Below are 576,716 nucleotides of genomic sequence, written 5' to 3'. Positions count from 1 at the left end.
GGGCTGCTGATCTAGTCTAGGCATTCCCAGTTTGTGAGATGAAATGTTAATTTCTCCTTAAGGATCAAGCAGTTCTCAGGGAACAGATGAACTGCCAAAAATGTTGGATTTGTTTTCTGGTTAGATCCCATGGCTCCATCAACCCTCTGGTCTATATTAGGACTTGTCATTGTAAGCTTCTGGCTCCATGCTATGTGTCTTCGTGGTCCTTCTCACAGTTCATTAGTCCTTAACTTGAGGTCCATGTCCCAGCCCAAACCACAAGTGCTGGGAGCTCACCATGACACCACCAGAGCCTGTCATCTTAGTTCATCCAGCTACCATAACAAAATGCCTAAGGTTTACTAGTTCATGAACACAGGAAGCCATGGAAATCTATTGCTCACAGTTCTGGCATCTGGGAAGCCTAACACTGAGGGGCCAACAGATTTATGCCCTATTGAAGAATTCTTACTCACAGATGGTGACTTCTATGTAACCAGAGAAGCAAGTAGAAGGACACACAGGTAGAAATTTCCATTAGGACCCTACGCATATGGGCAGAAGCGTCAAGATGAAATCCCTACCTCTTACCATCATCGCCTTGGGGCTTAAGTTTCAATATATAAATTTTAGAGGTGGGGACCCGAACATTCAGATCCTAATGGCAATAGCTGAAGCAACTCTGCACGCACTACTTCACATTCAGTGGCCAGGTCATAGGGTGAAGCTCTAAGAGTTGTACCTTTTGTAAATAAATGCCTTGTCTTGGAGGGGTTTACAGGCAATGCAAATGCAATGGCTACCTTGTCTCAGGCTGGGATACTGGTGGGGGGGCAGGTGCTGGCACATATATCCCAAACTTTTCAAAGATTTTTCAGGAAATAAAGGATTCTGGGCTCAGATGGTACACATCAGGGACCACTAATGCATGGCTTTCTCGTCAGTTTTATACTTAAAACTTTGAGTTTTTCCTAAGCATTTCAGGCTTCTGGAGTGAGGTGACACACAGCAAGAGAAGAATCGTCACAGTAGAGCAAAATAAGGAAGAAGTAGGGCTGTCATCACATAATGGGACAGGAAGATGTCACCATCAGATTATCCACTGGAATGTGTCTTGGTGGTCCCTACTCATTCTAATGGTAGATGAACAAGCATGGTAGTTGTAGCCTGAAAAAGGCATAAAGACCAGGAGTTCAAACTTCTGCAATCACTCTAGTGGTCCCCCCATCTGGAACAGGGGTGTTTCAGAAGGCAGAAGGGAATGTAGGTGGAGTAGTGGAGGAGGAAGGAGTGTAGACACTAAGAGCCAGCTGGGAAACCAGCTGCTAAAATATGGGCCATGGTTTGCTTCACTCACCTTCCCTGCCAAGGTGGCCTCAGGAAACAGAATGGTGAGAATTCTAGTGAGTTGTTCCCAGATGTGCTGGCATGTTATGCAAAGCAGGGAGATTCAAGCAGCACAAGGAAGTGTCTCCCTATTCATTCCTTCAGGCTGGAGGGCCTCTTGAGCAGGTGCCAGGAATGCTTCCTGAGGACAATTCCTTAATTTTCTCCCCAGGAACCTTAAGTCTCTCCCCAAACTACATTCCGTCCCTGGGATTGTTCAGATCTACGACAAGATATACAAAACTAGAAAACAAAAAAAAACAAAAACATAAAAAAACCCGAAACAATGGCCCTCCCTTCTTGCTTCAGGTTAAGACATTTTTGAAAGGCCATTCAAGCCTCAGAAAGTCCTGTGAGATTAGCAACTCCATGGCAGTTCAACTTCTCCACTTGCCTAATTCAGTTTCTTTCACCCCTTACAGGTTTTGTTCCTAGAACAGTCCCTGATATACTTACTGCTTGCATGCAAATCTTCACCTCAGCATTTGGGCACTTCCTCTGTTCTGCATGTCTGCTGCTTGATAAGTAGCCACTGTGACTACTGAGCTGAGGCAATGGGACCAGTCTGAGTTGGGCTGTGCTGCAAGCACAAAGTATACATCAGATTTTGAAGATTTAGCATCCAAAAACAAAACAAAAATTTTATGGGTAGATTTGCATATGCATTGCATTATTGAATGGTATTATTATTGAAAAAGTTTATTGTTTCTTTTGTCTTAAATGTGACTGTCAATTGTGATAATATGAATGGGTCTAGAGGACACATATTGAGCAATACAAGACAGGCACAGTTACGGGTGCAACCAGGGGAAAGCATCACAAGATAGCCCAACTGTTTGGGCCCCTGCAACCAGCTGGAAGACCCAGAAAAAGTTTGTAGTCCTTGGCTTCGAATGGACCCAGCTCTGAAGCTTGTGGCTATTTGGGGAGTGAACCAGCAATTGAAAGCTCTCTCTGTCTCTTCAGTCTGTAACTCTGACTTTTAAGTAAATAAATAAAATATTTTGGAGAGGGAGGCAGCATGATGACTCAATCGACTAATTCTGTGTCCGCTAGCACTGGCATCCCAAATGGCACAGGTTCATGTCCCAGCTGCTCCACTCCCCATCCGCTTCCTACTTGTGGCTGGGAAAGCGCTGGAGAATGGCCTAAGCCTTGGCACCCTGCATCCATGTGGGAGACCCAGAGGAAGCTCCTGGTAGTCTTTTAGGAAGTAAACAAACAAACAAACAAAAAAGATCTTTCTCTCTGTCTCTCCTTCTCTACAAATCTGCCTTTCCAATAAACATAAATAAATATTGAAAAAAAACAAAATATGTTTTAAAAATAAAAATTAAAATTTTAGAAAAGCACACATGAGATTAAATAAGATTTTCATTTATGACACAAAATATTTCTGTTGGATAGTACTATTTCAAACACTGAACAATGGTTTGTAACAATGTCGGGGAAAGGGGAAATTACCATATACAGTTCTACTTTACCACTGAGAAAGTGAGGTCCAAAGAGATTGACTAATGTCTTCAAGTTCACAGTCAGAGAGTGATAAGACCATAATTTGAATCTAGGCATGGAAAAGAGCCTTACAGCAGGCTCATGGAGTATAGCCAGTGCAGTTAACTCAGAATCCCACATGAGGGAGAATTCAGAACTTGGTTTAATATTCGGCTGTCACCTACTAAGGATTCTTAATAATATTCTGTTTGAGCTTGGGTTTTATAAGTAAAGGTCAGTGGGACAATATGCTATGTATGTAAGCAGAAGAGCTAGGCACAATATGAATGCCTAGCTTGCCACCCCTTTCACAAATATGTGGTTACTTCAAAGGGCTCAAGCAAAATGGCACTAAAAAACACATTCATTTTGGCCCCAAAAGTTTTTGAACTTCCATAGTCTTTTCATAGTGTGGATTTTCCATGAACTTTTGAAAGATCCTTTGGATGAATGGATGAATTTCTTATTTTGTTGTTTTGTTTTTGTTTACTTGTTTTTTTTGCACCCAACTAAGCTTCTATTTCTGTTCCATTTTCCATAAACATGTTGAGGCGTCTCACTGCATTATGGCTGCTCATGGCACAGAACTTGTATGGACTCAGGATGCCTGACTTTTGCAAGATTGAGTGAGCACAAGGTAAGTGTGTAATGTCTGCAGATGATGTCAATGGGGATTGCTGACAGCCCTGAGAGGCTAGGTCACTTTCATTTGAACCAGAACTTGTTTTGAACACAGAAAGAAGTCAAAGGCATTTTAAGATACACGAACAACCAATGAACCCTGTCATATATTTAATTACTCTTGTTCTTTCCCTTTATTAGCCAACTGCTTTCACAGAAAATGATCATGCAGAAGGAATGTGAGAAATGGGAAACCCCAAGTTCCTTTTCCTTTGAGTCCTACCTTCCTCAGCACCCAGCCAAAGGTGGAGGGAGTTGGTAGAACACAGGCCTATCCAGAAGTGAACTAAAATTGTCGAGTATGTTTGGGGCAGTCTTTCCACCACTGTAGTATCAACAAAAACATGTGGGCTGGCTACGAATGCAAATTCTACGTTGATTCTATGTGTGTTAAATGCTCTTAACATCTACGTATGAAACCCCTGCCTTCCATGCTAAAGTTGAATAGGAAAAAAATGCTAGTTATTTCACTTTTTTTTAGATATATGTATTTTGATTGGAAAGCCAGATTTACAGAGAGAAGGAGAGATAGAAAAGTCTTCCATCTGCTGCTTCATTCCCCAAATGACCATAAAGACTGAAGCTGTGCCAATCTAAAACCAGAAGCCAGGAGCTTGTTCCGGGTCTCCCATGTAGGTGCAGGGTCCGAAGGCTTCGGGCTTTCCTCCACTGTTTTCCCAGGCTGCAAGCAGGGAGCTGGATGGTAAATGGAGCAGCCAGGGCACGAACTGGAGCTCATATGGGATCACTGTGCTTGCAAGGATTAGCCTGTTGAGCTATCATGCCAGGGACCCAGATTTTAACTTTTTTTGATAGAATAACACTAAAGAACAAATCCAAAGCACCACCAAAAAGAAAGGGGAGGTTTCATCTTCTGTGCCTTTCAAGGTGTTTTTCCACTGCTGCTTTGGATAAGGATTTCTACATTTTCACTCTGTCCTGCAACCCATCAGTGTAGCTGGACCTGGCAAGGAAGCTCTAGTGCTGGCACCACAAAAGACTGACCCTCATTATCACTGCAGGATGAGGCCCACTCTCATAACCATCGCTTGTACCTTGGCCAGAAAGACTGTGGCGAGCAGTGTTGTAACATATCCTGCTTCTGCCATGTTTGTCTGTGGCTGTGTTCTGTAGCTTCCAGCTCCAGCCTCAGTTTCTTCTACAGCAGTGGGGGTCTAAAGCTATCCCCTTTGCTAGGTGTGTCTGTATGAATCAGGTGAATGTGCTAATTGTTATGTACTGTAACTACATAAAGACTGCGATTGTGGTTGGAAATTCAAGACCAGGGATGCAGCCTATGTTGAAGCTACCCAGGGATTCAGAAGGCAGTATGAGATGATGAGTACACATTGGCTTCCCCCTCCTGAGACCTGCTGTGGAGATTGCCACAGAGGTTTGTGGGAGAAACATGACTTTCCTGATAGCCAAAGAACACGAATGAGATCCCAGGCAGGAAGGTGTGGGAAGATTGACAAGACACCACATAGAACACCACTGAGTCAAAACTTCTATGCCCAGAGATTTAAGGGAATCCATGGGGAAACCTGGGTCAAACTTGCCAGTTGAAAATTTCATGTGGACTTTGGGGTTGTGCTGCAAAACATGTCATCCTGCCAGATTTCAGGTTCTATAACAAAAGTTGTTCCCGTCTCGGTGACCGCAAGCCAACCTGACATTTGTGAGTGCATTTCCGTGGGAAAAGAAGACTCTGCTTAATTGCATTAGGAGAACTGTACCACATTCTGGGGAGGGATGTTGACAAACTTTGACAAGCATGAGGAAAACTTGCTCCTTTTTGTGCTGTGTCCATTTTCTTTGGCATCATGGCCATGACTGTGGAGACAGCACTAAGGAAAATCAAACTGATAAGATTCACAATAGCCACTGCAACAACTTCCTCCAAACCATCCTGCTTATTTCCAGTCTCTTGATGGTAATTCTGCTCTACACAAAGTCCTTGTGTTTTGGCAGCCACCCCTACCCCTGGCCCACGATAAAAGGGGAGGGGAGAGTCTTAGGTGGTAGAGAAAGAGAAAATAGGTAGCAATAACACGTACTGTTGATTCATTGTTGTTGGCTAACCAGAAAAAATGGTGAAAGAATGTGGAATAAAATATTTCAAAGACACTCTTTCAAAGCACATAGGACTCTGGGGAAAGTGTTTTAGGAAGGAAGTTGAAAATTATGGATGTTTCCAACAGGAAAATTGTATAAATGGACATTTCCTAAAGGGGGGGCGTTTAACTGCGCTGCATGAAAGCTAAGAACCATATTTCTGTAACAAGGATAATATTTTGCAAATATCACACTTCTAACTTTTCGGTTTCATCTTAAATCACCTTCCCCTGCCGTCTTCTACCTCCAAGGCTGAGGCACGAGGCATATGGCCCTGGGGAGACTGCCTAGAACAAAGAGGCCATTGATCAGTTTGAATCTCAAAGCTGACTTCCTTGACCTCTTAAGCAGGAAAATAGTCTTCAAAGCCAAGCATTGTTGAGAAGGAAAGGGATTTTCTAAATTCCTTTAGCTCCCATTAGTATATCAAGAGCCATACCCGTGGTGGAATAGATCCTGGAGATTTACTCCATATGCCATCAGAATAGGATGCACCCTAGGAGAGAGAGCTGACCGCTTTTAGACAGAGAGATACAAGGAAGGCAGAAGGAGCAGATGAGGCAAGGGAAGCTAGCTGGGTTTCCAGCCTCTTCTCCCGCTGTTAGTCCTGCGAAGGTTGTGAGGAAGGCCGAAACACCAGGAGACTTGAAACACACTTTTTGCCACACTTGAGGATTCTCGAAGAAGGTGGCTACAAGCCTTGAGGAGAAGGCTTGCACTTACTCACTGCACACAAGGCTCATAGCAAAGGAAGAGCCATACAGGCAGAAGGCAGCTGACCCTGTGCACCACAAACAATGTTCCTTGGTCCCTAGAACCATATGATGGCACATCTGGGATCCATGATACTGAGAGGTAAAGATACTAGATAGACTCGTGCAATGGATGAAGACTAGGAAGTACGGGCAGATGCCAGCATCGCCCTACCCCAGAAGTTCTAGGTCTATCAGGGGCACCATTTAAAGAGCAACCCACTATATATTCAAGATCTGCAAAGGTGTGGGATACCACAGGATCCCCTTTCTCCTCCTTGCCGAATAGCAGGAAAGCCTCCTTAGCCACAAGATACCATCTTGGGATAAAGAATGTGCTTTAACCCAAAAAGGGTGAGATTTTCTGAAGGGAACTTGTAAATCCGTCCTGGAAAGGAACTGAACTCCTAATAAATAAACTATTTACAGAAAATAGGAAAAATTTAAATTGGAAGTGACTGATACAGTGTTAATTGGCAAGTAGGGGGTTGTTTAAGGAAGATCAGATCAGCTTTCAGAGACAGAAAAACTTTGATATTGCATATCTGAGCAGAGTGTGAGTGAATTTGCGTCCCTGCTACATCTTTATTCCTCACTGGTCCTTACCATTCTATGAAGTGTGCACATGTCGACTTTCTTTAAGTCAAAGCAAATTTGGTGTTTGGAAGTGTCCTCTGGGATGCCTAGGGGCACAAGAAACTTGCTTTAATGTCCCAAAAAGGCAAGAGCAATTTGAAGTTTGCAAGCTATCCTCATGAGAAGTCCTCAATGCTTGCATTACTTGAATTAAAATAAAAGCTGCTAGTAAGACTAGCTGAGCCCCACTGTGCTCTGTGTTAAAGTGGATGGAGGGCAGTATGCTGCTGTGGGCAGGACAATACTGCCCAGTGTTGGGAGGAAGTGGGAGTCAAGAGTTGGAAAATCACACGAGAACCTGTTGCCCTTACCGTCTCCACCGAACCCATGAAGTAGATAAACAAACAAGGCGGACTCAAATGTGTTCAAAGAAAAAAGACTGCAAATGTGTGCTGAGGTGTAGCTAAGAGCAGTCAGTGAGCAAGGCTCCATTTCTGCCCAAAACTACTCCATCACCGAATGTATGAACACATGCATGTGACCTAGCAGAGCTTAATGCCCCTTTCAAAGACATCAGAAAGTGAAAACCTTAGAAGCAGAGCTAAATCTGGTAGACAGAGCCAGACAGCAGTTGTATATGCTGAGTCAGCTCCCCAGTGCTAACCACCTTGGTGTTGCATGCCTACCTTGTCATCACAGACTATTTTGATTGAGCCACCAGTTCTGGAAGCAGTTCTACTGCATCTCTGCTGATCCTCCGTATTTCCAGTGAAGTTTCTGAAAATCATGCCATGTGCAAGGAGAAGCCCGACTTCTCGAAAAACACATAGAGGACACCAGAAAGGTTCAACGAAAGGGTACTAAAAGATTGGAACCCTGAAAATGAAAAACGAGACCTGGTCTGTTTTACTGCTGGACACCAGAAGTTCAACGGCATTTAGAATAACAGCTCTTCTTCCAGTCATCATATGCCTCCAAATTTTAGCCATTGCATAGAATTTGAGTTTTGGTTAAATTGAGCCAGCTGTGGCTGAGGGTAGAGAAACATCCACTTGTTGGTGAGACAGTGTAAGAGAACCCAGGGAGCGGTGCAATGGTTTAGCAGCTAAATTCTCATATTGTAAGCGCCAGGATCCCATATGGGTGTTGGTTCATGTCCCAGCTGCTCCACTTCCCATCCAGTTCTCTGTTTGTGGCCTGGGAAAGCAGTAGAGGATGGCCCAATGACTCGAGACCCCTCACCTGCATGGCAGACCCAGACGAATCTGCTGGCTCCTAGCTCCTGGCTCCTGGCTCCTGGCTCCTGGCTCCTGGCTCAGCTGCAGCCGTTTAGCGAGTGAACCAGCACATAGAAAATCTGTCTCTCCATCTCTCCCTCCCTCTCTCTGTGTAACTCTGTCTTTCAAATAAATAAAATAATTCTTTAAAAATAAAAAAGACATTAAGTGTGCATACACACTTTTAAACACAGAATCCACTTGTGTAGTACTTCCCAAATTAGTAAGGTTAATCAGGAGTTGATTGCACCATTACGTGTTCAGGTTCACATATATGGACAAGCACACACATGCACGCACATTGTTACTCCAGTTCTTAAACTGTCATCAAGAATGGTTTATTTATTCAACCATTGGCTGCTCTTTTCTTTGGAAATTATTAACAGATCCAAAAGAGGAAAAACTCACAAATTTGCTGTGGGGCGGAAAAGAATACCAGTGTAATTGATCATTTTGCCTAAAACAAGTAAACCTTGATGATGTGAGCACCCATCGTAAGTTGATAATGGAACTATCAGCATCAGCGCTACTCGCCCATGTCAGGACATTGCATAAGTTGAGCCCACTAGTACACTTAACCTTGACCTCTATCCAAGTCTCCTATGTGTATGTGTCTAGCCATCTGCAGGTTTTCCTTCCAAGGGACAAGTGATTACAAGTCTTATTAGTATTTATTTATATATATATGTGTGTGTGTGTGTGTGTGTGTGTGTGTGTGTGTATAAATGCTTTTCCCTTACCGTATTTCCATATTATAAGCACAGTGATTGTATGTCACATGGTCATGATAATGTCACCTTTTGGTAGACGCTGATACATCAAGCATGACTGCCAACTGTGAGATGTCCCATAATGTCACTTCAGAGATGGCAAAGGCTGGGTGGGGAGGACCACGGCTTAGAGCGAAGACAGTGCACCGCTTCCTCCTTGAGCATCAGAGACGGCATGCAGGAAAGTGCTTCTCCTGCAGAAAGGATGGAGTTTGGGTTTCTTACAGGTGTCTGCCTTCTCCAGCCTTTCCACTCCCTGCAGCTGTCCCTTCGGTTCCTCTCTCCTCACACATGCTTCCTTCTCTGTGAGCCTCTTCTGCTGGGCACGTTTTACTTCTTTAGCTTTGATGTTCGGCAGTGGTGTTACACTTGCTCCAGCCAGCTGAAAAACCAAGGCCAGCTCCAATCTGAAGGTGTCTCATTTGCCTTTCTTTAAGCTCCAAGGCTGGTACAATCGTAAGTCCGTTGCATCAAGAGAAGGCAGCCCATGAATTATGAATGTGAATAGGATTGGGGAAGATTGACCTTCACACAGACAGATAAATAAGTGATTACAGCGAGACAAATAAGAACATAGAGATAAATAAGTGATAATCTCAAGAAAACTTTTCCTTCCATCTAAACCTGAAAACTTGAGAGTTCTTTCTTAAGAGAATTTTCCAGAATTCCTCCTGGAGTCACCACTCACTCTGGCCAGCGCTCCCTAGTGGAACTGTGAGTATCATGCCCCATTGCCCAGGCTGCTTTTGTAGACCTTGGCAGGGCTGGTGGGGAGGGGTGCACGCTTTTTTTTCTCTTTATGGAAAAGACTTCTAAGCTGGGGGTTGGAAAGGAGGGCACTCGGAGGGCTCCTTTCCCTTGAGCAAATTTTACGAGGTGTTTGCTTAAATCCTGAGGAGAAATCAAGACCAGGTCAGGAGCTCTTTGGGTCACACTTTTCTGCCAATTCACTGGCAGTCCCTTCCCCAGCTTTGTTCAGCTAATTAATCCCCCCAGAGACCGGCACTTGCTGCATGCAAATGATCACACAAGGCAACTTTGCTTTTTCGCCTTTTTTTTTTCCTTCTTCTTCAACATACACTTGAATTATCCTCTTCTGACATCAGCTCCCAGCCCCACGGAGGGGTTTCCAACTGCCTAATAGCAAACAGATTAGAGGCCAAAGGAGCTTGTGTTGCTGGAGCACTCCCTGTGTCCAGCTGCGAGGCTGCGCCACGATTATAGGCCAAGGCAAGCCTGGGCTGCGGCTCCAACTCTGATGTTCAAATGGAAACTCGGTGTGGAGGCCCCAGGGGGATCGAAGAACACTAACTTCACTGCCCATCAGAAATGGATAATATTCCCCCATTCTGTTCCTGCTGCTATCAGTTCCAAGTTGGAAAGCGGTCTCTTCCCCTAATTCAAGCTGGGGCCAGAGTGGAGCAAGCCTTCTCAGATATTATAAGCCAGTGTGAGCTCAAAAAGGAATCCACCGCTCAAGGCCAAATAGCTTCAAAGCTAATAATCCCCCAGAGTCGGCATGAGAGTGCTACAGCTGTCAGTGTCAACTTAGCCCACGCGTGGTGAGAGCAGTGCTCCACAGTGCCATCGCGCCGGAAAGGGCAGAGGGCAGCCGCTGCTCAGGGAAGTGCCGGGGCCCTTCAGGCCTTTGAAACCTGCAAGGATTTATGTGGGCTAACTTCTCTCCATGTAGTCATTGCAGTTTGAGGCTACTTTGATTAAGAATTTAGCTTATTCAAAGGGTTTCGGCCACAGAAAGTGGACACATTTGCCGGAGCCCTATTGGGTTCTCCTGCTGTAAATGGACCCCCCAGACACACTCCATCAGGAGCCCTTTCTTTCTCCCCACCCTGGCATGCTCCTTTGTGGTTCTCCAGTCAGCCTCCCCTCTCCAGCAGGCCCAACTTGGGGTCTGTACTTGAGCCCCAAGTTGCGCCCCTTCCCCTTGCCTTTTTACCTGGGGTTTGCTTGTCAAACAGTTCTGGCCACACTCTGCAGTCACCTGTCAGGATGCAGACCCCGACAGACTGGAGCAAATTCCTTTAGGAGTCCCCTGAGGCCTGCATAACTTCTCTAGCCAGCTCAGTGGTGGAAGGAACACAGGTTCCTGTTAGAATATAGCCAGAGATATATGTGGTCACAGTCACAGTTCAAAAGAATAAACTTCACAGAATCCTAGGGGAGAGAAGAAAGGCAGAAAGAACAGCTTGGGGCAGGAGGGAAGGTTAAAAAGAAATTCCATCCCCCAGGGCCATTCAGCTTTGTAGTTGGTTGCAGTCCTTAAATGAAGCTGAGAAGGGCTCATCACACAGCGCCAGGGTACCTGCTAGGACTGGTGCATGGACACTGTGGGGCAGCTTGAGCTGAAACAGAAGGAAGGGAAGCTGCCCTGAGAAGTTGGCTGTGAAGATGACCACGTGAGTTCCATGGCCGGGAGCATGTCCAGCATGCCAGAATGTGGGCCAAGGACACAGCATTCAAATCAAGCAAGCCTGAGCTCCAAGCTTGGCCAGACTACTTATATGCTCTTGAGATGAGCTCAATTCTCTGTTTCTGTGTAAGATGGGAATCTCACTTAGGATCAGGACTGGGTAAACACAATGTAGTATCCTGCAAGTAAGTCATGCGGCATTGGTTGTACAAGGCTAGACCAACCCATTCTGAGAGACATAGAATTTGGAGGTAAGATGGGTCTCCAAAATCTACTGGCTTAACATGTTTCCCAGTTTTGTTGGGGGCTTGGGAAAGAACAGAAAGCAAGCAGGGGGAGCACAAACAGCCCTCACTGGGCCTGGGCCACAGAAATCCTAACTCTCTAGGCTCCCATCTGGCCCTGCCCAGGCAGCCACATCTTGAGGAATGCAAGATGACTCATACCCTGATCACCAAGGACCATGTTCAACCTATTACCAACTCCTTTGTAAGATCATGGCCCATGTCTGGAACTCTCCAAGGTCTCCTCATCTCTCTCTCTCTCTCTCTCTCTCTCTCTCTCTCTCTCTCTCTGTCTAGGACTAACACAATAACCTTATTTTCCTTTTGGTATACTTGTGAGTGCTGTGTGATCTGTAATCTATGTGAGGTAAGGGTGACATGCAGGGACTATGCATGTGTTTGATGGGCATTGGTGAATGCTCTGACTACCCAGAGCTCTGCCAACTCTATGCCCAATGACAAGCAAACAGACAGGATCCAAAATCATTGTACCTTGGTGCACCCACATGCCATTTATCTAAATTAAGGGGTGATTCACTGTCACAGCCTGACATTGTAGAAAGACACAACTCATGTAGACTTGTTTGTCACAAATGTGATCTACTTGTAACAGAGCTCAATAAATATTAGCTGCTGTTACAATCATCAATATCATTGTCATTCAAAAAATAGCTTTCCTCTGCACCCAAAGGAGCTAAAAATACTGGAAGTTAACAGCACATGAACACATTTTAATTAGAAGAAATGGAACCTTGTGTGGGGTAAGAGTGTGTGCAGCTCTGTTATGGTTAACATAAATACACATGGAGATGGGATGTTGAGTGTGTGGTCTATAGGTATGCTTCTGGAACACTGATGAAGTTCTACTCAGGAATGACCATGAAAAGCTGGGACATTTCACTGAATTCATCAGTATCTGTCTCAGTCCCCATCGGAGGATTTTTGTTTTTTGTTTTAAACTCTTGTTTTACATCAACCTCGTTAAAGTATAATTCACACATAATACAATGAGCACACTTGATTTTGATGAGTCTTGGCCAACATGTCCACCTAAGTGCCACTGAGGCAAACACTATGATGAGTGTTCCTCAACCAGCAAAGTTCCCCTGTAACCCTTATGAGTAAAGCCCACAGGCAACCATGGTTCTGCTTTCCTGCACTATAGATTTGCCTGCTCTTGGTCTTCAAATAAATGGACTCCAACAATGGAGTCCTTTGCTCGGCATCACCGTGTTAAGGTTTGTGATTCTGTGGGTACTGCATTCATTTCCATTGCTGAGTGGTCCCACATTGTGCAAGTACAGTCCCTAGGGGTGAATATTCAAATTGCTTCCACTTGGGGCTTATTATAAGTAAAGCAACTGTAGATATTTCATGAATTTTCATTTCTCTGGAGTAAATATGTAGAAGTGACATTTCTTTCATTTTGAAAGAAACTCCCTGGCAGAGTGTCCAGGGAGGGGCTAGAGAGAATGTGCCCCAGCTGGGGAGGAATATCTTATCATTGACGTTCCCTGAGATTGCTGATGCATGCTGATAATAGAAAGCAGATTGGGTTTTTATTGTTTTATTATTGCTTTCAAATTCACTGCATCCCCCAATCCAAACTTACTGAACTTTTCCAACCTGGTCATACCAATTGTTGGCCTATGGTTGCTCTGGTCAATCTTGAAATGCTAGCCCCCTTGGTGTCTACCTAGTGGTGTCTTATGGCTTGAATTGGCCTCTTTTTTATGATTGATGAAACTGAGTTAATTAACCCTCTCCCATACCTTCTTTGGTGAAGTGTTCATTCCCCTCTCTTGTCTGTTTTTCATTGGGTTGCTTGCCTCATCCTTACTATCTCACCAGAGTTTTCTGTGTCCCTGGATCTAAGTTCTTTGTCAGGTATATGCCTTGCAAATATCTTCTCCCTTCCCAGATTGTGACTCCAAAGACTTCTCTTTCTATGTAACCCCGCAAACCCTTATTTTACTGACTTTCCTGGGCACTGGATGGCTGCCTCAATTCCAACAGTCCACTCATAATGTCCCCACTGCAGCTGCATGAGTTGCAGAAGTCATGGTTCCCCAATGCTGTTAGCCAAAGAAGACTTCCTGCTCTTTTCCTTCCCAGAGTACTTGTTTTCCGCTGCTGTTACTATTCTCTGTTGTCACCCGTCCCCTGCCTTATCTATAGGATATCTATGGCAATACATTCAAGACCTTCAGCATATGTCTGAAATCATGAATAGTACCAAATGTTACCTGTACTGTGTACATATGGATTTATTTTTTTATAAGATTTATTTATTTTTATTGGAAAGTCAGATATACAGAGAGGAGAAGAGGCAGAGAGGAAGATCTTCTGTCTGATGGCTTAGTCCCCAAGCAGCCACAATGGCTAGAACTGCGCTGATCCAAAGTCAGGACCCAGGAGCCTCGTCCAGGTCTCCCACATGGGTACAGGGTCCAAAGACTTTGGGCCATCCTTGACTGCTTTCCCAGGCCACAAACAGGGAGCTGGATGGGAGGCGGGGCTGCCAGGATTAGAACCACCATCCATATGGGATCTTGGCACGTTTAAGGTGAGGACTTTAGCTGCTAGGCTATCCCGCCAGGCCCTGTAAACATGGATTTAAAGTTAAACTCATGAATTAGGAACAGTAACAACCCAACAAATAACAAGATGATTACAACATCACAATAAAATAATAGACTGATTGCTGTTGGATTTTGTCACTTAATATCCCTCTAGGGGTCAGCCAACTAACAGAAACTATGGCAAGGGAAGCCATGGATAAGGGGCCACTGTTGCAGGGGTGCAGTTAGCATCATGGAATTCTGTCTCTTATACCACTGGTTCCCATCAACACCTCAGCCCTTCTCAATTTCCCTGCCCCCTTCTTTAGTACCTTGGATAGGCTTTTTTAGTGCTTTGCTACTACAAAAAAAAAAAATTTCATGTCCAACTCTCCCTGCTAAGGAGGCAAAAGGCTTAGTTCTGGGATTCTGTCTTCATGAATGTTTCCCGCCAGAGTTTCTATTCACAGCTCGCACTCACGGGTTTTCTTACTGAATTCCTCACAGTCAAACATGAAGTCTAAACCTTGACTTGGGACATTTTGAAGACGCTAAGCCTCCTTCTCCATCTATCCAGCAGGGTTGAGTCTTAACAGGGAACCTGAGAACTTAAGCACCATTGACAGGAGGCTGGGAGAGACAGAGGACTGATACACAAAGATGCACTTTAGTAATGGGCTGGCATAAGGAAGGAAGGTGGGAGGCAGGAGAGGGCAGGACTTGTACAAACGAGCGCATGTGCTACCATAGGATATGAGTTTCCAATTGTGGGGATTAAAAGAGATATTACATAAAAGACACTTAGTATAGTACTGGCCTCAAATAATTGCTCAGTAACTTAGCTGTTAGATCAAGATCCCTTTTATCTGACCCAATGTGGGCTGGTGTTGGCCAGTTAATGGAAAAAGTTGGTTGAAAACAGGAATCAGAGAAAATTATACTACACACCTTCAGTATTTTGTTTTGACTTAAAATATCCACTCCCCAACCTTTGATGTAGGTCCAACGCCCTTCCTTTGAGTATGGATACAGGCATGGGTGTATCCTCACGTCTCTCCTAAGTTAGCCGCACCCAAGAATCCATCATCCACCATTTCAGCTCTCATTTCTTTCAAGTGGTGCAGAATGTCACACTTGCCTAGCAATCTCAGTGATGTATCCTTCCCAATGTGCTCATTTCCTTTCAATCCTCACTGTTGCCTACCCACATCTAACTCATCAGCTGTGTTCTCCAGCAGTTCGTGATCTCAAAGTCTTTAACTTATTTTGTTTGGATGTTAACAACCGGATTTCTTTCCTCTTTCATTATATTTTTAAGTACATCTTGTTATATTATCAAATTGCAAATAAAGCTTTAACCAAGTTGAGCAAAGCAGACATAAACAGGTTAGGGAGAAGATCTACTGACTCTTAGCAAGCATGCCTTCTCCTGGTAGAGTGGAAAGGAACACTGGAGAACAGACTGAAGTGGGCGTGGTGTGTTTGGGAGGGGACCAGTAGAGGAGAGTGGTCCAGCCTGGGTTAGTTATCAGCCTGGGTCACTCACGGTGTCACAGGCAACAGTAAAGGTATGCTAGGACGGCATTGAAGAGCAGCTATTGTCTAGTGCACTGGTTTGATGGAAGCAGCTGAGTGACTGTATCTCAGGCCTGCATGCTCTTTGCCATTGAACTTTGTCCTGACCTTTATAGGATAATGCTCCACACCTCTGGGAAAATGAGTGGGATGAATCTTGGGGAAGTGGAAAACTTGAATTCTAGTCTTGATCTGTCACTTACATCTGATGACCTTGGCAATGACCCTCATCTCTAATACCCAGAAGGAACATCTGATTCTCTGTAAAGTAAACTAGTCTGCCAACATCACCCACGAGCACTTAATAAGATGGACTGAGCTGTCCACATTACGGCCTGCCTCTCTCAATCTGTGCAGTTTTTTGTGTCATTTTACCAGGCCCCATCACCCTCATGACAAAGGTTGGGTCATATCACATCTGGGGTTTTTCAAATTCTAGATCCCGCTCATTCAGGAGGAAAAGGGTGAAAGCATGTCCCTGCTGTCATCTCCTCTTAGCATCTCATGCTTGCCTTCCCTTCGCCCTTTTGCTGCTGACAGGATGTTGTTTGTCAGGCAAAGGCCTCTTAGCCCCAGCTCGGGTATCTCCCGGGATGGGGACGTCCACGTTAGATGGGCTCCCACCAGGTCAACAGGCCAGGACTCTGCAAACATGTCCAGCAACAACTGGGCCCACATCCATTCTCAGTGTGCCCTCTTTCGGGGTGGTGGGGAGGAGGCACCAAGGCAGGATCTGGGGCTCCTCCTTAGCTCCCTGAGTTCTGGGACCTAACACCTTCATGACCACCTGTCCCTGGTAATACAATCCCCCCAGGAAGGGTACACATGATGTTGTCTGTCACTCTCCCCGTGACTGGTGCAGAGCTGGTGTTTGCTGGGGGAGGAGAGGAGAGCTTGGAACTCTGGGAGCATGGGTGTACAGGGAAGAAAAAACTAGGTTTCTCACATACCTGCTTTTATGCCTGGCTCACAGTGGCTCCACAGGGAGGGATTTTCATGAAAATGTGTCCATTTTTGTAAACCTTCAGCCTTGCAGTCCACACTTCAAGTTTCACAGAGGGGCCACAGACTAAGCATGGAAAGCATGCGGCTGGAATTTAAGCCTAGGCTCCCAGGTTGTGTAGGGGAAGCAGTGTCAGTACAATCCAGAGGCAGAGGAAAGAGTCTCTCAGACTCACCCAGATGACTGAGGGCCCAGAAACCTCTGGAGAACAATGGTATCCCAGCTCCACCCCTTCTGTGACCTGGAGAGAGTCAGCTGACCTCTCTGAACCTTCCAGTTTCGTGTAGCATTGTCTGCATGGCAGCAGTGAGTGAACTTGGAGAGCATGACTCTGGAGTGTTCCCAGTCCCATGGTGGAGGGCCCAGGCTGGTACATAAGGCATGTCGCAGAGGATTCAGAGCTGTCTGGGTTTACTGTGCTTCTTGGCTGCTTCCTGGATTCCTTGGGGCTGTAGGAATAACCCCTGGGGATTCCCAGAGCAGCCTGTAGCTGTCCAACAGCGCTGGAAAGGCAAGCTGTGCTAACAGGAAGTGATGGCTGAACCTTTTACTGGGGGACAGCTAGCCACACTCAGGTGTCATCACTGCAAATCCTCTGAGGATGCAGAGACAGGGACAAGACTGTGCTGAGTTTGGGCTGGGGAGTGGCAGGTTCATGCCTGAACTGCTGAAAGATTTTGCAGCTCCATCAGCTGTTTGGACGGTGTCACTGTCTCTTTGCCAGATTAAGTTGATGACGGTGGGGTTCATGACCTTTTTGACCCATGAGGACCCTGTAGGGCAGATTCAGTCACTGCTCTGTCCGAGGAGGCAGTGTCCTACTCTAAGGTCCCTATGCATTTGATGGAGATTCTGCTGATGCAGTCACCTGAGCCAATGTTCCTATGCCATACGTGCCAGACCATACTAGGGAAGACTCAACTCTTTCTTCATATGATCTCTTCCCTGAGAAGCCACTGGCAATATGTTGGTTTCTCAGGTACAGTTCCCTGGCAACTGTAGCTCTTGTCCACTGATCAACTGACCAGGTGAGCCCAAGAGAGTACAAATATGGATTGTACCGTACTGGAAACTCCTGTTCACCCATCTGTTTTATTCACTAACTGGTCCTGGGGGCAGGGACACACTCTTACTCCTAACACAGGTTCAAGGCTGCGCACACAGGATTGTTGTATGCATCTTGCTGCATAGAACTGCGAATGTGCTATCAGTCATCTACCAGAAAAGCAGGAGGTAACAATCTATGGCTGTAACACGCATACACAATTGGAATAAAACAGCTAAAAAGTACATCCATGGAAAGGAATGGAAGCCAGCATTTGGCACAAGTAGCTAAGTCATCCCTTGGGACCTATCCCATATTGGAGTGACTCAGCTTAGGGCCCAGCTCAGCTCTTGATTTTAACTCCCTTCTAATATGTGTCCTGGGAGGTAGCAGGCAAACTGGGAACAGTTCAAAGATCTGGGTTCCCACCACTCACAAGAGAGACCCAAAACAACTTTCCAGCTTCTAGCTTCAGCCCAGCTCCAACCCATTGTTAGCATCTGAGACGTAAACAGCAGATGTAAAATCTCTTCATTTTTTCTCTGTGGGTCTGCATTCCAAATAAACAAAAGGAAATATGAAAGAAGGAATGGATTCAGCGGTCAATGACCTGTAGCATCGGGCACCCCAGCCAGAGGATTCTGCTCCATCCATCGCCCTGGCCCTCCAGGAATAGCAGCACAGAGAGGGCAGGTGTCGGGGAGAGCTGGGAAACCTTTAAAGGCAGACAGCTCTGGGTTTGGGTTCCCTCCTGACTCCTCAGGGTCACACAGCCTGCTCGTTAACATAGGCACAAGCCCCAGCAAAAAGACACACTGAATGTCCAAGTTTTCTGAGCCTCAGTTTCCGCCTTTACTCAGTGGCAGCAGCAGAGCCCCTCCTGGGTCGTTGCAGGAAGGAGCCAGTGACACACGAAGCAGGTATTATAGTGTCCCTTCCAGCCTTGCAGCTGCAAAAAAAAAAAAAAAAAAAAAAAAAAAGCTGGATCTGGCAAAGAAGGTTAAAAGCAGGCCTGAGAGAAAGGAGACGTCATCACCCCGAGGCGATGAAGAACGACCTTGTGGAGGGGGCTCACTTGGGCCATGGCTGAGCCAGGTGAATGGCTGGCTTTTAGCTGAGCCAGGCGTTCTGGGCCTGGCTGCCTGGGGTCCCAGGCCTGGGAAGAGTGCCCTGTGCAAGGCTGCCAGCTTTGCCTAATTACGGAGCCATTTTGCAGCCCTGCAGCCACCCAGGGTGCACTTCAGCCATCAATTAGCTGCTGCTCACAGCCCCCTTGTGAGGCTCGTCGGTATCAGGACTCCCATTTTTCAGCCAAGGAAACCAAGGCGTAAACAGGTTAAGCAACCAGCCCAAGGTCACGCCTTGAGTCAAGCGGTCACCAGGCGCCAAGGCCGTGTCCTTGCTGACTCCCCGGCCTGTCCTTAGCCTACTGGCCCATGCCATTGCCCATAAAATGCACCGTTCAGTTCTCATCAGAAGGCTGGGTAGTGCACCCAGGGCACTGGGAAGGCTATTCTGCTGATTTCTGAGGCGCTACAGGGTTTTTAAGGGAATGTTTAACCCCTGCTTTGAGAGGGCACCTGGGGATTGGGATGGGGGGCAGCCTGACCTTAGTTTGCAGTTCCTGGATGGGCTGCAGGTGCAGGTACAGCCTCTTCGCCCTCTGTGCCCCAGGGGTCTGGCTTTGCTTTTGCTCTGCTTGCAAATGTAACTGTGGCAATGTCCATCTCCCCATGATCCATGTATTGGATTCATGGATTGATCCATGGATTATCCCCAGGGTAATGCTGGTAGAAGCAGGGGGCAGGGAGTAGGGGATGAGGCCTTGGAGCCAGGGGATCTGGTATTGAGTAACACCCTTTTCCAAGAGGCCCCAGGGAGCTCTCTCCACATTGCCAGCGTGGGAGGCTCAGGGAAAACTGCCATCCACCAAGCAAAACTCAGGTCCCTCTGGCTACCAAGTCAGCCTTCATCTCTGAGTGAGAAACCAACACTGTGAACCCAGGCCACAGTATTCAACTGTAGACGCTGCATGGAGGAAGCTGCTCCAGGAGACACACACACTGGCACCACGGAGGACCAGAGCCAGAGACATCCAGCAGACCACCCAGAGGGCGCGTACAATGGGCCCCAGCCTTCCCCAGGCTCCAAAAATTGCACCAAAAATTTCCACCAAAGCTATCAGGGAGATCACAAATAAAAGGTTTTTTTCTTTTTCTTTTTAAATATTATTTTTTATTGGAAAGTCAGATATACAGCTAGGAGGAGAGAGAGAGGAAGATCTTCTGTCCGTTGATTTATTTCCCAAGCGGCCACAATGGTTGGAGCTGAGCCATTCTGAAGCTAGGAGCCTTTTCTGGGTCTCCCATGCAGGTGCAGGAACCCAAGGCCTTGGGACATTGCTCGACTGCTTTCCCAGCCGCAAGTAGGGAGCTGGATGGGAAGTGGGGATACTGGGATTAGAACCGGTACCCATATGGGATCCTGGTGCATGCAAGGTGAGGACTTTAGCCACTAGGCCACCACACCAGGTCCAGAAAAGGTTTCTTAAGTCAAAACAGCTTCCACAGGTGTGCGGCAAGCTGGCAGGAGATGGGCAGCAGAACTTTCCAGGGTCTGTTGGCCCTACTAGCCATGTAGATCCTCTCCTGCTAGCCACTGTCCCAAACCTGAGACCCCTGACTGGTCCATGTTTCAGAGCTGAAAGAGAGAATGGAGAGAAAGAGACAGGGAGAGAGACAGCATCTTAGGCTAGCCATGCCTGCTCCCTCCAACCCCTTAAGATCAACTGCCTAGTACTACCCCTCCATCCCTCTCCCCTCATCCAATTTCTCACCTTTCAGAAAAATCTCCTAAGCATTTCTGTAGTTTTTGCCTGTGCCAGTCCCATCCCAGGCCTCTCGGTCCAACTCCACTAAGGCCATTGGGATATGGCCCTCAATGGGCTTCGGTTTGTACCCTCTCCTCTCGGAGCCGCCACGGGAACCTTGCCTTGAGTATCTGAAAAGGAAGCATTGCTTTCCAATCTCGTCTCTGGGGTCCCAGTATCCACGCGTGCCCTTGTTCCAGCAGTGCTGGTCCACTCAAGGCATACAGCTTCCTTGTGCCCCTGCCAGCCTTCATTCTGCCTGTGACGCCCTGACCAGGACAGTTTTTCCAGGTGCCATGGCTGCCCTCAAGTTGGGAGGGCTGTGTGCTGGCTCTGCTAGCAGCTGGCCAAGCACTGCAGTGAACTCTTACGGGCAGGTCTTATCTCATTCCTTAATGTGGCTGTGGGTGTTTCCTGTCTCCTGTCCCTGCATCCAGAGCCTGGTGCCTTGAACATAGCTGAGAGGGCTCACAGTAACCTCTCTCTTGAACTTCAATCAACTGCTTGTCTGATTCCAAGTCCGTTCTCAGTAGCTGACATGGAACACAGGCGAAGAAAGGATCCAACAAACAGACTTCAGCTAGACTATCATACCCTACAAAATGAACTTGGAAATCCACACGTGGTATAATCTAGTCAGCTCTAAATTGTCTGGTGAAATAGGGGACAAGTCACCTACGCTCTGGGGACTGTAGGGTCCCTTCCAGTAAATGGGAAGTTTGGACAGAACCATGGGTTCAGTGCTGGATGGCAGATTTCCCAGGCTCCTGGGTGAGGCAGGGGTCAGCAACTAAGAATTCCAGCTCCTGCACCAGTATCCTCTTCTATCAGCTATATTGTACTCTTACTCACTTTCTTTACTGAGCTTCTGCATAAGATATAATTTGAATAAAAATTTCTTCAGCTAAAGAAAATTGAAAACTTCTTACCTTACTGATATGTTACATGGGGGCATTTCAGGACAGATTAGGGAGTGTTTTAAGGTCTGTGCAATAACATGCTTGGAAAGCTCCCTGGCTACAAAGGCAGGAGCATTGCTATTCAGCAAGAAGGAGCCCACGGCAGAATCTCTTTCTTGTGACCTTTGAGAATCTCCAGCAGCCTCAGGTGCCAGGGGTTACTCTGGGCAGAAAAGTTCAGGCTGTCAGCAGAGTGGCTGGGCCTGTGACTGCTGATGGCACAGAACAGGCAGGGCAAGGCAGAGGAGGAGGGCAGAAGCCATGTAGCATGGTGAGGCCCATGGGTAGTTCCCACCCCAACCTCCAGCTGCAGCAGCCGTAGCCACAGTCCAAGGAGAACCTGCTGGAGGGGACATGGAACCTGCTTTGACATCAAATGTGCCAAGCACCTCTTTGCCAAGAATCAACATGAGCCATTTCTAGGCACCCATAGGCGTGAGTTTCTCTTTCCAGGTAGAGATCAAGTGGAGCATATGATCTGGGAAATGAAGCTGAATGTTCACCTCCTGGGCATTAGAACTGGCCCACACCTCTGCTGAGCCTGCACATGGTAGCTGTGGCTCTGACTACACAACTGCACTCATTGCCTGGTTATGGAAGGGCACACAACTGGAGAGTCAGATGTGTTTAGATGTATTTAAATTTAAACTTGAAGTCTTGGGTCCAGCGTGATAGCATAGCGGTTAAAGTCCTCACCTTGAACACTCTGGGATCCCGAATGGGCAGCGGTTCTAATCCCGGCAGCTCCACTTCCCATCCAGTTCCCTGCTTGTGTCCTGGGAAAGCAGGGAACTGGATGGCCCAAAGCCTTGGGACCCTACACCCACATAAGAGACCTGGAAGAAGTTCCTGGCTCCTGGTTTCAGATCAGCATAGTTCCAGCTATTGCGGCCGCTTGGAGAGTGACTCAGTGAACAGAAGATCTTCCTCTCTGTCTCTCTTCCTCTCTGTATATCTGACTTTCCAATAAAAATAAATAAATCTTTAAAAAAAAAAAGCCAAAACTCTAATTCTGCTATTCTGCTAACTCTTGGAAGTTGGTTAGGCAACTGAATGACACTAAGCTTCAGGTTTCCCACTTTCTCTAATGGGGACAAGCTAAAAGTAGAAACAGAAAGGATTGAATAAGATAATGTATGAGAAGCACCTATGAGAGGCCTGAAGGCAGCAAGTTCAGTTATGAGGATGATGGACAGTTTGTTCTCTACATATCTTTCCCCATCGCTGATGTTGGCCTGGGACCATGTCTGCCTTCCTGCTGGCCAGCTAGCTGAGCCATTGTAGGTCTACTCAAGAGTTTGGAAGCTTTCAGAAGTTCGTTTGGATGGAAAGCAATAAGACATGGAGACATTTCCCGTGCTCGGCAAGACCCCTCCTAGAGGAGGGGAAAGGGCCTCTGTAGAAGGACATCCAGCTGTGCAGGAACTCCCCAACCCTGGTGCAAAGGGCACTCATGGACAGCAAGAGAAGCTGTGGCCGGAGCTGTGGAAACTTCCCAGAGTGCACCCCTCTCCGCCCCATCAACCGGGTCCCTCGACTGAGGAGACAGCACTGGTTGGCAGCAGCCAGAGTGTGCTGACTGAGCCAGGAGAAGCCCAGCTTGGCAGCAGGCACAGCAGGCAGCTGGCATGGGCTTTTTCCTTTGCATCTTAGTCAGGCAGAGGAGGCCTTGGGCTGGACTTGTGTCCTGGACTCTGCACCCTGGTCCCATCCTGACGTGTGACCCTACAGCTGGGAACAAATTGCCCAGAGACCTGCAAGGCAGCCCGCCCAGAGCCTCAGGATGTTACGCAGCTTCTCAGAGGGCCCAGAGTCTGACCTCTCGCTGGTTCTGCTTTGGAAATTCACCTGTCAACTCTCCTAAGCCTTTCCAGAGCCGGGTGACATGCAAAGAACATGTGATGCTGAGCTGTCACCTCTGTTTTACTTAGATTCTTTAGAGGCCCACGGCTGGGGGAGTAGGCATGGGGGTGAGAGGGAGCACAGATGGTTCCTGACAAACACAAGGAGCCAGTCTGCTTAGGCCCAGAGGGGACGCCGCCTCTGTGAGCCTGGGGTGGTGGCCTTGACCATGACACTGACCAGAGAAGGGCTTCGAAGGGAAGAGGAGACTTGAGCTCTTGGCACATGAAAGAAAGGAGAAAGACAAGAGCAGGGTTTCAAAAAGCTGTGTTGTTTTTTTTTTTCTTTTCCAGTGTTTATTTTTAGGGAGTTAAAGCTGCCCTAGACTGAACCCAGGTTTAAGGAAGGGGGCAGAATTCCCCAAACCCTGAGAATGATCCCTGGAGGGAGACCCTGCTGGTTCAGCGGTCTGCTATCTGACCCCTGGCTGTATCTGGCCCTGCCCATTCTGCTCCTGCTGTCCATCATGTCAGACAATCTGCCAACATAAATAACCCCACCGTCAAGTGCCCTATTCTCTGACCACTACTTATTCTCAGCTCTCTCTCACTATCATTCATCATTCGGAGCGAAGCTTCCAGAGCACAGATCTCGCCCTCCCTTGCTGACTGCACACTGCCCCTGTCCTCACTCCCCTTCCTATTGTGCCTGCAGGCAGGGCCCATCATCATAAGCTCCCCCTCTGCCTCCTCAGCTCCCTGATCCTTCTTCCTGTTTCTTGACTCACCAGGCCCAAACCCAACTTTAGTTAAATGCATCCGCCCACCTGCTCCGTGCCTGCACCTGTCCAGGCATCCTGGCTGCTTCTACCCTACACCTGTAATTTACAACTATCTGGTTCTATAATCCCTTCATTCTCCCTCTCTCCTCAGTGATGATTTCAAGCCTGTATTCTCTCCTGAAAACCTCCTTCTGCCTCTCCCTGCACCTGCAGCCGATAACCATACTTCCTGTTTCCTGGAGACTGTGCTATCATCCGTCCTCCCATTTGATATGTGGCAGTCGCTGTCAAGCAATTGTCATCCTAAACCACAGGAAGAGTAAATTGGATCCATATGAATGAAACCAGCTTCATGAACAGTACTTATCTGTGTATCTCTAATGTAGTCTGAGAGCTTTCCTTCCATTGTTGTCTATTTTTTTTTTCTTTTTTTTTAGTGCTAGCTCCACCCGCTAAACTGATTTCACAACCAGCTAACGGGTCCTGACTCACTGTTGTAAACCAAAAGCATGGTACATAGTGGAATTTGGGGGACTTCTTGCACCTCATGAGGGATGCAGGAGCTGTTGTAGACAAGACAGCTGAGGTTCCCCAGGGTTTGTCTGGGAGGCAGATGATGAGGCTGGAGGCACACACCTAAGCTCCCACCCAAAGCTGGACGCACAGACACAAATGACAGCAAGGGTCAGGAGGACAGTGACCTGGAGGAAAACAGGTAGATGAAAACCCACTCACTAAAGACTGTCCCTGCTTGGCCTCATTACTGCGAGGCCAATGGCAGGATGGCTGGGGGCAAGGTGAACTGGCTGTGTATCCCATTTTTTGGCACTGGGAGCAGCCACTTCTTCACCCCATCCCCTCTAGATTAGCTCCTTTGCACCTGCTGTGTGGTTTCAACCAGCCACCTGCCCTCTCTGTGCCCTCTGTGGTTATGACCACTAAAGGACCCCATACAGAACTGCCAAGGAAGCCGAATCTGGCAGCAGTTACTATAGTTAGGTTTCACTGAGAGTGGGCATGCAGACCTATTATGACCAAATCTTGCTTTATTAAGAGAAGCCCAGAATCCAGGTTTTCACCATGAATTTTATGATTTTGGAACTTTCACTCTTTCCTAAGCACTTTGCAGGTTAAGCAAAATATGTGTGCTGCCGGCTGGGCCCACAGCTGGTCTGCTGCCTTGGGTTACACGTGGACTTCCCCAAGGCCATGATCAGGGGTAGCATGTCTCCCACATGCCACCTCTCTGCAAGGGTCAGCAAGAGAAGGGTTCCATGAGGATAGGGAGAGTGGGCAAAGCAAACCCTCACCCCTGGGTGGGGCTTCCTCTTTCAGTGACAGATGTATTGAGTTCGTCTCTGCAGGTAATTGTTTAAATGTTACAGCGGCTTTAACATGTCGTCTGTTAAAACGTATTGGTGCAGCAGCCGTTGCACACTTGTAATGTGGGTAATATTCAGATGATTTAGTACGTGAGGGGCAGTATCTGATTCAATCAGAGTTGCGTTTGATTCAATAGGCGATGCATCTAATCCGCAGGGGAGTCCATCGCATCCGAAGGTGATGCATTTGATTCACGGGCTGATGTACCTGATTTAGAAGGTGATGGATCTGGTCCAAGCTGAAGGATTCCAATTCCCCCACGCTGAGTATTTGCTGTGGTGTGTGATGTATGAGTTTTAATAATGAGACACGCTTTGGGGCTGCTGAGGGCCCTGTCTCCTGCTGCCTGATGTGTGTGTGTGTGTGTGTGTGTGTGTGTGTGACTGCATTCGGCTTCCAAGCTGGCCTAGATAGCAGCAAAGTGCAAGTTTTCAAACAGATTCTACTGTGTCACCCAAGATTCTACATATCCTTGTCCCTACCATTCTTACCATGATCCATAGACAGCCCTCTATTTGTCAGGATACTGTGCAGAGAATTTTGCTGCTTCTTCCATATGGTGGCCTTCAGGGATGCACCTGCCAGTTGAGGGACTGTCACTCGATGGAAGGTCCACTCCTGTCTACCCCTAAATTCCTTGAGCCTTGCCTGGGACCCCCATGCCAGCCTGCTTTTCTAGAATCAGGTGCATGACATCCTTGACATTGAAGGGATTATTTTTAGGTTTCAATAGTGGAGATGGGAAGCCATTCTCCTTTCACGGTTCATCAATCCCTTTCCTGAACTTTCTTCACCCTCCGCATGGCTGGGAACTCCTTTCTAAGCACAGCTCTGTTTGTGCCCTCTATTCCACCTGGAAAGTTCGTCTTGCTCTTTTTTCACTTGGCTGAAAGCTGTGCAGCCGTCCAGAGGCACAGCCTCTTATCTCCCACTTCAACAGAGGCCAGCCCATCCTGCTTCTTACTCAACCTCACTCATACTCCCTGGCCAACTCTCTGAGCCCCCAAGCTACATTTCCATGACATCATTGTCAATGGCAATGGGGAGGTCTGCTCTGCTCCCTGCCATTCCCAGCAGTTGACGAGGCACCTGGCAAATGGCAGACAGGTGACACTGGAGGAGGGTAAGCCATCAGCAGTCACGACACTAATTCACTCTGATTCTGGATCCTGACTGCCCTGTAATCACTTTTAAGCCTCATACCAAAGCCCATCTGAGGAGAGTTATCAGTATCTGCACTCATAAAGATGGGAAATTGAGGCTGGGCAAGGTCTGTGCTTCCCTCTGCATTTCAGGGTGGGGATGAGCAATTTGCATTTTTTCCAAGCCCTTTTCCAAACTTGACCATTGCCACATGAAGCCATGCGCAGACTTAACACTGGCTGGTGGACCTGGAGCTGCAGCCTCAATCCTCTAGTTTTCCACTCTCCCGGAATTCAACTCCTTCATCCTTGTTGTTTCACCCCAAATCCCAAGGAAGCATTTCTTGGCGTCCTCCTTTGTCCTAGTATAAGAGATTTGGGGGCACCTTGCATATGGCCACCCTTGGCCACAGATTCACCACAAGCGCCAGAGGATCTGCCCAGGTAAGACACCCTGTGCTCTGCCAACCAGGGCTCTGCTGGCCTATGAGGGGTCAGCACTCCGGTACCTGTGCTCACTGGAGGCCAGTGAGGGCATACCCAACAATTCTGCCCCCTCAAAACAGGACCTCTTCCCACCCCTGGCTGAATAGTCTGGAGCCAAGCACGTCCTTATTCCTGGTCTCATGCTGTCCAACTCAACTCTGAATCCCAGCCCCATGTCCCAGAGAGACGATTGGGGCTGGAAGGGATTAGAAGGATAGGCCAGGGCACTACAGCAAGAATTTGGAGACCACAGGAGGGGAGTAATATCCATGGCGCCCAAAGCTGCCTCTCTGTATTCTCTCCGATGATGGGCTGCCAGGCCCCATGACGGGCCAGTGTGGGAGAAAGTTGGATCAGGCACATCTTTGTGTCCTGCAATCCTCTCCACCCAGGCAGAGGCTGATTCCAGCATAGGGCTGGTGATGGGCCAAACACACTGAATCTTTGGAGGCTCAATGCAGCACAGCTGCCGGCCCCTCTCCTGCTGCTACCCCAGGCCACCGTGGCCCTGACTGCACACATTTTCCCAGGCTGTGGCCGCCGGTGGGGGTCCACGGGTGCAGACAAAGGAATAGCTCAGCCCTGTAAATGGCTTTGAAAATGGGGCCATGGGGATTCCACTTGGCTGACACACTCTGCCCTGGCCTGAGCCTCATCCCTGGAGACACTTCCTCCACCCCCAAGCCCCTGTCAGCCAGCTGTGCCTCCCACTGCCTCCCATACCAAAGCCCTGGCCACACGGAAGTGTCTACTCAGCCCAGAATTCCCCATCACACCCCTTCCCACACAGGGCGAGGCAGCAGGAGGGACAGTGGCAGCAGGGCCTCAAAGGCTGACTCTCCATCAGACGATGGCCAGCCGGCTATGTATCAAGTACTGCGTGATTCAGGCAAGACGCTTGGGTGCAACACGCCTGTCCTTTCTGTCCCTTGTGAGAGGGTCACTGGGAACCACCCACATGCTAATAGGAGCTCAGAACCTCTGGAGCAGTGACATCAGAGTCAGCTACCACGAAACCAGCAGCCTTTACCCTGAGTGACCCAGGGACACAGAGATTTTCCCAAGGATACTAACGGACACCTCCCTTCTGCCCCTTTGCTCTACACATCCCTTCCTACATCCGATCTGAGCATGCAGCAGTGGTTTCCAGTGTGCCCAGAGAACAGGGCCAGCTTTTTTTTTTTTTTTTTACCACCTTGCACTTGCCTTTGGCTGCAGCAAGCTACTACTCCAATAAAGATTCCAATCGCCACACAAGCAAGAAGCATTAAGTATGTGTGGCAAGCTTCTTAGCAAACTCATGCCTTCCCTGCCTGTTTGTCTGTAATCTTGGGATGAGAATGCTGATGGCATGTGACACTATCAATAGAAACAATCAAACGCAAAGCAAAGTTGGGATTTTTGCCTCTTTTCCCAGAAAGTTCTGATTTAGCTGTTTGGTTTTTACCAAGTATGTAATATGGTAGATGTGTTTCATATATTGAATAGCCCAAATTTACCACTTCAAGATTTTGATAAAAAAAAATATTTGAACAATATGTATCACAAAATATCTCCTTCAATCTACCAGGAGTCTTGTGATTGAAAACAGACAAGACATTAGCTGTCAACTGATAACTACTTCTGAGGTTTTTAAACATCTTTAGAAGGGTCTCAAACACACTCACACACACGCTATAAGACTTGTTCCCTTCAACCACCCACCTCCTTAAAAGATTAGATGAGGACTGATGGTTAGACAATACTGAGATGGAGCATTGCCTGCAAACCTGTTCCGCTGTGATCCAGGATGAGAAGGCAGCTCACAGCTGTAGTCACAGGAGGGCAGCTTCAAGAGAAGTTTGCCGACAGAAGAGGAGTTTTTCCCACAGAGGAACAAGGACATCATCCCTCAGGCCGGGTGCTTACTGGGCTTTGGCATCTGGGTCTGGTGCCACCAAACAGCGGCAGTAGCATGGCCCTCGAGAGCAGCCAGTGGAAATCATCTGGAATGGGCCTAACATTTACCCAGAGAATTCTGAGACTGTTTAAACACAGCCTGAGATAGGCGACAAAGGGTGACAGTGAGAGTAAGCGGTGCTTCAGCCCAAGGCAGAGAGAAGACATGGTCAGTTTTCTTTGGGGCTCACAGGACCAGACAAAGCAGCAGGTTTGGTTGTTGTCTTGACAAGACCTCCTGCCAGGGGCAGCAGAACAAGTGAGCTTGGACATGACCCACTGAGGGCAGAGACTGAGACAGGTGGAAAAGAAGCTGTCAATGGGAGACCGCATCTCCCATGCCCAGGAAAGGCCCCTCTGGGGACACCTGGAAGGAGCCACAGAAGCTCCTCCCAGGAAAAAGAGTTAGCATTCCACATGTGCCCTGGGACCAGGTTGTAAGAATCCAGACCCTTCCTGGAAGGCACTGCCCTGCTGACCAAACACTGCACAGTCAACAGAAAAGAGCTCCTTTCTATCCCGGCTCAGCTCCAGCCATTGCAGTCACTTGGGGAGTGAATCATTGGACAGATTTTCCTGTCTGTCTCTCCTCCTCTCCGTATATCTGACTTTGCAATAAAAATTAAATGAATCTAAAAAAAAAAAGAATCCAAAGGTGGAGACTGAGACTCTGTCTACACTGTGATTGCACAGGGAGGCAGTGTCTTTGGGGAGTGAAATCCTTATGGATAGAATTGATGCTCTTGTCAAAGCCAGCCTGGAACCCTGGTCGATTCTTCAGACTGAAGATGAGAGGCCAAGGGCACCAAGGAGGGGGACAGGGACGAAGGACAGGTGTCTGGAGCTGGAGTACAGGGGGGCCCAGAACCCAGCCATGGCCACTCAGTATCAGCAAGCAAGCATCTGTGGCCTGCAGAAGCCCAGATGTGAGCCTTCATGGCAGCCAGCAGGGGCCCTAATCCCTCAGCTCTGTGGCTATAGGGCCCTAGACCCAAACTTCATGAGCAGACTTTGGTGGTCCTTGGCTGCCAGCCTTGCCAGCTGCATGGTGTCCCCATTCTGTTTGATTCCAGGACCAGCAGATGCACAGATAAATGTACACACTCATGCGGACAGTCACATGCACACTTACAGTGGGTGACACTCCTTCCTGTCCAGGGCTCAGGGAAGAAGCAATGTATGCCATCTGCAAATAGGTTTTGCCCCCCAGGCCCTTATGAGGCTGGACAAAAGCCTTCTGATAAAGGTAGCTAAAGATGGGGAAGAAAATCACCTGGGCCTAACCCCCAGCTTCAGGAAAGTGCAGGCACGATAAGGCTGCGGGGTGTCTCCACTGGTAGTTGAGTTGACTGCCTCAGAGCCATCAGCATCTCTGGTTCATTCCTTGCATGGTCTACTTGCCCACGGAGGAGGCCACTGCCAGCTCAGCCTCCTATGGAGCCAGGAGTTCTCATTGACCCGGAGTTGTGTAGAGTCCTGTCCTGGTCACATCTGGAAGGAAGGCTGCTCCCTCAGTAAGAACAAAATCTAGAGAAACTTCTGAGAGGCAGTATAGCTGAAGCCCAAGTGACCTCATTCCTATGAACTTGATCCTCCCTGGGACTGGCTGCCTTTGCTTTGCAATCCCACCAGCACGGTGACGCCAGTGCTCATGCTGGGCTGCTTGCACAGTGATGCTGTGGGTGCTGGGAGCTCTGAGCCTCCCCTGGGGTGGGATGTGCAGCTGAGCTCAGCTCTACCTGGGATGATGCTGCCTTAAACACAGCAGGGAGGCTGGGATACCACAGGGCTTCCCTAAGGCTCGGGCTCTGGCAGATAGTTTCCCAGTCAGCTCAGGCATGTGCCAGCCCCCATAGCCTGCCATACACTGTGTGGTCACACTGCTGCCCCTCCAACAAGGTCATTGGGAAGGTCAAAATCCCCTCAGAGACTGAAGACCCTCACCAGCCCCAGCCACTTTCCGCAGACATGGGAGAATGGCAGCCGCCCTGTGATCTTCACCTCCAGGGTGAGGCCTGACCCTAAATCACTGCCCTGCGACTCCTGATGCCACCCTGGTGCATGATGGGTAGCTCCACAGAGGCCAGCCGGGTCTGTCTCTGCATTAGACAGCTTGGGCTGCTGCAACCCGAGACCACAGGACATTTTGTGTCTCAGTGCTCTGTAGCCTACGGGTCCAAGGTCTGCCTTAGCAGAACTGGCTTCTGATGAGGCTTTTCTTCCCAACATGGCTGCATCCTCACTTGGCACTCATACAGCCACTGTCCTGGGCATTCACAAGACAGGGAGTCCTCTGGACACCTGCTCTTTCAGGACACCATCCTGATTAGGGAATTGGGGGGTCCTCGCTTATAACCTCATTGAGTGCTAATTAGTTAGTTAAACAACTTTCCAAATTCAGTCACATGGAGGATTAGGATTCCAACAAGTTTTGAAATCCATGCAGCTTTTTTTTAGTATAGTATGTATAGTTCATAAAATTTTCTAAGACCTTTCATAAGGACAGATTTCCAAAATGTGTGCACCAACATAAACTTTTTAAATTCCATTTCCTCTCGTTCTTTGAAATGGCCTCATCTGTCATTAGCCAATCATAGCACCATGTGCCAAGTGTCTAGATCAAGTTACGGATTGCATGCTTTGTGATCCCAGGAAAAGACTGATTTGTTTTCTGCTCAGAGAATGGGGCAAAGAAGGTTTCCTGCTTTATTCATGAGGAAACTAAACCCAAAGAATGTCAAGGTGAAAAGAATCGCCTGAAGTCAGTGGCAAAGCTCAAGGAAGCCTTGAGGCCTCCAGGCAGAGCCGAGGCTGCACTGCTCAGTGATCTGTCTCCTCTTCAGTTTACCTTGACACTCAGCACTCCAAGACAGGGTCCTGGCAAGGACTCTCCTGGACCCTAGACTGGGTACTTGGATGGGATGGTGTGGTCAATGCCTTCCCTATACTGGGACCACCAGAGAAGGCAGCAGGACTCAGGCTAGAGGGCAAGGATTCCACCTGCTCCGGTTGCCCAGTCTGCAGGAAGTGATTCCTCCTGAGCTTGCTTCAGCAGCTGTTGCTTGCCTGGCATGGTTAGGCTAACAGGCAGATGTCCTCAGAGTGACCTCCCTGACTCAGAGAGTTTGGGAATTGAGACATTCACTCCCTGGGGCACCAACTGTGGGGAAGCTAGGACAGGACAGCAGCTGCTGACTCACTCTTTCTCATACTGTCTTCTGATTCTGGAGGAGTCAGAGAAAGAACCAGAAAACAGAGCTTGAAGAGGCAGTAGGGATCCTGGAGTCTCACTCCACTGCAGAGATGGCTTCAAAGGACTCTGGACAGAGGCAATCACAGACTCTCACGCTTCGAATGGTCTCGCCCTTGGTTCAACACTCTACACTTGCCATCTTGAAAATAGTTATCATTTTTTAGCAGGAGACCCACATTTGCTTTTCTTTTAAAAATTCCTTTAGAGGCAAAGAAAGAGGAAAGGGACAGAGTTTCCATCCACTGGTTCACTCCCCAAATGCCTGTAACAGCGAGGATCCAGGAACTCAGTGCAGGCCTCGTCTGTGTGTAACGGGAACCCAGTTACCTTAGTCTTCACCAGTGCCATCTGGAGCTTACCATCACAGGAAGCTGGAGTCAGGAGATAGAATCAGGAATCAAATCCAGGCAAGCTAATGTGGACCGTGAGTGTCTTAATCATTAGAACATCAATGCCTGCTCCAAGGCCCACATTTTTGCTATACTCCCCCAAAAATCACTGGGCAGTCCTTCTCTTTGCATTGAAGTTAGAGAGAGAGAGAGGAGAGAGAGAGAGAGAGTGAGAGAGAGAGAGAGTTCAGAGAATGAACATGACTGTTCAAGGTCACACCTGTCATTTGTTACAGAACCAGGTCAAGGGATTCCCAGACCTAACTCTTTTGGTGTTCTCTGGGTAGCACAGGAGCCTCTGGTGGTCCTCCTGAGCCCTGTGCTCAGTTGTCTTATCTGCTCCAGGGAGGCTATTGCATGTGCTGTGTGGTCTGCAGCAGCACAGGTGGGAACCCATGGTTGGCTGACAGGCCTTGTTAGTACAGGTAGCAGGAAATATTCAGACATCACAGTTCTAGCCTTTCTGAGTGTCTCTGAACCTAAAATGCTTAGGATCAGCAGTGCTGCGGTTTTCAGAATTTTTGAATTATGGAATATTTGCACACACACCTATGTAGTGAAAAATCATAGTGGAATCATACCTAAACAGAACATTCATCTGTTTCATACATGCTACCTTATACACATAGCTGGAAGATACTTACAATATTACAAAATATCACAACATTTTAAAATTTTGCACATAAAGAAAGGTTTCATGGTATGGAACTTCTCACTGTGGCATCTTGATTTAAAAAAACATGTTGGAATAGGGGTGTTCCACCTGCAGCATTTCCTTTAATGTATGCCGAGAATCCAATGGTATGTTTGCCTCCATGAAGTTGACAATGTACAGTCATTAGCAAATTTGTGTTCACTGTGGCCTTCCCTTCATCTTCCAGCCCTTACTCTCCCGCAGCCAGGTGTTTGCAGAACCAAACTGGGGAAAGAGAGACTTGGAGGTCATCCACAATCCCATCTTTCCCTAGCTCTCACTCTGGGCAAGTTCCTTCCTGGTGCTAAGCCTCCATTTTTCTCACAGATAAAGTGGGAATAGGAATAGCATCCAGCCAGAGGGGTTTCTAGAAGGATGAAGAGAGCACACGCGAAGCTCTTACTCAGCTCAGCAAGTGCTCCATAAAGTGGTGAATTTAACATTTCCCTTCTGCTCCCCTTGTCCTTGTTGGAGGTTGGACCTGCAGAAATTCCTACTATTTTTCCAAAACTGCTGTCCATTCTTCTATTGTCCCAGTAATGGGATGCACAGCATTGGCCTCAGTTGAAAACTCCTTAGAAATGCACGTTCTCAGGCCCCACCCACTGACTCAGAATCTACACTGTAAGGAGAATCCCAGGTGATTCATGTGGGTGTTAATGTTTGATTTCCAGTGCACACAGCTGGCCTGGCTCATCTTACGTCTGGTGCTACGAGTCACTTTCTCATCCCAGTCTTGATGGTTCTTAAAAGGACAGAGCCCAGGCCTGCTGTAGCTGATTTGGTTAGGGTCTGGGTCTCTCCCTGAAGGTTTCTGATGACCAGGGAGGGCTAGATGAGGAACAAAAGCTGTGTAAAGCAGGAAATGAGAGAGGGTTAGGAAGCCACATGAAGCTAACAAAAAAGATCCAAGCCTGAGATGAAGGGCCTGGGTGAGGTTAGGAAATGAGAGCAGAGAGGAGGGGCTAAGGTTTGGTGTTGGATTACATCTGATGCAGGATTTGGAGGCTCAGTCACCAGGTTAATCTTAGAGGTGGCAAGGGCAAAGGAAGGCTGAGACCCCCAGTTTGTGAACATGGGGACCAGGTGGCCCAGGAGGAGAAGGTAGACAATAAAGAGAAAGAACACATGCTTCATGCTTTGGACGTGCATCCTGCTGGGTCATCTGATGAAGGTTTTCAAGAAGAGGGGACTTTTCATGCTTAATCCCCACCTCCCTGCAGCGACCACCACCCTGTGGAGCGCTGAGCAGTTCCAGAGCTAGGGGGCCGTGGACTCAAATCCTAGCTGTTCTATGAAGGAGCCACAGATTGTGACCAATGGGAAAATAATCAACCATTCTGTGCCTGCAAGAGTTGGACAACCTACCTTAGAGGATTGCAATAAGTAGTCAATGCATTCCCACTTGGAAGGTGCCTGGAGCTGTGCCTGGTACATACTGAATGCTCCATACACATCAGCCATGATTACAATTTCTGGTGTGTCCATCTTCTCAATAAAACTGTGAGATGCTTGGAGGACCTCAACTGAAGGTATCTGTGTTATCTATCTCTAAACACAAAGCAGGTACCCAATATGGTCCATCAAAGCTGTAACATATGCTGTTCATTAAGGTGGCCCAGTGGGCTCATGTGGATCTGCGCACAGACAAATGCAGATGTCGCATCCCTTTACAAATGTTCATCCCTTCCCTTTCCCTTTTTCGTAATTACAGCTTAATGACTCCTAGGTAATGAGGTTCTGTGCTCATTCCTTTCTCAGTCTAAACTGATCAATGGGCTACTCCACTAATGAAGCCCGACTTTTGGGTAAATCCGCTCTTCCCAACGAGTGAGGCTGACTGTCTGAGTGGGAGCTGACTTGGCCTCTGAAGATACCTGTCATTTGTTTCACAGAGAGTGCCTGTGCACTGAGCAGTAAGGACACCCGTCACTTGGATTTCTTGAGCCAAAATAGGCTTGAGAAAAAAACAAAACAAAACAAAACAAAATAGGCTCCTCACTTGGCTCTAGAGCTCTGGTCTTGTTGGGGAGGAAGACAAGAAAACAGAAAATTGTCATACGCTGTGATCTATGTGGAGGTATAGAAGGTGCTGCAGGGATCAGGGGAAGGAAGAGGGTCCTCGGCTGAGAACACTGGTTTTGCTCCCTCTGCAAGGAGTCAAAACAAAATGGCAGTCCCTAAGATGCCCCCAACTTGGCATACTTTTTCCACTGTTATGTTGAGCTTACAATGAAGAGTCAAAGTAAAGGCTAGAGGCAGAGGGTGAGGCCAGAGCCTAAATATGCATGCAAAACGAGTTCAAGGTCAGGCATGAATCTAAATCAAGCTATGTGTCCCTAGAAGTAGAGCTGGAGACATGGATTGGGCTTACCTTATTAATTGAGCATGTGGTCCTCTGGAAAACCCCTTCAGATAGCATGGAAAGAAAGTCAGTAATAGAGGAGCCACCACCGCAGTCTGATAAAGCCACCACATGCAGGTGCCAGCATCCCTTCTGGGTGCCGGCTTGAGTTCTTAGTGTTCCACTTGCCATCCATGCGATTGCTAATGCACCTGAGAAAGCAGTGAAGGATGGCCCATGTCTTTGGGCCCCTGCACCCATGCGGGAAACCTTGAAGAAGCTCCTGACTGCTGGCTTCAGCCTGGCCTGCCCCAACTCCTGCAGCAATCTGCAAAGTGAACTAGGGGATGGAAGGTCTTTCTCTTTCTCCCATTTTGTTACTCTGCCTTTCAATTCAAATAAAATAAAGCCTGAAGAAAAACAAGTCAAGGATCGGGAAAGAGGAAAACAAGGATATGTTCTCAGAGAAGATCTGCTGTTTTCTTGCTCCTCAGGACAATGGGATTAAGACTTTTTAGCCTACAAACACAACAAACTCAGGGAACCCTGCCAGGAAGCGAGGCAGTTTTCAGCAATAGTGGAACAGGCCATGTACTGTGGATACCCTGGTCCTTTCAAAGAGGGACTGAGTGGGACTTTAGTGTGGACAGATGCAGGTGGGTAGGAGTCACAGGTGCCAGCATAAGGCCCACATTCCCTTGAGATCACTTCAGTTCACAGGAAATCTCTTAAAGAAAACATTTGTGAAGCAGCGTGAACTAACAGGCTTCTAGTGGAGCTTGAGTCTGAAATCACAGGTGCTGGTGAGGGGTCCACTGGCCTGCTGATTTCCTGCTGTGGAGCCACTGGAGACCAAGCCCTTCTGGTCATCTTCATATATGCTGGGTTGTGGGTCACTCATTGGTTGTGCGTGTGTGTGTCTTTGAAGGATGTGTCAAGTATTATGTATATATCCATGAAACATGGCTTTGGATGGCACAGATGAGCTGGTTTGCCCCAGATCGTTTAGGACAACGACTCTCAGTATCTGGGAACATTTATACACTGCTGTCATTTGCATGTTAGTTTGAGTGTGCCCCCAAGGCCTATGTGTTTGAGGTTTGGTCAGCAAAGTCTAATATTAATGGTTAATGGATTTGTGTTAAGAGCTCATGGCTCAAGCATGGAGACTTAGTCCATTGTGTTGTCTGAAGTTGAGCTCTTTGCAAACTGATAAGATTGGATCTGGTGGCTGGGGTGGAGCCCCATGATGAAATCATGGTGGTTTTATGAAGAGAGGTCACATGGACATGAAGAATGGGTGTGTTCCCTGTCTTTCTCCACTTTCTAGATGATCATGTGAACTACCTCCTCATACATTCCACCACTCACCACCCTCATCAAGGACCAGACTCATGAGGTTGCCTCATCTTGGACTGTGAGCCTCAATACCATGAGATGGAATACATCTTCTTCCTTCTTCTCTCCAGCATTTTAGTTGTATTAATAAATAACTTTCTAAGATAGTCATCCAGAAATTTGTATTTATGGGTGTGTTGGGTGTTCAAATGAGCCCACCCAATACCACCTGTCTACCTCTACCAGGACCACAGGGATGGGCCTCTGGACAAATGAAGGGAAGGGGTGCCATTGGCTCTTAGAGAGAAGAGAAAACAAGGGAATTACAGCTGAGACTGCAGGTCTCCATGCCTTCCAAATGTTCCAAATCATTTTGCTGCTTTTAAAGTATTTCATTATTATAAATGTTGTACATGTTTCTGTGCTTCTCAGTCTGGTAGCATTGTAGCTTTCTCACAAAGAACTAAGATCAACAAGCTCTATCACTTGTCCCAATCCCAGTATTAGTAAGTAGTAAAAGAACTTGAAATCTGAACCCCAAAGTGCCAGATTTTTTTTTTTTATTTGTCTGCCGTAATCCAGTGAACTACTTATACGATTCCACTGGGAAGCTCATTGCAGGCCACGTCAAGGCTGCTTTGCCTGCAGTTCCTATTGGGTTCACCCAGGGGCAGGCATGAGCACATGATAGACTGGAGAGGGGTGAGGACACTGCATTGATGTCCCAACTTCCTCCCCATTAGATCATTCTGGTGGGTTGTGTGTTTTTACCAAAGATCATCCTTACTCTATCTCTCTCTATGTTGTGGAGCTTCTCCCTCAACCAGCATCCTTCCATGCTGTTGTTTGAGTGAGTTCTTGTTTCATCTCTTTATGAATTTTTCCTTGGCCTCATCCACCTATTTAAGTGCCCCCCATGTTAGTCTCCATGTCTTTGCCACTAGGATACTGAAAATAGACAAGATTTGACTGGAGCCAAAATGTACATTTTCCCATCCCACCATACTACAGACTTGCACATACACTGAACACCCCATCTCAGTTGCAGTGACTCCTGAGCACATGAGTGTATCACACAATGAACACCTCTGCATTCTACAAGTTAGCGCTGTGGAATGTCCTCAGAAGAGCATTGGTACAAGAGTCAATCGATGTCTTGCAATGTGACCTTGGTCAAGTCCCTCCGGTGTTCCAGGTATCTTGACTTCAGTTTCCTCAACTGACAAATGAAGAGCTAGATGTTTCAAAGATCTCCTATCCCAGAAGAAAGAGGCCAGGCTAGTATTTGTGGATAGATTGTCAATTTACACCTGCAGTTTCATACATCTGCACATGAGGGTGTGAGGGTCTAGAGCAGAGAAAGTTAAGACACTGGGTCCTTTGATTCACATAAATGGAGAGTCTTTGCTGTTTATTGCTTGGCCAGCTTTGAATGGCAGAACAGTCTATTCTCTGTGGAAATTCTGACTTATTTTTCCAGCTGGTCTGCCAGTTGCCAAGAGATGTCATCTGAATGCCATTATTTAACTGAAGATTAGTACATGCCTGTGACATGGGTTGTAACTATTACCTTCTGTAATTCTGTGAGTAAGCACACATTTTGTTCACATATTGGATCTTGCCGAGGTAGAGCTGCCTCATCCCTAACCAAATGGCCCAAAGCACTGGGAAGTAATCCACAGAGAATGGTGGCCATCTATCTGCATCTGTGCACGTATGTGCTTGGGTACACGTGTGAGTAGAGAGCAAGTGGATTCTTGCCAGAATCCAGAAAAAGAACTTTGCTTCACCATTGCATATATTCACATGACCTCCAGTTTAGCAGCTGATTGACTTTCCACATTGACTTTCAAATTAAAACAGATGTGAAATAAAACCCAACCAAGCTTATTAGGAGGTATAGAGATGCAGCCGACAACACTTACAACCCAATCATAGTGTCGCCCTTTTGGGCAAGGCAAAAGGAAAGAGGGCAGGGAGAACATACATCCAAGCTGTAAGCATTGGCTTGAGCATTGGAAACCTCTTGACTCCATGACCTTAGAGAGCCCCCACTTAGCTTTGAAACAACTCCAGCCTTCTTAAGCTGCACATGACATCCAAACTACTGTTTTACTTACCTCTTGCAGGGCTTTCTAGCACAATTTTCTCTGCAGCATTGGTTTAGGCAGTTGAAGTGACAAGATTTTATCTCAGTTTTTTAAAATTCAGGTTGCTTCCAACTAAAGCAGGGCTCCAGCTACCTTCACAGTGGAATTCGGCACAGGGTCAGGGCTTGCTCCCTTGTTCTTGAAATCCCTTTGGATTAGTTGTTTGTTTCCATCCTCTTGGTTGCCACATGGTCCAAGGGCCAAGCGACAGCCAAACATTGAACACTGCCACTCCCAAATCACTGGCTAAATATTCATCTTCCAGCAAAGCAGGTCCAGGGACAGAAACGTGAGCCTAAGGGGAAATCTGACACTTGTCCTATACTGTAGGGACAACAGAGGTCACTGGCTTCATGTTGAAAAGCCAAAGGCATGGACAAAATGACTTAACAACCAGAAATTCTCAGAACTAGTCACACTCCTCTTTACTTCTATCCCCTAATCTTATATCTTTGAAGCCAAGCAAAGGGGTAATGCTAACACAAGAGCAAAGAGAACTGTAACCCCCAAATGGCCATGCTTCTGACTGCAGCACTTTGCTGTGTTCATAGTGTGTCATAGACCCACAAATAGACTTCTTGAAAGAGTAAATCAGTGAGTTGGGGTTAGGGTAAGTGAGTAGTTATGTGGGTATGTGAATTTGGTTCTCAGACAAAATCCTCAAGAAAACCTTTAGAAAGGAGGGAGTGCGCAGAAGCCACTTGCATTGGCTACGTTATAACATTATAACCCAGCTTTCAGATCACAAAGGGAGGAGAAGCAAATGGAGATATGAGTAACATGAAGGTCAGATCTCAGTCCCCACATGTGAGTTCTATGAACGTCCCAGTCGTTTTCCCAGACTGCTTGGCCATCGCTCACCAGGGCCCTGTCCCTGGCACAGGGGGGAAGATGGGTAGATGGAGAAGATAACAAGAACCTCTATCAAGTTGACTTTGCTTATTCTTTTTCTCAGTTGCCAAGTGTAGAGTGACTCACAAGAATTCCAGACAGGGACAATGGAAAAGGAGTCTAGCAGATCAGGGAGAGGTTGAAGAAAAGGAGGGGGTGGGGGTTGGAGGCTGGGAGAGAATGGGAAACATGTTTTGTATGATTTTCAAGATTTTTGGAGGCTGTTGTTAAGGACTTTTCCTAAGACCTGTGATCCTGCTGGGGTTTACATCACCATTTGATCTAAGCCCCAACAGAACGACTACATCTGCTACTAAGCTGTGTTGTAAATGTCTTTAATTTTTATATTTCATCTGAAGGGAGTTGTTAAAGTGAGTTTACAGGGTGATGGCTCTTTGAATAAAAGCCATCAGTACCAGAGCAGAGCTCTGTATGACACTTAATTTTCACTCTAATAAGCCCTCCTAAAACATTACAAGATTTAGGAGGTCCCCCCACCTTTTTTTCTTTTTCTTCCCTTTAACTTCCCTGCTCTCCTTGCACAGTTGTTCTCTCTGGCTCTCACTCTCTTTACTCTGGCTTTCCTGAAAGGACATATTTGAAGAGCACATTTTTACTCAGATGACACACTTCTCTTTGCACCGACAGCCAGATGTGCTCCCGACTTCTGAACAGGAGAAATGTCTCTTTGAAGTTTTTCAAAGACTTTGCTTTTATTTAGAATTTTTTTCCCCTCTCTCTCTCCCTCATGTTTAACTGGTTGGGAAGCCCCAGGAGGGGTTTTCGCAAGGGTCTCTTTTCTTTTCCTGGGGCATGAAAGGAATGGGATCAGAGGCGCTCTGCTCCCAGACAACCTTCTATTTTCTGCCCCAATGACTCCAAGTATTTTCTGGAGGAGCTGCTGTCCCCAGAAGCCAAAAGAAGCTGGTGTTTAATTTGACCTGGAAGAGCATCTATTGAATGAGCAGAATGTTTTTTTTTTTTTTTCCCAGAGGGTTGAGGGGAGGAGACAGGGAGTGAGGGGTTGGAAAGCACCCCCATTGTATGCCGTAGTATCTCCCACCCCTCCCTAAAATGAGCAAAGAAAAGGAAAAGGTATAGTCACAGCTGCTCGGCTGTCCTTGCATTGCACTGAGACTTTGCTAAAACTAACACCAGTAACAGGAATTCATGAGGACATTATAAGAAGGCATTGGCACCCAAAATGCAAACCAGAAACCCCTCTGAAAACCATAAGAAACCTTTATTCACCCTCCTCAACACCACAGCCTGGCACGCTACTATATAGTTAGACACATTGGTGTTTTCAAGGAGAGTTGGGAAAGAGCTACTGCTTTTACAATACAATGATAGAAAGCCAGAAGATCTGTCCAGAGAACAAGGGAGCCTTGAATGCGACACACTGGCACTAAGGTTGGGGAGTCAGGAATCCATGCTGGAGTTTCAGTTATAGACTGACAAACTTTGCTCGCTGCTGAGTGGAAGTTCCACAAAGGCACCATCTCCATTCCCACCCTCCCTGCTCCCACCACTTGCACTGTGCTGGAGTGGCTGTCTGTGACCACATGCACCTGTGTGTTTGACTAGTCATGCTTCTTTTGGAGAGAAAGATGCTCTGGACACAGGCAGAAGATCTTTCATCTTAGAGGGCTTGCAGGGAAAGTAGTCATTGTGGGTTCTTTGAAGACTTCTTGTGTCATAAAATTATTTGTATTTCCAAAGCTTTGAGGTTGCTAAGGAAGAGACATAGGTTTGTGTCTGGGATGTCTGTTTCATACACAACTATATTGATTACAATCCAGGAGTGTGTGTGTGTGTGTGTGTGTGTGTGTGTGTGTGTGTGAACATGGGATTTTGTCTTGTGGAAGTCATGTTCACTGCTATACTCCATCCTAGTTAGGAGTTCATTTGACTCATACCTAAAGACTAAAACCCCAAAGCAGAACCAATCAGGGTCAGGTTCATCACCACCCACATGCCTCAAATCATGATGTCACCTCTGAGAGGACTGAGTGGCCTACACTAACAGTTCCCCAGTGTTTTTCTCCTGTCAATTAACTTCTGAAAGCAAAATTGTATCTATGTTTTCTTAGGAGGTAACTTGTGTCTGGTGCTGGAAGAAATCCTGAAATTGCCCTAGATTGCTGAAAAAGTGAACATTTACCAAATATTCCATGAGACACCCCCTACCACTTCCTCCAGGCTCCCTCATACTAAAGCCATGTGATTAGTTTAGATCAATGGACCAGATGATGCTGGTCACTTCTTGTTCAAGTCTGTGAAATGTCTTTGTGCCTATGCCATCTCTTCTTTTGTATTCTAGGAGACTATACCTTTCAAAAGATGCAGCTAAAATGTAACAGAAATTCTTGCATCCTGAGTTCTTGAGTGATTGGGTGGAGCAGGGCCTTCTATCAAGGAGTCTTCTATGTAAAACATGAGCAAGAAAACTTATCACACACACTGAGATTTCAAGATTAATTTGTTATTGCACCTTGATCCAGCACTTCCTAACTAATACACCAAACTATCAAATCAGCAAGACCCTTCTTCCTAAATGCCTCTATGTATTTTCCCCTCAACTTGCATTGCCAAGATTTCAGATTATACCCACAACCTATGTGATTTAACAATACTCCATCACCTCTAGGCCTTTAGTCTCTCTCACTCTAGTTCTTTCAATGTCATTTTCAGATTTTATACATTCAAACACTGCTTCATATCATGTCACTATCTCAATTAGGCTAGCTGCTTCTTCCTTTCTACAAAATCTCAATGCTGATGCTGGACCTATAAAATCATTCACAATGAAAACATCACTCCATTTGTTCAGCTTCTTTTTAGACCTACATTCATGGTCCCTCGCTGCATATTTCCACCTCTATCCATTGCTATCATTTCCTTCCAGACAGCTCAATCCTCCTCATCCTGTGTTCCATCTATTCCTATCCTGCGAAGGCTCTGAGGCTGGGCCATCTTTGATGCATTTTCTGTCTGCAGTTCTTGATCTAGAAGTGACTGTGTCTGGCACCATCTCTGTTCTTGCAGTCCTGGTACTTTCTTGTGGCCATTATCCCTTACCACAATTCACTTCTTGTGTTTACTGAGTATGTCTAGAAGCTCTTTAACTGTGCCATTCTCATCTAATTCATGGAAACTTGACCAGTGCCTGCACACAGTAGCTCAATAAATTTCTGCTGAAAGAATGCAAGAAGAACGAGCCCCAGAGACTTAAAAGTAGAAGTGAAGCTCATTATCCTATTGTGTGTCTTAGCCTACTGAGTATTTAAGGCTGTTATTTTGAGAACATGCTTATAAACCACTCCCAAGGTGTTTATGCAACACTAGTTCCAGAAGTTCTGATTCTGTATCTCTAGAGTAGATCTCAGAAATCTACGTTTTAATAAGAACACAAGAGGATTCTGACTAAAGAGATCTGCAAGCCATATTGTGAGAAGCACTGAGGTAGATGCATGCGAGTTTGTGTTTGAGAAGGCTCTTACTAACAAGTGAAATGCATTAGTTTGGGTCGCTGGTGTTCAATCCTTTCCAGGGATGGCAAATACATTTTATCTCACTTGTCAACACCAATACACTGGTAGGGGCTGTCCAGAGGACTGTTTTAAGTAGGTCTCTGGGGCCACATCTGGACTACACAGGGAAAAGTCTCATGATTGATTGATGATGTCTGCCACAGGATGGAGAGAGGAGTGCGGCGGCCTGTGTGCCAGGTGTCTGCTACCACTGCCAGCCTCTTGTTTTTGGAGACTCAGAACCAGCACTTTGCGATGAAGATCAAAGGATCATCTGAATCCTAACCCGGTCTGCAACCAGAGCTGACTTTACCCATGGACTCCCTCAGGGGACATTGTGGCAAGACAAAATAAAATCAAGATGTGTAGTAAAAGGCATCACTAAGAAAGGAAGCAACAGCGTTGTTGAAGTCTGCATCTACAGCCTCCATCTCCATTTCAGGACTCTACCCCGCTTCTACTCTCTTCCATTCTTCTTCCATGCTGGCGGGAATGACCACACCCCAATTCCAGGTGGGATCTCACTGGTTAAGTCCAGCAGTCAGTCCCATCCTCTTGGTATTGGTAATAAGACAGAGACACCCAGATCCTCCAGGAGCCTCTAGAAGACTTCGTCTCTTCCCTTTGAGGAATGGTGTGAGGTGTTGAAGTATAACTAAGTGAGGTTAATTATGTCACAAAGATGAGGGACTACAGCCGCTATAGGAAATTACTCAAAGTAATGCAAAGCAATGCCACAAAAAGCAAACCAGTTACACAAACCAGTTACACAGGGTCCTGGGATATCACCTGAGCCACTGGATGCAGCCTAACCTGACATCTATCTATCTCACCACTAGACTCTTCCATTATGCTAACCAATAAAACATATTGATTCTTCATTGTCTACTTGTGTGGTCATTTGGCACCAAACAAGTCCTATCACTACACTGAGCAGAAAATGGAAATTCAGGGACATTGGGTTCCAATATGTGCCAGAAACAACAGTGGGTTAGTCTTTGGGTCCAGGCAGCCATCCACATGTATCTAGTATGGACATAGCACTTAGAGAACCTAATGCATACATATCATTGAGCGGGGTATCTCTGCTGCTGCTATCCCCAAGTGAGATTTTCATTTGGGAAGGGAAGCAAGGAGAAAGGAATCAATCCCACAAGGTGGTTGGTTCGGGGCTGCTCACCCCACGCTCTGTTCTCAGCATCTGGACCTCACCAGGGACGGCGGGCAATGACGCCCAAACTCTAATTAGTTACACCGATAAAGGTCTTTGAAGGTGAAAATCGCTGAACATCAGTGTTTTGATTCTTTTGAACTCAGGAGCATGTTATTACACACATAAAATAAAAAATCAATAGCCACTGAATTATCTCGAGTAAAAATGGTTAGTTCACACATCAGCATCTAGGTAGACAATTACTTTCATGTGTTTGAATTTGTATTTATGTGTGTTCAGAGAATCTATTATAGTACTTTCGTAATGAAAGTATTTTGTGAATCACCTGTCTTTCTATCATCCCTACTGAAAAAGAAGAACTTATCTCTGCCTATCTCTTTTGCTTGCCGGTTGGAAGTTGACTTAAGACCATAGTGAGGGAAAACATTCAGAGTAAACACCCACCCTGCCCCTAAGGACATAGGCATCTGTTGTGAGTTAGTTCCTATCTCTTCTTCCCTCCTGATCATTTCTCTTCTGGATTAAAGGAGAAATTGTGAGAAGTAAACAGTCTGTAAGCTAGAAAAGCAATCACTTACATGATGGCATTCAAATAAATCATTCAGTGTCATGCAAATGTCAAGTCAGGACTGGTTTTCTCAAAATACTGTCTAGTTCACCTGGGTCAAATACACAGACACATTGTCCAGTTTTGAAGAGCACACAGAACCTTTCCCTCATTATTGTCTGTGAGTACCTGGAGCAAAGCATCCTTCAGCCCGTCTGCCTGCAGGGTATGCGTGGATGTGTATGTGTACATGTGAGGGACAGAGACAGACAGAAAAAAATGGGGTGCAGATAACCCAAGGATGTCCTTAACATTGTCTTCTCAAAATAATGTTAATTTGTTCAGTTTGAGGAGAGAAAAATTCTGTCAAGATTAAGAGAAAACTAGGGTGTGCATTTGGCCTAGCGATTAAAATGCCTCTTGGAATGCCCACATCCATTTCAGTGTGTTGGGTTTGGGTCTCAGCTCTGCTCCCAATTCCAGCTTCCTATTAAACTACACCATGAGCGACAGCAGATGGTGGCCCCAGCAGTTGAGTCCCTGCAACTGAAATGGGAGGCCCAAAATGAATTGCCCGCTCCTGCCTTGACACTGGCCCCATCCCAGCCATTTTAGACATTCAGGACTCTAAATCACCAGATGGGCACTCCCTCTTTATCTCACTGGCTCTTAAATTAATTAATTAAATTTTAAAAGATGAATGAAGGGCAGTGAAGCAATTATTGTGCTTCTTTTAATAAAATTACGAGCTAGAAAATCGTTGAGAAAAACTTAGCTCCCAACACAAAGCAGTTTCCTCCATTTCTGTCAGCATCAGGTCTTAGGTCTTCAAGCCTTCTTTCCTCTGTTCTTTTCCTCTCTCCACCAAAATCCTGCCATCTGGTTTCCTAACTTATGAAATATTATTGATCAGTTTGAAATGAAAAAGTGTTGTAAATTAATGCATGCGGTGCTGTCTCCCATCAGACGACTGGGGCTGGAAAGCCACAGCTTTTCAGGATGTTAAATATTTATAGTTATCATTTCAACCAGAATGTGAACTTGCACAAAGAACATGACACAGGTTGCAGTGAAGTTTGCCTTCTTCACTGAGTCTGTGGAGAAACTTTAGAAACACAGGGTGCAAGTAAGGGCACACCTTGGATATAAGGTTACAAATACTCCTAAAGAGAGGTAAGAACCCTATGGCTCACACTGAAGACACCAGCCAGTGTCCCAGAAAAGCACTCACTATGGCGCTGAATTGAGAAATGAGTGGCTCATGTAGGCTTACATTTGGCTGACTTCCGTAGGGTTTCAATCCCACTCTGTGATCATAGAAATAAAAGTTGCTAGTCATTCTTTCAAAAGCCATTGCTGTGGATCATTACTGCAGATAGTAATTGTTTTGTCTTCATTATTGTGGCTGGAATTTTAAATGCCTATGGCTAAACATCTGAGATTTGTTGTTAACTACAAATTTCTCAGCAATTACAAATTGGTAAAAGCTCAGAATACAATTTTGAACATGGAATAGTAATGTAGAGGATGAAACCAAAGTCTCTTTTGGACTTCATTGTTGTGATAAAATGCATTTACCTCCCAAGACTGTTTTCAAGGATAAAAGTGTTAAGAAGCAAATCAAGTTTACAATAGTTGGTTACCAATGGAAGGCAGGTGAGTTTAAAATCTGTAAAAGGACATATCTGAGATGCCAAAGAGACATCAACTTGGTTTCAGGAAGAAAAACACTCCAAGAACTCATTTTAACATGCCAACCTAAAGATTTCTCCCTGAAAGATGATTCAAGACCTGTAAATCCTGTATTAGTCAGCTTTTTGTCACTACAATTAAATGTCTGATAGAAGCTACTTATAAAGAAGAGGTTTGCTTTGACTTATGGTTCTGAAGGTTCATGTCCAAGATCAAGCGGCTCCAGTTCTTTGTCCTCTGATGAGTGCAATGGATGGAAACAACAGAGAAAGTGAGTGCCGGGGATGGACCACAGGAACGGCTGGGAAGCACACAGGACAGTGGGTCCTGCCTTGGGCTCTGCCAACCAACTCTCAACAAGAGTTGTGTTCAAAGGGCACAGCTTCAGTTACCTAAGAACCTTTTACTAGGCCTACCTCCTAAACATCAAAATTCTATCATGTTTTCATTCTTTTAGGACCTTTCACTTAGGAGTGAGTGCAGGAGCAAAATGGTGTGAAAACCACAGCCTGTGTCCACCTTAGCCTTAAAAAAATTTTAACCTGACTCATGAAGATGCAAGATTAAATCACTCTTAGACACATTTTGAATTGCGAGAATGGTTGGCACTGGTTGCAGCAGCTGGGATGTCAAGTGGAACACCTGGCACTGTATTTTAGAAAACCCTGATTCGAGTCCCTGCTCCACTTTCCAATCCAGCCAATGCATATCTCAGGAGGCAGAAGGTGATGGCATAAGCATGGGGTTCTGTACCACCCACATGAATGTATTAAATGAGGTCCCAGGCTCCCACTTTCAACCTGGCCAACCTTGGCTTCTGGATGCATTTGAGGAGTCACTCAGCACATGGAAGACTTATCTCTGCCTTTTTCCCTGTGACTCTGTCTTTCAAATAAGTAAAACTTAATATATAAAAACTTTAAAAAGTGTTTAGACAGGATCAGTGGTGTGGTGTAGTGGGTAAAGCCACAGCCTGCAATGCTAGCATCACACATGCTCACTGATTCAAGTCCTGGTTGATCCACGTCTGGTCCACCTTCCTGATGCATGGCATGGGAAAGCAGTAGAGGATGACACAAGTGTTTTGGTGCCTGCCACCTACCTGAGAGGCTTGGAAGGAGCTTTTGGCTCCAACCTGGCTCCGTCCTGGCCATTGTAAGCCAGAGTTTGGACAATATCTCCATCTGTGTTTCTCCCTTTCTCCCTGAAGCTTTTTCAAACAAATGCATCCTTTTTTTTTTCACTATTGAGACAAAGGGAAAAGAAAGTTATGGAATTGAGAATTATAAAGAAGCTCATTCACTGAATGCCTACCATTAAGGGTTTAAGGTTGAACTACAAGCAGATAATAAATTTATTTGAACTTCCCAGCAACTCTTATAAAAGGGAAACTAAGAAATACCCTGATAATAATGAGCTGGAATGACCATAAGTTAAAAATAAACCAATTGGGCCCGGCACAGTGGCCTAGTAGCTAAAGTTCTTGCCTTGAATGCGCCGGGATCCCATATGGGCGCCCTTTCTAATTCCGACAGCCCCACTTCCCATCCAGCTCCCTGCTTGTGGTATGGGAGGGCAGTTGAGGATGGCCGAAAGCCTTGGCACCCTGCACCCATGTGGGAGACCCAGAAGAAGCTCCAGGCTCCTGACTTTGGATCTGCTCAGCTCCAGCCATTGCAGTCACTTGGGGAGTGAATCATGGGATGGAAGATCTTTCTCTCTTTCCCTCCTCCTCTCTGTATATTTGACTTTGCAATAAAAATAAGCAGATCTTTAAAAATAAATAAATAAAACAATTATGCAAGAAAACAACCCAGCCATTCCTGGTGCTTAGAGTAATGAAATGGTTTTCCTAAGTCCTTGTAAGTAATAAAAATCATCTTCTGAAGCATCCTTAACCAAAGAGATGAGTTTCACAGACTTTACGAGAAGCCTTGGTCAACAGCACAGAAGTGCTTGAGTTTCCTGAGAAGTTTAAAGGTCTGTTTATAGATTAGTGTAGTAGAATCAAACCTAGTGCTTCTACCATCCTGGCCCATTCACACTACTGTGCTCTGAATCATAAATGCATTTGGAGAGGCTGAACTTGGCAAAACATTCAGATATTCTCTCAGTATTCTGTGAGGCAGGATTCCGTTGTGTAGACACACTTCGCCTTTCAAAGTGCCTCCTCCACAGAAAGGCATGCCAGTCCTCCCTAACAGGGAGATCATGGATTTGTAGATACTCCAACATCCCATTACTGATTAGTGGGTTACCTCTGCCTGATACTTATTATTACAGGATTATGTCATTGCCAGCCACACTCTAGACTTTTCCTTTTTGTAGCACGAAGGAACTTCTTCAAAATAAATGTGATGGTTGAAAAGCATTTGTTATTCCTCCTTTCTTCTGGGGTATCAGTTTACTTCTTTGTAGGAAACTGTCCCACTTCGGATTCTAAAGTCATAGAGTACTAGTTTCTTAGCCACATTGCTTGATGTAAGAGTAGTACAGAATTCAACTCTAGACCAATCAGAATTCTTCCCTGGGATTTTTCCCACTGGAGCTAGACAAAAGATTTCAAGCACTATTTGGTGGCTAACTGCTAGAAGACAGCAAGAGGAGATGCTGTCAGTAATGCTCTCATGTCAGATGGATGTTCCAGAAGAGTAGAGTTCTGGCAGACCAATCATGGTAGCTGCTTGCCTGGGAGGAGGTGACATGCATAGGTAGCCATGTCAGCATCACATTTCAAAGCATCTCTCAGAACTTTCACAATCCCCCACCCCCGCCCCCCGCTGCCAGTTAGAGCTTCTGTCACTTGCAAATGGGAGTCCTGACTAATACAGACTTTTACCTGTCTTGGAGAATTCTTCATCAGAAATCCCCACGTTTGTATGAACTCAAGTAGGCAGATGGTCCTAAAGTTCCTCCAGGGAATACTGCATGTCTGTTCCCGCCAAAGAGGACTTGAGGACTTGTTGGGCCAGAAAATTGTCTGTGTTCTCATAATTGATTGTCAAGGGGTCATAAATAATCAAATGAAGAGGGACGGATTCCAGGCCTGTGGTCATCAGGTTGGGCCTCACATGCTCCAATGTCCAGCCCCTGGCTGACATCTCGCACAGCTTGACTGTGTCACACAGCAGAATCCCAGGGCTCCCTGACCTTGAACTAGTTCTAGTAAGTGTTTCGTCAGGGCTGCTTGGCAGCTTAGATAATTTACAGCTAGTTGTAACGGAATGAAGAGTCAAAACAGAGTTTTCATACTCCTTGTAAATTGGGACAATCTCCCTGAAAGAGCTTTCTCTCTCTCCAGCAAATGTCCCAAATGTCCCAAATCCACTTTTGTATTATATAATGTGAGTTGTTCATGACTGTAGAAATAGATGCTTTCTGAATCTCAGCTGGAGGCAGGTGCTTAGCCTAGCTGAGACGATGCCATCCAGGACAAACACACCCTACACCATAGGGCACAGCTTCTGATTCTAACTCTGGCTCCTGACTTCAGTTTCCTGTTGATACACACTCTGGAAAGCAGCAGGTGATGGCCTAAGTCCTTGGATCCCTGTCACCGATGTGGGAACCCCAGCTTGAGTTTGCTGACTACCGGCTTCAGTCCCATGTTACAGGCATTTGGGGTGTGAATCAACAGATGCAAGACTTCTCTCCTTCTGTCTGCCTCTAAGATAAAAATAAATACAAAACAAAATTAATGATAACACAATCTTGAATCATAGAAAATGCATTTTTAACTTGTGTAAGCAGGGGTTTGTAATGGAGGGATGCAGCTTTGTCATTACCTATGATATTTTATTGCCGCTAAGTTACAGTTTCCTCTTGCACATCCCTCTTAATAGAATATAATTGACAGGAGACAGAACACTGCAATTGGCAGCATCTTTTTTGGTGGCACATAAAATGATAGGATAGCCCCCAACCACTGACATTAATATAATACTGTGTTAAACTACAAAAGCATGTTTTAGCTGTCATGGTATTTTCATGTAGACTATTCTACTTTTTCTTCACAAAAATCTCTGGGCTGTATGATAAATCCCAAGAGATTCTAGAGACTGCCTCCTTTCCCTGTCCCCAGTTTTAATTATAATGCTAAGCCTTGAACTTGGAGCTCAGGAATCCATACAGTTCTACACATTGGATCAGACTCTTTGCAGCGCCAGATCAGAAGCATAAACAGTCAGCAGTCTAGCCACCACCAAATATGGTTGTTTCTGCCATTTCCAATAACTTTCAATAAAATCGATGCTGGGGAAGGGAAAGAGATAATAGGTAGCATGTAGAAATTAGTCCTACACTTTAGAAAGCCCACCTGTTTGGTAAACAGCTTAGGCACACGTCCACTAGTGTGGCAGAACCTCACTTTTGTTAAACCCTAGGACAAGATGTGAGAAAGGTGAGTCTTGGCCAGTGGCAGACATTGCTACTAGGTCATCTCCTTGATCTCATTCCCATTGACTCTGAGTATCCATTTGATGGAACAGTCCAGAAGGTTGCTGCCAAGCCCACACAGCACATGAGATGGAACACTGTACTGAGCCCTGAGCTGCAGCAAAGATGCAACCTCTCTTTCCTAGCCTGTCTCCCCCCACTTGACTCTCCCATGCCAAAGGGAACCACTTACTCTCTCCAAATGTAAGCTCCAATATTCACTCATCTTCAAGAAAATGCTAAATTTCTCTCCTGTGTGTTCACTGGTTCTCTCACAACCCCACTAAACCACAATTTTTCTCCATCATCAGTGACCTAGGTAGGCACTAGACTAAAGTGACATTCTCTTGTGTGTCACTTTTGCACTTGATGTGTTTTTGCCCCACATCACTAGTGTGCAAATAACATCAGATTTAATCACTTTTCCACAATTACTACTATGCAAATATTCACCAAGGAACATGTTTCCAGATATGTGGGCATCAGAACAAGGTCATTAGCATAGCAGTGGAGAGCAAGGGGTCCTACAACCAGGATGACAAGGTTCAAATCCTCCTCCATGCCTTACCAACCATGTAATCTCCAACAAGGGACTTTTTGCCTTCAGTACTGTCATCATGGAAACTATCTCAGATGGACTGAGTGCGGTCCAGTGCAGTCGCATAGTGGGTAAGTCCTTGCCTGGAATGCACCTGGATCCCATGTGGATGCCAGTTCTAATACTGGCAGCCCCATTTTCATCCAGCTCCCTGCTTGTGGCCTGGAAGGCAGTCGAGGACAGCCCAAAACCTTGGGACCCTGCACCCACAAGAGAGACCCAGAAGAAGCTCCGGGCCCCTGGCTTCAAATTGGCTCAGCTCTGGCCATCACAGCCACTTGGGATATGAATCAGCAGATGGAAGATCTTTCTCTGTCTCTCTTTGTATCTGTATATCTGACTTTCCAATAAAATAAGTAAATAAATAAATCTTTTAAAAAAAATAGTACCTGACACGTAAGAAAGCTCAATAAATATCATTTGTTCTTACTGTTATTACTTGGCTTCGTTCCTCTTCTGTGTTGGATCCTGCAGGGATCTGAGGACTTCAACCGTAGCAGAAAATAAGAGGTGAGTCCAGATCAGCATCCTTGACAATCATCACCATCACCATGGTCCTTCCTGCTACACAGTGCCATAGATGCTCCTCTGCAACCAGGTGAGTCCTGGTGCTGGGGGGGAGGTGGGGGAGGGCTCAAGAAGTGCAGACCACAGTGCTCTGTGCAACCACAGCTCCCTTTCCAGCCCGCAGCAGGGAAGCATGGGAGCCTAATCACCCACCCAGACACTCCTGGGATTCCCTTTCAGAAGTCATGCTCCTGACCTGGGAGGGAAAGCAATATGGGGGATGGGACAGGAAGTGGGGCAAAATTTCCTGCCCGCATACACTGGCCCTAGCCCATTGGTCCCTGCAGCCTACCATAGTTTCTGCCCAGCTCTAGCCATGATTTCCCGGCCCAAGCAAGTCTCATTTAAGTCCCTGATGAGCCTGAGTGGCGATGACCCTGTGGTTAAATGTTTTAGAGGTTCGTAGGAAAAAAATGACAGTTTGATAATGCTGGGCATCCTACTACAGCAGAAATAAATATTTCATTTGATTATCTTGACACTCGTGTGGCTCAGTTTGAATGAATGTTTTTCTCTCTATTACTAGACAGTAAGATCCCTGTGGGTCATATCCATGGCAGAATCATCCCAACTTTGCTCATTGGATGCACTAAAGAATCTTTACTCCATGAATATTTGCAGCAAAGAATATCTGGGTGAGGAGAAGGATGGATATTCTATTTCCCCTTACTCTATGGGCCATGTGCATTGTCCATGGCGGGACCAGACACATTCCCTAGTGTCCCTCTCACTAAACTGAAATCCCAGGAGCATCTCTTGTCCTCAGTCACCCACCCCTTTCACAGCTCAACTTAATGAGCAAATAAGGAAAGAAAATTAAAGCAAAAAAAAATTAAACAGCTTTAGCTAAAATCAATACAATTCTATAAAGCTCTGGGCTGTGGTATTGAGTGAGTGCCGAGTAATCCCCTGCATACTGCATGTTAAGTTAACTTGTAAGAGAAATATGCTGCTGCTTCGGCTCACACCTTCTCCTCCATTGTGAATGGGGAAGCAGGGAACACAAATTAAAATAATGTTGATTTAGTTTTTCAAGGGAGTGCCCAGGAGCATTTTCTGCATGGCCATCTGAAAAGCCCAGCCTGGCTGCACGCCTCTCTCTGCACGATACAAAGAGAATATTTGATCCCCAGAGCTCAGCCCGCTGGTGGGTTTTTATTTTGTTTTTGGTTTTTATTTCTTTTATGCTTTCCTTTGGAGTTCAAAATTTTAAATGCTCACTCGAAAATTCCTTTTTTTTCAGCCAAAGTTCTCTGCTGTACTGCAGCATGATTCCAAGGAATCATTGGTGCTATTTCCGAGGGGTATGGGATCCAGACCCACTGCACACAGGGAGCAGGTGAGGCAAGCCAGCTGCCTTTACGATAGCACCAGGGGAATCACTGTGCCTCCTATTTGATTTGGGGTCTCCCGGAGGATGGAGAACCCCAAAATATTCATCATTAGTTTTGCTCCTGACACAGCAGCCACCCCTTCTTGAGGCCTGCAAACACTAAAGTTAAATTGCAACTGGGGACAGGCACCCAGCAGAGCCCCTGCAGCTCATCAGATGATCCTTATGAGACAGAGTCAGTCAAGGTCTTGGTAAAGACAGCCAGGACTTGGCTTCAGGGTGAGCTGGGTGCAAGCTTGCACTTCAATGATTCTGGCTGCACAACCTTAACCAAGTTAATTAACCCCTCAAACTTCAGCTTCCCATCCTTAGAGTGAAACTGAGGATTCGGTGAAATGAAGCAGGTATAGCCTTACACACAGTGAATGCTCAGGAAATATTGGCTTGCTTCTAAAAAGATGACCCCTACAATCTGGAAACTGACAATGATACAAGGTTGGCAGACTGAATTCTGAATTCATCATGAACCTCCGGCACACATTGACCAACAGTGTTCAGTGACTGAATTGAAGAATGACCAGCACAATAGAGGCAATTCTTTACTATTACAAATTTTCATTTTGCAAAATTAACTCATGTTCAGTGCATAGTGCTTAAAATAGTAGTAAATCAAAAAGAAGGAAATAAAAATCATTCAGAATCTTTTCCTTTAGAAATAGGTATCATTATCATGGTGGTTTATAGTTTTCTGGCTATTTGTCAATATATGTTCAGGGATACAAATACCTCTCAAAGCAAACTGAGACCATTCTGAAATACTGTCTATGTGATCTATTTTGCTTTTGAACAATAGCCATGAAGATCTTCTCAAATCATTCATTGCTCCACTAAGTGAGTTTTGCATTGATTCAATATGTGCTAATTTCCTATTTTATTTTTAAAAGGCCCCTTCATGGAAATTCAGGCTCTTTTCAATGTGCCCCGTTTGAAAAATGATTCAGACATCTCCCCATAGAGGAATACCTTAGACATCTAGCTTTAGCACCAGATCTGAATTCTCCCTATAAAGAAATCTCTACAGATGGGACCACAGGATTCAAAACTCAAGACTAATCTCAGTAGAAAGAGAGATGCAAATAACAGCATCATTCAAGCAATCCTTATACACACCAGGACCTGCCCGCCCTTCCAAAGCAAATAGGGCCCTGTTCCCAGGCTCGGCTGCAGGTTGAGAACTAGCGCTGACCCCAGGAGTGGCCAGGGCTGGCTGGCCCATTCTGGACGGCGGTGCAGGGGAGAACCGGGCCAGAATGCTGGCTAGTGTCACCACCTATGGCTGTTTGACCCCAGGCAAGGATTTTCCTGACAAGGAGGCTCTGAGAACTCTGTAAAATAATGATCCTATTCCATCTTTTGTGGGGGCCAGGGGTGGAAGTTGTTGTGAGGATCAAATGGAAGGTTAGCTGAGAGAATGCTGTGTAAAACAGCAGTCCAAATGGGGAGGAGCTGCTCTGGGGGCAGCTCGGGGGAAATTGAACAGTTTCTCCAGACCTCCAGGGACTCTCTTCTCAGTGTGTGGCTTCAAGCTTTTGTTTGAAATGATGTGTATTCCCAGAACATCAGACACACCCGCAGTCAAATGTAAGTACAAAACACTTCCAAGCCCAGGGTGCTGGGAAGCGTGGCCCCTCTCTGTTCCGGGTGATTCACCCTGGGGCTGCTCTCCTGCCACCCAGGCAATCAGCAGCCTGTTACACAGAAGGTAAATTCCATTTAGTGCTCTGGCCGCCTCGCCCGCCAACCACCTGCAACCCTCGCCCATCTCACCCAATGGCCCCTGGTGGAGTCAGAAAGAAGGCAAACAGATACAGGCACCATTACTGATGTACTCAAGTCTTTCAGGACACTCGGGGGTATTTCCTAACACCAAGCATTGAGCGAGCATCAGAACAGGTGCTCAAGGCTGTGGTGCCTCTCTGCTGCCAGAGCCCCTCCACAGCCCCATCAACATAAGCTAACATGGCTCCTCCAGCACATAGATTTGTGATGGTGGTGCTAGGAGGTGGGGCAGAGAACCTAAGACCAGCAGAGCAGAGCACAGCCAATACCTCCTGTGGTTGCCAGCATCCCAATCTGGCTCTGAAGATTTCTGCTTTTCTAACCCATCTGGAATGCAATGAGGGCACAGGGGACTGCTGACGGGGGAAAAAAATACACTATGGGACAAGCACTGTGGCTTAGAATGCTAAGCTTTCACCTGCAGTGCTGATACACACTGGTGCCAGTTTGTGTCCTAGCTGCTTTACTTCCAAGCCAGCCCGCTGCTTGTGGTCTGGAAAAGCAGCAAAGAATGACCAAAGTTCCTGGGCCCCTGGGCCCACGAGGGAAATCTGAAAGAAGCTCCATTCTCCTGGATCCGGCTCAGCTCAGCTCTGGCCATTGTGGCCATTTGAGGACTGAGCCAACAAATGCAAGATATTTCTTTCTGTCTCTTCTCTTTCTGTGACTCAAATAAAAATACATAAATCTTTTTAAAAGCCACCAATGCACAGCAGGGAGAGAACACTTGTTGTGTGTTGGGGACGGGGCCAGGTGTCAGGGAATCAAAGGCCAGAGAGGCAGTATTTAGCCTGCAGAGCATTTGAAAGCTCCTGCCTGGCAGTCAGAAAAGTCAGATCTGAACTTGAACTTGCCCATTTGCTCTGTATGTATGTGTCTGTGTATGTGGCACCTTGTGCAAGTTAGTGACATGCTAAGCCTCCAAAGGCTGGGAATGCACAAATTTACCTGTCAGAGCTGTGGTGAGAACAGAATGAGATTTTGTCAATGTAACTGAATACACTGCAGCCACAGCCTTCTCCCCGACCGCAGCCTGTCGCACACTCCCCAAGCGCAGCCTGCTCCCAGGTTGGCATCTCACACTGAGCACAGAACAGTTACAACCACACTGGGGCCTTAGGACAGCCTCCTTCTCAAAATTTAAATCATTCTACAAGTAAAGATCAGTGTCTCATCTAGTTCAAGTGCTCCCTCCCTTCAACACCAGCCCCTGTGAGAAGCTGGCAGTTGGGAAGGAGGAGGTTTCTGTTTGTCCTCAGAACCCCTCCTCAATTTTTCTGGCTCCAGGGCTGTGGCAGGAAGAGGGAAGCGTGGTGAAAGGCAGTCCCAGTCTGCTCAGGTTGACCTAACAAAGTACCGCCAACTGGAACCTTGTAAGCAATTCAATTTGCTTCTCCCAGTCCCAGCGGCTGGGAAGTCCAAGACTGATGTGCCAAGAAATTCACAGGGTGCTGTGGGCCCTGCCTGTGGCTCCTTGCTATGCCCTCACATGACAAAGAAAGGACAAGGCAGCTCCCTTGGGTCCTAATCCCAACCCCGAGGCAAAGTGCTCAGCACTTAATTGCCTCCAACTTGTCATACTGTCACAGTGCAGATTCACTTCCAACTTCAGAATGGATCTGGTGGTGGGGGCGTGGTGGGGAGGTTGCAGACATTCAGAACATAGCAGGTATTAAACTTCTTCCTGAGGGTGTGGTTCTCTTATCACAGTCACCCAACCACGACTCTTCCTCCAAATGGCAAATGCTACGCTGAGGTTTCAACATAGGAAATTGACAGAAAAGGCCCAAATATTCAATCAATAGCAAGAATACAAAGGTCTGTAGACTTAGCGGTTATGGTTGAGATCTGCCTGTTGGACAATCTCCAAAACTGCCATGGGTCCTCCATGGGCATCCTCAGTGCCTTCTTCCATCCCCACCCTCAGCCCTATCTTCCTTGGAGACCCAACACCCTGGAAAGGTCACCCTCCTAGGCACAGTCATATCCAGGAGGCACCACTCCTAAGATGGCCCCCGGGGTCCAATTACCTGGGAGAAAACTCAGCATCTTCACTCTTCACACCATGCAAGTGTGCCCGAACCTGCCTTACCTTTTCTTTTTCTTCCTTCTTTGGATTTCTCCAGTCCAGGTCGCTCCAATGAGCCAGGGTTTCCATGTTAAGTTTGCCAAGAATACCCTCAATATGTCCAGTCCCATGTAGCCCAGGAAGAGTCTGGGGAGTTCTTCAGTTCAATCATTCATCCAAGGGATGGAGGGCCCACTTGCCAATCTTTCCCTAGTAGGAAATCTATGTTCCTCCTCTAGGCTGCTGATTCTGTTTCAAGAGGTTTGTGGCTCATTCTGATTATGCCAAGGACAGCTATATCTTCAGGCTTATACATTAAGCTGGGGAAGAATGCTGCATATGAAGCTACCAGGTCCATAGGTAATGCCACATTGACTTTTGACAGATTTCCTATAAGGTGAATGTTGTCATCACCCCATTTTACAACCAAGTAAATCTAAATACAGAGGTTGAGGAACTTGACCAAAATCACAATCTGGGAAGTTCTATGGTAGGGATTTGAACTCAGGCTGTCTGACTCTAGCTTTGTAACCTAATCACAAATCCCTAGTGCCTGTCATTGCTTTTTTTTTTTTTTTAAGATTGATTTTTATTGGACAGTCAGATATACAGAGAGGAAGATCTTCCTGAAGCCAAGAGCCAGGAGCCTCTTCCAGGTCTCCCATGCGGGGTGCAGGGTCTCAAAGCTTTAAGCCATCCTCAACTGCTTTCCCAGGCCGCTAGCAGGGAGCTGGATGGGAAGCAGTGCAGCCAGGATTAGAAACAGTACCCATATGAGATCCTGGTGCATTTAAGGTGGGGACTTTAGCTGCTAGGCTATCACACTGAGCCACCTGTCACTGTTTTACGTAGGTTGGAGTTGAAGGATGGATTATAGCTCAAGAAAAAAATTCAGTCATCTGTTAGATACATGTTGCAAATGTTTCTAGCATCAGTTTTTTAGAATGTAGGGGTATTTATTGCTCATTATTTCCAGCTTTAGGGCAACCATAATTCCATAGACAATAGGCAAAATCCTGCTAAATATGCTGCAGCATATATGAACCCATCAGTACTTTGCCAATCATTCCTTAACAGCAACTAGAAGTCTCAAGGCTAGGGAGATCATGGTTTGAAAGGATGAGAATCAGCAAGTAAAGAGATCATTGACCAACATGGGATCTCTTATCAAGCCTCTGCTAGCTTCTTGCTTGCTGATACCTGGCTGGCCAAGCACCTTCTGTGGCCAAGTCCACAGTCCACGTGGGACAGGACCATGCCACAGGAAGCATGGACACCAATGGGCAGTCTGTCAGGAAAGTGTTCTCAGGCTGTCTCATCTGCCTAGGCAGCAAGATCATCTCTGTTCCTAGCACTTTTCTGGAAGCCTCAACTGAGCAGATGACTCTGGAAGAGACGTCCCCTAATCATGAGGCAAGGGGCAAGTACTTTCTTTGACCAAGTCAGGAATTCACTTTCATATCACCCACATGGTCTTAATTTTATGAAGCACAAAGCATATATTCCTATTTCAAAAATAATCCCACTCTCAGCCATCTTTCCTTTATAGCTCCATTCTCTGGAAGGAAATAAATGTGTATCTAATTGAAACAGAAATGTTCTGTTAACTTGAATTGGAACCCTACTGTGCAGGATTTGATGTGTAATAGACGATTGTAACAATGTGTCTGAATCTTTTGCTAGCCTGGAAAACATTTGGGAGGCCAATTTTTGGAGTTAAGTCAAATGGGTTAGGGCAAAGTTTCAGAGCATAAAGGAATTTTTCCCTGTAGGAGTGTCCAGAGCCTTCTAGAAGCTATGAAGGGAAGTGTTCAGAAGAGAGCAGGAAGAAGAACTGGTAGAACCCTCTGGGTGGGCTCCTGGGGACTAGGGACTGGGCTGATTGCCTGGGCATATTCCCAAGCAAAGTCCTCTCCCTTCAGCTCTCCTCCTCATTGACTCTGAAGACAGATTTTCTTCTTTCTCTTTTGTCAATTGGGTCTTTCTTTCTTTCTCCAGTGTTGCTCAGATTTTTGGAACTCAGCAGCCAAGAAGAAATTCCTCTGTTCTCTGTTTTCTCCTATCACATTGTCTCCCCCAGGCAATAAATATTGAATGACTGAGCTAATTGAAAGTGGCAACGAGCCAGAAAAATTAGAGTGTGGGGAGGAAAGGATTCTGTCAACATTTCCAAAAATTCTTGTCTCATCATGTAAGTATGTATAACCAGACCTGTGAAAATTATATTGGTATCATCCCATTAGGTGAGTTCAACTAGGCCTAACAAACCCTAGTATTGTCTTGGTACATTCAAGAACCTCTCCAGGTATTTTTATGGAGAGAGTAGGCTGAGCAAGAGCTACCTGACTCTGTAGTCAAGATTCTGGCATTCAAAATGGGAAAAATAAAGTAAGTAATTCCTGTCCCAAGCAGACTTTCTCTGTTGGCAATTGCATCTCTTACAGAAAGATAGGAAGTGACATGACTGGAATTGTATTTTTGGAAGATTAATCTGGCAGCAACATACAAGCTGGATTGAAGGTGGGAGATCTAATAATAATACCCATGAGTTAGAATAGCCTTGGCAGTGACCCTGTGCTAGACACTCAATGTGATCACTTCCATTTCATTCTCACATACCTGTGAGCTAAGGTATTGTTTTCCATATTGTGCAGATAAGAAAATTGAAATCCAAGCGATCTAGGCATTTGCCCAAGGGTTCAATGGCAAATAAGTGGTAGAGTTGAGATCAAATTCGGATCCATCTGACTCTGAATCCCCTGCTTCTGTCTGCTCAGAGGCTATTACAGCTGCACAGATAAGAGATAATCAAGGCCAGAACCAGTGCACAGAGGCAAATGTAGCAAGGAAAACAGCAGACTGAAGGCTTGCTTTTGAGGAGGAAGCGGGAGGACCTAATGCTGACCTGAAATTGGGACAGACTGAGGCAAGGCATTTCTGAGTCCTTGCCTGAACCCACAGCAAATATTGAACTGAATGGGTCTTGAGCCTGAAGAGAAGCAGTGACAGTGGAGACACCCAGTTTTAGTGTTGATAAATTATTGCATGGGTTTGCTTAGATAATTGATGATTTTTACACATTTACTAAACTAAAAGAAAGAACCATTACTTCTCCATTTAAATCCAACCCTTCACTTATGTATGCCTTCATTCGACAGGCCTTATGGCACAGAGATAGACATGATGTAACACTAGCATCCTTCTCTAACCTGCTCAGGAAATGAGGCAGGACCAATGTGTGCTTCACATAGTAGACGCTCGGCAGGCACTTGGAGCTGATCATGGTGACAGTGTCACCAAAGCTGACTTCTCTCTTTCATCCTGCCACAACAATGGTCCACTTAACCCAAATATTGTCCTTATGTCAGTTGAATGATTTCAAACCACTAGGTCCCAACTCTCTGAGAGTAAACAACTGGAGGAATTACCTTGCTTCAGCTGTTCTAGTATAATACCATTTCTATAATAGACACTCAGCAAATACTTTGGGAGTACCCACATGGATGAACTGGCCTTAGCTGGAGTCTAAGACGTGTCCTTCCAGGGGTTGGTGCCTGACCAATGATGGCAACTAGTCTACCCCATTCAACTTGCATTGACAGCAATGTTCCACTTCTTCCTGCCAACTTAATTCACTGACCCCATCCAATAGCCTTTCTTTCATCCATAAGCTCTCAGTTTCTCTTAACACTCTCTTGCCATTCAATCCATACATCTTCTGATGCGAAGTGGGGTGTTCTAGTGAGATGCAGAGACTAAGACAAAGGATTACATGCTTTTGCCAGCAATGAATGCAGAAGAGAGTGAGTTAAGACATTTCTAGGGCCAGGAAGTTCACATTTGTGCATTCACATGTACACTCCAAAGTCCTCAAAACAAAACAAAGGCCACATTTTCCCATTATGCTGTTAAATAGAAAATTTAAGACTTTCATAAGAAATAAGAAATAAAAGCTGGAAAGTCCTTAATTTTGCTACCATTAGCTAAGAAAAAGACCAGTCAAGACAAACATGCCCAGAGTCCACAGGAGGTGATTAAGCAGCCTTGCCCCCTGTCCTTGGGGAGGTCATTACCTTGAAGAGTGCAGCAGCCTCTGCAGCTCCTATTAATGGGATATATTGACCACATATATTTTCAAAATCCTTTTTTTAAGGGCAAGATACGTTCCCCACCCCCCAGGCCACCAAGCTCTACACCACACACCCAATATTGGTGATCACGGTTATGACCTCTGCGTTTCACAGCACGTCTATTCCTAGACTCATCCTTAACTTCACAATGGTAGACAGTGAGAGTCGCCTTGAATGGATCAATCATTCACAGATGGTGATCCCTTGAGTGTTAGGGACTTCAAAAAAGACCACAGACCAAGGACCTTACAAGGTGTCATTAGCTTTGGATGACCCCAGTGGCACTGTGTCTGGAGGACACTCCAGTTCTGGTTACAGGTTACTTGGCAGCTAAGGAAAATATTATTTGTCAGGAGTGTCTGTTTCCTCCTCCAAAATATATGTACTTTGTGAAATAATGCAGAACAGTGATCGGGATGCTTGTCTCGTGTCAGGCACAGTTGCAAGCATTTACATGCATTCATCATTTAATCCTTCCAACAAATCTCTGTTATGAGTAGTATTGTTCTCATTTTACATTGGAAGAAGCAGGCTAACTTTCCTAAGGTTCTCCAGCTCATATGCGGTAACTGAGCCAACCATTAATGTGTGAAATCACCAGCAGAGAGAGGCTACTGCTCCAAAAGGTGTGAAATTTAAGAGGATGTTAGGTCGAGAGGATGACAGGGGAATGACATCTGTGACTTATCCCTGTCAATGAAGACTGGAAAAATCAGGGATCACCCCATGAAAGGTCAAAATAAAATCTTACTCTTGCTTTTTAATCTTATCCTCTACATATTAGTATTGTGTCTTTAGGCGTTTGCCAGCGTGGTTTGTGTGTATATTTTGTAGATGTTTATATGTTTACATGACTGTGGAAGCTTAACTAATGCAGGAACAGGGGATTGCCTTTCTATTAACTTGGGTCTCTCTGTCTTCACCACCTCCTGCCTCTCAGCCTTTGAACACACATACACGTGACTGGGGCTTTAGACGGAAAACTGTCTTCTCCCCAATGACCCAGTCTGGCTAGCAGCCCATTTCTTTTGCACTGATGTAGCTCCATTCTATCTGAGTTGTACTTGTGGGGCTCTCATTCCAACTTGTTGGAGTGGGAAGATTCGGAAGATTCGATCATTTCATAAAAGCCTTCCCGGCTAAATGTGGATGGAGATTACTTCAACTTTTACCAAATAACTTGTCGGAAGTACTAGACAGCAGATAGTTGGAGGTAATAGCCTATTATACAGACTTTGGGAATATAGACACCTTCACTTTTCCAGCAGTCATCCAGGGGATGCTTGTCATGTGCTAAGATTCATAGTCATCATGTGGAGCAGGAATTTGACACAGCAGTAGACATGTGGCAGTGTCTTAATATACTGCTCAGAAAGCCAGCTCTGGTTCCTGATTCCAGCTCACCGCTCATTTACATCCTAGGAGACAGCCAATGTCGGACTCTGGCACCTAGCTGGAAGATTCAGATTGGATTCCAGGCTCCTAGCTTCGACCTAGCTCAACTCTGCTTTTTGCAGGCATCTGGGAAGTGAATCAACGGATGGAACAACTCTCTCTGCCTGACTCAATCTATTTCTGTCTAATCTCCTTACTTTTTAAATATATTTTTTAAAACAAAATATTTATTATGCTTTAAAATTGCCATGTCCCTGTCCTCCTCTCCAGAGATTTTCAACCCAGTGGGAGGAAAAGCACATGAAGGACCACAGGTGAGGCAGAGGCCAATAGGCACTGGGAAGACACACAGTAAGGGCACTGGAGCATCCCATGCAATAAAGCCGCCCTGAAACCACTAGAACTACTGGTATAATCATTTCCTTTGTCAGTGGCCCTGCTAAAATTACCTGCATAGCCAACTTCACTGAAGACTTCTCGAAGTTTCCACTCTAACTTTTGCAGGATTGGCCCAATTCTTTATCCTTTTTCCCTAATGCTAAAGCAAAGAGTAAAAGTCTGACATCAGGTTTTTACTTTTTCTCCTCCATGTGCTGGATTCAACACTATGGATATGCATGGCCTGCAATACAACACTAAATGGTCCCCAAGGGTCATGCTCCAGATCAGGCAATGAAAAGGGTGGGGCTCAGAACCGTCCTTCATCCTTGGCTCTAGCTTGAATACACTGACCTGATGAGCTATAGGCCTCTGCTCTGAAAGCGCCCAGGAGGGTGAGGTAAGGCTCTCCTTTGCAGCTCCGCTCACAAGCATCAGCTGCTTCCTCTTTGCTGGTCCCAGAGAACTGAGTTCCTTCCGGGAAAAGTTTTCTTTGCAGACTTGGAAAGTAGAAAACTTTGGATCTTCTGAGAACACATTAAAATTCAACTCCCTCTGGTGACGGGGCTGAACCCAGCTCGGGTGTATTTCTTTCAACCAAATGGCGCAGAGAGTTGGTTGAATGAAGATGGAGGAAACTGCTTTGCTTGCTTGCCTGTAGGTGTCCCCAAGCCCTCCCTCCCCGTAACCGAGAGCAGTTCATTTCCAACAAAATATGAACTGGGAAAGAGTGTTGGACACACATGGTAATGAAAATCCATGATTCAACTGTGCGTTCATAATTATTTCATAAATAAATGGCTTTTGGAGAGGCGCATCTGTCTCTGGCCACCAAGGGTACGTCTTTCATTAATGCATGCCGGCCTCCACGAAGCTGGCTGGAGAGCTCCACTCACTGCCCTCCGCTCCTCTCCATCACTGTCCACCAAGAGGTTTTTGTGGTCCAGAAAGAGCTGCAAGCCCCACACTTCTGCTCAAGACTGATGGCTCGTCAATAACATTAGCCAGCATTACGGGCCGCATCGGGGTAAGCAGAATCAATACAGTCGAGGAAAAAGTCTAATAAGTTGACGTGGCCATCCTCAGCTGGGCTCACATTACAAGAAATGAGTTTTCTTAAGGAATCAGCATCAGGGTTGCTTCGGTGCCCCACACCCAGAAGTCCTGACTAAGATTTATAGCTTTGTGTTTAGGTGGTGGAGCAAGGTCGCCCAGGCAGAGCAAAATGGTAACTGGGGTTAACTGCAAAATAAATGGGGAATTCAGGCCACCCTGCTGACAGCCAGCCAGCCAGCCAACCAGCCAGCCAGGTACAGGGTTGGGGAGCTTTGTGGACTAGCCTTCGCCTGAGCTGGTCACCCCTCACTGCTGGCGACACCCAGTCCTGCTCCCTGGTGAGGGTGCTGCCGCATTCGGGGTGCCAATCTCTTCTTCCAGGGGACTGCATGGCACCCATAGTCTGCCTCTGTGCCCTAGCAGTGGCCTTCTGAATACCTTCTCCTTTCCTTTCAGCCAGTGTCACCACAGCCTGAGAAGGGGGCAAGTTGCTGCAGAAAGTTGACTTTCACAACCTGGCTGCCCATCTGTCCCTTTTAGCCCGCTCATCCCAGGGTAGTCTTGCGTCACCACACAAGCAGGGCCGCATTGGCCTGAGCCTTGGCCAGTTTTGAGGGAAGGAAGCAGGGCACGCCCCTCTGCAGATTGCTCTGTGCTTCTTAGAAGGTGAGCACCACATCTCAAGCCTCCTCAGGAATCCAAGTCCTCCCGGAGAAGACTCACCTGCTTGTCCTCATCTTTACCTCTCAAGAGCTCGGACAAGTCTTTCCACCCCACTTCCACAGTAAAGATCAAGGGCATGGGTGAACAGTCTAGGTGACCCAAAGGACTAAGACTTGACTTTTGTCTCCAAACTACTGCTGCAGGAGAAAGCAGGCTTAGGCAAATGCAAAAAAGGTTATTAGGGCCCAGCATAATGGCTCAGTTGGTTAATCCTCCTCTTACAAGTGTTGGGATCTCATATGGATGCCAGTTCATGTCCTGGCTGTTCTACTTTCCTTCCAGCTTCCTGCTTGTGGCCTGGGAAAGCAGTTGAGGATGGCCCAAAGCCTTGGGACCCTGTACCCACATGGGAGACCCAGAAAATACTCCTGGTTCCTGGCCTCTGATTGGCTCAGCTCCGGCCATCGCAGCCATTTGGGGAGTGAAGTAGCAGATAGAAGATCTTCCTCTCTGTCTCTTCTTCTCTCCTTCTCTGCCTTTCCAATAAAAATAAATACATATTTGAAAAATGCTATTGCACTAGTCTGGCAGGCTCACTGACTCAGTTACAAGTGCAGCAAATAAACTGAGGACCTAATATGTGCCTGGCACTACTCACGGTACTGGACTGTAACAGTGACCAGAAATAGACCACATTACTGCACTCAGGGAGCTAACACACTTGTACTAGGGGTGGGGAGAGCAAGCACTGAACAGCTGAACAGATAATTTCAGGCAAACATTGTGAAGAAAAATCATTCACACAGCTTAAGGTAAAGGATCTGCAACTGTATTTAACAGAGTTGGTCAACCAAAGCCTCACTGAGGTGGCACAACTGGGCAAAAACATTAGCATAAGTAGAGGAAGCAAAGTACAGAGGTCTTCAGCAGGCCTACCATTAGTGTTTTCAAGGGCAAGCCAGAGGCCAAGCTGACTGGGCTGTGCCAGGCAAGAGAATGGCCGGTGTCAGAGCCCAGCATCCATTGGGCGTCACAGGCAAGAAGGACTGTGAATTTTATTCTGTGTGAGGAGGAGGGCTCTAGAGGGTTTTGAGTAGGAGATTAATGTTCGCATGTTGACATTTATCAACATCCCTCTAAGGGAAGGTGCTTGGCAGGCAGTTGTGATACCATCTGGGACATTTCTCACTTTGGCATGTTGAGTTCATTCCCTATCTCTATCTCCTGAGCTCAGCTTTCTGTTGATACAGACCCTCAGAGGCAGGAGAAAATGGCCTAAGTCATGTGCGAGACTGGAATTGAATTCCCAGCTCCTGGTCTTAGTTCTGGTCTGGCACAGACTGACTGGTTGTAGGTATTTTGGGGTGACCCAGCAGATGGGTTCTCTTTCTCTCTCTCTCTCTCTTTTAAACCCTCCCCACTTACCATCATCCTAAATAGATTTAAATATAACAATAATGAGTGTGGGATGCAGAAGAGAGGGGTCAAGGGTAAGAACGGTGATTCAGCCTGAGTAGCTGAGGGAAGGTGGCTGCCTTTCCCCGATGGGGAGCAGGCCTGGGCAGGTGAAACCGAGAACTCATGTGAGATGTTACTGAGTTTGAGAAACTGTTCGTATGCAAGCAAAGAGTAAAAGCACTTGTGTGATCATGCATAGAAATCATAGGTAGTTCTAGGCTGAAGAAACTAATTTTGGAGTCAGTCTCATGTTGATGATGATGCTGATGCTTAATATTGTAAGTCTAGAAAATATCACTTTCAGAGAGATTGTATTGCTTTGAGGCCCACCAACATTTTCAAATATGCAGAGTTCAGCCTGGAAAAAGGAGAAAGGCCATTAATAAGGTAAAGAGAGTTTGAACAAAGTGCTGTGACATTTCTTAGGCTGGTGATTCCTGTGACCTCTGGATGATAGGAGCTGAATATAAACCTTGAAAAATGAGACAATTTTGACAGTTGGCTGAGCATGGGGGGAAGAACAGTTGTTGGGGAAAGTGAGAGTGGGGCATGAGTAACAGAGGGAACAGCGAAAAGAAACAGGATGAGGGAAATGGTTGGGTCTGTCTAAGAATGGCACGAGGCTCAGATGGCCTGGCAAAACAGGCAACAGAAGCACCCAGAAGAGCAGCTTAGAGGCAGAACTTGATGAACATGAATGATTGGATGCAGTGGATAAGTAATGGCACACTGCATCTAAACCATGTCAACAGCCATGGAAACATGAGAAGCAGGATATCCCCAGCCTACTCATCAAGCATCCAGGAGCTAGACTCAAGCTAGAGTGCTTTCCAGTCCACAGTGAACAGCACCCACTGTCCCCATTACTATTGTTTGCATATTATCTGGCTTCTGAAGTCATACAAGACATTAAATGTCAAATTCACACTCCAGATGGTGTGAGAGAACAGGAACAACCCAATTGTAGTGATTAGAGATGGGACTTCATCTTGTTGTCTTAGGCAGTCTAAGCAAGGGTTGTTGTAAAATCCCAGTGTTGGGCCCAACCTCTCTGCTTCCTGGCTCACCATGAAGTCTCTCCCTTGACAGTGCTCTCCCAGTGCCCTTTATCATCTCATCAGAAGCCCCCATGGGGCATTCTTACAGTGAACTTGAAATTCCAAAACTGTGAGCCAACAAACCTCTTGACTTCATATTTCTCTCATGTGTTTCATTATAGTAATGAAAGACTGACTAATATACCCACTGTTACTATTTTAAAAAATCACCAGGGAAGGTGCTTATGTGAGCTTCCTAAAGTTGTGGCCCCTCTCCATGGTGCAATTAGACTTTGGCTGTGGAGATAGTTGTAGAAGAGAAGCAACAGTTCAGGCTGGGACATAGCTCAATCCAGAGGTGCCATCAGGATTTCAGAAGATGAACAGACAGGAGCCCTGGGTACAGGTGCATACACACTCATTACAGAGCTCAAGATGTAGCCCTTCTCTACCTCCTCCCATTATTCCGTGATTTGACCCTCATGGTGCACAGGAAATTGAGCTGGAGAGGAGGAGAATACACAATGCTACCACTTGATCCCTACTGAACACCTCTGCCCTATGACTGAAGTTGCAACACAGGGACAAATCTATAATCTTCCAGACAAACAATCAAAGGCCACACAGGTTGCAAAGCACGTCAGCCTGACACAAACTTAAACATTGAGACCAAATGGTGAAGAGCCAAGGGGCAGATCTATAATGAATTTGTTTAAAGCTTCTGGTGGTTTTGCAAACTGACACCAATTTGGTATCAGTTTGGCTGGAGGTTTTAGGTCACCATTCATTTGAACACTGAGTCATCCAAGTGAGAAAAACAAGAAAAGTTCTTTGAGAATTGCTGTTGTAGGCGAGCATATTAAATGAACGAGAAGGGCTGGATTGGGAACATAATCTGCCCTGCCTTTCCACAAGAGGAAAAAGAGCAGCCATATATGATTCCTGAGCAGGTTACCTTGCTGCTTCTGCTTCCGAATGATTGGATTAACAGAAGCCTCAAAGCCATTTGGCACTGAGTCAGGTTCTAAGCCACCTTTGATATTCCCCCCAGTCAGGAAAAGGAGTAAAACCGTGCCCCTGGAGAGGCAGAACTCCAGCATCTGGAAGATTTTTGGATTCCTGCTACCTAGAAGATAAAGGAAACAACCCATTCATCTGTCTAGGATCTGTTAAAATTTCGAGAGGAAAAATAAAGAGGGAAAGAGAATGCAATATTTTCAATGCAACCATTTTTTGCTTTCAGGTGGTGAAAAAAAAAAATCTCCATCAATGAGGTTTTGGCTGAGAGGCCACAATGAGGCATTGTTTGAGTCTATCACATGTTTTGTCAGGTTAAGCTTATATGAGGAGGGGCTACTGTGTGCTGCATAATAAAAAGAAGGTGTTCTGCTTTGGTGGACAGATTGTTCAGCTCAGTGTATGAAAACTCTAGGCCAATGAGATGAATCCATGCCAGGAATGGAAGGAAAGGGTATCTTAGTTTGCTATTGCTGCTATAACAAATTATCTTTTTTTTTTTTTTCCCAGTTCCTTAAAACAACCCCATTTGTTATCTCAAAGGCTTGAAGGTCAGAAGTCCTACAAGATCCAACCAAGCTCAAAATGATGATGTTGGCAGGACTGCGCTCTTCAATGCACACTCTGAATGAAAACCACCTTCCAGGCTCAGTCAGGTGTCAGCAAAGTTCAGTGCCCTCAGGCTGTAGGAATTGGTCCTCAGCTGCTTGATCAGTCTCCGTTTTTAGAGGCACATGTGTTTCTTTGCTCTAGTTCCTCTTACCTCGCCTTCAAAGTCCGCTGAGCCCTTGTCATGCATCCAACCTCCCTGATCTCTTAATCCTTCTCTTTTCAGCTTTGCTCTTCTATTACACTGCTCTGAACCCAACTGGAGAAATTCGTCTGCCTTTTTCGGCTCAGGCGAGTAGATAGGACCCATCTGAGTAACTGAAGTCCTCTGGTGCTTGCTTTCTCTCTCTCTCGTTCTCTCTCCTCTTTCCAGTTCAGCTCATCAGTAAGCTTAATTACATCCATAGAGCCCCTTCACAGTGGTACCTACAGTAGTGCTTGATGAGATAACCAGGGATAGGCATGTTGTGGGAGGACTTGGCAGGTGAAGTGAGCAGCAGCCACACATCGCTGTCCTTTGGAACCTAACAACAGAGCAAGGCTTGGGTTCAACAATGTCCCTGCATATAACCAACAGATTTCAGGGGCAATGATTTCATTTTTTCCTTCCATTTTATTTTTAATTTTGGGACAATGATTTCTTATGTCCAGTATTCTCCTGTTTGCTGTCATTCTCCTCTGCTATCCCCTTTTTTGTATAACAACAGCTTTGGCAAACTAAGGAGGGACTGTGCCCATACATTTGTGGAGGGCAGGGGAGCAGACATCTAATCAGGAAAGTAAGCCCTATTGAGTGCTATCCCAAGCAGATAATACTAAAATCTAGCTCACTGGCATCATCAAAATAATTCCCATTTTGAAAATGAAATTATGAAGTTAATCAAATTGTCCAAATTCATTTACTAGTACCAGAGAAGTTGAAACTGGGTCACGTGGTTACCATAGCTGCAAGGGAAACTGGGAAGCTGAGGGTCTAGCAAAGGTGAAAGAGGGTCTCCAAGGGTCTGTAAGAAGTTTCAGAGGGTCTCTGAGGTGCCGTCTTTTCTAACTCTACATGTCTCTGAATGGATTGATCTGAAACCACCCAATCTCACTACATTGAGAAAGAGATGTATATAAGACTTCATTTGTTTTACATTAAATCAGACATTAGAAAGATTTGCAAAAGTGCCAGCAACAGCTTACTAATTGGCTTTGTGGTTATTATTTGCTTTTTTTGTTTGCTTTGGAAGCCATTGTTGTTTTCTATAAAATACACATTATCTATGCTAATGTGTTACAGATTCATTGTTATTATATTAGGTAAAATAATTTTTCTTCTAATTTTAGCTTTTCATGATACAGTTCCATATGTTCAGGGATTTTTCCCTTTACCTTCCCCAGTTATCTTCCCCCTTCTGTCTCCCCCAATAATATTACAAAAGGATAGTCCTTCAGTGACAGTCATAAGTCCATCATTCTGCTATTTAAGTGTATCATGACTTTGTAGGGTATAGACAATGTTAGAGTCCAGAGTCCTATAAATATTTTATTTCCACATTTAATTTTGATATATAAAGCTTAACTGTATATAATCCACATAATTAAAAGCTATTTTATGTCCTCAGAAGTATTCAAGGGTGTGAAAAGGCTCTGAAACCAATACCTTTGACTTACAATCAAAAGTGGAAAGTTACAATCCTTGGACAAAATTCAGCTTACAACACTTTGCAGGTAAAGTTTTAGATCTCCTAGAACATCATTAGGCACAGCTATTAATTTATTTATTGATCAATGTATTAATTTATTGTGTTGTTTGCAGACATGTCTGCACTGTAATGATAGAAGTTAGTAATATTACCAAATATTTATTGGTCACAAAGCCTAAAATATTTACTGTCTGGCCCTTGAACAAAAAATAATTGCTGATCTTAAGATAATCACAAGTCAACCCCTAGGGTTGATTGCATTGCCATCTTGGTTTTAAAAAAAAAATCAGTGGGCCTGGTGTAATAGCTTGATGCTTAAATTCTTGCATTGCGTGCACTGGGATCCCATATGGCTGCAGTTCATATCCCGGCTGCTCCACTTCCCATCCAGCTCCCTGCTTGTGGCCTGGGAAAGCAGTCGAGGACGGCCCAAAGCCTTGGGACCCTGCACCCGCGTGGGAGACCTGGAAGGAGCTCCTGGTCCCTATCTTTGGATTGGCTGAGCTCTAACCCTTGCAGCCACTTGGGGAATGAACCAGCAGATAGAAGATCTTTCTGTCTCTCCTCCTCTCTGTGAATCTGCCTTTCCAATAAAATCAATAAATCTTTAAAATAAGCACTCTTGTAAATTTAAAATAAGAAGTCAGTGGTTCTGTTAGCTGTGAGAAAGACACTCAGTAGTGGGACTCCTGCAGCTGGCTTTGCCCGTAGAGAATATATGGTGGTGATATTGACCACAACAGTAAATACATCTGTGCTCTAGTCTCAGCATCCACTACAGCATATCACACAGTGCCAACTGGCAGGCAAATTCAAAACTGAATCCAAGGCTGAATCGAACACCAAATGAAAACAGAAAATGTATGGATGTGCTCAAATGCTTGCAGACCCTATTGTCTCCTTTTTTCCTCACTGCTTTGGTTCTTGTCATGAGAAATGGGTTTGGGCTCAAGCATCTGTGAGTTCCCTTCCAGCTTAGCATGCAGTTTCCTGCACCTAAGTTCCACTTCTGCAACCAGGAGTCTCTGCAACTTTGATGAATTATGAAGAAAGTTTCCCAGGTCATGAGATACCCTTCTAGAAAAATTTTTGCAGCACTGAAATGTTGGAACAACTGTCACCACACCAGGGATCAGCTGTTTCCCCATTTCCAAGTGGGAATGGACTGCGTCTTAGAGACTCTCAAATACTAATGTGCCCTCTGACTATCTAAGCTGTCGGAGTGTATTTTAAATGGCTACTCTGCTTAAACCACATGGGCCCAGGGGAGTCTAACCTCTGCCCAATGTTGATAGTCAAAATATTTAACAACCAATATGGCCTACCCACTGACCATGCAGAATAGAAGCCAGTCCCTAACAAGCATATGGCCATACTGACACCTCCAAGCTGCACATGAGCCTACCTCCATCTGTCCCCTGGGCTGTGAAAATGAGCTTCTCTTTGTGTTCCTTATTTTGGGGATTGCTTAGGGTTACTTGCATCATGAAAACACCACTGTTTTCCAGATTCTTTGCAGCTCACTTTAAGGTAAAAGCCATCCTGCCACAGCTTTGTCTCCTTGGCAATGTTCTGTGGTCACTTTCTGAAGAGGCCTTTGGAGAAGATACAGCTATTCTAATTTCTGTGCCTCCAATAGCAGGAAGGTGGGCCATAGCCAGCAGGTGCACCCATAGAGAGACTGGTGTGTCACTTGGAACAGGAGACATGGGTTGTCAATGTGCCTCATGGTCTTATGACCCCAGGTGTAATGGAAAGTTTTGAGTATTGCCCATGATGGGCAATAGTCCCCCGTTATGTAATAAAACATGGTGCGATTATTTTGTTGAGATGATTAAGATTTATAGCCAGTTTATGCTAAAAAGAATATCCTAGTGTCATCTTAGTGAGCTTGACTCTAGCAGTTGAAGGGCTTTAGAATAAGAACTGAGGCCTGAGAAGAAGAAGGAGCTCACTGTGGGGGCCACAGTCTCAGCACATGCCCAAGTGCCCCATCCTGCCATTCCAAGAGCCACTCCTGTGGGCTCCAAGCTTCTCTAGTAGCTGTCACAATGATGTAAGTCAACTCTTCACAATAAATCTCAATCTGTAGTTTAATATCGTCATGTCTACATCTGAATCCATATCTACCAACTACAATCACATATGTGCAAAATTATGAACAAAACAGGAAAGCTTCTGAGACAAGGTTTGCCAGTGTTTGCCCATTCCAAGGAACCTTCTCTCCTTGCAGGACTTCTAAATCTGGCTCTTGGTTCACAAGGAAGTTCAGTCACATGGAGGTCAATATGGACAGTGCTAAGACAACTAACAATTCATCTGTATATGACCCAGCAATCCTACTCCTGGGAATATAGATAAAAGAAGTGAATTCTGCATATAAGAAAGTGACCTACACAGCACAATCCACAATAGCAAAGATAGGCAAACAACCCAAGTTTCTGTCGAAAGAGAAATGGATAAAGAAACTGTGGTACATCTACATCAATGACTGCTACTTAGCCATTAAAAAGAATGAAATTCTAGCCTTTGCACCAAAATGATCCCAAATGGAGACCGTTATGCTCAGTTAAATAAGCCAATCCAAAAGGAAATACAGCATATGTTCTCTCTGAAATAAAGCAGCCTTCATGCAAAATACAACATGAGCAGATATGTAGGTAAACATGTATATGCATACATTCTCGTAGATGAACTGTATAATAGAGACTAGCACACTAGGAAGTAAAGATACATTGCAATATTGGCAATACGATATTAGACGTTCTATCATTGTCTATTCGTACAATGTCATGATGCACTTAAAAAGCAGAATTTTGGATTTGTGATTTACTGAAGGACTGCACTATTGTAATAATATGGATCAAAGCAGGGGATGGGGTGAAGAGAGAGGAAGGGGATGTAGACAGGGGATCCCTATACCTATAAAACCATATCATGGAAAATAACACAAACTTAAATATAAAGAAACTGCATTTCCCATTGTTCCTGAACTTCTTATATCATCACATCTGTTATGCTAGGAAATTGCAAGCATGGACAAGCAGGGAACTCCGGGAGCACTTGACCAAAGCATTCATTTATCTTTTTATTCCTGCAGCCACATTCATGTGCCTACTCTGGATCAAGCTCTGTACAATATCCCAGGTACAGCACAGAATGAAGTAAGCGGAACTCCTGCCTTCTGTTACTCATAGACCTGTGGAGATAATGGATCAGTAACTGGCTTATTCCAGCAGAATTTATACAGACTGGGACCAGGTCAGAGCAGGCTTGTATGGCAGCATGCAAGAGGGGCACCAGACGCAAGCCACAGAGCTCAGGGAGAGCCCTGGGACCTGTGGATGCTTAAGTCAGGCCCTGAAGTCAGCCTGGGGAGGCTCAACTTCCCAGGGGAAGCACAGAGAGAGTCCAAAGGCCCCCAAAGAGTGTTCAAAGCCTACAAGGGAGCACAAAAGAGCCTGAGACAATCAAGGATCTTGAGGAAGGTCGATAAGACAGAAATGCACCCGTGCATAGTGGAGAGATTACACAAGATCAATTCTCGCCTTTTGTAAACACTGTTAAGGAGCTTTAGACTTTATCCTAAGTGGTACCCACTGAAGTGTTGTTTAAAGTAGGCGAGTGACAAGGTAGGATCAGTATCTTTACAATGTCCATGACAACAAGGCTCAAGAAATCAAGTGAGGACTGAGAAGGAAAACCTCGTAGGATTTGCGTGCCCCTCCCCTCCCCCCCCCCCCCCCCCCCCCGCAGGCAGCTGAGGGACAGCTGACAGTGTCTCAGCCTCTCTCACCTCCCATTCAAAACACAGCGTTGACCTTGGGAAGGTCTGCTGCTTAAGAACCTCTGTGCGTTTTAAGACAAGTGAAAGATGCTTAATGGAAAGTGGCCAGAAGGGCAACTACACATGCTAAGCGCAGTCCTTAATATTCATGTTCCAGGTACTGGGACTAAGTCCTTTCTGACGTCTTCTTTCCATGCAGCCCTTGTAGTAAATCAGTGAATGTCTATTACTCATCTCTCCACAGGTAGGTAGCCTGCTCATGGTGGCAAGCTAGTCACCTTGTTGATGTGTGTCCTAAAGTATCCTGAAAACAAGCCAAATAGCCCTGTACTTCTCCTCTGGTGGTATTAAGGTGGTCCAGGGGTCTGCCTGCAGTGTGAATAAGAGCAGAGCTGGGTTGCTCTGTGGTTCCAACAACAACCACAAAAACAGGCACCACTCACAGCGCTTCTTGGTGTGCCCTAAACCCTCCTTGCCAAGCAGTGGGGCACAATCACCCACTGGTATCTGTACCCACATCTTCAGGGATACTCAAGTCCTTTCCATAAAATGGTCTGGTTTCTCCATATCACTTAGGTACCTACCAATACCTAATTCAGCGCCAGTGAAGCACAGTTGTTAAGCTGTTTGGTTACAGAACAATGACAATAGCAAAAATTTGTGCATGCCCAATGCAGAGATATTTTTTTAAGTATTTGCAGAAGCTAGTGGTGTATTTTGGTACATGAGATCCAGAGAGGCGCATGCTCTTAGTGAGTGGTGGCCATCAGAGCCTAGCACAGGCTTCCCATTCCTGGCCGCTGTGAAACCCAGGAGAGCCATGGCCATACTGCCAGGCCCACAGCCCCTTCCCTCGTGTTCCAGGTAAGAATTTGTCTTGAATGAAAGCTGCAGGCTCCTTAATCTCTTTTCAGATTTTCTAAATTTGAGGCTGTCTCACTTGGTTTCACTGCTCTGGAAGCCTTGTGCTTGTGCGTGTTGCCAACCACCTCAGTTCTAATAAGTTAAGGAAGGCTTCGTTGTGGAACTTGTATTCACTCTAATGTAAAATTTCTTGTTGGGCATTCGCATTACACTGGGTGGATCTCAAAGCACTGGGCAGGAGTGAGCAAAGAACGGAAGCACCCAAGCAGCTCTCCAACAGCTCGTTTTTGGTGTTGGGTCATGTCGTGACTGATGAGATGTGGCACGCAGGTAAGGCAGAACCTTTCACCCGGAAGGAACCCCTGTGGCTAAGGTCAGGCCGTGTCTGAGCAGCTGCAGCCATGTCTTGTGCAAACGTCTCCAAGGAAGAGCCAGTAACTCCAAGAAGGGTGAACGTTTGGAATCAGGGGTTTCCCTGCTCCCCCTCTAGCCCCTCCTCCTGCAGGCCTGCAGTTGAACCTCAGGCCAGCCCCTCCCGGGACGGCCTGTTGTTAATTATGATGCAATCCCCTGGCCATGCAGCCTCAGCAACAATTTCGGGAGTCAGGGTCCATGTGCAAGGCCATTAACACTAAACATGTTTTAATCCATAATTGTAAGAGATTTATTTAATTTAGAGGCTTTATTTATAGTTCGATTGGAATTGTAATGTATTTTCTGTGCTCCGCACTGGGATCTGTCAATTTTTACGGCATCTTTTAATTGTGTTCTTCCAGGCCAGGTGCAAGCAGTTTTCCAAAGCACGCTGATCAGAGAAGGAATCTTGTTTTGTGCTGGGGGAGGGCAGGTGGCCTCACACAGATGATGCTGTGCACCGTGACTGCAGGAACGCCGTGAGATCCACAGCTACCCATCACTGTTGTGACCCCTCCCAACCCAGCCACACCCCTCCTACTCTGTTGGAGCTTAGATGTAAAAACAAGCTTTCAAGAATCTTATCTCTGCCCTTTGATTTCCCCTTGTCCATTTAACCAACACCAAGCACTTTCTCTGTCCCAGGCAGGCTCTGAGCACAGACTAAGAATGCAAACATGGGGCCGACCAGTGTTGTGACACTGTGGGGTAACCCATTGTTGCCTGTGATGCCGGCATCCCATAGGACAGTCATTTGGAGACCTGGTGGGGGCAATAGAAAGCCAGCTCCCTGCTAACGTGCCTGGGAAAACAATTGAAAATGCTCCACTACTTGGGCCCCTGCACCCATGTGGGAGATTGGATTGGAGCTCTGGGCAGCTGGCTTTGGCTGGCCCAGATGTGGCTATTGCAGCCATTTGAAGAGTGAACCACCTAATGAAAAGTCTCTCTGTCTCTAAGTCTGCCTTCCAAATAAATAAACAAATCTTTTAAAAATGTAAATAAAAGGATGCAAAAGTGAGTAAGATTGTGTCCCAGCCTTCAAGTTGCTCACAACCACCAAGTTGCAGAAACAAGTAAGAAATGGCATTTGCTGTAATCTTTCATCAGCTTTCCTGTAACATGCACTTGAGGTTCACAGTGCAGAAAAGAGGCTTGCGGAGGGTGGAGTCAAAACTTAGTCATTATAGAGGAATTGGAGTAACTAATTTGGCTGCAAGTAATGCCCAGGAAAGCTAGTCATGGCAGAGATGGGACCCAAACACACACACACACAGGCCTCTTGCTATAGACACTGTAGAATGAGGCTTCATTTAGTTCAACATGAATATTTCTTATCCTTGTTTGTTTTTGAGTTCTGATGATTTTCAAACACCATGGGGGTGCTTTTGCAAGCTCTTATGCATCTTTCTTCCAAATCATAGATTGCCACGAGCTATGACTCTTGGAGTAAAGCACTGGAAATTGAAGTCAAAGAACATGGAAGAATTGAAACGAGCTTCTGCCAGCTGGGCACACACACTGAGGAAAGGCTAATTCAAACCTAGCTAGAAGAGAAAGTACACCCAGCTCTGTGCTGAAACCACAGCACATGATGAAATCATGGGTTTCTTCCAGAAGATTCCCTATAGTATCCCTAACCCTACAGCACTGCCTGGCAGATTACAGATAAATCTACAATGAAAAAAAAATGAATACGTATAAAAAAAGAAAGCAGTTAAGATAATGCTTTACCACTTAAAACAGCTTAAAATTATTCCATAGATTATAAACTAGACTAGCCATCACCAGAGGTAAAAAAGAAGGAAAGGGGCGATGTGTGAGGAAGGGAGAGTGGAGAACGCAAGCCAAAATGGAGCTACACAGAGGAATACAGGATGAATATCTATTTGTTTGTTTGCTTGCTTGTAGAGGCAGAGATACAGAGATTTCCCATTTAACACAGTTATTCTTTATATGAACATATATATTCTTTATATATATTCTTTTAATATATATTATATATGCGTATATGCGTATATGTGTGTATATATATATGTATATATATATATATATATATATATATATATTTTTTTTTTTTTTTTTTTTTTTAAGAGAGACAGAGTGAGCTTGCATGTGCTGGCTCATTCCCAATGCCAACAACAATCATGGCTGGGCCAGGTCAAAGCTGAGAGCTGGAAACTTAATCTAGGTCTTGTATGTCGGTGGCAGGAGCCTGAGTATTTGAGGTATCACCTGCTGCACATGGGCAGGAAGCTGGGATCTGGAGCTGGAGCCAGGATTGGAAACCAGACACGCTCATAGAGGATGCACTCATTGCAACTGGCCACATCACTCCCGGGCCAAACACGTGGCCCTCCAGAGCCTTCTATCACATTGTTTTTCCTTTTTTTTTTTTTTGCTTGCAATGAAATGAAAAAAAGAAAGAAATGGGTTGTGTGAGAAGGAGCAGGCCTGCTGTGTGTGGCTCAGGGAATAGCTAAGTGCGTTGGAGCATGTACAGTTGTTGCAGAAGGGAACACTTCTCACTACTGTAACCAAAATGGCAGCTGCGGAGAGTCAACAGGTCATGATGCCCTTGGCAATTTGCAGGAGATTTCTGTGACTTCTGGTATGAGTCAATATCTGCCCCAACCTACCCCAGGCTCCGTGGGGGTCTTTGGGAGTGTACTTCCTCCAAGGATCTCTCTGCAGCTCTGGCTTCCACGGTTGTTATCATTTCTCCACATCAGGGTTGCTGGTCCTCTGCTAAGTGGACTGTTCACAAAACAGACTCTATGGGAAAAGTGACTTTAGAAATAAACAATCTAGGGTAGCTTTTTTTTTTTTTTTTTTTTTTGGTCCAGCAGTGCAAGTTGTCATTTGGAACACCTACATCATGTCCTGGCATGCCTGGGGTCTGAGTCCCAGCCACTGCTGACTTCAGCTTCCTACTATTGCACACCCTGGGAGGCCACAGATGATGCCCCAAACAAGCAGGTCTCTGCTTCCCACAGGGGAGACCCCGATGAAGTCCTGGCTCCAGGCTTCAGCCTGCCCCAGTCCCAGCAGTGGCAGGCATCTTGGAAGCAAACCAGAGGATGCCTGGTCCCTCCCCTTTCTCTTTTTCCTTTCTCTCTGCCTTTCAAAACGAAACAAAAATAAGTTAATACACACAAATTTCAAAAAGAGTAAATTCCTACTGATGCTCTCTTGATGACAGATTGGAGCCAGGCCCTTTTGCCCATCATTGTAACTTGGATTTCTCGCTCAAATCTCTCTCACCTGGTGGCTTAATATCTCCTCTTTACCGAATGCCCCCTCTCCTATCACCTTGTAATGTGAAGTAATTCACTCAGTTCCTTGCTTCCGGGTATTCTGCTGGGAGGCCGCTCTCGCCACTGAACAGGTAGGGGAATTATTTCCAAACATTTTCCTGTCCTTCAGAGGACCTCCAATGTCACTGACTGAAGTACTCTTTTCACCCCTAAGCTGACCACTGCGCTCTCCTGTAATGCCCAAGGTGATCCAAATGCTGATCCTGCCACAGCCCTCCAAATACACCCATAAGCTACTCAGCTAGTAGATCAATGGCAGCACCTTTGAAGATGCTGAAACTCACAGTTGTATCCACCCTAAAATGGAAAAAATGTAAACACATCATTATAGATAACTTCTCAGACTATAAATCGCTTCTCTTGGCCTAAGGTACCCAGAGGCTGGATACCAAAATTATATCCACACCTTGGGTTAGCCAACACCTGGTACCGCTGCCAATATCTACCCAGCCTTTTCTGAGAACCTCCAAGGTAAACTCTGAGGAATTGGTTGGTTGACCTGCTTTTCAGTGTAAGGATCCTTGTCAGTCTGTGAACCATGTCCTAAGAACTAAACATCATGAAACCATGGAACCTTAAATGTTTTGAAGACTCCATAAAATAGTGCTGAGCTAAATTTCCTTAATAGGGGAGTAAAAGTTCTACAGCAAATTGCCACAATTAGGGCCCAGCACGAGAGCCTAGTGGCTAAAACATCTCCATGCACGTACCAAGATCCCACATAGGCACCAGTTTGTATCCTGGCTACTCCACTTCCCATCAAGCTCCCTGCCTGTGGCCTGGGAAAGCAGTCGAAGATGGCCCAAAGCCTTAGAACTCGCACCTACATGGGAGACCTGGAAGAAGCTCCTAACTCCTGGTTTTGAATTGGCTCAGCTCTGGCTATTGTGGTTAGTTGGGGAGTGAACCAGTGGATGTAAGATCTTTCTCTCTGTATCTCCTTCTCTCTATAGTAGTCTGTCTTTCCAATTAAAAAATAAATCTTTTTAAAATTGTCACAACTATTTTATTTCTGTGAAATCACTAAAAAATAAGATACCTTATTTGTGTTAAATAAGTGGAAGCAAAATATATAGTTAATTTTTAGAATCAAAACCACCTAAGAAACAATTTTTAGTACACACATGCACACACACATTTACTTCACAACTTCTTATTGTCTAAAGCTGCCTTGAGTGTTTTTCAAAAACCATTCTCTCCCAGTGGAAGACTTTCCTGATCAATTTTAACATTCAGTGATTTTTTTTTTAAGTACGGATCAATATAAATAATCGCTCTAACAAACATGCAACAGAGATTGTGAAGAATTCGCTGATTTGGCCCCAAGGGTTCTTTCATCCAAGTAAACTTTGTAGCCTTGTAGCAGTGTGAGGAACTTAGGGCAGCCTGTGGGAGAGCTGCAGTGAATATCTTAAAGACAGGAGGCGATTCTTCAAAAAGTGCATATTTAGACAAATTTTATACATGAAAATGAACTTTTCAAAGATGATGTCTTTTTTTGAGGGGGTGGGGGGCTAAGCATTTGAAACCGCTCTTCATACGAGTCTTGGCAAGGGCACGTTATCAATCAGACCAAGTTCTGCCCTGATAGCAAACAAACCCCAAGCTGTAGTGGCTTTTTAGGGCTTGTTACCATGGCCATGATGGGGTGACTGGCTGCTCCCTACATCTCTGTTTCTAGCATGGAGGAGGATGCAGCAGCACAATCTAAACATCACTGTTCCAGAGGTAGAATATGGTGGAAAGCACATGCTGGAAAGCAGGGCTTGGTGCAACAGGGAAAGCTGCCACATGCTGGAGTTGGCTGTGGACTCTAACCCAACCAGTGTGCACCTGGGGAAGGAGGGCACGGAGCTAGTCCTTAGGTGCCTGGCACCACTGAGAGATCCAAACTGAGTTCCTGGTTCCTGGCTATGGTTTGGCCTGGCCCTGGTTGTTGATGCAAGCATTTGGGAGAATGAACCACCAGAGGGGAAGAGAGAGTGTGTGTGTGTGTGTGTGTGTGTGTGTGTGTGTGTGCCTGTCTCACCGTCTTTCTAATAAAGAAAACAAAGAAATTAAATGTGCTGTTTTTAATAACACATACTGACTCTTAATGCTTCTACTTGGAAATGATTCACATCATTTCTGTTCATATTTCATTGACCAAAACAAGCAGCATGGCCAAGTTTTGTTTCAAAGACACAGAGAAATACAATCCTTCCTCCAGGGAATGGCAGTTACAATGTAGGGGCATAAATACAGTTACTGTAGATAAAATTTTTCTCCTTCTATGATGAGCTCAAAAAAACCAGACTAGTAGGAGAGAGCTAGAATAGACCAATCAGATTCACCCCCTTGAACTTTTCCTACTGACAGCCAGCTCTAAAAGGAAAGTGGGATTAGTGGTAAGTCATTCTATTGCTATGGTGCCCACCACAGTATCCAGTCAGTGCCTAGAATTGAGATGTCAGCAGGGTCCACACTGGATTAGTTTCATTCAGGCCATTTGTCTATAATTTAGTTTCTCTTGTCCCCATCTGTATGCTGATCTCACAAATCTACTCTTCTTCGCCAATCTGTGCCATAATTGATACTATCCCATATTTTTTTTTGTATAAGTAGATCACAGTGGTTTTCTGTGGCTCTCAACCGAGAACCTGGCTGATCCAATACAGTTTTCAGCCAATCCAATCATTTCCAGTTGTTGGGCTCTGACCACTGGGTGACCGAAAGCCTTGTTACATGACACAAACTAAGTAGGGAAAGTACCTGCACAATTTACTTGGGAAGACAATGGATAGGAGAGCCTGAGAGATGCAGCATTCAGCCTTGGATTGTGTGCCCTTGTCAGATGGATAGACCCTGGATATCAAATAATAATAATAATAATAATAAGGATAAGGATAGAACTTGGTTAGAAAGTAGAAGACTGGATAGCCTTGAGTTGAGAATTATGAAACCAACAGTGAAGTTTCCATGGGGTAACTAGCCATTCTAGTTTACTCAGGATACACCCAGGAAAGTATTGCTATGAATATGTGAATGGCCAGCTGTGATTTTTAGTGTCCTGGCTTAGATGAAAACTTCTATGACCATTCCTGCTATGATGGAAAAATCCTGCATCACAAGTCAGAAGATCTTCACTTAACTTATTTTGAAAAAGAGGGAGAGACAGCCAAGACAGCGCTCTCTGCCTCCTCATCTAGTAACCAGGAGAGTTCGCTGTGTGCCGATGGAGGTATCTCAGCACTTTCTGTAATGGATGAAAGAAGAGGCCAAATGAGGAGACCTCCGACTCTCCCAGAACCTCAGCTTCTGTTGTTCCGTGTGTTGAGGTTGTACCCTTCATGCTGTTGGGCAAAAATGTAATTGGAGGACTACCAATAAACACACAATCACTTGAAAAGCATGGGCTAGGATAATGTCTCAGGACTCAGAAAGTCAGGATTTAAAACATGCCCTTCAGCTACAACTCCTGTATTCCAGACAGCAGGCAGGTCAGAAAAGGGAAGACTCCACTAGGAGGCAGGAGCTGCTTCCTAGCATCCCAGCTTCTGCCTCACTTTAAAGGGACAGATGCCAAACTTCTCATTGCAACAGTCAGTCAGTTTCATCATATGATACTGATGTTTACTTATCCAATTCTTTCAGCTCACATTCATCCCTTAACTCACTTTCCCACATCGGTCCCCTGGCTCTACTATGTCCCGAAGCACACCTAAGCTTGCCTGCAGCTCCGCCTGTGCCTCCTGGGGGAAGGGCATCCCTTGACCCAGCTGTGGCAGCTTCCTGAGTCCAGTCCAAGTCCCACTTCTCGTCTGAAGCCTCTTCGTCCAGCACAGCCCTCAGGGATGTTTCTTAACCCCCTCCCCATCCTGAGCTTATTGCCTTGCCTGGCAATTAGTCCACATGGCTTTGTGTGCTACTGTCTTTCAGCCCCCAACACGCCCTCTTAGACTTCACCCTATGATGCTGAGCCTGGGATGTTGCCAGTCCCATCTCTACCTTGCCAGCTGGCTCCGTGGTACATGTTACCAGTGTGGTAATTCCAGAGAGATTAGAAGGCAGGAGGGAGGGAGAACAGACTTGCTGTTGCTTGTGTGTCTGCTGTTCCTGGCAATGTTGCATTAGGCAAAATGTGGTTGTAACCTCTAATTTCTTTCCCTTTCCCAGAACCAGTTTCCTGACACCCCCTTAGAGGGACCAGTGGTAACTGGAAGTGTACCCTCTTTGGGAGCATGGATTCCAATTCCTTAGAACTCCACCTTCAAGCCTCAGGGATATGAGGTCTTGCCAGCAGGCTACCTCTCTGGATAAACCCTTAGCTCCATGAAGTTCTAGGTCATGTTGCCAAGGGACCAGGAGTGGGCAAGGGCTTCCCTTTCTTGGAAACTAATCCCCACATCTACTGTGTCTCTTCTCTGAACTTCAAAGCTTCTGGTGACCTGACCTCTTCCTTTTGTCCTTTAAGTAGGGCTGGAAATTAAGTACTAGGGCTGACAGGTATTTGCCGCACTTCCCATGTAGTTCTCCTCAATGCTTTCCTATATTCAAATTTCTAGCATCTGCCTAATCAATATGCATCCCCATATTCAAATCTTTCTGTTTGAATCCAGTTTACCTATTAACTGTTCTATTTTTGATATTGGAACCTGACTGGTCTACTTTTGAATAGCCGTTTACTATATTACACTGAATTTTACTAATTTCTCAACTGCAGTGGAAATTTCTTTATTTCACTCAGCCTAGAAATCAACAGGAATACTACTTGTTGATTGATGAAGATAAGAGGTGATGACTAGGGAAAAGGATGGAAGGGGGAAAAAAGGAGCAAGACTTCTTTCAAATAAACAGATCTGAGTTCAATTTCCAGTTCCATTACCAAACATTTTTGAGCCTCAGTCTTCTCAGCTTTAAGGCAGGAAGTGATAATGACTCTCCTATAGGTGTTTTGTGGAGATTAAGTGAGGAGGAAATGCAGGTTCAATGATTAGCATTGAGCCATGTGCTGGTTACAGACTGACACATTCTTCCCTTCTCCCACTTTGATCACTGAGTATTCCATAGCCCCTGAATCTACTAGGTGGGTGGTCGTCTCCAGGGGCTTCCTTGTCCTTCAGATATTTGTAGGGGAAACATAAGTTCTCCTAACTGTTAAGGCTGGATTAAGAATCAGGATTTAAGTGAGTCACAGAGGAGCATTCTCTACATTTTTCTTCACGATTAAACCTTTTCTCTTCTCTCTCTCATACACACACAAAACCCTCACTCTACCTTGACCCTTCTTCTGAATCTAACAAGTTCTTTTTCCTTTGGACCCCAAACTTCTAATAAAGCCAGCACGTATGCTCACCAGAAGTTCCTGTAACCCAGAGGAGCATCTTTCAAGCAACCTCTTGGCATACATAGTCTCTGTCTCTCTTTCCTTTTCTTGCTCCCCCTTCACGCCTGCTCAATCTTCCTCTCAGATGGATTGGCCAATTCACTTGATAGGACCAGGCTAAATCCATCCGGAACAGAGGCATTTTGAAGTAGCTAATGTTTATCTTTGCCTTCTTCCAGACATCTCAATAGGTCATCATCAGCCTATGAAAGGACTGCTTTTGATTCAGGAACCCATGCCTGGTCAGACTTTGATGACAGTTATACAAAATTCCACCCACTATGGCAGAGGAGAAGCCATTACAACCAGCAGCACAACCTAGATTTGATTCATAACCTGCTTACCTAACTTCGTTCAAGTGTTTCATGTGGTCGACCACTCCCTCTTCAACACTGCCATCTTCTTTATCTTCATTATATGTGTGTGTGTGTGTGTAAATTCACAAATTTACAGCAAGATAGGCTTTGCCTCTGCATATTGATCTATGAAATTATTTACACTATAGATTTGTGTTACCAATGTAATAGAAAAGACGTAGTGTCGTTTTGTCATCTCAGAAACTCCCTTCTCTTGTTTCTCTGCTGTTCCATCCTAATTCACCCCCAAGATCTGGCAACTGCTATCCATTCTGGACCACAGTGGTAGAGAAAGCAGTACAGTTAGAAGCATGCAGAGAACATTTACCAAGTTCTTATTTATTACATCCATATATATTGAAAATAACAGTAAATCATATTGCACTTGATTTTAAAGCATAAAAAATTAACCGAAGAATAATAGTGTGTTATATTTGCTCATATAGTTATCATTACTGTGGTTCCTATGTTTCCAACTTTCCTTCTGCTATCATTTCCTTTCTTTCTAAAGAATTTCCTTTCACAGTTCATTTGGAACATACACTCTAGGGGGAAAGCAGAATTCCTCCATCTGAAAACATCCCTAACTCATCCTCATTCCTGGAGAATATTTTTCCTGGATGTAGAATTCTAGGTTGACAGCTCTTTTCTTTCAGCACTTTCAATATGTTGTCCCACTTCTTTCTGGTTTTCTTGGTTACTGGCAACAAATCCATAATCATTGCAGTGCTCCCTTGCAAGTAAGCCACTATTTTTCTTGGTTCTTTTTTCTTAAGATTTGCTTCACCTGTAAAAATTAAGAGCTTAGTTACGTTCTGTCTGTGTGTGCATCTCTTCAGCTTTCTTCTACTTGAATTTATGGAGTCTCTTGAATCCATAGGTTTGTACCTTTTGCTAAATTTACGATGTATGCAGCCATTATTTTCTGAAGTATTTTTTAAAGTTTTACTTCATGGAATTCGTCTTTCTCTGTTTCTAAAACCCTAATCACACACGTTAGGTTTTTTGTTATTGTTTCATGTTCTTGGAGCTTTGTTCGATTTTTTTCTCTCATGTTTAGACTGAGTAATTTCAATTGGCCAGTCTTCCACTCACTTATTTTTCTCTGTCATCATCACTCTACTATTGATTCAGTTAATTTTTAAATTTACATATCTTATTTTGCAGCCTAGTCAGCAAATTTCAATTTAGTTCTTTGTATGTTCCATTTCCCCACTGAGACTTTCTGATTTTCCATTTGTTTCAAGGGTATCTACCCTTGTGGGGAAATTTAAACAATCTTTATGTTGAAATTTTTTTAGATCATTCCAATACCTTATGGAATTGGTATTGGACTGTTGCTTTTTTTCCTTCTATATGAGAGGAGATATTCTTAGTTTTCCATGACTGTGAAACTTGGATTACATATTGGACACATTGAATATTATCTTGCATTAGCCATCTTTCACTTCATTATAAATTACTCCAAAACCCAATTACTTGAAATGGCGTCCATTACTCTACAGTTTCTTTAGTGTGGGACTAGTTGAAACTTTTGCTTCATATTGATTCAGGATGTGATCAATGTATTGGCCAAGTGTCTGTGATTTGTTGTTGTTGTTGTTGTTGTTATCCTATCTCATGGCTCAGATCAAAAAGGATCTGAACCCAAACTCATTCTGTGGTCATCAGTATTCTTATCTTTGACAGTTGTTGAACTGAAGGGGCTGAGTTCCTCACTGGATGCTGACTTCAGACAACCCTCAGTTCTTTGCAGTGTGAGCCTCTCTCACATGTTAGCTTTGCTTCACCAAAGTGTGCATGCCAATAAGGCAATGTGTTAGAGGACTGAACATAACAGAGTATAGAGCTCGGTTATAGATGCTAATGTTGACAGATACAATACACTTGCAAGACAGAATTCTAAGTTCTTTCTAGGGGTCAGCATTGTGGTGTAGCGAGTAAAGTAGTTTCCTACAACGTCAATACTCCATAAGGGCACTGGTTAGGCCCCCAGGTGCTCCACTCCCAATACAGTCCCTTGGGACTAGAATTAGGAATAGCAGCAGGTGAATCAAGTGCTTGGGCACCTTCAGCCACTCAGGAGACCCAGACGAAGTTTTTGGTTTCTACCTGCTCCAGCCTGGGTATTGTGCCCACTTGGGGAGTGAATCAGGGATGTAAAATCTCAATCTCTCTCTCTCTTTCTTTTTCTATGATTTGCAAATAATTAACTAAATAAATCTTTAAACATAATAATAGAGTGTTTGCTAATTCATTCATGTAAGTACTAGCTCATAGCTTTTCTCATGCTTTATTTGTAAAAATTGAAGCACAAGATCCAGCCCCCCTCGCCATGGGATCATGTGGGTGTGCAAAACACCATGTGGGAGTTATTCGAATCTATTTTAAAAGTTTACCCATTGGTGGAAGCAACAATAAAATGACTTAGTGGCTAACTCCTGGCCTTGCATACTATTTCATATGGGTGTCATTTCATGTTCCACCTGCTCCACTTCCTATCCAGCAACCCTGCTTGTGGCCTGCGAGAGTAACTGAGGACAGCCCAAAGCCTTGAGACCCTGCGCCCACATGGGTGACCTGGAGAAAGTCACTGGTTCATGACTTCGGATCGGCTCAGCTCCAGCCATTGTGGCCACTTGGGGAGTGAACCAGAGGATGGAAAATCTTTCTGTATATCTCTCCTTCTTTCTATAGATCTGCCTTTGCAATAAAAATAAATATATATTTTTTTACATGTGGACTACAATCAGCATTCAGAAGAAAGGAAGAATGGTAACGTTTGAATGAATGTTGAAGTCATACAAAGTAATGCAAGTCAGAGAAGTAAAAATGTTGCGGGGATCTATTTGTACAAAACACCCAGCAGTACTTAAATTCAAAGGTACAGAATGTAGAATGATGGAGAAGAGAAGAAAGCAGAATTGGTGCTTCATGGTTACAGAATTTCAGCTGGGAAAGAAAAAATGTTTTAAAAGTGAGTGATGATGACGTCAACACAATAATGTAAATGTCCTTAGTGCCATGAAGACATGCACTTAAACAACGATCACAAGGATAAGTTTTGTAACACGTATATCCAATCAACACCTTAACAAAGAGAATGGAGAAGGAGGAGGGGGAGAAGGAGATGAAGGAGAAAAATGGCAAGAAGTCAACCTATTTCACTTGTCATGAGATCCAAAGTCTTTCTTAAATCCTAAGGGAAATGTTGTCGATACAGTTTCTCTTTTCATTTGAAAGGCAGGGAAACAGAGAGAGGAGGATCTCACCTGCTGGTGCCCTCCCCACGGTTAGCCCCCAGCTGCAAGCCCGGAAGCTGATGCTGGCCTCTACTCAACTACTTGAGCCTTGTTGCCACCCACAGTTTGCACTAGCAGGAATCCTGAAGTCGGAGCTGGAAATCGAACCCAAATACTTGGGTGCGGGACATGGGCACCTGAACTGCTATGCTATGTGCTCACTCTGATAGCTTTTAGCAGATTTTTGAGCTAGGTGGGTTTAGCAGCAAGTTCCAACTGGCCTTCTGTGGGTCATAGTTCCAGCATCAGTGTTGTTTCAGAACTTCTATCAGGCTATTGGAATCAGTCACAGGTGTGGTTGGTGGGGCATCCAGAGAACACTTTACAAATCTGTACTGTGTAGGGACAGCCTCGTGCAAGATGCCCTCAGGGATGCCCAGGAATCTTACAGAAGTTGATTCACACTACGATCTCACAAGGCCCTCCTCTGCTTCATATGGCAGCCTAATTCCAAGCCAGTGCGCTGCCCTGTACTTCCGTGTGGGTCATCACTACTGGGACAGGAGCGGTCGCTCCTGCAGAGTTTTGGCTTCTGTCAGTTCCAGTCCAAATTGCTGCTCCCCTGGTCTAGGTGTGAGGCAGGTGAGTGAGAAAGCCAGGATTTCCTGTCCAGCTAGACCAGAGTGCTTCTGGAGACCTCTTGCATCATGTCTGAGGCTCACTTCGGGTTTGGGATTTCACTAGGGTTAGGTCCTAAGGGCAAAATGACACAGTGCAGGCCTGCAAGTTGTCCTTGGGCTTCCAGTCTTTCCCTCAGCACCTCTCTGGCTGTTTCCAGTTCAGAGCCCTCAGGGCTGAGTGACTTGCATCTTCTGTGGGGGCTTCCGGGTTGTAAGCTGCAGCGAGAACACCTGGCATAGATGGTTGGCGCCGTTGGATCTGCACCTGCTGTGCCTCTTCTCAGGACTGGCTCTGATGTGGGTACTTACCCAAGGTCTCTGCCCAAGCTCTCGGCCCACTCACCCATGTGTCTGCTGGTAAAGATTGAACACCCACTGGACCCCCCAACTCCACACCGTGAGGATGAGAGACACACCCCAGCTTCAAGGTGTTGAGAGCACGACTTCCCTCTGAGACACACTTCCCGGGTGTCACCATGACATGCTGCCTTTGAAAAGGCGGGTCTGTGGGTGAACCTGAAAAAAACATCCTCCTTTCCCCACGCTGTGGAGGAGGCTGGAGTTGTGGAGAGAGACGTATTTTCAAACACACAGGTCTGTGGTTTTTGAAAGAATAGAAGGCATAAAAGCCTAACATCTTGTGCGATTATTTTCTGTTGAAGCCCAATTGATGTACCATCTGAAAATAATCAAAGAAATGTCTTGTTTTCAGCCTGCAAATGACTTTGTGAAACGTTGGGAGGAAATTCTCCACTTAAGGAAGAAAAATAAGAGAAATTGCAATTGAGATCCTTGGGGAAAATAATAGAAGGATGCAAGGAGAATGCTTGAACTTGTTGATGGCCTTTCTACTTGTTGAAAGGAGTACTTCTAAAAACCTGGAAGTGGCTTCATTGTTTCAGATCACCTCACATAGCACATGTCCTGGACCCTGGCAATCTCCAAATTCAATCACTTACAACCCTTTTTGCTTTTGGAGTGCTCCGAAAATTTGAAGTTGCTACAAAAGGCACAGAATTGGATAAAATTACTGAAGCCTTTGATTTTTAGGTGTTTTCCTTTTCCCGCTATACTCAAAAGACAAAGAAACAGAGTGAGACAGACTACATGAGATTTATATCTGCTGGTTCACTCCCCAAATGCCTGCATCAGCCAGGGTTTGCCTGGCTACGCCGGGGACAGGAGCACAATCCCTGTCTCCCACATAGGTGACGGAGGCACAGAAGCCTGAGCTACCACCTGCCGTCTGTCAGGAAGCGCATCTGCAGGGAGCTGGACCGGAAATGGAGCTGGAACTCAGGGATGCTGAGGTGGGATACAGGCAACCCAGGCAGCGTCTTCACTGCTGAGCCAAGCACAGGTCCCTACAAGGTCTGTAGTCTGCTTCTTCCCGCTGAGTTCTCATACTTGGAAGGAATTTGATGTACATTGTTACCCTAGAGAATCACATTATATTGAACTTGAATTTTTTTTAATAACAAGAAGGTGTCGGCCAAGAAAACAAAACTGGACATGAACACTTTGATGAAGAGTGTGGAAGGGCAAAGACCAGGCTAATGACGACCTATGTTGATGGCTCAAAGAAGAAACTGCACCTGAGGACCAACAGGTCTGCTGGCCAGGTAAGACAACGAAAGGCAGGCTGGGGAGGCCATTCTAAGGCCAGTAAGATTAAGTAGCACTGAAAACCTAGGCTCAGGATAAAGACAAACTTCCTGTTGCTTTGGTGGCTAGTGAGGGAACTGGAGTTGCAATAGCATTTCATTAAAACACAAGTCAAATGTTGCTAACATCCAGTGGAGATGACAGGCAGTTTTGCTGTGTGACTTTTGGATTTCTAATGATGCATTTGAGCTTTATTTTTTACAGCTGTCCCTGTTTTGAGTCCTTTTCTTCCTGAAGTTTGATGGTTTCTGGTCACATAACAGCATTTGAAGCAGCATGTCACCTGTCAGGCAGCACATGGCTTCCGATGGTTGAAGCATTCGGGTCCCCACCAGTTCTCTGGAAGGACAGATACCACTGTGAATGGTACAGCAAATTCCCTCAGATATTGGAATGTTGCAGTGCAGGCTCAGGGTGCAAGGGAGAAACCCAACCAAACAGCATTTGCTAACAGCTCAAGGTGGATTCCTGTCGTGAGGCAAAATGCTTGGGGAGTTACTGCATGCCAGCATTGCTGGGTTTGGGGTCAATATGCTGAAATGGGGACTCATTATATTCCTACCACGACAATGCAGTGCAATTAGCCTAACAGTAATTTCCTGCAGCCATATGTTGATCTTTAGGGGAGGGAAGAATCTCTATGCCTAATAGCTCTGAGCTCTGACTGGCATGTTCTGTCATGTAGCACATTTCAGTCAGTCAAGACACTCAATGAGGCAGGACAGCCAGCAGCATGGCGACAGAAAGCTTAGAGCAGGTGGTGTACTTATTGCAGAGAGTTAGGGATTTCTCTTTTTCTTTCTAAGCAGACATACAGGGGAAGGATCAGGGTGAACCAATTTTGTGCAAGGTTCTGTGTCTCTCTTTCTGTTACACACACACACACACACACACACAGTGCAAGGGCCTAGGACACAATCAGTTACGTTTAGGATCCAGAAGGCTTGTGTTCCCATGGGAGACCTAGCAACGTGAACTCGCACTTCTGGGAAATCTCTTCTGTGACCCTTGTTAATCAATACCCCTGTTCATTATACACTTCTGATGAATACAGGTAATGATTAGGTCCTTGGGAGTCAGGTGCCAAAAAGATAACTGTGTCTCCCTGAGGCTCAATAGCTCTTCCCCCAGTATCACTCAGACAGTTCAATATCTCAACCTCAACTCTCTCTCTCTTTCCTACCCCACTGCCACCAAGGCAACCCTCACTCGTCCTTGTGAATAGAGCAGCACTGTCCTCAAACTGGTTTACTGAATTAGTAGCACTAGATCTGCTGTTGTGTTGTCACTGGACCTGGGACAGCAGGCAACTGGCAAAGCTCTTGTGCCTAGGAGGGCTAGTGGCCCAACCACTGGGGCCCCAGGCAGTGTTGATGAGCTTTGTACCCACATCCATCTTCTTAGGTGCCTCTTCAGCAAACATGAGGCTCTGCGTCACTTAAGACAACTTTTTTTTCTTAGAAGAAGGGGCCGCTTGAGGGAGAATTCTTGCCAATTACAGGCATGTTATGACAGATAAAAAGATCATAATTATCCTTGGATTCCCCGCAGGAGTGTGTTAACACAGCCGTGACATTGAATAACCACAGGCCTCAGCAGAGGCTGCTCCCCAATGTTGCTTCACTTCTCATTTCTTTGCCCCTCACCTAAAACCAGCTAAGTGTGCCCAGGAAACCGAGGAAGGAGACCCCACCAAAGCCTGGTGGCCGAAATCCCCAATGTGTTGGGAGGGACTCTCTCCCCCCGCCCCCGCCAGTAATACTGGAAGCTGTATGGCTCATCACTGTGGGCCTGTGAGTTAGGAGCAGGCCAGCCAGAAACCTGGGGCTGGGGGCTTGCTGTGCAGTCTGGGTTACGGGCCAGAGGCAACTGGAGAAGTGGCTGGTACAAGCTAGGGAAACATGGGGCAAGCAGGTTCTGAGGGTGGAGAACAGAAAACACTGGATCAGGATGGAGACTTCAGCCGAAGCTACAGGCTGGCTTCATCTTTTAGCTGGGATTGGGCTAAGAGGTGGCAAGGTGTTCAAGCCTGTTGTGTTTTTATTTGCTTCTTGCCATTGTCCCTCGAACCATATGAGAGGAGGAAATATCAACAAGGATGACATCTTTCCATCTGGTTTTATTTCTGGGTTGTAACAAACACCATCAGCAGAAAACCATTGCCAAGAGAATATAAACTGAAAGGCAGGCATTTAGTCTGAAAAGATATAACCATCATGCTGGTGGCTGCCAGCCATCCCTTTGAAAGGGTGAGCGAGGGAAGAAACTCCAGGCAGGAAGCTAAGGTGCAAGGACACCTATGTTTTTCCTTTAGCCTTGCTGACTTTGGGAGAGCAGTGGCAAAGGAGCTCGGGGAAGACACAGAAATGGCCTCCCGAAAGGGATAGCTGTGGTGTGGGCCAGAGCAGGGCAGCTCCGCTGGGACTGCCTAGACTCTGTGGCTCTTACGTAGCTTTGTTTGGTAATGTTATCTTCCTAGCATATCTACTATGCAATACAGGGTGAGGCAGTTAACTACTGTAAGTGGAGGTGTAACTGGGTGTCTGGTGTCCAAATCCGTTGGAGTTAATGTTTCCCAAATCAAAGAGATTCAGAAGAGATCAGTGACTGATAAATCTTTAATATAAAAATTGTACAAGAATTTTGATACAAATTACAAGAGGTATTTGGACAAAATATGAATAAAATTCCATTTACATCCCCAAACCCTTATGCATTTTATGCAAAAGACAAACTGTCAACAGTTATAGTACAGAAAATACAATAAAAGAAATGGAAAATAAGAAGTTGTAATTACCTTAGACTTCGAGGAAAAGTAAACCCAAAAAGCAAAACAAATGGAGACAAACAAAAAAAACCCTTATTTAAAGTCCATACAGTATTTATGAAGTCACTGACATCGTGGTGATTGGACTGAAGGTAATGCCAGCTGGCCCTGTCCCCTGGCACAGTGACGTGCTTTGTAGCACACATTTTGGTTCTGTATCAGGCTTAGTGGACGAGATGGTCAGATACAGAGGAGGACAACCTGAACCAGGAAACAGCTCCACCCCAAGGCTCTGGGGGAAGAAGAGGACCTATCACTGGGAAAATTTATTTTCCTGAAGATCCTCGTTTTGGCCATTTTTGGCTGTCAAGTACGCAGGTTGAATCAGATGTGTTTGTGGAGACACAGCATGGGGTGTGGGATGAGTGAGAAAGCTCTCTGTTCCCCAGCTGCATGCGAGATTCTGCTAATTCTAAAAGGATTATCTCAGGATCAGGAGAGAGCTGAGAACTTTCCTAGACTCCCAAACTGGCCCTGAACTGCCCTCTTGGAAGAAACAGACAGAAAGCAAGAGCATCCCAGAAAAAAGAGTCCCGGGGGCCCAGGGACCGGCACATCTGCCTCCCTTTAGGCTATCCCCTGGAGTGTGCTGTTGAGTGGGGGGAAACACAGTGCAAAGCCGGGGTGAAAGGTCTCCCAACGAAGGCCTCACCCTGCTGCTCAGCCTTTCTTACCCCGCTGAGCTCCACGTACCCTTTGTGAGCTTCCCTGCACCATGCCTATCCACGCCCCTGCTCTCCAGGCAGAGAATATGGGAAGCTTCTCAGCAGGGCAGTTGTACCAAAGTTTGCACAGGAAAACATGTGTGGCACATGGTATCAATCCTAGATTGGCCTATCGGGTGAAAACATAATACCAGAACAACTCATTCACGTAACTCACGTTAGGTAAACCCTGCACAGGGTAGAATACATACAGCATTCCATAGCTAGCAAGAACAGGGTGAAGGAGGACATGGTTCTCCCTTCTTCCAAAAATGATGATGATGATGGTCTCGAGAGGGGTGGGTAAGATAAGAAGAGCAGAGAAGGAAGCAAGAGAACAGCCAAGTCAGGAGGTCGAAAGGGCAATGAGAGGGATGGATTGCGCTGTACAAAGACATGCAAAAGCACTCCAAATCGAGTACTAGACGAAAACAAATAAACAGTCAGCCTTGGTTTATGCATCTCAAGTGAACCTATTAACTCCACACATTGTGTGTGAGTTCAAGAGCATCGGGCCTCCTGAATCAATGCCGCTCTCTGCAGCACTGAGTCGGGGCTGGGTTGCGGGGCCCTTGTCTCTGAGCCTGGAACAGGCACACAGCCTGTTCTCCTCACAGGGGCACTCCTGAGAGAGCTGAAGTCTTCTCTCCCCTCTTTTGGAAAACATTTCCAGGGCAGATGAGTGGTGCTCTCAACGCCCAGGGTCTCCCCAGAGTCACCTCCCAGTCCTTGCATTCCACAACAGGAGTGGGCAGAGCCAGTTAATAATGGATGGGCTTGCATTATCTCAGCATCACAGCTGGCAAAGGAAGCCTGAGAAAATCTCGGATTAGCTCTCTCTTGCTCTCTCTCGTCAAGAAATATACTTTTGTCTTATCTACATTTTCATCTTGGTTAAAATACTTTTTTTCTGTTCTTTCTTTTAGGTATTTTTTAAAGCAAAACAAAGGGCTTTTAAAAAAGACCTTAGAAATGTCTTTAGGCATCCTTGCAATTTAGAATGAAGAGGAAAAAGCCACTATCAGTCGGCAAAATTTGTGCAATTTTGGCATTTGAGTTTTCAAAGGGAGGACCCTGTTATTTTTCAAGTGATTGTAATATATAATCAGGGAAACTTAAAAAACATCAAGCCAATTGACTGCCTTTTCTCTGACCCAAGAGTCTTTGTTCAAAGTGCTTTCCTTGCCAGTCCTCAGATTGGTTCATGGTATTACACGGATTTGTCTACACACACCTGCTACGCTGCTTACAACAGCTGCTGCTTTTCCTTCCTTGCAAAAGTTCACATCAACATGATACCTGCACGGGTCATATTTGCTTGGCTAATATCTCATTTGAAATGTGACTGCAATGGGGGCCAACTATCTTCTGTAAAACCTGATGCCTGTGTCCTATTTGCTTAGTCATGAGTCACTTTCCAGTACATAAGAATAACAGTTACTAAGGGCGCACTGTAAGCGCTCAAGGTAGTTTGGAATCTCTCTTTTTCACATATTACTTCCTCTATGCCTTTGATTTTGTAAAACACACTCTACTTGTGCTATACTTACCAAAATTCTCCCAAGTGAAGAATCTGCTTTTAATATGCAGGGTACTCATTGTTTTTAAGACTAAGTCCAAAATCCCAGCATCTTCCCCAACCCCAAAGATTGTCAATCAAGTTTGACACAATAAAGGTCAGTTTCTCAAGTTACTCTGTGGATCTCAAGGCTGTCACTGAAAGATACATGTAATGGTTTGGAAAAATGGTTGACACGAAAGATTAAAAATATCCTGACCACCACCCATGACCAATGTGTGAAGAACAACATGTACTTTTTGAAGGAACCACACTATCCTTACAGAACATGATGTCATCTAGTCTTACTTGTGCCACTGACTTATAGGAAAATTTGCTCTAACTCTAGGGCAGCCCCCAGTGCTGACAAAATGGATGGGAATGGAACTGCAATAATTGAGTTTCCAAAAACAAAAGGGATAGCATCATAGACAGCATCTCTCCACTGCCACTTTAATAGCCATTATGCTACTGTCTACCTAATACTGGAGAGGGTACTCAGGGCAGCTGTGAACTTCTGGAAGATATGAGGTGTGTGCATGCACTTATGTGTCGGTAGGAAAAACAGTGAAGGAGAAAGGGAGGGGATAGACAGGGAGAAGTGGAGGGAGACTGATAGTGAATGTGTGTGTACATCAGGGAACTTGGTGGGAAAGCCTGGCCCTGGTACTCAATTTCCCCCTTCACAAGGGATAAACAGGCAATTACGCATCCTTTTATATTTGATGGCCAAGTGCTGAAGTGGAAAGCACACTATTAGCCAGTGTCCCTTCAGGGCCAGGCAGTAAGTAGCCGGGAGAGCTGGGACTGCAGAAGAGGGTGTTGTCTGCTGTTAGTGTGACAGTCTTGTCAGCAGCGTTCACATTACTGCAAGGTAATAAAGTGACAAGGAAGTTATTAGAAAGATATGAGGTGAAATTGAACTGAAGCTTCTTGCTGCTCAGCCCTGATTTTTCCTCTCCTCTGTTGTAATGGCCCACGATTTGTTACAAGCCAAGCCTTGTCTTGATACCCTATAGAAGAAAGATATTTTTTTCCCCTGCAGTAAAGGTCAAATGAATTTACAACAACCCTTTAAAGGAGAAGAATAAAGATAGTTTTATGACAACTATAGCATGTTGCTTCAAAGATATATATAGCATTATAATGAACAATAATGCTGATCCAATTCAGTGTACTTGTAAAAACGCTTGTTTTTTTTAACCCTCTGTTATTAGGTATTTGGATTTTTAAAAATAAATGCCAGAGAGACAGCGTTAGGCATCCAGTTATTGCCATATGACTTTAGAAGTCATTTTGTGTGAGACGTGGGAAGAATGAGGATGAGGAAAGGAACCAGGAAGGATGGGTATTTGGGCACAAGTGATGACACATAGTTCTCAGGCTGCTGGTGCAGCTGGACCAACACCTACCATTTGGAAATTACCATTTATGGTGAACAGCTGTCCCACCAGAGGAAACACGAAATGAGACCAGGACAGATCAAATGTGGCCTTGAAAGTAAAATGAGCAAGGTTCCTGCTCATGGTTTAGCTCTGAGGGAGAACAGGAAGGCAGAAGTGGCTGCGGTACCCTCTAGGATAGGGAGTAAGCTCCCATTCTGGTCAGGAGATCTTGGTGAGTTGTTTGGTTATAGTGGCAAGTAACAGTAGTACAGGACAGAGCAAAGGGTATAGGCAGGTGTCACCCACATCCACTCCACTTGCTGCCAACCTGAGAACTGGTTTCAGTAACTTGGGGACCCCTTGTAGTGCTTTTGCTCCCCCAGGGACTCCAGCTTTGCATCCCACTTGAAAACCAAACAAAAGCAAATGGAACATCCCTAACTGCTCCTGGCCCCAGGGGAACTTCAGTAATTCCATGTGGCCCATGTGGCATGCTTTCTTCCTCCTCCTTTCCTCAGTGGCCTTCAACAATTCACCTGCTCCCAGGCCACTGTGCCAGTCACTGCCTGGGGGTGCTCTTGCCCACTGTCAAGCAGAGCCTTGCCGGACAGTCTCTGGGACAAGACACTTCAGGATATTCACAGTATCCTTTATGGGCTTCCCTCAACTCAGGACAGGTACCAACCCTCTCCCTAATTTCACCCCTCTTATGGGGAAACCTCCTTGATGCCTCCAGTCTTTTAGACACCTGCCTTTAATTGCCTATCTTATTCTTTCCTTCTGAAAAAGGAAGGCATGGGAAAAGCAAAAAGAGTTAAATATTCTAAGTTTGGAAGATTGAGTGATAAAAAACAAACACTGCTTATCGTCACTGAAAAGAAACTTTTAAGGGCATAAACATAGGACAAAGGCAAGCTTCTTTTGGATGATTTGGGTCTTTCTGATAGCAGGTGTAGTGTGTCTCACCACCACTGGATTTTGTTTACTCAGTGAGTCAGTCTAGCTCAATGCTAACAGAGCTAACACAAGTTAAGACTGCTCATGTCTAGCCGATAGCAGCCAGGGCATCTCCATCTGCTTTTCTGCCTCCTTGTGTTTCACTTGCCAAGGGCCCCTGTTCTCATTTGCCTGGCATCCATGTGAAGCATATAGAGACGAAGGGGGAAAAGGTCACATGTTATCCGTGAGAAATGCGGAAGTCTTCGCAATAGCCCATTGCTCATTCTTCAAAGCTCTCCCTGCCACTCCCCATGGCAAGGTCATATACTAATTGGACTCTAACCAGCCTTTCTTCTCTTACCGGACTGCCATGCAGATTCATGACCAAAGAATCACCATTACAAAGTGCCATCATGCTGAAAGTATTGTTGTCTAGTGAAATGTTTGTCATGTGGAGAAGGAAAACATGAACTCATTTAAACCTTATAATAGGCATCGGGCTGAACAGGGGAGCTACACTAAGGCCTATAATCATCACATTTGGGTTGACTGATTTTAATAAAATTAATAGCAGAACAGGCAATGTCAAGCTTTTTATAACATTTGTAAAACCCAATGACTTATCTTTCTATGCTGTTTTCTTGCTCACTTTCTATCTCCCATCCCTACTCCACGGCATTCAGGTATTCCTGGAAGTGGCCTGAGTGTTTTGTTATTTATAATACCTAATTCAAAATGATCCGAACAGTGAGTTTCAGCATCAGGTCAGAGCCCAGGACCAGCAACACTGCCTAATGGTGTACCTGTGAGAAAACTGACTAAAATCAATCGAATGGGAAAAAGCTTCTGGGATGAAAATCTGCATCAAGATTAACAGGGAGGCTGCTTAGAGAGGAACTGTTGCAGGCAACTCCTGTGGGAATAAAAAGAATAAATGAGTAGCAATGGACAAAGAGGAAGAGCCCAGTGATAAACACGTTGATCTCTTTGTCCCTCCTGTTTGCATACATGGCTGGACCCTTGCACCTTAAGCAGACCTGGAGTCAGGTTAAAGCTAGCCAGCACACAGGTGCGCTCACAAAATCTAGCACAACTCTGTGGTCAGATTTAATACTTAATGATTCACGTCTCGACTGCTACCTCCCTCCACTACCACTGTTCCCTTGAAGGAGATACATGGGCTTTTCACTGGCAAACGCTTTCTACTCAGTTAGAAGGCCACCACCACCATGGGGTACTTGAGGCACCAGAGTAGTACCAAGTAAAGGGGATACTCAAAGTCAGTATCTGGCAACACAGGTGAAGCTAGCAAGCAAACAAGGGGAGTTCTAGGATCTCATCTCCTGGCTATCCGAACCCCAGACACCTGCTCGAGGCAAGCTGCTTCTGCTGACATAACCTGACAGTGATACCATTCACTCACTTGAAATTATGTGACACAGACTACGCGCTGATTCTGTATACAATGAGTCCCAAAATCTCAAGTCAGGGTGTGACTTTTAAAAAATTGTTGAAATGGAAATGTGTAAGTTCATAAGGCTAGGTGTGATTCAGCCTACACACATTCCAAAAGCCAGAGATTTCCAAAAGCTTTTGTCAGGCTCCTGAAAACACGTTTCCACCCTTTTTGACTCTCATCATTTGGTTCATGGGGCCACAGCGCAACAGAGAGAATGCTAAGAGGACCAAAAATGTTTGCAAACAAATTTTCATTATTTCTAGTTCAACCTTTCACAAACATACTGTACAGAGTCTCATATGGTATAAAACAAAGGAAAACATCTCTGTCTATTCAACTGAACACAACACCAAAATAAAGCAAGTATGACTTTGGGGAATTCAAAAGTTCAAGGAAACAAATATGGTTATTACTAATTCCTCAGCTTTTTACAGTAAACATTTGTCATTTGACAGCCATAGTGTTTGATGTAGTTTCTTTTGTACTGCAAATACTTTTGGTCTCTCCTCACCGTAGAACAAATGAATTCAATGAACCCCATCGCATCCTCTGGAGGAGGTGAAAAGATAAAGCTTTCACACATAGAATCTAGCTTATCTTCAAAAATCTACTGTTTCTGAACATCTCACAAATAAAAATACTGAATTCCCAACTAATGATGCTTATTTTTGGACACAATAAATACTGTGAGGTACAACAAATCCAACAGGCAAAGTCAAAACAACAGAAATGTAGCAACAGTTTCCTTTGGCAAATTTAACGGAAGTGAATGCTGATGTGTAAAACGGAGAAAATAATTACAAAACATACGAAAAATGGATACAACATGAAAACTTGAAGGGCGATTTCTAACTTTTAGTCTGGTGAGAGAAATGTTGAGGCCATTTAAATGCAGAAAAGAAATACATTCTCTTTAAATTAATGTGTACTGTTCTACAATGTATTTGTTGTTGATCTTTCCTATCCGTCCCCACTCCCCGAAAGGAAAGAAAAAAAAAAAGACAACAAAACATAGTGTGCAAAGCACACCCTAATGGTTTTGGCTGCAAACTGAACTTGAGTAAATATCATCATTTAGTCAGAATGTTGTGGTAGCCGAGGCTGCCGATGTGGTTAACCAGCTCAGGCAACATATGTAAACATCGGAAACAAAACACAACACAACAAGAAAGCTTTGCAGAAGTCTCCCCCTCGATCTCCCTCTCATTGCTTGGTTTCAGGCTTGCTTTCATTTCTCTCTGACAAATCGTGTGGGGAAACACAAAACACCATCAACAGTGAGGGATCCTGTGCTAGACCCCCTCCCCCTCCCCACCCGCTCTCTGGGCTTCTCAGAAAGAAGAGTCGCTCAGTTCAAGTTCAGCATACATTTTCACGCTGCCCAGCATCGCTGCTGCTGCTGCTACACGTCTTTTGATGTTGATGCAACAGGCCTGTGTCGTAGCACTCCTGCAGACTGTGCTGCACATCAGACAGCCACACCAGACACCTGCCTAGCTCACACTATTTCCTGCTTTGTGAGGAGTAAAGGCTAGGGTCTTGGAAATTGAGTATTCAACTCTTCGACTGCATTCAGCTTTGTCCCATAGTGAATAATTTGGGCTTTTACATCCTGAAATATGATCTTGCCTCTAAAGAACAAATGCCTTGCCTGTTTCACACCACTTAATTTTGCTTTCCTTTTATGTAACTGAACATATAAGCAAGAAGGATACAATGTTGATTCTAATAACATTCAGCACTTGAAAGAATCACCAAGTGTTTTTTTGTCAAAGCGGTTTTCTGGTGGCCGGCAAATGGGCCTGTGGTTATGTTGAGTGACTAACTGTATTTTCTTTTCTGGAAACTTGTGCAAAGTTGGCAGTTTTGTGTTAACACTAATACTTCTGTTTGGCATTTGTGCCCTATACTGACCAGACCATTTTTATACAAGTGAATTTTCTTTTAAAAAGACACTTACTGAAGTATGGCAATAGTTTAAGGATTAAAAAAAGAAGCATGGATATTACACATCCCCTTGTAGTGTATGAAAAAAGTGCATGACTGGGTTTATGTACTAGTACAGGACATTTTAAAAAATTAGATCTGTGCCGTGAAGCATGCCAGCACCTCTTTATCACTACAGCTAACAGGTAGTAAAAACAAGACCATGTTTTCTTTTAAAAAAATGTGCATTAATGCTAACTTAAATGGATAGAACTAGCCAGCAAACTATGTTTCCTGCATATCTAACAGCTGGATGTAACTGTAAAAATTAAAAGAGTTAAACAACCATCAATACAATTGTTTTACATCATTGGCCTCTGAAGGCTAAATATTTACAGGTGAATCTGCCATGCTTTAGTTGAAGATTCTCTCGAAACCTTAAAAGTTCACAAAAGACAACTATAAGAAGTTCCTTTTTGTTTCTGGTTTTTTTTTCCCTTTTATTTTTGCAGGCAACAGTCATGGGTACAACAAATTGTCTCTTTGGAGAAGACCAAGAATGAATCTCTCAAAAAGGGGGCTAGTTACACACTCGTGTGTGTGTGTTTGTGTGTGTTTAAAGGGGCATTCTATTCTTTACCCCCAAATTCAAGTCCCTACCCTTCCCAAAAACTATAAAGGAAAAAAAAATTAAAAGCACCTAGTGTTTCTCTTTTTCATCTAAACAAGTAGGGGTGTGTATGTATGTGTGTGTATGTGTGTGCATGCGAACACCAAGGTGTACACATGTGCACACACACACACCACACCACACATGCACCCAAGTATGGAAGTGCACACTGACTCTGGCAGTTCCAACACAGAGGCCATCTGGTGAGAGCTGGCATTGGGAGTGTCCATCCTGGGACTAATCTACGGAAGCGAAGGGGATGTTTTTGTGGAGATTGGGGTTCTGACTGTGCCTGTTGCGGCTTCGCACGGAGGAGAACATCATATTGCAACCCGGGACTTTGCACCTGTGCATTTCTCGCAGATGCACAGTTTTGTAGTGCACCCGCAGGGTCCCCTTGTTGCTGTACATTTTGTGGCAGATGTTGCACATGATCCCACCGTTGCTCCCAGCCAAACTGCTGAACATGAGAGATCCGGAAACTTCAGCCCCTAGGCCGCCAGGGAGGGCAGGGGGCTCAGCCTTGTGGGCCGACTCCCCACTGTCGCTCGCCCCATCAATGTCGTCCAGAAGAATCCCCTCGTCGCTGCCTGCGTCGGATTCCCGGGAGGAATGGATGCTGCTGCTGGACTGCAGGCTGGACGTGGTGCTCAGGTCCAGGACCATGTAGTCCTCCGCCACGCCTCTCCCGTACCCGTTCAGGTGGGAGTCTTCAGTCCCTGCGGGAGAGGAGGCGTCTTCCCTGACGTCAAGCCCCATGGGGTGCTGCGCCCCATAGATCTTCACCAAAAATTCATCCCGGAGGTCCTTGCTAAGAGAGGGCTGGGAGGAGTCCAGGCCCATGTCGTCGAGTTCTTTGGTCAACAGTTTCCGATGCAGATTTATGTTGGCACTGTGTCTAGGAAAACAAGAGGGAAAGGGGTGGGGTGGGGGGGTGGAGAGGCCGTGCACAGGGAGTGGGGAGGGGTGAGAAAAAAAGGAGAGCATTTTAAAATGGATTCGGTTTGCTTGCACGAGGCAGCAAATAAGCACATTCACTGCTAATTATACCATTATAAAAGCAGGCATTTCCCCACATCCTCAGGATTTGGGCTAAGTGATTGGTGATGGGAGGTGTAATAAGCGGGGGAGGGGGGCAGGGGAACTCTCCATCAATGTATTTTTTTTAGAGCAAAATTCTTCAATGGCAGGAAGTATGCAAGCCCATGCACCCCTCCCTCAGTGACTGTTGCAGCGTGCTGCACGGCAGCTGAAGCTGCCGGGGATCCTGTCACAGAGACAGCGAATGAGCATCAAATAGGATCCATCAGGGCTGGGAACTGGTCTTTCTTTTCAACACAGAAGAGTCTTAATTTACCTAAAACGCAAATCTCCTCCCCACGCCTCTTAAAATACAGCAAACACTGTATTTAGAATAGAAAGGATACAGTTGTTAAGCAATCCAGATAACTACTTTAACTTTCAAAAATCTTCCCTTTCCATTCCTTCTATGTTAAATCTTTAGGTAGGAAAAATGTCAACTTCACAGGTTAACAATTAGACATGGACTCAAAGATCGCCCTTAGCAACACAAGTGCCTCCTCTCAGGATTGGGGATCCCAGGTAAGTCAGATAGCAAAATAGACTTATTTTTCAGGAGTTTTTGCTTTTTAGTGTTAAAAAATGTTCTGAGTGTTTCTACTTTAAATTATAATTCTTTACAACAAAACGTGAAAAAGAAGCCGCCCAACCCATTAAAAAGTTACACTAAACAATAAGAAAAAACAGCAAATGGGACAAAAATTAAGATACACTACAGTAGCAAACAAAAAAATCAGACACAGCGTTAACACACGGTCTTTCTATTTTAATAAATGGAAATTGAACTTCTTAGACAAGCAAAACTTTTACTCTGCCGTGTGCTTTCCTGTGCTAAGGGAAAAAAAAAAAACAGTTTGTCCCAGAGTATCTGAGCATCCACAGGGCCATGGGGATTTCCAAAGCTTGCTACATTGCCATCTAGTTGAAACATTGTATTTCCATCCCCAGTTTAGTTTTACAGTGCCCTTGGGCATATACCTCTCTCCACCTGCAGAGGTTTCCATGTTTGACAAGTACCTAAATTGAACACTGCCCTTCCAATCAACAAATATTCCAATAGGAAATGCTCCTCGATCCTGGTGGAAACCCCACACTTTGGAGAAGGAATCATTATCAGAGAAATGATCCATGTGACCAGTAGAAGGTTCTACAGGCCTCTTGGTAATGATTCAAAAGCACGCAAGATCCAAATGAGCCGCCGCTCACATGGGTGGCAAGCAGGCTAGGATTCCCTGACGGTGGTCGAGAGGTATGTGCCTCGGAGACAAGCAAGGTGGCACCGGCTGCTCCACCTTGCCACACAGGACAATAGAAAGTACTCAGGTTTCCCAGGCAGAGGGCAGCACCCCCTCCAGGCTGCTCTCGGGAAGGCTGCGCTTACCTTGTGATAATAAGATCAGCTTTCTAATCTTTTGCTAAATCGATCACAAAAGAAAGCAAGAATGAGAGACAGAGAGAGAGAGAGAGAGAGAGAGAAAGGAGAGAGAGAGAGAAAACAAATTCACATTCTAGACATCTGGATTTTCTTTAAAAAAAAAAAACTTAAACAATAAAATAGGGATTTCAAATGTTCTGATCACAAAATCATTTTCTGTCATGAGCGATCATCCCATATGCTATCCTGATGATTTTCAGATCAGCCGTGTAATCCAAAAATCATAAATCAAATTAAGGTACATCAAATGCACAGCAGCAGCAGTGGCATCCATAAATGAGTTCTAAACAGATGCATGCAGTATGTGGGAATGTGAGTGATCCCGGCCCCTGCCCCGCCACAGTTACTCCCTGTTTCCGTGGTGTCAGATGGCAGATGGGTCCTAGTGCAGGTTGCTAAGCAGAGTGCAGGAAACGCCTACTGGGAAGCCTTCTGACATGTGGGTATGACACCAGGTTATTACAAGAATGTGCAAATAGAGCTACACATGTATCCTTACTCTATGGATACAACAGTCTGCCAACTACAGGCAGTCCAGGAAATCCTATTCCCCTACGGATGATTTTTCATGCCCTCGCCTTTCTTAATTTCACAAACACCCATTGGGTGATGACTACGATCTAGAACTCCGTGTTGTTTCTCACACATCTGCAGTTACCACTTCCTAGGCTCACTGCTGAGAAAACAGCAGTCAGACACACTGAATAAGCAATATTCACGTTGATAAAAGGACACACTGCTCACCCACATGGACACATCTTGCCTGAGAGGACTTGTGTGAAATTACACATCTTCACCGATCTGTTACCAGGAAGAGATTTTTTCCCCCTTCATTTCTCACTTGCAGTAGGAGAAATCTGTAATCTAATTAGATGATGTACCAATCCTCAATATCTGTCAACCAAATGATGTGCAGAAATGTGTAGACTAGCTCTGGTACTCTGCTCAACAGTGTCCCTTTTCCGCTGTCAGCAGTACTGTTGGCCTCTGCTAATATAATTACATTGACTTTTATTCAATTAAGTGCCATCCCTCGCTTTGGAAAAAAAAAGCTACTTTATCAATTGATTCAGGTGTAATGCAATAATAAAGATGAACTCATGGCAGTACATTAGCTCTGCTGTTCATAACTTCAGTATGCGGGTTCATTCATGGTAGTCGATTTCCATTATGCAACCACAGTTCAAGAGAAATTGATTCTTTTATGTTCATTTCTTAATCTATTTCATTTCTGTTTAATAATCCTCCTAAATGCCATATGCAAATCATTCGAAGTAGGAATGGGAAGAATGAGCTGTGGAAAATCTGCTGGTTCACTCTCATGACAAATGGACACACACAGAGATTTTCTACACCTGATCATAGCCAAAAGGCCGAGAAGCAATACATAGATTTCCCAACAAACGTGCACAGTTTAGGATGCGAAGAACAAACAAGACAGAGGGAAAGATGACCAACTGAAATTATTCCTGTCCCTCTGGAGGTTAGGGGTCAGCCGCCACGGAATGGACAAAAGACAGCACTTGATTTCAACCAAGACTTACTGTAGGGCTCTGGAATCAGTTAATCAAAACCATCAGCTGTAATTAAAAAAAAAACTGTCCCTAAGAGCTGTAGGGCCCTAAGGCTCCAAGGACCTAGAGTTATCCTTTGCAGGTACAGTACAAGTCTATTTGGATCAGCAAATCTAAAGCAGAGGAAAGAAACAGAAAAAGAACTCTGATCTACTCATGTTCTGAAAAGAGGATTCTGAAGTAGGAGGAGGCCAGTGAGTGCTAAGAAAAGGAGGGCTCCCCAGCGCAGGAAGCGGGTTTCTATAAGTGGAAAAACGAATCCGTGAAGGAGGCAGTTGAATTCTTCCAGGATAGAGATGAGAGAAGTTAGAACAGTCATTAACAAACATCTAGACCAGAGTCAGAACTTGTAATATTCTGCAAGATCATAAACATCATGGAAGCTGTTTTTCCTTGCTCTTGACAGGTGCACCATACAGATCTGTGGAGGTCAATTTCTCTTAGGGAAACATCTTCAAATGACTGGAGCTGAGAGAGAAAATGAGTGTGCCAGCAGAAAAGATAAAGATCTGGCCCTAATATATACTGCAGGTACCCAGCAAGACAATGGCCCCAAATTCAGCCCGAGAGGTCACTTTTAAGAACACAAATGAAATCTTAGAGATTTTGCACATGTAGGACACTGTGCATCCAGCAGACAATTTGAAGTCCCTTTATTTGGTTTTAAGCAATAATATGCATTCTTGCAAAAGTTTTTTTTCCCCAAAATATACTAAAGGGAAGAAGGCAATAGTGCTCAGGTGGAAAGAAAGGGTGGTACAATATTTAAGAAGACTGTCGTGACAAAGCAAACAGTCACTCCGACAAGATTCCTCACACACCTGTTGGGGTGTAAGGAGGTGTGAGGAGCAGGGCCATGCTACCAGTTAGTGCATGGAAAAGCCCTGTTAACTCAGGCTATCCTTGCAATCCTAAGTGTTTTCTCTGAACTTCTAGGCTTTGCAAACCAGGAATTTGCTAAGATCACCCTCAAAAGCAGAGTCACAAAGCTTTGGGCTGGGGGGAGGAGAGCATCAAATCAGATTTCTTCTTTCTTCTTTGAGATACTGACAGTACTCCCAGTACTCCAACTACCAGTCTTCTCCTGTGCCTTTGATGAAAACTTTATCATGCAACCACATTAGGCAGGAAATTCATTGGATGCAGCCAAGTAAATGGAAATAGTCTTTTGGGCCAGAAAGCCCTGGGACTTTTCTTTTCTCAAGTCTCCCACTCCCATTTGTCCAAACACCCAGTTCTGCTTCATGCCATGTTTAGCACATCAAAACTAAAATGAAAAGCATAAACATTATTTAAAAGGAAAGGTTTCAAGTTTGGCTTTGGAATTGTTTGTTTTTTAAAAGAGAATGTCTGTTTAAAACAGTTAAATACTGTTTGGTTTAAAAGAAAAACTCTCATGACAAAATCAGAAAATGCAGACGGCGGCCGTCAGAAGCTGAGGACTGTGGCATAGCCATAGGTTCCACTAAATCCCTGACTTCCGGCAACTACGTGTGAGCCATTTTAAACCTGAAGTCACAAAACATGTGTGATGATGGATAACAATGGCTCAGGTGAAAGGGAACTGTACCTCCACTTTGAATGGTTTTTCCCTTTTGTTTCCAGCACAGTTCTGTCACTCAACACATGCATTTGCAATTCTTCAAATTACACTGTCCAGATTGTTCCTGGTGATATATGCCTACTGTGTGTGTGTGTGTGTGTGTGTGTGTGTGTGCGCGCGCGCGTGCGTGTACAGGCATCCATCTGTGTCCTCAGGGTATGGGTTCCAGGCCCCTGCCTGACAAGGACAGCAACCCTCAGCTGCTCAGGTCCTGGAGGCCACGCTGCCTAGTGTTTGCACACAACCTCCCAGAGCCCCTGTGATACCTGATGTCATGTCAATGCTGGGTCAATGCTTATTAGATTGCCACAGGGAGAAAAAGTTTGTCCCTGTCCAGTATAGATCCCATTTTTCTCTCCTGAATCTGTGCAATCTGCTGTCCCTTGAGTCTGTGGCTGAGGAACGTGGGGTGATGGACAGCTGTCTGTGTACAGGGATCTTCACAACAGTCATGAAGATGCGTGTGATGAAAACCTATCAAGGACTTTAATATTTTGTCTTCACATACACTTATCTTTTAACTGCATTTCCATACACATTTTTTGAAGTGCCTTAATTTACAGGAAGAGGGAGAGAGAAATAAATTTGTGTTCAGTCTGGTTCAGCCCAGTTTTCTTCTGGGTATACTGTGAAATCCTGGGTGTCCTGGGGGATTACTGAGTCAATACTACTGCTGTTTGACAGAAATGCCAACTGGCTACTCAAATCCACAAGAGTAACAACCTGTAACCTCTGTCCCTTGCTAGTGTTCTTCCGATCTGGATTATTATGATTCTATCTCTGGTACTCCTTTCTGCAATCCCAAACACTAATGGCAGGATGCTAATTGCTCTGAGTATTAAACAGCACCGTGACAATAGACACTTCTGCAAAATGAGTCCTTGTCCTGCGGGTTACTGTTCGAAGATTCCCTCCAGGAGATTTGAAAACCACATAAAATTCTAGTGGCTAAGGCTCAAAAAGCCTCCCCTCCCGAAAATAAAGAAATATACTTTCAAGGCACAAGATAAAGGCTAAGCAAATCCCTGCAAATTAAAAGTAGGAAATTCAGTCATTTCAATCCCTTTCAATATCAAATAAATCATCCATACTGGTCACGCAGACAGCTCCCTCTACATTCAAATTATTCACTTGAAGATAAGCTCCCACCAAATTCTTCAGGGGTTTAGTTAATTTACTGCACAGATACGGCATGTCTGTTGTAATAACAGGTAGGATGTATTGGGGTCGACTATTTATCAGAATTAGACTTCTTTTCTTGATTCACAGTGAATTATGCTGCCTACACGACTCCCCTCTCTCAGAGCCTGCCATCCCCTATTGCCCCTAATGTGGCAGGCAAACAAAATTGACAGTCTCATCTTGTCAACAAGGGGCGATCCTCCTGAGAAGCCATTTAACTTTGCAGAGGAAGCAATGTATTAATGTGCTTGTCCCAGGAATGTTAATCATCTTCAAGCTTCTGATCTAACTTTGACGTGAGCGAAATCACCAAATTTGTTTACTAAATGAATCGTAATATGCTAATAAGAAAGCATGACATATATGGAAAAGCCAAACAGATGGTTTGTTTACTCCACTTTGCAACTTTATAAATGTTGTAACTCTGAAGATGTTAGTGAGAATTATTGGTTTGCTGGCAGAGGCAAATGTGTCTTTCGCATACTAAATCTGGCGCTACAGTTAGAAAACAATTTGTCATTGCAGTGGAATGCATAAAAAATGTTAATGTAGGGATGGCATTTAGGAAGGCAGATTGGTAGACAGAAAATGTGCACGCTGAATGCTCCGGTTAAGTGCGGAATTGATATCCCACAGCCCTGTTCCCTAACCATTTTACTTTTCAGTTGTATCTGCTGCATGGAGGCTTCTCAGGCGTGCTGATTATTCTGTAGGTACCTGTTGCACTGCAATGTGAGACGAGTGTTACACTGTGAATAGGATTATGTTTTCACAGCACTTGGAATTTTCTCAATCAGGCAGCTCACTTGGTGCTCCACTTACTACTATTGTTAGGCAATGAAAAGCAAAGTCTGGCATCTTTGAAGGATTTAAGGCAAATAAATCTGAGCTATGATTTTGAATGTTCTATTCATCACGGATGAGCTAACCCTCAAGGCTACCACCCTTTGTTTTATAGTCTGAATTAAGTAAAGAGTTTGGAAGATGTATCTCCAAAATAATAGGAATGAATTTCTCTCTGCATATTCAGATTTATCTACCATTTCAAAATGTGTGTAACACAGAGCATCAATCTCTTCCTGAGACTGCTTTCGAGAGCATTCCTGCAAGTACTTTCTAAGGAGAAAAAAAATTTTCAGAAGGATTTTATGTCACTAAGACAGTTAATTTATGGCCTTCTTCAAAGATGACATTAGGGATGTCTGCATTCCCCAAGCAAGGAGACAGTATTTGGTAAGAAAAAAAATCAGTAGTATTATTTTGCTCTGTTCTTGGGCAGAATTGTGGAAAATGAAACTGCTGAAGGTACTTTAGAATGAGCAGAATTGAATCTACATCTTTAATGTTGACAAAACTACTAGCTGAAACCTGAGAACTTCAGGTAGCCAACTGGCAGTGCACCCGTGTTACTAACAGTCTCAATTTTCACAAATATTCCTATGAGTTCTGTGAAGTTCTATGTACGCACTGGTCTGGTTGGAAGTAGAATTTTGGTATGGACGAGGTGCTCATTTCCCTTGGATGTGATCAGCCCCTCCTGACATCCTGTTGATGTATGTTGAGACTAGTGCTAATGGTGTGGGCTTTCTGGGGTCTCACCATATAGTGCTGAAATTTCTACCCATCTGCAGCAGAGAAATGAGAGCAAAGTGAGCTCAGGAAACCACCGAGTTGCTGCTCGAGGACCACTTTGGAGCTAGAAACATTAGCAGCCGTCCCGCCTGGCGCTTATATCTCATTTGAAACATCTCCTCATTTCTGACCAACAAAGAAAATTTCAATAAAGTACTTTTACTGGTTTAACAACAGTGAGCTCCTGGGATTGTCAAAGTGCTAAGCCTTTTCCAAGGAGAGAAGAAATCAGCAGCTCAAATATAATTAACCTTCCATTCTCAATGCAAACTGCCACGCACAGGAGCCCTGCAGTCTATTAGCGAAGTTATAATGGCCAACAGGCAGAAGCAAAATTGGTCAAAAAGTTGGCTGCTGCTGTCATATTTTTGGAATTATGATTAATGGCACTAATAATGTGGATGATTACTGATATGTGTATCTCCAGCAGTTTATCATATTGCTCTGGCTGCCTACGTCCACAATAAACAGGATGCTATCATTTACCTCTTTATTGAAGGCAATCCTTCTCTTGAAGGAGCATATTCTAATTACTTCGTAATGTTTTATGTCTTAAACATCTTGCAGCTCTGGACCTTGCCAACTGTTTCGTGTCTACCATTGATTAATTACTGAATGTTTAATCAAAATTTAGAACCTAATGTAGTCATTTATGAGCACATCACAGTGCCAAAGCAGTTAGGCTTTGCTCCCAAGTTTGGAAAGTGTTGGGTTCAAAATCAAATCCCAGGCAAGGCATGAGGATCCAAGAATCTCACCTTAGGTGCTGCGAGGTTGCCAATTCCACCTCTTTTGATGGATGGAAAGGAATCTGACTACAGGGCAAACAGTATCATCCTCCTCTCTCTCCTCTTTCCCCAATTCCCTCCACAGCCCTGCCCCCCCCCGCTGGCCCTTTCTGGGGACAACAATGTCCTCTTGTGAGTAACCCACAGGAACATATAGGTTTGTAGCGGTTAAACAAGTGAAAAATAATTTGGTGGGACAAATACATGAGTATTTTTTTTAATGTGGATTTTTTATGGTACTGTCATACAACCATTCACCGTTGAAGTTAAGTGTTTTTTTAATACCATTACTGAACTGCTGAAATGGATGCTAATATAGCTTGGAGTGCTAATGTCAAGTCCTGGTAATAAAAAAGACAGACTGCTGAATGAAATAATTTCAAGGAAAAAATAGAACAAAAGTGCTCTCTCTCTTGCTCTCCACTTTTATTGAATTGGGACTGACTGAGCCAATTGCTTTAGAAGTCTGTAAAACACAATTACTAGTGAGTGGACTGACCCACCAGTGCCCCCTTAGTGACAGAGCAGACAACAGAGGCAGCAGAGTGAGAGCCGCTGTCCCGGCCGGCCTGGGCCCTCACAGGCTGCTGTCCGAAGACCTGCTGTTCTCCCTGCCCCAATCTGTCCCTTCCACTTACAGAACCTAATTATTTCCCATTAACATGATAAAGTAACTTCACGCATCACTGTCCAAGATGGAGATGTCAGTTCCAGCAATTAAGGATGATGTGTCTTTTGATGTTCTTATTTATGTGGGTGTTTATGTATAAACACACTTATACATTATACGGATGCATTTAGATGAGAATGCTAACATAATTTTTGAGTGGCTGATAATTCAGATTGACATATGCAATGACAACATTGAGGCAGCACAATATATGTTCTGTTAGGAAGATTGGGCTTTCTATTTTCTTTCCTTACATCAAAATAAGAGTAAGCGAGCAGAAGAATTAAACTGGAAGTGGGTAACATATTTCCCCCTAGTTAATAAAAGAAGTAATAAACTCTGCAAAGTGCCAGAGTTAAGATCACTAACACTTTAGGCAGAACAGCTTTTTACCAGGAATTTACAACTCCTGTTTTAATTCAAGCAGCTTGCATTAGGACATAAAAATCTTGGTATTTTTTTAAGAAGTGGAATTTTATGAGAAATAACTGGAGAAAAAATGTCCTTTCCTAAAAAGTCTTTTTTCTGATTCACCTAGCCTGCCTCCCCCCTTCGCTCTCTCTCTCTCTCTCTCTCTCTCTCTCCCTCTCTCTCTCTCTCTCACACACACACACACACACACACACACACATACACTCACACACCAGCAATCAAAATCACCAAATTCTTTTTTTATGACACAACAATTTTTGGCAAATGTAAACTCCTTTCATATTCTGCCATATTCATTTATCGGAAGCTCATTGAGGTCTTATGGCAGAAACATTACATTATTTCTGAAAAGGCTTAAAAGAACAAATACTGTAAGTATTCAATTCAAGCTTATAAAGAAGAGTCGAGGGCCTGGTGCAATAGCGTAGCGGCTAAAGTCCTCGCCTTGAACACAATGCGATCCCGTATGGACACTCGTTCTAATTCCGGCTGCTCCATTTCCCATCCAGCTCCCAGCTTGTGGCCTGGGAAAGCAGTCAAGGACGGCCCAAAGCTTTGGGACCCTACACCCACGTGGGAGACCTGGAAGAGCTCCTGGCTTTGGACTGGCGCAGCATCAGCCTTTGCGGCCACTTGGGGAGTGAATCAGTGGATGGAAGATCTTCCTCTCTGTCTCTCCTCCTCTCTGTATATCTGCCTTTCCAATAAAAATAAATAAATCTTAAAAAAAAAGAAGAGTCCAATGATCCTTTTTAGCAAGAGAGCTGCAGAAGCCTTTTCCAGAGAGTGGATTTTACCACTTTGTGACAGGGACCCCAGCGCTCGTGGGCAGTCTATACCACCCTCTTTTGGTGCAGAATGATCTGTTTACCCAAGGAGAAGATTATCCACCAAAATAACTTCCTCAAATGAGTACATCTGAGACAGGTTCTTACCTGTGAAGTCTGTTGGAGGGTCAGACAGATGATAATGCGCAGGATAGAGGTGAAAATGAGGGTGACAACTCTTGTACAGTCTGAGTTCTGTTCCTATTTCCTGGATTTTCAAGATAATGATGGCATAAAGAAGACCATGTTTCTATGGGTTGTCAAAGTCCTGTAGTGGGCATTGTGGTGCAGCACCTTAAAGCTGCCACTTGGGACACCAGCGTCTTACAAAGGAGTGTCAGTTCAAGTCCTAGCACTTCGGGTACCCAGCCAGCTCTCCTCTTATGCATCTTGGGAAGCCGTAGATGACAGCCAAAATGCTTGGCTTGCCACCATTCATATGGGTGACCAGGTGGAGTTTCTGGCTCCCGACTTTAGTTAGCCCAGTCCTGGTTGCTGTGGGCATTTAGAGTGAACCAGCGAGTGGAAGATTTCTCTGTGCATGTGTGTGTGTGTGTGTTGTTCTGCTTTTCAAGCAGATGAAAATAAATAAGCATTTAAAAAGTAACAAATGTGGAGCATTGTGTTTGTGCAAAAGGAGTTAAACAGCCATAGGGGACTGCATCAGCAAACACTCTTAAAAAAAAAACGGTTTGCATCATGGAAGGGAAGTTATTTGGGAACCATCATGCTTTGTTGTCTATGTGGTGCACAGTTTTGTGGCTCTTGTCGTGGATGAGTGAGGGTCAGAGGGGGCTTAAATGAGCTTGTCGTGTATCCAGCTGGGCCAGCAGGAGGTCATTAGCAAGATCCGAGGCTCACTTTAGGCCTGACAGAGCCTCTCCCCACGACACAAGGAGACCGGTTTGCTCATTGCTCTTCTCTCAGTGTATAAAAAGAACCCCAGGGACAGGAATGACACTGAAGTTTATCTTACTACCAAAGTTTTGCTTGGGGAGGACACAACCAGCAATTACTCTGGAGGGGGATTTATTTTGTTTGCTTGCTTTTGATGGAAAGTAATGGAGATAAGTACAAAAGGCCTATTGATCTGCCGGCTCTATTGTGAAACCAAGTAGAGCCGTAGAGAGAAAATCTCCTCCTTGGCTTAAAAAAAATCAGAGGACCTGCACAACTTCACTTTATAAAAGAATATTGGAAATGGAGAGATGTGGTTTGATTGGCAAAAGTACAAGAAACGAAACAGCTGATGCCTCTCAAAGTTGGGAAAGGATTATCACACTGTGTTTGACAGCTAATTATATTAGGGCAAATATACTAATAGTTATCTCAAATTGGTGCTAAGTGGCTCATTTCTTGGAGATATTGCCTGGTAAAATCATGTGTATTTATTGAGAAGTTCTTTATAAGTTTCCAAATACAGAGAATGATGGAAAAAATGGATGTTGCTCTGCTTGAACAGGTGATAACAGGAGGCAGGTAACATGTTTTCACACCCTCACCTCTCTTGATAATGTATGCAGTGGCTCATCAGAGGTAACTCATGTTAATTTATTCCTGCACACCTGTACAGGGCTGAAAGTCAGGTAATAAGACAAGCAAAAACTAGACATCTCTGCTTTTTAGTTACAGCTACCCAGAGGCCTATGTAGGAACAAAATTAGTTCTGGAGACATCAGCAGGTTTTAATAAACCAAATACAGATGTCTTACTCCATACAAATCAAGAAGTTTACATGTTTCAATCTGGACTGACTTAACTGGCAATCAAAGAGAAGCTTCACACTTGGCACCAATGGTTGCTTTATATTTATTTATAAATCACCCTAAGCAAATATTAGTTTGTGTTAAAACTTACTCAAGTGGCTGAATCATGTTGAAGAGCCAGCATACACGCTTACCTTTCTGATCAAATTCAAGACAAATCTTGACAACTAATGGCCACTAGCTGGAGAAGACAGGATTAGGGCTGGTGAAACTCACACAGGATAAAAAAGCAGGAAAATACATCTTTCTAAATAGATCAGTGAGTTTTAAGCATGGAGACTTCATTTTACATGAATTTTGGAACTGCCAATCACTAAAATTGATCTGAGTAGAAACTGACATTGTAGGAAGTGATACAAAAAGCTACAGAAGACTACAGTTTATTTCCCCTGAACAAAATCCAAAGAGTCTTCCTTTAAATACAAGTGACTTACAGCTAGTCAACCTTCCTCTGGATCCAACTTCCAAAAGACAAGAGATGACCAAGGCTCTGCCAAGTCCAGTTAATTCTGATCATGATCTTGTCTTCAGAAATGTTGACTTTGTGAAGACAGCAGGTGCCAGGCCAAGTATCACCCATCCTCCTCAGGAGTACTTCATGCATATACTGCAGAACAGTGGGCCAGCAGCTATTCACCAACAGAACAGCTTCTGCATCGCCAAACATTTGAGGGATTGATAAGTGAGTTAGCCTAATGCTGGACCTGATGTAACAGTACGCGAGGTTGCCAGGGCACTCTTGCCATCCTAGTGCCATCACTTTACTTTCAGGGTTTTCTATAGAGAAAATTGTTTGCATTTCGCTTCTATCACTCTGAATAACGATGGCTCTAACCTTGTGAGTTAGAGGACTCTAACTTGGCACTTGGTGTTCCTTACCTTGCTCTTTGTCATCATAGAGAACGATCCTCTGGGCTGTTTATTTATTAAAGTGCCCATTTACAGCCACAGAGCAAGGACAGCTTTGATCCTACTCCTTAGCATCCTCAGTGGTAACAAACTTTGCTTGTGCTTTTCTCTCTCTTCTCTGTCACTTTAGACAAAGAACATATTGCTTGTAATGTTTCAAATAAAAAAATCTTCAACTTGATGTAAAAACTGTAGAAAGGCCATAAGCAATTGCCTGGGAATCTTTGTTCATGAGCAACGGAACTTATAATGCAGTGTTTAACATATTTTTACTTCCACCTTACTAACATGCTTCTCTGGAGACCAAAGCTATAACTTCCTCAGGGATAGCCCTCTTGGAAGGAGCCCAGGGAAGTCTGTGTGTGGAACTCCCTTAAGGTGCTGCAATGCTGAAGATATGATGGCTGCTTCGATAAGCAGGAGGAAGACAGGGGAGTTCTGACAGCCTTAGCTCAGACAGCAATCCCTATAGTCCTAGCAATCCCTGTAGTCCTACACATTTCTGTCCCTACTCAGAACCCCCTCTATTAGTGCACATGGAAAACACCATGAAGAGTGAATAAGATGAGGACCCTGGGCAGTGGAAATTACGGGTCTGAAGGTGTGAGATGAGACACAGGAGGGTCTCCAATTGGGAAGGCCTGTTACGTCAAGGTGATAAAACTTAGCTTTGCTTCATAGTGGCTTGTAGGGAGAAATAAACCAGGCATAAGCTTCCTGGCTTGTGACTGACACAGAGGCAGTGAAGAGGACCGAAGAGAGGTCTAAGAGATGGATCGGAATGGGATCCAAGAGCCCTGTGAAGAAGGTAGCACTGTTACAGGCTGACATCTGTGAAGGAGATGATGACAAGAGCAAGGCAGGAGAATCAAACTGTGCTTCTGCCGCCCGCCTGCTGAGTGCAGAGCCTGCACGCACGCAGCACTGTCTGCAGGCACTGGTGGCAGCGCAGCTCGCACCATGATAGGAGTTCAAGTCAGAGACTCAATAAGAACAAACACTCCCCTGCCAGGGAAAGAAAGATGTCAAAAATGAAAGGATGAAGAGTTTCTCTAAAAACTTCTAACCCAAGGGTTTAAAGAACTGAGTTTTTTTTTAAGCACAGTTTCAGATGTGAACCAAAAGTTATTCATTCTGTAATACTTTTTTTCAATTAGATTTTCTTCATGTATCAAGGCAAATTTCCAAAATTAAAAAAAATCAGGAAGTGTGATATTTTGCACAAATGTCTTCTGAAGTTTTGCTATCATTGGTGTGACTGGACACACCTGGGGCCCATCTGTGCTGCATGGACACTGATCTAAATTTCTCCACGATTGGCCAGTTGCCAACCTTAGAATATATAGACTGATACATTCCTCTACCATCAATAAATATTGTTCCTCAGACAAAGCCTTGGTCCTCCACCACCGTCTGTACGGGAACGTAAACACACACTCACTTGTGCTTTCCAGGAGTTTGACATAAATGAAAGCACAGAGTTCCAGGGCTGAAGCTCTTTGGTCCCACAGCTATTTATTCCAGCGTTACAACCTGCAGTATTTGCAGCAAACCAACTAAAACTGTTATAGGAATTCATGCAAATAAGCTTACACTTTGGCTTGTCTTCAAACACTCCATTTCCATAAATATTATATGCAAGTTTTCAAGAGTCTTCTATTTTTTTGCGTAGAAAAAAATCTAATGCATTAACCTCATTATCACTAGTACATTATTTCAAATGTAAAAGAATGGATATTACAAACATGAGGGAGATTAAGTATAATATGACATTTTACTGTTGAAAGTAAAGCTATCTTATCTGATGTATTTAGCCACTGTATGTGAGAAGCTGGGACAGCAAACAAATTGTGACTGCAAACCATCTCTACAGAACAAGGTAAATTGGGTGGGGACATTATTAATAAGACAGTGCTCTTCTCAAAGCAGTTGGTAAGTTCTAAAAGAAAGCCATTTAGTTTTCCTAGTTTGCTTTTATAGGTTGATTAGGTCCCTTTTCATTCAGTGGAAGGGAAAAATATATATTTTTTTATTTTAAAAGGGATTGATTTTTTCAAATATGATAACAAACCAGAGCAGTCAACAGACTGGTCCCTCCTTCTCAGGAGTATCTGGATTACATATTACTTTGTCAGAGTGCTCTACCTAGCTGGTAATCACTATCTCATTTTTAATCTTCTTTTCCCTACAAATGTTTAATGGAATTTTCCCTACAAATATCTTTAAGAGTCACTGTAGAACCAAAGATCACATCTGAGAATACGGAAAAACAAATTACCTGGTGTGTGAGTTGAGATGGGCTGGTGTGTACTGGGAGCGACGTGCTCACAAGCTCATCCCTGTGAGTGCAGAATAACTGGTACCCAGCACTGTGCGCCTTGGCACAGACCACTTATATTCAGTTTTCTTTAGGATTCATACAGAACACAGAAGGGTTTGAGCCAGCTGCTTCTGTTTAAGCCCAAGTGTTGCAGAGCCATAGCTGCATAGCGAGGCTGTGAAGTCATCTGCAGGCTGCCCCTAATCGAGTCTAATGGATCCTGAATGTAGATGCATACGTGCCTGTCCGTGTGTGATTCCCATGATAGCCTGTCTTTCAGAGATATGCTCAAAGGTTCTGCGAAGCGAAACAAGAAGCCCTCACCACCAAACCCTCTCCCCAGAGCAGCAAGAACTTTGGTCTCATTTTCCTCAGATATTTTCATGATTCTGAAAGAATGCAATGACACACTGTATACTTATGTAAGGAATGATAACATTTCTGGTTATACCTACGGAGATGCAGGCTGTCTCGATGTCCTGGACCTATGGGTCTTTCCATCCGTAAATTTCTGTTTCTATATTGGATAAATATGTGTGTATGAAGATAATATACCGATTTAATTAAAAAAGCCACAAGGCAAAGCAGAATTCTACTTCAAATATATATATATATAAATAAAAAAAGAAGCTGTGGCTTCTAAGTGAACGTTTGTGGGGAAGCAGGGAACTGTATATATGGTTAATGGATTCACGCTCAATGCATGGAAACACACACTTACACACACATGTACACAGCAAACAGAGAAGAATGGCGTGCATGACTGGGTCAGGTGGCATATGACTCTGCATGCTTAATTATGGCAAGCACCAATCGCAACAACCCTTCATAAGCAAGGCAGCTTAGTCATCTCATGATCATTGTGCATAAGAAACATCTCAGTTGGATTTTTTTTTAAATGTTAAATCCAACATGCCTGAAACCAGCACCCTCCACCCCCAGCAGGAGCAGCCCATGGAGATTTACTGACCTGTCTCTGCTGCGGCGAGAGGGGAAGGCAGCATTGCAGCCAGCCACCGTGCACACATGCATCTCTTTCAAGTGAACGTTCCTGTAGTGAAGCTTCACGCTGTAGGAGCTTTTGAAACTCTTCTTGCACACGTAACAGATTTTGGGGTCTGGGCTAGAACACAGGTCCCCTTCTGGGGAGAACTTCTGAGGGCTGCCATAATTCAGGGATGATGTAAAACTGTCGTGCAGGGCAGCCATGCTGGCCCCACCACCATTGTACAGTCCATACTGGCTCATGTAAAACATGTCATACGTGGGATCTGTGAACTCTTCTTTGACTTTGATAACGTCCTCGTGAGAGGGTTCTGTGTGGTTCTCCTCTGGCCTCTCACTGGTCATCAGGACCTTTTCGCTCACCTCACTATGGATGTGTTCATCCCCTTCCATGGACTCCTCACCCAGTTTGGGTTCGGAAGACTCAGACTCATTTTCATAGTCTCGCTCGGGCTCTTGGTCCTCTGAAGTCATGCTGTCAGCCCTTCTTATTTCAGTCCTTGAAATGCACCGGGGCCTGTTGTGCTTAGAAAAGTCCTTCACAGACATGCCTGGGCTCATCTCCTCTTGGGAGTGGCAATGATTGTCATGGCTCATGTCGTTGACCACAGCTCCGCCATCATGGGGGTCATCATCTTCATCGTCAAACTCATCAGCAGTGTCAATGATTTCCTTCTCGATCTTCACAGGCATGCTTGACTTCCTGGGCTTTTTCTTGGGTGCCAGGTCGGCACTGGGCTCATGGGTGGCCATCATCACGGCTGGCACTACTGGCTCAGAGGGTGGTGGGGGGTGCTGCTCTATGGTACCACTGGTTGGAATGATGGGGCTGGTTGGAAGGGAAGTGGGAGGACTCACCATCTCCCCAGGGGTGAGTAAACTTCTATAAAATGGAGGAACTGGTTGTACAGTCTTTAGCCCAGAAAACACCAGCTGGCTAGGGAGAGGATTCTGTAAGACAGGGTCTAGTGGGGGAGTGGTAAAACCCATTGGGGGCCGGCCAGGACTTGTGAGAGTGAGATTTGATTTTGTACTTGCTATGACAGGAGTGGCAGCTCCTGATGTGGCACGAATCAAATCTTTGTCTCGGTTATTCCTTAGCATGGGCATGTGAAGGCGAGGGTTGGGATTTGCACTGTGGCGATTACGGCTTCGGAGGGAGCTGAAGACCATGTTGCAGCCTTCAATGGTGCAGCGATGTTTGATCTTCAGGTGAACAGCGTTATAATGGATTTTCAGCGTACCTTTGTCATAGAATGTTTTCCCACACGCATTACAGAACACCCTGCCTTTCCTAGAGGCTGATCCCATCCTTCTCATTCGGTGAATCCGGAATGAGCTCTTTGGGTGCTCCGTTTTGGACAGATCACTGACGGGGGCAGAATTTTGAATCGGGGAGACACAGGCTGGCTCGGTTTTGGGTTCCACATTAGTGATGCTGGTCAGGGCGTTTCTGTTGGGTGTCTGATCATTCTTATAGGGTGTCGGAGACACTTCAGATTCACTGCTCTCATTATATTCATTCTGGGTGGACAGGCTGGGCTCCCGCAGCCTCAGTCCTGGTTGCTCTAACAGAAGCCCATTGGGAGGCAACCCCAGGAGAGGGGCTGACACGGGGTTTATGTACTGGAATGGCAGCAGAAATGCAAGGCTGTTTGGGATGTTTTCGAAGTGATGAATGCTGGAAGGATTGCTGTTCTCTAAGTGAGCAAGGAGGCTGGGACTCCTGGTGCGATTATTGCTCTCAATGAAAGTCCTTATATCTGAGTCTGTCTTTGAAGATGGCACAGCCACGGCCTGCCCTTCTTTCTCCTGAATTGCCATCAGCTCCACGATGGATTTGGTTTCTCCAAACCGCAGGAACTGCTGAAGGGTGATGATTTCCTCTTCTCGAGACATGATGGCCCAACGGTCCAGTACCTTGCCGGCAGCATCCTACAGGCCACATCAAAGAAACAACAAAGACAAACACAAAAGCTTATTGATTGTGCATAATTATTCAATGCAGTTGAAGGTGCTCTGGCTGCTCATGAAACACTGAGAACAGGAGCAGAAAACAACATGCAAGCACTGTTAATAAAAGTCAACCCACAAAGCAAACTTCTCTGCCATGCAAATGTAGTCATTAGAGTCACAGTTAGAGAAACAGATTGAGTTTAATAATGTCAAAGCAAACACAATGGAGACCACTGGGGCTCTGTGATCTAACACGCCTTCAGTACTGCTATTTTAACAACAATGATCTATATACTAGGCAACTACTTACCATATATTAGTGTAAGACGTGAACTCTGGCTGTGCAACCCAGTATAAATGAAAAAAAAAGGTACCTTAATCCTTATTATACAGTGACACCCTAAGAACAAATTCAGTGCATTTTGCAAAATTTACTTCTTTAACACAAACAGACATGATACTGAATTCAATGTTGAAAAGTCCTTTAAATAGAAGTTATATGAATTTTTGAATCAAAAAGATGAATCAAGTAGCATTACTCCACTTAGTTCCAACACTAAACTGCATCTTTTTTTTTCTTTTAAATGACTATATTCTAGTCCCATTTGAGAGAAGACATTTTCACAAGGTGCAGTAAGGAAGATCTTGCTTGTAAAAAGTAATCATACCTTTCCTCACACTTCAAAGCCAGAGTTAGACTTGAAGTCGCTGACTTTTTATGATCCTTTTATCAATGGTAGTCATAGATATTTGAAAAGTAAACATGTGATGGGTTTAGATAGAATAAATGTGTGGAAAGTTGTCTCAGCACCCTCCTCTGATAGTCCATGGAGTCCACAGAGACTACACATCAGTAATCAGCAGTGTTGTTAAATATACATTAAAAAGCATTTCACACTTTCATTTTTGCTAGTAACTATGAGATTCGCCTGGAGGTAGGACTTAAAAATCCTGCACAGTAACATTGGGCAATCCATTTCAGCAAGGATTGAGAGAAATTTATTCACTGAAATAATGACTCCATCATTTTTTAGGGTGGCAGGACACGACACTTTGGTACTCTGTGTGAGTGACACTTGCTCCACGAATCAGTTTAAGCAAGCATTAAACCAAAATGACATAGCACTTTTCAATCAAAAAGGACAACAAAGCAGAACTGGACAACAGAGATTCTAAAAGATGCCAGCTGCAACGAATGATCAGTTAATGTGACTGGTGGAAGTCACAACAGCATGGGTCTCGTGATAAGCTACCCAGGGAGGGGTACAGTGCCACTTTGGTGGTAGACTAGTCAAGAATTTACATCCTCTACCCAATCAGGAGAAAATGTGAAACAAAAACAAAACTGAAGGACATGCCACATGGGATCTTACCCTTTAGTGTAAAGGTCAGCAAGAATAGATTTTACAATCATCAGTAGTCATAGCTCCTTGCTAATGCTCATGCTGGGGGATGGCAGATTACAATCTGAGCACTTGTATCCCCAACACTCCTGCAGGAGACCCAGGTTGACTCCTGGGCTCCTGGCTTCACTGTGGTTGTTGCATGCATGTTCCGTGTGAACCAATGGATAGAAGGTCTCTCTTGGTTTACTGTGTGCGCTCTCGCTCTCTCTCTCTGCCCTTTAGATTAAAAACGCAAATAAATACTTGTTTAAAAAATTCAAGAAAGGGGGCCCGGCGGCGTGACCTAGCGGCTAAAGTCCTCGCCTTGAAAGCCCCGGGATCCCATATGGGCGCCGGTTCTAATCCTAGCAGCTCCACTTCCCATCCAGCTCCCTGCTTGTGGCCTGGGAAAGCAGTCGAGGACGGCCCAATGCATTGGGACACTGCACCCGCGTGGGAGACCCGGAAGAGGTTCCTGGTTCCCGGCATCGTATCGGTGCGCACCGGCCCGTTGCGGCTCACTTGGGGAGTGAATCATTGGACGGAAGATCTTCCTCTCTGTCTCTCCTTCTCTCTGTATATCTGGCTGTAATAAAATGAATAAAATCTTTAAAAAAAAATTCAAAAAAGGTGCAAGGTAAAAATTTTGAAAAAAAAACCCTTCCTAGTTCTAACAATTCTAGGTATTACACTAAGATATTACACTAAGTGGAACAGGATGAGGCTAGAAGGAGCAGCATTCTTTTGACTGTGGCAAAGATTTTCCTCAGTCTTTGGTAAAATGTTCCTTCTGGGTCAAAATCATTACTACTGATTTTATTAAGTAGAAATGTGTCATCTACTTGAATGATTTTTCTTTATTTTTAAAAAGAGAAGCTCGGACAAGCTTGTGCTGTTCTTTATAGGGTTCATGTATGTGAGTGTCCACAGAGCTTAGAACAATCACATCATGATGTTGGCGCACAGCAACTCCAGAGGATTCCGGAATTTTGCAATTGTCATTTTCAAATAGGGGGATTCTGGTGTTACAGGTAAATAGAAAAATATGTGGTGATTTCACAGACATTATGTTACCACAACACTATTATCAAAGCTCTCTGGACTGCGTAGAACATTGTGAGATGAGAAATCAAAGGTGAAGAGTGGAGAGATGGATTGCCGTGGTGTTTCTCAAGCTGGACCCCAATCTGAGCAGTGCACAGTCACACGTTTGTTCCTGATGCTCTTCCTTGGTAGCCTGTACCTAAATCTGCATGTCAAAAATGTACTGACACAGATGGCAGCCTCTGGTGTTAAAGTAAGTCTAGAAACCAGAGCAACAACTCAAACCCACCTGAGGCATCTTACTTCCATCACCGCCCCGCTCCCCCTCTCCCAACAACACAGCACTGTCCTGTCTGTTCCTCCTTTCTCCTGGCCCATTACAATGCCCATTGCTATTTCTGAAACCATACCTTAACGATCATCTACTAGTCCCAAGTAGCTGTCAATGCTACAATACTATTTTGTTAAACCACTTACTATCGGTGGAAGAGACTCAGATGGGCAAGAGTTAGAACCCAATCATAAAAGGGAGGCTTCATTTATGGTTGTGATTGAGACAGCGATTTGTCCCCACACAGCAGAACAATTCAACATCTGTGCAGAGAATTTGTGTTTCACGAGCGGACGCATATCTAAAACTACACTCAAACAGGAATCTCCCTGGCAAGACAACTCAGGCAATATGACTTGTCACAGTTCTTTCCAAAGAAATGAGCATTGATTCGATCAAGATCTTCTAGTGCGCTCATGTTCACAAATGGAGAATGTGTAGCAAGAGCGCAAGTGGATGTTTTATAAGGAGCTGACAAGCTTGTTGTTAAGAACAGCTACCTGTGTTAGTATAGCCAGGGATAAACTGGTTGAAGGGAGTTAGGAACCATCAAAAGGAAAAAGGCCTGGGATTTTTCTAAAGATCATTGTGACAGAAGTAAGTACCGTCTGGTGCAGTGATTCTCAAACAGTGGCTTAAGCTTAGGGATGGGTTTGTGTGGTATTCACAATGGATCACTGTCAGGGGCACCTTTTTTTTTTAAGAAAAAAAAGCAAAGGAAGTTTGCAACTGAGAGTTTCCACTTAAAAACCTTTCAGACAATTTGATACTTCTGAAACAACTAAAGACATGGTAATATTTTTTAATACTTTATTTATAAAATCCATGATACAGTTTGCTAGGTATAGGGATCCCCACTTCCCCTCTCCTTCCTCCCTTGCCATCCTCCTTCTTTTCATTTCCCCCCATATTATTAAAATAGTATATCCCTTTATCAATAGTCAAAAGGCCAACATTCTACTATTTAAGTGTATCATGGAGTTACAGGTACAGACAACTGTAGAAAGTCCAATATCCTATTGTCAAGATGTATTTAACAGTTTCATACTGCAATGCATCATCACTTCCTAATATTTAGTCTCCATTATACAGGTTTTCTAATGTTTAAGTCTTAAGGATAAATCAATTTTAGGATATCTATACAATGGAAGACTAAGGGGCAATTAACGGGCATCAATTCCTAATACACACTTTAGCAGCGATGACTCAAAACATGCTAACAATGAAAGACACACCCAAAATACAATGTACCCTACCATCCCAATCATGTGGAAATCTAAAACAAGAGAGGGAAACTAAAGTTTATACAACAGAAAGTAGATAACTGTGGGTAGTGGAATGGACTGACTACAAAAGAACACTGGGGAACTTTGGGGATGTAAACGCTCTATATCATGACTATGATGTTTTGGGGCTATATCATGTTCTATATCATGACTATGCTGGTGTTTAACTGACTTTATGGACTATGCACTTAAAGTTAGTAGATTTTACTGCATGGAACGTGTATCTCAATGAAGGTTATTTCTAAAATTAAATCATGTAAAATGTATAAAATGTTGTACCCACAACTCAATAGTCACACTTTCTACTACTTATAGGCCATCTAATTTCTGGAATCCTGCCTGATATTGTGATCAGAGCACAAACACTTTTCCATTTTCTCCTACAAATACAGGATGGAAGATAATCCTTCTCCGACACAGGAAGGAGGTGCAGGCGCATACAGTTTTTGCTAATAGCATATGTAACCACAAAAGTTTGGAGACCACTTTTCTACAGAGCTAACACCAGTATGTGGCAGCCATGGGCCATACACTCACCTTCATTAATACATTGTGAGAAAGTTGATAAACTAACTTTACTTGTCTCCACTTGCCTCCTGGTTAGAACATGATCCAGAAATTAGGAGACACATTATGTAACTTCTGGGTCACCTGAAGAGCAAGTGATAGGCTCCAACCATTATCTCAGTGGATAAAAACAATAGCACCCCAAAGGGGGTCACCAGACAAGAGAACTCCTGGATGCAACCTGTGGGTTGCACAGAGCTAGTTTTGAGTGCTAACCATAATGGGAGTTTGAGGGAGAAGTCTTTGCATGTTCCAAATTAATTTTAAGAAAACAAACTAACTTCTCCGTACCACCTCTACCCTATAGTTGGTAGAAGGACAAGTTACCTATTCTGTTTACTTTGAAAATTGTACTTCTGAAATGGCTACAGCAGCTAGTACTGGACCAGTCAGAATCCAAGAGCCTGGGACCTAGTCCAGGTCTCCCACTTGGGTGGCAGGGACCCAACTTCTAGAGTCATCACCTGTTGTCTCCCAAGGTGTACATGAGCAGAAAGCAGGAAGCTGGAACTGAGAACAGAGCCAGCACTCAAACTCAAACACCTTGGTATTGGATGTGGGTGTCCAAAGTGGCAAATTCTTCACCCATATGGCAAATTCTTGTCCCTAGTTACTTGTTTTACAGCTAAGACAGCATACGTAACAAATAAATATTTCAACTTTAAATTGTCCTTCTTTTAGAAACATTTTTTACATGTTTAGTCAAAACATTGAGCAGATCTTGGTGCTCTGCACTGCTTTCAGAGCCAACTTTGTTGTACATTATATTCTGTTCTTTGATTGGATTTGGCAGTCAAGTGTTGTGCATGGTTCATTGTCTGTGTGTCTGCCTGGTGTATGAGAGCATATTCAAACAGGCAAGAAAGGGAGATGAATACAAATGGTAACAGAAAAAATTCCTATTGAAAATGATAGATTCTGGGAAGTACTTAGGGAAATTTTTCAAGCAATGTTGTGATAATTTCTGAGAAACACTTGAACTTATGTGGGAAAAGAGCTTGGTATGCTTATTTACTTCAGCAGATTTACATTTAAACATATTTCTTGCTGGGCACTGTCTGAGAAAGATGCACTTGCAGCACACACCACTTACAGCAGGGAAGCTTGTTTGTGCAAATAAGAAAATTTTACCATTTTCTGTTCACACAAAGTTCTTTTATGGGACTGCGCTTTTCCAGGATTTTAAATGAACACTTCTAGGAGGCCAGCTGAAACAACTGTAATATCTGTAATACACTCCTTCATAATATGATTGCAACAAATGGTTCAAATTAGACTTAATTTATTTTTTAAATCAACATTTGTTTTGGGCAATGAAAACCCTACTCAATTTCCATGATTTGTAAATTTCTATTTCATAGAATTTCTCAAGAGCGTCACTTTTCCTTTAACATGTGGTGTTGGCCCAAAGCCTCTGGACTCCGTCTTGTCTTCTCTAGGATAGAGATCTCCCAGAAGAGAGACTCATCAGGGTATGGCATAGACAGAAAGACTTTCAGGCAAAAAAACCCAAGACTGATTTTTTTCTTGGTAACATTTATCCATGGGAATATCTCCTTTAGAAAACAAATAGGAGTTCACTTTCTTCATCTACCCATGGCAGTCTTTATGGCGTGAACAAACATTTGAGCTCAGTATGTAGCAGTTTGCTGTGATTACAGAAGCTGATGCTAAACTCAGCACATAAGATTAAGAAAAAATGAGTTGAAATTTCTTTTTCTATTCCTCCTCTGCCCTCTAGCACCCAGGAGAAATGAACACTACAGGAATATCCAGGACTGGTTAGAATCCTGGAGATCTCACAAAATCTTTTCATGTAGTTTTCTATCAAGAGGAAAATACTTAGTCCTTGTTGGCTTGCATGCTGCCATTGAACTCTTTTCCCTATAAACACTGCTTGCACAAACTGGCTGACCTTCTAACAGTTACTTTTCATGTGCACACAATAATAAACATGTACATATATTATTCTCACTATAAGTCAGACTTATAACATTAACCACACATGACTTTAGAGAATAGGAGAAGAAGGAGGTAAAGTACCTCAAATTACTTGCAAACAAAGTACAAAGTCAAGGTCGTGCCTCCCCTTGTGTGAAACGAAGCTGGAGGGGCACATCCCTGGACAGCAGAGGGACAAGCAACACAGTCATTTAAGTGTAGGTGCCAGTTCTGATATTCAAAATAAAATTAAATTAAATTTATGTAATGTATTTTTCTGATACACATTTGGAAATGTTTTCTCAGTGGAGATATAAAGTATTATTAAAAGAAAAACAGTCAATGATAAGTCAACCATAACACCCTCTCAAAATGATCACCTCTAAAAATAACACTATGAAAATAGCAAGGCACCCTTTTACAATGGTTCTTGTGATTTTAGAAATATATTGTTTAAAATGTATTGTGGAAAATACTAACAATTTAGAAAACTTAAAAGAAACTTGTTCAATTTTAAACTAGAAAAAGATTCTTTGTTACATAATATTTTTGATTATGGATCAGATAAGAAAGTACAGTTTATCGACTACTATCCCCCCTTTCCCTAAATAACAGTACAACAGGTTTATTTAAGAACTGTAATTTTGATACATCACTATGGGGTTACAACATATTTAATCACAGAAGCTTCAACTGAGAGCTATTAAAAGCCAGTCAGGATTTCTTTCTAGCACCCAGGAATTTGGGCTTATCTGGCCATATGCATCTCCTCCATAGGCATTTCTTTGTAAATAAATAAAACAGGTGTCTTGCTTTACTATATTAAAACAAAAGTCAGAGGAATAACTTTCTGCAATGTTAGAACTGCATTTCAAAGAATCACAAGCATTTTTCAAGTTACCTAGTTCCGTTTTAAATCAAGCTTGAAAACTTTAAAAGACAAATGCATTTTGACATTTAGTAACAGTATATTCCAAATCATTTCAATTTTAAAACAGAAAATCTAAAATCTAGTGGATATATACCTAGCATAGCAACCTTTAATATTTAATTATCCCTGAGTCCTGAACTTCAGCATAGACTATCAAACTCTATGCTTGAAGACTAAAACAGAGTTTGTTTCTTAAAGTGTCAATTTTGAATTATGCCGAATATAATTAACACACATTCAACCTCAGGAACGTGCGTGAGTAAATCTAAGTTCTAGTCTTCTTGCTCCTTGCCAAAGTCCAGTGTGGCCATGAAATAAGCAGCACCAAGCTTCAGTTGCTCAAGGGTAAACAAAAGCCTTACTGACATTGCTAAACTTTAGCAAAACCAGCTTTAAAATTCCAGCATTCTATGCCTAGCATCTGGACACACAAATCATTTCAACTAAAACATTTGGAACCCCAGGGTAGATACTTTTACTTTTAAACATCTTGTCTAACCATGCCTGCTTTTACAGCATGCCTGCTGACTGAAACTACGCCTTTACATGACAGTCCCCGTTTTATCCTGTGTGCGGCATGTTTCCCTTGATGCTTTTATCTGGTGCTGCTTATCTCTAACATGATTAGAAACACTAATTCTTCTGGATTATTTTTGACTCTTGGTTCAATTCCATGATCAGTTCAAACAAAAACTTCACTCGGAAACCAGTGAAACTCTCAAAGAAGTCCCTAAGAGTCCTTGGAAATCCCCTAGATCACAAGAGCAGGGTCTGTGAAAATTCTGCTGCTCAAACACTGAACCACTCCCAGCTGCATGTGCTATACTGCAACACAGCTATGTCCATTTCTGTTGTCTTCAAGACACCTTGGTGGTTCCAAAACATAGCAGCATGTGTGTACAGGGGGCTCTTCCCCCTTCTCCCCCGAAAACGTTTAAATAGATATGCATTCAACAGTCAGACATAATCACTGGGATCCTAGAGGGAGAACAGTCTAATGGTTTGGCATGGCAAAGCAACAGTTGGAAATCCTCAGAGAAAGCAAGGGAAATGTGAGAGAAGTGAGGCATGATCTGCATTTTTCTTTTCCCTAAGATTTCAAGAGAAAGCCCATATTCAGGAACCTGAGTCTACTCGCTGTGCAGTCAACAAAACTCACCAGCGCTCCTGCTGCTATGGCTGCCTTGAGGTCTACACCCCTTAGCTTTACAGAGTCACGTTCTGCCTCTGTGCTTGTTGGAAGTCTGCATTTATGAGGCTGTGCTGCCAAGTCCATTTCTAAACACTAATGCCAGAAATGCTAGCACTTCCTGATGTGCTGCCCTATCATGTCTGAAACAGCCAAAACGGGTGTAAAACACTGTTTCTGATAGTGATTTTATGCATCAGGTACAAGCCCAAGTCGTGGAGCAGTTGAAGGCCACAACCTCTGATCTCTGCAGTTTTATTTGTGCAACCAAAATTCTCAAACTAGTATAAAAGCATCAACGCTTGAGTGGATGATTCTACTCCATGTATTAAACTCTGTATTACTTCACAGCTGAAGCTGAAGGGCCAACCCTAAGAACTTCAACATTCTCAGTAGGATGTGAGGGAGCCAGGGAAAGAGGCATGGGACACACACCAAGCAGTCATCCATGCAAGAATGAGGATTGGGTTATTCCCTAAAACACACTGAGCACTGAAGATGTATTGGGAGGTTAGACTTTGTTCTTCTCTGGGTGTAAGAATAGCAGTAGAACACAAAGATTAATATCCTTCCTTAGCATTCATTAGGGAAGAACACATTATTATTTGTGACACACACACAAGGCTGTTGATATGCATGCACTTTCCTTTGATTGTTCGGATTAAGTGTGTGTCTGTAAAAGGCATCTACACATACACATGTGTATAATTATAAATCTGCATATGCATTAACAGTTTGTGTTTCTGTGTATTTATGAGCAGCTATCAAAGTACTTATTACATACTTTATTTGGGCACAAAAGAGAGGTGATTTGGGATCAGTGGCTGAGTGAATAAATACAGATCAAAAACAGCATAATCGGAGTAAGTAATCAATATATGTTACCGTAACAAAAAACTCGGAGATTCCAAACAAGGAAGGATGAAAGGCGGAAGCAGCATTAAGGAGCACCAGGCAGTAACGGCGTCTGCACGCCTTAATACCCCCTTCTCCCAGCAGTCCTGACTTTCCAAGCAGCCCACTTCTCCACATTAACGGTAGTCATTTGGAGAGCAGCAAACGTGCCATTAGAAGCACTTTTACAAGTGTATATTCATCCACCAATTAGCTTAATGTGGCTGCTTTCTGCATATTTTCTATCCAGGCTTGCACAAATCTTATTAATATTTCCCCCTAGCGCTTTGACAGATTACCTTGTCATTACGCATCCTGGAGCCTTTTAAACAATATGGGTAAACTACTGTTTGCGAGGTTAATGACAATTATCCCCTAATTACTGCATAAGTCACTCAGTCCACTTTATCTCATAGGCAGGGTTCTGCTCTGTGTCTCTGCCATTGTGTCACTGTAAATGAATCTTGTATTGCTGTGTTTATCTGCCATTGCCTTGTAAATCATGCTGACAGAAGAATGAACAAATTACTGCATGTCATCACTTAAATACTACTTCTGAAATTAAACTAAAAAAAAAAAACTTTCGGCATGGAGCTTGGATTTTAGCAATTTTACAATTAGTACCAACATCTTCGGAGTTTTAGGTTGCATTTCAGTGTTGATAGCTTGTCATGTGGTAGTGGGAGTCACGATTGAGGAGGACCTGGGGGTGAGTGGAAGGTGAAAAGCAGTGGGGATAAAAGAAAAAAAAAGACGCTGAAATAGTAATGCCAGTCTGACCTCCTGAATGCATTTCCTACTATTTAATAGCTGATAGGGCATTCTGGAAGTATTTTCCAAGGTTTATCAATTCTAAATCAAATTAAATGGGTTAGGGATAAGCCACACTCTCCAGCTGGGATCATTTTTTTCGGTTACTTATAACTACTCCAGACATAAAACATAGAATCTATGTAATTGAGAACAGATAATGTAATAAAGGCCACAGGCTAAGCCAATTTCATTGATGCATTTTTAAACATTATTAAACAGGTTCAGAAACACTGTTTCCAAAGTTGCATTTGAAATTGTTTAACAATGTTTACGTCAATGAAATTAGTTTAGTCCATTGCTGCACTAGGGTGACTACATCTGCTCTGATACAATTTACAGGGAAAATTAGGACAATATGAACATCTTTAAACAAAAAATAAAAAAGATTGAGTCAGCTGCACATAATCTGGAAGAACTTGTTTTTAATCTGAAATCTATGATTCTGCAGATTATCGGATACATAAATGTTTGTTAAAGAATGGGCAGAAACATCTGGCTTCCTGAGATGGCTATTTAATGAGCATATTAAAACATTTTGAAATGGGAATCATTCATAATGCCTCTGTTTGATGACATGAAGGTGGCTGATAACTGGCAAGTGTAAATAGCACATCCAACCCAAACCAAAGGATGGCTTTCAACTATCAATTAGTGAGGCGGGTACGGAGTGGGCATCCAATGGCTTTCTGACAGCTCTGGGTTGGTAAGCAAGGGCTCACAACACTGATGAGAAAGCTGTTTGGTATAGGCATGCATGCACACACATCCAGCACCTTCCAGTGTACTTGTGGGACAGCCTGGAAGAAAAAGCTGCAGCAAAAGGAATGGAAAACATGAAAGGCAGAGTTGACACACTTAGCCCAGGGGCCTGATGGATTCTAAGCACAACCCCTAGGGCTCCGATCCCCAGGGACACATCTTACTGTCCGCCTTGTGTTCAGGCAATGCAGCTTCCATGAAGCAGGTGCTGCAGGCAAAAATGGAAACAACAGAGCATGCTCTTTTCTTTCAGCCTCTCCAGTTAAAGGGAATGAAGGCCCAGTTAAGACATGATAACTGTGTCAGCCACTAAAGAATTAAAATCTATTCTGATTGTTCTAACTACCTAGGCTAGCTATGGGTATCAAACTGAGGAAACTGAATTTCTATTTGCATTTCTTCATTGACAAATAACATCTGTATTCATTTACAGGTACAGTATTGATACAAGCGGTAATGATCAAGCCATGGTAGTTGACACTTTTATCTCTTTAAATATTACCATGCTTTATATGAGGAAACATCACACCCTCCTCCTTTAGTTGTTTCAGAGAACAGCAACTATAATGACTCTGCCTTTTCCCTTTCCTAACGTCATTCCCCTTTCTGCCTTCCTTGGAAAAATCAATGTGTGACTAGGGAATAATCAAAGGAGTTAAACTCTCAGTGTCACTTGAAAGATGACAAGCACAGATAGTATTAAATGGAATATGTGAAATCAGTGCTGATTACAAAAAGGAAGATGTATCAATACAACTATCAAGAGGCATGTGGGTGTTAACAGATATACAAATAACAGAGATCCTGTATTAATTTTAAAAATGTTATTTCTTTCAAGAGAGAAACAGAGACCAAAAGAGATCGCTCTTCTGCTGGTTCACACTTCAAATGCTTGCTGTAGCTGAACATGGGCTAGGAACTCAATACCTGCCTCTCATGTGGTTGGCGGACTCAACTACTTTGGCCGTCACCTGCTACCTCCCAGGGTAAGCGTCAGCAGGATGCTGGAATGAGGTACAGAGCCTGGAAACAAACCACAGCACTCCACTATGGGAGCAGGTGACTCAAGCGGCATGTCAATATCTGAACCAACACCCACCACTTCAGTAGACTTTATACACTCTGAACAAATTTTTAAACAATGAGGGCTGGGACTACTGCGTTCCCCTTCCTAGCAAGCCTTTCGTGGATCCTCTTGGTAAATGACACTTGAAGTTCACTTGATGTCAATCTGAGCTACCTCTCCAGTGTCACCTTCTGCCTAGGACCCTGAAGCTTCAGTGTGCAGAGCTACTTGGCATAAATGATCCCAATCCATCCCTGCTTCTGGTGCCCCTCAGCTTTTCTGGCACAACCATCGCAGCCTTCAAGCCACAACTGAGTTGAACCTATGAAATGTTTCCCATTCTACTCTTTTTCCTTCTTTCTCCACACTCCCAGCAACATCAATCTGCCTCTTCAGTTGTCTGCTGATATTTCTGGATCATGTGTATCTATTTATCACAGGTTTATTATCAGTACAACTGGTAAGATGCATCAATGCTGGCTGTGTTTATTCATACCACGAATGGAAGAGCTGAGGGGCAGCTCGGAAATCATCTGGTGCCAACTCTGTTTCATATATGAGAACAGGGTTTGATGTCTTTCCTAAGACCATGAGGCCCAAGTGCCAGTAAAACGCATGGGACAAGGGTCCAGCTCTATTGACTTAGTCCAATACCTTCACACAATGCTTTCCTTTTCTTCTAGATAGCTTCCCATCCTACTGCCACACCCTGGGTTTCAGTAGATTCTAATCAGGAATATAAAGTCATTCTTCAGGAGCCCTGCTGCAAGCATGCATCCCAATTACTAACATGCAAGACACAGGGGCTGGGAGGAAGAAGAGAATGGCAGTTTTAGCAACACATATGTACTTTCAAGATATAGTCCTCACCATTTTTTCTCTACTAGTACCTTAAATTAGGTACTGTTCATAGAAAATGCTTTTAAGAAAGAATATTGCATCTATATTGAACTCTTTCCTGAGCAAAGGTAAATCCCAGTGTACAAAGAATTACAAAGCAAAGTACAACAGTGTCTCTTGCATGGTGGTTATCTTGTAAAGGCCTATGGAGTGAATAAAAGAACTAAATCAGACTGTTGAGTATCAGATGCAGAAATAACAACCCAGCACAACTACAAGTGTGCGCATGTGTGCACTGACTTCCTTCCATCATTTCACTTCGGCAAATAACTCTTTGTATTTATTCATTCATGAATTCTCTTCCAGTCTTCTCATCAGGCCTGAAATTTCTCATTTCTCTTCTTCATTTGCTCTATCTATTTATGAGAAAAATCGTCCCTCTGAGCATTTCTTTAGGGATTCAGCCTACACAGCTCAGTGTAACCAGTTGCTCAAACAGGACTTCTATCTGAATTCTGGAAGGAAAAAAAATATACAAAGAAAATAACACCCAAACTAAAATATATGAAGGCATGATTTTCTGCTAACATACTATTTTCAGGCAGAAGCAGTGCTTTGGATAATACATACTCTCTGCCTTCATTTCTTTCTTTATAAAAAGGGATAAGAAATTAGCTAACTGCTAGAGCTATGAGATTAAGGAACCAGAACAGTTTCTGTACTTTGCTGGGTTCTGATAATGAGCCAGCAAAGATTCTAGGTACCATATGCAGGGACTTCAAAAGGTACCTGCAAACTGGAATTAAATAAGTTTATTTCAGTACAATTTTTTAAAATTGTGTATACTCACACTTGTCCTATGTTCATCTATATCCAAACCAAACTTGAGCTACTATTATAAAATCTACTTAGCAGATGGAAACTGAGATATGTAAAGTTTGAATAAACCTGCCTAAGGTGATAGAGTAATTCTGCACTCAGATTCAAGTAAGCCTGCATCTACAGCTCTCTTATTATGTTTGCTCAGAGGCATGGTATTCCAAACCAGGGCCACTTGACTCCCCTTCTTCTATCTCCTGCTGTTCTCTTGGAAACCCTCAAGCTAAGTTTCCTTTGACTAATTCCTAGGTTAAGTCAATTGCGTGGTTACACATCTGCCTGTCTCTTATACCTATCTCTGTACACCTATTCTAACCAGTTAAGTATTTGTTCCCATAATCTTCTATCTGAATTATTTTAACTGTTCCTCAGTTTTCTTACTTACTCTCTCACCTCCCTCACATTTGGACCACACTGTGCTATGCAGAGATCATCTTTTCCTATAGAACACTACTTTACAGTTCCTCCCTTAAATAAACTTAGATGGCTCCTCTTGGCTAAGTGATGTTACATCGAGATTCTTTTAAATGCTGGCCGTCAGGAACTGCCCCAATCTGCTTTTTCAGTTCCACTTCTTACATATGCACTCTGACATTGTACCAGAACTGGAAAACATTCATCACTGAACACACCACATACTCTCACCTCTCATTTCTGCTTAGACTGTTCCTTCCACCCAGAACAGTGCATTCAGTCTGGTACTGAGTCGTATGTGTACGAGACCAACTTCCCAGAAATGATTTTAGCTTTAAATTTTGTGACCTCCTCAGAATGCCCATTCTTGCTTCTGTATCACATGTAATCGTGGGTAATATTATAACTGGTCCCTTGCATACAGGGGCTCCAGAACACTTATCTTTCTATCCTTTCACCACCTCCAATGCTGCCTCACATGTATTTTTAATGCATATGAATTATTCTATGCTCATACCTAATTCATTTCTGTTGAATACTACCCACATGTCACTTCTGTAAACTCAGCTATCTTTTGAGAGATGATTACCATACAACCAAAAACAACAAAACAACAACAAGCCATCTTGTGTAAGGTCAAAACGTAAGTTTTCTGATAGGTAAGTAGGTTTCCATACTTGCAGAAGCACACATCCAAAGTTTTCTATATGCTCCAAAGAAAAGTAGGAATATTTCCTGATAAAAGTAATCTCAGTTGAGCCTATGCTTCTGTTATAGGCTTAGAGGCAAAACATAGGTTTCCTACATAATATATACTAAATAACAAGTGATAACACAGAAGAGGAGTTGTTGGAGAAAAACAAGTTTGGAGGGAAGAGAAATTTAGAGAAAAAAATGGCATTGGAAGGAGCACTCAAATGAGAATGTGGGATATCAAGATACATTTAAGTTGAAAGGCTGAACAATGTCTACTGTGAACACTGATGTAGCAGTGAAATTTCTGAATGGCAGAACATTCAAAATACTTTTACTAAAAACCAAGTAGTTGAGTCCTTGCTAGAGATTGAGACAGAGTGTATCCACAGATTGAGCAAGGGGAGTGGCGGGCACAGCAAGAAACTATCTTTTATGGAAGATTTGGTAAAACAAAACACAAAGTAAAAATAAGCACATACAAATATGTCAATTTTGAATATTTCCACTTAACTCTTAATATCGAGCTCTGGTTGTATACCACACATAAAATGCACAGAATGGAAAGAAGGAAAAAAAACAAATAGAACAACAGAGGGCTATTGAATGAATATGGAATGCACTGAAAAAGAAATATCACACATGGCCTTTCACGCAGTCCAAGCCGTAAAATATAAAAGGTTTTCACTTTTTTGCTTTTCATACTTATAGCTATTTGCTATTTCTGAGGCAGTAGTTGCAAAGGTTTCACTGAATATAAACTGAAGGATATATTTGTCTTAGAAATGTACTAACTTTTTGTAATTACTGAAGTGCTTGTCTCAATGAACCACGGTGCAATAAAAGAATTCAAGCCACCTTGGGCCCGGCAGCGTGGCCTAGCGGCTAAAGTCCTCGCCTTAAACGCCCCGGGATCCCATATGGGCGCTGGTTCTAATCCCGGCAGCTCCATTTCCCATCCAGCTCCCTGCTTGTGGCCTGGGAAAGCAGTCGAGGACGGCCCAAAGCTTTGGGACCCTGCACCCTTGTGGGAGACCTGGAGGAGGTTCCTGGTTCCCGGCATCGTATCGGCGCGCACCGGCCCATTGCGGCTCACTTGGGGAGTGAATCATTGGACGGAAGATCTTCCTCTCTGTCTCTCCTCCTCTCTGTATATCTGACTTTGTAATAAAAATAAATCTTTAAAAAACAAACAAACAAACAAACAAACAAAAGAATTCAAGCCACCTTCAATCACCAGAAGGCCTCTTCTTTATCTACCAGGCTTGGCTGAAGAAAAAAGTTACTATTAAAGAAAAACTGCTGATGAGAAGCTTATGCTAAAAATGAAAGTGAAAACTTCATTAATGGAGAGAATACAGACATTTCATGTTTCTACCTCACATGTAATTATGGATCAAGGTAAAAGGCAAGATTTCTGTCAACCAACCTATCTTTTTTCTGTGTCTCTTTTTGTGGACTCTAAAACAGACATAGTCTTTAAATTCATAGTGTCTGTTCGCTGTGAGTTTTGTTTTCTTAGACGTTACGGGCGGGAGATTACCCTAATGGGACAAAAAGTGCAAGAATAGATGAGGCAAACCCTTCTGGACAGGTTAGGGTCCCATCACGCCACAAGCAGCAGAAACAGCCAGCGGTGTCCAGGAGTAGCCACCACTGAATCTGGTTTCTGTCTTATCCTTTTCCTCAAAATGCCCTCTTGGATGTTATTTTTCCACTAGCACTTTTGCTTCTCTTTCTTTTCCCAATAAGGAAGCAAATAAAGAGCACTTTCAAATAGAGATAAATACTGAAAACTCCAGCCAATTCTCTGTTGGTTTAGTAAGGACGAGGCATAATCCAAACACCAAAGGACTGGAATAATATAAACAAATAAACAAAAACAACCAAAATCAAACAAAAACAAAACTCTGATTTCACGTAATTTTCATTTACATTTGATCACTCAAGAAGGATTTCCAAATGACGGTCATTTGCCAGTGCACAACCAATGAGGAGTCAGTCCTCCATAATGGTGGCTTCAATCAGGTGCACACATATTCAGAAAAAAAACCTACCTGTTCTGAATACGTAGACTTTTCTTCTTGCTATTATCCCCCAAGAAATACAATGTAATAACGATTTACATTGCATTTCCACTGTATTGGGTATTACAAATGATCTAGGGATGATTTAAAGTCTATGGGTGGATATTTGTGGATAAAATGCAAAGTGTCATATCAGACAAGGGACTTGAGCCTCTGCATATTTTGGTATATGGGGGGTCCTAGAAACAATTCCCCACAGATAGTGAGGGAAGTTACTGTGTCGATTACTGTGACAGAGGAGCAGGCAGCAGAAAAAAAAAAAAAACACTTGTCTACCGATGTGCAAAGAGGGCAAGAACACAACTGAGTCTTCCTTTACGTCTTTAATCCAGAGAATGACACACCTACCTTATTGTGTTCTAACGCTCTAAACATATTTATTGACTCAACAATTCCAAAGTAAAGTATTGCTTAGGGAGAAAATGATACAATATGAAAATCACCCCTAAAGGAAAGTCTTCAGGCACACCTCAGACTTTGTTTTCTGCCTATGTGGATTCCTAGAGAAGTCAAGCCTTATTTACTGGGCTAGAGATCCCCAATTCCAGTACCACAATCAGTGAGCTCCAGAGCACCCAGTATCTGATCCTACTCATAGGTCAGACCTTCGTCTTTTCAACAACGGACAATGTGGATGGGGGAAAACCCACAGGAAACACGCCAATCTTCCCAGAATGAGTCTCTCAAAGATGGCACACAGGATGCATTTAATTCCTCTGACGTTGGATTGTGACAACATATTCTGGGTGTGTCTACCCAGACAGCTTCCTAGAAACTTGAACTTGGTCCCTGTGTTTTCTCCCCAGAGGTGGATCCTGCAGGCACCAGTCCCGAGAAAAGACTGAGTCTAGATTGCCAAAAGAAGACAGGTGCTCAGCAAAAATCATGTAATTGGCGCAGTTTAGGAATAAATAGCTGTTTATTTTATTGGGTAGGCAATGGTGGGAACGCTCTAAAAATCCTTGTTTCCAAATGCTAGCCAAATAGTGAATCTCGCTAAGCAAGGCTGCTTGAAGACAGCCGACTTGGGCCTACAATACTAAGACTTTTCCATTGGCCAGGTTTTTCAGACCTGAACCCCCTACGTTATGCAACAACAAAATGGGGTTTTCTGTGGTGGTTTCAGTATCAAGCCCAGCTGATGCTCAGTCAAGACTAGGAGGTAGAAGGGGAGATATCTGTCTTTATGTGAGCAAAGGGAGGTGTGATTTATTAGTGTACATACCAATGTCAAGTTAGATTTAGTTTTTAAAAAAAAAATACTGAAAACTTTGCCTGTACCTATGGGGGAAAAACACTCCTCTGTTATCCACCACACAACAAGAGGTACATGAGATTCAGGCTCATGAACATCAAGGGACTATGTTAGTTTCATTTCCTTCAGATAGCAACCATTCATATGGGTATTTAATATATTAAATGGTGTTTATTAGAAGCTACAGCTAATGATGCCTCAAAAGAGGGTTTGCCTCTGGTCTGGCAGGAGCTGGGAACGCACCTATGGTGCTCCTTTCAAGATGCACTTTCAGTAACAAAAATCACCTTGGGGTTCACAAATCTCTTGGTTTAGATTCGATATTTTAATGTGCAGAACATCTTCACTACTGTTTGAAACCTTCCTGTGTCAATGCCTGGTCTATAAGTATGACATATTTAACTTATTTGCCACAATCTGCCAGAATCATGAGATGATTTAGTAGAGGTAACAAAATTAACATTTTGTTGAAAAACCAATCCACTCATTACATGCAAAATTATATATAATAAAATCCTAAAGCCCTATGGCAGGGAACCATCTTAGACCTCACTAAAGGGCTCTTGTAAATCCATATCAGAGAGAGAGAGAGGTGGGCAACACACTGAGAATTTAGCTCCAATAAAAAGCAATAATTACTGTTTAATGAGCACCCACTATGTGCCAGACACCAAAGGAAAATCACTTCACAGGCATCACCTTGTTTAATTACGCCATCACTCAGGACATAATGGAGGGCTGGAGACTATACTTCAGTTCCATGCCAGAGTGTGAGAGAACAGTAAGAAAGTATCAGTTGTATGTGCTAGCGCTATCCTGTTTGATTTCTGCTCATGGCTGAAACATTCCTGTTGAGGGAGGACATAGCAAAAGAAGAAAAATAAATAAAAAGCAAATTCCTTCTACTTTGCATGGGAAGGGCAGTGCAGCAACTCTGTAGTCTCTCGTGAATAATACTGCCAGTCAAGACAAAAAATTATTTATGTTAAACAAATTAAAGGAGTTAAACGAAGGCCAAAATATACCCATAGCCATGTCTCCCCTCTGCTCTCGGATGAGGGTCAGGACTCGGCATCCTGAGGAGCAGGTGTCCTAACATGTGATCACGTGCTTCTGCGTGTGACCCTCCCCACCTCTCCACAACAGTCTCCTCCTCATGTGGAGGAGAAGCAGGAGACAGCGCTACCTCCTAAGTCCTGACTTGAGGATGTACTTTATAACGAACATCCTGGGAGTTTCCGGCCTTCGTAAGTCACACTCTCATGCTCTGGGCTCCCAGGTGCTGCATTCACTTTCTGTGGCTTTAGGGTAAGAGTTCTCTGCCATGCATGGAGCACTCTGAGGGGAGGGAGGTCAGAATTGGAAAGCTCTGGGAAAAATGAAATATGGTGGTCTTTGATCATTCAAAGCCAATCGGGAAGAACACATCTATCTGTAAAAGTCCCTGATCCAAGAACATTTCAGTTCTCTACAGAAACTTAGGCGATGCACGGCGGGAGAATGGGGACTTAGGACCCGGGCCTGAAGCAACCACACACACAGGAACATCTAAGAAAACAGCATGCAAACAGCAGCCGCAACCAAACACACTGAAGACGGCGGCTGATTTTTTAGATCTTAACACTAAAAAGAACAAAGTCGTCCTAATTAATCACAAGGCAGCCCGGTGGAAAGGCGGAGCTTTGCCGTCTTATGAATAAATAAAAGTTCATGGCCAGTGCATGCTTTTTGGCATCTAGTTTTCACATATACCAGCCACAGATAAAGTAGACTTGTGATATGATCCCAGCCACTAGCTCCATCTTTCCTTTCTGAAGGGCTTGGGAAAGAAAATAAAAGGAAATATATGTATGACTGTGGAAGGAAAATATAATTTCTCAGAAAAATATTTTCCCACAAAATTTTGGCAAACTGAATCATCTAATCAGAAGTTGACCAAGAAGCCAATTCCATGTTATTCCACAGAAAAGTCACAGTGAGAAGGCACTAGTGGAACATGAGCACCAGCATACAATTGAAGGGATGCTCAGATCCTCTAAGAGCAGCATTCCCACTAAGCACTGGCCATGCAGAAAAGAAGGCAAACTCTGGCCCTAAGAGCCCTGAAACTCTCTCTTTGTGGATGTACAGGGAGACAGAGGAGAATGGAAAACAGCAGAAATCAAAATGCAATACAACATGGTATAGTTTAAGTGTGGCTATGTGACTATTCTGAGCCTCAGATTCCCAGCTGTGAAGCAAGGACTGACAACCCTAATAGTCAGGATTACAAGGATTGAATTAAATAGCACAACATTACTCAGTGAAAGGCCACACACAACTCAAGGCACAGGGCAGGCTCTCAGTACATGGCTGCCTATAGAAACAGCTAAGGCCTTAACACAAACTCAAGGATTAACCAAAATCTTGACTCTGCAACAAGAAGCCTGATAGTTCAGTTGGATCTACCCAAACAGCATGTAAGAGCAACCAAGTAACACAATAGATGTTGAGGGGCAAAGGTTAAAAAGCTTTTAAAAAAAGGGCCAGGCATGGTAGCCTAATGGATGAAGTACTTGACTTACACACACCAGGATCCCATATGGGCTCCAGTTTTAATCCCAGCCGCCCCACTTCCCATCCAGATCCCTGCTTGTAGCCTAGCAAAGCAGTTGAGGATGGCCCAAAGCCTTTGGACCCTGCATCCATGTGGGAGACCTAGAAGAAGCTCCTGGCTCCTGGCTCCTGACCAGCTCAGCTCCGGACATTGAAGCCACTTGGAGAGTGAATCACTGGATGGAAGATCTTCCTCTCTGTCTCTCCTTGTCTCTGTATATCTGACTTTCCAATAAAAATCAATAAATCTTTTAAAAAGCTTTAAAAATTATACTGATATTCTTCCTTACTGGACAAACTACATGAGAATCAGCTTAAAATTCTCTTGATTATGGGGGACATGGCTAAAGCAGGCAGAGATAAAATTTGTTTATAATAAACACTAGGATACATTTTTCTCTGTATTTTATATGCAAATGTTATTTGAATCAATGATAAATCTTTTTCAAATATTATCATTTTATCCCTCTGTTGATGTGTGGGTCGGGGGTAGTAACATGTGCAGAATCTCTAGGCCTTGTATGTTTTCAATAAACGTACAGCAGGCATTTGTTTCTGCCTCAGCAGAAGTGCAAGCCGGGGACTTTCTTCAGAGAACAGAGAAACCACTTGAATGAGGATTTACGATGCGATTAGATCCAAATATCTCAAAAATGAAGCAATCATATAGGTTATTTTGTAAATATTTTATTAATCCTCTAAGAGCCTTCTAAGCGAGGCCTCACAGATACTTAGATTCCTAATCTGCTATGAATAAACGCTTCCAATCAGGGTCTGCATTCCAACGACTCAGTGCTCCTTGGCCTGAGGAGGAGGCTTCTGGTAGCACAGGTGCAGCTTCCTGTTAAGACACAAAGCCCCATGATTTGCTCCCTCATCAGGGATGGCTCGCTCCAGTGACTCAAGGAGGCTACAAAAGTGCAACAGGCCTGCATGTCAACTACAAGGTTTACATACCAACAATGTCAGGGGGCCTCTCCCTCTTCCTAGCAATGTATTCCAATTGAAGAGCTACTTTGTTCCTAACAACATCTTCCACCTGCCACTGAGTTGGAAATCTGCTCATTTCTGGTATTCACAAATTCTGACAGTGTCCTCTTCAAGGCATGAAAGTAAACACAAATTCCCTTCTGAATAAATAATGCCTTTAAAGTTCCCTTGATATCATTTGCATACCTCTAATCGTAGATATACAATTGACAACATAAACATATGCAGTTCCATTTACATTTAATGACTGTCTGTCAGAAGTTGATGGACTACTGCTCCCAAACCTACACTTGGACAAGTCCTCTTACTGTCTCTGAATCTAGGATTTCTTCACTCACATTTTTTTAATAACTCAAAACTATCTTCATTTGCCAGCCAAAGAAGTCATTCTTCTCAGCTGGAACGCAAGCACATGCCAATTCAATGTGGCTTTATCAAAGAATCAATGAAGTGAAGCACCTAAAACCAGCTCGACAACGACCTGCTGACAAGTTTGCTCCCAACTCACACTGGGCTCGTAGTGGTTCCTGCAGCCTTTGTAGAGTCTGAACTACTTGCCACTTTGTATAAATTGGTGAAAGTGGGAATTAAGTACAGATCTGGTGCCTTGTCAGCAAAAGACTAAGTTTGGAGGAAAGAGTGGAAACTTCACCTAACAGCAAGTACTAAACTCAACATAGATGCTTGGCTCTCAGAATATTGGAGAGTCAAGATGTACCACAGCCTTGTTCTCTCTCTTTCACAATGGAAGCAGGGGAAGGAGGGAGCAGACAGATGGAACACAGTACCGATTGGTTCGACTCCCACTTGTTTCTGGTCTTCACAACCTCCTCCTCTGCAAAAGTAACACCCGCCCCCCAAACCCACACACACTGCTTGTTCTTGGCTATCTTCCATGATAGTCTCATTTAATGCTATCTCACTCTTGTGCTTCCAATTCTGAAGTTTTTTCCATGCTCATTTGACATCTTAGTTTTACCCTCGAGCTGACAGACCCACCTTCCTCATTTCAGAGCCACCGTTTTGCTTCCTTCCTTCCTCATACACCCGCACTGTTCACACTCTCAATTCTCATTCCTGAAGGCAACGCCCCTTTCCTTAACCACCTGTTCCATTTAGGATTAGAGAAGGAAGTGCGCTGAAGGCTTGCAGTCAGACTGTAGGAACAAGATTGTACCAAGTGTATGTTTAACAAGAACCACTGATAATCTTATGGTAAAAGAGATAAAACTCACTTTTAGGGGACTGAATGAGCAGAGGTTCTGACATCAGTTTGGAAAGTGAAAAAAAAAACATATATATATAAATGTATATATAAATTTCCCTATGACAACACAAAGGACTTATTGCCAAGAACATATACATAACTACTAAATACCTTGACTTACCTTTCCAAATGGAAAGTGTTCTCAACACTATGCTGCACTGATAAAATGAGATTTTAGCCATTTATTACAAAGAGAGGATACATATCAACAATGATGACAAATTATTTCCTAATTTCTTTCCATAGCATGGAATTCATAACTAAAACTACAAAAATAAATGCTTTATAATTGGGGAAGTCACATACAGTAGACCTTCAAACAAACCTTCAAACATTGTGAGCCTATCTATACATCCCCTCTGTTTATTTCAGGCCACCACTGAGATGATATTAATTGACTGGTGTGGCATGCACGCCAGTGTGTGGGTATCTGATCCAAATGTGCAGTACCTGTTCCATTCAAGGGTTGGAAAATATTTCAAGACTATCTTTTTCTCCTGATCATGTCTGATTTGGCATTCTTCTAAGAACATTCTGGAAGAAGACTTTTAAATTTTTGTCTCTGCGTTGCTTTTTGGTAACTATTACTATTGGGCAAGATGTTCCCTCCCCTCAAAATCCAATATTTTTCCTAGTCACTGATCCTTAAAAAGTGAAACCAATCATATTTCTCTTTATCGTACAAGTCTTCCATTAAAATGGGTGCTTACTTGTGCCTCCAATATAAACTCTGGGCTTAGACCTAAACAGAGCAGAAATCATATCTATTCCTTAAAACCTTCTCAACTTAGCTTTCAGGATGACTTCACACTATTTCCTGACACATGATCTTAAACATTTAATGCTTTTGCCCAAATAGCTCACAATCTCTCCAAAAAGTAGTTGAGAGAATCATGACCAGTGACAAAGCACTTGTATAGTGTGCCGCATGGATTTGTTTTCAGGAGAGCTTTTAGAAACTTTGAGTAACCTACTGAAACTTTTTACTTGATTTCTGGCTGGCCACCCAGCTGAATGGATGCCAATCAGACAAACACCAGCCATACAGTCATTAGGGTCACACTTGGGAACTGTTTGAATATCATGCTCAAATCAGACATGGATTATTGCACTTACATACCATGTCTTACACTATGATTATATGACAAAATTAAAACAAGGAGAAATGAGAGAAATTTAACATTTTCTTCCCACATATCAATGGAATGTACAAGCCACACACACGCATAGAAGATGGAAATCACACAGTAGAAACTAAAATTTCTGTTTTCATGACTGGGTACCTGGCCATCTGTCCAGCTTTGTCTTTGACATGTCCATCATCTTATGCTCCAGTAACACTGTTTGATAAATTTCTGGAACATGTTATTTCTCACAATGCTGTGCTAGTAGATGCTGCTTTGTTATCCTGAAGGGGATACCGTATTGCAACTCCTACTCTCATCTTCTGATAATCAGCTCAAATGGAAACTCTTCTGCTGCCCCCCACACATTAGGGACTCCTTTCTTTATAAAACTCCTGCTAACAATGTCTGCCATTTTTGAACATCTGCCTTCCGCTATATATTCTGGTAGATATTTTACGCGCAGTTTCTTGAACAATTTCCCTAATTACCACCAGAAAAAAAAAGGTGCTGTTATTATCTCCAAGGTGAAGCTTGAGAAGTTTAAAAATTCCATTCACGGCAAAACAACTAGGAGAAGGCAGGAAGAGATATTTGGGCCCAAATCAGGCACCCAAGTGAGTGTACAGTCTTATACTTCTTGTCCATATCTCAATAACAACATACAAGATAGCACTGTAACTTTTGGCTTGCATAGCAAAGGAACAGTAACTTTTCACCTTTATATTCAAAGCACACAGCACATAGTCACATCATAAAAAATGCTACTGAATATTTACCTAGCTAAAAATATTCCATTTTTAAATTACTAGGCATTAGGAAAATGCACAGGAACATTACATTTGATATCTGTGAGTGCTTTTTCTAATATTTTAAACACTTAAAAAATTTTTATTTTATCTATTTGAAAAAGAGCCAAAGATCCTCATCCACCGATTCACTCCCCAAATGGCTGTAACAGTCAAGACTGTGTTTGTTAAAACACAGAGTCTCCAAACTCCATCTGAATTTTGCACGTGGATGACAGGTACTCAAGGATTTGAGCCAATATCTGCTGACTCCCACAGTGTGCATTAGCAGGAAGCTAGAACTGGGAGCAGAGCCAGGTTTCGAACCCAGGCATTCCGAGATGGAAGATGCTAGGCCAAACACCCAGTCCTATATCATAAACATTGTGACAAACTACGGAGTCTGTATAATTCAGTTTCAGTTTATTCATAGTAAATGTTGCTTTCACCTTACAGCAATGAGAAGCTGTGAAACAGAGGATGTTCACCTTGCACTGAGGTTTATAAAGAGCCATTCCTAAGGCTTCATGAATACTCCATTTTCCTGTAGTGTAAAGGACTCTAGATCACAGTGTTCCACTCACCCTTTTCCTTTATTTCTTCATCTCCTCCACCTCATGGGGGATAGATAGAGGAGGAAAGCAGGGAGGGAATGAGGAAGGGAGGGAGGAATGAGGACAGAGAAATAGAGAGATAGAGAGATTAGTTAGGGAAGAAATGGAAAGGAAATTGATAACAGGCTTATTTGAGAATATGGTTATGAGAAATTAGGAAAATCAGAGATAAGCTTACTGAACACTTCTGATGCTCGATTTTTGCCTAGGTTCTTGCACAGCTCTATTCTTCCCTACCAGACTGCACTTGGAGGACAAAAATTCATTCAGCCTCCCTCTGCCTCCTTCCAGAGCTAAATCACTCTGCAGCCTCCAAACAGTGAAATTTCTAGAAAGGTGAGTACCATCTACACCTTCTAGTCCTTCTTCCTTTTAAGTCTCTAAGAGGAAATTACTGTTTAATCCAACATTTGAACAGCCAGGCAACACTAATGAATGTTAAATTTGGGAACATATGAAAAACAATGACTTAGAAACAGGGATGCCCAATGAAAATGTTCACTCTGGCAATATGGAGAAATCTTTGCCACCAGGTATTCAAAGTCAGTGGACATTCGACCACATGAACTTGAGGTGCAGAAAGAAGGCAGAAACATGGGGACTAGATGCATAACCTGAGACAGGGGGCTGCTGAAGTTATGCCAAGATTCAAGATTTAGACAGAATTCAGCAATGCTGGCAGTCACACATTTAGAACACCACTGCGGAACTAGTCAAGTTCCAGATGGATAGGTCAGGTGGCCTTTACTGCTCTCCCTCTAAGTTATTCCCAGTACACAGGCAGAGAGAACAGCACATGTCATGGGGGGTTGGGAGGGACGTTACACCTCTACAGAACAGAGAAGCCACTCTGGGAGCATCCTTTACCAAAAGGCCACAGTCAAGGAGGCAGAGGAATCCAGCTACTGCTGCAACACACCATGTCCCAGATTTCTCATGTTGGGGGGGGCGTGGTTCCTGTGTTTGCCTCTCTGTGTTCCAATGAGAAGCAGACCTGAAAGTGCTGTGAAGAACTGTTACACACGCATGTAGGCTAAGACATTTTTGAATTTCTTCAAGTAAGTAAAATCAACTTGTGAACAAAAGGTCAAGTGGAAATATGTTTTAAAATATGAAAATGAGAGAGGAGATATTTCTACGGTTCATCCCAGTTCAAGCAGTTTTGAATGGGGCAGCCATTTCATCCCCTCAATATGGAGCCATTTACCTTTCATTCTTGACTATGTCCTTAAGAATATGATGGCTAGGAGTGGGGATTGTGGAGTGACCTGTATCTCACACTGGAGTGCTTGGTTTCAGTTCCAGCTACTTTGTACTTTTGATCGAGCCTCCTGCCGATGATGCAGCAGATGCTATCCAGAGTTGGGAGGCTAGATAGAGTTCTTAGTTTTTGACTTCAGCCTTGCCCAGTCCCAGCTGCTGTATGTATTAGTAAGTCTCTGTCTGTCTCTGTCCGTGTCATTTTGACTTTAAAGTAAACAGATCTTCCAAAAAATGATATTATGGTGGTTAACTACGGTTTAAGATTCACCAGGCAAAAAATTTCCATTTGGTGGTGGGGGTTGGTCATGTGATATTATAGCGTGTCTGAATAGTTTTAAAAACTGTATGATTTTTCTCCACATTCTTTGGATCTTTGACACCAAATATTAACAGGCAAGATACTCATCTTTGACTGAAGGAACATCTGCTTTCAAGTTCTAACACAACTTCAATTTGACACTGCACTAGCCAAATGCATGGTGATCAGCTGTAAGAGTTGAATGGGTCACTTACCCTGACATGTTGAATACAAGTTAGGGCAAGGAAACCTACAAGAAAAACTGATTAGAGATGTAAATAACTCTACCTGTACATCATAATGTATTGTGTTCTCTAGAATCCTTCACATTATAGCACAAGAGGAAAGATTAGGAACCTTAAACATGAAAACAAGGAAAAGATCATGAGGGCCTGCTCGGAGAGTCCGGTGTGATGGGAAAAGGAGAATCCTAGAGCATTTCAGCAGGCAAAACAGTGGTGTTTACTTAAGAACTTAAGTGACATCTTTTTTCCTTTTGTAATCAGATACAAGAGGTGATGAGGAACAAGCCAGTGAAGAAACTGGGTGAAGGCTTAGGTAGAAGAGGACGGGTCAAACCATGCATATATTTAGAATAAGGCGTGTTTGTAACACTGCTGTTTTTGAAAAGTGTCTTGCTGATGCCTAGCATATCTTCTTATACTGTAAAATGAGAAAAACACACAAACTAGTTCAGCTATATTTAAAGCTTGCTTTGAACACTAAAATTGGAAGCGATTTTTAAATGTGGAGTATTCCTTCCAAGATGAATTTTTCAAAAGAAGCAATATTTATACACTACACTATGCTAATTCTTGTCTTGTATTCACTAAGAAGATGCATGATGAATACCATGTGATCGGTTCACCCTGGGAGCACTCTATTACAAGGGACCTGAAACTCCAAGATTGCAAACAACTGGAGCCAGATTTCTCTGTTCTAGCTCCAGTGTAGAAGCAGAATGACATAGCGCTAGACAGTTAGAACACTTCATGCCATTTGCAAACTTAACAATAAGAAAATATTAAAAGGCCTTCTATTCCTCTAGGTACAGTACTATTCATACTATTTTGACTTTATAACACCATGAATTCCAGGAAAGCTTTAGGCTAATGAAAATAGCAGGGTAGCTATTATTCAATTTACAAAGATAAAGGAATTGGGTTGTATTTCTCCAAGTCAAAATGTTAGGTAGGGTTAATTTGCCAACACTAGTAAAGGATCATCACTGGGCATACAACAGTGTTGTGAATACATCTGTGTTCATACATGTACATGCTACGCATTTACCTCTTGGCCTAAACATGGCAATTTTTTAATGTCAAAAGTTATTTCAAAACTCACAGTATGTTGCTATGGGGCATGCTGTTGCAAAGAAAAAGCTAATGGGCTCTCTACTTAATGTGATTAGAGCCATTATTGACATAATGCCAGGAAGACGCAAAACCATTAGCATTACACTACAGCTCACTTTAGCATCCACTCAGATGTAGTATTTGATCCACGATTTTAATTTTGTTCTGCTCTATTCAGAGCTGCATTACACAAAATGCATAATTAAAAGCTGCTGTGATTCTCTCTACTTCTCAAATTAAAAACATAGCAAACATTTGTAGTTCTAATCCACTAGAAATTAATAAATCAAATAGTGTCTTTCATCCTCTTTCCTCCATGTAATTCTGAGTGCAGGTTGGGAATACTTTCCCCTGCAACACAGTGTGTTGCACAAGGAGATGCTGCTCAGAGAAAGAAAAGTCCCCAACTGCCTACTGTCAAGGCAAGTGGGAAGCCGGAGGCTCCCAGGACCCATGGCCTTCTAATTCCAAGCATTTAGCTGGAAGGCTGTTCTGTAAAGAAAAAATTTTAATCAATTCACCATAAATCCTTTTGATGCATTTTCCTTCATTAGCTTACTTTGTCAAGCATACACATGCTCCTAATTTAATTTAATCAAATGCACCATATCTTTCTGTCAACAGTGAAGCAATTCCCATGTCCAAAATTCTCTTATGGGCTCCCTATCCTGGGCAGGCTGGAGGGGAGGCTGATGAGCAATGGGAATTGTTCTGCAACCACTATTAAAAGTGCAGGCATTCTTCTCAAGATCTACATCAAGAATTGAGTCACTGACACTACTCCTGGATTCACTGCTACCAAAACATCACTTGAAATAGCAGAGGTTTGTGAAGGATGACAATAAATCGTATATCCTCCCTTGCAGGTGATGATCCTGGGAAGGTTCTGGAACAACAGCAGCAGGGCAAAGAAGGTAAGTACACATCCAAACACAGGCTCCTCTCTTCCACACGCAGAGATACTCTAACTAACCCTGGGGTTAGTTCTCCCAGAAAGTCTTGCATCCTCTGTCTGTTATCCCCCGACACTACCATGTTCCTGATTAATAATAGAACTCACGCCACAGATTGCATTCAAGGCTCACTTTATCAAGGAGGGAATGCCAGCAAACACACTTGTTTGACCCCTGTGTGTGCTGTTATTCAAGAAGTTATGGCACATTCTTGAGAAGACACTGTGTCCGCCCACTAATCTGCAAGCCCCAAGCAGGCAGGAACCACAGGTCTGTCTTACTCATCATCTTAACTTCTAGAATCAGCTATATCTGGCACATAGAAGGTACTCTGACTGAATTAACCTACCACTGCCCCATATTCTTTCTAAACACGTCCCATCATTATCTAGAGCCACTTTGTGCTTGTTCCAAGTTGGTTATTCTGGAAAGCACTTTTTTTTTAAATTACCATGTAACAATGTTTTTGAAATGCACAAAAGCCTTCCAATTTGTGGGTTTGTCACGTGTCTGAAAGGGAAAAAAAGGACAGTGGGAAGATATTGCAAGTGACATGGGAGAGATCTAAGTAGCAGAACTCATAAGAGGAGCCCTAAGACTCAGTTAGGAATTAAATGTCAAACTGTCCCCAGTGCCCATGCTGTTCCACTGAGGTAGGAAAGAAGAAGACAGCAGACAAGGGAGCAAGACAGGACAAGACCAAGACTTCTCCCTGGGACATGGTCAAATGCAGAGGGTCTTTCCATTACGTTTAGTACCCAAGATTTGTTTTGAAAGACAAATACTCCTAAAGGTGACAAGGAAGTTAAAACAACAACATCAAAACTCTCCTTAATTTTATTAACACACCAAGACAATGCTCAAAATATATAAGCAACTTCACAAGAGTGGCAATTATTAATGCCAAGCGAACATTTTTTTAAAGATGTTATCTCTACATTTTCCTCTTGACTTGCTTCACAATCTTCCTGTCTTTAAATTTTTAGCTACTGATGCTGATTTTCCCCAAACAAAAATAAAAATTCTACACGATTCCTCTGTAGTTTCAAATATCTAAAAAAAATTAAGCCTGTCATTAGGAGACACTTGCTCTATCTAGACTGCTTTCCTGTAACTCCAAAAACAATTTTTAAACAAACTTGTGTGGAGGAAAGCAACGAGTGTTTAGAAAGTTACATGAAAAAAATATGGTGCATTTTCCCTGGACTCTCTGAAGACCCCTATAATACAAATGAAATTATATTTGCGTTTCAACTTCTTATAGAGTCAAATTTCTTATATTTTTTTCAGATTTCTTTCTTTAGGAAAAATTAAATACACCTGTTTCTTCGAATCATAATCCTAAATTAAGAGGATCTTTCCTTGGAGGGCTTCCTGAGAGACAGCCATCCAGAGTGGCCCTGGAGGATGCTCTCTCTGGGGGGGGTACCTGCCTCCCCTCCCCCACTTGTACTCCTCAGCATGTCTCTTTGAGGATGCTTAGGAAATATCCTTTTTCCTGAGACAAAAGGCTTGGGTGGGCCTTGCAGCTCCCATACCCTGCAAACACACGACAGGAGTAGTCAGACAGAAAAGCAGCCCAGTTGCCTCTGGCTCATTACATGATGAGGTAGTTCATGTTCATAGTTTCATGGTTCTAACAGCTTTCCCTCAACTGAGTTGGGATCTGCCTTCCTAAACATTTTGGTCCTCTGAGACACTGATGCAACCAGTCAGTCTCCCAATCCACATGGGAGCCTTCAATGTTTTCGATGTCAGTGTTTTCGCAGAATTCCCCTGTGGTCTGTCCACAGGCACCAGTCATTCCTGGTGTTCACACACTGCAGTGTTGCACAACCAAATCTCAGTGCTCTTCCCCGCCACCCAAAACATGCACGATTCTGGGCGTATCCTGAGAAGGGCATATTTATTAAAGTCATAGTAAACCTGCAATTAGTTAGCAAGGGATACCTTCTCCTTAACAGGGCACGTGGCATAAACAACATGAAACACAGATAGTTTTCAACTTCTTTAACACACCCAGTCATTAAAAAAAGCTGCCTTTTTCTTAAATGTCTTCTATAATCTAGTATCTGATCTTACTCTCCAATGAACAGTGTTAACGTAAGAAGAATCTCCACCTTAAAGTATCTTTTAGCACCAATTCTAACATGAAAATACCACTAGACATTATGGACATAAATCATGTAATGCACAGTCATTAGTGAGCAACTCATCCAGAGTACATAGGAAAGTCATCGTGAGGCACAAGAGTGCCGGTGAAGGCGAACAGCCAGGTGGCAGCTTCCTGCACTCTCAGCTGCCTCTTAGGGCTCTTCTTAAAGAAAGCTCGGAATGAAAACGAGAGCAGACAGGGAGCAACACAGAAATCGGGCATGTGTACCCAGAAGATTTCAAACAGTAGAAAGTTGGTGAGCGGAAACAACCCTCCCAGGTTAGACTGAAATGGAATCTCAGAGGGTGTGTTCATGTGTGTCTGGCATCTTTTTTGCAAAGAACAAATGGCCTTGCAAGGGTTTCCCGGGTTTGAGGAGGTTTATTTTCTCTTTGGTGATAGAGAGCTACAAGAGCCTTTCCCTCCCAGTATTTTGTTACTAAAATTTTCAAATGCACAGAAAAGTTCAAAGAACTGTATAGTGAGCACTCATGTATCTGCCATCTAAATTCTACAACTGACATTTTATTATATTCGGTTGGAAGGTGCTTTTATGCATCATTGATCAGCGTGAGACAACAGTCATATAATTTACAATTTCAAGGGGAAAATTCCTGATACTACTGGGTCAGCACTCATTTTTAAAGCACAGATATAAACATTTCAAGTGCTTAATTTAGACTAATATAATCTTGCATTTGAGGTCTAAATTCTTTACGCACTCTAGGAAGAAAGCTGCTAGGTTAATTTATCTGTTTTAACAGCTCAGCACAAAGAGTAAAATGTTATCTGCAACAGCTTACTTAACCTTTGCAAGAGTATTTACAATCTCCAAATGTTCTAAAAACTTGAAAACTATTTGCAAGCTGCTTGTGATCCCTCCTATATCAGCTTACGTCACTATCATACAATAATTACAGGAGCTAATATCCATAAGTGTTTACTAGGTTGCAGGTTCCATGCTAAGTGTTTTGCATACTTCAATACATTAGATATTTTCATTACATAGGCACTGCTAATATTACTACTTCCGTTGTAAAGGATAAGAGGCAGGGGACACAAAGCCTTCAAGTTCCAAGGCTGTGTGGGGTTCAGACTCAGTAAGGAAGCCTTACAGGTTTCATGGCTTGCTAGGACATGAACAGGCTCTCTGGCAAATCAAAATAACCCTTTCCTGAACAAAAACCTAATAGATAAGTCATGACCATCCCTGATGTTAACTGCTAATTCATCAATTGGCCATTTTTCCTTCAGAAGTTAAATTCATGTTCAGTTTCAATGCATCCACTTTGAAGTCAATATTTTATTACAGCTAATTTCTGGGTAAAAGGGACATATCCAGTGTACATTAGGCTTGTAATATATGTGGGATTAAAAGTTAAGTATACCAAAACAAAATGGATGCCTATCTAAACACAAACATGTCAGTTCAATACGCAAAGAAGCTTTTGGACAAATTACTTCACTCCTTTGAAGCTATATCTTCCTTGATAAAAATGAAGCTAATTTTATAACAGTATCAACTTTTTTGGCATCATTGTAAAAGTTACATAGGATAATGTAAGTTCCATGCAGTTGTAATACAAGAAATACTCAATAAATGTTTCAAACACATGTAAAATCTTTTGCTCTGCATACAGCATAAGACACTGAAAATTGTAATAATAATAGTATTAGCAACAATAACATAAGATCAAGATATGTCGATGTCAATAATAATTAATGTTTACGGACACCATGGGGGAAATTATAGATCTGTAATTTTGTTTTGATGTTTCCCAAAGAGCAATTTTAATCTTGTCTAAACACAGCCTGCCAGGAGATTGCATCATAAAGACTATTTCTGATTAAATCAAGATGGCTAAATAGTGCTATGGCAGATTTAGCAGAATCATTTAATTTATAAATAAATCAAAGTGGTATCAGCACAAGTTCTCTGCTGGCTATTATATCCCACTGTGTCAACCCAACAGTGTGGGCAAACATTTAAAAAAGACTCTAAATATTTAGCTATAGAACTCAAACTCAGAGGCAAAAAATATCTCTCCTATTGAACAACACAAGAAGGAATTATAGTCTCTGTATTACTAGTTTAAATTCTAAGTTGGCACTGATGAAAGGAACTACAAAAACTGATCCTAATGCTCTCAGTTCTCCATATTTATCGCTTAAAGTCAGAAAGGATGATAAGAGAGAAGATCCTTCTGGTTGCTGAACTCCAGTCTGCAGATAACTTATGGAACCTGTTACTTCTTTCTCCAACTATGCTATCAGGCAAAACTGGACAACTAGGAAAATATGCCCTGTGTGCTTCCTATTTAAATGGACAAACTCAGAGTCATCAACCCTTGCAAAGTAACAGACTTCAGGTCTCAGCTCTCTCTGGGCCAGACTGGATTCTCAGAGAACTGTCACAGAGTTGCTGAACCCTCAGATGGCTTAAGTGCAAAGGCATGCAAAGGTCCCAGGACTTCCATCAGTCAGCCCATCAGTTCACTCAGGTGTTACTAACACCCTGGTGATCCATCTGACTGGACCACTTAATCTTTGCAGGTACAAATGGCAATTTGCTGTACATTTTCAATTACATGTATATTTTCTCCACCATGCCTAACAGCATGTAAAACAAAAAAGTGGCACTTTGTACACACAAAGGCACTTACAGGGTTCAGTGTATCTCAACGCCATGCACTCTGAAAGCATTGATGATGGTGTGGTGGGAATGGCACAGGAAATGCACAACCCTGTTTTCCCCTGTTAATGGCATAATGCAACTTTATTGCTTCAAAGAAAAAAAAAGGTACGTTCTGAACTACCTTGAGCCACCGAAAAAAGACACTTGCTGCTGAATCCCAGAGAGATTCTTGCACAAACACAAGCAAAAATGTACAGTTCCCTTTCCTTTGTTTTCATTATTTTCATGCTCTCAGGCTCTATATGTATCTGCATTGCTTCCTCTGACACAAGATTCCAATACTATGAAGCTGTGCAGCTTGGGCTGCAAGTGGGCAATCCAGTTCTGAAACAGATGGTAAACAAGACTACCTCTAGCCATTCTAAAATGTTAGTTAAGCAAATCTCACAATAATTAGCAATAGCCACATGGCATGCTCAATGTACGTAATGAAATAGGGAGTCAAAAATGCCCAGGGACAAAAAACATGAATTCCACACCTCCATATCAGGTACAGTGTGCTCTACAGTGTGGTAGGATTAGACTCTTGGGAAAATCTGTTCGGACCCAAATCATAGAAAACACACACACACACGAGTGCATATTATTTTAAGGATTTTTAGTTCCACAATTAAAGGGGGGGAAAAAAGAGTGAGTAAAGGCAAGCCATCCTTGGATAAAAGTTCATAAAAGAGGGACAGCACGATGGCTCAACTGGCTAATCCTCTGCCTGTAAACACTAGCATCCCATCTGCCGGCTGGTTCATGTCCTGGCTGTTCTACTTCCCATCCAGCTCCTTGTTGATGGCCTAGGAAAGCAGTAAAGGACGGCCCAAAGCCTTGGGACACTGGTCTCACATGAGAGACCCAGAAGAAGCTACTGGCTCCTTAGATCAGCTCAGCTGCTGCCATTGCAGCCATTTGGGGAGTGTCCCAGTGGTGGAAGCTCTTTCTCTTTGTCTCTCCTTCTCTCATAACTCTCTTTTCCAAAGAAAATAAATAAATACTACAACAAACAATGAAAACCTTCCTAAGGGATAGTCTGTGAGCAAAAGGACTTGAAAGTCACCCATGGGAGATGTCACAAAACTCCTAAGTAGTCCTCTTCTAGCAGGACCCTGTCCTCAAGCTTCTCTCTGCCCTACCCAATCTATGGTAGAGGCTTCTCTGTAAACAAAGGGTGCCTAATAAATATCTGAACAAGGTCAATCTACCCTGAGCTCCCAGTACTTTCTGACAACCAGCATATTGCTCCTTGCTGTCCCAGGACAACGTGGGCCTGATTAGTTCTCAAAGAACACAGCATCCTCTGCTTCAGGGTTTCTTCTTCTTCTCACTCAGGCACTGCAGTCCTGACTCCTGACTCTGCCTCCTGTCACATTTTGAACAATCTATGCCGTTTTACACCTCAGAGCTCAGAAAATGCCTCACGGTAGCTGGTGCACGGATGTGACAGAATGTTTTTATTCCACCCCTGGAAAAAGAGCTCCCTGGTTTTGACACACTGGAAAATGTAGAGCCAGAGAACGCTCGAGGCGAAGATGCCACCCCAGCCTTACATCTGTCTGCTTTCATTTGTCTACAACTGTGCTTATAGATAAAACAAGCTTTCCAGATGTCATCCCAAGCAGGGCTCATATGCTGACTTCACTGAGGCACCATTGTTGGCTGCCAGCAGAACAGAGTTGTAAAACTAAAATATTTAAACTCTGAGCTTCTTAACACAACTTTGAATGTCACACAGGATCTTATTTCAGGATTAATTAATATACACCCCAATAAAATAATCATGTGTTCAAAACAGAGCTGGCGGGTATGCAAGTGGATCTAATTTTTCCATTCTCTAATTATTCCAGTAGCATACAATAGTGCTGTGAAGAAATGTCTGAAGCAGAACACGGCTGGGTGTGCAGACCCTAACAAGTCCTTAGTGTCAGGTCCTACTCGGTTGTGTGTACGGGCCTAAGGGTTGCCATTGTTTAAAACACTCATGGTGAACCTGAGATGGACAAATGCAACCTACCAGACACAGACTATACATTTTCTCGGTCTGATGGGAAGGCCAATGACAAGTGATGGGGGAGGATGAGTAAGAGGCATTGCTTTCTGCACCCATAGATGACATGACACTTGGCTTAGGGCAACCAGGTATCCCAGGGCTTGAATGTTTAAGAACACAACTTCCCTGTGGTTATGCTGACAAGTACTGGATGGACTGACGAGGACTTCCACAGCTTCATGAAGTCCTTTAACAAGAAGAACTTAGCATTCCTGTGTTTCATGAAAAATTCCACACTCATGTGCATACATACACACATACAATTTCTGATTTTATTTTTCTCTGAACCTGCACAATAGTTTTCATGGACAGAACTACATGGAGCTCTGCTTTGAGTGGACTTTGTGAAGTCCGTTGCTAATGACATGTAGGACAACTCTCTGGACTGGGAAAACAAGCTGACTCACTGATGGGTATACGAGCCCTCTGCACATCTCCCACCAACCTCGGCCTTCCTCCTGCTCTGGTAAATCTTTTCTATGTTTATACTCCAGTTTGCATTTTTGGTCAACTTGGGTTGGGAATGTTCATTAAGCATCTGTTATTCAAAAACCTGCTTCGTAGGTCATTTTTACTTCAGAGGCAAAATGCATCTCATGGGCACAAGCTGTCTGTACTTTCTGCTTAGTCTATCAAGAGGCCAGCCTGGGATTAACCCATTCAAGATGTCATATGGGGTCGGGCAAGATTGGATTCTACATCCCACTGGGCTTATCACAAAACTGCTGCAGTTGACCAAAGAGAGGGTCTATATTTCAAGCAATCCATAATTTCCCCCCCTCCATGATAATCACTAAGGCACAGAAGAATAAAGTATTCACTTGGGGGAGCACCCGAGAACAGCGGCGAGGAGTTTGCTGCTTTGCTCTTCTGCCATCCTTCATGTTCCCATCTTCTCTTCAGCTGAACTAGTTCAAAATCTGAAAATGAATCACTCCCAAAGCACTCAAGATTTCCCTAAAGGCCATGGCCAGCTTCCTGCTCCGTGTGTTCCTACTCCGGTGCCAGGAAGCACATGTCTTTTAGGGATGTTTGGTGTTATGCAAAAAGATCTTACTAGAGTTAGAACAACCCTCCACTGTGAAGCCCCGTCTACCTCAGATATCTCAGGGGCACTTTTCCTCCTGTGTCAGCCTGGAAGGATGAGGCCACTGGAAAAAAAAATGATCCGGGTGCTAAGCTTTGCTCCTTTCTGAGAGCTGGGACAGCAGTCATGCATCTCGACGGAAGAATAATATTGACATTCCTGGCAATGTAGGACTCAATGTTCTTCTTCCATTTGAGGCTGGCCTAAAAAATTTAGTTTGGCACAGGAAGAATTACTGTTGTAGCACAATTGGCATTTAATCTCAATCCCCCTGCAGCAAAAAAACGATATGGATTCATTTTATTGCTTTCCCAGTACAGTTATGCCCTAGAAATAGTCATCTGCAAGTCTTTGTCAGGTTATTTCGAAGGATGCTTACTTGAGCTAGCCCTAATTATCAGCTTTCTGGCAAACGTACATTCCCACAAATGCTGAATGACACATCAGATCTTGGAGATCTGAGCCAAAGTTTACTTTGTGTTTTTTAATGCTCTCCTGGGTTTTGTAGGGGAAGCACAAATGATTAAACAGTAGCAATGTGGGGATTCTCATGACATCCTTCATTCTGCCGCTGCCTGTTAAGTCCACAGGGAATACACAAGTGACAACTCCTATACTCCCCTTTTACAGATGAGAGAAGAGATGGGTGTCTCTATCACCTGTTCACCTACAGGCAAGAATGTCGGCCTGGGGCTAAGTCAGTGTACCTGAAGGGCACTGGCAAGCAGCCCTGCTGTCAAATGTCCTCCTTGGCTCCAGCCCCCGCGGCCTGGGAAGAGCAGGTAAGTCTGTTAGCCATCTCTGAACTCAGAACCCTAACAGCACCAGGAGTGTATTCTCAGGTCCACATTTGAATACAATTGCATTATCAAAATAACCTAATTTAACAATTCAGAAGTTCTGAGATATGTTTTATAAAAATGTATGAGAGACCTGAAGGCCATGGAGAGCCATAACTTTGAGCTGCCTCATTTGTTTCTCTTTTATTACAGTCCTGCATGCTGGGCACCAGCTCTGCACTGAGAAGAGAACATTAAATCTTTATTCTAAACTGTTTTAGCTGAATGACATTAATAGTTGAATATTATTTCGTCTGACTGATAAAATACCATTCAAACAAGACCAAAGAGAGCACTGAACCCCAGCCAAGGCCTGTGAGGACAAAGTGACGAGCTATCTTCAGGAACAAGAATTCCTTGTCACTCTGAAGATTCCAGAAACATTTCCTCTGGGGCTGCATGAGCTCAAAAGCCATCACCTGGAGTCAAGGCAGTGATTCCAACACCTGTCACAGGCAGGCCTCTCTGACAATGGAAGGGGCTGAAGGACAGGCCTGCTTTTTCTCCTCTTGGCATGTTTGGTCTTTCTGCAAGCAGAAGCAGTAAGCAAACCATGAGGAAACCACTTTCTTTCCATGTAAATTCAGTTGGAGAAACTGGACAAGTTAAGTTCAGAAAAAAAAAAAAAAAGGATGGGTTCAATACTGAAAAATATTAGGCCAGTTTGACTTAATTCAGCGAAATCCCCAAAACTAGTATTTATGGTCCTATCCGTGGAGCTCTTGATATCTGTACCACCAAGCTACATATCCCACACAGACCGGGAGGCAATGTTTCTGATTTATTTGTATTGTAGTTTGCGGCACTACAAACGATTTCAAGGAAAGTTAGCTGAAAATCATAGCATTGGCCTAAGATTCCTAATTTTCTATCCAGTTCACAAGGGATTTTTCTCCCTTGATGTTCCAAATAACATAAAAAAATTAAAATATCAACAACCCATAAATTAGGAAGCCTGCTCTGCGTTCTACATATCCCTTTACATAATCAAACAAATGAAACCAGTGCTAATAACTAAGTAAGAGTTTACACAACATTAAGGAATACAGTCAAACTAACTGAAGAATTACACCGAGCCAAGTTTGAACTCACATAAATAAATTGAGCAACTTTGTAGGAATCATCTTTTTTCTACATAAAATTTACCAAGCCAAATATTTCAGTGACAAACAAAATATTTTCTAATTGGCACATGAATGGTTCAAGCTGGAGACCTCTGCATGCACTAAGTGTCTAATCCAGGGTTTAGCTTGCAGATACTTCAGATTAATTACTGCCTTGTACACTATACATTGACTGTAAGATCTTGTTTAAAAGAAAGCGCTGAAGTTGGAAGCATTTATGAAATATCTCAACCCTCATCTTGATCATTCAGGCAGCCTTAGCCACTAGCCAATTAAGGAGAAGAGATTAAAGTCTAAAAGACATCAATAATCTCAAACAATCTTAAAAAGTACTGGATTGCACTGAGACAAAGCTTTCTTGTAGCAAGAGAAGAAAATACTGATCGGTAAGATTTTGTTAAAATCACAAGCAGAAAGTTTTAGGAATCATAAAGTCAATCCACATTATGTATTATTCATTCCTAATTCCTGTTTTCTGAAATGGTTGGCATAACCCTTTATGCTAAGACAGGGTGATTAAAAATTAACAGGAACTTTTTAGACCCGTGCTGTCAAACAGAAATCTATGGTTTGTTTAAGTAACAACAATTCTAAAAAGCGGTAAAATGATATTTAATTCTTTGAATTTACTTATTTTCATTTCAATTGGGAGTACAGCATGGGAGAAAAAAGAGGTTTGCTTCTTTCGAGGCCCAAGTGCTCACAATACCTGTAACTGGGCAAGGCTGAAACCAAGAGCCATAAACTAACTTTGGGTCTCCCATGTGGGTTGCAGGAGCCTAAATACCTGAACCGTCATCCGCTGTTTCCCAGGCACATTCACAGGATGCTTGGTTACAAGCAGAGCAGTGGAGACTGAGACCTGGCACCCTGGTATGGCATGTGAATAACCCAATCGGTACCCGACACCTGCACCAAATGTTCACCCATAAGCTTGGATTTAATTTTAAAAATGTCCCAAAAGGTTAACAAAAACAAAAATAGAAACATGTTGAAATTTTAAAAATCAGTTTTTATTCTAAACCTTTAGGATTTATCTTTTCTGCATATCTTAATTCGGTGTGAAAGACTTGAAATGCAGCTATGCAACTGAGGAAATCAATTTCTAATTTTATTTAAGTTTAAACAGATACACATGGCTAGTGGCTAATGTAATAGGCAACATAGGTCTACAGTTTAAAAACACTAATTCACCTTGTGTTGAGATAATAGTTTTAACATGCAGCAAAATCCTAGAACTAGAGAGATCTTTAAAAAGGCAAAATATAAACCATCAATCATGGCAGGTCTCAGGGTGGGAGGGTTGAGCTGAAAAGCAGTATATGCAAATATGATCCCTAGTTCACAAAAATGTGTCTCTGACACTTACCATGTTCCAGGCACACATGTGGTGACATATGATTCAGCATCCAAAGGATAACATCACATCACCTGCCTTCAAAAGCACTCCTCTGGTGTTTTATGTTACCTGCCTTTCTCCCCCCCAGAGGCTAACTCCATGGCAAGTTTGAAGCACTTTCAAAAGGCAGTGTTGTTGAGTGATTTGAGGATTACATTATCCTCTAACAACTCTGATCACTCCATATGTTCAGGTGACTGGAAAGAATGAGAACAAAACTTGAGAACTTTCTGCTCACAGCTCCTGGTGGTGAAATCAAAGCCTTTAAATGACTGCTGCCAATTCATTACGTGCACTTGATTGTGCCTATTTGAGTAACAATACTAAATCTTTAAAAATATTTTACAAGGAAACAAGCATACCATTCGAATCGCCCAATAACACCTATACTAAATTGTCAACTGATTTACTAATCAAATCTCATCCCTTTCAACTCAAAGGGACTCATTCCCATTGACAGAATGTTTTATCTTCCCACAAACCATTCTATGGATAATACAGTACTTCACAAAGTCTATAGAAAACAGAATTAAAAGATGTTTGTTTTGGTGTGAAAAAAATTTGGAATTCATTATAAGGTCTTTCATAATACACATTTTTCATGAAGTCTGTATGCATGCATTTCAAACTTTTTTGCATTAAATAAATGTATGCTTTCATTTTCCTTTTCCTTGATTTTCTGAAGTACCCTTGTAATATGTTTCAGTACAAGGTTTATATATGTGTGTGTGTGTGTGTGCGCGCGCGCAAGAACACAGCACTTTCCAAATAGCCTGTGAGGACTCAGAGGACGGGATAGGAACCATGACCTATTCCTTCTTAGTTTCCACCAATCAGATTACCAGTCTATCTGCGCTGGGTTAAAAATGCTTTATTTTCCCTGAAGAAGACACAAAGAGAGAAATAGCTAACAACAGGATCTCAACCTTCAGGAGTTTACTCCAGTTGAGGAGTAAAATACAATGTATTCGTTTTGTGTCAGAATCAGCAGTCCTTGTTCAGCAGCCAGTTCCTGAACTCTGAGTGCAGGAAAGATTCTTGCAATAAAGTGTTGATAGAATCTTTCAGAATTCAAGTAAATAACATACAGGATCTAAGATACTTCAGTCCAGGTATCTCAGTTTGAGCAGAGGCTTGGAGGTAGAGCAGAAGTTTGAAAGGATGGAGAGATCAGCAGCTAATGGTTGTGGTAGGCTTCCACTGGGTGTAAAAGAGATGAAACTGACATGTGAAATGCAGATCGACTCGTGTCATATATATTATACATAAAGTATATGTCATATATGTTTTCACATTTCACTTTATATATACACATAAACTTCACATATAAAGTATGTCATATATATTATACAAAGTATATTATATATATTTTACATTTTACTTTATATATATATACACACTTTACATATAAAGTATGCGCTATATATATTTTACATGAAGTGTGTGTGTGTGTGTGTATTGCACTTCTTGAAAAGTCACACAAGATTCTGAGAGTGAAATGATAAAATAGCATTTATGGGAAAAGGATCTGGTCACAGATTTAAGGGTAGACATAGCCTGAGGGCAAAGTGCACACAAGTAATAAAAGGACTGTAAAATGTATACGCAAAATGCACAATTTTAAAAGCCATCCACGGATTTCAATTTTTTTTGCACCAAAATAATCTTATCTTTTAATTCCATTTCCACAAGTTGTTTAAAGCATCTTCATGTTGTCAGCTTCAATAGCACACTCATCAGGTGGACTCTGTCTTGTCAAGAAAGGAAGCCATCCAGATGGGAGAGGAATAGGCATTTCTCAAAAATCATAAAAACTAGTGACGGACAGGACATGAGATGATTGTCAATATGGATTTTTCTAATATTTAATACCTTGAGAACTGGGAAAAGTGCAGTAATAATGAAAAAGTTGGGAAAATAAGGAGGCATGGGAAAGAAAACAGTGATTTGTTACTCGAGCGGCATGCAAATGAAATAGTTAAAGTCTATTCAACTAAAATTCAAGTGAACAGTTATAAATACATATTACATTATGTTCACGTGAAACAAGTTTAGTGTGCACACCTACATCACAGATATGGTGTTGTCTCTTAGTGATGTCTTCACCATAGTTTACAGACTATCTCTTTTTAACTTTCGAAGAAAAAATAATAGGGTTGGCATTGTGGTACAGTGGGTTAGTTTGATCCCTGACATGCCTGCCTGTTCAACCAATGGCTGCTCTACTTAGGATACAGCTCCTTGATAATGCACTTCGGAAACTGGGCTCCTGCCCCCACATGGAAGACATGGATGGTTTCAGGGTCCTGGCTACAGATGCCATTTAGGGAGTAAGCCTTTGATCTCATTCTTCAACTTTGTCTCCTACTTACTCTGCCTTCCAGATAAATGAATGAATCTTAAAACACACACACACACACACACAAACAAAAACAAATACAACATTCTTACTTCCTTCAAAGAAAAAAGCAAAAAAACTGTTTTGATGTGTATCCTTCTGCTGCCATATTAAGAAACTTTTTATCCTTTCTTTAAAATATGCTGATGGCCACAGCACGCTCAATAAAATTATTCAGTGACATTCCAATACACCCATGTACTTCTGCTATTGCTGACTGATTTACCAACAGTCGGTTGCTTGTTTCCAGATTTGGTTGCAACAATTTTGTCTACAAACACATCTTAATAACTTAATGAATGCTATAAAAAGCAATGGAGTATGGTTAGGAAAGAGCAAGTTTATTCTAACAAAATTAATTTGAATGTGTTGGGATGTCTTGCAGGTCACTTAAACAAAAATGAGAACATTCCCTCACACTGAGTGGGCAAAGGAACTGAAAATGAGTAGAGGACACTGCACTCCTGCATCTTAAGTTCTAGGTAAACTTTAAAGTATCCCAAGGTGGAAATCTTAGTGGTTCATCGTTTACAGTCGTGTTTTATGAAAGAAGTCAGAACTTCAAAGAGCGTAACCATGCTTGCTTAAAGGCCTTGGCTAGTTGCAGATGTCTGAAGAATGCATGCACACCTATAAATTAAGGTTTTAAACTTAAAAATTGGATTTGAGAAGCAGAGTAACAGAGAGAGAGAGATCTACATTCTGTTTTATTGCCTAAATGGTTGAAAGGATCTCAATTGGGCCAGGCCAAATCATGAAGCTAGGAGCTACATCTAGGTCACCCATGGGTGCAGGGGCCCAAGGACTTAGGCCATCTTCTGCTACTGTTTCAGGCACATTAACAGGGAGCAGATTTGGAAGTAGAGCAACCAGGACTGGGACTGGTACCCAACTGGGATGTTGGCATTATAGGCAATGGCTAACCTACTATGTCACAGTTCTAAATTTAAGTTACTTTATCTATCTAACTATTGATTCTAATAATGAAAGAGGGAGGTTTTTTTTCAAATTTGATTTTTAAAGGTTTATTTAGTATTTTTATTGGAAAGTCAGATATACAGAGACAAGGAGAGACAGAGAGGGAGAGCTTCTGTTCAATGATCCACTCCCCAAGTGGCTGCAATGGCCAGAGCTACACCAATCCGAAACCAGGAGTCAGGAGCCTCTTCCAAGTCTCTCATTGGGTGTGCAGTGTCCCAATGCTTTGGGCCATCCACAACTGCCCTGCCAGGCCACAAGCAGGGAGCTGGACGGGAAGCAGTGCTTTTAGGATTAGAACTGGCACCCATATGGAATCGTGGTGCAAGCAAAGAGAGGACTTTAGCCGCTAGGCTACTAAGCTGGGCCGGAAAGAGGGAATTTCTAATGTGCATGATTTTCGCACCGATCAGGGGTGGCAACAGTCTGAAAATTATCTATACTGTAGTGTTTACCTGGTGAGTTATAAAAGCATTCTTGCTGAAATGCATATACGCTCCATGAGTAAGCACACAATACACTGGCCTTAGGAATGCAGGCTATGGACCCAATAAGTAGCAAAAGTTTAATCCCTTCCAGCACATCAAAATGCTGTACAATTTTTTTCTCTTAAAACTATCCACAAAGTCTACTCAATTAATGCTGGGTAGTAAGCTTCATTACAAATCAGTCACAGAAAATAGCTGCTAAAATTTTTAGATGTGCTCTGAAATGGCACACCTTAATTCAACATGCAGGTAAGTCTTTCACAGGCATTACTAAGATGACATATTTTTTTTACCATTAGTATAAATAGCACTCAGTATATTATGGGACTATTAGGAAAATGTTTGCTGGAGAATGCTAGTCCTACAGAGTGTGAAAAAGATTTGGAACTCCCCTGCTTTTATTTTATTGCATTTTTATTCAAAAATTTCATAGAGGAAATTTTAATTGAGTGATTAAGCCACTTTATTTTCTTCTAAGTCTTATTTAGAAGGAACAAAGCATGTGGGCAAAAAAAGCACTCATACCCACAACACTGATACAGGTAAGCAAATCATGGATCTGTGGCTCTCAGAAAATACACAGAGGCATCCTTCTGAGTCTTTCCCAATCACTGCATATGGATGGATTTCACTGCCTTAGGAGACTATATCCAGATCTATCAACAACCTGAAGCTACAAATCATAAGTTCAGAAGACCTTTTCAGAGCACAATGCCAAACTAAAAATATTCTGAATTTCTCGTGACACATGGGGACATGTAAGAGGAAGCAAGCCACTTGTTCATTCAGAGATTTGCTGAGCATCTATAGAGAATATGGCAACATGCTAGACTGTGAGGATGAATGAGATGGTGAGATAAATCTCCAAAACTGAGCTGTGGTGGCCGCCTCTTCTTCTTTAATGAAGGACAGATGACTACACTATGCTATGGCCTGAGATTATGACTGTGAATAAGACTCGAGGAATATGTCTAATGGAAGGGGAGGACCACAGGGCACACACAGGCACTGAGGTTGGGCCATGCTGGGCAAGGTACCCTATCTGCACAAACAAGGGCTAAGGAACTTCCCAGGAGAAATGCCTCTTTAGCTGAGACTGAAGAGAGAAGCAGGCATGGATGAGCCATCCAAGAAGAAGCAGCAGGAAAAAAAGTACAGAGGATGTGGAGAGCACAGTATATTTAGAGAGATTAGATAGACTGAAAGACAGGAACAGGTAAGACACAAAGAAGATGATGAGAGTTAGGGGTGGAGAGGCAGGCAGAGGTCAAATGCATTCAGTCTCCCACTCCATTAGCACGTTTGGAACATATGTAGAATGCCATTCCTCTTCTAGGCACTGAGCATACAGCAGTGTATGCAACAGATACATTCTCACCCTGGTGTGGCTTAAATCATGGTGCAAGAGATAAATAATAGACCAACTAACACATGAACTATGTTAAACAATGCTTTTTAAAGAAGGGGAAATAAATGAGGAAAAGGGGGATCTGAAATGCTGGGGATGGAGAGATGCCAAAATGTCCAACAGAAGCCAGGAGAGTCAAGGGGGGAAAGCATTTTGGGGGGTGGAGTGGGGCAGGAAGCTCAGAGTGGCTATCATTTGAGTAATAGCAGAAGCAAAAACAGAGAACGTGAGCATAGAGGAAGGCAAGGCAGACAGATCACACAAACCTGGGTTACTTGGAAGAACCAGGGTTCTGAGTAAGATTTGTCATGCCATGTGGAGGATTTGTATTTTCCTTGATCCAGGACAAAGTCATTGAAGTATGCTTAGCAAGTGCGGCTTGGGCAAACAGGAATTAGTGGACAGAGCAGAGCGGCACCTGGAAGATTACTGAAGACTCTGCTGTATAGAACCAAAGGGGGAAAGACCATTAAGGCCTGAAAACAGTGACTTCAGACCATTGAGATTTATCCAAACTATCAACAGATTTAAACAGAATCATGGTAGTTCAAACATGACAGAAGGCAACAAGAGAAGTGTTGGCAGCAAATGTTTCCAAATATTATTTATAACAGGAAGAAACAGAGGCCTCTTTGTGATCTATATAGTGGGCCCTATCCTTACACTAGAGGTCATGCCATCAACTGCAAAGGACTTGGGGATCAGAGGCCAAGAGGCAACTGTGGACTTGATCATTCCACATGCTCAGAAGCACTGGCAAAGTTGGATGACTGTGAGTCTGAACAATAATTTGGTTTCCAAGTGCCTTTCACTGGGTTTGCACCCTAACTCAGAGGGTTGGATCTAGTAAAGTCAATGACAGGGTGCTCAATGTGAGAGGCCTCCACAAAGCACCCAGCCAACCTGGCAGCCAGGGCTGGTTCACATCAGTGCTAACCCTTGTATTCTGGATCTGCCAACATCTGCCAAGAAGGGACACTCTTTGTCATTTCCATAAAGGTTCATTCGATGGTGACTAGAGCCCTCTGGGTCAGCCGTGGACATGTGTCTATTAATCATGGCCCTAGCAGACTGAAGGAAGTGAGACCTGAGCTGGAGAAAAGTTCAGCAAGACTGAATCCATCCTACGAGACATCTAAGAGCTGAAGAATTATGCTGCCCTGGACTACATGAGTTTCTTTTAGAGAAGATTTTGTTTCTTTTCTTTTTAAACACAATGATGCCAGGACCCAGGATAGTCTGTCTTTTTTATGCTAAGATAAAGTATTCAGTCTTCACTCCCACCCTGACTGTTTAGGACACATGCACAAAGAATGTAAGTTTATTTCCTTAGAACTAGCATTGGACTCTTAAAAATAGCATCATTAGTGTGTCTACAACAAACATTCAAAAGAGCCCTAAATTGTGCTTAAGCACAATTACCTTAATGTCAGTTGAGATTTTACGATACAACTGTGAGGCACTTTATTTTTAAGGCAGTTTAACCTGCCTGCTTCATTGCAAAGAAGACATTTAAGTTTTAAATCTAGAGCTCTCAATAAGATGATTAAGCCATGCTCAGCAGTTTCTTTAAATATTTAAGAGAATTTTCATATCTAAGTATTTTATGGTAACAGCACAGCCAGGGACTTTTTATCTTTTGTTTATCAATGGAGGTCAAGAGCAGCACCTTTTCTGAAGGTAGGGAGAGAGTTACCAGGAAAATCACAAAATCCTTCCAGGCTGTTCAGAGCCCTGGAAGAAAATGAGACAATCTCATTTGCAAAGCTGTGGTCACCAAGGGTGGTTTACAGGGCACACATCTGGAAGGTGCTTTCTGTTGAAGTGAGGATCGTCCTAAGTCCCCAGTGTTTGTTCCAACATCACATCAGCAGCCCTGAGGCAACACTACCACCGCCATCACAGAGGCATTCATCACACACTACACTCTTTTCTGGAAGTGGGTAAGCAGAATAATTGCAGCGATCGATGATGTCCCATATGCTTCTGAAAGCTTCATCCTGACTGCAGTAGGATTGAGTGGTCAGGGGTCTGCGCAGTCTTATTGGATGTCAGGGTGCCCTTTAGGCATGGTCATTCCAGGCTGTCACTCAAAGCTGTTCTGTGCAGCCTTTATGGAGTCATACTGTCAACAAGGGGTTTCCTAATCAACTTGAAATGTGAAGGTGGCAATGATGTGTTCTCCACAGTGGACCACCATGGAAGAAGGACCAGTCGCAGGTAGGAGCCACATGCTTCTGGGCTCAGACTTGGTCAGATCTTTGCATATTCATGCAGATGCTATACTCCTCTCACTACACTCCTTCTCTCCCCAGACTCCCTTCAGGGATTCTCTTCTCATCATTCAGCATCTTACTCATGTACTACAACTTAGGTCAGATTAACCTAATTAAGCTTGTGCTGCTCCTAGTATCCTTGCTTGCTTCAAATCCAGGGCATTTAATCGGTATCCAGTTCAGTTGACATTTGGCCAATTCTGGCATACTTTGGAATCCTGACACTTTTAACTTTCTAGGTGTATATAATTTATAACCATATGGAAGCTCTTACACAGCAAAAACAAACTTTTTATCTTTGTATTCTCTCAAGTTTCAAACCCACAACAAACAATTCAAACTTTGGGCCAAAGGATTTAGTGTTTCAGAGTGAATGAGGCAAGGGGCACAGAAATCATTATCATCATTTAATCATTTTGAGTAAACAGCACTGTGGATGCTAACACAGGGCCCAGTTCTCAGTTCTGGTTTAAAATCATATATTATCTCTTGGTCTGGATGTTTTACAACTTTGAGACAGGCACTTATTGGGTTGTCTTATTTCTCCCACACCTAAAAACTAATCATCAGTATTTGAACTTCCTTCCACAAAGGTAGTATCTCTTCCATTACCCTGGCCCAAATCGCTGAGGTCATAGAAGTTAGCTGTTAGCAGCATGGACTTCAGAGGCTCACTGCTTGGGTTCAAATCCCAGCCCTGCTGTCCAGCAGCTATGCAACATTGGCAGTTACCCAAAGGGCCTGTGCCTCAATGTTCTTATTTCATAAAGTTAACAATTACATTTACTACATAATGTGGAGGGGACACAACAAGCATATATAAGCTTTCTAATGTTTGCTATTAGGATTCCATACTGCATAGAGGAGAGTGGATGTGTACCACTTTGTGTATAATAGAGATTTAATATGCCTTCCAAACACCCTGTTAAAGGGAGTATTTATCATTCATATAAATGGGTAAGACTTCTTTTCATCAAAAATTTTGAGGAATGAGGGAAATAACGTACTTCATGAGACAGTGATGAAAATCATTCCTCAACACCTGACTGCTGATAGTGATGATCTCATGCTTCCTATACAACCTGCTTAGTTTCCAACTTGTCAACAGTTTCAACATTTTAAATTCACAACCACTTAGTGGCACGGAGCAATAGGTGGCTGGGTGTACGGATGGTGGACGAAAGGTGACTGAGATCTCGATTGAGAGATGTTAAATGATGACATGGGTCAAGGAGAACTGGCTGTTACAGAGTCTGACATCGCTCTTACAAACACTCTCCCTAACATATCAGTCTGACTAGTCTGACAGGATGTCTCTTGAGTTCACCAATCCTAGGGCATCTAAGAGGCATGCAGAAGGGCTCCATAGCCTATCTTTCCACACAGGTTTGATGGCAATAAGATGTATTAGGTGTGGCTAAGTGGATTCCTTGTCTTCCTCTGTGCTAAGAGTAATCAACACACAAGCAATGGTCAAGAGGATGAGGTCTTTGTTTCTCTGACCTCTGGAAGAGTTGTGGTTTGTAATGGATATCCACAGAAAACTATAGCCTTAGTTATACTAGTTGAATTTTTTCTCAAGAAGAGAGAAAAGTAAGTAGCTTGAGGAATACCACAACATGTTACCAATTTTCTACATATTTAAAGCACACTTTTTATTTGCAAGGATATTGTTAAAATACATTTCCTAAAACATTTTTTAATTAATGCCCAGTCTCAAAAAAAAGGTCTCCTTTTATAAATGAGTTTAGAATGGGTAATGCAGCTTATGCTCTTAAAAAAAAATGAAAGAAACCAGCACTCTAAATGTTCTGAAGTCTAAGTTTGGCTGACTTTTTTAACATATGCACTCCCAAACTTATCAGACCTTCATATCTTTTAAAGCATAAAACATTCCATAGAATGCATACTTTGGGAACCTGGGCTTTAAGAATTCACACTCTGTCATGCTCTGCATCTTTTCTTCCTTTTTTATTCTTATTTGAAGTGTTCATTTGAATAATATCATTCTGACAAATAAGTAAGTTACAATTTTTTATTTACGTTTATTTTATTTGAAAGGCAGAGAGACAGAAATCCTCCATCTGTGGTCTTACTCCCTAGACATCTGCAACACTCATGCTGAGCCAGGCTGAGGTGAGGATGTCAACACAGGTACCGGGAACCCAAGCCATCACTGCAGCCTCCAGCACGGAAGCAAAACTGGAAGCAGAGGAACTGGGACTCAACCCAGTCTCTTGGACATGCAGTGCAGCACGCTCAGTGGTGATCTAACTTCCCTAAGAGGGTTTAAGTTGTTCAGTGAGCCATGTTACGCTCTGGCTTCCTGTCCTGACATGTGATCCTTACCTCTTGCAGCACTCCTACCATGAAGCCACAGAGTGCTCACCAGAACTTAACCCATGTTGGCACCACACCCTTGCATCCCTGGTACCGTGAGCTAATTAAATCCCTGTTCTTTCTCAGTACTGAGCCTTCGATGTTTCAATATAGTAACAGAAAACAACAGCATATTCAACTATGAGCAATTCCTATCACTGATATGTACAGATATGACATTATTTATTCAAGTTTTATTTGTTACCAGGATGTTATATGAGGGTACTTCACAAGTTAATTATAAGAAAACACTTTAGAATAAGTTTATGTGGTTAAAAATACAAAAATACATGCAGTTTCTGGACTGTACATCTCCCATTAATTTTTGATAAGCCTCTGTAAATATGTATGGATATATATATATATACACACACACACACACACTATAAATCAGCCACACCTTTATAAATAGCCTAAGTATCATTGTTTGGCAATTGTATGGACCTCTTCATGTGTTAGTGCTAGTTAAGTTTTAATATGTCAATAATTCCATTAAACATATTATTGGTGATAATTACTAATTTTAAGAGGTTTCATCCAGGAAATGCAGTCCAATAAAAAAAAAGCAACAAAACAAAACAAAAACCATCTTGTAGTGAACCTGATACTCGCTCTAATTAGGAAGTGAGTATATCTGATCTTAAAACATACTTAGTACTGATGAGCAAATCAGAATCCATGAACACATGTGTAAGTAACAACGCGCTGCCAGCACCTGTTAGATGGCCTCCAATCACCACTGCTCATTTCCTTAACTCGTTTCCTCATCTGTAAGACAAAGATTCTTTGACACACTGCAGGTAGGGAAGCCGGAAATGACAAATAAACATGTTCCCAAAGAAAATCAATCATGCCACTTCCCAAGACTCAACCTTCTTACAGCTTTGGAAACAAAACTGCATGCCACCGTTGTATGTAGCTACTCTGCCGGCCCCGAGAAGACTCTCCCTCTTTTAGGATCACGTCTATTTCAAACCATGCAAGATACTAGAGGAACTTCTGTGATATAATTTGCTCCAGAGATAATTTGAACAAAGATAATTTTGCTTCTTTCCTGAATTCAGATTAACATGTGAATTCTTAAATGCAAGAAACTCCACAAGCTGCCAAAAGGCCCTGATTCTCAAACTGCAAGTCAAGAGCTGACAGAAATGTATTGATTTCCCAGATTCAACAATAAGAGTCTCAAAAGCAGTACATTTTCCCTATCCTGATCAACCAATGCATAGTTAAAACTAGGGAACCATCTTGCCAGGATAAGCACCTGAGAGTCCCACTAACACTGATTGTTCAAAGTACTACTATGGGGAACTTCTTCATCATATTTTAGGTAAAAGACAAGACTCAGAAGTTGTGAAATACCATTCATCACTTTTCTTTGACTCTTGGTAAAAAACCAAGAGTCTGTAAAATGGGAATATCGGAACTTGTCCTCTGGGACAACTGGTAAGATCAAATGAGATTATATGGGTAAAATCCTTAACCAGGCATAAGTGCTACGCCGCCTCTGAGTAGAAAATGATATCCCATGACATGCTATTGAGATTTTCTAGTAACAGTCAGTACTGCTTTGGGCCCCAGTGCTGACATTTTTTGTTCTAATCTTTGTTTATAGAAGAAGTAAATAATCCAAACAAAGAACATTCCAGTATGCAGGGCTGATGGCTGCACGATAAGGCAGGGCCTGGCACCACCGCCAGGACTAGCTATCTATTAAGGTGAAACACATAACTTTGATAATGAAGCTGTCTCCTGATTTATAGAAGCGAGGCTATCTTAACTCTCAGGATTCAGCGCCAACCAACATCTAGAGAAAACCATCCTTACAAGGGAGGGAAAAGAATATGTAGCCAGATTTAAAGAGAAAAGGCTTTAAGCTTGAAACACTGAAGCTGTCCTGAAAGAAAATGGTGCTTCTAACCCACAGAGAAAACTAAGAGAATAAGAAAGTTCCTGGATCCCTATCAGTAAAAGTTACCTTATAGACCAAAAATCACATAACAAGGACACTTTTCCTTCCCTAAACTCACCGCTTTAATCTCTGTGCCAAGAACTTCAATCAGCTCATTTGAATTTCATTTTAGCATTCATAATGGTATCAACACCCCAAGCTGAACAACTCAGTTTCCTTAAGCTGTGAGGACACATTCTCATTTTAGCACATTTATAGGATGGTCACAGGTACACAAAGTCTCATTAAGCACATTTACAATCCCTTTTAACAATGCTAGAGTAACAGGACTAGAAGCACTTCCACAAATAAACATCGTTAATTGTAGCTTTCTGGTAGCTCTTTTCACTTTTATTCTAAAGACTTAGTAAAAAGGAAGCTCTCAAAAGGAGTTGAAAAAAACTGGCATAGAGAGTGGTCCATGAAAGCTTTTGAAACTATCACAAACTTTTTCCATTAAAACTTGGAAGAAAACTGTATAAATTATGTGCAAACTTACAAAAGATCACAATGAATTTTACAACTTACGGAGTTAACATTTTTTTAAAAAAGTTGCCATTCTCTGGACTCTGGTTAGGGTTTCAAAGATCTTCAGAAAGAAAAGTATTGTCCATTAAGGAACATTCTAGATAAAACTAGCTTCTTTCCCCTGGCTTTCCTTAGACCCACACTTAAACCAGACTATTTGTTCTTCGTCTTTCCTATGCAAATCTTACGATTTTCTACACTTGTTGAGAAGCTACCTAGTTTTGATGGCCCAGATTTTCTAAAGTTAAATTGTTCAACAGAGCTTTCATGATCTTCAGGGGTAGAAACAAGTGTTTCCTCTAACAGCAATTTTCACAGCAGTTTTTTTAAAGATGTATTTATTTTTATTGGAAAGGCGGATATACAGAGAGGAGAGACAGAGAGGAAGATCTTCCGTCCGATGAGTCACTCCTCAAGTGGCTGCAACGGCTGGAGCCGAGCCAATTCGAAGCCAGGAGCCTCTTCCAAGTCTCCCAAGTGAGCGCAGGGTCCCAAGGCTTTGGGCCATCCTCGGTCGTATTCCCAGGCCAAAGTAAGGAGGTGGATGGGAAGCGGGACCGCCAGGACTAGAACTGGCGCCCATATGGGATCGCGGCGGCGCATTCAAGGCGAGGACCTCAACCACTGCACTATAGCACCAGGCCCTGCAGCACTTTTTATACATGCATCTTACATTGCATCTATTGTCCACCTAGCAATAGTACTTACTTGTTCTTTTCCGTTCCTAGCCTAAAAGCCTTGTAAGTGTTGGCAGTCTTTTTCCTTCCTGCACGCTTCCTCTCCAAAAACTTATTCATATTATGTCTACAACAAACATTCAGTGAATGCACAAAATGGGTCTTAACCGTATCTCACAACAGTAGAAACTCAAAGGCTCTTAAGGATGTTCATCTCTAACTTGCTCCAAAAGGCTGACCTCCAAGAGAGTTTTCCAAAGCAAGGTGACACTGCCAAGGTAATACACAACAACTATTATTATTAAAGGCTGAATGACCTTAATCTGAAAGTCAGAAATCTGAAAAGCTTCAGACACCAGAAACTTCATGAAGCATGAAACTTCATGAGCAGCACTCAGAGTTTCAGAACCGAGATCAATTCAGATTTCAGATGTTAAAATTTGGGATTCTCACCTTGTTAAGGCGATACGAAGAATCAAAATTCAAAACAATTAAGGGATACTCAACCTACATAAAAACTCATCCCTGATGACAACGCACATACTGGAGACACCATCACTGAGCTTTCATTACAAACCAGGCATCTTACCAGGCAGAGACAAACCACATCAAGCTGAGTTGAAGATACTTTCTCAGCCCCTGAGGACAGTGAACCCCAGGAAAAGAGGAAAACTGATGCATAATATCAATGTCAAATGTTCAATTATGATCACAAAGGTCGACGCAGACTCATTAGCCCCAAATCAGCTTACTAACACATTAAAAAATTCAACTATAAAACTTAAAAGGGAGGTTACTCACCATTCTGTGCAATGGGTCTTCAAAAATTCTGGTAAAAGACATTTTGGCCTTGAGCATTAAGGACAATTTTTGGCAGGCTAATCAACTCTTACATGGGTTCAGAATTTGCCATGTGGCCTGGCAGGCTGAAACATTAGCATTTTACATTTAATAGTAAAAAGCAAAAGAGAGAGATAGAGAGACATTACTCTGGTATCTTTTATCATCAAGACAAAAAAAATCAAACATAATTCTTGTTGAATCTCTCACTCCAACATTTTAAACTGCTATCCATTCTGTTTTATTTCTGTCATGGATGCGCTGGCCTGTGTTTCATAAAGAAATTTTTCTGATTTCTTCACACCTAAATTACTTTAATATAATATCAGAATACTTCTCCTACCATGGAATTTTCATCCTATCTTTCCATACATCTGGAAGCTCTCACTTGGTCCTCTATGCCCAGTGACTCAAATCCAAATTCTTCACACACTACACTAGTCCTTCTCCATCAACACTTGTATCACCTGGCCAAAAGCAATTTCTCAACTATTAACTATTTTCCATCCAAAATACTTGGCTTTCAGCCCATGAAAGAGCCTATTTTCATGTTCTTTATAAATTTTAAATAATTTAAGTTCTACCTTGAACATCCATTTCCTGGTCAGGTAACACTGCCTATCCACATCTCTTGCCTCCGTATGATCACTACCTGCTCTTGGAAGGAAAAGGAAGGAAGGAAAGGAAACCACTGGCTTACTCATCTTCTGTTATTGGTCATATCCTCACATTCTACCATGTAAATGTCTAATAACTGTAAGTGTTGGTGAATGCTAACAATTTAACCTAGGGCAGCTACTACATAGTCCTTGAGGGCACAAAACTCATCAACGTCTTTAATTGTCAGTAACAGGAGACTCGTTAATTGATGTTACGCAATGAATGCTAGCGTTTGAATCAGACATATTTAGAATCCTTAACACCTCCTAACATTGCTAAAATGGTATTTAATTTCTCTATAGATATCCATTCCAGTTACCAAAAAAAAAAAAAAAGAGAGGGAAAAAAAAGAACAACTTGATGACAGCAAAAGAAGGAAGAATTTGACATTTATGTCCAATGAGAGGAGACAAACATTCGGTAAGATTTGTAGAACTTTTGGGGTGAAGATTAAAACCCAAGGTTCCAAATCCTGTCAAGTTTATATAAGAAAGCAGAAAAACTGTTATCTGGCCAAAGAAAGTAGCATTACTAACTACTTTAAAAACACCCTCCAAAGAGCCCACCGTGATAGCCTAACAGCTAAAGTCTTCACCTTGAACGCAACGGGATCCCATATGGGCACTGGTTCTAATCCCAGCTGCTCCACTTCCCATCAGCTCCCTGCTTGTGGCCTGGGAAAGCAGTCGAGGACGGCCCAAAGCCTTGGGACCCTGCACCCGCTTGGGAGACCTGGAAAAAGTTCCTGGCTCCTGGCTTCGGATTGGCTCAGCACCGGCCATTGTGGTCATTTGGGGAGTGAATCATTGGACGGAAGATCTTCCTCTCTGTCTTTCCTCCTCTCTGTATATCTGACTTTGCAATAAAAAAATAAAATAAATCTTAAAAAAAAAACCTCCAAAGCTCAAACTTGTGAAAATCACTAGACTACCAAAGAACAAATGTACAGCAGCCTCTGAATACTTCTGAGAAACAGTGATCCAGCTGTTTTCAGCCTCTAATGATTAGCCGATTCTCCTAATATCCAGATTTCTGAGTTTTGAAATCAAAGTGAGTTTGAATGTATTTTTGAATATTCTAGATTGTTTTTAGATCTCAGGACGGTGAGACCATTTTTTCCACTAGCATTTAACAAATGGCTAAAAAGACCTGTTTGTACCTCAGATGTTGGAGGAACTGTTCAGGAACAATTCATCCCTGCAAAACTATGAGTCACAACACACTGCCAAGGTCAGGGAGACCTCCGTTCATCAAGGAAGCGCTAGCTACATGTTCACTCTAGCTGTCGTAGAGAGCTGGCTGCAGTGCCCGCTTGCCTCTCTGTTTCCACAGATCATCCGTCATCTTTACAGGGGAGAAAACGTCCAACTTCCTCACTGGGTGGAGGGCCTCCCGCTAGCTCTTCATCCTGGTTTCCTTTTCGCCTAGCTGGAGGTTTGCCTAAGGTGCACAAGCATAACCAAAAGGAAAGTCTCCTGGTTATGAAAAGGAAGGAAGGAGATCCACTTAGTACCGCCGTATGAGAAAATTAAGAAATGAGAAAACAGGAAGCACAGAGGTATCCAGCTTCCTAGCCTGTGCTCGCTCTTCTTTGGAAAAGATTTGCTTCGTCACTCGCCATTTCAGAGAAAATTCGCTATGTCCCAACAGAATTATGTATTGGGTATGTGTGCTCCAGCTCTCCAAACACAAGGGCTAAACTTCATTTCCTTTCTTTTTCGTGGATCAGAAATCAAAAGGTGTCAAGACTGAGTGGATTTCTGAATCATTTCTGCCTCTTCAAAGTATGGCATATTACAAGTTAGGCAGGAGGCGAAGGTAAGTCCAGGAGAATAAACTGATTTACAGATGTTACCAAGGTGCCACTGGGTGCTGAATTAAGGGGAACTGTAAACTTCACTGAATTATTTAACCTTATTTTGTTTTGTCTTTAATCTGTGTAACAGTCAGAGATTTTATATGGACAAAATATAACACATTTCCATCCAGGTAACCACACTGTGACATTCTCATTAAAACAAGTTTTCAGGGCCCAGTGCAGTAGCCTAGAGGTTGAAGTCCTCACCTTGCAAGCACCAGAACCCCATATGGGCATCTACTTCTCTTCCAGCTGCCTGCTTGTGGCCTGAGAAAGCAGTTGAGAAAGGCCCAAACCTGTGGGATGCTGCACTCGCGTGGGAGAACCAGAAGAAACTCCTGGCTCTTGGCTTTGGATCAGTTCAGCTCCAGCTACTGTGGCCACTTGGGGAGTTAGCCAGCAAGTGGAAGATCTTTGTCTCTCCTTTTCTCTGTAAATCTGACTTTCCAACCAAAACAAATCTTTTAAAAGAAGTTTTCAGACCTAAACCTGGTGGTTGTCATCCTTTTGTTCCAACAGAAGGAGTGCAAAAACTATGACGTAACAGCCTCTCATCTTTTCTGTATTATAAAAGCTTTCCCAGAAATGATAATGGAAATGACTAAATTTATTCTTAACCAAACTGCAGCAACAGAAAAATCAAGTCCTTTTGCTGTTAAGGTAAACAAAGGTGTTTCTTCCTGTATTACACAAGTTCAAGTTACCGTGCTAAAGCATTTTTGTATTTGCTTTTGCCAGGCAATAGCATGCTATAATATGAATTTAAAATCCATCAGAAGTGTTTTCCATAGAAATCTCATTGTGATGTTTACAATATTTTTGTTTAGCTTAGTATTATTACTACAGATTCATTTATCTAATTTTTAAATGTTTTTAAAGACTTGTTTTATATTTACTTGAAAAACAAGTAACAGAGAGAAGGAAGCAGAGAAACAAGACATTTTCCACCTGACGGTTCATGCCCCTAATGGCCACAGGGGCAGGAGTGTGGGGAGCACTGCACATGTGCCCTGCCCTAAGATAGCGCCGAGGCCGTTCCTCCTCTCAGAGCTTGGCGGTAAACAGGTTTCAGGAAGTGCCTTCTGATTGGCCTGTAGCCGCATGCCTGGCGCATGTGCTACGTGTGATCAGAGTTATGATTGGACTGCCCGTGGTGTGCATCAGTGACCTTTAAGCTGATTGGATTAGGATGGTATATAAGCGGTGGGGGTTCCAGGAAGAGGGGGACAGAAGAAGAAGGAGATGGAGACAAACAGACGGACAGACAGAGACGGAGGACAGGGCACGACTGGGACAGACAGACAGACAGAAGACTGGGGGTGATGAGGAGACTGGGGAAAGAAGCAGAGAGAAGGGCTAGAAAGGGAAGAAGAAGGAAGAAGTCGAGTCAATCGCTGGGAAACGGACTGGTTGGAAGAATAAAATGCCTCTTGAAACAGAGTCTGGAGTATTGGGTGATTTCTTCTGCGAGATGGGAGACCCCGATACAGGAGCTGGGCCAGTCTGAAGCCAGGAGCTTCTTCTGAGTCTCTGCCATGCATGCAGCTACTCAAACATTTAGGTCAGCCTCTCACTGCTTGCCAGTCCATCAGCATGGAACTGGATGAAAATGGAGTAGCTGGGACTTGAACTACTGTCCATTTTGGATGCAGGCACAGCAGGCAGGGGCTTTATCTACCATGCCACAGCACTGGCCTCAAATTAATTTTTTCTTTATTGGAAACTCAAGATATATAAAGAGCAGGAGAGACAGAGAGGAAGATCTACCATCTACTGATTCATTCCCTAAGTGGTCACAACAGCTGGAGTTGAGCCAATCCAAAGCCTCTTCTGGGTCTCACACATGGGTGCAGGGTCTTAAGGCTTTGGGCCATCCTTGACTGCTTTCCCAGGCCACAAGCAGGGAGCTAGACAGGAAGTGTGGTCACTGGGATTAGAACTGATGCCCATGTGGGATCCTGGCACAAGCAAAGTGAGGACTTTTGCTGTTAGGCAATTGAACCAGGATCATCTACTTCATTTTTTTAACCATAATTTTCTTCGAGTTCTTTCACAATTTTGTTTTATTCTTATATTTTTTTATTAATAGAAAGAATACAGATTTTATACATTTCATAAGTATAGTTCTAAAAGGACAGTTTCTCTTGCTAATATTAATACAACTATTACAAAATTTAAGATTCAAGTAGGATCTATTCTGAGTCCATCAATCTGTTGACCTGCCAGTGTATAAACACACAAACACAGACCCTTTATTGCTAAAGGAAAGCTGACAATCGTTATTACCTTCTCAATACGTAAGACATTTTCTTTTTTCTAAAAGTGGTGGGAAAATGAAAAGTTTAAAAGGGTGCTTGGTCATCAAGTTTTTGATATTACCTTAACTTTCTCAGATGGAAGAACTGAACACTTTCCAAACTCTGCTACTTCAATGTGAAGCAAATAAAATTTTGAGCAATTAGAAAGTTGTTATTAAGGACACTGAAACATGAACAGCAATACTCCTCACGTCAACAACTCACCAACTCATGAGATCCTTCACTTACCTCAGTTGTAAAAGCTACAAAGGAGGATACTGCTGACACAGAGAAGTCCTGGAGACTAATAAAGGTAAAAATAATAAAATAGAACCAGGGCAATGATGTAATTAAATAAACAACTGATTGAACTGTCTTGCTGCATGATGACAAAGGCATGTCCAATAAAACTACTTTGTTGTTCTGCTTTATATGTTTATTTGAAATGTCAGTACATAGACAAGTATATAGTTGAAGTACATTATAAGACTTTGATGTCTTAAGGATTCCCATAAAAACTATTAAGAATAGCTTTATATGAAACCATAATATTATTTTTTAATCAAAGAAAAAAATCATCCTAAGCATCAATTAGGGTGTGTATTTGCCTGGAGAAGTATAGCATGGGTATAAAGTATAATTAGCTTTCTTCATATAAAACTTTTAAAAAAACCAATTGAATTATGGGATAAGGTGTTTATGCAAACAGATGGTATGGAATAGTATTGTTAGGGTTGCTTATGATTTTCCCTTTAAAATCTTAGAAACTAATGGAAATACGTCTTAAGAGGAGAGAGGTATAAGCCTTGAGAAAACTTTCCCAATAATTACATCTCTCAGTGCAATATAAAAGAGAGGCCAAGAAGACAGACTAACACCTTCCATCTTCCTTTTAAAGATGCTAGGTTTTATTCAGCTTTACAGGAGTCACTAACTGGGAAAGACAATTGAGTAAACACTGCCAGGCAACTCAGAACAAAGGTCAGTGATTAGAGCCACAGGTAACATAGTAAGAATGAAACACTAAGCTTCTTAAGGAAAATCTAAGAATCATGGAGCTCAGGTCCAAAAGCTAATACTATGTATAACCCAACTGAATCCTGGTACTTGTGCTATCTGAAAGTTCAATCTCAGTGAAGCTCCAAAAAAAAAATACTCTTTTCAAGAGTGCTGGTAAAAATTCTCATGTTACTCCGCAGATGAGGAAGCATGACCAATATGTGTAGAAGTAGGCTGTAGTTTTCTTCCCTAAGATCTCAGGGTATCAAAGTTTTGCAGTGGAAATTTGAAAGGCACCTGAAGTAGAAGCAGCCAGGCAGGCGCATCCACCCGATTCCTCTAGAGAGGTGTGTTGTTCAAGTAGCAAGCTACTCTACTGCTCCCAGACCACACAAGTTTCTCACTAAATCTCTTCCTCCTTCTGTGCAAAGAACAAACGTACATTCTACCAGTCAAGGAAGACACCTGCCAAAACATTACTGCGGAATGGCCTGTGCAGCTACAGTAAGCTGGGAGGAAAACAAAAGCTAAGAGTGAAAGGGAATGCAGGGCAGGACAAAACACTGAGAAGCAGCCAGAATCTCAGAATCTCACACGCTGTCATCACCTGGTGTTCACCCAACCCTGACATCCAACTGTTTCAATAATTCTTTTAAATATAAACTAAACCACTGGTAATGAAGGAGACGTTCTTAAAAGCAGTTCAGGATAAGCAGTCTGTTACAACAATCCTCCCTTGAAATTGAATTCACACACTTCATTCTTTCCGTATCTTTTAGACGTTTGAGTTAATACGCCAATCTCACTTGTGCAGGTGGACATTCAGTCTAGTGGTGAAAAACCTCCATCCCAAGGGAGAGTGCCTGGCTTTGACCCCTTGCTCTGGCTCCTGAACCCAGCTTCTTGCGAAGGCACACCATGGGAGGCAGTGGTGATGGTGCACCTGGGTCCCCGCCAGCCACCTGGAACAACAGGACTGAGTTGATTGCTTCAGACTTCAGCCAGACCCAGCTCCCATCACTCATGAGTATTTGGGGACTGAAGCAGAGTATGGGAGACCCCTGCTTTCCGGCTTTCAAATTAAAAACAAAACATAAACAAAAAATCCCAAAACACTCCTGTGATCACCCACAAATGCTCAAGGTTTGAACTGGTGTAATACTTTTCTTTTCCTTCTAAACGGTCTTACCTTCTATAGTCTTTAGGAATTGTCATCCGATGCCACGTCTCAGAGGGTTTTAGAAACAAAACCATTTTTTTTAAATACTGAAAGAGAATCAGGCAGCTGAGTATCAACCTACTACTTTCTTAATGGCAGCTACTGGATAAGGCTAACATATTGATTTTACTAATTTGCAAATATTTAACTTCAGAATGGTTGCACTGATTCATGCTTACAGAAGTATACACTAGTCTTGGGAACTGGCAAAACAGTCTGGCAGCTACACTGACCCAGAAGGGGACAGAAGGCAGGAAGAGAACTCCCTTTCATGCGCTGCTCCCGGGACTGCTGGCTATTTGCACAATTCTTATGTCAACAGCACCAGTAAACAAGTGTTAATATCGCAAGTGGAGGCAACAACCAGAGGGAATTCAATGTCATTCGTCAGCTGCGCAAAAGGGCAGAGGAAGTCGTGGCAGCTCCTGGAAGCCAGCACTCTGTGGCTGTCAGTGGTGTGAAATGGAGCTGCTTCAAAGCAGACTGGGCTGTGACCTGAACGCTGCGCATCCCTGCACCTGGTGAGCAAGGATCAATGACTGTGTTTGCTGGGCAACAGTCCTCCCCTTGGCTAATGAAAGCTGTGTTGAAAGGCAAGCTATGGGGCCTCTGGGCAGCCCGCAGCCTGGCATTAGCAGAGTTTGTTACAGAGCTTGGCTGGTGTGTGTACCAGGCACCAAACCTCCCGCACCCTCCCACCCCCACCTTCCCTGTTCTATCCACCAACTCCCCTCTGGCTGTCTGTTTAGTGTCACTCAGCTGGGATGGATCCCGTTAAAGATCTGACGCTTAGTGAGGACTCGGAGGTGTCTGGAACGCCTGCCTCTAATCATAAACACCACAGCTGGCAATGATGTGGTCGAGAAAAAAAAAATCACCTTGATCTAGTACACATTCTCTTTGATGTGTCTGCAGTGAGTTCACTGCCCAGAGAAAAAGGTATGGTTTAAGAAAAAAAAAAAAAAGAACTGAAAAAAAAAATCAAGTTTGACATTCTGAAATCATAACCATATGACTTTCAATCCCACGCTTTAAAAAATTTCATATATATATGTATGTATGTATGTATCATCGCATTTTGTTCTAAGAAACTCCAAGAAGAGGCATCTGACAATGATAACATGAAACAGGTTTAGAAGATAATGGCAGTTTGAGAGGAAAATACTTCCAAGGGTGGGGGGAGGGCCGGAGTCAGACTGCCACTACCAAAAAAGGAAGAAGCCTTCTGCCAAAGATTGCAAACTGCAGTGACCTTAAGTACGAGACTGTAGCTGATTCAAGGGAAAATGAAACCTTTTCAAAGACAACACTGCTTGTGCTGTGCCACTGTTGATAAGTGCCTCCTGTCCTCTCGCCTTTTGGGTGGCCAGTAAACACACAGCCTACTATGCTTCCAGCCCCAGGCCACAGGACTCTGATGAATATTCAGCTGTATTAACATGCATTTCTTTGTGTTGTTCTTGGTTTGTGTTTCTTCTTCTAATTCCTACCCAGGGCTCGTGCAGCCCCTGTCCATGTGATGTCAAGTAGCATCTGTACCGTGAGATGTTTTCACAAGTGCTAAGACATCCTGACACTTAACGCAGATCTTAAAAAGATAGAGTTTGTCCTCTACAGTAATGACTTTACAATGGGTAAGTAGGCTCAATCCAAATCAGGAGATCTTCTGATATAAACTAAGAAGAGCACTACTCATTCTTATAAACTTTGAAGTACCCCAAATATAGCAGATCCAGGGTGAAGACACAAGCATTCTGGAAAGTCAGCTCTTTCCAGCACATGCTGTCAGGATACACAAAGTAGCACACAACATGTCCAGTTACATAGCTGTACTTTTTAAATCCTACAATCCAAAGGAACCTGAAAAACATCTTTGAAGACTATTAAGGGATTGATATTAATTTATAATTTGATCTTAATTTAAAAATGAAGAAATAAATAGATGGGTTAGCCCAGATGCTTTTAAAGTACTAACTTTGTGGAAAAACACCTTTTACACTATTCAGAATTAATAAAATAGGCAGGTGATTAAATTCTAAATGAGGTAAATGATAATTAAATGTTTCTGGCTTCTGTGATTCTGAGGGAAAAGAGCAGAAGTGCTTCAAACTGCTCACTGGTTCTACAACACAACCCATGTTTAAGAAACCCCTCTATAAATGGCACCCAGGAATGTGGCAGAGACACATACGCTTACAATATCCAGACAGGGCCAAAAGGTTGGGACATTGCTGTGTTGTCTTAGACCGGCTGAGCTACTGCAGACCAACAACATTGCCCCCAGATGAGGACGGCGTCTTTAGATGGTGATAAGATCCACGTTTATCAAGGGTTATTTACTGTTGGTGTGCAATGTTCTGTGTGTTAAGGGGTGGACCTGCTGGCTGGAGGAAGGCAGTGTGACTGGGCTCACAGCTGAGAACCCTCAGGAATTTGCACACCCCTATAAGGTAATTTCTTTCTTTCCATTACCATAAACAAAGCAATGAAATGTTAGTCAATCTTTGCAAAATGAAGCCAAGCATACGTTAATGTATACCGAAATACTGGCGTTCACTGCAATATTTACCTTATTCCATTGAGGCTTTTGTCACATCTCAAGTAAAGCCCTGAAAAGGATCATAGCTTAGCCCCAATCACAAGTACGTGTTTAAACTATTGCTGGTCATAAAGGGGAAGGTACAAGGAGATAATTCCTACACAGTTGACATTCACGAATTAATTTCTATGTGCACCTCCTACCCCTCAATAAAGTGACTTACTTGTGCACACCTCATCTGACACCCTATGATGGAAAGTATTGCACTTACAGAAATATGGAGCTCATTAGGTGTGGATGTTTGGTGCAGTGGTGAACAGCCCACCTGCAGTCCCTGCATCCTGTATCAAGTCCCTTGGTTCAAGTTCTGTCTCTACTTCTGACCCACCTTCCTGCTAATGCACATCCAGGAGGCAGTGGATGCTGCCTGTATGTTCTTGGGGGAGGGGGCCTTTACCTCTCTTATTGGAGATCTAGAATGACATCCAGGTTCCAAGATCAAGGTTCCTGTCTTCAGCCTGGCTCAAGCCAAGATGATCACTTGGGAAGTAAGTCAGCAGATGAAAGATGAATCAGTCTCAACCTGTTTCTCTCTTTTTGCCCTTCAAATATATGAATTTACCAAGAAAAGAAGTGGTTAGTAGTTTACTCCCTCTCTCCAAAGCCTGAAGGAAACCAAAAATCAGGTCATTTATTTCATTTTCGAAACAAAGCAGGTCTAGGGTATTCATACAAGCACAGTGAAATACAAGCTTGCTGTAACCATATAACCATATAAACATCTTACTTCGGTGGGGATGGGTGGAGAAGCCACAGACTGGATAACTGCGTGGTTCTCAACCACACCTGGCTTTGAAGAGTGATCCAAAATGACCCATGGCACACATATCTCACTCATGTCAGGGTTTCCTCCGCTTGGCAGAACAAAAAGCATAGTGGGCTGGAAGGGAACATCCGCACGTTGGTCAAAAGGGCCCACTGCTGCCTTTGGAGACCACAGTGTTCAGAGGAGGAGCAGGAGAAGAGTGTGGCTGTTTTCAACTATGTCCACTTCTGTGTGGCTTGAATGGCCTATCATGAAAATCAATTTAAAAACAGAAAGCATGCTTTTTATGTACAAAGGCAAAGACCCTGCTTTCCTTCAATTCATCTAATGCTCTTTATCATCTCTGTTAAGTGAGTTTTTTTTTTAAGGTGCGCATGCTGTATTTCAATAAAACCAGAAAGCAAATGTCTTTTTTCATAGAGTTTGCTGGGTCGAAGAAGCAAACCCACAAATACATTATTAGTATGACCTTTTATTAGAAGAGAAGGTCAGATTAATTCTAGGAAGGGGACCTAGAGAAAAACTTTCTCCAGTTTCTTCTAAATAGAGATGAGTGCCATCTTTGCTAGCCTTCCTTCCCAGCTGTCATTAACATTTAACAGACAATATTAACCAGAGCCTCTGTCTCTCAGGGCTGTTACCTGCCTTCACACACACACACATCCCACAGCACTGGGCCACAGAGGAGGGAGGTATCCCAGAGGGTCATTATCTGAGAAGAAATTTCATCTAGAACTGAAAGAGGTAAAGAAGGAAGAAAAGAGAAAGCTGTGTCCCTTCGGACAGGAAAATAAATAACACTACCACTGGGAGAGCTTCTTGTTCTGTAGGTGCTAATGAGCTCTGATGGACATGGCAGGTTCAAGAAACAACTAGTAAGACTTACCACGGTAGACTAGAAGGCCAGCCAAAGTTACCTGCAGCAGATGCTACATAGAAAGTTCTTACTGTATCACAAATTTAACTATCATCAACCTCACCTATTTTTTTCTTTACAGTGATATAAGGTAAATATTATCTATTTTGCAGAAAAGAAAGCTGAGGTTTTTGTAAATGCCATATAGCTGGCAGCAGACAAAATCACACTTTGATAAATAAATCCTACGCCCAGGAGAGTGTCACTCTGTTAGAGGCCAGCTGACGTAGCTGAGAGACAGTCAGCAGACATCACCAGAAAGGCATGAATACACAAGTTCCTGGATCTGAATGGGACAAGACCCAGGCCCTAAGGAGCAAGTCAAATTACCTTTAAGAATCTTCCTTGGGGCTACAACAGCCAGGCAGGCACAGATTTTGGCTGCCGTAATGGACTTCTGCAGGAGATCATGTCTACCCTGCTTTCCCCTCTGGGGGATTCAGAAGGCCCATGAGAAAGCACAGATGCTTCCTGGTGGCATTTTCACCCAGGTGTAAAACAGGCATCACCCGCTATTCAGTTCTATCCCCAAAATACCACCTTACGAAGATACTTGGGGACTTTCAGTCCAAAGAAATCTTGACGTGGTCACAGGAACCATGGAAGGACTGAGCTTTGTTATGTGAATGAATTTGGACAAAGAGAGGCAAGGAAGAAAATTTCGAACAAGAGTGAACCAAAAGTCTAAAAGAAAAGCATAAAGGATTAAGTACTAACCGGAGCAAGAAAGGAACTGGTGTAAAATGAACTTGAATTAACAGCCCAAGAATCTCATGCTTCTGGATTATCACAGGCAATTGAGTAGAGCCATGTCTCACTCTCCAAAGCTTCCTCAGGCCTCTGTGTGGACAATGACATTTCAGACAGATATGTGACAGGATCTAAATAGCCCATCAGAGGGCGTAGACAGAAGGAAACTTCTCTCATTTAAATAGCACAGTCTAAATAATTTATTTGAATGTATTTTGTCCCTCATCAGAGAGAGCTCAAGTTTGCATCCTGAGCAATAACTACACTCTGTGACTTCAGATTCCACTGTGCATGCATAAGCTATAGGCACACATGCTGTGTTATGGGCATAGGCTTCTGACATCGGCTACTTAAATGACTTCACAGATAAGAAATAAGATTCCTGGGATAAGTGTGGCACAAGCATGGGTAAGGAAAAGCAAAAGCTAAGGCATAAGACAATTTTGAAGAATTTTCTCCAAGACTAATTTTGGATTTTCTTCAACATAACAGCAAGACATGGGATGAACTCCCTAGTCAGGAGCGTTGCCAAAACCAAAGCGTTACAGAAAGACTTCAGGTTTCTTGAAGATAAAGTAATGACCAGGCCATTCCTGGAGTTTTCTAGGAGATTCAAGATGTGATATATAAGGGAGTCTTCAGAAAGTTCACTGAAAATGTGTATAAAACTATGCATGGATTTCCAAATTTTATCTTTACCCTAATAAATTTATCCTTTGATTTCAGTATCCATCAACTTTTTTCAAACTCCCAACATATTTCTTAGAGGCCATCAGCCAGAATTCTTTTTCAAAGAGGGAGGGAGGGAGAGAGAGAGAGAGAAAGAGGGACAGACATGGAGGAGGTTGCATTTCTCCATCTCTTTTGAATTCACTTGTTTGGTGCCGAACTCTGAAATTCTCCACAACTCACCTATACTAAAAAGAAGAGCTTCGACTAAGTGGAAATAGGGGCATATTTGCTGACTACAATTTAAGCAGCAGTTTCATGAACACTTCAGTATTTTATGAAATACTGTTATTAACATGACAGCATTTTCTTATTTACTTACCGTAAGAAGACAAAAGGTAAATGGTCTACATTGTTAGAGCAGAAACTATAATTTGTGCCTGTATACATATTTCTTAGAGTAGAGAAAGGGGAGAGATTAAAATTAGAAAGTCATAAACAATTCTTTTATGAGTGCACTCTTAGTATGTATTTTGTGTTTTTTCTACAGTCTTTGTAACAAGAGATTCGTTAAAAGTGCTGTTTCCTACCAACATTAGTCCCTCGACATTAAAACTTATCATGTTAAATTGGGTTTTTGAGTTTTCTCATTTTACCTTAAATGGAGAGGAAGGGGGTATGACATTTATTAAACCACAGCAAGCAATCCATGTGATGGCTGCAACTGCTTTTTAAATACTTGTATTTTTGTATATTCAGCCTGCCTGTGACAATGTTCTTGGAAAAAATTTAAAAGTTCTCTTCCTCCAATAACATGCTCAACGTCGTCTTTTGCCAGAGGCATTCACTCATTATATAAATCAAACGAGCACACAGCACTAGACAACATGTGACTGGTAATGCCCAGTGCATTCTTCTGCTTGGAGCTGAGATGATTTTGCTGCATTGCATGCAGATGTCAGGTATTTTAATAAAGAGCTCCATTGTGCAAGCCCCACCACTCCTCCATAGCTCCCAGCACACCCCCACAGGGGGGCAGGGGGAGAGGGGAAGAGCGACAGCCATTCCAGCTGGAGTTGGAACCTTGTCTGAGTCAGGAAAACCACAGCTCATAAGCAAAGAGGAAGCATAATGTTCTACAAGGACAAAACATTAGCAGAAATGTCACTCAGCCCCAGTTCCACATGTTGGCTGCCACGGCCTCTTCCTCCTAGCATGCCCGAGTGATATAAATTCCATCTGCTCAGCAGCCAAATGACAGAGAAGAAATACCGGCATCTGGTCTCCATTGCTGTCGGGTTTTTGTTCCATGTTAGACCTTAGCTAGAAACATATGAAGAGATGAAGGTGCTGGCAAGCAACTAAAAAGGCTGAACTGGCATAAAGAAGACTTTCTGAGGCTTTTCACACTTCACTCTGGATTTTTTACAGGCGTGGGGGAAGGTGTGACAGAGACTTGATAAACTAAACAGTGGGAGCCAATAGGCCTGAAGGTCGTTTCATGTTTTTTAAGGTTTGGGATTTGTTTAAAGAGTTTTAATGTTAAAATCTATAAAGCACAACATGTATTCCCCTTTTCCATCCAGTTAATGTAACGGAAGGCAACCAAATCACATAGCAATGTTCTTCAGCTGGGTTCCAACCCCCACCCTTTCAATGTGCACTGGCTTGGACCCACTCCACAGGCACTTTAGTTTCTTCCAAGCAGCAGCTGAGAAATGCCAAAACTCAAAACCACCAATTTTTTTTAACCCTCCGCAACCCAGGAAAAGATGAAGTCACTCATCAAGCCTAAAACCGTAGGAGGAAGGAAAGCGACCCTCGGCTCCACAAAGGAAGTGGGGTGTCCCAAGAGCTCACTTCCACCTCACTTTCAGGTTCTCATTCATGACTCACCTGACCAGAATGCAAAAGGAAGTAGGAAGAAAGCAAGGATGCAGATGTCTTGAGAGAGAACACGGACATCGATTTTTCTTTTCTTCAGCATTTATTTGTATGCTTCCAAAGTAATAGCCAGAAAAGCTCCATTCACAACTGTAACATTTTTCATTTTTTTTTTTAGAGAAAGGATTAATATCAGGTCATAAAGTTGCCTTGAAAAACAATGGTGAAAGTGAATCCTATCCTATTACGCTCACTCCAAAATAGAACCAAAGAGATGACAATGTATAAACTTGCAAAAAGGATGCAAAAGAGATTAAAAGGCTATCTTAACAAGTACACTATTTTACAACACTAGTAGTAAAATGCAGAGCTTCTAATGTTACAATAAAATCAAAAAAATAAAATAGATTTTTTTCATCTAAAAATACACAACATAAACCCAATGCAGGATTGAGCAGTGACATAAATGGCTTCTTCAGCCTCCAGTTTCGCTCTTCAGCACTTGGCAAGCGAGCACTTGAGGGGAGAGCGCCAGGCAGGTTAGGAAAAGTGAATTAAGATGGTGAAACTGAAGAAAACAACAAAAACGCCAGCAGAAGAGAACTGAGAGTGACCGCTTCAGTCCTGGGACTGATCATGGGGAGGGTGAAGGACCACGCCAGGCTAAAAGACCTTCAAGTAAAGTCCTCTGTTGCCTAGGACCTTAGCAGTTTCAGAACCTTCCGGGCGGAGCACAGAATCCCGCTTGTAAACAACCAGGATTTCTATTCAAGTATTTCTGGTAAATTTTGCCCCCAAAGATTTCAGAAGAAAACAGGCGTGACTCTCCACAAACCTAACAATTTTCTAAATAGTTGGGTGATTTATAATTCTAAACTGGCATTAACTATTAAACATAAAATTTATTTATTGTATATTTGCCAATAATTAAGACTCTGCTGTTTCTATACGCAATAACTTGCTGAAGATGGTATAATCAAACATCATTAATATTCACACATTAGAGAACACAGATTGAAAAACTTAATGATAAGCTCTACAACAGGCTTTCCCTCTAAGTCCTAGCTGAAAAATTTATTTACTAGGATTCAAATTCACTAAATACAATTTTAACATCAAAAACAGGTAGATAATGTAGATTGTTCAGATTGTCCAACAAGACTTGAAGACTTTTTTCAGATTTGGGAGACAAGCAAAACTTACAAACAGTAACAAACCCACCAAAAAACTGGGGCAAGAGTTTATTCTACTGATTAATGAGACACTGTCTCTAACGCTGGATTTCCTTTCCTCTGGTTCCTGACTTTGCTGGGGCAGACTTGGAGAACTGGCAGTGACAGTTCAACTGACTGCAGCCCTGCCATCTACACACGTGGCCTGGATTGAGTTGCTACTCCCAGCTTCGGCTTTGCTCAGCCCTGGCTACTGAAGACTTGTGAAGAGTGAATCAATCGGTAGTCTCTCTGCTTCACAGGTAAATATATATAAATTTTTTAGAAGGTTAAGGAAGATGGAATTAACATTAAAAAAGAAAGAACAGCAAGAAAAAAATTTAAAGAGCTGAAAATCAATTGAGAATAAATACCTACAGCAATGATATACTATGTATTAAAATCTGCAAGACATAAAATTGATCAAGTATGAAGAATAAAAAAAAAAGACAACAAAAAGAAAAAAAAAAAAGACCAAGTATGGGGCCCGTGGCAGTAGCCTAGCAGCTGAAGTCCTCACTTGCCTGTGCCAAGGATCCCATATGGACGTCAGTTTGTGTCCTGACAGTCCTACTTCCCTGCTTGTGGCCTGGGAGAGCAGTCAAGGATGGACCAAAGCTTTGGGACCCTGTATCCATGTGGGAGACCTCGAAGAAGCTCCTGGCTCCTGGCTTCAGATCTGCACAGCCTTGACCATGTGGCCGCTTGGGGAGTGAATCAACAGATGGAAGATCTTCCTCTCTGTCTCTCCTCCTCTCTGAATATCTGACTTTGAAATAAATAAAGAAATACATCTTTTTTTTTAATTACCAAGTATGAATTTATAAAGGATGTTTGGTACAATAAGAAATGTATAAAGAGGGTGGGCCCAATGTTTTGGTGCATCAGATTAAGCTGCTGCCTACAATGCCAGCATCTGATACAGGCACTAGCTTGAGTTTCAATTGCTGTGCTTCTGATTCAGCTCCCTACAAATGTTCTTGGGAAAGTAGCAGAAGACAGCAGGAGTGCTTGTGCCCAGGCCACCTGTGGGAGACTTGAACGGAGCCCCAGGCTCTGGTTTTATCACTGCAGCCATTTGAGGAATGAGCCAGCAAAGGTGAGATCTGTCTTTCCCTCTCTAATGTTACCTTTCAAATAAATATTTGTTTTTTAAAAAAGAAAAATACACACGAATCTGGAAAGACATTTAAAAATGGGAACAAAAGTGACTAAAACGAAGTTAAACCTTATTCATTAAGAGAAATGCAAATGAAAGCAACATGCTTTTATCCCATCACTGAACAGAATGTCAAAGTTGAAAAAATCTGTTTCAATACATAGTCTATCAGAGTATTAGGGAATAGGCTCATAAATTATGATACATACATACAACACAGCTCTTCATGTGCGGAAAGGAAATTGTTTACAAGATATATTATTAAATGAAAAATGGAAAGTACAGAATAATGTACTATCAGTATACTTCCTTTCTATTTTATCAAACTTCCTTATTTTTATAGAAAGATATATTGTGTTTCATATGCATAGCCTATTTTCAGAACTATATCCCAGTATCATAGACCTACTTTCAGCTACATTACCTTACACAATTATTTTTTTTACTAAAGGCTTGTCTTCATTTTGAAAATTGTATTACTTTACAACTGTATTTTCTATATAGTACTATCAATCTATTCTTGAACTTACGTTTAAATTTCCTTTACCTCAATATCTTCCTAGTTCCTACAGGTATAGCTACCATTGAAAACTAAATTAGAATACTGTTTTCTGGGTTTTTGTTTTTGAACCTCCCTGAAATGTTAAGTTTCTCCCCATTTTCAGAATTTTCTGTTCATTATTACGTTGTTATAAACAGTGAACACACACATACTTATACACATACATAAATATACAGCACATTTGTACTCATGTACAAGTCATTATAGCATTTTTGTCTGCCTATTATAAATTTGCCTATTATAAATTTTCTAATTCATTACCAATGATATGAGAAGGGCAAATAAAGATCACACGGAGCATTATTTCATTTCCAAATGAAAATCTAACCAGTATAATGCCTAATTGATTTATCTCCTCAGAGGCTTTATTTTTAAAACAGTTTGTGTTCACAAACATTAGGGTTACTTTCTGGATACATGTTAATGATTCCACTGCCTTTTGACAGCTTCCTCTAGCCCTTTCTCAGCAAAGTCTGAGGCTATTCTGTATTACTAAGATTCACAGAGAAATGCATATTAGTCGCAAGCATGCATTCAGCAATTGAAATGTTTCTACCTGAACCCACTGTGCTAGCACAGTATACAATAGACAGTGCATGCCTACAAATTATTGCTTGAACTCCCCATTGATATGATCATGTTATGTCAATGGAAGGTGAGTTCATAAAAAATAAACTCTCATTTGTTAAACATAAATTTAGTGAGGCTCTATGGTATGGCTGGAATGTGGATATAGCAAAAAAAAAAAGAAGAACAATCTATCAAAGATGTTATAATCCAAGAGAAAAGAAAAAAGCATAAATTGGCAATTACTGTGTAGTATAATGAGGGAAGTGTAAAAACTGGCACACTGCACCTCAGGTGATACAGCCAAGGCCGAACAGAGAGAGCAGGAACAGTCCTCTGGGAAAAGGCTGGCAAGGATCAAACCTGTAGACACGCAGGAATGAGCCTGGAAGTGCCTTTTAGACAGAGGCAGAAGTAAGGGAGCCTGAACAACTGCCAAAGCGCTTGGGGACGGTTATCCTTAGAACCACTGGCTTCTCTTTCTAAAGTTTTACAGAAAGGCAGAGTGCCACACCTGATGAATTCACTAAGCAGATCAAATATACCAAGTCTGAGTTTGCCAACATCACATGACACGTGATGAAGCCAAGATAATCAGATGCAGGGATAGCATCAAACAGACAGGCTAGCTGTGTTTGCTGTTGGGCAGATTCACAGCCTACTTTCCACTCCTCCATCTATTGCTGTGGGGTTTCAATCACAGGTCTTGCTCTCCATTACCCAAAACATAATTCAATCTTTCTCAAACTGTATGTTTCCTACTTGTGAAGCTCATTGATGTTACTTCTGCAAGGATGTTGCTGCTGGGGTGACTAGATAGCTAAAGGAACCTGATAAGCCTCAATAGCAGGCCAGACCACTATTCCTCTGTGAATGACAACTGATGGGTCAAATCACCAGGGAACAATTGGAGAGTTATTAATAGTGACAGGTACACTACCTGGAAGACAGGCTGAGAGGAAAAAAAGATTATTTATAAGCGAATAGTTAACAGCTGCACCTACTGCTAAGCATTACATGGATGCCACAAACTGTAGAATTCAAATCCCGAGTTATTCAAGCACGAACAACTGCCTGTCATCCAAATGCAATGCATCGCTACAAATTAGGGTGGGAGAGATGAGGTGCTGCTACGCCGCCTCAACAGGAAGGCTATGTCATTCCAGGGCTCAGATAAGAGGTGGAGAAAGGCAGAGATAACCATGAGGTGAATTATGGTTCTTAGTACTAACGATGAATTTGCAGGAACAGCTTTATAACGTTTCCTGAGGGCTTTAGTAAGAGAACAGATGCCAAAAGAATCTTGTAATATCATCAGGAGTAAACTGAACTTGGGAAACAGGAGAGACTGAAGTCTCATGTTAGAATGGTAAAATGAGAAACAAGGAAGAAAACTGCAAACGTTTGGTTCTAAAGACAATGGTATGATTAATTATTAAGCTAAGTTTTACTCTATTTTAAATACAGGTTACATAAGTTAACCTGTTGCTTTGATCTGAACTAATATTTATGCTATATTACTACGACTATGGTCCGCAAATTCTGTTGGTCCTATATAAATAATTTCATGAATTAACATTAAGAGAATCAACAGCATAGGACTGGAAACTCATTATCTGTTGTGCTTTAAAAAAATCTATGAGAATAAATATCCTTAACAAATTCTTTAATTTCTCAAAGACATAAAAATTTTCATAACCATATAACATAGATACATATGGTTCATAACCACTATTGAATAGGATATGTTAAAGACAAGAAAAAGAAAAAAATGAGAAAAAATATTAAAGAGTATTTCTAGCTTTAGAAAACAAAAGAAGTATCTTTTATTTTTAATGGCGTTTAACTCAGTGCAAACTTCTTGAAAAACACACAGGACACATTCAATAAATAATGGCAAATAAAACTACTCTTACTCTTCTCTGAGAAAAACAAACAATGATACAATGCCCCAAAATGTGCTGATATTCACTTACTGATGCAAAAAAATGAAATAAAAGTAATATTTAAATTTCACATTATATCCTTTCACCTTGGAAGAATATTTAAGAACAAGTGAAAGAGTTGTCAATGAGGTAACTACCTAAGCAGCCCAGTGGTGGGGCACAATGTGCATGCATTAACTACTGCAAATATAATTTATACATATATACTTATAGTTATATATAACAACCCTACTTGTTGACCTAGAAATTCCAGTTACTCAACAAAAACATCTGAACATAGTATATGCACATAGATATTTCCTAAAAAAGATTTGCAAAGCCAAAACACTTACGCAATTGTAGTTTCTTTTAAAGTAAATATAGTATCACTTAAATAAACTGAAGTATAGCCACAAAATGGAAAATAATCAAATGGAAGTTACAAAGAACGAATGAGATGTCTACGGAACAACACAGAAGAGATCCTAGGTAGCTTCCAAGAGCTGTCCCAACCTATTTCTAAAATCTTAATTCCTTAAACTAATTTGTTTTCCCACAATGCTGGAGAACAAAGGTCCAAAATCATGGTGTCCGTAGGTCTGTGCCCTATTTGGCAGCTCTGAGAAGGGATGTGTCCCATGCTCTCCGTGGTTGTTGGCAATCCTTGGTCTGGAGACACCTGCTCTAGTTATTGCCTTCATCTTCACACTCCCTTCTCCTTGTAATTACTTATTGTTTATGTCACTCTGTCTAACCTCCGCTTGTCTCTTTCTCAAGAAAGAGGGCCCACTTTAGGGTCTTTAGGGCCCACTCAATCCAATATTACCTCTTCACCTCAACATCCTAAACGTTACATCAGCAAGATCCCTTTTCTCCAAATCAGGGACAGATTCCAAGCACTTGACATGTGAATAGCTGGGAGACAGGGAGTACTTTTACCTACTATTGAGGTCTAAAATACATCATTAAAATTTCAATGAGGTTAAGTGTGATAGCTCATTTAGCTAATCCTATGCCCGAAAGCACTGGCATCCCATAAGGGCACTGGGGTTTGTGTCCTGGCTGCTCCACTTCTGATCCTGCCTCCCTGCTCATGGCCTGTGATTGGCTCAGCTCCAATCATTGCAGACATTTGCGGAATGAACCAGCAGGTAAAAGATCATTCTGTCTGTCTCTTCTTATCTCTGTATATCTGCCTTTCCAATAAAAAATAAATATATATTTAAAAAAATCAAACAGTAGGAGAGGACATTGTAGCATCTTCGATGAAGTTACCATTTAGGATGACAGTATGCCAAATCAGAGTGCCTGGGATGGAATCCTGCCTCTGTCTCCCAAGTCAGATTCCTGCTAAAGGATCTGGGAGGCAACAGAGGATTCCCCAGTCCTTAGGTTCCTGTTCTTCACATGGGAGACCAAGATGCAGTTGCTGGCTGCTGGCTTCTGGCTTTAGCCTGAGATAGACCTGGCAGAAGTGCATGGGTCTGGGGAGTGAACTAGACCTTGAAAGACATTTCCCTTTCTCTGTCATTATGCTTTTCATATACATAAATTAATAAATAATACAGCTTAAGAAAATATTACAAAATGAATCCATTTATTTAGGTTAATCAGAATTCATTAATGATATATATATATACACACACACACACACACACATATGGAGGACTGTATATCAAACAGCATTCATCTCTAGTAAAAGGGGCTGATACAGCATTTTTTGCATTACATACCACAGTAATATTTGACTTTCAAATCAATCACTACTTACGCAAACAAAATATGCTTAAAAAGAAGTTTTAATATATTTTGACACTTTCCCTAATTTTCTCACCTAGCTGCAATCTTTCTGGTCTCTGTTGAGCAAAATGGGTTTAGTCCAAACTCTATAAACAAAAGATAATTACCAACTGTTGTGGTGGAATAAAGTTTTGTAAATAAATTAATGTGTGTTAAGTCATAAATTCCAACCACTATTTCATAAAACAGACTGCCACAGTTTCTAAGAAATAAAAGGTTTATTCTTCATTCAATCTTCTAGAAAATCCAGATAGTTTTTCCATTAAAGTAAATGCTCAAATCTAAATTCTATGGCTTCTTTCTCAAAACTGAGGTTTTTAGAACATAGTTGTAAGGCTGACTATGCACAGGAAAGAATGATTGAAGCACCTTTAGCTGTTCAACTTTGTCCTTTACAAACAAAATTGTTGTTTGCAAGTATGTTTTGTTTTCATTGTTGTTATTGACCATACCTTCATCTTCAAGTTTGATTCTACCTAAAAAATTCACACAAAACTCAAAACAACATCTTTCCCCTGCTGACACAGTCAGGCACAGCTTTCCAGACACTATGGTATATATCTCTCTATTCCACTTTGCTTTCCTTTCATTGCGTGTTGTAACGCACAACAAAAGTCAGCTGGGCTTCCCCAGAATCTTACAGAAACCTATAAACAATGAAGCAACTTTTTTTTTTTAAGTCTAACAGGGAAAGTGGTCAGGATGGAGCTTTTACGGAAAAAGCTTCTACTGTGCTAGGTAAATCTGTTAAGAGACAAAAAAAAAAAAGCCCTTTTTATTGCAGGAATGAAAACTATAATGCTGAGGCAAATATCGGCACCCACTTATTCTCTCAGTTCACAATGAAATGCCTACTGTGTGAAGGGTTGTACCACACACTGTGGTAAAGTGTGTGGGCAGGACTTGGTGTGTGGGAATCTGATGAGCAGAGAAATGAGTTCACTAATGACAGATGTGTGGCAAGCCTGCAAGACGAGGCATGAGAAGATGGCAGGGAAGAGCATGCATTGGACGAGGTGTCACACACAAGAGCTCAGCAGTCAGGGCTCATGGGGTTGATAATTAAGGATATTGTCAGGTCTGCCAAGAGACATAGTTAGCAAGGAGCAGGGAGCAGGCAACGGGAGGCAGGCAACTTATGAAACTTGCCACCCACCTCCCCCTGGCACTATCAGTCCCATGTGTGCTATTAAAGATAATCAAGAGTGCCCAGCCTCCCCTGAGATCAAGAGGAGGTGGTGATGATAAAATAATCATAGTTCTCAAAATTAACTAAATGCTGCTAGGGAGGCTTTATTTCTGATAGTGTTAAACACTGCCAGGCAGGCAGGTAAAACAAACAAAAACAAACTAGGAGACCACAGCAGCCTCAATCTGAAAGGCCACTCCAGGAACACTTAAGCTGGACACCCTCTGTGAGGGCAGTGGTTGGGTGATCCCCCCTCTGCTGACATTCCAAGGGCACTTCCTTCACAAGGGCACAACTGAGGAGCCAGCGCCAGCAAAGGATGGCAGACCCCCCTCTGAGGCTGCCTCGGTGCAGGGAATGGTAACCAAAAAAGCAAGTGGGAAAGACAAGCTTTTCTTCCATCTGATTTTCTCAAACAAAACCCGCCTAGAGACATTGGTTTGTGAAGCCAAGTTTGTTAAAGTACAAGTGTAATTTACTTTTATGTAAACTAAACTTCACAGAGCTATCAGTGGGTTCCATTTCAGTAAAAACAAACAAACAAAAAAAAGAAGCTGCAAAATAATTACAAAACATATGGTGCAAACCCTGGCTGTGTTTATTTTATGACAGTTAACATTATTTACAAGTGTGATCTGGTCAGAATTAATACTCAAAGGGTTATGAACAAAATATGTCCAATTTTTCTTCCGAACCATGCACAGCAGCAGTTTCCTGGACTCATTGGAATGAATGTGTCTGGGAATCTCTTATACTCCCCCAAAGAAATCACTTTGCTTTTTAATATAACAATTTATTCAAAATGCTTGTGTAATACCACCAAGCTGAAGGCCATCCTCACTTCCTCTTCTTAAATTACAAGAAAGTTGGTTTTTTTAAATGCATTTAAAACCCTGCCATTTAGCTGTTTGGGTTTTGAATTGTCTCCACCACTCTTAATTATCTCAGATGCTAATGGTGAAAATTTTGAAAATTCCATCCATTTTCCTTTACAGCAGTGCAGTTCAGTCAGGTCTATCCTATAAGAATATCATTTAAGTGGCTCACCCTTGCTATTGGAGTGGCATGGTAAGTACTGAATTCAGAATCTGAAAAACGGGAAAATCGAGAGCGAAATTTCCCATTTAACGGTCAACTGAGAGGTATAAACCAGACAACAGACTAAAAAAACATAAAAATACAGTTAAGAATAATGCTTGTAATGCCTCTAAGTATTGTTTCAAGTACAGTTTCACCAAATGTTTCATATCTTTGTAAAAAATTAGTAAAGTAACAATTGAAAAATAATTCTTGTAATGAAAGTTTTAAATCTTTTATTATACGTTTCTTAAAAATTTTAGGATTTTGTTCCTATCCAGCACCTTATATTAATATAAATACCGAACTTTACAGGACCAGGTGGTGGCTAGTAATTTGAGCTGCAAGGGGAAATGGCTGTCTTTCTTTCAGGAGCACACATAAGATACACTCTTCTCTAGAGTGGACATGGAACACAGCCTCCCTTCATGGTCCTACCTATCCCCAACAATGGATTTCTGCAGGGGTATGCTACAGCCCCTGGGGATGTAGTGTCCTACAGCACCTACCAGAGGAAATGATTTCTTCATGTTCAGAATTTTGTTGTTCAAACAGAATTATGCAAACTTAATTTAGAGAAACTTGTAATTAAAGACATATTTAATATAACAGTAATAGATAACTCAAAACTCAACTCTTTAACTATTCCTGTTTTAAAAATTACTGACTTCTGTCTACATCTAGTATGGTAGAAATATTATTTATGAATTTGCTACTTAGACTTTTCTTCCCATCTCTATGTTTAGCAACAGGCTGAAATTAGCCATGGTGAGCTATTGCTAGCATAGAGATCAACTAACACTGCAAATCAGCTCTTCCTTCAATGAGAGAACTGCCCTAAAGCATCTACCAATGCAACACTAGCTGCTTCTGAATCAGGGATGGATGGCTAGTTCTAAAACTTTGACTTCATTTGAAACTGTGCACTCATTTAAGCTTTATAATTCTATCTGTACCCATTTTGGAAGTAGCAAAAGAAGTAAAAGATAATTTTTCTATGACAGATTTTTTAAAAATAACTGTAAATATTATTTGGATCATTCATTTTTATGAAGTCTTGTAAAACATAACTTGCAGCATGATTTCCGGAAATGAAAACCATTAGATATGACAAATGAAATATATGGTGTCTCAGACAGGAAACACCCTGCACAGCCTCTGTGCAAAAACAAACAAGAGGACCAAGTGGCAGGCAAACAGATTTTCTGTTTTTGTTGTTTTTTTTTTAATGCCTGAATTATTCTGCTTTATAATAAACAAGCGAACTAGACTCTGGCCATTACAGCTCTTTGTTTTTAAAACCTGTAAATTGATGTATGATAGAAAAATACACCTAAGGAATAAAGCATAAAAGAGTAAAATAATTCTGAATAAAGGCTAATGGGGAAAAAAGACAGCTTATAGACATCGAAACATAAGAAAAATGTAGTGATAAATAACTTTTGGTTAAATATGAAGCAGTATGTTTAAAATGGAAATCAGGATGAATCAAATACTCATATTCTGAAAAGTAAATCTGAGTAGGAAGAAAAATCTGCATATTTGCATTACATGGCACATTCATAATCTCATTCTTTCAATTTCTGGTTTATAAACATAAAATAAACAGCACATTTTTCAACATTATGGCTATTTGTAAATCATGTATTTCAAGGAAATACCTTGAAACTAAACAGATTACTATTCAGAAACCTTACAAATACCAACAAGGGGGAAAAGGGCAGGATAAATCTTACTGAAGCTAAAATGCCCATTTTGGGACATTTTGGTACCGTGAGTAAAGTCACTGCCAGAAGCAATGGCATCCCTTCTAGATGCAAATTTGAGTTTTGAATGCTCCTCTTCCAACCCAGCTCCCTGCTAATGCACCCAGGAAGACAGTGGAAAATGTCCCAAGTTCTTGGACTCCCCACACTCACACAGAAAACCTGGAAGAAAATTTGTGGCTCCTAGCTTTGTCCTGGTCCATCTTGGACTAGTGTCCATCTGAAGAGGCCAGTCAACCAGTGGACAAAAATCAGCTTGTAGACAACACCATGAGTGGAGAGAATTGCCCATCAGTAATGTAGGGATAGATTATGTAATATGCAATCAATTTTGTCTGCTTTGTATCTAAGGTTGTGAAATTATACTTTCATCATAAAGAATAAGATCACTACTAAAAATCTACCTATTTATTTCAGCCTTTCAAAGCTTCCTTTTCTTTATCTCCCTTATTAACTCGCTATAACAAAACTTAAAAAGTTGTCATTTGTTATATATGAGCTTACATAGTGTCCTCTTAATTGAAAAACTGAATGTTTTTTTTTTAGAAACAATTAATGCTTTAAATTGCTTTCCCTGGAAAAACATCTCTGTATTTTCTCATATAGGTAAGTCACGCATCCCTAGCTTTCCTTCTATGAGAATCGGCAATCAACCTAATTTTCTAATAACTGAACAGTAAGATGGCTATCTGTATATTTCTGTAAATAAGCCAGACATTTTTTCTTCAAAAATTATTATTCTTATTAATCTCTAGGTTGAAAAGTGAGTACTAAAATAATAAATAAATAAAAAGAAGAAGCCAAACTTCTATACCCTGGCTCTGAAGAGTACAAAAACGGCTTCTGAAATGCTTCTTTTCATCAAAGTTGACAAAATTCTGAATATAAGAATATATTCAGGTAAATATCTATATAAACTCTAAGTTCTCAATAGTTGTGCAATTCTGAGAAACAAGATGATGACAACAGAACATTTGAGGTTTTTATTTTTTATCACAAAGATGCCCATGCAGTTTTATTTAAAACAAATTAGAAAATAGTACTTTTAATTCCATAAACTTAAAAATTGTTTTCAAATTCACTGTATTTATTTGAGGGAGAGAGTCAAGAAGATATAAAATGCATGAGACATGCTTTGACCTACTGGTTGGCTCACCAAATGCTTGTAATAGCTAGGGTTGTGCCAGCCAAAGATGGAAGCTGGCAAGTCAATCTGGGTTTCTCATGTGGATGGTCAGGCACTCAAGCAGACACCACCTGCTCCCTACAGGGTGCATATTAGCAGAAATTTGGAATTGAAAATGGAGCTGAGACTTATAAAATTCAAATTCAGGCACTCCCAAACAGCACAGGGCATGCCAAGTTGCTATATCAAATGTCTATAACTGACCATTTTAAAAAGACAATTTTTAAATTAAAGACTTATTGCCACTTAATCATCTTTGCATGGCTAACTGTAAAGCAAGCACTTGGAGGGGGTCATGAGTTTAACTATTCAGCTAATTAAAAACCTATAAATTTCCATTCAGTCTCACTTCATATTGACATTGTTGAGGAAATTCCACAGATGTCTTATGTCTACTGCAAACATTGTCTCCAGTCTTACCTCCTTTCTTGATTCTCATGCATCCAAGTTTGAAGCCTGGGTTCATTCTCTGAGCACTTTAATTCTCCCTTAAATACTGTATCCAGTGGTTTTATCTAACTCTGCTGTTTATTCTCCATGCTGGTATCCTGAATGCCAACCTAATTTCCATTTCAACTATAGCTTCCAAATCAGATAGTGTGGCTCTGGATTCCTGAATTCTGCATAGAAACCACTAGCTATGAAAGCCTCCTAGGGCACTAATGGGGTGGGTAATTAGGACAAGACTGGCTTCCAGATTGCTCATGTCTCCCTATATACACATCCTGGAGTAATCACCGCTTACTCTGAGTCTAGACTCAGTTAAGCGAGTTGCTTTGCCCTATGGGATGCCAGCAAACATGAAGCCAGCAGACCCTTAAACAGTGCTTGCATATTTGGACTTGCTCTCTCTTGCTGTTTTTAGGAAACCTACAACTATCTACATGTGAACAAGCCTAGGTTAATATTCTGAATGAAGAAGCATCAGGTAGTTAGCCCCACTGGCCCATATGGCAGTCAGTACCCAAACAGTCAGATGTGTTAGAAAAGGCTATGGCAGACCAGTCAACCCTTGGTCAGTGTGCCAGCTCACTGAAGACCTACTTACCTGACCTACAGATGCATCAAAAATGATTAAGTGGTGGTGTTTTAAGTCACGAAGTTTTAAGTGGTTTGTCAGGTAGCTGTAGATAATGAACATACTACTGCCCTCAATTGAAAAGCATCAACTTTCTGTCAAAATCCGACTCTTTAATCTGGCCATCATAGGCCATGGTGGTCTACTTCCAGTCCACGTTTCTGAATCCTTCCCATTACTCTCCTAGAGAGCATTCTCTCTCAGTATTGACTTTCCTCAAGACATGTAACACTACACAAAAAGGAAAAGCAAGAATGAAACTCAATGGAAAATACCATGCACCAAATATGAAGTTTAGCAACATTCTTTTCTCAGTCTTCAATGAAAATCAACAAGCTTCACACATATGATTTGTTATTACGTCTAAGTATGAGTCTGTAGGTTCATAATGTAAAAACCAGAAAAGCAGAGACTTTCAGGATTTTTTTTCCTTCACTTGCTGTCTTTTCTTTCCATAAACATGAACTACAGCCCCTATTTGACATGGAGAAAGAACTAGTATCCTCTGGCTGAAAGCCTTGGAACCCTGCACCCACATGGGAGACTTCAAAGAAGCTCCTGGCTCCTAGCTCCTGGCTTCATCTCAGCTCAGATGTGGCCACTGCAACCATCTGGGGAGTGAACCAGCAAGTGGAAGATCTTTCTGTCTCTCCTTCTTTCTATATATCTGACTTTCCTTTAAAAATAAATAAATCTTTGAAAAAAGAGAAATATTGTCCTCCCCTCTCAGAATGTCTTATTTAAGCCTTGTCCACAGTAACTATGACATTAAACAAGGCTCTGTACACATCCCATAATACTTAATTTTAAGCCAGGCACCATACTCCCAGTCCAAATGAAAAGAAAAAAATGTCATCATTTTCACATGAATCCTCATAATTCTATTCTTTCAATGCAAGACATATTTGACAAAGAAGAAATTGTGAACATTTTCTAAGGCAAATTTTAGTCTCTGCTATAAATAATTGTTAGCAAAAATAATTTCTATTAACTGTTATTTTAACTGAGTTGTACGCTCCTCAAAGTTAGTTCCATGATATAAAGAAATTTTAAGTAGCATATGATTTTTCCTCAAAATTAAATATGGAAATCATGTTACATTAGTATCAAGCTAACATTTATGAGGCTTACATCCCCACAAAAGGAAAATTATATGGCACCTTATAAAGGTTATTCTAAGTAGAAAAATGATCCTGAAACATGTAAAAAATTATTACTTAGTTCAATTACAACAAATAGAAGATGCCTATAAATTCATACATTTACTCTGCAAGGAAAAAACCACTTTGTCTTAGTAATGGCCATTTCAAAATAATTACATGTACATTGACTACAAGGATCACCTTTTCCATGTACACATACATAAGTTCATCTCATCTCACGAATTTCACACAAAACACTACAGTAGTGTTTAAAAAAAATCTTCTGAACAACTGTTCATATATTCAACAGTGTGTATGAGTAGTCTTATACAAGTATTACTGCTATAAATTACTGGCTAACAATATATGAACCATGATTTTTCCATTAAACTCTGTTCACTACTTACATACATACTAGATAAAACTGATCATAGCCTATCTACCCTAAATAATAAACACACACATAATGAAAGAAAGAACAGTGTATAAAAGTAACATATTTGCTACACCTAACACTGTGTTTGAATTCTATCATCTTGACTGTCTATTAGTATGAAATAATAGATGTAGAAGATACACCTACCTTTCATAAAGAACTCCAATCTAACAACGCTAACAAAAGCCAAAGCTTGAGTAAAATAGATGACAACCAGTCACGCAGCAAGCTATATCTATCTGACTTGTGGCAGAGGCAAATCTGAGAGGTTTGTGAAATGCAAACTATCAGATACTCCTTTGGCCTGGGAAACCACAACTTTTACATGGATGTGGTTTGGGCCTTCAAAGCAATATGCTGAATGAGTAAATCACACATGAAATCCTTTGCAAATTTCCTTTCTAAGACATATTCCTCTTCTATGGGTGTGCCCCTTTTTGGTCCCAGATACTTTTCCATATGGTAAATATAATGCAGTAAAGCTTCCTTCCATCTGGTGTGTTGAAAAACATTTATGAAGAAGATTTGCTATACATCTTCGATAATTTTGCCATCTCTCTGTCAGAGTTCTCCTAGAATGTGAACCTTGAGAAATGATCATTTATATTAATTGCCTGGATCTAGGTAGAAGGTAGAACACAGAGAAAAGCCAGAACAAAGCAGATGGTGCCCTGGGAAGCCCCTCTGACTGTTCTTCAAAAGGGAGACCACTTTTCCAGAAGAAAAACCTGCTGGCGTTAGATTACTGCCTGCTTAATTATATACATGTATTACTTACCTCTCATGTAAGCTGATAAACTAAAATGCTATGTACTGAGTGAAAGAAAATAACCAGAAACAGAGAAATTTCGAATTTGATGATCTTTCATGGGCACAATTTAATATAAGACATGTACATTTTAATTGGCCCAAGTGGCTCAGGCAACAGCAATTCCATGGGGATTATCTGGTTCTAAATGAGTGGCTTCACAGCAACATTTGTGAAATGATCCTGATGGGGCTAAAAATGACTTTCACTATAACAGAATTATAACATAAGTTTTCATTAACTTGTCAAAATATTTAAGAGTTAAGGAATAGGAAGAAAACACATCTTTGCTGCTTATTTCTGTTACTTTAATAAACTGGTGTGTTTTTCACAATAGAAAAAAATAAAACTCCTTCATGCAAGCAAAAGAAATAGTTTTAGTTCAAAAAGTGGGTGCTAGGTTGAAAATTACTTTTGGTTACTCAGTTACTTAATTGCAGAGTTTGAATTAATAGTACAACCAAGATAGCCAGGGAAAGTTTAAAATTATTTAAAGTATTAACTTTTCAAGTAAGCTGGAAATGAAGGATCCAAAGAGTCTGCTCACATAGAACTCATTATTGCACTAATTAATGGTTATATATTCATTAGAAAATGAACCCCATGATCTCTGCTTTCCTTTGGCTTAACTGGAGTCACCAAATGCACTAAATTCAAAGCCATAAAAAGGCTTATAAAAAGTATGTTGTGGCAGGAGAGGACGGCCCAAAGCTTTGGGACCCTGCACCCGTGTGGGAGACCTGGAAGAGGTTCCTGGTGCGTGTACCGGCCCGTTGCGGCTCACTTGGGGAGTGAAACATCGGATGGAAGATCTTCCTCTCTGTCTCTCCTCCTCTCTGTATATCCGGCTTTTCAGTAATAATAAAATCTTGAAAAAAAAAAAGTATGTTGTGTACCACTTGTATGTCAATTAGTTATCTGTTGAATGGCTCCATTTTCCTGAATCCTCACATTCAGGAGAAAATTAGGAAATATGAGAAAAAATAGTAAGAAATCTATCCCCCCATGGGGAATTTCACAAAGCCATGGAGGATTCAATCTAAAACACAGACTGTGGAGTAGGCATTACAGCAAAGCAAGCTAAGCCACCATTTGGGATGCCTGTTGGCTTCTCTTGTTACTCCTGGGAGAAAAAAAAATGATGGTATGGGTGCCGGAGACCCTGCCATCCATGTGGGAGACCCAGGCTGGGTTCTGAGTTTCTCACTTCAGCTTGGCACAACACTTGCTCTGAGGACACTTGGCAAATGAATCGGTGAATGAAAGATCTCTCAGTCTCTGCTTTTCAAATAAATCTTAAGACTATACAACAACCATATGGAATATATTGAAAAGACATCTTAAATTAGCAATAATAGCTACCATATAGTTGGTTTCCATTCATCTCCTCTAACTTACTTATATCTGTCCTGCATGTACTTCCCAATGTTTAATCAGGTTTCTTCACTAAAAATTGATATGCACAGTAAAACATTTGCACTATGTAACTGTTGCACTATGTAACTGCTTACTGTGCTTCATCTGTTAATTCAAAGATTCAATCTAGTGTAACCAGAAGTTACTCTGAAGCTCTCAATGTCTGAAGTTCCCAATGTCAGAGGAGAGCTTTACAAAACTCAGAATTTGCATGTAAATTTTTTGCTTCAGCAGAGTACTAGAAATTTTATATTAAAGGAATCCGTATCTGGAGGAATATTTCTATTTATGCTCTGAGAATATTAAAACCATTTGTTTGAATATCGACTACTTCAAATGTCACATTAATCCAGACTGACCAACACATTCATGTGAAATACTAGTACTTAAACAATGCATGTTGGGCCTGGCGGCGTGGCCTAGTGGCTAAAGTCCTCGCCTTGAACGCCCTGGGATCCCATATGGGCACCGGTTCTAATCCCAGCAGCTCTACTTCCCATCCAGCTCCCCGCTTGTGGCCTGGGAAAGCAGTTGAGGACGGCCCAAAGCTTTGGGACCCTGCACCCACGTGGGAGACCCGGAACAGGTTCCTGGTTCCCAGCTTCGGATCAGCACAGCACCAGCCATTGCGGCTCACTTGGGGAGTGAAACATCGGATGGAAGATCTTCCTCTCTGTCTCTCCTCCTCTCTGTATATCCGGCTTTCCAATAATAATAAATCTTTAAAAAAAAATCTGAAAAAAAATGCATGTCATAGCGTCTGTGTGCTTGAGAATATAGTTCCCCACGTTTCTAAAGTTAAAACAGAGAAGTACAAGTATCTATTCCCTATGATCATCGAAAGTTATCTAAACTTAGATCTAGAGTAAACCAGGTATTTTTCAAATCCTTAAAATAATTTTTGTGAGTAGGTTTCTTTTTTCAATAGCCTTATTTTAGAGGATTATACTCAGAAAGCATAATGCCTATCTAGACAGAAAGATGTGTAAGTCAGAGGAGTGCGCTGCCTTGCTTAATTAAAATGTAAAACTTCAGCATCTTAAACTCCATTTATATGATTTTCCAAGAGGCTTCAGCAAGTCACTCTCTTGACAAGAGCATTCAGATCTCAGAGAAGCCTACAAAGGCGTTAATGACATTTACTCCCCTAATAAGAGCTGTTCACACTTCATGGCTTTTCCTTGTTACTCCTCAGGACAGACACTAGCACCTCATTGAAAGATCAGTGCTGCAAGGGAAAAAGGCCCCTGGAGACATCTCAGACTTGAGGAAAAGCACTAAATCAGGTGATGCTACAAAGATGACATGCTTGATTCTCGGGGGTTCTTACTCACCCTATGGCCATGGATTTGAGGCAGTTAACACACAGCCAGTCCAAACCCTCCCCCACTCCCAGAAGACAGGGCACTCTTCTTCTTCAGCAGACATAGTGAAGGGTAGGGAGAAAAGAAATAAGCTTCCTTCAGGTGCCCCAGGTCTGGCAGGATCCAAATGCCTTGTACTGTTCTCCGTTAATCTCCATCGATGTGTGGCTGGATGAATAACACACTGACCTTTTCACCTAAGAGACCACAATTTGAATCCAACAGAAAGTCACCAGAGGATCAATGGACACAGACACTCATATTTTAAAGCAATAAAGCACTGCAAGAAGGGAAAGGGGGTGAGGGAGGAGGAGTGTTCTGCCGTGGTTTTGGCCACAGATTCCACCCAGCTAACCTGGCTCAGCCCTTATGAATTGGAACCCTGATTCAGAATTGAAAAGCTCCCAGCACTGCCCCTATGGGTCTCAATATCGGGCACAAGCCCACGGCTACTGCAAGACAGACATTCCCTCTCATGTCAATATGTGGAAAAGCAATTCCTGCTGGTGACGGAATGATGGCTGACTCAATGGAACATACTCAGCATGAACTCTAATTCTGCCAGGGATGACAGCACACAGAGACAAGTAGCTCCTAATTACTCTTTCAAGGGGAATTTAAGTGTGTTTTTGTGATTGTTCATGTAAAAATTTCTAGACACATGTACATGCTTAAAATGCAGCAAATGAATGAAGCATTTCAGGTGCCTTTCTGGCTAACTAATTTGGTGTTTTATCAACACCGTACAATATGTTTAATACTAACAAGTACTCTAGAGACAAAATTTAAGGGACAGTCTATTGTTGAAAGGTCAAATTTTCTGAAGCCTGCAAAAATGACCAGAAGCCAATACTGTAGGTGGTCTGTGTTCCAAGTATTTTCCTATTTCCCTATCCAGGAACATGAAGAAATGCCCACTGAACACAGAGACTGCCTCCTGAATTGCATCTATGATGCAGAATGCATCAGTCTTCAGATTACAACATCCACTCAACACTATTTTTAAGACCAAAAATAAATCAGAGTGAAAAAAATAGCAAACCCATATTAAAATAAAAATAGAAAATACAGTAACCACATTACTCATACTAACCAGAAAACTGCCACCAACACTCTTATTATGACTTTTGTTAAAAAGAGAAATTATAGGAGAACAAGGAAACCTAGAAAGAACCTCCAATTCTCAACATTTCTGAAAAATGGTTTTCTGGGAGCCATAAGGTAAGAAACACACAGAAAACTGAAGATGGATTCTGGGCAGAAAATGCATCCCAAGGGATGTCTATTTGCCTTATTTGGAGGTCTTATGTATGAGTATTGCAATCTACTGTCAACATGCATGATATTACACTGCTGAAATGCAAGCTTAGCATCTGAAATCCACTTTGACTAGAAGGAAAAAGTGAAAAAAGAGAAAAGGATAGGAGGGAGTTAAAAGACAGAAAACTGATTATTACGCTGATAGTAACACTCTCGGTTATCTACCTTTCTAAGGGCTCCTGGCCATAAGCACCAGTTCTGTGAACCACCAGAACCACTCACTAGTCACATCCCTTAGGAAGGAACAGTGATGCACAAACACCAGAGGAGTAAGGAGGTGCTGCTTAATGTCCCAGGTATGTCTTGACACACTCTTCTACACTACTGCACCAAGCTACTTACCTAAATGACACTCAATCCCCTCCCCTCCTTGTTCAGAGCCCTCTTTCCTGAATGACATTCTTCCATGGTGGGAAAATGTGTCCTCACTATGAACAATATTGTTCTTCTTTCTTATCAATCGCCTCTTTCAACAGGTGTTCCCAAGGTGATTCAATTTGGCAGTGGTCATTTTGATTTGACTAGCAAATCTATTGGCCCACATTCTATTTTCCAAATGCTATCAACATTACATATGAGGCTACAATATCTAGCTTTTTATTTATGCTTGTCCCATCTTTATAGAATTTCCACATGCTTCCAGAAACCCACACAGACAATTATCTCAATTTCCACTTTTCACAGAGCTTCACAATTTCAACTAACAGTACGTGAGCTGTGGGATCTCTCAGAAAAACTAGGCAGTAGATGAGGACAGGACATTGAGATGCTTCCCACGATTATCAGATACAATAACAATACACATTTCAGTTCCTGTGCAAGCCCCACTCATTTTCCAGGTTGTGTCCCTTTTGCCAAACTGGGGTGGGAGGGGGGAATTCAACAAGGACCAAGTAGTTCAATTAAAATGGTCAGGTGAGCAGGTGGAGCTGTTGGCTGCAGTGCTGGCATCCCATATGGGTGTCTGTTCATGCCCCAGCTGCTCCACTTCTAACCCAGGTCCCTGCCAATGATATGGGAAAAGCAGCAGAAGTTGGTGTGGGTGTTTGCCTCTGTTATTCATGTGGGAGACCTAAAGGAAGCTCCTGGCTCCCTGGCTTCAGCCTACCCCATCTCAGCCATTCTGGCCATTTAAGGAGAAAACCAGCAAATGAAAGTGTTTCTCTCTCTATTTTTCTTTTTTCCCTCTCCATCCACCCTCCCTCCCTCTCTGTTTTTCCCTCTCTTTGTAACAATGACTTTTCTCTAATAAAATGTATGGGAAAGTAGAAAAGCCACAAAGCTTTTGTTGCTCTGGAAACTTCAGAGGTGGGAGATGGAGTTTGAGAGAGTACTCTAGTTAAGGAATTAAATTTACTAAGTCCCACCATGAATTTAAATATTACATCCCTTTATCTTGAATATGCCATTGAGAAGGTATGACCAGGAAAATGAGGCTTCTAGAACTTGTGCCTGAGTTTGCAGGACTAAAGAGCTAGCTGGTGGAAGACTTGAGATTTAAAAATCTGACCCAGTACCTCTCTATGTAAAACTCAACCAGCAGCATTCAGGAGCATGGCTCTAGAGATAGTATGATATAATCAATACCATCAGAGCCAGCTTAACTGGCTCTTATCAAATGGTGGCTGCCCATGGAGACACAGACTCATTTTTGTTTCTTCTGGGGAATACAAAATCCCATTCCTTCTTCTTGCCCCACAAGCACAAACCCTATTCTAGCATTTACTGCATTCCATCTTGGAATCTGGTGAGCTATCTTTATTTCTGTTTCACAATGGTAAGGGGAGGAATATTTTTATTTGAACTCTGAACATAAAACATCAAGCTACGTCCTTAGATCCAAGGTGTTTATTTTCATTGCTGTGCAAATAGCTAGAGCTTTGGCAAGGGATTCAAATTCCCTGTATTCCGTTTCCAGCTCTGAGTCTGCCTGAGGCCTTGCAATCACGATAACTTTAAAAAACAGGATAACAGTCTCTGGAATGATCTCTCTAATATGGGGGTTAGGAGGATTGCCAGGATCATGTTTGTAGAGGGGTACCAATACTGTGGAAAACAGACACTATAAATACATACCCTTTCCTGAACCATCTATCTTGACCATTCACGTAGGCGATCTTTCTTTCCCAATAAAGATTAACAGGTGGGTACATGATGCATGAACAGCCTCCTTACACCATGGCGGTGTAAGCCAGTCTTTACTGAAGGACAAGGATTCTGCCTCTAGGTCAGTGCCCCATGTCATCAGTACATTCCTAGACTTTGGACCTGACAATTTCCTTGTCATTGGTTGCAGCTGTCTCAACCATTAGTGTGGGATTCCTGAGAGATCAGCTCTTGTGGACACAGCACATAGTAGTTAATCAATAAAATGTGCTACATGACTCATATTTAAATGACTTCAAACCTAGATTCATTATTCTTTCTACTCCAGATTTTTTTTAATTGGTGACATGAGATAATAGTCTTAAAAGGGCCTACTAATTTTAACTAAGATTTCCTTTATTTAGTACAGTAAAAGCTTAGATACTTTAATTATTTTAACGAATTCACTGAGCACTCAATCATTCTCCGCCAGAAGCTTGGAAGAGTTGATGGAACATGGAAATGCAACGGTAATTTAAAAAATGAGAGTGGCATATAAGTCATCAAAAATGCAGAGGTATAAATGCACATACACTCACAAAGCAGAAAGTTAATAATAACAAAAAACATAGGGTAGTTACTGACTGAATATAATTTTATTTATCTTTTATACAAATGAAGAAACTGCTGTTCCCATGTGTTATTTGTCTTGGGTAACAGAGCCATGAAAAGGCAGGGACAAGATTCACGTCCAATCTTGTGTAACTCTCTAGACTTCTCCGTCATGATACTCTCCTTCCCCTATACTCATGTATGTCTGTAAGTATCCACACACACAGGGACATGTTTGCATTCATGCATGTTCATGTGTCATGTACTTATTATTGAATAGAAGCTACCCTTCTGTCTGCCTGCCTACAAAGGCACTCTGCTCTAAGAGGCACAGTAAAACACAGAATTTCAGTATTGCAGATTCTTAGAAAAACAATGTTCTAGAATGACCAGGTAGTCAGTCATTTTCAATAGTCCAAACCATCATCTTTTTCATCCTTATATTGCCAATCAACACTGCCAGAACACTTAGAAAATGGTAATGAAAGATACTTTGCAAGTATCATGTTATCTTTAAAACAAAGCTATGACGTACTATTATCACCCTTGCTTTACAGGGGAGAGAATGGAAGTAAATAAAGACACAGATCTTTATTTTTCACACATCCAGAGCCAGGATTCAAACCCAAGAATCTACCTTCGCACACTAATGCTATATCAAATTTTCCTCATTCAACTGTCCGTAAAGAAGGCATAACTTGGGCCCGGTGCCATGGCCTAGCGGCTAAAGTCCTCACCTTGAATGCCCCGGGATCCCATATGGGCACCGGTTCTAATTCCAGCAGTTCCACTTCCCATCCAGCTCTCTGCTTGTGGCCTGGGAAAGCAGTTGAGGATGGCTCAAAGATTTGGGCCCCTGCACCCGCGTGGGAGACCTGGAAGAAGTTCCTGGTTCCCGGCATCGGATCGGCACAGCACCAGCCATTGTGGTCACTTGGGGAATGAATCATCGGATGGATGATCTTCCTCTCTGTCTCTCCTCCTCTCTGTATATCTGACTTTGCAACAAAAATAAATAAATCTTAAAAGAAAGAGGGCATAACTCTAGCTACTTCATGACACCTGAGAGTGGTACAGACCTGTGACCATCTTTATGATACAGCAATGTCCCAAACAGTGGTTTGCTCAGCCTACGTGTTCCAGCTCCCCTTTAGTCTTGTGGTCCCATTATTTCAGCATTTTTAAAGATTTTTTTTCTTGTTTTATTTGAAAGGCAGAGTGCAGAGAGAAAGAAGGAAAACAAAGGGAAAGAGGAAAATCAGAGATTGACCATGTGAGTTCCACTTGCCTATTGGCTACAACAGCCAGGAATGAGCCAGGTCAAAGCCAGGAACAAGGCCACCAGTATCTCAGGGATTAGTTCCTAACAGAGCATGCATTTGTCTTACTGCTTTGACCAAAGCCTAAAAACATATTTTCAGTCCTATATATGCATTTGACACCTGCAGTGAAGCATGTGTACCTTCTGATAGTTCGAAGATTATGAGCAGTTAATTTATGTATGGATATACATGAAAAAGTACTGATTCATGCAGTACATGTTCACAACATATTTTTATGTACATTATTTCATCTCTTAGTCACTCAGTTGCAAGAGAAGTAAAAGAGGTTGTCTAAGAATTAAAGATGAGGAAATAAAGGCAGAGATTGTCCAAGTTTTCTGTGCTCACAGACTCAGCAGAAGAGCTGGGACCTTCACCAATCCTCTGATTTAACACACAGTGCCCTTTTACCATGTAACATACCAGGCTATCACAGCCTAAAAAGAGCACTTCATCTCTCTTCCAGCTTCCACGCATGTTACAGTGTGAAGCTTATCAGCTACATACAAAATTTTGATTTCTATACTCAATGACAAAAGAAATGTGTCTTCAGAAAGGTAAGTCACAGACCAGGTTTTAGAAATTTATGAATGTTGATTATAAATACCACTTTAGTTATGAAAATGGGAAAACCTCAAGAATGAGATAAACTGAAACAAAGTGGAATATTAGAAGTTAGCCAAGAATGCAATCACTTCATTTTGAACAAAGTGAGACAGAGAGGATTGTCCTTTCTGTTCTCTAAATATGCCATTTGAAAATAAAAGGCTCATATATATTACATTCAAGAATGGTAATCTGATAGCTTTAAAAAGAAAAACCAAGCCCAGCGCTGGAGCCTAGTGGCTCAAGTCCTTGCCTTGTAAATGCCAGGATACCATGTGGGTGTCAGTTCTGATCCCAGCAGCCCCACTTCCCATCCAGCTCCCTGCTGGTGACCTGGGAAAGAAGCAGAGGATACCCCAAAGCCTTGGGACCTTGCACCCACATAGGACACCCAGAAGGAGCTCCAGGCTCCTGGCTTCAGATTGGCTCAGTTTCGGCCACTGTGGTGACTTTGGGGAGTGAATCAGTGGACAGAAGTTCTTTCTATCTTTCTCTCTCCTTCTCTCTGTAAATATGCCTTTCCAATAAAACCAAATAAATCTTAAAAATTAAAAAAGAAGGAAAAAAAAGAAAAGAAAAGCCCCAACACTGCTCCTAAACTTGGGGATGTGAGTTCAAGACAGATTTCAAAATTTCTTCCTTTTAACATTTACTCTACCTATTACGACCCAGGCTGGATGCTGGGAACTACCCATAGTGGTAAACTGGGGACACATGATTCTTGCCTTTGGGAAGTCGACAGTGCATCAATTGTGCCATCTAACAGGTTCTTAAAGTCACTTAACCTCTCTGAGCCTCAACTATACCAAATGTTAATGTATGGCTCTATTGACAAGAGGGTGGCATAAGAAGATTCAAAGAGCTAACTTATGTGGGCTTGCCCTAGAAAGGGCTGTTTAAACACAAGTGTTTAATATTGACATTTTCTACCACAGGGATACCACAAAACACTTACTCTTCATGGAGCACTAGCTAGGAGGAATGGCAGCCTTTGCTTTTCAATTCTGTACACCCTCTACACCTACTTGTTGCTCCAGCAAACCCTTGATGTCCTGAAGACAGAATAAAGGGCCCTTTTAATCAACTGATGTTACTGGATGTTCTAAGTTTTATAGTGAAATATCAGCTATTCCAATGTAAGCAGATTCTTTGTCCATTCATTTTAGCCATATTCATCGAGTACCACGTGTTTGTAGCACAACCTAATGAAGGAGCCAGTGAAGGAGTAGTATTTTAGCAACTGAATTAATGTTAAATTGTGATAGGAACTTAAAGCAGAGTCCAGAGACAGTCATCCCACGAAAAGACTTAATGTCTACTGTAACACAAACAGGACTTTGGTTGATACGTAAAGAACAAAAAAATTACACATGCGAAGAGAAGAGCAGGGTATTCCTGACAGAAAGGACTTCACATTCCCTGGTTGAGAAAGATTTATGTGCTTTCAGGAAATGAAACATCTGATCAGTTTCAGAGGAAAAAGTTTTAAAGTGGGAAAGGTTGGTTAAAGCCATGAACCTACTCTCACAAGCCATACCCTCCACAATTTCCCAGTGCCTCTACTAAGTTAATGTGTAGCACAAAGGTAGGAGGGAAAGGTCCCTGGGTAGTTCCTCCCATATCTGAAGTTGGGTCCCAAAGACTAATGCCAACATCGGCAATTACGAAATGCTAAGGTATGCTCTTCCATGGTATTGACTGTTCTAGAAATGCAAGCTAAGTTGACACGTGTGCATCTCTATGCCTCTTTGCCACAAGGTTGCTGACACCTGAGCTTATTACTCCGCGTGTCTGAGCTGCTTCTCTCTATTCTGGCAGGACCCACTTGCAAAACAGGCTGGCATGTGGGCCTTGGCAACTCAGTAACATTCACATTCAAAAGAGACTGATGAAAATTTACTTTTAAAATGACTACATTTGACAATGAAAATCAACTATATTCTTATTGCCCAAAACATAGACAGAGGGGAAAACAAAAAGGTAGGAGACTGCTTTTATTCATTTCCAATAAATGTACACTGAGATAGTAACCTAAAGGAAGAATTATTGTTTAGTAGCAGAAAAAAACATCATACGCTCACTTACATGCAGATTTTATCATTTAATTGTATATTTCCCTATTTGTCAGTGTTTTTTTTGGAAAATGTTTAAAATGTAATATCTTGGTTTTTTTCTAAATGAATACTTTAATAAGGCACATGTAATACTGTACATTTACCCTTAACATATTACGTGGATTATTAAACAACCGTTATAAAAGTTATGCAATGCATTTCACACCAAACTGGGGAGCTCAAGAATTATACTGATAATCATGTAACTAAAAAGCAATTTTTGCCAAAAAAAGGAGAGGATCTGAACAGATTTTTTTAAGTCTTTTACATGAATCTTTGGTATTACTGTCTCCCTTTCCACTTAAGAACTTTTTCATTCACACTTTGAAATGATAGCCTTGGTTATTCTGGTTTCCTTTCCACCTCCAGGCTAAAAATTCGGAATAAGATCACACCTACTATTGTTCAAAACAATTTCAGAAGACAAGAGTAGCTGTATATACATAAGGGATGCAGTTTGAGGCCCAGGGAGAGCTAAATTAATATGCTGGCTTGACCAGTTCAACTCACCGTACATCTTCATTTGCCCAGTAACACAATCTATAGCCAACTGCTAACCAAGTCAATATGTGGTAAGACTAACAGCCACCCTAACTTGCCTTGATAATTATTCTCCTTTAACTGACATAATATTCAATATACTGTTGTTGAGAGCAATAATGTTAAAATTGATGCCTTGAGGGCTACAAGACAATTGAGTTTTAGACAGATAAAATGACTTGTACACTAACAGTGCATCAGCAGGTTCCACAGCCTTAGGATGTACATTTCATAGTTTGCCTGTGCAAAAATACTACATGTAATTATATTCAAAGCTATCTGTGTAGAGCTTGCCATTGCTACAACTAATTTTAAATATTCAAGAATAATAAAATAACATTGCTATAGAAGAAAATGGTTTATTGTTATAGTGCGGCTCTCGTGGTTTTTTTTTTTACTATAAAATGCACACTTTTCACTACACAAATAATAACAGCTTTGTGTTCTGCAGCTTGTCTATTTTTGAAGCCAAGAACTATTTTCAATCAAGAAAAAAGTTGATTATAAAAGTTAAATGACAAAGGCATCATCTAAATAAAATCTATTTTACATCAATTCTATCAATAAACAAAATAGAATCTAACCCAGAGTTTCTGTACTGTAAAAATCATCCACAATTGTCTGAAAATGTCAATTCTGGATTCTAAATGGAGAAATACTATATTAAACGTGAGACTACTGAAATCGACATCATTGTAGGAAATCAATTATATTTTAAGTATTACAATAAATGATAATGTTCTTTATATGTAATAGCTCATGCCCAAATAAAAGACTATACATTTTAATTTACCATTTTGTCCAATTTTCCTCTCACTCTTACTTTCTCTTATGATTCTGTACCTTTAAATTTTGGACTTCTCATACAGCAAAGAAATATGAAGTGCATTTTAAAAGGAGTACATTTTCTAGGCTTGTCATAGATATGCTAAAATATGGAGGGAAATTTGACACTAAATAGCTATTTCAATAACATAAAACAAAAGCAGGTACTGCTCAAGGCAGAGCCATGCCCACCAATCTAGAACAACAAGTAGATTCCATATATATTGCCATGAAAATGCTGCAGTGAGTCCCATTGTTAAACTGGCAAGTAAGTTTGGCCATGTTGATCTTCTGCTCAAACAAAATTTGTAACATAACATTCAAAGTAGACATCATTAATCATGTTGCAGTAAGCACTGCAAAAGGATGTGACACTGGATGCATCTCCAGGTTACGGTATCTGCAGCCCTGTGAAACTGGTTCTGTGTTTCAGTTTTCAGGTAGTTTCCAGCTGGAGCTTGGCATCCCACACATCCTGTGATCACCTAGGACTTCTCTTTCCACTTAGTCTGAAATGTCCCCATTCTGAGGCAAATGAGATGAAGTTTGTGAATGTGCTCTGAAGACTAAAAATGTCACATATAACAATTACTATCATTATCACCATTATCTCTTTTTTCTGGGGGTCAAGCTTTCTTCCAAATTTAGATTTCCACTTATGAAAGAATTCTACTCTGGGAGCAGGCTGTTTCACTCCCCTATTTTTTTTTTTCTACTTCTACGTAACCTTCCTTTCACTACTCTACTGTCCTAGCCAATAGTCAGATGTATCACTAGTCGAAGTGAAAGCATGGGGCCAACTTGAGATTCCCTATTCTTCACATACCACACTGTGCACCCAAGTCCATGCACAGGGTAGCTCCAGGAATAATCACTGGGAATGATCCGTAGCACCATGCAAGATTGGGACAACCTAAAACAATTCTGTGTGTGTGGGGGGGGCTTAATTCTCCTAGTATCACCCCCACAGGAAATTTCAAAACACCACTGCAGAGGCTCTCTTTTCAAATCAAGTTCTTCCTCAACTGGAGGTGGTTCTCTTCATTAACAAGTATAGTCCTTTTGGGTCTCGATGTCTCCGAAAATGTTGTTCTCAATAAATACCCACTTCAGTGAACACAGATGGTCAGAAAAAACATTTGAGGGGCAAAGTGACTTGTGTGACCTACTACAAAACAACAATAATGAAGAAATGATTGTGAGAAGTCCAGGGGCCTAAGGGTATTCCAGAAAAATCTTCAGACCCTTCCATGATTGGAAGTGTTTTGTTCACAAACAAGGGAGTTCAAGGCTGGAAGACTTGGTGCCATGAATACCAAATACATTATCCTGTCTGTATCTTTCAGGCAATAACTGAAAACTGCAGTGTGGTTATAAAACCATGGGGTTTATAAAGATCACAATTCTTCCACTGATTTGGATGAAGAAAATAATAATGTGAGGAAACACAGCCAACCAAGGAGAGCACTATGCCTACAAAATGAACATAAGCCAAAGCCCTGTAGACCTAGATGAAGTGTCATTTAAGCTATTCACACACACATCACTCACTTCAGAATCCGCTCCCCTCAACCCTTCTTTTGGAGAAGCCATACAGCTCATGCTGCAAATAGATCTGAATTCAAAAAAATATGAAGGAACACTATAGGAAGGTCCTTCTAACACACACTACCACAGCCCAGTGGCGGCTTGCATGGAGCTCTTGCCTTCCTCCTGATTCACTGGCAAGCTGCTCAAATGGTCGCTGTAACCAGAGGAGGCTGAGCAGACCTTGGTCTGCAAGATGCAGCATGGGACCAGAGGCACCGAAGGTTCTCCTCCAATCCTTCTGGCTTCTCACCTATCCCAGACACCGACGTTCAAGTGCTCCCCCTACCTGAAGGATGTATCCCCTGACGTAGTCCCGCAGAGTCCAGCCCAGGCCGTGCAGAATGTGTAGCACCTCCTCCTGCTTCAGCACGCTGAAGAGCCGGTCCAGAAGGATCTTTAGTCGCACCGGCACTGCTTGCGTCCCATAGAGCATCAAGCTGCTGATGTCAAACACCACGTTGGACTGTACAATCTCCACTTGGGTGGGGTGGTACAGGTGCTGCGTGCTGAGCTTATCCAAGGCTGTAGTGGTCCCACCGAGAGGTCCAGGGTTGGGAGGTGTGGATAAGGCGATAAAGGGAGAGATAGAGACAGACAGATTAGAAACACCCCTGGAAGCTATCCAGCTTGCCTTCTACCCATGGATCATAACCACAGCTGTTTAAGCCCGATCTTGGCAGTGTCAATAGTTCTCTTCCACTGTCCTGCCTGTTTCACCTACTTGTTTGCTTTCGTTCTTTTCATTTGGTCTGTATAAATTGCACCAGACAGCAAATAGAAAACACATTCAGCCTTCAGAAAGAGAGACTCAGAGGATGTTTCCAAATGACTGTGGCTTTCAAAACCTGACTAAATCAACTGCTAACTGAACTATGACTCCAGTTACTACACTATCCCCCACCTTCTCCCATAAAAACAAGGCAAAATAAAATGAAAACCACGCTGCAATTTCTAATTCATATGATGCTCAACTTGTTGTCTTCCCCACCCCCCATTTAGATTTAACCCTTATAACACCTGAATGGTTTAAAGAGGAAGAAGACTGTATTCTTCAGGCTGTCAGAGGCCTAATTTAGAGAAGGAAAGCTGATGGTTGTATGGAGAGCTAGTAATTTAATATACAATCAACTAAGGGGGATTAACTGAAAATTTGGTTCTCCAATTACATTCTTGCTATTCATCTGTTAAAATAGTTTCTGAATTCATCTGTCTGTCTTGTGAAAGTTGGTTGGGGAAAATTAGTCATATTGAATCACTTTGTTAACAGGTCTGAGAAAGATATCAGATAAAACAACAACAAATAACTAAGATAAAAATTTGAGAATTTCTGTATATTGTAAGCAACTATGTGAGAGATAGATAAGGAGTAAATACTTTAAATGAGATTACTATTTAAAAAATGGGACTCTCTTTCTCCACAAATCTAAGTAATATCATTTCTTTCCTGCAACCAGAAGTCAAAACAAGGTCATAGATTCTAGTGTGCACTTATACACAACTTCCTGGGAACCCTACTGTATAATTGTATTTTGTCTCAGTTTCTCTAAAGAGAAAAACTAAGATAACACAGTGTTACCTGAGTTCAAAGAAATGTTGCAAAGAAAAATGAGTTAATGGATAAGCAGCGCTCTGAACTTCTTAAGAGAACACAAAAGGCGTTATGGCTAACTGCCAAAATTATACAGGTTTGCCTTTTCAGAGATTAAAAAAGATAAGCAAGTAAACCTGGAAGTCATGTGACCTCACCATGAGCCAGGTAAGTGGGTATCAGACCACAGTCAGACTCAAATCATACCTACATCTGAAGTGTCTACAGAATTCCAAATCATGGCCCTTTCCAACAGCTTTCCCTAACACCTCATCCCATAGCAGAGCTCTGTGGCACATGTGCACTCAGGGCAGTTGCTATTTTAATATTTGCAGCTTTCCCTGCATAATAATGGAGCTACTTAAAAGTGCATGCACACAGATTTTTTTCATATTTCAAATGCATTTTTCAGGATTCCCCCTCCACGCTCGTTTCCTCCTGACTTGTGGTCACTGGAGAGTTCATGTACTCTTGATAAATTGCTTTCTCACATCCACAGTGTAAAGGCCCTTATCATTTACCCGCTGGCTTCATTCAACACATTTACTCCCAGGAATACTTTGTCAAAGAGTTCGGGTTTCCTCATACTTCATTTCTTGCAGCTGATTTGTCTGATCTTTCCTATTCTAGTGCTTAAGTCAACTTTGAATAAATAGCCTTAAAAATTAATTTAACGTTTGGGAAAGATAAGGGATTCAAAGCCTAGGGACTGAAGTCTTCTCTCACTCCACAGGGCATTTAGACCTGCAAAAAGGCAGGGAAGGAGTATTATTATCCTTGTTCTTCTTCAAGCACAGCTTAACCACTCAGCCTTCTGATGAGCAGCTCACTTGTATGCAGAAACCAGTGACTGGGGTGGGAAACAGCTTTTCCTCCTCACCAACCCACCTGGAACATCTCAACACTTCTGTACAGAACATGCCACTGTGATCGCAGTGAGGATGAAACTGAGAAAACTCAATAGCAAGGGCAGAACATCAGATCCTGAGCAGGCATGCACTTCTTACTTTACATGCCTGCGTTAGGTATCTGTAGTGTGTGTACAAATGTGTTCAAGTGAAGGTTGGAAAATTGTAACTCTACTTCCTCCAACTCATGAAAAAAGAAAAAAAAGGCAAGTGGTATAAATGATAATACTATAGTATAAAACTATACTCTACTATACTATACTACTGAGGCCACAGTGAGGAAAGAATGTTTTCAGAGGAATCCAAGAACAGAGATGCAACAGGTAAGACAGTATCTCCCTATGCATGCTTTTTAGAACGCTGGATTGTGAGGATATTTTAAGGACATCACCAGATTTGTCACCATAAATATGATATATGTCAAGAAGTAGTAACAGTGTGATATCACACATATGTATACCAAGGATCAATGACTTATTTATTCCATAGAGCCAGAAAGAAAATATTCAGGGTTTTAGGCCACTTTCACAATCACTCGCCTTTGCTAGCACAGCAACAAGGCAGCCACAGACAGATAAGTTGTAAAGTAGCTGGTATGCCTGTGCTCCAATAAAACTTTACTTACAGGCACACATATCTGCCTAGCTTTGGTCCTGCTATGAAGGATAAAAAAGGAAGCCAAATAGTTAAAGAAACTCAAGAGCAGGCAATGAAGAAAGCCCTAGGAGCTTGGTTTAGGCAGTGGTTACTAAGGAGATAAAGACTTGACAAATAAAAAGGCTGCACAATTTGTAGATGTCAACTGCAAATTTTAGCATGAATATATCATCAGAGATTATGATCTAACAAATTTCCTCACGCTTGAAATCAAACTGATCATAAATCATTTTTGCCAGATCATACTGAGTCACTAAGTTATGATGATTTGGAAGTATTCTTGGTAGAACAAAAGCCAGGTAATGATTATTTTAAGAGTCATGATTATCTATAAACTGAAGATGGAACTCCTGTTTATCTGCATGATCTTCATACATTTGTGGAGGATTCAGGTCTAGATGCTGTAGGATTAGAGATACAAATCAAGCCAATGGACATGAGGGAAAAATATTTTAACTTGAAAGAGAGAGAGTCAGAGAGAATACTCCACCACGGGTTCACTCTCCAAATGCCTGCAAGAGCAGCCAGGGCTGGAGCAGACCAAGGCCAGAAGCTGGGAATTCCATCTGAGTCTCATGTGGGTAGCAAGGATCCAACTGCTTTAGCCAACACCATTGTCTTCCAGAATGTGCATTCGCAAGAGGCAGGGATCCTAAGCCAAGTTGGGACCTGAACCTAGGCACTCCAATATAAGACCCAGGTGTCCTTCCCTAGTGGCATTTTAATCTCTGCAGCAAATGCCTACTCCAAGATGTTATCTGCTTTAATCCTTCATGTGCCTGTCTGCATACTAGTTTATCAACTGTATGTACTAACAAGACCCCACTTTGAAATGAAATTTTAACCAGAAATTGGCAACATAATAAAAGTGAAGCAGTTCCTAATGAAGCTGGAATGAGCATGGCTTACAGAATTTGCAATCATTTGTTACTATCTATCTTCAGCTTGTTTGAATTTCACTCAGTGGACTGGACTCCAAAAATCAACTGTCTTGTCTGCTCTGTGCCCTCAATCCTGGGAACAGAAACTCAATTCCCCTTGGAGGAACTGCTCCTCTCTTATGCGTGATTCCAATGTCTCATGGAACTGCAGATCCATTGCCATCCCTGAAAAACCTGCAAATATCTCAGCCCCGCAACCATACCAACTAATCTGACAATAGGCAAATGACCTAGGTCAGGGTAGTGAGAATGAATTTAGGATTTTAGTTAAAACTACTTTTCTCTTTCTTCTAAATTTATGATGTGAAAGTATGCTTGAGAATGTGAACCAGCTGAATGAGGAGGCAAGACAATCTGAAAAAGACCAACTACTGATAATACTACTTGATTCATAAGATTAGACAATGCTGACGTTGGCATTATTTCTGGAATTTTCAGTCACTTGAGCCAAAAAAAAATCAACCAACTTCCCCTGCTATGTCTCCCTGCCTTCATCTCTGTCTCTGTTGCCTTGGTGTGGCATTCAGTAACTTAAAACTCAAAGAGCCCTGATTAATATGACTACTTGGGGGGGGGGGGTTCTTCAACTGGATTGCACGTAAATCCAAAATATTTGTCAATGGTTCAACTCAAGGTAAGTATAGCCCCAGCCAAATGCAATTCACAATTTCTGCATGGCTACAACAACAGGTCTCCTAGACAACTACATGCCTCACATAAATTTACAAAGTTGATGGATGCCTTCAACAGTATTCATGTAGAAAATTTATGGTGGTGGGAACAGTCATTTAAGTACCAAACAAATGTCAGAAATCATCCTAGTGGCTTACAATGATCTTGCTTAATATTTTCATTAAAACGAATGTGGACACACACACACACACACACACACACACACACACACACCGTTACTTTTGCTTATTCCCAAATCACAGGTTCAATGAAGGTAGGTAACTGGCTGGAGATCACTTAGAAACTTCAACCAAGAAAATTCTGTTTTACCACATGTTCAGGGAAGCAGTCAACAAGGCACTTGCAAGTCCTAATCACATCACAAGTCCCTACCCCCTAGCAGTCTGGGCTTCTTGCCCATCACTTTGCTGCTGCAAGCACTTCAAAGGTCATCAACACCTGGCTTACTGTGAAATCCCATAGATTTTTTTCTTTTGTTATTCTCCGTGATCTAGCCACAGATATGACCTTAGTGATCATCAATCTTCCTAAAATACTCTTCTCTTTGTTCATGCATACATTTATTTATTCACCAATCCGCATTATCACTGAGATAAGAGGTACTATATGCAGATGCATCCACCTCAACAAAGACTCCTGTATTAGCAATTTATTTCTTGCTATCAGGATATGGAAAATACAGATGATTCTGTGGCATTTAAACGATTTTTAACTTCAGAAATTCTGACAGGTATGCAGACATTTAATTGAAATAATAATCACCAATCTGGGAGAATGACATAAGTCCAACAGTAACAGTGGCTGATGAGAGTATTCCAAGAATCTCAGCCACAGAGCCACAGAAAGTGTCCCTAAAGTGGGACAGCCCATGAAGAGAAGGGTCATGTTAACCTTGAATCTGTTCCAAAAGCCCTCACTCGCTAGCCACATTGAAAATTAGACAGAACAAGTTAGGAAGCTGGGATGGTCTGCAGTCGGATGAACGGAGTAAGAAACATTCACACCATCCCCCTGGGAAATGCTTTACTGCAGTAGACTTCTGTCAGGTGCCTAACCTTGGGCTCTGATAGAAGCCCTCCAAAAGGTATGCATCAGGAATCCAATTGCTAGATCCTGCAATTCAATATGCAGGTATCCATTGTGATCTCTTTTCTGAAAACTGGGTGCTTTCTTGCTTATAAAATACCTGGCTTACTATACATTGTGCACTGGCCTAGATTGTTAGTAACTCCTGAATGCCAAAGTCATTTGCAATTTTTAGCTGTTTGGAAAAGCTTCCCTTCTCTTTGAACACACAGAGATGATGAAGATGCACCGACAACCTGTTATTTAGGACCATGTTGGAATGTTCAAAATTTATAGGCAATGCAAAGTGGGCCACTCGTGATGAATATGCATCTTGCCCTCAAACCCATTTTAATAATGTACAACTCTCTGGAAGACATCCTGTGGGATCAAAGCAAAAGTGTCCACTAACGAAAATGGCCTTCCCTCTACCTCCTGACGTACCAAAGGCAGTTCTTTTTCTTTCCTTGCAAAGCTCACGCATCTCTAGCAAGTATCACCCGAGTGGAAAAGGATACCCTGTTTTCATTTTGAGCTATCTTCCTGGATGGACAAAACAGTAAACACACTGAGAAGGGTTGGTTTATCATTTAATGAGGGAGTTATGACTGCTCAATAATACTCATGTTAATTTTAGTTATTAATTATTTTCAGATTTTTTTTTAGATTTGGGAAATTTTAAAAGAAACTAGTTTTAAAAATAAACATAAAAGAGTTAGAATCCAAATACCAAAGCACTTAATTTTTGGCAATATGTAACTACTTCTCTGATAAGTACACAGAAGCAATTTGACATGAGCTTTTGCAAAATTGATGTATTTTTATATAAGACAATATCTGACTAATTTGTAAAGTCCAATACTATATTGTGATGAACACATAGAACTGCATTTTTAAAACAATATTGTCTCCTAACATACTCATTTCATATATAAGTTACATAAAGTAGTATGTTGGTATTAATTAATGAGAAGTACTATTTCTATCAGATAAATTGGATAAATTGTCTTTCCTTGCTCATCTTATCCTGAATTGTTTTAGTAATACATCACACAAGATACATTTGATGACACCATTTTCATCACTTTTCTCAAAATGAATATGAATACATTTCCTTGAGTTGAAATATGTTAGATTTGACACAGGCATTGGCTTTTCCAATTAGGCTACATAGTGGATCATTTCATCAATTAGTGTAAGTAAATCTGTGGCAGTAAGATTAAAAAAAAAAACATTTCATTCAGAAACTTGGCCAAAGTTATCGGTAACAACTACTAGAGTATTTCATTTCTCAATCATTCTTATGTTCTTGAAAGACTAAAATTAAAATTTAGAAATAGTTCATCTGATACATCCTGTTAACGCCTTGTTCCAGAAAATGAGAAAGTGAATGGCTGTAACAATACTGAATAAAAGAAACTTCTATTTCTTTTCTTTTAGCAAAACCAGTTAATTGCTGTGTAGTACTTGGCATATAAACTGTAACATCCAAGGACTGAATCATAGTGTAGTCAGAGCTCCTAGCTCCTCCTACTGCTCATGTGAACAGGTATTTCAGCAGTCCCGTCTGTAAAACAGGGAAAATGAGAATGAGACTAGTCTGATAGTTCTATTCATCTGGGATGGGAAAATTTACAATTGTGGCATTTCCCTGGGATGTATTTCTGAGAAAAATCTACACTATGCTTAAATAATTGGGGAAAACTGTAATATTTATTTTACTTGGGTATTATTCATTACAATGGCTGAAATTTAAAAATAAAATTTTCATTTAGTATGTTCTTAATTTTCATTGTAGATATATTTGATAAGTTAAATGATAACAAATTTTGAGTGAGCATTTACAGTAATGTTGGTTGGGGGAAGAAGATTGGAAACAAGAGTTGAGGATAAGAAATATCAGTGACAAGTCAGGATTTATGTTTGCACTGTTTAGAAGGAGTCTGCTGGGCCCCACACTGTAGCCTAGTGGCTAAAGTCCTCTCCTTGCTAAGATCCCATATGGGTGCAGGTTCATATCCCAGCTACTTCATTTCCCATCCAACTTCCTGCATGTGGCCTGGGAAAGCAGGTAGAGGATGGCCCAAACCCTTGGGACCCTGCACCTGCATAGGAGACCCAGGAGAAGCGTCAGGCTCCTGGCTTCGAATCAGCTCAGCTCTGAATGCCGCGGCCTCTTGGGGAGTGAACCAGCAGACAGAGGATCTTTCTCTATCTCCTTCTCTCTCTATATCTGCCGGCCAATAAAAATTAAAAGGAGCCTGCTGTCTAGGCAGTGGCTCTAGGCCCAGGATTAAATCCTAGATCTGCCAGCTACTTGCTGCAATGACACTGGCAAACTATCAATACAGCAATATGAAAATATCAATACAGTTTTTGTTGTTCAAAGTTCTTAGATTCAAGCAAGCTGTTTGCTTGAAGACCACCATGTTGGTTCAAGAACGAAGGAAAAGAGCACAGAATCAAGCACAAGTTGCAAAGCAGGTAGGAAATTAGACGCTTGAAATAAAGACGAAGAAGGGTTACAAAATGACTGGGATTTTTCCAATTGGGAATTCTGGAGGGAAAACGAACTTCAGGTTTGTAGACAAGTGCTTCTCCAGCTGCCTTCCTGAGATAACACTCCTAGAATGCACCAACTCCTGTATCTTGCAGGTCATCCCTATCCTATACATTTAGCCTCAACTCCAAAGATGCATTTGACTTATTAGTATGAGAAGCAGGACTCAGAAAATACACTAAAATGTGTGAAGTCAGTTATTTTTCTGTGCATTTTCTCAACGGTGGTCACTGGAAAAAGTTGCAAATTTTGCACCTCTGTTTTCACTATGTAATTTTATACAGTTGCAGCTATACTAGAGATGAAAGTCTCAATCCTGCTGCCATCACTTATCAGCATCTTACAATAACATTCTAAATTATTCTACAACCCTTCCTAGCTCTCCTATGAAATCAGCCATCCACCATTGCATGTTTTCCTGAATACTGTGTTTAGATTTCCACAGTTCCATTAATGGCACTATCCCCTCTGCTCTCACTGGCCCAGGAGACTTGTAATTATCACCAACTCAATCTTTTCAAGACCCCGTTTAAAATACATCTCAGATCTGTTCAGGTTTGCAGAAGGGCCTCAGTCTGTTCACAAATGTGCCCATCCCCACTCTACCACCCGTGCCCCTCAACAACATTAGTAACCTGGGTCAGCGGACTTGGACAGACGGATTTACTTTCCAAGTTGGTAACTCTCTGAAACAAGCTGTCTATTCTAAGCAAAGTGAAGTACTTTTAAATATTCCTAGCACTAAATGGGAACTAAATGGACATCTTCAGGCTCTATGTTAAATTTTAGAGATATCATAAAGAACTAAAGACCTTAACTGAACAGATCTGTAAAAAAGGAAAACTTTTAAGAAAAAACTGAACATAGTACGTCACAAAGTGTGCATGAAACATGAGAACACATTCTGAAGAGGAGTTGGGGCAGTGTTCCAGGACAAAGCACTTTTTACTAGAACTACAACAAGAAAGCGTGGCAGAAGACAAACTTGTAGACACCAGCAGGGAGCTGTCTTGTATCTGTATTTCTCAGAATTCAAATTTTCAGAGTTGTTTCTTACGTGCCTTTATTCTTTTCACTAACCATTTTGTCTGTTTCCTTCCAGCCTCATTCCAAGTTCTAAACTCCAGTTCCCTGAATCCCGCAGCTGTCATCTAAGAGCCAACAGTCTCAATCAAGACGGCACTTAGACATGCCAATCACATATATATCACCATGTGTCACTCATTTTGCTGAGGTCCCTTACAGTACCTATTCCATCACAAGAGCTTGATTTTAAGCAACAACCACATCTACGATACAAGCATTCAAGGTGTTTCCTCTTCATGCCTCTCCAGAGAACAGCAGGGTTGGGGAACTACGACAATTGAATGACAAGATGGGCCCCTAGGTAGGTAAGCAGGAAACCTGATTAAACTCTATGACATTTGTCTCCTTTCCTATCACTTTATTATTTAGGCTCTCCTAACAGGTTTTTCAGTAAGAACAGGCTGAACATCTGTTGTTAAAGAAAAAAAAAACATTCATGTCAGGACGCACAAAGCAGCTCATAATGTATGGAGAGGATGAACATCACCTTCAGCAGTAACACAGGTCACTAGATTTGTGATCAAGGTACTGCACAGGGTGGTCTCCTAGCTGCAAAGCTACAACAGAGACCTCACAAGAGATTCAGAGAACAATCCCATAATAGGACTGTAAGAATAACATCTATGAGAAAATGATAATATTTCTTCTGTAAAAGGCCAGCAGGAAACATAAAGAGAAAAATCAACCTCCTTTTGATATTTGCGATTTCATCTGAAAAAAATCAAGTCATTAACAGCACAATAAGAATGCTAGGTAGAAAAAGACAAAAAGCATATAATACAAGCTTCTTGAAGTGTGACTTAGGTTACTGAAGTCTTCTTTTTTTATTTAGATTTTTTTATTAATTATTTTGCATTATGTGACAGTTTCACAGTCTCTGGGAATCCCCCCACCCCTCCCCATGCCCTCCCCCCCGGTGGGTTTCTCCACCTTGTTGCAGCATTACAGTTCAAATTCAATCAAGATTCTTTCTTTGCAAACATATACCAAGCATAGAGTCCAGCTACTTATTGTCCAGATGGATTGAACAGTTTCTTGGGGAGACCATTTCTGGTCTGAAGTTAGAGCTGGTAGAATATCATCCCAATCAATTAAGAGTCCCAATTGAAGTCTTCTTTAAAATGTCAGAAAAGAGTCTCAATCTGACACATAACATTGAGACCAATCTATAGCTTTCCATAGCAGAGGTGGCTAAGTCACAAACCCGAAAATGGCACTTAAACATGAATGAAGACAACTCATTTTATGAGAACAGAATGACCATAAGTACAACAGCTGGAACTGATGTGGCTCATTAATGTATGTGATGCAAATGTGCAGATACAAACACAATGTAAAACATGAGATGGCTGTAAAGCAGTGCATAGTTTTAATTGTATTGTTAACATAAATAACAAGGTAATCTATAAAGCCCAGTTTTCAAATGTAATGTGTAACACATACAGGGGACTGGCGAGGGGTGATTATACAACAACTTGCAGAAGCTGACACAGCAGCACATTAGGCTAGTCCTCCACCTGCAGTGCCAGCATCCCATATGGGCACTACCTCTAGTTCTGGCTGCTCCATGTCCTGATCCATTTTCCTGCAAAATGGCCTGAGAAAGCAGTGGAGGATGGCACAATCCTGGCCCTTCCACCCACATGGGAGACCCAGAAGAAGCTCTAGGCCACTGGTTTTGCACTGGCACAGCTCTGGCATGGCAGTCATTTGGGGAGTGAGCCAGCAAAGGGAAGTTCTTTCTCTCTCTCTCTGCCTCTCCTTATCTCCCTGTGACTTTGACTTTCCAATAAAAAGAAAATAATAATAATAATAATAAGAATAAGAATAATAATAAACTTGCAGCTTTCAAATGAAATCTAACTTCTTAATTTCTATTTTAAACAAGAATTACTCTCTAACCCTTCAAATAAGTTAAAATAAATGCAAACCTCTGATTCTAAAGACTTCACAGAAATAAGAACATATTCAATAATTTTTCCTCTTAATGTGAGAGTATAAAAGTGCTTTTCACTGATCCTAGAAAATTGGCTCTCAGTGACAGTTTATACTTCTTAGCTTTCCACCACCCCCCCTTTTTTTTGAGAAAACATAACTTTCTTTAAAAGTCAAATTCATGTGATTTAGGTAGATTCCACAGCACTATGCTCATTACAAGCCTGCATGGCCAGTGGATTCTCAGACCTCTCCAGACTCCACAGTGTGAAGGTAACAGCCACACAAGAGCCTAAGTTTGAAAAGAGGAACAATTTTAAAAACCTGTTACTTCACCAATTTCCAGTCCTGCCCTGGATATTTAAAAAAAAATTAAGTGCTAATTTGAAGCAATTTTACAAGTTTAAAAAAAATTGAAGGAAGTCATATTCTTTCCTTTTGAGAGAAAGCCAAGCAGACCTTAAATCACAAGGTGAATTGTTCAGAAAATTTTATGTCCCTTAGTTAATTTCCTCTTGGATTCCAAATTACATTGGTATCAAATGGTCACTTCTTAGGGAGTTCTGGATCTTAGCATACTATTTTAATTTCCAACTGATTCACATTGAACATACATCTTTAGGGACTGTCTTTATAGAATTATTTTCATGATCACCTTAACAGGTATAAAATGAAGTTATTAATGATGGGTTTTTATTAGAGTAATTTCTGGGGTCAGATTTCTCAGCTTTGATTACTTATAAACAGAAGTAGGCTGTTACAGTTCCTACCTCAAATGTCTAGGCCATAACCTCTGAATTTATGAGGATGGGTGGCTCTTCATTTTGGCTAATATGACCAATAACTTCCAATTATACCACACTTTAAAATAAGCACACTATACCCAATATAATGATATGTCATTTCAACGTAGCTAGCCCATGAACTTCTACAGGTTTAATGGGATTTTGCGTATTTAGAATTTCATCATAAAGGGGCCCTTTGGAGTCATTATATCATCAATCGTTTCCCATTACAAGATTCAGCTCTCTTACCACACAAGACCACCAGGGCTCTAGGCAAAGGCTTAACCTACCCATCAACTGCAAGCCAGATCCTAATAAAAGCCTTCACATCTAGGGGGAACATTAATAAATGGCAACGATGGCATAATAGAAACTTTTTAGTGAATCAGAGATCATGAAAGGGGCAATGATTGTGATTAAGAGAAAAATTCCTTATGACTTGAAGTAATATTTAGATCTGCACATTTTATTCACCACTTTTGGGGAAAAAGATTATGTAATTGGAAGCAAATTAAGTGCAAAATAACTCACGTTCCATTTAAGTCACAACTTTCTAGCTATAACTGTCAAGGTTGAATTAATTAGGATATTTAATACCAAGGAAAGAGGAGGCATACATCCAGAATTTTTCTAAAGAAAGGAGAAAAGAAATGCTTTGAAGCTAAAAGAGCTGATCCCAAAACATAGTGATAGAAAACATCAGCCCCCACATACCTAAGATTTATTTTTTAAGATGCACAAATAGTATGTCAGTGACTTAAACTGAAACAAAAAAAAAGAAAGAAAAGAAGAAGAAACCTCCACTGAGCCTCCACGATGTTGCTAGACCTTACAACCTCATATGAACAGTCTTTGATTTTCTGAACTCTTAGTTCTCAGAACATCAGGGGTAAAATACAAATACTCTCAGTCTATCATGAATGTGATTCTAAACTGCAGGGAAGGAAGGTGTGGACTAAAGTAGTTCCTAGAAGCCCCACAGTCCACCGGGTTATAATCACCCTCAGTTGACACATAGCTTTCAGGATACATGAATGTCCACATACAACACCAGTAGCAGAGGGGAGAATCCAAGCTACACTGGAGACTCTCTGGCTAATATTTCAAACTGATTGGCACTTCTCCCCTGGGCCCTTATGTATAAGATAGTCCTCAAAACAGATTGGAAAATCGTTGAGGTCTGACTGAGGCACACTTGAAAGCCAAGTGTCAGCGTGGGGTTGGCAGGGCCTAGTTTTCTTGGCTGGCAGGTTCCAGAGGGCCTCCTCCTCCTTTTCTATGTGGCCTAAGTCTGTGGGGGCACAACTGCACTCATTTGTAGGAACCCCACCTGAAGGTGCAAAAGGAACAAAGTTTAATCTGCACATTTGACAGGAGAGCCAGGATGAGATTTGGAAACTGAACGTACTTGCTGAAATCAGGTTTCAGAATGATTGTTATCACTGCTGCTGTTCTAGCCAATCAGCAGCCACCAAGCCCAGTTCCACGCCGGCTGCATAAACCCTGCTTTCTTCAATTTCTACATCAATCAATAGAACGTATGTGCCTGCAAAACACATCCCACGTTAAAAGTAACCAGGAAAATGTGGCAGCTGGTTGTCCTTTTTTTTAAGCAATTCTGTAAGAGGACAAGCACCCTTTAAAGGCTTAATTTTCTTAGGTAAAAATCTCACTAAGAAAACACTGTGCAGAGCTCAGTGCAGTAGCATAGTGGCTACAGTCCTTACCTTGCACAAGCCAGCATCCCATATAGGTGCTGGTTCATGTCCTGGCAGTCACACTTCCCATCCAATTTCCTGCTTGTGGCCTGGGAAAGCAGGTAGAGGACAGCCCAAAGCCTTGGGACCCTGCACTTGCATGGGAGACCTGGAAGAAGCTCCAGGTTCCTGGCATTGGATCAGCTCAGTTCCAGCTGCTGCAGCCACTTGGGTAGTGAATCAGTGGATGGAAGAGTTTCCTCTCTGTCTCTCCTCCTCTCTGTAAATATTCCTTTCCAATAAGAACAAATAAATCTTTAAAAAATAAAACACTGTACATACAGTACATATTTGTTATTTCATGGACTATGTCTTAAATACTATCAGATACAGTGAGAAAGTATTTCAAAACTTGAGAGAAAAGTGATATAAGAAAACAAGAAAGAGGGCCCAGCGCAGTGGCCTAGCGGCTAAATTCCTTGCCTTGAACGCACCGGGATCCCATATGGGCACCAGTCCTAATTCCAGCAGCTCCACTTCCCATCCAGCTCCCTGCTTGTGGCCTGGGAAAGCAGTCGAGGACGGCCCAAGGCCTTGGGACCCTGCAGCCATGTGGGAGACCTGAAGGGATTTCCTGGCTCCTTGCTCCAGATAGGCACAGCACTAGCCATTTCGGTCACTTGGGGAGTGAATCATTGGACAGATCTTCCTCTCTGTCTCTCCTCCTCTCTGTATACCTGACTTTGTAAAAAATAAATAAATCCTTAAATATATATATATATATATATATATGTTTTCATATATATATATATATATGTTTTCATATATATATGAAAACAAGAAAGAAATGATTATACTTTTTTTGGAATAGGCATTACTCGCTTGGCAAGTAATTCAGACTGAAATGTGATTCTGAATCTACAATCAATGTTCCCCTCCCTCCACACCTAAGCTGCTTAACAAACACACTTCTGACACCAATGTGTGTTTTTTTCAGGATTGCTGGGTTTGTTCAATGCTTATATCAAGTATCAAACTGCTCTGGATTGGTAACTGGTAAGATAAATAGACTCTACACAAAAATTTGCCCATAGAAACAGGCTAATTGGGCAAGGTTAGGATTCAGGAGCAGTCTAAACTAAACTGATTTTAAATGCTTGGCCAGGAAATGGTAAACACCGGAGCTATACCCTGCTTTTCCGGTATAACTTGGTCGACACCTGATGCAACAGACAGGCAATGTAAAACTTGCTGGCCCATTCTCTTCTACCTGGTTGCTCACATTCACCAGTTCTCAGTAAGGTCAACAGCTTCCAGGGCTTAGGCCACTGGCACAAGGAACTTTCATTATGCCCTCACACTTCTTCAATGAAGCCTAAGTGTTTTTATTCTTATTTCTGTTTTACTGACTTGTAAGTATAGGACTTTCTCCCTTTCTTTCCCTTTCCTCTCTCCCCCTTAATAAGCCCTACATTTTCAAAATGAAGCTCTCTGCCATAACGTGAAAAAAAAAGAAGAGATATTGGCTCATGCTTTGAATCCTGGCTAATCATTTGATCAACGTAACCAGATAAAGCTGTACTAATCAATACCAATAGGCAAAGTAAAAACAAAAAAAGTACAAACCATAAAGTGCAGCATTGTTTCCTTTAGATATGTTACTGTATTTAAAAACCAGTAATAGAAAACACTTGTCAAATTCATTTAGTCTCTGACGGAGGCACACATATGTGATCTTCAAATTTACAGCTTGCATATACAGATGTTCACACTTAGTAAAAGGGCTTCTTAATAGCTTTTTTTAATTAAAAGTGTGTTGATAATAGGTGTTCCAAACATATCCAAACAACACAGCTAAACTGACAAATGCCTGTCTTCATGCCTCACCATGTCTCACATTGTGGCAAGATTTTATAAGAGAGAGCGATATGTGATTCAGTCTCAGTCCTATACGGTAAATGTCACCCCTAAAACCTCCAAATGTAATCTTTCATTAATTTTTCTCTCTATGATCTGTTTCCAAGTAGAAAATGTTAGATTGCTACAGAGTTTATGTAGCCGAGAGCAGAACCACACAGTCATCGGGGGCTGCCTTATTTTTTTTTCTCCCTTTGCAAAACTTTGAACCCCATCCAGCTTTGACACACTGCCTCTTCAGTTAATAACTATCAAGTTTCCCCTTGTCTCCTGTCTACTTTTCTTTGAGGCAATTGCGCACTCAGCACCGCGAGATAATAACACACATCTATAAGATAAAAGCAATGGCATTAATGTAATTGTCTGCCTCTCTTTCTTTAGCCTGGCCTTTTTTTCCTTCAGTTTTGACTGCCTGTGTGACACCTGTTTTTGTCTCTTCTGATCCTACGACAGGTTTTCCGCTGACAAGGTTTTTGCCTGACAGAGATTCTGTAGACAAGAACATAATAAAATATGAAGAACTGCTTGTCAGAGTTTTCTGCCAATGCTCACATGAAATAAAGGGGAAAAAAATGACTTTTCTTTAAGGAGTTCTGTGACGGTCGCTTTTGGCATGTCAGGGAAAAGACCTCCCCAGCAGAGCTCTCCAAGCCAAACAGGCGTTTTCTTTTATGTTAGAGGTGGATTTGTTTTTTAATTTTTACTGATACTGGAAATCATGATCAGCCCAAGAGCAGGGGGGGTCTCTTGTCCTCAGGCTTTTGCAGGCAAAGGAGCATGCAAGAACTACCAAACCAGATGGAAAAGGTATTTCACTCAAGACCGTATCTTCCAAATAAAATAACAACAATTGCCACCATCTGTTAATGATCAAACAAATTTAACTTCTTCAAAATTTACTTCCTGGTGAGTTATGCTGTAAAACCTCCCACCTTCCTTTCACTTACTCTGTCGTCCGCAGACACAAAGCAGCAAACAGCAAAGATGAACAGAGAACAAGGACTGGACAACAGAAATGTAGAAACAGGACTACATAGACGGGGTGTCCGCAGACTGCGCTTATACCTTACAATGGTAGAGACTTCCAGAAACACACACACACAATTAGGAATTAGAGACTTTTAGATAAACCTAAGCGTTTTCGCAGACCACAGTTCCACGCACAACATGGGGATGCTGCAGGAAGCAGCAGCTCACAAACAAGTGTACCTCACAAGTGTCTGCGGAGTGGGAAGACGAGTGTCACCCTCCTGGATTCAGCAAAGTTGCTGATGTTACACAGAAAGAAGTCCTTAACTGCTGCAGGGCTGGGATGGGACAGGGGGGCAAGGTGGGGAACTCTTCCTTGGGGAAGAGAGCCCAGGAAAGACTGGACAGCTCGGCAGTGCAACCAGTATACAAAGTAGGAAACCTGGGCAACAATTCACTGTGATGGACAAAGGGCCTGGTTTGGGTTCTCAGGACATTCACTTCAATTCTAACTAAATCTACCACTACACATTTTAAAGACAAGCTTTAGTTCTCCAAATACACTGACAAAGTCTACAACAATCAAGTCTAAGAAAACAGTCTCATCTTGAAACAGTTCAAAAAACAAAGCAATGATACTAACTTCTAAAATACTATGGTAAGCACAACGCAGTCCACCAAAAATGACATCAATGTGTAGACAATACGGGAACGTGTTTTGGCATGGGTGTTCGGCTTAGTGGCTAAGATACTGCTTGGGACTTACGTGGCCCTAATCAAAGTGTCCAGGTTCCAGTCTAGGCTCTGCTCCTGATTTCAGCCTGCCAATTATGTGTACCCTGGAAGGCAGAAGGTGATGGCTCAAATACTTGGGTTCCTGCCACCAACATGGGAGATCTGTATTGAGTTCCCAGTCCTAGCTCTGGCCCCAGAGCCAGCCTTTGTTTTACCAGACATGTAGTAGGGCATACCTTACTACCCTACTACATCTCCAGTGGGAGATGTTTCTTTCTCAAAATAATTTTTGAAACATGTTAAAAGAATCTATCAATGATAATTTCGCATTTGTTTTTAAAGTTACAACAACTCCAAGGGCAATGCATATTTTTTTCCCTCAGCATATCTCAGTCTGAACAAGCTACATTTCAAATTACATGATAGTGGCTTCTGTATTACAAAGCCAGGCCTAAAGTTTCACTTCCAGTCAATGGCCAATGACATCTAAGGTTGAAAGTTACAATCCTTTGCATCAGGTGGGATGTTGCCTACACTTAAAAAAAAATGATTTACTTATTTGAAAAGCAGAGTTAGAGAAATAGATCATTCTTCCATCTGCTAATTCACTTCTCAAATAGCCACAATGGCCACAACTGGGCCAGTTCAAAGCCAGAAGCCAGGAACTCACTCTGGATCTCCCATTTGGGGACAGGGCCCTGAGCACTTGGGCCTGTCTCTGCTGCTTTCCCAGGTATATTAGCACGGAGCTGGATGCGAAATGGAGCAGTTGGGACTCAAATTGGAAACTGGAGCCATAGAACTGGTTCATTTTTCCACATTTGCAGCATTATTTGACCTTACACTCAACTAGGACTTAAAAGTAGGACTTTTTCTGGGAACACAGAACCGGTCAGAAGAGAAAGGCCCTGACTGCTGGTTCATACCTATTACAAGGCTACCCAGTTGTAGACATACCTCTTTTAAAGTTTTTCTATGGAATGCTTATACTCATCAACTAACAGTAGATTAATTTAAGAAGCTTTAGAAGAATTTGAAATATCTATTAAGGCAAATGCAAAACTTGATGATGAAAAAACATAGAGACCACATTATAGGGCTTTTAGAAAATAAGTCAAATTCTCTCTGTCCTATTGAACAAAGTCACAATTTGTGACACAACAGAAACGAAGATAGTTTCAAACATCAGGTTCTTATGACCCAGTCCAATCTTTCAGTGGATCTGAACAGTGTATCCTGAGTAAAATAAGAGGAGTTAAATGTGCTTCATTTATAATTCCTTCAATTTGTGTTCTATTTAACCTGGTGAGCTCCTGTTAATTAAGGGGTTCCTATAAACAATTAAGCTTCCTGTAGGATCGTTAATGAGATATAAAAATTTATGATGTAATAAAATACAATAAAATGATAAAGTGGTGAGCCCATCAAAGCTCTTCACAGGCAGCAAGATAGGTGGGAAATAGGTAAATGTAACCTTTACCCTCCTTAAAATCCATCAGGTGCTGGGTTTTTGCTCTTCAACAGGAAAATATTCCTACCATCAATTTGAACTAGTCTGCTTTTCTCAGTTATGACATCCAGTCCCTTACATCTGTTCAAATAAGGGCTCACATGATATTTGGGGGGGGGGGCGTGAAAGAAGTGTGCCAATCCTGGAACTGCTGGGGAGAGTTAAATGAGAGAACAGGGGGTGCCACAGCCAGAAGCTCTGGTGATAGAGGAACTCTGCTGCTGGGCAAGAAGGAAATCCTTCCCTGGAAGCAGAAGTTCTTATCATCACTTTTACATCCATACCTGATTGAGGCTCTAGATATTACCATTATCATTTACTATTATTTTATTAACTTAATAACATCAGCAACTAAAACTGCTGTGTTAAAACACTGGATTAACTCCACTCCTTCATTTAATCTTCCCTCAAACCACTCTGTGATATATAGGCGCATTCCTATTATCATCTGAATTTACAGATAAGAGAACCAGAGCTTGGAGAGGGCATTAGCCTGGCCACACCCTAACTTTCAACCACTAACCTGTGCTAAAACATGTCTGTGATGTCCTCAAGGTTGAGGTTTTGCTTCTGTGTCAGTGCAGTAACAACAACAACTAACACTTTGTGTTTGTGTAAGGCATCTGAATTATCTCATTTAATCTTAGAACTCTGTGAGCTAGGAGATATCATTACTCACATTTCCCAGGGGAGAAAACAAAGAGATTACGTAACTTGGCCAAGGTTTTCCTGATAAAAGGTGGGAGAAACAGCACCTGAGCCTCCACAGGCTCACTCTGCAGCCACACTCCTGGAGTTGTTTACTACAGTGCCTCTTGTGTACCGATCTGAAGCTTTCTCATAGCCTAGGGACAGACCCTGTGTGTGTCAACCTCAAGAGTTCTCCAGAATCTTCTTGCAGGAGGACCAGCTGTGAGGACACTTCACAGACAAGGTCTTGCTAGATTCCCTGGTGTATCAAACAGAGCTGGACAATGAATCTTGAGAGCTAAGAGGCAGAGAGCCCAGGACTTGGAAGAGGAGGCACTGTTTACGCCATATTGAAAGGAAACTGACAGAGTTCAAAGCCTCCTCCCAAAGGAGGGCAGGCTGAGAAACACATCACAATAAGCAGTTCATGGCCACAATCAGAACATACTTAAAAGTCATTAATCAAGCACCAAATCCTTGCATTTGAGAGGATATCCTCCCCTTAGAGCTCACCAATTGCAATCTGGGAGTAGAAGAAGAGGGAGGGCATCATGCCCTCAGGTCAAACAAAAACTGCTCCTGTGCCAGGCAGGAAATGGTGTTGTTTTTGTCTTGAAAATGAAAGTTAAGTGGAGAAATGTTCAAGGACGTCGTGCATGGACAGATCAGGTCCCAGCCACTTCAGGAGAGCTGGGAGGCAGCTAGAGCCTGGGAATTTCGGCCCTTGGCACAGGTAGGGTACAGTATTATAATCTAGAACAACCACTTGAACTAAAAAAAAGAGAGAGAGAAAACAGATTCATGTAAACAGACTGTATTAAGTCCCACTTCATCCACACCTTAGGACTGAGGCCTTTCTGTGTTTGCCACCAAAGCTCTGGACGCATCTTCTCAAAGGATCAACCTTGTGTCTTGCCTCCCTGAGCTGAGAAGGCCTCAGCCCACTACTGGACTGTACCATTCACCAAACCCTAAATACTTATTCAGAAAACTTTCCTGCCAAAGCTAAATTCATCCTTGTGGGGACAATCTCCATGTTAAGAGACCCCAACAGCATTGCTACAGATTACGTCCTTCTGTCTAGACAGGCCGAGGATTTTTGTTTTCCACCCTTCTCTCTGTCTTGAGAGGTTTACAAATAATCACACACACACTGTTGGGAGTCACTTAGGACATGCACAGCACCATCACTTCATCGCGTTGACGTACAGAACCTGCTAGTTTGGCTGGGGGTGTGCAGAAAGGGAGACGCGAAGAGGAGTGAAGGTTATTATTATTATTATTACACTATCGGTTTTTACACTAAAAGTCTTGGAGAATATCTCAGCCACCAGTTGGGAACAAACTCTTCAGAGATTCAATCCATCAGGAGAACATACATGGGACAAAGAAGTAAACTTTTATAAGATAATATGAAAAATAACTAAAGCTGACCTGTCAAGCCTGAGTTCTTCAAATGTGGTATCTCTCTAACAAATCCGAGGAGTTTGTAAACAGAATACTGAAAACTCCTGATTCTAAATGTGAGAATGATAACGATCAAAGGCTTTCTGTTTATATGACACTCGGAACCAACGGTCCTGGATTTAGGGCTTAATTATGCATATTAACCAGGACTATATTTGTATATAGACTTGCCACATTTATCAAATAAAAGAAATTCGGTATAATTGACATGATAAATACAATAAGCATCACTGTGTATTTGAAAGTCATCATTATTAGCTTATTCTATATTTTTATTTGAGGGAGGGTCTCCAAAAACACACTGGGTCTAATAAGACTCATCAAGTAAAAGCTGAGAATTCAAATTAAATGATGCTGAAAAAGGGGTGGGAGGGAATTACCTCCAATATCTTACAAAAAAGAAAGGTTTGAAATTAATGGATTATATGAATATTAAGTCTTACAGTACATTAAGCCATAAAGCTGGTTGTTATATGACACTATATTAATTTTATGCTTCTCATCATTTCCAGTGGCAAAGAACAGAAAGAAGCCAGGTACTATCCTTCCTGTATGCTATATGTTCAATAAATATCTATTGATCGACCATCCAGATGATGCCAACCAAGCCAGCCCATTTTACATGGAAATAGCTAAAGAATTTGTATAAAATATGTGCAGGAAAGAAGCTGGCTTGATCAGCAAACAATTAAAGTATTAATGTAGGACTATCTTTTCCATGAATCAACTGCAAGTAGGAAGGAATTCATCATTATGAAAAATAACAAAGAAGAGGCCTCAAGAATCCCTATGCTACATACATTCTTGCAAAGAAACTTGAGCCAAATGAAGTAACATCAGAGAGCTTGTAAGTGAATGAAAATCCTATATATTCACAGGGTTTCTTAGAACAGCAAATCCGTTTCATTTCAAGTCAAAGTACACATTAGGAAAATCACTGTCATCAAAAAAGCTTCTGAGGATTAAGTCATATAGCTTTTGTTTATTAATTCTCAAATGCCTACCTGACATGCTTAGCAACAGTGGAATATTGTTTATGATTAACAAAAATATGTACTTTTAGTACATGGTGCTTCACTTTGTAGAAAGAAATGGTGATTCAGCAAAGGAAAATCAATTCCAGAGGTGAGCATCTGAAACGGTGGGTGGGACACTTGCCTACAGTATCATAATGCTTGGGTTCGGATCTAGTCTCTGGACAGCAGCTGGTGATGGCCTCAAGAAGTTGGGCTCCTGCAGCTCCTAGGGGAGATCCAGGTTGAGTTCCTGGTTTCTGGCTTCAACTTGGCCCAGCTAAGTCCCCACCATTAAAACAATTTGGAGAATGAACTAGCAGATAAGAAATCCGTCTCTGTCTCTGGCCTTCAAAAAATTCAACTGTAAATAAATTACCTTTCTAATATTGACCCATCAGTATATAAATATACAAATGAATACTCAAATGAAATTCATCACCATGGGTCTGGGGAAAAGTTACCTAATTTTCTTGGATTACCACTAAATATTTTCTTAAAAAACTAGAAATCTTATTTATTTATATTGATTCATCTTCTTTTATTAAAAAAGGAAAAAAAAGATGTATTTGGAGCTGATGTTACTGTGAGCACCTTTTGGCATCCCAACTCCTCAATTTATGATCCAGCTTGCTGCTAAATATACCCGGGAAAGCAGCAGAAGATGGCCAGAGTGCTCAAATCCTTGACACCCATGTAGGAGAGTAATACTTGCATGGAGTTCCAGGTGGCAGGTTTCAACCATTGAAGACATTTGGAGAGTGAACCAGTGGCTCACTATACCTTCCAAATAAATTAAATAAATAAATAAATAAAGTTTGCAGCTGGCAATGGGCTAGCTGGTAAAGCTGCTGCCTGCAACCCTGGCAACCTATATGGGCCTCCTGGAAACCCAGGTGTTCCACTTCCAATGCAGCTTCCTGCTAATGACCTGGGGAAGCAGCAGCAGATGGCCGAGATGTGTGGCCTCCTGCCACCCACCTGGAAGACCCAGACAAAACTCTGGACTTTTGTCTGGCTCAGCCCTAGCTGTGGGGGAGTGAATCAGCAAATGGAAGATCTCTTTCTCCCTCTTTCTCTCTTTGTCTTTCAAATAAACAAATTTCTTTTTTAACGAATCTGTAACAATTTTTTAAAAATTATATTTGAAAGGCAGAGTGACAGACAGAAGCAGAAAGAAACATAGATATCAGCTGTCTGTTGTTCACTCCCCGAATTCCCACAAGATCAAGCTGAATCCAGGAGCCAGGAACTCCACTGGAGTCTCCCACATGTGTGATAGCAACTGGAGTACTTGGGTCATCATGAGCTGCCTCCAAGGCATGTTGTGAGGAAGCCAGATGGGAAGCACAGTATCACCGGTAAGTCCAAAAGGGATATGAGTGTCCCAAGGGTGCTACAACCCTCATCATTTACTTTCAAGTTGGTGGTTTAGAAATACTTTATCTAAACTACACTGATTTTCAAAAGCTAAAAAATCAAATTGGTTTAGCAGGGTAATTCTCAACTTGGACATCATGGCTCACGTTTTTCACAAAGGCAGTAATGGCTCCTATTGGCAACACTTCTTATTATCTACAGAGATTCTCCAAGGGGGTAGTACCAGTAGGGAGCCTTCCTCCTCCCACACCCACCACTGGGATATATTAGTAACGCAGCTAATCTCAAACACTAAATGAAACCTTTGGCTGAAGCCCCGATTCTATGAGTGGTAGAATTACTACTCTAGTCTGGAAAAAAAAAGGGTCAAAACAAAGTGAACTTCTCTGCAAAAAAGCACTGATTTCATCAGAAAAGCTGCACATTACTTGATATATTATTTTGGAAATTTTGAACCAAAAAGAGCTGAACATGTAGCAAATATTCCCTTCCTCTCCCCCTCCCAAAATTCAGATTACTTCAGGTTAAATGAAATGACATCACAAAGGACAGAATGTAAACTGGGGGAAAAATACAGTAGCTAGTGAATTACCAGGCAGTATGCTGGAATCCCATTTCCAAGGAATGTGAACAGAAACAAGAAAAAATTAGAAAATCTGAGCTATTCCTGGGCTATCATCTAAGTTATTATAATCTAGGTGATGGAACTCCTATACCCCCAAAAAGTTTGCTTAAAGTAAGCCTAAATTAAATAAGCTCTGTTTTCCATTATCAAAGTAAAAGACCTGAAATTCACTCCAAGATGGAAAAGCTAGGAAAGCCATTATTAATTCAGTGGGAAACATTTACTGATATTCAAGGACCTGTTTTGAGTTGTTTCTTCCCTTAATTCAATAATGCTGAAGACTTCAAGTAAGAAATTTGCTAATAGTAGCACATCCCTATTTTAAACCCCAGGTGTTACAGAAGAAGGAATTAATGACTACAATTTTTTAAAACAAAACTTTCTCATGACTTTTGCAAAGCAGCCAATGCCAATGATTCGAGCAGGCTTCATCAGAACTCCATAAAGCAATGAAATGAGTGTGAGTTTGTATACATCTACAGGCATATGGTGTGTATGTGTGTAGAATATATAGTATATTTTGACACATGAAACCCAAGATCTTAGGACTAAATGAAAGATGTTGTTAAAGGAAGTAGAAGAAGGCATTCATTAAAAGACACCGACAAATTTCTAACCTCTTAAAAAATACTTGATTTTGGCATTCAGCAGATGTTAAATGTATGTTAGTGGCAAAGTAACAGGTAGAGCATGTTCAGCACTACCATGATGTAACTCTATGAAAGGCATCTTATTACTGTTTCATTTACTTTCAGAGAGAAACCCACATTAGAAAACCCAAGTCCGTTCTTCCATACCCCACACATAGGACCCTGTACTGTGAAGGTAGCCAGAAAGACGGTTGTGTCTTACCTCTGAGAAGAAATAATTGGAGACATGATTTTAGGGCTTTTGTGCAGGGGGAGGAAATGATGCAATTAGTTGAAATGCTAGGGGCAAAAAGAATGAGTGCTCTCACCCCACTGCCAACTCCAAGGCTAGGAAATCAACCCCTCACTGTCATTTTTGCCCTAATGAATGGAGGAAGAGAGGGTTTTGCATACCTGCCAAAACGCATTCTGTGTTACACAGATACATCCCTGTTGTGGGGGAGAAACTAGGTCAAGGTAAAAGCTCCAAGGGAAGAATCAGAACTCATTTTTCCCAGATCTAAGTAACCACAAAATTAATATCCAGAAATCAAATTTTTACTGGCACAACAGGAAAATCACAAATATCATATGTAAGTGGGTGATGAATAACACACTTCAGAAAGTCTTCAAAACAATTACTAGCCAGGAATAATTTATGCTGTTGAAGAAGGAAGAAATATTGCATTTTCCCCATTATACAATCATGCAATATATACATGGAAGTTGGATAGATAAACTTAAGTGACACAACCAACTTTCACACTCACAAGACCACGCAGGATTTGGAAAAAATGAAAGCATGGATAAACGAATAGGCACACTAATTTTCATCTATTGTCACGTTTATTCCACACACACACACACACACATGATTCATTTATTTTTATGGGAAAGGCAGATCATATTTATGGAGATAAGGAGAAACAGAAAGATTTTCTATCCACTGGTTCACTCCCCAAATTTCCTCAGCAGCAGGAGCTGAGCCAATCCAAAGCCTGGAGTCCTTTCCAAGTCGACATGGTTACAGGGTTCCAAGGCTTTGGGCCATTCTCCACTGCTTTCCCAGGCAGCAGGAAGCTGGATGGGAAGTGGAGCAGCTGGGATATGAACCAGCACCCATTTAGGGTCCCAGCACTTGCAAGGTGAGGATTTAGCCACTTAGCCATTGCATTGGGTCTGTATTGGAACATATATCTTACTTTTAGTGTTTACAGTAAGACTTTAATGTAGGGGTGGGTGTTTAGCAAAGTAGTTAATGGTTAAGATGGAGCTTGGGATGCCTGTATCACCCTATCAGAGTGCCTTGCCCACATCCTAGCTCTGCTTCCTATGCTAGATTCCTGAAAATGAACTTGGGAGACCACAGTGGTGGCTCAAGTATGTGGGTCCTTGCCACTCATGTGGGAGATGTGGATTAAGTTCCAAGATCCTATCTTGCTTTTATGATTTATTTATTTAAAAGTCAGAGTTATACAAAACGAAGGGAAAATACGCAGAACACTTCCATCTGCCTGCTTACTCCCCAGATGGCTTCAGGAGCCAGGGCCTAGCCAGGTGTTCATTTGGTTTTCCACGTGGGCGGTAGGGGCCCAAGTATCGTGGCCAGCTTCTGCTGCTTCCCTAATCACTATCAGGGAGCTGGAGCAGAAGTACCCAGGACTAGAACCAGCATCCCTATGGGATGTCTGTCTTACAGCACAGAGATTTAACTACTGTGCCACAATGCACAGGCCCTCCAAGGGTCTTAGCTTTCACCTGGTCCAGCCCCACCTGGGGCTGGGGTAACTGGAGATTAAACCAGTAGGCAGAAGATATTTTTTATGCTTGTCTTTGTGTCCCACATAGAAAAATATCAAAATTATATTTAAAAGACCAAAAGGTAGACATCATTAGTCCTATTTTATAGGTAAGAAAAACTGAGGCTCATGCTGAGCAACATGGCACTGAAATGACAGAGAGCCAGAATGTGACCTCAGAACTGTCAAACCCCAGACCGCTTCCAAGTACTACATGATTCCTGATGGTTTGGACTGAAAAGTTCTGTAACCATCACAATTGTAAAGCCTAGTATCTCAGAGTGTGAATGTGTTTCAAGACAGGGCTTTTAAAGGAATGATTAACTTACAATGAGACATTTAGTTCCTTGGACCCTTATTCAAAGTGATGTCCTTTTAAAGTGGGTAAATTGACACTGTACAAGATGATCCTAATGCTGTGCACTCACAGCAAAGAACACAAAGGTGGCAGTCTGCAAACACAATGACACCAACCCTGGCTGACCCCCTGATATGCAAAGGTCAGTTTCGAGAAGTGTTAGAAGTGTGTTGCTGAAGCTCCTTTTACCCCCCGACTTTGGGATTTTAGTTTTGAAAGCCCTATAAAACACAGCCACAGAGAAGACAGAGAAATCATCGCATGTTGTGACATACAGAGTACATAGGTGGCCACTGCTCTGTTAGTCATGGCCGATCAGACAGCAGTTACAGATTCTGACCTTGTGAACGATGACAAGAAAGTGTTCCATGTCTGAAGGAGCAACAGAATTACAGGAAGGTAGACATGTCACCCCAGCTCACTCACTCTCTCTTTGTCTCTCACAGAAATACCACTGAACCGTCCCCCAAACTCCCACGTATGCATTAACAAGTGAGGAGCATGATGAATTCAGACTATTTCAAGGAACAGTCTGGTGTTGTTCCCTCAGATCTCACTAGAACAACATGACATTTCTGAAATAATAATAATAATAATAATAATAATAATAATAATAATAATAATACAACCCACTTGGAATGAAAAATATGTGCACCTAAGAGCCAATACCCAACGCTGTCAGAAAATCTCCAGCCAGGATTTCTTGTATAAACATCACCTATCTTTTTTAAATTCTACAGTCTGGGAGGTGAAGAAACTGCTGACTTTCAAGTCTCCTTTTCTGCCTAAGCACAATAAACAGAAACCATACACGAGCATACGTTGCATTCTCGGTCCAGGCACGCTGACAGAAGGGCTCTGCGCACCTGGCTGGAAGCGCCTCCCACGTCCCCCACCTTCCATGCTGGCTCCAGACAGCCCCCACCCAGAGCTCCCTCTCCACCACCAGAGGCCACCCCTGATCCCAGCACATGCTGAAAGGGGGATATTTATGGATTGTGTTTTCAGATATCAGCCAAATAATGATCTTGTTCACTCACTCACCCACCTTCCACCACACCCAGTTTAACATCTGGAAGGATAAACTCTGCCCTGAACGTGTATGACAAGGAGGATCAGTCATTGAGGAGTTCTCAATCAATGGGCATTGGCCAGCTTCCCTCAGAGGTGCAGGACCTGAAAAGCCAACTGTGGTATGTTTGAGTTTCCATCAGGTCTGGCGCTTGCTGGCTGCCGTTCTGCTCAGTAAGAATCTCATAGCCCAACCGTCCTATAAACATCGCGTCCTTCTGCTGGGAGCTGCGTGCCCAGCCTGACTGTTTGGAGCAGAGACTGTGCTGCCTGAGAGCCACAGGCTGAATGTTAACTAACACTTGGAGCTCACCTGACCTCTCTCTTCTCCAGGCCAGTGGCTGCTCTGCAAAACACACACATTCACACAAACCTAACAAGCAGGACAAGAAAAGCCCAGATTTTCCTCACCATGTGCCACCCAGCCATGTTTACACTGATCGCAAGTCCTCAGGTTAATCTTCCCCGGCTGAAAACATTCACATGTGCAGTTTACCAGTGTGCAGCGGATGGCCTGAAAGAGAAAGAAGGAAAAAAGAGATCAGCATCTGGTCCAGGTACGCTCTGGTTTTTTTGTTTTTGTTTTTGTTTTTATAATTTTAATGAATGAGGTCTACTTTCACTTTCTGAAGGCTTCAGGGGGGTAGGGACCTGGAGAATTCTGCAAATAAATTTTGCTCTCAAAAAAACACTCAGCCATCCACAAAAGAAGAAAAAGATAATAAACCTTAGTCACTAATAAAGTTTTTTTTATGTCATTCATAGTAACTTTACATTAGAAATGTAGACCGAATAGAATAGGAAGAAAGAATAATATGTACTACAAGATACTGGGCATTTTACCACAGTAACAAAAAAGGTAAAAAAGTTATGACCACGGATACACATTTATGTTTAAGTTTGTTCAGCTGGCAATAATGCAAACAATACATTTTTATAAAATAATGTTTGTGAAAGTCAAACACGGTAAATGAACATGATTAGACTGTTACTTTTCTTCTGAATTTAATTTAAATGCCTTGCTAATCTTTCAGATATTTTTGAAAGATACTCCTATAAGCCCAATAATAAGATTCCTAAGATTCAGTATATTTCTTAGTGTTTATCACTTCCCAATTACTTGGAGGTTTTTTTTGCCTCTGACTTATTAATTATAATTATTAATTATTCTTCGATTTTGAAAACAACAAAGCAATCTTTTTACTTTAATGGCATCTTAAGTACATTAATGTAAATTTTCCTTCATCAGATGTAGAACAGAAAAAGACATTTATGTGACCTTTTTCCGTGAGACGATACAATTCTATTTTTAAAAACTGAAAAAAAAATACTCCAAATCATTTATTTCCCTATGAGGAGTTTTAAAAGTCATTTCACCAGTTTGTATCTTAAAGTGAATCCATAGAAAATTATCATAAATAAGGTGTAGCTTTTTATGAATAAAAACCTATGTTTAAGAATTGTGCTAAAGCTGACCTAAGTTCTCAGACCACAGTTAATATGTTTTATCTCATTCATTTAGTCCTATTTGTGTGGGATTTCTGAGGACAGAAGGGGTTTAGTTTGATCAATCAGAGATTAATAATCAACTATAACTCCGTAAAAATGCCAGGGAAAGGTCTCTACAGATTGAGTTACAATCAGCAACTCCTTCATGAGGAGAGAGTGAATGCAAGAATACCTTCAACTGCACTTCTGAGCAGAAAGCTACACTCAAGCAGCTCCAGGTTTCACATGCCTGGGACCCATTTGGATTTCTAAATAAGCTATAATTACCTGTAACAGGCAATACTTCAGTATTATTACGAAGGTTGGGGTAATTTCTACTTACTGAGACCCAGACTGAACCAGCTCTTGTTGTTTCCAATATTTTCTATATCAAATGGGTTTAAACTATTTCTCTTCCATTAACTAACATTAAATCTATGGATCTGTTTTGGGTGTCAGATGTTGGCGTCTTCATTGTGGAATCCACTTGTACTCTACTTTCCATCCTTAATTTGCTCTGATATTCCCCTTCAGGGAAGTACTCAACTGTGCCATTTGCATGATATCTTGGGGACTCTTCCTGTGTCACCTGTCAGTTAGCTGAGTTGGGAAACTGCTGCATGTCTCAGTGATTCAAGGAAGGTGAAGTTAATGCTCAAACATTTCTTCCAAATGTTCTTATTTCAATTTCAATAGTTTATTGATTGAACATGATATCAGAATTGCCAGGTTATATAGTCTCTTTACATAATGTTTTTACCAGTTAATACACTCAACTTGATTATACTATGACCAAAAAAAAAAAGTTCAGAATATTTACACTAAAATCAAGGTGCTCAGAGAATTATCCAATTATATACTCAGACAAAGCAATAATATTATCATTAAAACATGCATAAAATTTGAAGTGAAATAATAGATGTCAAAAAGGCCTCCACTTTACCATGATCAGGAGTGGACACAGGCAAAAAAGAGATAAATTCCTGAAATTAATTTGATAATACCCCATTTTACAAAAATACCTTAGTTTCCTATCATGTTGAAAACACTCTGTAAGCTCGAATTACAGCTATCTTTGCAGACAGGATATACCAATAGACTCAAGACAGGATTTATTTTTATGTATATTTTTCACTTGGTCCCTCATTCAGCTTACACTCAGCAAGTTTATGATCCAAATACTTTCTCTTCCTAAACAACTTCATCCATCTGGTACGTTTGGGAATTCAACTTTTCAGATCATCATCCCTCTTTATGAATTCTCCTCTTTTTGTACCTAAACATATAAACACTGGAACACCTCAACTCCTTTTGTATATAAACACTTAAGCACTGGAATATCCATTTTCTATTTCTATGAATTCCAGAGGGTCTATTTGTCTCAAAATCAGATTTTATATAGACTACAATTGTTCCTTCAGGGAATTATTTCTATTTAAACAATATAGTCTAAATAAATATTTTGAGTAGGAGAGTATTATAGCTTCAAAGAAAGTTTCGTTCTAAATAACATTTTTGAAGCAGCATTAAACTCTGACATACTATTTATTCACAACAAAATAGAACCGATGTGATCACTTGCCAACTCCCCCACAGTTAAAACACATAAATTATCATAAAACTATCAGACAGTTATGCCTCAAAAATGTTCAAGCCTCGCAACGAGACAGTTGGGAAGCTTTCATTCTCATGAGCACATCTGCTTCTTCCTTCCTTCGGCGCACCTCCCAGTGCCTGCAGTTCTCCGCTGGGCACTTGGACAGGACCAAACTGGAGGTATTAGATGAATTCATCTGAACTACGAGCTTTGCAAAGACAGAGTGAGGAAGACAGTAGCCAGTCCAGACCCACGGCTCCCACCGCCCCGGTGTGCAGAGGTCAGTGCTCAGGGCTGGTCAAGGCTGACTCCTTCAGGACTTGCCCTCTTTCATGGTGTCCTGAGACTCTCAGTTCTCAATTCCCATTACCATTCCTCTAGCTTCCGAAGCACAGCAGCAATACATTTTCTTTAGCCTGAAACTTATTACAAGGAAACATTCCTAATGCTTACCTTTACCACGGATTTCCTGAAAGAGAAATCCATGCACCCGGCAACCAATGCTTCCAACTTCCTCACCACCACCTACATGGTAAGCTCTCGTAGCGTCCGGTTCTGCCCCACGCTTCCCTACGGCTGCTCTCTCAATGTTCTCATCACATCTGGTCCCTTTTCCCTGTCTTCTTGTCCTCCTGGACGTTTTTGCGGCTTGCGGCACTAACTCTCCTTCAGCGCTGGGCTGGAGAGACTGCCTATCCCAGCTTTTCTGGCAGCAACTTCTTACTCTCTTTCCATTGTAAATAAATACAGGTGTTTCCCACCGCGCGGCTCTTCATTCTTTTATTTGGCAATTTCACTCTCCCCTCTACCTTCAAATATCATCACCATGTAAAAACCCATCGCTGCAGAGCCTGGCACTGCTGAGTGACAGGAAATGGAAGACAGTATCCCCATACTCAAGAATTTGACAGTTTGGTGTTTCTGTGCAGTGAATTCAGAGAAATCTACAAACAAAAAGAAGGCCCTTCCACAGCATGAGAGGCACCACAGCTCCCTCTGCATTCCTGTGTTCTTTCCTCTGCCAAACTCCACTTACTTTTTTAAAAGGTTTTTTTTACAATAGATTATACCGGTTAACAGGAATAGCTATATTAATAGGATTTTTCCTTTTTCTAGATAGTGCGTTATGTAGCTTGCAATCATTAGTGCTCCCAATCCTTGGGAAATATCATGAAGTTGCTAATGTTAATGTTACATAATTTCGCCAGGAAAGGAAGTGAGGTAGAAATAATCAGGGCCCTTGCCTAACAATAATCAACCGTAACATTCCACTTTCAGGAATTAGGGCCACGTTTGCATATGTTCTCTACCCAAGACTAGAAATGTTGGGTGACGCTCACAGAAAGGCACACATTATTACATGTTTTTTTTACTTCCTCCAATCTATCCTTGCCTTTCTTAAATTCTAAACTCTGAGTTACCACCCTAATTTTCTTCTTCTAGACTATTCAAGCTATGTCCTAATTAATCAGCCAATTGCTCTTTTCATTCTATCTCAAGGAACACACTTTTTTTTAAGTCCCATAACACTTTATCTTTTTGTCTGAAACTGTCTCTATTGAGTTCCTCTTTTCCCTCCTGTCAACTCCTACCCATGTGAGTAAAAGTAAATGTCAATCATCATTGGTCACACAACGGAGGCTCCCCTGGCACTTGGTTTTCTCACTGCCTGCTTCTCTTAGGCAATCTTTTTCACCTGCCTACCTTCCAATTCCAAATTCTTCGGATTTCAAGTCAACTATCATTCCTTTCCCAGCTCAACTGCCCTGGTCTGCTATTCCAGGCAGATTACTCACTAACTACCTGTGCATAAGGAGTGTCCAACGGATCTTGCAAAGCACTTACCACAGATTGTGACTATCATGTTTATTGATGTGATTATTTGTGGAACTCTGTCTTCAGCTCCATGAAGACAGGATTCCAAGTTTATTGAACTTAACGTACCCTGGCAAACAACAGGTCCTTAAAAGGCATCCTGAGAAACACGTGATTCTGAGTCCCTTCCCCAACTGCTGAGGAATGGTAACAAGGACATGGAAACTCTGTCGAAAGACTTAAAGAAGATATTAAATATAAAGCCCAAGACAACCTCTGGCAGGTTAAAGTGTGCTAAATGATATCCATCTATGCATGGCCTCAAAAGTCTCCATACCTTCCATCTGAATGGGCCTTTGTCCCTTGTGATTTTTCCTGCTGTATTAAATTTGATTTCAATATTTTGTTAAGTGTTCAAACCATATTTGGTTTTAATCAGTAAAAGCTTGAATGCATATTAATTTATACTATAGGTGGGTTTGAGGATTATTATTAGCTTTGAGAGTTCAGAAATGTGTGCTACATGACTCTAAACAATATAGTAGAAAGGATGACAATCTCTCAATTACGAGTCAGTTTCATTACACAACATACAGAAACATGAACACACAAAAATATTATAAATATTCAAATTCAAAGATAGATTCTAAACACACAAAGTAGTGTAATAGCTTTAACATGTTTATCAAGGACTGGTCAGTAGCACCTGCACAGTACACTGGCAGGCAAAGTGTATTTGAAAGTGTTCTGGATGAGTTCCTAGGCTCTATTCAAAAGACTGATGTGGTTAGAACTAGAACTGAAGTCTGTTAGTTTTACTCTTGACTGTCTTGAACTGTATAAGTGTATGTGAATTGAACATCAATCTTACAAAATGACATTTTCCAAGAAAGTAGAAAATGTTGCTTCAATTAGTATGTAGTATACCTACAAATAACTGTATACAAGACTAATTAATCAATCTCCTTAGTTATAACCTGCTTGAGAACACTTACCCAAGAACACAGAATAATAACAAAGTAAAAGTCCCATTTGTTCATTTTGGATTTGATTGTCTTTGCTTTAGGCGTCTTTTCTAAGAACTAAAAAGATTCTGTACAGCAAAGGAAACAATTAACAAAGTGAAGAAGCAACCAACTGAATGGGAGAAAATTTCTGCATACTACACAAGTGAGAGGGGACTAATATCCAGGATCTACAAAGAGCTTCAGAAACCCAGGGACAGCAAAAAAACCAACCATGTAACAAAATGGGAAAAGAAATGAACAGACATTTCTCAAAAGAACAGATTCAAATGGCTAACAGACATATGAAAAGAGGCTCAGGCTCCCTAGCCATCAGAGAGATACAAATGAAAACCACCTTGAGGTACCACCTAACTCCAGTGAGAATGGCCTACATTCAGAACTCGAATAACAACATCTGCTGGCGTGGATGTGGGGAGAAAGGCACCCTCCTTCACTGCTGGTGGGAGTGTAGGCTAGTAAAACCACTGTGGAAATCAGTATGGAGAGTGCTCGGAAAATTGCAAATAAGCCTGCCATATGACCCAGCTATCCCGCTCCTATGAATATACCCAAAAGGAGTGAAATCTGCATGTGAGAAGGAGATCTGTAATCCTATATTTACAGCAGCACAATCTACAATTGCAAAGACATGGAAACAAACCAGATGCGCATCCAAGGAAGAGTGGTTAAAGAAACTGGTTCATCTACTCCATGGAATATTATTCAGCTATTAAGAAGAATGAAATTATTCTATTTAAAACCAGGTGGTCCCAACTAGAAACCATTATGCTCAGTGAAATGACTCAATCACAAAAGAACAAATACCATATATTCTCTCTCATATAAGGGAGCCAACATGGAAAGTGTAATTCCAACAGTCCAATCTATACTGTTTTTTTGATTGTCTGTTGGCTTTTTTGGCTGTACCCCATGTGTTTTGATATTTTTATCTCAGTTTGTTTGCTTCCAAATATTCTCTTTTCTCTAGTAGAATTCATCATGTGCTCATGAAGTATATGATGGCATCATTTTTCACAAGAGACTTCTGTGTTTCTTTTTTGTCACACATGTGTTGGTTACTCACTGGTGCGTTATTTGTTCAGGGTGCTATAATTTGTTGTTGATGTTGTTGTTGTTGTTATTGATATGGCTGTTATGAAATGATGTCAATCTGGAAAACAGTAATATTATTTCAACCCCAAACAGCCTGTATCTCATGCAATAAGATATTGTGAAGTAACCAATGAACCAACAATCGATATGAGTCAGATTGCTTATGATCTACATTAAACAATTATAAAACCTAATATACTTGTAAGGCCCTATGCTACTTGGAAATGGGTAGGAATAGCAGAGAAATCTTACATCACCCTAGAAGGTGTGAGGAAGACAGGAAGTATAACCCATTAGGGTCATAACTGGTAACTCATAGACAATAGACTCTAATCAACATTAGACAATAGCAATATGGGCGGGGGGGGATCAGGGGCAATCCTGACAACCTCTTAACAGGAGGTCATACGCATAGAGCGGGGGGGGGGACCCCAGAGTGGAGCAGGGGGACAGGAGGAGGCTTGTATCCCAACCCTGAAGACTCCCAGATCCTCACCAAGGACTATCAGTACCAGCACGGAGGACTACATCCCAACTGCCAAGGAGACCACGGGGAAATGGGGTGCCTTCGGAGGCTGAGAACTCTGAGGTCACCCACCCCCATTTGGATATACCACATGGGATGGAAGAAGCCCAAATCCTGCCTTGCAGGATTCAAGGTCATCGGAACGACAACCAGGATCCCTGAGCGGTCCGCAAAAACAGAACAGTAAACTTCCTTCAGGACTAGGGAGAGGAGCTTTCTCTGGTCCTTGCCTGGTTCCGACTTTGGGTCCCCACCCTCTCTCGTAATGACCATCAGGATCACTCCAGAAGCCCCTCAAAACAAACAAACAAACAAAACTAGAATAGATAGACAGAGAACAACCAGGAAAGCTTAGAAACAGACAGGAAATGTCAGCGGGGATGCACTTGTAACTCACTGGGTGGGACACAAAGATTAGTTACTCCTCACTGGGGTATTGAAGATTTCTCTGCACACCCCTCCTACAACTGTTCACCTAAACTGTTCACATATGTCTTGTTAGAAAAACAGCCAGGTTCAGCAAACCCATGCTTCAACGCTATAAACTGCTAAATACTAAAATTAAAATAGACATGAGACAGCTGAATAGTAATCTATAGCCATTTTAAGGTATATAGAACCCGGTCGTATATAAACTAATAATTGAAATGTCTATGTAGAAGTCACAGCATGTGGTTCAGAACTTGCATTCATTTTTTTTTCCTCTCTTTTAACATATTGGTTACTTAATACCATGTCAACTAATTCCATAACGTTATAAATTGTTACTGATATAATGTCGGGGCTTCTAATTGATCGGGATGATACTTTGCCGGCTCTACCTTCAGACAAGAGATGGTCTCCCCAAGAATCCGTTGAACTTATCTGGACAATAAGATGCTGGACTTTATGCTTGGTAGATGCTTGCAATGAAAGAAACTCAACTGAATTTGAACTGTGGTAATGCAACAAGGTGGAGGAATCCACCACGGCGGGGGTGGTGCGGGGGGAATCCCAGTACCTATAAAACTGTGTCACATAATGCAATGTAATCAATAAAAACAAAACAAACAAAAAAAAACAAAGTGAAAATCGAGGTGAGCAGAAATACAAAACATCTATTTTAAAGTAACAGTTGTAGGAAGAGGAAAAAATCTAAAATTAAAAAATCATTTTAGTTCTGACTTTTATCTTTCCACAGGGGAAAAACAACAAAAATGATTAGTAGAAAATTCTCTTCAAGTGTTCACTCTGGCCACCTACTCATATATAACTGAAAAACTGTCTTACATCTACTTTTCTCTCACTCATTTCTGAGAATGTTGGCAAGAATTACACTTTGGGTTACGTCATTTTTCTTGAACTATATTAAAACATTTACTGGTAACTACATGATCTACATTAAATATAAATTTTAGGAAAAGCTAATCATTAGTATAATATCCATTCTCTCCCAGCAGCTTCCACTAACAACTTAGCTGGTAATCCTAGGTGCATAATATGATTAGCCATAATGACTACCAATGAAAAGATTTAACTTTGTAAATGCATTGCAATTTTTAACTTAAATAGAATCTTCTACACAGAAGATTTCACACTAATTTCAATAATTACACAGACATGATAAATACATAAACTTGGCAACTTTTTATGAGAATACAAAATATCTATGCTATAATTAATTAATCCCCTCTGGTATTATTCACCTCTGCATATATACATATGTTTTAAAAGGAAAGATCTGCATGATATCAAAGGTAAAAATAAGCCTTTTTGCTTTGCAGGAAAACTGCTCTTTAAAGTCCTCAATCTTGCACAAAATCTAGAATAGAAAATTACCTGTAATGTAATTTCTCTATGACTGCCACAGAATACACTGTGTACATACAGCAAAGTGACAATTGCAAAGCATTATAGGACACAAGATTAAGCTTGCATGTCCAAAACGTTGTAACCAGCACATTTCTACATCTTAGAGTTAAGATCCCAAGAATGTACTTCAAACAATGTTCCAGAGACTCTAACAGTCATGTGACAGTAAGAGAGATGGAATTAGCAAGAATATGTCCTACATGGTTTTCAGATAGTTTTATCCCTTCTGTTTCCATTTGGCTGACACATAAAACTGTTCTAAAAGAAATCTCAGAAACAAGTACTTAAGTATTAACTCAAACTGTGACACTACCATTAAAAATTGTATTAAATTTTGCGGTTCAAATTTTATTTGAGAGGTAGCGAAAAAGAGGCAGGGAGACGGCAGGCAAGATAAGAAGGAGGAGAAGGAGAAGAAGAGAGAGAGAGAGAGAGAGAGAGAGAGAGAGAGAGAGAGAGATCCCACTGGTTCATTTCCCAAACATGTCCAGCAGACAGGTTGGGCTGGGACCATATCAGAAACCAGAAATCAGGAAAGCAAATGAGGTCTCCTATGTGGGTGGTAGCAATCCAATTACTTCAACCATCATACAGACCTCCCAGAGTTTACAATAATGGAAAACTGGAGTCAGAAGCCTGAACCAGGAATTGAACTCAGGTATTCTGATGTGGGAGAAAGTCATATTAACCACTATGTTCTGATACTGCCTTTGAGGAAGACATTAGTATTCTAAATTCAGTCAACTCATGATGCCATTTGAGGAAAGAAATTTTGGTTTTTGCAAGGCAGATAACTTCTAAGCCTACCTAGGTAGAACAAACGTGATCTGGACAACTGCACAAGAAATTTACTTTTACTTGGTTCCAAAACATACATGATTAAATATGACTAAATGAATATCAACCTGTTTTACCATGGGGGCTTTGCAATCAGCTGTCAAAGCAAGACATGAAGATGTAATTGCACAGACACTGAATACAGACAAATGGCCCCATCATTTTAAGGGTGTTAGTATTTCTTTATCTGAGAAAGAAAAGTGAGGCTCCCATCCACTGGTTTGATTCTCTCTGTCAAATGCCTTCAGTGGTCCCTAGTCAGAGCAGAAGCCAAGCAGGAAAGTCAATCCAAGTTTCCCATGAAGGAGGCAGGGACACAACTACCTAAGTTAGCACCTGCTTCCCATCAGGTTACATATTAACAGATAGTTATAATTAGAAAGATAGGCAGGACTAAATCTCAGGCAATCATATACAATGTGGGTGTCTTAGTTGCTGGTTCAAATGTCCACCCTAGGAGCCACGGTTTTTTAAAAGAAGCTTTATGACTAACTTCAAGTGCCTACCTAAATCTATGTAATTAATAATGTAATTGCATAGCTTAGCAAGCCAAAATATCTCCCACATTCATATGAAGAAACATGTAAATCTGAGTTTAAATGGGGAGTGGACACAAATTTTAGAGGAGGTAACTGTCAGTGCTTATAAAGCTCACTGTACCCAGAAAGACAACACTACATGCCTTCCTGAGCAAGGCTGCTGCACCTATTGGCACGTATGAGAGCCACAATAGATGTTGGGGTGAGCCAAGGAGCCCAGAGACCTAGTGCCAGAGGCCTGCTGGGGCCAGGTCACTACCTGCAGGCACCCACAAAAGCCTAATAAAGTAACAGTGAGGATCTTCCAGGCTGTGCCGCTGCACCTGCAGGTATATAAGAATCAGTGCTATCTTGGAGGACAAACGAGTGAGCCCTTTGGGTCTCTCTGGACCAGGAAGCTGCACCCACTAATGATTTATAAGGGCCAGGGTCATGGGGGACACACTGGAGGCATAAAAAGCTAATGTTCAGGGGCTTGCTAGATCAGGCCACAGCATCTGCTCTGCGGGGTGGGCACTAATGCCTTTTGGCAATGGCAAGCAGCCCATTCCATCATTTTATCAGCCTCAGATTTGTCAAGACTTCCCATCTCAGGGAACACAACCCGTGAAAGTATGACTTGAAATCCTTCCCACCGCCCCAAACACGTTGGCAAAGAAGCCAACAAACTTTCAGAGTGAAGAAGAAGATGCACAGAACATAAACTTTGGCACTGAATGGAAATTCTTCAGCACGTAAGAGGGATACCTTAGATAGGAGAGAGCCTTGCCTGTCATCAGCTACTAACTCAGAAATGGTAGCCCCTTCTCAGACAATTGAAAATATGAAAAACCTGAAGATACATATTCTAAGTAGTCTCCAATCACAATGAATCTCAGCTGTAGGCCCAAATTCTGAGATTTCACTAGACAACCAAGATAGGAAAACTGCTAGGGAAAACCCATAACAAACCTCCACATGAATGATCATTACTAGATGCTGGGAATGGTGGGTAAGATGAAAGAGACTTGGATTTTAAAAAAATGGGTGGTGGGGAAGCTGGGTACGATTCATTAAGTACAGCAGAAAGAATAATACAAAACATTAACAAAAGGGGAAGATGGGTGGGAGGGCTACACAGGAACTCTATACTACACAATTTCTGTTTCGTGCATTTAAAATGATTCTGAAATTTAAAACAAATTAATAGTACAAAGCTCACTGTAGAAGGTAACAGGCTGACATTCTAACATAGTAGTAAAGATGCTGCTTGGGCTGCCTATATTGCATATCAAAGTATTGTCTCTGCTTTGGGATCCAGGTTCCTGCTAATGAACATCTTGGAAGGCAGCAGACAATGGCTCCAGTACTTGGGTCTCTGCTTCCCATTGGTAAGACTTCAAGTTAGTTCTGGGCCCATGGCTTCAGACTGTTCCAGCTATGATTTGTTGTAGGCATTTATGAAGAGAACCAGCAGGTGCAAAAACAATTTCTCTGTCCAATCCTTATAAACAAATGAAGATAATAATAATAAATAAACTTGAAAAATCTGTAAGTGTTGAGATTTAATGACATGTAACTATTTGTAATATCATAATAATAGCCAATGAGACACAACAAAATTAACCTGTCAGCTTAAAAAAACACAAATTTTAAATTTACACAATGAAGATAAAGCTGTCAATGGCAATTAATGACATTGCCAGTTTTCTCATAACCTCACAGAAAGTGAATTTTATAAACATTTATGATCTTTGCCAATATGATCATCCAAACTATTGTCTTAAATTGTATTTTTTGTTTTTAATTTTAATCATTTTTCATGTTTATTAATCATCTGTATTTTTTAATTTCCTCTTTTATGTTCAACCTTGGGAATGTGGGAAGTATCTTTGTGATTTCAAAGAGCTCATTTATTCTTATGGAAAAAACCTCTGGACTGTCAAGCATTACAGATATTTTTACATACTTTTTAACTTTGGTTTTATTATAAGAATATGTATGATTGTAATATGTCCAAGTATAATCATGTTTGCTTCCACGGCTTCTGAGTTTCATGTCCTTTTTTGAAAGGTATATACTGAGTCCATAAAAACCCTTCACCTATGTTAAAAAAAAATTTACACAATGAAAACTTAGTACAAAACAAGTATCTTATTTGGTGCTAAACTTTCTGAAAAGGTTTTCCTTGCATATATCTAACAATTTTAATGTCATATGAAGAGCTAGCAAGCTGAATACAAGGCTAATATTGTTGCACCTAAGTGCTCTGAAATGTCTTCATGTCTTCTCAACAGAAAGGAAAATACTAGATCTTGTAAATGAGTCAGATTTGAAAACACATGAATCTGTCCAGATAATGTGGCACAGGCCAGAAGATGCCACTAGTTTAAACAGCAAGCAACATGGCCAGCTTAAAAAGTGAACTGATTCAAAGATGGTTAAATGTCAAGAAAGCACAATGAGAGAAAAATTACAAACCAAAGAAATACATCATCTTTACAATAAACACATTCAAAATAATTTTAACAGATTCATAGTAAAAAAAAAAAAGAACTGGTCTTTGGACATAACTTACTGTCAAAATCAGATTTAAAACCACCTTCTAAGTTCTCTTAAAAGGCACTTCACCTACATCAGCTGACAGTAAACAAAATGTGGTGGTTTATTAGAATAGCATTTGCCATTTTAAAAAGGAATAAATTATTGATATGTGTTACAAAATGAATAAAAATGGAAAACATTATGCTAAGTTGAAGAAGCCATTCACTAAAAATCACATACTAGATGATTCCATTCAGATGAAAAGTCCAGAACATGAAAATCTATGAAGACAGAAAACAGACTTGTAGCTCCTTAGGGAATGGCTGGAGGTGAGGTTGAGGATGATAGCTAAAGAATATACAGTTTCTTTGACATGTGAATATGCTAACATTAATTAAAGTGTACATTTTTTTAAAATGTATTTCTTTAACAGGCAGTTACAGAGGGTGAGTGAGCGAGAGAGTGTGAGCACTTTCATCTACTGGTTCACTCCTCAAATGGTTGCAACAGGCCAGGGCTGGACCAGGTCAAAGCCAGGAGTCACAGGAGCTTCATCCAGGTCTCCCATATAGAGTCAGGGGCCCAAGCATTTGGGCCATCCTCTGTTGCCTTCCCAGGTACATTAGCAGGGAGCTGTACTGGAAGTGGAGCAGCTATGAGTCAAACTGAAGATCATTTGGGATGCTGGTTAATCATTTGGGATGCTGGGTTGGATAAACAATATACAGAATGTATCTCAATACAGTTATTTTGAAGTGGGAAGAGCAGAGAGAAAAATTCCACTGCAGTACCCACTTTCTTTCAGTGGAATTAAACCAGTTACTTCCATGAGCAGAGTGAACCATACTCAGTCTTTCAGATCTTCAATACACAAACACAACTTGAGTGAATAAATGAAAGTTTAAAAAGGCATTTTACTGCTGTTTTCATGAGAAAAACTTTTCTTCTCTGAACCAACAAAAATCTAATATATCCTTTGTAAAACTGATAACCATAAAATCCACTCTCATTTTTTTCTATAAGGAAAATTTCAGCTATTCTTCAAGTTTGGGGAGTTTAACCCCTTAAATTCCAGACTATACAGCTCAATGATGTTAATATCAAAGTACTTACAGAACCTTAAAAACTGATAATAGTGAATTGTCATGCAGATGAACAAAAATATCTCTAAACTAATCGCAGTAACAAAAGTTACTTGAGGAAAAGTCGAGGAACAACAAACATCACGCATGTTTGGGTTCAGATGTGTAGAAGCCTGTGAATGTCTGCACGGCGTGCAAGCATCGACACAAACTGGGAGAAAGGGACAGAGGCAGACGCATAAATTCTCAGGCACGGATCTAGCGAGCAGCTGCCGTCATTACCTTGCAATCGTCGCCAACTATCAATCGACATGAGGAAGACTCCGTTTAAATAATTTAGGAGTTCAGAGGAAAAATCAACAGCGGGATATAGCCAATTATATCAGGAAAATACCCAGGCTTCGGTGCCATCAAAGCATAGCCAAGCTTTGGAGTGTTTTTTTTTTCCCCCTCAATTAAATTAGGCCTATGGTAATACAAGCTATTTTGTTAGGCAATTAGTAATATAAGAGAAACAAAAAATAAAAGGCATTTCATTTTGGTTAAAAATATTTTGTTTGCTTACTAACAATTCACAATTAATATGGCCCATTCATTTGCAGCACACTTACAGATTTTACAGAGTACTTACGCAGCTGTGACAACCTTAACTAGAAAGAATATGCTTTCCTTGAACACACTGATTCTCTCTAACTTAAAATAAGGGGTTCACCCTAAAAAGTGACCTCATTTTAACCAAAATGGATCTCCACTTACCACAATACGTAACCTTATGTAAGGAGTTAAATCATCTTTGATACCATACAAGTATTAGTAATAATCATCTCATTTCGTGTTAATGTTGAATCAGCAATTTCATATTCCATTGATATACATTTTATTCATTTTCACTAATGCAATTTGAAAGGAGGTAATGTGATTACATTTCTCTGTGGCATTCATGAAAACAATTACTAATATAATATGATAGGGAAGACATTAATAAGAACAGGGTTTATAATGAGATGCAAGAAGACTTGCAAACCTTTAAACACTACTCCTCATTAAGTAAGAAGCAAGACAAGATAAAGTGTAAGTTCTGGTATTTCATAAGCACCTCCAATCCTGGCATGCATGATTGATTTGCATGATGATCCCATACTTAGGGGACCAAACACAGAGGTATAAGATAAACCGAGAATTTGTTGCACTTACGCCAGATGTAAGACACCATCCTAAGTCAATGCTACCTTTCTTCTCTGATGGCACATCAAGGACTCCATTACAAAGGGAGATCCTCTAAATCTTTACCTTTGACATAAAAGGAGCTGGCCAAATTACTTCAAATGCCAAGGCACTGTAATCAATCCATTTACCAAGCAAGAGCATCAGGTAGATGACCTTTTAACTAAATTCACTCCTCTAGATTCATGGAAAAATTTACCTCAGTGAAGCAACAAGAGACAAAAATGGTTGCCTTTTGGAATTTATCATTTCAAATGACAATTGACTACCCAGGCCCATCGAGGCAGCCTTTGTGAGATGAAAAACATGCCACCTTGGAACAGCGCTACAGAGTCAGTATGATCCTTCAGCTACAGTCTTATATTAATTAACAAAGTCTCAGAAATTGCAGATTCTTCAAGCAACAGAAAATGAGGCCCAGACATGGCCCTAAATGACCACTGCTATTAATCCAGAGATCTCTCCACTCCTCCTTGATATGAGAGGAAGAAGCCAAATAAGCCCCCCAGCTCACCCCCAGCTCTTCAATGAGACTACTCAGGTATTTTTCCAGCCCCAAAAGGAGTTTATGATCCCAACGGGGATGTGAGTGAAATTACACAGAACGAGAGAATGGATAGAGGTTTCAGTCAATTGAAAAATGGACACTGTGGAGTCAACAGTGAAGAATTTACAGCAGGATTTTCTACAACATGGTATGCTTTCGATAGAGAAAGTGACTCAGAACACCGCTTTATGGTATCTTTAAATGGTTATACAAAGAAATGCCAAAATGTTGAAAAAAATTCGACAAGGGTCTACCATGAATACCTGGCTTGTTAGAGCACTGGATAGGCATCTTGGGATTACTGTTCAGTAACATTATCTCAGTAAACATTTTAGTACCTTTCATTGTTTGCATGAACTGTGCATGATAATGTCTAATGATAAAAGAATGTGTCTTTGGCCTGGAGCAGGTTATCACTGCAGGAATCATGTCTATTACAAATAATAATAATGACAGGGCGAACAGGCTACATGCTCCCTTATACGTTATTTATGTTAGGTCACCGACTCCCGGGGGGTGAGGGAGTCTGTGTGGAGACCTGAACTGGTTTCATTACAGCTTCTTTATAAATCAATGCAGGCACATCTTGATTTTACCAGTGACCAAGTCACCGGAATTTTTCAGGTGAAACCTCTCAGGTAATACATTTTTTTAAAAAACACAAATACAATGTTATCATTTCGTCTTAGAGGCAGTTTTCTTAAATTCAAAGGGTTAAATTCAGATGCTCAGAGAAATCTATGGAATCTGCAAGCATCTGAGGGAAAGCATGCCCTAGGGTGTTGAAAAAACATTATTCTCTTTTTTCTTTTACAAATTAGTTGGTTTAAAAGACAGCGAGTCATATGCTTACAGAGACAAACAAGGACAGGACCATCTGCTAACAAATGCTTCAACATCACCCAGCAGATTGAGAGTCTGATGAAATGATTGTCAGGAACTCCAAGCTAACTCTTGAAAAATCAAGAAATAAATAGAAAGCCTTGTGGGAGGAGGGAAGGTGGTGGCTGGGGGAGCAGGGAGTCTTCCAGAACAATGTTAATGTCATCTTGGGCATGTGGACTGGGTTCACATATGTGTCAGCTGAATCAACATAATGGGCTATAACAGCTTCGAAGCAGCTAATATGGTCCATTGGGTCAATAATCCGTGAACTAAGAAGGATTTACTTGATAGACTATAAATGGTTCATAAGAACTCAGGAATCACTCCATCAGATCAAAAATCCAATTTTCATATGGCGCCTTTCTACAAATTAGCCAAAAGAAAGTAATGGCTCTGAAGGACTTCAAGGTCTATCAGTTAAAAATTCATATTTGAAAGAACAGTGTAGAGCAAGAAGCAAAAATTAAATGTCTTCTGGGGCACGGGAGGTGAACGAAACTATTTAAGGGGAAAATACATTTTCTTAAGGAAAGTTAATATACAACAGAAAATAGGTAGGGGGCTGTCACATTTTCCTCCAGGCATGTGACTGTAGGGATACAAACAAAAGAAACATCTACACCTATGCATGCTCCCTCTCTCTCTCTCCTGGTATACACTGAGTAAATCACAGATCTTCACTTCTAGGACAGACACATCTCAACATGAAGAATGTCATTTTATTTGGGCTCCCTAACTCTGCGAATATTGTGGTTCTGCTCTACGAGCTCTGCACAGGCACTGGGGACAGTATCCACACGCGCGGGTGGCAGAAACCACAAAAGCTAAATGGTAAAGCTGTAATGTGGTCTTCAACAGTTAAGAGGGAGAGGAGGGTTGATTGTCAGTGTTTACGGATAACTGCGACTTCTGCCCTCTCTAGATGACAAAGAAGTAGGAGCCATTATTCTGCATCTATAAATTTCATTACATTTTCACATGAGGCGATAGTCGTCCTAGATTACTTTTTAAAATCTAAGCCTCTCTTTGTGAATAACTGTATTTATTAAGTTCATGGCAAAGCAGAAAAGCAGAGAGAAATGCTCCAAAAATATAACAGGTTCTAATTAAAATTCTGAACAAGAAAGAATTCCTTTACTAAGGAGGAAAACGTGATCTAACACCTTACTCTCAAAATGTTATTAGCTGTTGTTCATCATAAGGACAACAAGGAGGAATCTTTTTCTTTTTTGCAGGAGTAACACCGAATAAAAGAATAGATGTTTTTACATCAAAGTGTATTAGCTATTGACATAAGCTCGGTCCTCTTAACGTTTACACAAGGGAAAGAAAAATTCCAATAATTCTGAAATAGACAGATAAAACTTTTCTCTGTGGCTGCAGCCATGTACTATTATATGTAACTGCTTATTTTTAAAAAGAGCCTTATTGGTGCTCTCTGAAGGATTTTCTTTTATACATAGCTTTATCCTATAATTTTGTCCCTGTTGGGCACGCTGCCTAAATTTAAACACAAACAGTCAAGCAATGAAGAAACATTAACACATTTACTGTGAACAAAAACTCCCAGTTGTACAGTGAAATTTTAATACATTTCAACTTATCTCTTTTACTAATGGGGAGAGTACAAACCCTGCAGGAATTCGCTCTGCAAACTGGTAATTACAGTAGACTCACTTTTTTATAATGCATATGTATAGTCAGACACAAAAAACCCTGCCTGCCCTTTTGATGTAGGTTACAATAGAAATCTTTTAAAAAAATTATGAAAATCTATAGCAATTCTAAGGGAAGGCATTATTTTATGGAAAGGTGTCCTTTAACTTTGCATATAGGCACAAATAGACACATATTTAGATATTTTCTTCATACACCAGAAGGCACAGGCTTTATCTGCAGGAGCTTTTATGTTATTCCCCCTATAATCTTAGTGCACAGAACAAATCTGCTCCTATTTGCAGAAAGCCAGTTGTGATTTTAAAACCACACAATGTATCTATCACACAGAGGTGATGGTCTTTCATTTCGTGCCTGCTTTTCTTATTTGGGCTCCACTAGTTTTGAGGCTTTAAATCTGGGCTTTTTTTTTTTTTTTTTTTTTTTTTTTTGGCGAATCTCTTCATTAAATAAACACTGCACACTGGTATTTTTTTTTTCCTCTCAGAATAGGCAGCAGAGAACCTGTGTACCTATCTAAGGAGAACAAGGACCATGTGCTGCAATAATAACAGAAGCACATTTCACAGCAACAAGCTAAAATCTTTACTAGCATTCACATCACTAGCTAGACATATCCCATGCGTGTATCAAACTGTGGGTTTCCTAACTGCTTTTTCAAAACTTGAAATCTGTTAGATTACTAAGAGGATTTATGCTATGTGCACGCTTATAAGTATTATTACACTAGAAGAAAAACGAAAGGAGATCATGTTTTGAAGTGAAAGTAACTTCTGTAAAATTTGGAGAACTTCAAAAATCAGATTGAGCTGCTGAAACATCTGTTTATTCTCCAGGGACTGCTATGTGAAAATGGAAACTGTGCAATTCAAAGGAAACATGTATTTATTACCACACTGTGCATGGTGCCATCTGGAAATCTTGCCTCGTCATCTAGTTTCAGAGGACAGTGACAAGAGTTACACATTCCTGGAAGACTTGGTTGTAGGAGAATATACTCACCATCCAAGGGAAGAGATTTTAGAGATGGCAGAAGTAAGGCCTTCTTCCTTCCAAGTCCTTAACCCTACTTGTTCCTCTTGGCAATGTTGATAACTTTCTAACCCTAGTCTCCCTATCCTCACCACAAAGAGTGCCATCCCTTCCACCAAGACAACTTTGTTATCCCCAAAGGCTACTAGACCACACTGTGCCTAAAACCATAAAGAGAAAAGAGACTCATCGCAACCCAAGACGCAGCATCCACTCTGTCCCAGGCCACATAAATATCCTTTGGCAACACTGGATGTTTCTATCTGGAAACTCAGTGACAAACTTGCTGTTCTCTGGAAAAGCCAAACAAGATATTTTTATGCGTGACTCCTCATACTTACTTCCTGCATCCTTATCCCAATTGCTGTATTTAAAGTAGTAAATAACTTGTGCCTCACAATGAACAAACTAATAGCAGAGTGACACCTCAAGGACCACTAAACATCAAATTTCTGTTGCTACAACATCTATTCACATTAGGGAAATCCAACTGAACTGTAAAGAAGAGTAGCACCTTCAAACTCTGTGTAATAGATCACAAAGCATTCTCGCCTTCATTTCCTATTCATTTTTAACTCTAAAGGCAGCATCAGAAGTTGAAATGCAACAAACGCACCTCATCTCTGCTTCCTACTAAATGAAAGTAAAGTGGTCAAGGAGGCGAGTTTCCCAATCACCACAGTCAGGAACTGCAAGGGTTAAGTCATAACTTGTGTGCTGTAGAGATTTATGACTTCCTTGGGATCAAAAGAGAGAAGCAGAAATTCAATATTCTCTCTCCCTTGCTGCAGGGAACAGAGATGGCTGTGAATGAAGGCCTCCATAGAGCAAGCAGCCTGCCTGACGTGAGGAAACGCACACCCTTCTAACACCTTCTCCAAATGAATGGTCCCCTGGATTTGTCTTTCAGCAAAGGTAAAAAAGAAGATTGAGAAAGCCCATTTGAATTCTCTGCATAAGTTGATGAATCAATCTCCCAACCTACTTGCCTGCTCCAGAGAATAATAAAACGGCTGCACTGTTAAAGAACTCTTGCTAATAGGCAGGTAATACATAAAAAATAAATATGTAAACATCAGTGCAATACTTCACACTATGATGTTTCATGGATTCAGAGGACGTTTCCATATGTTGTGGGGCTTCAACCTCTTCAATACAAGTTTGGTAGTACAAGCCAATATATTTTTGGATGAATGAATACATGCAAGCTACTTCTGCTGTATTCTGGAAGACTGATACAGATGGTGGCAATGAGTAGGTTAAGTATTAGAGTCTTAATGTACAAGAAGCCTGTAGTGGGCCCAGCGCAGTGGCCTATAGGCTTAAGTCCTCGCCTTGAACGTGCAGGGATCTCATATGGGTGCCGGTTCTAATCCCAGCAGCTCCACTTTCCATCCAGCTCCCTGGTTGTAGTCTGGGAAAGTAGTTGAGGATGGTCTAAGGCCTTGGGACCCTGCACCCACGTGGGAGACCTGGAGTAAGTTCTTGGCTCCTGGTTTTGGATCAGCACAGCACCGGCCGTTGCGCTCGCTTGGGGAGTGAATCATGGGATGGAAGATCTTCCTCTCCGTCTCTCCTCCTCTCTGTATATCTGACTTTTCAATAAAAATATAAATAAATCTTTTTTTAAAAGAAGAAGCCTGTAGTGCGTCTTTATGTGTTTGATCAATCCTACCTACATGGTCACAAGTACTGCTCTTCATGAACCTAGATGTGGGCTGAGTCCCCGTGAAGCACCTCCCAGATTGTTAGGATGCCTGCTTCCTACCCTATTTGCACAATCCGTGTGTTTTGTTTGAATGAATCATAAATAATCAGGAAAGCACAATTCAACATGATTTTTGTTGAGACATTATCTGAATATCCACCAAGCTGGCAGTAAGCATGCTTTAATATTTTATGTTTGATTATATCCTGCAAATGTGGGGCCAATATTTTAATTGTAAAATACATTACCCGTTTTCCAGTTGTTTAACACCAGGACACAACTGCCAGATGGCACACACCAGAAAGACGCAAAGGCAAAGGAGAAGTGGCAGGTGTTTAAGTGGGCATGTGTTTGTACAATGTTGCTTTCCTTTAGCAGAATGATCTATTGACAGAGTCAGCTCCTTACGCCCTGAGCAGGGATGAACAATTTTAGAGTTACATCACACAATCTTATCTACTCATCATCCATCTGTGAAACATTGTTTTCAATATTTACCTGCATGAAAACTATTTTCTCTTTAATAAATCAATTTTGTTAATTTTAGAGGCAGAGTTACAAGAGAGGTGGAGAGGAGGTTGCAGGGTGGGCAGGAGTGAGGGGGAGATCTCTTCCATCTGTTCATTGTCTCAACAAATGACCAGAATGGCTGGTGTTGGACATGGCCAAGGCTAGGAGCCAAAACTCCATCTGGGTCTCCCACATAAGTGCCAATGACCCAAGCATTGAGACTATCTTCTGCTGCTTCTTTGGGTGCTTTAGTCAGGAGCTGGATCAGAAACAGAGCAGCCAGGTTTGAATCTGTCATGGACTACAGGTATTACATGTGGTGGTTTTAACATGCTGTGCTATAACACTTGTTCAATAAAAACTGTTTTCAATTCTGTGCATCAGTTAGTTAAGGCAATAATTTCTATTCCATTTGCCCCACCACAAATTAACCTGATTTTAAAAAGTTACTAATCAGGGGGAAATTCCTGGAATTGAACTGAAGTAATATTAAGTGAGAGTGTTATTTATTAAAGGGAGTTTCTATGTGGTACTATTACACTTGAATTAATAACATGATGTTCTATATATACAAGTTTCAGGCATGTTACATGTTTGTCTAAGAAGACAAAAAAGGTATAAAAACAAGAATGCGAAGTATAAAATGTGATAATGAAGCCTCCTATATGAAACTGCCTTTTGCTCTCATTTGGGATCACAGGAATCATGATACATCTTGTGACACATCATAGGTGGGGCAAAGAAAGTCTTCCCACTAAGGTGAGACTTACAAAGATGCTGAGAAAATGGTGCCACAGCACAATCAAATCTTCCTTGGCTAGGAGTCAAATGTTTCTACTTCTTTAAATAAAATACAACTCTCACCTATGAAATATAAAAGAGAACTGGTATGAACAAACATCATAACCATCTGTGGTGCTTCGTAGAAGTTAGAAAGCCCAGGATCCGACACCAGAATTAATGCATCAGAATGCCATGAGTTTGTGCCCGATCCCATAACGGAGCACCTTTCCAGACTGCACACTGTGGATAGCTCACTTGCCCCGGCCTCCTGCCAACCCTGGAATTATTAACTCTATTGTGGTTCCTGGAGAGGCATGAGATTCCACTGAGACTTAAACAAATGGACATCAATGCAAAAGGATGATGCTCCATTTAAAGGACTTGAGGGGTGAAGGAAATCCCAAACTTGTTCACATCCCTTTGGAAACCATGAGGGAAGTCTGCAGTTTCCTGAGGAAGGCCTCATGAGCTTTTCCATAATTAGAAAGCAGAGCCTTTCCCAGGGAGCTGCAGTCACAGCCAACTGTTCAAGCAGGATCCCTACTGAACACTGAAAAGCCTGAGACTGGAGAGAGGAAGAGGAAGCTAGCAAGGACAGGGCTGGGTACCAAGATGGCTATCCACTTTTTTTTTTTTAAATGGATTCACTGAAAAGTCATAAATGATTAACATGACTAATCCATTCCCTTAGTGACTCCCTTCCTCATTGCTGCCACCACTCAACAATTTTTCAACAGGCATTTAAGAGTTTGCTTACTTTTAATTGCAGCCACACTTCTCTGTGCCCTGAAGTTGGGTAATACACATCCATTTCAAAAGAACAACACAATCCTAGAAATCTAAGACACGTTCAAGATGGGTTCTCTTCCCTGTCTTTCATGTAGTTATACAAACCTGGAGGCTATTCATGGCCATCAAGTTTTGACATAGTTAAACATTTCCAAGGGTGCTAATGAGTTTTCATGTTTTTGGTTATTCTAAACTCCTGACAGCAACAAAATCCTTTGCTCCTGACTTTCTCTAAAGAAGCAGGTTCTTTGTGTGATTCGCAGCAATCTAACTGAACTGGGCCACATGGCTCCCAAACTGATTTTTGAAAGACGAACATGCCCTCTTCTGGCTTCTCATTTCAGGAAAAAAAAAATGTTAGCTTAGTTAGATGCATCAAATAAGAGATTGAAAGGATATAGATACTTATTATGTCTACTACTAATAGTTTCAATTATGTAGAGATTTTCGCAGGTAAATGTTAATATTTGGATACCTTCCTATGACAAGGGTCTCCTCTAAATAGTTTCTAACAAATTTCTCCTAAATTAAATAAGGGCGAAGAGAATAGAAGCTGCATGAACAGGGATCCATAAAGAAAATTAAAACATGTATACTCACCAGCAAAATCCATGTCAGTCTTCCCCTTGGCTCTACATGCCACACCATGTGCCCTGCCCCATGCCCACTCAGGCCTGCTTTCACAGCCCAGAGCCCACAGCAATGCCAATTAATGTCAGCAGTGATGGGTTTTTAAAGACATGAACCTTTATCTTGGAGGAAGTGGGCTGCAACCACCAACTTACTGTACAGAAACAACCTCACAATCCATTAGGTGGAAATGACTTTGCTGCCACTTCCCCCAGAGACTATGCCAGACACTGATGCTTAGACAGATGGGGGTAGCTTTCCATTTCTGTATTAACTGCATCCAGGAAGGTGGATTTTGATCATTTAATGCTGTCAAGTTCTCATTTTATCCACCTTTCCCCCCTTTGTTAGTCCTCGGCTCCTGGTAATGTTACAATATATAATCTTGTCTAATAGAGTATTGAACTAAATATTTTAGCTTCAGGGAGAGTCTTCCTGCTGTATATGTTAAGAATATTCTATGGGATATGCTCTGACTGAACCTTTTAGGGATCCCCCAATGGAGTGGTATTCCATGATCTGACAAGAACAGGGATGGTTTCCATGTAAATCTCTAATTGTCAAGTCAGTTATTAGATTAGAATTATAAGGAAACAAAGGCATTCATATTCTTTAGTTCACAGAGGGATAAAATCAGATTCTGCCAATAGGAATGCCCACTCTCATTGCAAAGTTGAAGTCAGAAGTCTGAATTCCACATCGTGCACTGTAACACAGTGCTAGCAATATTTACTTCCAGTCACTGCACCAGATAGAAACCTAGTGCTATACAAGAAAGGCAACCAGCTAAAGTTAATTTTTTGTTTCAACTAAAGTGATTTTTAAAAACATAAATTGATTCAATGCTAACAATGTAAATATTTGCTAAACATTTAATAAACAGCTTTACCCTGACACCAAGAAAGTTACATGTTTTGGAATGTGTACAAAATTACTTGGCTGAAGAATATCATTGTGAAACATTAACTATGCATGTACACATGTATTATTTGTCAGAAATAATCAGATCTCAAATGTCATAATAAAAAGAAATAAAATCTTCCTTGATCCAAGATGTTTCAATTTGGACTAAACAAAAGGTTAAAGGAGGTAGGAAGCATTATGAAATTTGACTTTAACATGATTTTTCTGGAGCCTTTTAATTTCAGGTGCCTTTCATAGCCAACATGCTCAACCTGCTATTAGTATTTCAGCTCATAACCTTACGAACTTTACTCATGAACACAGAGACTAAAATTATTCTGAGTATATTTAAAATCCTTTCTAAAATAATCTCTTACAAATTACTTTATAAATTTATATTCTGTCACAGTCCTGATTATTAACATGTTTAGAAATTTCATAGTCTCTTTCCCTCCTCAAATCAAATATAAACAGATATAAAAGGATATAAACTCTAGTAAATAACACTTTGCATGAGTTTGTATACAAAATAAAATCTTAGATAAATATTAAAGTCTGAGGCTTTCATTTGATTTGGATGTTGGCAAGATGTTCAGTTCTTTTTATCTTGCTCTAATTAGTTCATAATTTAAAAACACTAACAATTTCTTGCTTAGTCAACAGAAATATTACTTATTATAAAGCAGACACAAAGCAGATGTCTACGCACTATCTTAATTAGAACTTCTCTATGTCAGTATTTCATAGAGAAAAAAAATACTTTATAAAAACTAAGCAATGCCCCATTAATATTCCATGCCAATACCATTTAGTTTTGTGAAGGAAACGCTGAACTGCTATGTTTATCACGGAACAGCTATGTATTGCAAGCAAAATTCATAAACCTTTTACAAAGCATATATCCTTTTCAATTCAAATTACTTTGATTTGCACATTGAAATAATAATAAAATGTGACAAGATTCATGTAAATAATTATAATTACTGGACATTAGTGCAATTGCATTAAAAGTCATTGAAATCCGCACTTAAATATGGTTAAAGTGGTAAATTTTATGCTATGTAAATTCTACCTCAATAAATAAAACAGAATTTATAAAAGACAAAAAGTACTGAAAGGTGTCAATATGTTTTTTACATGTTTGGTAAAATTAAAAAGGTTTTTTTTTTTTTAAATAAATCTTCCCCTCCCCCACTGCTGCCCTGGAATGTCATTCGGGGGAATGACACAGCATGAACTTTCTTAGAACTGACTTCACGTAATACCCCCTAAATATGCCATTGAACAAGTCACTATTTAAAAAACAACAATGGTAACTAGAATTGGGAAAACTAGAATTCATAGTATAGCCTGACTACCTAATGTCATTTAATGAAGAATCCAGCCTTTCAGGAACTTTAAATAAATCGTTTAGAATGTCCAGAACTAGCATGGAAAAAAGGGCTTAATGATGAGCAATTCTGAGTCCTAGGTAAGGGAGGAAACTACGTGTAAACTGGTTTATATACATACATATTCATATATATGTGTATGTGTATACACACATATATACATATGTATGCACATATACAAATATACACACAAATTTATATACATATCTATGCATATATACACGCACATTTATGCATCTATGCATATTTATACATAGTTTATACATGCATGTATGCATATGTATACATATGCATATTCAGAGATGTTCAGTGTATAAAAATTCAAGAGAACAGAGAAAAGCTGTATTTTAAAATGGCTGGCTTTCAAAGTTAATTTAAAAAAGAAATTCCTCTATTAACAATAATAAAGAATAAATCAGAGCATAAAATTAACAGGTAATTATTTTTAAATAATAGACTTGAAAAAAGAAAGTGAAAACTCAGAGAATGGAGAAAAATGAGGAAAACAATGAAAGGTGGGGAAAGCAATGAAGGAAACAGGACAGTACTCCTGCCAGGTGCCACGAAGCAGACATGCAGGGCCTCCTCACCCCTGGTAACCCGGCTGTAATCATTTCCATTCAGTGGTCTATTTGGAGGGTGCTTCATTTTTAAGCAAGGTATTTCGATGAAAGGTAAATAAGTAAAGAATAAAGGTAAACAAATAATGATATGGGGGAAATCAGTGGTGGGGATGATGATTTGGGGAGCAGGGGAGGGAAATCCTGGAGCATATGGAATAATAAAATAAAACAAAATCTTTTTAAAGTAATATATGTGTATATACATATATGTACAAATAATATGAACCAAATTTTCAAGGTCACAAGTGCTTTTTGGTATCTTACCCTGCTGAGCCTGTCTAACATAATGCACTGAGAATGTAGCAACTCTGTTGAGCATAGTATGGTATGCTACTGTGCTCATGCATGTTATACAGATGTTGTCATTATCAGATGAGGCTCCTTTAAAGTTTTTCTGCAATCTTAGGCAATGTTTTCCTAGACTGTCAAGGAAGCTGAAGCAGCCAGGTTCAAAGTCCCTTCATATAGTCTAGTCACAAGCTGTAAACAATCTAATTATTAAATGAACAAAAATGACCTCATTTGAAAAAACAAAGGACAAGTAAAATAAATTTTGCTCCCATGAAATGCTCATGTGTTTACATAGTTTTAAATCAGCCAGACATGGATCCTGGGCCTTCCCTGACTGATTCTTTAACTTCTTATGGCTGTTCCTACTTCCTGGTACCCAAAGCTCACAGTACCAGTGGCAGCCACACAGCCATCAGAGTCCACAGTGAGCAAAACGTGACCAATCTCACTGAGGGACAGCGCCCAACCAGGAAGGAACAGGAAGCCTGCAACAATACGTATCCTCCTCTCCCATTCTCCAGAAGCACAGGAAGATTCCTAAAGGGTTCTTGACACTGACTACGTCACCTTAAGTTCAACATCACCAAGCTCTCAGGTTCCACACTTGGAATGAAAGAATGGTGGGACCTTCCCATAGGTTTGTGTGTTGTTTTGTCTTGGTTTGTTTAAGATTTATTTTATTCCTTTGAAAGGTAAACTGACAGAGCAAGAGAGAAACAAAAAGAGCGATCTTCCATCCCTTCTGGTTTGCTCCTCAAATAGCTGTGGCAGGCTGTGATGACAACGCCAAAGACAGGGCCTCCATCAGGGTCTAGTAAATGGTTGGCAGGAGCCAAAGCACATGGGCCATCTTCTACTGGTTTCCCAGGCATTTCGTCAAGAGCTGCATCAGGAGTGGAGGAGCCAGATACCAGTGAGCGTATGAGATGTCAGCATTGCAGACAGTGTCTTAATGTGCAACTTCACAACACCTGATGCCACATAAGGTTTTATCCATGAAAGATACACTTTTTTTAAGAGTCAAGCACAGCATCAAACAAATGATGCATGGTAAAAAAAAAAATCATTATAATGATTATGAATCCTCAAAATAAGCATGGAAACAAAATTAGTTTGATGTAAGCAGTATGTGGCATCTACATATTCATTTGCCCATTCATGTATACACTGTTCCTTTAGAAAGATTGTGGAAAATTAAATCAAAAGGGGCAAATGTCAAAAGGGGCAAAGGAATCAAAAGGTACAAACTTTGGCATCTATGCATACATATCTTTTTCATAAAGTATATTTTTCATAACATTTTTGAACTACCCTCATATGCATGGATTTCAATTTTTTTTTACACCAAAATAGACATAATTCCAGAAACTTTCTGGAGAACCCTAGTAAATTGGTATTTCAAAGGAAAAATGTGAGGTCACAGGAAACTTAAGAAACAGAAGCACTAATTCCAGGTCACCGGCTCACTGGTACATGGACTTACAAAAAGAGAAAGTAAAATTCTCCTTCAACTTCCTCTTCTATTACATGCATGAGTCCCAATGTGCTCCAAATTTCCACAACACTCTAAGTTTACATAATTTATAATAATGTACTTGTTTCTATATGTTCTTAAGCTTCGTTAATACCCCATGTTGCCAACCTAAATTTAATCTTCTATACAGAAGAGGACCTCGGGATATTTGTTTCTTCAACGCTTTGTGAAAGAAGTTCAACACAGGCTGTTTGCAAGAAGCAGGACAGGCCTGGCCTAACTACCTCTTATCACTGAGTGACTGGATAAAGAACAGCCTCAAAGGGCCTTTCAGAGCCAGAATTAATGGCGTTCAGAGAGTTTTCACATAAGTCTAGGTTAGCAATCACTACTTCAACAAGTATTTTCTGAATATCTTGTGTTAGGGATTGTGAAAAAAAATAGTGTAAAATAGACAATATCCTCAAGATAACCTCAAGAAACTTAGTCCATAAGGCAAGTAAAGGAGCAATTTCTAGTGGAGCAAGGGTAAACAGAGTGCTATCCTGATAAGCTACCTATAACCCAATGTTGCTTCATGATGAGGTGAATGGAGACAGAAATCAGCATGAGCTGCCCCCCTGACAAAAACACTGGGATTCTACCGAGAAACAGTGAGCCCACAGAAGAAAGGGCCCCAACTGTATCCATCTCACTGGAGAGAAAACTGAATTTATTTGAGTTATCTTCAGAGAAGTGGAGAGAGGACTCCTAATTTCCTTGTGTGACTATCAGCAGTACACAGCATATGACTGCAAACTCCTCAGGCATCTGGACTTGCAGAGTCCTGGCCAGAAATCTAGCTCATGGAATTAGCCCATAAAGCACATGCCTATTGCAGTTTAATTCAAACTCATCTTGAGAACGCTAGACTCCAAGCAAGGTCAGTGTTCTGTTGGCTGGAGTATCTTCTCCTCCCCTCCACCCCCACATCTCTACTTAATCCTTTTAATCCCTTTTCTGCCTTTCTTCTGGTCGGATCATTTTCCAGGAATCATCTCTTATTGTCTTCAACTTTCACTGAATCAAGAGCTGAAAAGACAGGCTTGGCTTTGCCTCGGTCTCATGGTTCTCAGTCATCTCTTGCCTCTGGATCCCATGCTCTTTGGACAAATCATCTCTTTTACTCCTGAATATTCAATCATATCTATCTCCTATGTTTGATGGGTAAATGTCTCTAGCAATGCTAAGGGAAAAACCTAACAACATACTACATATAACACACAGCACAGTACAAATGGAGAGGAAATGTGCAGCAAAAGACTGAGCACGCTGTGTGACCACCAGCATGATGATGACACTGTCAAGCAAGACACCCGATCACGTGCCCCAAGAATATGTTGTATTTCAAGCACTTTAAACTAGACACATGGAGGGACATTTGGGAGTCCTCTTTGCTGGTGCAATGGCTTTTCTGCCTGCCAGATGCACCCCTGTAATTACATTCACTAAAACTTGAAAAGAATGGACGATGAATAACATCTTTCCTAAATACCACCAGAAGGGATCTGATATTCCCAACAACTTACATATGAGCAGAGAGCAGATTATAGTATGAAATTAAAAGGGCAAAAGTTACTGTGAGAAACTGACAAAATCATTAAAAGATTATAATGCATCAGAGCGAGAAGGGCCTATGAACTCACGTAGGGATGGGTATCTCCACTGAGAACACCCAGCACAATTTAAAAGGACTCCACAAAGAGAGTACAATGTAGACCTACACAATTCTTTTCCATCTTGTTAAGAGTCATATACCTGGCAGTTAGCTCAGCTCTCACTCTAACACCAACTGTTTCACTTTCCCTTGCTTTTGAGTTGAGGAATGGCAGCATTCATGTAGTGAGTGTGTGGGGTCCTTCCAGGCCACAGAGACACACACACACCACATTTAACATAATTAGTTACGAGTGTATACCCATTTTCAAGATGATGCATACAGAACTGACTCTTGTTCACAGGCACTTAAAAGAGCTTTTATAATTTGTTGTGATAGAGCAGAGAAAGTAGCTGTCAGTTAGCCTGCCATTCCTGTCATATTTTTTAATAATACAACTCCTGTAATTACACTGTGGTTCTGTATATTAACTCACTGAAAGCTTGCTTGGTTTTAGCATGAAAACAATTTATGAAATTACAGAAACAGACTGAACACAGCAGTTCATTTGTTGGAGCAATTATCCACATCCTTGTCAAAAGAAAAAAAGTACAAGCAAGAGGAGACTGTGATGTGCAAAAAATGGTTCTAATTCTATGCACTAATATGTACAATATGTCTGTGGTTGTGCTGAATTATGTTAATAAACTGCAGTCGAAATATATTTGTCACAACACAAAGGAAAGGCGCTATCAACTGTGCTGCCAGATATTTTAAATTAGTCACCAAAGCATCCCACCCGAGTTTCTTTCATAACCTGCAGATAAAGGGAACATTTCATGGGACAGTTCTTTAAAGGGGCCCGAGGGTTTCTTTAGCACTTTGAATTATCTGGAAAATAGCTGTAAAGTGAACTGTGGCACAACTGCTATTTTTATATGACATGTAAAAATCCAGCCTTGTACATCAATCTGCCATTACTTTGACTTTTGCATCAGTCAAAATCCAGGTTGTTCCCAAGCAACTTGCCGGAACAAGGTTTGGGATATGCATTCTTGGAGGGTGAGGCTAATTAAAACAAAAATTCATGCATTAAAAATGGGTCAGTGTACATTTTTAAAGATAATAGGTCTGAATTACAGGCAATGTTTGAATTTGATCATTGAATAGGGACATGTAAGTGCAGCACTGGAAAGCCACGTCATTCAAGTTTCACAAAGCTTGTTTACCAAGTTCTCTGAAGTACCAAGTGAGTTCAGTTTTAAAATACTCTCCCTGTTTATCTGCAAAGAGATAATTATTGATTTACCTACATTTTCAAGGTTCATATACATGTGCACCCAGCATATAAATGTCTCTCTACTAAACAGCTCAAGGAAGAAAAATTATTTTTCTACACTTAAAATATTAGCCTCTCTTTTCTAACTAGACCACAAAACTTCAATAAAAGCACATTACCACTAATAAAAGCACATTCCTTCTAATTATGTTAATAGTGAAATTGCAGGAGGTAGAAGAGAGAACAGAGATCTAAGACCAAACTAAAATGAAGTGTGAAAAAAACAAAAGCAAAAAAAAAATCAAACTCAAATTGTGAATTGTGCAACAAAGTGCTATACGCAATAAAATGTGAATGTCTTTCCTTCTCCCCACATCTGGAGATAGTTTACTATACTGATTTCCAGAAACCATGCAATCGTCCAGCTTGACTAGCCCCTTTCATTCACAAATAAACAATTAATGGAATGGGCAACTAATTTTCCAAGTGTTCATATTCATTAGGCTGTTTCCTGAAATTAAGTATCTGCCTCTTGACACAATACTGTACACATTGAACAGTCTCCCACTACCCCCCTCCACCTCCCAGCCCCTCCACAGGCACCTTGCTCATATCAAACTTAGAGAACTAGGTGTTTGTCTTTTTTCTCCCCTTTCTTAGACTACAACTGGAGAATCAAATTCCTTCAATTCCGCTGAAGACAAAGTAAAAAAAAATCAAAATATGATGAGAGTCCCCTGACCAAATCTTCACAAGAATTTTAATGCTTGTGGCCTGTTCATTCAGTAAATGTTTATCAAACACCTACTATGTGGAAAGGAAAATCCTAAGCCTTGAGGTGTAAACATAAATATGCCCTCCAGGAATTTACAACTGTGTAAGGAGATAAACCTGACCACAAATAACAATAGTATAAAGTGGAACGTGATCAATGTGACAAGAGAGGCATAAACAAAATGCTTTAGGGTTCAGGGAAGAGAGACTAATTCTGAGGTAAGGAGAAAAGGCTGAGTGAAGGAAGTGGTTGGGAAGACGGATGGACTTTCTAGAGGTACTGGACTTGAAGGCCTCCGAGGTCAGCAGGGTCCATGTCTTGTTTTACTTGATGCTTTCCTCTGCCTCTCCCCATCTCTGTCTGTCTGCCTTTCTCTCTCTCTCTCTCTCTCTCTCTCTCTCTCTCTCACACACACACACACACACACACACACACACACCTAACACAAGGCTAGGCCAACAGCATTTATCAGAAAGCTGAATTCCACAACTGGAGAGGCTCCAAGATCATTCCAAGAAGGTATACGAATACTGCCAAGTCTATGAGGTGGAATGGCACGGAGCTTAGTCCAGGAACCTGTGAGATTCAGAAGAGAGAGCACCCAGAACTTCCATAGGGTCAGAAAAGTACTCTGAAAATGAACTGGGCCAGAGTGAAACACAGTCACTGAGTTGTGTTTTTAATTTGGGAGCCATGGAGTACACTGAGAATTTCCAACCACATGACTAATCAATAGAGTCATGAACCTAGTGTGCCTGTGTATGTATGAATATACCCTATGTACTCGTCCTTAGAAACTTGTGATTTCCTGATGCTTAAGTTGGCATTGTACCTGAAAGACTCCTGAAAAGTTCCATTATACGCATGTAACCCAGAAAAACATTGCTTTAACTAATCATTTAAATAAGATTCATTTTTTAAATCTTTTTTTAAAGATTTATTTATTTTTATTGGAAAGTCAGATATAAAGAGGAGGAGAGACAGAGAGGAAGATCTTTCATCTGATGATTCACTCCCCAAGTAGCTGCAATGATCAGAACTACACCAATCCATTGCCAGGAGCCCGGAGCCTCTTCCAGGTCTCCCATGCAGGTGTAGGGTCCCAAAGCCTTGGGCCATTCTCAAATGCTTTCCCAGGCCACAAGCAGGGAGCTGGATAGGAAGCGGGCCGCTGGGTTTAGGACAGGCGTCTATATGGGATCCTGGAGTATGTAAGGCTACTGGTTCACTTTTCCAAATAGCCACAAAGGCGAGAATCAAGCCATTCTGAAGCCAGGAGCCAGGTGCTTTATCCAAGTTCTCCCTTGTGGTTTAAACAGCCCAAAGCCTTGGGCCATCCTCTACTGCTTTCCCAGGCCATAGAGCTGGGTGGGAAGCACAGCAGTTGGGTCAGGAATTGGTACAGCATTGCAAGTGAGGATTAGTCTGTTACGCCACCACACTAGCCCCTGTTTTTAGAAGTCTCAAAGGATGAAGAAACTCAAAGAAAAAAATGGCTCCCTAGTATCTCCTGTTACTCAAAACCAGTGGCAATGGCTCAGAGTGGTGCACCTCTCCACTTTCACTCAGGTTGCTCAAAACAGGCTGTAATAACATGGTGCAGCACCATCAGGGCTTCTGAAAGTGGAGATGAGCTCTCAGCTTCATTTCTTAGTTACTTTGCCTTTGTTCAAGAAGTGCCTCCTTGCTACTGTTCATGAAAGTGCAAACAAATCAAGAACGGTAAGGGAGAAGTTCTTCGATCACTTACCATAGTTTGGACTCTTCTACAGCCCTAATTATCCAATCACTAACTGAACCCTGAGAAAATCTGGGTCCCAGGAGAGCAGACTATGACGACCTCTGGGATTTCCCAGGACGGTGACAAGCACATTCCTCATCTGGGCACATTGTACACGATTGCAACATTTTCTGAGTTGTCTCAGATTGCAGACAGAAAGTGAATTTTATAATTAATTGTTTAGATTACAACATGTGAGATTCAGCTTAACAAAACAAAGATAATTGTCACAAAATGAAGCATAGTTAGTGTGGTATGGGAAACAACACTCAAATAAATGAAACTTCAGTGGGGTGTTTTTGGTTTTTGTTTTGTTTTGGTCTATGTGCCACCAGAACCAAATAAACCTCATAACTAATTGCACTGTGTTCTACAAAGTGCCAGAAACTAATGCTTGAGACTGAAACCCAAATGCTGAATTTGACTGCTACAAATTTCCAGGCAATGTACAAACACACTGAGGGGGTAGGCATGTCTAAGGATGAGTGCATGGACCCCTGGCAGAAACATTAATCACTGGCCCAAACCTGAAAACCTATATAGGCCACTAATGTTGTTTCTAGCCCAGCCTCCCAAACAGTGCTCAGTGCAGACTATGGTATCAATGCACATACTCACACTTGGCATACTGCAGAAATATTCTGTCCACTGTAACCATATTTACTTGACATGCCAACAAAACTGCTTGGAAATGAACAGTTTATTTTTGTTTTCTTGAAGAAAAAATCCAATCAACATGGAAGGCTTTATCATCTTTTTAAAATGTACCTTTTCTCTAAATACAAAGAAAGTCGAGTTGCATTTTCCCACTACCTTTTAAAGATAACAGTAATGAAGAGAGCATTGTGGCTTAGCTGCAAAGTTTCCACATGTGCCTCTAGTATGCCATATGAGCTGTGGTTCATATTCTGGCTGCTCTACTTCCAATCCAGCTCCCTGCCAATGTGGCTGGGAAAAGCAGCAAAATATGGTCCAAATATTTGGGCTGCTGCCAGCCTAGATAAAGCTCCTGAGCAACCCAATATAATCTCCTTCATTAATGATTTTTTGGATAGTTCATGAATAAATTTGCATATAAATGAACACTGTTTCACATCATCTCAAATTCATAATCTTAGAGAATTATTTTTCAAACGCTTGCTATGTGCCTGGCACTAGTCTTAAAATGTTACATTTAATATCCCATGCTTTCTCCATCACTGCCCTCTCTATAACCAATCAATAGAGCCATGTACCTGGTGTGCCTATGTACGTATGAATATACCCCATGTGTTCGTCCTTAGAAACTTGTGATCTCCTGATGTGTAAGTTGACGTTGTACCTGAAAGACTTCTGAAAAGTTCCATTATATGCGTGTAACCCAGAAAAATATTGCTTTCACTAATCATTTAAATAAGATTCATTGATTTTTACCTTAACGGCATATTTTCAGAGAGAAGACAGAATGAGAAAGGTCTTCCATCTACTGGTTCACTCCTTCAAACAACCCTAATATAGCCCTTTGGCATCGCAATTGCTTTAAGCTGAGCGAGTTTAAAAGTGGTACAAGGATTCTGATTTGCCCTTAACCTTCTTTCTTTTTTTTTTTTTTTAATTATTTATTATTTAACTTCATTAATTACATTGTATTATGTGACACAGTTACATAGATACTTGGGTTCTCCCCACCCCTCCCCAAACCCTCCCACCATGGTGGATTCCTCCACCTTGTTGCATAACCACAGTTCAAGTTCAGTTGAGATTCCCCCATTGCAAGCATATACCAAACATAGAGTCCAGCATCTTATTGTCCAGTCAAGCTCAACGGCTTCTTAGGTATATCCTCTCTGGTCTGAAGACAGAGCCAGCAGAGTATCATCCCAGTCAATTGAAAGCTCCAACATACCATCAGCAAAAATTTACATCATTGTGGAATTAATTGACATAGTAATGAGTAGCCAATATGTTAAAAGTAAATGCGAGTTCCCAGCCACCTTCTGTGACCACCTCACCTATACTTCAATTTTAGTTTATACACAACATATAACATTCAAAACATAACATGTTATACATAACATCATATCATCTTAAATTAAGGCAAACATGTGGTATTTAACCTTTTGGGATTGGCTCATTTCCCTTAGCATTATGGTTTCCAGTTTGGCCCATTTGGCCACAAAGAACTGCATTTTGTTTTTAACCTTCTTTCTAAAGGCAGGTGCAAGGTTGCAAGAGGTAGGGACCTTCCAACACACAGCAGAAAGCAGCATCCTTATTTCTGAAGACAAAGACATCCAGAAGCAGTTAAATGAGCAGGCACTGTAAAATTTCCCCCAATTTGCAACTCGTACCCATGCACTCTTTCATCTTATCACATTTTTCCTTTTTAATTTTGAGGGGCAGAGTTTCCCATCTGCACAATAGCTGAAGTTAGGCTGGGCCAAAGCTGAGAGTCCAATTTTTTTTTGAGGCGTGGGGGAGGGGGGCTCCAGAGCAACTCTGATGGTCATTAAAGAGAGAGTAGGGATCGAAAGTTGGAACTAAGTAAGGATCAGAGAAAGCTCCTCTCCTGAGTCCCAAAGGAAGTTTACTGTTCTTCTGTTTCTGAGAACCGCTCAGAATTAGATCAGATAGAGACCAATAAGGAAAGCTTGGAACAGACAGGAAACAGTCAGCTTGGACTCACATATACCTTACTAGGTAGGACACAAAGATTAGTTACTCCTCACTAAGATATTGAAGATTTCTCTGCACACCCCTGCTAAAACTGTCCTGTGCCTCAAGTGTTAGTTAACATATGCCTTGTTAGAGTTATAAGCTTGTTTGGACTATCCTAAAATTCGCCAAGTTCAGTAAAAAAAATCACACTTCAATAGTATAAGCTGCTAAATATAAAAATAAAAATAGAAACAAGACAACTGAATAGTACCTTATAACTATTTTAAGGTGTATAGCAGCTGGCTGTGCATAAACTAAAATTGAAATGTTAAAGAAGTAGTCACAGGATGTGGTTAAGAACTTGCATTTTCTAACATATTGGTCACTCAATACCATGTCAATAAACTCCATGATGTTATAAATTGCTGTTGAAGTTGTGTTATGGTGTTACATTGGAGGGGATGATATTATGCCAACTCTACTTTCAGACCAGGGATGGTCTCCCAATGAAACTGTTGACTTGATCTGGACAATAAGATGCTGGACTCTAGGCATGGTACAAGCTCGCAATGAAGGAATCATGACTGGATATGAACTGTACTACTGCAACAATATGGAGGAATCCAACACGGGGGTGGGCATGGGGAGGGGTTGGGAGAATCCCAGAGCCTATGAAACAGTGTCATAAAATGAAAACAAAACAAAAGAGTCTGGAGCTCAACAGAGGTTTCCTATGTAAAGGGCAGAGATCCCACCACTTGAACCATCCCCTGTTGTCTCCCAGGATGAATATCACCAGGAAACTGGAATTGGGAGGGTGGGCCAACACCTGAACTTCATACTCATATATTCAATATGAATAAAACATATCCCATAGATTTATATGCTTTTATTTATTAATCTGCCTGAATTACAGAGATCACTGTTCAGAACTTAGGTAGAAGGAAAAGATATCTTGGTGCGGTGGCATGCGGCCTAGAACTTAGGATGTCACTTCAGGTGTTTACATTCCGTATCAGAGTGCCTTGATTTGAGTCCCAGTTCCACTTCTGATTGTAGCATATTGCTAGTGTGCATCAGGGAAGACATCCATGATCATTTCCATAACCACAATAAAAACTAAAAGTCACCTTAAAGTGGCTTTCTCTAGCATTTTACAATAAACTCCTTTTCCCTCTAGATATGAAATATTCTGTCCAAGTGGCCGTGTGTGTGTGTGTATATTATTACCTCTTTGAGGAATGGAGAAATAGCTGCACTAGATAATATAAAAGCCAGTTCTGTGAATTATAACAGGTAATTTGTTAAAGGCTTACATCGCAGTAGTGGTGAGTCCGTAGTATCTGTCCAGATAACCAATTGGTACATTTGTAAATATGTAAATTGACACAAGGTCATGTTGACCATTGGTAAATATAAATGTCAGACTATCCTTAAGTCCATTTTATTTTTGGCATTGAGAACTAAGGGTTGACTGCTTTGAAACTAATTCTGATGATCAGATACATGTTTTTAGCAAGATGCAAAATGAAAATGAATCATCTAGGTTTAAAAAAGCACAATTGAAACATCATCCTAGGAAAAATTATGCTACACTTGAGAAAGACTAAAGCACCCCAAGGAAGCAAAGTGGAACAAAATCAAAGGATTATAATCAAAGTAGCACCCACTGAACCCATACTCGGACCCAACGGGATCCCCCCAGAGCCCCTCAGAGCCACTTTAGGTTGTCTCTTTGAATGGAGAAGAAAACTTAAGATTCTCTGTGGTGGCTGCAGAGAACAAGATACCTGTATAGGTCTTGAAGGCAACCGCACAGAGCAAGGAAGTCTTTCAGCCTTGCGAGGGGTGGGTCAGGCATTGTGATGTTACACTCATGGCTTTCTGCAGCAGTCACAGATGTCAGCATTCAAGTTATTTTTATAAACCTATATTATTATCACTCAAACATACATATATTACTTGTATTTTAGGCACTATGCTAGATTCTGTAATTTCACTCATAATCCTCACAATGCAGTTAAACTATTAGGCCACATTCATTATCCACATTTGAGGGAGGAGAACTTGGACATGGAGACACTGCACTAACATGGCCAATGTCACATGGCTAGGATGGCTAGGACAAAAGAAAACGGGACTCCAACCTAAACATCCTGGCTCCCTGGCGCGTATTTTTTGTCACTGTGTCATGCTGCCCTTTGCCAGTGATACTGGACTAACCCTTAAAGCAAAGAGTCTTTTTATAAGGAACAAACCTAACTCTCAAGGCTACCTACCTCAAGGACTGTTGTGCTTCCCCCACCCCTGCATGGGACTTTGGAGATGGTCAGGACCAGTCTCTGCTGGTTGGCCACTCTGTTGTTGTGATCAAAACTAGACAACGCTGACTGCCTTATTCTCTCAGTGGCAGCACACCTGAGAATGTCAGGCTGCATCTAACAACATTCCTCTTTGGCCAAATTTCAGAGCTAGAGTTAGTTCTCTACACAGATTTCAGTTCATTTTATAGCAGCACTGAGGGAGTGGACACCTGACATAGCAGGTAAGATACCCACGTCCCATACTGAAATGCCAGGGTTCAAATCCTGCTTCCATTCTAAGTTCCAGCTTTCTACTTTTGCATCTTCAGTGGCAACAGATGATGACTCTAGTAGTTGGCTCTCTGTCATGTACATTAGATCTGCACTGAGTTTACAACTGTCATCTCACACTGGGCAGTTGTGGGTATTTGTTGAGTTCACTAGTGGATGAGATTGTACTCGTAAAAGTGTCCCCCTTCCCTTTACCTCTCTCAAATTAATAAGTAAAAATATGTTTTAATAGTTTTTTTCTTACTGGGTGAGCATCATGGCCCAATGAGCTAACATCTTAGGATGCTGTATACCACACAGAGTAGTTGGTTTGGGTTCCTGGAGTCCCAGTTACTGGGCTTCTGATACAGCTTCCTGATGATGAACCTGGGAAGACAGCTAATGATAGCTGGACTACTTGAGGTTCTGTCACATGGGTGGCCAGGATTCCAACTTCAGTCTGGTCCAAATCTAGTTGTCTCTGGCATTTGCAAATAAATAAGAACATGGGGGATCTCACACTCTTTCTTTCCTAAAACCTGTTCATGGGAGAACCCCCAAGAGAAAAGCCATACAGACCATGGCAGTGACCTGACACCACCCCTTACAGACTATTCATGGTTTTCTTTAAATAATGCAATCAGCAGAAATATGTAGAAAATTCATTCTGAAAAAGAAACAGAATGTCAGGTTACATTTCTTTAAAAATTATAAGGTGAGAGCATCTACAAATTCTTCCAAAATGCCAATCAAAGATGAGACTGAAACAAGGAATGATACCATGAGGCAGAGAAAGGACAGATATGAGTATTTCCACAGGAGCCGTGATTGTCCAATTACTTAAATGAACTTAGGCATTCTCACAAAATCAATAATTGAGCTGGTGCTTTCTGAAGCTCTAACACGAGGCTTTATCAATAGGCAGGTAATAGCTGAGTGGTCTCATAAGGTGGAGAACGATAGTTTAAAGCTCACATGAGCTTGAAGCTCTAAAGCGAGTGATCTATAGGTAAAAATATTTGTCTACTGACACAAGGGAAGGTTAATTACTAAATTCTCTAACTTTATAATAGATTGAAGAAATTAAAAATATTTTAATGAACTTCTACCATTTGTCCCACCAGAGTAGAGAAACAAGAATGCAAAATGTCACTAAACGCAAAGATCATAAAAACAAAGATTCTTATCTTAAAAGCGATTGCAATCAACCTGGGACTCAGAATAAGAAGAAAATAATTCAACAGAATTACAGTGTTGCCAAGGAAGAAGTTTCTCTGATTAGGATGGAAGAGGAGAAACAATGAGCATATCTTCAATATTTAGTCCAAGCACAAGAAACAGGAGAACGATGAGAAAAGTCAAACCCAATGTAACACTTTAGAAAAAACAAGAATAGTTTTCCTTTTAAAAAATATTACCTCTCTGAAATACCAGGCTCCTGTGATTACTGAATAAAAACTGTACCATAAAAACTCAGTCCCTAAGTGCCAGAGGAAAAGAAACTTTCCCCAAATAAGAAAACAAAAATAAACCTTCAGTTAAAATAATCTATTACACACTGGTGTAAACTGAAATGCTCTAGTCCATGGGTTAAGCTTATGAAACCCTTAAACACGAGCATGTAACACTAACAAACTATTTGACATTATTATTTGGGTTCAAAGACTCCTTTTCTCTAAATGTTTATAGCACCATACCAGTTATTTCAACTGAGCTGACACAATGAATTTCAAATGATCTAATACTTTTGACTTACCAGCGGATTAGCACATGATTACCCTGAGTAAAAGGATTATTATTACTGCTGCTCTAAGATATTAACACTTTCTGTAACACACTCTAAGGACACTGATTATTAGATCACTGAAAAATATTGTGACAAAGCACACAGGGGCAATGGGGATTTTCCAAAAGGAGGATGATAAGTGTTCTCCTTTGGGTTTCCTTGTTTAGAACAAGGTGGGCCTCCCAACGGTAGAATCGACATTTGCCTGATACTTGCAGTAGCATACAAGGCACAAACAAGTGAAGTGTTCACTGCACTGGGCCAATTAAGCCACGTGTGGTCTCCTTCCCATGAAGATCGGGCTCCAAACAAAACCACCACTTTGTAATAGACAACTAATTCTCATGTAATGAATGACAGAACACAGCATTAATGTACTTAACAAGACAGAGCTAAATTCAATGAAGCCTGACGCCATTTATATGAAAAAGTGATACATTTGCAGAGAGAGCCAAAAGGAGACGGGATAATTCTGAATTAAAGAGTGCAGCCTCGGCTTTGGTTTAGCCCTCTAACTGGGAATAAAAATCATTGCTAAATGATGACCCTTAAATCTGGCAGTGGCCAATACAGCTAACCTCCCCACCCCAACGCCCCTTAAACATTCATGCTTACTCATAAAGAAGTAGCAGCAAAAGGACTTTGCTCAGAGCTGCTAGTGGAAAACCTGTCATTTTTTTTAAATTGTTGAATTCATGATCCAGTAATAATGTACCCTTTCCTTTCCAGAACCCAGAATATGCAATTCTGCCATCACATAACAGCATCATAGAAATTTTACGTAGCTCCACAGATGTCTTATACCCATTAAGTCTAGGGAATTCAGCATCAACACAAAAATATACAGACATTAGGCTTGTGACACAACAGGAATACATTGAACAAATAAGCTTGGGTGAATTTTTTTGAGGATGTCAACCTTAATATTTATCTGATTCTAACAAATATGTATAGCTAAGTCCTGGGGACACAAGAGGTGTGAGTTACATATTTAGATAACTAAGGCCACCAGCACAAAAGATTTTTAGCAGCCTGTGAATATTTTTTCCAATGAAAATTTCAAAAACATTTTTGAAAGCACATTTACAAACAAAGTATACGAAGTACGCAGATCAAGCACCCACATTCTGAAAACAATTTATGAATTACAAGTAGACGAGAGCATATTTTATCTCTTCTAGTAGGTTTACAATATGAACGTTGATCTAAATTGCACCTTTTATGCTTCTGGTGATGTGACATATTTCTGCAGGATCTTCTCAGACACAGAGGTAACGCCACCTGGAACGGCTGGCTATGCCTTGAGGCAAAGAAGCCTCTCCTTTCCTCTTCTCTCTCCTATCCACAATGTTATCTGGTTCCGCTGTTGTCACAGAGCCAACGAGTAAAGCTCTTCCAGAAAACTCACCCAAGATCAAACTGTGCCTGGTGACAGCGATGTCCAGGCCATAAGTAATGTTCAAAGGATTCAACATCGCCTGTGACTGATCATTCTCTCTCTCTTGCCATCACCTGCTGATTTTGTCCAGGTGTTTTATGGCTATCTTGAGGATCTGGAGAGCAGACAGAGGGAAGACTTTGCCAATTTCTTTTGTCTGGGGTTGCGAATTCCTTACACAGATGGTGGACAGCCTCAGTTCAGAGGAGCACCAGGGTACACTGCCTTTAAGCTCCAAAAGGAGATACGAAGGGAGGCATTCTCTTCTCCCACAGCACTGCCTGTGATGTATCTGTGGTTAGCAAAACTGAGACAGCAACAGCTTCCCACAGGGCCAAGTGAGGAAGGAAGAAAGTCAACAATAACTTGAAAATATTTACTTGCTTGAATTAAAAATCTTTGTGCAGAGATCACTGCACAAAGAAGCTTTAAAGACTTGTTACTCCAAAGTTTTCAGTTACTTCTTCACTAGTAATTATTCAAGTCACCAGGCCTCCTAAATTAAGTAAAATAGGACTTTAAAAATCCAATTCATTCCTTTAAAAGCTCCTGCACCGCTGGAGTGCAGAGAAAACCGGACTGGTGTCTAGACGAACGCTGTCCAGCCACATGTGGATGCTGATATGCTGCTTACTTGAAATGTGGCCAGTCCAAATTGAGATGTGCTACGAGCATAAAACAACCACTGGATTTTAAAAAGGAGACTGTAAAATGTCTCCATAAACATTCTTGCTGATTACATCATTTTTATATGTATTATACATGCAGATGACACTTTTTGATATACTGGGTTAAATAAAATATTGTTAAGATCGATTTCACCTGTTTCTTTTTTCTTCTGTAATGTGGCTACTAGAAAATATTAAACTGTCTGTGCGGTTTGTGTTATTATCAAGAATCTTGTCCACATCCATTTGTTGCTGGTAGTGTGGGCACAATCATCATTCACAGAGCTTTGTCACTTTCAAACAACAGTGACAGAAATGAAGAACACAGATCTCTAATTCTGCAGCCCTACTAACTGTAAGATTTTATCTAATTAGTTCTCAGGTTTTCCTTCCTAAAACCCATGTCATTTTAATTTGAGCCCACTCTAAATAAGCAGCAAATAATAAACAATAGGAAAATAGGACTTATCACAAATTAATGTAAGAATTAAGCTCCCTTAAATGACTTTCTAAAATTAAAGCATTTTAGAAGATGTGCCATCTTCTTCATGTAACAAAGTTGATAATCATGTGGGACCCATCAGTGAGGGATAATTCATGATGAGGGACTACTAGGCCCTGGATGAGTGTGGGTTAACAGAGCACTGGACTGAATTGTTGGGTGCATGAATTCAAGCTTGCCATTCCAGGTACCCTGGATAGCAATTTTCTTGGTAAGAAGGCTACCAACACAAACAAGCCCTACCAAAACCTCAGAAAAGCTTTAGTGGTTTCTTCACTAAATCCATGGGCGCATTTCTTAAATGACAAGATAGGTACTGTGGTTTGATCCCTTTCAGAGGGACAAGTTTTGACAGCAAGAGCTGCACAAGCTGCAGACTGCAACAGATATTCCTAACCTTGTGATAACTTCCGAAGCATCTCTTCCCATAATTCTTCAGGACCAGGTCCAGAGAAGGTATTTTTAGGAGCCTGGTGCTCCCTCAACCTCTACCAACCAGGAGAGACGTATCTTATGATTTTAAAAGGGCTAAGAGCGAAGCCTGTAAAGACTAACAAGTTCAAGTCACAATTTAAACACTTAATTACACGTTATTATCGCTCGCCTATTCAGTAACCAAGAACAATTTTATTCTCTACATTCCCTGCTAAGAATGAACATTTCACAGGTTATGGTGCACATGTAAAGCAGTTTGCTGTCAGAATCCTAGAATGGAAGTAGAAAACAGGAGGAGATTAAATGCAGCACAGATATTTAGTATTTGCTTAATACATGTATTCTTACCAGAGTGATAGTGAAAGTAAACCATGTACCCTGGCTCGCAAGAGAGCTTTATTAGAGTTGTCACTGTGTGTGTAACAATGCACCTTGTTTATTGACATATTTCAATTAATGAGACAAAAAAAAATCCAGTCAGCCAAAGGGAATGAAAGTGAGGCAGTTTAGACTCAGGAGTCCAATGCTTGGGATGCAGAGCACACTGTGTCAGTCTGAACTATTTCTTAGCATGGTAAGTTTAAAATTCAAACACACAGTGAGCAAGAAGGAGCAGTCAATGAATTCTGAGTTACAGTGCATTTATTCACATGGAGGAACTTTTAAAAAAAATCAAAAGTCCAAAAATAAAGAGCCATAAGCAACAGGTGTCAGGGAAGGGGTACAGCAGGATGTCGAAGCTAAAGACTCTACAGAACAAAACACCACAAAGGTTTTCACAGTCACACTCTGTAAAGCACTAAAAGATTATTTAAAATTTTCAACTTTTCAACCTGAATCTGTACCTGACTTTAGGGATTAACTTACACGCAAGGAGGACATTAGCTTAAATGGTTTGCTTTTATAAATAAGCATAATGTACAGAGAAATACTAAAGTGAGACAGAATGAATTCATAGTAGCTCTTTTCTTAGATCACACCAGATGCATGTGGGTCATAATGTGAATGGGCATCATGAACAGCCATTCAGACAACCAAGTGAGGCCTGTTTTCTAACAGCAAAGGGGAAAGTTAAACAGAAATTTAGTAAAAGGCAAGGCAGAAAAAAAAGGCATTACATTAACAAATGGCTTATTAGGTATTTTTGTCCCCTTTTCAATGCTTCTTAAAATGAGAAATGTGATCTTAAATGTTGAACTTTGGAAATCACACAGATTTCAAAAGATCATTTTATTCAATATTAAGCTTCGACTAGTCAAGACATTTATTAAAAACATATCAAATTTCTCCCTAAAACACTTTGGAGTGTGACTTCAAAACTCCTAACTACCATTTTTGTTTGTTTGTTTGCTTAAATCTTATTTCTCAGCAGGGAGCTTCCATAACCAGTAACATCATGCGGACAGTTGTTTTAGCTGCATGTGAACTCCTATCACACAGCCACTAAAAGCAAAACCTACCTTCGCTTACTCTTGTCTAACTTTTGGATTATATCAAATTTTTATGGCCTGCAAAAATTACTTAAATTCCACTATGTCTATATTGCTAGAAAAATATACACAAAGAAACATCAGTATTTTCAAAGAAGGGAGGGAGCACCAAAAGTGCTCACACAACACAAAAGTTAATTTTACTTTAATATCATTAATATTATACTCACAACCAGATAGACCTTGTGCTTTGAAAACAGAGCAAGTCATTCAAGCAATCTACAGCAACTGCTAAGAAAGCAAAACCTATCATGCATTGCAAGTGTTGATTTTTTTCTGCATGATTTTATTGTCTGGTTAACTTTTTAATTTTTTTAACTTACAGAAATGAATGATTTTTTTTAACTTTTTCTCATTTATCCAAAACTTTTGAAATAAGACATGTTCATTTTACATTATTCTGATCAATGTTTTCAATTTTCTTTTTCCATGAGTCATAATATCTCACTTGCAGGAGGTTATAGCAGTGGCATTAAGAAAACATAAAAACTTTACAAATAGTTCCAAATAGAATTCAAAATTTAGGTTCAGGTTATTTCCCCACTTCATCTGGACACTAAAGTCTTTAAAAAAATTCTCTATCAAGTGCTTCTTTTAAAAAAATCATCTTTATGTGGCAGGAATTAGAACACATACAAGATAGTTTTTCAAGGCCAGCAAGCACTTCCTAAGCAAATCCTCCACTTCCTTTACTAGCTAAACATAACTACTCAAATGTGTACATCCTTTAAGAAGTTAGAAGGGAGCACCTCACACTTAATAGCACGCAGCTGGGAAGCCAACTGGTGCAGAGTGCACGTTTTAGAAAGCAGCTCTTTAACATTCAATAACTAAGTGGTAATTGGGCACAGAAACATAAACTGTCAAACTGAATCAAAACCCCTTTGCTTTTCAGAGATTATTTGTAAGATTACACTAGAATTAAATTTGAACATGCATCTACTCATTACATTCAGTCAAATTATAAAATAAAAAAAAATTGTGCTGTGCTTTCTTTGGATAAAATTAATGTCAGTTTTGTGTCCTTAAACCAGACCCAATCGGGAAATGAAATATGTTTAGTCCTGAAATAGTTGTGGTAATTCAATCCCTGCACTCGCCTTATTTTCTTGATGACAAAGAAAAACTCCCAACTGGCAGGGCCACCTGCACTGATTACTACTCCATCCACACCCACAGAATATGAAAATGAGCCAATGATCATTAACCTTAATTTCTTCTAACATAAACCTCAGCTCTTTTTCAGGCATGCTACTCAAGGAACTCCCCTGAGATAAAGGAAACAGAAAAAGCGGGGGGTGGGGGGAATAAGGAAACAGGGAGTGAACTCTGAGAGCAAAAGGAGAAAGGGAAGGATGAAAAATGTGGTCCGCTGGCCTTTTAAAACCCCGCACAGCTGGTGTATTCAACCTTCTGCAGTAAAGATGTTACTGAGACAAAGAGACTCAGAGGCATCACCAGCTCTCCAGATGGGAGAGACCTTTCCGTCTCTGAGCTTTCCCAGAGCACACTTGGAGAAGGAATGCTTGCTTTCCACACTCACAGCCCTGCCTTGCCTCCCACTCCTTCATCCAGACATCAGCATGGCAATAAAAGATGGATCTGGACACAGGAATGCTGGTGTGGCTGTTAAGTGCTCTGGCATGGGGACCAAAGGACTCAACAAACAGAAGAGAGATTTCCAAGGTGAGCACTCCAGATACAGTGCACACTGGATAGCACCACCTGGCCTTGCAGAGTCTAGTCAAGGCAAGAGGAATCATTTCTGGCCCAAGCTGTGTGGGGCTAGATACCATTAATACTATATCTTCTTCTAACGGATGAGGAGCTAGTTGAAGCCCTGAAAAGAAAGGCTACCTGGAAGGGAGCAGGAAACTTTCAGATAGATGTCTCTAGCATACATGTGTGTACTGAAGATTATCTTGTTACATTTGTCTACAGACCTTGGCATATATTATGATATTGCCCAGTGGAAAAACTCGACATGCTAATATATGTGACCACAGGTGAGTCTCTGTATTCTCACAACTGGAGGGAAAACAAACTTTCAAAAACCATTACATTGCTACAGGAACACAAAAAAGTCTGTAAAACATCATTTTTTCCCTTGAAATTACTGAATGCGAAGATAAATGTATACTAAAGACTATAACCAAAGTTTAGCTCTATTATGTTTACATGCATATTGTAAGACTCTTGTTTGTCCAATGAAGATAGGATGTGAGAAACTTTAAATGCCCTTGTCCTGTCAGACCTTCAATGCAATACTGGGGCAGAAAAAGCAGAAAAATAAAACACAAAATCAAAAATCTAGCTGCAGTGGGGTTCCATCACAGGAGCAGAGTTTACAATACAGCTTGACTCTGAGGTGGTCACTCTTCCACCTTCTTGCTTAGCCTACCAACTGGAGAGGTAAACACACACATCCTTCTTCTGTTCCTTTCTCCCCCCTTTTCCCTTCCTCATCAGGTTCTCAAAGGTCAAGGGACACCTCTTGAAGTGAGGACAGAGTGTTGAAGTATTCAGTGCCATGAGTCATCTTAATAGATACCCCAGCGACTGCTTGTGACCCAGCGGTGAGCTGAGATAGCAGGGCTTTTAATAAAGCAGCACTTTCGCATGCTCATAGCCCCGTTAATTTAATACCTGCCGCTTGTTTACCAAACAGCACAGGCATGTCTCCGTGTCGATAACTTCCCAGTGACAGCGAGGCGACTGAATCTGGGCAGGGAACAGATGCACCTTTTTACGCTCTGTTAAACCGTGTCACAGACTACAGCCCCTGAGCGCATTCCTTTATTTATGCTGCAGCCAGTTGAGCTAATTGTCAGAGACAGACCTGGTTCCAATTCTGCAGTCCAACAACTGCAGTGGGATACATGGGTGAGGCATGCACACTGCAGAACCCTGAAAGGGAACAGTTGAAAAACAGAGAGTAGAGGTGTCATCTGCCAATATTTTACCTAGGAAGACTTGGAAAATGCCACCTGTCTCAAGAGCAGCTGTGGTAGTGGGGACAGAGGGGATACACTAGGAGCATCTGAATGAGGCAGAGGAAAGCAAATGTTAAGGCAAATGCCTGTGGTAAAGAGAATGCAACAGAGCAGCCACGGCATTCATTATCCAGAGTAGAGCTAGGCCTGTACACCTGTAAAACCGTCACAAAGTTCAAAACCTCCTGGCAGCACACCGGTGCTTCCGGATGCACATACTGGCAGTACTGCACAGGCCCAGAGCCAACCGTTTCCAACACCCCAAAGACACTGACATAGCTCCAAAGACTCGGCCGGACCTCGTGCAGATGGAGGAACCCCCATTTCTTGTGATTCCCACACCCTGCAGTGGCAGAAGCACTTTTCACAAGCTGTAATAACATGGTCATATTTTATCAGTAACAGGAGTCCCCCCTTGTCCGAGTTCCTCACCCGTCATGGGCATCTTTCAGCAAATTAATGTCTTTTACTTGCATGACTTCTCTTCTTATTATAATTTGGGGTTTAAGCGGATCGTAATACTTTACAGAAAAGAGAAAGACAAAAAGAGCTCAGTGTTGATAATTTTTACTACTTACGACTAAATGACCTCAACTGAGGAATAAAAAATTAAGTCATTTGTCTTATGAGGTACAGAGCACATTTTATGGTGTACAATTGAGCTAATAGTGGGCTGGGGCCAATCCTTAACAAGTCACATGCCTCCATTGTCCCTGCACCCCCTGCTTATGTTTTTACCACATCCTAACAAAAACATGACCAGAACTGGTGAAAAACATACGGTTCCAACTAATGAACCACATACTTTCCCGCAAGTACAGTAAGTACTACCAGCTGTGTGACAGTCTTGCTTTGGCAGTGGAGCCGGCGGAGAACAAGCCAGCCCATCTGAGAGCAGCTGTATTGAAAAACCACAAGCAACATTAAGTGTGTCTGCCTTCTCAGGGCGGCTTTGTCTCTGTTCTGTTTCTTCACTCTGTCCCCACAACATGCCAGCCATCTTGAGAGCAAGTCTCAGAAACTACACAGGTAAGGAGAAATGTCCACAAATGTGAACGCCTTAAGTTGACAGGCTGGTTGTCAGTCCACCCGACGGAGCTTCACAAGAGGATAATGAAAGACACACCTCTTTCCAATAACCATCCTTCCATGTGTATCTTTTGGCGGCTGTCCTGAGAATAAAGACTGTGCATATTCATGTATCTAAATTAGCAAGTTTGGAGACCCTCACTGGGTCCAGTTACTCACACACAGGCACACAGAAACAGAACAGTTCACAGATTATCAACCCACACCATGAGACCATGAGCTTCTGCAAAACTTTGTATGAGTTAAGCTTGTCATTGCTACAACAATAAGCATCATTTGTAACCACAGAGCATTCTAAAAAAAAATTTCTCTGGCACATCCCAGATATTTTTACACAAATACACTTTTCCTTTCTGTGAAACAACATTCAAATGGATAAACATTACTCTTAAAGGAGAGTTCAGCAGTGTAACGGCTGGAAATGCAAGTGGAAATGGTAGGATTTTTCTAACCTTTGTAGTGTGGGAAGGCAATAACTAATAAAATGTTACCAATGTCATTAAGTGATCAAGTTTTATGTAGCGCCTAAGTACCGTCTCAGACTTACTCTGAGAAAAACACATACAGCCATCCTCGAATCTTCCCAAGTCTTAACCAGAGAAAGAAAAAAGTAACAGTGAAATTATTTTAGCTTTGTGCAGGGAAATTGAATGTGAGGACTCACAGATTTGTCTTTGGTGTCTACCTTTCTGGCCTAACTTAGCAAAACACCTTATTCAAAACTCGCATCACAGAGATGCTTATTCAGCTTATCATGTTAACACATCTTTTCTTATTTGTACCACATAGTTATCAAATATTTTTCTGTTCTGTTTTATACTATCATCAATGTAACACCCAAGAAATGTTCAAAAGATTCAATATACTCCTTAGAGAAAACCTTGGTTCCTTAGGTTTAATTTTTTTTTCCTAAGTAAATTTGGGTGCTTGTGTGTCTGGGGGAGTTCAGGATAAGAGGGTAAGTGCATAAGTCACATGCGTCTTTCCTGCTGCGTCAAGCAGGGAGACCAGCAGGACTGGGCACCAATGGCACCGGGCGAAGGGAAGGTGATGGGCTTTGAGTCGAGCCTCAGCCTGAATTTGAAAAACAGTACCTTCATAAAGAAACAGATGTAATATGTCCCAAAGGAATACTGACCAGCTTATAGCACTCTTAGTTCACATTCATTCTAACTAAAAAATACTAGTCTAAGGAGGTGAAGGCCAGGGGAACATTATGAAATTACACAGCAAAATCTATCAAGAAGAGCTAACACAGTTGAGCCAGAATTATGATCAGATTACCTTGGAATCATTACAGGAATGAGCGACAGGAAATGATGGTTACAATATATTGATAATCATAACGTAGTTTACAGAATAACAGTTTCATTTTTTCTCAGATAAATGCAAGAGGAAACAAAAGAAAAAATGATCAACTACTATTGGCAATGATTTTTATTGGCATTCAACCACAGTTTATCGGTTTTAAAGGGCAAAGAATTTACTTATTGAAAGGCAGAGCGATTCAGAGAGAGGAAGGAACAAAGAGAAAGAATCTCCCATTTGCTAGTCAATTCCCCGAAAGACTGCAAAAGCTAGGCCTGGCCAGGTTAAAGCCTGGAGCCAGGAGCTTCATCTGGGTCTCCCAGTGGTAGCAGGGACCATGCACTGGGGCTATTTCCCAGGGATATTAGCATGGAACTGAATTAGAGGGAGAGCATCTTGAATTCAAACAGGCTTAATCCATTGATCCGCAATGCCAGTCCCAAACCCCTTTTATAAACCTTATTTATGAGGCCTGTATAAGTTACATCTAAAAAATGTCTTTCCTGTTTTTTAAAATGTTGCAAATTTCATTACTAAAATATCTACTACACTTATGATCTTCACCAAAACTTACACATGAAAACCTAACTATGCATCAAAAAAACAATGTGGAACTTTTTTCAAAATGAAAAATGGGATCATTGTGAACAATTTTTCAGAACTATATTTATGGTTTTCCTGTGTGTATTTTTTAAATCTGAAGACAAATACTGAATTTATTCATCTTTTCAGCTCCCCAAGAGTATAGTCTCATAATTTGAGATACAAACTAGCCTTTGTTAATTCAAAGTTTACATAATTAATGAGCCACAGACCTAAATCTTCATCTTTCTAACAAAAACACATTTAAATTATACTTGCATTGTCTGGGCAGTGAGATGCTGGACTCTATGCTTGGTATATGCTTGCAATGAAAGAATCTCAACTGATTTTGAACTGTGGTAATGCAGCAAGGTGGAGGAATCCACCATGGAGGGGAGGGTTTGGGGAGGGGTGGGGGGAATCCCAGTGCATATGGGACTGTGTCACATAATGCAATGTAATTAATAAAAAAATTATACTTGCATTGCCAAAGAACAATCATACAATAAAAACCCATACCTACCACTATGTCACCACCTATTCACCTGAAACGCAGACGCTGCCAGCAGATCACAACTCGGGGCCTTGAAGCCGACTATGACTCTATAATAGGATGAATACAACAGAGCACATCTGTACTCCTGTAAGAAGGGACTTAGAGAATCACATCCAGCAATAGAGACTTACTGTTGAAGAAGCATTCAAAGCCTTGCATTATATGACTTCCAAGAGGGCTAGTATGAACCACTTGGTATTGACCAAATATCACAACCTAGCATTGCGTCCAATGTCTTGAGTGTGAACAAAAAGGCCATTGTGCATTTTGACATGAAAAACTCATAAGCTAGGTAGGTATCTAACCTAGCAATTAAGCTATCAGGTAGGACGTGTGTATTCCATATCCTACTGGGGCAGCCTTTTGGTCTAGCAATTAATTAAGACACCAGGTAGGATGCTAGTATCCCACCTCAGACTGGTAAGTCCAATATCCAACTTCACCTCTGTGCTCCAAGCTTCTTATTAATGCTGACCACTGAAGGCAGTGGTGGTATCTTAAGTAATTGGGTTCGTTCCACCCAAATGGAAAACTTCGATTAACCTGCTGGATTTTTTCCCACTGTGGGTACCCAGGGAGTGAACAAGCAGATGGAAACCTCCCCCTAGATCCTCGCCCAAACTCCCTACCCCACACCCCTCTGGCCATTTTTCTGCCATTGAATTAAATAAATAAAGCATTTACTACAGGAGAAAAACACAAACAACTATAACATACTGCATGTTTGCATAGAAACGCAGAGAGCATTCCAGGGAAACAGAGGAGGGGCATTAAGTCATTTGGGGTTTTGGAACCACTTCAGGAAAAGGTGGAATTCAATGACGCTTGCATAAATGTTTAGCAGCAAACCAGGCAAGACTGGGATTAGGGGCAAAGGGGCGCACTTCAGGAGAACGCTCCACCAGGAGTCAGAGGGAAGAATTGGCAAAGAACTACAAAGCTGGTCAGGGCTACCAGCATAAGGCAGGAGGGCAGCATCTAGTCATGAGAGGGGCTAATCGGTCCTCTGGATGAGCCCTTCAAGTCCCCTCTGTCTACGGAAAAAGAAAATAGAGAACTGCTGGAGCTCCTGGCTCCACTCTCCATGGAGAGTGTGAACTCCCCATCCCCCCTTCCATGAGATGAGCAGAGGCTATGTCCACTTCTCCTTTGTCCTTATTTCAGACACTGTTTACATAAAAAAAATATTTCTAAAGGACTAGCACTATTTTAGGCACTGAGAGCTCAGGAGCGAAGAGTCCTTCTCCATGCCTATGGAAAGGCTGCTTTGAATAGATCCTGCGCATTAGGTAGCAATTTCTTTAAAAGCACAAACATTTGGCATGGCCTTGTGTGTCTTTTGGAGACCTCTAACAAAGAAAGACTCAGTAGAAAAAATAATGTGTTTGCACAAGCATAATATTTCTAAATCATTTTATTGGGCCCCTGTCTGCCTAACAGATGAAATCATACTTTAACAGGATAATTTGTCAAAGCACTAATCAGCATATCAGACCAACAAAACTTGGAAACAATTACTTTGTTGATAAGGTCACAATATGGACAGTGTATACTTACGTCTAGACTAACACTTTGGCACACCCCTTAACAGGGCATGTACAACCATCTTTGGCTAAAGCATCAACCCAAATCCTAATGTTTTGCATCACATAAGACTCCAGATACGACAGTGTCAGGCAAATTTTAACAAGTCAAATTTTAATACCAACTTTTATGTAAAAGTCTATACACCACAGAAGTCAATGTCTCAATTCCTAAAGCAATACCCTTGGGGAAAACAAGATAATCAAGTTTTATAGGAGGATAGTTTTCTTAATACCAGCTGGTAATATTCAGGCCCCAAACCATGAGAACTGATCATATTAAAATCCAGATACCAGCTATTATACCAAAAATTGTTGCTTCATTCATATTTAGCATGAAGAGGAGCCTATCTAAAAGCAAGCTCTATTTAATGCAATGTGGTTTTAATTGGAGCCTGTTTTCAATGAGCCACCTGTATTTCATCTTTTTAAAATTATCCATAATTTTCTGCACAATTTGTCTCTGCAACATAACGAATAGCAGTTATAGATTATTCCTATTGTTTAGAGGTCTAAGAAGAGAAAGCAAAACTCTGTTTACTGAAATACAACACGATTGTACCAAGAAACAAACTGGGAGCCTAGTGCTCTGGTTCTGTCATTGTGCACAAGTGAATAATGCTTTACACGTGCAAGTATTACTGAGCCATAACTGGGAACACAATAAAGTTGTATTAGTGTCATTCCAGTGAAAGTTCAATATGATTACTTTATATCCCACTAGGGTAATTAAAATTGGACAATCTCTTACACTCAAAACAAAGCTTTTCCAAAATGATACCTATTCCTAACTACGGAAATTCACCTGTTAACAACAATCTCAAACATTTCCAGCAGTGCTATTCTTGGAACTACATTGCAATACTTTCCACAACAAATATATTCACAATTCATTCACCAGAAAAATTACTCAAAAGATTGCTATGATATCATCATTTCATGATGTTTTCCATTTTCACTGCTTTTATCTGCCTTGTAATTTTGAGAGTATTCTGAAATTTATAATAACAATATTTCAGAGATCAAACAGAAAGTTACAAACTAAGGTAGAGTTATTCGTGTGATGCTGATCAGAACCATGGTCCAACAAGCAAAACATCTAAAATGTGACTTTCCGTGAAGATTTTGTATTTGTTCTGCTCTGGAATGGTAAAAAAAAAAAAAAAAAAAAAAAAAAAAAAAAAAAAAAAAACACCCTAATGGCAATAATTGAAGTTTGAAATTTAGGGAGTTTCAAAATCAATACAATGATTTTGATTACATGTTAAAACAATGTCTGCTGTAGGTTATTCAACAAAGACAAACTGTCACAATCTTTTTTAAAATACACGACCAAAGTTTTCCCGTTATGCTTACAGGAGTTATTTTTAACTAGTATTTCCTCTCTAAACAAACTTTGTTGAACAGGTCTCACTTTGCAGTTTATATGACCATTTATAAGTATGATAGTCTCCAATTCCAATTTATGCAACACTCAAGCTCAATCAACTTAAGCACACAGAGAAATAGCAACTATTTTTTGGAGTTTTTATTGATTTGAGAGGCAGAATTACAGGGAGAGAAAGGAAGAGACAGAATAGCGATCCTACATCTGCTGGTTCATACCCCCACAATGGCTGCAAGAACAAGGGCTGGGTGGGCAAGAGCCAAGAGCTAGTAACTCTGTTAGTTTCCCATGTCTGTGGTAGGGACTAAGGTAATTCCACTCTGTTCAATTTCAAGTGGAGCAGCCAGAACTCAAACAAGTACTCAAATGGGATGCTGGTGTACCAGGAAGCAACTTAAGTCACTATGCATAAGCTGGATCCACAAATAGTATTTTCAATAAGTAATTTTCTTAAAAAAGTGCAAGAGGCCAATGCCCTGATATGGTAGGTTAAGCTTCCACCTGTGGTACCAGCATCCCAAATAAATGCCAGTTTGTGTCACAACTGCTTCATTTCCTCTCCATCTTCTTGCTGCTATGCCTGGAAAAATGGTGAATCACAGCCCAAGTGCTTGGGCCCCTGCACCCATGTGAGGGACCCAGAAGAAGCTCCAGGCTCCTGGCTTCAGACCTGTCCAGTTCCAGCTGTAACAGCCCTTTGCAGAGTGAACCAGCAAGTGGATGGACAATCTTGCTCTCTGTCCTTCTCTCTGCAGCTCTCCATTGTCAATAAAAATAAATAAATCCTTGAACAACAATGAGGGCAGGTGCTGGCCACAGAGGCTAAGACTTTCTTGGGAATACCAAACTCCATAAAGGAGTGTCTGGGTCCAAGTTTTGGGTATATTTCTTATTCCAGCTTCCTGTTGATGCATACCCTGAGTGTTATCAGTTGATGGCTCAGAACGTGGTCCCCATTTATGTGGGAGACTTGGACTGAGCTCTAAGCTACAGATTCTGGCCTAGCCCAGCTTAAGCATTGGTGGGTATCAGCAGAGTAGACAAGAAAACGGAAGATCCCTCTGTGTCTTAATGTGTCTGTCTCTGCCTTTCGATACACACACATTAATTCAAAAAATAAAGATATCTTTCTGTTTTGTAAGTATCAATGCATTCTTTTCCAGCATACGTTTTCCTCAAATTTCTGAACAAGCTTTATCCATCTTTTGCTTAAAACATTTAGATTTCACACTATTATCATCATTAGCTTATGTCACTTTCCCAATTCCTCCAAATAAAACTGTCACATTTAGTAACAGAAAACCTAGATACCTGTCTAGTGATGAACAGCTAAACTAAAGCTAATTACTCCATAAAAAATATAAATTCAGGGCCCGGCGGCGTGGCCTAGCAGCTAAAGTCCTCGCCTTGAAAGCCCCGGGATCCCACATGGGCGCCGGTTCTAATCCCGGCAGCTCCACTTCTCATCCAGCTCCCTGCTTGTGGCCTGGGAAAGCAGTCGAGGATGACCCAATGCCTTGGGACACTGCACCCGTGTGAGACACCTGGAAGAGGTTCCAGGTTCCCGGCTTCGGATCGGCGTGCACCGGCCCGTTGCGGCTCACTTGGGGAGTGAATCATCGGATGGAGGATCTTCCTCTCTGTCTCTCCTCCTCTCTGTATATCTGGCTGTAATAAAATGGATAAACCTAAAAAAATATATATAAATTCAAAATTCTAATCTCTGAGAATTATTGTCATTTAGTTACCAAAATTATTCTGTGATTTGACATTCAAACACCTAATATTTAAACGTTCAACCCTGAGACCAAAGAATGGTATACACTGTGGGTAAGGCAGAGAAGACAGTACACAGCCATCAAAGCAATAATATCAGCGAGTTCCGTGCATACTCCATTATGTAAGCTGGAGCTGGAATTTAGTGGCACTTAGTAGAATCTATCGCTAATGTGGTTTATATAAATTACATGTAGCATCCCCCATATGGAAGCCATATTTTCACAGTAACCAATGTTTAATAACAAACATTAGAAATTGGGGTATATTCAGCTATTTCATTGATGCTATTTGCTGTGCCTTCAATAATTTGTCTGTTCTGATATTCATTCTATGAGGCTTAAGTTTTTGTGTTTTGCTGCCATAGTTAAGAAGGAATTGATTTTATCTCGGACTGCATCAGTTACAAGGTAACTGTGCTCTTTGAAGGGCACCAGCAGGAATCATCTTGATCCAGAGTTACTCTGAACATTAGTAGGTGACAATGCTCCTGCATAAACATACTTCTATGTGAAAGTTACTAATTTTATCTACATTATAATTTTATCCTTTTTTCTCTTAGATGCTAGCATATAAAACTTACTGGTCAATGTGCCCCAAGCACTAACAACTTGAACATTATATAATAACTTTCAGTAATGTGATAAGCCTTTTTTATTTTAATAAGAGTGTGATCATTATGTCAAAAATTAAAAACATGTAATTTTAGTGTAATGTAAGTAAAAACAGTTATTAGGACACTGAATTAATATTGCATATTTTTAAATGTAAGCACAAGATATAACTTGAAGTCATATTTTGAAAGGAGGAGAACTATTTCAATAGCTGTATTTCTTGTACAACTCCTGCTTGAGACTGAGATTTCTGCACACAAACTTGTAAAAACTTAACAGATAAATCACAAGACTGTTTCAGATTCAGTGCCTAAATCCTGCAGAGTTTTAAAAATGAATTCCTTCATGAGAGAGAACAAAGTTTGCCTTTTTAAGAGCCACAGTACTTCATGCACTCCATGTGGAATAAAAGGGTAACAAGAATAATGTGACTCCCAACAACTGAGAAAAGAAAAAAAAAAACCCTAAAAGAGAGGAGATACCATTAGGATTGGGTTTTTGCTTATGTCATTTGTTTTCAGGGTTTGGGAATGACCTAAAATTTTAGATAGAAGGATACTCACACTGTGCAAAAAGCAAATAGCAAAGTAACATTAAGAATGGCCCGTGGACTACACTAAAATGTTAAGAAACAGAAAAAGTGTTAAGATGAGTGAATCAACACACTCAAAGACTAAATCGAATTTGACATTATATTGGCAGGTAGGTCATAAAATCATAGTGCTGTGGAAATATCTATAGGGAAGAAAACATCTACTAACACAAAAATAAAAATGTCAACCATCTTTCGTTAGTGTTCAGGAAGGTCTTGCACACAGATGAAGCCCTCAGTTTCATACCTATAGGTCTATATACCATGAAGCCTGACTGAGTGGAAAATGCAGTAAGACTTCAAATCCAAAGAATACCAAGAAGGTACCCAAACAAAAATGATGAATTTCTGGGTCCCTTTACTTTTTTTCTTTTTCTTTCTGTTGCCCAGCTACTGAATTCAGTAGCTCTCTCACTACAACTGTAAGTCAAGCAGATGGGACATAATTTCCACTATCATCTTTTTTAAATTAATAAACTAGAAGAATGTCGATGCAAAATCTAGATACAAGCTTTAAATCATTTGTTGTGTAATTACCCCCTAATTTACAACAACAGCCACAGCAGCAGCAACACACCAAGCACTGTTTTTCTACTTACTTACTGGGGAAAACAAGTTTAAGGATTCTTCAGAAAACTCTGCTATGGTTCATAGATAACTGCTGGGACAATTTTGTCCCTTCTTACTGTCTCTATCATTTTTTTTTCTTACCAAATCCTTCTGGCTTTCATTAGCCACATCAAAGGACATAGAATTAATTTTGTGATTAACATTACTTAATACCAAGCTCAGTGTATGTACGCTTTCAGAAAGTCATGCAAAGGAAGAAGTATCTTAGGGTGCTTAACTGACAAGCAATGTTTTAAAGCAAAAAACATCCCTTTAGTCCCCATGAATTCTGACTTAAAGAGAAGTAGGAATTATCTGGGAGATGCAGTGAGATTCAGCAAATATTTTCACAGTGTTAAACACAGCAGTTCAAGTTGTGATGTTCACCCAACATCAAAGCTACGGATCCAGAACCAGAACGAGCAGGCACAGGCCTCTGCCAGCATCAAACGCATTTTCCTAACAACCCAGTATGTGATTTCAATCAAACAGCACATAATATGCTAGAGCTTTATCATGCTAATTTCAAGTGAGTGGCTCTCAAAAACATTTTTTAACAAAACGATATATATATATATATATATTTTTTTTTTTTTGAGAAGGAAAATGGCAGAGAACTCTCATTCTCTGGGTTACTCCCAAAGAGCCCATGAACCAGCAGAAGCCAAGCAAGCAGGGAACAAGTCAGGTCCAGAACTCACTTCAGGTCTTGCATGTGTGGGCAGCTCGGCCCAGCACTACAGATGGCTGCCAGGGTCCACTGTAGTAGGAAGCTGGACTCAGCAGTGAGGGCTCAAACCCAGACACTCTGATTAGGGGTGTAAGCATCCTCCTACCTGGAATCTTGACTGCTAACCCCCAAATGTGCATCTCAAAATAAAATAATGTCATTTTATTTTTACAGCAGCACCTCTATGTATCAAAAGGACATATACACACAATTAAACATATAACACATCTTGCAGATTGGAAGAGGCCTTATCTATGTGATAAGAAAATTCCCAACTACCAAAAATTTTAAGACAAAATGAAATCAGATTAAAAGAAAAAAAAATCCATCTGTTGCATCGAAGAGTATAACAGGCAAGAAAAACAGAAATGCACAGATTCAGAATGCTAAGGATATGTGGTATACTTTACATACAATCAAATGCAATGATATGTCCAGCAAGTATATATTTTGGAGAAAACTGGAAATAATAAAGAGAGGCACTTGGGTTTGACTGATAACGAGACGACAGGGACAGTACAGGCAGCTATAATTAGCAATGGGTGACTCTGGGAAGGATCAGATCCACTCCTAACTTTTAAGTAAGCGCTTCAAGCTAAATTTCTGGGAACTTCTTTGGTCGGGTAATCAGTCTGGGAGTCTTGTAGGAACAAGCTTGCTCGTGATATTTCCACTGCCTCGTGGTTTCTGGCAAGGGTGAGTGTCTACAGAAACAAGATTTTCTAAGAGTGTTTTGTTATTTCCATTTCCTATCTCAGCTGAAACCAAGTGCGCAGGAATAAAACTGCTAAAAAAAAAACATATACTTTTCATCATCAAGGAAGTTGCCAAATCATGTCCAATAAAATCTGTCAATAGCACTTCACGGAGGCAAGGCAGTTCATCCTAAATTTGGATGAAACAGAAAACTTGGAAGAAAAAGAAAACAAAATGATTTCTTCCTGTTGTTAAAAAAGGATATTCTCGTAAGCATGCCACAATTAACAACTGTTAAGACTTTAGACGCATAAACAAAATGAAGCACCAGTCATAAAACTTATACAGAACTTTCAAAAATCTGATTCTTCCCACACTAATTCTTACCTGCACCCATTCAAACATTATGTTTCTAAGTATACATAAAATCCTTATATTTAGCACACACTGTTAGACATTTCATAGTCCACTCAGCATAGTTCTAGAAAAAGAAACCCTTGAAAAAAAGTCAACTCTCATATTTTAAAATACACTAAATCATTAATGGTAAACTTCAAAGAGAACAGAACAACATAGCTTTCAATGTTTCCTTTTTCTCCATTTAGTTTAAATATATAAAATTACCTCTTTTAAATGCATATAAATTGCCTCACTTAAGCCACCGTATAGTGTTTATGATTTTCAGTAGGAAATCTACCATCTAAATACAATAATAATATAAATTTCAAAAGCTAAAGAGAACGATTTGAAATTAATGACATCTAGGATAGCAATCAGAGCAATGATTAAATTATTATTGATTTGAAAGTGTAAAATATTTACAACGGCCAAGGTTTAAGATGCTCTTGTAAAAAGAAAAAAAAGATGTCATGCGGACATGGCTAGCTGCCCATAGAGAAACCTTTTTCTCAATGTTAATTTCAAAAATTTCGAGGTTATAAAAATATTCATTTTTGTAACACAAATTACTGTTGGGTTTTATTTCAAGAAATAATTTATGAAAAACAAATTGTAATTCATATAATACACAAGAATTTATATTTATAACAATGCTATTATCAACTTGCTAAGTATCGGAACAAATCCTGGTAATTTACTTACTAACTGCCAATATCCAGAAAGAACAAATACTCACGGTCTGGCCAGTTTAGTTCTGTAGACATGGGTCTAACATACATTTCAGTCACAATGTCAGACAGTAAGAAGTAACTCTACTCTCAGCAAACCACTTTAAAGGAATGTTAGTACTATAGACTCTATATTATTTTTATATGTCAGTGCTTCTTCTATCACCCCTGAATCGATTTTTTTAATTTCCACATTTGTAATAGTAACAAAAGTAAATGTACTTTATAACATCACATGTTAAATCACAGGGAAAAAAACCTCCAAAATGAAACATTTCGCCCCTACTAACAAGAGTACAAAGGATTTAAAATAAAATGACTTCCATTTTTAAAGATGATGAATAGACTTCTAGTACACTCCTGCTTCTGGTTTTAGTTAAAAAGTAGCAACATCCATTTATTCTTCAGAAATGCTGGGGACTAGGGACAAGCTGAATACATGTCTTCTTCAGTCTGCCCCACCTCACTCTGCAGTAGACACGCTACAACACACAGAAGTTTTGGCTACACAAGGGGAAGGACACTGGCGGATTCTGACTAAGTCAGTAAGCCAAATCCTCAGACACATTCACACACTCAGCTACAGCCGTCACACTCTCCACCCATCATATGCAGACCACAGAATTCATTTTGATTAAGCAAATACAAAAGAGCTCATGTCCTTTTGACACATTTACAGTGTTTAGCAGAATACATCACAGAAAGATTTTTTTCATGTTAGAGAATGGTAATTATTAACCACTAGTTTTCAACTAAAATTTTCTTTTACTGGTTAATAGTTTCCTCAGAAAATTATCCTGTTCTTACCATGTGTTTTAGCATTAAAAGCTATAAAAACTCCCTGTGAGGTTGCATAACAGCAGGTGGAGCAACCTCCTGAAGTAAAATATACAAGTTTATATATAAAACTGTGAGGGTAACCTGCTAGCTGTGAACTAAGCATGACAATTAGGTACGTCTACTATTTGTGAGGGAAGAACAGTCTTACACATCCCTCAGAAAGATTACAATAACAGCCATCATATATGTCAACATTAGCCCATGGCAAAAAAATGCTGCCAGGTAGAGAGCCAGGCTGGGTATCAGAACAGTTGGCTCTCTCCCTCCTGGTCCCTGGACAGCAAACTTCCATATTTCTGTTGTTACCATGAAAATAACCCTACAATCTTGTTGCTTGCGCAAGAGAGGTGATCTAACCACTTAACGGGACAGTATGTTCGCAGCTCTAGAAAAACGGCAAACCACCACCAGCCTGGAGCACTTACAGATGTGTCTGGATGGAAACACTGTAAATGGCACCATGACAATGAGACCTAGGAAAAGCTACTGAGGATCACTGGATAACACAACTAAGAGGCAAGTAGAAACAATGCAAGCTTCGTTCCATGTTGTAAAAATTAGCTGCCAGACGTTCACTGTCAAAGAATTACCATTGATTATATTTAAAGTACTCGTGATACACCCACACACAGAGACATTCAAATATTAAGTATTTTCAAAATATTTTATATTGCAAATCACTCAAAAATGTGTGATAAAATTAGGTTCTCAGAGAAGATCTTAAACTGTAAGGGAAAGAAACAGTCAGGTAGGTGGAAAATTTCTTCCCCCATTTAAGAACTTTTCCTTTCCAAGCCTGGCAAACAAAAATATGTATCAAATTTTCTCAGGCAAGCTTTTCCAAGATTTTAAAGTGACTGCTCGTTACTATTGTGCAAACATTTACTATCTCAATTAGTTACACTGAGTTAGTTTCCTGAGTTTAGTCCAATTTGCTAACTGGTTTCATTATAAGGTGGCAATTTCATCACTAAAAGTTTTTTAGAATAAAATGTTGATATAAAGTTGCCAAAGATTAGTGCCTAGAGACAGTGAGTCTCTGAGATTTCGAAAACTTCTATCATAGCAATTCTAATTTAATTGAAGGTAACATTTCAATAAGAGTATAAGGGTTAAATGAAATAACGTATTTATGCAGGTATAATCACACTGAATTTTTTTATGTAACACATCACGAAATAATAGGGAATACTACAAAAGGTGGTCCTATAATGGAAAAAGCCAATTTTCTGTTTGCTCTCAAAGTCAAACAACTAGTATCTACCAACTTACCAATTAAAGTTTTTTGTACACAATAAGCAAGCACATGTTATAGTAAGTTTCTAGCAACACTTATCATCTTGTTTCCACCCACTCATGGTGAAGACTTACCATTGTGTTCCATTAGCCAATACAAACAGTGACTACTTCGAATATATTCCTCTCTTGTTACTAGAATATTACCTTGCCTAAATGCTCTTTCCACTTCACTCCCATGAACTTGAGATTTCAACCAAAATAATTATTCATTTTATACCTTTTTTCCTTGACACTTAAAAATGAGCATACAAAAATAAATTTTTGTAAATGAACAGGAGAAAGAAATAACACAAAGATGCTATAAAAAGCTCATAGAAAATCTGTATTATCATAGATATAATATGCTTTGGCTGTCTGTACAACTCCAGCAGATGTTCAGTGAGGCTCAGCGTACCACGAGTAATCTTTAACATCGAATCAGTAAGGTTTCATCTTTACATTCCAAAACAAACTTATTTTAATTGTATTTTTCCATAAACTTTTTAAAGTACTTTCATATTTATAAACATTACCATGTCTGAATAGAGGTGTTTTTTGCAAGCGCTGTTTTGTCAATACTAAAATGGCTTTTGATTCAAAACCAAAAAACAGCTTTGTAGTTCTTTTAGGTGGCATTACTACAGCTTGCCACCCACAACTAAACCCTTCTTTGAAAAGTATTAGGTACATTTTAGACATACTCTTTTCTAATACCAGCTTTGCTGTTTTTTTCACACATGCATAGAATAACACCAAACATGCTAAAAAGCCAGCAGCCAAGTCACTCTTCCTACACCATCCACATTATGGGAATTTTTATTTTACCTCTGAAGACATAAAAGCTGTAAGGCACATCCACGACTGCTGCCACATGTGGCGGCAAAATAGCTTGCCACCATTAATATTCCACGTTATATCAGGATTCAAAAAAAAACATGGGTAAAAGCCAGGGGGACACATTTTTGTTTTCTTATCCTGGCTTTAAAAATGTGATCTAGAGCTCCCATGTCTTAAAGAGTCTCTTTAAAACTTTGGTCTTAGAAGGAGAAAAATAATAGGAAAAGACAAAACAGATATACAAGGTGGTTTGATTCTGGAATCAAAGGACCAGGCTCCAATTCAAAATCCTCATTTATCTTACTCTCAAAGTATAGATGTATTACTTAATTTCTTTGGGTCTGTTTCTTCCTATGTGGTGTGAGAGTATTAGCGTTCGCTGTTAAGGAGACAATCATATGAAACTTCTAGCACAGTGCCCAGCCCACAATAAATGCTCATTAAACTCATTCATTACTGTAATAATAGAAAGAGGACTAACTGGAGATCAGAGCCTTTTCTGAATAGGATCAAGTTAATTGGAATTATCATACATGATATGGTAACAGCATAGGAGATCCAAATTCTGGTACCATGCCTGAAATAATTAAGAACCTAGTCTCATAAAATCATTTTACCTGTATGAAGTTTCAGGGATATTGCGGCAAATTAGAAGGCTGGACCAGCATCTACATAGTGGTGCTCAATTCTGGCCCTAAAGTTGAAACATTTCTGGAAACCAAAGGAAATAGTTGTGTATAGTCCCTGCAGCAAAGATCCAACTTGAGTTACACAAATTAGTGTACAGTAGTACGTGGCAGGATCTTAGGGCCCTCCAATCTTGAAATCCTACAATCCTTAAGCTTTATCTACCTTTGCATAAAAAAATAGGAAGAAATAATATTCTAAGCATGTCAATAACAGTAATCACAGCATTTCTAAGTGTTCATGTGGGCAGTATGCACTCAAATGCCTCTGCCCTCTTCAGGAGTAGGCAATACAAACACCTGGCTCTTTTTCTATCCTCAAATGTATTTTACTCAGCATGGATCACGACTGAAAATCTTCTACTTAGGAAATATTCTGCTGGTCTTCTTCAGTAAATTTTCCAAGACTACAACAACAAACAGCCAGTTCTAAAACTCGTGAATTCTCTTGCCACCATAAAACATCAGAGATGCCTGTGGAGGTGTGGCGTGCGTGAGAAAGGGACAGCAGTGAGTGGAATTGGGTAGAACACATGTATAGGTCTCCGTAGAGGACTCCAAGAAAAAACTGTAGGAGCTTCCTGATAACAAAGTATCACAAATTTACAAATGTAAACACATACAAAGTCTTTCATTTCTGCCCTGCCTTTCTTTAATGTTATCACAGTTTCTACACACACAGGTCAAATGGTATTTCAGGGTCGTATCTCCATTCTCAAATCACTAAGGGACAAACGAGCAAAATAGGAAAGATATCTTCATGTCTGGAATAATTTCAGGTGGCTCATCAAGTACAATCCCACAATCACAGAAATTACAGAGTTGAATTAAGTGATCACTAAGGCACCATGTACCTTGAATATGTTTTGATTAAAAGATTATTTTAAAGCAAGATTCTCTTGTTCATGGTAGCAGGAGTTAAATAAAGACAAAATAACTTAAAATTAAAGCTGAAAATAATTCAAACTATAATTATTATGATTATTAACAGAAAAAAATGAAGAGATTCCAACTGCAGCCTAGATATGCTAAGTCATTTGTAGTAACTAGGATTATAAATAATACCAAACTCTGTGAAACACCCTTTTTTTCTCCTATCAGTCTGTGCATTGCATTTCTAGGAAATCACAACTCATCCTTTGATAATAACACACATGAAAGGAAAGATATCATTAGTGACATAAGACAGTTAACATACAGTGTCAGCATGCATTGGAAGAGATACAGAAAATGAGACAGTGGATAAACTGCCTATTAAATGTCTAATGGCAAACTTGGCAACTGTCAAGGAGAATACACTCCCCAATGGAGAACAATGGCAGCAGATTTTATTTTGCTCATTTCTTTTCTTTTGGCTAGTGTCAATTTATGAACAACAGCACATCAAAGGAAGTTAGGATCTAAAGTTTTAGTATTATATGACAAAAACTTAAATGTCGCAAAATTTTCAAAAGATGCATTTTATCATGAACTTCCACATGATTTTGTATTTTCCAAACAAAATTAGACTTTATGCTTCAGGTAGAGATTGTAAAGTAGAACCTAACACCAACAAGGTTTTCAACACTGAAATCTAAGTTCTAACAAAGATATTAAATTCATCTAGTTAAAAAAATGTTAGCATGACTGATGTCATGATATTCATAAAGTACAGTGATAGAGATCTTCCATGCACTGATTCACTCCCCAGTGTTGTACTGCTTCAGGCTAAGCCAACAGCCTGGAACTTCACCTGCTTCTGTGCATGGGTGGCAAGGGTCCATGTATCAGGACCATCATCACTGCTTTTCCTAGGCACAACAGTAGGAAGCTAGATCTGAAGTGAACCAGCTGGGACTCACACTGGCACTTGACATGGGCACTCCAAGCACCGTGCGATAACATCATTCCCTGAGTCCCATACTGCAAGGGGAAAACAAAGGAATCTCATTTTCAATTCCTTAATGTCAAAATAACAATTCTGTATAATTCTGTTCATCACATTTTATTATCTTTCACATGATCTGAAACTTTTAAATGAAGATTTTATCTTCCCTAGGTAGTGACTCCAGCATTGATCACATTTTCAAATTTCCCATAATTTTCAACAGCTTAACAAGTATACTAAAATATCTAATTCCAAACAGGAAGGCATTGCCATATTGTCTATTTTATACTTAAATGAAGATGTCCAAATAGCATTGACAGGACACTGGGGCACAGTGTCTGGATGCCACATCTGGAATCCTATCACACTCCCTGGAATTACCAGCTATACAATCATGGGTAAATTATCTAAGGGTTAGTTTTCTTCCTCTACTAAGTGGGAATAATAACAATACTTACATAATTATGGTGCTAGAAAGATTATATGTGAGAAAATAGAAAGTCGTAGCCCATAGCCTTTAAGGGTTAAGTAACTTAACAAAGAGTAACTGCTATCAACCTCTTCACCCAGTGCTTCTGTCCTCAGGTATCTAAACCTGTGACATTCTTTGACAAATTCAAACCTAGAACCTTGAACTCTAGGACTTCTGAGTCCCTGAGAACCTAAAATGAACAAAGCAGAACAGAACTTTCTACCTAAAATACATTTCAGAATAGTGTTAAAGATGAAGCTCCTTTCAAGCCACACTGAAGGGGGTCCCAGTGTGGTAGCCTAGTGGCTAAATCCTTACCTCATATGTGCTGGAATCCCATATGGCCTCTGGTTTATGTCTGGCTGTTGCGGCCACTTGGGCAGTGAATCAACAGAGAGGAGATTGTTCTCCCTGTCCCTACACTCTCTGTAAATCCGATTTTCTAATAAAACTAAAGCTTTAAACAAAGAGTTCTGAAGGGGATCTCTTCTTAAAGAAGGTGCATCTGCATACAGAAAGACCTTCACCTCCAGGAACGTAGATTATAAGACACAGGAGGACACCTGGGGTTGTAAGATGCTATACAGGTCTCTGGAAGGAGGGTCCCTATTCCTTCTGAAGTTCAGGATGTGAACCAAGACGACTGAGCGACTTGTGACTTTGGGATAGACAGGTAGCTAGGTGGGGAGCAGGAAACAAGGAGAAAAGTCCTACACATCAGGACTTATCAGTGGTTTTAGAATGTTTGCACCAGACAGAAGCAATGCATCAACCATGTCCAAATGTGTTTTTGCTGTTGTTTAAACGGGTGTTGTTATAATGAAATGCCACCCAGCAATACAAAGAACAAACTACTGTTACCCATAACAATATTGATCAGCCCTCGTGACACTGAACAACAGCAAAAATAGCCAGGCATAGCATAACACATATTGAATGATGCAATTCACGTAAAACTCTAACACCGGCAAAATTAATATTTATAAAACAAATAAAGACAATGAATATTAAGGCCAACAAAGGGGATGAGTATTAACTGGCATAGTGCATGAGGGAATAGTATAAGAAAAAAACTGCACGCTGATTATGAAGGTGATAGTTTAATGTAAGTGCGCATATTTTTTCTTCACTCATGAAACTATATACTTGGAATCTAGTCACTTAATTGTAGTTATACTATATCTGCCTGTTAAAATGAGGGACTAACCAAAAGGATACCGATATGTACAAGAGAAGTAATAAGAATACAAGGGTTATTTCAACATTGGGAGTGGACAGAGGGTTCACTGCGACGTCATTCATAACTGAATCCCAGACAGAAGTATCACAGACAGTTCTACATCACTTGTTGGTTTCAGCAGGTCATGACCACCCATGTGCAGGCATGAGAGAGCAAGTTACAAGTAATACTCGAAGAGGGAGGGTGTCGGAAGAAATGGAGAATGGTGGTTGCTTTTGTTTAAATGCAGCCCAGTTGTGGAAGACATTTCCCATGTAAATTGATATTACTCAAGCAACCATCTACATATATTTTGTGTTTTCCTGATGTCTATCAACTCTTCTTTGTTGCAGATTTGAGCAAAGCATATGTTCCAATTAAATCCACTCTTCGTTGCAACTTGCTAAATCTGGTGTCCCATGCCAAAAAAGGGTAGGTGGTGGGTTACATAACAAGGATTGGGGTGCAGTCTGCTGCCAAGTCTGCACAGTTTGTGGAATGTGTGTGGCATGAGTGGGGGCTGGCAGAAGGTAGACAGAAAACAGGAGACCACAGAAAGGATAATAGCCTTACACATCGACTTTATCAGAGGCAATCCTGGCTGGTTATGCGGCTAAAGGTCAAAGGAAAAAGGACTTGGAGTCAATGTGGAGCCACACACAGGACATCAACCTGAATGTTCTCTTACACAAGAATTCTTTTCACCGGGTTAAGCTTTGAGAAAAGTCTAGGATGATGACGACTACAGAGACATTGGGCTAAAGGCAATCAAGACGATGTTTTAATCAAACAAAAAACGTCATCAACGTAATAGGTAAGATGGTCTTTAAAAAAATTTCAACCCCATACATAAAAGGCATTACCATTACTGGAGTGGGCCGACTGCTACAAAACAGAATGCAAGTAAAGCTCATCTTCTCAGGCAGGGTGAAATGTACATCAGCCTTCTTGACCAACATGCTAGTCACACTGTCTGAGGATCAGGCGGCCTACTTACTGCACTGCCAAGGACTTCATATTTAAACCTTTTCAATCATCTCCCCATCTATGAAAGAGTCGACAGGTTATTAACAGGAATTTATTCCCAGCCAGTATAGTGAGTGTGGTGTGTGTGTGTGTGTGTGTGTGTGTGTGTGTATTTTACTGCAAGGCAGATTTACAGAGTGGGAGAGGAGGTACAAGGAGACAGTGATTTTCCATCAGTTGGTTCACTTCCCAAATGGCCACCATTGGAAATGGTTATTTCTGTTGGTCTGAGGCTGACAACAAACGGTTTCTTCTGTACTTCCCACACGGATGCAGGGGCTCGAGGATCTGGTTTTTCTTTACTGCGTTCACAGGCTATTATTAGGGAGCTAGATCAGAAGTGGAGCAGCTGGGACTAGAACTGCCTTGGTGTGGGATACTGGCACTAGAGGCAGAGTCTTAGCCTGTTGTACCACCACATAGGCCACTAGAGTGTACTTTTGAGGACAGAATTATAAGGAGTTGCAATGTAAACTCCAAAATGTTATTTTTGAAAAGACACATGGCTCTAACATCTTTAAATTTCTCAGCAAGAGAGCCTGCACGATAACCTGCCAGGATCCAAAATGGGCACTGGTTCTAATCCCGGCAGCCCCACTTCCCATCCAGCTCCCTGCTTGTGGCCTGGGTAAGCAGTCAAGGACAGCCCAAAGCCTTAGGACCCTGCAACCACGTGGGAGACCTGGAGGAGCTCCTGGCTCCTGGCTTTGGATTGGCGCAGTTCCAGCCATTGCGTCTCCTTGGGGAGTGAATCATCGGATGGAAGATCTTCCTTTCTGTCTCTCCTCCTTTCTATATACCTGACTTTGCAATAAAAATAAGTATTTTTAAAAATTTCTCAGCAAGAGACCATAGACAACAAGGAAGAAAATGATGCCTTTTTTTTTTTAATACCAACAAGGTCAATGTTCTGCTTCCAAAGCAAATAATTTCTAGAAGAGTCCAATATAACAACGGCAGAAAATTACTTTTTAATAGTAATTACAATACTAGTTCACACTTGGGTTTTTCAACTGAAACTTGGGTTCAGCAATTTTCTGGGTTTTGATTTATAGCGCCAAGACAGCAGAACATAAAGCTATGAGGAAAGAGATGACAAATCTGGTAGAAACAGCTCAAAATGCCTGACACAGTGACAGTGTTAGTAAGTACTCCGAGGATCAGTTCATGTTTGTGATGCTATAAAGCACATCAAAAGCACCGTTCTTGAAGTCAACACTGCATTACAGCAGGTGAAGCTGCTGCCTGTGCCATCAGCATAGCCACCAGAGCAGAGTGCTGGCTCTAGCCATGGCTCCACTGCTTTCAGATGCACCTGGGCAGACAGTGGAAAGTGGTCAAAATACCTGAAACTCTACCACCCACAAGGAAACTCAGAAAAAGTCCCTGGTTCCTGGTTTCAGCCTGGCCCATGATGGCTGTTGTGGCCATCTGGGGGAGTGAACCAATGGATAGCCTATCTCTATCTCTCCGTTTCTCTGTTGCTCTGCCTTTCAAATATATACATCTTTAAAGGCAGAATATTATTCTGAGCATGGACCTTTGCTTGACTCCCTCAAAGACCAAGGAATGGGGAGAGCTGTCACAAGACAAACATTGGGCTGAATGGAAAGCAATGAGGACAGAACCTATCAAGGCACGCTTAATAACATAATTTCGCTAAGGCAAACTAAGGGGTGGTTAATGAGGTTCCATCAAATAAGTTATGTGAATTGTGTCATTTGCAAACCACAAAATATCACATTAGTTAAGGGAAACATTTGACAAGCAGTTTCTCATCTCTTGACCAATTCCACATTAGGCAATCTTGCAAATGACATAATTAACACAACCTACTTAACTGATCCCCATTTGCAATTCATTAGGAATAGCTTTCCTGCAGAATTATGCCCTCTAAAGGTGACCAGGCATAGAAGGGCAGTTAATGAAAATGAGGCACTGAATCTATGATTTTAAAATGTAGCTTAAATCAATCGCTTTGTGTTAAAACTAGAGATGTCTTTATGTGCCAAAAAGAGCAAGTCAATCCCAATAGACTCTAATGAGACAGAAACACAGCAGCACATGGCAAGGGTGTGTGTGTGTGTGTGTGTGTGTGTGCGCCCGCATTTGTACTTCGGATACTTGAGAAAGGCCAAACAAGAATTCCACAACAGAAATCTGTACTCACTGCAAGGAAGGACAAAACAAACCTGACCAGCAAAAAACTTCCAAAGAGGGTTCAGGACTGCCAACTTGAAACAAGCTCACTGGTACCCAGTTTTGGAGCTGAACTTGCCTAGGAATGACCACAGCTGAGAAAGACTACCCCTGAGTCCCCGGGAACTGACAAAAAAAACCTGGAAGACTGCTTTCTCAGGTTCTCATAAATCCAAAGGAGAAATCAAATTTATTGGCAACTTAGCTTTCTTTCCATAAGCCTAATGTTTTTCTTATTAAAAAAATTCTTTCCTGAACTCAAGAGGGAAATTTGGAGCAATGACACACATGGGCTTGCAATAAGACAGAAGAAAAAGTGGGGGACAGGGAGGGCAGAAAGGGGGAAAAAAGCATAATATGCCCTTGGATTTCTTTTCTTACAGATTCTTAGCAAGAAATCAATGACTGAATACTTAAAAATCCACCTGGGGCACAGTGCAGTAGCCTAGTAGCTAACGTCCTCACCTACACGCACTGGGATTTCATATGGGTGCTGGTTCTAATCCCAGCAGCCCTACTTCCCATCCAGCTTCCTGTTTGTGGCTCCTGGCTTCAGATTGGCTCAGATTCTATGGCCATACCACCCTGAACACACCCAATCTCGTCTGATCTCGGAAGCTAAGCAGGGTCAGGCCTGGTTAGTACTTGGATGGGAGACTGGTCTAGATCCTGCCTTTGGGGCCACTTGGGGGAGGGAATCAGCGGAAAGATCTTCCTCTCTGTCTCTCCTCCTCTCTGTGTACCTGATTTTCCTATTCAAAAAAATCCACTTGTATGAGCTCCTGTTTCTAATTTTTCAGTTTGCAATCCTTATGATTTTATGTGAAAGTGGTAATGTCTGTCAAAAGAACTGATATCTGATATCTAATGACAAATGAGCCAAAATCTTTCCTTTTACATAATCCATCATCATAAACTATACCAATCTGAGAAACTTAACATGACAAAATCATAAATGATGCAGCCACAAGCCTTGATTCAGCACTAAAACGCCAAGATCACTCACTCACTGTCTACATGGACTACTGCAAAGAGAAAGACTTTTGTAAGCCCACTGTATAATATTCCTTCAAAGATTCCCGAGGAGAAGGTTAAATTCTAGCCAACAATTTTAAAATGGAGACAGTGAGGAATAGAACGGTTCATCCAACCCAGTAAGTACAGACCTGTGGTCTACACTCAACCCCACAGGTACAGCAGAGAAAGACAAAGCATAAACACAACAAAATGCAGCTGCATGCAGTTTCAAAGTCCTTCACTCTGAAAACAAAATACTAAAGGCATAATGTCATTCCTAAGAACTAAGAACGCTAAAATTCAAAATAACATTGACTGACTGCCGATAAACGTTTAAATGGATTTATCAAGCATTCCTTAATAAGGAACAGAGGGCAAAAATAGGACCATTTCATTTAAATAACCTTCAAAAATTGGAAATTCGATCATCTCAGTATACATAGGAGCGGGCTCAACAGGCTAGGCCCTCAATGATCTGCTTGTGCCTCAGTGGTCAAATATTCTATCTGTACCTATTCTGTAAAGACTAATTAAAGCTACTTCAGTTTCATTCTCCCCTGTAGGCACAAGACACTTCAAGTCGGGAGTATAAATAATAAAGTCTATCAACTGCCTGCCTGCTTTCATGGTAGAAAAGTGAATCTGAATGAAAAACAGAGGCTTCAATCTTGTTTTTGTTTTGGAGGCAGCTTACCAACTCATATTTGCAAATAATGCCACTTCACACCAATATTTGATTTCCATAAAGTATAATATTTTGATCGGGGACACATAGGCAAGTGGTATTGTGGTATTTTATAACGCAGCGTAATCAACTGCTTTCAGAAAGAGAAATATCCTCTTGAACTTTCCAGCTCAAAAGCAACTACAGCTTTCAGATGGTAAAAACTACCATTTACAAAACTATACCAGTTCACAGTGTCATTCATCTTCCAATCTATTTAGAAATTAAAAGTCCACAAAGGCTGGGTGAATTCTCTAACATGTTGACATCTATTGTATATAGCAACTTTTCCCCTCTTTCTCAAAATACATCTAATATTGTTTTTCTTTGTATGCAGGTGACTCTAAAAACAACCATGGCTACATGCCTCGGTCTCCACACCAGAAAGAGGGAGATAATAACTGTTTATCCTCCGATGCCACCCACTCATTTTGTGCTACAAACGATTATGAGGATTAATTAGACACCAAAGGTGAAGTGCTACACACTGTGCAGAGGAGAAGGCTCCAAGATAGCACCAACTATGATCTTAAGCTGTGCTTCTCAGCTGATAACCTCATGCTGCTGTAGCCCTAGCTGCCTGCTCCTCTGCCGAGCTGTCAAGGCTTTGGATCATGTATATTTCAAAATGATAATGTGCCACTCCAATTGTGTTGATGACTTCATCCAGTGAAAAAAGAAATTTGAATAACTTAAAATGCCAACTGCCTTAGATTTTCAGTTCTAAGCAAAAATCAGACCCACTTTATATTCTTCTTTATGACTCTTTATTACTCTGACTGATTTGAAATGCTACCAGACTTCACTGTTGCAGCAAAGCGAAGATGTTGTCACTGAACTGGGAGAAACAGAACTCACAGCTCTCCGGCTGATCGTGACTGGGAGCTCATTAGGTTGTTCCTCACGTTAGATTACTGAAAAGGGTGATGTATTTATAATACAGCTTGCGATGCTATAAAATGGCTCATCAATCTGTTTTATTCATGGAAAGTCCACAGAAGGCCACTGGTCTGTTACTGGCAATAAACCTTGGGTGCGTCTTCAAAAGACCTGCATATTAGATAGTGATTTATGTCTCTGTCCAAGGAATCAAACATGATACTAACAAGGCAAGGGATAGCTCAACTGACACTTTCAAAAGCGATCTAATTTCAGTGGTAAATCAAGTGGATATGACATATATGGAGAAGAAAGACAGACGATTAACATGTATATGTTAAAAGAAAAGCAATGTGTTCAGAAAAAAAAATACTGAATGTTCAGACCTTAAACCATCCCTAATTTGTTCCCTGCCTTATTTTTCCTACATAATACTTCACACATCACCCGCTTCCCATTTAATAACCAGATTTTCCTTTTGTGAGGACATTTATAATATCCTAAATAGTTTGCCTTTTTCTTTTTTAAACCCTCAGGCAGAGTTGTTTAACTGTTCTTACCTCGGAAAAACGAGGATGCAACAAAGAATCAGAAGTATTTAGAATCGAACATGAAATAAAAAATACAATAGTACTTTTATTGAAAACTTTTCCTTTCTTAGGAATATGGAAACCCCAATACTGCACAGAAATCTCACACCTAAAAATCCGGAAAAAAGTGACTATAAAGAAGTTGAATTTCTAAAAACTGAAATGTCACTTCTGGAAATTTCTAAATAGCTATTTAAGCAGTAGAAACATAAACAAGTAGATGTGGCAAACAGAAAATAAACATCTTATACAGGTGAGTAAATTCTTCAAAATGCCTTATAATAACGTGTTACTTTTATGTTTAATAATGCTCTAGGCAACATTTTCAAAATTCATGTTAATGAAAGATTACAGCTGAGTCATGCAAAACTGACATACTGTCACCTCCACTGAACCTGTTTGTGTCATTTTCTTTGGAATGCAGAAATCCCATTTTTAAAGGAAAGATTCCTGTGCCCTAAGTAGCCATGACATCACCACTTGGTGCTTCATTTTCTCCTGCAGCAATACCAGGAGGCTCCTGGGGTTTTTCTCACGGAATGCTATGGACAGGAGTCATGCAGGCAAATTCCTAAAACAGAAAGAGCAAGCCATCCTTCCTGTTACTGTCAGTCAAAATAAAATCCTCAGCCCCGGGAACAGTAACTGAGACCCCAGCACTTCACTCCAGGCAAACTGCAGGAATCTGCCCGGTGTCCTGCTGTGTATCCTGGAGGACACCTTGGGGTGTCCCCTTCCCTTACTCAGAAGTTCTTCCCCTCCATGGACGTGCCAGAGTGTGGACTGCCTGACTTCAGAATGTTGAGAGCCGTGTGTCTGCGCTTAAATCCAGCCAAAGCAAATATCAATTCTAAGCTACAGACCAGTTTATTCAAGTTTGTCTCTCTGTTCCTACTTGATTTTCACAGTCCATGGTATTTTTTAAATACTGTAAAGTGGTTTAGGAAGGCTACAAAGGGTAAGACGAGAAAGAGAACTCTGGATTCATATGGGTAAGTGAATCTTGGTAGTTTTGCTATTAAACCATTTTTACAATAATCACAGATCAATAAAGCATAAGACTTGGTTACCTTTCCCGTATCTGGCATGTCACAGATGCATTTCAAACAGAAAGGGGAGAGACGGGCTCTGTCCCCACCCAAAACTGTACTTAAGTGCCCCCACACTCAAGGAGATGCCTCCTTTGATACAGAAAATAAACTCTTCTCTTTCCTCTTCAAACACAAGAGGCACACAGAGACACCATAGGTTATCTCACAGATAAATACAAGCGCTTCCTTTTGTTCATTTTGAGACACACACACACATATTCATTCCAAGAATTCTGCCTCCAATTTTCTGTCACAGTGAGCACTCTGGGGGCCCAGACAGGGAAAGGTTTGGGAATCAGGAGGAGCCAAGCACTTCAGCCAGCATGGGTTTCTCTCGGTGCCTGTGAAGTGGACATTAGCATCTCCCGCGCAGGCTTTTCCTTGTGGGGTTCATCTGGTGGGCTGGGTGGGGAATAGTTGTCTGCGCCATACCAAGGTCAGCCTGCTAGCGCTGACAGTCTCTGTCTCCGTACAAAGGGAAGAATCAATACTTTAGGACTACGGCTGTGCCCTCAGTGTAAAACAACAAACATGCAGCGTCTGACATGTTTCGAGGTGATTTGTGGCAGAACCTCTTGTCTGATCTGTATCCAGGAGCTGCTGTGTTACTGCTCTTTGCTTTTCGCCTCCACGGCCCCCTCCCGTGCCCCCCTCCTGCTTGCCTCAGCTCTGTGATGTCTAATACTTTACTCAGGTACAGAGGCGGGTGTTCCACCCTACAGCTACTTGTCACTCAATAAATCACACCTACGAGCGCAGTCTGCACGGAGTGATCTGGGCTTTCACAAAGGATCAGAGGGACAATGCACAGGCAAGACACTGTAATTATAACAAAAATAAAACACTCAGAGAGAAGGACCAAAGCACAGGCTCTGAGGCATGGGAAAAATGTCACTGGGAATTGCAGTTTTTCTCCTCTTTTGGCCCAGCTCTTTCAAGTGCTCCACTCCCTTTCCCTGCCATCCTCCACCCACATTGATTTTTGTTGATGTTGTTCATTTTTTACACTAATTAGACTTAAAGGTAGAGCACAAGAATTATTAAAGAGTTTGCTAAAACAGTATTCATATCAGATGTTAATGTTCACAGCTTATACTAAATGCAAGAGATGCGCTTTCACTAAGTTTCCTTAGTACTGCCATCTAAGTTATTTGTGCTTACAACCCTCAAGCCCTATTGAGGAGGCTCCCACTGCAAAATCAAGGACCAAAAGACAGCTATTAATTATGACTTGAACTTACATTATTTAAACAGTCATTAAACAGTTTAACTTGCACACACACTCAACAAAGTGCATTTATTTCTGAAGAAACAGCTCTTTGCTAAAATGTTAACGTTTATGTATATTGCCGCTCAATTTGATTCAGAATAAATTTCTGCTGGATCTCTTCCTTCTTACCCATCCCCCAACTTCCAAATTCATTTTCCCGAGCCTGAATCATTAGCCATGCCAGGGAAGATGCTTTTGGACAGTTTCTTCTGTTCTAAATATTTTAAATGCTGCAGTTTGAGTTACTTGAGCAATTTCAGTCACATCAGACACCTCTTAATGCAGGAAAAATGATGTTCCATCCTGGAGGTCTTGCACAAGTCTCTACTGTAACTGTTGCTGATGAAAATAAAAGTGAGTTAGAATAGCTCCACACTTCCTTCCTAGTCAATCAATGCCTGACAGCACCAGTTCCTTCAGCCATGTACTTCAGCGATGATGGATCAATAACTGTGGTTTAACAACAGGGAGCCACCAATCATTATATGAATGATTAAAAGGGGTCTCACTCACACACCTCTGCAGACAGACTAGGCCGTGGGATCAGAACATTTGCCACGTTACACTTCACACTACAGCAGCTCAGGTAAGGGAGGGCAGCAGAAGGAGAGCAAACCATTAAAATACAGCATGGAGGAAATATTAAATGTTTCAGGATCCTGCTGAGTTTCCGCCACTGCTGTCTTTGACATTAATGCTCCAAATGCACCACAAGAAAGATGAATAAAAGTAAAAATGAGGGAAGAAGGCTGATCACCAAACATTGTGAAGAATAAACATAGTACTAGGAATTTAACCTACACTTTCATGTACACACATACAAGTCTCATTTCTCCAGAGTTCTCTCTCAGTTCACGGTCTTGAGGCCTCTGCTGAAGCGACTCATTTTTGTCTCACTGTATTACCATTCCTCCTTCAAATCAGAAAAACACATGAGTCTGAAAGAGCAGTTCTGCTTCATTCAGGAATAAGCAAGTTCATAGCCTAGAATAGGTGTTCTACTATTATTACCAACTTCACTAAATGAATGAATCAACATTTTTTAAACTTTTAAATAAAAAATTTTGGTACACTATTGTGGCATTTCCTCATGCAGCTATTGCACAATATTATCTTGCATATACTTCTTACGTAGCAAACTATTACACATTACAAAATTCAACCACTGAACTCTAAATTTTTCAGAATGACAAAACTCTCTATATAAGTGTCTTTTCACACTTGTCTACAACACTCAGGCCACACATGAACACCCAGTGACTGGGGGCCACTGCTGTCTCTGTAGTGAGCTTTGAGAGCAAAGAAGTGAACAAAGAAGCAAAGCACCAGACATTATGATAAGTCCCTCAGAAAAGGCCCTCAGAGAGTGGGGTTCTGAATAGACGAGGTTTCATCACAGACAAAATACTTTGGTTGTGACAACGGGAGTTGGGGCAGAGCAGTGATTCTTAGCTATGGCCACAGAAGCTAAGAACTTCTAAGACACTCTCCATGCACTACAACTCAGCTCACAACAAAACATTATGGGTGAGAATGCCTTTCCTCTGCTGTGTTCATTTCTCCTACTAGTCTTCTTTAGGTTGTAAGCAATGTTACCTCTGTACTCACTGAACGGCAAAGACAGCCTAAAGAATGTTGAAATTGAGAAATCGTAGGAGTCTTCCTTCACCAAAAAAAAGTTACTGGGTATGATCACACAAGCTTACATATAATTAGTATCTAGAATTTAGTGAGCTTGGACATAGGAAATAATGCTACCATCATCACAATCAAGATCATAAACATATCCATCACCTCTACAAGTTGTCCTGTATACAGTTAGGCGTTTTATTTTATTTCTTTTGTTTTGCTTGCTGTGTTTTATGGTGATAACATAGAACATAAAATCTAGCCTCTTAAATTTTTCAGTGAATGCCTCATTGTTAAAGCAAGTACTAGGCTGCATAGATCTCTGAGATCTCTGGAAGTTACTCAGCTTATCCAACTGTGAATTTAACCCACCAACCAACAGTAATAGGGATGTTTGTAAGAATAAAATCACCATGGTTGGATGCCATGAGCATGGAAATAATAGCATTTAGTTACCTTTTCCAATTAGGGAAGAATGTATGAGATAGGAAAAGGAAGAAGACAAGGACAACTTTCTGGTTTCTGAGCAGGATACCAGACAGACGGTAACAGACATTGAGAAATTTACCTTCCAACTCATTGAGTAAAGAAAGAGATCAGTTTGAAATAACTGACCTCCCAAATATGAAGTCCTACAAAAAAGTATGGGCTGCAAGAAAGGTTGGGTAGTTGTTGGCAAGCCATCATCAGCCACTCAGCAAGAATTTAAAATAATGGCAAATGAACATAGCTGCCAAAGTGTGGCAGAGAAAATCCAGTATAGACAACCTGGGAAAGACAAAAGGACGCAAAGATGAACTAGAAACAAGGAGAAGGGTTACAGACAGAATCAACAAAAAATGAAGATTTAGAAAGACCAAAGACTTAGAGCAGGAGCAAAACTGGCCCAAGGCATCTAAATGTCACAGAAAAACAAGTGAAAAGAACCAGAAGTGTGTGGAGGTGTGACCAATGCAAGTGAGCTTCCAAGCCACTGCTGTAGAGGGGAGCTGAAACAGAAGCTGAACACGGCAGGCTAAGACAGAAACAGGACAAGGGCAAGTGGGAATTGGATGTGTTCCTCCTTGGAAGGCTTGGTTCTGAACAAAAGGTGAAAGAAAGGGGCTGCCAGAAAAGAGGAAAAGCATAATTTGGCAATCAGTGGGCTGAAGAGGAGGCGTCTAACCAGCAAGAGCTTATCTTACATTTGTAATAGGAAAGAATTAGAAATGCATAATGGAAGAGTTGTTTTATCCACATGATGAAATAATGTACTAACTCTAAAGATGACAGAAAACTATTCCTAATATTACACATATACACATGAATCTACCGTGATATTATGCCTCACACTGTGAACAAAATCACACCCAGTGTAATTCTGGGAGCTAAACAGGATATGTCACTAGTATGCTCTCAAGGTAAGCTACAGTTAAGATAATGTTCTTGGCTGTTTCTAAACTCTGGTTTTCCAAAACTGGTATATTTAACATAGGCAATGATAACAATGTTTTTTAAAGAAATAAATATGCTACATTAAAAAAAATAGGCTCTCCATTCAATGAGAAAGGGGATAGCAACCCAAGGTACCTATAGCTGGAGTTAGGCACTAATTTGGAAAGAAAATGAATGTCTCCCCATTTGAAATACTAAGAAATTTGTTGAATCAGTAATATCTGTAGAATAAGCGGACATCCATTGTTGAGCTATTTAGAATTCAAAAACTTTCAAACATTTCTTTTACTCAGTTTGTTTGCAACAGCTTCAAGAAAGCAGAGGAAAAAAAAGGAAAATCAGCTAAGGTGTGGTCAGGAGCACAGTCTGATTAGGCTATTTTAATGAATTTTCCTAAATGCCACAGTGAAATAAGGCTACCTCAGTTTAAACTGTCTGAAGCTAAAGCACATATCACCTTGGCTAAATTCTTGTTTTGATTTTAAATAGCTTCCACATTATTCAGCATATCACCTTCTAGATTCCCTCTTTTTTTTCCTTTTTCTTCAAAATGATCTAAGCCACAATTAGGGGAACAGTTCCAATGTCAAATTCTTAACAATTCCCTTATCCTTCCAAATTCTGGGAAAGATCATAGGTCTTGCAAGTATGTGCCCAACCCTTTTCCTCTACAGTGTCAACAAACAACTTGGACTATCTCGTAGGGAAAGGCATTTGTTGCACAGCTGATTCATGGCATACCCCAGAACAGACTATCTAACTCCTACAAAGCCACTGTCAGTGCTCTCTTTACCCAGATGTGGAGGCCATTGTTTGTTTTTACCTCACCCTGTCCTCCTTCTCCTTAACCTCTTTTCTCTATAAGAAGTTGGCAGGGGTTGAAGGACACATGATCTGGCATTTATCTGGCAAAAGCCGTGAAGGTGACAGTTCACATTGTTTCGGAATCATGGGGGCAGGCCTTGGCACAGCAGTTAAGACACTGGGATCTTCACATCCCATATCAACGTTCCTCCTATCAGCACCAGCTTCACTTCCAGTTCCAGTTTCCTGCTGAAGAGCACCTTGGGGGAAAACAAGTGATGGGTAAAGTTCTTGAGTCCCTACCATCCACATCAGAGACCCGACTTTCAGATCCTGGATTAAACCTGAACCAATACTGACAGCTGCAGATACCTGAAGAAATGAACCAGTGATTGGTAGACCTCTGTTTGTCTCTCTCAGCTTTTCAATTAACAAATCAGTACTAAAAAAAAAAAAAGCTATGTTCAGAAAAACACATTAGGCCATGGAATAAGCCATTGATTATCAGCCCCTTAGTAAGTGACTAAATCTAAACATGGCTTCATTTGAGAGCTAAGACCTAGAGTGGTGGCTGAGTTTCAGATGGTATTCAATAAACAACAGTTGGATAGTTCCATGGGTAAAAGGATGGGTGGATAGATGGTAAATGGCAGAAAAAGCCTAGGAAGAAAAAGCCATGAGAATATTTACCTGTTGCAGAAGGCCCTAATAATAGCAGGACTTATTGAAGGAATGCCCCGCAAAAAAGCCAGACTACCAAATGTCCAAGGACCCTGAATCTTATACTTTCTTGACAGAGAATGTAACAGAAGGCAGGCTTTCTGCTGAGATTATAGGTCACTTTGTTGACAAAGCGTGCCTAGGGAAGTGTGAGGCATCTTCACTATCGCTTCTTTCTTTAGCAGTTGTGGCCTGAACATATCTGAGTACAAACAAAGCTCTGTTAGGTTCTTTCTCTAGTTAGATCTGTTTGTTTACCGGTATTGGTTCCCGCAACTCATGCTTGCCTGAGACCTGGCGATTGTTTTCCAAATCCCTTGTGATCTATTATTAAAGTAGATTGTATGCTATCGTTTAGTTAACTTGTAACTTTTGCCAACCTGCTTGCTTTGTAAAACTTTGGTGTAAGTTGCCCCAGAAAAACTCAGTAAAGTGTGCATTGGTTCATCTCACCTTTGCATCCTCTGTGTCCCAAATTTCTTCTCTGTGAGCACGTCACACGTCAAGTCCTGGTCCCCAATAAAGGGACCTCCGAGAGGAACTGTCAAACAGCACTCTGCTTTTGCATTAAAAAAGACTATCCTCTTCATCACGCCCTTTTGAAATCCTTGCTTTGTGACCACCATGCTATTTCTCACTCTCACCAAGCTTGTCCTTACGTTGGGATCTTTGTCTTTGCTGTTTTACTTACAGGAATGTCTTCCCCCAGCCTCTGCAGCCTCACACATTCCAGTCAGATCTCTGTTCTAATGTCATCTTTCCTGATTTGCTTTTCCTGATCTGTCCACCTAAAGCAGCAGGTCCCTCCCTACTCTTATTTCCCCTCTCCCTTAACTATGCTTGAGGTTTCTTTATAGCCCTTATGAGGGACCCTATCTATCTTATCTATTGTTTACTAGTTTGTCCTCTCCACAAGAATATAACTCCATGCTATTTACCACAGTAACAACAGCAAGCAAGGAGTGCCTGAGACAGAATTATGTGGTCAATTATGTGGCTTCTCCACTTCCCATCCAGATCCCTGCTTGTGACCTGGGAAACCAGTTGAGGATGGGTCAAAGCCTTGGAACTCTACATCCGCATGGGGGACTTGGAAGAAATTCCTGGCTCCTGGCTTAAGATTGGCTCAGCCCTGGCCATTCTAGCCACTTGAGGAGTGAACAAGTTGATGGAAGATTTTTCTGTCTTGCCTTTCGTATACATCTGACTTGCCAAGACATAAATAAATCTCTCAAATAAGAAAAAATAATATAGTCTCTTAATTTCCTAAAAAGAATTAAATCTATCATCCCTTCTCCCAGTAAGTTTCATCCACACCAGGGAACCCTTGGCTATCGGCTCTTGATGGTACCAAGCATTTACCATTCCAGTCAGGCTGCTTCTCTTGCCTGCCACACTTTCATGACTGTCAAGAATTAGTACTTCCCCTATAACCTTTCTCAGTAGTGAAATATCATTACTTCTTTCTCTCTATTCTCCACTGTTCTTAATGTATAGCAATATTGCAAAATTTAGTGCTTTCAGTTCTTCTTACCTCTTAGCAGAACAAAACCTGCTTGAGACATAGTATGGACTACAGTCAACCTCTAGAAACATTTTTTTTTTTTACAAAAGGAGAAAAAGGTGTGGGAGAGTGCCCATACAATGTACCAACAATATGACTATTATATGTGATCTCAAAAAACTCCAAAGTATAAATGCCATTACTCCTTTTTGAAGGGTAAGGAAACTGAAGCTCAAGGACGTAACGAACCAAGTGTGCATTGTCAAACAGAAGATATAACCTAGGGCTTTCCTTCCCCCTGCCAATCCCAGGTGGGAGGACACGAGGCAGGTCCTTCCTTCATTTACTATCATCAGAGGAGCATGAAGAGGCATTAACACACTCCATTTAAAAAAAAAGATTTATTTTTTTTTTACTGGAAGTCAAATATACAGAGAGGAGGAAAAACAGAGAGGAAGATCTTTCGTCGGATGGTTCACTCCCCAAGCAGTCACAACAGCTGGGGCTGAGCCAGTTCAAAGCCAGAAGCCCAGAACCTCTTCTGTGTCTCCCTCACAAGTGCAGGGACCCAAGGCTTTGGGCTGTCTTTGGCTGCTTACCCAGGCCACAGGCAGAGAGCTGATTGGGAAGCGGGGCCACTGGGATTAGAACCGGTGCCACATGGGATCCTGGCACGTACAAGGCAAGTACCTTAGCAGCTAGGCTACAGCACAGGGCCCAATGTACTCCATTTTTAACAAGATTCCCTGGGTTTCAATCAAACTAAAGATAATTCTTGCCAGCTTCTTGAGTTTACTTGGGTAATCTACATAACTACACCTGATACCAGCCTCCTTCTCTGTGAAACAGTAGGTAACATATCTCTTGCTAAATCACAAGTTTACTTAGAGAGTGACTGGTGATAGACAGGAGAATGATTAGTAAATGATCCAGCTCTGTGTTAGCTGTCCACCTTCAATTTCTAGTACTAAAGATTCTAGAGGGCCCAGCGCAGTAGCCGAGTGGCTAATGTCCTCACCTTGAACGTGCCAGGATCCCATATGGACGCCGGTTCTAATCTCAGTAGTCTCGCTTCCCATCCAACTTCCTGATTGTGGCCTGGGAAAGCAGTGGAGGACGGACCAAAGCCTTGGGACTCTGCACCTGCGTGGAAAACCTAAAAGAGGCTCTGGGCTCTGGGCTCCTGGCTTCAGAATGGCTCAACCCCAACCATTTTGGCCGCTTGGGAAGTAAATAAATGAATGGAAGATATTCCTCTCTGTCTTTCCTCCTCTCTGTATATCTGACTTTACAATAAAAATAGAATAAATCTTTAAAAAATTTGAAAAAAGATTCTAGAGTCATTTCAAAGGCCAGTTAGGTTCAATGTTACCAATTTTTCCCCACACTTACAAATTCTGAGACACAGTTCTAATTCACTGCTGTACCCTGCTTGTGCTTGAAGAATCCTACTGAAGCAGCAATAAGTCTCATTTCCTTGTGTGATCATAAAGAACATATATGAGTGGCTGTAACAGAATCCCTGGGATTTAAAAATAATAATAATTTCCAAAAAAATTTAAACGCCTAAGGAAATACACATGACAACAAAAAATGTTAAATCCCTACTACAGAATTAAGTATTCACGAAAGTTTAAGAAATTTCAAAATGTCTAACGAATAAAAGTAATCTGAAATTATTTAACTCAACCACTTAGCCAGCTCCTTAACTTCAAAGGCAAGTAACAGAAAAGGGTCTGAGTTTCGAGTGTGGGAAACCACACTAACAATCATCCGCAACCACCAGTTATTTGAAACAGCTGCAAGCATGCTTCCCTAACAAAACAGATTGGGATCTGGGGCCTTACAAGGTGATAGCAATTTAGTTAACCATTCAGAAGGAAATTTCTCTTCAACTCATTAAACTCTTAGCATTTCTCTTTCAGGAGAAAACAGGCACAAACACATTGTGAATATATGCTGTATAATTCAAATGGATATTCTGCTATTCCAAATGGTAGTTATTGAGATTATACAAATTTAACACATTTTACAACACATGGCTTGAAAACATAAACAGAACCAACCTACAAAGCCTACAACGGGCAAGATCTCCTTCCATTCTAAGCTAATCAGACTATATCACCAATATTTTTTATTGTAGGAGTCATAGAGATGGCATTTAATGTAGCACATCAGATGCCCATGTCCCATCTCACAGCTCCCAGGTTAACAGTCAGCTCTTGGCTCCACCTTCCTGCTAACACAGACCCAGAGAAACAGAGGGGACGCCTCCAGCAGTTGGGTTCCTCCCATCTGGTTTGTGTTTCTGACGCCCAGCTAAGACCCAACCCACTCCCAGCCGCTGTGGGTATTTGGGAAATAAGTAAGTAGACAGACACTTTGCCTCTCAAACCAATAACTGTTCAAAAATATATATATATACACTACGAATCTTACCTTAAAAGAAATACTGGAGGCCGACATTTAGTCTTGCAGCTAAACAGCCTGTATCCCCCATCAGAGAACCCAAGTCAGATGCCTGGCTTCAGCCCCTGACTCCCGACTCCAGCTTCCTGCCCATGCATTCCTAGAGAGGAAGCAAGTGACGGCTCGTGCACTTGCGTTATGTCACCCAGGTGAGAGACCTTGGCTGAGTTCTCAGTTGTCTGTCCAGGCCTTTACTATTTTCTAGCAATGAAGGGACCGAGCCAGCGTTATAGAACACCATTTCCTTATCTCCCCCCTCTCTCTCTCAGCCAGTCAGTGCCCTAACAAGTAAGTAAATAAAAAGGAAAACACAAGATCTAGTTTCAATTAGGTCATAATCCATTCCAATGACTATCTTTCTGTTTCATTATAAAAGGAGACTCCATCACACATGCCTGAATACCTCTGCCTGCTTGCAACATCCACAGTGGTTCCCAGACTGCTATGTTTTAACTATGACACCTCTGGGTTCTAACTTACCTACAGGGTTGTGATTCTTTCCAACTATGTGATTTCGAAACATACTATAACAAGAAAGGACTGATTGTGACAATCTCTAACATCCTGGCATTTTAGTGTCAATATTCTAGTTTTTAAAATATTTGTTCTAAACTTAAATATTTTGGGACCAGAGTTGTGGCATAGTGCATAACCTGCCACCTGCAATGCCAGCATCCTAAACGGGCACCAATTAAAGTCCTGTTTGATCCAATTCTAATCCAATTCCTTGCTAATAAGTCTAGGAAAGCAGTGAGGGGTGGCTCTAGTACTTGAGCCCCTGCCACTCACATGGGAGACCCAGAAGCTCATGGCTTCAGCCCTGCCCACTACTGGCCATGGAGGATCCATTCCTCTTTCTAACACTAACATTAAAATAAATAAATGTTAATTTAAAAAAATTGTCTCTTTGCACTCAGATGACTTCTTATAGGATTAAAACACAAATAACAATACCATCTCAAGCAATCTGAAAAGGAGAAACCATTTTTTAGATATTTTCAATTCAAATATGCCAACTAGAACATCTAAACCACCAACTTAAATTTTAAATCAAGAGTATGTGTGAATATTATTTTCTTTCTTAGTAAAAGAAAAAAGTAAAAAGAAAATCATCTGAAAATGAACCCTTAGGAAAATATTTTCCAAATAAATTTTTGCCTTCAGAAGCAACTTCCTATTTTAGTAGCCATAGGAACTTACCTAGGACCTGGCTATGGAGTCCAGCTACATTAGTCATAAGGTTCAAAACAGGATAGGAGACTATCTCTTCTCAGGAAAACGTCTACTTCGAGCAGCTAGCTCTTGTTATTGCTGATCTAGTGTGGCAACTGGAGCCTCGATTCATCCTCAATTCTACTCCTGAGCATGCTTCTCTAATTAGCAGACCCCCCTACTTTCTGCTTCCCAACCAGGGGAGAAATAGCACGAAAAGGGCAAACAAGGCACCTGATTCGGAGTATCCCAGGTCACTGCGAGTTCTGAGAATGCCCTCCGCCCAGGCTAACACTACTGTGCATGCTGTTACTCATTAGCATGCTAATTCTTCCCCAGGGCTGCACGTTGCCTAGGTTTACTAGGATTCTCACCAGTCTTCTGTCTCACCCACAACTTAATGGGCACAAAACTTTTTAGCCCATTACAATTCCACGATCAACAGACCGAAGGGGCAGGCATTGTGGCATACTGAGTTAAGTCACTGCCTGAAACATGCCCATCCCAGACTGCAGTGCCTAGATCAATCCCCAGCTATTCTGCATTTCAGTCCAACTTGATTCAGGTCCTTGTTAACATTGCAGGAGGCAGCAGATAATGGCCCAAGTACCTGTGCCATTGATACCCACGTGGAAGAACTGATTGAGTCTCTGCATCCTGATGTCAGCCTTGCCCAGCCCTAAATATTTTTGGCCAGTTGTGAAGTGAAACAGGGGATGGAAATATTCTGTCCCTCATCACTCTTTCAAATATATAAATATCTCTTATGAAATATCGTAAATCTGAAAATAATGTGAACATATATTTCCTATCTGTTGAACTCTCTCTAGGAAATCGCCACTAACTGAAAAAATATATATACTACTGCTCTTAGTTGTCAGTCACACTTACACTAAGGGCATCCCTGATTAAAAAAGACTAAAGAAATTATATTTAACATTTACTTGAAAATGTGCATTTTTTTCACATGCGCTATTTCATATTTCGGTAAGTATTTCCATTTGTAAACAAAATAAGTAATTTTAATGGCTACTGCATTGGCAATTGCTTTGAATGGATTATTTCTCAGACAAAATCCATGTTTTTGGTTTATTTTTCTCATAAAAGACATTTTTCTATGAAGTGCCATCTTCTAACACACTTTCCTCTAGAGCTACGTTTTGCCAGAGGCCATCTCTATCAGTCTGGTTTTGGCTTCATCTTCAATTCTGTTTTCTTCACTCTGGTAATTTTGACACTCCCTTGATCTATCTCATCTTTGTGGCAGATTTTCTCTCCTATAACTCTATAGAGATGTTTTATTTTTTTCAACATTATGACTCCTTCGATCAAACAGGCAGGTGGTGTTAAGGCTATTTAATATGCTTCATTGAAAGAAACAACTTAAATACACAAGCACAAAAGATGACTGACCAATACTTTCACTTATCTGAATGGCACAGTGCAACTGACAGTGCAGTAAACAACATCTGAGATACACCAGCAATTAAGCAGAAACATCTTTCAGGAAACCATAGGTCAGCTTTCCTCATGGAGATCTGCCGTGTGATTATGCAGATCCACACATCCAGCTCATCAGATATTGCTGCCATGACCCACATGTGGTTAACCAAACAGTAATTTTACCTGATTGGTTACTAGTGTAAAACGTAAGCTACACTAATCTGTTCAAAAAGATTCATACATATCTTTGATGATATATATCCCTTTCAAAACATTGTCCTGTTCTGAGGGAGTGGTACTTATTTATATACAATCAGTACAAACCAATCTGGATACTTTATTTGCTTGATATTTTTCCTTTTGATGTTTTCTGTTCAAGTTTGCAGTCATAAAATATACACACATATATTTATAAATTAGTAATAGAGTGTGCTATTTCACTGTGAAAGAAACTTAAACCCAACAAGGAACATGATCAGTTTCTTACTTACAATAAAGTGTTAGATACTCATTTGTGAGAGCACATCACACACAAAGAGCTAAGGCCATGAAACTATTACCACTTAGAATCCATGCTTTGGTTGTTTATAAAGGAATGGAAATGAGATGTGGTGATCTACCTGTTTCAACCAAGTACTCCTTTGTAATAATACCATCCCTTTATTTAACAGCTAACCAACAACATTTGGAGTGCTGTCTCTGTTTATTCAAGCGGCTTTTTTTTTCCTCTTTGCAAATCTAACTAGCCCATACAAGAATGACGTCCACAATCAGGCTCTTGTTATTTCTACGCTGCACTCAATGGAGATAGGCAGTATAAACAACCCTGGTATTGTTACTGGACAAGATAATCAATAACACGTTTAATTGGAAATTAACAGCAGGACTCTTCTCAGTGCCAAAAGCAGTCATTTGAAGTAGTCACCTTCAACAGCCAAAGGAAAGTGGATTCCCAATTAATGGAAAGTGAGTTTTATCAGACCAAACAGTACTTTCCACTTCCTGAAAAACAGAACTAAATACTTTGTCTTGCTATGCTAGTCTATTTTATTCTTAGCTTATGTGAGTATCATTTAGATACAAACAACAAAATGTAAAATGCATTGCTACCAAAACATTTATCAGCTTCTTAATATGGAAACTAAAAAGAAAGGTGTGCCTCAGATATACACAGAAGAAAAAAATAGGGTGAATTGTTTGAGAACCTATTGTATATAAAGAACTATTCCGACACCATGATAGCCAAACATGAATACAACTGGATTCTTACCCTCAAAGAGAGCTTTGAGTTAAATTCTCTTCAGCTACTTCTCTAAAACTGTCCCTGTGGGAATTGGTCATTGCTTTGCCTGTCCTCTCTGACCCTAGGGTATGAAGATCAGCATTTATCACATTTGTCCACTCACCAAGGAATTATTAGGCACCCTCCTTCTCCATAATACACACAGTCACGAGTGCAGACATTGGAAGTGAACAGGACTCAGGCAATCCTTTGGGAAGATCACAGTACACTCCAACACGTTACTTAGCACACAGCACAGCTTGCACAGAGCCATCAGCTTGTTCTTATTCATCTCTATATACCCAGGAGACATACTGTAGGATCTCAGTATGTTAATACAGCACCCTATGAAAAGATCCTTAGATGAGAAACCAGAAGACCAGGTTGTGACCACAGTTTGTCATTATGACATTTGGAGCCACTCCACACCCTCCCCCCCAACAAACAAGGAGGTGGTTGTCCTTGCTCCAGGTGATCTCAGGGTCTACTACAAAATGAGTGAATATTCTGATTTCAAAGTGAGCAGAGTAAACATATTCTAAAAACTCAGGATATGCTTTAAATGAGTTTAAATCCATCTAGGCTATGATCAGTTCAATGACTAGGCCCACGCTGAAAACACATCTTGAAACATTATTGTAACCATTACTGTGGAATTTACTTTATGATTTTGATATATGGAGTCCTTTTGTCTCCCCCTACCCATCTAGATATAATTTGGGTCCACTGTATTCATTCAAGAAGAATTGGTGGGGTGGTGGCTGTTATTTTGAAGAAGTGTGTAATCTCTGACTTTCTCTAGTTGGGCAAACTGCCCAGTGAGTATCAATTTTTTTAAAGCTACCAATATGGTTTTCATAGATTCACTGATTAAATGATTAGAATTCAAAGCACGTTTCTCCCAGGGTGAGCAAATAATTCACAACAATCCATGCAGATGCAAAAGAGATGACAATGGATCAATCTGTATGTGAGTAAGTTGACACGGTGGTTTACTGCTTCTCCTACTTCTACAGACCCTCCCCCAACACTCACACAGACACAGAGAGCTTTCAGATGAAGAAAAATTCCTCTTGTCAAGGGGAGTTAAAATTAGTCATAATACCCACTTTGGGGACTTGGGAAGACTTACTGTAAATCAGCCACTCAGGAACCACATTTGACCTATTTTGGTTATAATGTCACAATATGTTGCCTAATCCTGAAAATATTGATTAAGCCTTGGAATTATAATGGAAAGCAATTGCCATACATTCAAAGTGACCAACCACAAAATAGAAAAGTATTCCCGAAGAGCCCACAAAGGGAATAATGATCCTTATAACTTAAAATCCCTTATCTTCTAGATGGCATAGTTTACCACACATTAAGGTTGCATTTGTCCCCAAAGGTGCTAACGTATCTTTTAAAAAAAAAAAAAGATTTATTTTATTTTTATTGGAAGATCAGACACACAGAGAAGAGACACAAAGAGGGCAATCTTCCACTCTCTGATTCACTCTGCAAGTGGCCACAACAGCTGGAGCTGTACTGATTTGAAGCCAGGAGCCCAGAGCCTCCTCCAGGTCTCCCACCTGGGTACAGGGTCCCAAGGTTTGGGCTGTCCTTGACTGCTCCCCCAGGCCACAAGCAGGGAGCTGGATGGAAACCAGGGCTGATAGGATTAGAACCAGCACCCATATGGGATCCTAGCGTGTGTAAGGCAAGGACTTTAGCCATCAGGCTGCAATGCCAGGTGCTGAATGACCTCAGGTCATTCTCCCGTCCAGCAGGATTGTCTATTCTGAACTAGAGCAAAAGAACAAGTTAGAACTGTGCACTGGCTAATAACATAATGAAAATAAATTCATGTACTAAAATCTGCCTCACTGTTGTTTCTTTCTCCTGGTCTTTTACCTTTGCAATGCTATAACAACTTACTGAAGGAATTATGGTGTTGTATATCTCATATGCAGGGATCCCTTCCATACCTCTATTATACAGAACTGTTTTCTACCTTCTCAAAATATGTCTACAAGGAGTATGTGTTTATTTAAAAACAGGAACAGCCAGAAGAAGCTGTCACAGAGAAGTAATTAAGATCAGTTCACAGACTTCTAAAATGCAAAAGATTCAAGATTCTTTACTGTAGCTTAGGACAGATGGCGGGAAACTGACGTTGCCTCATGTCTTCTGCACAATCCATGAGACCAGTTACCCTTGTAGTGCCTGTCCCTGGCTCTACTAAAAACATGTAACTATAATAACATGCATAGCAATTGTATTACCTCAATTGAAATCAAATATTCAGTCAAGTAAATACTGAAAGCATGCATAAGTTTTAACGTCACTGAGGAACAGGTTTTAGTTTTTCCTTATACTCTTCTCTAAGTCTCACTAATCTATCACATGTCATGATTTAATAGGAACAGCAACTACACCTACTGGGGTTCACAGGACCAAGTGGAAAACAGTGATGATACAGCTTCATTTCAGAAGGCCTGAAAGAGACCAAGCACCCTGTGGCAAAATCCTACTAAATAGTTCTTACTTTAAGAGCAATATTAAGAAGGGGTGAGAAGTCTCTCCTAACTCAAAAATCAAGGACAGGGGAATACATGAGATGACACTTACAAATGTCTTACACTGCTCTGTGGAAAAGCAGTGCACTCAACGTCAATGAAAGACAATGCCTTCACCTATTCACTGTGGTGATAGTAGTGAATGCCTAAAATCATCGAAGAGGTAATGCTCTCACACCCCACTGATAGATGGGAAATGAGAACCAGTGGACAAGCAGCGTGCTCATGAATGCCAGGGGAAACATACTCGCAGAGTGCCTGGAAAGCCCTCAGTGAAAGAATGGGTAACCATCAGCCCCAGTCCTGACCCATCTTGCTAAGTCTTTTTGTGAGTGTTTCCCCTAGCCAACATTCTTACTCCAGGATCTTTCCCTAAAGCAAGGTCCTTCCTGGAAATCACCATCTGAATCTTTCTACAGGTTAGGTCTGCCCCTAAAATGACATTCTACATAAACAGACTAAGCACTGACTGACTGTATCAGAGTTGAAATAAATGATGTAGTGACATGATTTGCAGCCAGAAGAAAAGAATAAAGCACATAAAGAGGGGAGTAGGACAGAGCAGCAAGGCTGTTCATCCTCCCAGAAGATAAGACGGCCTAAGGAGAAGTCATGCTCGACAGGAAGACTTGGACGAGTGTCACTAGTTCCCTTTCCCCAGTCAGCCCTTGCCTTTACCACCAGAGCTCACTCAGACACCCCAGACAGCAGACAGCATCCCAGAGCTTCTCATCAGATCTGGTTGTGTGCCTCACTGCCAGCTATAAACAGACACATGCACTCACACTGTCTCCTCAGTTCTCTGAAACCTGTTTCCCATCAGATCTGAGAAGCAGGCTCTGCATAGATCAATCTGACCCAGGGCTGGTCACCTGTCAAACTAGAATGTGTCCTGTTCTACCATATGCCTGAACTCCAGTAGATCCCCTATTTTACAATACCCGTTTGACAAGTACTGTCCTGAAAGACTTTCACAAAACAGACCAAACTCTATCAAATCTATCTGCACAGTTCAACAAGCACTGAAAACCCACGTTGTGTAATCCAGAACAGAGCCAAGCGTAACAGGGAAAAGGCATCCGTACACGTATTATAAGGTTGTCTTACGCCACAGTTTCTCTCATTAAGCAAACTCTGAACAAATCACTCATAGGTGATTGGTCTGAAATCTTTTAGTGGTTACTGATTCACAAAACCACAGAACTAACACATACTCTGCTAACAGTCAGGGATGTTACTATGGCATCATGGATCATCACCATGCAAACAGTGAGACCTGTGATTGTTCCAACGGGGAAGATACAAAAGCCATTTTTAAAACCACCCAGCCAAATACCTGATTTATCAGATTGAAAGTGTTTAGCATCAATGAAGACCAAACAGAAAGTAACCAATCTTAAATATTCAGGATGAAGCTGAGGTTTTAACATATTGTATTCATGGCTGTCCTATTCTTATGTTGAGGCATAAGCATTGCTCTAAATCTGTTTTATGAAATTATCTAGGAACAAAAGATTTGAGTCATCAAATATGATAAGAGGGACATACCTATGACAATTTTTTCCTGTAAATGATTACATTATTATACATCATTGCCAAATTCTATTGAAGAACAACAGACCACCCCAGAACAGATAAGCAACTGGAGAGTACGCTCTAGAAAATGTCAATCTTTGATTTTCCAAAAGCAAAGTTTTCATTTTGGGACACCAGGAAATCAGTTTTACGAAATCAGGGAGGAGGAGACAGGGAAATCAGCTAGAATAAAATCATACTCAGCAAAATTTCTACAATCAAATCCTAAGACACTGAAAAAAAGTTTCCTTTACATCAGAATTGCTACTTAGTGTTGAGATTGTTTTAGTATGTTTTAGTTTTCTGTTCCCTAGCTAACATAAGTGCACTCAGTTCCATTTACAAGGTAAAAACACTCTTCACAGAAGCTAGACACAGATTTAAATGACTAATAACCATAAACAAATTTCTTTTGCACATCAAAAGAAAAAAGAGACTTTGTTTAGGAAATTCCTAATGGCTTAATTTGTAAGTAAAATTTTCTCTTTATTTAAGACCCACTAGCACAATGAAGTTCAGCTGGAAGGCAGCAGGCAGTTCTTATAGAATGAACTTTGCACAGTTCTGTAAAAATACTATTTGAAGGTAGTTCTTTTTTCTAGGGTCAGGAAATGAGTGATTCAAAAATAAGAGGAGTATAAGAGAAAATGTACAGATACAAAGAAAAAAACAGCCACCCCACAAACTGAGGGGGGTAAGCAGTAACATTCTTGCTAATTAAAATTTCCAGTTCCTATGGGCTTCTATATACACAAATCCCAGTCAAGAAAGACATGCAGGATCAGACCTGTACCCAGAAAAAGTATACCATCATCACATTAATTGTATTATTACTTCATAATGCTAGCCAGCCAGGTTTACACAGAAGAGATTAAATAACAAGATAACCTTATAAACAATGCTCATTTCATCAGTGTACCAAATAAGTTTGATTTATATCATTGACTGTTCCTCTAATTAATTTATGCATCCACATGCTTTATTTTACACAGACAGACACCTACACTGGAATAGGGAGAGCTATGTTTTTAATGTCTTGAACTTTGAGAAGGGTTCATGTTTAGTCTTCCAATGTTGCTGTTTTAGTTCCCCCACACTTCAAAAATGAAATGAAGGTTAAAATACCTTGCATTAAAAGCTGGAGCATGCAGAGAGAAAAAATTTTATCAAATCCAATACCTATATCTCCTGCCAACAGCTATATGTTTAATTTTAGCTGGTGTAGCTTTAACCCAAGCCTGAATCTAGAACTGTTCATTTCAGTGTTCTAACCCTACTTCCTCTTACCAATATTCCACTTTGAGCTTTCTGGATGTGAAAGTTTTAGCTGCTTATGCTTTATTACAGTTTCTACTGAGCCAGTAGTAAGGAGGGTCAACTAATTTTAGAAATGAATTTTTTTTAATAATGTTGGGGTTTGGATAATATTTTAAAACTGCACTTCAAGATGCTGGTTTACAACATCAAGTTCTATCGGTAAGCAGTTAGAATGGGAAATTCCAGAGAGGAAGGAAAGTCCAACTATCCCAGTGTCTCAACAAGGAAGACAAAAACAACTTCTTTGAATTCAGACCCACTTAGAATATATACCCCGTGACATCATGGGAATGTGAGCACTCTCTTAAATCCCTAAAAAAGTAACACTGAAATGCAGTATCCTGGTGTCAGGATTATTTCAGTGTAGTTATTTTACAACTTCTACGGATAGTTTCAATGTGGGGATATGGGTGTCTGTTTAATTTTTAATAAGGCAAACAGAAAGGTTTTTACTTGTCTTTTATGTAAAACTTTATTCTATGCATTTGATTAATGTTTATTTATAGGAACTAAATACAATAATGCATGTCAGCAATATGATCTGTTTCTGATTATCAACTCTTGGACAGCAGAGATCATATCTGCTTAGCTCTTTTATATAGGATACAAACACAGTACCATACCCCAAAAGGCACTTAAGGGTGGTTTTTATGACAACAACGATTTCAAGGGCACTTGGTCTGCTAAATACAGTCACAATCTCCACTATGCAGTCACCAAACACAAGACAGTCACACTTTTCTATTCCAGGCAATTTCATCTTCAGTGATGGAATTTTTGCTTATGAAACACACTATTTTAAAATGAGGCATTATGTAATCCTTTATAGTCAGGGGATTGTTTTTAAACAAGACCTAAATTCTATACTAGTAAGTGACACAAAGAGATGGAAAGAGAAAGAGCCTTACCCAAACATTACATTTCTTCACATCAAGTTAGCACATTCCACACATTACATAGGAAAATCTGCATCTTTCATAAAAGAACCTGGTACGACCTCACAACAGCACGTAGAAATACAGCCCCCTCGCATTCTCCATATGCACACACACACACATACACACATGCCTTACTGACATATGACTAGTACCTATGTTCTTATTTTATATTCTTTCAGATCATATTGAACAAGGGGCAAATTTAACTAAATTTTCTGTGGCAAGAGAGTCATGAAAATCTCTATAACAACACATACTGAACTCTAAAGGGATAGACAAGAGTAAATATTATTTTAATGGCATGGACACAACAATACGTTACTAACTATATCACCTTAGATATTTTAAAATCTCTGGGGATCAGTTTCAAAAAATCTGCCAAAGGAATATACTGGGTTATATAACTTTAGACAACTGTCACATTTACATTTTGGAAGCATATGGAAAGCACTGAGTCCTACAGAATCAACACACAAAACAAGATTTCATTATCTTCACAAACAAAAGCTTTTCTTTTGCAGGGCTAGGAAAAGGGGTTCTAAGTGTTCCTAACATAATTTACTGTTTGTGACTAGCTCCAGCAAGACAACGCAACAGAACATCACTAATTATTTTTACAGACATATAAATATATACCCATATGAGCTATATGTGTTTGTATATACAATTTCCTGCACATGTACAGACGCCCAAACAAACACGGAATTCTCTAGATCCCAGTCAAGGATCAAAATACTTCCTGTTTTGCTCTACTCTCTTCCCTCTTCTATGGTATTACTATTGCTCAGGAACTTACACAAAGCCAGCACAAGCATCTTATTTAAGATTTGATACATTAACACTGGCATGAACAGCTAACCTACAGTTGGTCATCTGAAATCTACAGAAAATTTACTCTTAGAAACATTCATACTGAGAGTGAATGCAGAATGTAGTTAGGTCCTCAGGCAATTCAACCTAAGTTTATTTGGCCCATAAAGGACCTAAATCACAGAAACCAAGGTACAAGAATCCATGAGTTTAATGCTTAAGCAGCATTATGCGCAACAACAGTGTAATAAATAAGAAAGGTATTGAAAATACGTAAGACCATCTACTTCTCACCACACCAACACCTTTAAAAGTGCAAAAAAAATTTAGTTCATAAGATTGTTTTACTAATGCCCCCTCCAGTATGTATTTACAAATGCACCTCAAAAAGAAAACCTCACGCAAGTGGTAAACATACTCTCATTTTCTTATTTGTTTTGAGAAACAAATGCAGAATATAAGGTAAGACAGAAAGCAAAACACATCTCTGTCTACAGTCACCATGACTTCCTTGTTATAGGCCAGAGTACAAAACTGTTTTAAACTAAACATTTCAATAGTCAAAATATGAGAATTTTCCTAAAAAATAAATCCTAATTTTTTTCTGACTGGCCACAATAAGTGACTAAAAACCTACTTAATCACAATAACCTTCAGTGTTAGCTATATGTGTTAGGCCAAATGCCCTTATGATTATAGACACTACATTCTTCAATCTGTTCCACAAAACCAAGAGGCACTGAAAAACTCAAGGCTTCCAATTCAATCAACGAAAAAGCAATTCAATGATAAAAATATACAGAAGAATTATGCTAAGCACTGGTTACTCTATTAGACTTCAAAGTGATTCTGAAGTTAGAAAACCCAATGTTTCAATCTGAACATTCTTCCTTTGTCACGAGTACAGAATAGAAGCTAACCTGGAGCCCCGGACTTCTGGCTGGCTTTCACCAATAATTTCATTCAGCATCCAGGGAAGGCAGGAGTTGTAAGTATTCTACATTCCTTTTTAAACTACTAATCAAGATCCATTCACTGTCTTTAAAAGCAATCCACCAATCCCCACACAGCTTTAAGTTAAAAAATGCAACCTAAATTTCCTGATTTTTACTGATTAAGAAATCCTGGATATCTCTTCCCTAGTAACAGGGACTCTAAGATGATAAGTGAAAACATGATCGTAGTTCGCCTCTACAGAAGATGGAGAAGGAGAGCTGGCTGGGAAGGGAAACAAGTGTAAAACTAAAAATTTAAAGTAAGAATAAAGAAAAAGAAAACAGGGACAAAGAGGAGAAGAAGTAATAGGGCAGCTACGAGATGAGGAAAAGAGAAAGCCAAAGGGAGTAAGGAACGAGGAAGCAGAGAAGCAGCATCAGCAGCGAACAGGCTGGCGTCCAAAGCTTGCCAGAGCTCGCGACTACTAAGATATGGCCTGTATCTCTTTTCTGACACGGGGATTACCTCTTTGATGATTTTTCTCAAATGCTTTCAGGACCTAAGCAGTCTCATTTTTCCAATTCATGTTTACTGTTAAAGTTCAAGTTTGAAAACTATGCTCTGTGTAGAGGACTCACTTTTACTATAGAAATATTCTTTGGAACCTATACACCATGGCTTAGTGTAGTGCACAAAACCTCAGCGTTGCCTCAACATTCCAAACCCACAAGTCTGTCCTTCGAAAAGAAATGAATGCTGTCTCTTCCCACAGCGTCTGAAGTTCACGTGAAATCAGTGTTCCCTGATGGTGAAATGTTTTAAAATGACATTCCTTTGTGTGAGATTAATCCATATCCAATGCAGTTGTCTTTACTCACAAAGAACATGATGTGTCCCAAGTATCTAGGGCACATCCACGGTCAGTTATCAGAAAAAAGCATGCTCTCCCACCTGCAGCTTATATGTATAGCAAGTGCAATAGAGGCTGTACTCACAGCCAAGCTTCTAAGAGTAGTGAGATGTATGTTAGTACAGCTTGGCATAGCATCTCCTGCCCCTTGACCTGATTCCTTCAGTCCATCCAATCACCCATCCACTCTGTGTACCAGTAAATGCTGATGCTTTCTATATTCCTAACAGTAAGAATGCTTTTATATAAAACCTCACTATCACAGCACTTTGATACATTGATCCTACAAACTGTGGAACTCTGCGAAGCGGTTCAACACGATGTCATCACTAGACAGCAACTTGTTTCATTTACAGTATCTGTTTCACTTCTACTCATGAGCTAATATAATTCAATTTTTTTAACTGCACACAGGCTGCTAGACACATGTGCCTGGCAAATGGAATCTGAACTTAGCTTAACAGCCTCATTTATTCCTGATGGTTTAAATTATTTCATCACAATTAATGACACCCCCTCAGCTTCCTGTGCAGCGCTGCCAGATGTTCAGAGACCACAGAGCCACTCTCTTCTTTGACGGCTGGTGACAAGTCGTCCTCTGAAGGACGTTCCCTAGGTGCCCGGGCCGGATGACACCTCCGCGGCTCAGCACCTCTCTGCTTCCCCGAGTAACCATGGAGAGGAACATGCAGGAAGGCTTGAGCAACCAGCCAACGCATTCGCGAGGGCAAATTATGTGAAGTGATCTAAACTCGCAGGAACTTGGCTCCTGCCACAGGAGTTCCTAACCTTGTTGTTTTATGAAAGAGCTCTTTGCCTCCGACTTCCCAATCACTGGCATCCACTGAGGACCTAGGGTGGCGTCAGTCCTCGGGGAATGTCAAAGTGCAGGAATAATACAGAGCTTTCCACAGAGACATTGCTTGTTGTTGAGCAGTTTGCAGTAGGATGTTGTTTAAACTTAGCCTCCTTGATTGTGATCACGGCCTTGCATTGCGAGAGTGAACAGTGTGAAAAGAATGTCTTCCACCTCCACTGTGATTACCTCTGATCCTAGTTGATGACAGCATGCAACAGAAAGGCAGAACACATTGACAACTTGTGGTAAACCATGTGCTCCCCTTTCCTGGGCATAGTAGGGTTCATCTTTTCCTCAGTTTTGTTTTTTTGTGTGTGTGTTTTTCGTTGATTGCTGTTGTTTGAAAACCAGACATCACACTTTCCTTATTTTGTTTCTGAATGGGCACAGCTACTTACTTCTTTAATAACAACAACAACAACAAAAAACCCACATATAATTTTTTCCTCAGCGCAGACACTGAGAAACTAAACTTCCACATTTGAATTTCACATACAACTTTGCATACATATTCACATACTCACAAGTAGTAGCTTCGGAAGGTAGCAGAAACAGTAAACACAAGAGCACTTTTCCAATAAGAATCCAATACTACAGATCTAATTTGGAAAGCATTTCCATAAACTAGAGAACATGTGGCAGACATTTTATGGATTATTTTTTAAACGCTTTTAAAAAATGCTGATCTTATTCAGGGAATAAGGGGCCTTTCCGTTTGCCAAAAAGCGTAATAGGAAAACAGAGAGGCCACCTGTGTCAGCCCACCCTATAGTATGAACAAGAGCTATATGGGTATTTTGGAAAATATTTTCAAACTGAGATGAGATGAGGGAAAAAAAAAATCAGTATCAATCCAGAGCCCAGGGAGATGCAAAAGGCTTCTGTGTGTGTTACTGATTATGTGTGTGGCCTGCACGGGCTAATTTCACACGCCCCTGAAGCTCAGTGTACTTTCTCTTTTATGTGCTACTTGTGATTAAAACTAGGGCCTCATCCGCATCAGTTTAGGCAATGGACACAAACATGAGGTCAATAAATCAGGCCAAACAAGCTGAATTTTGCCCTGCGTAGAAGACTTTAAAATCCTATATGACCTCTGAATTCTGCTGGGTGTTTCATACTGAACAGTTGCTTATGAACGTGAGTCTACTGGGAAGCCCTATGAGGCCGGCAGCCTAGTTTTGACCATAACTGAGGCGCTCAGCGGGGAGCTGCAACGGTGGCATGCTTGCAGCTAGCAGACAATAGCAAAATCTTCGCACTCCCAGTTACATCAAATTTTCCACGGACCAAAACTAAAATACAGAGTTCAATTACTGAGAGGTAGATAAGTAAAATAAACAACCAATTTCATACAGTGAAGAGAGGAGAGCGTCATATGGTCCTCATTCTGTTGTCTCCAAACACTTTATCAGAGAAGGAAAAGGAGCTGCGTAAACTTTAAACTCTCATGTAGGGATGTATTGCTTGTGTGTCCCTGGCAGATGTGGAGAGGAGATGAAATGGGCAAGGGAGAATCAAATATCCCATCGCTGCAGGTTTGCTGAGGGGAAAAGCACTGCACAGATCTCACATCTGGCAATCATTTGTCAATAGCTGGAAAAGAACGGCAGGAAACTTTCTGGCTCTTGGAGAAGATGAAAAGACAAAAACCATGTGTCACACACACACACACATACTCACACACTCACTCTGAAATGGTACAATGACTACTATACTTATACCCTCCCCCTTCTCCCTAGCTTTAATGATCTTCAGATATACTCTACTCCACGGTCAAAAACATGCAGTCACTTGACTTGTTAAAGCTGCAGTGTATGTACATTTTTCAAATAAACCCCAGGGCTGATATTAGAAAATCGAAATCAGTCAAGCCTAGACCGCCTGGTACTTTGGGCAGGAATCCTTGCGGTTTAGTCAATAAACAGCATCTGAATGAAAGACACCACAGTAACTAGACAGTAACGTTTTGAACAGTTCTTAACCTGAAAGAAGGGATTGGGCACTGGTGCCCTGGTGACCAAGGATGGAAGGCTACCAACCCACTTAGATCATTCGACTTGTGACATGGCTCTGTTCAGCATAAGGTCATCTGTCATTTTTAACACACACACACACACACACACACGGAGGTGAAGTTATAACTTAGAATACTGTAGATGGATTTGGGGGAAAAAAAACCAGATTTTTCCTTTTTGGGCCATAATGATACCCATTTTAATAAATTGTTCAGAGAAACGTCAGGGTCTGTTTAGAAAATAATGGTGTTAACAATACAGAGAATGTGCTGGCTTCGTTCTGAGTTCATAAAAATGACCGGCTTTGTCCCAGGAGGTTTATCATGCAATAAAAAGTTTTCAAAACACCCCACACAAAATTAATACCACATTAATTAACTTCTCCAAAATCACAGATATTTGAACGTATGCACAGTGATCGATAGACTTCAACGGGCAGCTTCTGGTTCACCCGTCCGCTGCATTTAACCAGGAGCAGCAGCCAAGCTCGTCCCTGTGAGTCCATAAGTGAATGCTGCAGGTTGTTTAATAACCTGGCAAATTCACAGTAGCTTGTCAAATTATTACAGGAACAGTGTCATCACTAAACAAGCCTGATCACGGTTAATTACAATGCAGACCAGAGAGCAGCCACAATTGTTCATTAATTACAGGAAGCACCTCATTTAAATTTTATGGAAATTTACACTTGCACCCCGGTATGTCTGGAAAAAGAAGTGAACCTTCATGCATTCACAGAAGAAAGGAGTCTGTGGTTTATGAAACATCACAGTAAATTGTGTCTAATATGGTACTGAAATATTGGTTCATTATTTACTCTAATTTCCTAAGCACTACAATGGTGAAAAATATCAAGTCAAACCTCACATCTTAAATTCCCAACCAAGAAAAAGAAGTGTGCTAAGTGGAATGTAACAATAGAGGAGGTACAGACTAAGGCACCAAGGCACTTCTCTGATTAAAAATAAAATATTTACCACCAATTAAAAGAGGTCTAAACTAGAAAAACCATTTCCTAGAAGGTATTTGTATAAAAACATCCTGCCATTCTTCGCTGCTGTGATCAGTTAACCTCCCTAGCTAGAGTACCCACTTTCACACTACTTCAAATGCTGCTCAATAAAGTTAGCTTGAATCAAAGTCTTTATTTCCAGTGATTATTCTCAATCAAGTGTATTAGTACAAAAATATGGCAGATGCCCTAGGGAAAATCAAGTCCTGCACAGACTTGAAAGATGACAGTCACTCAAAATCAAAGATACACCCATGGAAGAGTGTGAGAATCTTGTCATTATTAAATCATGAACCTGCTAAGAAATCTGAAATGTTAGGGTTAAAAGACAAGGGTTCAAAATGAGCAGGAAGGAACTGTACCAGTTGTGAGAACACAATGAAGGTAAGTCAGGTAGGAATGTGTGTGTGTCTGAAAGAAAATCCTTCGTAAAAAAACAAATGAGCAAACAAACAAAAACCTAACAGATACAAATAAATGACAGATCCTAAGCTGAACTACAGAGGAGACTCCTCTTAGAACCAAGGGAACCACACAACAAATCCTCTGGTGGTCAGCTTGCCTGGCCCTGGGGGAAAGCCCGAGACGCAGGCAGTGTGGATGCATGGCTCTGGTAAGCCAGCAGTGAGCTTCTACAACAGAGTTAGACAAAAAAGCACACACACACACACACACACACACACACACACAGGCTTGGGGAAGAAAGAGTATGCAAGTGCAGAATAAATATTGTGGCAAGAATGAAGACTCTAAGTTAAAAAATACTCCTGGAATTATTCGCTGGTGAAAAATATATTAGGTGTCAAGTTTATTATGACTGGCACAATATGAGTATATACCATTATTTCTAAAGAAGAAAGGGGAACAAACAATTTAAGTGGTTCTACTTAATTATCAATTCACCACGGCTGCCAATTTTTTTAGAAAATTTTACATATTTAATTTATTTGAAAGGCAGAGAGAGAGACAGAGAGACAGAGAGACAGAAATATTTTCCATCCATTGGCACTTGCCAAATATCAACAGTTGCTGAGACCAGGCCAAGCAGAAACCAGGAGCCAATAACTCAATCCGGGTCTCCGACTTGGGTGGCAGGGACTCAACTACTTGGGCCATTGTCTGCTACCTCCCAGAATGTGTATTGGTAAGAAGCTGGAATCAGAAACAAAGCCTACGCTTGAACAAGACACTCTAAGACGCCGAAATCCTAAGCAGCATCTTCACCGTAAAGCTGAACGCCTGTCCCAGCTGACCATCTTCTAACAGATTCAACTTCTCTCCTCAATACACCACAACAATGTCACAAGATGAGTTACGGAGTGGACAGCCTCATGAATGTCCAGGATCTTGGTCCTCCTTGCGAAGTCCATGCTAAGCTGTCACCCTCACATCTGTTTACTTAACTATCAGTTTCACTGAAACTTCAAAATACACATTTTTGGTAAGCCAAACTCGTGCTTCACAATTTCTTTCTGCTTTATTTCACATTCTCATATCTGTAGAACTATTTCTTCGTGCATCATAACACAAATTATCTAACAATCACCCATAACAAAACCATCATTGCAGGCAATGGGTTTGAAAAACATCACTCACCCTACACAAAAAAGCCAAGGATTAGACTCTTCTCTTCCTCTGGTATGAAACCTCCTCCAGCACTGCCATTATAAAGTGTCACCCACAAGCTGTTAAGTTTCTATAACCAGGAAATCCATGATCATGGCTCACATGTGTCACACCTGCTTTTTTGTTGTATCACAGCCATTCACCAACTAGACAGTATCAGCTTGGGGCACAGCAGCATGCAGGTGGTCTTCCCTAGGCCAAGAGCAGGTGTGCAAGCGATAGTATACCCTTCAGCACAGTAAAAATGGAAACCTCCCCTGACGGCAACTTCCCACTGTGAAGAAGTCAATTTTTAAAACTGTTCTTTCTTTGCTCACATGGGTGGCTAAATCAGTAAAAAAAAATGTTTTAAAGCAGAACCCTCTGCTCATCCAATAAGCCTGAGAATTTTTATAAGTAATTCCAAACACAAGTCCCTAAAAACACAAAAGCACGCATTTACTCATGCTAAGGGATGTCATACATGTTAAAACCTTAGCCTCTGTCCACACATCCCTTAAATATCAGCAGGTAAATGGGCAGCCAGCCTTGTGGCACAGAGGCTTAGGCTACTGTTGGTGATGCCAGTGCACCATACTGAAGCACTGGTTAAGGTCTTTGCTACTCTACTTTTGATTCAGCTCTCTGTGACCGTACTTGGGAAAGCAGCAGATGATGGTCCAAGTACATGGACTCCTATTTCCTATGGGAGAGACCAGTAAAGAGTTCCAGGCTTCTGTCTTCTGTTCTCTGTCTAGCCTGGACCTGGCTGTTTCCCTCACTCCTCTCTACTCTCTGCCTTTCAAATAAATAAGTGGATCCCTTAAAAAAAAAGAGGTAAATGGAAGTGATGACATACCTTTATCTAAGAGGCCATATTTATACTTTTAATTTGTAATATCTGGAACTGCTACTAATGCCTCAAGTCCAAAGTGAAATGGACTCCAAGCCAATACTTCTGCAAAAACTGCACTGTGCACAAGTCTCCCGTAACCATCATTTAATTCTGCGTTTCTTAAACCACCCTATTGAGTGGTTGCTGTTCTTCTGAGCTGAGAGACCTAACACAGCAAGCACAACTCTTATGGATAACCATGTTAGCAGAGGGTCAATGACGTAAAAGCTGGTATTATCTGCATGCCTGTTATGTGTCATGCACAGTGCTAACTCCTAGACAGGATGAACTTTTTTGATAAATCTCCATTTCAGAGACGAAAACACAAGAATCATGCAGTCACATAATAAGGTCTCACATTTTATCAATCTAGGTAATCAACCTTTGGAGGCTCCACCCTAGGCCATCACAGTACATATCATTTGGATGAGCAAAACAATGTCCAGTTATGGAAAATTCATCCTGAAAAAATATTTTTGCTAAACATATGTGATACTGATGCTTCTTTGCACCTGCCAGAATGATTACCTGTTCCTGAAGGCATTTAAACACCAGCATGACCCTCAGGCACCACTGTCTGCCACACCACCCACAGCTGATAAAACAGTAAGACTCCAACCTGGACTTCCAGCCTCTGGTCTGGCTCCTCCAGGTTTGGGCAAAAGTCTGCACCCAGCACTCTGCCAGCACATGCCAGTGGAACCTGAGGGAATACGGCCAGGTTAGAAGCTGGGTACGAAGGCTGCTGGGAAACTGCACACATTTGACCTGGGCAGAAAAATGGACCTCCCACTTGTAGGTCTAAAATAGGCCCTCAGGGCTTGACATGGGTGACAAGTCCATTGTAAATATCATACACATGAAGTTCATTGACTATCAAGAGGTTAAGTTCTGAGAATAAAAGATGCACACATATTCTGCTCCCTTCTGCACCCAAAGCATGCAGCACAGAGCAGCCGTACAGTCAGTGGATCTGGGGGTGGGAGCGTGGGGCGAAGCAATGGAAGGGCAAAACTGAAAGGGAAAAATCCTAAAAGTCTCTACTGGACACTAATTACCTTTTTCCCTTTAATTACCAAATACAAAAACTAAGAAAATCGCATTCAATATGCAGAAATCTAAGTCGAACATTTTCAAAAAGCATTCTATCTTCACTACCTTCATGTATTTGTCCATATGTACTGACTCTTGGTACTTGTACCTCAACTGAGCATTATCACACCACATCCTCTTCTTTCTATATCACAGAATTGCTTGGGTATTTCAGTTTGATTTTTAAAATTCCAATTAAAATCACCTGTGCCAATTCATGTTTTCTTTGTTCAGAGGTCAGCTTTTAGTCAAGGACATCACCTAAGAAGGTGTTTTCTCTTCTGTCTTTTAACAAGTTTCAGTAAGTTTAACTTCCAGGTTCACATGTGAGTATCACTAACTTCAGAGAACACTCCGTCAACTCTTCAAACATTTTTGGGCCCAACTCTTTCATTTTTTGCTGGTTTCCTATTTTCCTTCTGTTCTTGTCCATAAGGTGAAATGGGCAGTACATCATCTGCCTTAAAAGTGAATAAGCAATCTTCACACATGAGTATCACCAGTGACGTCTATATACCAAGCAGCACATGGCACACACATTTAGATTAACCCTTTTTTCCCTTTTACTGGTCATGAGCATTTGTATTTTACAATTCAACATGCGTGAGGCTGAGAGTAAACAAACAACTAGCTCAGAGTCACATGGTGTAAGTTGCAAAGTCAAGATTCAAATTATGAAATGAGAAGGAAAGAAAATAGAACAAATGTTTAAATTCACTCAAAAAGGGAAACATAATGGCACACCAGCATCCACTATCACTGAACAGTATCAAGTCTCAGCTACACAGCTTCAGATCCAGCTTTCTGCTATTGCGCCTCTCAGTGGTTAATGATCCAAGTGCTTAGGCTCTGGCCACCCATGTTAGAGACCCCAAACAAGTTCTAGGCTCCTGGGTGTCATTCTGGCCAAGCCTGAAAGGCAGCAACTATTTGGAGAGTAAACCAGCAGATAAGAGGTCTCTTTTACTGTCTCTCTCCATCTGTCTCTAACCCTGTCTTTCACATTAAAAAAAAATAATAATACAATAACTACATTTAGTTGACATTCATTTCAAAGGTATTTGTTGATATATGAAAGAAATTACAAAGAATTCAACACAGCAAACAAAGCAGGTGCCAATGGAAAAACAGAAATTAAGTCCTACTGCTTGCTCTTTAGTGTAGGACACGACAGGCAGTGCAAAGGGCATTTACCCTCTAAACTGAAGAGCAAGAAGAGCAGAGACACCGCGCACTCGTGTTGTGTCACACACAGGAATAATGCTGGTTCCAGCTCTCAGCTGACAGATGGAGGGGCACTAATGAGTTCTGCTCCAGTAATTCTCCCCAGGGAGCGATACAAGCAAAAGGGATAAAAATCAATCTTAGAATATTCCGTATCAAAAGGAAAGCCCCCCAAAAAAGCTTCCTATGAGACCTCAATCAACGTGACTATCTAGCCGATGGAAACAGATTTCTTGAGCTAGTAGGCTGCATTGCACATTTAGTGTAAACAATACCCCAGTTTACGTACACAGAATAAATTCCTACTTACCTTAATAGTATTTGGCTAGGTCACAAATGCTAAGTTTTTCATTCCTTTTTATCCTCACAGTCACAGAATGTACTTTATAAACACTCTCAAGAGGAACGGAGAAAGTTAAACAACTACAATTACATTCAATTACAACTTCAGACCCTTAGAAACACAGGGCTTCTGCGAGGAAACAAAAAGGTCTGTGTCAGTGGGGAGGAAGCGGTGGCAAGCCACCGGTATGTTCCAACAATCCTAATTGCGACAGGAAGCAGCCGGGAAGTGGGTGACCCTCTCCAATTTACAGTCTGAGATTTTCTGAACAGAGAAACGTCCTGAAAGTGGGTTTTCACACTTGAAGGGACAGGACACTGAGATTCAAACCAAAAGTGCCATGTGTACCATACCCCAAATTCCATCCACCTCAACCTGTGTCATCAATGATGAGACAGGAATATTGCCTAAAAGGAAAAAGCACGTCACATCAATTCCCTAATTCACACGCCAAGGAAAATGCAAAAGGATTTTTAAAAGAGGCTGATAGCTGAAATTTGGCACCCCTCAGTCCAGTTATTAACTGAAAAGCCTCCAAGTAAGCTAGCTTCCTATATGTGATCAAACATTGAGAGAAGCAGATCTAAATGTCTACCTCCCTATTGCTACTCCATTGTAAAATTTGGATTGTACCTAACCACTGTTTGTCATATAAATTCTGCACTGACTGGAGGAATCCCGTTTTATCCGCTTTGCTTCATCCCAGCGTTTAGTATCTGATTCTATACCATACTCTAAAGACATAGTTCCACAAGGCATTTCACAAAGCGCTTATGGCAATTAAGACTAGGGAAACTTCATTCTGACTGTTTCTACATCTTCGGATATTTTGCTTTCCAAGTTATATTCACAAAAAGAGATTAAAGTTAAAGACAAAGACAAATACTGAACTGCTCAGCTAATATTTCAGTGTGCCAGAGGTTTAATTACAGGCTGATAATGGTCTACAACTGAGCTAACTTTCACTCCGCCGGAGCTGCAACAGGAAGCTGAAGCCTTGAAAGGGACACGCTGGAGTCCCCAGAGTGCGATCTACTCTCCGGTACTGACCTCAAAGGAATCGTGGTGTGTGAGAAAGCGATTTACAATTTACTTTGTGTATAATCAGCAGAAACAAAAGATATGACAACAAGCATAAAGGCCTCTCTCTCTCCTCCCAGGAGAATTCAGCCAGGGAGGGCCAGTGGGCATTCACTTCAGTGTCAAAAGGGCTTCCAGAAAACATACTTTCTGTGGGGGTAGAGAGGAAGTATGGCAGGTTTCCTACACACACACACACACACTCCTGCCTTGTTTATGAACACTGCATATAAAAACTGTTAGCGACCAGACTTCTGAAAAGACAGCAAAAATGTCAAAGAAAAACAGAACTACTGCTCAAAGCTACATGACAGTGAATGGGAATGAAGGGTGAGTGAAAGAAAGACAATACCAAAGAAGGGAGAAAGAGTGTGCAAAAATGAGAATTTAGGAAGAAATATAAGTTCACCCAGGAAAGGGATTCTCGAGTCAGGGATGCATCCCACACAGCCAGGGTCTGAGTGAAATTCAATTTCACTTTGAGACACTAAACACTGGGGTACACACTTGCCCAACAGGCACCATGACAGTTACAGCCAAAAAAAAAAAAAAAGCAGACTGCCACCTCAGTTCCAGGCGCTCCAGCTGAGCTGGCGACAGGCCCAGATCACTACTGAAGCACTGTGTACAGGGTGGTGGCTCCAGACAAGCTATGTGGAAAGTGGCAGGCAAGTGATGAGAACAACACCGGGAAGAATGGGTACACAGAATTGTTTTTATAGAGATAATCAGAAAAAAAAATCCTGACCCATCTGAAGCCACAGGGACATGGCTGTATAAACCAGGACAGAACCTTAGCCTAACTTCAGTCATGACACAATGTCAAGCAGCAAGAAGAAAAACCATTCAGAGAACACCAAGAATTCAGGAAGACAGCTAAGTGAAATGGATTTGAAAATGAGGCAGCCAGAAGACCCTGTGTGAAAGAACAGAAAGAGAACTAAACAAATTACCCAACACTATGAAGGTGAAGATACACGGGAAACACTGCTACAAAATAAACGAATACAAAAACTGAAAAAAAGCACATGAGCTAAGTGGTGGGTGCACACTTCACTTCTACTCAATTGCTCAGTCTGTACTTTGAGTAGAGGGTGGTATTCCAAGCCTAAACTTTTCTCTACCATAGGACTCCCGGCAAAGACCTCAAAGGGCCACATTTATACTCACAGAACCTAAAGAAGAAGAAAAAAACAAAAAGCAACCGGTGAGTTAAAGCAGTGCTTATCCATCTTCTAATTTTTAAAAGTGGTCAGAAATATGCTCATTCCTGTTGAGGCCTTAAGTGAGGGAGGAGTGCAGCAACAGGAACACGTTCAGGATAGGAGATGCCTTAGAGCAAAAAAGAACTGAACAGGACAGGGCACAAGTGAGGGAAACACAGAGGCCCCCTAGAGTCAACCCAGAATAACAAAGGGGAAGATCAGGATGAGAAAAGGGAAAGAAGCAGAGAGCAGCCAGAATGTGGTGGTGTTAGTCAACAGCTGGGCAGCCAGAGAAGATGGCTGAGAATGGAGGGTGTGTGTGTGTGTGTGTGTGTGTGTGTGTGTGTGTGTACCACATCCCAAGCCAGGAGCTATGTAAATGAGGGGCACGCTCATCTTCGGAGTGGATCCTCCTGGGTAAGCTGCTGAAGAACAGGGTCCTGGCTCTGCGATGTGAGCCTTCTCTGCAGCTACAATCGTAGTAGGCTTTCACGGGAACAAACAACAACAAAAATACCTTGTTTTTATACTGTAAGATATGGGATAAAGGGTACAAATTTATCTTCCCCTGGTGACACCCTGAGGAGCCTAATGAACTATAAATAATACTAAAATTACATAGAATCATCTTCCACGGTGCTCAATGGGTTTTTACACATAATATTTATTTATTTCCACACTAGATAAGTAAGAGGGGGAGGGGTGTTCCGTTGTACTCTTTCTAAGCAAGAAGCAGGAGCCAATCCCTCACACTTGGTAAAATGGATTGGCAAAAGATTAAGACAAAGTTCTCTTGACTACTAAGCCAACATTTCACTAGAAAAATGTTTTACCCTTTGACAGAATGCCCTGTTTTATTTGGATTTCAGCACTGGAGAGGTGAGAACAGCATCATTTTTACCTGTGCCATGCATGAAGAAAGCATAAGACTAGATTCTTACCAACTGGTTCACAATAAATTTCGGTGCTTTGGAAAACAACCACCGTGTGTTGTTTCGTTACTGTCAGGTACATTGTCAGGTCTGACAACCACATTCCATGAAAACTGAAATACAGGTAGATATGCTTAACGGTCCTCAGGCTTAACTGCATTTATCCTAAAGACAGATAACATTAAAGTATTCTCACTTGGGAGTCAGACCAATGCTTAAATCCCAGCTATAGTTCCTTGTGAAACAACTAACATTTCAAAACCTTGTTGTTACATCTGCAAAATGGGAATAATTTTATTTTCTGTGCTAGGCTGGCAAGGTTGAAGAAAATGACATCTGTGAAGCAACTAATTTAACATTCAGTAAATATATAGCAGATTAGAAGATGCTACTTCCCCCAACCTCCACAAACCTGTCGAAAGTGGTACCGTAGCATACATCTCTCACAAGAGCTGAGAGGTATAACACACTGAGGGAATTAATTTAGAGGAGATGGAAGCAAGCAATCAAATTAAAGGAAAAATAGATGCAAGGGGATAAATTATAAATACATACATATTCGATTAGGCTTGCTTAGGATCCCATTCAATCAACTTGCTTCCTCACATGCTGTGTTGGAAAAGACTAAAAGGTATGTCCTAGCTCAGATGGGGCTGAGTGTTTTAAAGTCCTGATTAGAGAAATAGCAAGAAGTGGCACCCATATGACCCTCCTGCATTACCATCCTTCACAATTAAGATTTAGGCAATTTCAAAAAATAAAGGCAAAAAGAGAGAATGGGAAATGGCCCAAAAGCCAGGATTTCAATCTAGGTCTCTGACATGAGCAGGTACCAAACTACCTGGGTCATCCCCTGCTGCTCCCCCTCTGCATACATATTACAAGCAAACTAGAGGCAGGGCAATGATGAAGACTTGAACCCAGGCATTCCACTGCATTAAAGGCCTACCCACTCACAACTCAGAGTTCTCGTTCATGCCAATGTCAGTCTGACTCAGGAACTTAAAAAGCAATATGTTGCCAGGGTGCATGAGTGAACAAAACCAGAAGAACCTCTTTCAAGAGAGGAGCAGCAGAATGACTGACAAGGCCGGAGTATAAGGCAGTGATACAAGGTGTGCTCCACAGCCCTCCAAATGATGTTGCTGACGGTGCACATTCAAGTTTGAGCCTCACTAGGAAATCAAGAATCAGTAAGGCAATGCCTTTCTAGTTGATAATTTAACTTTAGCAGAGATGTGATTTAAAAAGTGATGAAGGAAGGGATTAAGGCAGGGAGGGAGGGAGAACGCATTCATCAGGACACTATTCAAATCCCCCTGAATCCTGCTCTGTAGGAGAGGGGAAGCCAGCAGAGCAGAAGCTCCAAAGAAAGATGAAATGGTGCAAGCAACTTAAGTAGCAGTAGAACGGCCAACTCCATAGAGGCTGCAAATCTAGGAAGGAAATGACTCGGGGACAGACATTGACGTTAGCATTTACCCAGAAAACACTAAGAAGTTCTGAGTCCCCATGGACTCAGTACCTGGGCTTGCTGCCCACAGCTGCCTTTCCACAGTGGTCAAGAATGAACCTTAATTTAAGGAATCACATAAAATAGAAAAATGTGTCATATATCTGAAAATCAAAGAACAAATCTTACTACCTTAATACAATATTACAATCTACTCACTGAGCCATTTAAAGTGATTATGATTTTTTAAGTTTAAGAAGTCACATTAAATTTGATAAAATACCATGAGCACATAGTAGCACACTTACCACACACTTAACACATCTTCCTCTGCAGTAGCCCCTTAGCCTGCTGTACGTTAGTGAAGCTGACCAAGAAGATAATTCTGAAGGGAGGCCACAAATCCTATCCAGAGACTGGAAGAATCCCATTACTCTAAAGAGGAGCAGCTCTAAAAGCTCCAGGGCAACCTTGACTAGTCAAAGCTCGTAATATGGCCTGCTGAAATCAATGAATCAACACGGTCTGTTCACATGCAAAGTTTGAATATGGGAAATGCAAAGAAAGGAAAGAAAAATGGGAAAGGAGATTTGAGTCTACCGTCTGGTACAGGAAGACCTTTACCAAATCAATTCACACTGAATAGTACACAAGTGCTCCTCTAAGTCTGCTGAGGATCCTAAAGAGACAATACACAAAGGCATATCAAGATGATTTTTAAAAATTTATGATTTTATAATGATTTTATTCATTTATGTAGAAAGGCAGAACTATCAAGAGAGAGGGAAAGAGGAAGGTCTTCCATCTGATGGTTCAGGCTAAAGCCAGGAGCTAGGTACTCCACCCAGGTTTCTTACGTAGTGGCAGGAGTCTCCTTGTTCAGGCCAGTGTTTGCAGCTCTCCCACGCACATTAACAGGGAGCTCGATGGGAAGTGGAGCAGCAAGGATTCAAACAGTAACTGATATGAGATGCTGGATATTGACTATTTAATCTGTAGTGCTACAATACCAGCCTCAACAAGGGGATTTTCATGGGATACTGAACGATTCCATTCCATACACAGGAAACTCACCTGGTGTTATCTAAAGCTGCCACACTGCCAGGCAGGTCAAAAAGGAACATAATTCATTCCCACCAGTGATATCTGTGAGATTTTTATAAAGTAATAAAAAGATGTGTAAATTCTTATATCCTTATTGCAGATTTTATAAAATATTTTCCCCAAACTGAACATTTTATTCCCCCAAATTTGGTATCATTAGAAACAAAAGCAGCAGTTTAGTTTGTTTTCCTGTGCATTTTAGTTCTGTAGCTTCATGCCCCTCTAAAGGTTCTCAAACTGGTCAATAAACAACTCACTGATGCTCAAGCTAGGCATTCGCTGCCCTCCTCTGCTGACCACGGCTCTCATTGAGCATGGTCTCTTTTGCAGTTAGCAACATGATTCCACTTAGCAAAGACTCAGACCTTGCCTCATCATTTCCCATATAATTCAAACCCAGTAAATTTGGAAATCCAGTCTATTCTACCCTTCCCCTCTTCCTTTAGCTGTATCCCAGACCTTTCTCACAGACTGTTTCTCACAAGAACACTCCATGCTCACTGTACTAACTAACCCTAAAGAAACAATCTCAACTTTATTATCCCACACTCACCAAGCACCACTGTACATCACTGCTCCCATCTTCAGAAGCTGTCTCCCAGACAACAGACAGCCCTCTCCACATGTTTCCAAATCACATTCTTTCCAGGCCCTCTACACTCTCACTCTTACGTACCTTCATGAAGCATTCTTCACAGTCTACACCAGACTACTGGGTATCTCTCGCATTCTGCCTTGGGTCTCCCTAATTTCACAGGGTTCTACTGCATTCTACTTTGGAAGATTTATGTATTTTCCAACTTTACTTCTTCCACGAAATTCCAGATATCCATGCCTAGAAGAGATTTCCTCCTCCCAAGTGCTCCATAACAGTTAAGGAAATCGGCACCATAAAATCTTGGAGTTTAAATATATGTCTTGGACTAGATGTTTTTACACAGAGATTGAAATGCCAATTGCAATGGAGGCATCCTGTATCAAGTGTTTGTGTTCCAGGTATAGCCATTTCCAGTCCAACTTTCAACTAATGTGCATTCTGAGAGTTACACTTGATGGATTCTGAGGACTTGTGTCCCCAGCACCCCCATGGGAGACCTGGGTCTGGTTTTGGCCTGGCCCAGTACTGGATACAGTAGGTATCTGGGGAGTGAACCAGCTTTGGGAGAGCTTTGTGACTGCCTGTCAGCTTTTCAAAACTTAAAATAATACTTACTTTTCCTTCCCTAGAGGAAAGAATTAACTTGCTTCTCGTTGTATGCCACTGTGACTGATATATAGCACACAGTCAATACAAATATATGCTAATAAATAAATCTATTAAAATTCAAAGTGGCACAAATGGCACAATGTTATACATATCGTGATTTCTAATTCTTTCACTATTCCACCTGATCCTCAACAAACACTCTTTAAGCAGATGGGGACCAGTAATTTCTGTTTTATAGAAACTCCAGATGCCAAGCAAAAAGTTACCGGGCATGCACAGAGCTGTCCTCTATGTTCAGTTTAAGCTGAAATGGTTCAGTGACCAGTACAGTATTACCCTGCTGATCTACGGCAAGAATTCTTTACCTCTTCTTGGACATCAGCTCAGATGACTTCCAGAACATGACTCCATCAAAGTAATTTTCTACAAGTAGGAACAATACACATCTCACTACAATGTGAATTAAAAGTTCTTACCTTGCTACAAGCTGCTGGCACACAGAGACAAAAGTACAGAATGATCAAATATATGCCAACACATACTATCTTGCAAAGTTGAAGTATGAACACCTTCTTTAGTAAGCTCTTTTCAATAAGTATTGATTGTCATGTACCTGGGGAAAATGTCATAAACCCTTTACATAGCACTGAGAAAGGAACACCTCCCTAAGATTCTATGAAAGAAGCTTGCCACTGGGTATAAACATTCATCCCTAATCTGTTTTGGCTTCATTTCAATAAGGAACAGGTAAGCTACTACATATGGTTCAAATGCAACCCTAGTGCCTGCTTTGGTAAATAGTTTTATTTGAATGTTGTTATACTTATTCCTATTTAAATATAGCTATATGGGCTTAAAAAATAAAAAGTTGCTACAGAAGTCATTCCTCAGGCCAGCACAACAGCTCAATGACTGAAGCCTCACCTTGCAAATACTGGGATCCCATATAGGTACCAGATTGTGTCTCAGCTATTCCACTTCCCATCTGGCTCCCTGCTTATAGCCTTGGAAAGCAGTAGAGGATGGCTAAAAATCTTGGGACCTTGCATGAATGTGGGGGACCCAGAAGAAGCTCCTGGCTCCACATTAGATCAGCTCCAGCCATTGTGGCCATCTGGGGAGTGGACCTGCAGATAAAAGATATTTTTCTCTCTCTGCCTCTCCTTCTCTCTGTAAATCTGATATGCTTTTTCAATAAACACAAATAAATATTACAAAAGAGAGATTACACCTCTACCTAGCACAATTACTATTTGACTCTTCATAGAATAAGCCTGTCAACTCTTTATTTTAATCCATGTGAAATCTGACTACTTACTCCAGCAATATCACTTCCAAGAACTCACCTTTAGGAAGTAAGCATAAAAGTGCAAGCATCATATTTAAACTATATATATATATATATATATATATATATATATATATATATATATATATATGTTTTTATTTATTAAAAGTGTGTATGAGGGGACAGTCAAGAAGACCAGACTCTGATCAACATGTTTGCAACGCAGATGCAAGTGCCTGGAACTGATAATCAGTTCCAGTTCCTGATTTCAACCTCTTGCTAAGGCAGACACTGATCCCAGGATACAAAGAGATCTGTCAAGAAGTAGGGTTCCTCCTACCAAATGGGAGATCTGGTTTGAACTCCAACTCAAGGCTTCCACTCCCCTCTAGTGCCAACCGTTTTAGATATCTGGAAAATAAAATAGGAGAGGGGACTTTCCTCTGCCTCTCTATTTTTCAAATAAATAAGCATGTTCTTTTTTTTAATTTTTATTTTTTTAAATTATTTATTATTTTTAATTCATTAATTACATTGTATTATGTGACACAGTTTCATAGGTACTTGGGTTCTCCCCACCCCTCCCCAACCCTCCCACCATGGTGGATTCCTCCACCTTGCTGCATAACCACAGCTCAAGTTCAGCTGAGATTCCTCCATTGCAAGCGTATACCAAACATAGAGTCCAGCATGTTCTTATAAGGTAAAACATTATGGCAAACTGGGTATTATGAAACATATGCATGAATTTCAAATTTTGATACAATAGCATTAGAATTCATTTAAAATTTTGATGAACATCCATATCCAAAATGCTGTTCAATTTTAAATGCATGATGGCAGGTGGCTGGCATGGAGACAAAGAAGCCAGTTATGACACTCATCAAAGTACCTGAGTTGAATGCCAGCTGGACATAGTGGGTTCGTGCCAGTCTGGGAGAAGATGTAAACTCAGTGATTAACTCCTAGCTTCAGCCTTCTGATTATAGGCATTTGAGAAAAGAACCAACAGACGGAAGCTCTCTAAGTATTTGTCTATCTCTGTGTCTCTCATTTCCCATTTTCCAGCTTAAAACTATTAAAAATTAAAAATCAACGGGAAGACTCAGATCCTGCCTTCTATCTACACAGCTCTCTATTTTTCAGAAAGTGGGTCTTGTTTTTTGTTAAAGTGGGAGTTGCTTGTTTTGTTTTTTGTAATTGCTTAAGTCTCTCTTTCTTTAAAAGCAGAAAGGTTTCGAGGCTTACTAACCTGCTCACCTGTGAGCTGCCACCGCCACAATATGCAGCATCAAAAATATACAGAAAATGTCCCTTACAAGAGCATGCCTGGGTGAGGAGGAGGAGAGGTTAACAGAATACTCCCTTGATGGAAATGCATTAATTCAATCAGTTTCTTGCTTCTGGGTTATCATAAAAAGGTTCATGAAGTACCCAAAAGCCACAGAAGAATTTAGAATTATGCTGCTCAGTGACTGAGTCTCAGTGAAGAGTAAGAAAGGAGAGATTTCTCTCCACCCTCATTTTCTTGAGCAAAAGTAATCTTCTGCAACACGGGCACAAGTATGTTTTAAACTAATCACTGAAAAGGCAAAGTACATACAGGATGTGAGTACTTAGCATTCTGTGCAGGCACTGACAAACAGAAGTGCCGAGAATGCATGCAAACCACAACGGCAACCACACAGATTCAGAAAGGAGACGAGCAGTGCACGGACACCTCAGTGCTGACTGTACAGGTGTCCTCTCTAAGTTCCAGTGTGCAGATGAGAAAAAGAATCCCACAACAAAGTTCAAATGCACACACATCTGCATTCATCCACTATGTTCGTGAAAGAGAAATTGCATTTCTAATGAAGTATCACATAAAATCTCCTGTAAGTTCCGTAGATAAAAATTTTGAAATTTATGGGTTCCAGAGACATTTCAAAATTGCCACATCTACTTACTTGTTTTAGAAGCCATTTTAGAAGATTTATTTATTTATTTGAAAGGCAAGTACAGAGACAGTAAGTGCATGCTTCAATCCTCTGGTTCACTCCCAAAATGGCCTCAATAACCATGGCTGGCCCAAGCCAAAGCCAGGATCCTATCTAGGTTTCCCATATTACTGGCAGGATGCAAGTGCTTAGGCATCTTTTGCTGTTTTCCCAGGCACATTAGTAGGGAGTTGCAATGGGAATGGAGCAGCTGAAACTTCAACTAGTGCCCAAGACAGGGGGTGATTTAATCCACTATGCCAAAAGGTAGGCCCCAGGAAATTTTATAATAGAAGTTTTAACATTTATTCCCCAGTTAACTCATATTCTCTATCCTTACATGTGTATACATACATGAGCTACAGATTTTTTAAATAAAAGATTTATGTATGTCTTTATATATTTAAAAGTCGGAGTTAGAGATACAAAGGGAGTATTTTCTAGCTGCCAGCTTACTCCCCAGAGGGCCACAATGATCAGGACTGAGCCAGGCTGCAGATAAGAGCCAGGGGCCTCATGCAAATATGCCACCTAGGTAGCAGGGAATCCAAACACTTGGGCCATCTTCCACTACTTTTCCCAGACCACTAGTGGTGAGTTGGATAAGAAGTGGAAGAGCCAGCACATAAACTGGCACCCATATAGGATACCACCATCACATTTAGCAGTTTTGCCCCCATGCCACAAAACCATTTCCCAGCAATTTGCTTGTAATAGGGTTCTTAATATTATTTTCCAGTTAAATAAATCCATATTTTCCATCCTTACATGTGTAAGTCTACACATGTATGAGGTAAAGATACCTTTTTAGGTGTGCTATGATACTATACAAAGCACCAAAATATTGAATATTGTCACACTAGAGTTTGTGTATACTGAGACTCCAGTTACACACAAAATTTAAAAAAGCTTCTAAATTGGGCCCGGCGGCATGGCCTAGTGGCTAAAGTCCTCGCCTTCAAAGCCCTGGGATCCCATATGGGCGCCGGTTCTGATCCCGGCAGCTCCACTTCCCATCCAGCTCCCTGCTTGTGGCCTGGGAAAGCAGTTGAGGACGGCCCAATGCATTGGGACACTGCACCCGCGTGGGAGACCCGGAAGAGGTTCCAGGTTCCCGGCATCGGATCTGCACACCGGCCTGTTGTGGCTCACTTGGGGAGTGAATCATCGGACGGAAGCTCTTCCTCTCTGTCTCTCCTCCTCTCTGTATATCTGGCTGTAATAAAATGAATAAATCTTTTAAAAAAAAGCTTCTAAATTTAAAAAAAGAAACTAACCACAATAAGCACATTATATATGCTAAAAGGTAGCCATGAAATAATTAGTTACCAATCCTCATTCTGTTATTCTTACTAGCATGCTTTTAAAGTAAATGCTACACCAAATATTTATTTTAGATCTTAAGATGTAGTATTTCAAATGGGCTGGCAAAAAGAAACTAGATGTTAGGTAAAAACAAACAAAGTTAATCTAGTACTATCTGTGACAATGTGAATGTACACATGAGAACACCTTTATTTTTGATAAAAGCATTCTCAGGGTGCAATGAAAAAGAACATATTATTTTGCTGAGAAACCAGTCCCTAAGTCTTACCTACACTGAGGCAATTTTTGATGATTATAAATTATAATTATCATTGTTCCTATATACGAGGGTGCTTCACAAAGTTCACAGAAGTTGAATTAAAACGTTTTGGCTGCAATATATTTAAAAATTTGTGCATAGTTTTCTGATAATATTTTTCATGAAGTTTTTGGAGGTTCCATATATCTACCTTACTTGACACTTTTGTGTTTAATTCTATACAGGTATACACACTATTAGCTTTAGTATTATCTAAACATCATGATTACAGGTGAATTTTTACAAAGCCATGGTACAAGCAGAAGCCTTCCTTACAATATCAAGTTTCAAGCTTTTACCATTGAGTGCCAATCAAGTCAGGAGGTTTCAACCTAAAGCCAATGATCACAATCAATGTAACAGTGGTAGACAGGACTTGACTTCCGCTCTGCTGTAACCATGTGATACCACGTGGGCAAAAATAAAGGCCAATCTGCTATTATTTTGCAGAGCGCCAAAGTCACAGACCAACTAATTAGTTTTCAAACACACAAAGGTGTCTGTTGATGACTTCATTACCTTCTTAAATCAATTAAGAAATGAAGACATTTCAACTTACAACCCCCTACTCTCTACCCTCGTTGTTGCCAAAAATCCAAGCTTCCCAAGAGGAAAGAACTGTAAAATAAGCCACAGCACAGTGCAAAGAGCCACGGTTTTCAAAACACTTGCTCCCTCGGTGCCTTCTCATTCCCATCTTCCTGACTAACTCCCAGGCTAAGGCCCTTTAAAGTAAAGGATAAAAGAACTTACCCAAGGCACTCACACTGCAGCTACAGAAAAGGGCTAGCTGCTTATACCGCGCCCCCTTTCTCCAGTGCCAGAAACTGGTACTGGCAAAATGGGAACAAAAATATGTTAAAAGGACAAATGTTGATTTTTTTTTTTTAAGAAAATGTGAGATGAATGGGAAAAAAACCACTGGAGCCAGCCAAAATTTTCTAATTAAGGAGACATGATACTGAAATATTTCCACCCCTTCCTTTTTACATTGCAAAAAGGAAACTTCAAATATATCAACCAGAAAGAACTGAACACAATTACAACTACTTCCAGGATGAGGGTGATCATTTTAAATTTTTATATATTTGTTTGAGAGACATAGAAACGAAGAGAGAGCTCCAATCAGCTGGGTCCATCCTCATATGTCTATGAAGGCTGGGTCTGGGGATACAACTACCTTATCACCTAAACACCTAAATGTGTTTAGTTCATCTAAATATACATGATAGACTTACCTTTCTTAGTTTTACAATTAACTAGTTTCTCCGTGATTTAAAAGAAAGAATTGACATTAGAATTTGCTATTACCAAGGAACAGAAACAAAATTCAAGCTAGAAGTAACATTTTCCTGATATTTTTAAACTTATAAAAATTACAAAACTTACGCAGCCAAATAGTTCAAAACCTACACAAATAAACAGCATCCATAGAATATGTTCATTATTATATTACCAGACCTATCAGAGTAAAAAAGAAATAATTCCTAAGGTAAGCATATTCTAGCATGTAAAAGACGCAATGTAATGAATTTTAAGTTGAAATCATACATAAACCTTGATTTTGCTGTAGGGTTGACCGCCTGTTGGTTTGATTTCCCATGAACAAAGTCAACAGATATGCCTAAAAATAAACCATCATACAAACACTACTCAGCTGTTCACTTCAGGAGGCATCACCTGACAAAATCATCATTTTATAGAAGCGCATAAATCATGTACCTAGCACTAAATACACAGGGCACACCAACCCACTGAGTCTTTAATTTTCTGTACTCAATATTCCTGAGTTAAATTTCTGTTACAAAACATTTTTTTTTAAAGAGTGGCAAATAACCAATGGAAAATCAGCTTAGCTTAGCATCTATGGTTTTCCTCTTAACTATGGGTCTATTCCCAAAGTATATACCTACCTAGCCACACAGGTACACTTTTGCAGCTACACATATATAGTTGTGTGTTATTAGGCAACGGAAAGTGACATCTCACAAGAACATGAAGACAAGTACTAAGGTTCTCAAAGTGAGGAGAGTTAGAACGGTAGTTCAAAACTAAAACGGAAAAACCTGTGTTGGCCCTGTTAGGTAATCAGACATTTTGTACTTCTACAGATTGGGAAAAAGAAGATACATGAATATTTTATAAAGGCACATAGCAAAAGAAGACATTTTCCCCCCATAACCCACACTTTGTTGTGTCATAAATTGACCTGAGTTCCATCAAATCATGAAACAATCTGGAGTGGTATATGTAGCATGCACAAAGTCAGTAACGTAAGCCTACAACAACCGACATAGCAAATGAGAAGGCCAGTTTCCCGTGGAGAGGGCCTGCGGGGGACGGGGGCGGACTCCACTAAGGGCATAGCTCAGGCATTGGCACGAAGAACCTGGGGGTGCTTGTGCACACTCACAAAGTCCCTCCATAAGACCCACAATCCAGATGACGTGCATCTTTAAACTGCCCCATTTCCAGATCTCCTGATTTCAAATCACACTAGAAACCTTGGGCTGCAAGAGAATTAGAATGATTCAGTTCAGCCCCACTTAACTGCCAAGAAAAAAAAAAAAACACACAGAAAGCACCCATACTTCAGTTTGTTTTGTTTTAAACTCGGACCTTTTGCATTCCTAAATTGTATCCCTCTGCTAATATAAACGGTTATTATAGAGAAATGATTTTTTTAAAAAGCAGCAGCAGCCACGGGGAAGGAATGAGGGAGTAGTAATGGTAACATACGGTACCATGAACTGCAGCAGCCTCCTGTTAGTAGTGCAAGGTTAACAGATCAGTCCCGGACTTCAGAGACAGCAAAACACCGCCTGGGGAAGGGGGGACAGGGACGGAGGCTGGGGGAGGGCGTCCTGGCTCGGCCCTCTACACAAGCAGGCAGCTCAGCTTAGAGCTGGCAAATTCCTCCTCTCTGTCTCTACCAACCTCTTATGCGTGTGTCTTGTCATATTTTCTTCAGCTGTTAATTGTCCAGACTTCAAGACTTTAAACAGAGTTTAGGAAAAAGCGAAACCCTTCTAAGTGACCATCACAGCAAATCAACTTCATGCTGGTGGGTAAAATTTTCCAAGGGAAGTGTTCTTCTGATAGTTCCTGAGTCTCTAAGTCACCCCCACCCCCTCTGCTGCCGCAGCCACACACACTCCCCTGGAGGGCTAAATGCACTGTGGCAATAAAACATTCATGCGACTTGGAATTTTAACACAATGCCATTTCCCTAGTTTAACCTGAAAGGAATGCACTAGTCACAACAGACTACATCATCCTGCCATTAAACCCTGCCAAGGAACCGCTTTTTTGGCTGCGCTGGGCCAGCTTTGACGGGAAAGGAGTACACAGACCCACACACAGAGCATGAGGGGCCACCTCTGCTTCCTCAGCCTTATGCAGCAACACCCTGCGCTTGAACATGACCTCTGACCCATCTCATTGTGACGGGCTGGTGAGGCATGTGTCACCCTGGAACCTGTGCACAGCCACAAGCTGGGTCGGCCATTTGCTGCTTCCTCTCACCAGCACTAGGGCAGGGGGGAAGGGGTGCTTTCTTATTATTGCCTTCACTATGCAATGTCTTATGTTTAAGAGGAGTGGTGCTTTTTCTTTGAACTATGTGATTGTTTTTCACATTTTATTTCTGGTTTTCTGAAAAACAACAGCCCATTTGTATTCAAAATGAGGCTATGATCATGGACAAAATTTTTGGTTTGCTTTGGGGACAAATTTTCATAGGTGCTAGCGCTTTTATAATTGAGTGGCATTTGATGTAGACTTACTAAATAGAGAAACAAATAATTGATTTCTCCTGAAAATTTGAGAAAAATTCAAAGGGGACGAATTTTAAGATACCCACACATACTATGTGACTAACAAATTATCACAAAACACACAGCAATGATAGATCAAAAAAAACACCCTATATTGTTGTATTTGTACAGATTTCTAGCTTCAAAGTTAATATAACTGACAAACCAAGGAACAAGGGAAAAATATATGCACTTAAAATCACATGAAAGGTTTACAAGTGTTTCTAGGAATTTTTAGATCTGTTCTTGAGCCAGTGTCACACCCATTATAACAGCACCAATTTTTCCAGATAAGAAAATTATCAGAGGATATAATTTTGCACCTTCCAACATCCCTTTCTTCTTTATTCTCAATTTCTCCCCCACTACCAAAGCACGCTTTTCAGATTCCTTTTTTCTTTCCCCTTCCCTAATCACTCTCATTAGCAACTGTGCTCTTCTGGGACACTTTCAATTTCAACCTTGTCCCATTAGTTTCTGTTAGTATTCCTCCATTGTATGGTAGCCTCAAAAGTGCAAATCCCTGCTTCTGGCTCTGACCCCCAGTTACAGCCAGGTGAGCTGTAATTATCCCTGTTGGAAAAGGCAGGCATTCCAGTCTTAATCTCCTGGAGTGAGGCCATGTCCACTTTCAAATGAGGAACATCTTACTTCAACTGAGAATACCCTAAAATACAAGATGATGATCTCAAAGTAAGTTAACATGCACATAAAAAATAAACCCAAATCATCTACTTTAGCGTAATTTTTATCTCCTTAGTAGTTGGAATTAGTTTTAAGCCCTAGTTGAAACACTTTTTCCTTTCTCTTTCTTTTGAACAGACATTATCATGCTTTGAAAAGTCACTCTAATCCCTCACTTTAGCCAAGTCCTGCTAATTCTACAGAGGACAGCAATTTTTTAAATAATAAGTTATATTTGATGAGGAGGGGAAATCAGTCCAACATGCAAAGATTACAAAAACTTTAGTAAAATATTTTCAATGTAAGATGCTAATGTTGAAATCCAGCTGTTGGTTTCATATTATCAAAACACAGCAACACACACATATGAATTTTTCAAGTAATCTGATTTAGTATCAATGTGGGTACACAAATTCCAATTTTGATGTTGTTAGTGGTAAATGCACCCTGCCTGAAGAAAACATAAATGTAATATATCATGGGATAAAATTACAGAAGACAGTTTCTGTTTAAATTCAAATGGATACACTTTTCTGTTGATCCCAAGTGAACATAGTGAGTCCAGTGTTTGGGATCATTAGTATCTAAAAAGAGATGTCCACGAACGTGCACATGCAGCCAGTATTGCCCCTTCAACAGCATTTCCTGTCCTCTGAAGCCTCTGGAAGTTTGAAGGACATCGCTACAGAAGAGGACAGCAATCTTGCGTTATTTCCAAACTGCCAATCAATTTTATAATCTATCCACTGTTGGGGTACAACAGTGTATCACCTAGTCATCAGAAATCATAAGGTGTCTGAAACAGCACAATGGAAGGTATTTTATCTGAAGCTGTACCAATTTAAGTAAGTGGAATTAGAACAGTACAAAACCCACCAAAGAAGTAAGACACAGCAATAATTTCAATGAAATATGAAAAGCTGCAATAATCCACAAGTTTTGCAGAACCACTCATTTATTTCCCTGCATACTTTTGAGGTGGTTTGTGATAACCATTAATTTCCATGTTCCATGAACCAGAAGAAAACTCTGCTAGGTTAAATGACATTTAGAAATAGTTTGAACTTTCTATAAACTACTTTTTCATTTCTAGAAAGCAAAACAACTTCTATTATAAAGAACATTTGATAGGGGAGCAGGCATTTGTTCATTCTTCTGGACAGCCTTCATTTGGAACCACAGGATTGGCTCAATAGAAACAAGGGGCGGGGTGAAAGGAGGTAGAGTGGAGGGGAAGAGAAGAGATGGAGTGGACCAGGCAGAGGGATGCACAGCTAACAGCATACAACATGGCTAGAGGAGAAACTGAGAGCCAAACAGCTAATCAGAGAGGGAGAAGGAAGTAAAAGCATTGACACATAGTGACAGGTAAACAAATTAGAAAGAAAGCCATAGGGAGGGTACCGGCAGGGAAACACAAGGAGACAGAGGTGGGGAGAACTAAAAAGGACCCAGCAGGAAAGAAGGGACAAGGAAGCCTGAAGAAAAGAGGGGACTGCTGGGGCCGAGCAGAGCTGGAGCCCTGTGACGTGGCTGCAGTGGAGCAGGCAGCTGGCCGAGATGCTAATTCAGCGCTTTAACAAATCAATGCCACTTGAAAAGTACAATACAAGTGCTCACTGGGTAGATGTCAGGGGACTGAGAAAATGCATTCTCAAGTATTTCACATTAAGAGGGAATAATGTGTTAATTTATAACTCTTCACCCTATACACTTGGATTATCTATCTGTGTCAGCGATTTGACTTCTTAAATTTATCAAGAACGCATGCCAAGGGAGGCAGTTCAGCTTCACCACCGGGAAATAGAGGCTTAACAAGAGAGCCTGTCCTAGGTAGTGCAGTGGTTCTTTCTGCTTTCCACCAGGTTGAAGTCCTGGTGGGGGCAGCAGGCAGGAGGGAGGGCCTAAGGGATTTATCCAGACAGGAGGGGAACCCCTGGGCCCCTTACTAAAGCAGCCAATGGAAAGGTCCTCTTGGCTTGGGGTTGATTGCATTAGGTGCCATCAGTCAAAAGTGACACAGAGAAGAAGGAATAACTTGAATCAGCAACCTGAGTTGCCATTATCAGAATTTACTTTGCAGAAGCTTACAGATGTCTCTGGGTGCGCCCAGTGGGAGAGAAGCTGCTGACAACTGGGATTGCAATTGACCTGTAAGCAATGCCACAGGCAAGGCTTATCAGAATAGGAAAGGAAGCAAGAGCTTGGCTCATTCTGTTTGGTTTGCTTTGACACATGGAGGGAAAGGGTTAAAGAACTGATAGTCCATTCCAGCATTCGAGAGACTAATAAGAACCGTTTCTCTTTTCTTAATAAAAAACATTTTTTATTAAGCATCAAATTCTTGGAATTATTTCCTAATTATTCCTTAATGCAAATTCAGTTAAGTTTTAATATCATACTATTTTAACCTGAACTCCGCTAGTAATTTCAGCTCTGGACATAAAAGCATTGTCAGACTTAAGTTTTCAGTGGGTAAACATTGTCAACACACATAGGCAAATGTGTTTAAACTTTGCAACAAACAGGAGAGAGCATGTTTTAATAAAATGTTTAATTAGGATCATATCTTCAAAGATAGAAGAGGGAAAGTGGTTCTATTTATGTAAGAAATTAAAAGAAAAAACAAAACAGCCCAGCCTCTAACTGCTCCAAGCTTGCCTAGACTGCACACAGCAGTATTGCAAACTGCAGGGACCACACATACAACTGCAACAGAAACAGACATTCTCTTATTTTTCAAGACATTCATATGTAAATGAATGCTGATGAATGGAAATGAGATGCTATACATGATAGGCAACTTCAACATGTACTTGAAAGAAAGGCAAAGTTATCTCACTGAGGCCTGAATCATTCTCTTTCTAGGGCCAGGAATAAAGGAAATGAACGACAATGATGGACCTTCGACCAGCTTCTATTGGCTCAACACCATCTCTCAGACACTCATGGCAGACAGCAAACATTCTTTCAACATGCTTAGCATCTTTCCTATGACATGGCATTATGCAGGGGCCTTTTTTTTCCCTTTTTTACAATATTTGATTAGAAATTGAAAATGTAAAGGCAATAAATTGTACAGCCACACAGAGCCAAAGGATCAAAGTATTCCAAACATTATAATTCTTTAATGAATGCTTGCTTTCTTTCAAAGGAGATTATTGATAAGGAATTTCCTGGGTCAAAAACATCAGAATGTGTTCCTTTTTCACCAATCTTGGGGAAAGGGGTATATAATCCAAGCAGTGTGCCTGCACTGGGAAAGAATGGCGCATCTCTGCACTTTGCAAGGGGCCTCTGTTTATACACTCAGAGGAGGGTCCATCCTATCCCCAGTTTTTGCATGAATTACCATTCCTGTCAGTCCCATCTAAACCCTCCCCACTCCCCAAAGGAACTACCTATTCTTATCATTATGGTACCAATAATCCCTGTCCTCCTCCCTTTCTCTCCCCCACCACACTCACCTAAGGGGTTAAAAGGCTTCAGCACATTTGTGACTTGTCAGTGACATATAATACCCAGGTCCTTCATGCAATCAACTTTTACTTGACATGTATTTGCTCATCACAGGACCCGCATTACTACTGGGAGAATGAAGAAAAACCTAAATTAACACTTGACATTCAATATGGTCAAGTCCTTAATTGGCTGGGCTTCCTGAGAAAGCAATTTTCTATTCCCCAAACTGTTCGCGTGTCATGTGTGGAGTGCAGCTCTCGGCCATCACTGCTGTCCCTCGCTCCCTCTAATGAGAGCAGATGAATTAGTGCTACGTGACACGATTTGAACAGGGCTTCCTCTGCCTCCCCTTCCCCCATCTTTCTCCCAGACCAGTGACAGCTGTGTGGCCAGACGAAGAATGAAAGAGAAATGCAAAAGCAAAGAATCCTGTAAAGGATGATCATTTTTTAAAACGGACCTTAAATGTCTTGTTGAAACTCCAGAACAACAGGGCCATTTAATTGTAGAGGTGGGGAAAGGGGGCTGCTCACAGATCAGGGGAATTGTCTGGCTATGGTTGATTTGGGTTGTACTCACTTCCAGCATGTTTTCTTCCATTCCTAGCTAGCTGCAGTATTAGATTGCACTGCCCTAATTAAAATAGAATTTACATCCACTTACAAAGTTTTTTTTTAAAGGCCTGGAGAATGGGTCACCTATAAAATAAAATGAACAGCATGAAGTGATTATTATTCTAAGATAAATATACATCTAGGTGAAAGAAAAAGTCCTTTCAACAAACATTTAAATCATAAAGCTATCAGTGTGAGAACTTCATGTTAAAGATTTTAAATCATTTTATTCATTTCATATGGTTACTGAATTACTGCAATAAAAATTATATCACTGACTTCATTTTATTAATTTGGAGAGAGAGTCTACTTTAGTTGTGCATGTTTAGCTTAAAAAACCCAACTGAATGGATGCATGGGGAAAAAAGCAGGACAGAATCTCTCCTATGCACAGAGATCTATAAATAATAAATTAAACAGATTTCCCTAAGTCTTCACTCCCTCTTTATGAGAGGCAAAGAAGTACATTTAAACACTGAAATTCCTTACCCAGTCTGATTAGGGCAAAGCAGAAATAAGGGAGAGAAGACTATATGGCACAAATGCAACATTTAAGAAAGTACTCAGCTTGAAATAAATCCTTAAGTGAAAACAATCAGGGAAACTCACAAGAAGAACCTAACACTTTGGATGTTTAATCTTTCTCATGAAGAGGAAAGCCTTTTCTTGCCTTTCCCCTGGATACAAGCAATCCTTTGAAAAGTGCAGAGTGCCACAGAATGAACTTCCACACACACGTACAAAATTATTGCAAGTACTCTTCTCTGGCTTCATTCAAGTAACAGGATTATATATTAACTGTTCCTGTATAATCCTGAATATGATTTTTGTTCGAAGCAAACTGTGAAACAAACTCGAAGATACCAAAGCAATCTTATGAAACCCATTTGGCACTACAAATAAAGCTACAACCTGAAGTCAAACTAATGATTTACAAATTTTATATCTATCTGCAGGAAACTAGATACAATTTTACAAAGGTGTCATTCTTCCTTAAAAAATCATCTCATAATGATTTTAAATTGTAGTGGCTATAGCAGAAGACAGCCTACAAATTAGGAGACTTAAAAAAAACTTGAATTCTCATGCTTGTTAGAACATTGCTATTTTTGGACAAGAGTAAAATTGTTAAAGATGGATATCTGTTATGAGTGCTTCCACAAAAACAACAAAACACAACTGACACATACTCTCTGCAAAGATTATCACTCTTGTGGCCTAAACACTGCTATTTCAAGTATCATTAAGACCTCCTTGAAATTCCACTTGAGATAGCCTGTGAATGGGCATTCTATCAGGTGTTTAAAGGAAGTAAATAGGTAATTCTGTATTCTGGAAAAGTAGCTCCATCTAATACATCTAGTTAACTGCTACAGTAGCATTATCATCACTGAGCAACAAAGGGCAGTGTATTCTGTCAATAGCTTTAGGGTGACCTTTGCAATGCTGACTGGTCCGTCAAGTCCCATCTCTGAGATGCAAGGCAGACAGGGATGGTTTATTAACTGAGATAGGAACTGAAGATGAGGGGGTTCCAAAAGGCTAGTGTTTTCACATTCAAGAAATGGGGTCTTCCTGTTCCTTAACAAGTGAGGAAGCACACCACAAGACAGTGCTGAGCAGTCCGTAAGTCTTCCTTAAATTATCAGCCTTCTGTGGTGAGAAACACTCATGTTATTCAGATGGTATTAGCAACTTGACATATCCTTCCCTGCCTCCCTCCACCCTCTCTCTGTTTACATGAAAATCCAACTGGGAGTGGGCAAAATGGAATCAGTAACTTGAGCTCTAAGAATAAAACTGAGCTGTGTTAACATCATCCAGGACCTTTAAACAAGCTGTGACCCATGCTGCTTTTTAGGTGGCTGTGGTTTCTAGCTATTGCCATAGTAGATTTGCCTCTGTAGGTGGGGGTGGTTTCTAGCTATTGCCATAGTAGGTTTGCCTCTGTAGGTGGGGGTGGTTTCTAGCTATTGCCATAGTAGGTTTGCAACTGTAGAATTCAAGAGGCCAGCAACATTAGGTATGAAAAATGACCCTGATCTGAGATGTGCGATTTTTCCTAGCATCACCTGTCTAGAGAAAAGCAGCCTAGAATGAGTGCTGTTTGATTCAAGAAAGTTAACTGGGACTGTGGCAAAGTGACATGCTTAAACTTGACATTTTCTTAGGGACCAGTGGCCTTTGAAGCTCATTATAAATGTGAAATGGTTCTGTGGAATGTTAAGGCTTAACGTAGATGGCTGGTGCCACCATCCTGCCGGCATCAAAGTGTGTCAACCTGGAGATAGCTGCATTAACAGCTCCAGGGTTTTTAGAATGGAGGGCTCACCCCTTATTATTATTACTAATTATTAGTAAGAATTCTAGTTAAAATATAAGAAGAAGCTGTATGACTTTCCCAACTTGGTTAGTGCAGCTAAGTTTAAAATACTTCCGCTGGTTTAGAAAAGCATAATGCTTGCCACCCACTTAGTCTGTGTTACCTTTACATTATACCATTCTCATAAACTATAAGCACAGCAGAAAGAGAGAGAGAGATGTGGCTGCGTTAAAACAGCCTGGCACACAGAACAATAAAACTCTATCAAACACAAGACACAGATATTTTTATATAAAAATTAATAGCATATCAAGGAACATATTCTTTCATCCTTCATTCTTTACCACCACCTCACTTCAATGCTTCCCTCCCCTATATTAAAGATATTTTATCTACTTCCCAGTTGAAAGGTTTCTGAAAGTGTTAAGTCACAGCTGTGTTGATGCTAACTTCTGGAACATGGGATACCAGCGTCATGCTGACATGCTTACTGGTGCTTTCTTAGAACTGTACCAACACTTGATTTGGAATACCAGACTTACTCTAACTCAAAGTATTCATCTCTGAACTTTATTTCCAGTTCAGCTCTTCTCTGCATTTTTGGAAGCAAGTCAACAAGTTTGCTGTGCTTGCATCAGAGATGGCTTGCTTCTGATTGGTTCATGACGCTGTCCAGTGTCTTCACTCCACCAGGCCCTCAACAGAACCTAGGTACACTGAAGAGCCATTTGCAGAAATCAGTTTAACAAGATGTTCTTTTTTCCTGTTCCCACGAAAATCAATAACAAGATGACCTTCAATGTGAAATTCAAACCAATTAATTACTTCTTCTGTTGAAAATGTTGATATCTGATTTGCCTGGACAATTTCAATTATGAATAGATTATTTCTCTTAAAGTACCCCTTCAAAAAATACAGACTGATGTTGAAAACTTCATCTTATACAATATAGATGATGTTTTCTTGAAGCAAGCATAAAATATTGGCTTTGCACGAATTAGTATGAGAAAGTTTTCCCCTTGTGGTCCATCTCTTCCTCATGACATCATAATCAATTGCCTGGTAAATTACAGCAATCCCACAAAGATCCAGGCCAAGAATCTGCTGCTTAGAGGTGAGATAAAAAGATTTTGTAGTTGAATTCAGCTTTTCATCTACATCAGTTACTGACACAAATCATGGAATGCTTTTCAGAATCTGGAAATTTCCTTTTCTTCCTTTGTAATTCTAAAATTGTTCCATTTCCATATTTATTTATATCTGTTGGCTTTTATGTTTTAGATTTTTCATTTTCTAGTGATGGGTTATCCACACAATGCCTATACAATAAAACTATCAACATCAGAAATATTTATAAAACCTTGTTGTTAATTGTGGAAAAATATGAAGAATTCAGGTCATCCTGGTGGGGAATTCCCAAGATGAATGATCACATACCATGAAACTATTATCTTCATCCATTAAAACATTATCTAAGACAGAGGTTTCTATCTGGCAGCCAATGGGTTGAATACAGCCTGCAAAGGAGTCTTATTTGGACCACACAGTTTTTAAAATATTTGAGTAGGCTGCCAAGATTTCAAAATCAGGATATTTCACATAAAAATCTGGCTTTATGGCTTCTTTTTAAAAAGAAGAAGAGCCTCTGGAAACAGGAGGCCTGCATTTCCACCTGGCAACAAGGGTCTGGAAGTAAGGAGCAACCACCTCACTGTGTGGCTGGGAAGTAGGCTTTCTGGTCCTCACTAGACTCACTCAACCCACTTCCTTTTCCTTGCCTCTACATGGCCCTCTTAGGCAACCATGATCTTTAAATGCCATAATCGTCCAAGGAGTTCATGGAAGTCAAGGACAAGGGTATCCTAGAAATGAATTGGAAAATTCATTTTTCTCATGTTTATACAGCATTATACAATGAGCTGGTTTGAAATTGTTAATAAAACTTAACTGCAAAGCTTCCATAATTTATAAAATGCCTCCATAGTGTACTCAGAACTCATGACCTAGCAGTACACAACAAACTTTCACATAGGTTTTCAATCAACCACATTCTTCATTGCAGCCCAGAACAAATGACAAGCTATTATTCAGATCCGCACATACTCTGTTCCTTCATGTGTTAACACTTCTGTACATCCCTTCTAGAGCGATCATGTACTTAAGTGAAAATGGATCCTACCATGAAAATAGGATATGTCTTCAAGCTAAATTTTAAAAGTCAATATTACATTGCATGAATATCATCACAGCAAATACTGCTCTCTACCAGCTCCACATCATCTGACATTTATACTTACAATTAGACATTATTGCAGGTTAAAAATGATTATGACCTAACAGCAGATGTCTACAACAAAGTACCCATCCAATTCTATTTCTGTACTCTGCACAGAAATCAAGTGGAAGGAGCAAATCATTCACGTTTTACTATTTCCAATGAGCCACAACAACACAGTGTTTCTATTAGTGAGTTTACAAGCAAATTAAAATTCCCTGTTTAGGGGAGAAAAACATCTTTTCATTTCCTCAACTACATTAAAACAGGCTACCTCTTATAAGAAGCACTTACATATCAAACAGATTATATTAAGCAGGTTACAGCCAGTTACATGTCAGCTTCTCACAGTAGAATTTAGATCCATGTAGTATTTTAAAATTATATTTCATCATTGGTCTACTTGCTTGAAAGATTTTTTTTTTAGTTGCTTCCTTCCTAAGAGAAACATATTTTCCATCCATATCTAAATCCTTGAACATATGCCAAATTTATTTTCTAATCAGACCTTAATTCCCAAATCCTCTGATTCTTAACAACTTAAGCAACTGTAAATAACCAGTTCACAAAATCATGATGATCATGCTGCATTCCCTATCTGCTAGGTGGACAGGCAAAGGAAAAATGCCATGTGTATCAGCTCCATAAATGTGTATTAGGGCTGATATCTTATTAACACTGTGATATATTCCTTATGAGAAGTATTTTTCCTTAATTTTCATTGTTTGAAACTGGAGCAATTAGAAACAGACACCTGGAACTAAGTTATTAATTTATGTCTCTGCACTCCTTTTCCACTTCTTTCCAAGTCATTTCTTAAGGTGCTTCTAAAAGAGATGATCTCACTGGATAACCTGATTACACAAGGTCATGAGCCAATGCTCACAATTATTTCTTTAAAATATCTTGCTACCAGATTAAATGCATTTTATTTCTAAGCATATTTATAAAATACAGACCTAGCTAAATTATTGCTTTACATGTATTCTAGGAAAAGTAAACTTCATTACACCTACCTTGATTTACTCTGGACAGCGTCTTACACAGGGAATTTTACAAACAAAACAAAAAAACACAATTATCTTTCACCCGTGATGACCAGAGCTTTCGTTGGACTTCTCATGTGAAAATATTACATATCGTCAAAGACACCTGATTTTATTTTTGTTTGCACCTCACTGTTTTTAGATGAAAAATCAAGCATGAGATAAGGAATGTTTATCTCAGGGATGGTCCCAAGGGAGGCAGGTGCCACTCTAACTCCCTCCTATCTCAGGATAGGTTTACACTGCGGATCCTATCCGCATTCTGCTTTTGTAAAAACAAGCAGATCAAAAGTACACTCAGTTTGCCACTTTAAGGACCAAGAGCCGATCAGAAAACTCAAGCCAGCATGAAGTGGCGGGTTTATTAAGGAGTTGTTTCAAGCAACTATTTACACAAGCTAAAACAACCAACTTCGCACTTCCACCAGAAGAGTGTTTTCAATATAAGCATCCAAGCTTCTCTGAGAAAACCTGGAATGTATTATACATGTATGCATGTAGCCCAGGATGCAGCACATGGGATGTGCTTCCTATCAACAGATTAACACTTCATTTTCATTACTCTAATCTCACCACAGGCTGTGAGCACTCTCCTTTTTCTTATTTGAACAACAATAGTGCATAAAAAACCAAGCTGACAGGCAAGCTGGTTTCATTAAATGCACAAAGTCTCTCCTCCCGCAGCACATCTCACCTGTATGAAACCAGGGTTCTGGCTCCCTGGCTACTGAAACAAGCGCTCCCAGATGCAGGACTGCTCACTCTTTCTATCCTTTCGTAGTTAATTTAGAATAAATGTCAAGAAAAGAGTAAACATGGCAAAACCATTTTCCACCACAAACTATTTAGTGGATAACAGAGCTGACAACACAGTTTCAGATGCTGGCAGTGCCATGATCACTATTCAAAGCAAGAAAACAGAGTAAAGTGACTAGGAATAGAAATGATAAAACGCTTAAAGTCTGAGTCATTTCATCCTGATGTCTCTATCTTAGCTCAATTCTCATTTGACCATTACAATCTACAACCTCTAATTGATTTGAGGGGCCAACATGCAGCCTGCCATGAGGATGGCTGGAGTACCTGGGTAGATGCTTGGCTCCGGGTCCTGGCTTTGGCTTCCCAGTGATGTGATCCTAGAAGGTGGCAGGTGAAAAACCCTGCCATGCTGCTGCATCCCTATGCTACCATTTGAATGCTGAATTGTTTCCAGTTCCTATCCTCAGTCCACTCCTGGCCATTGTGGGCATCCAGAGTGTGAACTCTCTGTTTTGCTCTGCCTCTCAAATCAATTAATGAAAAAGAAAACTTAAACTAGTTTCACACCTGTTAACAATGACAAATCATGAAATAATTCTAAGCTTCATCATGAAAGTTACATTCAAAGGACAAAAAGGCAATGTCTTATAAAGCGTCATGAGATTTCCCATGATGGTGAGTACCTCTTGGGGGTGGGAAATCTATTCACTCATTTCATGGGAGGTTAACACATCCTCAACACCCCTAGAAAGCAATCACTTCACTGTCATCAACCAATCAATGAAAGTGGTATACACTTTCTATGGCTCTCTGTACCACATATAAAGGTGGCACGTGGAAATAAGAGACTTTTAACATTTTCCATAGCAAGAGAGCAAGTCCTTCCACAAAGTCTAGAGGAAGACTTCAGTTTTAACTCTCTTGTACTCCAAGATTTACACCTAAAAAAGAATGAATAATAATGAAAACAGTATACGACATTACAGTAAATAATCTGGCTGACTCCAAGTTAGGTTCTGCTAGGAGGTCAACAAACAGAATGTTTTCAGGCTTTCTCAGTCATGTGAATATGCTCATTGCATACCTACTCTCCATGTCTTGCATTAGATGTAACATCCCAGTCACACCTAATGCCCAGGGGGGCTGGCATAGTGATGGGCAACTTTATCTGTGCCTGATTAGGTGCTGCAAATAGCCATGCTAATGACTTAAGCTGATGATATTTTTTTCTTAAAATTTAATGGAAGGGGGGAAAATATTATTAAAGCCTTGCTAATGGAGGTTCTCATTTTAATATTAGCTTTGCTAATACGTTAAACCAGCTGAAAGTCATTATTTCTTGTCATGTAAAACACTCATTATCCTAAAATGTTTCTTTTCATACACCTAGTTCAGGTGTAGAAGAAACTGCCTAGAGAACCAACAGCCTGTAAAAGACACCTCAATAAAGTTGAACAACTCATGGCAGTCACACAAAAGCACAGCAGGTATGATATCAGAAGTGATGGCTTTCCCATATAAAATAGATATTTGTTTTATTTTGTCCATCTCAACAGAATCTATGCCTTGTGAGATAGTGAGTTAAAATGTGTTAAAATATAAAACAGCCGTTAATCCTGCTCACACATTAGCATACTGCGTGCTTTAAATTTCAGTTTCACCACATCTGTCCTGAACCTCCACACTGCCAACTTCTCCATTCCTTTCATAAACATTGCAGTTAACTCCTATTAGCTGCAGTTTGCCTCGTGGAGGTACCGTCTACCTACTGCTTTGCCCTTTATAACCTGAAAATGTTCTCATGTTAAGGCTCACTGTACAAAATGATAAACCAAAGAGTTACCGTAGGACAAAAAGAAAAGCATAATCTCTCCTCAGCTAAGTACTTTCTTACGCAGGCTGAGGATCACACTGAGCTGCCTTTCAACGCCTCTGAATGATAAGCCCGGCCCTGGTTACACTTTATTTTTTTTTTATCTTTTCCAGCAAGATTCAGGACAGTCTTCCTGTCACCACTCGGGGGGACCACATTTGAGCGGGCACACCTCTTCCCAAAAACCCTGCCAAAACTGGCAAAGGATTCTTTACTACATTACTACATTGCCTCCGTCACTGCTGTGTTCCTATAAATGGGGGCAGAAAAGAATGAGTGAAGGAAGAATTCAGAATAAGACAAATGAGGGGAAAGGAGAATAAAGCGGGAAGGGAATGATGTCTCTGCAAAGGGAACTAGGAAGAAAAAACACAGATTCACCTTGCGTTTGGGTCATTAAGCAAATGTCTACCAAGAAACAGGAAGAATAATGAAAAGTGAGCCCCTCCCCCAATGACAGGTATACTCTCCAGACACTAACAAGAACAACAGTACCGTTAAAAAGTACCAAATAAATAAGATGTCAGATATGCTCAGGAGAATTAGCTGCTTCATGAGTAACTTGCTACTGTTCAAGACTATTTCCATTTTGTTCACAGACAGAAATGAATAACTAATGGGCTTAATTAAAGAAAAAAACAAAAGGACATTATTTTGTTGTTAAAGGATCAATTCTTTTTTCTTTAATTGGAATGATGATTAATAAGCTGCAAACCTGATTTCTGCACTAGGCAGTTTGCGTAGCGCATTGTTTTTCCAGGAGCATTTCCATTAAGGAAAGCTCTGTGAATGAAGTAACGACACGGTGTTTCCTCTCTCTTCCTGATGTCTGCACTCGGCAGCACATGCTACATGCGGTGTTTAAACAGAATGACACTGCACACTGTCCACACCCAAATGAACTCCAGTCATAAATTTTTCACCTGAGGGTTTGAATGCACACTATGAAATTTGCTAGGCTTCCTACAGGGAATGCACAAATTAAAAAAGAAAAAAAAAGAATCAATACTTTTTTTTTCTATTCTCCAAACTTACTTTTAGACCTGGAAAGGCAGCTGGCAGCACAGGTCAGGCTCACTGAGGAAGCAGGCATACCCTGGGTGTCACAGCCCCAGGCATCATTCCCAAGACACCAGCTGCACAAATTAAAACTTCCTAAAGCTTCAGCTTCTCAGAATTTCTTTCTCATTTTATTTTTCCTTGCACATTTACCAGTTTATCTTTTAGGGTAAAAAAAAATCCTTCTGTTAAATTTTTTTCATATGTACCTACAATATTCAAGATTGTTATTCCTCGTTTTTGCTTGTTTTTCTAAAGCTCAAAAATTGGCCTCAATGTGCCTTGCAAGTGTCCTTGACTACCTTTCTTCATGTAGCCCCATGCGGGCAGCAGATGAGAAGCAGCCTGATGAGTTTCACCCTGCAAAATGTGGATGCCAGCTGTTTTTCTAGAAACAAAAATGGCATCTGCCTAGGCGTGAGCCCGGGCACTCATTTTCTAGGGCCTCAAACAATCATTTGCCCCCCACCCCCAGGCCTAAGGAAATGGGGGGTCAGTGAGCGGCATTCACGACACAAGGCAAAGAGGGCTCTAACATGATCAGGAATCCCATGCCAGGCACGCAACAAACCAGGTTCCAAATCTCACATGAAAAGCAACCTTGGAACCATTGCACCCCAGGTTTATTCAACAATCACAAGCAGGGAGTCCCAGAAAAAACTTCTCTCTCTGAAAAACTCTTCCACATTCACTCTGCTTACCCTGCTTCTACAAAGCACTCTGTTTGTACTCTGTGGAAAGAAAGGAGTTAATTTCCAGGATATTCCAAACCTAATGGCTCAAAATATGAACACCAGGTACAAGCAAATTCCAACTTTTTCTACTCACTCCTTTTAACATAAATCAATACTAAATACAGCTCTACAGTAATCAAGTGTTCCTAGTTCAGAAAGTCTCTCAGGCTGCACAGAATCACCAACTATGCACTTTGATAAGGTGCCCACAGAAGAGTATCGGGTGCATGCCCACTGTAGCTTGCTTGGAGTGGAGAGGAAGAAGCACTGGCATTTTTGTTTTTCATTGAAGTGCATGACGCCAGCTCACTATCTGTAACAGACTGTTCCCTTGGAATCAGCTCCCTGTGTCACAACGACCTGGCAATCTCGGATGCTTTCACGAGCACTGGAGTCCTCGCAATCCTGCCTTGGCTGTGACCCATTCACTTTTGCCCCAACTTCGCTGAAAGGCCTTACTCAGCATCTCATTAGTTAGGGAGGATTTGCCTTGGCTCTTAACTCTGACACAGGAGTGGGAGGATGTGCTGCTGTGGTAGCCCAACTCTGTCATGTCACTGCATTAATCAATTTCCATACAACTACATATGGGATTTATCACTGCACGTGAAGATATGCTCATAAATGTAATTATAAAAATACCTACAATTATAGATAAGATATCTGCACCTTTAGGGATTTATTTTTCAACTGCACTTATCTGACTCACCTTAGCAAAAGAGACTTGACAAATTATGAAAACACAATGGGCCTGTTTGTAGATGATGTTTGAGAAAGTAAATCATTTCAAAATGATCACCTATTACATTCAAACTCACTTAAATGTATCATACTGAAAATAAACTTGTAATTTGTGAATGGTGTTTTTAAATATACCACAGACACACCTGGGAATGAGTGTGTGTATGTTTTATCTGCATCAACATGTGTGTGTACATGGTACAAATTAGACACTCCCTGTTAAATGAAGTCTGTATGTTATCCACAGACCTACAAAATATAGGCCAGAACACAAACATCTGCTTCTATGCTACAATTTGTGTTTTAACAGTTACAAAATGTTCCTATTTTAGTGTTGCTTTATCAAAGTGGATATTAAGACTTAAAACTTTAAAAATTATCTATTATTAAAACTTTAAAAAATTATCATTCAAATTACTAGGGGACCTAAATTGAAGGCAGCAACCTTGCAATTCAACAGACGCGTAAACTTCCTAATACAATTACTTATTTTGTCATCAACACCATAATCTTTAAATTGAATCATGTTTAGTAAAACATGTTTATCCTAACAGTCCAACTGGAAGGAGGAGAGTTAAAAAATCAAAGAGAGAATAGTGCAGGAAGAAACCTAGGGATGGATGATGCTTGGCAGTGAAAGTCATTTTCAAAGACCATTAACTATCAATGCTTTACTCAAGGCTCTGATTAAATAAGAACATACACCTTATGTGGGATAGAATTTAGGAAAAAAAATACAATCACTACAAAGAACAGAACCACAATAGACAATTAGGCAACCGACTTGTAAGAAATCCTGTTTATGTACCTGCTAACTTATTAGGGGATAAATATTCAAATTATTTTTTGAAGTCAGACAAAACCATTATTTTCATTTTAAAATACAGATTCCACAAACTGAGCCTGTGTTTGCTTGCATGAGAGGAAACTAAAAAGATGACTAGAAGACATATTCCTCTGAGTATGCACTTAAATAGATTACAGCAATATTATTACACATTTCTTACGAGATATTTTATTTCTCTTTTTCCTGAAAAGTGCTAGATGTTATATTAGTAACAAACTTTGCTTTCCTCTGTCGTATCTCTGGTGAGCAGACGCCCTGTTATTCATGTAAATTGTTGGTTTAATTTTTAGCTTTCTTGGTTTGCCCCTCACCTATTCAGAAAATGATTTCTCTGGTGATAACTAACACATCATGCTAATGAGCAAATCTAATGCACAATAGAAAAATGTCACTACTAATAATATTTGCATGAAGTTAAATAAAGCAACTCTAAGAGAATGTCAGGCAGTTGTTCTTTAATAAGACACAATTTCACAATGAAATTATGTTGTTAATTTTGTTACATCATTGGGTGAATCCTAAATTACTATATAATGATGCAGAGTCATTTATAATTCCAACTCAGTTTTTCACTCAAGTATGAAAAACGACCTTATTAGGGATATATACTTCACAAGAAACAGGTTAAACATGCCTCATCAGTAATAGAAGGCAAATGCCCCTGCTGATGTGTGAAATATGAGTACAGCCATTTAAGCTATATGGTTTTCTTTCTGAAGATTTTTAAGCATACTAGACTATTCCAACAGCTGAGATAGTTACAAAAGTTGTATTTTACTATTCTCTTCAAGTCACAACATATTTACAAAAATTAAAAGATCAACTGGTCAAGCCTGATGTTACACACATTTTACAAAAGCATGCTTTAGTTTTGTTATTAACAAGACCTCAAGAGGTTAAAATTAGTAAAGTGAAGCTGCGAACTGTAGAATCATAAAGAAGAGCAAGAGATTTCTGGCCGTTATCCACCTGTCACTGACCAAGATGATCCAAAACACTTCCTTTATGAAAGTCAAGAGGAATACCCATGTAAGATTCTCAAGTATTCCTCCATCTATAATGAAGTGAATCCTGAGGAAATCATACTTTAACATGGGAGAAAAAGTGTAGAAGCAGGAAAATGCAGTCTGATAGTCTGTCTCCAACTTTTGGGGGCACATACTTAATCCCAACAAAGCTAACCTGGCGTCAGATTGTGGTGTCTTTTTGTTAGTATTGGAAATGAAAGATCAATGTGCAAACAGATCTCAACTTTGCCTATAGGAAACAAAAGACAAGCATTTTTACATCCATCCTTCCTAGATACACCTCTAGAAGACACCAACCTAGATTATTAAATTTCAGTATCATGAGTCATTTTTCAGTATTAGTTTTGCTGTAATAAAATATTGGAAATGCATTTTCCTATTTCAGCTTTAAAACCTTTTAGAGTTTCAAACTAGCTTTTTCCAATGCTAAAAGAAATGATCAAAGAGATACTACATTTATTACTTCCTTAAAATTGTGAAATAAAAAATATATCCAATATATTTATGACATGAACTTTTACTTACAAATTAGTCATAATCTTAAAAAACTGTATATTTTGGAAATGAAATTTATAAAATTCTGCAGGCTTGATTAAATCAAACTTTTACCAGTAACAAAAGATGACTTGATGAGTATATTTTAACTAATCTCTTTCCTTCTCTCTCCCTCTCTCTCTCTCTTTCTTTCTCACACTCACCCACACACACACTGAATCAGCATTAATGATAAAATACGGGTAAGAAAAATAAGCACATTCAACATATATCACATATACTTTTAGATTTAAAAAATCGTTTGAAATTACAGATTATTAACACTCACCAAAATGTTATTTTTGCAAAAAGGGAAAAATATTTGTAAACTCATACTGTCTTTTACACTCACTAAAGGTTTTGATAAGGTAAGCATTCAGTGACTAGGACAGGAAAAAAAGAAAGGAGAAGGATCATTAATGACATAAAAATCCAGAAATAACAAATACATTTTAAAAGTTAATTCACGTTTTTAAAAAACTGTGTCTTTCTCCCTTTGTTGTATTATACCACAACAAATACTATCATATTAGAGTATTATGTGCCACTACCAAACATAAATTGGTTCCCTATGTTTCCATTCTTTTCATATATTTCCAAATGCCCACAATACTCATATATAGACATACACACACATCTATGCAAAATCCTTATATTCCCAGGCAACAGCTGAATCAAGAACATTATAACAGTTTAGTTGAACAGATCTGTGTCTGAAACATTTCAATTTTGTCTTAATTCTAGTATATTTTATGTAATTTACTTTTATTGTTATTTTTTAAGCTGAAATGTTATCCAGGACTTCCAGTCTACTTAGATTCAAATCTAGTTGGAATGGGTTAGTGCCAAAGAAGCAATCTCACAACATCTACGTGGTTCAATAGCCATTCATCAATTGATCATTATCTCTATCTGGTTTTATTAACTCTTTTTTAGCTAGAGGGAGACCTAAACTATTTTTCCCTTCCAAAACACTACACACACACGCACACACACACCCTCTCCTAACTGAAGGAAAACTCTGAAGGTGATACCTAACCTTGAAGATGTGGCACAAGTAATTTAGTCCTAAGATGAGTGAACACCCACCATGTTCCAACCACAAGATGCACACCTAGGCAGGAACACACACACGCACACACACTTTGATAAATACTCAGTAGCAACAAGAACATCTCCGCAGGCAATGAACTTTGCAAGGATGGGAAACTGCACGCAGAGTTGCATTATTGGGTTTGTGTTGATCACATTTTAATCCCAGTTTACTGTATCAGCAGTAATCAGGGTCCCTCTACAGGATGTCAAAATACACCTTATTCAAATGCCCGTGTCCTCTCTAGAACTGTGGGATAAAACTGCTAGCTAAATCCTGGCTGTACGTGCTGTCTTTTGTACATGCATTTCTTCACCTGGGGTAGTTTAGTCCGGCCAATTGTTCTTTTCCCTTCTCTAGCAACTATAATTAAAATATCTAAGTCAAAGCACTAAATTCTATGAACTCTGAGGAGCAGAAGAGGCTTTAAAAAAAAAGTTGCTTTTTTTTTTTTAATGTGTGGTACAGTATCCGTTTCTTACCAGTCCCCATCTACTTAAACTCCAAGTGCAAGAGTATGGTCAGTAGTACTTTGTTGCAATGTGAATGATAAACTAACTCCTGCTTTGTGTGAGTTTACTGTAGGCTTCTGAAAAGCAAGACGTATCTAAGAGGGAGGCACCATGGAACTTCCCTCCCTCACTTGAGCACAGTCCAAGATGAAAGTTTCTGGGTTGTTTCCCCTTCCTTTCCTTTTACCCTGGCTCCCCCGCGGAGCTGCAGAGCCAGCAATTGTGCAAGAGGAGCCGGGCGCGCAGGGCACGTATCACGGAGCGCTTGGTACGAGCTGCGGCTCAGTGATTAATGATCAGCTCCCGCTGGCCTCCCGCTCCTACATCGGCTCTCCGGGCAGGGACAGCACGCCAAGCTGCCTCTCCTGCGTGGCCGGGATGGAGGAGCGGCTCTGGAAAGGACTTGGAGGCTGCGCCCAAGAGTGAGTGCTCTGCGGACGGGTGCGCAGTCCAGCCCGGTGGGTGAGCGCGCGGGAGCCGGAGCAGGAGCAGGGCGGGTGGGCAGCCTGGGGAGCACAGGAGCTAGCACCAGAGCCAGAATACCGAGCCAGCACTGCGGCCGCACACCACACACGCCATCTCCTCCACCAACCCCTCGGCGCTGGCCACAAAGCCTGCCAAGCCTCCTGTACTCAGGTCTGAATCCCGGCTCCCAACTGCCTCCCCCACATGAAGACAGGCAGTAGAGCTGTTAAGAGGGGCCCCTACATTTTTCGACTGCTCGCGGGATTCATACTGGGGAGGGGGGTGTTCTTTCTTCTTTTTTTTTTTTAACACAAAGAAAGAAATAAATTAAGTCTTCTGTGACCCAGGTTGTACTGTAAAACTTTGCCACGAATGCCTTCGCTTTCTCTGACTTCAGTATGCTCTCCCCTTTTTCTTTGAAGGAGCCCCGGGGAGCCCAAACAGGAACCCTGCACACTGTAGTAGCACTTCGGACAAAACAGAGCCTGACTATAAAGTGACCGCCTTTACTATCCAGACGTATCTATGTACACAAAAAAACAGCAGAAATAAAAGTGCAGGTCACAATTTGAGGGTTCTCAGACAAAAAAACAAAACACAAAGCCAAGCAATAAAAATAAAGCAAAACAACAACAACAACAACAACAAAAAATAAAGTAACTTACCTGTTGGGACATTCTGAATAAGAGGTTAGTGTCAGCGTTTTGCCATGTCCCCATGAACCCTGGTTCAGCCGGAGTCGGTCTGGTTGCGAACTGCATGGAGTTGTCAGTACAGGAGTCTCTTAAAGTCAAGTCTCTCGTCCTCTTTGGCTCTCTGTCTCTGAGGGTGTCTCTTTCTCTCACATCCACTTCTGCCTCTTCTGACTGAAAAGTGAAGGTGGATTTTTTGAGCCTCTTGGCAGCCAGTAGCAGGAGGGTAGTGCAGTTGAGAAGCTGGCTGGAGTGTGCATTTCATTTGGGAAGGGGGAGATTTGGGGGAAGGAAAGGGGGGGTCAGAGCTTCTTTCGCACCTTCTGCACAGATATCCCTATCATTTATGCATAGAGTGTGACTCCCCAAGCTTGCCTTTGCCCGGTTTAACAGCTGTCTGTCAGGTGTGCAGGCAGCACTGGAGACCCAACCATCAGCCTCAAACTCTGAGCCACTGCATGTCATTGGATAGCAGCCCGAGAGTCAACTGCTCCACTGTCAGGCACCAAATGACACCCTGCGCTAACCCCTCTCCAGATACCAGGGAGCTCCACACCGAGGCTCACTCCAGGCAGCGCCACATGCACCGAGCACGTGGGGCAAGCAGAAAAAGTAGGGCCCTTCCCAGGAATTTCTCCAACAATGCTTTCTCAAGGAACATACAGTATCTGACACCAGTCTGGGCTTCAACATAGGTAGAACTAGGGGAGCATTTTTTTTTCCTTAATTGCACTGGAAAAAAGTAAATAATTCAGTTGTAAAAGAATGTAAAGTTGGCTCAGTTCTCTAAAGGCTAGCTCCTTAAGGTCATAGAGGATGTGCTGGGCTATTTCTAACCACCTACAAACTCCTAGAGAAAATAACATATATATATATATATATATATGTATATATATATGTATATATATATATATTTGACCTTACACTTCACAGAGTAAATAAGTAAGCCTAGTGACTTTTATAACATGCAAGGCAAATAATAAACATTTGCAAAATAAATATATACTCTCCTATTTAGTATCTACTACCTCAGGCTGTTAATTACTAAACTGAGTGTTAACTAATAAGAAACATGATGCAAAGAAAAGAAATATGCCTTTTCTTAAAGCTCGAAAGCAGGGGAAGAAGTCTTTTGTTAAAGTTCCTGGATGAAGCATTTACAGTATCCTTTTAAATCATAAAATAAGAAAGAGATGTGGGGGGGAGATTAAAAAAAAGCTTTATACCATTTCAGGCAAAAAGTAATGAGTATAAAAACATTTTTCATTCATGATCTATCTGGAAAATTCTATTACATTTTCCTGCCTGATGAAATAGAGCTTGATAGCAGGTCATATTTTTAATTAAGCCAGTTTTAAAAACAAAGCATCTATTTATTAGATAGTATTTATCTAGCTTATTTATGGAAAAACGGAACAAAATGCACTGTACATAAACAGTAACTTCAAAATGGAAAGTTAAATTCATGCCACCTCATAAAAGTAGTCAGCAGGAAAAAGCCATCCTTCCTAAACTTAAGATGTAAGGAACATTAATCTTCAACCACCTAAGAACCGGGAGGACAAATGTACCACTCTGCTTGCTCCTTCTTAACTAAAGAATCACAATAAACCTTACTCTCTAAAACAACAAAAGAAACAGAAAAGAGCTTCAATGGCAGCTCGCAGTCATTAGCGGACAATGAGAAAAGATGAGAAAACGTACACTGTGTTGACACAAATGTGCCTTCCCCTCTAGAACTGACATCTCCTGAAAGCTTTTCTGTTAAACTTCCCTCCAGTTCACCGCCATTAAGCACAAAAAAAAAGTCTCAAAAGAAGCAAATTCAATATCTGAGAGGAAACAAACAAGGACCCAAAGAATTGTTGCCTTAAAATATATTAAGTCCACCTGTGGTCAATAAAAATATTCTTGAGGTGGGGGCGGGAGGGAAGCAAGAGAAACCCCTATGAGTCAATTGTCAACGGTGACTGTACCTTTACTGCTGGCTATTACCCACTTAAACTCCCTCTAAAATTTGCTAGCCTCTTGATTTCTGAAGTGGCACTCAGTGCCTCAGTCAAGCTGCCTGCTCAGCTCCTGACCTTCCCCCTAATGGCTGTTATTTGTGGGAGGCTTAAGGACACTGTCAATAGCCAGCTTCCTCCTCGCCCCACTCAAGCTCTGTCCTACGGCTCTGCCTCCGTGTTCTCTCTCGCCTCTGGCTCCCTCTCCCAGTCTCCCCCTCTGTCTGTCTCTCCCCCTCCTTCCTGCTGCTGTCCTTCACTCCCTCTTCCTCTTTCTAGCCCCTCTTAATTTTTTTTGCTTTCAGCACTCCTCTTCTTTCCCAAGTATCCTGCCCACGCCTGCCCCCCACCTTACACAGACACACACACCCACAACACAAAAATCAACTGGCATGCAGCAGCAAGCACCTGCAGTAATAGACTCTTTTATTAAAACTGTTATTCTGCAAGACTCGAAATTCCCCGTGGACCGGGCCATGTCAAAGCCGATATAATTAACTAGAGGCTCAGCAACGGATCAATTACCAGACAAGCAAGTGATAGTGAAATCAATGAAAGATCATCAGCCACATTATCAGTGTTGCAACTCATTAGGGCAAAACTGAGAAATGTGCTCAAAGCGAGCCCAAGCAAGGTGGCATTACAAAACAAAGGGCTAATTTGGAGACCCTGCTGTGAACAATCTGTAACAGAATTAGCCTTTTTCCCCCTAAACTGCACAGCTCCATAACTAAATGTGACAGACTGAGAGAAGCAGTTTATTAAGATACCAACCCCAAGTTTATTTAGTTCATAAACTCTCTCCTAGAAAATCAATACAGTCTGTACAGGGTTATTAGGCTGACCAGCTAATACATCCAAATCTGGTGTGCCCGGCCAGCCATCGTCTGACAGAGTGCTACCCAGGGTAGGCAAACTGAGCTCAGAGAGATGCAGGTCTGAGGTTGCACTAGCCGAAGCAGGTGTGCAGTGCAACTTGAACTGCATTTTACAGCCACAATCCAAGCCTTAAAAACACTGGAACACCATCTACAGTTTAAAAAACATTTTTCTACAACAAGTATAGCAGAGAATAACTGCACCTAGCTAAATGGATTTGACTAGCTGGTAAAGACTAGTTTATACATGGGACAAGCTTTGTTACAATAGAGGCAACTAGTAACCCAAAAGCTTAACAATAAATCAGTAAAATCAGTAAAATGAAACCTCCATTATAAATACATGCTATGCTGTGTAGACTAACTTTCAAGCACTCCTTTCCTCATTAAGGTTTTGGAAATAAAAAATGTGATCTTTCCAGATATCCCCAAAACAGAGCATCTGAACTTGCCACTCACTTCCACTATAACGTAGCAGGTAAAATCCAGGCTCATAGGTTTATTTTCTTTGGCTAATTTTCTTTCTAGCAGGTGAGACATTTTACTTTACTGTGAGGAATGCAACTACAAAACAAATCCACCTCCAGAGCACCAACGTGCCTTCTGAATTTTTTCCTTGGTTATGTAAGTCGGCAGGAGATAGGATAATCCTCAAGAATCTTGTGGATAGAAGTTATTCAGAAGGGGGACAAGGAAGGACTCACTTCTATAACAACTGCCTTTCACTGCCATGATTCCATATATTTCACATGAGAGAATCATACATGTGTTGGTTTTCTCACACTTACTGAGACTGAGCAACGGATCATACAATGGAAAAAGTATAGCAACCAGGTCCAAAGGCAGGTCAGTTATTAAAGACATGGCAACAATGAGAGCCCCTCCACCTCACCACCCAACACACAGCAAAAACATAGGCACACAAGCTTGGAAACTGCAGTGAAGGGTAAAAGTGGTAACCTCTCTTGGAAATGGCTTCTGGTGTTTATGTTGTCTTAAGTGTTCCAACAAAAGGATTGCATTATTAACATACTTTTAATAGATGAGCTCTTAGATACTATACCCAAAATCTAAAAAAAGACAAAAAAAGTTTTCAGTCAAATAATTTAAAGGCTGCTGTAATTAAATATTTTCCCTCTAATCTATAAGACGGCACTTTATTATGCTTTTCATAATTTATATTTTTCAGCAATCTATTTAAAATCAGATGCATATATTCTGAACTTATATGGTAGATCTTCACATTCTGGATAGTAACTAAAAGTTGTAATAACAAGAAAAATTTACTTTTTAAAACCTTTTTGCATGTAACTACACACTGTGCATGTACCCTCAATGAGATCCAATTAGCTACACAGAATTTGCATTTCAGTTAGTGTGGGATAACAAGACTACAGGGAGGCACAATGCAATTCTACCAGCAGAGTGAGAAAGTGTGTTCTTTCTTGTTAGCTCTGTAAGCAGTAATTCCCACAACTGACTGTTTTGAAACATTACTGATCTTTTCAATATTGGGGTATTGAAGTGAATTGGCAGTTTTTCTCCTCTATTTTGTAAAAAAAAGTCACATTTTGAGATAAAAGAAAAAACAGCAACAGTTGGTAACTGGAAAGGCAAATGAACCAAGGATTATGAATGCATACAGATTTGTAGAGTGGGTTTTTTTTCTTTGTTGTTGTTTTGCATTCTTGACAGTTTTGGAAAGGGGGAAATATTTTATCCTTTTTGTTTTCTACTAACTATGTATTTTCTTTAAAAGCACACTTTCACAAATTAAGTTCCGTGGTTGGGTCAGAAATGCCTCTTTGGGACAGTTCTGTATAAATCCACATGGTTTTGTGATAAAGGCAGATATTCACAAAGAAAACACATAAGGACTTCTTCCTGGTTGTTTTCCAGAATTTCCAATGTAAATTCCAAGCAAATGTAAAACGAGTGCACAATTTATGTCCAGAGTTGCAGCAGAAGTGCTAGGACTTCTGCGGGTTCCCAGAACAATACCTGAACCTCCCTGGGTTCAGCACGGCAGCTGTTAACAGATTCTGTAATCTGTAATGACAGTAAACTGGCCTTTGCTCTTCTTTTATTCACTATTCATTTTCAAGGCTTGGTTAAGTACAGAGCTGGGTTAAAGATCAGTGGTTTTTCATGTGACACACGCTGGTATTCATCTAATGGCTTGTCAAGACAAAACTGTCCCTGTTCTTGCCAAAATAATAAAAATGACGCTCCACATCGCATGACAATCAGCACTTCCTTATGGGCAAAACAACTCCAGCTTTTGTAACTCAATTATTTTACAGAAAAAAATGTTCATAATGTAGGCAATCCTATCTTAAATGTGGAACCAGGCTGCCATTCTCAAAGGATATTTTTTAAAATGTCTGCTTTCTCTCAATTCTAGAACAACATGAAAGCAGTTTCTAATCAAATCAGACTTGACCATAAGAAAAGTGATGCTACAGCTACACATTCATAAGGAATTAAGGTATATAACTTAATATTTGCAAATTATGCAGAAGCACCAGGCTAGACTGAGTCACAGAGGTGGGGGAACCGATTGAGGAAATGTCATTTTTCTGGAGAACAAAGTATGGGACTTGCTTTGCAACATCTGTTGGAGTGTGTGAAATGTTAACAGATGTCTTAAGTGAAAAAAAAGGAGAAAGAATTAATAAAGGAAACCTCCTCTGAACAGATAATCCACCCAAATTTCCATATTCCTGACTTAAAAAGTTGACAGCAAAGTTTTTCCCTTGTGAGGCCTGCCATCCCTATTTTATTGTGTAAAGTTTCATTTTCTATGTGAAGTTGAGGGGAGGTTTTTTTAACTCATCCATAAAGAATGGACAAAAAGTAAAACTAACAATAATTTTAGTCCAGCTTTTCCCTTTGTGAATAATTATATCATTATAGAACATGCCTGTTTTCCCTGGACTAACATATGTAATTTCATGGGAGGACAGTGGAAGGTTCAGAGCACTTTCCCCAAGAAAAAAACCCACACATGCACAAAAATATGAAATATTACTCTACTATGCCAGCATGTTGGGGGGAGGAACAGAGATTAAACTGGAGCTTTTAAGACAGACTTCGGATACAAATAGTCATCTCTGCTGGTGAAGGCACTCGTCTGCACAATTAAGATTCACTTATCTTTTACATCTAAATCCTTGCACTCCCAAACTGGCTCCTACTTTCCTTTCGATCGCCACCCTTATAAGGGATGAAACACCCTTCCTTCGACAGCCAAGTGCTCCACAGCGGTCAAGTCTGATGATCAAAAAAATTTTTGTAGTATCTCTGAGGTGACATTTTAAGGAACTTGGACAACTATACTTTCTAATTTAACAAGTTTCCTTTTCATTTCAGTGTGTGTAGCAGCAAAATGATGACGCATGAGAGCCAACTGCTTGATGTAACTGAGCTATGCACCTGTGCCATTATATGAGGCTGCGTCTTTTTAAATTTCATCTTATTCATGTGAAAAGCAGACACACACACACACACACACACACACAAAGAGACAGAGAGACAGAGAGAGATCTGCTATCCACTGGAGTTTCTTGCCAAATGACCACAACAGCACAGACTGTGTCAAACCAAAGCCAGGAAGCACAAACCCAAACTGAATCTCCCAGGTTGGTGGCAGGAAGATTCTGCTCCCAACTACCTGAGCCATGAGATGCTCTTCCTTCCCATGGCCCCCAAAAATGCACAGTACCAGGAAGCGTGGCACTGCGAACAGAGTCAGACTCAAACCCAGACTCTTCAAGATGGATGCAGCTATCCCAAGTGGCACCTACAACTGCACCCAATACCCACCCCCCCAGCCAGCTTCTTAGGAGATACTTAATTCTATTGTCCCTTGTCATAAAAACTTGAGATGTTAATTTGGGCTAACAGCTCATCTACTAACTAATTCAAAATACACTTCACAAATTTTCACAAATTCAAATGATGGAACCTAAAACCAGTGCTGTTATCTGTGCCTGCCAGTCTCTCCTCTGTGAGATCTTGTGTGCCTTTCCGATCTGCATAACTGCCCCCTCTCCAAGTGGCTCTGGCAGCCTGGGCTGGGCCTTTCACATGCAGAAGTATCAGCTAGAACAGCCTGAATATTTCAGGGGAAAAGCCCACGATCTATGTTGTAAATTTCAACGATCTATGTTGCAAATGTAAATGCCTTCAGGTTTTGCTCAGTTTTTCTATTTGTTTTTTGCCAAGTATTGTGGGCACTAAAAAGCTATAGTGTTTACTCACAAGAACACCACATCAAGGCACTTGACAAAGCATGGTGACTGCTAAGCCCCCAAAAGAGCAGTCATCTACATTGAGGGAGAAAATGTAAATGCTGAAAACATCACATTATGTAACCTAGTACCAAGAGGGAAACACAGGATTACTATATAAGGTTTGCTAAGGCCCAGGTTTAAATCACACTGGCCCCCTACCACCCACCCAGGGTAAACAGCACCCAAACGCTTCAGCCTTCTAGAGCAAAAGGGAGAAGCTGCTCTGGTTGATGCTGCTCTCCATACCAGTAAGAACAATCAACACGCTACAGCATCTGCTGACAGCCTAATCAGGGGCTCCGCTTCACAGAAACACATCAAGGAAAGAGCCAAATGCCATAATCCTTTGATATACTAAAAAAATTTTTTTTCAAGATTTGGATAGGGTGTGGTATTTGAGGTAGTTGACAAAATGCTAGGAAAATGATGAATACTTAGAAGCAAGACATTCGCAGACACAAAAGCTTCTGAGGTCAGCATGAATCCCTTGCCTACAAAAGATCAAACACTCTGCCTATCCTGGTGTAAAAACACAAAGTGACTTTTAAATCTTCTCTCAGGTGTAAACAGTGGCAGTGAATTCCTTCTACCATACCCAGAGTCAATGTTTTACCAGAAAATTTTCTAGAAGGAAGAATCAGCACGTCTTTCCATAAAGGAATGGGAAGAAAACACCGTCAGGGTGAGGTGGCTAAGTAAGCATTTACGTATGAAGTGTTGAAGTAAGACTAGGAAAGCTGCAAGCATGGTAAAAATGACATTATTTTCTAAAGTGTGTAATCTTCTAATGTCTATCAACCAAAAAGTTTGCAGCCCAGAAAATGTCTTAATAACAATTTCAGTTCTTCTCAGGACAATTAAGATTCACTGACATCCTCCCAAAAGTAGTGTTTCAGGCCACGACTTATAAACACTGCACGAAATTATTTTAAAATGCCAACACTCCCTTTAAAGTTACCAGGCAAATAAGCACACTATAGCAGAGACACCCTTAGAAATGTGGCACAAACCTAAAAAGATAAATTTTAAAAGCAAAGTACCAGCACACATAAAGTTTCAAAAACATTTGTAGACCCAAGCCATGGTATATACCTATTTAAATGGGGGGGAAATGTTGAAATAAAGTAAATGCCAGCAAACTTTAGAGATTATTTTCAAAATTAAGAAACCTCATAGGTGACCAAACTCCTTTAACAGTAAGCTTAAAGTAAGAACAACTGACAGTGGGCTTCGGAGGTCTGAATGGTGACTACGTCTCTTGCAGAACAGTGTCTAGCAGAGGCACAGGCGAACTCTGTAGGCACACACAATGCGTCCTTCTAATTGGTGGACCTGCACGTAAGCTAAGGCTTAGGCACTTTTCTGCATGTATGTCACACTTCAGTTCTGAAAGTTTACCATTGCTATTATTAATAGTACTCTGGTACTACTAAAAATACTGATAACAAGCAGTGATTCCCAGAGCTATGTCAACGAAAGATAAAGGAAAAGAAAAATAAGGGGTGGGGAGAAGAGGAGTCAAAACAGGGCCGATACCTTATCACTGTAAAAATCTTTGGGATATCCACCACTCAATCTACTGCTGGCAGACATTCTCTCAGAATCCAGTTACATGAAATGAGGATGAGTGTGAAACAGAGCGAGCGGGGTGGGGGGCTGGGGGAAGTTAGGTAAGCGGCACCTTTACCATGCAGTGAGAGCACATCAATGCCAGGGCAGCCACATGCACAACATACCTCAGCTTGGGAAGTTTCAACCCCGAAACACGGAACCTTGAAAGGCGCTGGCCAGTCTTGTTCACTAAGCCTGTCCTCTGATTTGCAAGCAAGGCTGCGTGGAGGTGGCGTGGGCACAAAGCGTGCCTGTTGAGAGAATGGGAAAGGAAATTACATACACTCTGCAGACAGTGGGACTTATAAACACTGAGTATATCACAATAGATTTTTTTTCTTTTTTTTTAACTGCAGATATATACTCCTCTGATCATCCAAACATGTTTTTTTCCCCAGAGAAAACAGTTTCTAAATGTGACAACAACCAACACTTAAACAAATTAACCCTAGAAGAAATCAAAGCAACAAAGTAGGAATACCTGGACAATTCACTAATGGATAAATGAAATAACTTCTGTCCTGAAAAGATCAATTTCTTATTCCTGTTTTCTCCCACTTAAGTTTTAGAATCACCTTAAATATTTTCCACCATCATTGGGAAATACTAGCCAAGGCCCTACTTACCAATATGCTATGCATAACACAAACATCAGGAGACATTTTCTGCACAGAAGTTTTTAATCCAGAAGCTTATGCTGTGACATAGCAGCTTAAGCCACTACTCTGGATCCTGGCATCCTATATCTGAGTACAGGGGTCTGGCTGCTCTGCTTTTGGTGCAGCTTCCTGCTAATGGACCTGGGAAAGCGGTGGAAATCATCCCATGGCCCCTGCTAACCCATGGAGGACAGCCAGATGCAGCCGTGGCATCCTAGTTTAGGCCTGGGCCAGCCCCAGGTCTCACAGCCATGGGGAAGTGAAATGATGAATCAAAGATCTCTTCTTGGTCACTCAATTTAATAATTAAAAAAGACCTTAAAATACTTTACACTCTAGAAGCCATGAACCAAAACCAGCTTAATAAAAATAGAATGTGATAAAAGAGCAGAATTCTATACAACTCAGGAAGAAATTCCTTTCATCCAATCTAGTAAGAGAAAGCTTCTATGTTAAGACAGCCCTTGCTCTGGCATAAGGCGCGGCCCTTAATCTGCTTCAAGAAGTGATCTTATTGGAGCAGAACAAATAATGAATATAGGGTAAGAATGAATGACATGACAAACAGTCAACAGACACCACCAGAATAGGAGGGGTCCTGTAATCTACCACAGAGAATTACAAACTATCTCAACTGTCAAATTTCTAAAAACATCTCAATGACAAAATGATATGATCATTATTATACTCCTAGAAGCTTTACTAATGTATAAAAGATAGAAGTAAAGCGATCAGTTAGGAGACCATTATAATTTTGTTGGTAAATTAATGACAAATAATTGGGCTGGAAAAAAAACAACAAAATAATGTGAAGATGTAAAACAAGGGGACAAAAATAACGGACAAGGTGTAATGCCACAAACACTCCCATATTCTGAACCTAAGAAAATAGTGGCGCTATTACCGGGGATGGGGTTGTGCTACTCTGTGAGAGTTGGGAGAAGGGACACTGTACAGCCTGTTGTTCAGATGACAAGGCAATGAGAAATGCTCAGAATTAGATTCTGTAGTTAAAAGGGCAGGGAGCCAGATACACAGACTCATTCCAAGAGGTACAAATAGTTCCCAAGGTGAGCATCTTGAGGTATATCAATGAATAGTAGGGGAGAAGACAGAAACCACCTGGACCATCATGATTGTCCAATGCTCTGAATAAGCAGGGAGGAAAGTCCTTACAGGAGGGAGGATAGTCAGGTCTTAAATCCATTAATATCATAGGATGCAGTGAACCACATGAAGTGGTAAATAAAGTAAGAACAAAATAGAATGCATGAGAACGATAAACATCAAAATCAGAATGGTGCTTGAGGAATGTGGTGGGGTGATAAGAGGGACTCACAGTGTCTGGAACAACAAATTTTAAACAGTGACCCAGCATGCTTCGGATGTGCTTGTGTGTTAACAGTTCTTAAGTTTGGGTAAACAGGTATACAGTGTACCATTCTCAACATATATCTGGGGTAGAAATATTTTATTTTATGTATCACAGTGGGATATTTAGTAGCCAGAAAGGTATACAGAATCCATATTCCAAAAGAGTTAAGCAGTAAGCAAATTATAAAGAGGCCAAAAGATAAGCATTCCTTGGAGAAATCAGACAGAGAGAACAAGTAAAGGAAGCAAAAAGTGACCTTAAAAGTTGGCAAGACCTAGCAGGAATTGCTGGTGAATTTACAGTTTGCTTTTCACTACAGGAAAACAAGTCAATCACAGACAAGATGATGCCAGTAGAGAAAAGGATATTGAAGATCTAAGCCAGAGGGAAAATGATATAGAAGGGTCCTAGGAGAAAATGTGATCAAGAACACAAATGAAAAGGGTGCCCCTGTGGGGAGGGGAAAAAAGAAAAAACTTATTCAGAAACAAAGGTAAAAGATAAAGAAAAACTTCCACAGTTAAGAAATACATGTATGTCAGGGACCCTGGGATGACAGTGGGTGGCTGTTCCCCATTACCAGGTACTCAGACCCTTGGGAAGCTGGGTGTGGCTGCTCCCCTTGTCTCCCTCCCACCCCCAGATATAGGAAGAAGATAAGGAAGGTGTGGAAATAGTGGTCTCACCCACTTTCCCCTAGTCTTCAACCCTTCCAACACCAATCAACTGTGTAAATATCAAAATGCAATTACATGTATTATATGTATTAGTCCTAGTGCAATGGCTCAGTCACTAAATCCTCACCTTGCATGCACCAGGATCCCATATGGGCGCCAACCCATGTCCTGCCTGTTCCACTTATCCAGCTCCTTGCTTGTTGCCTGGGGAAAGCAGTAGAGTTATGCCCAAAGCCTTGGGACCCTGAATCCATGTGACAGACCCAGAAGAAGCTCCTGGCTCCTGGCTCCTGGCTCCTGGCTTCGGATCAGCTCAGCTCCAGAAGTTGCAGCCACTTGCGAAGTGAACCAGTGGGCAGAAGATCCTTCTCTCTGTCTCACCTTTTCTCTGTTAACTCTGCCTTTCCAATAAAAGTAAATAAATCCTTAAAAGAAAAAATAAGTACAAGTATTAAGAATGCTTATGTCTGTGCTTTTGTTAGAAAACACTCTTCCTGCCTATTTCTTACTCTGAATGGTACAGCTGTGCAAGGGCATGGAATTTATAAATCTCTGGTGGTAATCAGGTGCCTACCAAGTGCTTAAAGTAAGCACTCAATAAATGGTAAATATACAAAAGAAATGACCGTCCAAAAAAGTAAAATTGAGGGTAGCTGCTAAGACAGACATGCTAGGATGAAATCAAAGACCTTGAGTATGGAAAAGATTTGGACCATCAGGATGGGATTAAGTAAATCCTAGATCAATGAGAAATGAGTAAGAAAAAAGGTAAACAGTAGAAAGAACTCAGCCTGGGTTCCTAAAAGTGCATGAGAAATAAGCAAGTCAACTTGGTTGGAGAAAGAATATCTCAGTTTCCAGTACAGGAAGTGGAATACTTAGATCCACCAAAAAAATCTTTAAAGCAAAGAGAAAAATTTCTCATTTAAAAACATTCTCTCTTATAGACAACAGCACACTTTAAATCATTGTCATTGCACAGCATTCACACAGCATGTGGTTCTTACAAAGAGAACTAAAACTGACAACCGACTTTGGATGAAATTATTTAATCTCTAATTAAGGATCCTACAGTCCTAAACATTTATCAGGTACAACTTTTTTTCAATGTCTGCGAATTTATTTCTCGTCAAGAAAATTTTCTAAGACGAACAAAACCCAAATTTCTTTAAGCTATGTCACAAGATTTCAGTGAAGGAGCAGGTAACGCGGACGACTGTCATTACGTTAGCACATGAGACAAAGCAGGGGACAGCCATGTTCCACTCCTTTATGTTAGCAAGGCCTACATCAGCAGTTCTCAGTACTTTAAATCCGGAATTCCTTTCCAGGACAAGGAACTGGTGGGTTCCATCACCTGACGAGCAGCCACTAAATGAGTTATCTCAGGAACATGGACAAAGACAACCAACTGCCAGCTTTCCATGGCAGATGCCATACTAACAGAGTCTTTCTGTAGGGACCACTGTCTTGGTGATCTGTCACAGAGCTTTATAAAGCAGCATTAATACTGTAGGCCAAAATGACATTGATCTTTGAGCTTCATGGTCTCCAACTGTCAACAGTGCATTATAAAACCAATACTAAATACTTTATAAACAGGTGTCCCTCAGTGTATTAGAAAAAACAGCGCATATTTTCATGCCCCCTGGTTAGGTAGCCACATATCCATCAGACTAATATATTATTTATTAGGTACTCAGAAGTGCAATAAGAGTCAATAAATTAACTTCTGGATACTTATAAGCTACTATTTCAATGGAAATTGTACCTGAGTGAGAAAACTATCTCACTAACTGAAATACCCCAGTTCTCCTAAATGCACCATCAGAAAGCAGCACAGGTCTCCTAAGTAAGAAGCAACAAAAATTCCCTGCACTCTGAAAAGAGTCCCAGTTATTAAGCTTGCCAAGAAAGCACCATCTAACCCCAAGCTCATTTTCTTTCTCTTGTATCTAGAGTCCCCCAGGCCTACCATCCTTGGACACAGGTCAAGGGAACAAAAAAACTGGTGGAAGCATTCCTAACATACCCTCAGCCAAGTTACATGGCAACCACCAGTCACTGTCAGCACTTGACATCTCCAAGGAAACTCAATGACTAGAAGAATGTATGCACTTCCTACTACATACACACTGCCTGGAATTCGAAATTTATGAACCTCAGGGTGAGAGTTCCATTTTTTTCTATTTTTGGTAAAAGCTGCCAAGCCTGTAGACACCCCATGACAATACCATCAAGCACCTTGTGCCTGGTTCCACCCCTCTGAAAGAGGACCTTCTGCTCCAGAACAGATTCCAGCTCTTGAGGATGGCATTTCTTCAGCTAGGAGTTATTTCTCCAGATATCAGAGGCGTGGATCTTTGTGTAGTATTGTGGGTACCATGGTTTCACATGTTAGCCACATTAATACTGGAGAGCAAGCATCTGTAACCCACAGCTGCGGGTGCACCAGCCCCAAAGTACCCGTAGGCTAGTGCCAATGGAAACCACTCTTCCCATCCCACGTCTAAACCACACTGGTTTTCTATAGGAGCCAGGGGCTGAGATATAGTCCTGAAAATGAAGGTTTGGTGTTCTTTCACTTCACTTGAGGGAACAGTATAGAGTGTTAGAAGAATATCCCCACCAGCCCATTCCACACCAAGTAAATAAGACATAAAAAGGTTTACTATTAAGAATGGTGATCCAGACTCCCTAAGGGGAAAAATCTAAATGGATAAATACATAGAACTTTGCCCTCCCATACTGGTTTTCTCTAGTATTAATATTTCCCTATAGCTGAAGCTAGTACAGTTGAAATATATTTGAAATACTAATTATATGTATAGGAAAAAGAAACGAAAACAAAGGAGAAACATGAGAGACACCTGATTTCATATCATTCTGTAAATAACAGCTCCAAAATCCTAGAAATAATGGAAGCTGATATAAAAACACAGGACGAGCCCTGTCTTTTGTATTATTTTTGCAGTTACAACCACTACAGCTAAGATGATTATTCATATTAATGAGCTTGGTATGTAGACAAACTATAAAAGAGGCAGTCTCTGACCTCAAGTACTTATCACTGTCTTTTGGGATTTACTCCTCCTGTTAGATTTACTTTTATTCTTCATACCCTTGCCCAGAGGAAGTGATCATCACTCAAGACTTGGAGCATTTCCATGGGTGGGGTTTAAAAATGGCACGGAGAAGAAAAAGAACTTCTGCCCTTGGACACAGAAAGCTCAGGATGTCTAGCTTGTAGCAAAGAAAAAAAAGAAACCCTTTGTGAAATTTTTACATGATCTAAGCCTAGCCTTATCAGTAAAGTCTTATGAAGTATGAAAGCACATAGTACTCCAGTGCTTCCTTACATCAAGCACACATACGCACAATATGTAACACCATACACTAAGGAAGAATAATGTAGCCTTCATGTTCAGTTACTTGAACTCGCCTTGTGGTTACAGTGAGACTGTTGGTCTGAAGACAAGAACCTTTCTGATCATATGACCTCAGCAAACGACTTTGTTAAAATTCTTCAGCTCTCAAATGAGTCACAGTACTAATTCATACAACAATTAAGAGGAAATACTGTGATTAATGTCAGAGATCTAGATGAGTCCCTAACACATACGCACTCAATAAATATTAGCTGCTGCACATTTATATGCGTAGAAGGAGATTTTCAATCACAGGCTCACATGATAAACTTTGAAATTTCTCAGGCTGGCCCTCAGATATATTTTCATTGGCTACCCATGTGAGCATGTATAAATGTTCATGTGTTTAATTAGTGGCAATATATAAAATAGAAGCTATTTCAAACTGAAATACAGATTTTCAGTTGGAGAGGTTTGGGTTGGAGAGTAACAGGCAGAAAGTGAGGTGTGGGGGACTAACGATGTGACAACAGAAATCCGTGTTCTTTCAAGCTATCAGCAGAGAAGTCACCTGTGTTTCCATGTGCTCTCACACAGGCAGATTCTACACTCTATATTGCATTACAATCTTGGTCTAAATTCCATTATTTGCCTGGCCACTACAACCATGTGAGTTTGTGATGGCCTATAAGCTACTTTACATTCATCTAAAATTCATGAACAATTCATTCACATATAAATGAAAGGCATATTTAAATAAAATGCCAAGTAACAAAAATGCCTTTTATTGCCCCTACCTCTGATGAAAATAACATCACATGAAATGCATTACATTCCTTTTTGCATTTTCCTAAACACTGCGTTGTCTGTTATAGGTATTTACATATTTATATACATATACATATACTTCTATGTAAAAAGTAAGGAAATTGTATCAGTGCCTCAGCCACAACTACAGACAGGGCCTCTTGATGGCTAGTTTAATAACAATGGTTGCAAATGTATTTGCTTTGGGCCCGGCGGCGTGGCCTAGCAGCTAAAGTCCTCGCCTTGAAAGCCCCAGGATCCCATATGGGCGCCGGTTCTAATCCCGGCAGCTCCACTTCCCATCCAGCTCCCTGCTTGTGGCCTGGGAAAGCAGTTGAGGACAGCCCAATGCACTGGGACCCTGCACCCGTGTGGGAGTCCCGGAAGAGGAGGTTCCAGGTTCCCGGCTTCAGATTGGCGTGCACCGGCCCGTTGCGGCTCACTTGGGGAGTGAATCATTGGACGAAAGATCTTCCTCTCTGTCTCTCCTCCTCTCTGTATATCTGACTTTGTGATAAAATAAATAAATCTTTAAAAAAAAAGCAAATGTATTTGCTTTTAACCAGGGGCAAGGGGGAACCTTCTATAAAGACATCTTAATACTAAATATGCAAGACACGAAGTATCAAACCTGGGCCTCTCGTACTTGATAACCTGAGACCTGTACACAGAATGATAAGGCTGTCTAAAAAAAAATGAAGGAAGTGATCCAATTGCATTGTTTCAGCATATAAGCAAGGACTGAGGCAAAATCAGGAAAATGAGCTGCTGTCGTGCCTGGACCACTCATTAGGGTTTGCGTCTTCTAAACTTCTTGCAGCTCTGAGTTCAACACGGTCAACTAGATGATGGAGCATTCAATAAGATGCTCTCACTAGTGAGAACTTAGAAATTTTCAGGAAATTGTACAAGCAATGTGACTTCACGTTCATTAACATGAAACAGGACATGTTAGGAAGACTTGTTCACCACAGTCAACAGCAGGTAGGCTCACCAACCAAGCTTCCCATGTAACTTCACACATAAGGTGGTAGAACATTCAAAATCACATAAGTTTGGAGTCCAATGTTTGCCTTAAGTGAGTGTCTTCACATGCCCAGGTACACATTCTTGTTCTCTGATGAACAAACTGAACCTGTATGTAGCTCTTATTCTGTACAGGGCATTGTGTAACGCTGTATAAAATACACAATTATATATGCAATTTGATAAAACATGGCAACATTCTGAGCTCCTATGGAATTGGTCATTCCAGACAATCTGGGAGGTGTCACTCTGTATTGGCATACCTATTGTTTGCCAGGTACCATACAGAACACAAAATATTTTCAACCATTCTTCACAGGTTATTAGGTGGATTCTATTATCCTCATTTTACCAATAAGGAAATTGAAGCTAAGAGAATTATGTCACTTGGCCAAAGTCTTACATTAAGTGTTCAGCTGGAAATTCTATCCAAGTTGGTCCAATTTCAAAACAGTTCTCATCCCAATATCCCAGATTACCGCTCCATTAATGATTATTTTAGATAAACTCTTTCTTAACAAGTGCTGCATAAGCCCTTTGTGTGTTTTTATATAAGACATTACACTGTTAATTATAATTTTTCATTTTGAACATCAATTAATATATAGCAGCTTAGGAGCTCTATCCGCACTGAGATGGGGAGGAAGTTCTGGAAATACTGTCGTTTTAAATTCAACACTCATTTGACACTTCTGTAGTTAGCTGTAATTAACTTATTATGTTTCTAGCATCTGCCTTCTTCCTCTTTTCAGCATCTGTTATTCACTTTACTTTGAGCCTTTATGAGGGAACATTATGTAGTCATGAAGAAGAATGAGGAAAGGCTTTAAGTACCGATAAGAAACACTTTTAAGTAAATCATAAGTAAAAGGTAGGACACAGAAGAGTAAATGTGGTCAACTACTATTCATTTGGAAAGGAAGGGGAGGTACAGGGAAGCTACAAAGAGGGCCATAAATACTTCTTTATTTTTGCTAAGTTATTTCTAGAAACACTTGTAAGACTATAAAGAACTCCATGAGAGGGAACTTTGCATACTCTGTGTAAAACTCTATATGCTTCTTTCATTGCTTACAACGTATGTATATTAGTAATGAACAAAATAAAAAACAAATACATAATGAAATAATTTTAAGGTTCGGGGAAAACATAAGAAAAATGAACCTGCAGACTTTCATCTCCTTGGGATACTGAAAGCATCATTTCTTCTCAGACTTCAACTGTGCTCACATTAGTGCAGTGTCAATAGCCAAGACCAGATCCTCTAATTTCACCTGACTTACAGGGTAGTTGGAGAGACTTATAATCACACGGAGTTAGTAAAAGATGTAAATAACTGCTTTCCTACTACCACAGAAATGCACAAATCAATACATGCATTTCTAGCTACTCTACTTCTAGGAATACAAACAATTTGGTCAAGAGAGGAATATTTAACAGTTTCATGGACTCACAAAGAAGATCATAGGGTAAACAGAAGACAACATCTCAAATGGGCAAGGAAGCACACTGAAAATCAAAGAAAGTACTGCTCCTTGCATAGGTGGAAATTAGTAAGAGACATGTTTAAACTAATAAGAGACATTAATAAGAACTACATACAAACTATAGAAAGCTTAAAAATTGGACTTCAGAGGCTGGCACTGCGGGTTAAGCTAAGCCTGTAGTATCAACATATTACATGGACACCAGCTCAAGTCTCGATTTCTCTGCTTCTGAACCAGCTCCCTGATTATGAACCTGGGAAAGCAGTGGAAGATAACCCAAGTCCTTAGGCCACTGCACCCATGTGGGAAACCAAGAATGTCCTGGCTTCTAGTTTTGACCTGGGCACACAAGTCTTTGTGCATATTTGGAGAATGAACCAACAAATGGAAGATTTATCCCCCTTCTCTAATTCTGCTTTTAAAATAAATACTAAATTTCAAAAAGATTATTTAATTATTTTTTTTACTGGAAAGGCAGATATATAGAGAGAAGGAGAGACAGAGAGAAAGATCATCCATCCACTGAATCATTCATCAAGCAGCCGCAATGGCCAGAGCTGAGCCAATCCAAACAGAGGAGCCAGGAGCTTCTTCTAGGTCTCCCACGTGGGTGCAGGGTCCCAACGTTTTGTGTCATCCACAACTGCTTTCCCAGGCCACAGGCAGGGAGCTGGATGGACCAGTCCCCATATGGGATCCTGGTGCATGCAAGGCAAGGACTTTAGCTACTGGGCTACCATGTTGGGTCCATAAATTTTTTTTTTTAAATGGACATTAAGTTCTTGAAGAGAGAGGTGAAATAATCAAAGCTGTGTTTGACCCTGGAAAGGTATGCAGGCTGGATCAGAAAAAAAAAGAAGAAGGAAAAAAGAAAAAACACCCGAAGCAGAAGTTTGCAATTAAGGTATTTGTTTTGAATTCTAATATTTCCCTAAACTGTATGGACAATCTAAGAGCTATGACATGTTTTGACATTGTGTTTGTCCACTGTGCATCTAAACATGTGTAGTACAGTGTACAGTAACAGACAGAGCACAGTCTTTCCCAGAACATGAGGGGTTAACTAGGCAAATGTGAGAAACAAGTAAATTATTTACGGTTTGTTTTGTTTTTGAAAGCCTCTGTAAGAACTGATGCCTAAATGAATTTTAGCTCTGAGAGAGAAAACTACGTCTCTCTCTTAAAACAATTAAGATTTCCAATTAGGTAAAATGGTGGAGGAGGGAGCTCACCAGACTCAGCATGAATCATGAGCATTAGATACAATTTCACAGAAAGGCCACTTCATTGCTCCGTCCAGTCCAAACGCTTCCGTCTAGGGGTTGGTGTTGGGGAGCAGTAGCCTAAGTGGGTGCTGGTGAAGCCAGCGTCCCACAGGAGCAACTAGTTGAGTTCTGGCTGTTCCACTTCCAGTTGAACTACCTGCTAATACACCAGGAAAAGTAGCAAAAGATGGCCCAGGTACTAGGGCTCACTGCCACCCACATGAGAGGCCATAATCCTTGAAGCCACTGTGGGAATCAATCAGCAGATGGAAAACACAGCTCTCTGTCTGCCCACTGTCTCCAAACTCTCTCTCCTTATGTCATCCAATTCCACACTACAATAAATAATCTTCAAAAACTATTGCTAAAACTGTTGCTGAAAATTGTGTTCTCAACAACTGGCAGTTCAACTGTCAGCACAGGGCTTTTTCATTTACTTCAGGACTGCACTCCCACACCTCTCCCCCCTTTTTTTCCTTCACGGCAACATTATACAAAAGATAGAGATGCTGCCCCTGGTGTAGGCACCTGACCAGGTAATCACAAAATCATGTCAGATGGCAATGCATACCCTGCTCGAAAGTCTGGCAAACCCAACCAGCAAACACAAGTGGTCTCTCAAGTCTTCCAGTGTGGCTCAAGAATCCTCCAGGTTTCTACAACTCAGAAATCCTTTCTGTTTACACCCAACCTGAATTTCTTAATTTCACGATCAGACATCTGTGACAAAACAGCTGACTGTCCCATTTCATATTTTTGTTAATGAACAGTTAAGCTTCCCACTCAAGGCTAAAAGCATAAACATATCTGTGGCACCTTTGCCTTCTTACCACGTTTGGCCTGTTGCCTTCAACTTCAAAGAGTTCGCGATATTTAGCAGAATGAATGAACACAGGAGAAAGAAATTATTTCAGTGACTGGGGAGCTCCTGAGCTGGGGAAAACAGCCTAATGCAGTGTCCACGGCCTGTTCCCTCAAGCAGCAATGCCTGACACTGCTAAATAAGCAGAGAACTCCTCTGACCTGTCCATCCCAGCCTCTCAAGGCATTCCTCCACACTCATTTAAATGTACCCCCAAGATGAGAAAGAACCATTATCCCTACAGTATGCCTTACTTTTTTTTTTTAGGTTTCAAGTTGGTATGAATTAGAATGATTTGCCATGTAAACCAAATTTACACACACACACAAAGTCCAGAATAGGGAAAACTGACTTCTAAAATACTCCCGTACTGATACTGTCAATACCTGAGTACTGGATTAAAAAGCAAGTACAAGCCCATTCTGTCTCCGGCAACTTTTCAGCACAACCTGCTAAATGCTTTCGAGGACAAGGTCCCACTCCAAGGATCAACAGTGAAATCACACCAGAAAAGACCATCCCTCATCTCCTCCAGGAAACCTTCCTAGCTCCCAATTTCTTCCCTTGCATTATTATTTATTTGCCTCACAAAAATAAACATCACACACTGTGAAGAATCATCAATCACATTAAAAGTCATCATGATTATTGTGGAAATATAAATTCAATAAAAGCATGCTATCAACCACAACACTATGCATATATTTTTAATGAACTCCTAAAATGATTTTCATTTTGATAAGATTATTCCATTTTTAATGTACTATGTCTTGATTTCCTGTTTGAAGACAAAATTTATTTCTAAGAATATTGTTAGACACTACTAAGAAATAACATCTGAAGACAAAGTATTCATTAACATTGTAGTATTTTTTACTCTTCCCCGCCTTTGCAAAATAGTGGCTATTAAGGGTAGGACTAACATTTCAGGTAAGTTTTGTGATCATTTTCTCTTCGTTACATTCAGTTTTATTGGTGCATACACATGATAAACAAACAGAAACTACTATGAAAGAATAGCAGCTGCATTTTCAAAATGGACCGCTTCCATTCTGGACAGTCCACGGACTATTACGTAAGAAACAATTAACATCACCTGAAATCTCAGTTTCCAGGCACATTTAGTCCGATTCTTTATGATAACCAAACAAATGATCGATGAATTCAATGTGTTTGAGTTCACTGAGATGATTTGTTCTGTTGATATAAAACATCCAGCTGACTGAAGCTGTGAACTGTTAGTTTAATGTTAGAACTAAAATTCTCATTCAGGCTTAAAGAACAAGCCATTTTTGCAAATGATCTGGCAACTACTTATTTCAAAGACAGCCTCTCAAATTACCTGTTATATTTTTGTAAAAACACAAGGTAGATAGAAACCTGTGCACTGTTACACTTTTCTAGAGTCTACCTCTTTCTAAACATACAATCAAGTCAACAAAATCTCAAGCTTTTTAAAAGAAAAAGAAAATATAATAACTTACAGTATTTGTATATAACAAAGAAATTGCAGGAGGCATGTGATCTGGCAACTTCACCCAAGTTAAATGTATTCCACATGGTGAGTAGCCAGTGCATTCAGAAAGCTGGTGGGGTGGGGAGAGAATCTGACACTAGGGCTTCAAAAGGAACACACCCTGCTAGGTCTACTCTCATATAGGATTCCAGATGCACATCTTAACAGTGTCTAAAACTTACAGAACTGGCCAGAGCCTAGTATTATGTGAACATCCCAGGTCAAATATAATATGACACTAATGGTGGGGAAGCAAAGTGGATGACCAGAAACTGTATTTTAAGAGATCTCACAGACGCCTATTTTCAATAGCTGTGGGAAATACATAGCAGAGGCTGAACATTAACAACGGCTGTTAAGGTAAAGCTTAATCCCAAATGTGTTAGCATAAAACTACCCACTTCAAAAAAGATTTGAGAGTATATTTTATTAAATCCTGAAATGCATGTCCTGGTAAATTTCTATATAAATTTGATTTACAAATTCCAGTAAAAATGTGCCACAGCTGGCAGAATAAATTACTATAATAAATCATTATTAAATAACTGTAAATCTCAGTAATGATATAATGCCTAACTTAAAAAAAAAGTATGCAGAAGTGAACACTCAGTAGAAGAAAACCACTCTTTGCACAGGAAAACAAATTACAAAACTTTCCCTGCCAGCACTACAATATGATTCAGTGACTAAATAGGGAAATAAAATTCACATAAACAGTGCTTAAATCTAGAGTGGATTTGTGTTCACTACTGCATCAAAACAAAGTCTATGGCAAGGGGGAACAGACTTGGGTTTTTTACTTTAATGATTGCAATGCCAATGGGAAAGTCTTGCGTATACCTCCAATATTTTGTTAGACAACAAAAACATATGCTAAGTATCAATCAGCAAGCTCAGTTTGTCCCTCCTCTGAAGCTTCATAAATATTCTCTAAATATAATCTATTATTCCACCCCTACTCTCTCCTCCATGTAGAACCCCACCCTAGTACAAAACTTTTAGAACAAACTATATAAATATAGATAGGTCGATGTGTGTGTGTGTGTGTGTGTGTGTAACATTCTTTTTGATGGGTAGCAGATGGGTAGTTACAGTAATCCATTACTTTAGCTATCACTTGAAGTGAATCACTCCAAACCTCCCTGCCTTATTTAGCTCTCCCAAGCTTCCATTTGTCAAAGTACAGACATTAGGTACTCGTGTCGCAAACAACAGGGCTCGGGGCTCCAGCCAAGGCTAGCTCCAGCAAAGCGACAGGCCCTAGAGCGTCTGCTTATGCTATGTGATTACAGCTTCTGTGGCTCGGAAGGGTGAATTATTAACCGACACTTTCACAACACAAAGACTAAGATAAACCCATTAAAACTGCTGGTCTGCTGAGTATGTCACACTGACAGTTGGTAAAATTTCAGTCCAAGTCGTCAGTGCCTCCTCTCATTTGTATTTACACTTTGCTCCAGTTGTTAGTCTTGATATAAAGGAAAAGATGTCCCTCAACATCACCATTGCCCATTTATTTGTCAAACTCCACACTGACCAAAGTGTCTTTGCTTGTAGCCAACACTTGGGGAGTGCATCAATAGATCAAAGATCTCCTTCTGCCCATCTTTCTGCCTCTCAAGTAAAAAAATAATAACAAACAAGCAAACAAAAAATTCACTTTCATGCATGGCATGGTCTTTCCTCCCCATGTTTCAAATTCCAATTTGTGACAGATGCAAAAAGACTTCAATATGCAGGTGCTGCTCCACGAGGATCATTAGAGGATGCATACACCCAAGAAGCACACGGGTGGGTGCCACAGTCAGGTATTTCTTCACAACAAGATGGTTCCCTTTCTCCACTTCCAATCCACACAAAGCCATTCTCCTCATAATGTCCATGTCCCTAGACTGGCCAAGCATCTGGGCTATGGTGTTTAAATCTAATGCATTCCAGACCAAATAAACCAGTAAAAGGTTACCTAACTCTGTGAAGGGGAATAAATATCAAAGTCATGTAAGGAAGCAATGCAAACCATTCCCAATAAGCAAATGCTCAAAAAGAGAGAGCATGGAGGGCACCAAGAGCATGCAACAATTCACCAGCAACTTGGAGACTGGAGGAAATCCAGTGCAGTAGAAGAAAACAGGAGGAGAAATGACCTGAAAGACACTGAACACACAATGGGAGGACTCTGGATCACAAGCAGGTGACCTAAATTGGTCAACCATGTTATCCAGAGAAAAGTACTACACTATGTCTTGCCAGCCACTTACTGTGGTGACATGACAAAGGATAAGACCTCCTCTTCTTCACCCCATCTCCCGGCTTGCTCAGCAAATCAACCAATCTATCCCAAGGCTTCAGTCACCAGCCTCCTAGTGAAGAACTCCAATTCCCCACCTTCAGCGTGGATTGTTCTACACTACACAGGCCTTCCTGTCATCACCAGGGCAATGTCACCCAAGACCTTCAAACCCAATCTGCTCCCCTAGAAGTGCCCATCTTAGCAAACGGCATGATCATCTACACTGAAGGTGTTGCGTGCTGTGAAATGATCTTCTCCACTTGCAAAGGGCCATTGAAAGTGCTTCCTTAGAGACATACTGAATCGATATTCTCACACCTATGTCTGGGGCAGAGATAAATCTCCCTAAGGATTAATCCTATTCTCTTGTTTTCACACTGTAGATAGCTTTAACGTCACATGATGAATCCACTCTATGGATAAAAACCAAACTGCGGGATGAGCTCAAGTCTCTCTCGTAAGATGTACAGAAGACTACCACAAGGGGCAGATCTTCATCTCTCAAAGAGATGACACGTTACCGTTCTGTTTTGCTTTTCTGTATAAACTGTGGGAGATTTTGTCCTCAACTCTATAGTCACTTTTGAGCTATCTTATACAGATGCAAAATCTTTTAATGCCTACTCAGTAATATATTCTGTCTTCCACATGAGTACGACTGCATCAATTTCTTGGCAGGATTTTTTTTTTTAAAGATTGTATTATCATTGGAAACCCGGATATACAGAGAGGAGGAGAGACAGAGAGGAAGATCTTCCATCCAATGTTTCACTCCCCAAGTGAGCCGCAATGGCCGGTGCTGTGCTGATACGAAGCCGGGAACCAGGAACCTCCTCCGGGTCTCCCACGCGGGTGCAGGGTCCCAAAGCTTTGGGCCATCCTCAACTGCTTTCCCAGGCCACAAGCAGGGAGCTGGATGGGAAGTGGAGCTGCCGGGATTAGAACCGGCACCCATATGGGATCCCGGGGCTTTCAAGGCGAGGACTTTAGCCGCTAGGCCACGCCGCCGGGCCCGGCAGGATTATTTTATTTCTCCAACGACCTCTCCCTGCCGCTCTGACAGTGCATTCTCTGAATGCTTCTACTGGACTTACTGAATACATCTGGATCCATTGACTATCCCTTGGCCTAGCTTCCGCCCTGGAAACAGACTACACTGCTGACCTTCCACTTCTTCCTCGATTTGTTTCTTCCATTTAATTCTCTAGAAAGCAGCTGAATTTCCAAAAACCCTTTAAGGGGATCCAATGAGACTTGATCTCTACCAAGCTAACCAACTTTCTCTCTTTGACCTCTCATGGGGATCACAGACTTTATTTCTGATTGAGCTATCTTCTTATTTCTCTAAACATTTTTTTCCTGCTATTTTCTGAACTCCCCTTGCCTGCATGGTCAGCGTCTTTATTGGAACTAGAGTGGGTTACTAACCATTCCTATAATACCCTATGCTACTTGTCAGCACTTGTAATAATTTATTTAATTTCTATCTTCCTATACGCCAATAAACACTATACGGCAGGGCTCTCTGAACTCACGTCCCCAGTGCCTACTACAAACATTCGATAAATACTTCTGATTGAATGTCCCATTGTACCAACCAATAAACGTTTAAAAAGCAGCTTAAAAGCTATGTATAAGCACACAGGTTTACATCTTTCATTATATGCAGTGATTGTGATCTTAATTCTCTTGCTACATGGTATGTATACTGAGTTCTGTCATTCTGTAATTAAATAGGAAACCATTATGTGAAAGACTGGAACTTCCCAGAACCAGTGGGTTTTGGCCACCAAGTGCTCAGTTTACCAAGATAGCAATAGACTCAGTCATGCCTTGAGGTTGGAGTCCAATATGCCCTTGAGCAATTCTGAGACTGTCAAACATAACAGAACTAGAAATGTGAGAAACATGTGTCAGCCCTGACACAGCAGCTGTGTTTGTTTCCCCAAGCCACTTTCTCCAAACTCCATCTTAACATCTAATGAAAACAATATTTAATTTTACTTTTTTTTCAACAATTATTGAATGCCTACTGTATTTCTTGTAAAGTGGCAGCCCTGAAGTCTTTTATTTAAGAGATTATAGTCACATGCCATACTGAATCCATTCTGTTAGGCTTTTTTTTTTTAAGAGAGCAAAAGTAGGGATGGGCATTTAGCTTACTGGTTAAGACACTAGCATCTCAAATCAGAGTACCTGAGTTCAATACCTGGCACCAGCTCTTGACTCTAGCTTTCTGTTAATGCGGATCTTGAAAAGCAGTAGTAATGACTCCAGTAACATGGTTACTGTCAATAACTTGGAAGATGTAAATTGAGTTTCTGCTTTTAGCTTAGACCTCCAGCCCAGCCCCAGCAAACTGTAGGCATTCAGCAGGTAAACTAGCCAATGGGAACACTCTATCCCTATCCTTACTTTCCAGATATAATAACATTGAGAGTCAAAGTAATTATACCAATCCACATACAAAAAAGTCCTATAAATTATGTAAAAAGTCAAATAACCTTTGTTACTTTGTGATATTTGTTAAGATTGCTAATAATGACATTTAACAAAGCATGCAAATATAAAGGAAGGTATATTAGTTTTCTAGGACTATGGTAACAAATTACCACTAGTACAGTGGCTTAACACAGCATAGTCTTTGCTCAGCCAGTTCGGTCACAGGTCTAACATGTGTCTCACTGAACTACTGTCAAGGGGTAAGAAGAGCTGCGATCTTCTCTCCATTGTTCTTCCTAACGAGACACCATTTTCCCGGCTGTTATAGCCTCTTAGGCCTGCCTGCAATGTTTGCCTATGACACTGACACTCTACCTTCAAGACTAGCAGCTGTGCCTCTCTGAATTTTCTTTCATAGTTACTTCTTTCCAAGTCACATATGCAAGAAAGCATTCTCAAGTTTAATAAGTTCCCAAGACTAGATCTGGGTTCATTCAGGTGATCCAGGATTATCTCCTTCACTACAGTAAAGTCCCTTCGTTTGGCAGGGTTCCATATTCATAGGTTCTTAGCACAGAACACTTGCTTAGGGCGGCTGTCTTTGCGCTGACCACACCAACCATGCAACTTATTCAGGTTAGCAACCTCGCTTTGAGAATTAGAAGCAGTTTTGAATGCCATACAATGAGGAACAAAATATCACTCACACGATCAAAATCAAACTCTTTAAATGTGGGGCAAGTATCATGGCAGCACTAGCACCTGGTTTTGAGGGTACTCATACTTCCAATTCAGTTTCTATTAATGCATCCAAGAGGCAGAGGATGGCTCAGGTTTCTTGCATTGAGTTTCTGGATCATGATTTCAATGTGGCCCAGCACTGGCTATTAGCATCATTCAGGGGAGTGAACCCAGAATGAAATCTCTCTCTCTTTCTCTGTTGTCTCTCCCCCTGCCTGCTGTCTCTCTTTTATTCCACCTTTCAAATAAACAGATCTTTAAAAATCTTTGAGGTTTCACTGCTTTTGTTTACATTCAGATGTAGAATTTATTATAAATTTTACTAAATCATTTAACTTGCCTTTCTATGAATGGGAAAAGCATTTCACAAGGCTTGTGTTCATTAAATCCTTGAGGGAATTTGTTCTGATTTTACCAGTGATAAATTCCAAAAAATGAACTCATGTATAGTGAGAACATGGATTTCATGGATTTCACTTAACACCAAACTGCACTGAAGACAAGTACCGGGTACTACAGTCATGGTAAGATAGCCATAATCTCACACTTCCATGGAAGACGGAAAGGAAAGATGGGTTTTCCTATAAAATCTCAGCAACTGGAATTAGGATTGATTTTATTAGCTACCTTTCATTTGTTATAAATCCCTGCTCCCTGTCCACAAAGAAAAATCAAGGACCATATTTGCATTACAGAAGTACAGTATGCTTTCTGTGCAGATATCAGAGTGGACATCCATGGAAAAGTTCTTACTAACACGGCTCTTCCAAACAAGCTTTGACAACAAGTATCTGGGCAAATCAAGACCAAGGTAGACTATGTCAGCAAATGGACCTTGGAAGGATTTCCTCAACCTTGGAACAACAAAACCAACAGCATTTTAGAACTATCAAACCCACTTAAGTAGTATCCTTGGAACATGCTCTCCAGAGGGGATACTGGGACACATACCCCACTCCTGGGTACTGATATGGTTGGGCTGCTTGGAGTAGCCCTCTCCCCTTCTTCCCATTGACCCAGATACAGGAATTTAAAAGGCGATTAGAGGCAGTTCTCTCATCTACTTTCCCTCATTCCTCGACCTTCCCCACACTAATCGGTGGTACACAAAACTATACATCCCTCTCAACTTTATAAACATCATCAAAAATAAATTAATCATTTTAAAAAGGTATCTGATAGAAAAATCACATTTTTACTTTGAAATCTTATCATTTTGATAAAATTTTTAAGTTTTCAAGCTGGAAAGCAAAACATCAGTATCAATATGAGCCAGCATTTATGTTCCTCATTACACAAAGGAAAAAAGAATATTGACAAAACTTAAAAGCAAATCTTCACAAGAACAATCACCCTTAATCATGCTATGGACATATCATTTGATTTTATTGATATATTTATATCTTTTTTTAAAGATTTATTTATTTTCTTTTTTTAAATATTTATTTTTTTAGATTTATTTTATTTTTATTACAAAGAGAGATATACAGAGAGGAGGAGAGACAGAGACGAAGGGGAACTGCCGTGATTAGAACCTGCGACCATATGGGATCCTGGCACGTTCAAGGTGAGGATCTTAGCCACTAGGCCACGCCGCCAGGCCCGATTGATTTATTTTCATTACAAAGTCAGATATACAGAGAAGAGACAGAGAGGAAGATCCTCCGTTTGATGATTCACTCCCCAAGTGAGCCGCAACGGCCGGTGCTGCACCGATCCGAGGCCGGGAACCAGGAACCTCTTCCGGGTGTCCCACACTGATGCAGCAACCCAAAGTCTTGGGCCGTCCTCGACCACTTTCCCAGGCCACAAGCAGGGAACTGGATGAGAAGTGGAGCTGCCGGGATTAGAACCGGACCCCACATGGGATCCCGGCACGTTCAGGGTGACGACTTTAGCTGCTAGGCCACGCCTCCGGGCCCAGATTTTATTGATATATATATATATATATCTTAAATATATAAAAGCATTCCACAATCTCATTTAAAGTTACAATATCATAAAATAGCTCAATTTTTACGAACAGAAACTCTTATAAGCTAAGTATTTCTGAATTTTGTTTTTAATACGAACGTGCTATTTTATAAGAGAAAAATAATCTACAATGATACTTCCACGGGGGAAACCCATGATAGGAGAGACGTCCCACAAAAACCCATCTAAATTTACCATCAAGGCTCCACTTCATTTCACAGCTACAGTGAAGAAGACAAAGTCAGGTCCACAGTATGACTAGCAATTACAAAAGCCTTCACTGTCAAGTGATTCTGAGAAAACGTACAAACTATTGCATGGAATACACATGGCCAAATTCTTTTAATAACTGCTACACCCAAATTTGGGTAGAATGGGGCATTTCCAACAGAGGTAAGCATTATTAAAGTGGTTTGTACTCCCTCAAAGTTCAACCCTGCAGTGGCTTTCCGGTGCAGCATGGAAAATGTCACTTGAGATACTCCCATCCCGCATCACAGCGGACTTGAGTCTTAGCTCTACTTCTGATTCCACCTGCTGTCACCAACGCCCAGTAGCAGCAACACTAAAAAAGCCGAGGCATACTCTTGGGGGTCCAGGAAAAGCTGGCAACCGGACCCTTCACTGCCAAAAGCAGCTGCGTTTAAAACCTTCTCTCCGCTGCTCCTGTACCCATTGGTCTAAGCTTTCCTACCTGGTTCTTCCGCCACCCTTCCTCCCGTTTTCCTCCACCCTTCTTCCCACATTTCTTCCCACACTCTCTGCTTCATTCCCCAGTCTTTCTCCTCATTGCCCCCCAGTCTGTCTCCGTGTCACCCCCCAGTCTTTCTTCGTCGTCATCTGCTCCATCCATCCGTCCGTTCCCCACAGCTGGTACAAATGCACACCCTGGGGGAGGGACAACAGGTGAGAGCTCAAAGATTTAGGTCCCAATGGAGTTCAGTTCTCATAGTTGTCTCAGTCCCACCGCTGCAGGCATTTGAGAATGAACCAACAGATGAAAGATTTCTTTCTTCTCCCTCCTTCTCTGTCCTATTGGGTCCCCTTCCTACCCTCCTCCCCCTCTTTCTTTTAAATAAATACAAAGAAATTTAATTTTTAAAGTTTCAATCCTATTAGATAAAATACTATTTCTTAGGATTTCATGGTGTTAGAAGTGGGTGGTTGGGACCAAATAGCGGAAAAGCATTCTTGGGCTATGACAGTTGGGAGGAAAAAGCATGAGAAGCATTTCAAGAGAGGATAAACTCAAGCCTGGGTATCACTTATTAGGCTATGAATATTAAGGGATCTCTGATAACCTGCTTCAAACATATCTACTCTCACAACCCCAGCCTCTACCGGTACTGGGCATCTCCAAGGATTACCCAGTTTGACCATGCAGGAAATACAGCAAAATCTTAACAGTCCATTAAGTCATTTGTGAACTCCCCAAGAGGTATATCTGACCACAGAGGAGAAGGTGGCCTGGGAAATCACTTCAAATTGTGTTTGAATTGTAATAGAATATGAAGTTGCTGACATGAAATTTGGAAATGGAAGCGTAACAAGGGAATAAACACTGCATACTGCAGCATCTCTCAGAAAGAATAAGAAAACATTGAACACAAGTTTTCTTATCCCTGATCGACACTTAAGATTTTTCACATACTAATATAAAAAGACAAAGAACAAGAAAGTAATACTTCAGATATATATAGAATAATAGCCAGTCATGGCTTAAGAAATTTTTTCATATATTTTATATTTGATTTTGAAAAATTAGTATTATACTGACGGGAATCATATGTTCATCATGTTGAATAATCCCAATCTCAGGTAATTATATTCTTCCCTCTTAAAATTATTCTTAAAAATAAAAATAAAAGTTTTCCACAGAAACAAACTGATAGCAGAAAAATCCACTGTCAGGCTTTAATGCTTTTGTTGGAAACAAAGTCAGAAGAACAAATCATTCCATTTAAATTAAAAAGAATATTCTTGTAGACAAAATTCCAATTATTGAAAAAATGTTAGGAAAAAACATAATAAATGCTGAGTAAATGGTTTCACTAATCTATATGTATTTTACGATTTTTTAAATATGTAAAACTGATCAGTATTATTGTAGATTTTCTTATTCATATTTTCTGATTAACAGAAATATCTTCAATTTAACCATGGTATTCATGTCTTAAGCTTTACCTAATTACAAAGGTCTCTGCTAAGGGAATTTGTGCTTTATGGCTGACAAAATGGAAATGCCATCAAGTTACACTCAGTTGTAGGCAAGAACAGCAAGTTCAGGGGTGGGCTTTTGATGCAGCAGTTAAGATGTCAAAAAAAAAATCTATTTGTTGCCTACAGGAGATATATCTCACCAATAAAGATCAATGGAAACTATATCGCATGGATTTTGATTTTTTTTAGCTTTATCTCTTCAAAACACTTTCTCATTAAATTCTTCATTGACCCACAGATCATACAGCAACATTTTTTTTTCAAGAAGTGGTTTTTAAAAAAGATTTATTTATTTTATTTTTTTATTGGAAAGTCAGATATACAGAGAGGAGGAGAGACAGAGAGGAAGACCTTCTGTCCGATGGTTCACTCCCCAAGCAGTTACAATGGCTGGAGCTGAGCCAATCCAAAGCCAGGAGCCAGGAACTTCTTCCAGGTCTTCCACATAGGTGCAGGGTCACAAGTCTCTGGGTCATCCTTGACTGCTTTCCCAGGCCAAGGCCACAAGCAGGGAGCTGGATGGGAAGCAGGGCTGCAGGGATTAGAACTGGTGCCCATACGGGATCCAGGGCGGGCAAGGCAAGGGACTTAAGCCACTATGCTATCGTGCTGGGCCCCAAGAAGTGATTTTCCTTTTTATTTTTTCAGTAACACATTAGTCACTTAGTAGCATGTTACTTAATTTATAGCATTTTTAATTTCTTTTTTTTCCTGCTGATTTTATTTTGTGGTTTTTCATTTAAGGGGATATACAGTAATTATGTAATGGAGACTATCCTATCCAGTATCATTTAACTTTATGGCATTGTAAATTTCTATTTTTCTTCCTGTTGTTGATTTTGTATTGTGGCTTTTCATTTAATAGGATGTATGATTACTGTGTAATGGAGACTATCATATCCAGATATGAGGATACAATGCAGTATGCATCTCTACTTTCAGATCAAAGATGGATTCCCAATGAAACTGTTAGTTATATCTTGACAATAGGATGTTGGACTCTCTGCCATTGTCCATGCACAGAACGATGGACATATGACTGTTTATGAAGAACTCTACTACAGTAATAATATAGGGGAACTCAGTGGTCGGGGAAGGAGACTTGGGGAGGAAGGATGGGAAATCCCAAGGCCTATAGAACTGCATCATAAAATGTTAATAAAGAAGCAGCAAAAACAGAACAAAACAAAACAAAAAGAGATGTCATCCTGGATATTCACTCTATATCAGAATGCCTGGATTTGTGTACCAGCTCCCCTTCCCACTCCAGCTTCCTGCAAATGGGCACCCTGGGAGGCAGCTGTTGATGACAATTCAAAGAGCTGGATCCCTGCCATGCATGAAGGGGATTCACAGTGAGGTGCGAACCGCTGGTTTCAGCCTTGCTCTCTGGAGGTTGCTGTGGATCTTTGAGGAGTGAGACAGGGAACAGCAGATTGACATTCCTCTCTCCTCTCACCTACTTTTCCCTTCTTCTCTCATTGTCTTTCAAATTGGAAAAAATAAACAAACAAAAACCTCATGGGACCAGCATTGTGATGCAACCTGTTAATCTTCTGAGTGTGGAATGCCAGCATCCCATAGTGGATTAAGGGTAGTCTGTCTGATTCAACTCCTTGCTAATGTGCCTAGGAAAGCTGAAGATAGCAGCCCAAGTTTGAGCTCTTGTCACCCACTATGACTCTAGATGGAATACCACGCATTTGGCTTCTGCCTGGACAATCCACAGGCCATGGCAACCATCTGTGGAGTGAACCTGTAGATAAATTAGTTCATTTTCTCTCTCTCTCTCCCTTTCTCCCTCATTCCCTGTCAAATAAATATAAAATTTTAAAGATAATACTGTCAAAAAAAAGGCAGTAGAAGTAAAATTTATCAAAAAGAATGGATAAAGTAGAAACATCTCTTAACCAAGTAGATTCAATATGGTATTCTTATCAGTTTAAGAAAGTTACGATACTGGGCAAAGTGGGCACTTCTAAAACAATGACATCTGTGAGATCAAAAGAACGCGATTCCAGCAAACAAGCTCTCCACTTTGGGAGGTGAGAGCTGATCTCCTATTTCTTCATGGTCATCATCAAGTTGGTGCCATCCAAAGCCATATGGAAGCGCAACGCCTTCTGGAATATTATGAGGTGTGAGGAAGGAAGTATCTAGGACAAAATGCCAGAAGGGGCTGGGATAGGAAACACAATCACCTTGTACAAAATGCCTTTGAACGCTATCCAAAGACATTCAGTTATCTTTGCCCAGCCTACCGCCAAACATTTGCCTCTTTCCAAAACAAATGGTAGTTAAAAAAAGAAACGAAACTATGAATGGGTATGAATCAAAGTCTACGATCAACTTCAAAATTCCTGACTCTATGCTACACAAAGAAAGGGGACCATCAAGACAGGCATGGTCTTCATACTTCTGAAAGCTGGACCTCAACAAGGAGCTCCAGGCAGACAAAAGCTATGCTTTATCCATTCCTCAATTTTCTGTTTCCTTCTCTGTGTTACCTGCTTTTTTTTCCTTCCCAAAACTAACAGATAGAGTCAGGTAGAAATAGCGCCTGGCCTCAGTGGATAAGGAACAAGTCTTTTCAAGGTCCCCTTGTCTTCCCAAGTCCAGGGGGCATATTCCAAGTCCTTCCTCTTCAGCATTAAAAGTGCCCCCTTACACATGGCAATATAATAAAATAGCAGCAATGATAACAACCAAGATGCCTTGTCTCTAGTGCTTATACCTTACTTAAAGTGCTTTAATGACTTTAATGGATTGGAGCATCCCTGTGAGATCAAAGGCAGATATTATCATTCACAGCTAGACATAATAGACAGCCAAGGAAGAAAGGTTAAGTGACTTGACCAGGCCTCACTCATCAATACAGGATATTTTGATAACAGCTGTAGGGCTGTGCATCACTGTACTGCCCCAGTGGCTGCTCAGCTCAAGCTGCAGTCCAGGCCAAGATGGCTCTCTGACATGGGGTTATAGTGGCACTGGCTTTAAAAGAGAGATCTCCTTCAACTGACCACCAACAAGGGACAAAGCGCGCTGACCCATCTGTAGATACATTGGTCTTCCCATAAAGCAATTCCTACTCTCTCCATTTTTAAACCCACATCCCTAAAACATATTCGTAATGTAAAATCACCTTGAGAAGGCAGCAACTTAATGCAAAGCTGGAGAACCAATGAAACAAAGCTAGCTCATAAGACGGGAAAGGAAAATGCCACCGACATCTTCTCTGTGAGAGCACAGCGCCCGTAACTTTCAAAACAAAACAAAAAAACAACTTCCTGCAACCTTCTCTCATTCCTTGTTAAGGATGCACTCAACACACCCAGCAAAAGAACGTTCAAGCCCCATATCATGGATGGCAGCCAGGAGATCATTTTGAACTAAAGTTTTGTTAGAGAGCTACAGAGCCCACATGCATTGGTCATGGCCTCCTAGCATAAAACTAATCACCCCACTGGAAGAGAGTAACAAGGGAGAAAACAGTAACGTAATCCTAACACGAAGTCCCATTATTACTTATTTATTTGAGTTACTAAGTATGTGATCAGAATTAAAATAAGGGACTGGGATTGGTTCCTAATAAAAGTCAACCTTGCTCTTTTTTCCCACCCACACAAAAGCAATTCTGTTTGAAAAACTTCATTTTTTGGCCCCAACTCATTCTTGGGGTGTGTAGCTCACTCTCTGCCAGTAATTGCTTCCATACAGTATCACGTTTTAAAACATGTTTGCATACTGAGGATGATGCATGACATTTATATTACATTTAAAACTCCAAACAGGCATACAGATTTTGTTTAATATATTAAGAAACAAAGATTATATTCCATGTATCAAACTAGGCACCAGGAAAAGTGACTTCAATTTCATTTTTATTTCCAAATCTGCTTCTCTCTCTCTCTCAAATGTTTGGCCTCCTAAACTTTTCTTAAATTGACTGAAAACACAGTCATTCATCTGGGAAGTAACTTAAGCACAAAATCTCTGACAGGAGACCATGAGCATACATCCTGTTGGGGACAGGATTAGCATCAGCCAGGTCAATATGCCATAAATTGTACTGGCCAATAACCAGTTCAGCTTGGGCACTTTCACTGGCCCTTTTCCAAGACTCACCTTTACTATAATAAAAACAGAAAATGCATGTAATAATTGTAGGCCCTATTTCCTTCCTTAAAACCACTAACATTTTAAACTCATCCACTAGCTTATTAATATAGAATTAAACAGGTTAGCATTCTAGTTACATGCATATAGCATGTTTTTTAAAAAGTAAAAACAAATTTCCCTGTTTTCTACCAAAAAACAATCTAGAAAATTTGGAATCCAAATTTTCTAAATTGCAATTTCTTTCTCATAACTGAATGAGAAACAAGTTAATTTCTCTTGTCTTCCTTCCCAAATAAGCTTAGGAGTCAGTTAAGGAACTCAGAATTCTGCAAAGATGAATGAGAAGGAAGGGATGGAAGGAGGAGCAAGTTTACCTCCTGGAAGCATAGGAAATCTGTGGTGATATAGTACATCATCTTTGGGAGGAAAGTAGTAGCTTCTATGCCAGCTTCTTAGGGAAAGATATAGTCACAAAGTCAGGGAAAGGAAGAAGATGCTAAGTATTAGCTGTAACTACTCAAGCTCTGTCAGACATAAATATTCAGCTATATTCTACATTGAAACCAGGGTATTCCAATCCATTTAAGCTTTTTTTAATCTTCATATGAAGGTATACACAAAAACACACAGTAAGCATACAAAACATATCAAGCAAAATCTTAATCAAAAGCATTTTCCTAGTGTCACAATGCTATTTTCTAAGTTCAAAATGTGATTGAATGTGATCCTGATTAAGGTCCCTAGCATTTATTAATAATTTACTTTAAATATACAAGTGAAATTCCAGATCTATTCTTCAGGAGCAAAAATCCATGCCCAGAAAGAAAGGAAAAATATTGCATGCTATTTGGATGGAAACAATGTTGCTGGGGAATAATAAATCTGTCATGAAATCATTTACATTTTAGTCAAAGCTAGTGTCTTTCAAGAAAAATACTTCAGAAAAAGCTTATTAAAATATGTACAGGTATTGAAATGCACAACCAATCACCAGCGGGGCCACTCCAAAATCAAAATGTTTTTTCCTATTGAAAGTAACAGGTTTTTTCTCCATGGGCTACAATCATTCAACTGGGGATGAGGCCTTAATTACAGGTGGGCAATGAAACTCTATGTTAACTGAGTGTGTCGAGTCAAAAATCTTCTTAGCACAACAGGACATACTCATCCTTTCGTAATGTGTCCTGTTAGGTCCAAGTATCAGCAGAGAGGTAAACGATACCACTTTTCAACCTTAACTGTAAATGTCTTCACTTTTACTGCTTTCTGTCCCAACTTAATGTTCTTTTAATGTCGTTTCTCCTGTGTGATATATCATATTTAGCTCTGTAGCTATCCATCACTATTTCCTTTAATTGAGGTTAATTTCTTTCAACTTGGGAGAAGGTAGGAGGAATGAGGGGGGCAGCCTCACTCTGCAGCTCTCAGCACGGAGGGCACTCACAGCTGCTGATGTTTTAATCACAAAGTCTGATTCTTCAGGATGCTTAAATTCCTCAAATCCACCCCCACTGCCCTTCAATCTGGATCTAAATCAACAATCTACTGGGATGGGAACCCAGTCCCGCCCAGAATCATTTAATGAAAAAAACTTCTATCTAACTGAAATCCCGCCAGCTGCAACTCAAGTCCTTTTGTTTATTTTCACTCAAATGGCTAACAGCTGGCATCATCTTCCATGTAAAATGTGTTTGGAAACAGTGATTAACTCATACCTTGGTCTTCACTCCTCCAGGCCACACAAAAATCAGCTCATTCCTCAAATCTTTTCAACGTTTTCTACTTCTGGGTTCTTGAGTCCTACTGCAGTCGGGATTCAGCAAGCCGTCAGCGGGAAGTGAAACAGTACAAGATGTGAGGCGGCAGGTTGCTGGGATTGCCTTAAGAGACAACTGTAGGATTTCAGGGTGGCCTTGGGAGGAAGGCAGCTGGCTGGAGGCTGTTCTCTTTACACAGACTTAGGGTGACAAAAGCCAACTATCCCCTCGAGAGTTCTGGATAGAGATGGACCGGAAAAAGGGAGGCAAAACCTCAGGAGAGTAAATGGGGAGGGAGCCTGACAACTTAAAGTCACCATCATGGAGAGACAAAAATCTGAACAATACTTTATTCCCAAGAGAATCTGGGAACTTGGGGGTAAAAAGATAACTTGAACTCACCCACCAAGGTCAACCCAGAAAGTTGAGGGGATGGATTGCTCACCAGCTTACAAATCAGAGATGATACTTGGAGCCTCAAGCCTCTGTCAAGTGCCCGACACACAGTAATGTGGCAGACCTCCCAGTGCATGCTCTAAAGATAGGCAAGGGAGAACCTAAATCAGACTACTCATTTTGTGTTGTGAAGTCTTTCAGGTCAACACTGAAACAGAAATGGCTGCAGAACTGAGTCCACCCATAGCGCAGAGGAAGATCAGAGGCCGAACGAGACACTGAATAGGGAGAATGAAAGCACTGTATGTTCTGCCAAGAAGTTCACAGATTACATAGCTTAAGTAATAAAGCGCGCGCACGCACACACACACACACAGAGCTAACATTCACTGCGTTGTGTTTTACTATATTATTGAGGTTTTCAAACATACACAAAGTTAAATGGTATGGAAAAGTCCCCATGAGCTCCACCACCCGCCTTCAACAATTAGATGAACAAGCTCAGTCTTGAGTTTTCATGCCATACTCATTTCCTCTACTAGATAATTTTAAAACAAATTCCAGTAGTACTTCAGTAGCTATCAGACTTAAAATCTGACATAATCAGATCTGTTTGGAAGGATTACTAGTTCTGCACAAGAGGTGAAAAGATTGAGGAGCCTCCTTCAGGCAGTGGCAGTGAGGGGCAGGGAAATGCAGTGAGAGACATCAGGGGACTGCTGTCTATCGAGATCTTCCTATCATGGAGAAAGGGAGAATGGGGTGTGCAAGGAACCCAGTCAGGACAACGACAGTGGGGATATTTACAACAAGAATTGGAAATTAGGAGGAAATACAGAGTTGGACAGATGGATTTTGTTTCGGGTATGCTTAGTTTGATACGCCAACTAGATATGAATGAATGAAAATATTGGGAAAAGACATTTAAGAGAATGAGAGGACTCAGAGAAGATGAATGAAAAAAAATGTAATTTCACTAAACAGACATGTGCCTGGAATAGGCAACAGAGAACTGGACATGCTCTCAAAGAGCCTGTGATCCAAAACTACAGAAACTGACCATAAAACACATGAATATAATACGGGGGTAATAGCTTAAGATGAAACTTCATTTAAAAGGAGCATATGAACTGAAGCAACGAAGACTGCACTAAGATCTAAACTGGGTTAAACTGGGTAAAACTGGAAGCAGATTCAAAACCCAACAACAGTAAGAAGGACAGGGGAAGGTGATTTGAGACATGGCAGTGATAGCATTGGGTAGGAGAGATTGGAACAGGAAACTGGTCTCTCACTTCCAGGAACCAGAAATGAGAACAAAGGGCAAGAACCTGTATCCAAACAATACAAGAAGGCAAGGAGCTTTCATTAAGTATTACCAATAGGGTCACAGGCAAGTCCAGTGCCCAAGCAGAATGAGGCTTACTTGCAATTCAATGTGAACTGAGCCTTACTATCCACGCAGCATAAAACTCAATAATTCTGCTAACCTTTTGCTTCATTGTTGTAGCATGCCCACAAGCCTATAAGCTCCACAAGGGTGTGGATTATATCTGAGCACATCACCAATGCTTTTGAGATTCCAACATGGAAATTATGGCATGACTCTACACAGCATGAGACTGAAGAACTGTCACTTTGGCCCATCTAGTTGAAAGGGATGCTGCCATGTGGAGAAATAACAGAGTCACTTTGCTAACAGGTGTGTGGGGAGTATCACATGATATGTTCTATCATGACACAGTGATGCGAGTCAAGTGACAGGGCAGTGGGGATCAGGGAGACTCTGCTGCCTATGGGATGTGTTGTCATATGACAGGCATATGAAGTCAGGCTCAGATTTGAAAACGTCCTTAGGGCCCGGAGGCGTGGCCTAGCGGCTAATGTCCTCGCCTTGAATGCGCCAGGATCCCATATGGGCGCCGGTTCTAATCCCGGCAGCTCCACTTCCCATCCAGCTCCCTGCTTGTGGCCTGGGAAAGCAGTCGAGGACGCCCAGAGCACTGGGACACTGAACGTGCGTGGGAGACCCGGAGGAGGTTCCTGGTTCCCGGCTTCGGATCGGTGCAGCACCGGCCGTTGTGGTTCACTTGGGGAGTGAATCATCGGATGGAAGATCTTCCTCTCTGTCTCTCCTCCTCTCTGTATATCTGACTTTGTAATAAAATAAATAAATCTTTAAAAAAAAAAAAGAAAACGTCCTTATTGTCTGCCCATTAGTGACACAGTATTCTCATCTACAATCTTAGGAGCAGAAAATTTCATTTCATCAGCTTAATATCGAGAGAAAACAGTAACACAAAGCCATCTTAGCGGAAAGCCTGGTACTGAACGAACAACTGTTATGAGAGCCCAGTGGATGGAGCTTTACTGTAGATGAAGCATGCTTACCATCTTGAGCAAACCCTGGTGCCATGAAGTGCAGACCAGCCTATGGGGTCCTCAGGCTTTAACTGACTGCTTCAAGTAAGCAGAGCCCTGTAGGAATGCTGACAAATTGGGGCATTTGGGCATCTACACAGACCTTGGGAGAAGGCATGCTACCATGTGTACCTGCAGCTCCAAAGTTCATTCCATGAGTTTAAATGAATGCTAGACCCAAGCAGTCATGGGTAGAAATGCAAAGCACGTTCTTTCCTGGAGCATTTCAACAGTCGGGACACCTGACAAAGCTGCAGTAGTCAGTGCTTGACTGGCAGGAGGACGCCAAACCTCAGAGTGGGAGAGACCGAGCCAGAGACAAAGGAAGGGAATGCCCATCCACTGCCCCCTCAGTGCAACCAGAGAAGCACTGATCGTGTCCATCACTTAGGGTAAACAGAGGTTAAAACCTCTCCCCCTAAGCCGGTTCACCTTGGGAAAAGAGAAGGATGCTTTTGAAACAACCCCTGACAATAAGGAGGTATTTCCAAATCATAACATTAAATAATATGAACATCCCTACATTAATTTGGTCTGTAGTTTGAGATTGCTTTTCCCAAAGCAAAAAAGGCATCAAAATTGAAATGGCTTACACTAATATTATGGTACCTACAAATTAGAGCTTACGCTTACCACACAGACGATAATAATCACCCTCCTTGTCTATTTCACCAGAGAAGTTGTACTTCTATAAGCACACCCCTACTTTTCCAAAATTCTAATCCCAATCCATTCAGAAATTTTATTCCTAGCAATGTGGGCATAACCTGGAGTGGATTATATTTTATCTGTCCTCAGGCCATACATAGGTGGCACTGAGTCTAACACGTGTGAAAATACACATCTGGGGTCCGGCGGCGTGGCCTAGCGGCTAAAGTCCTCGCCTTGAAAGCCCCGGGATCCCATATGGGTGCCGGTTCTAATCCCGGCAGCTCCACTTCCCATCCAGCTCCCTGCTTGTGGCCTGGAAAAGCAGTCGAGGACGGCCCAATGCATTGGGACACTGCAGACACTGCACCCGCGTGGGAGACCCGGAGGAGGTTCCAGGTTCCCGGCTTCATATCGGCGCCCATCGGCCCATTGCGGCTCACTTGGGGAGTGAATCATCGGACGGAAGATCTTCCTCTCTGTCTCTCCTCCTCTCTGTATATCTGGCTGTAGTAAAATGAATAAATCTTTGAAAAAAAAAAGAAAATACACATCTGTTTGGAGAGACTGATAAATGTTATAAGCCTCTATGCATAAAGCAAGGTTTTCAACACAAGCTACTTCTGAAATAATAAATCTTTCAACAGACTGTGTAGGACAGTATGCTCCCAGGTATGAGAGATTAAAACTGAACTCTTAAACGTCTACCTTTCTAGAAGTTCATTAAATACTGCAATATAGCACCCAAGGCTTCCTTTTAAAATGTGTGTTCTTTTTGTCCGAGAGACAGCTACAAATATACGCAGAATATGTGTCAGAGTTGGCTCACCTAGCATATCCTGCATGAACAGTCAGCAAAAAAAGATAAAGACGTTTACAGATTTTTAAAGCTCATCAACAGCAATACGCAAAGTATCAGGAAGAGACAAACTCTCACACCAAAGGACATTCAATCTGATGAAGGTGTCAACCAGTTACAGTTACATACTAACAACGTATCTTTTTCTCATGAAAGAATGTATTTAACACTTTCTTCAATTTTCCCTGGAAATGCACCTTTTGCTAAATGACAGATAAACTCTACCGAGTCTTCTAAGACTGACTTTATTACCCTCACCACCCAAATACAGTGGAAAGAGGTCACATTTCCAACCAGGAAGAATTTTAGCCAGCTTGTTTTAGGTGACAGTTTCTTTGCCATTATGGGCAGAGGGGAGGATGGCAGGGGCTATAAACGGGAAAAAGATTCAAATCCCTGTTGTATTATGTACCAGATATAAATGAACAATAATATGTCTGCGGCTTCAGCTTTAATCTTAAAACAAATGATAGTATTCAAATATAACATTTCACACATGCAAGCTGATAACAGATTTTTTTCTTTCCTTTATTTCTTGAAGATTCCGTGAATGACACAATACAAAGTACAATGCATTTAATGAAAGGTTTCTCGGCTGATTTCCCTACAGGTTATTTTCTTTCTTTTCTCTGGAACCCACACACAGGATATACTGCAGGGACCAAGGGTGTATATAAAAATAAACTATGAGCCAGTATCAGAGCTGATACCCTTCTCCTAGAGGGGCAAGTGAATTATTAGATCTGTGTCATGAGTGTTTTTTTTTAATATGCCATTGTTCCCACTTGAGCACATTAAATTTTCCATATCTACTTTTAAACCAATATAACCTTTTTTTTTCCTTGTTCATAATGTTCATGCTGTACATTAACAGGCAGAAAATTCAATAGTTTAAGTCATCATATAGTAGTTATAAGTAAAGCTTTGTGGATGAAAATCTTTTGAATTTTCTCACTCTTCGAAGAGATATGATACAGGGTCAATGTAAAAACTAGGCAAAAAATTTTACCTCATGGGAAACTATACTAATATTTTTTTTCTTTTATGATTGATCACAAATCCATTTTGAACATTACACCTTTTTTAAGTTTATTATAACTCTGATTCAACATCTTCTAGGCCAACAAATTGAAGGTGCTGGAATCTTTTGGTCTGGAAGATGTGTTTGCCAATTATTTTTGCACTAGTGCACATAAACAGGGATGACTGGATCTTAGGTATGAGTTATACATTCCTGTACAAAATAATTGTATATTCTATGAAGACTGATTCCTTTTCTGGAGAAATATACAACAACACAGGGGAAATCTTGTACTAGCAGCATAACTGAAGTGGCAAGATACAATATTAGAAAAACAGAGCTACTTTCATTACTGTGATGCTGTGTGTCAGAATGTCTCTCCTTAATGAACCTGTTTGCAATAAGACTCCGGGTGCAAAGAGGCTATTTAGAGAGACTATTGTGTCTATAGTGAGTCCTTCAAATATCTTCCCACCATTAGACATGCCGCATTGACCAATTCTGTCCTGATTGCTGTTCTTTTTACTATCAAGGGACACTCTTGCCCAGACAGACAGATGGATCAGACACTGCAGTTCATAAAATGTTTACACTGTACACACACGCAATGCAGCACAAGAACTGATCTGCAGCCCACACGGGGTTGAATGTGGCAGTGTCATATGAAGGCTTATGACTTCCCGATATCAATGAAAGGATTTAGGTTAAACTTTGCTCGTGCTGTCTGCCTGTCACTCTCAACAAAAAAGCCTTTCACACCATCACCCCGCTCTTTCGGCATACATCCATGCCCATTGCTCACATGGGAACACTCCAGGCAAATGCTTTCTGTCTCATACGGTTTTCTTTTTCTGTGGAGATTTTCCTCCTAATTGCTGACAAGAACACAGAGCTACACAAGGCAGGCCATCAAAAAACAGAAGGTGAGGGGCAGAGCAGTAACAGTAATACATGAATAGTGCAAAAGGCTTCCTAAAACAATTTTAAATTCTAACTCACAGTGACAGCCTCTGAGGACAACGAACTTGTCTCGACAGCAAGTGAAGCATCCCTGATGCTAAATCAGCGGCCTTTTTAACCAAGTCTAGACATGAAAGTAAGGTGCCTGAGGAAACTTCCAGTTCATCTCATTCTCTGTATGCTCTTAACAGTTGCCAGCACCTTTCCTCCAAACGACCCTTAGAAGATCCCTCCTTCCTTTGGGGTTGTTTCTAATACAATATCCTTTACATTCAAATACAAACAAACTGCCTGCCTGCCAAAGGTTATATATCTCTCCTCTTCACTACCATCAAATACAAAGAACTTCAGATCCACAGATCCATAGATCCAAACAGACAGCAGACTAGTAAATACAACTACGGCAAATCATATCTAAGGACACACAATCGAACACCGAGCTGGACCTAGACCCAATGAACCAAACGCATCCAATGACACTCTCAATCTCCATTATCTCATTTGCTTTTAAAGGGATTTATTAATATATTAGAATCTCAAGGTCAAAGCAAATGGATGACAACTATAATAAAATTTGCAGAACCAAAGAGAGACAGAGATAGAGGGAAATAATAGATCAGAACTTACATCAATGAACTATATTCAATCTGCTTTCTTTGCAATAATTCCACATTAACATGAGAATTCATATTATTTTAAAATCTCTTGGGCCCATGTGGTAGCCTAGTGGCTACAGTCCTCACCTTGCATGCGCCAGGATCCCATATGGGTACCAGTTCTAATCCCAGCGGTCCCACTTGCCATCCAACTCCCTGCTTGTGGCCTGGGAAAGCAATTGAGAACAGCCCAAAGTGTTGGGACCCTGCACCCAAGTGGGAGACCCAGAAGAGGCTCTGAGCTCCCAGCTTCAGACTGGCACAGCTCCGGCCGTTGCGGTCACTTGGGGAGTGAATCAGCAGATGGGAGATCTTCCTCTCTGCTTCTCCTCCTCTCTGTATATCTAACATTCCAATAAAAATAAAATAAATCTTTAAAAAAATCTCTCTCCCCTTTTTTCTGGGCACAGCTTTGTATTCTAGTAGACCTGATATAGAGATCCTTCCAGGCACAATCACACTAATTTTCTTTCTTTTTTTTTTTTAAAGATCCATTCATTTTATTACAGCCAGATATACACAGAGGAGAGACAGAGAGGAAGATGCTCTGTCTGATGATTCACTCCTCAAGCGAGCCGCAACGGGGCCGATGCGCGCCAATCTGAAGCTGGGAACCTGGAACCTCTTCCGGGTCTCCCACGCGGGTGCAGGGTCCCAATGCATTGGGCCGTCCTCAACTGCTTTCCCAGGCCACAAGCAGGGAGCTGGATGGGAAGTGGAGCTGCAGGGATTAGAACCGGCACCCATATGGGATCCTGGGGCTTTCAAGGCGAGGACTTTAGCCGCTAGGCCACGCCGCCGGGCCCAATCACACTAATTTTCTCTCTCTTTTTTTTTTTTAAAAGATTTATTTTATTTTTATTACAAAGTCAGATATACGGAGAGGAGGAGAGATAGAGAGGAAGTGGAGATGCCAGGATTAAAACCAGCGGCCATATGGGATCAAGGCAAGGACCTTAGCCACTAGGCCACGCTGCTGAGCCCAATCACACTAATTTTCAAAGCTACCTATAATATCTATGATTTCAGTAGGTATTTCATCATTCAAATTTTAAATCCTAATTCAAACCTCAAAACCATACTTCTATCAGATACATCTGGGACACTTATTGAGAAACACACATAATTCTTATTTTTAAAAAAGATCTATTTATTTTTCTTGGGAAGTCAGATTACAGAGAGAAAGAGAGACAGAGAAAAAGATCTTCCATCTGCTGGTTCACTCCCCAAGTGGCCACAACAACCAAATCTGAGCTATTCTGAAGCCAGGAGTCAGGAGCTTCTTCTGAGTCTCCCTCATGGGTGCAGAGTTCCAAGGCTTTGGGCTATCCTCCACTGCTTTCTCAGGTCTCAAGCAGGGAGCTGGATGGGAAATGGAGCAGCCAGGAAACGAACCAGTGCCCATATGGGATCCTGGCACATGCAAGGCGAGGATTTAGCCACTAGGCTATCATGCCAAGCCCAAAACAAACATAATTCTTAATCAAGGATTTGTAATACTGTGAACTTGTTTAAACACACTGAGAACCTGATACCTGCAGACATATATAGGTTCAGAAAGACCTATTTCTGATAATTCTTTCCCTACAAGAAAATGAAGACTTTGAAAGGATTTAAAGAAACTTGGCCAAACTGGACCCTAAGTTAAAACTCTGCCCTTGTCTGTACTAGACAGTATTTTTGTATTTGGTGACCCTCTTGTATTTTGCCAACAAAAGTTTTCAATTGTTTCTTAAATGCATGATCTACTAAAATATGGTCAGTTTCAGCTGTCATAAATACTACTATAAAGACAAAAATAGTTTAGATAACTATGAAGATTACAGATAATCTAAGAATTGCTTCTGTGTTTTTTAGGACAACTATTCTCCAACTGTGGTCTTGGGATCACATCAGATCACCAGGGAACCTGTGAGGGAAAATCTTCAGGCCTCAGCCAACATCTACAGAATCTGAAGACCAAGGAATGGGGCCCTGTATCCCTGGATTATCCAACATCTGAGCCTACTTCCGATGAACATTTAAGTTTAAAAACCACAGTATTAAAATATCTAATACAAGCTGGATAATATAGTATTTTAAATAGTTAATACTTCTTAGAGATATAATCAACTGGTTGTAGACACAGACACAGAGGAAGGAAAAATCACCCTTTATTTGAAATAATTGTAGAAATTGTCTCTCCAAATGGACAGTGACAATTCAATTAAAAAAATGCTTTTGGGCCCAGCATGGTAGCCTAGCTGCTAAAGTCCTTGCCTTGCATGCTCTGGAATCCCATATGGGCGCCAGGTCTACTCTGGGAAGCCCTGCAATCTTCCTCTATGCTTTTCCTTCTCTCTGTATATCTGACTATCCAATAAAAATAAAATTTAAAAATGCATTTATAAAAAAGTGTTTTCTAATTGTACCAACTCATTGCAACACTAACTTTTTTTAATTTGGAAGAAAGTAAACACATTCAGAACAGCCAATAAAATTAAACATTTAAGTAATTCCAAACTTGAAATTACATGATGGGAATTACAACAGAAACAAATTAATAAAGATAATTTCAAGGATGAATAGAAAAAAGTGCTAGCCAACATAAAGAAGTAATTATTTGGGAGGAGAAGTTCAGACACGACGGTGTGTTAAGGATGTCAAGGCCAATAAATACCAATACACTGTCAATACGTGGAGGTGGGATATGAAGAGTATGGAAGGGCACTGGCACAGAAGCTTGGTCATCGCTTGTGATGTCCACTCTTCACATCAGAGTGCCTGTCTGGTTCCCACACTCCTCCTGAGCTAGCTTCCTGCTAATGTGCATTTTAGAGTGGTTGGGGACGAGGCAGCATATGATAGCTCAAGCAGTGGAGTCCATAACTTCCCCCGGGAAGACCTCCAAGAAATCCCAGGCTCCTGGCTGCAGTCTGGCCCAGTTCTATTGCAAACCTCTCTCCCCTGCTCTTCTTTGCTATCTGTGTGTGTCTACTTCTGAAAGATTTTTTAAAAGATTGGAAATCTAGTACCAGATGAAGAGAACAGTGAAGAAGTGAAAAGAAAGGAAAGTGAAACATTTTGTCACAGGGGTTGTAACATTACAGAAGACCAGCAAAAAATAAACTCTCAGAGAAAGTCTGAACTGGTTCTGGAAATAAACCACAGAAAATGATTCCTATAAAAGCATGTCCTATCACTTCTGACTACAAAATCAAAATAAAGACTGTTTATTGTAACCAGAAGTGGGATACTATCTAAATGCTCATGCAAGCAGGAATGGTAACAGTAATTATCATAGTATATGGTGGGATTAAATATAGGCAGATTTTAAAATGAAGAAAAATTATAAAAATTTATATGATTAACAAACATTTACATTATTAAATGAAAAAAAGCAGTGAAAATACAGTATCACCATAAGAGTATGAATTTAGATATTTACACACCAAATAAAGTCTAAAAAACTCAAACTACAGTGACTGCAGCAGATTAGATCCAAGTGAATCTGTTTTTCATTTTTATTTTTTTAAAAGGCAAAGAGACAGGTAAAATGTCACTTATTACCAGCATTCTTCCATCTGCCAGTTCATTCTTCAAACACCTGCAACAAACAGGGCTGGGCCAGGACAAAGTCAGGATCCTAGTACTGATACTGCATCTTCTATGTACGTGCCAAGAGCCATCATCACTGCCTCTCTGGGAATGTCTTAGCAGAGAGCGGACTGGAGGGAGAATTAAGAATTGTACTCAGACTCTGAAATAAGGAGTGCAGGCAACCCAGGTTTTTCTTCCTCAGTACACAAAATACTCCATTTTAAACTGAAATATATTGTCCTCTTCCTAATTGCCTTATTTTATTAGAAAAGCAGATCGGATTTACAGAGAGAAGAAAAGACAGAAAGAAAGCTCTTGCATCCACGGATTCACTCCCCAAATGGCCACAAAAGCCAGAGCTGAGCCAATTGGAAGCGAGGTGCTTCTTCCGGGTCTCCCACGCAGGTGCAGGGTCCCAATGCATTGGGCTGTCCTCAACTGCTTTCCCAGGCCACAAGCAGGGAGCTGGATGGGAAGTGGAGCTGCCGGGATTAGAACCGGCACCCATATGGGATCCCGGGGCTTTCAAGGCGAGGACTTTAGCCGCTAGGCCACGCCGCCGGGCCCACAAGGTGAGAATTTAACCACTGAGCCATTGGGCCCTGATTTTTGTAGATTAATTACTTCTATAATTGGGAGAGCTTGAAGATACACATTTACTTGTAGTAAGTAATGTTCTCTGCTGGCAGGGATCTGAAGGATTTGTTCTTCCAGGCAGAGGTGTTAGAGTAGTGGTAAAAGTCTAGATATTTCATGATGGCAGAATTTTGAGACCAAGATAAAAACTCTGATTTTAAAAGAACTCTGAATTTAGACTATGGTGACCCATCAACAAATATGTACACCTCTACAGTGCCTATCCCCTCCCCCAAATAAAAGTAATAATCTACTACATTAAAAAAAGCCAAAGGAAAAATGCAAAGGGTTTGGTTTTTAAGCACATATTATACATCTGATATTTCCAAGTAGTATCTCATTTTTGGCACAGGTAAGGCAGCGTGTCTGTTTGGGGGGCAGGAGGCGTAAGGGAGGAGGCTTACTTCTGAAGCACTGTGGACCCCAAGACTCATTTTGAAGCATCAGATTCTCAAGCCTGAGCCCTTTTCGCTACACCAGGCCACCGAGGGGGATTTAAGCCACAGTCCTTCAAGTAGAATATGTTGAAATCTGGGATGCTTAAACAACTACAAAAAGAATCCAATTATGCTGGTAAATCTGAAATAAACATTCTAGAACAGGAGCAAGGAAGGAGAAAGGTGCCAAGGGCCTGACGGGAGGCAGTCATGCAGGTATGCCAAGGACTTCCAACCCCTAGAGGCAAAAGACATTGTACAAATTGCTTCTTTTGACTGCTTTTAGGAATGGTAGTGGCCATGCAGAATCAAACAGAACATGCTGGTATGTTGTAAGATTTGGAGCACAGTACAGTTTAAGAAATATTCAAAAAGTAAAAAACTGGTAAGAATCACAGATTGATGTGATGTTCTCTTCTAATATTTAGGATATCATACAAACATAATTCTAAACAAATTTGCACTAACAAATTGTGAAGGCTTCTCCTGTACTGGTTCCTGCAACTTCAGTTCTTCCTTAGTTTTTGCTTTTAGAGTACCTGTCTACCTAAATTAACTGAAGCATTAAAAAGCATCTGACTCACTAACGGATGGATGGATAAACACAACTGCTCTCTGCATTTGTACACAGTGATAGTACTAGGCAAAATAATGAAGTTCTAATTGATACATGGCACAACATGGATGAGCCTACAAGTGAAAGCAATCAGTCACAACATGCCACATATAACATGATTCCACTTGCTTAGCAAGTCAATAGACAAATCCAGAGAAAGAAAGATTGGTCAATGCTTTAAGGTTAAAGGGAACAGTGGTGTGAGAGAGCAACACCTACAGGATCAAATGTTCCAAAACAGGGGCAGGCATTTGTCCTAGTGGTTTGAATATCCACATCCCATATCAGAGTAATGAGATTTGACTTCCAGCTCTTGAATTCAGCTTCCCACCAGTGTGGACCCTGGGAAGGTGCAGGTGACAGCCCAAGTAGTTGGATTCCTGCCACCCATGTGGGAGTCCTGAATGAAGTCCCCAACTGCTAACTCTGATCCAGATCCAGTCTTATTATTACAGGCATTTTGCCAGTGAACCTGCAAATAGGAGTTTACTTGCATCTACAAGTCTCTTTTTCTGCCTTTCAAACAGATTTTTTAAAAATTATTTTAATGTTCCAACCTCAATAATAGTGATGGATTCCACACTCAGTGAACACAGTAAAAAAAGCACCGAAACCAATAAAAATGTCTTAAGTCAGTAAACTGCATGTTGAATATATCACAGTAAATTTTTTTTTCTAAAATCCTGCTTTTTTCCCCAGATACTTTTACTGATGTTTTGAGCACTAAAGTGGACAGAGGATGAACACATACAGACATTAGGATCCCAGCCCACCAAGAGCACAAAGTCTGCCAAGTAGTAAAACCCCTGCAATGGTTTAGAGTATTAGGGTCACCCGCCTGATTCTGTGGAAAACAACTCAAAAATATTTTAAGAAAAAAAAAATACTCATTTTCCTTTTGATTCCTAACCCCACAGACACATTTAATAACAGATCTACTCCAAGATACTAATCAAAAGCTTACTGAATCATACACTTAAAGAATATTTCCTATAAAAGATATAATTCTTCTTTAAAAAGAAATTCCTGGCTGCAATGTTCCAAAGATCTGAAAACTTGGGTTCAAAATCTCAACCGATCAGGCCCAGACTTATTCTGAAGGTAGGTGGCAGGTGGAGGAAGGGAAAACATGCATTTTTTATTTACCAAAAAAAAAAAAAAAAAAAAGAGGCAGGGACATGGAACAAAAGCCCAATCTTTTTATTTTATTATAATCAGACTTAATTAAATGTTTAAATACAAACACATTCACAGCAGCAATATTTAAAATAGCAAAGTTAGGAATAGCCTACTTTTCCAGTAGTAGATGCTTATACATAAACAATGGCTCATGGCCAGAAAATATATAATCAACAAAATTCCTGTTTCAGGGATGGACGTTTGGCAGTAATTAAGGCACTGCTTAAGAGGCCCACACAACATAATATATAAGTGCCCGAGTTTAAGTTCCTGGTTCTACTTCTAAGTCCAACTTTGTGCTTACGAGTACTCTAGAAGACCAGACAATGGTCCATGTACTTGTATCTCTGTTACTCATTTGGGACACCTGAAATGAATTCCAGGCTCCTGGCTCTACTTCTACCTGGCCAAGCCTTGGCTGTTTTGGATAGCTAAATGAATCAGTAGATTTTTGGCCTTTAATATAGAATGATATTTTTAATCCAATTTTATATCTACTCAATATTACAAAAACAGCTACTGAGCTTTTTTAGTAGGTGTAAAATGTTCGTGTCAAAACAGTATATTTAATATCCCAATTTTACAAAACAAATTTGAAAGAGCAGTGAAAGATCATAGAGTCGTCTGCATAATATAATTATGACAACCTTTCACTGATGTTAACTACAATTCAAATTGTCTAAAATATGTATTTCCATTCGGGGAACTGAGGTATCAAACAACTTTGTTTCGATTGCTCATCTTCACATGAGATATAATGCAGAGGAAATTTTTTTCTGCTGCAAAATGATAGTCCACCTCCCTGAATTCTAGTTGCCTAAAGTTTTAACATACTACTTTTCCAAAGGCATTGAATTCTCCTTTTACTCTAGGTTTTTAGTAATACTGTTTTTAGTTTTGGAACAATGTTGTTCATTCTTCCTAGACACTGTTGTTTAGTTAACCCTGAAAAACGAGGAGAGAGAGGTGTCTGTTCCTCCAGGAAGTCTTTGGACATTGCCTTTGCACACCGCTGGGACTCTGGTCTTAGAAATTAACAACATTTATTACATTATGGTACTGTTGGTTGCCTAGTTTTTTTTTTCTCTACCAGACTAAATTTCTTGAAGGATAAGAAATGTTTTTGTTCACCGCCATGTACACTACAGTTCCTAGCATATAGTGCGAATATTTTCAGAGAAAAAAAACTGTATTAATGGATGAATGAATAAGTACATAATCCTTCTAAGAGACTAGACATGCCTAATTCTTAGACACATTTATCTGAGGTAAACCTGAGGTGTGTGTGTCATTTAATGAAACTACCAGAGAATAATCAATCAGAACTTTCACCAAAAATCACAAATTATGTTTGTACTATTTTCAGAGTTTAAGAATTTGAAAACATGGCTCTAGGAGAAAGTTAAATATATTCAGTAACAGGGTAATAAATAAATTAAGGTCTTAAATATACAATCGGCAAATAAACAGAAGTAAGGTGCAATTAAGGGAGACAATTAAAACAGAATTACACTCTATTTCCTCAACTTGGTTCCCGAAAATCAAATTCAGATGTTGCTTTTATTCATAAGCTTTGAAAAAGTAAATAAAACATTCTGCACATGGCTCACCATAAATCTTAACTTAGCATTCAAACCTAATCTAAACACAAACATAACCCTAAAACCTCTTCCAGTCCCACAAACACTCAGACAACCCGAATCTGATTTCCAGGATAGCAGTTTTACTCTACAATAGTCATACTAAAGAGATAAATTATGCAAATCACAATAGTTTATACTTATGGCTTATGCTAAGCTTATTCCTCTACGTATGACAAGGTTCATGAGTCTACAGATACATCCAAAGCTCAGATTGTCAAATGAAACAATTTTACTATTTAGGACAGTCTTAATACTGATTCAGAATAAGATCTATTTGGGAAGAGTGAGTAATAGCTTCAAACAATATGTACTGGTTTATATTATTAGTGCCTGATCATCGTGTCTGCACAATAAACTCAAGTTAAAAATTAATTCATGGGGCCAGCACTGTAGCATAGTGAGTAAAACCACTGCCTACAAAGCCAGCATCCAAGATGGGTGCTAGTTCGAGTTCCAGTTGTTCAACTTCCCATCAGCTATGTGCTAACTGCCTGGGAAAGCAGATGATGACCCAATTAGTTGGGCCTTTGAAACCATGTGGGAGACCCGGAAGAAGCTCCTGGCTCCTGGCTTTGGACGAGTCCAGCTCCAACCACTGCAGATACTGGAAAGTGAACAAGTAGATAGATGATCTCTCTCGTTTGTTCTTTTTCTGTAACTCCATGTTTCAAATAAATAAATACATCTTAAAAAGTTAATTCATAAGTTAAACTTTTACTTTATTTAAACTGCTACTATATTCACCTTTGAAAAGTAATTCCTATGAAGTGTCAAGGCTATGTTTAAACTAGATCAATCACTATTGATTTTTTTTCTCAATAGCCCAATTAGACATAGTATATCACGGTTTTTCAAATACAATTTTAACCCTTTGAAATGTATGCAAACAAATTAGAAATTCTAGAATTAAGATTTAAAACACAGCAATTTTTGTCACCCAAAACTAATAAAACAAAAGTCAATTTTCCTTTTATAGAAAGTTTAACCAAAATTCTACCTTTTGATTAAAACAAGAAAAATATGTTATACAAAGAACAGAAGGCAGCATCCCATGAACAAATGTGAGTAGCTTTTTTGTCCAACAACCATTACTTCTTCACTGTTCCAGCAGTGGAGAGCTAGGCAGCCCAGTCTCATATAGAGTACTCACGGGGATGCAGGCATGAGTCGTGGAGATGGGGATTTAGGGCCACCAGGCTCCCTTGGATGCTGCCCTGAAGTTTTTGTACTTCTCTGGTGCTATTGTTTGTTATAGAATACTTGGGTGCCCATTGCTAATGTAAACAAGTAAGACAAAGTACTTTCAAGACTTGGAGCACCACACAAGCAGACAAATGACTGAATCACAATGTGGTAAGTGCCTCAAGAAAAAGATGGCAAAATAAAAGTTATATCAGGGAAACAACAGAGCGCTGGGGCACAACTGTGTTGGGGAGGAATGGGGTGAGGAGGTAAACAGATAGGGACTTCAGGAGGGCAGTTAGCTCGGGATCAGGGATTACTTCTGGCAAGAGACAGCCTGCAGTGCATGAGGCTGGAGATTTAATAGCCATGAACAAAGACAGAGATTGTTTTTAATATTTATTCAGTTATTTTTATCTACTCGAAAGGCAGACACACACATATACACAGAGGGGAAGAAAACAGAGTTTCCAACCACTGGCTCACTTTCCAATTACCTACAACAACTGGGACTGCTCCAGGCCAAAGCTAGCAGACAGGAACTCCATCTGGGTCTCCCACGTGGATAGCAGGAACCCAAGCACTTGGGCCATTATTGGCTGCCTCCCAGGTACATTAACAGGAAGCTGGATAGGAAACACAGAGTTGCCAACACTGGATCTAGCACTCTGGGAATGGAATGAGACATTCCAAGGGGCAGCTTAAGCGATAATGCTCCCACTGAGAGAGGCTTTTAAAGCCTTCAGGGTAGCTAGTAAAGTTGGTAAGCTGCCAGTTGAAGCATCTTATCCCAAATCAGAGTGCCTGGTTTCAAAATCCAGCTCTGACACCTGATTCAACTTCCCTGGTACCATGCAACTGGGAGGCCGACTTGCTCAAGTGCTGGGTCCCTGCAACCCCCATGGGAGACCTGGATGTTCCCGGATGCTATATGGGCACCAGTTCATGTCACAGGTGGTCCACTTCCAATCCAGCTACTGCTTGTGGCCTGAGAAAGCAGTAGAGGACGTCCCAAAGCCTTGGGACCCTGCACCCACACAGGAGACTGGAGGAAGCTCCTCCAGACTCCTGGCTAACAACCTTCATTGTGGACATTTGAGGAGTGAACTGGCAAATGGAGGATCACCCTTTGCCTTTTAAATAACTGCAAAAAGCCTCCAATCTAATGGGTACAGTGGCCTAGATGCAGAGCTTGAAGGCAAAGCAACCAGTAACTACAACAGTAGGAATCAAATGAAGACACGAATTCACTTTATGTCACTTTCCACTTCTGTAACACTAAAGAGACTTTGTTTTCTCCAAGAAAACCAGATTTCCAAGAGACAATATGAACTAAAGCCAAATGTCTGCAGGAGCTGGCAAATGATGAGAGTGGGAGATGAACGAGGAAGAAGCTCACTCGTGATTTTAAGCCTTGGAAACCAGAAGGATGGTTACTTGTACGGGTTGAAGGTTTCCAAGTAGGTGCTTATGCACGAAAGCATTTCACACAAACTTCCTGCAACATATGTTTTTTTGGAAGCTGAATGTGTTTGCACATTAGAAAAACAGTCTTTAACTCAACTTGTTGAACTTAGTTACTCAGGTATGGTTCAGTTGTGTCCACATCACTTAAGATATCATTTCAACCACAGACTAGAATACTGAAGCCTTAAAGTATCACTGTGGCAAGGACTCTACCAGGAATTTCATGTCTTGCCTGACACTGTAGATGAACAGCTATTTTGCATTTCACAGCAGCCAGAATTTTTTTAAAGTTACACCTCAACTAGAAGGATTTAGGTCACAGAGAAAGTAAGCAGATCAGGTGGCCACTTAACTTGATAGAACCTGTTTATGGAAAGTCTCCATATATTTTTGTGTGGTTTTTCTTTTTTAAATATTTATTTATTTTTAATTGGATAGGCAGATTTACAGAGAGAAGGAGAGACGAAGAAAAGACAAAGAGAACGATCTTCTGTCCACTGGTTTACTCCCAAAGCAGCTGCAGCAGCCGGAGCTAAGCTGATCCAAAACCAGGAGCTTCCTTCAGTCTCCTGTGTGGGTGCAAGGTCCCAAGGCTTTGGGACGTCCTCTACTGCTTTCTCAGGCTACAAGCAATAGCTGGATTGGAAGTGGACCACCTGTGACATGAACTGGTGCCCATATAGCATTCGGGCACATGCAAGGCAAGGATTTAGTCACTAGGCTATCACGCCAGGGCCAGTTTTTTTTTCCTTTTTCTTTTATTTCCTAGTTCTTCTTTTTCTTTAAGATTTCTTTTTATTGCAAAGTCAGATATATACAGAAGAAGAGACAGAGAGGAAGATCTGTCGTCCACTGATTCACTCCCCAAGCAGCTGCAATGGCTGGAGCTGCGCCAATCCGAAGTCAGGAGCCTAGAGCTACATTCAGATCTCCCACACGGGAGATCAATGCTCTGGGCCGTCCTCAACTGCTTTCCCAGGCCGCAAGCAGGGAGCTGGAAGGGAAGTAGGGCCGCTGGGATTTGAACTGGCACCCATATGGGATCCTGGTGCATGCAAGGCGAGGCCTGTAACTGCTAGGCTATCACACCAGGCCCCAGTTTTTTATTTTTCTAACAGGAATTTTATAAAAGTGGTATTACTGATTTATTAGCAATAGAGAATTTCCATGTGCTGATTTACTCCTCAAATGTCTGCATTGGTCAGGAGACAAAATTTAATCCAGATCTCCTAAATGAATGGCAGGAACTGAATTACTTGAGTCAACCTTGCTGCCTCCAAGAGTATGCAGGGCAACAAACTGGTATCAGGTTCCAGGAATCAAATCCAGGCAGTTCAAGTTGGCATGTGGGCATCTTAAGTGCTAGGCACCCAATCCTGCATTCTTTTGTCCAAGAGGGACTCAAAAGCATCTAAGATTCAATCCATGTCAAATCTTCATTCACCCTTCATCAACTGCTCCCAAGAAAGCAGACTCTTAGCAAGAACTTCTTAGGGCATACACACCTACATAGTAAGCCGTCCTAAATATTAATGGCCGTCTAAGATAACCTCTTAACAAGGGTACCTCAGGCCATCAAAAACATCCTCTGCTCTAACAGAATAGCATCAAAAGAGTTAACATTACCCAAAGTAAAGCAGGTACAAAGTGTTCGATGGCTTAGACCTGCTGATTACTCTTGTACGGATCTTGTTAGACAAGGCTAAAACACAAAGAAAGTGCATGCCAGTTTTTACAGAAAACATATGGGAGCTTACCTGGGGAAATTTGTTTTCTCTTAACTAAACAAGGAGTCTTTTCAGTATTTTGAGTTGAAATTGAGGAGCACATTCCTAATTACAGAAAATGTGGACAAACAGAAAGTCACTGGAGAAAGGTGACCGAAATGCATTAATATTCAACTTCATTCCTGGTAAGAGGAAGAAGCCAGAAGAGGGCTTACATTTTTACATACAAAGACCTAGTATATATGAAGGAAGGCAGATGGGGTGGCAGAGGGGGTGGTGGTACAGAATTCATCTCTCTAGCTGAACAAGCCTACACACACAAAATATTTTTTTAAAAAAGCTTAACAAACATTAAAGAAAATTAATTCTTCCCCCAAACTGCAGCTCCTCAAAATAAATGCACAACAAACAAGAAACGCAACCGGGTAAGACAGGAGCTCCCTTTTCTGTCCTACACACCTCTCATCAGCATTCTTTCTTTAACTATGAACCCCAGCTACAGAGCTGGCAGAGGCTTTGCAGCAGATGGTGATGGTCAGTTGCGGTGGGAACCCCATGATGGTCACAGTGTATCAGGGTAGAAATATCAAACCACAAAGATCAACACCTCCAGGAACAGGTATATGATGCACAGTGCATTAATCCTCAACCCTACAATAGCCTTCTCCCTTTTCTTCCACCATTCCAAAACCCAATCACTACCCAGCAGAGCAGGCAGCCACTTGGCTCCCTGACTTGCCAGTGGGAAGAGACTAGGAAGAGCAAAAGATCAATCAACAATTAAATAGCACAAACTAGAGTAATGGAGATTCCAGGCTCCCTTGAGAACCATAAATGCCAGTGAGGACAGGAAGCGAGCCAGGCAGAACATTCCCAGGCAAAGAGAGCACTGAGGCCAAAGGTAAGGAAGGAATGAAATACCACTTCCACCAATACTTCCCCTCACAGGCCAGACGATAGCCTGTGGCAGCTTCACAGCCCACACCGAATCGGAGCTTACCCCAAAAATGAGCCAGTCACAGCCTAAAAGCACATAACAGTGCATTCTTCATCACTACTTTTATGCAATAGAGTTCAACCCAGTCCTGTTCCAGCATCCTCAAAAGATGCTACTCCAGGGAACCCTTTCTAATGGAAATTATTTCCAGGAGCTCTACAAAAGAGAACTCCTCAGCCCATGTACAGTTTGTGCCTAGTAAACTCTATGACTTCCAGCTCCAAGGGCCAAGCCAACGAAACCTTTTCTGCAGTATTTACTCCATTATGACCTATGGGAGAACATAGATAAGAGTTACTTAGACCATGTAAATAAGACATTCTTTTGAAAGGTGGCAAGTTGATTCAACAACTGTCCAAATTATGAAGCAAAATGTGGGAACCAAATTCTTGCAGTGGTTCAGTGGGATGAAGTAACAGGAATTCATGACAACGATCAGTGTCTAGTACATTGCAGTCAAGCAAAAATGACAGGATAAGCAGGAGAGAAAGCAGACCCCATACTAAGCTTGCTTCACCTCTGAATAACAACACAATGCATGCCCAATATACAGGGTCTTCTCCATTTCACCTGCTCTCATTCTTATGTGCCCTGGCTCCTTAAGACCAATTTCTCCTCCTACACACTTCTCTAACTAAACCCTCTATTGGAACTCTTCTCCCTTGACTCCATAGCAACTGGATGGATTACAATACAAACCTATACTCTTGGTCTTCTCAAATGAACCCTCCATTCAAATCTCACAGATAATTCTGTGAAGGTTCTTAAAAGAAACAATGTGGATGAATTTGACACGTATTGTGTTAGGGACAAATGGCGCCCAGGAGCTAGGATAGAAGTTTGACAGAGGTTTGCTACTCCAGAATACACAGACATTTTGTAGAGTAATAGAACTGTTCTTCATCCTGTGGTGAAGGTGGTTGCAGGACATATATCAAATACAACAAAGAACACTGTAATAATGTGTCAATTTTCAGTGTATTAAATTATTCCTCAAGTTAAGAGAAATTCAGCGGGGAGAATCAAAAGGACTCTCCCCACTGCCTACAATTGCCACAGCATTGTCAACCTGACCCCTCCTGTCATGCTCTACACACACGGGCAGCACTCCATTTTCTCTTTTCCCTTAAAGATTTATTTATTTATGTGAAAGGAAGACTTACACACTGAGAGGGAGAAACAGAGATTTTCTGTCTGCTTGTTCATTCACCCCAACTGGTTGCTAAGGCTGGGTCTGGGTTGGGCCAAAGTCAAGAGCTTGATCTGGGTCTCCCACATGGGTGCAGAGGCCATCCTATGCTGCTTTCACAGACACATTAATAGGAAGCTGGAGTGAAGTGCAACAGCCCGGACATGAACAAATCCAAATGGGGTGGAAAAGAGCAGCTTCACCCGCAGGGCCACAACACTGGCTCCAATACTCAATTTTCTTAAAATGTACTATGTTTTCCATGAGGAAGTGTCTCACCACAGTCTCTTCACATAGTATTTCGAAAGGAAGTCAGTGAGGCTGTCTTTCAGAGACTCTCCCATCACCTCATACTCAGAGAATCTAAGTCAGATGGCCTTCCTCTAGACTCTTATAATACCTGGCATTTTTACTAGTTATCACATTCACGGAAATGTCTTGTAAATATTGTGAACATATGTTATAGTATAATTAACATGTCACTTGTTAATTAACTGAAATGCAAATTCTTTCAGAAAAGACTACTTTTTATTCACATATCTGTATGTACCCCACCACACAGCAGATAGTATGCTGGAATAAAGGTTTCACAATGACGGCTTTTGCCTGTCTACTTCATGAACGTATCCCCCTTCACGTAAAGATTACCTAGCTTAGTTCAATCAGGAGATACAGCCCTCGCTTCCCAGATGAGGCAAGGCCAGAAAAACAACCAAACAAGCTGCAGCCATGTAAAGCAATCAGTAAAACTAACAGAAAAAGCACGATCTTCAAAATTTTGTCAAAACATTAGAAGCCTTTATCACTTTATATATACACAGAAATATGGAAAAAAGTGAGATTTATTTACTACACAAATGTGAAATACTGAAACAGAATAAAAGTGTTTCAGTTGTTTAGAAAAATGTACAAATAGTAGCTTGGATATGCTATCTTCTTCCCATTGTATGATTTACTATTCTGAATTAGCAACATTTCAATGCCCTTTTAAATGGATCTACTTCTTGTACATTTGGATTGCTTCCAACATATTATTTTTTATGTTTCTCATAGTCACACCATACCTCTGAGAATTCCCTATAATATGGAATCCTTTTCTCAGTGACATCTTCATCCTATCATTTCAACTACCTCTTTAATTTACATTGATAAATTAGTCACCTGCCACTAAGTTTCCCTAGTAGCATCAACAGGGTCTGTATGACTCTGACCAGGTTGCAACTTCCTTGGTCAGCTATTGCTATTTTTTAAAAACCTATTACAATTAGTTTCCAATTTCATTGTTAACACTTAACATTTCTTTGCTGCACGTTGGTCTTTACTGGACAATTCCCATTCATGTCTCCATTTTCATTAAATGTATTTATCACTGGGAGGCCAGGAGGGAACACACTACATTCTTTGCTATCTGTGAACCAAATAACAGGAAGAACATCTAGAGATCCATGGAGGTAGAAACACTACTCCTAGGCTTCACAAGCAGTCAGAAGAATGGCAAGGAGGGTTTCCAATATCCAATGTATTTGATAATATTATTGTGGAGAGTAGGATCACATATAACAGAAAAGAACCAATGAAGAAAAATTCAGAGGGTTAATCCACTGTTTCCTATTCCTGCCTCTCATATGTGAGCACTGGTCCAAGTCCCAGTATTCCTTTTCTCTTACAGCTTCCTGTGGAAGCACCCAGAGTATTAAGGGGGGCAGGGAGAATGAGATGATAGTACAAGGTGCTTGGGCCTGTGCCAGCTACATGGCAGACCCAAGACAGACTGCCTAGGTTCAGCCCAGCCTGGCACCAGCTGTTGCATTGGAAGAGTCAACCGGTGGATGGAAGATCTCTCTGTCACTCTGCTTTTCAAACAGATGAGAATAAGCAAACAGTTTAAAAAGAAAAGTAAGATTCACTTTGCAAGACTAGGGAATATTTGTCAAGAGTGAATAAAAAAATCACAAGTGCCATAAAAACAAGACATGTACAGCTAACAAACTTCATTGACATTTTTAGTATCACTGACCCTGAAAGTTAATAACACTGTTTGCTGAGGTCTGATTTCACAAGGAATTCCTTGCGGAACAGGAACGTGAGAGGCTAGTAAGAATGTAGGATACAAAAGCAAAAGGATTAGTTAACTAAAATAAGTGGATTCCTCCCTAAATATAATCCGCTCATAAGGACATTTAGAACATTTGTCTCTCATTAGGAGTATTAAGTGAGAAAATATTTTCACTACCAAGCAGTCCTAATTATAATTCATCTTAGAAAATGAAATGAGTTTTCTTAACTAAAATGGAAAGTACACTACAAGAAATAACTTTAACATAATAACAGGATTGTCAACAAAATCAGACACCAAAACAAGCCTAATGAGCTAATGGAATGCTAACTGTGAGAACTGAGTACCCTAACAACACAGATGTTTTTCCAGACTATTTTTCAACACTTTACACTCTTTCCTTTTGCCCAAAACAGAAACAAATTGCCTAAGCAAATAGTACCCACACAACAGAAACAAAATAAATTAATAAACATGAATGTGTTTGCCCTATAATATTGTTCACCAATATAAGATCAGCAAGCTACTCTATCATCAGACAATCAGAGGCATCAGAACACACTGTACTTGGACATGGCAATGCAATGGCTGAAGATGCTGCCTGGTGCCAGCATGCCATATGAGAGTGTGTCCAATCTGACCTCGCTTCCTGACAATGAGCCCGAGAAGACAACAAATGATGGCACAAGTGTTTGAGTCCCTACCACTCTCGTGAGAGACCCAGATGGAGTCCCAGGCTCCTGGAGTCAGCCTGGGCTGTTGCGGACATTTAGAAAAAGAGGTATCTATCGCCATACGCCTCTCTGTCACTCTTTCATTCAAATAAAGAAATTTTTCATAAAAGAGTCAATGAAAGGGCTTCCCCACATTTTTCATTCAAGAAGCTTGAGGGGATGGTGTGGAAAGAGCAAACGCCCATCTGTGGGCTCACTCAACAAATGCCTCCAACACCTGGGACCAGGCCCGGCCAGGAGTCAGAAACTCAATCCAGGTCTCCCACTTGTATGTCAAGGCCCAGATATTTAACTACACTCGCTTCCTCCCACAGTTCACATGAGCATGAAACTGGAGTCACAAGCTAGGACTCAAAGTTAAGCACCCCAGTGTGGAATGTGGGTAGCCCCAGCAGTGTCTTCACCTACAGGCCAAACAAGCCCCCTTCAAAGTGGCTTTTAAAATGTACGGTTTCTTAAACAACAACATGAATCAGAAGAAACAATAGCCTTACTTTTCTTCAATTTTACCTGTTTCTATATAATCTAGTTGAACAATCTTATCCAAACTCACCTTTCTAGTCAAAATCTGCTGGGGACATTGGTGGAGAGGAGTAACTATGAATTCAGAGCTGTCAATCACCCAATTTTTATTGCCATTTTATTTAATTAAGAATCCTTTCTCAATTAAAGCAATATTTCCTTTCCTAGAAAAGCAGTGTCAAGGTCAAGCTATAAGACATTATCTGATAGAAATAAAATGCAAAATATCTTCTTGCATTTGTGCTTTTAGTCACAGGCCTATGACGAAGGGAAATTCAAACACCCTTCAAGTCTCAGGATGCAACTCCTCTTGGAGGGCATGGGCCATTCATTCCATACAGTAATTTACTGACAGCATTCACTGTAAAAGTAGAATCATTAAGCGTTTTGTCTTACCAAGTATGAACATAAACTTTAGATGTTTTCTTATTTTGGTGCTAAATTGATCACATATTCTAACACAAAAATATCCAGCTTCACCTTATCTCTGTTACATTGTGCTTTCTATAATAACACTAGCTTTGCCAGCTAATTCTGTTGTTTCTGTCACTTAGGTTTTACTAAGTAAAACTTAGGGTCCAACACAGATGACCCTCTTCTCCATGCCTATGAGAGCCCAAATCTTTGAAAAATTCTTCACAAGGTTCACTCACTATCCAGTGGAACCTCGAGAGGCATTTAACAAATTCTAGAAAGACAGAACACTCTACAAAAAAAGTTGCCAGAAATAATAGGAGTAAAAGAAAGGTTCACTTCAATGGGAAATGAGAACACTGGATCATAACAGCTAACAGCCTGCGGGGGTTAGGGGCAGTGCATACTGCACATGCACCACTGAAAGCAATGCAGGTGGAAAAAAATCAGCAAAGGAACTAGGAAAACCCCGGAAAAGACGGTAAAGGGGATGCCACACCTCACTAGCTTTTCTACACTCCAGAAGTAACCCATGTGCACACATTTACACAAAACAGACACAAACAAATGATGACCGCTCATTCTGGCCTCTCTCTCTCTCTCTCTCTTTTTTCTTACACACTCCAGAAGTCACTGCAATACCGGAAACATTTGGGAGACTGAGCCATCTGATGACAATTACAGGAATCCTGGAAGGGAGAAGAATGCTCAGGAAAGGCCAGACAGCTGAGCCGCGGAGTCCACTCCACAGCCTCCAGCATCATGGTCAGAGGGGGGCAGCTGGTGAGGCGGGCACCCCACACTCTCATGGGAGAGGAGGCATGCTCGAGTGTAACACTCCAGCGAGGGCATCAGCAATCTGGCTTGTGCGGCTTTTCTCATCCTTTGAAGGAAGACACTTCAAGACTGTCATGAGTTTAGTTCCCAAGGGTAAGAGATTTATAGGAGCCAAGACTTTTACAGTAAAGAGATGATTTAAAAGACAAACCACTGGAAATGTTAGTATGAAACTAAAACTTTCCAAGTCATTTATTCTCTGAATTGATCCCCATGAACTGCCAGGGAAGGAAGGTAGGAGGTGAGGATTGTGGTTAGCAGGAGAAAAGGAGCTAACATTTACTAAGCACCTCTGAGAACAAGCCACTTTCAGGATTAACAAAGCTGGCAAAGGTTTTGGCAACTTTGTTAAGTGACAGCTTGGGCTCAGAGACTCAACTTAACCACCACCAAAGCTCCTAACTGAAGAAAATAAGTGGAACCGAAAGCAAAAGAAAATTCCAAGCCCGAAAACCTTCTTTCTCAAAGTGACACTCTTAGCAAGACATCAACTTCATTAGAGGTAGCACCAATACCACACAAAATGGCATGAGCTATTCACTATCTAACCATGGATTGAGTGACTTTTTCTCTTCATAAATACTTTATGCAGCATTTCATGTTCATTTCTTTTCAATTAATATATTTTAACTTTATTCCCATGTCATGAAAAGCTCAACAAATTCTGAGTCTTCAAATAATGACATCATAACAGATTTCATAACCAACTTAAAGCCCTGTGCTGATAGAACTAGAATATTTCAAAACACGAAACAGTTCATATTCCAGGAAACACATGAGACTGCTCAAATCCAAGATATGAGTTCACTGAATACCTACTATTTTCCAGAATGTACTTGAGTAGAATCATACAAGCAACTCAAACTCACACACACGTACAAGACTCAAAAAGAATATCCAGTATCTATAACTAAACTATTTCCAGGTGTCACTGTCAAATGTTCTTTCATTAGAATCATAGGCTGCATACATGCCTTAGTTGGCAAAGCTTGGGCTCAAACCAAATAGTATACAATACTCAATATTTGCCCAACTTATAAAACATGGCAGTGGTAGCAATGAATGAAGTATGACAATAAGAAACACAATTTAGCTTTAATTTTATTAAGCTTTTATCAGTGTCAGTCATGGCTTATAAACTTTACCATAGTTTTTTAGAGGTTTTGTTTGTTTTTATTCAACTCTCTCCCAATCCTATAAGGCATCTTCTGTCACTTCCCTCGTAAGAACAAGTAACTCAAATTCACAACACTTGAGTTCAATTCCACCTTTTGCTTCTCATGAACTACAAGTAGCTTCATCTTTATAGATAGCCTTCTTTCCACTGTACAATGGGAGAATTGAGAATGAGACTAAATTTTATGAACTCTCAATGATCTATGGATTTGGCATCCAGACAAAAGTATGTATGTGCCTCCCCCAATTGATGACAAACACACATTACCAATCACCTCACTGAAAGTTTCCATGGCTTCCTAACCTTTCACAGCATATCACAACAGTAACTTGTCAGCAGCCATACATGTTAGCCTATGAGATGAAACCACTGCTTCCCAGAGATGACACATAAACTCCTAGCTTGACATCAGGAGTGTCACAGCAAGAAGTGTCATTTTTTTTTAACATATTGGTTACTCAATACCATGTCAATTAATTCCATAACATTGTAAGTTGTTGTTCATGTTATGTTGGGGCTTTTAATTGATCGGGATGATACTCTGACGGCTCTACCTTCAGACCAGAGATGGTCTCCCCAAGAAACCACTGAATTTATCTGGACAATAAGATGCTGGACTCTATGCTTGGTATATGCTTGCACTGAAAGAATCTCAACTGAATTTGAACTGCAATACTCCATCAAGGTGGAGGAATCCACCATGGAGGTAGGGTTTGGGGAGGGGTGGGAGGTATCCCAGAGCCTATGAAACTGTGTCACATAATGCAATGTAATTAATTAAAAAAATTCAAAACCTAAATTGTGCCACTTAAAAATGTGAATCACAAAGTGAGATATATCTGCCATCAATACTGCACTCGGACCAGATGAAATACCTCTGGTTAGTATCAGGTATCCCTACAATTGAGAAACCGGGGTTTCCTCACCACCCCAAGCAAGCTAGCTAACCTAAGCAGTCCTTATTGCTACCAATTGTTTCCCAGGACAATCAGAACCAACATTCCAATTCTAGTCCACCAGGGTGGGGTGTGAACAGCCAGGCCAGGTCCCAGCAAAGGAAATAGGGATATACCACAATGAGAAAGCTGCATCCAGAAGGAAAGTGTGGGATATCCACAGCGGGGGATGAAGTCCAAATTCTGATTTTCATCTGGCCCTGCTCCCATGTATGAAGTTAATGTTTTAGCTCAGTGAAAGTAATTACCAGGCAGCCTCTGCAATCCATCAATTCACCCTGGGCATTCCTGCTGAGTCTTTCTTTGGTCTCTATGACCCAAGAATCCCTTTTGTTGATCTGGATGTGCAAAGGAAACATTGGTTGTTACTAGTTTCTCTCTATTTTAATTTTCTGCCAAGTAATTAGGAACAGAAAATGAACTATTTTCAAATTTTTTTAATGGAAGCAATGGGGGTTAGAGTAGGTACAGCCTCTCACAAAAAAACAAGATTAAAACCATACATCTTTGACATCCCCCCTTCCAAGTAGAATGGACAAATGCAATTTGGCTCCAGGCTGTGAACTCAAGGACTTGAGCCAAATCACCTCCATACCTCCATCCCAATTTAGGTAGTTTGCCAAGAGTAGCTGAGTCAATAAATGAAATGTATATGGATTTACAAAATATTTTCATAAATTCCCATAGCTATCCTAACAAAGTATTAGTAGCATCCCCATTTTACACAAAAGGATAACCAAGTTCAGAGGCTAAATGAACTAGAATTGAAATCACACCTAAAAGGTGACATATCATTCCCCTGGTTCCAAACACTAGACTTTCATGTAATTTTTCCAAGGAACTGTAACATGTTATGGTTTAAAGGAATTTACTCAACAGAAAGTAACATTCAAAGTTAAGTTAAGATCTTTATGAGCTAGAACATCATTTTTGGTGCCATTCACAAAGGAGACAGGGGATCATTTTACAATCCCCATCAAACTTTCTGGATGATAACTGAGGAAATTCTGAAATTATCCTTCAAGGCTCCACACTACTGTGTACATTCATTTCCATTGCACAATTACATTGAATAAGCACTACAAATATAAGTGTAATTGAAAAATGCTCGGGCCCGGCGGCATGGCTTAGTGGCTAAAATCCTCGCCTTGAATGCCCCGGAATCCCATATGGGCGCCGGTTCTAATCCCAGCAGCTCCACTTCCCATCCAGCTCCCTGCTTGTGGCCTGGGAAAGCAGTCGAGGACGACCCAATGCATTGGGACCCTGCACCCATGTGGGAGACCCGGAAGAGGTTCCAGGTTCCCAGCTTCGGATCAGCGCAGCACCAGCCCGTTGCGGCTCACTTGGGGAGTGAATCATCGGATGGACGGAAGATCTTCCTCTCTGTCTCTCCTCCTCTCTGTATATCTGACTGTAATAAAGTGAAAAAAAAAGAAAAAAAAAAGAAAAATGCTCACAGAATACACACAAAGGGTAAGGGAGAAGGTACAGATCCAGGTAGTGGTATTGACAACAGTGGTGAGCACTTTCTGCCAGCTGAGCTGCGTAAAGACTGCTTTTGGTCATTAGAAAACCCCAATAAGATGGTAGTTCACAACTCTACACACCAACATTCCAAACATCAGATGCCTGAATGAGGTAGGCAGACCCTGCACAACAACGTGCTGGTCAACAGCCCAGACCATATACACAACAGTGTTCTGGTAAGCTTATAATGAGTGAAAAATCCCTATTGCCAAGGGAACACATAGTTAAAGAAGAGCGGGAGCAGGCAGAATACCAGGAAAGTGCTTGGGGAACCTTAGCAGAAGCTTTTGCAGACCCCAGCTCATGAAAACAAGACCTGTGACATCACCAGGTCTTCATTCATGCAGAGAAAAACGTATGGCACATCACTAGCTTACAAGCAAATTTATAACACAGAAAGAAGCTGAGGAAACTATCGGAAGCATATTTCTAAGAAAAAGTGACACCTCCAAAGCCAGAGCCTCAGGCAGGTGCTCCAGAGGTGTCCAGAAGGTGCTGCTATCATCACCCCAGGCAGGCTAAGGTCTGGGAGACCTTCCAGATGCAGAACAAGATGTGCAAGTGCAAGACAGTGGTTTGGCTAATCCTGATTCTGTGCAGGCTAAGACTAAAGTGTGTCTTTGTGCTTCCATTGTTCACAAAGAAGTAGAAAAGTCTTACAACTAGAAAAATCATATCCACTAAAGACATGGAAGTATGTTGTACAGCAGGATATCTATGTCTGAAGCTGAGAGTGATTGCCAAGAAGCTAGGAAAAGTTTAGAAAGAAGCCGCAGGAAACAAATGTGAAATAACTCTTGAAAAATTGTTTCTAATAAATTTAGAGAAGCCTCATTGTTCAGTATTTATAAAGTCCATAGTAGTGGGACAGTGTGATGACCTACTTGCTAAAGTCCTCACCTTGCATGCATTGGGATCCCATATAGGTGCCAGCTCCTGTCCCGGCAGCCCCACTTCTCATCCAACTCCCTGCTTGTGACCGGAAAAAGCAGTCCTGGATGGCCCAGAGCCTTGGGACCATGCATCCCCATGGGAGATCTGGAAGAAGCTCCCAGTTCCGGATCAGTTCAGCTCCAGTCATTGCGGTCAGTTGCAGAGTGAACCAGTGGATGGAAGAGCTTCCTCTGTCTCTCCCCTTCTCCATATATCTGACTTTCCAATTTAAAAAATTAATAATAAAAAAGAAAACATAAAAAGTCCATAGCAGTGCACAGTACACCATCTAGGTGACCAGATTCACTCACTACTTACCAACTGGCTCCCCAGAGCAGCTTCCTGTCTGGCAAACTCCATTCATAGGCAAGTGCCTTTACTGAGATGTACCTCTTTCATCTTTCACACAGCATTTTTATTGTACCTTTCCTAATTCAATTTTTATTTGAAAGGTACACATAAAGAGCTGCCACCACCGTCTGGTTCCCTTTCCAAATGCCAGCCTTAAGCTGGAAATAGAGGACTCAGTGCAGATCTCCCATGTAGTTGGCAGCAATCCAAGTCCTTGTAATCACCTGCTACTTTCCAGGGTGTACATTAGCAAGAAGACAGAGCTGGAAGCAGAGCCAGGAAATAAAACCAGGTGTTCTGATATGGGATGCATACATCCAAAGTGACACAGCACTGTTAGATGATAACCACCAACCACCTGCTAGTGCAAGAACAACAGTAAGTTGTCCAAAGTGTAAAAGAGGCTTTATTGGAAAATCTGCTCCTGGGCCCCCTTCATGCAGTGCAGAGGGAAGTGGAAGGAGGTGAAAAGGGCAGGTGAGAGACGCAGCAGTAAGTCTTATATCTCTCTGTGCACAGAGGTTGGCACAGGGGCTATCTGTACCCTACTTAGGTAAGGAATGTCCGTTCAGCTGTGTCATTGGTCAGCTGCAATCTCGCCAGGCTGGTGACATAACTGGCTCCTACAGGACCTCCCTGCTCCAGGCTGAAGCCTGAGTGACTTACTGGGTCTGCAGTGGACCCAGCCCTCCCCTCCAGTGAGTGCCTTTGGCAGCCATCATGCACCACTCACCCCTCTTGTTTATTTTCCATGCTTGATGCACAGATACTTATCAATGTACTATAACTGTGTCAGGTATTCCATATTAACATGCTACACTGGTTTTCAGTGAGAAGCCACAGGCCGCGCCATATAGCCAAGCTGTGTAGCCAGTCACGTCCTCTAGGTTTCTGAAGAAACCTATATGTGAACATTCTATCATGTTCACATAAAGATGAAATCACTTATCAGGGCACTTCTTGGGACATATTCTATTCATTCAGCAATGCATAACTTCACAGAAAACTATGCATCTGTCGCTTTAACTCTTCAGAGCCAAAACTTCAATAGTATTACACTTCCAGAATTTCCTGAGTACAGTGTTAATGCCTACTACAGGGGGTGAAAAAATGCACTGAAATCCTTTGGAAAAGCCCAGAAAGGCACCATTGAACTCCTTCTACTGCTACATACACAAAAGCAGATAAACAATAATCAACAATGAGTAAAAGAGGTTCACTTGTCAGGCTTTGTTTTGTTTTTCAGAACTTCTCCACTTTCCAAAGTCTTAGTTTTACAATGGAACTATTGACCTAATTACCCTATAGAAAGAAAAGGAAAATTTAGCTCATCCAAAGAAGCAGCTAAGAGGGGAGTAGCAAGCAAAAGGTTTTATTTCCTTATCAAAATTATACCTAGGAAAATACAAAAGAAATAGTATCTGAACGTGGTACCTATCCCTTTGACCTTTCTTCACAAGTATATATTCTTACTAGCACAGTTCTGTTCCCTGTAATTAGAAATAGATAGCTCAAAAGCAAGTCTATCTAACAAGGTTGAGAGTGATCTGCTTTTCACATGGAAAAAAAAAAGACTTAAATGGAACTGGTGACCTTTGTAATGCTAAGAAGAGCCATTGGGACAAAAACACATTTGCAGCAATTTCCTTGATCATGCATTTCTAAGGTACTTATTTAAGAAAGGCTCATATAGAAAAAGTACTTTTGCGCTACTTACCATTGAGTAAACACAAGTTTTAAATAATTTTCAGTGCAACAGACCTGAATTCTATTCCCCACAGCCTAGTGATTTTAAAGGCCCTGTGACCCTCTTAAGCATTGCCAACATCAACATCTGGTACCTGGCACAAAGAGAATAGATTCTAAAACGTTTTTTGAAAACCTTTTATTTTCATCATAGCTTTAAGGATGTGTCTAAGATAGTTTTGTTTTTCTCAGGTATACAAAAAAGAAGAGGAAAAATTGAAGCTATCATGTCTAGCAGCTGTACGATATTTTAGGGGAAAAGGGAAAAATTTAACCACCAAAAAAAATGATTTCTTGTTCATGTTTTGTCATCCTTCATGAAAGAAATTACATAAAAGAGGTCTTCAATCTGACTGAATAAAAGGAAAGCCTCAAAATGATTATAATTATCACTCCACAAATATAAATACACTTATAAAAACAGACTTCAAAATCCTAAGCACAGCCCCTACAGAGCTCTCCATATTTTTGTATGATTTTTTCCTTTCTAATGGAAGGCTTTTTTAAGACATTCAAATCCTCCAAAAACATGAATAAAAACAATGACCCTGGCACTGCTTACTGATAATCAAGATATTCGCCACATTTAAAGTCTGTACTTCAGCAAACTATTGGACAATCTCAGAATTCCAGCATAGGATTAAACCTCAAATACTTAACCCAGTAAGTTTCAAGTGATCTTTAAAATGCAAACAACAGCTATAAGATCACAATTCACAAAGAAGCAAATTAGAAAACCATGTAAGCTAAAGTATTTTATGATATTCTCTTTATTTTAAAAATGCAATAGAACAAGAAAATAAAACTGCCTATTAGTTGAAACAAAGAAATAACCTTCTGCTGTTATAAAAAGGAGAGTTGCCTTAAGATTCCTTTCTGTATAAACTCTTCCCTTTCTGTGGTTCTGGCTGAAGTCTAAAGTTATCGCTGTGTAAGTAAAACAGACCATGAAAGTTTCCCCCATTTCAATATAATCAACTACAAATACATGAGATATGTAATAGGCAGTCCACAACTAATGCATCATGTTTTTCACAAGCACTCATGTTATGCCACACGCCTGCTTAGTATCCAAAATAAAATGACTGTCTTCTACATTAGAGAAATTTTCTCAAAGAAAAGAAAAAACGACCCTAGCCATCATTCATTTCTTAGCCAAACATACTCAAAGAGACTGGGCACTGGGGCCGGTTAGAGTGCAAATATATTAGCTGTGACTTAGGCAAGTGCCTGTCATGCTGAATAGCATGAAGAACAGAGACTGTAATTATTGCCGAGAAACCATTAGAGGGCTCCTTAGTAAAACAAGATGCCGGAGCAAACTAATGGACCCACAGTCCACTGCAGTGTCTTTTCCTGTTCCATTTAGCTGCATGTCAGTCCCATCCCATCATCTGACGCGTGCAATGCAAGCAGGCTCAGTACAATTAGCAAGATCCTCTGCTCCTACGCCCTTGCACAGGGGCTACCATGAGCAGCTAGGTTTGTGCGGCAAGAAATGATTTCTTGATTATTTGTGACAAGAAGATCTAAAGTTTTCCCTGCAAGGCAAATGCCCACTGGCCTTGCTCCAAGAACAGAAACTTCAGCTTCTATCGTGTTTGTTCAAAACAGACAACTTCTAACATACAAACAACTTGCCTCAAGTTTTCTGTCTCTTTACTCATCCATAGCCAGATACTTTTCGTGGGCAGGAAAACCAGCAATTTTTACAAAAGCATGTTATTTCTGAAATCCCAGGATGCAGCCCATGGTGGGTTCTGTTCTCCACGTGTAAGACCTTCAGTCCTGGAGATCTTGCAGATGTTAGATGAAGCAGACAGCAACAAGGCAAAGACAGGTGTCATCATTTTTTGACCAAATGAGAGATGCAACAACTTTGGAGAATAAGGACAAATAAGTTTACACTACTTGATGAACTTGTAATTCCTAACCTATTGAATTTATTAATACTGGGTATCAAATATCTAGTGGGTAAAAGAGAACCTTAATGAATATCCACTTTCCAAGTGTCTCCCACTTCATAAACTATCAACAAATTGAAGGTTGAACAGCCATGTGTTTTAGTAATCACAGTTTTCCTAGATTACTCAGCATTTTGAGTTGGAGAATAAAAGATCCAGAATTAACCATCCCTCTAGAAGTGTCCTGTATATTTTCAACAAAGCAGAAAGGCACCTTTCCTTGGTTCAACTTTGAAATGCTGCCATTTCAAAATTCATTGGCGCCAAAGCGTTTATTCAAACATGACAGTGGAGACAATTCTAAGCATTATTCTGCAATTCTGCCAGAGCTGTTTCTAGCCCCCTAACTTTAGCCATGCTCTCTCTTTCACCTAACAGTTAATTTATAATACTCCTATGCACTGCTACACAAAGGAAACCAAAGTTAATGAGTTTTAGGACAACGAGGGAAGACAAGGGCTGGATTATCCAGCATGCCACCAGCCTTCATAGAGGGAAGTGACGAGTTAACGTGAGACACTGAATATTTGGAAGACAACCTTCCTTTAAATGAGACACTGCTGGTAACGGTAATGGGGAATTTGCAATGAAGGGAAGGACATGCAATTATAATCTGGCTGGGCCCCACCGGACAAAAAGTGATTTACTTGAAAGCTGCCTTTGCACTCAGTAAATGTTCCTGTTATGGGCTGCTCAGCCGGTGACAGCTTTCCAGATGTCAATCAAATTATCATCTATTTACAGTTGATTTGGTAGTGTCATTTGCAATATTCCCTACGTTTCTGATGAAATTGGAAGCACAGAATTCTCTCCAGTTTGCCCTGGCACTCGAGTGGGCAAACTGCTCTTTGCAAATGTCATGTGTCCGCTTATCAGCACTCTAAGGAGTGCGATCTTCCATTCGGCTGAGTGAATCGCTACCAGATGCAAATCTCTCAATCGTCAAGGGAAGACTATGGCAAATTTTAATGTACTTTGAAAAACTCAGTTTACATCAGTGCTCAAGGTGCAGCTTTACCCAGGCTAACAGTTTTTGTATAACAATGAGCCTAAATTAAAGCCTGAAAAACAAGGAAATATTTTTAACTCTTTCAGGTGACAGCATGCTCCACATTGCAGAAATGGTTGTGCACAGGTCTATTTCCAGAATAAAATGTCACAGAGGTTTGCAGGTAGATATAAATTTCACGCTTTGATGAAAGATCTATATACTAGTGATTAACCAATAAAGCATCACATAATAACTTTATTCTAAATACAGCATACTGACTTCACAGTATTATGATATAACTTCTCTAAACACTCTGTACCTGTGAAGACTTAATCCTCACAACATTTTAAGGTAAGTACTATTATTATCCTTAAATTATACATGAGGGCATTGAAGTATGGAGGTTAACTACCTTGGTCATGGTCACAGCTAGTAAAATTAAGTATCAAGTCTGTATCTAGAGAGAACTGTCTTCCCCAGCAACTATGTTCCACTAGAATCCTGTGTATGTACAGACCTGAACACATTTACCGGGACATGTGCACACAAATGCCGCATGTGAGGAATGTGTTGACGATGACTGCCCATGGAAACAGAGGTTCTTTTCCTTTCAGTGCCTTACAATGAATCTCTATATCCTGGAGACAGATTGTTTTCAGAGAATCTCTCCAATTCCTAAATAGCAACTGCAAAATGAAATAGAATATGAGACACACAGAAGGAATGGCAAGCAAAGGATGCATTTATTTCACATGTCAGAAAACAGATTTTCACTCCTTAGGGGATCTGCTGATGCAGTTTAGAAGTAGTGTGGAGGTGGGATTTGTTTGGTATGGAACACTACAGGATCAATATAAAACTCCCTCAAATCTTCAAATGAGCATTACTAAATAACCCATGGATGTTTAGGCTTTGTCAGTGAACACAACTCATTTTCAGGACTAGCAAGTTCTTTTTGCAAAGATGTGCAAGGTCCTTGTGGTTACAACTAAATTTCTACAACAGAACCAAGCTAATGAATTTCTTGGTGACATCTGCATTCATAGAGAATTCACTCTTAACCAAACAGAAATTGCTTATGGAAAAACTCAAGTACTCACATGTATAACTTGGGTATATTCACATATAACATATACACAGGCACAACAGGGTTCTGAATTCTGCTTAAAGGAAAATTCTTAACCCAATAAATTAAAGATACTATTTACTTAAAACTTTTTTTAAAAAGTGAGTAAATAGTTTGATGCTCACAGAGTGAAGTATTACAATACATTTCAACTGTATTGACAACCCCGTAGCAACCTTTCCATTTAAGAGCTTTTGACCCTAACTTGGAAGAGTTTGTGAAGCTGACAGCACAAATGATGTGCTTCCCAGCTCATGCAAGCAAATTTACAAGTATCACTTAATAAAGTTGTGATCACATGGAGGGGAAAGCTTCATATCACTTCCAAAAATCAATTCAAGAAATGAAAATACTCATTAACATGCAATAAATCAGTATTTAAAAACACTGCCTTGGGAACAGGTGTCTAGCCTAGCAATGTAAGATGTCAGTGTCCCCTACCAGAATGTTTTGGTTCAACTTTCAACTCTGGCTCTTGACTCTACTGTCTAATGCGCAACCAAGGGAAGCAACAGTTATGGCTCCAATAGCTGGGCTTCTGCCACCCTTCTGGAAGACACCTGACTGAGTTTCCAGCCCCAGCTTATTTCCCCCCAGCTTTGTGCTTTGCCAAGCTTCTGTAGGCATATAGGGACTGAAGCAGTAAATGGAAGAATTCTTCTCTCCTTCTCCTTCTGTTTCTAAAATAAATTCACAAAAATTTATGGGAAAAATATCTTTCCCTCATCCTTAAATATGTAGTACTGAGAAAAGACTCAAATACCTAAACAAAAAGCAGAGGAAAAAATGTATTATTTTATGAATGTGCCTAGAACACAACAACAAGGAGAAATTCAAGTAAATGAAAATACAGCATGATCTAAAATGAGTTGCAGCACCCAGTATTCCTGGGAAACAATGCAGTGCCACTATTTACTATTTAATTGCTCAGGCAAAGCTGTGCAAATCTGTGGCCTGGAAGGGAAATTGGGAAAGGTGGATGCAAAAACTGGTGAAACACCCAGAAATGTAGGAATGGATCATTATTTTTGTGTACATTTTGCCCTTGGTGTAGCTGTTCTATAACAGTTCTTCCTTCATACAGCTCACTACAAAATGCAGAGCTATCTCTAGGAATTAAAAACATGTTTGGGATTCGAAAATTACTACGTCATGCAGACTGAAAACCTCCTTTGGCACAGATGAAGGAATCCAACAGTTGTCAGAATGAAATGGAGAGAAGAGAAACTCTCCCTGGATGGTTGGTTCTGCATGTTGACCAGAGACAGCCTGTCCTGTGCCTCTGTGTTTGTCAACTGTGCCCACTGTGTGTGATACTACAGGTGTGCTGAAAGATTAACTCTGATAAGAAATAGTCTTCTTTTCTTCCATTAGATTAGTGCCTGCATTATGTTAAATGGATTAAAATGTCTTAAATTCATTAATGCTGTGATTATTATCTATGGTTAACAATGTCCATTAATCAAACTTATACATTTCCTTACTACAACATATTTTTAAGTTTAGCTATCTTTATTGTATAAAACCATCTGACAAATTACCATATCTGTGACAATAAAAAGACCATAGATCTCTTTACGATGAGGATGAATTACAAGAATGGAGAAAGTATTAAATCTTATCTACAAAAAGTCATCCAGAACACAAGTTAGCATCCTTTTCCATGAAATCGGTGATTACAAGACAGAAACAATCAATTTTTTAACCCAAATCTTCCCATGACCATCACAGGAGAGCAGATCTGTTTGCTTCACATGTGGAATATACATTACATCACTCTATAAAACATACCCTGTTTTGTAACATGCACCAATTCCTCATGTAATTAACAAAGATGGATGTTTATTGAGGAAGAGGAGGATACAACGAAATGAAGAAAGGAAATGGGGAGGAGGTAGAGAAGAGAGGCAGAGAGGGGGAAGGCTCCATTCGCAGAGGGACCTAAAAGGTTCTAAATCTTTTGTGGGAGAGGAGAGACAGGAAACCTAATTCCTGCTTACATTTCTATAGTGTTAAGTTGAACCCACTGAGAATAAGCACTAGATTAACTGTTTCACTAACATGAAGTAACTGTTGCCTAAGATATGAAAATCTCAGTTTGAAGGATTTCTGAGACCTGAAAATTATGCTTCTGTCTAGGATGGCTTCCTCTCTTCTGGAGTGACAAGTGAACGTAAGAGATTTTCTAACAGACACAAAAGCCAACAACAGTAGAATGTTATCAGTGTATGATATAAAATAGAGGAAGCAACCAAAACAAATCTCAACACAGATATGCATGTGGCAGATAATTTCAGTCAACTTTTGGAGTTTCAATTTTCTTGTTGTAAACCTGAATAATACATAGCCAAAAGTTAGAAGGCTATACGTGTTAGTTAACTACAGGAGTATTCCGTTAAGTATAACACCTCTACATTTCTAACAGTTTCAAGCATTCGACACAAGTTGAACTAGATAAGCAAAAAACAGCAAACACAGACTAATAAACTAAAATATCAACAGTAAGTTGTTTTGGTAAGGCTTATTGCCTGTCATGTTCATCAGTACACTTTCAATGTCTTTAGTTATAACTGGACAAAGAACAGAGCCCAGGATCTGTCGTAGTTGCATCTGAAGGGTCTTTCAAATTAAAAGCTACAGAGGCTGAGAGCCGTCAGGATCTAAAATCACACCATTCTGAGATTACCAATTTCCCAGCTGTGGGACAGTAGACAAGTAACACTTTTGCTCCAGCTTAAATTTTCCTCTTCATAAACTAGAAATACAAGAATGTCTCAAATACAGACTTACCCACGCTTAAATCCTTGATAGAACTATAACTGTACAAACTCTAAGGCTTAATAATTGTCAGAAGGCTTAAACATTCTCAAAATCACATTCAAGGCCAGTAAGACAGCAACTGGGACAAGACAATAACAGATACTAATGCACCTGACTGACCCTCAAAGAAGGCAGCCCCACATCCTTTTGCTATTATCACTCATGTCACCTGCCCACTCACTCACATCCCCTCTGCCATTTGACAACGGCTGTTTCAAAGACTTGGAATCAGATACAACACTGGTTCCCACATGACTCCTAAGAAATGAGAATTTGTTTAATTCAAATTCTAAAAGTGGATCCGACATTTGGTTGAGGCATACATGGCACGGGTCTAAGTGCCCTTTGTCAGAACAAGTGCATCTTCACAGAGCTGGTGTGATGGGGCTTTGCCTGCTGGAAGGGTTGTTGACAATGAGATAAGAACTTAAAACAAGCCCCCTGCTGGATCCTTCTTGGCTGACCTTTTGAGGTGTCTCCAGTGTGTTATCACTCAACACATTAGGGCTAAGATAGATAGATTTGAAAACACAGAGAAGAAGTTCAATTGTTTTGAAATAAAAGACGTTGTCAATTTAGTTTTTACTTCTATCATGTGCTATAACAAATACATATGCAAGACTTTTATTTCAGACACAGCTTTCAAAAGATCAAATGAGGATACCTGCTGAATGTCTTTCCTAACAGTTCAATACATGGCAATTCAGCAGTTCTCAGGACCAAGACCCAATGTACAGTAATGTACTGAGTATGGATCTTGACTTCAATTATCCTCTCCACCCAAGGCATAAAGGATAATTAAAATGAGGTCCACATTCTGTAAAAGGGTACCAAAAAGGAAAAAAACATCATCTTAGTGGCTACAAAAAATGTCTGAAGCACTCTAGCCATAATCTAAAATTATGTTGTACATAATTCAATATTTCCTGATACTCTTCTTATATGTATATATTCATGTGTATACATATGTATATAGTATTATGAGATCCTCAGAAATCCTTGAGCAGGGTTATAGTGGAAGATAATTTCATAAATATTTTACTGACAGAAAACCTAGGCCCATTTATAGACTTGACCCAGGTTTGCTTGCGCATGCACACACACACAGTAATGTGGGAAGCTGTAGTTTCCCAAAATTCTTAAATTGATTCCATCTATACATCTATAATAAGTAGAGCCAGCTGAGAATCTACCACCTGAGATGTATAAAAGGATGCTCATTTTTCCTAACTGAAGTGTTCACGGCCATGGTCACTGAGGATCCCGATACATACGAGGTTCCTCTGCCTCCCCTTCAGGAATGTCAAATATAAAGATAAAGAAGCTGATTCAACAGTCTCTCTCATCTATTTCTGCCCCTTATCTGCACAAACCCATCTCCACTAATGACAGGACTTTAAAATTTACAATGTCACCACTAAGGTAACCTAGAGTTAAAAACTTATCTTATAAAGGAAGAAACTGTTAGGGATTCATCCCTATATTTGTCTCCTGGAGTCCACAGTTAGGCAATCCATAGGACAGGCTAGCAGAAGGCTTCCATTCAGCCTTGCAAAACCAAGAATCCTGAAAAACCAGCCCTCATCTGCATACTCACAGCCTGAACAGGCACTGCAGACTGGGTGTCCGGCACCAGTGGCTGGTTTTCCTAAAGTGCATGAGTCTTGAGTCTAGGCAGCCAGCTGATGCTGCCGGCCAGGAAGAAAGCGCCAACGCATGCTCAGCAAAGCCTGCAGGAAGATCCCACACACTGCTTCCCATTCGTAGATGACAAAACCGTTCCAGTGGTAATCAACCATTTAAGATATTTCAGGTTACATGGAAATAAGACAATATGTTTCTAGTTCCTCAAGTATTTCAAACAAAACTATATGCGGAAACTCAGAGAATGTGATCTGGAATCTCTGCCCTTTTTTTTTTTTTTTTTTACTTCTATCCCCTCATCCAGGACCAGGAAAGAGGAGACACTGTGTGGGCCACATGCAAGTTAAACTGCAGTAGGAAATATCATGAAAATCATTAAACTTTACATACATTAAACTCCATCCAGGATCCATCCCCTTTCTCACACAGAGGCCGATACCACGGGTGGGAGTCTTTTAGCTCTTGATGGTGTTTGGGAATCCCTTTGGGGCCGCCTCCTCAGCCCCATTTCCTACTCATTGGCAACTCTCTCATATGCTCATGACAGCTACCTCCCCAAGTGGAGTGGCCCACACCCATGTATGAATATATGCTCCTTTCAAAAAATTTCTGCTGTCACTTATGTACTATTGTATGCCTCTATATTTTGAAATCTCCTCTATGTGGGGGCAAGAAGCTGGAAAAGTTTAAGATACAGAGGCCCATAAAAAAACAGAATTTTAAATTGTCATTAGAAATATTCCTCTAAAATTCTATTTTTAAATTTATTTATTTGGAGGCTGGCATTGTGGTGTGCCAAGTAAAGGTACTGCCTATAATGCCAGCATCACATAGGAGCATGAATCCACATCCCAGTTGCTCCACTTCTAATCCAGCTTCTAGTAATGTGCCTGGGAAAGCAGAGAAAAATGATCTAAGTAAACATGGGCCCTTGCCACCATGTAGGAGACTCAGAAGAAGCTCCTTGCATTGCACTGGCCCAACTGGAGCCATCGAGCCCATTTGGGGAGTGAACCAGTGAAATAAAATCTCTGTCTCTCCTGCAAATACACCTTTTAAATAAATCTTAAAATTATCATTATTTATGGGCCCAGCACAATGGCTTAGTAGCTAAAATCGATGCCTTGCATGAGCCAGGATCCCATATGGCTGCCAATTCATGTCCCAGCAGCTCCACTTCCCATCTAGTAGTCTGCTTATGTGCTGGGAAGGCAGTGGAGGATGCCCCAAGCCTGAAAACCCTGCACCCGGGTGGGAGACCCAGAAGAAGCTCCTTGCTCTTGGCTTCAGATCAGCTAAGCTAGGGCCAGTGTGGCCACCTGGGGAGGGAACCAGCAGACAGGAGATCCTTCTCTCTGTATTTCCTTCTCTCTGTAAATTTGGCTTTCTGAGAAAGTAAATAAATCTTCAGAAAAAAAAAACATAGCTATTATTTATTTGAAAGACAGACGTAGATGGAGGGAAAGAGAGAGAGAACCACCCATTTGTGTTCTCACTCCCTATGAATGCCTCCAAGAGCTGTGGCAGGGCCAAGCTGGTGCCAGGAGCCAGGTACTCAATCCAGTCTCGCACATGGGAGGGCACTGACCCAACTACTTAAGTCACTGCAGCTGCATCCCAGGGTGTACATTAGCAGCAAGCTCAAATTAGGAGCAAGGCCAGGACTCAAACCCAGGCACTCTCAAATGAGATGTGGGCATCTTGCATGGCATGTTAACTGCCACACCTAATGCCCACCCCTCTCAAATTGTGTTTGAAAACAACATGGACAGCAAAGGCAAAATCTGAAGGCTAGAGGAGCCCAGCCTTTCACGGCAGACACTGGCACAGGTGTATTAGAGATGAAGCAATGGAACAATCTTAAGAAAACAAGAGGACAAAGTTCACCAGCCAGTGCTGCGCAAAAAGGAAAAGCCCTTGAATCAACACACGAAGAAGCATGCGGACATGGGAAACGGAGGAAGGAACAGAGTCTCAGAGGGCCTGATGGATTCTGTACAAGTCCCCTGAGCTGGGTTGGATGGTAGGGTGCAGCTCTCAAACAGAAACTTACTCTGTCCTGCCCTGCATGGGTACACACAGCACTTTTCCTTTAGGGAATGGAAAAAGAGAAATAAACCTCAGAATTCCACAAACATCACCTCTGAGAGCTATAGCAGAAAGGGCCCTTCCTCCCCTGCAGCCTGCCCATCCTCAACCCTGTGTTCCTCTCACAGCAGCCTCCAGAGCTGCCCTGAGCAGCTGCAGGAACAGAACCGGGAGGGGCCGGGAGGGGCCGGGAGGGGCCCCCCCACCAGGCTCAGGGCTGCTACCAGGCTGGCCCCAACACTAGGACTGAAGCACAGCTGGACCCTCATTCTCTGGATTCCCTGAGTCATGCCTGCCTGATAGAGCTCCCGTGAGGGATGCGATCTTAGCGGGTAGCGAGACTGCTTCGTGCTTCAACTATCTCCATTTCAGAGGGGCAAAAAGTCACAAAACCAGGCACTACAGTGCACTTGCAGGCTCACCTGCCTATCTGAAGCCTTCTGTGCAAACTGAGGGCCCCCAGCCTGAAAGTTCCTCTTGCATCAAGCAGAAAGCAAGGCCAGACGCCAGCTCCAAAGCCAGCTGTTTCCCCTGCTCACCGTGCAGGTGTGAGCTCATCCCCATGAACCTCACCTGCCTGCAGTTTGTCACCTAGATGTCATTACCCCAGGCAAAGATGCAGTGGAGGCTTTTATTTTACTTCACACCAGGGGAACGTCATTTTTGGAATTTTTCATCTTAAATAGTTTTTTTTTCTTAAATGTATGTGACACATATTCCTCACAGGACTTAATAAAATAGATATTTCTCATGCCTGGAAAGTAAACTACAGCTGCACAGAATGAAGCAAAATTTATTCTTTATAACTAACATTCAGGTAAGAATCATTTGAAATACTGGTTTAGCTCTGATTTCTGGGAGAGTGAAAGAAAATAGAACTATCTCAGCCAGCAGTTTGAAAATAATGCTAATTAAAAAGATAACACAAAATATACATTTCCTGATATATGCTGGTGTCTGCCTCCACGGGAAAAAAAAAACAGCATTTCAAAAGTATTCACATAGTATTTCAAGTACTATTTTAAAAATACTATTTCAAAGCAGGGGAAATTCCTAAAGCTCTTTCTTTTCCCCATAATTACCGTCATGGAAGCAACAAGGAAAACCATTATTTTAAGATTTTTAAAAAATCCATCCTGAACCTGATATTTCTGTAAGACTGGAAATAGGGGATGGCTAATCACGTCTCCAAAAGCTTCTAGTTGCTATTACAGAAGAACACAAAGAGAACAAGCCCATTCTGCTGCAAGGACTTAGGATGATCTGCCTAAAGAGAAGTATTTTTGGATGTGTCCTCAATGTAAAGAACATGCGTGCTCTCACTCGGTTAGGTTTTTGTTTTATTTACTTAGTTTTTATTTTTCTATAGATCAAGTGTATTCCCTATCCAGTAAATGTCCAGCAGAAATAAGAGTTATAGGAATGTGGTTTTCATGACACTCTCAGGTGACTTCCTTGTCAGGATCGAGACTGTTACAATGACAACATGAAGCAAACCTCTGGGATTCCATAACCTCCCCAGACACAGTGTACTAAAAGGATTTGGCTTGTCTCGTCTCTCCTGATTATGCAATATATGCTAGAAGCAGAACGGTGACACGGCTCAGTGGGCTGTGGACAATGTTTTCTGGTGCTACTTGTTTCATCTCCTTATTTACTGTTTCTTGTGTTGCCCTGACATTCACAGTGAAATGAGAGCAGAGACGTAACTCCAGGCAAGGGAAATGAGAAATGCTTGTGGCTTATCTTATCTATGAGGCAAAGAATGTGGGGATGTGTGTGTGTGTATACATATATTTACATACTTAGGGGATATATGTATGTATTTACATACTTAGTGGAGGCAAATGTGAGCACACAGTTTACTCACATCCAGGCATCTGATTTAACTCATAGAGAGAGGTAGAGATGTCTAGTTTGATACAGTAAACATTCTCCTTCAAGCTGTGATCAATATTCTGCTGCTCAAATTTTCAAAAAGCATACCGAAGCCTTACTGCTTAAAAGAAGCATATTATGGCCCCTTTTACAAATAAGTGCTTCCTCATATAAATAATTATCCTCTAAGTTGTCCAAATTTGCATTTATGTGTTCAGAAACACTGTGCAAACAGGAATAAAGGAGCTAAATATCATTGACCATGATATTTAAATATGACAGTTAAATTATCACAGGATATGCCATCTTTTTGTAACATTTTGCCTCACAAGTATGCAGATAACACTACTAACTGGTATATCTGAGCTCATAGGTAATGATTCAAACAGAAACAACAGCTCAAAAATTCTTATTTGGTCCAGAAGCAGGCAAACTTAACACAATGTGTCAACTGCCACACCCACAGTGTCTAGGGGTGCCTCATCCACATTACAGCAGTTCTACTCTTAGTCTTACCAAGATAAACCACATCTGTCCAATGGGATTGGTGAGTGCTTTTTGGATCCCTATTAGTTCTAAGGCACTCTGAGAAATAATGCTACTCACTCATAGTCTCACAGGGACCCAACACTCGGGATGATTCTCTCCAGCTAGCTTGCCACACTTCCATCCCTCAAAACACAAATATTCAGTGCAAGGAATAAACTACCATGAAGATGAATTATGGGGAAGACCCAAGGAAATTTCTAACCACATAATCAACAGGATGTACACTCTTGTTTAACCAGTCTCTAGGAAGAAGCTTCCCAAATTCAACGCCAAAATTACCCTTGGAACCACAGTGTAAGTCCATGTCAACAGGGAGCAAAAGTCGCCAGTATGTAAAAATGTTCAAGTTAGTACCATAGAAGAAGGCCAACTTTCAGATCCCATGATGGACATTTCTAAGATTCTGTGATGTATCCAATGTATAAGTCAATATGTGACTCTACCATGCCCAGCTATCAGACATGGTGTCTGCTTACTATGAGTACAGAAGTTGCAGCTGTGTCACAGAAGCTGACAAAGACTACACATTAAAATAACCAGGTATTGTGAAATGTTTTTAAAGTCATCGTGACCAAAAGAAACTCATTCTTTTTGAACCAAAACAAAGAAGGTGTGATTGATTCTTTCTCATGCGTAGTTTTTAACAAGCTTGCATTATCATTATTTTTTTAATTTATTTTTATTTTTTTATTGGAAAGTCAGATATGCAGAGAGGAAGAGAGACAGAGAGGAAGATCTTCTGTTTACTCGTTCACTCCCCAAGTGAATGCAATTGCCAGAGCTGAGCTGATCAGAAGCCAAAATCCAGGAGCTTCTTCTGGGTCTCCCTTGGGGGTGCAGGGTCCCAAAACTTTGGGCTGTCCTGGACTGCCTTCGCAGGGTGCTGTATGGGAAGCGGGGCCACTAGGACAGGAACTGGAGCCCATATGGGATCCTGGCATGTGCAAGTTGAGGACTTTAGTCACTAGGCTACTGCGCTGGGCCCGCATTATCATTCTTGTAAGTGAATATCCAACTTCAATACGGAAAAAGCATGATGTGACAATGGAAGGCATTTCTGAGTCTCCAAGAAGGCAGAGGAAAGACACTTGGCACCGTGACTGAGAAGTGATATTGGTCTCTCGTTTGACCTGAGCATTGTCTCATCCACTTACAACTTTTTTTCCTCGTTTTCCTGCACCTCAATCACGAAACTCAAATCCATGAAAGAGAAAGGCACGGGGGCAGGGAGGTGAAAGGGAAAAGAAAGAAACCACTGCTACAGGTATTGACATAATAATAGCAACAATTAATGATCAAAGGCTGACACATACAGTTTACAACAGTGATGTTCACCAGCGACATAGTTGGAGAAACACATGGAATTTTAAAAGTTTAGAGTAGCCACAATACATTTTTTAAAAGTGAACTCTTCAAGAAAAAAAAAAAGTGAACTCTTTAAATCTTATTTCACTCAACAAGTCCCAAATACTATTTCAGCATGAAGCCAACATTAACTAGAAAAAAATTAACATTGTTTTTAATAGATGTATTTCAAATGCTTATGAGTCTTGCATGGCTATTGGCTAGGACCTAAACTGTAAAGTGCAGCCTTATAACCTGCCAGGTGCTGTCTGAAGCCCCTGAAGCATACAGAATCATTTCAGCTAACAACCCTGCAAGGTGAACACAGTCATTATTATCATTTTTACAGATGAGGCACTGAAACAAAAAGTAGAAGCCCACAATCACATGGTGGCATTCAGCAGAGCCAAAGCGCAATGCCTGGCCGTCTGGCTGCAAGCACCACGTTAGTTACCACAGACCCCATTTATGTATGATGCCATGCAAAGACCTATACCTAAATAAACTTTCTCATGTGATCCTCAAAACCTTAAACAATTAATATAAATACTCACTGCTGCACCATTAACAGGAGACGTTTAGATTAGTGACATTATAACTTCACAAAGAAACACAAGATAAATGATACTAATAGTGCCCATTTCACAGATTCTGTGCTGAGACAGCATAAAGTTTAGTGTGAGACTCTAAAACCACTACAAAATAGAATTCAGTAAAACAGAAGTGAAAATATCTTGTCAGGATGACTGGGAAGGGAAAGTGTTTCCCCATAAAGAGAACTGACGAGAACTTACTTCATAGAATAAGTTCATTAAGTTCAATGCTGCAGGAGTAAAATCGAGGTGGTGAAGGAAAAGAGCCTTACACTGCGTTAAGGTAGGAAGCAGATCAGGTATGGCTGGGGGTAGAGCACAGGCAGGCAACACAAGAGAAGATGTGGCAAAGTTGCCCAAGGCCCACCACAGTAGTGAGAACTCAACTGTGCAAGGCTTGAAGAAACTAACCAAAACTGAGCTTTCTGTAAAATCTCTGGCAGCAACGGATAGGGCAGGTAGGAGAGGTTGGTGATGACAGGCAGCTGCAATGGTTCACAATTAACACTGAGACCGATCCAAGTGGGAGGCTACCTGCATGTAGAATCCTTAGTATGTGGAATCAGAGGTTGAGTGAATGAGAGTAGCTTCAAGCCTTGTCAATGAGTAGAGTAATGGAATCATTAACATAAACCTGGTAAATATACCATTAACTCAATTGTACTCTGGCTAATTATAAAAAGTAGAAGGTTTATTTCCCCTTTATTTCAGCTTAAACTTTCTGCTACATCTATGCTTACGTCAAGATTCATACTCCTAAAAACTGGCTTTATAGCTAGTTCTTAATTTAAAGAACTCTCTTCCTGCAAGATGAAGAGTTGGTGGTTAGCTGAAAATGAACAAGGACAGAATATCCTAAATAAGAAAGGATTAATCTACACCTCAAATTCTTTTACTCCAAGAGAAGCATCTCAGATTCAGATTTCCAGCACAGCTGAGTAACGCATGATAAGGATTTAACAAACAGCTAAGCCTACAACACTACCCTTCTGCTTGAAGTTGCTAATGTTTCAAAGGATTAGGTAGGAGCAACTTCTTTACTGCCTACTTGTCCCTTGCTTTGATTATTTTCATGGTTAATAAAAAACACTTTTACATTAATCGAATATTTCCTCTTTTTTCTCTTTAATTACAAACAGTAGTAGAACTGCATTACTCTGCATAAAGCTGGAGTAGAGCCTACCCACTGGCCTGAGACATTGCTATGGCCAACTAAAACAGAACACGTCGATTCCATATGTGAACAATACATTAGGTACTTACATTAAGACCTCCTTCTATCCAGTGTTGATTCTGAGTATCTTCCTTTTCTGATTTACATTAGAAACCTGCACATTCCTTACACTAGTATTTCAAGATAAAAGAAACGAATCTAAATGTGGTAGAGTTCAGGCATGCACACTATCTTCAGCAGAGAACACAAAAAGACACTAGTCCTGCACCATTAATGCCAACTTGAACAGCGTTCCCCTTAATTCAACTGATTTTACTCTAGACCAAGTTCCCCTGACATGTTCCATAAATAAGTTGTACAAAGTACTGAAAGCAGGTAGGAAACCTGACAAAACACAAATAGAGGTAAAGTTAATCCAAATGCAAGTATTAAGCAAACATAAAAATAAGCAAAGAAATAGAGGCATTAATGACATTTATAGACAACAAACTAAATGCAAGGTCAAATAAGACAAGATACACACACAGGTGACACGTGTGTGCTATTCCTTTTTTCCAGTAAGACATCCACTCCAAATTCTTAGACTCAAGTATGTAGTGTAATATGTGTGGTCTAAAGCTGTTCTAAGCACTTTTTTTAATCCCATAATTCAATCTGGTAATAAAAGTATGGCGCTCTGGAAGAGTGGATTCAGAGCAGCTGGTAAGCCTCACTGGAATCAAATGATCTCATTTGTTAACCATCCAGGACTCCCGAAGTTCGGAAAGTGCTCTTCTGTCACCGGCCATCTCTCCAATAACCAACAAGGGAAATGAAAAGGGTAGGCAAGCAGCTACTTTCCCATTTAGGGAAATCTGCCTGCATTCTAAATTCACCTTTCCAGCTAAGATACCTTTTTAAAATCCATAGGCTGAAAACCTTGATCCCAACTGCAACATCTGTAGTTGAAATGGATAGCTAGAAGTGATCTCTGGTAATCATAATTAGTAACCTTTTGTGTACATCAACTGGATATTATGATCGGGGTCTGTACTGCAAGGAATCAAGGGGGCTAAAACCTCTGCTGCCTGAACCATGCAAGTCCTCTTCTCCTTACACAGTCCTCTTGGAGGCAGGTGGCTGCCATCTCAGGACATTACAAAACTTTGGAGGTGGTCAAGAGAACAGTGACCATTTCTTGCTGTGCTATAGATGTTTGCGAACTACAATGTTTACAGAGTCAGAAAGATGCCATCTACCTTTCAAACATCTGAAAAATTAGAAAAAACAAAAATCCTGAAAGCTAATGTGAAGATAAATCGAACTGTGTTGATGGAAACATTTAACACAATAAAGGTGTTTCGTACTCATTCATTACTCTTTCTTCCCTAGGTATGATTTACTGTGCCTTTAGCAAGTCAGGGAGAACTGTCCTACCAATAAGCACAGACCAAAGGTTTACAGCTTTTGCTCCTATGGGAGGCTTATAATCACTAAGTAAGCATTTACTGAGTTCTCATTGTGGGCCTGACACTATTTGCAGAATTTGACATATGAAGACACTACAAAAAGCTCATGGAATATGAAATTTTTAAAGGTAAGTTTATTTTGGCGCAAAAATATTTTGAAATCCTTACATAAAGTCCTGCTGTGCAGTATGTATTTTCCATGTGCTTTCTGAAGTTCCTGCATATGCATGTACATAAAAATGATCTTTCAATTTTGTTTTCCATGAACTATCTGAAGCAGCTTCACACATTTTACTTAATTGGCCTTTCAAGAATTTCATTTTAGTTTTTACAGACATGGACTAAAAACAAAATTTTCTGAAAACAACAAAGCAGCATGGGCAGTGTGTTCGTCTTTCTGTTTTGCTGTAAGAATGCTTTATGTTCATTGTTTGTATTGCGAGTGTGTTGCCAACCCAAATGTCATAGAAAAGGCAAGATTAGAAAGGGCCTGGAGAAGGACCAAAATTACTCTAATGTGAAATTGACAACAGAATTAGTAAATTTCCAACTTCAAAAAGAAATTTTAAACTTTAAAAGACAGCATGGAATGAAGAAGTAGGACAGCAAATGTGGAAGTTTCAAGAGAATGCCAAACAGGGGTGGGCTTTTGGCACAGTGTTTCAGACACCACTTTAGACACCAACGCCCGCCTATCACAGATCCTGGGGTCCAGTCCTGGCTCCACTTTCAATTCCAACTTCTCACTACATGCACACCCTGGAACACAGCAGGGATTGCTCAATGACTAAGTTCCTGCCATCCTCACAGAAAAAACTGACTTCCGGACTCATGGCTTCTCCTGCGTCAACCTCGGCTGCTGCAAGCATTTGGGTGTCAGGGTAGGGCTACGTGTATATATGTGCGTGTGTGTGTGCCTTTCAAATGATTTTTAAAAAAGAAACACCAAAAACCGGAGTTTGAATATCTCTAAAGATAACATTTGAATCACAGTTCATGATTCATAAAAAGGGATAAAAACTCGATGGCTATAAATAAGGGTATTATCATTGTGACTTCATCTCTCTGGATCTTATTTTTCTCAATCCATACAGAAGTTGGGAGAGGAATCTGGATTTCTGAAAATCGAATTCAGGAGCTAACACTTTTTAAAGAAGCACTGAGCTGTAAAAATGAAGGCTTTCTTCCATGTCCACATCCTACCATGAAAATGTGCCCTGGTTTTACTTGATCCCACATTCTCTACAACAGAAAAAATAAAGGTCTTTTAATCATTTGTCCAAGTAGGAAACTAAACAAGAATTCTAACAAAAACAAACACCAAGAGGGCCATTGCATGGACCAATGAGAAAAGGGTGCCATGAATCAAGCAGTGAAAGTAACACAGCCCTCTATGCTTGTGTTATTAAAAAGCTGCAAGCTATCTACTTAACAAACTCTCAAAGAAAGAAGCAAATAATAAAGTGGTAATATCTGGTACATTTCATGGACTACATAGTAAAGATTATCATGTATTTATTTCTGTCATTTATTTATTTTCATCTATTTGAGGGCAGAGTGACAGGAAGAGAAACAAACATACAGAGAACTTCTATCCACTAGTTAATTCCCTAAATGGCTGTAACAGCCAGAGCTGGGCTCACTGGGTTAAGCTGCTCCTTGAAACATTGGTAACCCATATCAAAGGGCCACCATTTCCAGTCCTGGCTACCTGGTTTACAATCAATCTGACTCATCCGTCTAGGAAGACACCAAAAGGTGACTAGGATCTGGCTGTAACGTTCATTTAAGGAGGGACTCAGTGGATGGGATCTCTATCTTTCTATTCCTCTGAAATAAATTTTGAAGAACAGGAAGAAAGAAGAAGAAAGTGGTAAGTAGCTGACCTTCAAGTGAAAGAATCAGAAGAGGTTCGGGGCTCCTGGCTTCTACCTGATACAGGCATAGCTGCTGCAGGCACTTAGGGAGTAAACTAGTACTTGCAAACTGTGTCTGCCTTTCTGCATTTCATGTTTTCTAAAAAATGGATCCAATCAGGCCTGGTGCAACGGCTCAGAGGCTAAAATCACCTTGAAAGCACCAAGATCCCATAAAGGCACTGGTTCATGTACCAGCTACTACACTTCAGCTCCCTTCTTATGGTTTGGGAAAACACTAGAGGATGGCCCAAAGCCTTGGGACCTTGTACCGATATGAGAAACCAGCAAGAAGCTCCTGGCTCCTGGCTTTGGATCAGCTCAGCTCCAGCCGTTGTCGTCACTCAGGGAGTGAACCAGCAGGCAGAAGATCTTTCTCTATGTCTTTCCTTCTTTCTGTAAATCTGCCTTTCCAATAAAAGTAAATTCAAAAATCTTTTTAAAAAAGGATCCAATAATGGAATTGTATTACTCAAGTGTTAAGGTTGCTCCTTATGGAGCATGCCATCTATTCCACATTGATGATGTCTGTTTCTTAGGACAAGAATGGTCACTAATAGAGTGGTCCTAGAAGAGAAATATTTCTCACAAACTATAGAATACAAAAGTTGATCTTTTGTTGAAGTCAGCTGGTCTACCTTTAATAAATTAAGCCAAATATATAAACAGAAAGTTATATAATGAAAAATTCAACAATGGGGTGATACTCAACCTGTGACACAAACACAGCAATGGGAAATTGTTTAAGCAAATAGAAGCTAAAAAGGACTCAAGTAAAAATTCTACTTTACTATGTTAAATAATGAGTACAGTAGAAAATAAGATGATATGTTATAAACAGCAACAGGATCTGTAAGCCTCAGAAATTTATATTTTGCTTTTACATTCAAATCCTATTTTTCTTGAGGAAGAGGGAGGTGGTTACAGATATCTATTTGTGCTGATGGCTTAATAATGCTTTATTACTATTTTAAATATAAGTTTCAAAAATAATTATGTATTTGAAAACATTTATATAGAGAAGAAGAGACAGAGGCAGACCTTTTACCAGCTGTTTCTTTTCCCAGATGGCCAGGGGTGGGCCAGGCCGAAGCCAGGAGCCAGGAGCAGCAGACCATCTTCTTTGGAGAAAAAATATATATGCAATCTGGGCCATTCTCTGTTGCTTTTCCCAATACTTGGCAGGTAGCTGGTTTGGAAGCAGAGCAGCTGAAACTGGACCTGGAACCCATATGGGATGCCCACATAGCAGGTGATGGCTTAACAAAGATTACCACAATGCCAGCCACTTTCAAAATATTTCTATAAAATAAATTTTACCCATCAGAGAAAATATTTTTGTAATTTCTGATGCACGGCAATGATCCAGAAGGTACTGGCTTCTTGCATAAATCTCTTCTTCAGATTTGCTTGACTGCAAAACCTTGACAATCAGTGTTTTAGGTACCTCCACAAGGGTGGAGATTATAAATAGACAGGATTTTGGTTAACTAGACTGCCTATCCAGAAATGCCAAGCTCTGCAAGAGGTGTAGAAAAGACAACTTGAAACTAGTCTGTTAGCCTACTGTTTTCTCTTCTTCCATCTCTCAAAAATAGAAATTATAATATAAATTTAAGTTAAAAAATATAAAATACTACCACTACATTAAACAAGTACGCTTGGAAACTTCAGAGAAACACATCAAAAAACTCTATAACTATATTACCTGTGTATTTGATGCATACAGAATCTCTTAACAGAAAATTAATCAGTATACATCACTAAGGCTGCTAAGTGTAGTATTCCTTCATTCACTCACCATTTACACCCTTTCAAGGAAGGATTCACCTACAAGTTGAAGGATGAATAAAAATAAATACACCTATGCCAACATGCCATCTATTAAAAAAATTAAAAAAGCTGCACAACTATCCAAGGTTCAGCATTGCATTCCAAAAATTGAGTGTGGGACCAAAGTGGGTACAAACCCAACTCTCCAAATATAGACATCTTTATAGGATTTTTCCAATTCTGTTGCAATATCTTTTCTCCAAGGCCTGAGATACTCAGACCACAATAAAAGATTCCTTGGGTATGTGTAAACATGCAAATAGAGTGGTGATTTGAAGTGTTTTTTCCTCCACCCTGAAACAAACTCAGGAAATGAGAGAAAAGAGTATTAAAGTGTATTAAGTTCGACTTAAGTCATTATAATGTTCTCCTACCTTCTTCCCAATTCTCAAAAGACTATTTGTGGTGGCTAAAGTAAACTAAGGAAAACATATTGGGAAGTCCAACTTCAGACGCAAAATAAATGAGGCATGAAGAATGTAATTTGCAAATAGCAACTTTTACCAAGTATTGTACTCGGACTCTGACCACTCCTCAAATATTAATAACCCAAACTCCATGCCAACTTTCTATTGAAACTATCATAACAGTAATTATCAGGCATTGCTCCTCTCTTTACAAAACATTAAGTTCAAATGAGGTCCTACTCCAATATTACCTCATTTTATCAAAAAAAAAAAAAAGAGTATAAGCCCAACTTTAATGTTTGAAGAAACTAAAACACACAAGTTAGAACTCGCCCATGGTCATAGATCAGTTATTCAAACGCAAGCAAGCTTAGATACAACTGTGCATGTTTTTAATTCCCATTAGTGTTTCACATACGCCTGGCACAGCAATAGATAAAAAAGTAGGTAGTTCTTTTCCATGTAGCCTTTAAGGAAACAATTTAGAAAGAGAGATTGGGGAAGCAAAGCAATCCATTAAGAACTTGCTAGGAAACTGCCTGCAGCTCGTTTGAAGGCTTATTTCTGGAGTCAAGGAAAAGTTTAAAACACCAAAGTGTTGTCATTTACCCAAACGTGTCAGAAGCAATAAAGCAAATTTGCATCAGAATATTTTTTTAAAATACCATGTGACACACAAGTAAAAAGGATTAACAAAGTTTTGGGTAAGTGTAGGCGTTCTAGCCGAAACTGACTATTCTGGTTCAAACATTAATATAATAAGGCAGATGGTACACTAAACATTCATCAAGCATTCTAGTGCTACAATTCTATAAATACAAATAAATAAATACATTTCAGCCAAGAGGAATTACAGAAGCTCTGAACTGAGAACCTACTGCAAATTTAACTAACTCTTAGGAAGTAACATTCTCCTTTTCCAACCACTTTAACTGTTCAGTTTGCTTCAGGAATTTAGAAAGGGGTTTTGCCTCATCACTGTAATGTTTTTCCTCCACATAATGATGGAAACCAAATTAGTTCTTTAACTTATCAAATGGGTCTTTGTAGAGAATCACCTAAATTATTCTTTAATTTTACCTATAAGAACCATTTTAAGCAGTTTACTAAGAAGCAACCTTTAGTGTTTTTATCCGTTCAGTGATTTTCCTTCCCCAAAATTTATTAAATCCAAAACAGCAAGCCATTGGCAAGCACTTGGCACATTGGTTACGATACCTCTTGGTTGGTCCCAGCACGATAGCCTAGCAGCTAAAATGTTCGCCTTGCATGTGCTCGGATCCCATATGGGTGCCGCTTCATGTCCTGGCAGCTCCATTTCCCATCTAGCTCCCCTGCTTGTGGCCTGAGAAAGCAGTAGAAGATGGCCCAAAGCCTTGAGACCCTGCACCTGCGTGGGAGACCAGGAAGAGGCTCCAGGCGGCTGGCTTTGGATCAGTGCAGCACCAGCCATTGTGGCCACTTGGGGAGTGAATCAATGGATGGAAGATCTTCCTCTCTCTCCTCCTCTCTGTATATATGGGTTTCCAATAATAATACAATGAATCTTTAAAAACAGATACCTCCTGGCATGCCTGCATTCCACATTCCAGTACTTTAGTTCCATGCCTTGTGCCACTCTCCGTTCCAGCTTCCTGGCTGAGCATATCGTGGCAGGCAGCAGATGAACGTGGGGTCCCTATCATCCACATAGGACACATGGACTAAACTCCAGGCTCCTGGCTGCTGCTAGGCCCAGCCACAGCTGCTGGAGACAGCTACTGAGTATACCAGTAGATGGGAGATCTCTGGTCTCTCTGCCTTTCAAATAAACAAATAAAAATTGTAAAAAGAAAATTTTAAAACATTCAGTAGAGGTTTGAATGTCAAACACTGCATCTCAAAATGCTCCACAGTGGCATATAAGAAGTACACATGAAACTTTTAACCTAAGTAAAATAAATAATTTAAAACCGACTCAGGAAAAGTTTTGATTGCCTTGCCTCCAAATAACCACGGTAACATTCCATATACTGAAACTGCTCCTTTTTTATAGAGGCGAGCTTTCACTACCCAAAAATCTGAATTATGAAGAAAGAGAAAGTTCGGGGAGCAACGTCAAGCCCTGCCCAGCAAGAACATTGACTGGTGTCCTGTGAAGGTCTTTTTCCTTCTCTGTGGAGGTGATTTTGAAATTTCATTCAAATACCTAAAAACTCCTATCAAATTATATTAGAATTGTGACCTTAACAGATGCCTAACAACAGTCTAATTAATCTTAGTTTGTACAATGGATTAATAAATGCGTTGTGTAGCTCTCTGCAAAGATTACACACATCTCTGTTGATCAGCAGTGCGAATGTAAGCGTAATTTCCAAACAAAAAGAAAAATCTATAAGGAATTTCCCTTGCTAACATTAACAGAAAATGACCAACACATTGCCTTGGAAATCAGTAACATACTTAAGCTCTGACTGCTATAGTTGAGGAGGTCACAAAGCTGAAGAATATATCATTGTCTGCTTTCCCTAAGATGTTTAACTAAAGGTGGGTTGTTTGTGTGTGTGTGTTGTCTTGTTTTAGTTTAGTTCCATGTATTTAAGAGCAAGAACAACAGGGACAGAGAGAAAATTCTCATCTCCATCTATAGCTTCACTCTCCAAACGCCTGCCTCATCAGGGTTAACAGGGCCAGAAACTCCCATGTGATGGCAAAAGACTCAATTACTGAAGCCATCACCTGCTGCCTCCTGGGATCTGCAATAGCCAAAATTAGGAGTTAGACGCCAGGATTTGAACCCAGGCACTTTGATGTTCCCAGTGCAATATGGACATCCTAACCAGCCTCTACAAGCTCCAATTTCTTTCATAAAAAACAAAGTTCAGTTATTTTATGGCATGACAGAGCACAACAAAACTAAGTCTAATGGCAAAACTTAAAAGATCTGAAACTCCTGTAAATTCAAATGCCCTTCTTCCAAGTCCCACAGAGCTTGCTTGTACTCTTCCTTTCTAAAAGTCACCCCATGACACACTTTCAAGTAAAATTTACAACAAGAAAACCAAGTGGAAAAGGTCCTTGCTGGTCCTCAGTCACCTCTTGGCCGCCTTGCCCTGTTATTGCTGTGCTGAGCAGCCGTGCTCTGAAGCACTTTCACATTCTCAATGCTCCACAGGAGCGGTGACTGAGAGGCCCCGAGGCACCGCAAACCAAGGCTGTCACTTGTAGTCACTGCTCAGCCCAGTTAATGCCATGCTTGTCATGACAAGCAGCAGCCACCTTAAGGCACCACACCTCTGCCTCGACAAAACATACCTTTGAAAAGGTATGAACTGCACAGCGGAGCTGTTTAAGGGGTTGCCAAGGGAAGGCAGCCTTGCCTATAAACAGCAAATAGACACTGAACAAGAGCTCAAAGCCCTGGACACAGATGACTGTTAGCCCTGAGTGCAAATAATGGCTCCACTTCCTGTGAATGGATTGGGAGTGAGGGGGACGTGATATACTAAGACACAGTTCGGCAAGGCTAAAGTGGGTTTAGTTGTCAGCCTAAACCTGCCATCTGGTGTTAAGATATAGCAGATCACACCCCAGATGTGTTTCTTCAAACAAATCACATCTTTTTTTCTTACCCCTCTTTTTTTCTCTCTCTTTTGTGAAGAGAGCAGTGCCTGCCAAAGATACAAATCAGCCGAAGTTTACTTTAAATAAATAATAATTTTAAAAACCCTTTTGTTAATTGACTCAGCCAGCTGAGTGGGCATGTCACTTCACACACTCACACTCCAAAAGCAATGTTCAAAACTGGGATCTGGAGAGAGGCTGAGCAGAAAAGCCACCCCAAAACTGGGGCTGTCCTTGGACCCTTAGTCATTCAAAAGCCACTTCATCTGCAAGATGACATTTGTTTCAGGGCGGGAACATTCTGAAAGTCTTGTCTGTTCCTTTTTTTTTTTTTTTTTTTTGTCTCAATATCTCATTCCACAATCGGGGTGGGGAAGGGTTGTGCAGTGCTATCATTTGCACCTCATTACACTTGGGCTGGAGCTTTGAGAAAGCTGATATTCCCTCTAAATTTTTACAGATGCTTCTAGTTTACCAGTTCATGACTGCACTACTAGAAAAGACTTCCTGCCTCTAAACTGCTTGCTGGCATCGATGCTGAATTTCAAAATCCCTGAAAAAAGTAAACCTTTGTGGTGTTCTCTTAACTTTCTTCCTGGGGGAAGGGGAGAGTCACCCACAGCCAACCAAGCAATAGTTTTTTTATCCTATAGAGCGAGCCAGGATCTCCCAGGAACAGTCCCCGCCTAACTACTGCCTGCCTGTTCCTCTGGAATCACACGCAAATGTTCATTAACTGACTGTACTTTTGAAAGGTGTTTGTCATAAATTATGATCACGACATATTCAGTAAGTTCTGGAAATAATTCAACCACAGCCAGCCTTTCACCTGAGCATGCGTATGTGTTTGTGTGTGTATACACACCACCCATTTCCTTTTACTGCCAATGTGTCATTTGAAAAATACTAGAAAACACAGAGAGGGGACACCTTCTAATGCACCACCCTTCCTTGTCTAAAGGCTCCAGGGTTTTTCAAAGTTCAGGGCAGGTGACACTGGTCTGGTCTTAATCTTTACTGCGTTAGCAATGTTAAGGCTGATGACTAGGGACACAAATCCCCTGATGGAACTGAATGCATTCCAAGCTCCCCGACCCACTCAAAGCCGTAATCCCCTGCAGCTGGATCTTACTTACCACCATGCACAGCTAATACATTTTTTAAAAGCTAGTCACTGGTGACAAATGTAAACTGGACAGAGCAGCTCCCCTTCTCCCTGCCTCACTCGCTCACCCCTCATTCTTCCCCCCATAACCCAGAGACTTGCTGTTTCTGTGATGGATAGGACCTGCCTTTTAGAACCACCAAGACTGTGCCGTGGAGCTCTGCTCTAAGTGACTAGAAGGTTTTAAAAGCATCTTCAGCTGTCAGACTATAACAAAAACAACAAAAAAGTCATCCTTAACACAAACATCTCACAAGTGAGAAAACCCTGTAAATTGAGATGACCACGGCCATAATACGTCCACCATTTATTTAGCCATCCTGTACAGGCACACCGCTCTGGTACCCCAGTTACTGGGCTGAATCAAGCTGAAACCATTTTCTTGGGCATACTAAAATAAGTGAAAAAGAAAATTCTAAATCTGAATTTTTTTAAAAAAAAGTGTCATTTACTTGTTTGAAAGGCAGAATGAGAGAGAGACAAAATATGAATCAACCTTCCATCCACTGGTTCTCTGGCCAAATGCCTGTATTAAATGCCTGCAACAACACAAACTGGGTCAAGCTGAAGCCAGGAAACCCTGGGGTCTCCCATATGGGCAATCATCAGCTGCCTCCCAGGTGTGTTAGCAGGAAATTGGATTGGAAGCAGAGACAGGACTCCATCCTAGGCACTCTGATATGGAATGCAGAGCATTCCAAGAAGTGGTTTAACCTACGAACAAAACTTCAGGATCATTTTCGACATATTTTGGGGACACCTTTATTCTTTTCCTTTGGGCAGCAACATAACAGAAATATAGCAGACAAGCAGGCTACTGTGGCGGGCAAATGTGTTTACATCATGAATTTTGATCACCCACTTAGAAAGCAAAACAGAATAACCAAAATGTACAATAACAGCTCTGTGCTGGATGAAATCTCCAAAAACAGGGCAACAAACCACAAGAAATCATTCTAAAAATGCTAGATGAACACACGGAGTTATCTGAAAATGCTGTGTCAGATGGTATTAAGTGATTGCATAATACAGACAATATTTTGAAAAGGGGACAAGCTCTCCACTTCACTTTATACCAAAAAACTCAAGGGTTTGGTCAGGGATACCTTTTGGGGTTGGGAAAAGTGAGGTTATTCTAGTTCCCAGCTAACTGGCAGTAAGTGCTATGATTTAAGTGATATTACCAATTAGACTTGGAGCTAGCTACCACAACACTGCCTGCAATGCTAAAATTTCATTACGTTTAATTACCACAAAGTTACATCTGGAGAGGGAAACATAATTTTACAACCACTCTCAGCATCCTAACTTGAGCCCAGTCCCTGGATGATGCATCCTCACCCAAGTAATTGAGGCGCTCAAAGGTACACAGTTAATAACGAGTAACTAGCACAAACACAAGGAGAAGCGACAAGCAGGTCTCTGTGAATTAAATTCACATCTAATTATGTGACCTCTCTGTGTCCCTACGCTGAGAGCAGGAACTACACAGCAGCCAGGTGACTAGCCTCAGCAGGGTCCAGGCAACAGGAATTTGGCTGGGGGTGAGTGGAAATGGATCACCATATTGAGGGGAAAGAAGACAATGTGCTTAGACGGTCCAGCTCTGACTCTTCCACTTGTCACCCACTGTCACATTCCCAGAATCTACAGAACTGGGTCAGCATAGGTAATTCAGTCAGAAGAGAAAAGTATAACTTTGTGGTTCATTTCGACTCTAGGAGCTTTGAGATTAAATTTTAAAAACTAGGTGTGTCGGGCACCTGCATTCAGTTTCAGAGTGTCTGGGGTCCTGGACCCACTCCTATCACAGCTTCTTGCTGACACACATCCCCAGGAGGCTGCAGGTGATGGCTCAAGAAATTGAGTTCCTTGGCCCGGCACAGTAGCCTAGCAACTAAAGTCCTTACATTGCATGCGCCAAGATCCCATGTGGGCACCAGGTCTAACCCCAACAGTCCAGATATCCATTCAGCTCCCTGTTTGTGGGTTGGGAAAGCAGTTGAGGACAGCCCAAGGCCTTTGGACCCTGTGCCTGGGGTGGCAGACCTGAAACAGGCTCCAGGTTCCTGGCTTCAAATGGACTCAGTTCCAGCCACTGCAGTCACTTGGGGAATCAATCAGCGGATGGAAGATCTTCCTCTCTGTCTGTCTTCCTATCTGTATATCTTACTTTTCAATAAAAAAAAAAAGTAAATCTAAAAAAAAAATAAATAAAAAAAAAAAAGAGTTCCTGTCACCAATGTGGGAGCCCTGGATTGAGTCCCAGGCTTCCAGCTTTGGCCTGGCTCACACTAGCCAATGTAGGCATGTGAGGAACAAACCTCTGCCTCACGGCTTCTCAGAAAAATTAAATAATTAATTAATTACAAGAAATTCCTTAGTACTGGTAAGAGAACAAGTAAAGGTATAAAGGAGTATTCTGTGGTACACATGATTGAAAAAAATGTGAAATACATATAGGTTATAAGTTTTACAACTGAATTAGAGTACAAGAATAGTAAAACAAAGAAAAAACGAAATGTACGATTTATAAATTTCAGAGTTACGCTTAATAGAAACATCATTTAGTTTGAATCTGTATTATACTCAAATGCACACTCAACAAAGAAACCTTTATTAAGGCTTGCATTATATACTTTAAAAGCATTATTATATATATATATATTTCTATTACAAATCTCAACTATTATTTCCACTTACAAAAGAATCTCAGGTCAACAATTTCCCATGACTGCAACATGTTTACACTCTAACGTTTTCCCCAAAAACCCATACAAAATATAAAATGTTAAGCCTCAGGGGGAGGAATATCAGAACCAAATGTCTGCATGTTACATAAAACACAATAAAAATGGAGTTTAATTAGTAAAACCTTTAAACAGCAAATTATTTCATCACTGCACCCAACAAAAATCAGACATGCAAATATGTAACAGAGGCAGCAATAAATTTTGCTCTTATAGAAAAATCATAACAAAAGATAAGTTACATTTATTTGAATGTCCAGATAAAAATTCATAATAGTTTTTTAAAACAAAAGCTCCAAACAAAAAATGCTTAGTGTGAAGTAAATGCAAAACCTTTCAAGCAATGCATAGAAAAATGAATGCTGTCTCTTTAACTAAAGGACCTGCTATCATTAGGTAGTATGAAGCCAAGAAAAAGTTCTGAAGTTTAACTCTCAGGAGCAAACATTTTCTACTTGTGAAGTAAACTCTGTTGAAAGACAGCAGACTACGGTTCCACCAGTAAAAACAGGAAAGTTTTCAGCCTGTGACAGCTTTGCCTACAGAGGGGGGAAAAAAACGTGTCATAGACTCACTTTATTAAACCATATGCTCATTGCCCTGTGAAGAAAGCGGGGTCACTAATTAGTTCATTCTGTGAAAGAAGCCCTTCCTGATCCCGTTGACTTTTGTCCCCCTGGTTAGCTCCAGCTATTTCTGTCATGCAACTTGAAAATCACTGGAGGGAGGAACTTCGCCATAACAACCGCTGAAATGATCTTGTGGAATGTGTCTAGTGGCACTGGAAGAACCTGAATATGTGCTCCAGATGTGTCGGCTGTCAGGAAAAAAGTAAACACGTCTGATGGACAGCGTATGACTAGATGGCCTCGCGGCGACTCCGGGGGCTGCGGGAGGGGCGTGAGGGCCGGGGCAGGGGACCCGAGGGCCTGGAGAACTGAGCACGACTGTTCCGCCCCACGTCCCTCCCCAGAGTGGCCTCTGCAGGACTGCAGCGGCCTCTGCGAATTTCCGTCTGGCACGGACCTGGGAGCATTTGGGAGCAAACTCAAACACACACGAATGCTGAGAGGAAGGGGGAAAGAGAGGAGTGGGTTCAGAACGCTTTCTGTCTTCGATATTGATGGCAACATGTTTTTCAAGCATTCGGTCTTGCAAAGAGGGCAGGCTCCAGGCCCCTACCCTCCCTCTACCAAATGAAAGGTTTTGCTTTCTACTCTGAAGCTCTCTCCTAGGTGACTGTGAGATCACATTCCCCATCTGAAAATGTTGGTTTTTTTTTTCCTAGGGCAGTGTTGCTCCACACAATTTCTTAAGTTGGACAAGTGGGTTGGTTCCCTAACCCAAAACATTTTAAAAAAATATTTTTCCAATGAAATGCACAGGAATGATGAGAAAACATGATATAGGCCAAAACACATTTTCACCTTCGTTCCTTTTCTCAGGGGTGTTTGCAAAAGAGGGTTTAGATTTCTGCCCAGTGTGGATGCTCACAAAACAATCCAGCAAGTCTGCAAACATCAAGCACACAGTAGGCATCTGTTGGACACTTGTGACTCAGATTGGTTCTTAATGTACAGGATTCAAACGTTTCCCGAGGTCTACATACAGACAGCGGCAGGGAATACTTAAAAAAAAAGCAATCAGCTTTGAAAATATTTAAGAAAAATAAATGAGTTTATTTCTCCAGAGGAACAAAAATGCCTTCCTAAAGAAAATGGGAAACAACAAATCCACATCATTGTACACAAACTGCCTACTTGCACCTGAATTCACATTTTCAATGCTTGCTGCTATCCTAGTAGTTGGCAGACTAGGACTTACGTTATAAAGAACAGCACAAAAATATTCACTAGGCTCCTCCCATAGATGCTTACATCTGTGAAAAGGCTACAAAGACTTGTGCAAAAATTCAGAATCTATGTCAGAAACATTTTAGGCAACATATTCCAGATTTTCTTTCAAAAATCCTGTGCAAGTGTATTTCAATGAAACGTCGAATGGATTTCCAACATAGTTTAAACCACTCTGAGGTCAATTATCTCTGTAAGATACACAATTAAGATATAAAGTTGCTAATTTAATATTTAAAATCCCTAAAATTGCTCATGCTTAACATTCATTAAAACCAATGAGTTACAGCACTTCAGTTAAGGGAAGGCAGCATTAACCTGCTTCTATCATTCAAGGTGACTGCCAACTCACAAATCTTGTTTCAATTTCTAAGTATCTAAGTACATTCTCCTCCTTTGATAAAACTCATTTAGTGATTCGGATTCTAAAAGTAGATCACCAAAGGGAAAAAGAAAACTCTAAGAAATTATTATTTGAGAGCAGGAAATGGAACAAATCTTCCACTGACTCCTTCCTCTTTAACTTGCACATTTAACCTGGCAGAGGAAGACCCCAAGGATGTTTGGAGGCTGGAGGACTTAAAATGTGAAGAAACCTGTGAAAGCACGGTGCGAATGAGTGGCACTGCTTCTGCCTTCTAGAAATTGGATTCCGCTCGCAGCTGGCTGAATGGAGCCGATCACAGATTCTTGGTCATGGAAAGTGTTTCGTCCTCTAAATGAAATATCGTTATTTCCTGGTATCAGAAACTGTACTTCTTGACAAGTCAGACAACCAAAAATAATCATGGCCAGGACCAATGTATAAAAGCTGCTGGCAATAAACACACACACATATACGTATATATAATCTGAGTATTTACAATTATTTGCAGAGCATATTTTATTCTCAGCTTAATCTAACCCCTTCCACAAATTGTAAGACTTCAACAAGGGCTGATAGGATTCCAAGTAAAAAGCCAAACATCTAAAAGCTTTTATAAACAAAAACTATAAATGTACACATTTGCACAATGAGTTGTCAAATGTGTAAAAGATGGATGAGCCCCACAGACTACTTTCATTGCCTTGATCTTAGAATTCAATCAACAAACAAAACACTCAAGTTTGCTGAAGGAATTGGAGTGTATCTGTACAGGAATTCGCGTGATGTTTCTTATCCAATCTACCAATTATTAAAGTGAATTTGCAATAAACATTTATAAGAAAGATGGCAACTAAAGCATGGATTTCACACTAGATTCAGGGAAATGTTTTTGGTGAGCTGTCGTTAAGAGCATCAAAAGATCAGAATGGAATGAAACCTGAAGTTAATATAGGAAGTATTAAAGTTCCAAGAGTTCTATGATCCCTATATGATCAGATTTGGTGGCTGCACACTACACCATCAAGCGAGTGATTAGCATTACACTTCATAATGTTACATGTATTCTGCCCTCAGTGCCTTCTTTGTAAACCACACTGAGTGTTCATGGATTATTATTTCTTTTTTTTAAAGATTTATTTATTTATTTTTATTGCAAAGTCAGCTACACAGAGAGGAGAGACAGAGGTCGCTTCCCCAAGTGACCGCATTGGTCAGTGCTGCTCTGATCCAAAACCAGGAGACAGGAACTTCCTCCAGGTCTCCCACATGGGTGCAGGGTCCCAAGGCTTTAGGCCGTCCTCAACTGCTTTCCCAGGCCACAAGCAGGGAGCGGGACGGGAAGCAGGGCTGCCGGGACTAGATCAGGCGCCCATAAGGAATCCCGGAACTTTCAAGGCGAAGACTTCAGCTGCATTGGGCCCAGATTATTATTTCTTAAAGCAGCAGATTTTTTCAGTAGACAATGTCATCCAAGTTACAACCAAATTTCAGAAAGACTCTTCTCAATGCTTTCCTATTTTATTGCACTGTGCAAACAACTCCAACCCTTTCTAAAATGCACTATCAAGTAAGATCTAGGACATTTTGTAGGGTTTACCAGCAATATTTTTATTGTCTTTCTTGCCATTTCCTATAACATTACAGACCACAACAGAACTATTAACAAGCTAAAGAAGAAGGTCAGAAAAGCTGAACACTCAAGCGAAACAAAACGAAAACCAAGAGGGCAACAAGCAAGCCAATCTATTGCACTTCCAGCTGGCTAGGTCTAAAACACTGCGAGGCAGCTTCCTGGCTGCCATGCTTCTCGCTGTATAGTAGGCTTCATTCACGTGGCACTGTTTCTTGAACAGAAATAAAAGAAAGTTACCAGGATGAATGAAACCAAACTCTAGACTTCAAACAATGGTTTTCTGGTTCCAGTTGAAGACAACAACATACGTTTTTGAGAACAATATTTGAAAGGATCTGAATGCGAAATCCTTACTGGACCCTTCAGTAAACTATGAAGGAGTCTTCAACAAAAAAATATAAAGCTATTATATGTGGTTAAATGTCAACAGAAGAAAAAAATCCAGAAGATTCTTTGAGCTCATCAGTCATGTGTCATGCTGTCAGGGTAAAAGAAGTGAATTCCAGGAAAAGGCAGGCAATGTGTGATAATGAACAGAGAGCACACAGTATGTACTGGCCAGTTTAAGAGCCCAGAAAGATTCCCTACCAAGGACAAAGCTACAGTGTTTGATCTGTTTACTATAATGTCACCCCTTTAAGCAAGACTTTCTGAAGCCCTCCACCCCACTCATGCCCTAAGAGACAAGTGAGCCAGTGAATATTATCCCAAGTTTTATTACAAACAAAATAGTCTCTCAAGATGTCTATGAAGTCCTCAAGACAAATTATAGCAACAAACATTAATATCTAAAATAAACATTTTTCATACAGCTACAGAGAAACAGGAAGGTAGTGGGAAGAGCTGAACAAGCCTGAGAAATACCCATTAGTTAAAATGTCTTGGAATTGGCTTTATAGAACTTTGATTCACCCAGCATCACACAGTTATGTATCAGTAGAATTAGGAAAAAACCCTCAAGACACTGCTACATTTTCTGCAAATCTTCTCCTGCCACTACTAACTTCACTCCCTACCTTCAAATGAAAACTGGCCTATTAATCAAATAATGAATTCTTCTCTCAAAAGCTCTCTGTCTAAACATGAGGGCCAAGATTAACAAAGAAAGCCAAAAACATTCTTCTTGACAACTTCAACCTTCTGTCCCTATAAGCTTTTTACCAGGATTGTTAAAAAGTAAAGAAAATACCCACTTTGAATTTGAACTCCAATCTTTTTTCCATTTCCTGGAACATTGGCTTTCAGGCAATGAAATACCAAGAGAGAAGAAAAAAATGCTGGACTGAGGAGTGGAGAACTTTGGGGTCATTAGCCTCGTAGTGGTAATGGTTGACTAATACTCCTTTATTGTTCCTTTACCCTGAATTCACTAAGGGCAAAGAACAATTTTTTCCTGCCTTTTCTGTCCCCAATGCTATTATCCATGAAGGCCTGTCATGGAACTCTGATATACTGGAAACTGCTGATTAGTTGGGACTGACCATATCATTACTACTACTCATAGAACAGTGTTCCTGAACCCAAGCGGAACACCTCAACAGGACTGACAGGTGGCCTCATAAGCCCTGCAAAAATAGATGACTTGAGCTCAAACAGCACAGAAAGTCTTCAGCAACTTCTCAAAGCACCTAGAATTACCCATGTGATCCTTCACACGTCCAACAAAGCCCCTCCATGTGTGATCGGAAACCATATCTCATGCCTTGTCCCACACTATACTCTCAGTCCCACCCACAAGGGGCTTCTAGTCATATGTACCATGTCCAAAACTGCTCTGCTCTCAGGATTTCAGTCCTTTTCAAACACTCAGCACTCTGCACCACACCCACAGACAACATGGTACATCTAATCCTTCAGATCTCAACTCAGACTACCTTTCACACAGCTTTCCTGACCCTACAAGTTTCAATTGGTGGTCTCTGCTTTGGTTTTCTGAGTAACATCCCACTTGGAAACTGGGGAAGGAGGTCAAGACTCAAGTTTGATCATCACTGCAGAGTTTCAAAAATCCCTGAAACCCAATAATACCGATCTCCCATGTCGTAAATTTCCACTCAAACTATTCTAATGAAAATTTCATTTTAATAAATTCATAGATTCTCAAGTTCTCTTTATATGAACAATGTTCATTTATTTCCCACACCTCAAAAATGGATCGATACTTTTGAAAACTGTTAACTTTATTCCTGCATTCCTCTTTGTAGTTTGCAATGGGTGGCAACCATAGAACAACAACAACAGAACAGGCTTAACATTGGACAAAGTCAGAATGCTACGGCAATTCCATCATTTTCTCTAGGCCTATTTGCTCTTTTATAGGAAGAAAAGAACAGTAAGAACTTCCTTAGAAGATTCTGCAGACACATCAACAGAAGGCAGCATTTGCATTACACTATATATTTCTGCCAGCCTCCCTGCATTGCACTGGACTCCACATCTGTTATGGCAACTGCATAAGGAACTGTCAATTTTCACATAGTATCACTGACTCCCCAGAACCTAAAACAATGCCAATGTCTGCCCTATTCATGGTAACTACTCAGAGTAACTTGTTTAGAAGACTCATTTATTAAATTGAAAAGTGAGGAATAGGTGGGGTGGGGGTACTGCTTCATCTTCCATCTGCTGCGTTACCCCTACAGATTGCCACAACAGCCAAGGCTGTGTAAGGCCAAAGGCAAAAAACTTTATCCTGGTATCCCTCATGAGTGGCAGGGGTCCACACTCGAGCCATTGTGTGCCACCTTCCAGAGGCATTAGCAGGACGCTGAATCAGAAGCAAAGAAGCTAAAACTTGACCAGCAACTACCACACAAGATGCCAGCTTTACAAGCAACAATTTATCCTGCTTTTCCACAGCACCAGCCCCAAACAGGTTTCAAAAGAGTGAAACTGGGACTAGTACAGAGGTACAGCAAGCTAGTCCTCCGTCTTAAGTGCCACTACTCCACTTCCCATCCAGCTCTTTACTTGTCGTCTGGGAAAGCAATGGAGGATGACCTAAGGCTTAGGGTCCCTGCACCCATGTGGGAGACCCATAAGAAGCTCCTGGCTCCAACTTAGGATTAACTCAGTACCAGATATTGTAGCCATTTGGGGAGGGAACCAGTAGATGGAAGATCTTTCTCAATGTCTCGCTCTCTGTAAATCTGCCTTTCAAATATAAATAAACCTTGGGCCCGGTGTGGTAGTCTAGTGGTTAAAGTGCTCGCCTTGCACGCCCAGGATCCCATATGGGCATCAGTTCCAATCCCAGCAGCCCCACTTCCCATCCAGCTCTCTGCTTGTGGCCTGGGAAAGCAGTCAAGGACAAACCAAAGCCTTGGGACCCTGTACCCACGTGGGAGACCTGGAAAGCTACTGGCTCCTGGCTTCGGATTGCCTCAGCTCCAGCCGTTGAGGCCGCTTGGGGAGTAAACCATCGGACAGAAGATGTTCCTCTCCGTCTTTCCTCCTCTCTGTATATCCACCTTCCCCCCCCCCCAAATTATATATATATATATATATATATATATATATATATATATATATATATGTATGTATAAATAAACCTTTAAAAAATAATTCAGTGTTCCTTGGGACTAAGTCAGACACAAAAATCTATAGATATCTTAAGAAAAGTGCAGTCAATCAGTCTCATTCATTCATTTGCACATATTCTCAGAAACACCCAGTTATAGAGTGTCCAACAGTAAATTCCATCCTTCCACACAAATGGAGAATAAACTCAGGTAGGCAAGGTGTTACCAACAGCACCTTTATGTAACAACAAAAACTGCCTTTTCTATGCAGTAATGAAAACTGTTTGATGCTAAAATTGGTAACTGATTTTTCAATATTTCAAAAATGTTTGATTTTTTTGTTTTGCCTGCTTATAAGTACATAATAAATTATGTAATCCTCCCCTTCACAATCGCATAAATTAGGTTCCATTATTAACCTTGTTTTACGGAGAGGAAATTGGGCCTGTTCTGAATTTGTACTTTTAAAAATTTTTATTTAATGTCTACTTAGCAGAAAACTGTGTGTAAGACACAGTTCTTATATTTTTAAAATACGAAATCCAAGTCTCTTGCCAAGAAAAAGAATTAAAGTTAAAAGAGTTCTGAGAAGAACTGGTGTCTAAAGTTGTATTGCTTTTACCGGGACTTAACAGTTTTGAGACATGTTCCAATCGGATAAAGCTTTCAACTGCAGGGAGTCCGCAGGAAAAGGCAGCACCCATCTCACCTAGTTACGAATCCTGGCTTCACCCCACTCAGCAGGCTGCAGCACATAATTATTTTCATCTGGTTATAACACAAGGTGGTGAGTTTAATCTCTAAAACCCTACAGGGATTGGCTTTAGCAGTTTTAGAAATTGCCTCTCACGATATAAATGAGCCTCACAGCAAGATGGTTCCGCTAATGGTTCCCAGATTAAGATTTGGGGACCCAAAGGCATGGAACCCTCTTCTTTATAATTTCCTTTCCTTTGTGGGCCCTATCTGTGGTCATACAAGGCACCCTCATGGCTCTCCTTTCAAAAACAATTTGGTGTGATTCAGACAAAGAGATCTATTTTTTTTAAAGTTATGATCAATGATTACTTCTTGCTGGAGTCCAATGAATATATATGTAAAGTAGACCAGAAACACACATGCAAATTAAATAGAGCCACAACCAATAATGTGGCTGTAAATGGGAAGTAATATAATTTAACCTTGATTTTTGAAAGTTTTGCCCAGCTTTTCCTTCCATGAAAAAAAATTGTAGAAAAGCAATTTAAGAGTAAATCTGAATTCCTTAAGACCCACTCTACTCCAGTAGCATGGGTTTTTCCCAAGTTCTAATGAAACCTCCCCAAATAAATCATGAAGAATGAAAACAGGGAATTTTACAAATCAACGTTTAAAGTGAAATCACCATAAAAATTGGGTGATTTCAAACAAATTCCACAAAGTCAAAATGATCTTTAAGCCAATCTTGGGAAAAAATTACATATATATATATATATATATATATATATGCCTCCAGCATTTTGAGTGGTGGTAAGCCACTTTTATTAGCAATGACAATTACATGTCTAAAAGCTATTCAGCAATATGTTACAATATTTTGCTTTACCAAAAGTTTGTTGTTACATCATAAATTTCTTTCCCATTATCAGAGTGCAGGAGTCAGATTTTTAACAAGCACAGAGATGTAACAAGACATTCGCAAATTCTAATTTCTTTTCATGTTTTTGGATCTAAAACTTGACCTACAACCAAGATCTCAGTAATATAGAACTGAAACACTGGGAACCATAATTCCTCTAGATTGGAAAGTCACTGGGGGACTGCCAAGTTCTTCCCATCTCCAGACCAAAAGGCAATGTCTGGCACCAAGAAGTTCCTCAAATGTTATTTGTAGAAAGAGATAAGAAAACCAAAGCTGGTCTTTAAAGCGCTTACCAACAAAATATTCTATTGATAATTCTAGGGCACAAAACAAAGGTAATTCAGAAGGCACTTCATCATGGAAGAGCCACAGGCAGATGGACACTAGGGCTCCAGCGGCTCTGCCTTCCACTCCCATCAACTCAGGGTCTTTCCTCTTCTCCACATTTGCTTGCTGTTTTGGGATCCACGGTGTAAAAACACCAACAGAATAAGCTGACCAGATCATTCAGATTGCCAAGTCCTAATAAGATCCACCACTGTCTGCACTGCTAACCAAGACTGATAGCTCAGGCGAACAGATGAGTTTCAGTCTACTTAAATAAGGCACACATAATACCATATTTATACTGTACACAAGTTTCAACCTACCACATATTTTTAACCAAAATTGCTTCTTTGAAATTTTTATGCCCAGATCTCTTCTGACAGCTTAATTCTAGACAGACATTTACACTTTTTACAGCAAAAACAAAGAAAAGAAATGCAAGGTGTGACCATATAATTCCCAGGGTCTGTGGGTTTCTCATGAAAATTGATCACAAATTTATTATGCCAATGTATATAAGCTGTCGAATAGAAAATCCAGTGTATTTTCAAAATCTACAACTTAAGACTTCAAAGTAGACATTATCTTCACCCAATCTTCACCAGCAAGTAGCACACTGTTGCTCTTCAGCAAAACTATTTCAACAATCAATTCAACATTTATGGAATACTTATTGCCTTCCAGGCTTATGCCAGATTTGGTGGTTCAAACATGAATAAAACATGACCCATGCCCCAGGGTAGGGACAATCTTAATGTAGTTAAGACAGATATAATGAAACACAAAAAGGCTATTTATTGGCCACAAATGTGGCTGCTACACATAATTTCATAACAAATGCACAAGAAGGGAAACAAGTTATTACGTCAGTGGAGGTGAGCTAACAGAAATTAGTGCTGACACAAATGCATACATAAAAGCCGTTAAATATGGTATGTCTAACACAGTGCACTAAATAATGAAAAACTCTGGGTGATTTTCTAACATATAAAACATAAGGATTCCTTTCCTAAGATTAAAAAAAAACATAAGGACTCCCTTCTTTTAAGTCAAGCGATAATTGTTCAATACAAAATAAATATTTGAAATTAGTCTTGACTGTTGTGAACATTGCTGAGCCAATCAGAACTGGCTCCAGCTAAAGGATCTTACACTTTTGTAATTTCCTATTTGCATTATGCTACAAAATAAAATGGTAGAAGTTATACATGCCATCACCCATTTGCCTACTCTCTGCCTTCCTTGTGGTACTTATATGCCACATATCTCTGAAAGTTACCTTAGAACAGAAACAATTGTGCTATGCCAAAGATTTAGCAATAATCAACACTGAATTAACGTGGTTCATTAGCTGAATCCCTTAAGAAGGACTGTAGGAGCTTGATTCAGACAGACTGGCAGGTTAGAAGACAGTCGCACGTGAGTCTGTTTAATGTGCATTGTGCATTCCCTGGCTCTGGCAACCAGCACTTCATTCCTTCCGACATGCCATCACTAAATGCTTTTCTCTTAGGCATCCCATGATATGGCCAGTAACTCTCCTAGCCATAAATGTAAGGGAGGATTAAAGAGGATCCTCCCAACCCTCCAGTCAAGAACACTGCTATCTTCTGGTAAATGATTTGAATTGGAAAAGATCCTTCAATTGATGAGTCAACAAATGTGGTGCATGTACCTTCAGACATGCATGCCTGCAGGCACACACCCACCACCTCGTTTGTGACAGTCACCAGAAATTGCTGGACTGGCCCCAGAACACCTTCCCAGTGTCCACAGATTCTGTCTCCAAGGACTCTTAAAGTCAACAACACTAATCTATCAATATGGCATCAGAGCTGAAACCTGTTTTCCATCTTTAATTTAGTCTAGTGTTCAGATAAGGAGCTCTAACGTACAGAAGATGTTAACAAAGATCAAAGAGCCAGTCAGTGACAGAGTCTGGGTTAGAAAAAGCCCAGACCTCGTGCTTTCTGGTCCACAGCACAGTGCCTATCTGGAATGTTTATCACACACACCCTATCCTCTACCATTCCTTGATTTCTGTGTCCTGATCATTGAACTTCTTATCTCATTTTGTTTGCCACTAATGCTGCTCTCCTTTTTGCTTTAGAGAATTCCACATCCCTGGCATCATAAAAAGGGAAGGAATTCGCCATCATTTCATTTGCAAGTAGCTCACCAATGTCCATAGTTAACCCAGAGCCTCTCTCATTAAAGCGCTAGCTGCCCCTCCAAGGTTCACTCCAGAGCTTGACCTTTGGTTCAGCCCACAAGTATTCACCCTATTGAAAAAGTGTTTCTCCTTGGCAGCATTTTGGCCAAATAGCCCCATAGCTGTATGCCTTTCCAAACAGGCAAATTTGTGACAAATACTACATAGTTGTGTGACTAAAACACAAGCACTTAGACACACCAAAAGCAAAAAGGAACAAGTGCCCACAGGAAACTAATATTCCTACACTGAAAAACCACATATGCAAAACATACTAATCCACATCAAATGAACATTCCAACTTCATAACGTGGTTTCACTTTAAAATGAGCTTGATATGGCTCATCAAAGAAGGGCTGCCACATATAGGCCCGTTCTCCAATGGGCTATCTGTTCGCTTAGTCTTCAATACCATAAAACAATTAATCACCTCACAATAAGCAGGCCTGGCTATAAACACTCAGTATACTGTCCCCTAAAATGGTTTTTGTCTATTAGAATTCTGCAAGTTCTACCACTGTCACTTCAGTTAGGGTAGTTAATATTTTAGCTGCTGAGAGGGTGTTGTGCAAAGAGAGTTAAGTCACTAGTTGGGATGCCCACATCCTAAGTCAGAGTGCTGGATCCAATTCCAGCTACCCTGCTTCAGATCCAGCTCTCTGCTAATGCAATTGAGAAAGCAGCAGACAATAGCTCAAGTATTTGGGTCTCTGCCACCCATGGGGGAGACATGGAATGAGTTCCTGGCTCTTCGCTTCGGCCAGGCCCAGCCCAACCTGTTATGAAAATTCAGAATGTGAATCTCAGGCAAAAGAAAACGTCTCTCTTACTCTGCCTTTCAAATAATCTTTTAAAAATATGAATATCACTGCTGTTATTCACATTCTTTTTTCACCTGAATACCACAGGTCTCTACTTCAAGCAGAAATCAAATACCAATGTTCTAAGCAAACAAACGTGATTGTCTGTCAACAGCAGCCCTCCCAGCAGTGGAGTCCTTCCTCTGGACAACAAGAAACAGGATCCATACCTGCCATTTTAATGTTTCACTTTATGCTATGCATGAGCTGAGCTCATCAAACCTTTTGCAATGAGAGTTGCTCTCCTCCACACTGACAAAAGAGGAAATTGAGGCTTAAAAAAAATTCTGTTCCTTGTCAAACCTCCCATAACACATAGGCATGCAAACTCAAGCCTCTGTGACTCACACTGTCTCTACCCTTTGCTACCCAGGCTGCTTCCCACAACACTCTAAATATTTGAAAACATTTGTAAAAGCTGTGGTAAGGCAATCAGAGTCACAACTGGCTAATTAGTCCTCAAAAGGCAGATATCTTGACTAAACAGCATGTCCACAAGCAAACCATCATATCATCAAAAGCTAATCAAATCCAGGTCATGAGGTACGTGTCTGACATGTAAGACACAATGGAACCTTTATGATTGTTGAGCGGTTTTACCACACTCTGGTGTTTACTACGTCTTGGTATGAAATCAAAATTGCAAAGTTTGAAAACGTTTAAACAATGAATACATAAAAAGTGTTAAAAAATGAGTACTTCAAAATAAAAGATTAATCAATGAACTGATCTGTATACATAAAAAATAGCCACTTATAATAGGCCTGCAATCGCAAAACAATATTTAACACATGCAATTTTTTGGAATTCTGTGGGTGGTTTTGCTCTACATTACTGTTTTGTCAGTGGTAGATTGTGTTTGTTTTTTATTTTCATTTGAGAAGCACAGAGGTTGAGAGTGAGTTCCCATCCACTAGTTCCCTAAACGCACATACCCCAGGGGATGGGTGGGCCAACACTGTCAGCTGGACTCTCCTTCCTGCGGGAATCTCCACGTGGGTGGCAAAGGTCAATCACCTGTGCCATCACAGGTCTGCATTGCTAGGAAACTGTCATCAGGAGCCATGCCAGGTACTGAAGACACAATCTCTAAAACGGACACCCTGAGCAAGCCCTCCATCCACATTAGGCTATATTAATATCTGAAGCACCAGTGTGCATTTTATGTATCTTAAATACACAGGATTAATCAATGTTGATCTACTAAGCTAGTGAGACTTCTCACTTAGAAAAGAAACTGACACACTTTACAAAATAATCTGTGCAGATAAGGTACGATGCCTTCACTCTATAATACAAAAAGAAATGGTGTTTGTCACTTGCGCTGGACATCACAGGCAGCAGGTTATCCTCTCAGTATAAATACAATTATGCAAATACAGAGATATTATTTTATAGAAGAAAAAATGGTGAATCAACAGTAAAAAAAAAAATTGCTGAAGGCTGAGGAGGGGGTGAGTCCAGGAGTTCTTGTCATTTTTAGTGTACCTTTTATTTTGGAATCATGAAGATGTTCTTGTGTGCATGGCTCCACAATGTTGGGAATACATTAAAAAACACTGACTATACAGTTTAAAACGCTAAACTTTATCCAGTATGATAAATGGATAATCACAGTAAACATTAACATTTGGGAAATCTTGGTTAAACATACCCGAGAATCTTTGTATATTTTTTTCAATTTCTCTGTAAGCTGGCGATTATTTAAAAATGAAAACTTGGGGGCTAGTTTTGGGGTACTGTGGGATAAGCAATCACCTGCAATGCTGAACATGCCACACTGGAGCGCTGGCTTCAGCCCTAGCTACTCGGCTGCTAATACGACTCTCTGCTATAGTACCTGGGGAGCAAGGAGAAGGTGCTCAAAGTACCTGGGTCCCTGCCACCCATGTGGGGATGTGGTTGCAGTTAGAGGCTCCCAGCTTAAGGCCAGCCAAGACCTGGCAACTGTGGCCATTTAGGGAGTAAAAGAGCAGATCAAGGATCGACTTATTTCTCTGTGTGTGTCTTGCACTTTCAAATAAATAAGTCTTCCTTTTTTGAAAAAAAAAAATTCAGGGGCCTGGATCCATAGCCAAGGGGCTAAAAGTTCTTGCCTTGCACACACTGGGATCCCATATGGGCACCAGTTCCAATCCCAGAAGCCCCACTTCCCATCCAGCTCCCTGCTTGTGGCCTGAAAAAGCAATCAATCGAGGATGGCCCAAAGCCTTGGGACTCTGCACCCATGTAGGAGACTCAGAAGAGACTCCTGGCTCCTGGCTCTAGATGGGTTCAGTTCTGGCCGTTGTGGCCACTTGGAATGTGTACCAGCAGACAGAAGATCTTTCTGTCTCTCCTTTTCTCTGTGTATCTGCTTGTCCAATAAAACATAAATAAGTCTGAAAACAAAACAAAGTCCAGAAATAGAGGGTGAATTTTTAATCTTACTTTTTTTTTTTAATCTGAAAGTCAGTGAGTGAGAGACAGATCTTTCATTGCTTTTTCACCACCCAAACACCTGCAACAGCTGGGTCTGGGGTCAGTCAGAATCATGATTCTGGAACTCAACACAGTTTTCTCGTGCTGGTGGTAGAGATCAAAGCTCTTGAGCCATCATCTGCTGCTTCCCAGGGTGCGCATAACTAGAGAAATGGATGCGAAATGCAAGCACTTCAATTTGGATTTTGGTTTGTGGGCATCCGAACAGCACAGGTAATTTTTGCACCACATTCACAAGTTACTATTTTTTAGAAACAAATACTCTGCAATCAAATAGATTTTCATAAACATTTTTGAGCTACTCTCAGTTGGCTGTATGAGAACTCTACACAGATGAAAAGAAGATGAGACTTGGACACTAGGCTAGCAAATCATCATTCTCACTTAAACATTATTCATGACCAAGTAGGCCTAGATAAGAACTTCTCTTCCTAGTTACAATTTTGCAACTGATACTACGAGGAAGATACAAACACGCAAAAATACTATTTTTTCATAAAATTCTGTAGTTTTTAAACTACAATTTTTTTGGTCAGTTTCAAAAACTTACTGGTTTCACAATATCTCTGAAGAACATGTATTTTTAAAAATATTTATTTGATTTTTATTGCAAAGTCAGATATACAGAGAGGAGGAGAGACAGAGAGGAAGAGCTTCCATTTACTGATTCACTCCCCAAGTGGCTACAACTGTCAGAGCTGAGCAGATCTGAAGCCAGGAGCTTGGAGGCTCCTCCAAGGTTTCCCACACAGATGCAGGGTCCCAAGGCCTTGGGCCATCTTCTTTCCCAGGCCACAAGCAGGGAGCTGGATGGGAAACAGTGCTTCAGGGATTAGAACTGGTGCCCATATGGGATCCTGGTGTGTGCAAGGTGAGGACTTTAGCTGCTAGGCTACCATGCCCGGCCCAAGAACATGCATTTTTAAAATTAGAGACAAATGTTTCAACATAAAATGTGTTAATTCATAAAACATTGGCAAATAATATGATGGGTCACTGCCAAAGTGGGTATATCTGGGTTGGATTTGGGGACTTATGACTAAATATCTTTAATATGCCAAGTATATAAAATATCCATAGGTCTCTACAGATCTCACTTACTTAAGAATGCTAAGAAGTGAAATTTGGGTTGCACATCTTAAATGGCAATGAAGTATGTACTTAAAAGATACACACCAGAAATAGTTCTTCTGCATCAGGTAAAAATTCTGAGGAGGGAAAGTCATTTTATTCATCAGTATTTTTACTTGTTTGTTTTTATTTTATTTTTGGATCAGTGGGTGTCCAGCGGTTCCTAACAGAAATCTTACTGACAGATTGGATACAGTGACCCATCCCTGTGTAAATTCCTGTGCAACCTTGACCCTGCAAGGTCCTTGGCCTAATATATAGCACAAGACATCCCCACTCCAGTCATTTGTGACAAACAAAACATTTCTCAAAATTTCCAAACATCCTGTGGAGGTGGTAGCACCCCCAGGTTCAGAACTCAGACAAGCCTTAACATTTCTGTTCCTTCATGTTTCACAGCCAACAGATGAGTGGGAAGCAGCTCCTATCAGTCAGGCTGGGGGCCAACGCCTCCCTCCCGTACTGCAGGATGCCTCCTGGGTTGAAATAACCCTTTCTCTTATTGGCCAATCAGATGCACTTCTCATTTCCATCATGAGTTATTCTTAAAACCAAACACATCTATATTAATTTGAATGACACCACAAAAACTGTAGGAGAAATGAAGGAATAAAGTGAAGGAATTCTTTAACAGCTGCTTTTTTTTATATTCATGGTCTTCAAAAATTATATGGCTACACCCCTGAAATTTTTAATGTAACAGATTATAATATACTGTTTAGAAAGAAACCACTGGGAAATTCAGTACTCAAAACATAACAGGGAGTTCAAATCCTGAATAATAGAACACAAAACATTCATGTCTCAGGTCTGTGCTGAGGCTCTGGGCGTTCAGCGGCCAATTCCGAAGCCATCATCCCATGGCCTGGTGCCAGCTCCAACCCTGGTAACTCCATTCTTCTGATCCAGCCTCCTGCTAATGCACCTGAGAACCCAGCAGATGCCACACCCAACATGAGACACCTCAATGGGGTGCCTGATTCCTAACTTCGGCCCGACCCAGACCCAGCCACTGCATCATATTTGCAGAGCAAACCAGCAAACAGATCTCTTTCTTTTTCTCATCTCCCCTTTGTCTCTCCTCCAATCCTCTATTCATCCTTTCAAATGAATACATAAATCTTTTCTTTTTTTTTTTTTTGAAGTTCATGTGTGGGGCCACAATTGGAGGATGGGAGATTAAGCTGCAGCCTACAATCTTGTTGCTCTAGTTATAACCCGACTCCTTGCTAATGTGCCAGGCAGGACAGTGAAAGACTGTTCAAGCGTTTGGGCCCCTGTGGACCAAATGGGACATCTGCATGGAGTTCTAGGCTCCAAGTTTCAGCCCAGCCCAATCCTGACCATTGCAGCCACTTCAGGACTGAACCAGCCAATGAAATATCCCTCTCTCTCTCTTTCTCTCTCTCTCTCTGTAACTTTGCCTTCATATAAATAAAACCATATTTTAAAAAAAGATGCAGTTTTTAATTTTTTAAAAAACATCTTAAAGTACTTGTTCAAGACTTCTGCACATGTAACTTGTCATACAGAAACAACACAGAAGTTACAAAATTTAGTATACACTAAGATAGGACTAAGTTTATAACCACAGCAATGAAAGGAAACAAAAGCTTTAAAGCAATTAACACTTTAGTAAGAGAAAAAAAATCAGCATTTTCAGTGTTAAATTTTAAGCAATTAATAATGCAATTACATAATCTCTTTACTATTTAAGCAAAGTCCCAAAGGCCTGCTTATTAATAAACATGTCATTATATATTTCTTGCTACAAAGTATGTAATTGCCCCAAATTCCAACTGGAATGGCATAAGAACACAGAAAGAGATCACCACCATGCAACACAGCTCAAGGTTGAATGCCACAGCCTGTCACCAGCCTTAACTGCTCCCAGCCATAAGACTTTAATTTCCAACTGGCTGAGTGTTGGAGAGTGAAGATTGCTGGAGTTCTCTTTCAACAGGCATGGACAAGGACCACATATTTTCATACATGCTGGTGCATGGAACAGACGATTTACTGCCCTAGTCACAAGCACGCCCATGACAGAATTTCTGAATTAGCCTGTGAAAATTTTACTCAACGTATTTTGAAAGAATAAGCTCCACCTCATTTTAGACCAATCCATGCAGATTGGATAACCAAAACATCTCCAGGTTTTCTATAAACCATTATCACTTGAAAGGAAAATGTGGAAAAAGAAATCCTACAAAATTCTGCTATCACAATACTCTCTTTTTCTGATTCACAGAAGAACTATCTTACTCGAAGCTGCAAAGTCAGTATGAATATACAAGTACTTGAAATGACAGATTCAGTTGAAGAACATCTGAACATGTACTTCCCTGAAAGTATGCTTTTTCTGCAAAACATAAAGTAGAATATGCACTCAAAATAGTAATAACTATTCACCATGTCAGCTGGCTGTCTAGAATTCTTGATTTCCACGGCAGGTCCTCAAGATAAAACCAAACGCTAAAATCCATGCTGCGGTAGGTCTACTTTCCAATTACTAGCAGTAAGTCTACAAGAGATATAATTAGTTATGACACTGGGACAGGCATACATGTTTCAACACACACACGGCTCAGAACAAAGTTTTTGGCATTATATGACAGAGGACTTAAACCAAAGACTCAAAGAAAGGTTACAGGGTGTGTTTTTTTTTTTTTTTAATTTAAAACTTGCCACATCAAATTATTTCTTTTAAGTTATAAGCATATTTTGATTTGTGTAAACATCTCTTTAAAGGTTCTCAGGGGGATAAAAAAACATACCCTGTGGCTTTCAGTGAACCTGTCGTACAAATTAAAGGAGTTGACTTCATAAAAATTCATTCGTAAAAGAAGGTTAGCTTTACAAAGAGGACTGCATTTTTAACTCAACACCCTTAGGAAATTTTACTAATTCTAATCATAGGTTACTTAATCAGGAATAAAACACTAAATTTTAAAATTAAAAAGATATAAGGGAGTATAATTTAACTTTGACAAATAAAAGTTTGTTCAAGGTCTATCAAGAGATTCCCAAATGGGCTTGGTGGCGTGGCCTAGTGGCTAAGGTCCTCGCCTTGATCCCATATGGCTGCTGGTTCTAATCCCGGCAGCTCCACTTCCTCTCTATCTCTCCTCCTCTCAGTATATCTGTCTTTGTAATGAAAATAAAATAAATCTTAAAAAAAAAAAAAAAAGAGATTCCCAAATTACAGTCATCCATTGAGCAAGGCTTTAAAAATTAAAATATGAAGCTATTAGATTAGTCCACTAATAATTCATGAATAATTTACTCTAGGATAAATACAGAAAAATGAAAAAATGATATTAACATAGCTGAGTCTATGAAAATAGCATGTGCAGATAAATAAACAGTTGACTAACCATGCAGTGTGATCAAGTTCTAATGAATGGCAAATTCAGGAACATGACCAGTTACATTCACACGTAGTATATGTGCTGTTCAAGCAAGTCCTACATTCATACATAGAAAATTGAAGTTCCAGAAGGAGCTTCAATGTTCTAGCTTAAAAGACTGAAATGAAACAGTAAATATTCTAAGCATCAGTTTTCCGAAGAAGCATCATGTAAAGCAGCCAATATTGATAAATGCACTTTGTTCCTTTAGAGCTTATTAAATCGAAACTTCTTATGCAGAAGTTGACCTTAAAAGATAGGTTCAAAATGGAAAGGCCCAAGGTACCAAAGTGAGAAGACACTGAAAAAAGGAAGTCAAGGTGAATTTGACAGCTTCCATCTTCCAAGTCATACAAAATTCTAAATCTGCAAATGTAATTCCATTGATGAAGTCAGGTGTAGGGAAGAGGAGATATTGTGAATGAGTGCTGGATACGTAAAGCTTTTAATTAAATGCATTCTCAGGTATAATAATCCTCTCTGGAATAAGATAAAACATTCAGAACCTACCCAACATAAAGCTGATAGACCTTATACTCCCACTGGAGTGACAGTACATGACAATGAATTATGAACCAAATCCCATATCACAGGCCAAATGGTCTATGAGGACAGCACACCCAATCCCTCCAAAGACAGTGCCAATGATCCCTTCAGGTATTTGGCCAAGAGTCTTCCACCTTGTCACAGGGTCTACTAGGAGCCCTCTCTATCTTCTGTATCTATGAAGAGAAGCACAGGGTAGCAGTTATGTAGAAAATCTTTGAATCTGGCTAAAATATCAAATAGGTTGCAGCTATGCAAGAAAAGCTGATTATAACATCTACTTCCAACATAGACTAGCCCTATCTTTTTCCCAAAGCAGAAAGTTCAAAAGTTTCAGGGGAATAAAGAAATAAATCTAAGATTAATTTTTCTGGGGTTCAATTTGAAATGTATTTGAAACTCTAAAATGCACTGACTTCTCAATTACTCCAAAAAAATAACTGCAAACCTTTTAGATGATATGATTTCCTAAAACAGATTGAAGTTTCAAAAGTGCTTTTTATATTTTTAACCACAATTCCAAGATCTACAGATTTCACCCAAAATTTATTTTTTAGTTTATTTATTTGAAAGGCAGAGAAAGAGAATACACTTCCATACTTCCTGGTTCACTTCCCAGATGCCCACAACAGCTAGGGCTGGCCAGCCTGAAGTAGCAGCAAAGAATTCCATCCCCATCTCCCACATGGGTAACAGAAACCCAACCACCTAAGCCATGACCTGCTGCCTCCCAGGCTATGGATTAACAGGAAGCTGGATGAGAAGTGGAGGAGGGATGCAATCATGCTGATACAACAGCTGCCCCCATGGGTTTTTATGACGTGGAGAAATGTAAGTTTAACAACACATCTTTATCCCAAGAAAGCAATAACACACTTTTCTTAATGGAAACCAGGAAGTCAATCAACAAACAGGTAAGAGGAGCCTCTAACTACAACTTCAGCAGCTTGAAGATTTTTTTTAAAAAACCTTAACTCATAGAAAACAACAACAAAAAAGAAAACCAAAAGTGTGTCTCCCTTCAGTAGCTACTTTTTATTTGACTTTTGTTGAATATCGATATGTTACAAACAAATCAGATCATAAGTAATATATACTGTGGTCCAGCAGCTCCACCGACATAGAGATGCAGATCTTGTGAAGACCTTAACAGGCAAGACCATGACCTTCAGGGTCAAGCCAAGCAATATTAGCAAAAATGTCAAAGCCAAAATCCAAAAGAAGGTGGGCATCCCACTAGAGTAGCATCTGACATTTGCAGGCAAACACAGGACAGAGAAACTTGGTCTGATTACAGTATCCACCAGAGTCCACCACACAATTTGTACTCGGCCTGCAAAGTGGCATCACCAGCCACCTTCCTCCACCTGCTCACCCAGAAGTACTACTGCAACAAGATGACGTCTTTACTGGAAAAAGAAATGAGGCCTCACCAACCACCTCCGCCCACAGAAAAAAGTCAAATAAAGCTGTTCCCAATAGAGTGGCCTCCTGCCCAAGCCCTATGGCTCTGTGGCCTCACTGAAGCTTCCTTTTGGTTCACTGAAAACAAACAACCACCACCAAAACAAACAATTCTTTTCTTGATATCCTCTGCTTCCAGAACTCTTTTGGGGTGGGCATCTCATTCATCCCATATCAATGTGCATGTGTTGCACCCAATCCTCACTGGGCTCATATTTCCAGGTACTGCTGATGCACAACCTAAGAGGTAGCAGGTGATGGCTCAACTAGTTAGATCGTGCTAAATGCAGACCTGGATGGAATACCTATGTCAGTCTCTGTATCCATTTGGAGGGAGTGAATCCGCTGATGAGAGCTAACCTGCTGACTGTCTCTCTCCCTCCCTTCTTCCCTCCCTTTCAAATAAATACTTCACAAAATGCTCTCAGCCTCTGGCCTATATAATTGAACTCAGCATCCAAACAACCGGCTCTAATGTAGGACATATTATGTCCTCCCTATATGGAGTTGGTTACATACAAATAATGATCCTGTGGATGAAAAGATGTTTACAAACATTCAAACACAAGGAAGCTTGAAGAAGTTTATTGAAAATGCATATTACTATGTAATTACATTTTAATGAACCTTCTGAGTCCTCTTCATATGTAAACAATTATACACAACAAAATCACACAATTCTTATATAGGTAAATGAGTTTTTAAAAATTTAAATTCTATAACTGATGGGAGGAAAAAATCAGTATGTCAAAGTTGTCGCCTCAGTACATTCTTCCATCAATGCTCTCGTTGCTCAAAATATTTCTAGAGTTCTCCTGTAACTACTTCCAGAGTCACCTGGTAAACGGTAGGTGAAATATCAATTTTGTTTTTATTTGTTTTAATCAAAAATGAAATTATCTGGCTTTACCTGTCATCAAGTATATCAAGTTGAACTCTGAAGAATTTCTGAGTGAATCACAAAATCAAAAATGATGTCGCAGAGCCCAGCACCATGGCTCAGTGGCTGGAACCCTGCCCTGCATGTGCTGGGATCCTATTGTAGGCACCAGTTCACATCCTGGCTGCTTGACTTCCCATCCAGCTGCTTCTCGGTGCCCTTGGAAGGCAGTGGAAGATGGGCCAAGACCTTGGAATCCTGCACCCACATGGGAGATCCCAAGGAAGCTCCTGACACCTATCTCCTGGCTTCTGATCAGCTCAGCTTCTGTCTTTGTGGCCACCTGAGGAGCGAACCAGCTGATGGAGGTCTTTCTCTCTGCCTCTCCTCTCTGTGCATCTGACTCTCCAATAAAAATTAAAATTTTTAAAAAATGATGTCACAGAAAATATGCTGGTACCAAAAATATTGAGAAGGGTGAATGTAACTCAGCAAAACCACTGGAAAATATGTAACTGATAGACAACTTCATTAAAAATCCTAAACTACTCACACACACAGGAAACATGAAGATTAATAAAAAATAGATCACCCAAAAGCAGACAAACCAGACAGCAAGTTTCTTTTCAAGATTTATCAATTTGTTTCACAGGGTGACAGAGAGAGAAAGATTTTGCTAGTTAACTCTCCACCTGGGGTCTCCTGAAGAGTGGAAGGGACCCCAGAAGGTGGGTCATCCTCTGCTGCTTTTCTAGACACATGAGCAGGGAGTTGGATTGGAAGAAGAGCTGTCAGGACTAAAACTTGTGCAATGATGTGGGATGTCTGTGTCGCAACCAGTGAATGTATCTGCTGGGCCCTAACTCTGGAGAAATCAGTCCCAGGTAGCAATTTTAAGTCACTGAAATAGCTCACATTCCTGCACCTATAAATGTTACGTAAGTACAAAAGTACTCACCTCGGGACTATATCAGCTAAGGAGACTAAGAAAGTTCCATCACAGGCTGAACATTAAGAAATACCTAGGAGAATGTGTTCAACCTCACACAAAATACTTTTCAACCCCAATGATATTTGTATGATTTTCTGAACAGTAGCAAAAAAGTTTGTACTCTGTTAGCAGTATCATCATCATATTATTCAAAAACACATAATCTCTGAAATAACCTGAGAGGTACATTATGCTTTAAACAAAATTAACAATCCTTGGCCAGTACATAATAATTTGTAGTCTTAATTTTTTTCTGACTACACATTGCTCCCCTGACACAGGTCTTTGTACTATGGCATCCTTCATAATGTAACACATGAAAAAGAGATAAAACCAAATTGTGATAGTTTTCCCACATTACAGAATGATTTCTGAACACGCTTTATAATGGTTTATACCTCTCTCACATACCAACTGAGATAAGCACAAGCAATTCAAACTCGATATAACAAAATTGATACATACTGATAAAGAATCAGCTCAGGATTATAAGGACAATCATATACGGATGCAATCATTTGGTCATTCAGTAAACACTTGCCCAGTAGTCTCCGTGCCAGGCACTACTTCAGCCAGAAGAAACTCAGAAATTAACAATACAAGCCAAGGTCTTTGTTCTTATACAACTTGCATCCTATGGAAGAAGATAATAAACTACACAGAAACAAAAAAATTAAATATATTTTAAGGGGTGATAGATTCTCTAAAAAGAGGAAAAAAAGAAGAATAAGTAAATTTTTCTAAATAAGAAAAAAACGCATAACATGGTAACACTCTAGGGAAGGCTCTTGAAAGATGTTTTTGAAGGGGTAACAAAGATGGTGGGATCCTAATGAAATGGGGGAGTAAGCCAGGCATAGAAACTGCGAACACCACGATACAAAAAGCTAAGGCAGGTACAAGCTCAGCCAAGTTCAATGACACAGGGGAAGGTAAGCAAGAGGGAATCATGGTAGCAAACTGTGTTAGAGAGTCAGAGAGGGAGCAAACATTACACACCCCTTACGGTTATGGAAGGGTGTTCGGATTTCGCCCGCAGGGGTGAGAAGTCACTGGAGAGTAGAGAGACAACGTGATCCTGCTGTGGTCAGTAGTCTGAGTGCTAGGAGTGAGAAGAGGCAAGAAGACAAGACACTGCAGTGCTCCAGCAGCTGTCTGTGACAGGGTGATGGCAGCTCAACTAGCAGGTGCCTACTGTGTGCCAGAAGACAGCTCTAGCAGGACTTGCCCAGGAGTTGTAGTGAGTATCAGCAAGAGACGATAAAAGCCAGCACTCACAGGGACAGTCAGTGCTGCAGAAGCACCTAAAGAGACGTCTAAAGACACAATAACTGAGCCTTTCGCTCTCATGTACCTTTCCAATTACATTCTTTTTTCAGTGTTCAACAGCTGCAAAATTTCTTCTGTCACCCATCATCTCACTTTTCTCCTGAAATTAAAATTCTAGGAGATGGCCTTGTGGCACAGAGGACTAATTCATCACACTCGTGTAATACAGCACCCACAGTCAGAGCACTGGTTCAGGTCCCAAACTCTCTGCCTCTAGTCCAGTTCCTTTTTACTATGCCAAAAAATGACAGAAAATGACCCAATTGCTTGAGCCACTGCCGACCATATGGGAAACCAGGATGGAATTCCTGGCTCCTGACTTCGACCTGGCCCAGCCCCAACCACTTGTTAAGTGAAACACCAGAATGAACATCTTCCTCTTTCTCTCCCTCTGTCACATCTGTGCCACTCTGCCTTTCAAATAAATAAATAAATCTTTAAATTTGAAAATAAAAGTGTATTTCACTTTGTAGATTTAAATAGCAAAATTCTCACATGAAATACCATACCACAAGTGCTCTGAAACTTATACATACATGGAAAATAAAAAGAAATAAGAACCAGAAGGAAATCCAGCAAACCAGGCCCAGCGCAGTGGCCTAGCAGCTAAAGTCCTTGCCTTACACGTGCCAAGATCCCATATGGGCATCAGTTCCGATCTCAGCAGCCCCACTTCCCATCCAGTTCCCTGCTTGTGGCCTGGGAAAGTAGTCAAGGATGGTCCAAAGCCCTGGGACTGCACCCACGTGGGAGACCCAGAAGAGGCTCTGGGCTCCTGGCTTCAGATCAGCAGTTACAGCCGCTTGGGGAGTGAATCAACGGATAGAAAAGATCTTCCTGTCTGTCTCTCCTCCTCTCTGTAGATCTGACTTTCCAACAAAAATAAAAAATAAATCTTAAAAAAAAATAAAGAAATCCAGCAAATAAGAACAGGAGGGTCCCTGCACCTCTAATATCTGCCTTTTTTTTGTTATCAAATGAATGTTCTTTCTTACCTTTCAACCTTCTATTTCTTCCTGTAAGAATTCTCCTTATAGTGATGTGTTTTTAGAAGACAAAAAGACTAACGGAAAAAAAAAAAAAAACTACTTGGAAAGTTGCTTGGATCGTCCAATGTGAAGGTGACGATACAGCTCTTACTTTCTGGTCCTTTTAGCGTTCATAGAACAATATAATAAACAGTTGCTGACTATCACACAATATGAAATATTGAGTCATTAAAGCCTAATCTTGACCTTAATTTTATGTGGAAGAAAACCCAAAGGTCACCTATCTTCTATTACAAAGAAAAGAGATGCAAAAGCTGAACATACACACTTCTCCACTTCTAGAGCAGTTTTCCCCACTGACATAATAGATGAACCTTATACTAAAATATTTATCTGCAAGGTATTTAAACTCAGGAACTCTTAGTAAGTGACCACAAAGCATTAAACCAAAAACACCAATATACAACCCCACACTTTAAAAACAAAAACTACTACTGCCCAGCATGGTGGCCTAGTGACTAAAGTCCTCGCCTTGAAAGCCCTGGGATCCCATATGGGCACCAGTTCTAATCCCGGCAGCTCCACTTCCCATCCAGCTCCCTGCTTGTGGCCTGGGAAAGCAGTCGAGGATGGCTCAAGGCCTTGGGACCCTGCACCCATGTGGGAGACCTGGAGGAAGTTCCTGGCTCCTGGCTTCGGATCAGTGCAGCACCAGCTGTTGTGGTCACTTGTGGAGTGAATCATCAGACGGAAGATCTTCCTCTCTGCCTTTCCTTCTCTCTGTGTATCTGACTTTGCAATAAAAATAAATAAATCTTAAAAAAAAAAAAACACTCAGGTCCGGCGGCGTGGCCTAGCGGCTAAAGTCCTCGCCTTGAAAGCCCCGGAATCCCATATGGGCACCAGTTCTAATCCCGGCAGCTCCACTTCCCATCCAGCTCCCTGCTTGTGGCCTGGGAAAGCAGTCAAAGACGGCCCAATGCATTGGGACACTGCACCCACGTGGGAAGACCCGGAAGAGGTTCTGGGTTCCCGGCTTCGGACCGGCGCCCATCGGACCATTGCGGCTCACTTGGGGAGTGAATCATTGGACTGAGGATCTTCCTCTCTGTCTCTCCTCCTCTCTGTATATCTGGCTGTGATAAAATGAATAAATCTTTATAAAAAATAAAAACACTCCCTGATATGGCCTCCCAGCAGTTTCACCTATCCATAACCCAATCACGCTATGTATAAGCCAGAGCATGAGACATTCTAAAGATACTCAAAATGAGTACCATGAGACTGTCATCTGCATCATATGCACACAAAGCATAATCAGTCACAAAGTGACCTTCATAAGCAGCTCAGAGGACAGCTGTCTACTAGTGGACTAAGAATATTAATTTATTATCTAGTAAGAGGAAATGGGATGCAAGATAAAATGCCCCCAAAATGGTAAATGCAGTTAATGTTTTCCAAGCCTGGCCTAAGAAGAGAGGAGTCCAAAGTGAACACTTTAAACACAGGTCACTAAACCACTTCCCTCCAAGAAAAAGAACGTCCTCAAGTAGCCCCTCCTAGCAGCCTGTGCGCACATTCCAAAATCATCATGAAAGAGCAGCATCTGACTTGCAATGGACTCTCCATTTCAATGCACCTGTAAAGGGGAGAATGAGGTCATCTTCCCCGTACACACACGAGGGCTTCCCCCATACGAACCATGATTCATACATGCACGTGTGTGCAACATGTGCTTCTGAGTTTTGATGAAACTAGGTTGCCGGACATATGAAAACCCGAGGCACACAGGAGACCTACAGTCAGCCCTTGAAGGTGAGCATCCCTCTGCCAGGAAGTTTGTTGCTTGAGGGTTACAGTTCCCACTTCATCTATAATCCACCTGACAGTGACACATGTGTCCCAGAAACCTAAGTGCTAATTACATTCTTATATCCTACAATACTTAAATGTTAGACTTTGGAAAATAAAGGAGGCTAAGTTCCTATACCATTGGTTCAGCTTTGACAAGAAAACCTAGCAATTTTAATAAATATATGCTTGATTTTTACCAAATTAGTACACAATTGTCTGTTATTTCACGCAAATCTACATCAAGTCACACTACACATGGATAAGCAAATAGTTAACAGATTAATAATTTGCGATATGTGGTTTGATTTTCAGAACTACTATTTGACAATAATACAGGTTAAGCATCCAGTGATACAACAAATGTTCATTTGCACCATACATAAAGATGCCTAATATCACAAAAAAAGTCCCGAATGTGTTGTGTTAAAGTCATCCCTCTCACCCCCTAGAAGTTCAGTAAGCCATACAATTCAGCCTTCTGTGCTCCGTTATAAGGAAGTTACAAACTACCAGTCTATCACAAATATTCATACATACACACACACACAAATGTACAAATTTTGCAGATCCAATTACACTGTCCTCTGGGCACAGAAATATGTTGGTGCCTGGTTGCTTGGGTATACAAGGGCCGCTCTGATGACCAACACACAGACATAAGTCCATTACGTAAACATGTTGCCTACCAAGGACACTTATGGGGTGAGAAATCTGGCACGTGGCCAGGTAAAATTTCCGAGTTGAAAAAATAGTTCCCTACTTCTTTATATATATTCTTTTGAGTCAATATTCTCTGAAGCAATGTTTTCTTTCCAATCGTGAATTTGCAGAACACAAATATTGGAACTATCACATTAAACTTCCAGATCATGTCTCTTAGCATATTAATGAACTTCCCCAAGTCATTACACAGTGAAACATGTAATGCAGGGAGATTAGATACCACAGTACACGGAACTGAGTGGCCTTGGGGTGGCTGTATTGTTTCAGCTGATGACACTCTTCATGCCTCCACATCATGTCAGATAACAAAAATAGCACATGATTTTGCCACCCCGTATATGTAAAAAATACACACAAATCAATGTCAAAACATGCTAAAAAGAACAGAAGAAAAATTTTGTTCCAAATGAACAAATTAACCATTCAGTGCAATGCAATTTATATGTAAATAGAAAAAATATGCATCTGGTAAAACATAAAATTTTCTACTATATCATTGATTACAAATGTGTTTAAGTCTGCTACAGAATAAGCAACAAAAAGTAGATCCTCAAAACATGTCTGAGATGTTTTAAACTGACTAATTACTGTTTATAAATGCAAACACTTAGGAAGTAAAAAAAAATATTCTCTACCTATAAATTTGATCAGTTCATCATTTAATTAATAGTTGATGCCAGCTGAATAATGAAACGTCTGACTAAAATAAATGGCAAAATGCCAAATGCATTTAAGACAAGAATGGCCCATTAGAGCAGTTCAACAGCAACTTCCTACATGGAAAGAAGCACCAGTATAAGTCTCCATTAGCATGAGTAAAGAGAAAATAGAAAGTTAAAGAAACAAGTATTTCTTTTAATTCAACAATGATACATCATAATTGTTTCCAAAGTATGTTATCTTCTATTTGCTTTCAATTTACTCTCACTCAACAAATAGACCAGTGTAAGGATTTGCCAGGTAAATCATACAGCAAGTTCAGGGTTCTCAACAAGCCACTCCAGATTTGAACATCACTATACATTTAAAACTGAACTGGACCAGTGGTTTGGGGCTTAGAGGTCACACAATTTTCAGTTTATCTCTGTTACTGTTTTCCTCGTAATGATGGGACGTCTGAGAAGACAAATTTTCTCAGTAATGGGTTTTTTCCCTCTTTCCTTTTGAGGTATTTATAAAACCAAAAACAATTATTTCTAGGTATTTAATTCCACCCTTCAGGGCATGAAGTGTGTCTGTTATCACACAGAATGCTTTTAAACTCAATGATAATTAAGAAACATTAAAGTAAACCCAGGGTGTTTCACAGGGAACTAGGAGTTACCATCTTTTGGCTACCTAATGACATATTTCTTGTCCCATGGAGTACCACCAAGAGGTTTTTACCTAAACAATAAAATGTATTTTCTTAATGTAGCCTATACTCTCCTGAGGATCAGATAAACCAGGGCTTTAAAAGTACACTGCTAAAGGCAATGAAAGCAAGAATAGACAAATGAAACTATATCACACTTAAATACTTTTGTACAGCAAAGGCAAAGAACACTATGAATAGCATGAAGGGATAATCTTTGGGGCAGGAGAGAATATCTGTAAATCACATTTCTGATATTAATATCTGCTTTATGTGAGAAACCCCCACACTTCAACAAGAAAAAAAATGTAATTTAAAAATGGACAAAGGATTCCAACAGATACTTCTCCAAAGAATAAAGACAACAGCCAACAACCAGATGGAAAGATGTTCAACAGCATTAAGAAAAAGTAACTCAAAACCACTATGGGTTATCACCTCACTCCTGTGAGGATGGCCAGTATTAAAAAAAAAAAAGAAGAAGAAAAAAGAGCAAAAGAGAGAAAAGTAGGGGAAGAAGAAGAAAGAGAAAAGCAGCAGAAACAAAAAGAGGGAGGGAAGGACAGACGGACAAGGGTTGATCAGGATGAGCAAAAACAGAAACACTTTTGTACTGTTGGCAGGCTTATAAGATGCTACAGCTACTATGTATGGAGGTTCCTTGAAATATTGAAATGTGGGCTATCATATGATCCAGCAACACTACTTCTGAGTATTTACTGAAACAAAATTTTTAAGTGGGGAAGGGTGTTTAACGCAGTCATTAAGATACTGTTTGGGACACTGACATCCTTATCAGAGTGTCCAAGTTTGTGTCACAGCTCCCTCAATCCACCCCCCGCCCCCGCAAGGCAGCACTCCAGTTTCCTGCTAATGTTCACCCTGGGAGGCAGTAGAGGAATGGATGAAATACCTGGGCTCATCCTCCCACACAAAACACCTGGGTTGAGTTCTGGGCTGCTGGCTTTACTACTCAGGCCTCCCTACTGAGGGTATTATATTTGGGAAGTCAAGGAGTGAATGGAACAGCTGTATGTCACTGTTTCTGTATCTCTACCTCTGAAATTAACAAAACTGAAACGAAAATTTTTTGAATAATTGAAAGTAGAATCTTGAAAGTATATCTGTATATTCATTTTCATAGCTGCATTATTCACAACAGCGAACATGTAGAAGCAACCTCAGAGTTCATCTCTGAATGAATGGATAAAGAAAATGTGGTATATATACATATAATGGAATACTATACAGTCTCCAAAAAGAAAGAAATGTGTTATATTCTAAGACACAGATAAACCTTGAAGACATTATGCTATGTGAAATAAGCCTGTAAACATATGCACACATCCACACAAAAACCACAAAAATTTTATGATTCCATTTGCATTAGCCACCTACTGTATACCTTATTTTTATGACAAGTTAGCTTCTGACAGGTTTACCAGAGACAATTCAGCAGGTCAAGAATTATCTTTTCAACAAGTGGTGCTAAACATATATCTTACATTCAGTGAGTGAAGTTGGTTCTCAACCTCAAACTACATACAGAAGTTAACCCCAACAGATCAAAGATCAATGAATGTGTTCTGTAGGAGTTCAAACTATAAGACACTTAGAGGGGAATACCAGGATTAAAAAGTCAGCACCACAGTTTCATAGAGAGGATAACAAAATAGCAAACAACAAAAAAGATGGAATCATCAAAATTTAAAACTTCTAAAGACCATCAAAAAAGGAAATCATTTACAAAGGAAAGCAAAACAACAGGGTACACGGTGAGAGAAAACATTCACAAATCCTAAGTCTAATAAAGGACTTGTATTCAAATTCTAAGAGCTCTTACAACTCAACAATAAAACAGACAACGCTAATGACACATGGGTTCTGTTATACGAAGACGTACAAACAGCCAATTAGCATGTGAAATGTCACTCAGTATCACTAGACATCAAGGAAATGCAAAATTATATCACAAGGAGTTACCTTGTTACCTTAGCTATAAGGAATAGCTAGGACAGACACTAAGAAGGGCTGAATAGGAGAGGACAGCCTGGAAGAATCAAATGATTAGTGTGAATCTCAAAGGCTGCGGTTGCCTTGGGAAACAATCTAGCAGTTTCTCCAGCATTAATTACAGTAGCCATATGATTCACAGGTAGACAATCAGATAAGAAAACATATGTCCATGGAAAACTCATACAAATGTTCACAGTAAATAATGCCCTCTTCCGACCAAAACACGGGAAGCCACTCAACTGTCCATCAATAAAGGGATAAACATGAAGTAATGGAATGTTGACTATGAATACACACCTTCTGATTCAAAAGGCAGAGAAACGGAGACAGACACACACACACACAGCATCCATCCATTGGTTCACTTCCTAAATCCCAGCAACAGTCAGGTGTGGGCCAGGCCAAAAGCAGGAACCAGGAACTCAATCCAGGTCTGAGCCATTACTGCTGCCTCCCAGCACCTGTTAAGCAGAAAAGCTGGAATTGGGAGATAGTGATGGGTATGACACCCACTCAGTGAAATGCTTGCCATTTAATGTACATATTAAACAACCGAACTCTATGACACAAGTTAATAAAAAAAAATCTGCATTTTTAAAAAATGCAGTTAATTAAAAAAACTGCTATGACTATACAAACCTCTCACATAAAATATGAAACATCCCAATTGGAAGTAATATCAGAAGCTATCAAACTCACTTGCTTCACCAGTGTGGAAATACAGGCTCAACAAAGTAGGGCAACAAGACAGGGTCTGCCTTTTCCCTCAATCCCATGACTGTCTCACTCTTGAACTGGCAATGGTACAACTACTGCCTAGCAGAATTGACCAACTTGTGTGGAGATACTGACTGGATTAAAAAAAAAAGTATCCAGCAGACATGGCACAGGAGCAACTTCCTTTCAGTTCTCTAATTCCTAGACAGCACTAGACTATGTCTAAGAGTTTTGGGGAGCCTGGAAGGGAAAAGATCAACATTTTTAATTTTCATGTTCCCAAGTCCCTCTTACCTCTTCTACAACTCTAAAGCAAACCAAAACAAATGGAAGAAGGAAGTGAAGACACTTGTACCCTGCCCCTGGGAGAGCCACCAAGCCAGCTGATCAGGGCAGAGCAGCTCAATGCAGCCTCTCATTGGCTACGGGACTGGGGCACGGCCCCAGGCTGCAGCGGGGTGATGGTGGTTAGAACTTAGCCATCAATTACTGAATCTATGCTTGCCTAGAGGGATGCACTGCACCTGAGAGAGAGAGAATAGCTCTCTCTTGCCTGAAATGGAGAACACCTTAGCCCACAAAACAACATGACAGCTTACAAGATGAATATTTATTTCAAGTGAGACTATTACAATGTTAGTCTTGGTTTAAAAAAAAAGGTAGGTTCAAGGGTCTATGTAAAAATTATAAATAACATTATAGGCATTAGGTGGCCATCAGAGAGCACCACCAATATTGGTAAACAAAATTTTATTTAAATTATGAAAACAAAAATATTTTATTCGCCATGGGTAGAAAGATTTATTATCCTGGTTAGAAAAAATAAATTTGGGGTAGAGATGAAAATATGGTAATTTACCATTTTCTTTTCAAACATTTGAGAAATTTTTTTATTGTGATTATTGCCCATGATCCAGTTTTTAGGTACAGGGATTCTCCAATCTCTTCCCCTTCTTCTTACCCCATTCCCACCATTTCCCCCACATTATTACAAGTCCAACATTCTGCTGTTTGTGTATCATGGTACTGTAGGTACAGGTTATGGTAGAAAATCTAATATAATATTGTCAAGAATTCTTAAAACTAATTCTATCAGCATTTTGAGATGTTGAAGTAACATCTTCCAAGCCAAACCCCGTCTATACATTTATTATTTAAAAATCATCCCACGATAACTCTTTTTCTCCTTGATACTGAAGCAACTAGGAAAGCACATTTATAAAGAGCCAAGTGATAACACCAGCCTATTCAGGGGGGAAATCTCAAGGGGATTAATGGTAGCACAGGAAAATGAACAGGCTACACTCCTTTCAAACAGATGGGAAAACATTCACATCATCCACGGGACATATTTTAAATTATTCTCAACATAGATAAAATTAAGGCAGAATGTAAATAAATCCATTCATATGCACGATTCGGTCAGCATAAAAAAATACTTGTAATGTATTAATCACCAGAATTGCTGCTTTTGTCCTTTAAGAGATTAAAGCAAAAAAAAGTCTCTGCACTGCTGTCAAACGTATTCAATTTTCCCCTCAAATGAAGTTTAGATGAAAACAATGTGACTGACAAGCTCCACACAGGCAAACCTTGGCAACCCTCGACTCTGTCTATCTCCTTGGCCTGTTAAGCCAAATTCCTTCACAAACTGTTGGTCTTCGCAATAACTCCTACAAAGCTCATTACTGCCAGCGGCAGCCTATCCCCCATGTTGTGCATTTATCCCTGGGATGCATATCAACATGTGGCACATGTCCTTGACATGCACAGAAGAGCGGCTCCCCAGGACAGCAGCGTGCACGACAATAGTGTCGACTCTTACTTCTTTATGGTTGCTGGGATGTAACCGAGAAATCTAATAACTGTGACAGTGGGGCCTTTCGGTTTTTCCTTGCCTTTGCAGACAGTGAAGCTGCACAGACACTAATGAAAGGTTAAATGAATAGGAATAGTTGACAAGAGGTACAATAAAGAAGGAGCTTGGTAATCCACAGACACTGAGCAGAGATCCTTGGCTCAAGCAGAGAAAGGACAGCACATCGTCGAGTCACAATATTTAAAACAGCTTGCTATACACAGAGGCTTTTGTGTCTGGGTACACGTCTGGCTTTGGACTGAAAAAAAAAAAAAGATACTGAAAAGGAATTTCAGCATGGGGCACTTTGGCAAATGTAAGGTTGTGTGGGTTGTTACATCTTTGTACTAAACACAGAAAAAAGCAGGGACTATGAACTCATGAACTTCAAGTTTCAAGACAATGCTGTACATTTTGACAACTACTAAAAACTGTATCGAGAAGGCTGGCCTGCACTGCCACTGGGAGGATGCACTTCCATGACTCCATCAGCAGTGGTCCCTTCTGCCTTCCTTCATGGAAGAATTACTAATACTCATCTTATTAGAGTTTCATAGTCAACATTGTTTGTGAACATGATCGGTTACACACACAATCAAAATTCTCAATCTTGTACTCATGGCAAAACCTCCTAACAGTTACTGTAAAAAAAAAAAGGCTGGATTTATCATGCAAGCAGTTTGTAAAACACAGGGAAACTTTTTATAACTCAAGTAACTACAACTCTGAAATGATTCCACTAAAATTCTTGATTATAGAACTTTATGTTTCTCTGTGTACGTGGAGGGGAGGGGAGGGGAGGGGAGTGGAAAGGTGTCCTTCTCAGCATACCTTGAGAGAAGTTTATAATCCACAGGGAAGTGATTTTAAATTATTACAGCAAAACAATTTAATTCGTGCAAGGGGCAAGGGGAAGCGCTCCTCAATGTCAAGGGGGAAATGGAAGAAAAAAGAACAAAATTGACATTGTACTATACAGATAAATTTTTAAGAGAGAAAAGTTATGAGTCTGCTGTAGCAAACTTTAAAAATGAGATCTACAATAGCGTGCTTAAGCATATGCATGAGTTAGGATGAAGGCTCACAACAAATGTTAAGAGCACACTGAGAACGTATCTTAAAACAAGGGAGTCTCTTTGAACAGCCAAATTAAATTATAGCTGAATTCTTGAGTGTACTGAGGGTTCTAATAAGCAACAAATAAAGACTATTACTGGCTAGCGACATAATAAGCGCTACTGTGCAAGAGATTTAAAAAAAGACAAATCTGCATAGTTTATCTCCATGGATTATATTATTTACTTAAATGGTAAATAAGCTTGTCCAAAGTAATGCTCCTAAAAACTAGCATGTAAATATCAAACAGCAATTATGACTATGGACGCTGATAAAAACACATCACAAATTTTAGTGAGAAGGCTAACAAACATGAAATTAGATGGAAAAATCTCAAATTTGATACTAATTAAGTCCTATTTTTTATATGTAACTTCTTTATGGATTCCTAACATATTAGTCTTATAAATGGTTTATTTATGCACACAGCAGGAAGCGTTTATTTTAAATGTGCTTTTGCTCCAATATCCCCAGGTGTATGCAGAACTACTTCAAAATCATTATTTTCAGAAAAAAATGGTTGTCATGAGTGAACTGAAAAGGGTGGGAATTCACGTCTATAGAAGGCAAAGCTGACCGCCTAACAGGAGACTAAATCCTCCAGTTTGCAAAACAAATAACAGTTAGGCAAAGCAAAACACTTAGGATATATTTGGTTGTATTTGGCTTGATGTTCACATCTCCTGAATGGCAGAACCTCAGAAAGCTGAGGGGGTGCCCTGACGGCTCTTTTAGAAAGTTCTGTTGTTTCTTCACACATTACACACACACATACACACACACACACTTGCACATCCAAGCCTAAATGCTAAGCCAGTATTCATTACCTACTCTTTTTGTGCAACATGCTGACTGCTAGAGTGCACTTAAAAAATATTAAGTACATCTAATAAAACCATGAGGCTCCCTCTAGCTCTTCAGAGAGGAGTTTACTAACCAGGGATCCTATATAATTCCCATCCAACAAGAAGATTTGAGCAGACGGCCTCCCCTTCCTCAAGAAATGTTGTTTTCAACTCTGCTTCTTGTCAGGCTGTGGATGGTAAATGAGACCAGTGCTGAGGAATTCAGCAAGCCCTGCTCCTTACATTATGGATCAGGTTAAGAATTTATTAATTGCTTCCAACTTTAGCTTTCTGGGCAAAATTCTATAAAGAAACTAATGTTTAAATTGTATGTACACTCTCCACTGAGCTGCATCCACCTTGTCTAAAATTAATTCGAGTCTCAGAAAGCAAACTGTGAACATCCACAGAAACTCAGACTTTGATCTCAGTTCTAAAGGCCTACATGTAAATTGCAGAATCTCAAAAATAAGCAAAGGAAAAAAAATACCACATTATGAAGCGCCTATCTGCGGATTTTATGCAAAGTAGAGATGCTGGTGGTAATTTGCAGCAAACATTTTCATGTTCCATAATATTTATATACAACACTGGTAATGAATTTTTTTATTGTTTAATCTTTTCTGCATTCAATATTGGATATTTGGGGTTTGCAGCTAGTTAGAAGACTATAAATATGATAGTTGAAGTATGCCATTGATATTTAGTCCATCTTGCAATAGCCATAAAAAGCCACACGGTCGACTGGCAAATCACTTCAAACAAGTGAATCTGAACAATGCTCAATTGAACCCCTCCTAGTCACTAAGGCCATCTTTCAAATATTTAAAGAATATTTAAAACAGTGCTGAGCTCGAAAATGAAAAGCAAAGAAAACCACTAACTTCAAGTCATCACCTACTCTGGACTTCCTTAATGTAAGAAATATTCCCAGGAACAACAACAGAAAGAACAGCTCCCTCCACCCCTTCGCCCCCACCCCTTTCGGAGACAGTGTCCAATTTCTTCTTTTCTGAACAGCTGTATTATCCAACTTAAGTTGCTCTGCTAATTTCAGTCCCACAAGGACTAACTTGGAAGGCAAAAAAATACAAGAAAAGATCAATTTGCTGGGAAAGATCAAATGAGAAAACTGTGGGGACAGCACCGGGTCAGCGTGTGGAGAACTAAGCAGACCTGTTCTTCATTAACTGCAGCTCTCTGGGGATGTCACACACTACCTGTCCGTGGGCTTTATTGAACCGCCTAACCCGCCTCTCTGTTCCATTCTTCTGGGCCCAAGTGAATCATATCCTGCTGCTGACAAGTTAGCAGGGGACTGCGGCTGCAACATGAAAGTACTTTTCTTTCTTGTCTAAATCAGGCAGATTTTTGAAAAGACGACACAGCATTGACTCGTGACATGGCAAGATGAAACGAGAGGTCTGGGCCGGTCTTGGAGCTGTGCAGATAAAAGTAATCAAATGACACTCCTGGAATGCAAATTGGCATTCTTGACTGCAGCAATTGCACAACCATGAAACATCCCTGACAGCAAGCAAGATTAGGACAAAATGTTATGTAAAGCACTGAACTCAGAAACTCTCACTTGAAAATTCAAACTGTAACACTTACATTTTAATATAGCAATAGTCAGCTCTGCTTTTGTCTGCTTCTTTTGGGAATCACACAGCCCTGCTGCTTGGACTGACAGATATCTTACATCTCAGGTGGAAGCGGGGGAGGGAAATCAGACGCTACGAATGCTAATACTGCTATTAATATTTCCTTCACATTGATTTTCACAATCCACGTGGGGTAAACTCTTCAGAGTTTAACATGCAAATACCACTCAACTCAAAATTCTCCAGGGCCGGGAACCCTATCACACCTTTCTCCACAAGACTGCCTACACAGAGTCCACATTCACACTCACTATGGCTTCCATCAGGTGAAGAAGATACTCCAGGTACTCTGGTAAAGTAATTAGCAATCTGGATTTTAAATACACTGCTCTGTGGGAACAGCAAGGCTAGCTACCACTAAGAACTTCATTATGACTGAACAGTTTCAATGAAACAGCTACAAATATAATAGGAAACACAGATATCCTCTACAGGTTCACAAGAGAATTTTTTTGGGGGTGTGGGGGGGTGATTAGAAAGGTTAGGGGAAGTTCTATTAACGTGTCCAAGGTCTCAGTACTCAAGTACATCTTCAGACCAGACACAGTAAGTAACAGTGCCAGAAATAAATTCACCCCACTTCAAGCATGTATGTGTGTGTACCAGGACATCTGAAACTGCAGAATACACAGCAGCGAATGACAAATGGGCTTAGCCACTGTTCAAAGTGATTAGTACAGGGGCATAGATGGTGCAAACACTACTGCAACGCGAAGGGAAAAGGAAAGGAAAATATTACCTACAGCCAGCCGTTAGAGTGTTCTGGCGTAAAACGCCATTAGAAGAAAACCTCTCCAGCTCGCAACAGATATATTGAGTATTTTGTTTTGATGCCTCTCTTATATACAGGTTCCAGCCACTGCAACTCTCCACGAAGTACATAAAAAATCATAAAACAGGCCACTTTCTGCCACTTGAATCCTGAGTATACAGGTTTATTTTATGATGTCTTTTGTACATCACTCTTACAACAGCTTGACTCTAGGGTAAATGGGAACCACCATAAATCGCACTGCTGCTTTCAAAACCACTTTAATTTCTGTCAGCGTTACTGTAACCACAGCCCAGGGCACATGCTATTGTGTGTGTGTGGTGTGTGTGCGTGCGCGCTCCTGCGTTTGACAGTCGCATCTCCTAGTTATGACTTTGATCACTGAAACGAGATGTCACATTTGTGGAAGGGTGTGCAGGGGGTGGAAAAAAACACCCCGCACTCACCCTTTTCCTCCCAACCTCCGTCCCCACGCGAGAACCCTTACAGCAGATGCTCCAAGTGGGGCTAACAATAGCAATGGGGTGGGTGCAAAGTAAAAGGAAGGTAGTGGTCAAGCCCCACTTGTAACAAATCACTTCCCCCAAAGCGGACAGTGCGGCGCATTAGAGGGCGAACTAACTGCCCCTTCCTCGCTGCAGAGAAGCCGCTGCGTGCCCAGGGCTGCACCGAAGTCTTGCTTCGCAAACCCATCCCATTTCCTCCACCTCTCCCACTTGGAACTTTTTTTTTTTTAAACCTCAGCCTCATTTCACAGAATATTTCACCTACTTTTTGTTTTGTTCCGTTATTTTTTCTTTTCTCTTAATCCCCTTTGCTATAATTCTGCCCTCTCCCCGGGCCCCAAATCTCACCCTCCAGCCAAGGTGTAAGTTAAATAAATCAGTAGCTTTAGCACTGCACTTCGCAAACGTTATCTCCCTATCACTGGGGTTGCTTCAGCCGCTCTGCGCTTCGTATATTCTGCCCCAGACCTACACGTTGGAAGTGCCTACATCCCCGTGGACGAGCCGGGTCCCGAGCGTCCAGGAGCCGGATGGGGGCGAGCCCGCAGGCCGGGCGTGCCGGGCCACGCTGCAGGCGACACGGCGCTCCAGCGCGCACTGGCACCCACGTCCCGCCGCCGGCCTCTCAGAACGCCGGCAAGTTGTGAAAGTTCCCGCGGGTCCTCGCCGCGCTCGTCTGCGCCGCTAGCTCCTTCCTACGCTCCACTCATTCCCCCCGCGTCCCTTTCACCCGTCCATCCGGGGCTCGCCCCCCACCCCCTCTTACCCCGGAACCTCCAGCACGCCAAGCGGCACACCTTGGCTCGGACGCCGCCCGAGGAGCCACCCTTGGAGACCCCCCTCCCTTCCCGTATCCCCCAGCTGCACACACCCTCCCACCTGGAGCTCGCCTAGGAAACTTGGGGCCAAGTTTAGGGGAGGCTTTCGGGAAGCACACAGCAGGGGCCAGGTTGGAGTGGGCTGGGGAGGGTTCCTCTCCTGCCCGCCCTCCTAGGCAACCCCCCGCCACGGAACTGGAGGAAAACGGGACCCCGGTGGCGCTCAGACGCCGGGGTCACTCCAGACGGAGTCTAGAATAAAGAGAAGGAGGGTGGAAACTTCTTACCATCTCGGCATGCTGGTTGTCAAGTGCAGCCCCCGCCTCTTGGTCTCCTCTTAGCGGCCGCGCCTGGACCAGCCCCTCGGCCGCCGCTCGCTCCTTCAGTCTCGGCCTTGCTCGCCCTCCCCCTCCCGATTTCCTCCGGGCCGCCGCGCTCGCCGCTCCTCCTCTCCCCGCCCGCCCGCCCGCGCGCGCCCTCGCCGCGGCCCCTCAGCGCTCAGGTGACTGATTTACACCCGCGCCCAGGGTCGCCCTTGCTCCCCACGTCTCAGCCTGCGCACTTCCCCCGCGGCTCCTCCGGACCAAGGGAGGGAAGGAAAAAAAAAAAAAAAAGGAACGGACTGTCCCAGAAAGGGGGCTGCTCCGGCAGGGGAGGGGAGAAAGGGGGGTGAGCGGGGGAGACGGCGGGCGAGGTGACCCGGGGCGCGTGTGCCAAGCCCAGCAAACTCTCCTTGTCTCGCTGCTAAAACTGCCCCGAATACAATGTTGCCTCCCTTTTGCAAAGTTAAAGTCGGCTGGAGCTGTTTTTGTTTGTGCTAGGCGTGCGAGGGGTTTCGTGAGGGAAGATGTCTTTCTCCCCCCCCCCCCCCCCCACGCTGGTACTTTTTTTCCTTCTTTTAGGCCCTTGGGGGGAGGGGGTGAACAAACAACTTTGGCGCCCCTCGGGGGGTGCAAGCGTGGAGGTGGAGGAGGTGGCCGCAAGCGCCCAGCTGTCAGAAAAAAAAAAGTGGGGGAGAGCGGCCAGCAGGGGAGGAGAGGCTGCGAAACCCCGAGGAAAGGGCGCGAACTTTATCCCGACTGAGGCGAGCTGCGGCGGCCCTTTCCTTTTCGGGCGCTCGCCGGTCGCCGTCCCCCTGGGCCGGTGCCTTCTTCCCTCTCCTTCCCCGGACCCGCCGCTACCCGGCTGCGCGCCGTGGCCGCCCGGCGCCCCTTTCTCCCTCGCAATCCAGGTCCCGCGCGCGCGCCGCGGGGGCAAACCCGAGAGACCCAAACGCGGAGCGGGGATGTGTTGAGAGGAAAGGCCAAAAGTTGCGCGCAGCTAGGGCGAGAAAAAAAAAGTTTTGGTGGCGGCGCGCTTTTTTTGCCGGCCCAGACGCCGGCTTGTGGCGAGGGCTTCCTTCCCCTTCCCCGGCTCTGGGCCGCGGGCCTCGGGCCGGAGCTGGCGGGAGAGAGGAAGGAGGCTGCTGTCCCTGAGGGCGCCCGCGAGGACGCCACGGCCACATCCGTGGGCGACACTCTGCCGACCCGAGTCGCCTTGCCCCACAGACGGAGTAAGGCGGTTTGCAGGCTCGGAGCGCGCACGCCGGCAGCTGAAGGACATTTCTTAAATGTAGGCAAGACACACTCCCCGGGCGAACCGTAGGGGGAGGGGGGACTTAATCATCATCATTTTCGAACGTCCACTCGGTGCCAAAAATATCTCCGCGTCGTGCAGATTTATCACAGCTAGAGCAAACTTTCTGCTTATCTGACGCGGGAGGAGGGCGCAGGTTTCCAGTGTACTTCCCAAGCTCCAAGAAATCAGAGAATCTGCGAAGACCCGCTTGGGGGAACAACAGGTTTGGTTACTGTTTCCAACTAAGGAGAGAAAATCTTGCCTCTTTGCGGTCTCTCCTCCCCAAGCAGAGAAAGAGACTGCTTAATTACATTCAGAGGTCAAAATTAAATTCCTTTGAAAATATGTAACCTTGGGATTACAGACTTCCTTGATGCGCAATATGGTTTTAAGTTTAATATAAGCTTTTCACAATTGTTAACTTTTAAAAACATTTCGAAGGTGGTGACTGACTAGGTCGCAAGTAGCCACAGCTGCCTTCAAAAGGTAATTGGGCTTATAATTCAGGTGGGGTCCAGCTTTTTAACAACTAACTGGGACCGCAACACCTGCAGTTCTGTATTACTGATTAGGTCCAAATTCTTCACAGTTTCTAGGCCCTTTCAAAGCACATTTCAAGTCACATCTGCATTTGTGGATTCCATGCATCATTTTGTGGTGCAAAAAAAAAAATAGTGTGGTAAACACTTCTCTCATGGTAAATACCTTGGAATTCAAGGCAAATGACTCATCTGGAGCTTTCCTGTGGGAATACTATGACTTCTCTCACTACAGCATAAATCAGTGTAGTCTAGCTATCTAATAACCATCCGTATGTGTTTAAACACATGTTATCAAAGAAGGCTCATCTTTAAATTATTTGATTAAGGTGTGGAGCATGTTCCCTTATTCTCTAAACATAACTGTAACATCATCCTGTAGTTTGTAGAAACTGATTACACAAGGGATAATGATGACCAAATGTGCGTTCTGAGCAACTGAAGATCATCGTAAAAATTCTCCAGAAACGAGCCAAGTTCGGATGTGTTTTCCTGTATCATGGAAAGATGAGAAACGCTCATTGCTAATTTCAGAGTCAATACCCACACAAATCCATTCACACACTTACCGCTTTGGACAAGTGACAGGCCAGCCATTGCCAAACAATTGTATTCACACAGTGCATTTTGGCTACACACCTACACTGGCCAACATGCAGAAGTTAGTCCAAATCAAGCAACCTGCAATTTACATTCCCCTGATTGGTTCCAGATCTGTCTGTTTTTGATGTTTGCATACAAACGGTTTTCAAGGCAAGTTGTATCTATTTGGGGTTCACTTGCGTTTCTACAGAGGCATTATGAAGAAGAGGGGGTGGTGTTCAGCTAAAACTCAGTCCTTGCAGAGGGTGGAAGACTATCCGAAGAAAAGCCTAGCATCAAAGAAAATTCCACCTTTTCGTTTTTTTTTTTAATCTTCATGAATTTGTATGGCCATTGGAATAAAACCTGAAGTCGTTTTTGTGTCCTCAAAACCTCAATGTTCTACACCTGCCCAACTCTTACACTGTTTTAATTTCTACTTATTTATCTGCTACAACTTCACTCTAGCCACTCTGGCATTCTTTCTGCTAATTTACCGAGCTGCTCCCGCCTCATTGCCCCTCCCCCTCTCTCTGCTTGGGATGTTCTCACTACCCTGTGTTCCACTGATTCCTTCACATCATTTCAGAGCGCCTTTCCAACTTCCTTCTGTGGATTCTAATTAAAGTAGCTCTGTGTCTTTCACCCAACACACCCCCAAGGTCACTCCTATTATTTCTTCCTATTCCTTCTGAATATCTGAGATTGTCTTGTTGGTTTATAGGCTGTTACTTTTTAATTAAAATGTAAGCCCCACCACAGCATGCCATCCTGTTCTGTTTGCGTTGGCCCATATAGTGCCAAGTGCAAAAAACTGCGTAACTTTTGCTCAAATTATGGAAGAAATGTCAAAATCATCACTCTATGTTACTGATCTGATGACCACATGACCAAACAAGTTCCTTGCAGGAATATGGAAGTCTGTTATTTTGCAGGGAGTTGCTCATACCTTTGGCTGCCTGAACCAGTGATTCTCAGTGTGTGATCTGAAACCTTGAGGGTTTCAAAAACTCTTCTAAGAGGTCCATGGAGTCGAAATTTTTTTGCAATGTAGCCTTGAGAAGTTATATACCATACTCACTTAGGGTCTCTTGTTTACACAGGTATTTTCAAAAGATGAGGTGCTGTGCGCTTTCACAACAGACTGAATCCAGAAGCAGTTATGAGACTCAATCTGCCTTTATTATATCACGAATTTAAAAAGTGCCAAAATGTAAGTCAATACTGCTGTTCACCCCAAATGTTTGTTTTGAAGAAGTAATTTTTCATTTGAAAATGTGTGTCTCTGCTGCAGTGGCATGATAACACACAGCTAGTATATTAAAGAATGTTGTTTTAGAAATTCTGGAAGTCAGAGTCCAAAACAGACGGCTATCATCAGGGTGTTTACAGGCCTGAATTCCTTTCTGGGGACATTAGAGGAAGAACTGTTACTTATTTTGTTCACTGCTGGAGGCTACTCCCTTCCCTTGGCTTGTGGCCCCTTCAAAGCCTGCAGTAGCCAGGTGAGTCTTTCTCCAATCACTATAACATTGACTTCTCTGCCTCCTTACTTTGGGTCTAACTACTCTGTGAACATTACAGGACCTATGCAGATAATCCAGAATGATCTGTTCATCTCAGAACTCTTAATCCCATCTGCACATTCACAGATGTGGACCAGACTTAGGGGCCCTTGATGGGTTTATTATTGTTACTTTTTTATGAATTAACTCTTTGAAAGTTCAGAGTTTGTTTCTAATGTGTTTCATGCCCATGGCTATAGTCCAAAGGAAAGCTCCGTGGAGCTTCAGCCATGTTTAAAAGTTTTTGAGAACAAACATCTTGAGACTGGCTAAACTACGTAATAGCTTCTGTCCCTTCCTCTATACCCCTACTTTAAGTAGATTTCCTCAAACTGGCTGTAGGGATCCCTACTCCTTGGCTTGGATTGACTTAAGAATGCAGATGTTACTCAGTTCCAGGAAATGAAGGGGATGGGGACGTCCATCATGAACCTTCCAGGAAAGGTGACTTGACTTTTTTTTTTTTTTTTAAAGATTTATTTTATTTTTATTACAAAGCCAGATATACTGAGAGGAGGAGAGACAGAGAGGAAGTGGAGCTGCCGGGATTAGAACCAGCGGCCATATGGGATCAAGGCGAGGACCTTAGCCACTAGGCCACGCTGCCAAGCCCGTGACTTGACTTTTTAAATGAAACAAAAAGGCAAAGTACAAATTGCTCCTCCTCTGCTCTGGATATCAGGATGTGAAAAGATGGTAGTTGAAACAGTTACACTACTCTTGTGATCAGGCTAGGATGTCAAGTGGCAAGGTGGTAAGCATTGGAGCTCCTGATGCTGTTACTGACTTTCTAAATTAATTGACCCCCAGATGGTTCAGAACTTCTGCTTATATATTATCATCATTCTCTTTCTTATTTTGACCATTTGAGCTTGCAATTCTAGTGCTTATCATTTAAAGCTTCCTAAGTGCTACAGAGAAATGGTGTTTCTATTTAAAGTTTCCACGTAGGAATTCTTCAATATCATTTCACATGAAATCTATATTTTTCCTCAATTCTGAGAAAATTCTGTGAAGAAATTGGTAAGATAAGTATAATGATCCTGTGAGAATGCGAACTTAATCAGAATAAACACATTAGAATGAACATGAACAAGAAATGCTGACACAAAATTGTAAGTCAAGGGTGACATTTCTAGAAGCAGTTGCACTCTCATCACTTAATTTTGTTTGTAGTTATGCTGTGTCTTAAGTGTTATACATGACCTTGTCAGCTGCTTCTGGTAAGGCATTCTTGCAAATTCAGTAAATAGAAATTTATTTACATAATAGATTGTGTACAAATCCTGTGGGTTGTATTCCAAGAAACATGTTGTGGGAAACAAAATTTTCAAATTGACAATTTCAATGCATGATTTATGTAGTGCTGTTAACCTTGCAAGGAGATCCTGAATGGTAACTTATTCAGTAAATTCAAATAATGTACAGTTTGTGTGTGAGGTGGGGAACATATCATTTTAAGAGATTTATTTATTTGAAGGAGTTGCAAGGCTGAGAGATACACATCATGTCTCCATTGGTTGACTCTCCAGAAAGTCATAACATCTGGGGCACAGGCAAGATAAAGTTAGGAACCAGGAGCTTTTTCCACATGGTTGCAGGGATCCAAACAGTGAGTCATCCTTCGGCTTCTTTCCCAGGCCATTAGCACAGGTCACTAGATCCGAAGCGGAGCAGCCAGGACTCAAACCCACTGTAATGGAGGCCAGTGTCTCAGGCAGCACATTGGCATTCTGTGCCACAATGCTGCACCTCCCCCTCCAAACCTTTGTTTATAGAAAGCAATTCAATTTCAACATCAAAACCAAAATAAAGGCTTTCAGAATATCTTCATCATTAAAAAAGATGACATGTGAAGATGTTTAGCTTCATAATGGAGCGACCTGTAACCCAAGTGGACTGCCCGTGCTTGATACCTGGCTATGTCTCATCCTCCATCTTTTCCAGCTTCCTGCTTGCTGGTCTTGGAAGTGAAGTAGTTGGGTTCCTGTTACTGATGTGAGAGACCTGTACTGAATCTCTGGCTTCTGGTTACAACCTTAGCCAACCTCTAGCTGTCGTGGCCATGGGGGAAGTGAACCAAAAGGTGGTAGTTCACACTTGCCTTTGTTCTCACTGCCTTTGTTCATGCTCTCTCTTGCAAATAAAAATAAATAAATAAATAAATAAATAAATAAATATGAGGTTATGTGGCAGAATAGACACAAAACCTCAGCTTGGGGATGCTTTCAGACTCTCAAAAATATGGACAGCATCAACAAAAATATTCATCATGAAAACAAGATCACTACTCTTAGGGCAAATGAGACTTTTCAAGTTTCAAGATTTCATCTGAACAATGATAACCTTTAATTATTAAATATTTGCAGTCTTAAATATTTGCAGTTCAATATTGTAGTTTTTAAATACATTTTATTTGGCATTGATGTCACATTTATGCTACGTGCCCTTTAGTGTTCTCTACAATAAAATGCTTGTAATTTTTACACATTATTGAAATATATCATCTTGTAATTTTTTATTCACATACCAATAAACCATACATTGCTTACTTATTATTTTAATAGGAAACCTCTGAGATACTATATAACTCTATGCTATGCTTTAAAAATAGTTTTTCCCCATCACAATGAATGTTGAGGCTTAATTCCTTAATGTCAAGCCACCTTCATGGGTCCATGACAGCAGGAAGCCAGAATCCAGAGCCTGAGGCACTGAATGCCGTACATGCATCCTGACCAGCAGCTTAATTTGCTGAGCCAAATGCATACTCCCTGCTTTTCCTGATGTGCTTTGATGCACCCTGAGGCCCTGATAAGATGTAGTCATCCAATGTTGAATTGCCTAGTATCAGAAGCATAAGACAAGATCAACCCCTTTTCTTTAGAAATTACCCAGCCTCAGGTGTTCTGCTATAGCAGCAGAACATGGACTGAGCTATTCTATCATGAAAGACTGATTCACTATTTATGATAATGATCATTCATTAGCATTGAAAAATATGTGCTATGTAAAATATAAAATAACTTTCTAATTTAAGGGATTTTCAAAAATTTGGGGATTTTTTTTCCAAATCAAAAGATTAATATCTTTCAGGAATTTGAAAGTACTTGATCAGCGTGTGTCATATTCAGTATTTTGAATTTTTTGTAACCTAATGTGTTTCTTAAACCTGAAGTATTTCATAATTATCCACTAATCATCCTGTGATTCAGTAATTACTGCCTCCAGTCCTTTCAAGCATTTGATATGGCTGGTCTTTCAAAAGCAACCCCTCTCATGGTTCTTTCACATTTCCCTTTTTTTATCATCTCACCTGCCTTCCACCTTACAATTCGTTCTTACACACACAAGAAGTGAGGGTTGTAAGGATGATCAAACTTTGAATTTCACTCCTTTTTATGTGGTTTCACTGCATTTTTCAATGCAGAAATGCTTTAACTGCAACCCAAATTCCATATCCATTTCTGTCTTCCCCAAATTCTTTCCTTTAGCTTGTATTGTTTAAATGGGACTTTCCTATTCGAAAGTTGAACATGTAGCTCTCCTTAATCTCAGGTTTAACCTGACACTACCAATTTTTTTTATCAACTTTTATTTTTCTTTATTTACTATTCTTCCATTTGTTCAAGGGCATACCTTGAAACCAACTTTGAATCATGTTTTCCTTGTCTACAAAATAATCATTTCCTAAACCATGCAGAAGTTCCTTCAGTGTATTCCTTACATCTATCCATTGCCATTTCATACATATGCTACCAACCATTCAGATTAAATACTGCAGTAGTTCTTCGATTATTCTCCTACGCTCACCTTTCACCACCCTTCTAATTCACTTGCTTCTAGACTTTAGCTTTTTATTCTATTTTCATCCTATTTCTTATCATTCTGTTTAATAAGGACCTACATAAATACATCTTCAGTCTTGTCCAGAGTTCTAACATGTCAACATAAATGGTAACATTTGCTTTTCAAGGTTCACCTTTTTCCAAGCCCTATACCTAATACAGCAGCTAACTAATTGGCAACTGAATTTTTGTTGAATGAATGATTCAAAAAATTCAAATTTTGTGTTGTTCAATAATTCAAACAATATGGTGTTTTCCTCAATACCCTATCACTTCCAAAAGTAAATTGAAGCCATTCAGATAAAGTACATTAAGATCCTTTATGAATATAGTTAAAATTTCCTGAATAACCACTATATGTTAAATTATCATTTTCTTTGCAACTATTATCAAATCTTTCTAAGAAAATTTAGGATTGAGCATTGTCATTGCTGCTATGTGGAAGAGAAAGTGGTTTGAAAATTCTAGACAATCTTGCTTGAGCACATACATGGCAGGTGAGCATTAAGGAAAATTTTACTTCCCAAAACTGCCCACCAGCCTTTCAGGCCTACCATTTTTTTTGTCATGACTTGGCTCAGATTCTAATCTTTCATGGAGCCTTCCTTAGTTTCTGCAGAACTCTGCAGCATTTATACCCTGGACGTTTGACTCATCACCTACACACATACTGCTAAGTATTTGTGGTGGTTTTATGTGTCATTGTCTTATTTCCTTAATGAAAAAGTAAACTGAGGGCAAAAATTCTATGAATTATGCATTTCTCAACTCCTCTCCATACCTGGTAGAGTGGTAAGCACATCAACAAACAAATGAGTTTAATGAAACAGTTTCTGGAAGCCAAAGTCAAATCCTAAGAAATGAAATAACTTCGTTTTAAAAACACTTCCATGGGAATGGATATCTCCTTATTATAGATGGCAAGGTAACATGTGGTTATGGTGAGTTTTAACTCCAGTTTTACCTGAATGTATAGACACTGGGACCAAGCTCATTTCTCTTTGCTTGTTTTTTTTTTCTTCTGTTGTTTGCTGTTTTAATGTGTTAACTTAATGCATCAGTCATATAGTTGGGTCTTCTCAAGTAGAAAGGCCTCTGTGAAGGCCCCATTTTTTTCCCGAGTTATGAGTGTGACTGTTATGTAATTATGTCAAAGTCCTTCTTGTATGTTTCCATGTCCTATATCTCTGTCCTTAAATAGCCAGATCACCTTGTATCTACCAAGAAAATATATATCTCCATTATATGTCACACATTTCATGCTCCATCCAAACATAAATGTTTAACTCTGGTCCTGAGGATGCATAGAAAATGTTCTTAGAGAGTTATTTCCTAGATTCACACTATTATCTTTACCCCATGACTGAGATGTCATATGCTATTTCTATTTTGCCTTATGTATGTAAAGACTTTCATAGTGTTGCTAGACTAATTCTGGTTCATTTTTACAAAAGTGACTCAGTTTGTCTCCCTAAAAAACTTGAGTCTCATTCACTGTGGTAAAACTCTTCCAATATATCCAAGTCCATCAACCAGTAAGTGTGAGACTAATGACTGTTTTGATAAGGTGGGTGAGTTAGAATGCTGTGGTGCTTTAGGGAGTTATGACAAAGGCTAAAATTTGCATTTAAAACCCAGTTTTACCAGGAGTACTCTTATTTACTTCAAACTGACCTACTAGATTTTCAAGGGAAAAAAACACAGAAGCGAACTTAACTGGGCAGCTATAAAGTGCTGAGGCTTTCTTGTTTCATTTCTTCAACAACCCTGTGCAGGAGTTATCATTTCCTTTTTACAAATGAAGAAATTAGAGCTCAGAGAGGATCAATAACTTCACAAAGGGCACATGGCACAAAAATGACAACCTAGATGTATAGTTTAAGGTATTAATTCCTGTGTCAATGGTTTGTCCACTAATAGGCACATGGACTCACTGACTATGTGTCACCGTCATGCCCTCTGACTCTTACATCACCGAACACTTTGGGGAAGTCTCAGGCACTTAGTTACCCAGTGTTACTATGCTTCTCTGGCCCCCGAATAGGCCTGAGCATTTGTTTGACCCTTTATCTACTTAACACATGCTAGTATTATGTGTGTTCTGTGTGCTTTTCCAAATGTAGCTTTATATTGTGGCTCTTCAGTGTCTTTTAATTTCTGGGTTTATGCTGGAGAAATAAAACTTGTATTAATGAAGCTTCCAGATAGGTTAACTTTCTCCCAATGACTTTAGTACAGTAAGTATTGACAGTGTTATTTAAGAGTTCCTTTGAGAAGTGTCTTTTGGCATGGCAGGCAGAAGCAATCTGGTGGCTTTGTGTGATTGCTGTTCACACTTGGTAATGAATAAATGCTGTTGGTTCTTTTGGGGAAGTCAGAAGGGAGTCATTGGTTTACTAGAGATGTGGCCTGAAAACACCAAGCCAGCTCATCTGAGCGGCTGATCTCGTGCCCTTCCTCTGGCAAACCATGTGTCGGATGTGGTAGGGGGAAAAAAATCTCCCTTTCAGCAGCAGAACGTGTGTGAGCTACACCCTGAATTATCCCATGATGACCTTGCAAATGCAACACATGCCCTTGTGACCACAAGGCCCGACAACTCTAATTTCCTCTGCTTTTCATCAAAGCTCTTCTGCTGCAAGCAGCAGGCACAGCATGCCAGGGTATAGCTGCTCCCTGATGACCACGATACCTGCCCTTCATCCTTTACTACAGATACGTAAAAGATTATCCAGTAGGAAACTCACCCCATTGGTTATGCAAAACTGAGTTCATCTTCCTGATTAAACCGTGAGGCCTGGCTAATGTTTACTGTGCAGCCAGCCAACACTATAGGGATATTACCTAATGCACTCGCTGAAGTCATTCCAAAGATCATTATTAGACAATTTCTTAGAGCGATCCATGGGTTGAAGAGGCTTTTTCCCCAGTGACTTCACTGATGGACACTTTTATGTGGCACACATAGAATTAGCACTTACTGATACCAGATTCTACTTGAGGTGCTGGGAATGGAACCTTGACTGAGGGAGGAAAAGCCTCTACCTTTCCTCACCTTACTACCTAGTGAGGAGAACAGAGACTGGTAAGAGTTCGAATGATGCTAAATGCTTTTAAAAATAAATAAATAAATAAAGCGGGATACTGTGATCCTCAGAGACGAAGGGCGGGGTATTGGTGTCAGATATCTGTGGAAGGAAACATAATACAGTCACCCATTACTCAGTCTTGGGAATACGTTTAAGGAAGTATGTCCTTTAGGTGTTTTGTTGTTGTGCCAACATCATAGCATACTCCCACAAGCCTAGATGATATAGCCTAAGCTGTATGAAGCAGCTTGTTGCTCTGGGCCCACAAACCTTTACAGTATGCCACTGTATTGACAACTACAAGTAGATGTAACACAGTGATATTTCTTTTATCTAAAAACACCTAGAGATAGAAAAGGTACAGTCAAATACTAGGCAATAGAAATTCTTCAGCTACATTATAGTTTGATGGAACAAAGAAAGCTTCCCTGAGAAAATGGTGTTCTACTGAGATTAAAATCATGACACAACTTGTAAGTATTAGTGGGAAGCTCTCCTGGGCACAGGAGATACTACAGGCAAAGGCCCTGAGGTGAGAAAGCAATGTACAGGTTAGAATCCCCAAGAAAGGGAAGAGTAGGCAGAATTGGAGTCCCAGTGAAAGGCCAGATTGGGGAGACTTGTGTATTCAACAGAAGCCTTCTGCGAAAATGGAGGAAGATACCTAAGATACTGTAGTTCCAGATGAGATCCAGTTCCCCAGCCAGAATCCACTTTCTTTCCCCTAAGATATTCCTAGAATTTTTGGTCATGTTAGTTCTGATATGCAGTTCTATAACTTGATTACCACCACAGTCATTTTTTTCATTGGTGTCATTTGTAAAATTTAGTATTTAATTCAGAAGTAGAGACAGTGACCTTCCATGCACTGATCACTCGCCAAATGCCACCAGCTTCCAGGGCTGGTGAGGCGGAGGCCAGGAGGCCAGAACTGCTTGCACATGTCCTGCGTGGGTGCAAGAGAACCAAATGTTTGTGTCCTCAGCTGTCTTCGCCCTGGTGCCCATTGATAGCTGGAAGTTGGAATCAGGAGTGGGGGTGATACTTGATTTCAGTCACTCCAGAGTAGCATGTGGCCATCCCAAGCATCTTAACTGCTATGCCAACAGTATCATTTTCAATTTTATTATTTCATAAGAATTCAAATGATGGTATCTTTTAAAATTTTTTTATTAGCTTATCATTTCATTTTCAATACACTCAGAGCAGAAGATGAACATGCGGGGCTAGATATTATCTGTAAAGGCCAAGTGGCTTGACATTTAAAATAAATATCCAAAAACTCCGTTAAGTATTTGCTAACCACATGTTTTCTAAACCATATTCAGAAATTCTCGTTGAAAGTTCCAGGACGTCATTGGCCCTTACTCTGACTCCCTGAATGGCTCTCTGGAAGCCGCCCCATGTGTCTCCATCCTCCCAGAGCTAATGGGCATCCCCTCCAAGGAACACTGTGTGGCCTCATCAGCAAAAAGGCGACATACCTGTGGTTTGGTGCAGAGTGAACTGGGCCAGCAATCTGGGGAGCAAGCCTTTCTTCCCATCATTGCCAGTCACTCTGGGATCTTGAGCTAATCAAATCCGCTCTGTGCTTTAATTTATACCCATGCAAAATGGAAAACATAATACTGTAGCAGTGCTGTGCACACGCGCAGCCAGATCAGATGGGAGCAGAATGTTTAGTGTATTTGATTTGTTTCAGTCTCTCAAAGACATGACCTGTAAGTCTCTGGACACAGATCTCAAAAGGGGGGGGAGGCAGAATTTTATTTCAACATTGTTTTCCTTATGGGAATGTAGCTCTGATCAGTGCCTCTTCCAGCAGAGAGCTATGATTAAAAGAATTTTAAGAATGAACTACCAAAGCTAATTTGCATGAATGTCCCTGGCAGAAAGTTTTGTCATTCACCTGTTCAAGCACATAAGATCCTATTAAAATGCAACAGAAGGGTCTGGCATTGTGGTGTAGTCAGTAAAGCCTCCAGCTGCTGTGCTGCCTTATCCTAGGGGTACTGGTTGATGTCCTGGCTGCTCCACGTCTGATGCAGCTTCCTGCTAAAGTGCCTGGAAAAGAAGTGGAAAATGGCCCAAGTGCCTGGACGCCTGCACCCACATGGGAGAACTTAATAAAGCTCCTGGCTAAGGTCTGACCTAGTCCTTGCTATTGCAGTAATTTGGGAAGTGAATCAGCAGATGAAAGATTGGGCATATTTTCATTCTCTGTCTTACTCTGATTTAAAAAAAAAGTTAAAAAATAAAATAGAACAGAATCTGATGTTTAAACTTTTTTTATGTAGCTTAGTCCCAGAATGAAAAGTTCCATTTCCAGAAATTTTATCCCAAATCCTGAGTTTAATAAAGCAGCTCTCTCCACTCAGGGGCAATTAAAATGTGGTTGCTAACAGAATTAGGAAGATAAGCACAGTTAGGTGGGGCAAAGAAGTGCCAGCAACAGAATCTAAGACCAAGGAAATGAGACTGTGTTTCTGGTTGGAGGAATAAGTAGGAAGTGGTGTCTTACATGGATCTGGAAAGATTCCACTCAGCAGAGCGCATGTACTCCAGATAGAATAAAACAAATTTGCAAAGAAAGAATGTCTAGGAAGCAGAAATGTGTGTCTGGGACAGGGAAAGACTATAGGATGTGTTGAGGGCAGCAGTTAGCAAACTTGGCTGCACAACAGATTAACTGGGGAGATTTAATAAAACAGTTTCTCAGCTCTTCTCAGACCTTATGAATAAGAATTTTTGAAAGTGGAGCTCTTGATTATACTGCCTTGAAAAAGTAATTTCAGTTCTCCAGATGACTCTAATTTGCGAACTGGCTCAATACTTGCCTCCAGAAGCCGTCGCAGACCCAGGAAGGTAGCAATGGCAGCTCATGTAGGTGGGTTCCTGCCACCCTTATTTGAGACCTGAATTGAGTTCCTGGCCCCTGGCATTTAGGGAGTGGACCAATTGATGGGAGCGCTTTATATGTCAAATTAAGCAAAAGTTTTCTTTCTTAAATGACATAGATAATGAATTTAATGTTATGAGTAGTTTAAATGAAAAAGCATAAAAGTTACATTGAGATACATCCCTGATGGAATGGCTATAGCAAAGGAGGTTGGCAAGAAGTCAGAATCTGTGCACTGTGCTGATAAATGCCTAAGCCTCCTAGGAAAGTTTCCTGTTTCTTCAGAAGGATGAGCCTAGGGAAGAGCCAGCATGGTGGCACAGCTGGTTAAGCGGCCATCTGGGGCACATGCATCCCTAATGACTGTGGTAAATGGAGTCTTAGCTATGCTGCTAACGATCCAGCTTCCTGCTGGTGCACCTGAGGTGTAAGATCATGGCACAGCTGCTGTGATCCCTGCTACTCATGTGGGAAACTAGGATGGAATTCTTGGTTCCTGACTTCAGCCTGGCCTAGCCTCAACTGTTGCAGGGTGAACCAACAGATAGAAAATTATTTCTATTTCTCTCTCACTCTTTTTCTCTCCACCCCTACATTTCAAGTAGATAAAAAAAAACAATTGAGTATAAAGCCCATCCTTAGATAGAGTATACCTAAGAGAATAAAAAATATATGTCTAAGCAAAAACCTGCAAGGAATGTTCATATCAACATTATATTATAAAATAGAAAAACTCAAATGGCAATCTACTGATGAATTTTAAATAATAGTTTATCCATACCATGAAATATTATTCAGCCATAGAAATGAATCAAATAGTGACACATGTTACCACATGGTTAAATCTTGAAAGTATCATGCTAAGTGAAAGCAACTAGATTTGAGAGATCACATTGCCTTCTTATTAAGCATCCAGAACAAGTAAGTCCATAGGAATAGATCAGTGAGAGCCCAGTGTGGTGGCCTAGCAGCTAAGTCCTTGCCTTGAACACACCAGGATCCCATGTGGGCACCAGTTCTAATCCTAGCAGCCCTGCTTCCCATCCAGCTCCCTGCTTGTGGCCTGGGAAAGCAGTCGAGGATGGCTCAAGGCCTTGGGGCTCTGCACGCTTTTGGGAGACCTGGAGGAAGTTCCTGGCTCCTGGCTTCGGATCAGCACAGTACTGGCCATTGTGGTCACTTGGGCAGTGAATCATCAGACAGAAGATCTTCCTCTCTGTCCCTCCTCCTCTCTCTATATATATATATCTGACTTTGCAATAAAAAAAAATCTTAAAAAAAATACATTGGTGGTTGCCAAGAGCTAGAAGAGTGAATTCTAGGGGAAATGAGATTTGCCTTGGGGACAAGAAACTGTTCTTGTATTAGATAGAGGTATTAGTTGTGCAACTCTAGAGATTCCCAAAACCACTGAATTATATACTTTAATGAGGCATATCAGTTAGCATTTTATCCTACGTGCAGAAGAAAAATCAAGACTGTTGTGTGTCCTAATAAACAGCAGGTGCTTGGGAATTAGGCCCCCTGCATCTCCAGCTTGGTTTGGTGATTTACCCATAGTATGGTTGGTTGAGTACTGTGCTATGGGACAAACAGGGACTCTGCGCCACAGTTTTCTCATCTGAAAAACTGTGACAACCACAATGCCTTCTTTACAAGGTTGTTGCAAGGATTAGGAAAGAAAGTGATGACAGTTAAGCACAAGGCATAGCACAGAGTAAGAGCAGAATAAATAATGGCTTGTGTTCTTATTACAAATAATTTTTTAAAAGATTTATTTTTGGGCCCAATGCAATGGTTCAGGTTCCCACCTTGCATGTGCCAGGATCCCAGATGGATGTCTGTTCATGTCCCTGGCTGCTGTACTTCCCATTCAGCTATCTGCTTGTCGCCTGGAAAAGCAGTAGAGGGTGGCCCAAAGCCGTGGGACCCTGTACCCACATGAGAGACCTAAAAGAGGCTCCTGGTTCCTGGCTTTGCATCGGCTCAGTTCTGGCTGTTGCAACCACTTAGGGAGTGAACTAGTACATAGACCTTTGTCTCTTTTCTCTGTAAATCAAATCTGTCTTTCTAATGAAAATAAATAAATCTATAATTGCTTCATTTTTACTACTGAAAATCCAAATTAGGTGCTGGAAGAGCTGAAGTCCAGATATGATTATCTTGCGAGTTTGCTACATGATGCTAGACAAGTTGTGTAAGACATTTATATTTCCAGGTCCACAGGAAAATTATGATTATGAAACCTGACCTCTTCTATAATCTCTGAGTATATTCAAACATATTTTCTACTTGAGGGTATCATAGAAGTGTTTTTGTAATTAGGACAGGTGCTAAAGTCCGTAACTTTTGTTGGATAAAACCTGCCCAAGGATGTGGAAGACAGGTATATTCGTGCATTGATGACAGAAGCAGAAATAGGTTCAACTGCTGAAGCAGGAAATCAGGCAGTATTTACTAGAATTTTAAGTATATTTATTCTCTGAACTTCTAGGAAATTCCAGTTATACTTCCCCATGAGGAACATGAAATAGTCATTTATAGTATCTTTGTAATGGCAACAGATAGAAATTACCTGTATGCACATTCATTAGTTTACTCACCTAAGTTATGCTGTGTGAGATACCATGAAATATAATGTAACTCTAAAAGGAATGAATATCTCTTTAAATACTGAAATAGTGTAAAGCATAATAAGCGGACAAAAACAAAAGTGAAGAACAGCATTAAAACATTGCACCATCTATTTAAAAGGGGCACAGAGAGAAGGGGCAATCTTGATGTATCAGGTTCTGTATGGATAAAATATCTCTGGAAGAACACACAAGAAATTGCCCACATTAATTGTCAGAGAAGGATACATGAGTGAAAATAAGACTGGCTTTAGTACCCCCTGCTTTAACTGCAAGATAATCTTCAAAGAGTTACACAAGACAGTTCTTTCAGGCTCAAAAAAAAAAAGTACCTGAAAGTAAATGTATTTTAACAGTGGGAAACCAAAGTTAATTAGTCCTTCTTTGGTGTCCAGGCTGTATGATTATCTTCTTCTTGCACTTTTAAAATCACAAAGAGCATTTCACTATTTTTCAACGAAATATTAAGTCAACTAGCACCCCATTTTCAGGACATCCTATTTTCATGGCAAACAAATCACATATACAAAATTTTTTAGCACTTAACAGAACTTACACTGATATAGGAAAATGAACCTATGTAAGCTTCAGATATGAAAAGAGCTGAATTTTGATCCAGTATTGATCATTTCTGAGTGTAAAGTGGGGAATTGTGATGTGTAAAAATAACCCTTGTGAAGGATCAATTTGTACATGGCAAGGCGGGTAGATTGCAAAACCTCCCACAAGTTCTGTGTGTCCTGGTATGTATACACCTATGCAATGTGATTTCACTGTTTCTTTCATCGAGAGAAGTGGTGTACTTGCTCCATCAGTCTGGACTGGTCTTAGGTTTTGCTTTGATCAATGGAATGTGTCAGCCCCAATGTTATGCAATTTGGGAAGCTAGACCTCAGCAGGCCTTGCAACTTCCTCTTTCCCCCCATTGGGACATGGACTTGATAGCATGAAAGGGAGCTGGTCTAACCTAGTGTAGGATGAGAGCATGCAGAACAGGAACCTGGAGCCATAGCCCACAGCCAGAACCATGATGTGAATGAGACCTGCCTTCTAATCCAGCCACTCTCCAGCATACACCCCCTTGCATACTGAGCCTGGGTGAAATCAGGTGATAGGCAGTCCATCCAAACCCTAGAATTGCTATAAATAATAGTGTTACAAAATAGGGATGCTTTGTTGTCAGAAAAAAACTACCTCAATTAGTACGATCCCTGCATTTTATCTGACAACTATCACCTGCACCAGGGTAGCTTCCTTGTTTGTTTTACACCATCCCTGGTATCCTTACTGCTGTGCCTATTATAGTCCACCACACATACCGTAGACATTCAATAAATACTTTTTAACTAGCCCCTACACACATATTAGCCTCCGGGTATATTTATATTTCTAAATGTACTAATTTACTAATTTGCAAACTGCTGAAAATCAACATAATTATCATCAACAATTTGTATTGCTCTCATATCACAAGTGAGACAATAGAACATATAATTGGGATATTGCTCCCTGACTGCGGTGGATTATAACAACTGTCATAATAATGCTAGTAAGATTATACTGCCAGCTAGCCCTCAAATGTGGGCTGACAAATGAACCAGAGGACTTTTTAAAGTGAAATCCTAAGACAATTTGTAAATTGACACTAAAATTATTCTGGGTAGGGTCATAATAAACAGATCAATGAATCTTGGCAATGTACCAGATATACATCCACTGATAAACTAGTAATGCATTACAGTTTGTTTACATAGCTGTCTCACTTAATAGCCAGATCAGAAAAGCTGATCTGAAATAATTACAGGATGGAGAGCAAAAGCAAATGAAGAAATTGGAAAATATCAATACAAAATCGTTTTTCTCAGTGTAAAGAACATCACAGATGGTAATTCACTCTTTAATAGCATATCAGAAGACCTTGGGCATGCCACCAAATGTGATTCCAATCGTGGAAGGTGAATATTCTTGACCCACAGAGTGTACTGTGACATTAGAAAGAGATTGTTATGCTTTGGAGAGGATATGTTCTTGGAAGAGATAAAGGTGGTTCTCTGGAACCTCGTTTTCACTCTGGCTTCTGCTCTTGCCAAGTGATATCTGTCTGTTGAATATGTTCCTGCCAGGAGATGCTCATCAGCAAAAGCCAGCACCATCATCTGAAACTTCCAGAACTCAGAACCAAATGTATCTCTTCTTTATAAAGTACCTAACCTCATGCATTTCATTACAGTAACAGAAAACACATGCAGAAATTAATCTGCAGTACAGACTAAATGCATATGTGATTTTAAGAAACCTTATTTTTTGATTCTCAGAACCTCATGGATACCAGGCACAGGGTATGGGGCAGTACATGTCATCCAAAAGTCAGCAATAGGACAGATTCAAATGAGAAATCCATGTTCAAATCAGTACATTCAGTATATACTGAAAGAGTTGCTAGGAAGGAAATTCCCTCTTAGCAAAGTTGGCATAGTTGAAGTGGGAAAAAGAAGCAAAGTTGCCTGTGCTGGGTGGTTTTCCTTTGTTTCACAGGTACAGCCTCCGTCATTTCATTCATCCTGGCGGGAAAAACACCTGTTTCCTGCTATACTGTGTCTAGTCTATGGAAAACAGAAAACATTAACAAGAACCTAAATGTGCTTTTCATAAACTTGGAGTACTCACAGAACCGTCTGCTTATCTGGCAGGTAAAGTATGCCCTCAGGAAACCTGTAATTCCTTAACCCCACAACCACCTTTAAAGTGCAAGACTGGGATGAATTGAACCATGAAACCTTTCCAAACCAGTCTTGTGAAAGCCTCAGACTTACATGGAACAGTCTGAGTTGTGGGGCAGGCATTGGACATAGCAGTTCAGATGGCACTTGGTGTACCGGAAGCTTGGAACAGAGCGCCTGAATTCAAGTCTCATCTCCACTTCTCCTCCTTAATCCACCCTCCTGAGAATATTCTCAAGACTGAGAGGCAGAAGGTACAGTCTGCAATCATCAGTTCCCTGCCACCCAAGTGGGACACCTGGATTCAGTTCTTGCCCAGCCTGACTTCTGCTCCAGCCCTGGATGTTTCCAGGCATTTGGGAATTGAATCAATGGATAGAAGATTTCTGTATGTTGGTATGTCATTCAATAATAAATAAAAATTACCCAGTTCTGGTTGTGGTCCATCTATGTAGAAACGGTGTCACTCCATAAACTGGTTTCTGAATCCCCTCCTCCATCATCTCAGATCCTCTCCCTCCCCACCCCAATCCCACCAAGGTTGAAGATGCACTCCCACGCACAGCCTCTCCCTCAATCTCCTTGGGGATTGCTGAGGAACACACACTTGGAGAATAAACAGAGAGGGCAGGAACCTCCGCTTGAGCAGAGAAAAGCCGGGGGAGGATGTGTGAAGAAATTATGAACTGTCCATTTCTGTTTCCTGTAATTTGAGTGCCAAGATTTGGGACAGAGTAGGATACTTTTTTGGAGCTGGAAACTTCTTGGACTCCAACAGAATATAATTTTCTAATCTTTTGACTGTTTCAATTAATGAGAAAATGCACTCAGGGTTTGGGAGAGAAAATATTGTAGAATGGTATCCTATGGATCACACGTCATACCTGTTAATCTTTCAGCACATATTCTGAATTCTAGAGAAGACACAGAGCAATGAGGATCTGTTTTGGACTGGCTAAAAGCTTGGAGGACATGGAGGAAGGAGCCTAATGGTCATTCAAAAATCAAGTTAGAAAGAAGGGGTTCTGGATGAAAGTCCAATTCAAGAAGAGACTCGTGTGGTGTCTGATCATCCCTTGAGAAGAGGGAATGTTCAACCACTTAAATGGATATCATCTTCATTGTCCCAGTGCTTGTGCCAGGAACTGGGAACCGTGTTTTTCTCTGCCTTTCCTAATCCTATCTTAAATTTCTGTTTCTTCCATGAAGGTTTTGCATTCACCTCCTGGTCACATTATTCATGTTAGCCTGTAGAAAAACTATGTTTCCTTTTAAACATTGGCATTTAAGTGCTTATCAGAGGAATGAATGACGAAGTCCTTCGTTGGGGTCAGAAAATGTGGTATAAGATAAAAGTAAGAAAACAACACACCGTGGCTGAAGACAATCTTTACTAGTGCCTTGACTGCACTCCATAGGTTAGTCTTACATTAAGAGAGACTCACTTTTACGGTACTGGTCGCTTAATCATGCTTAGAAGATTTCTTATCTAAGAATTTATAACAGGGAAATAAAATCATTCATTAAATACCTGCTGAATAATTAGTGTAGTAAAAGCATCCCTTCAGTGTTGTACCCTACTGTCCTGAGGCAATACCTCACACATAATTGGCACTCAATAACTGTTGGTTGAATCATTGAGTGACCAAAAGAAACTCCACTGGAAAAAAAAAAAAGCTTGGGGTCAACTGAAAAATTCTAAAGCATTACATGGAATATTTCAGTCTATCAAAACTAAATGTTTTCTACAATAATATTCACCAATTTGGGAAGTATGATCAATATTTAAGAGAAAAAATATTTTAATTCTTTCTTGGTAAATATGTTTTTTTTAAAAAGTAAGTTCCTGATTCATGTTCATGACAGAATTTTAAAAATATTTACTTGCTTTTATTTTACATGAAAGGATGATGCAAGGTAGGGGTGTGAAATATTTCCCATTCCATTTGGTTGGATAAGATCAAAGCAGGAGGGAATTCCAGTGCATAAAAACAAATGTGTCACATTATGCAATGAAATTAATAATAATAAAAAAATTGCACACACACACAAAAAAAAAAAAAAAAAAAAAAGATAGTGGTAATGAATAAACAGTAATGTAAACAAAAAAAAAAAAAAAAAAAAAAAAAAAGAAATTGCAATTGTTTTTAACATACTGGTTACTCAATACTATAACTATTAGTTACACAACGAAGTTAATTGTTGCTGAGGGTACGTTGGAGCCATTAATTGATCGGGTTGATAATCTGATGGTTCTGCCCTCAGACCAGACAGGGTCTCCCCAGGAAGCTGAGGAACTAGATTGGAGTATAAGATGTTAGACTCTATGTTTAGTTTATGCTTGCAAAGAGGGAATCTCAACTGTACTTGATCAGTGGATATGCAACAAGGTGGAATATTCCACATGGGGGGAGGGCGGGGGAGGGGTGGGGTGATTCCCAGTTCCAACGAAACTGTATCACATAATACAATGTAATCAATGAATAAAAAAAAAAAAAAGAAAAAAAAAAAAAAAAAAAAAAAGATCAAAGCAGGAGCCAGAAGCCAAAAGCTTCATCCAGGTCTCCCATGTTGGTGCAGGGACCCAAGCACTTAGGCCTTCTTCCCCTGTATTCCCAGATGCATCATCAGGGAACTGGCTCAGAAGTAATTAGCCAGGACTAGAACCGATATCTATATGGGATCCTGGCACTGTGGGCAACAGCTTACCCCACAGCACCACAATGCCGACACCAATGGGAAGAATTCTAAGATGGAGCCCAGCCTGAGCAGAGACTCAGGAATGTGAAAATCCAGGATCCCTTGGGGGGGAAGGGCAAATATTTTTGATGGCTATACCACTATACTTCTTGATCTGTCCCACAGAATTGTCAGTTGGAGGTTGCAGCCGATTAAAAGACAACTCAATGTACTTCTTTCTCAAAGTTTGGTTTTCGAGTGAAGCAGGCTGGGTGACACGCATGCATATAAATCTGTATGTACAAAACATAAATATTTGACATCTTTACAAATGTTGTGGTTGCTCTTTGTTGAAAACTGCTCAGCATAAAAAGCCTTTATTGTCTTTATGTTGATTGTAACTATGAGCTCCGCTACAGCAGTGGAAGTTTAATTTACATAGGAACTCTGTCTTGGGTTCTGGGAACATCTTCCATGTGCTTTTTGTTAACCAATATGTCAGAATATCAAGAGAACTGAGTTCCAGTGCTCAGTACTGGAATGCCGCATCTTTCGCTACATATGCCTCCCAGCTACAGTTTCATGTTTTTCGAAAGGCTAATCCAGGCATTACATTATTGTCGGTGCCTCCCAAAATATTCGTTGCCAATTATTCTGCTTGCTTTCAAAGGTTCCCTTAGTACAGGTATTTCCTGTTTTATTTCAAAATTAATGATAAATGATGGGCTTTTGAAGGTTTAGAGAATGAATTGTGGTCCAAGAACCTTTCTTTATTATTGGATAGGCATTGCCTAAACTGTTCCAACAGTTTCCTTGTCTCAAGTTGAAAAGGTAATTATTTTTTTCCTTAGTCATACATTCTTGAGGACTTAATATATTTTGAGAAGTTCACTTGAAGAATGTATTTTCAGAAAGAAAACATCACGATGGTTACAAGCCTCACTTTTAGATTTATTCCTTTCTGAACCATCATTGTCTTTATAATAGCTACCATCCTATTGCTTAATCATTTTAACATGGGTTGGTGTTTTTATTCTTCTTAATGGCCAGGAAAACTTAAAAGAAGAGAAACATTTTTAAATTAATGAATGCCCCATCAGTTATTATTTTTTTTGTATGTCAGCAGTTGCTAGTAATGGGATGGTCTACATAAGGTCAGTTTCCTTTTATTATTTTTTCTTGAAGGAAATGACAGAGTGAGGATGCTTATTTTTTTAATTTCACTTTTCACAAACTTTTTGAAGTGGCCTTGTGTTTCAAGAGGTTGTGAAATCTTCATCTGTCGAGTGTCCAATGCCAAAGGCTACCAGTTCGAAACCTGAAGGACAAGGACTATTCTTGGAATTTATCTTTATGAACATGAACAGATTCACTTCAAGCACAAAAATTTCAGTGTTATTCTTTGCCTGGGTTAGTCACAAGAAGGACAGTTTCCTCTGGACCCTAATGATGGTCAACTTTATCCCTGATATAGTACCTGGAACCTTCTTTTGTGTGGTGAAGGCTGCTGCCTCTCCTTGGCCTCAGTCTCCGTAGCCTGAATAATACAAAATGCTCCAGACCAGGGGACTTTTTCTGGCTGGGAGTGACTGGCTAGTACCACTTGGAATTCCTGCAAAACTGGGCAGAGAACCAAAGAATCACACCTGGCTCTCTGGTCCTTTCCAAGGAAGACAAAAGCATGACAGGCTGAACTTGCTCTGTCCACACAACCAAGGCTGCCTGGCATACCACACCTTTGTCCTGGTCCTGAAAGATCAAAAACCCCAAGGAGAGCCTCTCTTTTCTGAGAGCTACACCTCTGTCTCTGAGATTACAGAAACCAGCCTCATGTCTGTAATTACTGGTGCTGTATTACAACTCAAAATGTGTGTGTGTGCAGGCATGCTTGTGTGTGTAGACGTGCACACACAGTCATCCATGTAAAGGCTAAAAATAAACTTCAGAAAAATAGGAAGGGTGTTGTTTCCAAAACTGCATTGCAATACTCTGCCCAAAGTAACAGAACCACAATTAAATTTAATACACAGGCAATGAGGATGTCCTTCCCTTTATTGAAGTTGTTGAATTGCTTGTCATAGCCACCTGGTGGGTTGGCAGTTAAGCTTGCATGTTGAGAAGTAGGAGGAAAAGTAGTAATGATTAAAAAGACATTTGAGTGCTACTCTTGCCTGTGGCTCGTTTACTTTGGACATCATAAACCCCTTTTTTTTTCAGGATCTAATATTTGGGAGTATGCTTGAGAAAACAGAGCTTCAGGGAAAGCTAAGAGTGGCCTCTTTTTTGGCTGACTCACTCTGACTTTAAAGTAATATGTCTTTACAGAACATGGGAAGAGTTCAAAGTCTACTTTTGTTTTCTCATATTTCTTATTAAAAAAACTAATATAGTAACACATGCATTTGTGTAATTCCTGCGTTTATTTTGCCAGCATGAGCACTGCCTCTCCTTGTCATGAAAGCAACCAAGATATATAACACTGTGCCTTTCTTTTTAATTTTACTTCTTTTTATTATTATTATTATTATTATTATTATTATTATTATCATTTTATGACACAGTTCCATAGGCCCTGGGATTTCCCTTATTTCCTCCCCAATTCCCTCCCCTCTCACTGAGTTCCTCTATATCATTACTAAAGTATAGTTCTTCATAGACAGTTCTCATAGTTTTCCCTTCAGCCACGTAAGCTACACAAGTGAGGTGAAGCTCCTTGCAAATCATCTCCTTGACCCTAGTCTTAGAACACAAGATTATTCCATTTTCAAAAATATTTATTTGTTTATTTGACAAGCAGAAAGAGACAGAGATCTTCCATCCTTTGGTTCACTCTCAAAAGGATTATAATTACTGGAATTGGGCTGTGTTGAGGCCAGGAGCCTGAAACTTCATCTGGGTCTTCCACATGGGTGCCAGGGGTCCAAGCACTTGGGCCATCATCTACTGTCTTCCCTAGTGCCTTAGCAGAGATCTGGATTAGAAGCAGAAACAAATGCTCTGCTATGGGATGCTGACAGATACTTTACCGACTTTGCCACCATGCGGGCTACATGATGATTATTTAGTGACATTATTTTGTGTCTGAAAGAAAGCAGGGACTGAGCATTTAGTTTAGTGATTTAGATGGTTGCATCCCACTATGGATTCTTTCAGCTGGATTTCCAGCTCTGGTTCTTGACTTTCCATTCCTAGAAGGAAGGAGTGCTCGCCCAAATAATTGGGTCCCAACTTTTCACATTGGAAATCAATGTGAATTTTGGGATCCTGATTCAGACCCTTGCACAGCCCTCATTGCTGTAAGCATTTGGACAAGTGAACAAGTTTAATGGAAGCATATTCTCTTCCCTTCTTTATCTACATTTCACATAAATAAATAAATATGTAAGTAAGTACATTTTGAAAAGCAGAAGCAACATAGACCTGAATTAGAAACTTATGTGAGACATTTAACTTCCTAGAGCTTAAATGTTTCCTGTGAAATGGTAATACTGCCTGCTTTGTGGTATGTTTACTATGATTTTAAAAATATTACTACTGTAAAACAACTCATGTTGTGTTTGGCATGTAGTAGGTACTTTAGCACTTTCCTCAGGGACATTGGTATAATTAACAAGTTGGCCCTCAAAGTACAGATTGTGTTTTCTAGAATTACCCCCTCCACATACACTTGCTAAACCCTGGGATGTGCTGATCAGGACTTTCCAGCTGTTTAACAGGTCATCCATCTTTTAACTCAATGAACTTTCAAACTCCCACTTATAGTTTTACTCTATACAATTCAGGACCATTGGTACAGAAAATGCCGTGGCTCTATTTTCCTGTGTTTTACTCCTGTGCCTTTCTGAGCCTCCCTCAGCATAAAGAAAGCCAGAGGACTCCATAGCATTGTACCCAACAGGCCTGGTTCTGTGTGACACAGCTGAGCAAAACCACTTCCAACTCAGAAGTACAAAGAAGAGTTCATTTTCCCTCTTTCTACTGTTCACATCTGAGGACCCCAACTTCTTCCAGTATGTTTAAATCACTCTGTCTAACTTCCATCTCTTGGTCTTGCAAAGACTAATCCCTTTCACTTTTCTCGGGAGTTTCGAGGACAAGACAAACTCATTGTCAAGAAACTCTACTTTCATGCGTCTCCTTCTTGCATCACTTCTCTATTGATTCTCATCTCTCATGGACTCCCTCCAGTCTTGCCTCCCGTCCAGGTGCACTGGAAGGCCTCCCAGGATGTTTATCTCTGAACTCTCCCCTGTGCGGTCACATTCTCCTCTCTGCCTTGACATTCTTGCTGGCCTTGGTTGCTGCAGTGATATCTGCTCCTGGTTCACCTCCAACTGCATACAGATTGTAGTGGGAGCTGCCTGCCTGCCAGCCTGCCTGAGCTCCAGGACTGGCCTGACCTCTCCCCCTTCTGGCAGGACTCACCCCCAGGGCGTGGTGGCAAAGGCCTTGGCTGTTGCCAGCTAGGCCTGCCAGGGTTGCCTTGGAATTGGGCTGCTGGTTTCCAGGCTTGGAGAAGAAAGCACTCTAGCCAGAGCCAACCAACTCCTGGGGTAGCCCACACATGGGGCCCACAGCCCAGGAGATGGAACTGAGAAAAAAGCTTTGAGCTGCCACCTACTGGAATTGTTGGCACTCCTGGGAGATACACGGGTAACAGGGATCAGAGAGAAATGCTGACATAAGGGACACTGTTGCTTTCATTATGCCTGGGCTACCACCCCTATGAGAACCATTCCACACTGGCAGGCATGTTGTCTTACCAAGCTAAAACTGGCAGTGCACTCGCTGCTGTACACCCTCATCTCCTCTCTCTTCCCTTCACTGTCTCCTTTCAAACAAAACTCATCAACTGTTCTCCAAAACTGATGTCCTTCTTTATCATTCTTGCTCCTTGCTGCCTAGACTTGACAGTAAGACCTCGTATTGGTTCAGTTCCCTGCACAGCACCAATCTTTGACCATGCATTTAGTGCCTCCTTTGAAATGTCTTCTCCTGTCATTTGTATGGATTTTATGGATGGTAAGCCACAAGAAACAGATAATATTTTATATGTATTTGTGTGTGTACCTATACATTGAGTGTATATGTATGTATGTGTGTATGTATGCATATATTACCTTCATAGAAAAATATGTGTAAGTACTGTGTGGTAATACCCCTGATGTTTAAAGCAAAATTTAATCACACCTTTTGGTTTTACATTTAAGTTCATCTTGCTTCAATCACTGATTATTACTATTCACTATTGTTACTACTCGGGTCTCCTTGGGAAGAATTTTTTGTTTCTGCCAATCAAATCTCTTTTTTGAGCTCATTGGGTGGTGAGCTCTGAGGGTATCATTCACCAAATAGCCTGCTAACATTTCTACTCTGTGACTCTGTTCAAACCTACCTGCTGCCTGGGCTGCCCATCCCAGCTGATTTTTCATTTTTAGGATAAGGTCAAATTTTCCCAAGCTGCAGCTCCCTTCCTCCCTCCATTCTCTTTGACTTGTACTTTCCCTCGAAATCTGTATTGCTTCCTGGTACCATCTTACACTGCCTTTATTTTCTTCTCTTTTTTGCAGAGATTTGATATGAATGTCTCCATCACTGACAGCTACCAGTATGTTTCTATTGTTCCTTTAGGACAGTGGTTTTAGTTTGTTTGTTTGTTTTTTCCTTACAAGCAGTTTTAGCATCACATAGAGGCTTGTTGAAAACAACTTTTCAGGCCCTACCCCAGTCCTGCATCAACATTCTGGGGGTAGGGGCCAGCAGTTTGTCTCAGCAATCCCACTGGAAGATTCAGACGCCCCTTGAGGTCTGCAAACCACTTACCCAGCTAGTGGACTTGAAGAAGACTCCATCTGTCTGTTTATGTCCTCAGGGTATTGACAAGATATCCCAGAGCTTTCTCTTTCTGAAGGTGCATCTGAAAGTCCTTGGAAATTCTACAACTTCATTGTATACACATGCAGTGGCTTATTTTTATTTTACTGTTTTTCAAAAATTATTTGAACCACCTTCAAAAAGATTATAAAATGGAAAATTAGAACAAAGGCGAGGGTGTGGGAGGGTAGGTGGCCAATTTGCAAACCACAGGGTTGCTATTGTGCTCTTAGTATCTCTGAGCTTTCAGGCTGCAAGGAAAAGAAGGAAATTAATGACAGGTTGTTACAATTCTATACAAATTCCAAAGAATGCATCCTATGTGGAACCTCCTAGAGGGGCCACTTAGACAGCAGTAAGGTACAACTCTCAACGGAGGTTTCAAAACATATACAAAGGTGGTTTTCACATGACTGGTTTATATTTGTTATAGAAATCTTGCTAATGCTTATCATACAAGAAAGAAGACATGCTAAGAAGTCTGTGGCAAGAACTCAATGTGCTATATCTTCTAATTTGGTAGCTGGAAAAGAGGAGTTAATTTTCTCCAGCACGCCAACCATGAAGAAAATGATGTACAAAGCTATCTTGGATTCTTAGACTGTGATACATTCCAGCTGGACCCTCTTGGCAACAGGAAAGATGTGAGACTGGTGGGAAAGAGGAAACATCTACTAGAGGGAAGTTCTGAGAGCCCCCCCCCGCCCCCCCGCCGCCCGGCCCTGCCTGTCTGGCCCCAAAGTTGCTGCTCCTGAACAAGGTGTGGACTGGAACACAGGATTTCACTCAAATAGAAGCCAAAGGTAGTGAGACTGAGTCTGGAAGAGAAAGAATCTAAGAGTTAAATCAAATCTCTCTTGTAGTACCTGCCACGGGTACAGTTTATGAGAAGACAAGGACTCTTGTGGTAGGGATGGGGTGCTTTTCTTTGGTGCTTGAAATGAGAGGTCATCATACGGCTTTTCAGAAATTTGGCCTTAAACATCACTGCATAAACTTCGTGTCTGTCTTAGGATGGTGATGTAAGTGAATTTATCTTTAGTTCATCCATATGCACCTTGGGCACACCATCTGGTTTCTAGTTTGGAGCTTAGTCTCTTGAATTTGGAAACCTGTAAAACATGGGCACAGGTAGCTAAAATGGGGGATGTTTAGTTCCTAAACATCAAACATCCCTTGGTGGTAACATGCTTTCTCCCATCTTTCATAAGTAATCTTATACAATTAATTTTCCCAAAGACTGCACTTAATGTATAATCAAATGTTTGCTGAAGTAAGTGCATGAAGAAAAAGAAAGATCACAAAATTTAAGCTTTTGTCATTTACCAGCTGTGTTGGCTTCATTAGATAAGACTACACAAAAATGCTTCGGGAAAGAAAATATTATGTTTTCTGTAATTTGTTTAAAGATTCATTTGAATGCCAAAATTCTCTCTGTCTTTTTCAAAATTTATTTATTTTTATTGGAGAGTCAGATTTACAGAGATGAGGGAGGGAATGATCTTCGGTCCACTTCTTCACTTCCCAAGTGACTGCAACAGCCAGAGCTGAGCTGATCCGAAGCCAGGAGCAAGGAGCTTCTTTTGGGTACTCACATGGTTGCAGGGTCCCAAGGCTTTGGACTGTCCTTCACTGCTTTCCCAGGACAACAAGTAGGGAGCTGGATGGGAAGTGGACCAGTTGGGACCAGCGGCCATATGGGATTTTGGCACATGCAAAGTGAGGACTTAAGCTACTAGGCTTCTGTTTCTTTCTTGTACACATACAAATATACATGCATAGACACACACACACACACACACACACACACACACACAGATAAATTAATCTTCTATACATTGGTCCACTTCTCAAACATCTACACTAGCCAGGTTGAAGCCAGGAGCCAGAAAATCTACTGGAGGTTCCCACATGGGTAGTAGGAAAATTTGGATAACTGTGCCTCCTAGGTAGGTACATTAGCAAGGACTTTATCCAGGCACGCCAATATGGGATATGAGGATCCCAAGTGGTGGCTTAACCTGCTGTCCCACATTGCCCACTCTTGCTGTTGTTTTGTACACCTTGCCAGGGAAATTAATCTTTGTTTTTGAATTTAAAATGTAATTTATACTAAATTAAAATATGAGGTATGTTTCAGAGAAATTGTTTATCTATTTTCTGGTCTAGGGTCCAGATTTAAGAAGCCTTGTTCACCCTTAAACCCCAACTTACACAACATTATTTATTAAGTTCCTGCTAGTTGTCAGTGTAGGTTAACAGCATGTTACATATAAGAACATTAAAATACCAAGACATTTGATTCTTTAAGCTCTCACAGAAGAACTAGGTGTTTTTAGACATAATTTCCACTGGAAGGAGAGAGGAATAATACAACAGTAGTCGTAATGACCACAGTTGACACAAGGCCTAGCACCTTGTTAATTGTTTTATGAATACTATCTTCTTTAGTTATCACAGCCTCCCTGTGGCTGTATACTTGTTTGGTCATCACAGCCTCATATGGGTGTATCTTTTTTCTTTTTTTTTTAAACTTTTTCCATTTTTTAATTATATTTTTGGCAATCTTTACATAGTTATTTAGGGTAAAAAGGTTCAATGGCTACAGGAAAGTGGGTAAGACTATTATTTCCACATTGTTTCCTTCATGAATCTGAGGTAAAGGGGGTTGTAAGGGAGAAGCCCAACCCAAAGTCCCACCTACCCCAGGTCCCTGAGGTGGGGCATGCTCTGAGGGTCTTGCTTGAGTGATTTTAATAGTTCAACGGTTACGAATTGCTGTCAATCTCGCCACTCCAAGCACGATGAGGTCGTTGAAGAATCCACTGATTGACATAGTCCATCTTAGAGTATCTGTTTGCCCTGTTTTTCACTGCCAACATATAGCTGAGGTGGTTGATTGACTTGTTCTGTCCTCTGTCTTTTCTTTTTTTATTATTATTAATTCATTAATTACATTGTATTATGTGACACAGTTTCATAGGTACTTGGATTCTCCCCACTCTGTCCTCTGTCTTTTCATGGTTAGGGTTCCGAGTCCGGCAGTTCGATTAGGGAGATATATGGATGTATCTTAACCAACCAGTTTCACACTTGAGGAAACTGAAGTTCAGGGTCTTTAAGGGATGTGCTCACAGTTGTTCTGCTGGGATTAAGATCTGTTCTTCCTGGAGACCTGGTATGTTACAATGTTCTACTGCCTCCCAGAGCAGAGCAGGGATAAGAACCATCACAATTCTCACCCCCAAATCAATGAATTCTTTACTATCAAATGTTTCAAAAGTTTCCTTTCTAAAACGTCAGCACATTGAAGTCCCTATAATGAAGTCGGAGAAGAAAACAGTCCATGCAGTTGTTCCCCAAAGGTTTCTGGGATGATTTAGTCTTAAATAGTATTTAAATAGAATTTTAAACTGTCCATGATGTAGAGTAAAAACAAGTTAATCACCAACTGTGTTATTCCTTCCAAACTATTATTGTTTCTTCTAATATAAAAAACAATTTCCACTCATCATTCCTTTTCTGATCCTCCTCTTACATTCTTTAATGTACTGCATTCATTTTTACATACACTGATCAAGGCAAGGAAAATAACAAAGGTGAAAAGAGGGAATTCTTTTGTTTTCTGGAATGTACTTGGCCTCATTCTGTACAAGGAATGTATGGAGGATTAAGTATATTTTTCCTTTAAATTCTGCTTGTTAATTCCTACCTCCCAGTAAGACTAGCTACATAAATTGCAACTCCCAAGGCAAACTAGAAGCTAGACGCCCCTTGCTCAAAAACTATAAAGAATTTTAAGATAACAACAGCATGGCTCAAATAGGCACCAGGACCCTTTTAAGTAAGGCACCCTAAGCAATGTATGGTTCACAATTTCAGGAAGCCAGTCTTGCCTCTCAGTACATTACAATTTCAGGCGACACAGCACAAACAAACTTTGTTTGGTTTCAGCAAAGGATAAATATCTTCTGTTAGCAGGCAGTTGGCCCCTCTCAGTGTCAACCAACTAAGGGAGGAATCCCTGAAAACTCTGCTGTGAGAGTCATTTAAGTCCTTGTGGCTGTGAAATAACAGCTCCCATAGATGCACAATCACTACAAGCTCCTTGCTTATTAAAAAAAATTCAAGTAGTTTAAGTGAATCATAAAACAGAATATCTTCAGATGTAAATATTACATGTTGAAGCTATTTATTTATTTTTATTATATGTGTATGTATTGACCAAATATGACTAGGCAGGCCTATGACCTTGGTGATTGCCATTGTTTAATAAACTCAGAACGGGAAACACAGGGGACCAGACAATGCAGGGAATATAGCACCTGACCTTGGGGATGCTCTCTGCATTTGTGTATGCCATAGTCATCCACAAACTGGAGCAGCAGGAACAGAAAGGAGTGAAGACGCAAACCTGACGTAGTGCGTGTCTTCTGTTGAGAACTCTGAGCAAAAAAACCCCTCTGTCTACCCATCTGTCTGTATAAATACATGTAATGTTCTAGAGAAAATTTTTATGAAAAATTCTTTCCATGATTAAAAAAATGCATTTAAGAGGAAAATTTCTGACATTGCCTTTCTGCCAAAATTTTAACTACTAGTGATTAAATATTACAAAATATACAACCTTATAGTCCTCTTCTCTGTTTTTGTGTAGGTTTTCATTGAGACTATGAAAATGGTCAATGAGAAATTAAAAAGGAATAAAGAATAAAGAAAGAAGACCTGATAATAAAAATACTAAAGCAGGGGCCACCACAGTAGCTTAATGGGCTAATCTTCTGCCTTGTAGCACTGGCATCCCTTATAGGTACCTGTTCTTGTCCCAGCTACTCCACTTCCAATTCCGCTCAGTTGATATGGTCTCGGAAAGCAGTGGAGGATGACTCAAGTACTTGGGACCCTGCACCCATGTGGGAAATTCAGAGGAGGCTCCTGAGTTTGGATCAGCTCAGCTCTGGCTGTTGCAGCCATTTGGGAAGTCAGCTAAGCAGATGGAAGATCCTTTTTTCTGTAAATTTGTTTTTTAAATAAAATATGTATAGTTCAAAAAAATTCTTAGACAGGAAGAAAAGTTTCCCATGTCCTCCTCCCTCCCACTGCAAAAACAAGCAGTGTGTCTGGTTTAAAGGTTTTAAATAAACTGGCTTTCACTGGTTGGGCTTTAAGGTACAAGAAACAGTGAGAAGGAATGCTGTAAGATTATCACCTACACAAATTACCCCTTGCTTTGAAATGAATTTACACTGGGATTGATGGTAGGCAAGTAGTGCTTGTAAATTAGTTCATGGAAAGCCAGCTAAGTCTGGAAGTAGGGCATACAGTCAACAAAGGGGAATTATAGATGAAGCAATGAAAGTCGTCAGATTCAGTGAGAGAAGTGAAGAGGTGTGTCTCAGAAATGGGGAACACAGTGCCAACGTTTGGTGTGGTGGATAGTTGCTGCTGGGGCTGCTGGGGCTGCTTGGGCTATAAGAGACTGGTTTGTGTTCCTCTGTTTCCTATCCATCTTTCTGATAATGTGCACCTTAGGAGGCAGCAAATAGTAGGACAAAATACTGGCAGGAAGACATGAAGTTTTTAGAGGTGGACAGTATGGTTTTTCCTAGTGTAGAAACATCTGCTCAAAGTACTCAACAAAAATTGAGGTTATCTGTAAAAACTGTTAGGTAATTCAGAAAGACAGTTTCCTGGAATTGTAATAAAATCCAGGTAAAAATGGAGTCTGGCCTTAGTCAAAATTATATACCTAAGTAACTACACTTTCATTGAGAGCACTTAATATATATCCTGTATGTGTTCAAGAAGGCTCATTGAATGTGTGCTACTAAATGCTGGACCCTGGGGTAAGCTTAGGGATGTGAAGGTGAAGGATGGAAAATGACATATATAGATGAACAGTGCAATGGTAGAAGCATGCATATGGCCCTGAGAAGGAAAAGTTACCCAGAATAAATTCATTTTTACTTTTTAAGTTTATATATAAAAAGAGTAAATTTCATGGATTTCATGTATAGAATTTTAAAAGTGTGATGCTACTTCCCACCCAACCCTTCTTTCCCCCTCCTGCTAACTCTCCTCTTCCACTCGTAACTTTTCTTTTAAATTTTACAATTGCATGCTTTCAATTTATAATCACAAGCTTAAGTCACTCTTAACTAAAGGGTTCAGCAAGTAATAAGTTCTTAAGGGGTATAAAGAAAAAGCCTTGGGACACTGCACCCGTGTGGGAAACCTGAAAGAGGTTCCTGGCTCTTGGATTTGGATCAGCTCAGCTCCAGCAGTTGTGGAGACTTGGGGAGTGAATCATCTGATGGAGGATCTTCCTCTCTGTCTCTCCTCCTCTCTGTATATCTGCCCTTCCAATAAAATGAATGAATCTTAAAAAAAAAAAAGAAAAGCAACAACCAATAATCAGATCTTGAAATGTCAATTTAGGAGGAGAATCAAGATAGCAGAATAGGGTAAGACCATGTTTAAATGGACAGAGAAACATTTAATCAGGATGAAGCAAAGAGGATTTATTCCAGGAAAAAGGAAAGGACAGAACAACAGCAGAGGGATACCTGGAGACTGACAACACAGGAAAGCAACGGACACAACGGTGTGGTGTTACAGTGACTGATACTCCAGTGGCATTCAGCTAATGGCCATCTGAACTCCACCAGCAGCCGGAACTCCACCAGCAACCAGGTGTGAAGGGACTTTCACTGGCAGCTTGGGAGGTGAACCCAGACAAAGAACTGTCTGTCCTGCCGGTCTGTTTGATTTGACCAGGAGCAGAGACAGAGCAGCAGATCCCAGACGGGCAGTGCGAGAACAGAGTGGATTTCACAGCCCAGTCAGCCCCCTAGAACCAAATTGGGCGCCATTTTGCATAAGGAGGCAAAGGCAAGGGAGAGGACTGAGCATATGCTGAGCTGGGAGTGAACTCATTTTTGACTCAGTGAACTGCAGCAACGTGGCAGTGAATCATTTCTGACTCACTGAACTGCATCAATGTGGCATTCTGCAGGTTCCACCCATGACAGGTCTGGGTAGTCCTCAGACCTGATGGCCAGCAGATCAAGAACTCTAGTAGTGGTACGTCCGGTGCCATTTTGTACACTGTGGCAAAAGCTTTAGGACTACAGGGAACAAAAGTGAACTGCGCATGTGCTGAGCTCCCAAGAACCCACTGAGTTCAGTGCATTACACTGGTCCCACAGGAAAATAATACCTACTGTGCCATCGTACAGGTCAAAATAGGTCCGTGTGGTACCCAGACCTAATGTCCAACAGGTTCCAGCAAGATCAACCTAGCTGTATAGGATACCTGGTGTCTCTCTCAACCTGGGACCTGCTCCAACCGGAAGTGGGAGAAAGGTTGCAGAGACAATGGTGCAGCCTCAGCATGGTATCACAGGAGGTGGAGATTGGTGAGCCAGGAGTTGGGGCTATGGAGTTCTTTGTGGAAATCTAACATAAGAACCCAGACCTGGAACTCGTTAGAGGGAGTGGCACAATTGGCTGCAAGCGAAGAGTTGTGTACCAACTGCAATAAGTAAAATCAAACTGCAGACCTGTGGTAATACAGCTTAGAAACCTGTCTCAAGGAGAAGACTCTGCTAACCAGAAGTACAATGACCAAGAGCAAAAGAAGAGACAAAGGCACAATGAATATTACTGAAAACTCCCCTGCAAAGGAGCAAAACCCTATGCCAACCTCAGGGTTAACTGAGGAGTACATCAAGAAAATGGGACACATAATTCAAAAAACTCATTTTAAAGTTTCTGATCAACAATGAGAAAAGACACTATTAAGAGGCCAAATATAAGAGTTATGGGAGTTCCAGCAGGTGCAGAGAGAGAAACTGGTTTTACAAACATATTTAATGAAATAATAAAGGAAAATGTCCCTAATCTAGAGAAAGAATAGGGAAACAACATCCAGGAGGGACACAGAACTCTCAACAGGCCTGACCAAAAGAGATCTTCACCAAGACACATGATCATCAAGCTCTCTTCAATTGAACATAAGGAAAAGAACATTAAATGTGCACATGAAAAAAATCAATTGATACATAAAGGAATGCCAATTAAACTCACAGGAGATCTCTCACAGGAAACTCTACAGGGAAGAAGAGAATGGAGTGACATATTCCAGATTATAAAAGAAAAAAATTGTCAGCCTAGAATAACATATTCAGCAAAGCTTTCTGTTGTCTGTGAAAATGAAATAAAATTCTTTCACAGTAAAGAAAAGTTAAAAGAATTTGCCTCTACCAAACCTGCCCTACAAATGATACTTCAAGATGTTCTCTTGACAGAGAAGAGGAATAGCACCCAACAAAACCAAAGGCAAATGTGAAGAACATCCCAGTAAAATGGCAACAGAAGACTAAACCAATGAACAACACATTCCTAAAATGACAGGACCAAAGTACCACCCATAGATATTAAACTCTGAATGTAAATGGCTTAAGCTCAATCAAATGTCATAGATTAGTAGACTGTATTCAAAAACAAAACTCATCTATTTGTTGTCTAGAAGAGACACACTTCACCAACAAAAATCAGCGGAAACTCTATTGCATGGGTTTTGATGTTTTCTGTTAGTTTCACCTCTTCAAAACACTGTCTTCTGATCAAATCATTCAGTGACTCATAGGCCATACAGTAGCATCATTTTCTGCAAGAAGGTTCTTGATTTTCATTTCCTCAGCTACACATTAGTCATTTAGGAGCATGTTATTCAACTTCTTGGTGTTGTTAATTTCTTTTTTCTTCCTGATGTTGATTTTGTTTTGTGGGTTTTCATTTAAGGGGATGTATAGTAGCTGTGTAATGGAGACTGTCATATCTAGTAACATGTTATTTAACTTCATGGCATTGTAGATTTCTATTTTTCTTTGTATTGTTGATTTTGTATTGTGACTTTTCATTTGAGGGGATGTACAGTAGCTGTGAAATGGAGACTAACATATCCAGATGTGAGGATACAATTCAGTATGAGTTTCTACCTCCAGACAAAGATGGACTTACAATGAAACTGTCTAGTATATCTTGACAATAGGATTCTGGACTCTCTGCCATTGTCCATGCCCGCAACGATGGACATGTGACTGTGTAGGAAGAACTATACTTTCGTAATGATTTAGAGGAACTAGGTGCAGGGGCGGGAAATTGGGGCTGGGGTAAGGGAAATACCAGGAGCCTATGGAACTGTATCATATAATAATAATAATAATAATAATAATAATAATAATAATAATAATAAAATGTAAAAAACAATGAAAAAGAAATGTCACTTTAGCTCATATCATGTTTTTGGAGTTCATATATTAACTAGAAATCAGGGAATACATACGGTATATGGATTGTTATACTGCCTTATTTCATTAAATGTAATGGTCTCCAAATACATCCTTTTTATTGAGAAAAGATAAGATTTCCTTCTTTCTTATGTCTGTGTAGTTTGCCGTTGCATTTATCCAGCCAGCAATTGGTGGGCGTTTGTGTTGATTCCAAATGTTAGTCATTGTGAATTGAGGTGCTATAAATTTGTGGTACAGATAACCCTTTTAAATGCTGATTTCATTCCCTTTGGGTACATTCCCAGGAGTGGAAAGACTGGGTCATGTGGTAGATCTAGTTCCAGATATTTGACAAATCTTCATACCGTTTTCCCTTATGGTAATACTAGTTTGTGTTCCCACCAACATTATACTAGGATTCATTTCCCCCATATCCTCACAAGCATTTAAAAAAAATTTGTGTGATGATCATTCAGACTGGGTTAGTATAGTTTTATTTGCAGTTCTCTGACGGCTGAGTATTTTTCTCATATCTATATGCCATTTGTATTTCATCCTTTGTAAAATGTCTGTTCAGGTCCTTGGCCCATTTCTTAGTGGATATTGTTGAGTTTTTTGAGTTCTGTATAGACCCTGGATATTAGTCATTTATTGGATGTATCACTTGCCTCATTAAATTTTTTTGAGTGTTTTCCTTTGCAATGCTGATTCCAGATCCTAGATTTAAATCCCTAATCCATTTCATGGAGTCATTTGGTTCCCTATGTATAGGATCATGTCATCTACATGGAGGAATAACTTGACTCTTCCTTTTCCATGTATATCCCTTTGGATTTCTTTTTCATGTCCAATGGCTCTGGCTACAACTTCCAAAATTGTATTGACTAGTAACAGTGAGAGTGGGAATCTTTGTCTGGTGTTGAATCAATGGAAATGTTGCTAGTTTTTCCCCATTTAGTATTATGCTGGCTCTGAGATTTTCACATCTGAATGTGTTGAGATATGTTCCTTCTATACCCCAGTTTGCTTAATATGAAAGGATATTGTGTTCTGTCAAGTGTTTTCTGTGCCTCTATTGAGATAGCCATATGGTTTTTATTCTTAGATGTGTGAATGTGATATGTCATGTTTGTATATGGTTGAATATATGGCTTATATATTTTGAAACATTCTTGTATACTGAGGATAAAACTCATTTGATCCAGGTGATTGATCTTTTTGATACATTGTTTCGTTTGGCCAGCTAGAATTTTCTTGAGGATCTTTGAATCTATGTTCACCAGGAATATGGGTCAATATTTCTTTATCTTTGCTCTACCTCTTTCTGTTTTTGAGTTCAGGTGATACAGGTCTCATAAAAGGAGTTTGAGAAGACTGTTTTTCAGTTCAATTGTATTGAGTAGTTTAAGAATTGAGATTTATTATACATATATACATATATTGAAGTTTTGTAGAAATCAGCAGTGCAGCAGACAACTGCTGGGCTTTTCTTTGTTGGAGCTTTGCTATTTCTATGTTACTCTCCATCTTGGTCATTGGTTTATGTAGTTTTTTGTGTCTTCATCACACATTTTTAAGAAACAATTTGTGTCCAAGTAGCCAAATCTTTCTTCTAGATTTTCCAATGTGTTGGCATAAAGCTATTTGTATTAATTCCTAATGATCCTTTTTATTTCTGTATTGTCATATCTTATTTTCAGCCCTTTATTTTACTGATCTTTTAAATGTGTTTCTTTTCATGTCAATTTTGTTTACTTCTTCGATTTTTATTATTTATTTGTTTTGGTCTTGATTAATTCTTGTTTTTCTACATCCGTTAGATGCACCGTATTATTATCTATTTGATGCCTTTTCAATTTCTTGAGGCTGGCACTAACCAACTTCCCTCAGCACTATTTTGCTGTATCATGTAAGTTTTGATATATTGTGTTATCTTCATTCATTCATCAGGATTTAAAAATTTTCCCTTTTGATTTATTATGTGACCTGTTTATTTTTCATTCTTCATGTGTTTGCATATTTTTTTAGAATTTCTTTGTTAATTTTAATTTTCAACTTCATTCCATTGTGGTCAGAAAAGATACATGACAGGCCCGGCGGCGTGGCCTAGCGGCTAAAGTCCTTGCCTTGAAAGCCCTGGGATCTCATATGGGCGCCGGTTCTAATCCCGGCAGCTCCACTTCCCATCCAGCTCCCTGCTTGTGGCCTGGGAAAGCAGTGGAGGATGGCCCAATGCATTGGGACCCTGCACCCGCGTGGGAGACCCGGAAGAGGTTCTGGGTTCCCGGCATCGGATCGGCGCACATCGGCCCGTTGCGGCTCACTTGGGGAGTGAATCATTGGACGGAAGATCTTCCTCTCTGTCTCTCCTCCTCTGTGTATATCTGGCTGTAATAAAATGAATAAATCTCTTTAAAAAAAAAAAGAAAAGAAAAGATACATGACATGATGTCAGTATTTTTTTTTAATTTGTTTAGACTTGTTTTATGGCCCAGCTTAGCATCTATTCTAGAGAAAATTCCATGCACTGATGAAAAGAAAGTGTATTCTACATCTCTGGGATGAATGTTCTGTACATGTCTGTACATATGGCCTGTAGTGTAGATAAGTACTGCTGTTATTTTCTGTTTTGTCTAGCTCATCTGTCCAGTCATGAAAGAGGGGTGTTGACATCCCCCATCATTAACTGTAGTGGAACCTGTGTCTCCCTTAAGATACAAAACATTAACATTTTTGAATAGCCAGACAGCCTAGCATTGGGCATATCCATATTACAACAGTTACAGCTTCTTACTTAATTCATCCCTTAATCATTTCATAGTAACGTTTTTGTCACTTTTAACAGTATTTTTTGTTTAACTCTAATTTTAAAAAGTCTACTTCTACTGTTTCTTGCTTTTTATTAGCATAAATATCTTTTTCCATTCTTTCACTTACAATCTCTGTGTTATTTTTGTTGGTGAGATGTGTTTCTTGTAGCAAATAAATGGGACTTGCTTTTTAGCCCACTCAGCCAATCTGTAATCTTTTAATTCAATAATTTAGGCCACTTACATTCAAGCTTATTATTGATAAGTAACAAGTTGGTGGTGCCATTTCTTCATAAATATTCCTCCTGTTTGTTTTGGATTTTCTTTGTAAGAGTTTGTACCCTCACATTTCTTCATGATTCTTATCGTTGTGTGTAACATATCCTTAAACATCATTTGTAATGCTGGAATACGGGTGAAAAAAATCTTTCAAGTTCTGTTTGTTTTGGTGAGTTTTTTTTTCCAGCGTAATTTATAAACGAGAGCTTTGCTGTGTACAGTATTCTGAATTAGCTGTTTTCTCTTTTGTACTTTCTAGAATCTTTTTTTGTGGTGTGTTGTACTTTTGAAAGTTTGATTAAAATGTGTCACACTGAAGATTTTTTCTGTTCATGTCAATTAGGAATTTTATGGATTTTTTTTTACCTATATGCCCATATCTTTCTCTGAATTGTAGAAATTTTCTGCTGTTTCACTGAATAGGTCTTCTAATCCATTATCTCTTTCCAACCCTTCAAGAACTCCCAAGACCCATGTGTTTGATAGTTTGATGTCATCCTGTAAGTCTTAAACACTATTTTCAGTTTTTCTTTCTTTCTTTCTTTCCTTTTCTTTTCTTTTCTTTCTTTCTGTTGGTAGATTTTCTTTTTTTAAAAATTATTTTTTAATAATCTTACTTAGTTGATTAGGGTACAAAGGGTCAAGGGCTACAGGATGAAAGTGGGTAATACCATTGTTTCCACACTAATATATAATTTTCCCCTGTATCTGGGGTTAGGGCAGTAGCAAGGGGAAAATCCCCACCCAACCTCCCACCCATCCCAGATCCCCAACGGGAGGCACGCTCCGAGTGTCCTGCTCAAACAGTTTTGATAGTTCATCAGTTCTGGATTGCTGCCAATCTCTCAGTTCCAATCACAATGAACCCTATTCAGAGTGCACTGGCTGACAGTCTCTTCATGGTTGGGGTTCTAAGATCAGCAGTTCAGTTGGAGCAATCTTCAAAGAAACTTCATCTGAGATGATCCCAGACCAGATTCTTGCATGAGTTTGCTAGTACAGACTCCAACACCGTCTGTCACACCAATCAGCTTATGCACATGCAGGTTGTTGCTATTGCTTGGTCCATTCTGTTTCCAGCCCTGTCTTCCTTGTGAACCAACGGGTGTTATAGTCCAGCTGAATCCTACCCACTTCATACTCGGCCCTCACACAAACCAGTTGGAGCTGCAGCCTAGTTGGGGCAACTCCTCATAACCCCCACCGGTTCTGCCCCCTACCCTGGTTCCCATGCTTGCCAGTATGTACCACAGGCTTGTCCAGTCTGTCCCACCTCCCATTTAGCTCTCGCACATGTCAATGGGCATTGAAGCCTAGTTCAACCCAACCAACCTACTATCCAGCCCATACACCTACTGGCAGGTGCCTTTCTGTCTAGCCACCCCTGCCCCTGTCCTGGTCTTCGTGCTGTCCAGTGAGAGTGGTAACCCCGAGGGAGGTTTCCACTATTTCCCTTCTAGGCCATACCCACTCCCAGATTATGCACTCTCCAGGTGGTTCTGGCATTTGACTTGACAGAATTAGCTCCCAGTGCCAGCCTCTGCCAGCTAATGCTGCGGCTAAGCCCAACCAACCCTCACCCACTCTAATTTTTGCTCGCACCAGTCGGGACAGTCAGCCCACCGTGGCCCTTCCCTTAACTAGCTCACATGAGGCCCACAAGTGTTATCGCCCTGGCTAGCCTGATCTGCCCCCATCCCGACTCATACTTTTTAATGGAAGTAGTTGTCCAGCAGGGGAGCCCACATTTCCCTGTCGGATTTGCCTCCTCCCCCTGATTATCACATGTGCTGTTTGGTCTCTGCAACCACATCTGCTATGGCTCATCTCACCTTGGCATTCCTTACTATGTACTGGTATGTGTCGCAACCAAACCTGGCTTGACCCACACTCTATTCTGGTGCTCAGCTTTGCCAGCGGGTGATGTGAACAGGTTCAGCCTGGTCAGCCAACCCATGCCATGTATATGCCAGTGGGATAATTTCCATTGCCTGTTCTGGGCTGTTTCCTATCATGCTTCTTGCGCTTACCTGCAGGGACTGTGTCCTGCCAAAGCAGTTGTCCAGGCTCCTCCATCAGAAACTCTCCCAGTGCCAGATTTCGCACATACCAGTGGGTCCATGAGCCAGCCCTACTCAGTTCACCTTCTGTCCGAACAGGAACAGTGGCTTTTCCTGACTGGCCTTCAACCCAATCTCGTTCTTACTGTTGGTTGTTTCAACCCAGCCACAGCTCTTTCATACCCCCATATAGTTCACACATGGTTCAATAAGGGCTGAGACCTAGCCTAATCTGTCACACATCTCTGGTCCTCCGGAGCACCAGATGGTGTTAGAGTCTGGCCTGGCTTGGTGCTTCCAGTCCCAGATTACAATCGTATCCTGATCAGAACGCAGCCCCAATTCCAGCCCATGCGCTCCTTTGTGGGAAACTCAACCCAGCTAGGGTGTCCCCTTAGTTTCCCAACTGGGCCTATTCCCAGCCTTAGATCACGTGCAGGCCAGTGGTTGCTCTGACTCAGCTTGGCAGAGCCCCTCACTTGTCCTGCCCCCCTAGATGCTGTGGCTTAGTGTCCCTGTCTCACGCAGATCAGTAGGTGCAAGGACCTACTCGGCATGACCTGTGCTCCAACCTGGTTTGTGTTGTTTCTTGTGAGTTAAGGTTTGTTTGACCCTGCCCATTCTGCCCCCTTCCAGCAGCAGCCTGACTCACCCCACATCCTTTTTTACGATGCACATTCAGGTGCTGCTGCCTTGACCTCCCCTGACTGTTGTGGGTTCCTTTACCTGTGAGTGATGGCAGGTGGCATGATCACACCTAGCTTTTTTTTTTATTAGATATATATTTTTATTAATTATTTAGCATTATGTGACAGTTTCATAGGCTCTGGGAGTCCCCCAAATCACACCTAGTTTAGTCCATCGCAATCCCAGCTTGCGATTAACCAGGGGGACTTATATTTCCACAGGGTTGGGCCCACACAACCCCACAGAGTCTAACCCCAGACCAAGTTCTCTTGTGTGCTGGATAGTGTCTTGACCCTGCCAAATGTGACCACTCCACCACTCCACCACCCAGTCGAGTAATGGTACCTAACACTTCCAAGGAGACCCCCATCCATAGCTTTGCTGTGGGCTGGTGTGTGGTGATCAGTGATGTTCTATGCT

At 41.0% G+C, this 576,716-nt stretch overlaps 1 protein-coding gene and 1 long non-coding RNA gene across 2 annotated transcripts; one reads left to right on the top strand and one right to left on the bottom strand.

The window, feature by feature from the left end:
• Positions 1-101,522: 101,522 nt before the first annotated feature.
• Positions 101,523-533,545, bottom strand: BNC2 (basonuclin zinc finger protein 2). Its single transcript, XM_058672661.1, has 8 exons — positions 533,407-533,545; positions 402,637-402,762; positions 393,695-393,895; positions 355,254-355,337; positions 249,632-249,734; positions 221,429-221,664; positions 119,954-121,923; positions 101,523-103,663 (listed from the first exon to the last, which is right to left on the bottom strand). The coding sequence occupies exons 1-8, from the start codon at positions 533,407-533,409 to the stop codon at positions 103,003-103,005; spliced, it is 3,384 nt and encodes a 1,127-aa protein (XP_058528644.1). The 5' UTR covers positions 533,410-533,545; the 3' UTR covers positions 101,523-103,002.
• A 41-nt stretch (positions 533,546-533,586) lies between these two features.
• Positions 533,587-553,035, top strand: LOC131481954 (uncharacterized). The gene is made up of 3 exons (XR_009246662.1): positions 533,587-533,621; positions 536,961-537,070; positions 552,582-553,035. It is a non-coding gene; the product is annotated as an uncharacterized LOC131481954 (long non-coding RNA).
• Positions 553,036-576,716: the final 23,681 nt, after the last annotated feature.

This window comes from Ochotona princeps, chromosome 14, assembly GCF_030435755.1.
Source record: "Ochotona princeps isolate mOchPri1 chromosome 14, mOchPri1.hap1, whole genome shotgun sequence".
Taxonomy (NCBI): Eukaryota; Metazoa; Chordata; class Mammalia; order Lagomorpha; family Ochotonidae; genus Ochotona; species Ochotona princeps.
This window is presented reverse-complemented; position numbering and strand designations above follow the sequence as displayed.

Coding starts and splice junctions, on each gene's coding strand:
- BNC2 (XM_058672661.1), bottom strand. Junction 355,338..393,694: donor TATTCAGAATGTCCCAACAG/GTAAGTTACTTT, acceptor GTATTCCCTCAG/GTTCCACTGGCATGTGCTGG. Junction 249,735..355,253: donor ACCAGAGGCTGGAAGTCCAG/GTTGGAGTCTTA, acceptor TTTCTCTTTCAG/GCCATCCGCTGCACACTGGT.